Below are 576716 nucleotides of genomic sequence, written 5' to 3'. Positions count from 1 at the left end.
GATCTCCCAGGAGGATGTGACCTGCTTGTGACAAATGGTAATTATAAATATGAAGTACCGGAAATAATCAAAGTGTGTTTGGGTAAAGTCAAGAGGCCTCCATACATAATTGTGGCAAAATCGGTCCTGTGCAAATGTCCAGTTTTCAACTTTTGAAAACTCAATTTTGGATGCAATGGCCTGTAGAGAGAGAGGGAGGAGGGAGATGAAGCTGAAGATTTATTGATATTACCAGATTTATAATAGTGGTGTTACCTGATAATAATAAGATCACAGTGCCCCCTGCTCCCAGTGTACGAAAAACAAAAAGAAATGTCAGTCCAGGGTGAGGTCTCAGTGTGGAAATTGCAATTTTTCAGGAGTTATTATAGCAATAGGGACGTAGAAATTGCTGAATGATGACGGGGTCTAATTAGAGCAGAATGAACAAGGGAAAGGCGTAATTATGCGCCATAATTGGAGTGCAGATCTCCACCTCTCCAGTTTCAGCCTACGCGACATATTGCTTTTATGAAGCTTAGTGTCCTCTCTTATGGATAAGTACAGATCTCCCTGTGAAGGAAAGGACTCTAATGTGACTTTCTAGTCACGGGGAGAGGCGAATACTGCAAAGCTCTCAGCTCTAATTTACTCGAAACATTGATCTATCCCTCCATGAATCAGTATATTGATATCCCCCCCCGCTTCTTCTCTACTCTATACGGCACGAGGCAGAGCAGGTGCCTGGCCGCCCTGACCACTACCGGAGCAGAATAGTCCGTGGTACATTTTCTTCTTTTCACATTGATTTCTTTAAATTCGACTGTCAGATTCGATTCGGTTAGTCCGAATATAAAGAGCCCCGATGGCAATGATAAGACGTTTATTTTGGTATTAGGTCTCTCCAGAATCCAAAAACATAACATATGGAGGGAAGGGGGTCAAGGGCGTGCATCGACACCTATGTGATCACTTGGGCTTCATAACCGGACAAAAATGAAGACCTGCATCAAAGACGAGGGAGCTGCAGCAGAGGCGGCAGAAGGAATCAGATTAGGGCCCGGGACAGGTGAATATAAGGTCTTTTCTTATTTTATCCCTTTCCAGCCCCCAATATCCAGCAAAATGGCAGTCAGTAGCCCTGTACACAGCTAGTCCTGCTCCCAGATGAAACAATTTTACCCAGTGTCCAAAAATTTTGAGACTGACACAAATTTTGGTTTTCACATTTTGCTGCTTTTGTGTTTTTCGCTCTTTTAGTCAGACGTTTCTCTGGATACTGAGGGACAATTATAAAATTTCGAAAGTTTTACACTTTTATTGACAAATCCGTGAAGATTCTGTGACGCCTCGGTATTCCCAGCGCTGCCCCTTATTTTCCAGACTTCTGCCATTTGCCCCTGCAGCTGGATATCGGCTTCTGGGCAGATCCTGACTGATGGCCGCCGGTTCTTGTCTCATCAGATCTTGGAGTTTATCACCACTCCTGGGTTTTGTTAGTTGCTTTTTGAGGATTGATTGCAGGTTCTCAGTGGGACTGTGATCTGGGGAGTTTCCAGGTCATGGACACAAAATAAAGTCAATGTTTTGCTCACTGAGCCGCTTAAATCTAATTTTTGCCTTGTGTCATGGTCTCCATCATGCTGGCAAAACCATCAGCACCACATTGTCCAGGATCATGAGAGAAGTTGCTCTTGGAGGAGGTTTAGATCCTGTTCTTGTTAGGGTCGGCGGAACGCACCAGATATAAATAATAGGAGGTGCGTTCGCCGCCCGGGGTCCACCGTGCGGTAGGTGACAAGACCGCTGCTGAGTAATGGCGGATGCACCGAAAGGTGAGGTACTGCGCTCGGGTTAACGTCACCTGAACGCTAAGTACGGCTCTGTTCACACACAGAGTCGCTAAAACAACAGAGTTGTATGAGGACGCTGGCCCTGTTTACTTCACAGGATACCCAGCGAATGACGCTGCAACCGCAGACGCCAAGAACGCTGCAACCGCAGCGCGGCAATAACTATCGCTGCTGAGCGACGGCGACGGAACGACCGAGCACCGTCGGACGCTAGTGTGTCGTGCAGGAGGCACAGTGGCGTGTAGCTGGCCACAACCTGGAGCTGACTACCCAACAATCTGTCACCATTCGTAATAACCGAGGGAAGGGGTTTCAAATGAGTCAGTCACCAGTCCATGCATCCATCATCATACACACACAGCATAATATGCTACACTAGCGCATGGCCGAGCCGCCATGCGGGCTTTTTATAGCCATGCGCTTCCGGGACCTTCCAGTACTATAGGAAGGACCAATCAGATCCGACATAGGACCTGCACATGTGACCCCTGCTCTCCACTGAGAGGACAAGTTGTGGGCATGCCTAGTAGCACGGCATGAGGACTTAGCCTCGGGAGCAGTTCCCTGCAAAGCAGGTTGCGTCACCATTGCTACACCAGAGGTGGCAGCAACATCCAGGCTCACAGAACGAGTCAGAGGGAATTGCCTGGCCAGCCGAGATTGCTGAGCAGGAGTCCGAGCGGTCGGAGAGGAATGGGAGACCGCAGGATGTCTGGCTCTGGATTCCGCTGTGCAGTGCCAGGAATCCGACGCCTAACAGTTCTTTATTCATGGGAGAGTTCTTAGGGAAATTATTATTGACCCCCTCCATTGATGAGAAGCCCCCACACATGAATGGTCTCAGGAGGTTTTACTGTTGGCAGCCACAGAACTCATGGCAGCGTCACCTTCTCTTCTCCATACAATCATTGTTACAAATGTCATAAAAAGCCTGAAGGGCCTTCATCAGAGAAAATTAGTCTACTCTACTCTTCTGAAGTTGGGTTCCTGCACTTCCTACATCTACAGTGATTGTCCGGAGAAGAAGAGGTGATACTGCCATGAGTCCTGTGTAATCCATCACTAAGGCTTCCTGAAACCATTCACGTGTAGAGTCTTCTCATCAATGGAGAAGGTCACTCACAATATGCAGGGGCTTCTCCTCCATGGAGGGGCTCACTCACAATTTACCTAAGATCACGGCCATGAATAAAGAACGGGATCTAGACCTCCTCCAAGAACAACTTCTCCCATCATCCAGGACAATGTGGTGATGGCACCTTTTCCAATTTATGACCATTTTACAAGGCAAAAGTGAAAACTAAGTGGCTTTGTGAACAAAACATTGACATTTTGGGTCCACGGCCAGGAACTTCTCCAGATCTCATCCCATTGAGAACCTGGAATCAATCCTCAAAAAGCGAGAAACTCAAGAAATTGTGATAATTCCAAGCGGCCATCAGTCAGAAGCTGCCGACATCCAGCTGCCGGGGTGAAGGGCAGAAGTCTGGAGAATAAGGGGCAGCGATGGGAATATTGAGGAGTGACCGAAACTTCATGGATTTGTCAATAAAAGTGTAAAAACGTATGAAATGTTATAATTATCCGTCAGTAACCAGAGAAACATCCGACTAAGATCTAAAAAAACAAAAGCAGCAAAATGTGAAAACCAAATCTTGTGTCAGTCTCAGAACTATTCTCCACGACTGCCGACAACGAGTTAAACATCCTGTCATGATCTCAGTGCGGGTTTGACTCGCACACGTGGGGTTAATGTATAGAACCAGTACTGATGACTGGCATTTCTGGGGTTAAAGGTTGTGATCCCGGTGCAGGCTTACCTGCACACCTGGGGCTATGATTGTGGCCTCTCCCTGGTTCTGGGGGAGGCTTCTTATAGCCTCAGGACGCTCCCATCCCTGTCAGTTATACTTTCGCCCTTGGCATTGTGTGGAAAACATAAGTTGTTTTGTGCTGGACAATCTACCTGCAGGGTTGGTGTTGGGCATGCCCTGGTTACAACGCCATAACCCAGTTATTAACTGGAAAACGGGGGAGATTGTTCAATGGGGGTTTAATGATTTTGAGTTATGTGATAAATCCGCACTGCTGGTTGAACCTGTTAAATCTGTGTCTGTATCATCTGTCGAGCTGGAGGTATTCCGTAATGCCTGAAGGACTTCGAAGATGTATTCTCCGAAAGCGAGGCCGAGACGTTACCGCCACATAGACCCTTTGACTGCGCTATTGAGCTGGTCCCGGGGGCTAAATTACCCAAAGCCCGTCTGTCTCACCTGTGGCGGCAGGTTTCTTTTTTGTAAAGAAAAAAGATGGCGGGTTACGTCCCTGTCTCGACTTCCGGGAGCTTAATCAAATTACTGTACGGAATACGTACCCCCTTCCGTTGATTCCGATTTATGTAACCAACTATCAGGGGCAAAGTGGTTTTCTAAACTGGACCTTCGGGGGGCATATAATTTGATAAGGGTCCGAGAGGGGGATGAATGGAAAACCGCGTTCCTCACGACCGAGGGACTATTTGAAAATTTAGTCATGCCGTTTGGTCTTACCAACGCCCCTGCCATATTTCAGAATTTCATCAACGTGGTATTCTCAGATCTCATTGGTCGTTTTGTCGTTATATACTTAGATGATATTTTGATATATTCCCCCGACAAGTATTCTCATTTGGAACATGTACGAACTGTGCTCCAAAGGCTTAGAGAAAATCATTTGTATGCCAAATTGGAGAAATGTGTATTCTGTGTACAAGAGTTGTCCTTTTTGGGGTTAATTGTATCCGGTGAGGGTTTTCGCATGGACCCCAAGAAGGTGCAGGCCATTGCGGATTGGGTGCAACCCCGAGATCTTAAGGGTCTTCAGTGCTTCTTGGGGTTCGCCAATTATTACCGCAAATTTATCCGGGGGTTTTCGCAAGTGGTCAAACCTCTCACGGATCTAACATGCAAAGGTGCGAATGTGAGAAATTGGTCCTCGCTCGCAAAAAAGGCCTTTGCAACGCTGAAAAAATGTTTTATGTCTGCTCCTGTGTTAGTGCAGCCAGATCCGTCCAAACCATTCGTCGTGGAAGTGGACGCCTCTGAGGTGGGGGTGGGGGCGGTGTTGTCCCAAGGGCCTGCCACTCTAACCAACCTCAGGCCATGTGCTTTCTTTTCCAAGAAGTTCTCTGCTGCGGAAAGAAATTACGACGTAGGCAATAGAGAGCTTCTTGCGGTCAAATTGGCGTTTGAAGAATGGAGGCACTTTTTGGAGGGGGCCAGTCACCCGGTTACGGTGATCACAGATCACAAAAATTTGTCGTACATTGAGTCTGCTAAAAGACTAACACCCAGACAGGTCCGTTGGTCACTTTTTTTTTCCCATTTTCAGTTTACGATTACGTTTCGTCCAGGGTCTAAGAATGTCAAGGCTGACGCCTTATCACGCAGTTTTCAGCCGGTGTCGCCCCCTGAGCCACCGTCCTCCATTCTTCACCCTGGGGTTGTGATAGCAGAGGTCTCATCTGAATTGGAATGGGAGATTCAGGGAGCCCAGTCACTGGCCCCGGCGGCCAAGCCGGAGGGGAAGTTGTTTGTCCCAGAGCAACTTCGCCTGAAACTCTTGCAGGAGTTCCATGAATCCAAGCTGAGTGCTCACCCTGGTATTTCGGCCACACGTCTGGCGGTGGCTAGGATCTTTTGGTGGCCTACCCTTGGTTCGGACATAAAAAAATTCATTGCTGGTTGTGGGGTCTGCGCTCGTTCTAAAAGCTCTCATAGCGGCCGGCAGGGGAGCTGATTCCCTTGGCAGTGCCCGAAAGGCCATGGACTCACTTATCCATGGATTTTATTACCAATCTCCCTCCTTCTAAGGGTAATACAGTGGTATGGGTAGTGGTGGACAGGTTTTCTAAGCAGGCTCATTTCGTACCCCTGTCCGCACTACCATCAGCTGAGACGTTGTCCAGGTTGTTTGTGCAGCATGTGATCCGGTTGCATGGGGTACCCCTGAATGTGGTGTCTGATCGTGGTGTGCAGTTTGTGGCTAAGTTTTGGCGTGCTTTCTGCAAAAAATTAGTTATGTCTCTGTCCTTTTCGTCTGCATACCATCCTGAGAGCAATGGGCAGACGGAGCGCACTAACCAGTCCCTGGAACAGATCCTCAGGTGTCTAACCTCTGCTAGACAGAATGACTGTTGCGATGCACTGCCGTTGGCTGAATTTGCCTTCAATAGTCGGGTGAGTCAATCCACGGGTATGACTCCTTTTTTGATCAATTATGGGTTCAGTCCTCATTTCGGTGAGTTTTCTCGTCTGGATTCGGGGTGTCCCGGGGCTGAGGACTCTGTTCAGCGGTTAAAAGATACATGGGCAGAAGTCCAGCGGCGTATATCTAGGTCTCAAGGCAGGTATAAGTTTTTCGCGGACAGGAAACGAACACCTGGTCCCATGTTTCGGGTGGGAGAGAAAGTTTGGCTCTCCACGCGAAACATTAAGTTAAAGATTCCGTCAGCCAAGTTGGGACCCAAATTCATTGGCCCGTACAAGATTGTGGAAAAAATCAATCCAGTGGCGTATAGGCTGTGCCTTCCACCCTCTTTCAAGATCCCTAACGTCTTCCACAAATCTCTACTGAAACCTTTTGAAGCAGTCCGGGGAGACTCCGAGCCTGCTGCTCCTCCTGTTTTGGTCGAGGGGCAGGTGGAGTACGAGGTTGGTCATATCGTAGATTCCAGGTTGGTACGGCAGTCGGTACAGTACCTGGTTCATTGGAAGGGGTATGGACCGGAGGACAGGTCCTGGGTACCGGCCCGGTTGATGCATGCTGATCGCCTGGTGCGGGCTTTCCATGCTAATTACCCGGGCAAGCCTGGGGGTCCAGAGGCCCCCCATTGAGAGGGGGGTACTGTCATGATCTCAGTGCGGGTTTGACTCGCACACGTGGGGTTAATGTATGGAACCAGTACTGATGACTGGCATTTCTGGGGTTAAAGGTTGTGATCCCGGTGCAGGCTTACCTGCACACCTGGGGCTATGATTGTGGCCTCTCCCTGGTTCTGGGAGAGGCTTCTTATAGCCTCAGGACGCTCCCATCCCTGTCAGTTATACTTTCGCCCTTGCCATTGTGTGGTGACCCCTGAGTGTGTTAGTGCTGTGTTCTGGTTACTTGACCTTTGGCTTTGTCTGACCTCCCGTCTGTTTATCCCTCCTGTTCCTCGTTTAGCACTGCTTCTGTACTCGACACGCTCACTGACTCTATGAGCAAGTGTAGTGCGGTGTCTCTGACACATCCATTGCTGTCTGATAGCATGTGAGTTTTGTCTTTTTGCTGCCTGCGAATCATGAGATTTCCGCGGCTTCGTCAGCCGCTCTGATATTTATAGTCCCATTTTTCTGTGTAAATGGGGAATATTCTCTTTTTATTGATTTCCTTGATTTGTTTTTAGACATCGTGTTTTATAAAAATTGTAGTCTACTCGAGAACATGAGGGACTATTCATGTATGTGCCGTTTTCTCGTGTCCCCCCGGGACTCGTTCTCGGAGCGATTCATCTTCACTTCATCTTTCTTCTATCTTTCTAGCATTTCTATTAAGGAGGTGAAGTTCAGCAACGCTCGCTGCTTACCAAACATGTCGCCACATCGGACCGAAGAATGGTGTAAACTGATACACTGGGGGGGGGGTGATCAAGGCTGGCATTTATTACATTTGGCGCATCTTTGGGTTTTCCATTTTTAAACAGATTGTCCCCAAATAATTGCAGCCATGTAAAGTGACAAGCACACATAGGGCGTGGTACTCGCTCTCTCGTCTCTTATTTTTGCTGCAGTGGTGAGGTCACGTCGACAGCACACCCCACCGCTGGCTGCAGCCAATCGCTGAGCTCAGTCCATGTAGATGGCATGTGTCAGTAATTGACTGCAGTGGTATTCTGCGCCACTCCTGAAGCAGAAACACAAAAACTGGCGTAACAATGGAGTAACAACAAAGAGCCGGCACTGAACCCGGGGAGGGTGATTAGTTACTATATGAATTATTTTATTTTTATTTTACATGATTTGCATTTATTCGGGGATCATTTTTTTTTACAATGGAAAACCCCTTTAAATTTCTATTTTTAAATTTATTTTCTGGTGTACATTATAGCGTATTTATTACGCCCTTTTTAATAGGCTCTGCCAAGATTTAGAGAAAGTGTCAGGAGTAGAGATGAGCGGATCTGGCAAATTTCGAATAAGTTTGTTTGTGCGTTTTTTTCCCAGGAATCTCGATTCTTAGAGAAGTTATTTATTGTCTCTCCAAAACCCTAAAGCATAATAAATGTTATATGAAAAAAAAATCCCTTTGTTCACCCTAGTACTCATCTCTCTGGCCTCTTTGCTCCTCACCGTCACCCGTCCGATCGTCGGTCCATCTTATCATCTCCGCCGCTCTTCGCTGGAATCCCCTGAGACTTCCGGCTTTCTTGAGCCCCGAGAAGGTTCTGCGCAAGTGCACGGAAGATCACGGCATCATGTTGTCACCTCGTGCGTCGTGACCTTCTGCCGGAAGTCTCAACTCATTGTGAGATGCCCGGGAATTCCAGCGCACATAAAGGGAGATCAGGAGATGCGGCGAGGACCGGACCGGTGTGTTAGAATCTGTTTAGTTTGTGACTCTCCGCCATTTTCTTGTAGTGTTCAGGCTGCTGGTCTTTTCCCTCTGGTGCTGGGTTTGTCTTGGGTCAGGTGATTGTATCACCCTTTATTAACCTGCACCTGTCTCCCATTCCTTGCTGGACAACAGTGTTAATCTGCTTGAAGTCTGGCTTGGAGCTTGCTTTGCCTTCTGTGTGTTTAATTAGAGCAGTGCTGGGACCTCTGGTTCTGCTAGTCTTAGTTTCTGTTTTCATTTGGTTTCTGCAGCCTTCTCTGTGTTTTCTATTAGGAGGTGACCCGTTTTTGTACCCAGTCCTTAGATCTTTCAGGGACCCCCTTCCCCCAGCTATAGGTCTTCGCTTGAGATTAGCCTAGGATCGTCGGTGGGTCTATTCACAGAGAATGGGTCGCCCACTCCATCATAGGGCATCAGCCTAGTCGCAGTGCAGGGTCAGTTTTCCCCCTCTTACCCTAGTCCTGTGCTGCAGAACCATAACACGGTGAAGGTGGGTAGCGAAAGAGAAAGTAGGTGAACAGTAGGGTGATAAGTATTTTTTCATTTTTCAGCCTTTTTAATGGCCCTTTATGGTCCAGAAAAATGTCACCCACCAGCCGTTATTTTACCAATTCTGCACAGAAGCGGATCAGAAAAATTCTGAATTTTGGCGAATGTGGATTTTTCTAATATTCAAGAAGAATTCAATTCCATTCTCTGACAGTTCCAATTAACATTACCTTATCTTATTGCACATCCCTCATGCGATCTCTGGCACTTAGATTTGGAGCGAAACACCAGCGTTAGGAATCATTCAGACGTCCATTTTATCTTCATGGAAAAAAAAAGAACTGTTTCTCATCAGTGCGCTGGATCCAATTTTCATCCATTTTTTTGTCCGTGTTTCCTTTTTCTTACCAGCAGTGTGGCATCGTAAGCAAAACAAAAAAAAAATCCAAATTACTACTCATTAAAAAGTAACGAGGAAAACAACCCTGACATGACACCTGGATGAAATCCGTACCGTCTGATTGATTTTTTTCATGGATCTTTTGATTTGAATGGACGAGTTTCACCCATGAGTTGGATCAAAAGTGGACACTGGAACAGCAAAAAAAAAAAAAAAAATGGACGAGTGGACAATTCCATAGACTTAGTAGGTACATGTTTTATCCGTAATCCTAGCTACGGGAATTCCCATTTTGTCCTGTAATACATGATGCACATTGACTATTTGGCTGCATTTATTAAACAATTAATTATCCTACCTGTTGACCATGGTGGGTGATTCTTTTCCCCTCTCCTTAGTACACTTTGCTCAAATTCAAAACAATATCACAGCATGGTAAAAAAAAAAAAAAACTCAGCAGGTTGCAATACACATCTCCACCACTGGGTGGCCACATTTAGCACATATAGCATAATCATCTCCCGACATAGTATCAAAAAAAAATCTCATTTTTGTCCCAAAGCTCCTAAGCACATCTCGGGATATGTGAAACCAAGAGCAAAACCTACTCCAGTCACACAAGTATAATAATATATCACCATAGTACAATAAGTACCCTGTTAATTATGCATAACATGGGGAGAGGAGCACTTAGTTCACGCTTGAGCCTTTATGATTAGCGTTAATATGCTTATAGCACCGTGCATAATGTACTAATCACTTTTTTGTAACAGGATTATCTATTACGTTGCACAAAGAAAAAACAGTAGAAAGATCAACACGAAAGACTAAAACAACAAACCCTTTAGGACAAACCGGCCCCACTGGATGCATGCAGGGAAATCTGAAAAAAACTGTCGTAAGTGCAGGTTGTTGTTAAAAAAAAATATTTCTCTTTTATAAAGATATAACTGTATTAGTGAAACCACGGTACCATGTTCCGTGGAGAGCCGGGAGGGGCGTGACTAAGGGAACACCTGACTCTTCTCTAGAGCCCCTGATGGTGAGGTTAGGCTTGGCTCCCAATGGACACCAGGACAGACCTCGGAAGCAAGGAAGCTGACCCCCAAGGGACAGATAGCTGGAATGGCCCAGAAGGGGAGTACAACTGGTACAAGCAGGCACAGCGGGAACACAAGCATCACAGAAGCTGGCGGATATAGCTGGTATACTGATAGGCACTGGCAGGTGTAGGCTGGTACGGCTGGTATACAGTTAGGCACTAGAAGGTTCAGGCTGGTAGAACTTTTACAGCTAGTATACCATTAGGCAGTGGCAGGTGCAGGCTGGTATGACTGATATACAGATAGACACTGGCAGGTGCAGGCTGGTATAGTTAGGCACTGACAGGTGCAGGCTGGTACAGATGGTATATAGTTAGGCACTGGCAGGTGCAGGCTGGTATGGCTGGTATACAGATAAGCACTGGCAGGTGCTGGCGGGCACGGCTGATATACAGGCAGGATGATGCAGGCAGGCTTGGCTAAAATACAGGCACAAAAGCAAGTATGGGCAAACTGGTACAGAACAGGTAAACTGATTGGCAGATACTGGTGAATCTGACAACTGGCAAGCGAGCTTGGAACTAACTAACCATGTTGCTCAGGCACCTCCCATCAGGTAGAGGTGCCTTAAATAATAAGGTACTCCCAGGCATTGGTTGAGGACACCTTAGGATGGCACACGCTGTCTCTTTAAGAGGTTGGCACCACGCATTTGTGTCTTGAGCCCAGTGCACAGGGATCTACAAGCTGTGCGCAGACCCCAAGAAGCAGCAGAAGGAGGAGGAGAGGGAGTGAGAGGCCGCAGCGGTGAATGAGTCAGCGTCCCTGCTGGGGGAGAAGCAGCATGCAAGTATGCCGGCGCTACAGTACCCCTCCATTTACGTCTCCTCAACTCTAACTTGATTTATTCTCAGGTAACATATTACCGATATTTATTAATGCATTCTAGGCCTAAGTTAATATCAGCGATGTGACTCTTACTAATGTGAGTGACTATATCTCTACATATTGAGTGATTGGGATGCAGGATACATGTTCTGTGGGATGCATGCACTAGCACTTTACCCCATTGATAGCCTGCTTTCTATCCATTAGCTCTGTATTAGAAGTCTTTTCAGCCTGGAGAGGGTTTCTGAATAATAGTTACATCTTTTCTGTATATAGCACTTTATTTACTGAGAATTATATTGTGGTACTAGGGTATATATTTCTTTGTGAGGCTTTTTTTGCCTTGTCTTTTATGTAATTATTTTTAGATTAATTATTAATAAAATATAAGTTTTATTTTTACCTAATTCTTGAGTTAGAATCTCTCCACATCTAACACTTTACTGCTGTAATGGATTATGTTGTTTAATTAGCTTTGAAGTGTCTAACAGTATATTGTTGTTGCTGGGGAAGTAACGTGGCCAGGCTTATCAAAAACATTATGGAAGGCTTCAAAAAATGACTGGAGGTTCGAAACAAGAGAATCCCCGCTCTCCCACAGGGGATTGAGCTTCACCAGAGCTTCGCCAGTGAGATGGGACATGATGAAAGCCACTTTGACCCGATCTGAATTGATGAGCCAAGAGTTCGAAGTGCAGCGTGCACTGATTGATGAACCCCCAACATAGGGTAGGGTTACTGGAGGAGCTGACAAACGAGGTCCAGAATCAAGAACATAGCTGGCAGGGTGATGGGTCATGGCCGAGATTGCCGCAGCTTGGGGAGTTACGGATGCGGCCACAGTTGTCAGCATATCTAGGCGGGTGGTGAGTGTCCTCAGGTAGGAGAGAATATTATCCTGCTGGTCTTTCTTGCGGAAGACCTCCTGATAATTTTTAAAAGACATACTGATAGGGAATGTAGATTGTGAGCCCCATCGGGGACACCGATGATAATGTGTGCAGACTGTAAAGTGCTGTAAAAATAAAAATTATTATTATTAATAAATAAAAGTAATAGATTCTCAATGACAAAGTTTCAACGATGGCACTAGGTCGGTCAGAACCCTCATGGCATTGTTATGCCACATGAGGCCCTGCAGACAATCAGCTCCCATTATTGGGCTACTGCACTTTTACTTCCCTCAGATGAATGGAAAAAGTAAGAGCCCAGTAGCCCAATAGTGTCCATTGATTAGTTGTAGGGTGAATCCAGGCAGACATGGTGGATTAGCACCAGTGCAGAAGGTGAGTACCTGTATCTCAACTAGAGTTAAGCAAATCGATCCTAAACTAAATAAGTTCACTACGAATTGAACCCCCCCTAAAAAAAATGTGGATTAGATTGGCATGAATCCGGCAAAATGAAGGCCGGCTGATATCGGGTTAAAAAAACACAATAAAGTCTTATGCTCACCTCTTTTGACCCTCGTCATACCTGTCCTGGGACGCATGGTCCTCTGACTGCTCTTCAGCATTCCGTAGACTAGATGAGAACTGGAACGTAGGTAATGGGAGGGCTTCTTTTTTTTTACCCTAACACATTCAATTAACACCCCGACATTTTTTAGATGAGGATTGAATTCCCAAGCCAATTGCAATCGAATTTGCCTTATTCGAAATTAGGCAAGTTCACTTATCTCTAGAAGCAATAATATGTCCCAATATGGTCTAGTAGTAAGAGCGACCAATGTGCTAATCATTCCCATGGTGGTTGTCTAATCACTGTCACCCGAGAAGGCAGCACATAATCCCGCGGCCTCACTCTGTCATCACACCCAGTGCCACACCCGCTTCCCCATGCGATGCATGACGCCGATACGGCACGTAAGCTGTAACTCAATCCAAAGCCCCCGAGTCTAAAAATAATTAGAATTACAAAGCAATATTGTAGGAGCGAAAAGAAGATGTGAGAGGTTTTGTTTCACTGCAGAATCTGGAGTTTGTGAATACATCTTGCAAAAATAAGCATAGGGCAACGTGCGCGTTGAGCGTAACAGATCTTGTTTACTTTCAGAGCCTCCAAACCCATCATGCCTATTTGACTCTAAGGGAATATACCTAAAATCGTTTGTTATATATTTTATATTTTTGAATTGTATATAAAGTAGAGCAAATCGTTTCATAACTAATCAATTTTTTTACAAATGAACCCAAATTTTTGGATTATGGTGAATAAGTGTTTTTCTCAATTTGATTTGCACACAACCAGCAAAATGGAGGATAACTGCACATAATTTTGCTGGATTCTTTTGAAGGTGGGAGTGCATAGAAATAGGACGTAAAGTCCATTTTGAGCAGTGCTGCATTCTGGGGTGTCTCTAAAGTGAGAGGAGACCAAAAGAAACAGATAGCGAGATCTGGAGCAAAAGTGACTTAGGCACAGAGTGAATAACCGGAGAAGAGTCCTGGGAGGGGACTTCTAGCAGAAAGGTCCAGAGTAAGGTAACGTGCCTAGACAGGACTGAGTAGATTATCTCAGGAGGGAGCTCCAGAGCATCAGCACTAGAGAAGATAAGTAACGGCCATATTGGCACCCTAAAGGGGAAAGAAGTTGAGCTGGGTTGAGGTGAAGTAGTGAGAAACAGCAGAGAGAGAGCAAAAGTGGAGAAAGTACAGGGGAAAAGTAAAGAAAGGAGAACAATAGTAAAATGAAGGAAGGAAATTGTGTGTGGAAGAAGCTTTGAGTTGTAAAAAAAAACCTTCATAAGACTGTGCGACCGCTATCTTTTCTATATACAGTGGGGGAAAAAATATTCAGTCAGCCATCAATTGTGCAAGTTCCTCCACTTCTAAAGATGAGAGAGGCCTGTAATTGACATCATAGGTAGACCACAAATATGAGAGTCAAAATGAGAAAACAAATCCAGAAAATCACCTTGTCTTGCAAATTATGGTGGAAAATAAGTATTTGGTCATTAACAAAAGTTCATCTCAATATTTTGTGATATATCCTTTGTTGGCATTGACAGAGGTCAAACGTTTTCTGTAAGTCCTCACATTGTTGGCACACACTGTTGGTGTTAATTTAGCCCATTCCTCCATGCAGATCTCCTCTAGAGCAGTGATGTTTTGGGCCTGTTGCTGGGCAATACGGACTTTCAAATCCCTCCAAATATCTTCTCTGGGGTTGAGATCAGGAGACTGGCTAGTCCACTCCAGGACCTTCATATGATTCTTATGAAGCCACTCTTTCATTGCATTGGAGGTGTGCTTGGGATCATTATCATGCTGAAAGACCCATCCACGTTTCATCTTCAATGCCCTTGCATATGGAAGGAGGTTTGCACTCAGAATCTCACGATACATGGCCCCATTCATTCTTTCATGTACACAGATCAGTTGTCCTGGTCCCTTTGCAGAGAAACAGCCCCAAAGCAAGATGTTGCCACCGCCATGCTTCACAGTAGGCATGGTGTTCTTTGGATGCAACTCAGCATTCTGTCTCCTCCAAACACGACGGTGTTGGTTTCTACCAAACACTTCTACTTTGGTTTCATCAGACCATATGACATTCTTCCAATACTCTTCTGAATAATCAAAATGCTCTCTAGCAAACTTCAGACGGGCCCGGACATGTACTGGCTTAAGCAGGGGGACACATCTGGCACTGCAGGATCTGCATCCCTGGCGACGTGGTGTGTTACTGATGGTAGCCTTTGTTACGGTGGTCCCAGCTCTATGCAGGTCATTCACTAGGTCCCCTCATGTGGTTTTGGGATTTTGACCCTACGGGTTGAGATCTTGCGTGGAGCCCCAGATCAAGGGAGATTATCAGTGGTCTTGTATGTCTTCCATTTTCTTATTATTGCTCCCACAGTTGATTTAATCACATCAAGCTGCTTGCCTACTGCAGATTCGGTCTTCCCAGCCTTGTGCAGGGCTACAATTTTGTTTCTGGTGTCCTTTGACAGCTCTTTGGTCTTCCACATAGTGGAGTTTGGAGTGTGACTGTTTGAGGTTGTGGACAGGTGTCTTTTATACTGATAACAAGTTCAAACAGGCGTCATTACTACAGGTAATGAGTGGAGGACAGAGGAGCCTCTAAAAGAAGAAGTTATGGGTCCGTGAGAGCCAGAAATCTTGAATGTTTTTAGATGACCAAATACTTATTTTCCACCATAATTTGCAAAATAAAACTTACCAAATCAGACAAGGTGATTTTCTGGATTTGTTTTCTCATTTTGACTCTCATAGTTGTGGTCTACCTATGACGTCAATTACAGGCCTCGCTCATCTTTTTAAGTTGGAGAACTTACAAAATTGGTGGCTGATTAAATACTTCTTTTCCCCACTCCATTCTCTACCAAGTTCCCATTCAGTAAAAAGTTTATTTTCAAATGGTGGTCTCTCTCATTGAACTGTCCAACTGTGGATTGTTTCCGACATCTGGTGAGAATTTCATATGAATGGGGCGACATGTATACCATGGGGGGGACATTACTACATAATGAGGGTGCCAATGCTTATGTCCTTATAGGATTTAGAGCACTACAACAGCTCATACATCTGACCAACATGAGGGTTTGGTGGGGGGCGGGGAACAGGTCCAAATTTTGCATCAGGACCCATCAGACTCCAGTTACGCCAATCCGGGACCCATCAGACTCCAGTTACGCCAATCCGGGACCCATCAGACTCCAGTTACGCCAATTAGGACTCATCAGACTCCAGTTACGCCACTGACCTTTAGGAATATATTTACTTAGAAAATCGGTGACATGTTCAACACTTATTTCACCAGCTGTATATACATAAGGAATTTTCTCAAGTTCTATAAATAAATTAAAAAGAGAAAGCAGAATTCTCACATTCAGGATACAAATTTATGTAATAACTGCGGTTTTGCATATTTCTCCCTCAGACTAATTGATTTCCATTCCTTTCCAGAAGAGCTGAAGGAAGAGCGTTGTCTACAGTGTGCAATGGAATAATGTCCATGCTGACAGTGAAATGTTACGGAGGCCAAATACGAAGCATAAAAGATCCGCGGACCATTTATAAGGATGCCAATGATAATGTGCGGGTGATTATAATCGCCCCCTTATAAGGAGACTCTTTATAGATGGGAATCCCTGACATTCTTATATGAGCGTGAGATCTACAAATATGTGACCGTGAATAAGTATTTATCTGGGATTATCCCGTTTATTCCACATAACAAGAGGTTATAAGCCGCTTATTATTAGTTATTTATAAAGTGTTGACGGCATCATCACACCCATTGTCCACAGTACGGTGGATTAAATGGAATTTCTCGGCTTGCTGCCATTGCATAGGAAGCTTTACTTGTGACCTGTCCTGGTCTGATGGACTCGCATATACACAAATTGTTCTTATAATGGAGGTTCTTCCCAGATTTTGGTCTTTTTGACGGTAAAAATATTTTCACTGCTTGATGCGATCTTCATAGCACAGCTCTGATTGTAGCAGCTTAGCCCCTTAGATGCCACGGTGAGGAGCAATTATGGCACCTAATTGGTTAGACATGGCTCCGTCAACAATCCCTCTTTTTTCGCAACCTACAACTCAATAATTGGAACCCAATGGGTTGTTTCATTCACAGCAGGTGGCTTATTGTGAAGGTGGGTACAAAATACAGATCTTCACTATGGTGCACCCAGATTTCTACCAGGTTACAGAAGAAATCTATGATACATATATAATGTCTGGTAGTCCTATAACGAGAGGCACTGGTGGAGGACCCCTGTACAGGAACAGTATATGGGCCCTTTGCAGCCCAAGAGCTCCTAAAAATGCAAAATTGCACCTGCTTTGGAGGTAGAAATGGGCCCCCCTGACCTAATGTCATGGGGCAGTAGGGAGAAAACAGGAGACGTGAAACCAGGGCCCCTGATCTGCTCCTCAGGCTAAGGGGGTGCCCTGACTCTCCTTAACTTGGGGGTACACTTGATGGTAGTGAGGCCCAAGTCCCCGACCTGTCCCTATCTCCTGTTTAGAAATGATCTAAGCCCCCCACCCCTTCCCCAGGAGGTGAGACAGAGAATAAAGTAAACTGCACCAAAAACCAAGAAAAGATAATACAGACACCTCAGGATTAAATAAACTAAACAACGAGACTTAGATTGCTCTGCTGCAATGCCCCAGGACAGCAGAGTTAGCCACTTGAAAACAGCATACAACTGAAGCACCACAGAACTCTGTCAGCTCCTGAAATCCAGCTTGGTTGGTAATCCAAAGAGGAACAATATTACCAACAGTTAGCTGGTGCACCCGGTGAGCTTATATAGGAAGGTGGGAGTGGTTTCCACCTGCATAGATAATTACAATGCAGTAACACCAGCGGCCACTGGGGGGAAAAACCCACCAGCAGACTAACTAAAGTTGTAGTAACACCAGCGACCACTGGGGGCAAAAACTGACATTAACCCCCCAGATGGCCTGAAAGGAAAAAAGGTTATATATGAGGATCCAGATCTGACATCGATCCAAAAATGGATCGTGACACCTCTTGGGTCCCTGTGCTGCTGCACAGGTTGCACCATCGATATCTCCTCCCCTGACAAGAGGCGTAATTTAAGCTTCCAGGGCCCCAATTGCAGAATGTTACTCACCTGTCTCAGCTCCAGTTCAGGCTTCCCCACCCGCCTCCTGCTCCAGCCGGCTCCTTCTGTTCTTCTGTGCATCAGGTTACAAAGGCAACCTGGTTCACATCTCTGAGATCATACACATTGGCTTCATAGACTGGCTTAGGTGACATGCAGCTAAGTATTCAGGCAGTTGTCATCCTCGCCAATACTTTGCACTGTTCCTCTTTGTTTTTGTATCTTGTAACTATCTCCTCTTCTGCCCTGAGTCTATTCCACTATACTGGCCACCTGACCTACTCAGTTCTGCTTCATTGCTGGCCTATGCTACATCACTACAATGAATCTGCTGACCTAAGGAACTCTGTAATATCGCTGGGCTTTGCTGCATCATTACAGTGAGTTTCGTGACATACTCAACTCTGCTACATCACTGTACTCTGCTATATCTCTCTGTTGAGTCCTCTGACCCACTGAACTCTGCTACATAACTGGGTTCTGCTGCATAATTACATTGAGTTTCTTTGCCTACTCAACTCTTCTACATCACTATAGTGAGTCTCCTGACCAACTCAATTCTGCTACACCAGTGGACATCGTCACAGTGAAACTCTTGAAACACTAAATTCTGCTACATTGCTGGGATCTGCTACATTCCTATCTTGAATTTCCTGACCTTCCCAACCTTGCTAAATTTCTACAGTAAGTTTTCTGACCTACTCAAGTCTGCTACTTCACTGACCTCTGCTACAACACCACTGTGAGCCTCCTGACATATTAAATTCTGTTACGTTCCTGGACTCTGCAACATCAGTTAATGCTCCTCTGTGCCCCAATACAATATCTAGAATTTTGCCCACCATGTTTTTATACAGGTATTTTCTAGAGATGAGCCAATCGATCTATGATGAATTCAACTTGTTATAATTTTCACAAAAAGTGTCAGATTTGGAAAACTGGAAATTATTGGGATTCGATTCCCTTGAATCCAGCTGGACACCATTGAGGAGAATTCTTTTGAGGACTCCACAACTTTTCTACTACCTCACCTGTCTTCTTACAACGTCTCCGCCATTGTTCACTGGTCTTCCAGACCGATCTTCAATTTTTCCTGCACTGAGTCTAGTATTTGGCCTCACAAAGTCACGTGGGGACCAGACACGTTATTGACTTCAATGACTTGTTTCACCCTCACTCCCTCATGACCACGTGAGACCAATCACTGGATTCAATGCCTGAAAACCAAAAGACTCATCCAAACAGAGGAGCTGCGTTGGCCAAGGGTCTAAAACTGGTGAGTATGATGTTTAGTTTTTTTGTTTTCCTCCTTGCCATAAATTATGCCTTGGGGTCTAGAGAGACGTTAGAGTATACTAAACTTTTTTCCACACATTTGGGACACTTTTGATATTCAGACCAATTTTATTGGGCCCTAATTGAATCTGCTGACCAAACTATACAACTCTCTAGCAATTTCGTGAGATTCGCTTATCCGGCAGCGTGGCCTTAGGACTCCATCAGCTGTGTTTTTTTGTATTGTATTAATCAAGTGAATTGTATTTTTGTTAATTACTGTACCTGGGTTAATTCACGTGACTGATATAGAGTTTCAGTATCGGGCACAGCCACTTCAAAATGTATGGAGCTGCAATTGGTACATAATGAAGGGGGCGCTGCACTCCAGTCATCAGTTATCTGATTTTTTTAGAACCCAGTAGTCAGATCTCCACTAATCAGACGTTGATATCCAGGTTCTCTACCTGCAGTCTATGCACCACAGATGAAACATGTCTCTATTCACACTGCCTTCGTCCTGAGCTTTGGAGTGCAATAGAGGTGTATGACTACAAACTTAGAGCGCGCCTTGAAGTCATTTTCTTGATTGTAGGAAACTTGGTTTTGGAAACACCATTTTAAAGTAAACTCAACAAGTATCTTCTCTGGCCCTTATCCTATAACCAAGGTGTTGTCTTCCTCCATAGTAAACAGTCTCCCCTCTTCTAGGATTCAATGGTGATTGGTAATTATAGCACAAAAACATGGGGCTATGCAATAAGTAAATGGAACCAAACCACCTTCACCATGACGACCACCATGAAGACCACAATGACCACCATGACGACAATGACCATGACCACCACCATGGCCAAAACTATGACCTCCACTAAGACAATCAGCATGACCATGTTCACCATCAAAACCACCACCTCTCCAACCACCATTACCATGACCACCACCACGACCATAACCATGACCACCACCATCACCATCTCTAGAACCAGTTCTTATTTTGACCATAAAATATTATGATTTTAGTCTCCTCTTTCTTCACCCGAACATGTAGCTGTAATGCAGGATATGTGCCGTGTGTGCTGGATGTCAAACAGGTGGCCACAAGCCACTATGCCTTGGCCAAAGTATATAACTGCAGGTACAGAACTAAGCCGAAAAGCTAAATCTTTGCCCCAGGTAGAGAAATGCGCCATCGTCTACTAGTTGTGCATGATAATCACACGTTGTAAACATACAAGACTGTTCTTGAATTACAAGATTTTGCTATAGAGTTTGGTTTGATGCATTTAAAGTTTTTTTTAAGCATTTGATTAGACACACAAACACATTTCGCCTCTATGCCGGTCATGAGATAGAGGACACAGGGGCTATTCAATTACTTTTTCATAAAACAGAAGTTCTTAGCATCTCACAAACTTAGAAAACTCCATGAAATGATCACATTCAGCACGTATGTATGAGTGGACCCATTGTACCCGCCAGAGCCGTAAACACGCAATCACGTAGACCACGTTTAGGGATAGAAGATGTCATTTCTTCAGAATCTCAACTAAAGCTAAATGTTGTAAAGAGTCAAGAGTTATATTCTCTTTATAAAGAGGTGTCCCAGCAGCCATAGGGTCTCCTAACATCTGCAGGACCTTAGAACATCCACAGAAAATCTTTAAGAGATGAGGGGCTTCATCCATTCAAGCAATGACTGGGCCACTTTTTGGGTTCCTAAGTTAATCATCCCATAGCTCCAACGGAAGTTCTAGTAAAAGACCAAATTGATCAAGTAAGATTAATGTATATCTGGTTACAATATATTAGGCAGCAAGTGAACAATCATTCCCTGAAGGTGAAATGTAGGAAGCCGGAAAAATGGAAAAGTCTAAGGATCTAAGTGATTGAAGTTGAAATGTGGTGCCCAGACAAGTGGGTCAGAGCATCTCCAAAATGGCAGGTCTTATGGGCTGATCCCAGTTTATGGCAGGTCTTGTGGGGTGTTCCCAGTATATGGCAGGTCTTGTGCACTGTTGCCAGTATATGGTGGGTCTTGTGGAGTGTTCCCAGTATATGGCAGGTCTTGTGGGTTGTTCCCAATATATGGCATGTCTTGTGGGCTGTTCCCAGTATATGGCAGGTCTTGTGGGGTGTTCCCAGTATCTGGCAGGTCTCGTGGGCTGTTCCCAGTATCTGGCAGGTCTCGTGGGCTGTTCCCAGTATATGGCAGGTCTTGTGGACTGTTCCCAGTATCTGGCAGGTCTCGTGGGGTGTTCCCAGTATCTGGCAGGTCTCGTGGGCTGTTCCCAGTATCTGGCAGGTCTCGTGGGCTGTTCCCAGTATGTGGCAGGTCTTGTGGGCTGTTCCCAGTATATGGCAGGTCTTGTGGGGTGTTCCCAGTATATGGTGGGTCTTGTGGGCTGTTCCCAGTATATGGCAGGTCTTGTGGGCTGTTGCCAGTATATGGTGGGCCTTGTTGGGTGTTCTCAGAATATGTCAGGTGTTGTGGGGTGTTCCCAGTATACATCAGCTTGGGCTGGTGAAGTGACATGGCATGTTCCCGGTATATAACAAGTCTTATGGAGTGTTCCTCATTTATGGAGGGTATAGTGGGGTCTTCCAAGTACACGGCATGTCTAATGGGGAGTCCCTGGCACACTGTATGGCTTTCTCCTGGTATATGATAGGTCTTATTGAGGGTACCTCATATATTGTGGGTATTGTGGGGTGTTACCAATATAAGGCAGGTCTGGTGAAGCATTCCAGGTATATAGAGGTATACAGCTGGTCTTGTGGGGTGTACACAGAGAGCTGCCTATCAGTGGTTTGGGTGGGGTTATAAATAGGAAGCTGCCAATCAGTGGTGTGGTGTAAGCAGGGTTATACAGGGCTCAGCATTCCAAGCTCTACTAGATCTGCAGAAAAGAAAGCTGTGATTGTATCACAACTGCTGCACCCAGTAAGTGACACATCACTGGAGTCAAGCTCTCTACTCCTACATCATGCTGATCTCAGATGGGGTTTGAAAAGCATGGTGACATATTCCCTTTAACATAATTATCATATAGTTACTAAATAACACCAGTATACCAGTGACAAAATATTACCAGATGATGATCAACAACCAGTGTACCTATACCAGTGTCACCAGTAACGCGACCAGACCATGACCACTAATATAACCACCATACTGATAAGGAAAAATAGGTAAAATGCCCAGTAATAATTGCAATGTTACCGTCATACAATGATCGTATGTTTGCAATTAGAATGAATAAAATCCAATGCAAATCAAGTTCATTAGCAACATTTTTATTGTAGCTGTACAGGGCAGACTGTGCAGCTCCGCAGACGGTGTGAATAATCCAGTGATTCACATGTAAGCTTCTCTCTAATTTCAGTCATTCATTTTTGCTTCTCCGTCCGGTCCAGTCCGCTATAACAACTTCTTCGAGTCACTTCTCATCGTTGCAGAACGTAACAATCAGACATCTTTGGCTTATTGTTAGTTTTCCAACAATCTGCCCACTTTCACAAACCATCCATAGTGCCCTAGACAATAACAATCCCCACATTGCTATACACAGTAATATCTGTCGTGCCCCCTAACAGTGCACTCTTTCTTTGTGCCACCACAAAGTAATAGTGCCCCCTCGGTGCTTCCACACAACAATAATGTTTTTTTGTGCCGTCACTTTGTCCCCACGCAGTAATACAGCTTTGTGGTCCCTACAAAATAATTCCCAATTTCCACTTCCACGCTGTAATAACTTTAGTGCCGCTACATAGTGCTTTGTGCTTATATAGTGACTCCATGCCATAGCTTTGTGCCAGCAATAGATCTGAACTGTCTCCATGTTTGTAGTACCTGCCTGATCCAGATGGTCCCCTTTACCCTCCGGACCCGAAGTTTGTAACTGTGAAAGAAAGGTGTCAAAACACAAAGAGCATCACAGCTATGATGTAAATTATCCAAAAATGCAGAGCATTGCACCTTGATGTGTTTGGGGCTGCATAGAAGAGATTGCAGGTATCACATACACATGGTATAACGCAGCTTACCAGGAAAGGCAATCGGAGCTTGTATAGAAGCCGGTGCAGGGAATGCAGCAGTCATTTTAGGGTGAATTGGGATAGTGAGAGGACCTCACAGCTTAGTCAAAGTGATAGTAAGAGAAAGCCAGGGAATACAATCCGTCCATTTATAATGACCACGGACAAGATAAAGATCCCCAATTCTCATCAGGACTACAAGATCCCAGGTACTTTCAGCTGCATCACATCTAACTTGGTGTACTTAATTATTTGTACTAAATATCCAACTGGGGGGTCTGTATGTGGGGGAGACCGGGCAAAAGCTTAGAACAAGGATGAATTCTCATTGTCACACAATAAGAGAAAAAAAGAATGGATCTACCTGTGGCAAAACATTTTTGCATCCCTAGTCATAGCATCATGGACATTAAATGACTTGTTTTAAAAGGTAATTTCAAATCTCAGAAAGACAGACGGGTCTAGGAGTATAAACTCATGATGACCTTTGACACACTCGGTGCAGGAATGAATATGTTGCATGGATTTATGTCTTTTTACATCAATTAAGGAATTTTCCCCTCAGACCTTATGGGGGCATCACAACACAGAATCAGACTATAAAACATTCACACTCCTTATCTATGAACTGTTCCTATATTTATGGCCACAACTGTTTATCACTCTCTCAAAATGATAAATTTCTGCTTCATGTCACTTGTCTTATCTATTGCAATCTTACTTTCTGTGCTGTGTTTGCATATATATGTGATTCTTCAGATTTTGCTTTATTCTAAGCCTGATGAAGAGACCTGAGTAGTCTATAAAGATTGCACTTTGTTACCATCTTTTCAGTTAGTCATTAAAAGGTATCAACCATTGAGGATTCTCAGTTCTAAATATTTTTCTATCTACTGGCTAACACGGTACAAAAAGATATATATCCTTCCTGTATCAACTATTTATTACCACTCTTTGGGTTCAATCACTAAGCCAGTTTTGAATCCACCTAACCGTAGCTTTGTCCATTCCACAGTTGGTCATTTACTTTCTCAAATGCTTTCCTAAAGTGAAGGTATACTATATGTACTGCATTTCCCTGATCCACCCAGTCAGTGATTCTGTCATAGAAGGAAATTAAGTTAGTCTGACATGACTTATTAGTTACAAATCCATGGTGACTCTGTTTAATCACTTCATTCTCATAAAGGTACTTACACACATGTTGATTAATAATTTGTTGAAAGATCTTTCCTGGTATAGAAGTAAGGCTTGCTGGCCTGTAATTTCCTGGTTCCACCTTCTTTCCTTTGTGAAGATAGGGATGTAAGGAGGTGGAATGACACTATTACCTTGCTCTTCCTCCTTTAATATTCTTAATGTTTTTATTATTACTTGGTGGTACTGCTACATGTCATCATGTATTGCCACTCATAATTAATGGTATTACCACACTGTGATATGCGTTACCATGTGTTGTAAATGTTGTAAATATATTCTGTTTCATTGTCATATGCTATGTTTTAGATAGGGAAAGTGTAGTGCACCCTTTGGACATTAGAGGGGGGCACTTTAGTATATAGAGCTCTTAGTAGGATAGGGTTAAGTGTAGGAGGGGCTACCAGGAGTTAAGGCTAGGTTAGAAGGAAGTTAGAACAGATGGTGCCAGGTTGCCCGAAGTGTCCACATGGGCTATAGGCCCAGGATGGCTTGGCAGCCGCGCAACGTTAAGCAGCGACAGTTAAAGTTATCCACGGCTATTGGACATCAGTATAGTGGGCCAAAGCAGAAGAGAAGATGTGGTGACTCGTAGCCTGGGTGTACGTTCTTAGGGCAGGAGTCGGATGGAGTGAGGAACAGAAGGATGCTGTAACTTCACAGGGAGCAGTACAGATGGGTCGGATGCTTTTCCAGAGGCAACTAAACCAGGTGACGGATGATTTCAAGTCTGGGGCGAAACAGGTAGAAGGAATTGTCATCATGGCAAGGTTAGGCCAGGAAGAAGCTGGGAAGCAGTCTAAGACTGTCCGGTCTGGGTACGTGCTGTTTAAAAGTGTAAGCAAAGTAGGGAAAGCTGAGGAAGCAAGTAAAGACGAATGTGTTATCTATGATGTGCCAACTGTGGATATATTGGGTGAAGTTATAAGTAAAAATAAATTCAAGTTACTATGGACTGTGTCTCAATTATTGGTAGTCGCCTCGGAGAGGGGCCATAGCCGCTTGGGAAGTGCGTGGGGGGACCCGAACCTGGAGACGCAGGTACGCCATACACTGAATTGTATTTTTCTGTGAGGAAAGGCCTGGACACTGATGCTTTAGTGTCTCTGGACACGACTATAGTCCTGGTCGACTCTTACAGGGACAAAATTTGCTCTTCTCCAAGCTTCTGGGACTTCTCCTGCTCTCCAAGAATTTTCAAAGATTATGGAGAGGTACAATAATTTCCTCTATCTCGTTCAGTACACTAGGATGTAATTCATTCATTTTTGACCACTTCACCATTTTCATCCTGTAAATATCCTATAGCATCTTTGACTTTTCTTTTACTTTTGACATACCTTCAAAATCCTTTTTTACTGCTTTTGATGTTTCTTGTGTTAGAATCTGTTCAGTTTGTGACTATCTGCCATTTTCTTGTAGTGTTCTGGCTGCTGGTCTTTTTCCCCTGTTGCTGGGCTTGGCTTGAGTCAGGTGATTGTATCACCCTTTATTAACCTGCACCTTTCTCCCATTCCTTGCTGGACAGCAGTGTTAATCCGCTTGAAGTCTGGCTTGGAGCTTCCTTTGCCTTCTGTGTGTTTAATTAGTGCAGTGCTGGGACCTCTGGTTCTGCTAGTCTTTGTTTCTGTTTTCAGTTTTTTTCTGCCGCCTTCTCTGTGTCTTCTATTAGGAGGTGACCCGTTTTTGTACCTAGTCCTTAGACCTTTCAGGGACCCCCTTCCCCCTATCTATAGGTCTTCGCTTGAGATTAGCCTAGGATCTTCGGTGGGTCTATTCACAAGGAATGGGTCGCCCACTCCATCGTAGGGCATCAGCTTAGTCGCAGTGCAGGGTCAGTTTTCCCCCTCTTACCCTAGTCCTGTGCTGCAGAACCGTAACATCTTGCAAGCCTCACTTCATTGTCAGCTTTAGATAATCTGATTTGTGACCTGCAGGTTCTGCAGACACCATTATATTCTTCTTTAGATATGCCTCCCTCTTTCCATTTAACATACATTATTTCTTCCTGTTTAGCATGTGTTTAAGTTCTGTGTTCATCCATCCTGGTTTCCTTAAATGCTTCCTATTCTTCCCTCTTTTAAGGATTGTTAATGATTGTGTGATTACAGATAGTGCGTGACAGCACTGTGGTGAAGAAGATTAGCTTCTGAGGAAAATAGAATAATGTCATACATATGTTTTTCAGGGAAATTTGCAGATTGATTTGCTGTGGATCGAATTTGAGTTTCAAAAAATTTGCTTATCTCTAGTGTGAAGAGTAAAATTACCCAAATATCAAGTAAAAGTTTACAGTTTCCATCTGTGCACTACCTGCTTTCTCCCAGATCCATATTTCTTATAGACCTATTGATTTAAAAGGACTAGGCATCTAAAGGTTAGTCTTCTATAAGAGCTTAGGTCAGGATCATCTGCTGGTTGACATGCCGGGGATGTGGAGGATCATGCAAGAAGGTTGCTGCTAAACCATTATTACTCCTCTCTGCTAGGCTTAGAGAGATTTCCACTGGGCAATTTGCTTTTATGGCTCTCACCATTGTTTAAGGTCAGTAACAATAAAGACGTAAAGGTCATAATAACAGAACCCGGAAGCCCCCCCAACCACAGCAATATTATGAAAGGTCAATACTTTGGCTCATCCTAAAAGGAATTGATCTGGACAAAGCTATCTCAGACCGAAAAGAAATGTCTTATCCTATAGAGTCTGCAGGTTTTACAGGTTTGCGGAGTTCTGATACATCGACCACATACAAATTGTGTCCAAATCGACTGAATATGCAAAAAATAGAAATAATTCATATAATAATGATAGGAGAGGATTAAAAAGCATTTAAGAATCAGAGCAAAAAGAAAAGGATCAATGTTGGTCAAATGTTGGGATTGTCCTTCTCTTTGGGAGGTAAGGGCAGGGGTTTAACCCAAATAAGCATGGGCATAGCCTAAATAAGTAGGGTTGTAACCCAAATTAGCAGGAGCATAACACAAATAAGCAGGGTAGCCCAAATAAGCAATGCAAAACCCAAAATAAGCAGGGGTGTAACCCAAATGAGCAAGAGCATAACCAAAATAAGTAAGGAATAATATAAATAAGCAGGAGTGTAACCCAAATAGGTAGGGATGTTATGATTGAGTCACCGTAGGAGGCAAAAATAGAAATGCTAGCTAAGTCCAGAAAACCAGAGAAGTTGGCAGCTATCGGATTGCAGACCCCTGTACCTATCAACACAACTAGCAGTAGCCGTGGGGGGCTCCTACGATGCCCTAGGCCCCTCGATCACAGCCGGAGGACTACATAGCCTAAAGACAGAAAGGGAAATCTAAACTGCCCCAGAGCAGACCCCAAAGCAAAAGGCAGCCCCCCACATATAATGACGGTGAAGCAAGAAGAAAGAACAAAACACAGACAGAAAGATAGACTGAGCAAAGATGGGGCCCAAGCTAGCTTAGATAGGAAAGGACAGGAAGGCTGCTGTCTGCAATCCGTGAAAAACCCTATGAAAATAAGAGCCAACAAACTGACAGTAAAAAAGGCCCTGAAGACGCTAGGCTTCAAAAAAAGGCTATGTCAGTACTCAGGAATATTCTGAAGACAGAGCAACAGGCAAAAGGAGATTCAGCTCACCCCAGCAGGGAATGGCAGAATCCAGAAAAGCAAGGAAAACAAAACACTAATGCAAAAAGGCAAAGCAGAAATCTTAGCTTTAGATGAGCAGGAATCAGACTGGTTTCCTAGAAGTCCACAGAGAAATCACCCGCAGGCCAGAAGGGCGTCGGCAGCCTTATATCCAGTCAGTAACTCCACTCAGCCAGTCATCATCATCAGCCCCAGGTGTTTGACAATCAGGCTCAGTACCTTTCTTCACCAGAAGAGGGAGTTCCTCGGGCCTCAGTAGTGAAGGGGAAAATGAACTCACAACATAGGGATGTAACCCAAATAAACAGGAGTGTAGCACAAATAAGCAGAGTCATAACCTAAATAAGCAGGGTAACCCAAATAAGCAATGCATAACCCAAATGAGCAGAGGTATATCCCAAATAAGCAGGAGCATAACCCAAATAAGCAAGGAATAACCAAAATAAGCAGAAATGTAACCCAAATAAGCAGTGGTGTAACCCAAACAAGAAGGGACACAACCGAAATAAGCAGGGATATAACCAAAATAGGCAGGGGTGTAACCCAAATAAGCATGAGCGTAAGCAAAATAAACAGAGGTGTTATCCAAATAAGCAGCGGCATAACCTATGTAAGCATGGGTGTATCCCAAATAAGTAGGGGTGTAATCCAAATGAGCAGGGGCATAGCCCAAAAAAAGCAGGGTATAAACCAAATAAGTAGTGGTGTTGCACAAACAAATAGGGGTGTAACCCAAATTTGCAGTGCATAACCCAAATAAGCAGTGCTGTAACCCAAATAAGTAGGGGTGTAACCAAAATAAGCAGGGAGTAACCCAAAAAAGCAGGGATATAACACAAATAGGCAGGGGTGTATCCCAAATAAGCCGGGGTGCAAAACATAAATGCCTTGTTATTAGTCAAATAAGCAGGGTGTAACCCAAATAAGTAGTGGTGTAAACCAAATAAGTTGGGGCGTAACTCATATAATCAGGGCTGTATCTCAAATAAGCAGGGATGTAATTAGAGATGAACGAACCTTTCAAGCTTCGGTTCGGTTTGGGTTGGCGAAAGTCCCGATTTGCGGCGAACAGTTTGTCAAACATATCTGAACCCCACTGAATTCAATGGGAGGCAAAACCAAATGCATAGAGGACATCATCAGGAGGGGGCAAAAAGCTGTCAAAATAGCTAAAACTAGGGGCAGTCACCAGGAAAAGTGTCATCAATTGACCCACAGTAGGACATTTTACAATGACACAGCAGCAGTCAGCCATGGGCCATGCATGAGGCATCAGGGTCTGGGCAGCATTTACAGATTGAAATTGAAGTTTCAATTAAGACGAGGTGGGTGAGGGATCGGTGTAGGCCTCCTGTACTGGGAGCCCTGATACCTCATGCAACAGCTCAACCTGCTTTTCTGCTCAGCCTCACTCAGGTAGCACAAACATCAGTAGATGTTAGAAACAATTAAGGATAGTAATATAGGTAGACTGATCAATTCACCCATAGTAGAAATTTTAGAATGGCACAGCAGCAGCAGCTAGCCATGGGCCAAAAGCTCAAACTCTTTTCTGCTCAGCCACATTCAGGTGGCAGAAATTGTTAGAAACATTTAAGGATAGTAACACAGGTAGCTGACTGAAAGTAAGTATAGGCATGCCGGTCTGGAGTCCTACTGCTACAGGCAACACACATGAAGGAGACCCAACTCAAAGTCCAAACATTTCCAAAAATTAGGGGCAGACACCACTAAAGTGGCATGAATTTCCCCAGAGTAGAAATAGTATAATGGGGCTCTGACACCCTTTCCACCACAGGCAAACCACCAGATGGAGAGCCAAGTTTGAGTTTCCACATTTCAAAAAATTATTGCCACATACCACTAAGGTGGCATCAATTTCCCAGAGTAGAAATAGTTTAATTGCGTAGCATTTTACCAACTTCAGTTACTGTACAGTCTACTCAATTCCCTTTCTTTGGCAGCTGCACAGAGCCATTATTATTACTATTATTTAATCATAGAATCATAGAATCGTAGAGTTGGAAGGGACCTCCTGGGACATCTGGTCCAACCCCCTGCTCAAAGCAGGATTCGCTAAATCATCCCAGACAGATATCTGTCCAGCCTCTGTTTGAAGACTTCTATTGAAGGAGAACTCACCACTTCTCGTGGCAGCCTGTTCCATTCATTGATCACTCTAACTGTCAAAAAGTTTTTTCTAATATCTAATCTGTGACTCCTCCCATTCAGTTTCATCCCATTGCTTCTAGTCTTTCCTTGTGCAAATGAGAATAAAGATGATCCTTCTTCAATGAGACAGCCCTTGAGATATTTGTAGACAGCTATCAAGTCTCCTCTCAGTCTTCTCTTCTGCAAGCTAAACATTCCCAAATCCTGCAACCTTTCCTCATAAGCCAGGGTTTGCAGACCGGTCACCATTCTGGTCGCTGTTTTCTGAACTCGCTCCAGTTTGTTGATGTCTTTTTTAAAATGTGGCGCCCAAAACTGGACACAGTATTCCAGATGAGGTCTGACCAAAGAGGAGTAGAGGGAAATAATGACTTCACGTGATCTAGACTGTATGCTTCTGTTAATACATCCTAGAATTGCATTTGCCTTTTTTGCTGCTACATCATACTGTTGACTCATATTCAGTCTGTGATCTATTAGTATACCCAAGTCTTTTTCACATGTGCTGTTGCTTAGCCCTATTCCTCCCATTCTGTATATGCTTTTTTCATTTTTATTGCCCTGATGTAGTACTTTGCAGTTTTCCCTGTTAAAAACCATTCTGTTAGTTTCTGCCCACTGCTCCAGTTTATTTATATCTTTTAAATCCTCTCCCTCTCTTCTCTAGTATTAGCTATCCCTCCTAGCTTTGTGTCATCAGCAAATTTAATCAGTTTACCCTCAATTCCTTCATCTAAATTATTGATAAAGATGTTGAACAATACAGGGCCCAGGACAGAGCCCTGTGGTACCCCACTTGAGACATTCTTCCAACTGGATGTGCAGCCATTTACGACCACTCTTTGGGTCCGATCACTTAGCCAGTTATGAATCCACCTAACAGTTGCCTTGTCCACTCCATACTTAGCCATTTTTTCAATAAGGATTGTATGAGATACTTTGTCAAATGCTTTGCTGAAGTCAAGATATACTATATCTACAGCATTTCCCTGATCCACCCAATCAATGATTATGTCGTAGAAGGAAATTAAGTTAGTCTGACATGACTTATTAGTTACAAACCCATGCTGACTCTGTTTAATCACTTCATTCTTATCTAGGTCCTTACATACATGCTGTTTAATAATTTGTTCAAAGATCTTTCCTGGTATAGAAGTCAGACTCACAGACCTATAGTTGCCTGGGTCCACCTTCTTCCCCTTTTTGAAGATAGGAACAACATTTGCTCTTCCCCAGTCTTCTGGGACTTCTCCTGTTCTCCAAGAATTTTCAAAGATTATGGAGAGGGGTTCAAAAATTTCTTCTGCTATCTCCTTCAATACTCTTGGGTGTAATTCATCTGGACCTGGAGACTTGAATTCATTTAGGTTAGCTAAGTGTTTCCTCACTATATTTCTGATTATAGATATCCTGGATTCTTCTATTCCTTTAATAGGACAGTGAAGAACAGTTGATGTTACATTTCCTTTCTGAGAGAAAACAGATGCAAAATAGTAATTTAAAAGTTCGGCCTTCTATTATTATAGCACCATTTATTCCATGGAGCTTTACATGTGAGGAGGGGTGTACATAATAAAAACAAGTACAGTAATCTTACACAATACAAGTCACGACTGGAAGAGGAGGAGAGAGGATCCTGCCAGTGAGGGCTCACAATCTACAAGGGATGGGTGAGGATACAGTAGGCGAGGGTAGAGCTGGTCATGCAGCGGTTTGGTCGATCGGTGGTTACTGCAGGTTGTAGGCTTGTTGGAAGAGGTAGGTCTTCAGGTTCCTTTTGAAGGCTTCTATGGTAGACGAGTCTGATATGTTGGGGTAGAAAGTTTCAGAGTAGGGGGATGGGTGGGAGAAAGATAGTATGCAGTTGATGGAGGAGGAGATAAGAGGGGAGTAGAGAAGGAGATCTTGTGAGGATCAGAGGTTGTGTGCAGGTAAGTACCGGGAGACGAGGTCACAGATGTATGGAGGACACAGGTTGTGGATGGCTTTGTATGTCATGGTTAGGGTTTTGAACTGGAGTCTTTGGGTAATGGGGAGCCAGTGAAGGGATTGACAGAGGGGAGAGGATGGGGAATAGTGGGGTGACAGGTAGATTAGCCAGGCAGCAGAGTTTAGGATAGATTGGAGGGGTGCGAGACTCTTAGAAGGGAGGATGCAGTAGTTGAGGCAGGAGACGATGAGTGCATGTGCTACAGTTTTGGCAGATTCTTGATTAAGAAATGTACAGATCCAGAAAACATTTTTGAGTTGTAGTCATCAAGAAGTAGAAAAGGCATGGATATGTGTTTTGAAGGAAAGATCAGAGACCAGGATATCTCGAGGCAGCGAAGTTGTGGGACTCCTTCATCTACACCTTGTACATAAGGGCCAGAAAGAGCATGTGCTCCAATGGATGGCAAGCGCTGCATCAAGTAGCCTTTCCTCATCTTCCTCCATCTTAACATCACATACAGTACAGTCCTTAGAGGTGGCACCCCAATCACCCTTGTTTCCCCCATGTCACAATTCTCTAACCGCCCTACTGACTGTGGGGAACCACTGATGGATTCCATGAAGATCAGAGGTCTTCGTCAAAGATTCACAGACTCAAGAGCAGAAAAGCATCTGCATCGATGCCCTAAATTTTTTTCAGTTTGATCCTGGGCCAGACGAAGTAGGGTTCAAGTAGAATTCAGATCCTCATCACCTGGAGGGTTAGGATAATTGTATTGTTACCTCTGAGAACTGTTAAGGCAGAGGAAGAGAAGGAGAGACCACTTGATGCAGCACATGTCATCCACTGGAGCTTATGCTCTTTCTTGCCCTCATTTACAAGGCGTACCGCTGTGCGGTTGCCAAGGAAAGGGAGTCAAGTAACCCGTCCAGAAACAGATGTTATGAGTGGTCTTTGGCTAGGACGAGATAGTGTTTGTTCAGTGGAGCTTTCAGTAACATTACCACCTACTCCACTTATACCTCGAACACCAAGCCTATTCCCCCTTCCTGGCTGGACCACACTATTAGCAGAAAGGATTTAGATTCTGAAATGAGGCCTGGATGTAGAGGATAAGGCTCAACGAGGTGTCATCTTTCCCACAGGTACCGGACACAATTTCAGCCCTGGTTCTCGGTAATGTGGAGTTCTGACTCCACCACACTATTAGCTGAAGTAGCTGACAATAAACCACCTAGCCAACTGACTTCTTGCAGCAGCAGGGGAAGCCTCTCTGTGCTGTTACACTGACAAAATGGCGCAAAAACAACATGTCCGCTTTTTTGTATGGAGAAGGAAGTGAGACTTCAGCAGCCAATGACAAAAGCCCTTGTGGATGTTGTGGATGGTTTCTGCGCCTGATTTCCACACATTTATTAAAAACAAGCATACAGTCTGCCGTTTCTCTGACATGTCCCCACCTACTCCCATCATCAAACACTTTGGACAAATTTTGCCAATTTTGAGGAAAAATGCTCGGGAATCCAGGAATGTAATGTTTGTGCCAAATTTGAGATTGGCGAATGTTTTCAGAACAAGTTCGCTGGTCTCTAGATATAACCCAAATAAGCAGGGGTGTAACCCAAAGGCTCTGAAATAGGAGCTACATACTATAAATGACGCATTGTGGGTGAAAGACATTGTTGAAACTTTTGCAATTGAACCCAGAGTATAAAATTATCAAATACTGTTTATTCACATTTTTTGGATGTTACTACAGAAGAGCGAAACAAATTTGTGTTGAATTTTTAGGAATTTGCTAAACCCAGAGAGTTTGAACAATACATAGTTTTTGTGCTTTACACGTTGCAGAAGATTGAGTCAGCCAGAGATGGCCCACAAGAGCTTGGACACGAGTCAGGGAGACATTATGGCCTGAATCTGGATAGTGAGAGCATGTCACAGCTCACAGTTAGCTCCAAAGACTGGTAGCGAAAGCCATAAAACCCTGAATAAACATTTCAGCTAGTGTGTGACAGTGTAACAAGGTAATAAAAGGCAATACAAATGAAAAAAGCATATACAGAATGGGAGGAATAGGGCTAAGCAACACCACATGTGAAAAAGACTTGGGTATACTAATAGATCACAGACTGAATATGAGTCAACAGTGTGATGCAGCAGCAAAAAAGGCAAATGCAATTCTAGGATGTATTAACAGATGCATACAGTCTAGATCACCTGAAGTCATTATTGCCCTCTACTCCTCTTTGGTCAGACCTCATCTGGAATACTGTGTCCAGTTTTTGGCACCACATTTTAAAAAAGACATCAACAAACTGGAGCAAGTTCAGAAAAGAGCGACCAGAATGGTGACCGATCTGCAAACCCTGTCTTATGAAGAAAGGTTGCATGATTTGGGAATGTTTAGCTTGCAAAAGAGAAGACTGAGAGGAGCTTAACAGCTGTCTACAAATATCTCAAGGGCTGTCACATTGTAGAAGGATCATCTTCTCATTTGCACAAGGAAAGACTAGAAGCAATGGGATGAAAATGAATGGGAGGAGACACAGACTAGATATTAGAAAAAACTTTTTGACAGTTAGAGTGATCAATGAGTGGAACAGGCTGCCACGAGAGGTGGTGAGTTCTACTTCAATGGAAGTTTTCATAGAGAGGCTGGACAGACATCTGTCTGGGATGATTTAGCGAATCCTGCTTTGAGCAGGGGGTTGGACCAGATGGCCCAGAAGGTCCCTTCCAACTCTACGATTCTATGATTCTAAGGTGGAACAGAGTGGTAGTCATTAGAGTTGAACGACTTTTGGTTTTTTAGGGTCGCGTTTCGTTTCGTGAAACCCGACTTTTCCAAAAGTCGGGTCGAGCAAGATCGTCCGATTATAGGGAAAAGTCGGGGTCGTCCCGAAACACGAAACCCAATGTAAGTCAATGGGGAATAAAAGTTGGCAGTGAGAGGAGGACAGGAAACACACCTACAGTGCCCATTTGAATGCCAAAAGCATCAATTCTTCTTACTTAAGCTTGTCAACTTTAATTAACTTCATAATACAAGTTACGCACTGAAAAATGGGGGTTATTTGGCTAAATTTGTGGGGGGGGAGGGCTGGCTGCAGGTTTTCATGTGCCCTGGGCGAAAGAGCGCCCCTTTAACACATACCACAACTCATCATGCTCCGATACGGCAGAGAAATAGCGGTATAGTACAATGAAAAATACCTCACTTTTTACATCTCATGACGAGGCCCATCTATTTCTCCATACAAAATCATTGGTCCCATATAATGTTTGAAACAGTATATGATGAGCTCCACATAATGCTACAGTATATGTTGGTCCCCATGGATGAAGCTCCACTGTCTTATGGGCCAAAATAATGCTCCAAACATAATGGGCCCCATTTCTAATGCTCTAGTGTATAATGGGCCCTGTAAATGCTGCTCCAGTGTCTGATGTCCACCTTTGGAATGTTCCAGTGTATGGTGGGCCCCATCTATCATTCTCCAGAGTATAGTGCTCCCCAAAAATTGCTGTCCCAACATAGAAAACAATCAAATAAGTCTCCTCGCTAGGGAATCCCTGTACTTGTCTGGACAGGTGCTGTAGCTTGCTTAACAGCTCGCCAGCCGTTCTCACGCCAATTATGGATTGCACGTGATTGCACAAAGGTTAGAAAGGGTACCGTATCCCTGGATAACATGTATGGATAGCGTACACATTCAAAATATATGTCTATACAGCATGAGGCAGGCTCAGACGGTGTTAGGCCCAGTATGGATTGCACGTCATTGCACAAAGTTTAGAAAGGGTACCGTATCCCCGGATAACATGTATGGATAGCGTACACATTCAAAATATATGTCTATACAGCATGAGGCAGGCTCAGACGGTGTTAGGCCCAGTATGGATTGCACGTCATTGCACAAAGGTTAGAAGGGGTACCGTATCCCCGGATAACATGTATGGATAGCGTACACATTCAAAATATATGTCTATACAGCATGAGGCAGGCTCAGACGGTGTTAGGCCCAGTATGGATTGCACGTCATTGCACAAAGGTTAGAAAGGGTACCGTATCCCCGGATAACATGTATGGATAGCGTACACATTCAAAATATATGTCTATACAGCATGAGGCAGGCTCAGACGGTGTTAGGCCCAGTATGGATTGCACGTCATTGCACAAAGGTTAGAAGGGGTACCGTATCCCCGGATAACATGTATGGATAGCGTACACATTCAAAATATATGTCTATACAGCATGAGGCAGGCTCAGACGGTGTTAGGCCCAGTATGGATTGCACGTCATTGCACAAAGGTTAGAAGGGGTACCGTATCCCCGGATAACATGTATGGATAGCGTACACATTCAAAATATATGTCTATACAGCATGAGGCAGGCTCAGACGGTGTTAGGCCCAGTATGGATTGCACGTCATTGCACAAAGGTTAGAAAGGGTACCGTATCCCCGGATAACATGTATGGATAGCGTACACATTCAAAATATATGTCTATACAGCATGAGGCAGGCTCAGACGGTGTTAGGCCCAGTATGGATTGCACGTCATTGCACAAAGGTTAGAAGGGGTACCATATCCCCGGATAACATGTATGGATAGCGTACACATTCAAAATATATGTCTATACAGCATGAGGCAGGCTCAGACGGTGTTAGGCCCAGTATGGATTGCACATCATTGCACAAAGGTTAGAAGGGGTACCGTATCCCCGGATAACATGTATGGATAGCGTACACATTCAAAATATATGTCTATACAGCATGAGGCAGGCTCAGACGGTGTTAGGCCCAGTATGGATTGCACGTCATTGCACAAAGGTTAGAAGGGGTACCGTATCCCCGGATAACATGTATGGATAGCGTACACATTCAAAATATATGTCTATACAGCATGAGGCAGGCTCAGACGGTGTTAGGCCCAGTATGGATTGCACGTCATTGCACAAAGGTTAGAAGGGGTACCGTATCCCCAGATAACATGTATGGATAGCGTACACATTCAAAATATATGTCTATACAGCATGAGGCAGGCTCAGACGGTGTTAGGCACAGTATGGATTGCACGTCATTGCACAAAGGTTAGAAGGGGTACCGTATCCCCGGATAACATGTATGGATAGCGTACACATTCAAAATATATGTCTATACAGCATGAGGCAGGCTCAGACGGTGTTAGGCCCAGTATGGATTGCACGTCATTGCACAAAGGTTAGAAAGGGTACCGTATCCCCGGATAACATGTATGGATAGAGTACACATTCAAAATATATGTCTATACAGCATGAGGCAGGCTCAGACGGTGTTAGGCCCAGTATGGATTGCACGTCATTGCACAAAGGTTAGAAGGGGTACCGTATCCCCGGATAACATGTATGGATAGCGTACACATTCAAAATATATGTCTATACAGCATGAGGCAGGCTCAGACGGTGTTAGGCACAGTATGGATTGCACGTCATTGCACAAAGGTTAGAAGGGGTACCGTATCCCCGGATAACATGTATGGATAGCGTACACATACAAAATATATGTCTATACAGCATGAGGCAGGCTCAGACGGTGTTAGGCCCAGTATGGATTGCACGTCATTGCACAAAGGTTAGAAAGGGTACCGTATCCCCGGAAAACATGTATGGATAGCGTACACATTCAAAATATATGTCTATACAGCATGAGGCAGGCTCAGACGGTGTTAGGCCCAGTATGGATTGCACGTCATTGCACAAAGGATAGAAGGGGTACCGTATCCCCGGATAACATGTATGGATAGCGTACACATTCAAAATATATGTCTATACAGCATGAGGCAGGCTCAGACGGTGTTAGGCCCAGTATGGATTGCACGTCATTGCACAAAGGTTAGAAAGGGTACCGTATCCCCGGATAACATGTATGGATAGCGTACACATTCAAAATATATGTCTATACAGCATGAGGCAGGCTCAGACGGTGTTAGGCCCAGTATGGATTGCACGTCATTGCACAAAGGTTAGAAAGGGTACCGTATCCCCGGATAACATGTATGGATAGCGTACACATTCAAAATATATGTCTATACAGCATGAGGCAGGCTCAGACGGTGTTAGGCCCAGTATGGATTGCACGTCATTGCACAAAGGCTAGAAAGGGTACCGTATCCCCGGATAACATGTATGGATAGCGTACACATTCAAAATATATGTCTATACAGCATGAGGCAGGCTCAGACGGTGTTAGGACCAGTATGGATTGCACGTCATTACACAAAGGTTAGAAAGGGTACCGTATCCCTGGATAACATGTATGGATAGCGTACACATTCAAAATATATGTCTCAGGAGGCAGGCTCAGACGGTGTCAGGCACAGTATGGATTTGACGGCCCAGATTACACAGCGGAGGAGCAGGGAGAGGTAAAGATTGCAAATGCTGGGGCCCTGGCCAAGCAAGGGGGGCCCACTCGTGGGCGTTGGTATTGGCACTGGGCCCCTCATAGTACAGCGGTGTGTCTGACGGCGGGTGTGCACCACCACCGTCAGAGACACTTGATTGCACTATGAGGGACCCTGTGCCAGTGCCCGCGCCCAAGAGTCGGCCTACCCACCTGTCCAGGGCAACGGCACTCGCACAGTGTCGTGCGCTAGGTGGTGACCCCGGCCATGGGGGGTGAGGCAGCACAGTTAGGGAGTTTTAGAAAGTGGCATATGTTGATGTTGGACATTCAGCTGATGCAAAAGGCGAAATAGGTGAAGTACCAGGAAGAGGAGGACCAAAGCAAGCCATTTTTCTGTCACCCTATGTGTCATCAGGGGAAGGTGGGACAAAATCCTTGGAAACCCATGCGTGGTTCATTTTAATGAAGGTTAGATCATCCACATTTTGGGTTGACAGACGGGTCCTTTTTTCTGTCAGGATTGATCCAGCTGCACTGAAGACTCTTTCCGATAGCACACTTGCAGCTGGGCAAGCGAGCTCCTGTAAGGCATATTGGGCCAATTCAGGCCAGGTGTCCAGTTTAGCGGCCCAATAGTCAAAGGGGAATGACCTGTGTGGGAGAACATCGATATGGGAGGAAAAGTAGTTTGTAACCATAGTTGACAACTGCTGTCTCCTGTCACTTTCCATCGATGCAGTATTACCAGTTGTGTGAGCGGTATTTGAAAAATCAGTCCACAACATTGTCATGAAACCCCTGTCTCCAACGCCACTTCTGCTGTGTGCACCACGAACACCTCTGCCAAGCTGCCCCCGGCCCGTACGGCTCGTGTGAGAACCATCACCGCTGCTGTGTGCTGGGAATGCCTCAAGCAACCGATTTACCAGAGTTGCTTGTTTATTAGCCAATATTAGGTCAAGGTTCTCCTGTGGCATGATGTTTTGTAATTTGCCTTTATAGCGTGGATCCAGGATGCTGGCCAACCAGTAGTCGTCATCGTTCATCATTTTGGCAATGCGGGGGTCCCTTTTTAGGATCCGCAAGGCATAATCTGACATGTGGGCCAATGTTCCCGGTGTCAATGATGCACTGCGAGTGCTGGGTGGAGGAGCACTTTCTGGCAAATCCACATCCCTCCAGTCACGCAAAAACCCTGTACCAGACCTTGCCACGCCAACATTTTCACTTGCCCCACGAGATGCATCCTCCTCCCCTAAGTAATCATCCCCATCATCCTCCTCCTCCTCCTCCTCTTCTTCCTCCACCTCGTCCAGGAGAGGTCCCTGAGCAGACAATGGCTGAATGTCATCAAGGATTCCCTCCTCCTCTTCCTCCTCATCAACATTGGCTGCAGACGCCTGCTCCTTAAGGTGCGTCAAAGTTTGCATGAGCAGACGCATAAGTGGGATGCTCATGCTTAGGATGGCGTCGTCTGCGCTTACCAGCCGTGTGCATTCCTCAAAACACTGAAGGACTTTACAAAGGTCTTTCAGCTTCGACCACTGCACGCCTGTCAACTCCATGTCTACTCTCAAAATGCCTGGCCGTGTATCCTCCCACAAATGCATTATGGCCTGCCTCTGCTTGCACAGCCGCTCCACCATGTGCAGGGTGGAGTTCCACCTTGTTGCAATGTCGATAATGAGGCGGTGGTTGGGAAGGTGGAGCAATCGCTGCAGCTTCTGCATACGAACGGAGTGTACAGGCGACCGGCGGATGTGCGCGCACAGTCTTCGCACCTTCTGGAGCAGGGCTGTTAACTCCGGATAATTTTTGAGGAAGCACTGCACCACCAGGTTCAAGGTGTGAGCCAAGCAAGGTATGTGGCTGAGTTTTGAAAGGGCTATGGCTGCCACAAAATTACGGCCGTTATCACTAACTACCTTGCCTGCCTCAAGATGTACACTGCCCAGCCATGACTCAGTTTGTCGCTTCAAGTACTCGGCCAGCACCTCGGCGGTGTGTCTGTCGCCCAAACACATCATCTGCAACACAGCCTGCTGACGCTTTCCACTAGCTGCACGATAGGGGGACACATCGTGTGCAACAGTGGCAGCTGCAGATGGAGTGCTCGTACGACTGCGCTCTGTGGACGAGCTTTCGCTTCTGGAGGAGGAGGAGGCGGAGGAGGGTCGAACGCCTACAGCCAACTGTTTCCTATACCGTGGGCTAGGCAGCACTGTCCCACCACCGCTGTCCCCTGTGGACCCTGCATCCACCACATTAACCCAGTGCGCAGTGATGGACACGTAACGGCCCTGGCCATGCCGACTGGACCATGCATCAGTTGTGAGGTGCACCTTTCCGCTCACTGACTGCTTGAGTGCATGGACAATGCGGTCTTTCACATGATGGTGGAGGGCTGGGATGGCATTGCGAGAGAAGAAGTGGCGACTGGGTAGGTCATAGCGTGGTACTGCATAGGCCATGAGTTCGCGGAAAGCTGTGCTTTCCACCAACCGAAAGGGCATCATCTCAAACGAGATTAGTTTGGCAATGTGGGCGTTCAAACCCAGTGTACGCGGATGAGAGACTGAGTACTTTCTTGACCTACTCATAGTGTCTGGGAGGGTGAGCTGGACTTGAGAGCTGCATATGGTGGAAGTAGCGGTGGACAGGGCGGACTGAGAGAGGGTTGATGATGGTGATGGAGTTGGTGTTCTTTCTGATGGCCTAGAATCAGTCTTTCGTTGATATAACAGTGGGATTCCCTGACTGCTGTGGCCTTGCAACGACACCTCAACATTTGCTGCTGTGCTAACCGGTGGGCTTACAGTGGGGGAAACAATGTAGCGTTGATGACTACCTTCGTTGTGATCAGTTGCACATGTGGCACTTGAGGTTTGGTGTTGTGTCCACGCTTGCAAGTGCATGCTGGTTAAATGTCTAAGCATGCAACTGGTATTCAAATTTTTCAGATTTTTCCCTCGGCTAAAGGTCTTTGCGCACTTCTTACAGATAACCTTGGCCTGATCATGAGGATTTTGTTCAAAAAACTGCCACACTGCACTCTTCCTACTTTGGCAGACATTTTGCGGCCTAGCACGCTGTGATCTTTTGACCCTCTGGACAAGCTGTCCAGCAACTCTTTTGATGTTTGGAACCTGTCTTTGGAGTGCTCCGGGCCTGCCAGATAACAGCTGTTGCGATGTCGATGTCTGCTGTGGATGCTCCTCATCTGAGCTATTGGAAGCAGCACCCTCTTCCCCCAATGGATGCCAATCTGGGTCAACAACTGGGTCATCCATCACCTCCTCTTCTATGACATGTGCACCTTTCTCTGTGTCACCGTGTATGGTGGTATAGTGTGCGGGAAGGGGCACCTGAGTCTCATCAGGGTCAAAATCTGGCTCTGTACACTGCGAGGACAATGTAGTGCTCTGAGTGAATGTACCAGCAGAATCATCCATCAGCGGCTATGCATCAGTGCACTCCATGTCAGATTCATCTTGGCCTGGGTAATTCACCATTTCACTTGATAATCCAGGCATGGTATGTGAAAACAGCTCCATGGAGTAATCAGTAGTATGGCCTGCGTCATCCTTCAATCTTGGTTGGGGTGAAGGACACAAGGAAAGGTGTGGTTCATGAACATGAGCCTCCAATGACGACTCAGTGCTTTTACTTTTTACAACTGAAGAAGAGGAGGCGATAGAGCTGGAGGCTGAGTCAGCAATGTAAGACAAAACTTTTTCCTGATGCTCTGCCTTTAAAAGCGGTTTGCCAACTCCTAGAAAACTAAGCGTTCGAGGCCTTATGTAGCCAGACGATGACGCAGGGTCAGCACCTCCTGCATTCGGTCCTATTTTGCTCTTGCCACTACCATCAGATCCACCACCAACACCATCATTACCAGCTGCCAACCCCCGCCCAATTCCACGGCCTCTTCCACCAGCCTTCCTCATTTTTGGTAGAAATGTAGACAAAATCCAACAAACTATATAGTAATGTAAAACAAGGTACAAGGTGTCTATAGGACAGGGGAGTTTTAGAATTTCTGCACACACTTGTGGACAGTGGACACTTGTGGATTGTGTGCGGCCCACTGATATCTGAGCTCTATGTGACACGCTCGATGGCACAGCTGCCTGTGACCAAAGTGACGAGAGGATAATGGAGATTTTGAATCTCTGCGTACACTTGTGGACAGTGGACACTTGTGGATTGTGTGCGGCCCACTGATATCTGAGCGCTATGTGACACGCTCGATGGCACAGCTGCCTGTGACCAAAGTGACGAGAGGATAATGGAGATTTTGAATCTCTGCGTACACTTGTGGACAGTGGACACTTGTGGATTGTGTGCGGCCCACTGATATCTGAGCGCTATGTGACACGCTCGATGGCACAGCTGCCTGTGACCAAAGTGACGAGAGGATAATGGAGATTTTGAATCTCTGCGTACACTTGTGGACAGTGGACACTTGTGGATTGTGTGCGGCCCACTGATATCTGAGCGCTATGTGACACGCTCGATGGCACAGCTGCCTGTGACCAAAGTGACGAGAGGATAATGGAGATTTTGAATCTCTGCGTACACTTTTGGACAGTGGACACTTGTGGATTGTGTGCGGCCCACTGATATCTGAGCGCTATGTGACACGCTCGATGGCACAGCTGCCTGTGACCAAAGTGACGAGAGGATAATGGAGATTTTGAATCTCTGCGTACACTTTTGGACAGTGGACACTTGTGGATTGTGTGCGGCCCACTGATATCTGAGCGCTATGTGACACGCTCGATGGCACAGCTGCCTGTGACCAAAGTGACGAGAGGATAATGGAGATTTTGAATCTCTGCGTACACTTTTGGACAGTGGACACTTGTGGATTGTGTGCGGCCCACTGATATCTGAGCGCTATGTGACACGCTCGATGGCACAGCTGCCTGTGACCAAAGTGACGAGAGGATAATGGAGATTTTGAATCTCTGCGTACACTTTTGGACACTGGACACTTGTGGATTGTGTGCGGCCCACTGATATCTGAGCGCTATGTGACACGCTCGATGGCACAGCTGCCTGTGACCAAAGTGACGAGAGGATAATGGAGATTTTGAATCTCTGCGTACACTTGTGGACAGTGGACACTTGTGGATTGTGTGCGGCCCACTGATATCTGAGCGCTATGTGACACGCTCGATGGCACAGCTGCCTGTGACCAAAGTGACGAGAGGATAATGGAGATTTTGAATCTCTGCGTACACTTTTGGACAGTGGACACTTGTGGATTGTGTGCGGCCCACTGATATCTGAGCGCTATGTGACACGCTCGATGGCACAGCTGCCTGTGACCAAAGTGACGAGAGGATAATGGAGATTTTGAATCTCTGCGTACACTTTTGGACAGTGGACACTTGTGGATTGTGTGCGGCCCACTGATATCTGAGCGCTATGTGACACGCTCGATGGCACAGCTGCCTGTGACCAAAGTGACGAGAGGATAATGGAGATTTTGAATCTCTGCGTACACTTTTGGACAGTGGACACTTGTGGATTGTGTGCGGCCCACTGATATCTGAGCGCTATGTGACACGCTCGATGGCACAGCTGCCTGTGACCAAAGTGACGAGAGGATAATGGAGATTTTGAATCTCTGCGTACACTTGTGGACAGTGGACACTTGTGGATTGTGTGCGGCCCACTGATATCTGAGCGCTATGTGACACGCTCGATGGCACAGCTGCCTGTGACCAAAGTGACGAGAGGATAATGGAGATTTTGAATCTCTGCGTACACTTGTGGACAGTGGACACTTGTGGATTGTGTGAGGCCCACTGATATCTGAGCGCTATGTGACACGCTCGATGGCACAGCTGCCTGTGACCAAAGTGACGAGTGGATAAGGGAGATTGGATTGTTTTTAAAAAAGCAGTTTGCGGAGCAGTGGGTAAACAGCAATGCCAGCGTGTCAGGAAGCCTTAAAAGGCAGCCCAACAACCAACACCACTGATACACCACAATATAGCCTCCCCTTGCACTGCACACACAGTGACTTGTGTGTTGTGCAGGCCAAATCGCTAGCAGCAGAAGCAGTTTTTTTGTCTTCTTCCCTGCCTAACGCTCTCCCTACAGAATCAGCAGCAACCTCTCCCTATACTAAGATCGGCAGAAGTAAGATGGCGGTCGGCGTGCACGCCCTTTTATACCCCCTGTGACGCCCACCAAAGCAAGCCAATCACTTGCATGCCCTTCTGAAAGATGATGGTGACCCGTGCCTATGTCATCACGTTGCCCACAGTCTCCGTGGATCCCGATTGGCTGAAAAAGAGCGCAAAACAAACTTTTGAAACGCGACTTTGGCGCGTAAGTCGCCGACCTCGTGGCCGACCTCATCCTAGGGTCGGGTTTCGTTTCATGAAACCCGACTTTGCCAAAAGTCGGCGACTTTTGAATTTTTTCGACCCGTTTCGCTCAACTCTAGTAGTCATGACCGAGTGTCTTAAAGCAACAGTCCCGAAGTACCCCGGCCCCTTGTACAAGAAAAAGTCAGGTGTGGTCCCAGTTCTACAGCACAGTCAGTTACCTTCTTTCCACACTCACTGCTGCCACTGAGGGCGAGGATCCCGGAAAAAACACGGCAGGCACAGTTCTGATCCAACAGGGAAAACTTTACTATACATGAAATAGTGATTCCTGCTCTGTTCCTGCAGCTACTTGAGGCCAGTCAGTATCAGTCTTTCTAATGGCGGTCCCGGGGTCCATCTACACTGCTTGGCAGACGGTGGCAGCAGTCTGCGGCAGCCTTTATTTGCCAGCCGGAAGTCCTTTCTGTCCCAGACGGGGACACACATCCTGCCTTGGGCAATCCTGCCCGGCTCTGACTAGAAACAGGAACTTCCTGCTCCTCACCCACTGGCTGGACCGGCCCCTTTTATTAACTCTATCTATCCCTACCCTAACAATACAACACAGGTTATACATTAAGAGCACATATTATGACAATACAAACACAGCACATGAATTCAATGCAGAGACATATCACTTTACACATTATACATTAGCATATAGATGACATAAAACATTACAGGCAAACCACCCGGGTACCACACAATGTAAAGGAGAGATAAAGGAGAGAGGGGAGGCAAATGAGGGTCCCCACCACCTCCTTACACCCCTCCCTCCCAAACATGGTCGCCCCCGACCATGATGGCACATGTAGAGCTAAAACCACAGGCATAAAACAATAATAGTATAGCAGTCTCTAGTTAATACTGCTGACAAGTCAGGTGTGACTCTGGCTAAGTGTAAACATTAATAATAAAAGAGTCTCTGTCTCTCTTAATGCGGGTCTGTTTGACCCTGGCCTCATTGCTCCTGGGACCCGTAAAACAATCACCCTGGCCCGATGGCCCAGCCCCTTTTATTAAGTCTTTCTATCCCTAACAATACAACACAAGTTATACATTAAGAGCACATATTATGGCAATACAAACACAGCACATGAATTCGAGGCAGAGACATATCACTTTACACATTACACATTAGTATATAGATGACATAAAACATTACAGGCAAACCACCCGGGTACCACACGAGGTAAAGTAGAGAGGGGAGACAAATGGGGGCCCCCGCCACCTCCTTACAACAGCACAACAGCAAAGAACAGCTACCAATTGTCCCATAGCCAGATCTGTTGAGGTCACTTTGACATTATTAAGGCTGTGTTTGCATTAAAGATTCCTAGCTAAATATGTTGAATAAAGACATAAGTCCATCAAGTTAACCTTTACTTTACCAGTCTCTCATCCTCTATAGCAGAATTATTTACAATGCACAATGCCATTGGATATTAGCAATGTCTCCAGTCCCCTTATAAATCTTGATATAGTATCTGCCATTACTACCTCAGTCTAACTGCTCTAACTGTAAAGAACCCTTTCCTATTTAGCTGCCAGAATCGCCTTTCCTTCATATATAACGAATGCCTCCTGGTTTTTTGCTAGGCCTTTGGATGAAATTAGTCATGTGGCAGCTGTTTATTTCTCTTTTTATACAACCTAAAATGTTCTTTGCTTTTGCAGCTGCTGCCTGACATTGAGTACTCTGCAACTGGAGACACGATGAGAACATAGACACTTCATTTTTCTTCTTCTGACAAAGTCTTCTTAAGAGGTTCGTATTTGTCATCTTGGCAGAAGTTTTTTTTATAGAGTTATGCGAGATATTATGTGCGTCATTGCAAAGTTTTCCCAAATTAAGTTTATCCACTGGAGCATGTGCATTTCATGTAGGAAGCTTAAGAGGTTAGGTTACGATGTGATCACACACCATAACTTCACATTCATTGCATGTGATATTGTAACTCAATTTAGTCCTTTAATTGAAAGATTGAGAAGCAAGACAGTAAAAGTTAATAAGAAGTCTAAGTCAAGTTCAGGAAATAGATTAGACAACTTAGAAAAACCAAAAATCACCTAACATCATATAGGTGTAGAAAAAGGAGAACGCCGCCGCTGTGATGGGACCCGGTGGCACAATACTGGCATTGTGGCTTTTGAAATGAAATGACTCTCTGGTTTAGACCATTTCCAAGTAAGCTATGAAGGAATTAATGAATAGAAGCGGGATAACTCGGGTCCCTCATTTATTTATTGTTGAGGAGCAGCTTCAAACATGGTCGTACTCTGGAGGACCACCGTATCCACCAGCTGCACAGACAGCCCAATGATTTCAATGTGAACTGTGCAATACTTCATTTCCCCTGTGATGGCACTGCAGGAAATTTAAACAGATACAGCCAGGTCACAGCTGATCATTTAGGGTCTTATCAGTGAAAGACTTCAGTAAATAAAAGTTGTCTAATGCGGATGAATCTTTCAAGGAAATGTGTCATAAAATTATAACTTCATAATTTATAATTCTATAGATAATTATACATTGTTCAATAGACAACAGCTCACCTCCTCCTTTTCTTGTAGAATGACTGATAACACCTCTATATACAGTAGATAACACAGGATCTACAATTCACAATAGGTGATGTCACAGCTTACCTCCTCCTCCTCCTGTACAATGACTGATATCACATCTACTGTATATAATCTTTATGTGTAGAATGTTCTTACATTCCTTGTGTGTGACCGCAACAGCCCCCGGAAGGAGTCCATGCGAAACGCGCATCGGGGCGCAGCGTGCGGTTCTCTTCATAGCTATGGGTAAGAAATAATTATGGGGTTATGACATAATGACTGATTAGCAAGGGATTATTGTGATGTCTACACCTCACTAGGGGATTACTATGCCTCTGCTAATCTGTGTCTCTGGGACCTCTGGAATATAGTTGCACTGGCAATATATACATTAGGATTTCCTACTTTCACTAGCTCTGCAATTGTGTTGCACCTAGGTCTCTTTTTGACACTCTGCCATATCATTGTTGTATTATCTCGTCTATTTATATATTTGTGATGTATCTATTAATAAAATAATGATGCGATTTTATTTGAGGATATAGACTCCTTTTTTTGCATGTTTCCCTATGGCTAATGCCATTTGGTGGTTTGGGCATTCTCTTTGACCGCTATTTGATATTATGATTCCTGCCATTGGGATTTTGAATTATTTGACACATCAGTGTTTGTCTGACCATTAATGCCGAGTGATGGACTCTTGTCTGCAGACTTACACCTGGGCAGAAGCAGCATTACACAATTCTCAGAAGCAGATCTCCCACACTGGACCCCAATTTCAGCAGATTCACCCACCAGCATTATTTCATTACCCGTCTGGTGGATGGAACTCCAGTTGTTGCCAATGATATGGAGCTCGGTCATGTTAATTGCTGTTTGTTACCTCCTTCTTTCTGAAGTTAGTGATCCTTCTTGTATGGATCTAACTTGTATCCTGAAGCACCCTGGGAAAAGAATATGCAAAATATCTCTCCACAAGTTTCAGGAACATTATAAAAGTGGCCATCTTGCAAGTCAATGCTCAGCGCTACACTTTTCAGTGTTCTTGTAGAGTTCCAGTTGACTGTACAAGATGCCACGTGTAGCGTTCCTCCTCACTTGTGGCTGGCCAGGTTTGCAGATTCTCATCTCACAATATTTAGAGCATGACCCCAGAAGAAGCATGAAACAAAGAGAGGGTTATATAGAGATTAGAGATGGGCGAACCCGAACAGTAAAGTTCGGCGTCCGTACCGAACACCTACTGTTCAGGCACGGAGACCGAACTCGGACTTCATCAGGAAGTCCGTGTTACTGTTCGGGTTCCGCTGCCCAAACACCGGGTGTTTTTTTCACGCTGTTATTTGCATGCCAGCGTGGCAAACACCGCTTCTGATTGGCGGTGAAATCATCCCCACCGGTCAGAGAGCAGGGGTTCCCAAGCTGTCAAAAGATAGCAAGAGCGCTCAGCTGTGATCGGAGGTATAAAGCTTGCCTTCGGTCACTGGTGGCAGTGGATGGGACTACTGATCCCATCATCTGACACCTGCTACCGCTACCTTTGTATTGTCAGATGACATCAAGTCCCGAGGTTAGTAATGGAGAGGCGTCAATAAGACACCCCCATTACTAAAACCATAGTCACATTGTAAGAAAACACAGACACCCAGGAAAAAGTCCTTAAATTGAAAGAAAGACACAGACTCCTTTAATAATTTTAATTAAACCATTCTTACAACCTCACCTAATTCCACCGAAGCCCTCAATCTCCTGTAATAAAGCTAAAATAAAAAATACAACAATATACCATACCTATCCGTCGTTCTGTCCCATGCCGTAATCCATGTCTGGGGGATAAACAGTTTTCAACCTAGACGGTGTCAAGATGCGATCGCCCCGGATGAAAACCACTGGTGACTGAGATACTGGAAGTGCAGCCTCAGTGACCGGTGGTGACGTCATTGAGGTTACATCCAGTCAGAAAAACTCACGGTGATATCGGGGTTCTCACCGAGGTCACCGCAGTTCAGCCTGGTTGGGAACGGAGCCTAACTGACCGAAGGTAAACTCAATGATGTCACCACTGGTCACTCAGGCTGTGCTTGCAGCAGTTTTTTTTAATTTTTAATTTACAGCGCATGCACTGGCTGATGAATACTCCCATCTATAGCTCCTCTCACTGTTATTAGCAGCAACAGGTGTCGGATAATGGGAGCAGTAGTCCCATCAGCTTACACCAGTGACCGGAGGTAAACTTTATACCTCCGATCACAGCTGAGTGCTCCCGCTGTCTTTTGACAGCATGGGAACCGCGGCTCTCTGACCAGCAGGGAGATTTCACTGCCGATCAGAAGCAGTGGTTGTCGCGCTGTCATGCACATGACAGCGTGGCAAACACTGGAAGTTCGGACCCCCCATTCAAGTAACAGAACAGTACCCGGACCTGAACTTTTTGCAACTGTTTGGCCGAACCCCCCTGGCCCGAACATCCAGGTGTCTGCCCAGCTCTAATAGAGATCAGTCTTAGGCCGGGATCACACTACCGTGTGTGATGCGAGAAACTCGCACGAGTCTCTTGCATCAATACCCGGCGCTGCTGCCGTCACTCAGGACCGGAGCTGCGGCTGCATGTATTTAGAATCATAGAATCATAGAATCGTAGAGTTGGAAGGGACCTCCTGGGTCATCTGGTCCAACCCTCTGCTCAATGCAGGATTCGCTAAATCATCCCAGTCAGATGTCTGTTCAGCCTCTGTTTGCAGACTTCTATTGAAGGAGAACTCACCACCTCCCGTGTGTTAGGAATCTGGGTTCTATGATCCCTATGCGGGAATCCAGATTCTCACATTTGTCTCCAGAGGCTAAGTCCTTTTTTCCAGCTTCTGAGCATGCCCACGGGACGAGCTCCCATTGGAGTTCAGGAGTCAGGTGCTCAGGTCCTGCTCCTTATTCCATTGGTTTAGCTCAGGGCTCTGGAGATTTCCGGCAGGTACCGTACGCTATAAAAAGTGTGCATGGCTGTTATGCCATGCGCTAGTATTTTCATACTGCTGCTGTGTGTATGGTGACGGATGCTTGGATTGGTGACTGACTCCTTAAGAAACCCCTTTCCTCTGATAATACGTCTGTGTGTGTGTGAGCGGTTTTCAGTCAGTACCTGCGCTAGCGCCAGCGCGCACAAGCTCCATCTTTCCAGCAGCTTAGCGTCCTGCATCGCGCTTGCGATATTTGCGGTTGTAGCTTGTCCAGGCGTGCGCAGTTGCGACGCCAAGCACACATGTACACGGTAAGTCCACTCGGTTGTAGTGATCTTACTTAACTACTCCGGTTTCCGGCTACCGCACGTGTGCCGCTGAGATCCTGTGCTGTTAACAGGCTCAGCGATACTATTTTGGTATTATTTTCCCTGCAGCTCTGTGTCCCTTAACAGAGCTTGCCTTATTGCTTCTGGGTGTGCTAGAACCCTGTGCATATTTGTGCTCTGCCTCTCTCAGCAGCGGTTTTACCATCCACCGCACAGTGGACCCCGAGTGGCGAAGGTACTTTAATTATTTTTTTTTTTACTGCCTTCCACCACTCCTAACACCATGGCAGCCTGTTCCAATCATTGATCACTCTAACTGTCAAAAAGTTTTTTCTAATATCTAAGGCTAGTTTCACACTAGCGTTTTTGAGCGCAGCGACGGCCTGCGCACGGCCGCCGCTAAGCCCCGCCCCCTGTCGCGCCTCCGCCGGTAGCTCCGCCTACCGGCGCATGACGCTGCATGCGCCCTGCGTCCCCTATCTTTATCACTGGGGGCGCAGGCCGTGCGCAGTATGCATTTGGCGGCGCATGCGTCCTTTTGACGGTGCACCGACCTGCGCCAAATGCAACCTGCTGCAGTTTGGTTGTGCCGGCGCACCGTCAAAAAGGTGCATGCGCCGCCAAACGCATACTGCGCACGGCCTGTGCCCCCAGTGATAAAGATAGGGGACGCAGGGCGCATGCAGCGTCATGCGCCGGTAGGCGGAGCTACCGGCGGAGGCGTGGCAGGGGGCGGGGCTTAGCGGCGGCCGTGCACAGGCCGTCGCTGCGCTCAAAAACGCTAGTGTGAAACTAGCCTAATCTGTGTCTCCTCCCATTCAGTTTCATCCCATTGCTTCTAGTCTTTCCTTGTGCAAATGAGAATAAAGTTGATCCTTCTTCAATGTGACAGCCCTTGAGATATTTGTAGACAGCTATTAAGTCTCCTCTCAGTCTTCTCTTCTGCAAGCTAAACATTCCCAAATCCTGCAACCTTTCCTCATAAGACAGGGTTTGCAGACCGGTCACCATTCTGGTCGCTCTTTTCTGAACTTGCTCCAGTTTGTTGATGTCTTTTTTAAAATGTGGTGCCCAAAACTGGACACAGTATTCCAGATGAGGTCTGACCAAAGAGGAGTAGAGGGCAATAATGACTTCACGTGATCTAGACTGTATGCTTCTGTTAATACATCCTAGAATTGCATTTGCTTTTTTTGCTGCTGCATCACACTGTTGACTCATATTCAGTCTGTGATCTATTTCTATGTAGTGTGATTCCAAATCTACATAATAGGCAATAAAGCAATAAGAGTGACTTTGATTGAGACCTAGCTATCAGGCACCACAGTTTACAAGACCAAATGGGCCCAAATGCACCCTGAAAAATAAAGTGCAAAATTCACATAAAAAATGTGAGGTATTAGTTGATATCCTGGCCAAAACACGTACGCTCACAATCCTCATCACGGATCCCCACGCCCATGAGTCCTATCACTAAACAGCAATAGCACAAAAAGAAGACTAGAAAATCCCCCAAAAATTCAAAAATACAGCAAAAGGCAGAGATGCTTACAGGCTACCAAACAAATGCACTAATCAAGATGCAGTGGACCCATATAGTTAAGATGGCGGCAACACAGGTGCAAGAATACCAACGAGACAACCGCTCACATCCTACCAATCCATGGAGGGGCGGTTGATTGGTATATTAATGCATAATGAAGACTTGTATGCGGCGCTGTTCACACAATGGAATTCACAGCATCCAAGTTAACAGCCTAGTAGTTACGCCTTTCTATTAGATCAGGTGGGCTACCCAGCGCTATCAAAATGCATCCCATGTGAACAGACACCACAGTTTACAAGACCAAATGGGCCCAACTGCACCCTGAAAAATAACGTGCAAAAAACACATAAAAAATGTGAGGTATTAGTTGATATCCTGGTCAAAATACGTAAGCTCGCAATCCTAATCACGGATCTTCACGCCCACGAGTCCCAACGCTAAACAGCAATAGCACAAAAAGAGGATGCATACCACCCGAGTACAAAAGGAGTCGTGGGAGGATGTGAAAAAGCTTCCTAGTAGAAAGGTTGAGCAGAGGATGTAAAGAAGAGGATGTGAAATAGTGGGAGAATATAGTCTGGTAATGAGACCAAAATTGAACTCTTTGGATTTCATAATACACACCATGTTTGGAGGCCAAAAAGCACTGCATATCACCTTAAAAACACCATACCAACAGTGAAGTGTGGAGGTGGGAACATCATGGTGTGGGGCTGTTTTTCAGCATATACCTCTGGCATACTTCATGTAATTGAAGGAAGGATGAATGGACAAATGTACTGAGACATTCTTGACAGAAATCTGCTACCATCTCCAAGGATGATGAAGATGACACAAGAATGGACATTTCAGCAAGACAATGATCCCAAACACACAGCCAAGAAAACTCTCAATTGGTTTCAGAGAAAATAAAGTTACTAGAATGGCCGAGCCGAACACCGGACCTGAATCCAAGAGAAAATGTATGGAAGGAGCAAAAGCTCAGAGATCATAGAAGGAACCACAGGACCTTCAGGATGTGAAGAGTGATTGTGTGGAAGAATGGACCAAAATCGCACCTGAGCAAAGCCTGCGACTAGTTTCTCCATACAGGGGGCATCTTGAAGCTTTATCACCAGCTTTTGTACGGAGTATTAAATAAATTTCAGCAAGCGTATTCAATACTTTTTCTCTGTGCCATTTCTCATTATTACACATAATTTATTGATATCTATGGATGATTTCTTTGCCTGTGTGGAGTGGATGGGTTGTTACCGACATCTGGTGAGAATTTCATGTCAATATCACCTTTAGAAATAGATTTACTTACAAAACTGGTGACGTGTTCAATACTTATTTCACTAGCTGTAAATGTCTGATTAGTGAGGGTTGGCTTCTGCTGGATCTTAGGTGGATCATGTTTAGATGGAGGACACCTCTAGAAGACCGTTTTTCACCTCTAGTTGGTCGAATGTAACTTTTAAGTTAAATCATATTTCCAAATAATCGAATGACTGAGTCATGCAAGATATAAGAATGTAATGTCTTGTCTCACATATACCGTGCTTGTTTTTAAAGCACCAGGCGGATCGGAAACTCAGTATATCCAGGTTACTAATTGCTTTAATTTGGCTTCCGAAAGAATCAGGGACTCGTCTCTACGTGTGATTCTCTGCACCTTACATAAATGCATAATGTAAGTATGCAGTCATAGACAACCGCCACCCATATGTCCACATGAGCTTGTGTCTTATGCAGACGAGCGGCGATATCTGACCTAATATAGACAAGAAATGAACAAGTCTGTCGAGATTCGATGGATTTGATGAAAATTGAATTTTCTGCAAAATGGAAATTCTCCATTATGGTCTGGGGTCATAACGGTGACATATATCGTGATGTCATGATGTATGATATGACGTCACTGGTTGAAACCCCATCACTGAGTGAAGAAGATGTACTGTACGGAAAAAAGGATGAGAGAAGAAGTTGGGTTGAGTTGAGGATCAGTGAGCTGTGGCGGTGGTCAGACAGGCAAGCAGTGAAGTGAGTATTAATTTTTTTTTACCCCTTCATCAGAGTCAGTAGAATGCAAATTTTTGTAAAGCTTGAGACACGTTCATTTAGCTCTGAGCAAATTTGCTCTCTATGGTCCTGTAAAAAAATAAAATTTTCCATTACTAGAACCATTAGACCCTTGGAAAAAGTAAGGAAAAAATGGCACCTACAGGAGGAGGAGAAGAGAAGATAGACTGCAGATCATGAGGAGAGATGGATCTAGTTACTACCAACCTTATTCTCTTACGACCAACCCAAAGATCCACTGATTTCCAAAGGTGTGGTTTCTAAAATTGGCCAATTGAAGTGTTACAAGCTGGCCGGCAAAATTAATGGTCCACAACGTGATAAATGGATGAGTTGTACTGACCGGAGAGAGGCATTTTATTAGTGCTTGATGGTGTCACATCTATGATGTTCCTTTGCCCTTTCATGGGTGAACCCATCTACAGGGTGGGCCATTTATAAAATAAAATGGGAATGGTTGGTGATATCAACTTCCTGTTTGTGGCACATTAGTATATGGGAGGGGGAAACTTTTCAAGATGAGTGGTGACCATGACGGCCATTTTGAAGTCGGCCATTTTGGGTGCAACATTATTTTTTCCAATGGAAAGAGAGTCATGTGACACATCAAACTTATTGAGAATTTCACAAGAAAAACAATTGTGTGCTTGGTTTTAAAGTAACTTTATTCTTTCATGAGTTATTTACAAGTTTATGACCACTTATAAAATGTGCTCAAAGTGCTGCCCATTGTGTTAGTTTGTCAATGCAACCCTCTTCTCCCACTCTTGACACACTGATAGCAACACCACAGAAGACATGCTAGTCTAAGGGGGTCAGATTCCTTGTAGGAATGCTCGGACCTGACACCCATAATGCAGTGGTGCACCATCTTGCTGGAAAAACTCAGGGAACGTGCCACCTTCAGTGCATAAAGAGAGCAGCACATCATCATGTACCAATGTCAGTTATCCAGTGGCACTGAGGTTTCCATTGATGAAGAATGGTCCCACTGTCTTTGTACCTCATATACCGCACCATACCATCAATTATTGGTGTCAGGTTCGAGCATTCCTACGTGAACAGTTTCCTTGAAAGTGGATTGATCATCGTGGGCCAGTTGAATGGCCACCAAGGTCTCCCGATCTGACCCGCTGAGACTTTTATCTTTGGGGTCATCTAAAGGCAATTGTCTATGCTTTGAAGATACGAGATGTGCAGCATCTGAAAACAATGGATACTGGAAGCCTGTGCTAGCATTTCTTCTGCGGTGTTGCTATGAGTGTGTCAAGAGTGGGAGAAGAGGGTTGCATTGACAATCCAACACAATGGACAGCACTTTGAACACATTTTATAAGTGGTCATAAACTTGTAAATAACTCATGAAAGAATAAAGTTACGTTAAAACCAAGCACACCATTGTTTTTCTTGTGAAATTCTCAATAAGTGCTACGATCCATTTTTGGATCTGTGTCAGTTTGGGCTTCTCAGATATAAACTTTTTTCCTTTCTGGCCATTGGGGGTTAATGTCAGTTTTTCCCCCGGCGGCCGCTGGTGTTGCTACATGTTTAGTTAGTCTGCTGGTGGTGACCACTCCCACCTTCCTATATAAGGTCACCTGGTGCATCAGCTGACTGTTGGTTATGACAGGTCCTTTTTGAATACCAACCATGGTGAAGACTGGAGCTACCTGGTGCGGTAGTGGTTCAGCTTGTCGGGAGCAGTGGTGATTCTGCTGAAAGTAGAGTTCAGGAGCCTTACTCTGCTGCATGGTACATTGGCAGCAGAGAAAGCGAAGTGTTGTTTTGTTTAACCCTGTCTGTCGTATCTCCCCTTGGTGTTTTAGTAGTGCAGGGGTGGGACCAGTGTCCACACTTACCAATTTCCTAGTGAGGGATAGGTACAGGATTAGTGAGGGACAAGGTATCCTGCTCAGCGGCAGATTGAGAGAACCTGTATAGGGTTCGTCAGGTTAGTCCAGGACTCAGCCGCAGCAGAGTGCAGGAAGAGTCCCTTTCCCCATTCCCTATAGCAGGGCCCACCATTGTAATTGTGTCCCCGATGTCCCCTTGTTTGTCCAGTTGTTTGGTGACCGACCGATCGTCGGGTCACGCAACGCAGGGCCTGTCACATATCGTGACATTAAGTTTGATGTGTCAGATCCAAAATGGCCGACTTCAAAATGGCCACCATGGTCACCACCCACCTTCAAATGTTTCTCCTCTCCCATATACTAATGTGCCACAAACAGGAAGTTGATATCACCAACCATTCCCATTTTATTTTGGTATCCATATAAATGGCCCATCCTGTAGTTTCCAATTTTTTTTCCTCATCCACTTTATGAGTTTATTTTACAGAAAAATTGTATAGATACATCAATTGATACCAGAACTTCAACTCTGAGACAATACAAATTCCAGGTTTAAGGACCCTGGTGGCATCTCCTGTCCAAAAATGTCACCCGTATAAGTTGAGAGGCCATTTTTGGTATATTTCTGTGTGATTTTTTTTACAAAATTCCAGACCTCAAATCTTAATCAGACCCCACATCAACCCCCTAAATTTATTTAGACTCTAAATTAATTCAGACTCCAGACCAAGCCCCTAAACCTTCACCTCCCTACCAGATTGGGGTCTCTCCGACTGTTGACTAGCAATGCACCGAGATGAAGAAGATGCACACAGGAAGAAAGGACCCATTAATGAGTGAAGGCTTTAGTGTGGTTCTACCTAGTGGAAACTATTCAGACCTGAGTTTCTACACTACCTCTGCAAAAAAAATTGATGTGAATGTGAGTTTAATTTCCTGGTAAAATTTGAGCAAATTTTGGCAAATTCCCTCATCACTAGTCAGTAGTTGCTTTAAGGTCACCAAACTAGGGAAATTTCCAGGTAAGGTAGTAGAAGATAATTTCAAACATACCCTCTTGGCAGCAAATATCAGAAAAAAAATCAGTTTTGATTCTTTATGTAGATGAGGCTGCAAGTGCACTGAGGGCGGGATGAATTCCTGCTAGTGCACAGATTCTGCAAGAATCTGCAAAAACCCTAGTCCATGCCCTCATCATCTCCCGCCTTGACTACTGCAACCTCCTGCTCTGTGGCCTCCCCTCTAACACTCTCGTACCCCTCCAATCTATTCTAAACTCTGCTGCCCGACTAATCCACCTGTCCCCCCCGCTATTCCCCGGCCTCTCCCCTGTGTCATTCCCTGCACTGGCTCCCCATTACCCAAAGACTCCAGTTCAAAACCCTAACCATGACATACAAAGCCATCCACAACCTGAGTCCTCCGTACATCTGTGACCTCGTCTCCTGGTACTTACCTGCACGAAACCTCCGATCCTCACAAGATCTCCTTCTGTACTCCCATCTTTTCTCCTCTTCCCACAATCGCGTACAAGACTTCTTCCGTGCTTCCCCCTACTCTGAAACTCTCTACCACAACATATCAGACTCTCGCCTACCATGGAAATCTTCAAAAAGAACCTGAAGACCTACCTCTTTCGACAAGCCTACAACCTGCAGTAACCACCGATCCACCAAACTGCTGAACGACCAGCTCTACCCTCACCTACTGTATCCTCACCCATCCCTCGTAGACTGTGAGCCCTCGCGGGCAGGGTCCTCTCTCCTGCTGTACCAGTCGTGACTTGTATCGTTTAAGATTACCATACTTGTATGTATTATGTATACCCCTCCTCACATGTAAAGCGCCATGGAATAAATGGCGCTATAATAATAAATAATAATAATTCTTCACATTATTCCCTTCCTTGAAGCAACCCATATGAGCTTGGCTGACCAGTCCTGTCACATCAGATGTCATTTAGCTAATGGGGGGTGATACTAAGCTGAGTATATGATTCAGAGGATTGATTTACTAACCCCGCCCTCGGTGCACTTGCAGACTCATTTACATAAGGATTCAAAGTTGATTTTTTCGGCTATGGATTATCCGTTTGTGACCTGAAGGTAACTGTGAATTTGTCTTTAACTATCATATCCGGCATAGTATTAGTTTGGTGACCTAAAAACTCCAGACAGAACCCCTTTAACCTTCACACCATCGTAGGTCACCCCCCCTCCAGCTCTGTAGCGCTCCGGATCTGCAGGATATTTTAATAACGCTGCAGGTTAAATATTTCTAATGGTAAAAATAGAAATACAATTGTTATATAAGGCTTGTGTGTGCACAGTGGGAATGTTAGTGCTCTCTGATCTGCAAGTCATCAGATCAGATTTTGTGTGAAAAATCAGCTGTTAAAAATTTACCAAATTTTCTTAAAGTTCCTAAAAGGAGATTTGACATCATCGGCTTTATTATAACATTTTCCATAAACTCTCAGCAATGCTGAACTCAGAAAGCAAATGGTTGTTGCAAACGGTTCCAGATGTTCTATTGACTTATTGTTTACTGTTTGCACTTTTTCCCCAAATCACAAGTTATCCCCTATACATAAGCTGCTGATTACTGGGGTCCAACCATTAGGACCCCCAATAATCCAAGAACTGGGCTCCTGTATCTTGAAAACGGGGCTCTGTAGATCGCTGTTGTGAATGTAGAGGAGATGTCCTGCAATTTTGGGGAAAACTTATTCCATTGTGGTTGACACCTGTGAGTGGTGATACTAAATAATTGTGACCTACACTGAAATTAAAAAAAAAATGTAACAGCCGGAGTTTGTAATATGGCTTTATGGGAGATGAGGGTGTAACCTGTCACCTCAGTACATAAATGTCTACTCTAAGAGTATAGCGAAAGGAAAAACTGGAAGAGCAGTCCTGGTAGAACTGAGCTAACTTTGGCCTTGGTGGCCACAAGATTATTTTTATTATTATTGTTACATCTCCAGTTGTGCTCAAAAGTTTACATACCTCGGCAGAATTTTTGCTTTCTTGGCCTTTTTTTCAGAGAATATGAATGATAACACCAAAACTTTTTCTCCACTCATGGATAGTGGTTGGGTGAAGCCATTTATTGTCAAACTACTGTGTTTTCTCTTTTTAAATCATAATGACAACCCAAAACATCCAAATGACCCTGATCAAGAGTTCACATACCCCAATTCTTACTATCGTGTATTGCCCCCTCTAACATCAATGACAGCTTGAAGTCTTTTGTGGTAGTTGTGGATGAGGTTCTTTATTTTCTCAGATGGTAAAGCTGCCCACTCTTCTTGGCAGAAAACCTTCAGTTGCTGTAAATTCCTGGGCTGTCTAGCATAAACTGCGAGCTTGAGATCTCCCCAGAGTGGCTCAATGATATTGAGGTCAGGAGACTGAGATGGCCACTCCAGAACCTTCACTTTATTTTGCTGTAGCCAATGACAGGTCGACTTGGCCTGGTGTTTTGGATCGCTGTCATGTTGGAACGTCCAAGTACGTCCCATGTGCAGCTTCCGGGCTGATGATTGCAAATTTGATTCCAGTATTTGCTGGTAACGTGCTGCATTCATCTTTCCTTTAACTTTGACCAAGTTTCCTGTGCCTTTGTAGCTCACACATCTAGTGATGGGCGAGTCCTAAATTACTCGGAATCGCTTGACTCTAGCGAGTCCGAGCCCGGGACTCGCTACTCGTTGCGAGTCCAATGTTAATGAATGGGGAAGCGAGTCTTAGCGAGTAATGTGCGATTTACAAATTACAAAGGAACATAACAGATTCTATATTTGCGAGTCCCGAATCCAGTACACAGGACTCGGGATTCGTAGACTCGCTCAGACTCGCTCACAATCGCTGTGTGTTGACATAGGCTGTCTTGGAAACTTGTAGGAACATAACAGATTCTGTATAAGCGAGTCCCGAATCCAGTATACAGGACTCGGGATTCGTAGACTCGCTCAGACTCGCTCACAATCGCTGTGTGTTGACATAGGCTGTCTTGGAAACTTGTAGGAACATAACAGATTCTGTAAAAGCGAGTCCCGAATCCAGTATACAGGACTCGGAATCGTAGACTCGCTCAGACTCGCTGTTGACAGCGATGTGATATAGCGAGTCTAGCGAGTGAGAAAAAAAAACTCTGACAAAACTAGGATTGCCATTGACTTGCATTGGACTCGTTACTGTGCGAGTAATCACTGGGAGACTCGCCGAGTAACGAGTCCAGCGATTCCCTTACTATTCGCCGAGTAACGAGTCCTAGCGAGTAGACTCGCCCATCCCTACACACATCCCCAAAATATCAGCAATCCACCTCCATGCTTTACAGTAGGAATGGTGTTCCTTTCATCATAGGCCTTGTTAACCTGTCTACAAATGTAACGTTTATGGTTGTAGCCAAAAAGTTCAATTTTGGTCTCATCATTCCAAATTACCTTGTTCCAGATGATGTGAGGCTTGTCTTTGTGCTCTTTTGTGTATTGTAGGTGAGAAACTTTGTGGCAATTGCGCCGTAATGGCTTTCTTCTGGCGACTCGACCATACAGCCCATTTTTCTTCAAGTGCCTCCTTATTGTGCATCTTGAAACACCCACACCGCTATTTTTCAGAGAGTCCAGTATTTCACCTCATGTTATTTGTGGGTTTTTCTTTGCATCCCGAACAATTTTCTTGGCATTTGTCACAGGTCACAGGGGAGGATGTTACCTTTAGTAGCCATTCACACCCATTTATGTCAACTTCTGTTCATGTTATCAGGCTGAAATCACCAGGGTATGTAAACTTTTGATCAAGGTCATTTGGATGTTTTGGGTTGTCATTATGATTTTAAAAGAGAAAACACAGTAGTTTGACAATAAATAATATTAATAAATATAATAATTATTATTATAAATAATAAATAAAAAAAACTACAAATCCTCTTGCAAAAAAACTACAATAATATTAATAATAACTATAAATAATAATAATAACAATAATAAAAAAATAAAAAAACAACCCTTTTTGCAAAAAAGGCTGCATTATTATTATTATTATTATTAATAATAATAATTATTATAATATTATTATTGTAGCTTTTTTGCAAGAGGAGTTGTAATTTTTTTATCGTTTTGAAGTATATAAAAGTTAATGTTTTATTTGTTAGATCTTTACAGTATAGAAATGCATAAAAAAATGAAACTTTTTAATTACTAATTGTTGTAAAATCTACCATAATTGACATAGAATTTTATTTTATAGAAGATGATGAGAATATATCGAATTTACTTTGAAATAATTATTATTTGATGAGAGAGGGTCTGTGTTTAGAGTTGTGCACATTCATCAGTGCAAATTAGGGCATTTCTTGGCACGGAGGCGGTTTTAGAAGCCAGAAAAAGGATATGCAAATTATCTCAGCACTGATGAGGAGCAGGAACCCTGAAACAGCTGCCTGCAGATGGGAATCTTTTGCCTTTGGACGAGACTCTGGTTCGGCTTATGCACTTAATAATTAGACATTGACTTATAGAGCAGCTTCCTCCAATAGGTGACATTAGTGAGGAAATGTTCTTCCTCTTGAAGTATAGTTAATTTTCATAGCTTTTTTTTCCAGGCAGCATTACTCTGAGTGCTGAGCTGCGTATAACCCTGCCCACATCACTGACTGGCTGCTTTCTGTGTGCATTATCAGCAAGCTGACAGTGGTAGGGCAGGGTTGGACTAGATGGCATAAGACAACTAGTCCTGTAGTGATAATCTCCTGCTGATAAAATGCTGATTGTTTTGATACAGCAACACACATCCCAGTCAGTGACACATTGCTAGAATCAGGCTCTCTGCCCCTATGTCATTTAGTTCTCAGATTATGTAGCAAACATCTGCTGACAGATTCACTTTAATAAAAAATATAACTATATGGAAACATTCATTTCAACACTTAATCCCTACAGTTAGTCAACCTGTTAGAGAATAACCAAGAACTAATTGCTCCCTTTGCTAATTTAGTACTTTTAGAACTTTTTTTAATGCAGCGTCTGGACTCCACATGTGACTATTTCTGGCTCATGGAAGCAGATGTATTAAGCATCTGCTGTTACAGGACCATAAGAAGCAATATTAATATTGAATGCAGACTGCATATTGGTAGGAAAAGTGCTCATTTTATTTACTGATTTTTTTATGGGGCCATTTAAAGTGTCCAGGTGATTGTTCAGAACAATATGTCCTGTGTGTGTGCATGTGATATAACACTATTTATGGCCATTGCATGACTTGTATTTATAATCAGTTCTTCCCTATGCAGGCTCTAGCTCTAATTTTCAGTTGTCTCTGAGCTGTTGGGAGCGACTATGACATTTGTTATACAGAGCATACAAATAAATGAGTGATTTCTGCTCTCTTTTCTTTATATAGCACATGTTCAGAAGCAGCAGCATGGGGATCATTATCTAGCAGTGCTGAGCAGTGTTGCTGTGAATCCAACTCTGGGATTAGATAAATACCTGCTAGAAAGCAGATAGGCTCTGTGTATAGGTAAAAGAGTGGAAGACCATTGCCATCCCCTGAAAATTGTGCTGCGGTTACTTGTTATTATATTAAGTGCTGTGAGACAGTGACTGGCTTTGTTGTAAATGGCCGATATGTGTTGCAGAGGGGGAGGTCCTCTGCGCTGCCAGCCAGAAATGTTGCTCTGGGATCTGTAGTTCTACGAGCTATTGTTTTTGTTTATAAGGGGTGCTTACAGGGTTAGCTGGGGAGCTGGGTGGGATTGACTAACCACACACACCTCCCACCTATGAGGGTGGTTACAGTTATATAATGGGACAGTGGTTTGGGTCACATGATCTGGTGTAGTAAGTTCCTGTCAGTGGTCAGGCCTGTGTGTTGGAAGGTCCTATGAGTGGACGGACTTCCTGAAGAGCACATGGTGAGGCCGTGGACCTGGAAGATCTCTGTTTTGGAAGGTCCTGTGAGTGGACCAGTTTCTTGAATAGCACATGGAGAGACCATTGACCTGGATGGTCACTGTGTTGGAAGGTCCTGAGGGTGGACTAGATTCCTGAGTAGCACAGTGTGAGACCATGTACTTGCAGAGTCTGTGACAGCACTGAGTTGGGGAAGCTACAGACTTTCTGAGGGTCTGGACTGTTGGGAGTGTCCTTGTCCTAAGGCATCGGATGAGACGGTGATCCCAGTAAGGCAGCTTCCCCAGAAGCTAGGACTCACGAGGAGTCAGCGTGTGGAGCAGGAGCTCCTGTAAAGTAACTCCAGACAAGGGGGTTATAGTAAGGGCAGACAAGTATCTGCCATTGAAACAGACTGTTGGTGCTTGTTGTGTTCCGTGGTGGCTAATAAACTGTTCGGCATGCGGTCGCCCACGGTAACTGGATAAAGAGAAGTCGGCGTGTTTAGGGACCATGATTCAAAGCTGAGTCTAAGAGCGTATACCACTTGAAACGCGTACAGAATCTCCTGGTTACTCTCTGTGCGGCTATCCCATGTCAGGGTAAAAACCGCAATGATGACTATAGCAGCCATGCTTGTAATTTAATGAAATAAATAAAGAAAATTCTGGATTTTACTCCTTGAGCTGGACTTTCCTTTTTCCATGAAGTATTCCAAGACTTCCAAGTGGAGACGTGTCCTTGCTGCAGCATCAATGAGGGGTGAGTTGAACTAAATCCTTTTTTCTCCAAATTCAAAGCTGTATACTACAAAGTGCTATGGACCAAGTGAGGTCTGTGATGTGTAACATGGCCTACAGAGGTAATAACCGTGCCTCTGTGATTTCATCCCGTTGCCAAGCGAGGGTCCCCCAACACATGCAGTAAGCGCTGTCTTTCAGTGCCAATCTTTAATGCTGATGCTTTTATTGTGATTCTCCTGCTGAAAGTAATTTACGAGGCACTGCATTCCATTAGATATGATAGCGTACTGAAAACACTGAGCTAGTGAAGGAATAACAGCAAACCTGGCCGTGAAGCGAGAGCGGTGGCAAAGCAAAAAAGGTTTCTCTAGAAAATGCTAGTGAGTGTGTCGGGTAGAGAGAAGAAGTGAGGAGCTGAGAGACCAGACTGAAAGGGGATGTGAGGGAACGATGGAGAACGCAAGCCTATGATAAAATATCATATGTGACAGTGTATCTGGAACATGGCTGGAAAGTCCTGAGACTCAGATCAGTAAGAAAGGAGACAAGAGAAGGCAGCCAACTCCAGTGGTACAGAGCCAGAGGTCCAGAAGGTTGATGTGGGTTAGTGGGGACCCTGAGACGGTAGACAATGGAGACAGAGGCTATGTGTAAGATGGACCTGGATTGTAGAGAAGGAAATGTTGGTTGCTAGTCACAGGTAGTGGGGGGGAAATCTCAGAGATGGAAGTCAAAGCCAGATAATCCATGTAATCATCAAGTTCTATAGGAAAAGTGTGTCACTATATGTAACCGTCAAGTGTGTGCATCTGTACAACAGGGAAGATTTGTCAGCTAAGTTTTGTACTTGCTAGCCTTTGTATAAATGTTCTGTCAAGTTCCACAGTAAAATCCAGTTTACTTTTATAAAGTGGATTGACTCCTTCCTTATCCATATTATAAATTCTGGGTTCCTGTGTCATCAACAAAAGTATGGCCGAAGCAGGAAGTGTTTGGAGAGGCCATCGTCACATACACTGTGAGGAACCTGTTTCACTGGTGTTTAGGGTTGCAATTAAACACGTCAGCTTCATACACGAGGACTAATACTATTTTTGGACGCTATTTGACTCTGTAGCCTACAGCCATTAACTCCTCTTCAGGCCAGGGTTTAGTTTTCATCTTTTGCTTTCACCGAGTTTATCTTCAGGGTAGGCAGAAGCTAGCTGCTATGACTAATCTCAAAGACAAGACTTTTAGACTCAGGAAGGGAAGTGAAGATACTCAAGAGAGGTCTACAACTCAAGGCTCAAGACATTTCTCTAGAAATTAGCAGATCCCTGATCAAAATCCAAGCTCATGTTCCATGTCTTCCCAGAGGGACCTATCTCTTCATATAAATTTTGTAGAATTGAAAGAGCAAGGGATGGTCAGGACACTCAAGTTTTCCAGTCTCAGATGTTTTCAGCTCATATATGAGAGCGAGATTATACCTAAACTACAGCACTTCTAAAGAAAGACTTAGGTCCTTGGTGGAAATCCTAATTTGAACTCCATTCCACTAGGAGAAACTATTGGTAGGTGAATTTTTAAGGATGAAAGAGACAGTAAATTGAGGTCTTCAGCTTTTGAGTTAATAAATTAGGGTTTTAAATTGCCCCTGTAATAGGCTTCGATGTCTGGTGAAAATCCATGTCCATGTCTTCTTAGGAATTGACCATGACTACATATGTGTTTCCTAATAATTTATTTGTCGTTCCTAGCACTCAAGATTAGCGATATGAAGTATTAGTGCATGAAAAAATATTCTTGTTGCAGAATTTTTTTGGCACATTGATTGGCTGTCCCGGCTATCAGACCCCTCACGAATACTAAGGTCATCTTGTCCTGTGGTGGCCACGCATATCCTGTCAATCTCCATTAGGGTCAAGAAGACGTTGTAGAAAAAGCCGAGGACACCCAACCTAGCAGTTTTTGAATCTCACCATTTACTTTGTAGGAATTGCCACTTCTCCATTGAGGACTCATCTTTTCTATCGTCCCATTGTTCTTCTATTTGAGGAGTTATTCTACAATTGTCTTGTTCTCAGATAGTTAAAACAATGTGCAAAAAAAGTTATTAAAAAATGTTCCCTCGGAGTGCAGAAATGTTCTTTCCATGGGCAATCTGTCCAAGGGGAATTATTTACATCTGTTTTAAGATTCATTTTATTCATAAGGCTCAATTTGGATTTTACTACGAAAAATAACATTTCCTAAACTAGTAAGATGGTGTTTGTGGACTGTGTAAAGAACTGCACTGGGCTCCTCATTCTAACGTTACATTGTTTTAATCATTTGATAAACAACATTTCTGATTTAGTTTACAAGTACTGTAGAGATTCGCTCTGGTAGGTAATGGCAGGGCTGCAGTAACGAGACAACACACAGGCTTAAAGTCCAATTTCAGTGGTTTAATGTCATGTTGCAAACAGCAGGTTAGCAGAAAGTAAGGAAAAATCTAAATATACTCTAGCTTGGAGATCCACTGGTCCCAGACTCACCCCTTGCACGGGACGGGCTTAACTAAGCAGCTGCCAGGTCCGCGGCATCCGCCAGGTGCCATTCCCAGGGTTGTTGAGAGTCTTGCTGCTATAGTCCTGCAGCACGGGGATCCTGTATACAAGTTCAGGCTAAGTCCAGCCAAGTTCCTGTAACTTCCAGACACACACTTCCCATGTGCCAAACACCAACCTCCATTACATAGCCCATAACCCCTCCCACCGGTGAGGTAGACCTCACATGGGCTGATCACGAGACCATGACATCATCGCAGGTCCTGTCTATAGGAAAAAACCCGGCCAAACATTAATCTGCTGGGAGAAACATGTTAACGTGTTCTTCAGCATCTTATTGAATCTTTCTACCAGACCGTCTGTTTGGGGATGATAGACCGATGTGCGCAACTGTTTAACATTTAGCAAACGGCAGCGTTCCTTCATAATTTTTGACATAAAGGGGGTTCCCTGGTCTGTTAAAATCTCTTGAGGAATTCCCACCCGCGAAACATACCCATGAGTTCCTTAGCTATAAGCTTAGCTGATGTGTGGCACAGAGGAATGGCCTCAGGATATCGAGTAGCATAATCTAGAACTACCAGGATGTGTTGGTGTCCCCTTGCTGACTTAGTCAGAGGCCCCACCAGATCCATTGCCACTCTCTCGAAGGGTACCTCTATAATTGGCAAAGGCACCAAAGGACTCCGAAAGTGAGGCTGGGGACTGGTTACCTGGCACACTGGACAGGAACTACAGTACCATTTAATTTCTTCATGGACCACTAGCCAGTAGAACCGCTGCAGAATTCGGTCTAGGGTTTTTTTTTTGGCCCAAATGCCCACCAAGTACATGCGCATGCGCTAAGTCCATTACGAGCCTACCATATGCCTGAAATACCAGTAACTGTTCTACCATTTCCCCACGGATTTTCTCCACTCGGTACAACAAATCTTGGTTCAGCTCAAAGTGTGGCAACACTGTAGCTGCCCCAGGTTGCTGCGGTTCCCCATTAACAAACAGTACATTTTCTCTTGCCCAGGCCTATGTAGAGTCTCGGAGTTGCGCTGTACCAAAATTGTCACCTGTTACATTCAAGTCTGACAACTCGGGTCCCGGCGGCAGGTCTTCCACCTCTCCAGCCAATACTTCTATGGGAGAATTCTTCCCCTCCTCCACCGAAGGGAAGGTTACCCCTACCGCCAGCACTTCTTCCTCTGGGCCACCAGGTTCATGCCCTACTTCTGGAGAATGTAACATGGTTGCCTCTGGTGCCAGCAGTTGCTCCGTGGGTGGGACAACAGATGGCCACAGCACAGAAAATAAAGGAAAGTCTCTTCCAATTATCACTTCATAATGCAGATTAGTCACAACCCCCACCTCGTGGCACTGCCTTCCCACTGGCGTGTTTATCACCACTAATGCAGTGGGATAGTCTTTTAAGTCCCCATGTATATGTAGGGAAGGTAACTGAAGGACAGACCTGTCTGTAGTGGGAAGACGGAGGTGTAGCGTAGCGTAAGAGTGGGACTGAACAACTGCTATTGGTCAGAGAAACTGACAGGTCATATGGTGGGCGGAGTTACCATAACTGGAAGTATAAAAGGTTGAGAGAAGGTTCTGGAAGGTTCAGTCAGCGAGAGGAGCACAGTAGAGAGGAAGTTCTGCTGAGGAGAAAGAGACAGTAGAAAGTCTCCGGAGGGGACTGACTGAGGCGGTCATGGAGGGTGGCCCAGAGGACAGTAGCCGCAGACAAAGACAGCCTGGGGGTACCAAATGGACGGCGTACTCAGACTGGTGAAGCACTGTGGTGGATGGGCCTAGGGCAGCCACAGTGAAAAGAGCCACGAAGGACGCCACGACTATAGTAAAAAAAGAAATGAAGGTACCCGGGCCTGTGTACGGAGAAGTGTGAAGCTGCTGTGGTGAATTGCTGTGGTCGTCAGGAGGATGGCCAATAAAAAACGGACCTGTGGAATACAAATTCTGTCTCAGTCTCGTGTTTATCTGCGGCTAAAAGCGGGTCACCCCCCTGTCGGTCACCCTACCTACATTTGGCGTAGTCGGCAGGATTATTGCCGCAAATACAACACCTTCAGCGGCAAGCCTGCCTCAAAGTACCAAAGGACCCTAAGCAGTACGGGGTGAAGATTTTATTTTTCCCTGTGGATTACAAATTGGGACTGTGCTTAGGATTGCTGGTGGATCCGGAGTGGAAAAGTGTTTTGTCAAAATGGATGTGGCATTTCAGCACCAAAAAGATACACAGAAGTTTGCAGCCATGTTGGACAACCTGTGAATATGTCGCACCCACCCCTGGGGGGAGCGGCCTACATCAGGAGACAGCCGCCCTCCAATGCTGGACCCTGGAAGGTGGGTGGAGAGGCCGATCAACGGCCCACCCAAGAACGGGAGTGGGCCAGGTGGAGATAGTGGGTGCAGCTGCTTGGCGCCATTGAGCTTCGGGAACTCGGACGAGATGCAACGCTGCAGCTGCCATGGTCTCGGACGCCTGGAATGGAAATGGCGTCAGGAGATCAAATCCTGTCGGGAAACCTGCCCCTGGGAGCCATTCTTGGCACCCCGGACCTTGTTGGAACAGCCGCTGGAAGAATCTTCACGAGTTCTCCCCGCAGAGCCATCGGGCCTGGAGGCTGGCCCTGTTGGATGGCGGGGTGAAGACCAACGGCTATCGAAGGAGCTGCGGGAAAGCCTGCTGGGAGCCGCGAAGGTGAGCGTTCCCCCGGCCCAGCCGGCGGCATCGCAGGTAGATTCCGCCCCCACGCTGAGTGCACAATACAGGCCCCCGGACCCTGACACTGGCCCTCGACCTCCCCGGCCGGCCTCCCGCTCTCCAGCGACTACGGCCCCGGATGACTTTACGGCTCCTGACATCTGCCCCGAGCCGCTCCGCCCGGCGGTGCCAGCGCAGAACCAACCTGCGACCGCCCCTGCCGCGCTCCGTCTTCCATCGGGGCCTGCCGTCACTTCGGGCCCGCCGCAGATCACCGTGGCCTACTTACCGGCATCCGCGGCCGCTGCTGTCCCATCCGCAGCTTCGGCTGCAGCCTACTCACTGGAGATCACGGCCGCCTTGATCCCTGCTGCGGCCAACTCCACAGCCTACCCGATGATGCCTGTCGCCGCCTCTGTCCCATCTGCTACTCCGGTTGTGACCTGCTCCCCAATGTCTGCGGCTGCCTCTACTCCACTCTCGATCACGTCCCGCCCACCGGACTCTGCGGCCTATACCGGACCCTCCGCTTGGGTTGCGGAGATTATCAAGCAGAAGAAGGCCAAAGGGCGGGAGGTGTGGGTGCTGCTTCATGAGAAGGGGGAGGCAGCCATGTCTACCCCTCGGTCGTACGGGCGGCTGGTCTATATGGATACCTCCAAGGGCTATGGCTTTATTCGGGACCTCGCCACCGGCTACAAAATATATTTAAATGTAACATCTGTCAAGCACAGCCAGGATCTGCGGGAGGGAGACCTAGTCTCCTGTTATAAAGAGTATTGCCCCCGTGGCTACTATGCGGTGGCCGTCATCACCTACCCTGAGGGGTACGAGCCCCCATAAAGAGACAAGGACGCCTGGGTCGCGAGCATCAGGGACACTCGAGGCCCAGAGATACTGCAAGCATCCCAGAGACTCCACGGCTGTGGAGTCCCCTGTTGTGGCGAGACATCGGCCGCCAGGAGGTGGCCCGGAGTACCCATTAAAATGGACTGTTGTGCGCCATTGCACAACGAGGGGACTGTTCTGCGTCCCTTCGGGGTAGAATACCCTACTCCTGGTGCAGCAGGGATGCATGGAGGGAGTGTTCTTCTTAAAGGAGGGGAGAGCACCCCTGTCCTCATATGTTTAACATTTTAGAGAGTACAGTATAATGTTTTGCTAAAAAAAAAGTCAAAGTAAAAAAAAAAAAATGTTCTGATAAATACGTATTGCAGTATATATTGTAGAATGTGTAGTAAATTTGAAATGTTGAAGTGTTATTTAAAAAAAAAATGTGTTCAACAGGTCCCGGGTACTTGGAGTATGCCGACCATGACTTATTTAATTTGACAGGACGAAGAGACAAGCAGAATGGAAACAGACAGTAGTCCTTAAGCCAGGCCCCCAGTACCACCTACCCCCCAGAAGAATAGAAGGATGCTGACGATGACCGGGTAGGTTAGGGCCTCGGTCATGGTGGTCCGAATGGAAAAGGGCAACAGAAAAGGAGAAAGGTGGGAGGTACACTCCAGTAGAATAGTACAAGATTGTCGAGGATGACAATGCATAAAGGAAGGGAGAGTGTAGGGAAGGTGACTGACTGACAGACCTGTCTGTAGTGGAGAGGCGGAGGTGTAGCGTAGTGTAGGTGGGTGTAACGGGGTCTTCTGTGCTGTGATACCTCTTACATTACAACCCCGTTTCTCAGGAGGTTCACTCCGCTTTTCCTCACTTCTGAATGAAGGACGCTGGTTCGAAAGGCTTTGTAACATGGGAACATATAAAAGATCACTGCTACTCCATGTATTTCCAGTGTGACAACATTTTACTCATCGGTCTCAGAATATATGTACATACAGAGGGCAGGACAATCAATGTGTGTCGTGCCAGTAGATAACAGGCTCCAATTAAGACGCCAGACGTACATTACAATAGCCGTGGGATTTACAAAGGTGGGGGGAGGTCAGAAGTGGGATATCTCATTACCTCTGCCCAGGGGGTCGCAGCCGGTCGGTTGCTGCATTAAGGGCATACATCTCCTATTCCTGGGTGCTGGGTGGTTCTGCAACAGTGGGAAACTGCTGAGATAAGGAGAAAGGGTGTAGTATTGTAGTTTGACCATTAGAGGGCAGTGGAGAGTGTAAGAGTGGGACTGAGCAACTGCCATTGGTCAGAGAAACTGTCAGGTCATGGTGGGCGGAGTTACCAGAACTGGAAGTATAAAAGGTTGAGAGAAGATTCTGGAAGGTTCAGTCAGCGAGAGGAGCACAGTAGAGAGGAAGTTCTGCTGAGGAGAAAGAGACAGTAGAAAGGCTCCAGAGGGGACTGACAGTTGAGGCGGTCATGGGGGGTGGCCCAGAGAACAGTAGCCACAGACAAAGACAGCCTGGGGGTACCAAATGGACAGCGTACTCAGACTGGTGAAGCGCTGTGGTGGATGGGCCTAGGGCAGCCACAGAGAAAAGAGCCACGAAGGACGTCACAACTATAGTAAAAAAAGAAGTGAAGGTACCTGGGCCTGTGTACGGAGAAGTGTGAAGCTGCTGTGGTGAATTGCTGTGGTCCTCAGGAGGACGGCCAATAAAAAAACGGACCTGTTGAATACAAATTCTGTCTCAGTCTCGTGTTTATCTGCGGCTAAAAGCGGGTCACCCCCCCTGTCGGTCACCCTACCTACATATGCACAACACCCCAATTTTCCGACCCGTATACTCGCTGGTAGAGTTGAGCGAAACGGGTCGAAAAATTTCAAAAGTCGCCGACTTTTGGCAAAGTCAGGTTTCATGAAACGAAACCCGACCCTAGGATGAGGTCGGCCATGAGGTCGGCGACTTACGCGCCAAAGTCGCGTTTCAAAAGTTTGTTTTGCGCTCTTTTTCAGCCAATCAGGATCCACGGACACTGTGGGCAACGTGATGACATAGGCACGGGTCACCACCATCTTTCAGAAGGGCATGCAAGTGATTGGCTTGCTTTGGTGGGCGTCACAGGGGGTATAAAAGGGCGTGCACACCGACCGCCATCTTACTTCTGCCGATCTCAGTATAGGGAGAGGTTGCTGCTGATTCTGTAGGGAGAGCGTTAGGCAGGGAAGAAGACAAAAAAACTGCTTCTGCTGCTAGCGATTTGGCCTGCACAACACACCAGTCACTGTGTGTGCAGTGCAAGGGGAGGCTATATAGTGGTGTATCAGTGGTGTTGGTTGTTGGGCTGCCTTTTAAGGCTTCCTGACAGGCTGGCATTGCTGTTTACCCACTGCTCTGCAAACTGCTTTTTTAAAAGCAATCCAATCTCCCTTATCCTCTAGTCCCTTTTGTCACAGCTGTGCCATCGAGCCTGTCACATAGCGCTCAGATATCAGTGGGCCTCACACAATCCAAAAGTGTCCAGTGTCCAAAAGTGTGTGCAGAGATTCAAAATCTCCCTTATCCTCTAGTCACTTTGGTCACAGCTGTGCCATTGAGCCTGTCACATAGCGCTCAGATATCAGTGGGCCTCACACAATCCAAAAGTGTCCAGTGTCCAAAAGTGTGTGCAGAGATTCAAAATCTCCCTTATCCTCTAGTCACTTTGGTAACAGCTGTGCCATCGAGCCTGTCACATAGCGCTCAGATATCAGTGGGCCTCACACAATCCAAAAGTGTCCAGTGTCCAAAAGTGTGTGCAGAGATTCAAAATCTCCCTTATCCTCTAGTCACTTTGGTCACAGCTGTGCCATCGAGCCTGTCACATAGAGCTCAGATATTCATTGGGCCTCACACAATCCAAAAGTGTCCAGTGTCCAAAAGTGTGTGCAGAGATTCAAAATCTCCCTTATCCTCTAGTCACTTTGGTCAAAGCTGTGCCATCGAGCCTGTCACATAGCGCTCAGATATCAGTGGGCCTCACACAATCCAAAAGTGTCCAGTGTCCAAAAGTGTGTGCAGAGATTCAAAATCTCCCTTATCCTCTAGTCACTTTGGTCACAGCTGTGCCATCGAGCCTGTCACATAGCGCTCAGATATTCATTGGGCCTCACACAATCCAAAAGTGTCCAGTGTCCAAAAGTGTGTGCAGAGATTCAAAATCTCCCTTATCCTCTAGTCACTTTGGTCACAGCTGTGCCATCGAGCCTGTCACATAGCGCTCAGATATCAGTGGGTCTCACACAATCCAAAAGTGTCCAGTGTCCAAAAGTGTGTGCAGAGACTCAAAATCTCCCTTATCCTCTAGTCACTTTGGTCACAGCTGTGCCATCGAGCCTGTCACATAGCGCTCAGATATCAGTGGGCCTCACACAATTCAAAAGTGTCCAGTGTCCAAAAGTGTGTGCAGAGATTCAAAATCTCCATTATCCTTTAGTCACTTTGGTCACAGCTGTGCCATCGAGCCTGTCACATAGCGCTCAGATATCAGTGGGCCTCACACAATCCAAAAGTGTCCAGTGTCCAAAAGTGTGTGCAGAGATTCAAAATCTCCCTTATCCTCTAGTCACTTTGGTCACAGCTGTGCCATCGAGCCTGTCACATAGCGCTCAGATATCAGTGGGCCTCACACAATCCAAAAGTGTCCAGTGTCCAAAAGTGTGTGCAGAGATTCAAAATCTCCCTTATCCTCTAGTCACTTTGGTCACAGCTGTGCCATCGAGCCTGTCACATAGCGCTCAGATATCAGTGGGCCTCACACAATCCAAAAGTGTCCAGTGTCCAAAAGTGTGTGCAGAGATTCAAAATCTCCCTTATCCTCTAGTCACTTTGGTCACAGCTGTGCCATCGAGCCTGTCACATAGCGCTCAGATATTCATTGGGCCTCACACAATCCAAAAGTGTCCAGTGTCCAAAAGTGTGTGCAGAGATTCAAAATCTCCCTTATCCTCTAGTCACTTTGGTCACAGCTGTGCCATCGAGCCTGTCACATAGCGCTCAGATATTCATTGGGCCTCACACAATCCAAAAGTGTCCAGTGTCCAAAAGTGTGTGCAGATATTCAAAATATCCCTTATCCTCTAGTCACTTTGGTCACAGCTGTGCCATCGAGCCTGTCACATAGCGCTCAGATATCAGTGGGCCTCACACAATCCAAAAGTGTCCAGTGTCCAAAAGTGTGTGCAGAGATTCAAAATCTCCCTTATCCTCTAGTCACTTTGGTCACAGCTGTGCCATCGAGCCTGTCACATAGCGCTCAGATATCAGTGGGCCTCACACAATCCAAAAGTGTCCAGTGTCCAAAAGTGTGTGCAGAGATTCAAAATCTCCCTTATCCTCTAGTCACTTTGGTCACAGCTGTGCCATTGAGCTTGTCACATAGCGCTCAGATATCAGTGGGCCTCACACAATCCAAAAGTGTCCAGTGTCCAAAAGTGTGTGCAGAGATTCAAAATCTCCCTTATCCTCTAGTCACTTTGGTCACAGCTGTGCCATCGAGCCTGTCACATAGCGCTCAGATATCAGTGGGCCTCACACAATCCAAAAGTGTCCAGTGTCCAAAAGTGTGTGCAGAGATTCAAAATCTCCCTTATCCTCTAGTCACTTTGGTCACAGCTGTGCCATCGAGCCTGTCACATAGCGCTCAGATATCAGTGGGCCTCACACAATCCAAAAGTGTCCAGTGTCCAAAAGTGTGTGCAGAGATTCAAAATCTCCCTTATCCTCTAGTCACTTTGGTCACAGCTGTGCCATCGAGCCTGTCACATAGCGCTCAGATATCAGTGGGCCTCACACAATCCAAAAGTGTCCAGTGTCCAAAAGTGTGTGCAGAGATTCAAAATCTCCCTTATCCTCTAGTCACTTTGGTCACAGCTGTGCCATTGAGCTTGTCACATAGCGCTCAGATATCAGTGGGCCTCACACAATCCAAAAGTGTCCAGTGTCCAAAAGTGTGTGCAGAGATTCAAAATCTCCCTTATCCTCTAGTCACTTTGGTCACAGCTGTGCCATCAAGCCTGTCACATAGCGCTCAGATATTCATTGGGCCTCACACAATCCAAAAGTGTCCAGTGTCCAAAAGTGTGTGCAGAGATTCAAAATCTCCCTTATCCTCTAGTCACTTTGGTCACAGCTGTGCCATCGAGCCTGTCACATAGCGCTCAGATATCAGTGGGCCTCACACAATCCAAAAGTGTCCAGTGTCCAAAAGTGTGTGCAGAGATTCAAAATCTCCCTTATCCTCTAGTCACTTTGGTCACAGCTGTGCCATCGAGCCTGTCACATAGCGCTCAGATATTCATTGGGCCTCACACAATCCAAAAGTGTCCAGTGTCCAAAAGTGTGTGCAGAGATTCAAAATCTCCCTTATCCTCTAGTCACTTTGGTCACAGCTGTGCCATCGAGCCTGTCACATAGCGCTCAGATATGAGTGGGCCTCACACAATCCAAAAGTGTCCAGTGTCCACAAGTGTCTGCAGAAATTCAAAATCTCCCCTGTCCTATAGACACCTTGTACCTTGTTTTACATTACTATATAGTTTGTTGGATTTTGTCTACATTTCTACCAAAAATGAGGAAGGCTGGTGGAAGAGGCCGTGGAATTGGGCAGGGGTTGGCAGCTGGTAATGATGGTGTTGGTGGTGGATCTGATGGTAGTGGCAAGAGCAAAATAGGACCGAATGCAGGAGGTGCTGACCCTGCGCCATCGTCTGGCTACATAAGGCCTCGAACGCTTAGTTTTCTAGGAGTTGGCAAACCGCTTTTAAAGCCAGAGCATCAGGAAAAAGTTTTGTCTTACATTGCTGACTCAGCCTCCAGCTCTATCGCCTCCTCTTCTTCAGTTGTAAAAAGTAAAAGCACTGAGTCGTCATTGGAGGCTCATGTTCATGAACCACACCTTTCCTTGTGTCCTTCACCCCAACCAAGATTGAAGGATGACGCAGGCCATACTACTGATTACTCCATGGAGCTGTTTTCACATACCATGCCTGGATTATCAAGTCAAATGGTGAATTACCCAGGCCAAGATGAATCTGACATGGAGTGCACTGATGCACAGCCGCTGATGGATGATTCTGCTGGTACATTCACTCAGAGCACTACATTGTCCTCGCAGTGTACAGAGCCAGATTCTGACCCTGATGAGACTCAGGTGCCCCTTCCCGCACACTATACCACCATACACGGTGACACAGAGGAAGGTGCACATGACATAGAAGAGGAGGTGATGGATGACCCAGTTGTTGACCCAGATTGGCATCCATTGGGGGAAGAGGGTGCTGCTTCCAATAGCTCAGATGAGGAGCATCCACAGCAGACATCGACATCGCAACAGCTGTTATCTGGCAGGCCCGGAGCACTCCAAAGACAGGTTCCAAACATGAAAAGAGTTGCTGGACAGCTTGTCCAGAGGGTCAAAAGATCACAGCGTGCTAGGCTGCAAAATGTCTGCCAAAGTAGGAAGAGTGCAGTGTGGCATTTTTTTGACCAAAATCCTCATGATCAGGCCAAGGTTATCTGTAAGAAGTGCGCAAAGACCTTTAGCCGAGGGAAAAATCTGAAAAATTTGAATACCAGTTGCATGCTTAGACATTTAACCAGCATGCACTTGCAAGCGTGGACACAACACCAAACCTCAAGTGCCACATGTGCAACTGATCACAACGAAGGTAGTCAGCAACGCTACATTGTTTCCCCCACTGTAAGCCCACCGGTTAGCACAGCAGCAAATGTTGAGGTGTCGTTGCAAGGCCACAGCAGTCAGGGAATCCCACTGTTATATCAACGAAAGACTGATTCTAGGCCATCAGAAAGAACACCAACTCCATCACCATCATCAACCCTCTCTCAGTCCGCCCTGTCCGCCGCTACTTCCACCATATGCAGCTCTCAAGTCCAGCTCACCCTCCCAGACACTATGAGTAGGTCAAGAAAGTACTCAGTCTCTCATCCGCGTACACTGGGTTTGAACGCCCACATTGCCAAACTAATCTCGTTTGAGATGATGCCCTTTCGGTTGGTGGAAAGCACAGCTTTCCGCGAACTCATGGCCTATGCAGTACCACGCTATGACCTACCCAGTCGCCACTTCTTCTCTCGCAAAGCCATCCCAGCCCTCCACCATCATGTGAAAGACCGCATTGTCCATGCACTCAAGCAGTCAGTGAGCGGAAAGGTGCACCTCACAACTGATGCATGGCCAGGGCCGTTACGTGTCCATCACTGCGCACTGGGTTAATGTGGTGGATGCAGGGTCCACAGGGGACAGCGGTGGTGGGACAGTGCTGCCTAGCCCACGGTATAGGAAACAGTTGGCTGTAGGCGTTCGACCCTCCTCCTCCTCCTCCTCCTCCAGAAGCGACAGCTCGTCCACAGAGCGCAGTCGTACGAGCACTCCATCTGCAGCTGCCACTGTTGCACACGATGTGTCCCCCTATCGAGCAGCTAGTGGAAAGCGTCAGCAGGCTGTGTTGCAGATGATGTGTTTGGGCGACAGACACACCGCCGAGGTGCTGGCCGAGTACTTGAAGCGACAAACTGAATCATGGCTGGGCAGTGTACATCTTGAGGCAGGCAAGGTAGTTAGTGATAACGGCCGTAATTTTGTGGCATCCATAGCCCTTTCAAAACTCAGCCACATACCTTGCTTGGCTCACACCTTGAACCTGGTGGTGCAGTGCTTCCTCAAAAATTATCCGGAATTAACAGCCCTGCTCCAGAAGGTGCGAAGACTGTGCGCGCACATCCGCCGGTCGCCTGTACACTCCGTTCGTATGCAGAAGCTGCAGCGATTGCTCCACCTTCCCAACCACCGCCTCATTATCGACATTGCAACAAGGTGGAACTCCACCCTGCACATGGTGGATCGGCTGTGCGAGCAGAGGCAGGCCATAATGCATTTGTGGGAGGATACACGGCCAGGCACTTTGAGAGCAGACATGGAGTTGACAGGTGTGCAGTGGTCGAAGCTGAAAGACCTCTGTAAAGTCCTTCAGTGTTTTGAGGAATGCACACGGCTGGTAAGCGCAGACGACGCCATCCTAAGCATGAGCATCCCACTTATGCGTCTGCTCATGCAAACTTTGACGCACCTTAAGGAGCAGGCGTCTGCAGCCAATGTTGATGAGGAGGAAGAGGAGGAGGGAATCCTTGATGACATTCAGCCATTGTCTGCTCAGGGACCTCTCCTGGACGAGGTGGAAGAAGAAGAGGAGGAGGAGGATGATGATGGGGATGATTACTTAGGGGAGGAGGATGCATCTCGTGGGGCAAGTGAAAATGTTGGCGTGGCAAGGTCTGGTACAGGGTTTGTGCGTTACTGGAGGGATGTGGATTTGCCAGAAAGTGCTCCTCCACCCAGCACTCGCAGTGACACCGGGAACATTGGCCCACATGTCAGATTATGCCTTGCAGATCCTAAAAAGGGACCCCCGCATTGCCAAAATGATGAACGATGACGACTACTGGTTGGCCAGCATCCTGGATCCACGCTATAAAGGCAAATTACAAAACATCATGCCACAGGAGAACCTTGACCTAATATTGGCTAATAAACAAGCAACTCTGGTAAATCGGTTGCTTGAGGCATTCCCAGCACACAGCAGCGGTGATGGTTCTCACACGAGCCGTACGGGCCGGGGGCAGCTTGGCAGAGGTGTTCGTGGTGCACACAGCAGAAGTGGCGTTGGAGACAGGGGTTTCATGACAATGTTGTGGACTGATTTTTCAAATACCGCTCACACAACTGGTAATACTGCATCGATGGAAAGTGACAGGAGACAGCAGTTGTCAACTATGGTTACAAACTACTTTTCCTCCCATATCGATGTTCTCCCACACAGGTCATTCCCCTTTGACTATTGGGCCGCTAAACTGGACACCTGGCCTGAATTGGCCCAATATGCCTTACAGGAGCTCGCTTGCCCAGCTGCAAGTGTGCTATCGGAAAGAGTCTTCAGTGCAGCTGGATCAATCCTGACAGAAAAAAGGACCCGTCTGTCAACCCAAAATGTGGATGATCTAACCTTCATTAAAATGAACCATGCATGGGTTTCCAAGGATTTTGTCTCACCTTCCCCTGATGACACATAGGGTGACAGAAAAATGGCTTGCTTTGGTCCACCTCTTCCTGGGACTTCACCTATTTCGCCTTTTGCATCAGCTGAATGTCCAACATCAACATATGCCACTTTCTAAAACTCCCTAACTGTGCTGCCTCACCCCCCATGGCCGGGGTCACCACCTAGCGCACGACACCGTGCGAGTGCCGTTGCCCTGGACAGGTGGGTAGGCCGACTCTTGGGCGCGGGCACTGGCACAGGGTCCCTCATAGTGCAATCAAGTGTCTCTGACGGTGGTGGTGCACACCCGCCGTCAGACACACTGCTGTACTATGAGGGGCCCAGTGCCAGTACCGACGCCCACGAGTGGGCCCCCCTTGCTTGGGCAGGGCCCCAGCATTTGCAATCTTTACCTCTCCCTGCTCCTCCGCTGTGTAATCTGGGCCGTCAAATCCATACTGTGCCTGACACCGTCTGAGCCTGCCTCCTGATGTATAGACATATATTTTGAATGTGTACGCTATCCATACATGTTATCTGGGGATACGGTACCCTTTCTAACCTTTGTGCAATCACGTGCAATCCATACTGGGCCTAACACCGTCTGAGCCTGCCTCCTGAGACATATATTTTGAATGTGTACGCTATCCATACATGTTATCCGGGGATACGGTACCCTTTCTAACCTTTGTGCAATCACGTGCAATCCATACTGGGCCTAACACCGTCTGAGCCTGCCTCCTGATGTATAGACATATATTTTGAATGTGTACGCTATCCATACATGTTATCTGGGGATACGGTACCCTTTCTAACCTTTGTGCAATCACGTGCAATCCATACTGGGCCTAACACCGTCTGAGCCTGCCTCCTGAGACATATATTTTGAATGTGTACGCTATCCATACATGTTATCCGGGGATACGGTACCCTTTCTAACCTTTGTGCAATCACGTGCAATCCATACTGGGCCTAACACCGTCTGAGCCTGCCTCCTGAGACATATATTTTGAATGTGTACGCTATCCATACATGTTATCCGGGGATACGGTACCCTTTCTCACCTTTGTGCAATCACGTGTAATCCAAACTGGGCGTGAGAACGGCTGGCGAGCTGTTAAGCAAGCTACAGCACCTGTGGTTTGCACACGTAAGTTTTTCATTTTTTCAGGAATGATGGTTAGGCCTAATTCCGGAACTGCGGTTGACCTGCACTTACTGGGAAATCATTGTTCGCGGGTAATAATTGTAATCAGTGATCCCCATCACTAACGTTGTTCAGCGGGTTATCTGCACCTGTAAGTGACAAACGCTGGCCTTTTCAGTGTAGCGCACATGCAGCCACGGACATGTAAGGGCATGACACACCAGTTATTGGCCAATCTCATGTGCCAGAGCCTCACGTGTCCCTCTAGTAAGCCGGACTCGGACCGCGGGGCATGACGGAGTCTCGTTCGTTAACGGAATTAAGCTTGCAATGTGTGCATCTGTTCTGTAGCTGGCATGGTTGAGGTTTCCCAGGTGGAGTCGAATTTAACCGTAGGCTCCACTCCTGGTGGTGCCCTTCTGGACATTCCTTTAAGGTTCAGCTTTGCAACCATACTGCCCACGTAAAGCAAACACTTTGCCTTCATGAACGCTGTTTGGAGGGTCATGACTCGTGGGAATAACGCCGCCCAATCAGTTAACCTGCTAGAGAGATCCTTCGTTGCTCCCAAGCATGACATCACACTCCCTAGGAAGAAGGTAATGCCACTGTGGCGACCGTACTCCTGGGGGCGACACAAGTGCACTGATGCCCAGCCACTGCTCGATGAATCTGCTGGTACATTGACCCAGACCACTACATTCCCCTCGCACGCTACACGGCCTGAATCTGACCCTGATGAAACTCAGGTTACCCTTCCCATATACAGTTCCATCTTACACGGTGACAAAGAGGAAGCTGCAGATGAAAGTGCAGGTTCGGCCCACCCGCCATCAGACACACCACCGTACTATCAGGGGCCCTGTGCCAGTGCCGTCGCCAACGAGTGGGCCCCCCCTGCTTGCCCAGGATCACAGCACTTGCAAAGTTGAAATACTGTGCAGTGAGATGGAAGATGGGGACGACGAGGAGTCCAGACTAGTACAGGGATTCCCTAGCGAGGAGACTTATTTGATTGTTTTCAATGTTGGGACAGCAATTTTTGGGGAGCACTATACTCTGGAGAATGATAGATGGGGCCCACCATACACTGGAACATTCCAAAGGTGGACATCAGACACTGGAGCAGCATTTACAGGGCCCATTATACACTAGAGCATTAGAAATGGGGCCCATTATGTTTGGAGCATTATTTGGGCCCATAAGACAGTGGAGCTTCATCCATGGGGACCAACATATACTGTAGCATTATGTGGAGCTCATCATATACTGTTTCAAACATTATATGGGACCAATGATTCTGTATGGAGAAATAGATGGGCCTCGTCATGAGATGTAAAAAGTGAGGTATTTTTCATTGTACTATACCGCTATTTCTCTGCCGTATCGGAGCATGATGAGTTGTGGTCAGCGTCGGACTGGCCCACCGGAGAACCGGTGGATTCTCCGGTGGGCCCTGGCATCTGGTGGGCCCTGGCACCTGCAGGCATACAGGGCCAGCAGTTGCCTAGGGCCCCCGCTGCTCCAGGGGCCCCCAGCCAGTGGTGTGTCGCACACCATGCAGCTGCTATGAGGGCCCCTGCCAGCGGAGCAGCAGCGGGTGTCAGGAGGCAGGAGCCCCTGTCCCCGCTGCTAAGGAGAAATGAATATTCACTGCGAAGCAGTGAATATCATTTCAGGTCTCCACCCCCAGAGGCCCCGCCCCCAGAGGCCCCGCCCCCAGCCCAGTAAGCCGCTCTGCATCAGGGCCGGCGCCGCCCTCAGTCCTCTCTGCTCCTGGCTCACAGCCAGTGCGCGATGATGTCATTACATCACACACCCGCTGTGTGTCTGGCAGAGAGGGCAGCTCCTGACACTGAAGCCGGGATCAGCGTGGGAGCGAGGAGGAGAGGTGAGTATCGTGTTTTTTTTTTTTTTATATCTCTCTCACTCTCTCTATCTATCGCTCTATCTCTATATCCATCTATCTATCTATCTCTATATCTTTCTATATATATCTCTATATCTATCTATTATGTCTATCTATCTCTATATCTATCTATCTTACTCTATCTATCTCTATATCTATTATTTCTATATTTATTATCTATCTAGCTACCATCTATATCTATCTATCTTTATCTATATATATATCTCTATCTAATATCTATATCTATCTATCTCTATACCTATCTATCTATCGATCTATCTATCTATCCGTTATCTATTTCTATATCTTTTCTCTGTATCTATCTATCTCTATATCTATATCTCTCGCTATCTATCGCTCTATCTCTATATCTATATCTATCTCTATATCTATCTTTATATCTATATCTATATATCTATCTCTATCTATCTCTATATCTATATATATATTTCTCTCTATATCTATCTCTATCTCTCTCTATAGCTATCTATCTATATATCTCTATCTATCTCTATATCTATCTCTCTGTATATCTATCTATCGCTCTATCTCTATATCTATCTATCTATCTATCTCTATCTATTTATCTCTATATCTTTTCTCTGTATCTATCTCTCTCTATATCTATCTCTATATATATCTATTATCTCTATATCTATATCTATTTCTCTATATCTCTCTCTATATCTATCTATCTATTTATCTCTATCTCTATATCTATCTCTCTGTATATCTATCTATCTTTCTTTCTATCTCTATATCTATCTATCTTTCTCTATCTATCTATCTATTTATCTCTATCTATTATCTATATCTATCTCTATCTATCTATCGCTCTATCTCTATATCTATCTTTCTATCTCTACATCTATCTCTATATCTATCTTTCTATCTATCTATTATGTCTATCTATCTAGCTATCTCTATTATCTATATCTACCTATCTCTATATCTTTCTATCTTACTCTCTCAATAGCTATCTGTTATCTCTATATTTATTATCTATCTCTATTATCTATATCTATATCTATCTCTCTATCTATTTATCGATCTCTGTATCTATCTCTCTCTCTATCTATCTCTCTCTCTATCTACCGCTCTCTCTATCTCTATCTATATCTATCTCTATATCTATCTATTATCTCTATATCTATCTACCTATCTATCTCTATATCTATCTCTATATCTATATCTGTTTCTCTATATATCTATCTCTATATCTCTCTCTCTATAGCTATCTCTATATCTATCTATCTATATATTATCTCTATATCTATCTATCTCTATATCTATCTCTATATCTATCTGTTATCTCTATATCCATATCTATCTCTATATCTATCTATCTCTATATCTATCTTTCTATCTAACACTATATCTCTATATCTATCTATCTATCTATCTATCTATCTTTATCTATCTATTGATCTATCCATCTATCTCTATATCTATCTATTATATCTATCTATTATAGCTATCTATTATCTCTATTATTTATATCTATCTAGCTATCTCTATCTATCTCTATCTATATCTATCTATCTTTCTAACTTTATATCTATCTATCTCTATACATATCTCTATATCTAGATATTATCTCTATATCTATCTCTATATCTATCTTTCTATAGCTATCTGTCTCTATATCTATTATCTCTATATCTATTATCTCTATATCTATTATCTCTATATATATCTCTATATCTATTTTTATTTATAGCCATCTATCTATATATATTTATCTCTATATCTATCTATATATGTCTATATTATTATTATTATTATTATTATTATTATTATTATTATTATATCTGTATATCTCTATCTATTATCTATCTCTATCTATATATCTATCTATCTCTATATCTTTCTATCTATAGATATCTATATCTATCTATCTATCCATTATCTATTTTCTATCTATCTCTATATCTATCTACCTATCGATCTATCTATCTATCTATCTATATTTCTTTCTATATCTATCTTTATATCTATCTCTATCTATCTCTATCTCTATGAATCTTTCTATCTATATCTATCCATTATCTACTTTCTATCCATTATCTACTATCTATCTCTATATCTATCTATTTCTACATCTATCTTTCTATCTATATCTATCTAACTCTATATCTATATATCTATATAGCATTATACCCTATGAGGGGGGCAGTATTATACCCTATGAGGGGGCAGTATTATACCCTATGAGGGGGCAGCATTATACCCTATGAGGGGGCAGCATTATACCCTATGAGGGGGCAGCATTATACCCTATGAGGGGGCAGCATTATACCCTATGAGGGGGCAGCATTATACCCTATGAGGAGGCAGCATTATACCCTATGAGGAGGGCAGCATTATACCCTATGAGGGGGCAGCATTATACCCTATGAGGGGGCAGCATTATACCCTATGAGGAGGCAGCATTATACCCTATGAGGGGGCAGCATTATACCCTATGAGGGGGCAGCATTATACCCTATGAGGGGGCAGCATTATACCCTATGAGGAGGCAGCATTATACCCTATGAGGGGGCAGCATTATACCCTATGAGGGGGGCAGTATTATACCCTATGAGGGGGCAGCATTATACCCTATGAGGGGGCAGCATTATACCCTATGAGGAGGCAGCATTATACCCTATGAGGAGGCAGCATTATACCCTATGAGGAGGGCAGCATTATACCCTATGAGGAGGCAGCATTATACCCTATGAGGAGGGCAGCATTATACCCTATGAGGAGGCAGCATTATACCCTATGAGGAGGGCAGTATTATACCCTATGAGGGGGCAGCATTATACCCTATGAGGAGGGCAGCATTATACCCTATGAGGAGGCAGCATTATACCCTATGAGGAGGCAGCATTATACCCTATGAGGAGGCAGCATTATACCCTATGAGGAGGGCAGCATTATACCCTATGAGGAGGCAGCATTATACCCTATGAGGAGGGCAGCATTATACCCTATGAGGAGGCAGCATTATACCCTATGAGGAGGCAGCATTATACCCTATGAGGAGGCAGCATTATACCCTATGAGGAGGCAGCATTATACCCTATGAGGAGGGCAGCATTATACCCTATGAGGAGGCAGCATTATACCCTATGAGGAGGGCAGCATTATTCCCTATGAGGAGGCAGCATTATACCCTATGAGGAGGGCAGCATTATTCCCTATGAGGAGGCAGCATTATACCCTATGAGGAGGCAGCATTATACCCTATGAGGAGGCAGCATTATACCCTATGAGGAGGCAGCATTATACCCTATGAGGGGGGTAGCATTATTCCCTATGAGGAGGCAGCATTATTCCCTATGAGGAGGCAGCATTATACCCTATGAGGAGGCAGCATTATACCCTATGAGGGGGGTAGCATTATTCCCTATGAGGGGGGCAGTATTATACCCTATGAGGAGGCAGTATTATACCCTATGAGGAGGCAGCATTATACCCTATGAGGAGGCAGCATTATACCCTATGAGGAGGGCAGCATTATTCCCTATGAGGAGGCAGCATTATACCCTATGAGGAGGCAGCATTATACCCTATGAGGAGGGCAGCATTATACCCTATGAGGAGGGCAGCATTATTCCCTATGAGGGGGTGCATTATTCCCTATGAGGGGGGCAGTATTATACCCTATGAGGGGGGCAGTATTATACCCTATGAGGGGGGCAGTATTATACCCTATGAGGGGGTGCATTATTCCCTATGAGGGGGTGCATTATACCCTATGAGGGGGGCAGTATTATACCCTATGAGGGGGGCAGTATTATACCCTATGAGGGGGGCAGTATTATATTCTATGAGATGGCTGCATTATATTCTATCAGATGGCTTCATTATACTATGTGAGGGGGCTGCTTTATATTATATGAGGGGGCTACCCCAACTCCTGCTACATAATTAAGACATGTACAACCTTATATTATACCCGGATATTAGCGTGTTTTACCGCATAATTGGTGGTCTGGTATTTAACTCTATGCAGCTACGTAGTGGGCCCCAAGAATGATTTTCTCTGGTGGGCCCAAGGTGTTCCAGTCCGACGCTGGTTGTGGTATGTGTTAAAGGGGCGCTCTTTCGCACAGGGCACATGAAAACCTGCAGCCAGCCCTCCCCCCCCACAACTTTAGCCAAATAACCCCCATTTTTCAGTGCGTAACTTGTATTATGAAGTTAATTAAGGTTGACAAGCTTAAGTAAGAAGAATTGATGCTTTTGGCATTCAAATGAGCACTGTAGGTGTGTTTCCTGTCCTCCTCTCACTGCCGACTTTTATTCCCCATTGACTTACATTGGGTTTCGTGTTTCGGGACGACCCCAACTTTTCCCTATAATCGGACGATCTTGCTCGACCCGACTTTTGGAAAAGTCGGGTTTCACGAAACGAAACGCGACCCTAAAAAACCAAAAGTCGCTCAACTCTAGTGTTTTGTCAAAATGGCTGTGGCATTTCAGCACCAAAAAGATACACAGAAGTTTGCAGCCATGTTGGACAACCTGTGACTATGTCGCACCCACCCCTGGGGGGAACAGCCTACATCAGGAGACAGCCGCCCTCCCATGCTGGACCCTGGAAGGTGGGTGGAGAGGCCGATCATCGACCCACCCAAGAACGGTAGTGTCCCAGGTGGAGAGAGTGGGTTCAGCTGCTTGGCGCCATTGAGCTTCGGGAACTCGGACGAGATGCGACACTGCAGCTGAGGTGGTCTCGGACGCCTGGAATGGAAATGGCGTCAGTAGATCAAATCCCGTCGGGAAACCTGCCCCTGGGAGCCATTCTCGGTATCCCGGACCTTGTTGGAACAGCCGCTGGAAGAATCTGCACGAGTTCTCCCCGCAGAGCCATTGGGCCTGGAGGCTGGCCCTGCCGGATGGCGGGGTGAAGACCAACGGCTATTGAAGGAGCTGCGGGAAAGCCTGCTGGGAGCCGCGAAGGTGACCGTTCCCCCGGCCCAGCCGGCGGCATCGCAGGTAGATTCCGCCCCCATGCCCAGTGCACAAGACAGGCCCCCGGGCCCTGACACCGGCCCTCCCCAGCCGACCTCCCGCTCTCCAGCGACTATGGCCCCGGATGACTTTACGGCTCCTGACATCCATTCCGAGCCGCTCCACCCGGCGGCGCCAGCGTGGAACCAACCTGCGACCGCAACTGCTGCGCTCCGTCTTCCGGCTGCGGCCTATCCATCGGGGCCTGCCGTCACTTCGGGCCCGCCGCAGATCACCGCTGCCTACTTACCGGCATCTGCGGCCGCCGCTGTCCCATCCGCGGCTTCGGCTGCGGCCCACTCACTGGAGCCCACGGCCGCCTTTATCCCAGCTGTGGCCGACTCCACAGCCTACCCAACAATGCCTGTGGCCGCCTCTGTCCCGTCTGCTACTCCGGTTGCGGCCTGCTCCCCAATGTCTGCGGCCGCCTCTGCTCCACTCTCGATCACGTCCCGCCCACCGGACTCTGCGGCCTATACCAGACCCTCAGCTTGGGTTGCGGAGATTGTCGAGCAGAAGAAGGCCAAAGGGCGGGAGGTGTGGGTGCTGCTTCATGAGAAGGGGGAGGCCGCCATGTCTACCCCTCGGTCGTACGGGCGGCTGATGTATATGGATACCGCCAAGGGCTACGGCTTTATTCGGGACCTCGCCACCGGCTACAAAATATATTTAAATGTAAGATCTGTCAAGCACGGCTGGGATCTGCGGGAGGGAGACCTAGTCTCCTATTATAAAGAGTATTGCCCCCACGGCTACTATGCGGTAGCCGTCATCACCTACCCTGAGGGGTACGAGCCCCCATAAAGAGACGAGGACTCCTGGGTCTCGAGCATCAGGGACACTCGAGGTCCAGAGATACTGCAAGCATCCCAGAGACTCCACGGCTGTGGAGTCCCCTGTTGTGGCGAGACATTGACCGCCAGGAGGTGGCCCGTAGTACCCATTAAAATGGACTGCCAGGACTGTTGTGCGCCGTTGCACAACGAGGGGACTGTTCTGCATCCCAGCAGGGATGCATGGAGAGAGTGTTCTTCTTAAAGGAGGGGAGAGCACCCCTGTCCTCATATGTTTAACATTTTAGAGAGTATAATGTTTTGCTAAAAAAAAAAGTAAAAGTTAAAAAAATGTTCTGATAAATACGTATTGCAGTAAATATTGTAGAATGTGTAGTAAATTTGAAATGTTGAAGTGTTATTTAAAAAAAAATGAGTTCAACAGATCCCAGGTACTTGGAGTATGCCGACCATGACTTATTTAATTTGACAAGACGAAGAGACAAGCAGAATGGAAACAGACAGTGGTCCTTAAGCCAGGCCCCCAGTACCGCGTACCCCCCAGAAGAATAGAAGGACGCTGACGATGACCGGGTAGGTTAGGGCCTCGGTCATGGTGGTCCAAATGGAAAAGGGCCACAGAAAAGGAGAAAGGTGGGAGGTACACTCCAGTAGAATAGTACAAGATTGTTGAGGAGGACAATGGATAAAGGAAGGGGGAGTGTAGGGAAGGTGACTGACGGACAGACCTGTCTGTAGTGGGAAGGCAGAGGTGTAGCGTAGTGTAGGTGGGTGTAACGGGGTCTTCTGTGCTGTGATACCTCTTACATTACCACCCCATTTCTCAGGAGGTTCACTCCGCTTTTCCTCACTTCTGAATGAAGGACACTGGTTCGAAAGGCTTTGTAACATGGGAACATATAAAAGATCACTGCTACTCCATGTATTTCCAGTGTGACAACATTTTACTCATCGGTCTCAGAATATATATACATACAGAGGGCAGGACAATCAATGTGTGTCATGCCAGTAGATAACAGGCTCCAATTAAGACGCCAGACACACATTACAATAGCCGTTGGATTTACAAAGGTGGGGGGAGGTCAGAAGTGGGATATCTCATTAACCTCTGCCCAGAGGTTAATGAGACGGTCAGTTGCTGCATTAAGGGCATACATCTCCTATTCGGGGTGCTGGGTGGTTCTGTAACATGGCTCCCCCTTTTCAGCGATGCGATCGGCATACACAGTCTGATCCTTAACCGATCGGCTTGGGGATGACCGAAGTCTATGGGGTTGGTAAAAGTTCCGTTTGTCGACTTAGTCCATCGGCGTTACCATTTTGTTTGCCGGGTCTGTAGTGGATGGTGAAGTCTAGAGGTTGTAGGGCTAAATTCCACCGAAATAATCTGGCGTTGTCTCCAGAGACCCGATTAAGCCACACTAGGGGATTATGGTCCGTTAGGAGGGAAAACTGTCATCCATACAAATATGGTTGTAACTTCTTGAGTGCCCATACTACTGTCAGGCACTCCTTCTCGATGGCCGCATAGCTTACTTTGCGGGGAAATAGTTTCCGACTCAGGTAAGCTACCGGGTGGTCTTGACCATCCGGACTGACTTGGCTCAGCACTGCCCCCAATCCAAACATAAAAGCGTCTGTGTGAACCAGGAAACGTTTAGTTGGATCGGGTGCGCACAATACCGGGGTATTTGTGAGGGCATCCTTTAGCTGGCGGAAGGCTTCCTCACACTCGGGGGTCCAGGTTACCTGGTGGGGGAGGTTCTTACAGGTCAGATCAGTGAGGGGCTTGGCTACGCTGCTGTAATTGGGGACAAATTTCCTATAATACCCTGCTGTTCCTAGAAACGCCATGACCTGGGTTTTAGTGCGTGGGGTGGGCCATTTGGCTATGGCCTCAATCTTGGCTGGTTCTGGTCGCTGTTTCCCACTTCCCACCCAATGTCCTAAATACTGAACCTCTGCTTTGCCTACGTGACACTTGTTGGGGTTCAAGGTGATTTCGGCCTTGTGGATCCTGTCCAATACTGTCTCTAGGTGATTTAGATGCTCATCCCATGTCGCGCTGTAGATGGCAATGTCATCCAGGTAGGCACAAGCATAGTCCTAGAGACTATCCAGAAGCCGGTCAGCCAGTCTCTGGAAGGTCGCAGGGGCATTCTTCATCCAGAATGGCATAACTCGAAACTGGAATAAGCCGAACGGGGTGACAAATGCCGACTTGGGAATAGCGTCAGGACTTAGGGGGATCTGCCAATAGCCTTTGCATAGATCGATGGTGGTCAAATACTTTGTCCCCGCCAGCTGGTCTAAACAACTTATCCACATGCGGCATGGGATACGCATCCGTCACCGTTTTCTCATTTAGCTTGCGATAGTCTACACAAAACCGGGTAGTCTCATCCTTCGCTTGCGATAGTCTACACAAAACCGGGTAGTCCCATCCTTCTTAGGCACTAACACTACGGGGGATGCCCAGGGACTATCTGACTCTTCAATGACCCCTAAACGCAACATCTCTTGTATCTCTTGTCGCATCCCTTCTTGTACAGACTAAGGGACGTGGAAGGTGGGTTGTCTCAGGGGGGTCTGATCCTCGGTCTTAACCTTGTGTTGTGCCAGGCGAGTGTACCCCGGTCTCTCTGAAAACATCCTCTGTCGCTGCCGCAACAACGCCTCCGCCTGCTGTCTCTCCCGAGGCCCTAGGTTTTCTCCAAAGTGTACCTGGTCCCATGTTTTAGACTGAATCCTCTCCCCTAAGACATCATGCAAGGGGAGTCCTGCTAAATCCTCTGCTTCGGGTGCACAGATGGCCACTACCTCTTCAGGGCGCTCCCGGTAGGGCTTCAGCATATTCACGTGGAACATGCGGATAACCCTGGGGTCATCACAATCGGCGACATTGTAGGAGGTGTTGGCTATTTTCCCCACTACCTGGTAGGGCCCCTGCCATGCAGCTTTGAATTTGTTCTGCCTAGTTGTCTCTAACACCAGGACCTTCTTTCCTATCTCAAAGGTGCGTTCTCTGGCCCTCCAATCGTACCATACGTGCTGGTGCCGTTGGGCTGCCTGCATGTTCCCACATACAGCCTGAGTCAGCTCCTGTAGGCGCTCCCAGAATTTCAGCACATAGGGCACAATAGGTATCCCTTCTATGGTTCCCTCCCCTTACCAGTGTTTTCGCACTAAGTCTAGGGGTCCCCTTACCCGCCTCCCGTATAACAGTTCGAACGGGGAGAACTCCGTGGATTCTTGGGGCAAACAGGAGGTGTGGCAAGAATTTCTCCCAGTCCCTGTAGGTCCTGGTAAAAGTCCCAATGAGTTGTTTTAATGTTCCATTAAAACGTTCACACAACCCATTGGTTTGCGGGTGGTACGGGGCACTTCTAATGGACTTTACGCCACACAGCTTCCACAGTTGGTTGGTCACCTCTGCTGTAAACTGGGTACCCTGGTCTGAGATAACCTTCCGGGGAAATCCAACCCATAGAAAACCTGGAACAGGGCAGCCGCCACCGTCTCTGCCAGTACGTTAGGTAATGCAACCGCCTCTGGATACTGTGTGGCATAATCTACCACTGTCAATATATACTTTTTCCCTGATGGACTGGGTTTGGCTAATGGCCCTATCAGATCGACCGCTACTCGGCTAAATAGCTCCTCCACAATGGGGAGGGGGTGTAGTTTGGCCTTGCAGTGATCTCCCCTCTTGCCAATGCGCTGGCAACTGTCACAGGTCTGGCAGTACTGACGAACATCATAGGTTAACCCCGGCCAAAAGAAGTTTTGTGTCAGACGATGCCTGGTGCGACTGACGCCAAGGTGCCCAGCAAAGGGTATGTCATGAGAGATTCGCAGTAGCTCCTGCCTATACTTCTTGGGCACTACCAGCTGTCGTTTTATAGTGGGGCTCGTCCCTGTGTGGCGCTGCTCTGTAACCCAGTAGTGGAGTCCCTGATGCCATACAAACTGTTCCCCTTCCAGTACTCCTCTCCCCTCCTGTGCCTTCCCACAATACCCCTGTAATGAGGGATCCTCAAGTACCTCCCTTTTAAACTCAGCTGGGGTGGCCCAAGAAATGTGTCTGGCTATGGGGATACGTGTAGAGCTGGGGTGTCTTACCTGGGCCTCCTCTGAGTGTGATTCCGCCTCCGCAGCTCGAGCTTGTCTCCGGGTGGTCACAGGATAGGTCTCAGCCAGAAGGGTGACCGAGAATGCAGACAACATGGGCCCCAAGTCATTTCCCAGCAAGACGTCTGCAGGCAAATCCTCCATCAGGCCGACCTCAACAAGGCCATCCCCGACTACCCAGTTCAGGTGAATCCTGGCAGTGTGCATTTGATGTATGGCTCCCCCTGCTACATGGACGGCCACAGTCCGGTCCATCTTCTCTTGGTCCCGGACGAGATGAGGCTTCACAAGGGACAAAGTTGCTCTGGAATCTCTTAGTCCCTGCATACATTTCCCATTAACCCACACTGCCTGTCAATGCTGTTGTCGATTATCTGCCCGGGCTGCCTGCATGGGGTCTACTTCATGCAGCACTTCCTCCATCTCTTTCATCCCCGGATTAGTCATAGCCCCCAATGCCGGGTCAGCTTCGCCTTGGTAATAGTGTACAGCGGCCCGGTTGACGGTAGCCGTTCCCGCCTTTGGCCACTGGGTACGCTGAGTCTGGTTGGGAAATTGTCTTTGCAGGTGGCCCAGCTCATCGCAGGTGTGGCATCGCACCCCAGGGGGACTCTAGTAAGCCGGGGTTTTAGCTGGTCCCCATCAATCTTCTGTGGTTTAGGGGCCTCCAGACCCATGGGAGGGCCCCTAGGGACAGTCTTTGATCCTGACAGCTGAGACTTCCTGGCATCATGATGTTCATCGGCCAGACGAGCGGCCTCCTCAAGAGTCATTGGCCGTCTGTCCCGAAGCCATTCTTGTGTCTCGGGGTTTAGTCCAGTAAAGAATCGATCTAACAAGAAGAGCTGGAGGACGTCCTCCTTAGTGGTTGCTTGGCACCCTTGTACCCACTGTAGCAATGACCGCCGTAGTTTACAGGCCCATTCAGCATGGGTATCTGTTACCTGTTTTATAAGTCCGCGGAACTTTTGGTGGTATGCCTCTGGTGTCAGCGCATACCGGGCCAAGATCACTTCTTTGGCCCGCTCACAGTCCATACCGTTCTCATCAGGTATCGTGCGATAGGCGTCCGCTGCCCGGCCTGTCAGCTTGCTGACAAGAACCTGAACCCAATCCTCCGGCTTCACTTGATGAAGGGCACACTGCCGCTCAAAGTCCTGCAGAAAGCCATCAATGTCTTCCTCTGCCTCCCCCAACTGTCGGAAGGCATTATACTGGATTTTTTTGTGGCTTACTGCTGACGGTACCTGGGCGGAGGCCAGAGCTCCCCCTGCTCGCTGACTCTCCTCTCTCCGCTCTGGGATCTCCATCTTGGCTAGCTCTATTTTGGTCCGCTGTGCCAACTCCATCTTGGCTAGCTCTATCCTGGTCCGCTCAGCCATCTTTTCCTCCAGATCAGTACGCACATCAGCCATCACCTCTCGTACGATCTCTACTGCAGGGTTTGGGCCATAAAACGCCAGTCTGCTCTTTACCTCCCTCTGGAATACAGTCTCTTCCACGTTCACATTGGGGGGCGCTGCACTGTCGTGTTCCATGATGGCTGCTATCAAATCCGCTTTTGTTTTGTTGCTGGCGATTAATCCTCGAGCTTCCACCAGGTCTTTTAATGTATTCCACTTTAACTTCTGGTAGTTGTTTTCCATTCAGTCCTTTACTCCTATAAACGGGGTATCATATCCCGCTGTCTGCCACCAGTGTAACGGGGTCTTCTGTGCTGTAATACCTCTTACATTACCACTCTGTTTCTCAGGAGGTTCACTCTGCTTTTCCTCACTTCTGAATGAAGGATGCTTGTTCGAAAGGCTTTGTAACATGGGAACATATAAAAGATCACTGCTACTCCATGTATTTCCAGTGTGACAACATTTTACTCATCGGTCTCAGAATATATATATACATACAGAGGGCAGGACAATCAATGTGTGTCGTGCTAGTAGATAACAGGCTCCAATTAAGACGCCAGACGTACATTACAATAGCCGTGGGATTTACAAAGGTGGGGGGAGGTCAGAAGTGGGATATCTCATTTACCTCGGCCCAGGGGGTCGCAGCCGGTCGGTTGCTGCATTAAGGGGATACATCTCCTATTACTGGGTGCTGGGTGGTTCTGTAACAGTGGGAAACCGCTGAGATAAGGAGAAAGGGTGTAGCATTGCAGTTTGACCATTAGAGGGCAGTGGAGAGTGTAAGAGTGGGACTGAGCAACTGCCATTGGTCAGAGAAACTGTCAGGTCATGGTGGGCGGAGTTACCAGAACTGGAAGTATAAAAGGTTGAGAGAAGGTTCTGGAAGGTTCAGTCAGCGAGAGGAGCACAGTAGAGAGGAAGTTCTGCTGAGGAGAAAGAGACAGTAGAAAGGCTCCGGAGGGAACTGACAGTTGAGGCGGTCACGGGGCGTGGCCCAGAGGACAGTAGCCGCAGACAAAGACAGCCTGGGGGTACCAAACGGACGGCATACTCAGACTGGTGAAGTGCTGTAGTGGATGGGCCAAGGGCAGCCACAGTGAAAAGAGCCACAAAGGACGCCACGACTATAGTAAAAAAAGAAGTCAAGGTACCCGGGCCTGTGTACGGAGAAATGTGAAGCTGTTGTGGTGAATTGCTGTGGTTGTCAGGAGGACGGCCAATAAAAAACGGACTTGTTGAATACAAATTCTGTCTCAGTCTCGTGTTTGTCTGCGGCTAAAAGCGGGTTACCCCCCCTGTCGGTCACCCTACCTACATATACACAACACCCCAATTTTCTGACCCGTATACTCGCTGGTTAGTACCCGGCTGGCTCGTACCAGGGTTACAAGACTCCCTGAGTCCAGTAGGGCCACAGCCGGTGGTGCCTTCCACTTCAACTCGACACAAATGTTCCATATTGGAACCTTTCGGGGGTGCCCATTGCATACATCGGTTCGGCATAGTGAGACTGGCGGTACCCAAAGTTTGTGTCCATGGGCTCAGCCAGGTGGGGGCAATCAGCTCTCATATGACCTGGTTCCTGGCACCGCCAGCAGATAATGGGGCCCCTTACTTCAACCAGATAAGTACTGAGCGGCCTTCCTGGGCTCCGCTTGCCGAACCAGGGGTGGAGAACCTTCCTGTTACCTTTTGGGGATTCCCTCCCTGTAGCTCTTTGGTAGCCCCATACCTTTCTATGAGGTCTATCATCTGCATGGCATTAGTAGGGGATGCCTGTCCGACCCATGTCTGGAGGGGGGCAAAGCCCTCCAAAACTTATCAGTCACTATGCGGTCCAGCATGGCCGTGGGGGACAACACCTCAGGCTGCAACCACTTTCGTAACAGGTGCATCAGGTCGTAATACTGGGACCGAGCCAGCTTGGAGGGGGTAAACTCCCACTGGTGTACCCGCTGGGCCCGAACTAACACATTTACCCCAAGATGTGCCAGTATCTCAACCCTTGACGACCGTGTTGTCCGCCCTTTGCTGTGTGGGTAGGTCCTGATACGCTTTCAAAGGTCCTGGGGCCAGAAACGGAGTGATGATTTCTGCCCACTGGTCCCGGGGTAACTTCTCTCTCTCAGCGACTCCTTCGAACATCTCCAGGTACGCCCCCACATCGTCTGACTTCTCCATTTTGGGAACCACTGTACGAACCGCTTTCCGGACATCATGGATTCCCCGGTTAGTTTCTTTTGTCTGCGCTGTCATGATATGCTGTATCAACAGCTGATTGGTTTCCTGCTGCTGCATAGCCTGCTGTCGCATGGCCTCCTGCTGCTGCTGCATGGCCTCCTGCTGCTGCTGCATAGCCTGCTGCTGCTTTGTAGCCTGCAGCTGCATAGCCTGCTGCTGCTGTCGCATGGCCTCTATGAGCGTTTTTACCGTGGCCTCCATTTCTGGAAAGTTTCCCGCCTTGGTCTGTGCCACTCGTTTTACCCAGGACATAGGCTGGGGTACAAATCAAAAATACCAAAAACAGCCTGGCCTCACTGCGTGTGCCCACATTCAGTCCACCAATTATAGGGATTCACTCTGGTAGGTAATGGCAGGGCTGCAGTAACGAGGCAACACACAGGCTTAAAGTCCAAATTCAGTGGTTTAATGTCACGTTGCAAACAGCAGATTAACAGAAAGTAAGGAAAAACATGAGTATACTCCAGCTTGGAGATCCACTTTTCCCAGACTCACCCCTTGCACGGGATGGGACAAACTAAGCGTCTGCCAGGTCTGTGGCATCTGCCAGGTGCCTGCAGCATGGGGATCCTGTATACAAGTTCAGGCTAAGTCCAGCCAAGTTCCTGTAACTTCCAGACACACACTCACCATGTACCAAACACCAACCTCCATTACATAGCCCATAACCCCTCCCACAAGTGAGGTAGACATCACATGGGCTGATCACGAGACAATGACATCATCGCAGGTCCTGTCTTTAGGGAAAAACCCGGCCAAACATTAATCTGCTGGGAGAAATGTATCTCCCATCCAGTAAAACACCCTTTACTGTACCACAGTACGGAAATCCAATTCTAATTCCACCCAGGACAGATCTAAGGATCAACTATGAAATGTCTAAGATTTTCTCAAGTTCATCTACAGAGTTTTCTGATAGAGTCTGAGGCATCTGGCGATAAGTAAGACTAATCAATAGAGTTGAGCGAAACGGGTCGAAAAAATTCAAAAGTCGCCGACTTTTGGCAAAGTCGCGTTTCATGAAACGAAACCCGACCCTAGGATGAGGTCGGCCACGAGGTCGGCGACTTACGCGCCAAAGTCGCGTTTCAAAAGTTTGTTTTGCGCTCTTTTTCAGCCAATCAGGATCCACGGACACTGTGGGCAACGTGATGACATAGGCACGGGTCACCACCATCTTTCAGAAGGGCATGCAAGTGATTGGCTTGCTTTGGTGGGCGTCACAGGGGGTATAAAAGGGCGTGCACGCCGACCGCCATCTTACTTCTGCCGATCTTAGTATAGGGAGAGGTTGCTGCTGATTCTGTAGGGAGAGCGTTAGGCAGGGAAGAAGACAAAAAAACTGCTTCTGCTGCTAGCGATTTGGCCTGCACAACACACCAGTCACTGTGTGTGCAGTGCAAGGGGAGGCTATATAGTGGTGTATCAGTGGTGTTGGTTGTTGGGCTGCCTTTTAAGGCTTCCTGACAGGCTGGCATTGCTGTTTACCCACTGCTCCGCAAACTGCTTTTTTAAAAGCAATCCCAATTTTTTTTTTTGTCCTGTTGAGAAGAAAAAAAAACTGCTTCTGCTGCTAGCAATTTGGCCTGCACAACACACCAGTCACTGTGTGTGCAGTGCAAGGGGAGGCTATATAGTGGTGTATCAGTGGTGTTGGTTGTTGGGCTGCCTTCTAAGGCTTCCTGACAGGCTGGCATTGCTGTTTACCCACTGCTCCGCAAACTGCTTTTTTAAAAGCAATCCAATCTCCCTTATCCTCTAGTCACTTTTGTCACAGCTGTGCCATCGAGCCTGTCACATAGCGCTCAGATATTCATTGGGCCTCACACAATCCAAAAGTGTCCAGTGTCCAAAAGTGTGTGCAGAGATTCAAAATCTCCCTTATCCTCTAGTCACTTTTGTCACAGCTGTGCCATCGAGCCTGTCACATAGCGCTCAGATATCAGTGGGCCTCACACAATCCAAAAGTGTCCACTGTCCACAAGTGTGTGCAGAAATTCAAAATCTCCCTTATCCTCTAGTCACTTTTGTCACAGCTATGCCATCGAGCCTGTCACATAGCGCTCAGATATCAGTGGGCCTCACACAATCCAAAAGTGTCCACTGTCCACAAGTGTGTGCAGAAATTCAAAATCTCCCTTATCCTCTAGTCACTTTTGTCACAGCAGTGCCATCGAGCCTGTCACATAGCGCTCAGATATCAGTGGGCCTCACACAATCCAAAAGTGTCCACTGTCCACAAGTGTGTGCAGAAATTCAAAATCTCCTTTATCCTCTAGTCACTTTTGTCACAGCAGTGCCATCGAGCCTGTCACATAGCGCTGAGATATCAGTGGGCCTCACACAATCCAAAAGTGTCCAGTGTCCAAAAGTGTGTGCAGATATTCAAAATCTCCCTTATCCTCTAGTCACTTTTGTCACAGCAGTGCCATCGAGCCTGTCACATAGCGCTCAGATATCAGTGGGCCTCACACAATCGAAAAGTGTCCACTGTCCAAAAGTGTGTGCAGATATTCAAAATCTCCCTTATCCCCTCGTCACTTTGGTCACAGCTGTGCCATCGAGCCTGTCACATAGCGCTCAGATATCAGTGGGCCTCACACAATCCAAAAGTGTCCAGTGTCCAAAAGTGTGTGCAGAAATTCAAAATCTCCCCTGTCCTATAGACACCTTGTACCTTGTTTTACATTACTATATAGTTTGTTGGATTTTGTCTACATTTCTACCAAAAATGAGGAAGGCTGGTGGAAGAGGCCGTGGAATTGGGCGGGGGTTGGCAGCTGGTAATGATGGTGTTGGTGGTGGGTCTGATGGTAGTGGCAAGAGCAAAATAGGACTGAATGCAGGAGGTGCTGACCCTGCGTCATCGTCTGGCTACATAAGGCCTCGAACGCTTAGTTTTCTAGGAGTTGGCAAACCGCTTTTAAAGCCAGAGCATCAGGAAAAAGTTTTGTCTTACATTGCTGACTCAGCCTCCAGCTCTATCGCCTCCTCTTCTTCAGTTGTAAAAAGTAAAAGCACTGAGTCGTCATTGGAGGCTCATGTTCATGAACCACACCTTTCCTTGTGTCCTTCACCCCAACCAAGATTGAAGGATGACGCAGGCCATACTACTGATTACTCCATGGAGCTGTTTTCACATACCATGACTGGATTATCAAGTGAAATGGTGAATTACCCAGGCCAAGATGAATCTGACATGGAGTGCACTGATGCACAGCCACTGATGGATGATTCTGCTGGTACATTCACTCAGAGCACTACATTGTCCTCGCAGTGTACAGAGCCAGATTCTGACCCTGATGAGACTCAGGTGCCCCTTCCCGCACACTATACCACCATACACGGTGACACAGAGGAAGGTGCACATGACATAGAAGAGGAGGTGATGGATGACCCAGTTGTTGACCCAGATTGGCATCCATTGGGGGAAGAGGGTGCTGCTTCCAATAGCTCAGATGAGGAGCATCCACAGCAGACATCGACATCGCAACAGCTGTTATCTGGCAGGCCCGGAGCACTCCAAAGACAGGTTCCAAACATCAAAAGAGTTGCTGGACAGCTTGTCCAGAGGGTCAAAAGATCACAGCGTGCTAGGCCGCAAAATGTCTGCCAAAGTAGGAAGAGTGCAGTGTGGCACTTTTTTGAACAAAATCCTCATGATCAGGCCAAGGTTATCTGTAAGAAGTGCGCAAAGACCTTTAGCCGAGGGAAAAATCTGAAAAATTTGAATACCAGTTGCATGCTTAGACATTTAACCAGCATGCACTTGCAAGCGTGGACACAACACCAAACCTCAAGTGCCACATGTGCAACTGATCACAACGAAGGTAGTCAGCAACGCTACATTGTTTCCCCCACTGTAAGCCCACCGGTTAGCACAGCAGCAAATGTTGAGGTGTCGTTGCAAGACCACAGCAGTCAGGGAATCCCACTGTTATATCAACGAAAGACTGATTCTAGGCCATCAGAAAGAACACCAACTCCATCACCATCATCAACCCTCTCTCAGTCCACCCTGTCCACCGCTACTTCCACCATATGCAGCTCTCAAGTCCAGCTCACCCTCCCAGACACTATGAGTAGGTCAAGAAAGTACTCAGTCTCTCATCCGCGTACACTGGGTTTGAACGCCCACATTGCCAAACTAATCTCGTTTGAGATGATGCCCTTTCGGTTGGTGGAAAGCACAGCTTTCCGCGAACTCATGGCCTATGCAGTACCACGCTATGACCTACCCAGTCGCCACTTCTTCTCTCGCAAAGCCATCCCAGCCCTCCACCATCATGTGAAAGACCGCATTGTCCATGCACTCAATTAGTCAGTGAGCGGAAAGGTGCACCTCACAACTGATGCATGGTCCAGTCGGCATGGCCAGGGCCGTTACGTGTCCATCACTGCGCACTGGGTTAATGTGGTGGATGCAGGGTCCACAGGGGACAGCGGTGGTGGGACAGTGCTGCCTAGCCCACGGTATAGGAAACAGTTGGCTGTAGGCGTTCGACCCTCCTCCTCCTCCTCCTCCTCCTCCAGAAGCGACAGCTCGTCCACAGAGCGCAGTCGTACGAGCACTCCATCTGCAGCTGCCACTGTTGCACACGATGTGTCCCCCTATCGAGCAGCTAGTGGAAAGCGTCAGCAGGCTGTGTTGCAGATGATGTGTTTGGGCGACAGACACACCGCCGAGGTGCTGGCCGAGTACTTGAAGCGACAAACTGAGTCATGGCTGGGCAGTGTACATCTTGAGGCAGGCAAGGTAGTTAGTGATAACGGCCGTAATTTTGTGGCAGCCATAGCCCTTTCAAAACTCAGCCACATACCTTGCTTGGCTCACACCTTGAACCTGGTGGTGCAGTGCTTCCTCAAAAATTATCCGGAGTTAACAGCCCTGCTCCAGAAGGTACGAAGACTGTGCGCGCACATCCGCCGGTCGCCTGTACACTCCGTTCGTATGCAGAAGCTGCAGCGATTGCTCCACCTTCCCAACCACTGCCTCATTATCAACATTGCAACTAGGTGGAACTCCACCCTGCACATGGTGGAGCGGCTGTGCGAGCAGAGGCAGGCCATAATGCATTTGTGGGAGGATACATGGCCAGGCACTTTGAGAGCAGACATGGAGTTGACAGGTGTGCAGTGGTCGAAGCTGAAAGACCTTTGTAAAGTCCTTCAGTGTTTTGAGGAATGCACACGGCTGGTAAGCGCAGACGACGCCATCCTAAGCATGAGCATCCCACTTATGCGTCTGCTCATGCAAACTTTGACGCACCTTAAGGAGCAGGCGTCTGCAGCCAATGTTGATGAGGAGGAAGAGGAGGAGGGAATCCTTGATGACATTCAGCCATTGTCTGCTCAGGGACCTCTCCTGGACGAGGTGGAAGAAGAAGAGGAGGAGGATGAGGAGGATGATGGGGATGATTACTTAGGGGAGGAGGATGCATCTCGTGGGGCAAGTGAAAATGTTGGCGTGGCAAGGTCTGGTACAGGGTTTGTGCGTGACTGGAGGGATGTGGATTTGCCAGAAAGTGCTCCTCCACCCAGCACTCGCAGTGCATCATTGACACCGGGAACATTGGCCCACATGTCAGATTATGCCTTGCGGATCCTAAAAAGGGACCCCCGCATTGCCAAAATGATGAACGATGATGACTACTGGTTGGCCAGCATCCTGGATCCACGCTATAAAGGCAAATTACAAAACATCATGCCACAGGAGAACCTTGACCTAATATTGGCTAATAAACAAGCAACTCTGGTAAATCGGTTCCTTGAGGCATTCCCAGCACACAGCAGCGGTGATGGTTCTCACACGAGCCGTACGGGCCGGGGGCAGCTTGGCAGAGGTGTTCGTGGTGCACACAGCAGAAGTGGCGTTGGAGACAGGGGTTTCATGACAATGTTGTGGACTGATTTTTCAAATACCGCTCACACAACTGGTAATACTGCATCGATGGAAAGTGACAGGAGACAGCAGTTGTCAACTATGGTTACAAACTACTTTTCCTCCCATATCGATGTTCTCCCACACAGGTCATTCCCCTTTGACTATTGGGCCGCTAAACTGGACACCTGGCCTGAATTGGCCCAATATGCCTTACAGGAGCTCGCTTGCCCAGCTGCAAGTGTGCTATCGGAAAGAGTCTTCAGTGCAGCTGGATCAATCCTGACAGAAAAAAGGACCCGTCTGTCAACCCAAAATGTGGATGATCTAACCTTCATTAAAATGAACCACGCATGGGTTTCCAAGGATTTTGTCCCACCTTCCCCTGATGACACATAGGGTGACAGAAAAATGGCTTGCTTTGGTCCACCTCTTCCTGGTACTTCACCTATTTCGCCTTTTGCATCAGCTGAATGTCCAACATCAACATATGCCACTTTCTAAAACTCCCTAACTGTGCTGCCTCCCCCCCCATGGCCGGGGTCACCACCTACCGCACGACACCGTGCGAGTGCCGTTGCCCTGGACAGGTGGGTAGGCCGACTCTTGGGCGCGGGCACTGGCACAGGGTCCCTCATAGTGCAATCAAGTGTCTCTGACGGTGGTGGTGCACACCCGCCGTCAGACACACCGCTGTACTATGAGGGGCCCAGTGCCAGTACCGACACCCACGAGTGGGCCCCCCTTGATTGGGCAGGGCCCCAGCATTTGCAATCTTTACCTCTCCCTGCTCCTCCGCTGTGTAATCTGGGCCGTCAAATCCATACTGTGCCTGACACCGTCTGAGCCTGCCTCCTGAGACATATATTTTGAATGTGTACGCTATCCATACATGTTATCCAGGGATACGGTACCCTTTCTAACCTTTGTGCAATCACGTGCAATCCATACTGGTCCTAACACCGTCTGAGCCTGCCTCATGCTGTATAGACATATATTTTGAATGTGTACGCTATCCATACATGTTATCCGGTGATACGGTACCCTTTCTAACCTTTGTGCAATCACGTGCAATCCATACTGGGCCTAACACCGTCTGAGCCTGCCTCATGCTGTATAGACATATATTTTGAATGTGTACGCTATCCATACATGTTATCCAGGGATACGGTACCCTTTCTAACCTTTGTGCAATCACGTGCAATCCATACTGGGCCTAACACCGTCTGAGCCTGCCTCATGCTGTATAGACATATATTTTGAATGTGTACGCTATCCATACATGTTATCCGGGGATACGGTACCCTTTCTAACCTTTGTGCAATCACGTGCAATCCATACTGGGCCTAACACCATCTGAGCCTGCCTCCTGATGTATAGACATATATTTTGAATGTGTACGCTATCCATACATGTTATCCGGTGATACGGTACCCTTTCTAACCTTTGTGCAATCACGTGCAATCCATACTGGGCCTAACACCGTCTGAGCCTGCCTCATGCTGTATAGACATATATTTTGAATGTGTACGCTATCCGTACATGTTATCCAGGGATACGGTACCCTTTCTAACCTTTGTGCAATCACGTGCAATCCATACTAGGCCTAACACCGTCTGAGCCTGCCTCATGCTGTATAGACATATATTTTGAATGTGTACGCTATCCATACATGTTATCCGGGGATACGGTACCCTTTCTAACCTTTGTGTAATCACGTGCAATCCATACTGGGCCTAACACCGTCTGAGCCTGCCTCCTGAGACATATATTTTGAATGTGTACGCTATCCATACATGTTATCTGGGGATACGGTACCCTTTCTCACCTTTGTGCAATCACGTGTAATCCATACTGGGCGTGAGAACGGCTGGCGAGCTGTTAAGCAAGCTACAGCACCTGTCCAGACAAGTACAGGGATTCCCTAGCGAGGAGACTTATTTGATTGTTTTCAATGTTGGGACAGCAATTTTTGGGGAGCACTATACTCTGGAGAATGATAGATGGGGCCCACCATACACTGGAACATTCCAAAGGTGGACATCAGACACTGGAGCAGCATTTACAGGGCCCATTATACACTAGAGCATTAGAAATGGGGCCCATTATGTTTGGAGCATTATTTGGGCCCATAAGACAGTGGAGCTTCATCCATGGGGACCAACATATACTGTAGCATTATGTGGAGCTCATCATATACTGTTTCAAACATTATATGGGACCAATGATTCTGTATGGAGAAATAAATGGGCCTCGTCATGAGATGTAAAAAGTGAGGTATTTTTCATTGTACTATACCGCTATTTCTCTGCCGTATCGGAGCATGATGAGTTGTGGTATGTGTTAAAGGGGCGCTCTTTCGCCCAGGGCACATGAAAACCTGGAGCCAGCCCTCCCCCCCCACAGTTTGTAGCCAAATAACCCCCATTTTTCAGTGCGTAACTTGTATTATGAAGTTAATTAAGGTTGACAAGCTTAAGAAAGAAGAATTGATGCTTTTGGCATTCAAATGGGCACTGTAGGTGTGTTTCCTGTCCTCCTCTCACTGCCGACTTTTATTCCCCATTGACTTACATTGGGTTTCGTGTTTCGGGACGACCCCGACTTTTCCCTATAATCGGACGATCTTGCTCGACCCGACTTTTGGAAAAGTCGGGTTTCACGAAACGAAACGCGACCCTAAAAAACCAAAAGTCGCTCAACTCTACTAATCAACAATGAAACGCCTTTTTCCGCAAAAGTTTCTTAAGTGCATTGGTTTTATCTTCAATGACACTAAAACAATCTTTGAAGGTTTGCCGTTTGCTGTTTGTTTTACTCACTCTGGGATTCTCTTTCTATTTCAGCACACTCTCCCTTCTGTAGGTAATTTGCACTCTGCTCTGCCCTCCGGTTCTTTAGGAGGAACGTGAAGTGCTCGACGGCCTTTCAGGCAGCATAAGACTGAGCTACCATCATCTTGTCTGTGGTTAGGACTATCTTAAATCACACAGGAACCACTAGGGACTGCGGGGTCAGGATCTCCAATCTGTACAGGAACCGGAAGGGTGAGTTGAAGTTTTTAGTGTATTTCTATTGTCCCTAGTGAGTAGCTACACTATCATAACACTAGGACATAATTGTAATAGTGCGTCTTTCTAGTCAAATTATAAAAACAAGTGTAAGCTGGACTACCTTCTCTTAAAGCCTTGCACCTTTGCATGGTGCGAGGCTTTCACTATGCGGCTCATAGTATAAATGAGCCGCATAGTGAAATCAGAGATGACAATTTACTGTACCAGGATAGGATACGTAGAAATAAAATTGGATTATGTTAGTCTTGATGTTGAAATAAAGCAGAATAATCCTGGAACCTATTGTAATAGGGAAACAATCCAATCCGGTCTTTGATTTTTTGCTCCATAGTACTATTTGTTGTGGGCACCCTGCCTGACAGACACAGTGTGAACAATGGATCTACTCAGCCAGGGTAAGAGTGGAACATCAGCTACTCGGAAATCATCACAAAGGGAAGGGAATGTTCCAACAAAGTTAATTTGGGCAACTCTTGCCTTGTCTAATACGCTTGTGCTTTGTATACTATTATATAACTACCGGGATGGAATAACCGGGACGACAGCCAATATTTACTAACCGCATAGTACACAAGCACGCTCCCAAAGGTGGAAAAAGACAACATCAAACAAGAGAAACCGCACGGAGAAAAAACATCATTTGTCTTCTGCGAGCAGCTTCTAAGGACATAAAAGGTAAGTAGTTTAGGAGAGAACGGCGGGGGTCCTCCATGCTGGACCTTCAGAGTGGATAAATATAGCGGCTCTCAATCTGGAGAACCTAGAAAGTCCAAACATCACCAGGACGTGACCAAAGAATCACAAGAGGATTGGAAATGTAGCACCAAACCGCACAGCCACACACCCAATAACGACAAAATGATGCACTCCATATAAGATGTACTGAATGTATAGATGTCCTAACATACATATATATATATTTTAAAAAAAAGTGTTAGTCTAATTTATGAACTTACTGCATTACTGATCCTGAACTAATCCTGAGTTTTCTCCTGTATCATACTCCAGAGCTGCACTCACTATTCTGCTGGTGCAGTCACTGTGTACATACATTGCATTACTGATGGTGGGTTACATCCTGTATTATACTCCAGAGCTGCAATCACTATTCTGCTGGTGGAGTCACTGTGTACTTACATTACATTACTGATCCTGAGTTACATCCTGTATTATACCCCAGAGCTGCACTCACTATTCTGCTGGTGGAGTCACTGTGTACATACATTACATTACTGATCCTGAGTTACATCCTGTATTATACTCCAGAACTGCACTCACTATTCTGCTGGTGCTGTCACTGTGTACATACATTACATTACTGATCCTGAGTTACCTCCTGTATTATACCCCAGAGCTGCACTCACTATTCTGCTGGTGCAGTCACTGTGTACATACATTACATTACTGATCCTGAGTTACATCCTGTATTATACTCCAGAGCTGCACTCACTATTCTGCTGGTGCAGTCACTGTGTACATACATTACATTACTGATCCTGTACTGATCCTGAGTTACATCCTGAATTATACCCTAGAGCTGCACTCACTATTCTGCCGATGCAGTCACTGTGTACATACATTACATTACTGATCCTGAGTTACATCCTGTATTATACTCCAGAGCTGCACTCACTATTCTGCTGGTGCAGTCACTCTGTACATACATTACATTACTGATCCTGAGTTATATCCTGTATTATACCCCAGAGCTGCACTCACTATTCTGCTGGTGCAGTCACTGTGTACATACATTACATTACTGATCCTGAGTTACATCCTATATTATACTCCAGAGCTGCACTCACTATTCTGCTGGTGCAGTCACTGTGTACATACATTACATTACTGATCCTGAGTTACATCCTGTATTATACTCCAGAGCTGCACTCACTATTCTGCTGGTGCAGTCACTCTGTACATACATTACATTACTGATCCTGAGTTATATCCTGTATTATACCCCAGAGCTGCACTCACTATTCTGCTGGTGCAGTCACTGTGTACATACATTACATTACTGATCCTGAGTTACATCCTATATTATACTCCAGAGCTGCACTCACTATTCTGCTGGTGCAGTCACTCTGTACATACATTACATTACTGATCCTGAGTTACATCCTGTATTATACCCCAGAGCTGCACTCAATAATCTGCTGGTGCAGTCACTGTGTACATACATTACATTACTGATCCTGAGTTACCTCCTGTATTATACTCCACAGCTGCACTCACTATTCTGCTGGTGCAGTCACTGCGTACATACATTACATTACTGATCCTGAGTTACATCCTGTATTATACTCCAGAGCTGCACTCACTATTCTGCTGGAGCAGTCACTGTGTACATACGTTACATTACTGATCCTGAGTTACATCCTGTATTATACTCCAGAGCTGCACTCACTGTTCTGCTGGTGCAGTCACTGTGTACATACATTGCATTACTGATCCTGAGTTACATCCTGTATTATATTCCAGAGCTGCACTCACTATTCTGCTGGTGCAGTCACTGTGTACATACATTACTGATCCTGAGTTACATCCTGTATTATACTCCAGAGCTGCACTCACTGTTCTGCTGGTGCAGTCACTGTGTACATACATTACTGATCCTGAGTTACATCCTGTATTATACCCCAGAGCTGCACTCACTATTCTGCTGGTGCAGTCACTGTGTACATACATTACATTACTGATCCTGTACTGATCCTGAGTTACATCCTGTATTATACCCTAGAGCTGCACTCACTATTCTGCTGGTGCAGTCACTGTGTACATACATTACATTACTCATCCTGAGTTACATCCTGTATTATACCCCAGAGCTGCACTCACTATTCTGCTGGTGCAGTCACTGTGTACATACATTACATAACTGATCCTGAGTTACATCCTGTATTATACTCCAGAGCTGCACTCACTATTCTGCTGGTGCAGTCACTGTGTACATACATTACATAACTGATCCTGAGTTACATCCTGTATTATACCCCAGAGCTGCACTCACTATTCTGCTGGTGCAGTCACTGTGTACATACATTACATAACTGATCCTGAGTTACATCCTGTATTATACTCCAGAGCTGCACTCACTATTCTGCTGGTGCAGTCACTGTGTACATACATTACATTACTCATCCTGAGTTACATCCAGTATTATACTCCAGAGCTGCACTCACTATTCTGCTGGTGCAGTCACTGTGTACATACATTACATTACTGATCCTGAGTTACATCCTGTATTATACTCCAGAGCTGCACTCACTATTCTGCTGGTGCAGTCACTGTGTACATACATTACATTACTGATCCTGAGTTACATCCTGTATTATACCCCAGAGCTGCACTCACTATTCTGCTGGTGCAGTCACTGTGTACATACATTACATTACTGATCCTGAGTTACATCCTGTATTATACTCCAGAGCTGCACTCACTATTCTGCTGGTGCAGTCCCTGTGTACATACATTACATTACTGATCCTGAGTTACATCCTGTATTATACCCCAGAGCTGCACTCACTATTCTGCTGGTGCAGTCACTGTGTACATACATTACATTACTGATCCTGAGTTACATCCTGTATTATACTCCAGAGCTGCACTCACTATTCTGCTGGTGCAGTCCCTGTGTACATACATTTCTGTATCCCTGATCACAGCAGCATGGATATGAAATTACTGGTATTGAAAGGTAACTTCACATCTCAGAGAGAGAGACGAGTTTGGGAGTACAAATTTATGACGAACTTTGACACTCTCAGTGCTGGAATGAATGTGTCGCATGGATTTATGTCTTTTTACATCAATTAAGGAATTTCCTTTTAAAACCTTGCGGGGCAACACAGAACTAGACCCCAATCAGAGGACCATAAAACATCCAGACTCCTTATCTATGAACTGGTCCAATGTTTATATTTATGTTTCTCCCTCTCCCATATTGATAGTTCTGCTTCACGTCACTTGTCTTATCTATTGCATTTTTTCTAGGCTGTATTGTGCATAAATATGTGACTTCAGATTTTGTATTAGTCTAGCCTGATGAAGAGACCTGAGTAGTCTCGAAAGCTTGCAATGTATTACCATCTTTTCAGTTAGCCATTAAAAGGTATCAACTACTGAGGACTCTCAATCCTGAATATTTTTCTATCTACTGGCTAACACGGTACAAAGATATACATCTTTCCTGTGTACATACAGTGTTCTTTGAAAACGTGCCTAGATTGTTGTGTGTCCTTCAGTGTTTCCTCCTCACTTGTCTCCGTCTTCCATGTTTACAGAATGAACATCCATAATTCTCGCTAAAATACAATTATACCTTCAGCTCAGATAATGACCTCCGGCTATAATGATCCTTCTCGGACGTAAGATACATTTTCTGCCATCTTGTTTTTTCCTCTAAACAAGAGACATCTTTTCACAAAAGTGACGTAGTATCGAGAGGCCGCCGAGCGGCGCGGAGAACGGCATAGAAAGCCATAATTAAAGATAATTTTTTTTTACCCCTCTCCTTCTGAGAAATCGCCATTGTTCCCTCAGACGCCCTGCCGTACGAGCCGTAGCAATTTCGATAACTCATTTGCTTTCCAAATTAACACTTTTCATTAACAAAACTGCAGGACGGAAAATTACATGAAAAAATGAAGCTACTGAAAGGAAATCAAGCTGGAACATTGTGAGGAGACTATATGGCACGATAAAAGCTTTATATGACGCGGTCTCATCTGATCATACAGTTTTTATACGCCATTGTCTCTGTACCTCATATCACATAGAGCTAAGCATGATTGGTAAGCAAAGTAACATTTATTAGCAGGTATGTGCCATAGGGGCCGACAATGCAGTCAAGATGGGACCCCTGCAGAAATTTTATTAAGATCCCCTTTGCCACTAATTATCAAAACCGATACCTCTTGTCCTCGCCCCCGAGGAGCAACTTTACTGGAATTTGATAATTGTCCCAAAGGTAATAAAAAGGGCAAGGGTGAAGTTAACTCCTGACCCTTCTGTGTTTTGTGGCATAACATAAGACGTTGGTTATGAGGCCCCTTCATACAATGACAAGTAAAAGTTTGTGCACCACTGGTCACACTTACTGTTATTGGGAGCAGCTAAGAAAGTTGATGATAAAATGATCTATATAAGGGCTAAAGTTACAGTATTTTCGGCAGAAAATTATCATGTTTTTACATTTTAAAAATTACAAAAAGGAAAATGGGCTGATGCAAAAGTTTGGGCACCCGTGAAGATTTGTGTGATCGGATAACTTTTACCAATGTTTCAGACCTTAATTAACTTGTTAGTGTTATGGCTTGTTCACTATCATCAATAGGAAAGGCCAGGTGATGCAAATTTCCCAGCTTTATAAAATCCCATCCTTCTCTAATCTTGTGCCAAAAAACAACAGTCATGGGTTCTTCTTAGCAGCTGCCAAGCATTCTGAAAATGAAGGAGGCCCACAAAGCAGGAAGAGGCTATAAGAAGATATCAAGTTGCCCTTTCCTCAGTTCAGAATGCGATTAAGACATGGCATTTACCAGAAACAGTGGAGGTCAAGATAAGGTCTTGAAGATCAAGCAAAATTTCAGTGAGAGCTCCTCGAAGCTGGAGAGACAAATCAGAGCACCCACTTGACTGCAAAATACCTTCAGAAAGATTTAGTAGACTTTGCAGTTGTGCTACATTGTTCTACTGTTCAGAGATACCTGTACAAACATGGCTTTCATGAAAGAGTCATCAGAAGAAAACCTCTCCTGCATCCTCACCATAAAACTCAGCATCAGAAGGTGCAGTCATATTTCCTGAAAAAAAGTGCCTTTCACTTTGAAAGGCGTTGAATAAACACCACATGTTAATACATTTCTTTGAACTCACGTGTTCAATAATTGGCAGAGTAGGAGGTATCCACATATTCGCCAGATCCTGATAGACCTCAAATTTACCAGTGCATGCAAGACGACTCAGGAATCTCGCAGAAAAGGGAAGTTTTTTCCATGAAAGAATGGAATGAAAATTCCTTAAACAAGAATTGAAAGGCTCTTGTCTGGCTACAAAAAACGATTACAAGCGGTGATACTTTCAAAAGGGGGTGTAACTAGGTACTAACCTAATAAAGGTTCCCCAACTTTTGCCATTGGCCATTTTCTTTTTTTTGTAAATATTAAAAAGTAAATGATGAAAATATATTTCCCAACTTGCTTATCTGTTCACAATAGCAGTAATTTTGACCAGGGAATGTCCAAACTTCTACATACCACTTTAGTTATGTGTTTAGAACTTGGCTCTTCTAAGCGTTTGGTCTCCTGTTTTCCTGAAGTTTCCAGCATCTCCGCTGATTGCCCATGGTCTCCTGGAGGTCTCCTGCCTGCCTGCAGTTTCCAGCATCGGTGGTTTCCAGGACGTCTCCCTCCTGTCTACCGTGTACCTCCAGTTCCCCAGCTTTCTGCGTCCTGCATTCCTCACCCGACTGCTGCACCGACACCAGTGGCTGTTTGCCCACCTGAACCTAGGGCTTTGAGGATTCCCCTCACCCGGATCCACAGAGATATTGGGCTCAACTCCACTGGGAGCATTGTAAGTTCTGGAGTCTAAAGCTATTGTTGTCCAATGACCAACAAAACCATAAACATGTTTCTTGGTTCATATCTGAAAACAATCAACAGAGACCTTCATTGATCCTTGGTGCCGCTCCATGGTTTAATAAAATATCTCCTGACCAATAAATATTCCAATATTTCAAATCCATAATAATCACATTTATTGCACAATGCAACGCGTTTTGGCTTTTCGTTCTAGGAAGCTGTTTTCTATTCTCAGCGGGAGGAGAAGCTCAGTCATGGATAGCGTCTCTTCGTATCGGAACGTTGACAGTTCTTGGAAATTCAGAGGAAGATCTGTCACAATCATTATACGGTCTAAAAAGTAGTAAAAAGAATTCTGATATTCCAGGTTCTTGGCGATTCGAATGAGTCTTGTACAATTATTACCAAACTTGTGTACTTGTGTTTTCTCCATTATGAAAAATGCTACGTTCATTTCTTTAAAATTTGCTTTGTCATAATTCAATACAGAAAAGTTAATATTAATGAAATTTTGAATAGAGCTATAGATAAAGAAAATTAATTCTCCCAAATAATCATTCCAAGGACATATGCTAGTGTCGAACATATGTAGATGTCAAAGAGGAGTGTAATCTTTTCAGGACCCTTATTTTCTAGAATGAGAAACTTCCAAAAAAAAAGTCACAATTTACATTAAATTTAATGTTTATGTTTTAATTTTTGGGTTTTGTTTTTTTTTTTGTTTTTCACGCCTGCCTTCCAAGAGCCATAACTTTTTTTTTTCTTTTGAAATGTTTTTGGGGCTTTATGTTTTTTCGTGGGACGGAATAATAGCACCATTTAATTTAATGAATCGAAATCTTAAAAGAGGTTCCTTATGGGGTTAGAATGGAAGTTAATAAACATTCTGTAGTTTTTATTTTTGGGGTTTTTATCTTTAGGATAAAATTAGATATAAATTTTACTTATTGGATGAGTAGGATAATATTGATATTTATATAGCTTTTATGAGCATTTTTGGGGAAAAAATTGGTGTAGTCATTTTCAGTCTTATTTGTGGAACAAGCAATAGATTTTTTTTTGTTGGGGATGGAGAAAAAGTGCAGAAAAAAACATAATGTTTTATTTTCTAATACAATAATGTTATTTTTTAATCATATCAGGGAGATGATATCTCGTATTCTTACTTTAACTTTTTTACTTATTGAATAAGTTTTTAACTTTGAACTTTTTACGTTTGACAAATTCCTTACAATTTTTTACGTTTTTTTTTTTCTCTCTGTCTCATTAGTGAACTTGAAAATGTGATCACTTTTCGCTTGTATAATAAAAATGTACAACTCATGAAGGTTACAAATACCTAAAAAAACTTTTGCAACATATAGTAAATGTACTGTTGGGAGTCAAAAATAGGAAAAACAAGTTCTTGAGGTCTAAATTTACTTAATCCAAAATTAGAAGAGAAAAAGCAAATCCTTTGTAAAATCTAAAGAATCTTCTGGTTTATTCTTCATCTAATTTTGATGTATTGGCCTTTTATCTTTCATGGTTAGACCATAAGATGTCCATATTGTGTACTGCACCCATAGATAGTCCAGCAAAGCTCTGCATGACCTGATCGAAAAACGTAAGGAACAAGTTAATTTCCCCAAAAAACCTCTTCAGAGCCTAATTTTGTCTAAAAAAAACCCTTACTTTACAAAGTACACTGGAAAGATTTCAGTTCTATCTAAAAGAAAGCACAAGAATTATATTAGGGACCTCCAAGACTTTCGTGAGAACAGGACCTACCTGTACCCTAATAATAAACTTAATTCTAGAAATGATGAAATGAGTACTGTATATTCTCTACCTATACTGAGGTTTCGTATACCAAGACCGGTACAAAATCCCCAAGACAAAGAGATAACATGGGGGTTGGTCGGGCTAATTTCAATAGTAGACAATTTTCCCGAGGTTGAAGGAGTGATTTTGTAACAATCTTACCCACTTCGAAATTTGCTCAATCCAGTCGACAGGAAACAAAGAGACTGTGAATCTATAATCCAAGTCCTAAAAAAAGGCCTTTCATTTTTCCTGACCTCAGATTTTAATTTATTTGAATGCTTGAAAGATATCCACCTTTTTGCGAGGAGACTCAGATGGCACAAGCACTTTTCAAGATTATTATTACTTAATCTCTTTTTTGGAAATTAACCCAAATGATCAGGAAATAGGACCACTTAGGGCCATTTACCAGCGTGAAGATTAAGATAAGTAGACATACTGCGGTCTATAAAGACACACCACATGTCTGGTTACGCAGGTCTGCCGCCTGCGTCTTTGTACGCATAGTGGAGATGGGGTATGCAGCATCCAATTCATAGCAAATCCTGACCATGGAAACAAATTCTTATTGAGAGAACATGAGGGGAAACCCTGAGAACATAGACATACAGGAAGCCAACTTCTACCAACTTATTATTGAGATGGTAGAGCAGTCATCCCGTCTCTCTAAAAAGAGGTATTCCCAAGGGACAAAAGTCCAGGATCCGGACAAACTGTTTTGATAATACCACCTTCAAAAGACAGGCCCGAGATCTGAGGCACTGTTTCCTTGAAAGGAGGTACCCTAAAAGAATTATCAATGAAGCATTCAATTTGACCCACCAAAAAGACATTAAGACCAACCATTATGAGTCATGACTAGAGTTGAGCGATACCGTCCGATACTTCAAAGTATCGGATCGGAATGGATCGGCCGATCTTAAAAAAAAGTATCGGTATCGCCGATTCCGATACCGGAAGTCCCATTCAAGTCTATGGGACTTCCGGTATCGGAATAAGAAAAATCCTGTTTTTCCCTTGTACAGCCTCTCTGGGGTCTGTACGGGCCTTTCGGGGGGCTGTGCCGGCCTGCCAGGGGGTCTGTGCAGGCTCCGGTGGTCTGTGCCGGCCTGCCGGGGGGCTGTGCCGGCCTGCCAGGGGGGCTGTGCAGGCTCCGGTGGGCTGTGCCGGCCTGCCGGGGGGCTGTGCCGGCCTGCCGGGGGGCTGTGCAGGCTCCGGGGGGCTGTGCAGGCATCGTCCGATGGGACTACAAGTCCCATCGGGCGATGCCTGCTACCATGACAGTGATTGACACATTAGCCAATGATGGGACAGTAGTAGTCCCATCATCCGGCTAATGTGTTGAATGTAAAAAAAAAAAAAAAAAAAAAAATTACATGCTACATACATACAACATGCATACTACATACATGCTACATTCATACTACATACTACATACATGCTACATTCATACTACATATATACTACATGCAACATACATACTACATACATACTACATGCAACATACATACTACATATATACTACATGCATGCAACATGCATACTACATATATACTACATGCTACATACATACTACATATATGCTACATACATACTACATATATACTACATGCATGCTACATACATACTACATACATACTACATATATGCTACATACATATTACATGCTACATGCATACTACATATATACTACATGCATGCTACATACATACTACATGCTACATACATACTACATATATACTACATACATACCACATACATACTACATGCATGCTACATACATACTACATGCTACATACATACTACATATATACTACATGCATGCTACATACATACTACATGCTACATACATACTACATATATACTACATACATACTACATACATACTACATGCATGCTACATACATACTACATGCTACATACATACTACATATATAATACATGCATGCTACATACATACATGCTACATACATACTACATATATACTACATACATACTACATACATACTACATGCATGCTACATACATACTACATGCTACATACATACTACATATATACTACATGCATGCTACATACATACTACATGCTACATACATACTACATATATACTACATACATACTACATACATACTACATGCATGCTACATACATACTACATGCTACATACATACTACATATACTACATGCATGCTACATACATACTACATGCTACATACATACTACATATATACTACATACATACTACATACATACTACATGCATGCTACATACATACTACATGCTACATACATACTACATATATACTACATGCATGCTACATACATACTGCATGCTACATGTATGCTACATACATACTACATACATACTACATGCTACATACATACCACATATATACTACATACATACTACATACAATACATTCATACAATACATACATAGACATACAGTACATATAACATAGAGTAACATACTTACCAATACTTGTCACATTGTTCCCCGAAGCCATTGTCTTTTACGGAATAAATATTAACATAACAAACCACAAAAATACTCACCCACGATCCGAAGCAGTCCACGAGTGTGTCCCACGACGATCTTGGGTAGAGAACTGCAGCATCAGCTGTTGCTGCCGTTCTCTACGGGCTGCAGGAATCCAATGACGGAAGGTAGGTATCCTTCCGCACTGTATTCCTCCGCCACTTAAAAAAAAAAAAGTCCCTAGTCTCACTTTATGCCATTGCTGTGTGGGAACACGCAGCAATGGCATAAAGTGAGACTAGGGACTTTTTTTTTTTTTAAGTGGCGGAGGAATACAGTGCGGAAGGATACCTACCTTCCGTCATTGGATTCCTGCAGCCCGTAGAGAACGGCAGCAACAGCTGATGCTGCAGTTCTCTACCCAAGATCGTCGTGGGACACACTCGTGGACTGCTTCGGATCGTGGGTGAGTATTTTTGTGGTTTGTTATGTTAATATTTATTCCGTAAAAGACAATGGCTTCGGGGAACAATGTGACAAGTATTGGTAAGTATGTTACTCTATGTTATATGTACTGTATGTCTATGTATGTATTGTATGAATGTATTGTAAGTAGTATGTATGTAGTATATATGTGGTATGTATGTAGCATGTAGTATGTATGTAGTATGTATGTAGCATGCATGTAGCATGCAGTATGTATGTAGCATGCATGTAGTATATATGTAGTATGTATGTAGCATGTAGTATGTATGTAGCATGCATGTAGTATATATGTAGTATGTATGTAGCATGTAGTATGTATGTAGCATGCATGTAGTATGTATGTAGTATGTATGTAGTATATATGTAGTATGTATGTAGCATGTAGTATGTATGTAGCATGCATGTAGTATATATGTAGTATGTATGTAGCATGTAGTATGTATGTAGCATGCATGTAGTATGTATGTAGTATGTATGTAGTATATATGTAGTATGTATGTAGCATGTAGTATGTATGTAGCATGCATGTAGTATATATGTAGTATGTATGTAGCATGTAGTATGTATGTAGCATGCATGTAGTATGTATGTAGTATGTATGTAGTATATATGTAGTATGTATGTAGCATGTAGTATGTATGTAGCATGCATGTAGTATATATGTAGTATGTATGTAGCATGTAGTATGTATGTAGCATGCATGTAGTATGTATGTAGTATGTATGTAGTATACTGTATATGTAGTATGTATGTAGCATGTAGTATGTATGTAGCATGCATGTAGTTTATATGTAGTATGTATGTAGCATGTAGTATGTATGTAGCATGCATGTAGTATGTATGTAGTATGTATGTAGTATATATGTAGTATGTATGTAGCATGTAGTATGTATGTAGCATGCATGTAGTATATATGTAGTATGTATGTAGCATGTAGTATGTATGTAGCATGCATGTAGTATGTATGTAGTATGTATGTAGCATGTAGTATGTATGTAGCATGCATGTAGTATATATGTAGTATGTATGTAGTATGTATGTAGTATGTATGTAGTATATATGTGTTATGTATGTAGTATGTATGTAGTATGTATGTAGTATGTATGTAGCATGTAGTATGTATGTAGCATGCATGTAGTATGTATGTAGTATTTTTTTTTTTTTTTTTTTAACATTTAACACATTAGCCGGATGATGGGACTACTACTGTCCCATCATTGGCTAATGTGTCAATCACTGTCATGGTAGCAGGCATCGCCTGATGGGACTTGTAGTCCCATCGGACGATGCTTGCACAGACCCCCGGACATCAGCACAGCCCCCCGGCAGGCCGGCACAGCCCCCCGACAGGCCGGTACAGACCCCAACAGGGTGCACAGACCACCGGCAGGCCGGCACAGCCCCCCGGCAGGCCGGTACAGACCCCCACAGGGTGCACAGACCACCGGCAGGCCGGCACAGCCCCCCGGCAGGCCGGTACAGACCCCGGGCAGTCCACACAGCCCCCCGGCAGGCCGGCACAGCCCCCCGGCAGGCCGGCAGAGACCCACGGAAGGCCCGAAATGACGGCGCATCATGATGCGCACACACCGCGCATCATGATGACGTCAGGCTGTCAATCAACTTTGAACTTCTGATTCCGATGCCGACTTCCGATATTGAAAAAATATCGGAAGTCGGTATCGGAATTCCGATACAGCAAGTATCGGCCGATACCCGATACTTGCGGTATCGGAATGCTCAACACTAGTCATGACCAATCAAAGGGACATTAAGGTCGATCCTTAAAATGGAAAGGGAAATAGGTGATTCTATTGCCTTCTACTTTCAGATCGCCAGATCACCTCCAGAAAGGGAAGATTTTTCCTTGAGATACCCCGAAAGAAACGTCAATGAAGCATTCAATATGGCCAACCAAAGGGACATTAAAGCCGACCATTATGGCCAACCAAAGGGACATTAAGGACAATCCTTAAAATGGAAAGGGAAATTGGTGATCCTATCACCTCCTACCTTCTGATCACCAGATCACCTCCAGAAAGGGTGGATTGCTAAGTGATAGACTCATACACTGCCACCATGTATCTCCTTCAGGACCAACCACTTGGTTTTCCTTCGATTTAAATGGCTGCTACATATGTGGGGGCTGCATGGCCTGCCTCTTTCTTACAGTGACTAAGACATCAGGATTCTCATTCACTTTGCTGGCATCAGGATTCCCTACAGGTTTTTGTGACAAATCTGTCAGGGGTGCTTCAGCAGCACCGCCACCTCAAGTAACAAGGACACAGATAGAGTGCACGTGGAGGACTCTTACCCGCAGCCATGGGAGTCCTGGCGTCTAATGTGGGTAGGAGCAGAGTAGCTTGAGGACCTGCGGGAGGTGGAGCAACAAAGAGCTAGGTGCGCACAGGACCTACGATCATGTGACCACAGGGGGCGCGGCTTAGCATCCTACTACTGCAGATGATGTAGTATACTCGCTACAGGAATACTGAAGTAGAGGAGAGGGGAACTCAGGTCAGGCAAGCCAGGAGGTCATACACAGAGCAGGCAGCGAGGTACAGGAGGGATAATCACAGAAAGGTCAATACGTAGCCAGGGGTCATACACAGAGCGGGCATAGAAGTACAGAGTCAGAATACAAGAGACGTTAACCGTGACAGAACCGAATCAAACACCAAGCAAGCATACGAAGACAGGCATGAAGCACAGACAGAACAGGGTCAGGCACACTCAGCTAGGCGTATAAATGACAGGGGACGGCTCCTCCATGAGGCTATAAGAACCCTCCCCAGATCCATGGAGAGGCTTCCCAGATTAACCTCTGCACCGCTTAACCTGGAGCCTCAGTAAACCATGACAGTACCCCCCGTTCAACGGGGGCCTCTGGACCCCCAGGTCTCTCAGGATATCGAGCATGGTATGCCCTAACCAGGCGGTCAGCGTGCACCAATCTGTCTGATACCCACGACCGGTCCTCCGGACCGTACCCCTTCCAGTGTGTAGGGTCGGAGGCCAAGCTGGGGGGTGGCCCCTCTTCTTACCGCACAGAGACGAAACAGAGACACGATGGAGACAGATTCTGGGTGCAACAGGTCCAAGCTTTATTCAATCGCTGTCCGCCTGACAGCCTCACAGCACTCCGCAATTTTTCCTCAAGGCTCTCTGGTTACAATACACCACAGAACACTGCACTTTCGTCAGGGACGTATATATAGTCCCTTTACTCTTGTTGACGCTTTTGACAGGTCCGTCACTGTGGCCGCCTTAGGCCCGTAAACCAACAGTAATTTCACTGGTCACAACGTCTTTCTTAACACGGTATCCGTAACCTCTGTGCCTCGTCGATATAACCTCTGTGTCTCGTCTGTTTTGCGGTATTCCTGTTAGGACCACCCCCCTGACGTTCTCTCTCCTCAGTCCCCCTGGTTTGGATTCTCTTCACAGCGCACAGACTGTCACAGTCCTCCTGTCACTGGAGCTCCCCCTGGGGACTGGAAATTTCTGGAACCCTCCCTCAGTATTTATAGCACTCCCGGTCCCCTGTCACTGTAACCACGCCCCCATGACCAACGGTTTCTAAAGCCCTAAGCTGATGTCAAGTCCTTTACTCACACTCCTCCCTGCCATCTAATGGTCAACCCAAGGTACTGCACGTCCACTACACTTTCCTAGCTGTTTCCCCACTGTAGTAACTGACACCTGTCTAAACTGCAAACCTATCTTTCTCTATACTGACACGTCGGTCCGTCAGGTCACCTTCCCTACAAGTGCACCAAGTATTGTAAAGACCTGCGAACCCATCGGAAATGTACAATGTGTTGCACTTCAAATTCCATATGTCCATCCACCAGTACCGGGGTTGGAAGGGAACCTGGATCCTCCACCACTGCATCTAAAGGTTTAAGCAGGGACCTATGGAAGACATCATGGAGTTTTAATGATGAAGGAAGACGTAAACAATACGCTACCGGGTATACCACTTCGGTTATCTCATACGGGCCAATTTTGGCCCTAGTTTGGCGGAGGGTTACCTTAGGCTTATGTGTCGTGTGGAAAGCCACACCTTATCTCTGCACTGTAATGTCTGACCAAAGTCTTATTATTTATATTTCCCTTGCGCTCTGGAAATATTTAAATGAACCTTAGACCACAGATCGCTAATCCGATTGATACAATCATCGGCCCCTGGACAGTTGGAATCCAGACGCGAAAATTCCCTGAAATGGGGGTTTAATCCGTAATTAATAAAAAATGATGACCTACCAGTAGATTGATTAATTCGATTGTTGAAGGCGAACTCCGCCAACGGTAAGGCATCGCACCAGTCATCCCATAAAGTGGAAGTCAAACACCGGAGAATCTGCTCAAGCGACTGGTTGGTGCGCTCTGTCTGTCCATTGCTCTCTGGGTGATAAGCTGAGGAAAAAGACAGAGATATTCCCAGCTTTTTGCAAAAGGCCTGCCAAGACTTAGCTACGAATTGCTCTCCCCTGTTGGACACAATGTTCATGGGCACTCCATGAAAACGAACAATCTGGGACAGGAAGTGTCTAGACAGGATTTCTGCTGATGGTAGCTTAGCCATAGGTACAAAGTGTGCAGTTTGGAGAACCTGTCTACAATTACCCAAACTACAGTCTTACCCTGGGATGGAGGGAGGTTAGTAATGAAATCCATGGACAAATGAGTCCATGACCTTCTCGGAATTGGTAAAGGTACCTATTCCCCGGCCGGCCGGCAATGAGAGCTCTTGGAACGGGCACAAACCCCACATGCTGCGACATATTTCTTGATCTCTGCAGACATTAATGCCACCAAAAAACTCTCTTTACTGCTTCGCATGTGGCTGTAATACCTGGGTGAGCACCCAATTTCGAGTCATGGAACTCCCACAGGAGTTTGGTGCGCAGAAGCTGTGGAACAAACAATTTATGTACAGGTTTGGAGTTTGGAGCTAAAGATTGAGCCCCCACAATCTCCCGCTCCAACTCCGATGACAGTTCCGCAATCACCACCCCAGGATGAAGAAAGGAGGAGGGTGGGTCAGGGGTGGACAGCGGCTCAAAACTACGTGATAACGCATCTGCTTTCACGTTTTTAGACCCTGGACGGAAAGTAATAAAAAATTGGAATCTGGAGAAAAAAGTGACCAGCGGGCCTGCCTGGGCGTTAGTCTTTTAGCAGTTTTAATATACTCCAAATTTTTGTGGTCAATGATGACCGTGATAGGATGAGCTGCCCCTTCCAAAAAATGCCTCCACTCTTCAAACACCAATTTGATCGCCAGGAGCTTTCTATTCCCCACATCGTAATTTCTCTCTGCTGGAGAAAATTTTTTTGAGAAATAGGCACAGGGCCTGAGGTTAGTCAGAGTGGAAGGCCCCTGAGACAACACAGCCCTCACCCCCACCTCTGAAGCATCAACCTCCACAATAAATGGCATAGATGGGTCTGGTGAATCAATACTGGAGCAGACATGAAATGGTTTTTTAGAACAAGAAAAGATTGTTTAGCTGCAGAAGACCAATTCCTAATATCAGCCCCTTTGCACGTGAGATCAGTAAGGGGCTTAACTATCTGCGAGAAGTCTTTGATGACCCTACGATAATAATTTGCGAATCCCAAGAAGCGCTGGAGTCCTTTAAGGTCCTGAGGTTGGATCCACTCCATGATGGCCTGCACCTTCTTGGGATCCATTCGAAACCCCTGTGGTGAGATTATGAGCCCTAAAAATGTTAGTTCCTGGACAAAAAAATGTACATTTTTCAATCTTGACGAACAGCTGGTTTTCTCTGAGCCTTTGCAAAACAGTTCTGACATGCAATAAGTGAGAGTCCTTGTCGGCAGAATGTATCAGAATATCATCTAAATAGACAACAACAAAGCAGCCAATGAGATCCGCAAACACCACATTAATGAAGTTCTGGAAGACAGCTGGTGCATTAGTAAGCCCAAATGGCATTACTACATTTTCAAACAATCCCTCTGTCGTAAGAAAAGCTGTCTTCCATTCGTCTCCTTCCCTTATTCTTATCAGGTTATAAGCTCCTCTGAGGTCTAATTTGGAAAACCACTTAGCCCCTGAGAGCTGGTTACACAAATCTGGAATCAGGGGTAATGGGTAAGTGTTCCTGACGGTAATTTTGTTGAGTTCTCGAAATTCGAGGCAGGGACGCAGGCCACCATCCTTCTTTTTAACAAAGAACCCCGCTGCAACTGCCCTTTACGGAGACTTTCAGCGATGTATTCTTTCATAGCCAGGCACTCAGGGCCTGACATATTAAACAAACGGGCTTTGGGCAATTTGGCCCCAGGAATCAAATCAATAGTGCAATCAAATGGCCTATGCGGTGGCAATGCCTCGGCCTCGCTTTCAGAAAACACGTCCTCAAAGTCCTTGAGGTACTCCGGAATACCCTCCAGACTGACAGAAGACTTATAGACAGATTTTGCAGGTGTCACACAAAAAACAGATTTATAACAACAGTCAGTACATTTAAAGCCCCACTTGACAATTTCCCTTTTTTCCCAATCAATCACTGGGTTGTGCCGTTGAAGCCACGGCATGCCCAACACCAGCCCTGCAGGCAATTTGTCCATCACAAAACATTTAATTTCCTCAAAGTGAGAGGAACCAATTTGCAGAAAAAAACTGTCAGAAGCATAAAGAATCCCTGAACGGGTGAGGGGGGAAGAGTCGATAGCCACAATTTTCAGTGGAGTCTCAAGCCTGACTGTCCCTATCTTGAGTTGGGAGATGATATCGGAGCTGAACAGATTGAGGGAAGAACCGGAGTCTACCAATGCTGTAGAAACAAAATGATAATTGTCTACAACCAGTTCAACTTCAAGCAAAATTTTAGGGCATGAGGAAAAAAGTACCTGAAGGTCTGGGCAGCCTCCTCGACCACTACCCAGACCTAGTAGTTTCCCGCCGGCTTGGAGGATGACGGACACGATGGGCAATCCTTCCTCCAATGTCCCGATTCTCCACAATAAAAGCAGAGCTGCTTCTCAACGGCGTTTCGTCTCTTTCTCTTTGACTGAGGTGGCGCCAATTTCCATGGGTACCGGACTGGCATCGACCTCTTTGCTACCCGAAAACAAGGAGGTTTCGGAGTGCATAACTCCTCTGGCTCTTAGCCGGCGATCCATCCGCACTGCTTGGGTCATGGCCTCCTGCAGAGTGTCAGGAGGGGGATGCAGGGCTAAGGCATCCTGAAGGCGCTCAGACAGGCCTCTCCGGAACAGCCCCCGAAGAGCGGCATCATCCCAGGAGACCTCTGTCGCCCACTGGCGGAACTCTGAGCAGAACCACTCTGCTGAGTGCCGACCCTGACGTGCATTCATCACCATATCACCAGCCATTCCAACCCTGTCTGGTTTGTCATAAATACGACCCAGGGCTTCAAAGAAAGCATCCACAGTCATTCATTCTGGGGCCGTGGAGGCAAGAGAGAATGCCCAGGCTTGTGGGGCACCCCGATGTAAGGACATAGTGACTCCCACCCTCTGAAATTTATCCCCGGAGGACCGGGGTCTCAGGGAAAAAAACAATTTACATCCTTCCCTGAAAGCCCTGAATTCTTTTTTATCCCCAGAGAAGGGGTCAGGGAGTTTGACAGGAGATTCAGGGGACATAAGGGACACATCTTTAATTTCAGGACCGCGGGCCCCTGCAGCGACAACCCCCTGCACAGTGTCTACAAGCTGTTGCTGGGTATGGGCCATAGAGCGCTGTTCCACATTCATTTTTTGGAACATTTGAGTCAAATGTTTCACTTGATCTGATAGTAACATAGTAACATAGTAACATAGTTATTAAGGTTGAAGGAAGACTTTAAGTCCATCTAGTTCAACCCATATCCTATCCTAACTTGCCCTAACATGTTGATCCAGAGGAAGGCAAAAAAAACCCATGTGGCAAACAGTAAGCTTCACATTGGGGAAAAAAATTCCTTCCCGATTCCACATACGGCAATCAGACTAGCTCCCTGGTTCAACGCAGTAATAAGGAAACTAGTGTATATACCCTGTAATATTATACTTTTCAAGAAAGGCATCCAGTCCCTTCTTAAATTTTATTAGTGAATCACTCATTACAACATCATATGGCAGAGAGTTCCATAGTCTCACTGCTAGTGCTTGCATGGGATCCATAACACTCATCAGAAAATACCCCAGACAATCTCCTTCCCTTGCAGCACAACACAGAAGAAATAAAAACTGTACAGGTCGTTTATAATGTCAGGGGTGCTTCAGCAGCTCCGCCACCTCAAGTAACAAGGACACCGATAGAGTGCATGTGGAGGACTCTTACCCGCAGCCACGGGAGTCCTGGCGTCTAACGTGGGTAGGAGCAGAGTAGCTTGAGGACCTGCGGGAGGTGGAGCAACAATGCAGAGCTAGGTGTGCACAGGACCTACGATCATGTGACCGCAGGGGGCGGGGCTTAGCGTCCTACTACTGCAGATGATGTAGTATACTCGCTACAGGAATACTGAAGTAGAGGAGAAGGGAACTCAGGTCAGGCAAGCCAGGAGGTCATACACAGGGCGGGCAGCGAGGTACAGGAGGGATAATCACAGAAAGGTCAATACGTAGCCAGGGGTCATACACAGAGCTGGCAGTGAGGTACAGGAGGGATAATCACAGAAAAGTCAATACATAGCCAAGGGTCATACACAGGACAGGCATAGAGGTACAGAGTCAGAACACAAGAGACGTTAACCATGACAGGACCGAATCAAACACAAAGCAAGCATACGAAGACAGGCATGAAGCACAGACAGAACAGGGTCAGGCACACTCAGGAGTATAAACGACAGGGGACAGCTCCTCCATGAGGCTATAAGAACCCTCCCCAGATCCATAGAGAGGCTTCCCAGATTAACCTCTGCACCGCTTAACCTGGAGCCTCAGTAAACCAAGACAAAATCCACATGGAAAGGGCAAATGTCTTGTTCTTCAAAACCAGAAAGAAGATGGAACCAGGAAATTACAGGCCAGTAAGGCTTACTTCTATAACAGGAAACATGTTTGAACAAATTATTAAACAGTATGTATGTAAGTACTTGGATAAGAATACAGTAATGAACCATAGCCATCATGGGTTTGTAGCAAACAAGTCATGCCAGACTAATCTAATTTCCTGCCATAATGGAATCACTGACTGAGTGGATCAGGGAAATGCGGGAAATATAGTATATCTCGACTTAAGCAAAGCATTTGAAAAGTATCTCATACTATCCTTACTGAAAAAAGGACCAAGTATGGGTTGCCATATGCTTGTATCAATGATGTTTTAAAGGTTCACTACTTTCATTTAAAGATTTACATGGTACCACAAACGTACCTTTGTTTACACAGGGAGCACTGATTGTGATTTATATTGGTATCATTGTTGTTCTAACATGCTTACTTTTTGATCACAAGGATGTTTTATTGTCAGTCCTTAAAGTGGAGGAAAAGTGTGACCCCATTGTCATCACCAGCGATCTGGGAGTCAGAGATGCTTCCAGGGGTCTTCCCCCATGCTGCTCTCCTTAAATTCAGTACTTTTTCCATCCATTTTAACATTTTCACTGCTCCCCAGACCTACTTGTAGGGTCTGCCGGAAAAATGCTCGGATTTCCCATTGACTCCCATTATACTCATTACTCGAAACGAGCATCTGAGCATTAGGAAATGCACAAAGTTCACAGAAGAAGATTGGTGGAAGCATCTTATCAAAAGAAAGATACGCTCGTTCAGGAATATTAAGTAGTTAATTTTAGGCTTTTTTATGGATTTTGGTGTTGAAAAGGCAATTTAAGATTCCACTTGATGTTATTATAGAGAAGGAATAACAATAAAGAATGAAAATGGTGTGGTAGCACCCGAGTCGTGGAGCCATAGAGTCACTTTTCACTATGTGCATAAACCCGTACATTAAATTATTCATGGTAGGTTGGTCACAAATCTTAGATTGAGGCCCAGAAGCTTCTCTTTATACCTTTACTCATAGATCTTTGCATCTTTCCTTACTTGTTTCCAGATATGAGTAGATAAAATAGGTCACCTTTATGGGATATGACCCAAGACCTTCACCCACAGATGTTTTGTGTCAATAAACTTTTGAAGATTTCTCTTTGTGACGTGGAGCCGGCGAGGTATTATGAAAACCAGATCTGAAGGAGTCACACACTATTTCTTGCCGCTTATTTCGCTCCCTCCTGCCAACACATGGGATTTGATATATAGCATTAAACTTTTTACTGGGCTTTTCCTATGTCTTCAGACTTACTGTACACAATTGCACAATACAGACCAATCTTTTAGGCACTTCATGTCTGGGTAATGTCCTTTGCCGTAGTCTCCCATATTTGCGCCATGCTTTCTGTTTACACCGGCTGTCTCACACTGTGGTGGCACTTTCCTCAGCTAGCGCTTGTGACTAGGCGCTCCTGGGTGTGGTCACTGTCACACTCCCTCCTGATTGCAGCCGAGCGTAATCTCTTGAGTCCTCTAATTGGCGACATTCTTTCACATTCTCTCTCTGACTCAATCTTCAACAAATCTGTACGGAAAACTTTGTGGCAAGTCCTTCTCTATCCCAAACTCAAACTTGCTACTGCGGCAGCATCTCTTCCTCCACTCATTACAGATTGGCACTGCTCCCACTGCCCGGGACAGCTCGAAGATTGAAGTCCCTGTTTCCTCAGGGAAGAGCAGCAATGGTATGACTGCCCGTCCCCCACTTTATGCACCATTAGTAGCACAATGCTCCAACCCACTCTCCTGCTCTCTGTAACTGACCATGAGCACTGCTTGAGGCATGTACCAGGAATGTTCCTGTCCTACTCACTCATGCAGGAATTCTGTCTACTCTTCAGAAAAATAACTTGAACTTAAAGTGTCACATCTCGGACTTGCAAAGGTGTGAGCTACCTGGGCTACTCTCTCGTGCTCCCCATAATTGCACACCTGCATGACATCCCCTGGTCAAGCAGACTCTACATGCAACATATTAATAGTCACCTGAGCAGTTAACCCAAAAAAAATAAGAACTTAGTGAAAGTGCCTGAACTATAAGTAAAGGTGGAAGGGGCTACGTGACAATGTAAAGTGCTAATCTCTCTTTGTTAGAGGGTGATATGCAATAGGCACTTGAAAACCTTCTGTGGAGACACGGGGGGTTAGCGGGTGCCCTAGACCGCTGCTGAAACCGAATGGACCAGGGCACATACCACTGAACGCCCACTCTCTTTTCCCGTGGGTAGAACACTACTCAGACAACACAGGGTGAGCATAAAATAGTATGGCAATAATTTATTGGCTCAAACAACAAACAATAGCATATACTGTAGAACAGTCCCAGCAAATACCCAAGATTGTGCAAATGACAGTCTCATCCATCTGCTGACTCGCCAGGATTAGAGCTGCTTCCAGGGCTGACTGCACCCCACCAGTGGCAAAACTCACAGAGAGGAGATAACGACATGCTAGCCGAGAGCAGTGAGGTATGCAGTCAGGTGACCTGATTGTACCAACCTGGATTCTTCAAGACGTCTCTTGACGGTTCAGCGATGGTCAATCAAGCAGATCTGTGTTCTTCCAGCTGGTCCACTAAGCTGACATCCTGTAGAGTCTCTTGGAACAGAGGAAAAAGTCTCCTTACTTTAAGCCGGCATCAAGAGAGCAAGAAAAGATGTGAACGAGGTTATCTTGCATTGTTTGTTTATTTACAGTTTATCCTTCAATGTTTGCAAGTCAACAAACTACATGGCCCAGTACAATATGTAATCAGCATATCAGCAAACATCATTATTCAATGACCCTACGAGCTGATATAGGAAGTAAATAACTATTCTGGTCTATTTGAAAATGTCAATTCAACCTACAAGTAGAGTCAAAATTTTAGACAACAGTTTATGAGTCTGGGTCTACTGAATTTATGTCTGGCATAATTAAGAAGAAATGCTATGTCGTCATACCTTCTCTTAGGCTGGTTTCACATTTGCGTTTTTTTTCCGCGGTAATTTAGCGCTAAATAGCGCATGCGTTTTTTTTCCTATACTTTGCATGGGATGCGCTTATGTGCGCATACACATGCGTTTGTACGCGTTTTACCGCGCATGCGTTTTTTTGCGGTATGCGCTCGGGCGCACAAAATGCAACTTGTTGCATTTTTTGTGCGTCCGATTTGCCTCAAAAAAACGCATGCGCGCGCAATGCGTTTTTTTACAGCAAGACACCCATTATAAGTCTATGGTGAGCATATGTGCGCATTGGCATGCTTATGTATGCGTTTTTTTGCACATGTGTTTTTTTTTTTACCATTAGTTTAGACAATGGAATTTAGGGGTTTGGGTAAAGTTAGGGTTAGTTAAGGGGGTTTAGGGTTAGGGTTAGGGTCAGGGTTAGGGTTAGGGTTAGGGTCAGGGTTAGGGTTAAGTATGGTTTGGTTAAAGGTTAGGGTCAGGGTTAGGGTTAGGGTTAGGGTCAGGGTTAGGGTTAAGTATGGTTTGGTTAAGGGTCAGGGTTAGGGTTAGGGTTAGGGTCAGGGTTAGGGTCAGGGTTAGGGTTAAGTATGGTTTGGTTAAGGGTTAGGGTCAGGGTTAGGGTTAGGGTTAGGGTTAGGGTCAGGGTTAGGGTTAGGGTTAAGGGTTAGGGTCAGGGTTAGGGTTTGGTTAAGGGTTAGGGTCAGGGTTAGGGTTAAGTATGGTTTGGTTAAGGGTTAGGGTTAGGGTTAGGGTCAGGGTTAGGGTTAGGGTTAGGGTCAGGGTTAGGGTTAGGGTTAGGGTTAGGGTCAGGGTTAGGGTCAGGGTTAGGGTTAAGTATGGTTTGGTTAAGGGTTAGGGTCAGGGTTAGGGTCAGGGTTAGGGTTAAGTATGGTTTGGATAAGGGTTAGGGTCAGGGTTAGGGTTAGGGTTAGGGTTAGGGTCAGGGTTAGGGTTAAGGTTAGTTAGGGTTTGGGTTAGGGTTAAGTATGGTTTGGTTAAGGGTTAGGGTCAGGGTTAGGGTTAAGTATGGTTTGGTTAAGGGTTAGGGTTAGGGTTAGGGTCAGGGTTAGGGTTAGGGTTAGGGTCAGGGTTAGGGTTAGTAAAGTCATGGTTTGGGTTAGTGTGAGGGGCCACCTAATGTTGGAAAAAAAACGCAAACGCGGTAAAAACGCACTAAAAACGCATACAAACGCATAAAAACGCTGCGTTTTTTTCATGCATGCTCATAAAAATGCTTGAAAAAAACGCAGCAGTTGTATGCTTTTGTATGCGTTTTTCAATGCGTTTTTTTGCGGGAAAAACGCGCTGCAAAAAAAAGCAAGTGTGAAACAGGCCTTACAAGGATTTATGCTAATATGCCACAAAGTGGGTGTTTCTCATAGACATTCCTAACGAGAACAGAAAATTGCTCAAGGGGATTGTCTGGGCTCAACAAAAAAAACTTTGCAGCCATGGATGCATTTTCATTCCTATTCACCTGCTATCACCTGCTATAAGTCTATGGTGCAATTGTGGCTCTCAGCAAAGTTACAATGTGAAAGTATGGTGCAGACCTAAAAAAGGTTTTGCATCACTTGTTAGACTAATGGTTTCCAACCTTCCAACCTTTCCAAACAAAAATGCTCAGTATGCCTGAACAGCCAATGGAGGATATCTTTAGAAGAGAACCGCCGTTTACCAAAATGACAGCTTTGGTTATTGTCTTCTCATTGGTCAGAGCTCTGATAATCAGCTACAGAACTCCAAATCCCCTACACAGTCACAGAGATAAAGGGAATCAATTGTAAAAAGTCATATTTAGGTGTATGTGTGAAATGCAGCTATATACAACTTAGTAATATACTTAAACTAAAAAACACTGCCCTGATCTCCAGGTATCAACACTGATCCATTTCCATTTTGGGTTCAATGCAGGAGAAAACCTGTCGGTGCATCATCAGTATTTTGTGTGAAGGAGGCTGGCTGACTGTTTATTTTACTATCTAGGCTAGACCCCTTCTCTGTCTATCCATTAGCTGAGTCTGAGAAGGGATCTTGTAAGAGGGTAAATACAGAATATTCAAGAACCCTCTTACAAGAGACGCTTTGATATCATTGTTGGGCCATTCTGCTCCCACTGATAATTAAAAGATTGGATTCAGGTTTCCACCATGTTGGCATTCCTTAGATTGGGTGTACCTTCCATTATGGGTTGAAGCTCTGATACTTTTAAGCCTGTGACAAGTAAATGTGGAATAGGCATACTCATAAGAACGGTGTGCCACCAAAGGTTGTGTACAGAAGGGAGGGTTACTCTATGGCTGTTCCGGATGAGGAAGATGCGCCACCAATATCAGAAGTGGGCAGGTGCTTCCATCCATGAGAGACGCTAGAAGAGTTTGTGTGTCTGTGGAGGAAGAAGCAGTATTCCTTGACAGAAGTAAGAGCTTGTAGGGATGGTTGCGGAGTCGCCATTCGGTGATGTAGACCACGAGTGAACCATCTATGCGAGATGGCACTGAAAACAGAAGTGCCACATCAGTGAGATCTAGTAAAGTGAGTTTGGCCTCTGAGGATTGAAGGTGTGAGAGTGACCCTGAAAACCCACCAGAAGCAGGTCCGAGGGGATGAAGGATCTGTGGGTGAAACACAGCCTCAGTGAGAGGCAAGGAAAGACCCAATGATTGATGGTGACAATCAGAGTCCATCAGAAGTGTTTATGAGACCGGGAAGTTGAAGAAGTATTATGTGTAAACGGCGCACCTGAGAAATTTGAAAGACTTTTGGAGATCCTTGCCAAATTCTTGTACATGTTTGCAATGTTCACATTTGCACATGTGGCTGAAAGTCCAGATAAAATCTTGTTGAACTGTTCCTTGTGTGCAGCATTGTTTGTCTTACTGTCTGGGTTCCTGTCATCATGTCCCAGTCTTGAGTTGTTCCTTGGGGCATCTCAACATCTGTTGTACTTCTTACAAGCTGGCTTAACTATTCAAATTAGCCATATAGCAAGCCCTACGTTCTGTCATGGCTAATGTACAGTGTGATGGTGTGATATGTTATGTGGATGTCATTTTTTGTATATTCCTATTTTTCTATTTCAGTTATTTTCATAGTGTTTTTCTTATTACATTGTAAGTCTACAGCCTCACTGTATCTGTCTCTTGATGACCCCCTGTAGTGCATTAATCCCTAAGGCCCTTTGTTCTCCTCTGGGAGGTCTGGAAACCGCCTCAACTGGTTTGACTTTCCCTGGACAAGGAAGGGGGTCGGGGGGAGAACAGGAGCTGGGCAAGTCAGTTCCGGAGTGGACAGGATCGTGTAAAGACTGCATTTCAGAGAGAAGGACCCATTTTATCCTCTGGTGCTAGAGTTCTGGAATCTCGCTTCCCTGGACATTTTATCCTGTTACTGGACTGCATTCTTATTCTGGACTATCTTATCCTTTGTGTGGTGGACTTAATATGGACCTTTTCGTATTTTTGCCTGAATAAAGGTCTTGGAATTGTTCACTCTTCGCTTGCTCTGTTGATTGTGTGATACCAGAGAAAGACCCCGTGACATACAGACAGAAAAAAAAGATCGCTTAGCTACTGTGTTATGCACCTATCTCAGCTTCAAGGCCAAGCTCTGGGCTCTTCCCCTATGGCCGCTGCCCTTTCCTGTGCTCCACATGAGGCATTGCAATGTTCCCAGTATCCCTGAATTACTGCTGATAATACTACAACTACTAATACTACAACTAATACTACAACTTGCATTAACTGCTAATCAGGCCTCTTGGTTAGCCCATCATTTGCCGTAAGCATTACGAACTGTTATTGGAATCTGTTTTCATAATCTGCAATCTGCTGTGCATTCTACAATTTCTTTACTGCTTCTGAGACCTGTAGGTTAACCCAACATTTGCTGTAAGCATTAGGAACTGTTATTGGAGTCTGCTGTGGATCCTACAACTTGAATCTACTGCTTCTGAAAGTTGGTGATTGACCCATTATTTGTCGTAAACATTATAAACTGTTACTAAATACTATTTAGATTACTTTGCAATCTGTTGTGAATTCTTCCACTTGCATCTACTGCTTGTCATATTTCTTGATGTACTCGTCTTTTGCTGTAGCGTTACGATTGAACCGCTACTTGCAGTCTGTTCACATCTCACTGCATCCATCACTGCTGATTACTGTTTTGCTTTAGATCTGCCTCTTTCTGATTTCTTGTTTTCATATGCCCTCCTTGTTCTGTAGCTTACAATATGTCCTGACTTGCTTATCGAGTGTAGCCTGTTGTCCAGTCCCTCACTGTTTCAAGAGCCTTCCAGCATGCTGGGTAAATAATTCGGGTTCGTGTGTTCGAATTTGCGAATCCACCTCACCAGGTGAGCACTAATGTACTAAAATGAGCATCATCCAGCCCCCTTTATACACTCCACAGGTCATATGCCTACATAAGAAGCTCTTTCCTGAATCTTAAAGGAAGCAGCACAGCATCTCTCATTGATGTTATCTGAGGGAAAATCTGGTGGTTAGTGTTCAATTTCCCTGCAGCTCTTTAGATATTACCCAGTGTACACTGATATCAATGGGCTATCTTCGTCATACATGGAAACCTTCAAAAGGAACCTTAAGACCTACCTTTTCCGACAAGCCTACAACCTGCAGTAACCACCGATCCACCAAACCGCTGCACGACCAGCTCTACCCTCGCCTACTGTATCCTCACCCATCCCTTGTAGATTGTGAGCCCTCGCGGGCAGGGTCCTCTCTCCTCCTGTTCTAGTTGTGACTTGTATTGTTTAAAATTATTATACTTGTTTTTTATTATGTACACTCCTCCTCACATGTAAAGCGCCATGGAATAAATGGCACTATAATAATAAAATAATAATAATAATAATACAGGACAAGTATGAGAGAGAGAGACATTCTTTAGAACAGCTTTCCACTCTAACTGAGAGATGAGGACACTAACAAATACACTAACAAACTCTCCAATGACTACTACCAACTCCAACTACACAGCTCAACACTTTCCAGGAAGAAGATTCTTTCACCAGCAAGGAAAAAATGCTCAGAGCTAGTATATATAGGGAGATGAAATGATGTCAGCAGCTGAGACAAACCACCTGTATGTTCCCAGCCAGCGTGTAAAGAGTCCTTAGCCATTTCAGCACTGCCGGAAAGGAAATCGACTTAAAATAGGACACAAATCACACCTTCTCCTGCGATTCATTATCCGTTATAACCTTCTGACTCCAGGTCTCTCTCGTGACACATCAGATGTAAGAAATTCTACATTCTAATGGCCGCTCACATTTTCCAGATGATATCAGGTTATGGAGCGAAGTTGATCTAAATTTGCATATTAGTCGCTTGCAATATGTTTTATGCAATTAGGATGTAATTGACTCATGAATTATGTAGACGGTAATTATGGTCCCATTATACTGCAGCTATTGATAGTATCCTGAGAACTCGATTTTATGTAATAGAGAAGTGACCTCAGTACTTCTAGGCATACAGCGCAGCATTGACTTCTTAACCCCTTCTCGACATAACAATACGTCCTAAGTCCTGCTCTATGTTGTGGGCAGGTGTACGGAGCAGACTCAAGAACTGTGTTATATAGCCGGCATCTGCTAACGAATGACAGTGACATATAAAGTGTCACCATGTCAGTTTTTGCTTTCATATTATTCCCAGTGTTCTGCTGATTATTCAGTTTTTTTGTTATTTTAAAATCCGCCATAGATTTCCTGAGATATGAACCTTTTTGTTTGGTGCTAATTTTTTTCTTTTTTTTTAGGTAAGTGGCATGACTCACAGGATCCTCTGGGGCGGGTCTAAGGCTGCTCTACATTATTACCCTTTGAGTCACGCCCCCTAAGTAACAGAAATAAAAATTAGCCCAAAAAGTCCCATATCTCAGGTGCCGTATGGCGGATTTTAATAATACAAAAAAAAAGAATAATCAGGGAAGCAGCACGAAGAAAATATAGGCAAAAACTTTGACCTGATGACAGTTCTTTTTTAAGGTTTGAGCACCTGGGTATGGACTATTTTGTGTTCCCCTTTACCCCGTTATTGCATGATTGTGAAGGGCTGATGGGCTGAGAGTTTTATAGGAATCTTCGTATATACAGTACTATTGCAATAGGCAGCATAAGTAGTCAAACGATCACAGGCCCACATGCCTTATAGTTGACTAAGGCCTGTTTCACACTCCAGTTTTATGACGTCAATAAACGGATCCGCCATTTTTGGGGGCGGATCCGTTTTTTTTCCCATTGACTTGCATTGCGGTGGATTTTGACGGATGGCCATCCGTTGCATCCGTTTTTTGACGGATCCGTCATAATTTTGGCATCCGCTGTCTTGAGTGGATGGACAATGAAACGTTTTTTGTCTGCGTTAAAACAGCGGATAGCAACGGATCCGCCGCTATCCACCATTCGTTATAATGGTCGCCTATGGGTGGCGGATCCGTTGCCAACCGTTAATTGACGGAATCCGCCAACGGATCCGCCTTTTCATACTGAACATGCTGGGAAGAATTTCTTTACATGATATTTAACCCCTAATCCCATTCTGGCAGCAAAAAAAATCTCTCTCTCTCTACCTCTCTGTCTCTCTCTCTCCCTCTCGCTCTCTCTCTCTCTACCTCTATCTCTCTCTCTCTCTCCTTTTCCAGGGTCGTGTTACTTTAAATTTCATGCACTAGCATCTAAAGCGGATCCGTACAAAAAATGGATCCGATTGCATCGATTGTCACAAACGGAAACGGATCCGTTTTTTCACACTCTGGCGGATTTTGACTGATGCCAGAAAACTGAAGTGTGAAAAAGGCATTAATAACAAAGTAACAAAAAGTAAAAAAAAAAAGTTTTTAAAAATACTAAAAAAAAAATAAAAAAATAAATTAACCCCCTCCTCCTTTCCCTGAAAGAAAAGAACACTGGTAATTGGTGTTACGGAATCTGTAAAATTCAGCTCTATCAAGACATAAAGTTATTTAACTCGTATGATAATTATCAAAAAGCAAAAAAAAAAACTAGAAAATAAAAATGCCAGAATTGCCATTTTTGCTTTAGTCGTTTTGCATCTGTCCCTTCATAAATCTATTCAAAATCTATGAACATGCTGTTTGTACACCCCAGAATGATGCAATATAAAGTGTCAGCTCTTCACGCAAAAAACAAAGCTGATAACATGGCGACACAAGCCAAATTTTTAATTACAAATTTCTATTTTTTTCCCTGTTTAAATAAAAAAAAAAATTTTTGACTAAAAATATATGATTACCCCAATCATATTAACCATGAGCATGAAAGACGAATGCCGTAAAAATAAAAATAAGAAAAAACTGTGGCAAAAAAAATTGCCTGTTTTTTCACTATTTCATCTCACTTGGAATTTTCCCCCCATTTTTCAGTACATTATATGGTAAGACTAATGAAGTCATTCAAAACTACAGCTCATCTTACAAAAAGTTAAAGCCCAAGTACGGCTATGTGGAAGGAAATTTTTTTTAAAAAAAAGAGCTACTCTTGGAATTAGAAAAAGATTAAAATGTGAAAACCGAAAACCGCCAGGTCATGTAGGGGTTAAAGTGACCTTCCAGTTCTCCATAAAAATGTAACAGAACATGGGAAAGTATTGCTACAACATAACCGTTGTTAATTTTTTTTGTTCATAAGTCGATAGTACATGTGAAAATATGAAACTTTGTATTAAATGTTATAAGAGAAACTCGCTTCTTTCTTCTTTTGAACGGATCAATCATTATCAAAATTCCGAATTCACAAGAAAAAAATTATCTTCAGTGAATACAGATTTTTCCCTTACTGAGATAGGAGATGACAGCTGGTGCTCATAAAGTTTCATTTAGAAATGTAATGGTCAGGCTGGAGTCACACTGCCGTATTTCGCGTGCGATAATTGCATCGCTATGCACGGACTGGCCGCACCTCTCCTGACCTGAGCATGACAGCGCGATGGATTACTACTAGAGCTGAGCGAAACAGGTCAGGCAGATTCATAAGTCGCCAACTTATGCCAAAGTCGGGTTTCGCCGACTGAAACCCGACCACAGCGTGAAGTCGGCCATGCGGTCGGCAAAACGAGCGCCAAAGTAGGATTTCCCAGAATGCTTGCACGTGACTTTTTTTCAGCCAGTGAGTAAGGACGTACACTGTGGGCAAGGAGATGACAAGCGTCCGGGGAGAGAGAGATTTCGCCACCTCTAGGGTTAAAGTCTACCGACTTTGCTTCCCCATTGACTTGCATTGGGTTTTGTGTTTCAGTCGGACCACCGACTTTTCCTGATAGTCGGACGATTTCGTTCGACTCGACTTTTGAGAAAGTCGGGTTTCATGAAACCCGACTCGACCCAAAAAAAGGCAAAGTCGCTCATCTCTAATCACTACTGTATGAAGCTGTCAAGCTCAGGTCAGGAGAGCCAACAGCCAGTGCGAGTTTTACAATGCGATTCTCGCACGAGAAATACGCCAGTGTGTCTCTGCCCTCAGGAGAACATGCAGCAGAATGTCTGTGTCGGCCTCTAGCTCCTCTCTAGAATGTCTGCCTCTAGCTCCTCCGTAGAATGTCTGTGTGTTCCTCTACCCCCTCCCTAGAATGTCTGTGTCTGCCTCTACTCCGCCCCAGAATGTCTCTGTGTTCCTCTAGCTCCTCCCTAGAATGTCTGTGTCTGCCTCTAGCTCCTCCCTAGAATTTCTGTGTCTGTGTAAGGAGATGGACAGGACCGTGGGTACCTGCATGCCTGGTCTGGAACTGAAAGGGCTGCATCCTCTGTTTCTGGGGGGAAGCCTGAGGGAGGCGGACCTTCCCCTGCTGCAGGAAGGAGCATGGAGACTGAGTTTCCTGCTGACAGGAGGAGGTGGGGAGAGTCTAGGGAGAGAGCGCTGACACAGGGGTATTGAGAAGAAAAAGCACGCGCTGCAGCAGGAGTTGGTGCCAAGTAAGTGCAGCACCTAGAGAAGAGCACGCTCTGTTTCCCTCTCCAGAGAGTGCTGGCCCTGTGACAGGCCTTGCTGCTGCTGTCCAGAATAAAAGCTGTGGTGCTGGGGAATTAGCCGTGTCAGCAGAGCGAAGTGTGCAGAGCCATGCCAGCAGAGCGGAGCGTGCGGAGCTAAACCAGGTGCCATACACTAGGAGACAGTGAGTACCGCACCTGCTCTGCCCAAGAGTGACCACATACTCAAAAGAGCCCTCCTGCTGAGGACTGAAACAGACTGACAGTACGCTTTGAGCACCCTCTGAGTAAACATGGACCCGCCAGCCTTCATGACCAGAGGAGATTCCCTTGAGAAGCCTGAGACAGCCGCTAGTGCATGCAGGCCCGGCGTGCGCAGTGACAGATCTGAGCCCATGAGAGTAGTAGCTGGTCTGACCGATGAGTGTGGCACTGTCCCCTCGGTGACATGTTCTGGGTGTGGACTTGTGACTAAGAGTGGTGAGAGCAGGACTCCTGCTCACCGCCCAGCATCCTGTTGTTTTCCCCAGAGGCTATTTCTTTATCATGGACAGAGACTTGAGAGACTGCAGGTGCTGCTGTTGTCGGTGCCACCATTGGATTCCCGCCTGTCAGAGACTGCGAGGAGACAACCCGTGCCGCTGTTGCCGGTGCCACCGTTGGAACCCTGTACTCCCTCACAACAGAAGACTACAGTCCGATATGTTTAACCTATTTATTACTGAACTCTCGTTCGTCCCTCACCTACCCTGCCTATTGTGAATTCGCCTTCCGGCCTACCTCTGGTTACTTCTGAAGGTAGTGGAGCTGGTCAAATTGACAGAGGGGTTGCGAGTTCTCTTTCTGGGCTCCCTCTGGTGGTTGCTTGAGGTAATGGAGCTGATCTGATTAACAGAGGCTTCCCACCTGATAATGAGGACGACGATTGGAGATCTGGGGTTTCAGACTGGGATTTAAGACAGCCGACTCCCTCTATCCCTGCTGGTGATTTTCTTCCTGCCTCCTGAGGTCTTAGCTGAACATGTAAGGACTGAGATGGAAACTAAGTGTTCATTTGCTTTTCTGTTTACATTTGATCTGGTTTTGTCTATTTCAGTTTTTGTGTGGGTCAGCCAGCTCTGGCTGGGGCTGTGCTGAATCACGATCCATATGTTACTGCTTGTGCCAGTTTGTTTTTGTCCCTTATTAGATTGGCCTCTTTTTGCTCTGCTTTCAGAATATACCAGAGTGCTGATATACTGGGCGAAGTCGTGGACTTCAGTATTTTTTGCATAAGACGTGTTGGACTTTTTTGCAGGGTTTTTTGCGTGATTGCAGACAGTGTCTTTTCTTTACTGTCCTGTCTAGTCAGTGTGGACCCATCGTTTGCTCAGTCTATTTTCCTACCTGCATTTGTGTTTTCATCTTGTCTCACCGACATTATATGTTTGGGGGCTGCTCTGGGGCAGTTTAGATTTCCCCTTTCTTCCTTTAGGCTTAGTTAACTCTCCGGCTGTGCCGAGGCGTCTAGGATCATCGTAGGCATGCTCCACGGCTACTGCTAGTTGTGTGGATAGGATCAGGGGTCTGCAATCCGCTTAGTTACCAACCTCTCTGGTTTTCTGTGGCTTAGTTTGGGCTTGCTCTCCTTTGTGACCCAATCATAACACCTGCCAACCTTCCATTTCTACCCCATTCCTCGTCGTCACCCTACAATCACTCCCTACGTGGAGCACATCCCCCTGTAAATAAACCTGTTTAACCCTTGCTCTGACTGCAAGTGAGTGACTGCCACCCGTGTTTCCTGCAGGTTATTAAATCTGCCTCTAGCTCCTCCCTAGAATGTCTGTGTGTTCCTCTAGGTCCCCCTAGAATGTCTGTGTCTGTCTGCCTCTAGCTCCTCCCTAGAATGTCTGTTTCTGCCTCTAGCTCCTCCCTAGAATGTCTGTGTCAGTCTCTAACTCCTTTCTAGAATATCTGTGTCTGCCTCTAGCTCCTCCCTACAATGTCTGTCTCTGCCTCTATCTCCTCCCTAGAATGTCTGTATCTGCCTCTAGCTCCTCCCTAGAATGTCTGTGTCTGCCTCTAGCTCCTCCCTAGAATGTCTGTGTCAGTCTCTAATGCCTCTCTAGAATATCTGTCTGCCTCTTGCTCCTCCCTACAGTGTCTGTGTCTGCCTCTAGCTCCTCCCTAGAATGTCTGTGTCAGTCTCTAATTCCTCTCTAGAATATCTGTGTCTGCCTCTAGCTCGTGCCTACAATGTCTGTGTCTGCCTCTAGCTCCTCACTTGAATGTGTGTGTATTCCTCTAGCTCTTCCCTAGAATGTCTGCCTCTAGATCCTCTCTAGAATGTCTGTGTCAGTCTCTAACGCCTCTCTAGAATATCTATCTGCCTCTTGCTCCTCCCTACAGTGTCTGTGTCTGCCTCTAGCTCCTCTCTAGAATATCTGTGTCTGCCTCTAGCTCGTGCCTACAATGTCTGTGTCTGCCTCTTGCTCCTCACTAGAATGTGTGTGTATTCCTCTAGCTCTTCCCTAGAATGTCTGCCTCTAGATCCTCCCTACAATGTCTGTGTGCTTCTCTAGCTCCTCCCTAGAATGTCTGTTTCTGCCTCTAGTCCCTCCCTAGAATGTCTGTGTGTTCCTCTAGCTCCTCTCTAGAATGTTTGTGTGTTCCTCTAGGTTGTGACAAGGTCAGCTTACGCTGAGTCAATTTCTTTAGAGTGGACCCTCTGGGTCGTGGCACCCACCCACTTAGGGCGAGCTGACCTTATGAGGAACCGCCCCCTATACAGGGAGTGTCAAGGGCAAGACCAAGGGGGTGAGCCACCACGACTGCTGGCACCATACGGCCAGCTCAGGTAGACACTAGGTACGAGTGTCTGACGACAAAGGACGTGCAGACAAGTCAAGACAAGATGTAAGTTCAAGGTATCTTCATTAAGGCAAATTCAGGTTAACATTCAGTGCAAAAACCTGATAACAAGCAAACACGGCAAGGTGCGTGCGTGGCACGCCAAGGTCCATGGAATAGTACGTGCTAGAAGGCAAGCCCGGTTACCGGCAAGGACACGATGGCATCGGACTCCGAACGGCTGGCAAGGATCAAGGCATCAGGCAGTAGTCTTCATGCTTACGATCTCTGGCAGTGATGGCAGGTTCCGGGAATCCAGCAGGCAAACCAGGGTACAGGCAAGGAGGCACGACAGATCTCCAGGCATGGTGTGTGTTAGGGAACACGACGAGGTCCAAGGCAAGTTTCCAGGCAGGGTGCATGCTAGGGGTACACCAGGGTCCAGGGCAAGGTGCAAGGCAAGGTGCGTGTGTAGGGTCATGCCAGGGTTCAAAGTTCAACATACATGACAGGGTGCGTGTGTAGAGACACGCCAGGGTACAAGGTACAAGGCAAAGTCCTGCGCGTGCCAAAGGGCAAGCCGGGGTCAGGTTCGAGGCAGAGTACTGCGCATGCAGAGGGACACGCCAGGGTCTTAGTTCAAGGCGGAGTCCTGCGCGTGCAGAGGGGCACATCAGGGTCAGGGTTCAAGGCAGAGACCTGCGCATGCAGAGGGAACGCCAGGGTCAGAGTACAGGTTAGGACCTGTGTGTGCGAGAGGGCACGACAGGATACATGGCAAGACCTGCGCGTACTTTTACAGAAGCACAGGGAGGTATGCCACGGGGCAGGGAAGGGCCTGCGCGTGCTAAGAGAGGAGCACGCAAACACAGTGCAGAGACAGCGTGAGTGCAAGGAAGCACAGAGAGCATGGCTGGGGCACTGGCTAGCTGGACGGGCTGCAGTACAAACAGGTGGGTAAGGCACCATTGAACCCTGCAGGGGCATAGCAGGCAACACAGCTGTCACTGACTGACGAGCACGGCTGAGCAGGCGGGCACGGCTAGGGCAGGCACGGCTGAGGCACAAGCAGGAGGCTAGGAAGGCCAGGTGCATGCAAAGGGCACACGAAGAAACAAGGCAAGGCAAAGCAAGAAACAAGGCAAAGCTAGACAGAGTACGGAACAAGGAGCGGAACGTAGGAGGAAACACAGAGTCATGTCAGAGCGAGAACAGAGCTAGCAGTGGAGCGTAGGTGGAAGCCCAGAGCTGGGTCTAGGGAGGACCTTGAGACTAGCGTGGAAATGTGCAAGAGAACACCAAAGGTAAGAGAGGAGGAATGATGCGTGTGCCAGGAGGCACCACAGAGCACCATAAGTAAAAGAGGAGGAATGGTGCGTGTGCCAGGGGGCACAACAGAGCACCATAGGTCAAAGCAAGGCAGAACAAGCAAAGACAGAGAACATAGGAAGGACCAGAAGGCAAGGTATAGCAAAGGCAAGACATGGCGAAGCAGGCAAGGAAGAGAACACCAGAAGGACTACAAGTCCAAGCATGACACGTAAAAAACATGGCACAATGGACAAACACAAGACAAGGCACGAGACAAGAGGCAGGGTACAAACACAGAGCGTGTGCAGAGACGCACTACAGAGCAGAGTGCAGGGGCACAGAATACAGGGAGTGACCGAGCAGACCAAGCAGCCATGCAGGGAAGCAACACGATACTCAGGCCCCGACCATAGGAAGGGGCGGTCTGATATAGCACCATAGCACCTGCACTTCCAGGTCAGGACCAGGGAAGGACTTCCGTTCAAAGCCTCCAGGGTCATAGAGAGCGCTGCTAGATCAGACTGGGCTGAACCATAGAGAAGGTCACATGATCAGGGGCTCCAGGAAAACAGAGAGTATTGCAGACTCAGACAGTGCTAGAACATAGGAAAGGTCACATGATCAGGGGCTCCAGGAATACAGAGAGGATTGCAGACTCATACACTGCTGGAACATATCAAAGGTCACATGATCAGGGGCTCCAGGAATACAGAGAGGATTGCAGAATCAAAGCAGAAACAGATGGTTACTTAGCAACGGCGTACAGCCATGAGGTAAGGCGCGCGTGCACACTGCTCCAGACATCTTGCAGCACAACAGTCACGAGGTGCGTGTGCACACTGCTTCCAGGGATCTTGCAGCATGAGTCATAACAGGCATGAGAATTCAGTGCATGTGCACACTGCTCCAGGAGTCATGCGGCATACCAGACATGGCGGGCATGATAGTTCGGTGCACGTGCACAGTGCTCCAGGGATCATGCGGCATAACAGACATAGCGGGCATGACAGTCATAACGGACATGACGGGCATGACATAGGTCTTCACAAGAATGTCTGTCGGCCTCTAGCTCCTCCCTAGAATGATTGTGTCGGCCCCTAGCTCCTCCCCCTCCATAGAACTTTACAAGCACCAACTGTCATCCTCTATCTCAGTAATGGGAAAATCTTTCTTCACTGGATGTAAAATTTACCCATGGATTGAGAGTGAAAGATCAGTCCAGGAGGAGAAAGAAGCAGATTTCTCTGAATAGATACATATATTACAGAATTGCTTATTTTCTTGTGCACTATTATTGATTTATGAAATACAAATTAAAATGATGGTTACCCTTTAAATTACCTAATTTCCTGCTGACCCCAATCTGAAATCGAGCCGGCAAAATCTATTGCCTGTGAGAAAGAATGAACAGATTCTGTGGTCTATGGCCACCAGTGAAAGTGGAGACGGCGGAGTCTAAAAATAGAGAAAATGATAAATTATTTATAATGGCTCATGAGACGAGATGGATATAATTATCAGTCTGCCGTTTACCTGCCAATGTCTGCAGAGCAGGGGGCTCGCGTCTGATCTCTACACAGACTAATTATCGCTTTGGGATTTTACTGGTATTTTCCTTTTTTTCCCCGAACGACTCAACTTCTGCTCTCTAATGGAATTATCTATATTGTCCCTCCGGGAATAGTTAATGGGAAACTGTCATCAGGTTTCCCCCGGACTAAACTGCTGCCATCTCTTTGTTCTAAATGTGCCCTTATATCACCGCCATATACTGTAAGAAAAATGGCTATACACATTTCCCACATCTGTAAATCATTGGCAAAGCGGTCCGATGGGCAGACCTGGACCGTCCGCGGCTTCTCCTGATGGCCGCTTTCCCTGTGGACGACATCCTCGAAATCATCCACATCCAGCTACCAAACCTGCGCCATTGCCATTCACCTATACTCTGGGGCAAGTGCATTTCATGTTGTCCTTTTCAGGGCACTGGAATTACCTTGGCGCCAACCTTAACATACCGTGAGACATGTGTAGGGTCAATATTCTATGCAAGTAATTAAAAATCTATTTAGGGGCTATTAAAGCGTTGGCTGCAGATTAATACTGGGAAACCTAATGATGTTTACACTTAAAGGGATTTTCTGCAGATGTCACAGTGTCCTTCTGATGTTATCACCAACGATCAGCTGCAATCTGTAGAGAAATCTGTCAGTAAGTGTTTAATTTCCCTGCAGTGACACCAGAGGAGAAAAGGAGTATTACACTGACCCTATTCAAATTAATGGGTCGTCTATGTAATGACGATAGAACAGGTGCTCCAGGTAGAAAGTATTAGAAGAAAAAAACGAAATTGTGTGATAAATAGATCAACTGATTGTGTTATCCAATGCAACCAGGGTTGCCAACTTTATTTTTTATTTTTTTCTGAACAGTTTCTCAAAAAATTATGGACAATTTTCACTTTCGGACACATTAGCTGACCATTGAGATTGTAAGTGATACATGTCTACAGACCATAAATCCTATATGAAGAACATTAGTAATAAAAATCTGTACAAGTCTCTCCAGCTTCAAAAAAATCACAGACACATCAATTATTTTTACGGACAGGGGAAAAAAAAGATGTATTTTTACAGGCTGTCCTGGAATTTCTGAGCGATTGGCAACCATGAATGGACCAATTAGAGCTCAGCTTTCATTTATAAGCTCCACCCCTGACCTGCCCATGAGGAACCACAAAACCTCCCAGGAAGATCCTTAATTGATTGATCATATTGATGGAATTAGATGGGCTTTTTTTCTATTATTTACACCTTAAGATGTGTAAATAATGGTTGTAATCCATGTACAAAATGCAGGCGGATACTGTACACAGAAGAGTTGGCAATTAAATTGAAGGTTGTGGAAAAGAGAAGCTGTGGGGCCGCAATGGTCTAGGATGCAGTGCTTCTGATTTCTGCTGCGCTATGGGCAATTCTTTTTAATTAGGATGGTCTACCGCTGCGGAGACTCAAAAAGATTAACCTGGCAAAGTGTATCCAATCTGCCTGCTGCTCCCCCGCAGGGGAAATGAAGTATTGCAGGAGAGGAGGCATAGTAGAAATCATGGACCTGAGAGCGTAAGAAGACAAAAGCTGGTCAGGAGCTCATCAGTGGTTGCATTTCTGGTGGAGATTTGGAGATTTTGCATTTTGAGCTTCACATTTGGCCATAGGTACTGTTCTTATAATTTTTTTTATTGTTGTAACAGAGTTTCGTAAGCTTTCACGACTTTTTAAAAAGTTGATCAATCAGGCGAAAATATTTGGAATCACCAAACTCCACTTTTAAAGTGAAAAAAAAAACCTGTTGAGCACATATAAGTTAGACTTAAAAAAAAAAAAAAGACGCAAATAGAAAAATGAATTGGGTGAAAAAAAGGTGCAAAACACACAAAACTAAACAAAATCAGGCGCAAAGGCAATGATGAATCATAGCCATACTGTTTTTTTTTTTAAAATGACATATATATGGACTTTCTGCGTGTGAAAAATGGAAATCTATATGACCAATTTTTTTAAGAAATTAAAGCAAAGCTTTCACCTGTCAGCTGCCATTGATGACTCCCCTCCTGCTACATTGCCCACTTTTTTGTTAGAGAAAAGAGCATTGGAAAAAACTAAAACGGGCATACATGAAAAAATTCTTCTTATTTCCTTATTTCTGCTAGATAAATGCAGAGTACGCAGTCATAAAATGTGAAGATGAATAACCAGGCACAAGTCTCAATAATTTTTTTTGACAGTTACGTAATGAAGTAATTCTTTTAATGAGAGCCAGTGTGGAAGTGGAGCGGCGAAACATTTCTTGTTCCGACATTCCGCAGTAGAATTTCTAATTTCTAATTTCTAATGTAATTCGTCCTGACTGTGTGCATTTACGACTGAAGCTTAATTTATTTTATTGCTTTCTATTCCCAGTGTTAATCTGCAAAGGCAAAACAAGTCATCACTCAATAAGACAATGTATTAAAGCTGAGCTCAAATTGAACGCAGCCCAGGTCAGCTCCAGCAGGGGGAAACTTCAATAGATTGATTATGTTCTTGTAAGGAGCAGAGCTATTTCTGTGTTTGCAGCTTCTTGGATGATGGATCATTTTGTAGCAAAAGAAGATAATAAAAAAAAAGTTGTTTGTATAGGAAAATCAGTGAAAAATAAAATGGTTTAAAGGGATTTTCCCACTTTAAGGGCTCGCTCACACTTGCTAATCGGTTCCATTCTCACCCAGGAGAGTGGTCGAATTTTTCCTCACTCCGTGTACTGTCCATGTATCTGGGGTTTTTTTTACACAGCAGCTACTAATCCTTTACAGGACCCTTTACAGTTTCCTATGCTACAGAATTGTAATGTATCCGTAAAAAATTGGATGTTACACCGAAGGTCCATATAGCATACAATTTTTTTCTCGCACTGTCCGATTTCGGAGTGAAATTGCCGCTTGCTGTGATTTTTTTTTTTAAGTCGAATACAGATCTTCACGGCCTCATTGAATAACATTGGTTATTATAACATTTTTTATTGAATTGCATTCGACCGGTTTATGCACAAGTGTGAGCGAACCCTAAATGCTTAAGATTCACTTGCGGCATCTCCACAAAACACCCCCGTGTTCTTCCAACTTACAGCGTTCTTCTGTAATGGCTTCTTTTTTCATGGGAGGGGCATCTCTGCAATGTTCTCCTCATGGGTGGGGCCCCACTGCCTTGTTCTTCTCATGGGTGGGGCCTCTCTGTCATGTTCTTTTTGGTGCACACTCTCTGACTTGTTCTTTTAATCTGTAGAGCATCTGTGTTTTGTTCTCTTACTAGGTAAATAACCCTGTCAATTAGATTAGGTGGGTGGTGATTCAGTAACAGGAAGGTGGGACACTGAGGAAATGTCAATCAGGTTAGGTGGGTGGTGATTCAGTAACAGAGAGGTGGGACACTGAGGAAATGTCAATCAGGTTAGATGGGTGGAGATTCAGTAACAGGGAGGTGGGACACTGAGGAAATGTCAATCGGGTTTCATGGGTGTGGATTCAGTAACAGGGAGGTGGGACACCGAGGAAATGTCAATCGGGTTAGGTGGGTGGGGATTCAGTAACAGGGAGGTGGGACACTGAGGAAATGTCAATCAGGTTTGGTGGGTGGGGATTCAGTAGCAGAGAGGAGGGACACCAAGGAAATGTCAATCAGGTTAGGTGGGTGGGGATTCAGTAACAGGAAGGTCGGACACTGAGGAAATGTCAATCAGGTTAGGTGGGTGGGGTTCAGTAACAGGGAGGTGGGACACTGAGGAAATGTCAATCAGGTTAGGTGGGTGGTGATTCAGTAACAGAGAGGTGGGACACTGAGGAAATGTCAATCAGGTTAGATGGGTGGAGATTCAGTAACAGGGAGGTGGGACACTGAGGAAATGTCAATCGGGTTTCATGGGTGTGGATTCAGTAACAGGGAGGTGGGACACCGAGGAAATGTCAATCGGGTTAGGTGGGTGGGGATTCAGTAACAGGGAGGTGGGACACTGAGGAAATGTCAATCAGGTTTGGTGGGTGGGGATTCAGTAGCAGAGAGGAGGGATACCAAGGAAATGTCAATCAGGTTAGGTGGGTGGGGATTCAGTAACAGGAAGGTGGGACACTGAGGAAATGTCAATCTAGTTAGGTGGGTGGTGATTCAGTAACAGGGAGGTGGGACACTGAGGAAATGTCAATCAGGTTTCATGGGTGTGGATTCAGTAACAGGGAGGTGGGACACAGAGAAAATGTCAGTCGGGTTAGGTGGGTGGGGATTCAGTAACAGGGAGGTGGGACACTGAGGAAATGTCAATCAGGTTTGGTGGGTCGGGATTCAGTAGCAGAGAGGAGGGGCACCAAGAAAATGTCAATCAGGTTAGATGGGTGGGGATTCAGTAACAGGGAGGTGGGACACTGGGGAAATGTCAATAAGGTTTGGTGGGTGGGGATTCAGTAACAGGGAGGTGGGACACCGAGGAAATGTCAATCAGGTTAGGTGGGTGGGGATTCAGTAACAGGGAGGTGGGACACCGAGGAAATGTCAATCGGGTTTCATGGGTGTGGATTCAGTAACAGGGAGGTGGGACACCGAGGAAATGTCAATCGGGTTAGTTGGGTGGGGATTCAGTAACAGGGAGGTGGGACACTGAGGAAATGTCAATCAGGTTTGGTGGGTGGGGATTCAGTAGCAGAGAGGAGGGACACTGAGGAAATGTCAATCGGGTTAGGTGGGTGGGGATTCAGTAACAGGGAGGTGGGACACTGAGGAAATGTCAATCAGGTTTGGTGGGTGGGGATTCAGTAGCAGAGAGGAGGGATACCAAGGAAATGTCAATCAGGTTAGGTGGGTGGGGATTCAGTAACAGGAAGGTGGGACACTGAGGAAATGTCAATCTAGTTAGGTGGGTGGTGATTCAGTAACAGGGAGGTGGGACACTGAGGAAATGTCAATCAGGTTTCATGGGTGTGGATTCAGTAACAGGGAGGTGGGACACAGAGAAAATGTCAGTCGGGTTAGGTGGGTGGGGATTCAGTAACAGGGAGGTGGGACACTGAGGAAATGTCAATCAGGTTTGGTGGGTCGGGATTCAGTAGCAGAGAGGAGGGGCACCAAGGAAATGTCAATCAGGTTAGATGGGTGGGGATTCAGTAACAGGGAGGTGGGACACTGGGGAAATGTCAATCAGGTTTGGTGGGTGGGGATTCAGTAACAGGGAGGTGGGACACCGAGGAAATGTCAATCAGGTTAGGTGGGTGGGGATTCAGTAACAGGGAGGTGGGACACCGCGGAAATGTCAATCGGGTTTCATGGGTGTGGATTCAGTAACAGGGAGGTGGGACACCGAGGAAATGTCAATCGGGTTAGTTGGGTGGGGATTCAGTAACAGGGAGGTGGGACACTGAGGAAATGTCAATCAGGTTTGGTGGGTGGGGATTCAGTAGCAGAGAGGAGGGATACCAAGGAAATGTCAATCAGGTTAGGTGGGTGGGGATTCAGTAACAGGAAGGTGGGACACTGAGGAAATGTCAATCAGGTTAGGTGGGTGGGGATTCAGTAACAGGGAGGTGGGACACTGAGGAAATGTCAATCTAGTTAGGTGGGTGGTGATTCACTAACAGGGAGGTGGGACACTGAGGAAATGTCAATCAGGTTTCATGGGTGTGGATTCAGTAACAGGGAGGTGGGACACAGAGAAAATGTCAATCGGGTTAGGTGGGTGGAGATTCAGTAACAGGGAGGTGGGACACTGAGGAAATGTCAATCAGGTTTGGTGGGTCGGGATTCAGTAGCAGAGAGGAGGGGCACCAAGGAAATGTCAATCAGGTTAGATGGGTGGGGATTCAGTATCAGGGAGGTGGGACACAGAGGAAATGTCAATTGGGTTAGGTGGGTGGGGATTCAGTAACAGGGAGGTGGGACACTGAGGAAATGCCAATCAGATTAGGTGGGTGGGGATTCAGTAGCAGAGAGGAGGGACACCAAGGAAATGTCAATCAGGTTAAATAGGTGGGGATTCAGTAACAGAGAGGTGGGACACTGAGGAAATGTCAATCGGGTTTGGTGGGTGGGGATTCAGTAACAGGGAGGAAGGACACCGAGGAAATGTCAATTGGGTTAGGTGGGTGGGGATTCAGTAACAGGGAGGTGGGTCACTAAGGAATTGTCAATCAGGTTAGCTGGGTGGGGATTCAGTTACAGGGTAGTGGGACACTGAAGAAATGTCAATCAGGTTAGGTGGGTGGGGATTCAGTAACAGGGAGGTGGGACACTGAGGAAATGTCAATCAGGTTTGGTGGGTGGGTATTCAGTAATGAAGGTGGGTCACTAAGGAAATTTCAATCAGGTTAGATGGGTAGGGATTCAGTAACAGGGAGGTGGGACACTGAGGAAGTGTCAATCAGGTTCAGTGGGTGGGGATTCAGTAACAGGGAGGGTGGACACTGAGGAATTGTCAATCAGGTAAGGTGGGTGGGGATTCAGTAACAGGGAGGTGGGACACTGAGGAAATATCAATCAGGTTAGGTGGGTGGGGATTCAGTAACAGGGAGGGTGGACACTGAGGAAATGTCAATCAGGTTTGGTGAGTGGGGATTCAGTAACAGGGATGACCTGTCTGCCAGGTGAGATGGGTAGCGTTACAGTTGCAGAGGCAGGGAGGAGGGACACTGAGAAACTGTCAATCTTGCTGGGTGGAGATTGAGGGAAGAGAGGCACTGAGTGACTAACAATCAAGCTAAACAGGCAGCAGCAGGAAAGAAGGGTATTGAGGACATGCCAATTAAACTAAGCTAGTAGACATAGAGTGTAATTTTCATAAACTATTACACAGCCATTCTGACATGGATTTTTCACAGTATGTACACCAGTCTCATCAGGTCTAAGAGATCTATATAATAATTTGTGCAGTTTGTACTGTAAAATCTCATGAGAGACCCGCTTTAAAGTGATCAATGTCTCTTATTGATCAACCTGTCAGGGAGAGCAGGGAAGGAGGCAGAAGGGTTGTTGCAATTAAACCCAAGGTCTCCAGCCCATTATAAATACACCATGAAGGAAGGCTGTTCGTATATTGATGGAGTAGATGGGTGACCTTACTCATATCATACACTGATTACCCTGTACACAGTCCGGCATTGTGCCGCCTTCACGCTCCATTACTCATTTCTATGTAACAACCAACGCTGTTTCCTTTAAATATTGTTGCCTTAGATGACAAAGTGAGAAAGATAATAATTTCTTGTGTTTTCAATTTCTATCTTTTATTTCATAAATTGCATTTTTTTTCCAGATATTTGTGTTTTTGTGTCCTTTATGAGATGATAATAGCCACTTACACAGTCAGCCCCACCAGCATTCGGTGACCCCGGGGGTCCGCTAACAACTGAGGCAGAGAGAGTCTATGGGGATGAATCATCGTTGCTTTGTATTCCCTTATTGTAACATTACATGGAAAAGCGTGCCCCCATCCATTACATTCCCGGGGAATTGGAATTATCCTTCTGAAGACAACGTGAAAAATTCATAAAAAATAACATTTCAGTTCTATAGAAGCACGGACTCGCTGACTTTATATGAAGCGCTGTGGGTGCGACGCTTCGACTTTTTAGCCTCGTTTTGCATATTTTGCCTCTGAACTTTACTTAAAGGGGTATTCCAGTCCGCATGAACCATTGCCAGTCCAATGAGCAGGTGACAATTGTATTCTCGCTCCACTCCACCTGCGGAAACGTGGCCAGGAGTAGTGGAACAGAGCGGTTGGTTTCAGCGAAGAAATGAAAGAAGTGTAAGTATTGTAGAAAAAAAATAAAATGTAGCATGCCCCGTTGGGCTACCACAGAACAGACGGGCTGTAATCTCAGAGCGGTTCCCCAAATAAAAAGTTCTACAGCTTTTTACTCTTTATGTTTTGATTACTTACAATTTTCAATATATCTGCTGTATATACATATACACTCACTGGCCACTTTATTAGGTACACCTGTCCAACTGTGTGTTAAGACTTAATTTCTAATCAGCCAATCACATGGCGGCAACTCAGTGCATTTAGGCATGTAGACATGGTCAAGACAATCTCCTGCAGTTCAAACCGAGCATCAGTATGGGGAAGAAAGGTGATTTGAGTGCCTTTGAACGTGGCATGATTGTTGGTGCCAGAAGGGCTGGTCTGAGAATTTCAGAAACTGCTGATCTACTGGGATTTTCACGCACAACCATCTCTAGGGTTTACAGAGAATGGTCCGAAAAAGAAAAAAAATCCAGTGAGCGGCAGTTCTGTGGCCGGAAATGCCTTGTTGATGCCAGAGGTCAGAGGAGAATGGGCAGACTGGTTCGAGCTGATAGAAAGGCAACAGTGACTCAAATTGCCACCCGTTACAACCAAGGTAGGCAGAAGAGCATCTCTGAACGCACAGTGCGTCGAACTTTGAGGCAGATGGGCTACAGCAGCAGAAGACCACACTGGGTACCACTCCTCTCAGCTAAGAACAGGCATCTGATGGCTACTTTCAGCAGGATAATGCGCCATGTCATAAAGCTCGATTCATCTCAGATTGGTTTCTTGAACATGACAATGAGTTCACTGTACTCAAATGGCCTCCTCAGTCACCAGATCTCAATCCAATAGAGCATCTTTGGGATGTGGTGGAACGGGAGATTCGCATCAGGGATGTGCAGCCGACAAATCTGCGCCAACTGTGTGATGCCATCATGTCAATATGGTCCAAAATCTCTGAGGAATGCTTCCAGCACCTTGTTGAATCTCTGCCACGAAGAATTGAGGCAGTTCTGAAGGCAAAAGGGGGTCCAACCCGTTACTAGCATGGTGTACCTAATAAAGTGGCCAGTGAGTGTATATATATACACATTATATGGAGAATACTATGTGTCCCCTCCACATTAATCGTCCAGGACCTTTTCTAACCTCCTCCTCTACATCCATAGACAACAATATGGAGTCGGCCCCTTGCGCCTTTGTATCAACTCCTGCTCTTCTGGGAAGGATTTCTAAAAGAATCACCCTTCTGGTTTATCCCAACGTTTCACTCCAAAGCTATTAATGCCTTTGTGCTAATTCTCACAAAAAAATAAAGGGGTGCAATGCTTTGGCGCCGGGGCACTGACGTCTTGTAACACAAAGGCTTACAGCAGCCAGTGGCCTACAGTGGGTGGACTGGACCACCGGAGCATCTGAGAATTCTCTGGTGGGCCGTGCAGTCCCCTTTCAGGCTGCTTTCGGATCCAGGAATCCAGGAGAACCAGTGAGAATCAAATCCTCTGGTGGATCCGATGTTCCCCAGACCAACACTGGCGTGGAAAGTAGTGGGTCCTATCGGTGTTATGCAGTTCAAATTGTCTCTTGCCCACAGATCATTGGCCCTCGGCTAGTATTTCTCTGGACCTTTGATGCTAGTAATGCCATTGGTATATTGTTAGCTTCTTTTGAAATATTGCACCCCTAAGAATTAGGCTCTTCTGTACTCCCACCTCCACTCCCCCAGGCTACGCTACTGCTCACAGCACTTAGTAAAAGTAATACAGATCTTTTTTTTTTTTTTTTCAAAACTGGTCACCCTGCATTACTCATTTTGGGATTTTTTTTAAGCAAAGTGGAGCTGTAAAATGAACACACCTGGAATATTTCAAAGAGAATGTGCAAAAAATTCCATTCTGCCATTGTATTTTTTGGGGGGCATATTATTTTTTTTATAGTTCTCAGAAAACCATTAATTATGTTTTTTTATGTATTTTAGCAACTGAGCGGTTATCTTATGGGTTGGTATGTTATGTTTTACTGTAATTAAACTATTTTTCATTCAAATATTGTGCTTATTCTCTGTACCTTTTATGGATTTTATTTTGCTTTCTTTTTAATAAATTATTTTCGGTGGTATTTTTTTTCTAATGCATCGAATGCACCTACATCTGTTAGGTTTCACCTCCATAGGATTCACACATGACAACCCAGGGGGCCTTTGTTAGGCCCATTGCTGTCCCTCAAAACCTTCAGTCCCAGTGATTTCTATTTTTGAGTCCCTGCTTATTCCTTGTGATGTTGCAAATGTTATTGATTATTACATCACAAAGTTTAACTTTTTTTGTCCAGCATGAAAAGTTATGAAACTTTGCAAGTCACTTTATTAAGAGATTTGTCATTATTCTTGAAAAAAAAAATTCATGCAAGGGGCTTCAGAAGCACCAACTTTTCCCCATTCTATTTGTCTGCCCTTAGATGCCTAGATATGAGAATGTACTCATTGGAGTACAGATGATGACAGTGATGGGTCAGCATCGATGTTTCACTTACTCTGGACAAAGGACACAGAAAGAAACAGGAAAAGAGATATCATGCCATAGGCATCACTGAAACTTGATGGGATGATACACATGATTGAAATACAAACCTTGAAGGCTACAACTTAGAAGAAATAAGAAATAAGGTTAACAAGAGGAGAAGAGGTGTTGCATTGTATGTTAGGAAAGCTTATATATACGCAAAGATCCAAGCTATAGAGAATGGTAGCTCTGTAGAAACTGTTACAAGGAGAGAAAAACAGAAGGGACACTATTGTAGACATTTACTATAGGTCACCAGGACAGACTGAAGATATGGATGAACTCTTTTTAACATCAGATGTCTTTGTTATAAAAAAAAGTATGACATAGTGATCATGGGAGATTTTAACTATCCAGATATTTGTTGGGAATCTCTCTCACACAAAAGTAATGGGTCTAGAAAATTCTTATTTTTTCTTGCTGACAACTTTATCTTTCAAAAGGTAGAAGAGAGAACAAGAGGTTCTGCAATCTTGGACCTAATTCTTATGAACAGGGAGGAAATGGTTGAGGAAGTAATGGTGGCTGGGAGTTTACGAGGCAGCAATCATGGTATCTTCAAATTTTGCATTACAAGAGGAGAAAAACAAGCAAGGACTCAGACTTTAATGTTGGACTTCAGAAAGGATGATTTTAAAGGTCTCAGAAAGAGTGTAGGAAAGTTCTGAATGTTCTAAAGGACAGAAATGTCCAAGAAGGATGGGAGATTTTGCTAAATGAAATTCTCACTGCATTATCAGTAACAATCCCGAAAGGAGGAAGAATTGGAAGTATTTAAAGAGACCAAGATAGATGAACAAAGAACTTAATAAATTGTTAAAAGGAAAAAGTAAATGTATATTAAATGGAAAGAGGGTTCATATCTAAAGAAGAATATAATGCTGTCTGAGGGGAATTCAGGGCAAAAGTTAGAAGAGCTAAAGCCAGTAATGAAGTAAGGCTTGCAAGGGAGAACAAAAGCAGTATAAAAGGATTTGGGAGGGGGATGTCAAAAGAAAAAAGTCAAAGATGCTATAGGATTTATACAGGAAGAAAAGGGTAAAGTGGTAAAAAATTATGTTGAGAGGCTAAACTTTTAAATTCCTATTTTGTATCTGACATTTCTAAGAAAGAAAATGTAACATCAACTGACCTTCGCGGTGGCATTGGAAGAATAAAAGAATCCACTCCATCCATAAACAGAAAGATGGTGGTGGAACACTTAGCTAATTTACATTAATATAAATCTCCTGATCCAGATGAATTACATCCTAGGGTACTGAAAGAATTTGCAGAGGAAATTGCAGAACCACTAGCCAGAATCTTTGAAAAATTCTGGGAACAGGAAAAATCCCAGAAGATTGGAGAAGAGCAAATGTCCCTATCTTCAAAAAGGAAAGAAGACGGAGCCAGGAAATTACAGGCCAGTGAGCCTAACTTCTACACCAGGAAAGATGTTTGAACAAACTATTAAACAGCATGTATGTAAGTACCTGGATAAGAATACAGTAATTAACAAGAGCCAGCATGGGTTTGTAGCAAACAAGTCATTCCAGACTAATCTAATTTCCTTCTATAATGCAATCACTGACTGAGTGGATCAGGGAAATGCGTTAAATATAGTAGATCTCAACTTCATAAAAGCATTTAATAAAGTATCTAAAGGGCCTGTCACACTAAGCGATATCGCTAGCAATATCACTATAACTTGTGACGTTATAGCGATATTGCTAGCGATATCGCTGTGTCTAATACTTACCTACGACCGGCTCCCCCGCTGGTTATCGTTGATCGCGCGAGAACCTCCAGGACGCGTGGAGCCGGGCGGGAGGACGCAGGATCGCCTGGTGTGACAGGTAAGTAGCGACCCCCGTCCCCAGCGATGTCGCTGGTGAGATCTGCCTGTGTGGCAGCTCACTAGCGACCACTTAGCGATGTACCAGCGATCCTGACCGCGTCATATCGCTGGTCGGGATCGCTGGTACATCGCTAAGTGTGACAGGGCCTTTATACTATCCTTATTGAAAAAATGACCAAGTATCGCATTGACAAGGCTACAGTTAGGTGAATTCATAATCCGCTCTGTGATCGTACTCAAAGACTAATAATAAATGGTTGCACTTCCAATTGGAAAAATGTTTTAAGTGGGGTACCACAAGTCTCTGTACTGGCCCCAGTGTTGTTCAACATTTTTATAAATGATCTAGATAAGGGAACTGAAGGTCAACTAATCAAATTTGCAGACGATGTAAAGCTAGGTGGGATAGCTAACACTAGAGAAGACAGAGAAAGGATTCAGAAGGATCTAGAGAAGCTTGAACAATGTGCAGCGGCTAATAGAATGGTATTTAGCAAGGATAAATGCAATATTTTACATCAGGGCAAGAAAAGCAAAAATTACAACTACAGAATGGGAGGAAAAGAACTAAGCAACAGTATGTGTGAAAACAGACTTAGGTATACTAATAGACTGCAGACTGCACATGAGTCAACAGTGTGATGCAACTGCAAAAAATGCAAACAGTCTTGGGATGTATTAAGAGAAGCATAGAGTCTAGATCACATGAAGTAATTATCCCCCTCTACTCCTACTTGTTTAGACATTATCTATAATACTGTTTCCAGTTCTGGGCACCACATTTTAAAAAAGATCTAAAAACTGATGCAAATTCAGAGAAGAGCTACCAGGATGGTGAGCGGACTGAAAAGTATGTCCTGCAAGGAATGGTTAAAGGATCTGGGAATGTTTAGCTTGAAAAAAAAGAAGACTAAAAGGATACTTAATAGCTGTCTACAAATATCTGAAGGGCTGTCACAGTGTGGAGGGATCATCATTATTCTCATTTGCACATGGAAACATCTTTGAATGCAAGACAGACGACCTAGAATTCCATCAAAAGACTGAAAAACATCGATATACAGCCCTTGTCCCCACTGGATAGAGATAGAAGAGGGGAGACCGCCACATCTGGGTAAGAACAAGCTTCTCCATCCTCAGCTCTTGGCCGACATCTACTTTGTGCGACATGCGTAGCTCCTCAGAGTCTCTATACGTCAACCCGGCCAGCTTTGAGACCCTACAGTGTGAATTTGCCCACTTCCAGACCCTGAGCAATTTTCTCATCTGCGGAGACCTCAATGCAAGAACAAAAAGAGAAAGAGACTACTTGACTACTGATGGAAAGATCTCTATGTTTGGAGCCAACACTGACTGTGAAAACCCAGTGCACATCGAGAGGAAAAGCTATGACAGCACAGTCAATAACAGTGGCAGAATACTGTTGAACCTATGCCGAAGTGTTGGACTTTGTATCCTCAATGACTGCAACAAGGGAGACTCATTGGAGAGCCACACCCTAAACTCCCACCTGGGCAGCAGCGTGATAGACTATGCCATCACAGATATGGACCCTACAAATATTGTCGCCTTTATAGTCATTCCATAAACACATCTGTCAAACCACAACAAACTTCTCCTATACATCAAATCCATAAACAAACCACCCTCACCCTCTTTGCAGCAGATCGGCTTCTTTGGTTTGCCGCCATCCTTTAAGTGGTGCAAGATGTCGGCCCCAAAATATACAGATGCCATCAACAGACCAGAGATCAAGAAAAAGCTCCAATGCTTCCATAATAACGTGTATGAACATAACCCAGAAGTACACCTAGCGGTAAGTGACCTTATAGACAAACTCTATGCCATGGCAGAAATGTCCTACCTTAAAAGATGCAGCAACAATAGGCCAAGTAAACAAAATCCTAACAACTGGTTTGACAAGGAATGTAAAACCATAAGGAAGGCCCTAAGAATGACCTCAATTAAAAATTATAGATACCCAAACAATTCCACCGTGAGAGAAGTCTATTACACCATACAACAAAATTAAAAATTCAGAAAGAAAAAGCAACACCACACATTTCTACCAAAGTCCTCCAACTCCAAGATGCCCTTGAAGACAACAGTTTTGGGAACTATGCAACCATCTAGAATCCAATGATAAAAGCAACAACCTCCACATCCAGAGCGGCAACATCTAGCTCCAGTACTTGAAGGACCTTTACAAAGACATTCCAAGGGAAGACCTGAACCCCACACAAAACAAACTAGCGAACAAACTGAAGGATGTGGACGAAAAATTCAAAGATTTCCCAAACCCTCTGGACACACCAATTACACTTGCAGAAACAACAGAATGGATTACACTGACAAAAGGTAAAAAAGTCAATGGCCCAGAAGGGATCTTTCCAAAAATACTAAACTATTCAATATTGTACTGCAGGCTGGCTACTTCCCAAAACACTGAAACCAAGGTCTCATAACCCCGATACACAAAAATGGGGACCAGTACGACCCAGTAAACTACCAGTGGATATGTGTCAGCAGCAACCTGGGGAAACTCTTCAACTGCATCATGAACAAGAGGATCGTCACCTTCCTCACCCAACACAGTACCCTCAGCAAAAGCTAAGCAGGCTTCAGGCCACACCACAGCACCACAGACCACATCCATAATACAAAGCATGGGAAGATCTAGGCCTGCTTTGTAGACTTCAAGAAAGCCTTTGACTCAGTATGGCACCCAGGGGTATTCCTAAAACTCATGGGGAGTGGAATTGGAGGCAAAACATATAAGGTCATATATCCTACATTGAGAACAGCGACGTGAGGGTAAAGAAAACTGAGCTGAGGATTGAGACGTCTGCAGCCTCAGTCGAACTCTCTTCAACATTTACATCAACGAGTCCTCTTCAGCACCAAGACTCACCCTCCATGACACGGAGGTGAAATTTCTGCTGTATGCTGATGACCGTGTGCTGTTATCACCAACTGAGAAAGGCCTCCAAGAAAATCTGAAAAGACTAGAGACCTTCTTCACCACATGAGCACTGCCAATCAAATGGTGGAAAACTAATATCATGGTGTTCCAGAAAATAAATTAGAAACCAGCTGGCCATCGCACCGTGATAATAGACAACTGTCCACTTACAGAAACCAACAAGCATACATACCTGGGCCAAGAACTCAGCCAATCAGGGAACTTTAAGCAAGTTATGAAGTTGCTGAAAGACAGGGCATGCAAAGCCTTTTATGCCATCAGAAGATGTCTGTACCATCTCAAGGCACCTGTAACTGTCTGGCTAAAAATATTTGATACCATCATGGCCCCATCTTTCTGTATGGCAGCGAAGTCTGGGAACCAGTTTCATACCAAAACTGGTCAAAGTGGAACGCTGTGCCAAAAGAAATAATCCACCTAGAATTCGGCAAACATCTCCTCCAAGTCCATTGGAGAATATCAAACAGCGCCTGTCGAGCAGAGCTGGGCAGATTAGTCATGGCCAAAAGTTTTGAGAATGACACAAATATTAATTTTTACAAAGTCTACTGCTTCATTTTTTCTAATGGCAATTTGCATATACTCCAGAATGTTATAAAGAGTGATCAGCTTAACAGCAATTACTTGCAAAGTCAATATTTGCCTAGAAAATGAACTTTATCCCCCAAAACAAATTTCAACATCATTGCAGCCCTGCCTTAAAAGGACCAGCTAACATCGTTTCAGTGATTGCTCCATTAACACAGGTGTGGGTGTTGATGAGGACAGGGCTGGAGATCAATCTGTCATGATTAAGTAAGAATGACACCACTGGACACTTTAAAAGGAGGCTGGTGCTTGGCATCATTGTTTCTCTTCTGTTAACCATGGTTATCTCTAAAGAAACACGTGCAGTCATCATTGCACTGCACAAAAATGGCCTAACAGGGAAGAGTATCGCAGCTAGAAAGATTGCACCTCAGTCAACAATCTATCGCATCATCAAGAACTTCAAGGAGAGAGGTTCCCTTGTTGCCAAAAAGGCTCCAGGGTGGCCAAGAAAGACCAGCAAGCGCCAGGACCATCTCTTAAAAGTGTTTCAGCTGCGGGATCAGGCTACCAGCAGTGCAGAGCTGGCTCAGGAATGGCAGCAGGCAGGTGTGAGTGCATCTACACGCACTGTGAGGCGGAGACTCTTGGAGCAAGGCCTGGTTTCAAGGAGGGCAGCAAAGAAGCCTCTTCTCTCCAGGAAAAACATCATGGACAGACTGATATTCTGCAAGAGGTACAGGGAGTGGACTGCTGAGGACTGGGGTAAAGTCATTTTCTCTGATGAATCCTTTTCGATTGTTGGGGACATTTGGAAAACGGCTTATTCGGAGAAGACCAGGTGAGCGCTACAACCAGTCTTGTCTCATGCCAACTGTCAAGCATCCTGAAACCATTCATGTGTGGGGTTGCTTCTCAGCCAAGGGAATGGGCTCTCTCTCAGTCTTGCCTAAAAACACAGCCATGAATAAAGAATGGTACCAGAATGTCCTCCAAGAGCAACTTCTCCTAACCGTCCAAGAGCAGTTTGGCGATCAACAATGCCTTTTTCAACATGATGGAGCACCTTGCCATAAAGCAAAGGTGATAACTAAATGGCTCAGGGAACAAAACATAGAGATTTTGGGACCATGGCCTGGAAACTCCCCAGATCTTAATCCCATTGAGAACTTGTGGTCAATCATCAAGAGACGGGTGGACAAACAAAAACCTTCAAATTCAGACAAAATAAAAGCATTGATTTTGCAAGAATGGACTGCTATCAGTCAGGATTTGATCCAGAAGTTGATTGAGAGCATGCCAGGAAGAATTTCTGAGGTCCAGAAGAAGAAGGGTCAACACTGCAAATATTGACTTGCTGCATTAACTCATTCTAACTGTCAATATAACCTTTTGCTACTCATAATATGATTGAAATTATATTTCTGTATGTGATAAAAACATCTGACAAACACACATAAAAACCAGAGGCCAGCAGATCATGTGAAAATATAATATTTGTGTCATTCTCAAAACTTTTGGCCATGACTGTACACCTTGTGATCTAGAAGAGGACGCTATCATTCAAGGCTCATCTACCAGGAAGCCCTAGGAAAAGGAAGCCCCAAACACAAATCATCCAAAACCAACCTGACCAAGCCATCAACCTGATGGCCTGACAAAAGGCAAAAGTCAAAAGATGGTACACAAAGAGAAAAATCTCAGCGTCTAGAGGAACGACAAGAACAAATCACAGAAACTGATGATATACCAGAACCTACAGAGGGAGTACAAACTGGCCCCATATCTAGAGGAACTAGCAGACCCCAAATAGTGACAGGTCCTGAGCAGGTACAGACTGAGAGCCCATAGCCTACTCATCGAATCCAGGCGGCACCGACAGAACTACAAGTCCCGAGAGAGCAGACTCTGTCAGCAGTGACCCCAGGAGGCCTTGGAGGATGAGGCCCACTTCACTTCAGGAGACTGTCTGATGTCCTCCCAGACTTCACCTCCATGAAGGAGGAAGAGAAACTGCCGATAATACTGGGGGAAGAGGAAAGTGCAGCGGCCATAGCAGCGCAATATGTCAGTGCCTGCCACAGACTAAGAAGAGCCTGATGTGTCATGGTCATGGATGCCGATACTCCACCCTGGTTGTGTCCCTATTGCTATCTCCCCCATTATTTCACCACTTGCTTTGGCGATGCTAACATGTAATGAGTCCTGACAATTAAGCCCATTTGAATTGAATTGAGTTGAGAGCGAGGGGGAGAAATAATTTCTAACTCCAAAGTTTGGGTTCCCATTGAGTTCAATGGAGTTTGGGTTCAGGTTCAAGTTTGGGTACAGTTCTGGACTAAAGTTAGGTCGGGTACCAGAACTCGAACTTCCAACTTCCTATTCATAAGTTGTGTCCTGACTTCGATGCGGCTTCCAACACCGAGCCCCCCATTTTTCTTCCACAAGATTACTGATTTAATCAGCCATCATGTGCCTTCAACAGCAGCGGGTGGATCGGAGCTCTGCCTGCAGCTGATAACCAGTTACGTCCCGCTGTAAATCTCTGGCCAGTAGCGCGTCATTCTCACGGCTGTTCGACAGTCGCAACACATCCAGGGATTGCCTAACAAACAGGCTGTCGAACAGTCACGAGACATGCAGCTGTGGGGAATCGAACATTTTATTCGAGCACACTGAAGTCACTCGGTTATCACCCAAGCATGCTCATGTAACACCTTATCTGAGCTCGTTCCCTCATCCCTAGTAGGGACACTTACCATTCCGTAATTTACCCACTATCCCATAGATAATAATGTGCACTTCTGGGAATACCCCTGTAACGGCATTTGGCAGCAAGGGGTTAACGAGGAAGGAAGCGTATAATAAGTAATAAGTCGCCGCTATCTTAATTCCCAAGATATCACATTTTCTTTTTCTTTTTTTTATCTTCACACAAACACCGAGGAGCAGTCATACTGGGATGAGGACACAATGTTCCGAGCGCTCAATTGTTTGGGAAATATTTCTGAAACTTCTCTTTTTTAATCTTCCTCTGTGAATATTTCGGGGCGGCTCCTGTCGGGCCGCTATGGAGGCATTTTGTACTTTCCTATTTTACGGTTATTTTTTATGGCGGGTTTTATGGCGGCTCAGACGTTCATTACAAGCATCGGCAAGAGACAGAGCGACATGTGATTGCGGAGACATAAAAAACACTTTTATCAGTGGCTATAAAACCGGAGAACGTGACATCAGAAGAGAAGAGTGCCCCCCGCTGGCTCTTATGTTGTTCTTTCTTTTATCACTTGATAAAGTTTAATAAAAACATAAGGGAAGGTTTTCAGTATGAAATATTAACAATTCTGCTTGATACATAATAGTGATGTCCCTCTCGTCCCCTCCAGGTCATATGAGGGGTGCAGCTATTGGGAGAGCAGAGAGTGTCCAATATCCCAGTGCCACAAATAAAGGAAATAAATGTGTGCCCATGTCTTCACTCCAGCAGAGATTTTCGCAGTCTTGTCCCCAAGATGTGTGGGAATCCCAGTGATCAGTAAGTTATCACCTTCCTTGCAGACCACCCCTTTAAATAATATGGAAAACTTTGGGGGGGGGGGTTTCTCACCTGAATGCACTTTAGGCTAAAAAATTAATTTTTTTATTTGGGTTTCAGTGCCGGGTATTGAGACGCGAGACTCGTGCGAGTTTGTCGCAAGTGTGACCCTGACCTAACCCACAAAGTTGCATCACCTTACATCTCCTCTTCATCTCTATACTGCCTAGCTCTCCTCTCCACAGTGCTGCACCGCCCTACACATCCTCCCATATCTCTGTCTACCACCATATCGGTCCTCTCCACAGTGCTGCACCGCCCTACACATCCTCCCATATCTCTGTCTACCACCATATCGGTCCTCTCCACAGTGCTGCATGGCCCTACATCCCCTCCTCAACTCTGTGCACCACCTAGCTGTCCTCTTCATAGTGCTGAGCCACCATACATCTCCTCCCTCATTTCTGTGTACCACCCTACCTGTTCTTTCCACTGTGCTGCACCACCCTACATCTCCTCCCTCATTTCTGTGTACCACCCTACCCGTCCTCTCCACAGTGCTGCACCGCCCTACATCTCCTCCCTCATCTCTGTCTACCATCCTTACCTTTCCTCTTCACAAGGCTACACCGTCCTACATCTCCTCCCTCTTCTCTGTCTACCACCCTATCCGTCCTCTCCACAGTGCTGCACCGCCCTACATCTCCTCCCTCATCTCTGTCTTCCATCCTTATTTGTCCACTTCACAATGCTGCAGTGCTCTACATCTCCTTCTACCACCCTATTCGTCCTCTTCACATTGCTGCATCCCCCTACATATGATTATCTCATCTACTACCCTACTTGTCCTCTCAGCAGTGCTGCACTACCTAACATCTCCTCTTCTCTATCAACCAGCCTACCTGTCCTTTCCACAATGCTGCATCGCCCTGCATGCTAAAAAAATAATACTCACCTCAACTTTCACCTCTCTGGCCGCCCTATTGCTCACTGTCCACCATCCAATCCTAATGCCTCTTTTTTCTGCCATCGCATGCCACATCTAAGGTTTCTTCAAACTAGAACGGGACTTCCAGCCACAACCAAGCCTCAGAGGACACTTTGAGTTTTAAGGTTGCAACTCATGTCACTATGTTACATTACGAAGAGCAGGAACGTGTCGGGATCCCTCAGATACTTCTTTCATCCAAAGGACCGATGTTCTTGGGTGTAGGACACCATATGTCTCTAATTGATTGCCCCGTCGAGAAGAATTACACAGACACAAGCTGTATGATACAACTCGGGATGCCTGCTGAGCGTCTCTCTCTCCTCAGTCAAGCTTTCCCCTTTTATGATAAAGAATTTAGATGTTTACAGACATGCGCAATAAAGAAAAAAAAAATAGTTACACAACTTGTTCTCCCACCACAAAAGTCACGCAGGCAGGAGGTATTTGACCTTGGTTAAAAAAGGGAAAATGGCTGAGTCATATCCCTGAAGAAAAATAATGTCCAGCAGAATTTATTTAACTCATTCAGTTCTTATCAAACGTCTCAGACCTGATCACCGCCAGAAGTTCCATTCTAGAGTGAAGACACTGAAGATGTGGTACACCACAGTGGAAACAAGAGGCCCTGAGAACTGAACAGTGGGCAGGGAGGAGCTGGGCAGGTATTAGTTTTTTCTTTTTTCAATACATCTTTCATTTATTATGTACAGACATCTGTGAGGTCATACCACTGGTATGTTGTGACATACTTTACAGTGATGCCATCCCTGGTGGCCTTCTACAATGGGGCACCCCCGGCTTTGGATTAAAGTCGGCCTCACGCTGCAAGCACTTTCTATCTAAGATCATGGAAGAGGTTAGACATAGGAACTGTACATACAAAACAGTTGCATATTTTAAATTTTTATTACTTTCGATGCTTTGGGGCAGAAGAAATAAAAAGTTTATTTCTATTGGGGATCATACCCTAGAAGTAGAATTCCATAGATGCCTGATTGTACAGTATAAAGAAATCTTGGGGCTCCACAGCAGAAGTCCTAGTTGCCACCCCACCCCACCTCACCCCAAAAAATAAATGTTAGGCAGAGTCACTGAAGAGCATATCTCACAACTCTACAGCCTTCACAAAGTAAATTTGCTCCCATTGAAGCATCTTAGTGTTCCCACACACTAAGGCTACTTTCACACTTCAGGTTTTCGGCGTCAGGCGCGATCCGGCGTCTTGCCGGAACGCCGGATCCGGCAAATGTTTAGTAAAACCGGATGTGACGGATCCGGTTTTCTGCCGGATCCGTCTTTTTCTTGACAGACAAAACCGGATCCGTCTCATCCGGTTCATCCGTTTTTCTATCCGTTTTTCGACGGATTACGCCGGATCCGGTTTTTAAAATTGACCCTTGTGGCCTTCCGAACGGGATTGGCTACTGGAAAACTATATATAGCATGTTCCTACAGCCCTTCTTTGACAGGTTGTAGAGGAGAAAGTGCAGGTTGGAGAGAAGAGCAAGTTATTGGCGAAGATGGATGTTGTCATTGGAAATATTTTGAAGAATTTGGCGGATTTTATAGCGGAGGCGAATCGTTTGAGGGTGATTGTTCTGGAGAAGGAGAGAGCGAGACAGCAGCGCATCAGGCATCGTAGACGACGTTTGTGGATCCACCCCATCACAGCCAAGAGAATGACGCGTGGGGTCTATTCTACACTCTGCATGGACCTTCGACGAAACCCGGATACATTTTTTGGATATGTTAGGATGAAAATGGAGAATTTTGATTACTTGGTGGAGCGCATTGCACACCTCATAAGAAAAGCGGACACCTATTGCCGCTTCTCTGTTTCACCCACAGAGCGTCTGATGGTGACTTTAAGGTAAGCCACATTTATTGGATGTGATCGCATCAGAGCACACTTTCACTGCAATCTTGTTGGTGGTAGTTTGTATCTCCAAGTGTTATAGCTCAGTTTTGGTATGTAATGCTGTGATTTAAAACTAATTTATTGTTTTTTAATTCCCCACAGATTTCTTGCAACTGGAGAATCCCTTTCGTCACTGCATTTCCAGTACAGACTCGGGATTTCCACCATATCTGGAATAGTGAAGTACACATGCCGTGCACTGTGGGACTCCTTAGCTGAAGAGTTTTTACCAGAGCCCACAACAGAGAGGTGGATTGAAATTGCTGACAAGTTTCAACAGATATGTCAGTTTCCCAACTGCTTGGGCGCTGTGGATGGGAAACATATCCGCATTGTAAAGCCAGCTGGATCGGGATCGGAATATTTCAATTACAAGAAATATTTTTCAATTGTCCTCATGGCCATCGCTGACGCGGAATACAAATTTATTGCGGTTGATATTGGGGCCTATGGCCGCTCCAATGACTCTCAAGTTTTCAAACTGTCTGCCATGGGGCGTAAACTGTATGGAAACACCTTCCAGTTCCCACCACCTAGACCGCTGCCGCAAACATCTGGTCCACCTATGCCATTTGTCTGTGTAGGGGATGAAGCCTTCCAGCTGTCAGAACACCTTTTGAAACCGTACTCTAGCAGAGGATTGACAAGACCAAAACGCATTTTTAATTACCGCCTCACAAGAGCAAGAAGAATGGTTGAATGTACCTTTGGTATTCTGACAGCCAAATGGCGGGTCCTATTGACCGCGATCAACCTCAAGACAGAAACTGTGGACGAGGTGATCAAAGCTTGCGTGGTACTCCACAATTTTGTTATCTGCAAGGAACCCATTTCCATTGAGGACACCTCTGAAGAAACCACCTTGCAAGATTACCATGACATTACCACTAGAAGTTCTGTGACGGTTTCAGTAATGAGGGACAATTTTGCACTATACTTTATGTCACCTCAAGGCAGAGTACACTGGCAGGATGACAGAGTGTGAAAGATTTGTGCCCAACCAAACTTGTGTACCTTCTGTACCAACAGTATATACCTTTGCCAACCAAAGTTGGCTATCTTGTCATGGTCTCTATTTTTAGCTTTAGGCCACAGGTGTGTACCTGGTTGTGTTTTATGCAAAGTATTTCACCTTTTAACAAAAGTTGTGTACATTGTTAGGAAATCACCAACAATAAACACAACTTTTTAGGTGAAATACTTTGCTTCAAACAAAACCAGGAACACAACTGTGGCAAAAAGCTAAAATTTACCCACAGTTATATACCTAGTTTTGAATACCATTTCACCTTTTAAATACCCTGTATTTAACCTTTTTCGCCGCAGAAAGAAATGACAGACAACCAGTGTAAAATAATTTAACTTTTATTGAAAAATGTTTTTTTTAGTAAACTTTTTTAAAATTTTAATAAACTTGTTTAATAAAGCTTTGAAACTATAAAACTGAAACCATAAAACTGGTCATTTTTATTTAAATACACACATTATAAATCTGTGTAGTGTGTGGTGGAAATACTGCTGTAGGGGTTGCGGGACACTTCGACACTGGGAGTGTGGAGAGAGGACTGGGATCGTGGTGGGGAAGGAACAGTTAGAGGTGAAGGTGTGGAAAAAACTACAGAATGGGTGGACATGTGGGAAGCAGAAGAGGTGGTGGGTGGTGGAGTGGAGGGTTGGGCAGGGACTGTAGGAGCAGATGATGTTGATGGCAAGTTGTATGGGGAAGGAGTTTGGTATGGGGCAGGTTGCTGGAAGTGGGGAGATGTCTGGTACGGGGCAGGTTGCTGGAAGTGGGGAGATGTCTGGTACGGGGCAGGTTGCTGGAAGTGGGGAGATGTCTGGTACGGGGCAGGTTGCTGGAAGTGGGGAGATGTCTGGTACTGGGGAGGTTGCTGGTACTGGGGAGTTTGCAGGTACTGGGGAGGTTGCTGGTACTGGGGAGGTTGCTGGTACTGGGGAGGTTGCTGGTACTGGGGAGGTTGCTGGTGCTGGGGCGGTGGATGGTGCTGGGGAGGTGGATGGTGCTGGGGAGGTGGATGGTGCTGGGGAGGTGGATGGTATGTAATAGGAGGGGGAGGATGGAAAGTGGCTGGAGGGGGTGTAGATGTAATAGGAGGGGGAGGATGGAAAGTGGCTGGAGGGGGTGTAGATGTAATAGGAGGGGGAGGATGGAAAGTGGCTGGAGGGGGTGCAGGTGGAGGAACTACTGTGGTGGGAGGAGGAGGTTGGGAGGTAACTTGCTGGAGAGCAGCGTGGCATGAATGCATTACATGCATCTGCTGGGCAGGAGAGAGCGTTTCCATGCGCTCCACAACAGACCTGAAAAACGTGTGGTTTGGCGAAGATCTTGCTTCTGAATGCATGGTTTGCAGAAGTGTCTTCACCTCCAGAATGCTGGAGTTGATCTGCTGATAGCCTGCGGAGATTTGCTCTGACAAGACTTTTAGACAGTTCTGGAAAGATGCATTCAGATGCAAGAACTCTGGCGCATAAGTCTTTTCCTGACCCCTCTGCCGCTGCCGCCCAGTACCCGCAGGTGTACTAGAGGTGGCAGGGGCAGAAGGGTGGGGTAAAGGGAAAGCGATCTCCTCACCAGCAGCTTCATGTAATGTAGGCGGCCACGATGCTCCTGTGCTGGTGGATGGGACTGATGGGTCGAATGTGTGGGAAGGCTGGGAAGGTGCAGATGTACCGGGGCGGTCGAAGTCTCCCTCGGTGCCGGTCTCCTCAGGGATCGCCTCAGAAGGGTCCAATCGTGCAGGCTCCCGAGTGCTGCTCACCGTGCTGTGGAATAAAGAGAAAAAAAAAACAATTAAAATAGTGACATGGTATGGCCCTGGCTGAAAAAAAAAAGTTACATCTAAACATTTTTTTGTCACATGTGGTGTGTAATATTTACCTTCTGGTGAGCATTGTCTCCCGGAGGAACGACAGGGCTCGTGCGTACTTGTACTTGCTCCTGCGTCCTCCAGATCCACTCGGGGCCCACATCTCTTTATTGAACTCCTTCTTGAAACGATCCCTCACAGACCGCCACCGCTTCACAATTCTCTCCCCTGAAACGAGAAAGGAGTGGTTAGTATACAACATCAGTGTTTCCCAAACTCCAGTCCTCATGGTCCCCAGGGGTCATGTTTTCAGGATTTCCAAAGTAAATAGAAATCCTGAACACATGATCCGTGGGGACCACGAGGACTGGAGTTCGGGAAACACAGGTTTAAATCAAGCAACCGGTACTGTATATACTTACGCTCTTTAATCTGGGCCCGAGCTTCGAGGTCTTCCCAGCGGCCCACAAGGAGCGAACAGATTTCCTCCCAGAGTCGTCGGGTAACGATAAGGTCAGCGTGGCGGCGGTCAGCCATATTCCAGAGCGGCTCCCTTTCTCTGACGAGATCGATGAGGCGCTCCACATCAATCCCTCCATCCTCACCGTCAGAGTCGGGAGCACGCTGTGAAGGCTGTTAAAGAAAAAGACAAAAATAACATAATTAGCCTCCACAAAAGAAATGAAATAAAAAGTGCAAAAAAAAAAAAGCAAAAATATTTATACTTACACGCTGGTGACCGCCGCGTTGCTGTCGCCGACGACCCTGGGAGGCACTGCGAGGACCTCTTGGCCGAGCACCAGATTGGGAAGACTAGAGAAGAAAACAAAAAATGTTATGTCTTTGGATGTAGGCATTTGTTTGCTGTGTGTGGTCTGCAGAACATTGTTTTCTATGTGTTGTGTGTAGTGTGATGTTGTGTTTCTGCGTTTGATGCAAAAAACTTACCAATTGTGAGCCCACTCCAAGTGTCTGTCCACCCCTTCCTTCTTCTTCTGGTAGCTCCTCTTCATCTTGTGATTCCTGTTTTGAAATAAAAGGCAATGAATAGACATATATTACAGAGATGATGGATTTTGGAAATAAAAACTTACCGTCAAACGCTGACGATGCGAGGGAGGGCTCCCAGAAGATGATGTGCTGTCTTCCTGGTGGCCACACTCCTAAGGCCTCTTTCACACATCAGGTTTTCTGCTTCAGGCGCGATCCAGCGCTTTTGACTAAAACCGGATCCGTCGAAATGCAATGCCGGATCCGGTTTCCCCCGCATTGACTTGCATTAGAGCCGGATCGAGCCGGATGGCCATGCGTTTCATCCGATTTTCGCCGGATCCGGCAATGTGACGCGATCCGGCGTCTGGAAAAAACGGTGACTGTAACGTTTTTTGTATCCGTCGAAAAAGCCGGACACGCCGGATCCGGCGTGTCCGGCTTTTTCATACAATGAAAGCCTATGAGCGCCGCAATGCGCCGGATCCGGCGACAGCATGCTCAGTAGCTCTGCCCACAGGACATATATAAAAGCAAGACAATGGGACCCTCAGCCACACCCAACATGCCACCCAAGCCAAGAACCAGGAGCAGGAGAAGGCAGCAGACATCTGCAGCAGCACCACCCCAAATGGAGCAGCATGCTGAACAACGGGAGGGGAGTCCAGCAGCAGATGAGAGACGGTAATTATCAAATCCCCCATTCCTCCAAACTAGGGCTATGGAATATCAAGATATTCATTGGCGCTTTGTTTCTCTTTATTCAACAGCCGCCCAATAGATGCAGCAGCAGCAGCAATGGCAGCAGCAGAAACACCACCCACAGGCATGGAGTGTGGCCACCAGGAAGACAGCACATCATCTTCTGGGAGCCCTCCCTCGCATCGTCAGCGTTTGACGGTAAGTTTTTATTTCCAAAATCCATCATCTCTGTAATATATGTCTATTCATTGCCTTTTATTTCAAAACAGGAATCACAAGATGAAGAGGAGCTCCCAGAAGAAGAAGGAAGGGGTGGACAGACACTTGGAGTGGGCTCACAATTGGTAAGTTTTTTGCATCAAACGCAGAAACACAACATCACACTACACACAACACATAGAAAACAATGTTCTGCAGACCACACACAGCAAACAAATGCCTACATCCAAAGACATAACATTTTTTGTTTTCTTCTCTAGTCTTCCCAATCTGGTGCTCGGCCAAGAGGTCCTCGCAGTGCCTCCCAGGGTCGTCGGCGACAGCAACGCGGCGGTCACCAGCGTGTAAGTATAAATATTTTTGCTTTGTTTTTTTGCACTTTTTATTTCATTTCTTTTGTGGAGGCTAATTATGTTATTTTTGTCTTTTTCTTTAACAGCCTTCACAGCGTGCTCCCGACTCTGACGGTGAGGATGGAGGGATTGATGTGGAGCGCCTCATCGATCTCGTCAGAGAAAGGGAGCCGCTCTGGAATATGGCTGACCGCCACCACGCTGACCTTATCGTTACCCGACGACTCTGGGAGGAAATCTGTTCGCTCCTTGTGGACCGCTGGGAGGACCTCGAGGTTCGGGCCCAGATTAAAGAGCGTAAGTATATACAGTACCGGTTGCTTGATTTAAACCTGTGTTTCCCGAACTCCAGTCCTCGTGGTCCCCACGGATCATGTGTTCAGGATTTCTATTTACTTTGGAAATCCTGAAAACATGACCCCTGGGGACCATGAGGACTGGAGTTTGGGAAACACTGATGTTGTATACTAACCACTTTGTCCTTTCTCATTTCAGGGGAGAGAATTGTGAAGCGGTGGCGGTCTGTGAGGGATCGTTTCAAGAAGGAGTTCAATAAAGAGATGCGGGCCCCGAGTGGATCTGGAGGACGCAGGAGCAAGTACAAGTACGCACGAGCCCTGTCGTTCCTCCGGGAGACAATGCTCACCAGAAGGTAAATATTACACACCACATGTGACAAAAAAATGTTTAGATGTAACTTTTTTTTTTCAGCCAGGGCCATACCATGTCACTATTTTAATTGTTTTTTTTTTCTCTTTATTCCACAGCACGGTGAGCAGCACTCGGGAGCCTGCACGATTGGACCCTTCTGAGGCGATCCCTGAGGAGACCGGCACCGAGGGAGACTTCGACCGCCCCGGTACATCTGCACCTTCCCAGCCTTCCCACACATTCGACCCATCAGTCCCATCCACCAGCACAGGAGCATCGTGGCCGCCTACATTACATGAAGCTGCTGGTGAGGAGATCGCTTTCCCTTTACCCCACCCTTCTGCCCCTGCCACCTCTAGTACACCTGCGGGTACTGGGCGGCAGCGGCAGAGGGGTCAGGAAAAGACTTATGCGCCAGAGTTCTTGCATCTGAATGCATCTTTCCAGAACTGTCTAAAAGTCTTGTCAGAGCAAATCTCCGCAGGCAATCAGCAGATCAACTCCAGCATTCTGGAGGTGAAGACACTTCTGCAAACCATGCATTCAGAAGCAAGATCTTCGCCAAACCACACGTTTTTCAGGTCTGTTGTGGAGCGCATGGAAACGCTCTCTCCTGCCCAGCAGATGCATGTAATGCATTCATGCCACGCTGCTCTCCAGCAAGTTACCTCCCAACCTCCTCCTCCCACCACAGTAGTTCCTCCACCTGCACCCCCTCCAGCCACTTTCCATCCTCCCCCTCCTATTACATCTACACCCCCTCCAGCCACTTTCTATCCTCCCCCTCCTATTACATCTACACCCCCTCCAGCCACTTTCCATCCTCCCCCTCCTATTACATACCATCCACCTCCCCAGCACCATCCACCTCCCCAGCACCATCCACCTCCCCAGCACCATCAACCTCCACAGCACCAGCAACCTCCCCAGTACCAGCAACCTCCCCAGTACCAGCAACCTCCCCAGTACCAGCAACCTCCCCAGTACCTGCAAACTCCCCAGTACCAGCAACCTCCCCAGTACCAGACATCTCCCCACTTCCAGCAACCTGCCCCGTACCAGACATCTCCCCACTTCCAGCAACCTGCCCCGTACCAGACATCTCCCCACTTCCAGCAACCTGCCCCGTACCAGACATCTCCCCACTTCCAGCAACCTGCCCCGTACCAAACTCCTTCCCCATACAACTTGCCATCAACATCATCTGCTCCTACAGTCCCTGCCCAACCCTCCACTCCACCACCCACCACCTCTTCTGCTTCCCACATGTCCACCCATTCTGTAGTTTTTTTCCACACCTTCACCTCTAACTGTTCCTTCCCCACCACGATCCCAGTCCTCTCTCCACACTCCCAGTGTCGAAGTGTCCCGCAGCCCCTCCAGCAGTATTTCCACCACACACTACACAGATTTATAATGTGTGTATTTAAATAAAAATGACCAGTTTTATAGTTTCAAAGCTTTATTAAACAAGTTTATTAAAATTTTAAAAAAGTTTACTAAAAAAAACATTTTTCAATAAAAGTTAAATTATTTTACACTGGTTGTCTGTCATTTCTTTCTGCGGCGAAAAAGGTTAAATACAGGGTATTTAAAAGGTGAAATGGTATTCAAAACTAGGTATATAACTGTGGGTAAATTTTAGCTTTTTGCCACCGTTGTGTTCCTGGTTGTGTTTGAAGCAAAGTATTTCACCTAAAAAGTTGTGTTTATTGTTGGTGATTTCCTAACAATGTACACAACTTTTGTTAAAAGGTGAAATACTTTGCATAAAACACAACCAGGTACACACCTGTGGCCTAAAGCTAAAAATAGAGACCATGACAAGATAGCCAACTTTGGTTGGCAAAGGTATATACTGTTGGTACAGAAGGTACACAAGTTTGGTTGGGCACAAATCTTTCACACTCTGTCATCCTGCCAGTGTACTCTGCCTTGAGGTGACATAAAGTATAGTGCAAAATTGTCCCTCATTACTGAAACCGTCACAGAACTTCTAGTGGTAATGTCATGGTAATCTTGCAAGGTGGTTTCTTCAGAGGTGTCCTCAATGGAAATGGGTTCCTTGCAGATAACAAAATTGTGGAGTACCACGCACGCTTTGATCACCTCGTCCACAGTTTCTGTCTTGAGGTTGATCGCAGTCAATAGGACCCGCCATTTGGCTGTCAGAATACCAAAGGTACATTCAACCATTCTTCTTGCTCTTGTGAGGCGGTAATTAAAAATGCGTTTTGGTCTTGTCAATCCTCTGCTAGAGTACGGTTTCAAAAGGTGTTCTGACAGCTGGAAGGCTTCATCCCCTACACAGACAAATGGCATAGGTGGACCAGATGTTTGCGGCAGCGGTCTAGGTGGTGGGAACTGGAAGGTGTTTCCATACAGTTTACGCCCCATGGCAGACAGTTTGAAAACTTGAGAGTCATTGGAGCGGCCATAGGCCCCAATATCAACCGCAATAAATTTGTATTCCGCGTCAGCGATGGCCATGAGGACAATTGAAAAATATTTCTTGTAATTGAAATATTCCGATCCCGATCCGGCTGGCTTTACAATGCGGATATGTTTCCCGTCCACAGCGCCCAAGCAGTTGGGAAACTGACATATCTGTTGAAACTTGTCAGCAATTTCAATCCACCTCTCTGTTGTGGGCTCTGGTAAAAACTCTTCAGCTAAGGAGTCCCACAGTGCACGGCATGTGTACTTCACTATTCCAGATATGGTGGAAATCCCGAGTCTGTACTGGAAATGCAGTGACGAAAGGGATTCTCCAGTTGCAAGAAATCTGTGGGGAATTAAAAAACAATAAATTAGTTTTAAACCACAGCATTACATACCAAAACTGAGCTATAACACTTGGAGATACAAACTACCACCAACAAGATTGCAGTGAAAGTGTGCTCTGATGCGATCACATCCAATAAATGTGGCTTACCTTAAAGTCACCATCAGACGCTCTGTGGGTGAAACAGAGAAGCGGCAATAGGTGTCCGCTTTTCTTATGAGGTGTGCAATGCGCTCCACCAAGTAATCAAAATTCTCCATTTTCATCCTAACATATCCAAAAAATGTATCCGGGTTTCGTCGAAGGTCCATGCAGAGTGTAGAATAGACCCCACGCGTCATTCTCTTGGCTGTGATGGGGTGGATCCACAAACATCGTCTACGATGCCTGATGCGCTGCTGTCTCGCTCTCTCCTTCTCCAGAACAATCACCCTCAAACGATTCGCCTCCGCTATAAAATCCGCCAAATTCTTCAAAATATTTCCAATGACAACATCCATCTTCGCCAATAACTTGCTCTTCTCTCCAACCTGCACTTTCTCCTCTACAACCTGTCAAAGAAGAGCTGTAGGAACATGATATATATAGTTTTCCAGTAGCCAATCCCGTTCGGAAGGCCACAAGGGTCAATTTTAAAAACCGGATCCGGCGTAATCCGTCGAAAAACGGATAGAAAAACGGATGAACCGGATCCGTCACATCCGGTTTTACTAAACATTTGCCGGATCCGGCGTTCCGGCAAGACGCCGGATCGCGCCTGACGCCGAAAACCTGAAGTGTGAAAGTAGCCTTAGATATCCCTGTCATGGACCCAATAAATAAAGTATGGTGACAACAAAATCCACCCCCCAAACTCAGTATGATATCCCGATAGTGAATTCTTCCACAATACCCTTCATCACACAATATGATGACCATTCAGTACCGCTCCCCCATAAAGTAAGATGCCCTCACCCACAGTTAATCCAACATAGTATGATGGCCCCAACACAGCCCTCCACACAATATAATGTGGGGGGGGTACCACAGGGCTCTGTCCTGGGCCCTGTATTGTTCAACATCTTTATCAACGATTTAGATGAAGGAATTGAGGGTAAACTGATTAAATTTGCTGATGACACAAACCTAGGAGAGATAGCTAATACTAGAGAAGAGAGAGAGAGGATTCAAAAAGATATAAATAAACTGGAGCAGTGGGCAGCAACTAACAGAATGGTTTTTAACAGGGAGAAATGCAAAGTACTATATCTGGGCAATAAAAATGAAAAAAGCATACAGTATACAGAATGGGAGGAATAGGGCTAAGTGACTGCACATGTGAAAAAGACTTGGGTATACTAATAGATCACAGACTGAATATGAGTCAACAGTGTGATGCAGCAGCAAAAAAGGCAAATGCAATTCTAGGATGTATTAACAGAAGCATACAGTCTAGATCACGTGAAGTCATTATTTCCCTCTACTCCTCTTTGGTCAGACCTCATCTGGAATATTGTGTCCAGTTTTGGGCACCACATTTTAAAAAAGACATCAACAAACTGGAGCAAGTTCAGAAAAGAGCGACAAGAATGGTGACCTTGTCTGCAAACCCTGTCTTATGAGGAAAGGTTGCAGGATTTGGGAATGTTTAGATGGCAAAAGAGAAGACTGAGAGGAGACTTAATAGCTGTCTACAAATATCTCAAGGGCTGTCACATTGTAGAAGGATCAACTTTATTCTCATTTGCACAAGGAAAGACTAGAAGCAATGGGATGAAACTGAATGGGAGGAGACACAGATTAGATATTAGAAAAAACTTTTTGACAGTTAGAGTGATCAATGAGTGGAACAGGCTGCCACGAGAAGTGGTGAGTTCTCCTTCAATGGAAGTCTTCAAACAGAGGCTGGACAGACATCTGACTGGGATGATGTAGCGAATCCTGCTTTGAGCAGGGGGTTGGACCAGATGGCCCAGGAGGTCCCTTCCCACTCTACGATTCTATGATTCTATGATAATGGCTTCCACAAAGTCCTAAAAACAGTATAATGGCCCTCACACCACTCCACACAATATAATGGCACCCACAAAACCCTCCACACAATATGAAAGAACCCCCCACAACCTGCCACACTGTATAATGGGTCACACAATCGCATACATTAGCCCACCAAACAGTATAATGGTCCCCACACAACCCTCCACACTATATGAAAGACTCCCCACAACCATCCACACTATATAATGGGCCACATAATAGCCCTCCAAACAGTATAATGGCCTCTCCACATAGACCCTCCAAACAGTATAACGTGACCACACAACACTCCATACAGTATGATGGACCCCACACAACCCTTACACTGTAAATTAGCGTGCATACAACATAATGGCCCCCACATAGCCTCTCCAAACAGTTTAATTAGACCCAACACAAACCCTCCAAACAGTATAATGACTCACACATAGCACTCCATATAGTATAATGCCCTCCACATAGCCCTTCAAATATTATACTATCCCCCACATAGCCCTTTAGATGGTATAATGGCCTCTACATAGCCCTCCTAGTTGTATATTGGCCTCCACATACCTCTCCAAACAGTATGATGACTCCATATAGCCCTCCAAATATTATACTGTCCCCATATAGCCCTTTAGATAGTATAATGGCTCCCACATAGCCCTCCAAATTGTAAAATGGCCTCCACATAGCTCTCCAAACAGTATAACAACTTGCACCTAGCCCTCCATATAGTATAATGACCCCATATAGCCCTTTAGATAGTATAATGGCCCCCACATAGCTCTCCTAATTGTACAATGACCTCCACATACCTCTCCAAACAGTATGATGACTCCATATAACCCTCCAAATATTATACTGTCCCCTACATAGCCCTTTAGATAGTATAATGGCCCCCACATAGCCCTCCTAATTGTATATTGACCTCCACATACCTCTCCAAACAGTATGATGACTCCTTATAGCCCTCCAAATATTTTACTGTCCCCCATATAGCCCTTTAGATAGTATAATGGCTCCCACATAGCCCTCCAAATTGTAAAATGGCCTCCACATAGCTCTCCAAACAGTATAATAATGTGCACCTAGTCCTCCATATAGTATAATGACCCCCACATAGCCCTTTAGATAGTATAATGGCCCCCATATAGCCCTCCTAACTGTCCAATGGCCTCCACATACCTCTCCAAACAGTATGATGACTCCATATAACCCTCCAAATATTATACTGTCCCCTACACATCCCTTTAGATAGTATAATGGCCCCCACATAGCTCTCCAAACCGTATAATGACTCCATATAGCCCTCCAAATAATATAAGTGCCCCACAAAGTACCCATTTATTTTTTTTAAAAACTCACCTCTCACCAATGCCCAGCTGGTCCAGTCTCTACACGGCACGCCCATCACTACATCGCGCACACTGCGCTGAGGTGTCAGAGCTCAGATGCACAAGGAGTCTGATGGAGGAAGGAGCTGACAACTGCCTTTTCCATCATTGCATTCCACTGTATCTGCATCCAGATGCGATGGCGGGTGGTCTGCGACTATTAGCGGTGCACGACTGCATGGATGCACTGTTTTTGCTGCACTTTCTACTACGGAGGGCGCTCTTTTCTGCTGCGCTTTCTTACGGTCTGCCTTTTGTCTACCTCATTAAGTCACTATGACCCATAGCATTCCTTTAATACTTACTGGTAAGTTTAGACTCCGATTTTTTCCCCTCGGCAACTCTTGTTTTAATTTTTTTCAGGAACATTTAGATCTCAGCTTTGCCCGCTGTTCGCCCAAACTAAACTCTTTCAAGGTCTTGAAGCGCTGACCTGGAAAAAAAAAGGGAGTTAAAAATAAATGAAGAAATCATAAAAACTGAACGCAGGTCGTGCTCCATGGACTGAAAATAAATCCCGAAGGCGAGAACGCCGCAAGTACAGACGAAACCTTACGGCAGAATTTCGGAAAAGTGATAGAACATCCTGTACCTGGAGTCTCAGCACCGTCCCTCTGATCCGGGTTTATGTTTAGCCCGTGGAACACCATGAATATTTCACTCCATTACTAAAACTGGTCTTTAAAGGTCGTTCCGGTGATCCTTGACGATCGGTGATCGCATGGTGGGCGCAGTCCGCGCTATTCTGCAGAATTACAATATATACAATTCTGCCATTGTTTTTTTAGGTTTTTGTATTTATGGCTTTCGTTGTTCGATGGGCTCCATGATTCTCCAGATTAGTACGATCTAAGCGATCCCAAAAATGTATGGAGGTTTCTTTTTATTTTTCTTTAATTGACTTTTTTTTAAACCTCTGTCAACAAAATTGTGATTTTACACTGCCTGGAAATTACCGCAAGTAATTAAAGATTAAGTCCAAATAATTCTTCTGGTGATATCACAACTGTAAGAAGAGAAACAGACTGCACCCTCAAAACCCCAAACTGGGTAAGTACAGGACTAGAAATCACCCCCAACTCTCTAGTCATGACACACAGTACGAGGGACTGATGAAAGTTGCAGTTTTGCATGGCCCAGAATGTCCTGAATCGGCACAGTATCTATACGGGGCGCGTCATCTCATGAGCTGGATGAAAATGAACCAGTGAACAAGAAATAATGATGATACGTCCACTATAAAGGAAGATTAGATGTATTGTCCATGTCAGACCATGGCTGGCACCAGGTCGGGTGAGGTGACGACCCGAAGCATCAGAGGAAAAACTGAGCAGATGATGATTTAGGCTCAATATCTTCTTGAAAAGTTGGGAAATGATGACCCGTATAATTCCCTCCACTGGAGTGCAGAGGTTTCGCCCAACTGTCCTAGACTCCTTATATCCAAAAATGTCCAATAATCACTTAATGGCACTTCCAAACACATTCATAGTACATAGCATGGTCATATATACCAAAACTAATAGAAGAGAACCATTTATAAAATACCTATTTTTTATTTATTTCTTTTAAAAAATTGACAATAAAAAAATGCCACATTAATATGCTCAATACAATTATACCCCAAAATAAGGGGACACAAACCACAGATATATAGTATTAAAAATTATTCATGTATGCAAGCACAATTCTATTATATAGATAGCATATAATGAAATATAATTTTATGAGGATAGAGGGTATTTCATATCAATAAAATAGTACCAGAGGCATCTCATAAATTATCATGAATCTTCCCTATATCATCTCATATCATAGTTATTTCAATGCACAAAAGCCCAATTATAATGTTTATGCGCCTATAAGATTCCCAACAAAATAATCCATGTATTTTACTAATTGTATTACTTACAAGTCAATCTCTGACAAGATGTAAAAGGTGGCAGTGCTCCCCTGCGCCCCGACGCGCGTTTCGCCCGCTAGCTTCTTCCGGGGAGCACTGCCACCTTTTACATCTTGTCGGAGATTGACTAGTAAGTAATACAATTAGTAAAATACATGGATTATTTTGTGGGGACTCTTATAGGCGCATAAACATTATAATTGGGCTTTTGTGCACTGAAATAACTATGATATGAGATGATATAGGGAAGATTCATTATAATTTATGAGATGCCTTTGGCACTATTTTAGTGATATGAAATACCCTCTATCCTCATAAAATTATATTTAATTATATGCTATCTATATAATAGAATTGTGCTTGCATATATGAATAATTTTTGATACTATATATCTGTGGTTTGTGTCCCCTTATTTTGGGGTATAATTGTATTGAGCATATTTTTATTGTCAATTTTTTAAAAGAAATAAATAAAAAATAGTTATTTTATAAATGGTTCTCTTCTATTAGTTTTGATATATATGACCATGCTATGTCCTAGACTCCTGTACGATACCTGTGACTTGACTAGAGATGATGGACTATCATAGCCTGTATAAAAGCTGAGGCAGAGAATGCAGCACCTATGTTTGGGGTGAATCTGGATAGTGAGAGGAAGGTCCAACTCAACCCACAGCCTTATATGTTGTTGGAGATCTCAGTGTTACGCGTGTGATTTTAGGGAAATTAGAGGTTTTAACATACTGATGATACCCTGCAAATCCATTCGCTGTGAATCAAAACATTTTTTATAACATTTGACAAAACTGGCAAATTAGAATGTTAAAAGATTCTTACATTTCTTGCAGTAACAAATCCTGTGCTCTCATTTTTTTTTTTGCATTTCTATTTTGGACTCACAGTAATGTGGAAAAGTTTGGCGTGGGAGCTGCATTGGTAATCATTCTGAACATAACCCAGCTTAAAAAAAAAACTAAAAAGAAAGATATAACCATTAGTTATTTTCTGAATAAGTTGAAAGGAAGAGAAAACACAAGGATTTTTTTAGTACACGTTTTTCTCATGTTATTATAAGCGGAAAGGGCTGTTAACTGCTCTTCTATATAAAAAAAAATATTTTGTCTTCCCAAAGAATAAACTTATCATAAAGAGTCCAAGGAATAAACATTGATCATTATAAGAGCCTGTCCTACAGCACCCCCAAAGGAGAAATGAAGCGTTACACTGTGCCCATTGCAATCAATTGGCATGGACATGACACATCTATCCATTTATTATCTATCTATCTATCATCTATATAATCTATCTATTACCTATTTATCTATTTTCTATTATCTATCTATGTATAATCTACATTATTTATTATCTATTATCTATTTATCATCTATCTATCTAGTATCTATCATCTATCTGCTCTCTCTCCCGCACTCACATACTACGCTGCTCTCTCCTCCACACTCACATACTGCACTGCTCTTTCCCCCACACTCACATACAGCACTGCTCTCTCCTCCACACTCACATACAGCACTGCTCTCTCCTCCACACTCACATACAGTACTGCTCTCTCCTCCACACTCACATACTGCGCTGCTCTCTCCTCCACACTCACATACTGCGCCGCTCTCTCCTCCACACTCACATACAGCACTGCTCTCTTCCCCACACTCATATACTGCGCTGCTCTCTCCCCCACATTCACATACTGTGCTGCTCTCTCCCCCACACTCACATACAGCGCTGCTCTCTCCTCCTACACTCACATACTGCGCTGCTCTCTCCTCCACACTGACATACAGTACTGCTCTCTCCTCCACACTCACATACTGCGCTGCTCTCTCCTCCACACTCACATACTGCGCTGCTCTCTCCTCCACACTCACATGCTGCGCTGCTCTCTCCCCACACTCACATACAGCACTACCCTCTCCTCCACACACACATACAGCACTGCTCTCTCCCCACATTCACATACAGCACTGCTCTCTCCTCCACACTCACATACAGTACTGCTCTCTCCTCCACACTCACATACTGCGCTGCTCTCTCCTCCACACTCACATACTGCGCTGCTCTCTCCTCCACACTCACATACTGCGCTGCTCTCTCCTCCACACTCACATACTGCGCTGTTCTCTCCTCCACACTCACACACAGCTCTGCTCTCTTCCCCACACTCATATACTGCGCTGCTCTCTCCCCCACATTCACATACTGTGCTGCTCTCTCCCCCACACTCACATACTGCACTGCTCTCTCCCTTGTGCTCACATACAGCACTGCTCTCTCCTCCACACTCACATACAGCACTGCTCTCTCCTCCACACTCACATACTGCGCTGCTCTCTCCTCCACACTAACATACTGCGCTGCTCTCTCTCCCACACTCACATACTGCGCTGCTCTCTCCTCCACACTCACATACAGCACTGCTCTCTCCTCTACACTCACATACAGTACTGCCCTTTCCTCCACACTCACATACTGCGCTGCTCTCTCCTCCACACTCACATACAGCACTGCTCTCTCCTCCACACTCACACACTGCGCTGCTCTCTCCCCCACATTCATACAGCGCTGCTCTCTCCCCCACACTCACATACAACGCTGCTCTCTCCTCCACACTCACATACTGCGCTGCTCTCTCCTCCACACTCACATACTGCGCTGCTCTCTCCTCCACACTCACATACAGCACTGCTATCTCCTCCACACTCACATACTGCGCTGCTCTCTTCCCCACACTCATATACTGCGCTGCTCTCTCCCCCACATTCACATACTGTGCTGCTCTCTCCCCCACACTCACATACAACGCTGCTCTCTCCTCCTACACTCACATACTGCGCTGCTCTCTCCTCCACACTCACATACAGTACTGCTCTCTCTTCCACACTCACATACTGCGCTGCTCTCTCCTCCACACTCACATACTGCGCTGCTCTCTCCTCCACACTCACATGCTGCGCTGCTCTCTCCCCACACTCACATACAGCACTACCCTCTCCTCCACACACACATACAGCACTGCTCTCTCCTCCACACTCGCATACTGCGTTGCTCTTTCCTCCACACTCACACACTGCGCTTCTCTCTCCCTTGTGCTCACATACTGTGCTGTGCTGCTCTCTCCCCCGCTCTCACATACTGCACTGCTCTCTCCCTTGTGCTCACATACAGCACTGCTCTCTCCTCCACACTAACATACTGCGCTGCTCTCTCCTCCACACTAACATACTGCGCTGCTCTCTCTCCCACACTCACATACTGCGCTGCTCTCTCCTCCACACTCACATACAGCACTGCTCTCTCCTCTACACTCACATACAGTACTGCCCTTTCCTCCACACTCACATACTGCGCTGCTCTCTCCTCGACACTCACATACAGCACTGCTCTCTACTCCACACTCACATACTGCGCTGCTCTCTCCTCCACACTCACATGCTGCGCTGCTCTCTCCCCACACTCACATACAGAACTACCCTCTCCTCCACACTCACATATAGCACTGCTCTCTCCTCCACACTCACATACTGTGCTGCTCTCTCCTCCACACTTGCATACTGCGCTGCTCTTTCCTCCACACTCACATACTGCGCTGCTCTCTCCCTTGTGCTCACATACTGTGCTGTGCTGCTCTCTCCCCCGCTCTCACATACTGCGCTGCTCTCTCCCTTGTGCTCACATACAGCACTGCTCTCTCCTCCACACTCACATACAGCACTGCTCTCTCCTCCACACTCACATACTGCACTGCTCTCTCCTCCACACTCACATGCTGCGCTGCTCTCTCCTCCACACTCACATACTGCGCTGCTCTCTCCTCCACACTCACATGCTGAGCTGCTCTCTCCTCCACACTCACATACTGCGCTGTTGTGAGTTCATTTTCCCCTTCACCATTGAGGTCTGATGAACTCCCTCTTCTGGTGAAGGAAGGTAGTGAGGCTGATTACCAAGCACCTGAGCTGGATGATGATGACTGGGTGATGGGAATTGCTGACTGGATATAAGGCAGCCGACGCCCTTCTGCCTTGCTGGTGATTTCCCTGAGGGATTCTAGGAGACCAGTCTGATTACTGCTCCTCAAAAGCTAAGTTTTCTGCTCTGCTTTTTGCATTTGTGTTTTGGTTTTGTTTTGCCTTGTTTTTCTGGATTTCTGCCATTCCCTGCTGGAGTGAGCTGAATTCCTTTTTGCTCTGTCTTCAGAAAATACCTGAGTACTGATATAGTCTTTTTGAAGCCTAGCGTCTTCAGGGCTTTTTTCCCTATCAGTCTGTTGGCTCTTGTTTTGATAGGGTTTTGGCGGATTGCAGACAGCAGCTTTTCTATCCTGTCCTATTTAGTTAGCTTGGGCCCCATCATTTGCTCAGCCTATCTTTCTATCTGTGTGAGTGTTTTTTCTTCTTGCTTCACCGTCATTATATGTTGGGGGCTGCCTATTGCTTTGGGGTCTGCTCTGGGGCAGTTTAGATTTCCCTTTCTGTCTTTAGGCTATTTTGTTCTCCGGCTGTGATCGAGGGGTCTAGGGCACCGTAGGAACCCCCCACGGCTACTGCTAGTTGTTGTTGATAGGTTCAGGGGTCTGCAATCCGATAGCTGCCAACTTCTCTGGTTTTCTGGACTTAGCTAGTATTTCTGCTTTTGCCTCCTACGGTGACACATTCATAACAGAATCACCAGCCATACCGCAGATCCTAGGGTACTCAATAGCAGGAAAGAATTGTAAAAAAAAAAAAAAAGGTGTGTATATTTTTTCCTATATATCTCTGAGGCCGTAGGGGGAATTTTTTTTCTCTCAATGGAGATAAAGCAATTGTCTGATCATGTGGAGCAGCTCACTGTGGAAGTGCGGGGAATTTCGCCTACCTTGCTCATTCAAATGCTGCTGAACCAAAGATCCCTACTCCTGATGTGTTTTTTGGGGATCAGTCTAAATTTTTGAATTTCAAAAATAATTGTAAATTATTTTTTGCCTTGAAGCCTAACTCGTCAGGGAGCTCCGCACAGAAGGTTAAAATTGTCATATCTTTGCTGCGTGGCGATCCCCTGCATTGGGCGTTTTCTTTGAAACCAGATGATCCTATTCTGACTAATGTGAATGCATTTTTTCAAGACTTGGGGTTGTTGTATGACAAACCTAGTGCTATTGATCAGGCTGAAAAGACTTTTTGGCATTGAGTCAGGGTCGAGATTCTGCAGAATCGTACTGTCAAAAATTCCGAAAGTGGGCGGTCCTTACTACCTGGAATGATAATGCCTTGGCATGTCTCTTTCGGAAGGGTTTGTCAGAAGCCATAAAAGATACTATGGTGGGATTTCCTGTTCCCTCTGGTCTTGACGATTCTATGTAATTAGCCATTCAGGTTGATCGCCGTTTACGTGAACGCAGGACTACACGAGAGGTGTTGCCACCTGTTGAACAAGTGTCTGAACCTATGCAATGTGATAGAGTTTTGTCCAGGGAGCAACATCAGGAGTTCAGAAGGCGTAATAAGCTGTATTTTTTTGGTGGAGATGCCTCACATATTATTTCTGTCTGTCCTAAACGAGAGAAACGTTTTGCACACACGTTTTCTGTGGGTGGTGTTCAACCTAAGTTTCTTCTGGCAATTACTCTGATCTGCTCCCTGTCCACATTTTCCGCCAAGGCTTTTGTGGATTCGGGAGCAGTCCTGAACCTAATGGACTTGGATTTTGCTAAACGTTGTGGATTTCCAATGACACCTCTGCGGACGCCTATCCCTTTGAGGGGGATTGATGCTACTCCTTTGGCGAAAAATAAACCTCAGTTTTGGACCCAGGTGGTAATGCGGGTCGCCCCAGACCATCAAGAAAATTGCAGATTTTTGGTGTTGCATTATTTGCATGATACCATTGTTCTGGGGTTTCCCTGGTTGCAAATTCATAATCCAGTTTTGGATTGGAAATCTGTGTTTGTGGTGAGTTGGGGTTGTCGGTGTGCCCTTAGTGAGACTCCGTTTTTTTCCACCTCTCCTCAGTCGCATGATGTTCCTGACTATTTGGCGGACTTTTATGATGTATTTAGTGAGAATGAGTCTGCGTCTTTGCCTCCTCATAGGAGTTATGACTGTGCAATTGAACTGAGCCCGAGGTGTAAATTTCCCAAGGGTCGGCTCTTCAATTTATCTGTACCCGAGCACGAGGCTATGCGATCCTACATTAAGGAGGTGTTGGAGAAGGGTCATATTAGACCATCCTCTTCACCCTTAGGTGCTGGGTTTTTTTTGTGGCCAAAAAGGATGGTTCATTAAGGCCTTGTATTGATTATCGTGCCCTCAACAAAATTACTATTAAATATCAGTATCCGTTACCCCTGATTTCGGATCTATCCTCCAGAGTTAAAGGTGCTTGATGGTTTACCAAGCTTGACCTCAGGGAGGCATATAATCTTATCCGCATTAAGCATGGGGATGAATGGAAGACGGCGTTTAATCCGGAGGGACATTTTGAGTACCTGGTGATGCCTTTTGGGCTCACTAATGCCCCTTCTGTCTTCCAGTGCTTCATGAACGACATTTTCCGAGACTTTGTGGATAAATTTTTGATTATCTATCTGGATGATATTTTGATCTTCTCCAAGGATTGGGATTCTCATGTGGAACATGTTCGGACTGTGTTCCGGATCTTGAGGAAGAATTCCCTGTATGTCAAAGGATCAAAATGCCTTTTTGGGGTACAGAGGATTTCATTTTTGGGATTTATTTTGTCTCCGTCAACTATTGAAATGGACCCGGCCAAGGTACAGGCCATTTATGATTGGGTTCAGCCCACTTCTTTGAAAGCCCTCCAGAAGTTTTTAGGTTTTGCTAATTTTTATTGGAAATTTATAGCAAAATTTTCTAGTATTGCCAAGCCATTGACTGATCTGACTAAGAAGGGTGCTGATGTGTTGAATTGGTCTCCGGAGGCTGTTTCTTCCTTTCAGGAGCTGAAGCGAAGATTCACTTCTGCCCCGGTTTTGCGGCAACCTGATGTCTCACTCCCATTCCAGGTAGAGGTGGACGCTTCTGAGATTGGTGCAGGAGCTGTTTTGTCCCAAAAGGATCCTGTAACATCTGAAATGAATCCCTGTGCTTTTTTTTCCCGAAAGTTCTCGCCATCTGAACGTAACTATGATGTGGGGAATCGGGAATTGTTAGCCATGAAATGGGCATTTGAGGAGTGGAGATATTGGTTGGAGGGAGCTAAACATCAAGTCGTGGTCCTCACTGACCACAAGAATTTGATTTACCTGGAGTCGGCCAAACGCTTGAACCCTAGACAGGCTAGGTGGGCCTTGTTTTTTACACGTTTTGATTTTGTGGTCTCTTTTCTTCCTGGCACTAAGAATGTCAAGGCTGACGCTCTCTCTAGGAGCTTCTTTGCTGATTCTCCTGTGGTGACCAAGCCTGCTACCATCTTAGGCAAAGGGGTAGTTCTTTCTGCCATCTCGCCCGATTTGAGACGTGCTCTGGAAGAGTTCCAGGAGGACAAACCTGAACGTTGTCCCAGTGGAAAGTTGCATGTTCCTGACCAGTGGAAGAAGAGAGTGATGTCTGAAGTTCATTGCTCTGCATTGGCTGGTCATCCAGGTATTTTTGGTACTAGAGATCTGGTGAGTCGGTCTTTTTGGTGGCCCGCCTTGTCTCGTGATGTCAGGAATTTTGTGCAGTCCTGTGAGACTTGCTCCCGGTCTAAACCTTGTTCTCGCTCTAGTGGGTTGTTGATGCCTTTGCCAGTCCCTAGGAGGCCATGGACCCATATTTCAATGGATTTCATCTCTGATATGCCTGTCTCTCAGAGAATGACTGTTATTTGGGTGATTTGTGATAGGTTCTCTAAGATGGTTCATCTTGTACCACTCCCTAAGTTGCCATCTTCCTCTGAGTTGGTGCCCCTGTTTTTGCAACAGGTGGTTCGCTTGCACGGGATTCCTGAGAACATTGTATCTGACAGAGGAGTTCAGTTTGTGTCTAGATTTTGGAGGACTTTCTGTTCCAAGCTGGGAATTCAGTTGTCCTTCTCCTCTGCTTTTCACCCTCAGACCAATGGGCAGACGGAGAGAACAAACCAGACCTTGGAGTCGTATTTGAGATGTTTTATTTCCGCTGATCAGGATGATTGGGTTTCATTTTTGCCCTTGGCCGAATTTGCTTTAAATAATAGAGCTAGTTCTGCCACTTTGATGTCACCTTTTTTTTGTAACTTTGGGTTTCATCCTCGATTTTCTTCAGGGCAGGTGGAGCCTTCTGCCTGCCCAGGTGTTGACACTGTGGTGGAGAGAATGCACCAGATCTGGGATCAAGTGGTGGATAAGTTATCTCTCTCCCAGGAAAAGGCCCAGCGGTTTTCCAACCGACATAGGACCATTGGTCCCCAGTTTAAGGTTGGTGATATGGTTTGGTTATCATCAAAAAATATCGCTATGAAGGTGGCTTCTCCTAAGTTTAAGCCTAGATTTATTGGACCTTACAAGATTTTGGAGATTATTAATCCGGTCTCTTTTCGTTTGGCTCTTCCTGTCACATTTAAAATCCATAATGTGTTTCATAAGTCCTTGTTGAAGAGGTTTGTTGAACCAGTAGTTCCTGGGGTGGCACCTCCGGACCCTGTATTGGTTGAAGGTAACATGGAATATGAGGTAGAGAAGATACTGGATTCCTGTCTGGCTAGACGGAGACTCCAGTATTTGGTTAAGTGGAAGGGTTATGGTCAGGAGGATAATTCCTGGGTCTCTGCCTCTGATATTCATGCCAAAAGATTGGTGCCTGCCTTTCATCGGTCTCACCCTGATCGCCCTGGTGGTGTGGATGAGGGTTCGGTGACCCCTCCTCAAGGGGGAGGTACTGTTGTGAGTTCATTTTCCCCTTCACCATTGAGGTCTGATGAACTCCCTCTTCTGGTGAAGGAAGGTAGTGAGGCTGATTACCAAGCACCTGAGCTGGATGATGATGACTGGGTGACGGGAATTGCTGACTGGATATAAGGCAGCCGACGCCCTTCTGCCTTGCTGGTGATTTCCCTGAGGGATTCTAGGAGACCAGTCTGATTCCTGCTCCTCAAAAGCTAAGTTTTCTGCTCTGCTTTTTGCATTTGTGTTTTGGTTTTGTTTTGCCTTGTTTTTCTGGATTTCTGCCATTCCCTGCTGGAGTGAGCTGAATTCCTTTTTGCTCTGTCTTCAGAAAATACCTGAGTAATGTTATAGTCTTTTTGAAGCCTAGCGTCTTCAGGGCTTTTTTCCCCTATCAGTCTGTTGGCTCTTGTTTTGATAGGGTTTTGGCGGATTGCAGACAGCAGCTTTTCTATCCTGTCCTACTTAGTTAGCTTGGGCCCCATCATTTGCTCAGCCTATCTTTCTATTTGTGTGAGTGTTTTTTCTTCTTGCTTCACCATCATTATATGTTGGGGGCTGCCTATTGCTTTGGGGTCTGCTCTGGGGCAGTTTAGATTTCCCTTTCTGTCTTTAGGCTATTTAGTTCTCCGGCTGTGATCGAGGGGTCTAGGGCACCGTAGGAACCCCTCACGGCTACTGCTAGTTGTTGTTGATAGGTTCAGAGGTCTGCAATCCGATAGCTGCCAACTTCTCTGGTTTTCTGGACTTAGCTAGTATTTCTGTTTTTGCCTCCTACGGTGACTCATTCATAACACTGCGCTGCTCTCTCCCCCACACTCACATACAGCACTACCCTCTCCTCCACACCCACATACAGCACTGCTCTCTCCTCCACACTCACATACTGTGCTGCTCTCTCCTCCACACTCGCATACTGCACTGCTCTTTCCTCCACACTAACATACAGCGCTGCTCTCTCCCTTGTGCTCACATACTTTGCTGTGCTGCTCTCTCCCCCCTCTCACATACTGCACTGCTCTCTCCCTTGTGCTCACATACAGCACTGCTCTTTCCGCCACACTCACATACAGCACTGCTCTCTCCTCCACACTCACATACTGCACTGCTCTCTCCTCCACACTCACATACTGCGCTGCTCTCTCCTCCACACTCACATACTGCGCTGCTCTCTCCTCCACTCACATACAGTGCTGCACTCTCCTCCACACTCACGTACTGCGCTGCTCCTCCACACTCACATACAGTGCTGCTCTCTCCCCCACACTCACATACTGTGCTGCTCTCTCCTCCACACTCACATACTGGACTGCTCTCTCCTCTGTGCTCACATATTGCACTGCTATCTCTCTCTCACTCACATACTGTGCTGTCTCTTCCCTGCACTTACAATCTGCACTGCTCTCTCACCGCGCTCACATACTGCACTGCTGTCTCCCCCCCCCCCCCCCCCCCCCCCGCGCTCATATTCTGTTCTTCTCCCTCCCCCATGCTCTCTTCTTCCCCCAGTAGGATTTATGTGTTCTCTTCTTCCTTCATGGAGCTGAAATCCAGAAAGAGATAAGAAAGTCTCATGAAGTGAGTGCCCCTCACTGCTGAGTATTTGGTGCAGTGTAGAAAGAGAGGATCTCATCCTCCAGGGCCTCCTGGTCACAGTGTGGGCCCAGTCTGTCCTCCCTGGGCTTGTAGCTCTGTCTGTGCTGGCTGACCTCGAAGGCCAGATTGTGGGCACTGAGTCTATACAGGGTCAGGATCTGGCGGACTCTGGGGTCCAGCAGTGTCTCCCAATGTGGGGTCAGTCTGTAGTCTCTCTGTAGACTCCGGTACATGGTCAGTTTCTGTGAGGTGATGATATTGTTCCTCCAGTCACTGACATACCTCTCCTGCCCCTCATCTACCATCTTCCTGATTCTGGCTTTCGTCAGACTGCTGTGATTGGTATTTTGGTTCGGTTGGATTTGGGTGAGCTGTTACAGGGATCCTGGTTTGGGTGGACCATCTATATGTAGCATGGCTTTATGGTGTTGGGAGCTTGGGTCGCTACTTTATAGGTAAGCCTGGAATGACAGCGCCCTCTTCAGGACAGCTAGGTGCAGTGGGAATCTGCCCAGCTCAGCCCAGCAGGCACTGTTGGTGGTTCTCCGATGGACCTGGAGAAGGTGTTTACAGAATTCCAGGTGGAATATTTCTGTTAGGCTGGAATCCCACCTTCACCAGTCTGGGTATGTGTGAGGGCCCCAGACTTCACTGCCATATAGGAGGATTGGGAGATGATCAAATATTTTTAGCCAGACCTGGCGGCTTCAGATTGTAGAGTTTCCTTTAGAAGGCATAGAATGTTCTGCAGGCCTTGTCCTCCAGTGTCTCTATGGCTTGTTTGAAGCTCCCTAACTGGTGAATTTCCAGGCTCAGATAGGTGTATTTGTTCGTTCCTGTAAGAACGCAGTTGTTTAGCACAAATGTATGATGCTGCCTGGTTCAATCTTGTCTTTTTCCTCTGGAACACCATGATGTTGGTTTTCTTTGGGTTGATCAGTAGTGCCCATGTGAAGCTGAATTTCTTCAAGATTTTCAGGTTGTCTTCGGTTGGTGATAGCAGCAGAAGGTCATCTGCATACAGCAAGAATTTCACCTGGGCGTCATGGAGTGTGAGACCTGGTGCGGCAGAGGACTCCAGAGTGGTGCCAGCTCATTGGCTCTGCTGGGAACCAGAAGTTCTTCTACCGTTCAACTCACACTGCAGTAGTTCTTGGTGTAGGAGCTTTTGATGCCATTATAGTTCTATTATGCTCTCCAGCAGTTTAAGGAACAGGCCTGGGTGCCACACAGCATTAAACGCCTTTTTAAAGTTCACAAAGCAGGCATATATCTTCCTGTGCTTTGTGTTGTGGACGTGGCACTGAATGAGGCTGTGCAGGGTGTAGATGTGGTTAGTAGTGCGGAGGTTCGGCATGGTTGAGGATGTTGTGCTCGGTGAGGAAAAGGAGGATCCTCTTGTTCAGATTGCTGCTGCTGACACATATGCCTCTGTAGGTGGCATACCTGTCCCCATTCTTGTAGATGGGTGTGATGAGGCCTTGGTTCCAGGTATGAGGTAATTAGCCGGCACTCAGCACAATATTAAACAGTTTAACCAATGCGTCCTGTATTTCTGATGGACTTTATTTCAGCATTTCTGGTGGAACTCCATCCAGGTCACTGGCTTTTCTACACCATATGGAAGAGATTCTCTCTGTAACTTCCTGTATTATTATTGGTGTATCCAGAGAGTTCTGGAGACCCATCTATCTGCTCCCAACTGTTTCAGATTCTGTGGCACTGTCCTGTCACGTCAGGCTTCTGATACTCATCTCTCTCTATGACGTCTTACTTGCTCTGCAGTTCCTCCTCCTCTGGTAGCGGGGCCATTTCTCTCTGCATAAATTAAATGATATATTCACTGCTTCTCCTTCCTGTGTTCAATCTCATTGGGGCTCAAACTTACATCTCAATGTTCGCAAGCTGCAGCTCTACCACTGAGCCACAGCAAATAACGATGTCAGTAGGAGAATTTGGTGATCTTATCCTCTATTGCAGGCAATGAACCCAGAAGCAGATGATACATGTCCATGGAGATACATTGTATATATAACAATGTATTTCTATGGTCCCTGTATACTGAGGTGAAGAAAAAGATTTTGCTTGTTCCTATAAAAGTAGTAAAAATAATAAGCAGCAATTACAAAAATGTCATTTTTTTGTAATTTTGACCCTGTGCTCCAGTCCCACCCTCTATCTATCCTACATTCTTGGTTCCAACAGGACTTTCCAAAACCATGTCCAATAGTGGGCATTTTAGGGGCATTCTTGGCGATTTTAGTGGTGGGGCTAAAATATTCTGCACCTTGGTAGATATAATCCTCCTTTACATCAATTTCATATTGAATAAGAAGGGAACGATCGGGAACAAAAATATAAAACAATCCTAAAATGCTCAGGGTTAGTCAGAGGGCTTAGCTTTTCCTCGCACCACCCCTGGCACTACCATAAGAGGAGATGCTGTACACACGGCTCGCCTCTATGTTCTTCACCTCTCAGGGTCCCAGGTGACAATTCAGTAAAGGACAGGTGGAGATGTGGTCACACAGGTGTCTCTTCTATCAGATAATGTCTGTAAAGCTCTGCGGAATATGATGGCACTATTCACATGGAATTAATGGTGCTTTACAAATAAATATTTATGTGCAGGACTGGTAATAAATGAGATTTAGCTAACTTTCCGTAGGTTTACAGGGCAATGTTACATGAGAAAGAGGGCGACGCTCATGCACATGTGGAGCGCCCAGGCGCGCGCAGCGGCGTGAGGGCGTAAGAGAGCGCGCGCGAGGTGCAGGGTTGTGGGGTACTCGGTACCGGGCCGTCGACTTCAACGGGGGATGGTGTCACGGCGGAGGCAACCCGGTCCGTGGCCCTGGGGCGTCCATTAAGTAAAATAATGAAAGGGGAAGGGGAAAAGTTGTTGGTGATGTTGTTAGATGTGGTAAAAATGAAGATAAAGTTTATAGATGATTAAATAAGTGACGCCACCTGTGGTATTCTGGTCAGAGGTGACCAGCGCTGAGACTGTTGATGTGGCGCAGCTGAGGTGAAAATGGCTCTCCACAAGTAGAGCAATAGTCCCAGGGCAAAGATGTTAGATTGATAGTCAAAATGGCTGTGAACGTTGGGGTGCAGAGAAATGAGAGGACACAGAGAGGTGCAGTTTCTTTACCTTTTACTGGCAATTGGCTGCAGTCTGGAGTACCACATACAGGTGATGGAATGAGTCCGGCTCACCTGAAGGCATTCAGGGGATCCACCTTGCCAGGTGGGGGTTTTGGACCTTCCTTCTGCGCTTTGCGTGTGGGTCTCTGCTGTGTTATGAATGAGTCACCGAGGAGGAAAAACAAAAACAAGCTAAGTCACCGAAAACCGGAGAGGTTGGTAACTAGCGGATTGCAGACCCCTGATCCTATCCACACAACTAGCAGTAGCCATGGAGCGTACCTACGATGATCCTAGATGCCTCGTCACAGCTGGAGAACTAAATAAGCCTAAAGCAAGAAAAGGGGAAATCTAAACTGCCCCAGAGCAGACCCCAAAGCAATAGACAGCCCCCAAACATGTTTTGTCGGTGAGACAGGATGAAAACACAAACACAGATAGAAAAATAGGCTGAGCAAACGGGGCCCACACTAACTAGAAAGGACAGGAAAGGAAAGATGCTGTCTGCAATCACGCACAAAACCCTGCCAAAAAATGTCCAACACTTTCTGATAACAAAAACCCTGAAGTCGCTAGACTTCAATTCCCTATATCAGTACTCTGGTATATTCTGAAGACAGAGCAAAAAGAGACCAATTTGATCAGGGACAAAAAGCAAACTGGCATAAACAGAGACATAAGAATGGAAATTCAGCACAGCCCCAGCAGGGGCTGGCTGACCACAAAAACTGAGTAAACCAGACCAAATCTCATGTGAAAAAATAGCAGAGCACACTTAGCTTGAGAAGGCAGGAACAGAACTGGAAACCAGAACCTCAGGGCAGGAAAAAATCACCAGCACAAAATTAGGGAGTCAGCTGTCTTAAATCCAGTCAGAGACTCTTGATGTCCACTCACAGTCCTCCTCCTCAGGTGGCAGGTCTCTGCCATTTAGATCAGCTTCATTACCTACTGTCACCACTAGAGGGAGGCCGGATGAAGAACTCACGACTCCTCTGTCAACACAGCCAGCTCCACCACCCTCACCAGAAGCCAGAGGTAAACCAGAAAATGAGTTCACAACACTGCTGTTTATAACTATGCTGCAACCCTCAATTACGTGATGATTTCACTAACCTGTATGGCTGTCAGCATGAGCCTATTCCACGGGTACCGTCCTTTTCACCATCAGCCTCGGGCTCCTTAGCTGCTGCCGTGCCCTCAGGTGTTCAATGTCGCACAGGAATTTACAATCCCCTGAACTTTCAGATTCAGCAATCAGGACATACAGCTCCTGACCGCCCAGGACTCTGACATCCCTTTTCTCTCTATTAGCACTTTGCACTGGGGGCTGCTATACGCAGTTTTTTTAGCTTCCCCAGAGCCTCTCCATCTCTTTGCGTGTCCGTTCCTTCTTCACAGATCAGCTCTCTCCTTGAACTGACTGGATCTTCCAGAAAGATCTTTTTACCTCACGTTTAACTGTCTTGTCATTTCCCTCAGAGCTCACAGCTGCTCCCATTTCCATGACAACTCCCTCAGCTGATTTCTAGCTGACTCACCAACCCCCTCTGCTGGCCAGAATTTATAAGGCAGCCTATACCTACCATATAGGGTTAGGTGGGACTTTATGGCGGTCTCCAGAATCTGGACCTGTAGGAGTCCTTTTACCAAAGTAAATGTCCTCTTATTTTTAGATGTAATAATTAATGGAGCCTATTATAGTCAGGGAGTGTTTCCCCAGGGTCTCAGCCATGTTTAGTCTAATGATTGTGCTTTTAATAACACAGAACCAGTTGGACGACTTCTGACACGGAGCGTGACCGCGTTCCTCATAGAAGAGTTATCTCAGCCCATTACATGGAGTTATCTCAGGTCAATGGCTGCTCATGCTGCATAATGGGCCCCCTCCACCTCCCTGTTATACACACAGCAAGGGCGCACTTATGTGCCCACATCATCCTACAAGTTGAAATAAGCTCTGTCAAAATCAAGCCTTTAAAAGAAAAAAAGTTTACAAAAGCAACATTTTGATAAAGCCACCATAGATGCAATGAGGATCCATAGGATTTTCATGATGTAATGGGCATATAAAAAATGTAGCTCAAAGTTTTCTCAGCATAGGACATGCTGGTGCAGGAGTAGGAGCGGGCTCAGGACCTGAACCTGCTCCATAACCTACTGGTGCCTTCTATCAGGGCCGTAACTACCACGGTCACAGTGGTCGCCACTGCGACTGGCCCCGGGGGAGTCAGGGGCCTGGCAGGTCAGACGTGATATCTCCCAACCATGCCGATTCTTGCGGGATAGTCCCGTTTTTTACCCCCCCGCATCCCGCACTGAGCTGCCACCCCCCCATGCACCCTATCCTCACCCTCCCATATAGACCCACTGCAGCCCCCCACAGTCTGCAATGAAGTCCTTTTCTATTCGCACAGGACCTGTGATGAGGTCACAGGAGGTGAGGAGTCAGGGGTCACATGATCAGGAGCCTCGTTGTCTGCAGGACTCTGCTGTGCTGGTTGTCATGATGCTGGATGAGGTAAAGTTTCTGTGTGGGGTCAGGAGGGGTTTACAGGGTAGATGTAGCAGAGCTGTGTGTGTACGGAGCAGAGCCATGTGTGTACGAGGTGTACGGAGCAGAGCCGTGTGTGTACGAGGTGTACGGAGCAGAGCCGTGTGTGTACGAGGTGTACGGAGCAGAGCCGTGTGTGTACGAGGTGTACGGAGCAGAGCCGTGTGTGTACGAGGTGTACGGAGTAGAGCCGTGTGTGTCCGAGGTGTACGGAGCCGAGCCGCGTGTTTACGAGGTGTACGGAGCAGAGCCGCGTGTGTACGAGGTGTATGGAGCAGAGCCGCGTGTGTATGAGGTGTAGAGAGCAGAGCTGTGTGTGTATGAGATGTACGGAGCAGAGCCACGTGTGTACGAGGTGTACGGATCGGAGATGTGTGTGTTCGAGGTGTACGGAGCGGAGCCGCGTGTGTACGAGGTGTACGGATCGGAGATGTGTGTGTATTTTGGCATGCGGGGGCCCATTTGAAAGTTTGCACCGGGGCCCATAACTTTGTATTTACGCTACTGCCTTCTATGTAAGGTTATGTACACAAAATTCTATTTTTCAGGAATCTTTTAGCACAAATTTTCCAAAATGCTTCTCAAAAACTGCTTGAAAAACTGGAAAAACTTTTCATTTAATTTCTATAGGAAATCTACTTTGTTGTCCCGAAGAAAAGTTTCATGAGCTTATTTTTTTTCCTACAAAGGTTTGGAAAAACAAATGGTGGAAAAAAAGAAAGTGCTTGTCACTGTTTTGAAACAGGTCATGAAAAAAACCTCTCCAAACTAGATGTTGTCCAAACGGAAGACTGCAAAAAAAAAAATGAGTCGGGAGCAAAACTAAACTTTTCAAAAACTCTTCCAAGCTGCTCCAGAAAATGAAAAAACTTTCAAAACTCTCCAAAAAAAGAGACTTTTCAAAAGTGATTTCTGCTGGAAAAATTTGTGATTTGTGAAAGCCTCAAAAATTTCCATGAGTGCAAATTCTTAGGGAAATGTTCACACTGAATGCTCTGAAAGGGGTTTTTGAAGCAAAAATATATATGAGGAATTCAAAATCCAGGAGTTTTCAATGGAGAATTGTCCGCGCCAAAATTTTCTGAAATTTTTTTTCATTATGAACACACCCTAAGTTTTAGGCCGGGATCACACATGCGAGAAATACGGCCGATTCTCGCATGTTAACACCCGGCACTCGGGAGCGGAGCGTGCGGCTCCATGTATGGCTAGGCGGCTGCACGCTCCAATCCGAGTGCCGGCGGTAGTGCCAGGTATTAACATGCGAGACTCTGCCGTATTTCTCGCATGTGTGATCTCAGCCTTAGGCCGGGGTCACACTAGAGAGGAATACGGACGAGTGTGAGGCGTTAAAAGCACGCATTACACACGGACAAATGATTCTCTATGGGGCAGCTCCCAACAGCCGTATAATTCTCGCCCGTATTGTACGGACCGTGCCAATCGCAGCATGCTGCGATTGTCAGTGTACTACGCCCGTAGTACGCCAATGCAAGTCTATGGGTGCGCAAAAAATACGGATTACACACGGACCACACGTGTGACTTGCGAGAAATACGCAGGTCTTTTGGCTGGTGACAGGAAATGGGCCAATCCATCATCAGGAAGCCTAGACATGCAAATGAGCTCAAAAAGCGCTCCAGACATCCAGGAAGTACGCCTCCACGGAGTACAGCAGCATCATGGCGCCATATTTTCTGAATGTGGAGATGTTGATTGTGTTAGTGCAGGAGCGGCCAGAACTCTGGGACCAACGGGATGCCCATTATGCCAACCGGACAAGAAAGGAGGCGTCATGGAGACGCAGTGGCGTAGCCACTGTTTGTGGCGCCCGGGGCGGTCGAAAAATTTGCCGTCCCTTTGGTCGTTGATAATCCAGAAGCATCCGAAGAGCCCACAAGACCTAATGGCTTTTTGAATAATAATTTTTAATGATGTCACAGACCTTACATATTGGATTATATAGAGCCCTGTTTTTTATTACATACCGTCCTGTCTTGTTAGCTGTATAATGCAATGATGGCTGATGGAGCATGGGAAAGCTTCCTTTCTAATGGAGGAGCTGATGGACAGGTAGTTTGGTCACCGGCTCCTCGATCAGCAGTCATTTTATATCTAAAAAGAGAGGGGACTATGTAATAAAAGAGGGCACTGTAAATAACAAAATTAACAAGAATACACTATGTAAGAGACAGCACTATACATAACAGCAGAGGAAACTATATAATAAGGGACGGCACCATATATAACTAGAGAGGATGGTACGTAATAAGGGATGGTGTTATACAGAATTAGTGAGTACACTATATACTAAGGGACTGTGTTAGACATAGTGAGTACACTATATACTAAGGGACTGTGTCAGACATAATAAACGATAATGTCTTCCTCCACCTCCCCCTGTTCCTAAGGCCATTATAAGTCCCCCTTCCTCCCATCCCAATCCCCCACACCCCTCATTGTCCTCCTCCCCTCGCATGCCATTATCGTCCTCTCCCCCACCCCATCATTGCCCTCTTCACCACCTCCATCATTTTCTTCTCCCCCACCACTATCTTTGCTTTCACCCCCACCACTCCCATCATTGCCCATTCCACCACCTCCATCATTTCCTCCTCCTCCACCACCCCCATTTATTGCCCTTTCCACCACCACCGTCATTGCATTCTCCCCCACCACCCCATCATTGCCCTCTCCATCATCCCCATCATTGCCTTCTCCCATCACCCCCACCCTTGCCTTCTCCCCATCATTGCCTTCTCCTTCACCCTATCACTGACTTCTCCCCATCACTCCCATCATTGCCTGCTCCATCACCTCATCATTGTCTTCTCCCCATCACTCCCATCATTGCCTGCTCCATCACCCCATCATTGTCTTCTCCCCATCACTCCCATCACTGCGTTCTCCATCACCCCATCACTCCCATCATTGCCTGCTCCATCACCCCATCACTCCCATCATTGTCTGCTCCATCACCCCCATCATTGCCTGCTCCTTCACCCCATCACTGCCTTCTCCCCATCACTCCCATCATTGCCTGCTCCATCACTCCCATCATTGACTTCTCTGCATCACCCCCATCATGGCCTTCTCCCATCACCCCAGGCCCAAGCATTATGGCCTTCTCTCCCCATCACAGTCTTCTCATGTTCCCATCTCCTCCAGGGCCAGGCTAACCTACACAGACACACACAAAGACACACACAGACAGACATACACACAGACACCACCTCTCTCCTCTCACCTGTCCACAGCATCGCCCGCGCTTCCTCACTCACACAGCAGCGGCCGCTGAATGATGACGTCATTCAGCGATGCTTCTCTGTGTCAAACAGGAAGCAGGATGGACCCTTGCAGCTCCGCTCCTGCTATTCCCGCTTGCAGGCAGCGGAGCTGCTGTGATTGCTCCCTGCCCGCCGCTGCACTGCACTGTGCCTCACCGCCGCTTCTCCCACAGAGAGGAATTGCTGCTGCTGCCGTGCCGCCCCCACACATGTGCCACCTGGGGCGTACCGCCCCCCCGCCCCACCCCACGCTACGCCACTGTGGAGGCGCATATGTCGCCAGATGTTCCATGATTTTGGTGATCGGCCACGTGAGGAACAGCAGAAACTGAGTAAGTACAAGCCCAAAACTGATTAAAATTACCTCACATCAAAAAATGCATATAGAATCGGCCCCCCTTCCTGTGCTTGTACTTTTTTCCTCATGAGGCAGGTAGATTTGGATGTGACCCATGGTTTGACACTGCCATAATTTGGCCCAGGCCACAAGCTCCTCATCCTCCTAGCCTACCAAGTTATTAAGTGTAGTTACTTGATACATGAACTATTCTGACCCTGTGTATCTGGCCTGGATGCCCCAATTAGATATGCCGCCCTGGGTAGAAAGCACACCCCAGAAGGCCACATGCCTAGACTACTGGTAGTAAATTTGACCTATCAAATATGTTAAATTGAGAATATTTCCTGTCACAGTGGAAGATGTGATGAGACGCTGGCGCAGCATCCGCGATAAATACAGGCGGGAACGTCAGCAGCGGTCCAGGAGTGGTGATGCAGGCCACACAAAGCGCAAATATATTTATTATGACCGCCTCTCCTTCCTTGCCCCTATTCTGGATCTGAGACCGTAAGTAGATACCTCACACCACATTACACAGATACTTTACAGGGCCAAAAATATTGATGTAATTTTGGCTCTGTTCTATTTCATAACAGAACTCAGTCCAACCTTACGGAGAGAGGAACTGGCTCAGAAACAGAGCCCATCATTGATCCTGGGTCTGTGGGGGAAGAGGTGGCTGGCCCATCTTCTCCCCCTACAAGAAGTATGGGTGAAGAATCCTGTCAGGAAAACCCAGTGCCTGCGCCACAAACCCCACCACCAAGACAGTCTGCTGCTGCTCCATCAGCCATACTGAAGGAGCAGGGCAACATGAGCAGCAGCCCAACTGGCCAGATCCGGGGCTCCCCACAGCCTGCTGGACCATCCCGGCGAGGAAGAAGAAGGCGGCATATCCCTGCCCAAGATACACGCACAAATGTGGACACTGGGGTCCTCAACTATTTGGCTAGAGTCAATAATGATGATGGCGAGGAGGCATACTCACGCAGCCTGGCCCTTTATCTTCGTGTCCTTTCCCATGAGGTGAGGCTCCGTATTCGAGGATGTTTTCAGATCCTGCTTGATGCTTGCACACACCCCAATACCCCATATGAAATATTTGAATATCTGGAGAGGTGGCAGCTTTCACCCAGAAATCTAATTGTGCCTTAGAAAACCCACACACATGCTTGCTCAAGCAGGCTCTGAGGATCCTCAAATACGTGGACCTACACCTCACCCCCTTCCTCCCCCTACCCAACCTTCCCAACTGCAGCCACATATGTCTGCCTCTAGCCAACCTCACCAATATGGCCACTTGTTCCCACCCAGTGTTGGAGACTGGTTCCAACCTGGTTGGGGACGACATGGATATATTGGTGGGTATGAGACACGGGCCTACCAGACCCAACAAGATGCCCCTCTTCATTATCACTCTGGCCAGTACCCACAACAATCCCAGGAGGCAGTACAATACCCACATCATGGGCAACAGTATGCCCCCACACAAGGCGATGTTGGGCAAAGTAGCCAGCAGCAACCACAGGCTGGTCTTCCGCCTTCTCCTTCCCCAACTTACCAAAATTCATAATGTAGCCATTTTGTTATTGCATAATGTTGTTTTGTTTTTTTTCTATGAGTGAAAATTTTATTTGGAAAAAAATGTTCACATCGGCAAAAAGGCCAATTTGGCCAATTGCCACAGTTCTCATATGGCAATAATATGTTTGGCTTTAAAAAAACACACAAAAAAAAGGCAAAAGTAAACATCTGTCTACTACATTTTACATCTCTGTCTCAATTCTAAAAAACCGTGTCAGCATACTAACATACGCTTACCAATGCAATTCAACAGTCATAGAATCAGAAGGGGTAGAAATATATATATTTAGACACACATAAACCAAAAAATTATAACATAGACACAGCATGCTCTTACCAAGACGTTTCCCCCTCAGGTGACATAAAGTAATTTGTGAAAATATCACGCACTTTGAGGCCAGAGAGCGGTCTACGTTGAGGGTTGATAGGTGGTCTCGCCCTACGCACATTGTCCAACCCACGCACAACACCATCAGAGGAGGAACAATCATGTATCCTGGTGAAGTTATGAAGAACCACACAGGCTTTAACTACTTCATTAACATTTTGTTCACTCAGCTGAATGGCAGACTGGAGTACCCGCCATTTGGCACAAAGAATGCCAAAGGAACACTCCACCAGTCGCCGAGCACGTGATAGGCGCAAGTTAAAAATTCTGCGCCGGTGGTCAAGGTTGCGCCGGGGATATGGCCTCATGACATTGCGTGTTAACTGAAATGCCTCATCTGCCACAAGGACATAAGGGACTGATTGTTCAGTGGAGCCTGGTAGCTGGCGTGGTGGTGGGAGTTCCAACTGGTTGGTGCGTAGCCGCCGAGCCATAATGGAAGTATTGAAGACTCTAGAGTCTCCCGTCCTTCCATAGGCCCCAATGTCAACAATTATAAACTTGTATTGAGGGTCTACCAGAGCCAACAATACAACAGAACAGTATTGTTTATAATTGAAGAATTGGGAGCCAGAGTTCGGCGGCTTACGCACACTGATATGTTTGCCATCAAGGGCCCCAATACAATTAGGAAACTGGCATTCCTCCTCAAAGTCCCTTGAAATCCTTAATCAGTCTTCCATCCTGGGCTCAGGCATGACCACTTGATGTCGTCTTGACCATATCTCACTACATGTCGACCTGACTATGCCAGAAATGGTTGCTCTTCCAATCAGAAACTCATGGTGGAGGGCGGCATACGACAGGCCAGTGGCCAGGAAGCTGAAGAACAACAGAAAAGGAACATTTTAGAATGGGCAAATTAACCATAAAACAGGTACATACATACCAAACTAGTTAGGATTTCAGATCTACTAACACACACATATTTGGTCGCACAATGTCTAAGTGATATTCAGGACATATTACACATAACATTCTGATCTGTAAGTTTCAACATATCTGGAATAAGATGAGGGCATAAAACTTAGTCCATGAAGCAATAAATACATACTTTTGGCAACACATCATGAACGTAGAGAATGTGGTTGTGTAGTACATACCATAATGTGAGTAGAAGTCGCTCCTCTGCAGATCTAGCTTGGCGCATCCTCGTGTCCTGTCAAGAGTCGATCAAATGTTGCAAGGCTCATGCAACAGTATTGGTAGAATTTATCCGGATGCTCCCGCAGAGAAGAATAGAGGCGGTGAAAATGCCCTCTTGTGAGCCGTTGCCTCAAAAGTGGATGGACCCACATGCGTCTCCTCCTCCGCGGATCCACTGTCACTGGGTATGGTTGACCAAAGTGACGTGACAAAAGCCAGTTGAAGAGAACCTGCTCAGTTGTGTTGAAACTCAGACTGTCTGCCATGTTGCACATACAACAGCAACACACTTAGTGAAGGCAAGGTGACAAATGGCCAGAATGGAGGCAGCCACCTGTTCCTGAGGCAATAAATAGGGTGCAGGCTAATGATTTAATTAGATTGCAGGCCTCAAAGCCGTTAAATGTCCATTTTGCAAGGCTGCGAGAAAATCTCGCCATACGGATGCCATACGGATTACATACGGATGCAGACATGCGCAAAATACGCGACCACACCTTGCTTACGGATGACATACGGAGCACTGTTTAGGGGTCATTCATCCGTATTACGCATGTAAAATACGGACCGTATTTTGCGTCAGTTAGTGTGACCCCGGCCTTAGAAGCAGAAACTGACAATGGGAACCTGACAAATTTTTCAAGCAGGAGAAGCTTCAGGAAAAAGTGGATTTTTTTTTCTAAAGTGTCTTTTGTATTGTTTCTTTCAGTCGCTTCCTGAGTTTTTTTTTTTTTTTTTTTTTTTTTACAGTTTTGGTCAAGAAAAATTTTCTCATGGATTTTGTGACTTTTTTATTGTTATTTTTTTCTCTCCATTGAATAATGGAGAAACCGCTAATTTTTTTTAACGCAAAAAAATGGTAAAAGGCTACAAAAACACACCCGGGCGACGTTTTAGATTCCCAATGACTTATATTGTAAAGTACAGAGCATCTTCCAAACGGGAAAAGTAGTGGCTGGAGCCGAGCCTCCCCTCCCCTCAGGAAAGGCGTTAGGCGGAGGCCAGCATGACGGGGGGTTTGGAGGGGTGAGGGTGGGGGGAGTGGGTTAGTTGAGGAGGTGTTGCCACTATATATGGGCATGTAGTGGGGCCTCCCTCCTCACAGTTCCCGCTCTGCTACAACAAGCAGTTGTCCCGCCCTCCCTCCCTCTTTTTTCTAGGTTGGCGTTTGGCAAGGTCAGGATTACTCGGGTCATGGTGGTTCGAAGGGGGGGGGGAGTCCTTGGAGTCGTTTTGAAATTGGTTTTGGAGACTCATGGTATTGGGTCTCCTATGTTCATTGATTTGGTGGTGGTGATCTGGTGAAAATTGGATGGGGAGTTTCCGTAAAGTGGGCGGATCCCCTAGTTGATTAGTGGACAATATACCTCGGTGTGGTGGTGCTCCCGAGCCTGTGGGGTAACGGCTGGGAGTAATATGTTGGTTTCGTCCACAACAGTTTAATTCACCTAGATCTTTGTGGCTTCAAGGACTCCTCCTCGGTGTTCAAGTATTGCTATATTACATTATTTATTGTTGTTTGTTAATTTAATAAAAGGCTGCTGTGGCCATACATATTCCAAAAGAAACTCTTGGTCTCTGGTGTTATTAAGCGGCGTATGGGGTTAAGTCATGGGGAGTGGTATTGGTCTTCAGGATGGTCTTGTCTCCCACAAACGAGAACAACTTGACAATCCCAACGTCATGCCATAAAAACAGACCGGTCACTTTTTTTTAACCACTTTGGCTTTTTAGAAGCCTGAAGTGGCAAAAAAAACTGTGAACAGCAAAATTTCTTCATTTTAGTTGTGTTTTCCATGTCGAAATCAGCCTGAAAAAGACATTGCATGCACAGAGCCACTGAGCGGAAACTTGGATAAAAAGTTTTTGCCAAGTTTTAAGTTTGCAAGGAAGATTTCTGATCCAAAAACTTCTCAAAGAATTCAGTGTGAACATAGTCCTTTTTTTTTAACCAGCAGCAACCAGCGCCGACTCCGATCACTTCTGTTTAACCATTTAAATGCTGACGTCAGTCTTTGACAGAGGCGTATAAATGTGTTGATTGCTCGGTGCAATCATACTTATTTCTCCTGTATGAGATCGCAGGGAGCAGATGGTTTAAAGAGGCTGAAGCTCTAAGGGTATGTGCACACGTTGCGGATTTGGCCCTGCGGATCCGCAGCAGTTTTCCATGCGGTGTACAGTACCGTGTTATCCTATGGAAAACCAAATCAGCTGGGCACATGCTGCGGAAAATTCTGCACAGATTTGCTGCGGGTTTTTTTCCGCAGCATGTCAATTCTTTGTGTGGAATCCGCAGCGTTTTTACACCTCTTCCATTATAGGAAGCCACAAGTGTAAAAACACAGGCAAAATCCGCACAAAATCTGCAGAAAATCCGCAGGTAAAATGCAGCTCATATTACCTGCGGATTCAGCCAAATCTGCGCAGAAAAATCCGCAGCCAAAGCTCTTATGAAACCAAACCTGTGATTTGGCTTCATAGGTAAATCAGTAAAATTCCTATATACTGCAGTGTTGAAGTACACCAATCAGATGATCACAGATTTTGCGCCCCTAAGGGAAACTGAAAATAACGTTTTCAAATGTACCCCCCAAAAAAATATAAAAAAAAAAAAATCATTTAAAAAATAAACTTTGATTTTGTCGTTTCCATAAAAGTCAGATTTACGACTTATGACAATTATAGATTCTTCTGTAAATGTGGAAAAAAAATATCAAAACACCAGAATTGCTTTTTTTTTTTTTTGCTCACTGCGCATCCCTTCCAAAAATGAGTTCGCAGTTCGCCACAAAGAAAAAAAAGAAAAGCTCTCACATGGCTCCATGGACAGAAGAATAACAAAAAAAGGGACGAGTTTCCAAAAAAACAGAAAAAAAGTTCTGAATTTTTTTTACAAAGTTCAAAGTTCTGAATTTTTTTAACCACTAAAGCATAAAAATAAATCCTTACACGTTTGGTATCGCCGTAATCGTACTGACATAAAGAATCATATCGCCGGGTCATTTTTACAGCACAGTGAACAATTTAATAATAAAACAAAAAAAAAAAAAGGTAAAATCGTGGGGAGAAAGGGGGTTTCATAATTTTACCACTTTTATTTTTTTTATTTATTTTTTTTTATTCTTAGATTCCAGCACATTGTATGGCAAAGTGTATGATGTCATTCCAAAAAATACACAAAAAAAAAAAAACAAAAAGCCCTCGAATGGCTATAAGAAATAAGAGAAAAGTCTTGGAAGAAGAGAAAGAAAAATACTAAAAAAAAATTAAAAAAAAAAAAAATTACACCTAAAGTTCTGGAGGAGAGAGGCAAGAACACAAAAAGTGATTTTTTAATAGGTGTGCTATTTCCCTCTCTAGGGGGCTACCTGCTTAGTTTATACTGTCCATTTCCCTTGGCGGACTCCCAGCTCAGGAGGTGATGGCATATTGCTGGTATATGTCAATAGCGCCCAGTGTGAACATGACCGTATACATGACGCCACGCGGATAAATCTCTAGTATGCCCAATATGGGAGGTATAATGATTTCCGGATATCGCGGTCTTCTACAAATGAGCTGAAGGCCGAGGACAATTTCACACTTTTGACAAGGCAGGACTTTATTATTCGCCTTAGGTCAGAGCGACCGGGACTTTGATTTCCTTGACGATATCACTGATGTGACCCGGACTCTGTTAATTAGTAGCTCGTATAACGCTGCACAAAGAACATCGGATCAGATATTTATCATGAACCATTAATTTAAAAAAAAAAAAAAGTATTTTTGGCTTGTCCACTATATGGAAGCACAGCGCCGGCATGGTGTATCTGATGAGTGAAGAAATGAGCAAATAAAGTTGATTCAAATCAAATCATGTTAGATTTTTCAAAATTTGCTGCACCCGGCAAATTTGAACAATGGCCACTGGCAATTTTATACATTGTAGACAATTGCATCATCCAGAAAAGGCTCACAAACTTGGGTGCAGCCGTGTGAGCTTAGCCATAATGCTTTGCACTCATCACATCATATAGTATAGCACAGCCGGACTACTGTAGCCTGTATAAAAGCCGAGGCAGGGAATGTAGCGCCTTTTTTAATATGGAAAGTGAGAGGACATAATAGCTTAGCAATAGAGATAAGAGGAGAAAGCCACACAATACTGAATAAACCTTACATATAGTGTGCGACAGCGCAGCAGTGAAGATTGGTTACCCTCTGTTTTACCCATAGCCATATTCTATATATTGTGGTAATTTTGACATTATTAAAGGGGTTAACCATTCCTCGGACAACCCGTTCTCAAACCATATGTTTGTCTCCACTAAAATAACAACACTTATAGTCACTGTCGCAGAGAAAAATGTAAATCCGTAAAAACATCTCCAGAGAGTGAACATGTCACCTCACATTGAACATATGTGATTAATTATAACTAAGGAAATGAGAAACTAATCATTACAGGGGAAGTGGAAGTAGGACCTCCAGCAGTGACCAGGTACTTATAACAGGAGATCTGCACTGAGAACCAGAAAACGAGGCTAGGATTAGTACATTCACAGAAGGGGAAGTACACTTCTGAAGCAAGAGCTTCTTCTGTACAAAGCACTGGTCTCAGACTTTTTGGAGCCAATGTACAATGATGAATTTTGGGATTTGCATTGATCTGATAATTTTGGAAGATATATTTTAGGGATTGTAGAGAAGGGGCAAACATAACACATTCACTTAGATCACCGTCAGGCCATCCTAAAGCCTCCAACGTAATATTCGTTAGATGGATGATGCTATCCATGCCATGTTTGCTGTCTATGAAAAGGTAAAATCATGGTAGGAAACATGACAATGTTATCTCCCACCTGGGACCTCCAGGGGTCGAAGATATCATAAAAGTTGGGGATCTTATAATCTTCGAAAGGCCTAGCAAATGCAACAAACAGCCTCCATATGAGCTCACCAAAGGGAGATATGAGAGCATAACCTTGATATAATAAAAATCACAGTTTGTCATTGCTCATTTTCCGGAAGACATATTTCGCTGTGAGAGTATTCCATTTTCCTAATCGGAGTGCTTCCCAACATAAAGATAAGAGTCAATTCTGCAATATCAGGTTAAGTACTTCTCTTTTGTTATCCCTTTTTATTTTTTGAATTTGTATGTATTGTATTGCTTTGTATATCATTTTTGTGGAAAAAAATGATTTTTTTATTTTCACGCCCGGACGTTATGAACTTCTGTGAAGCACTTGGGGGTTCAAAGTGCTCACCACACATCTAGATAAGTTCCGTGGGGGGTCTAGTTTCCAAAATGGGGTCACTTGTGGCGAGTTTCAATAGTTTAGGTACATCAGGGGCTCTCCAAACACACATGACACCCGCAGACCATTCCATCAAAGTCTGCATTCCAAAACGTCACTACTTCCCTTCCGAGCCCCGACGTGTGCCCATACAGTAGTTTTCTCCCACATATGAGGTATCAGCGTACTCAGGACAAATTGGACAACAACTTTTGGGGTCCAATTTCTCCTGTTACCCTTGGGGAAAGTAAAAAAATTGGGGACTAAATGATCATGTTTGTGGAAAAAATACGATTTTTTTATTTTCATGCCCGGGCATTATAAACTTCTGTGAAGCCCTTGGGGATTTAAAGTGCTCACCACACATCTAGATAAGTTCCTTAGGTGGTCTAGTTTCCAAAATGGTGTCATTTGTGGGGGGTTTCCACTGTTTAGGTACATTAGGGGCTCTCCAAAGGCAACATGACACCCGCAGAGCATTCCATCAAAGTCTGCATTCCAAAACGTCCCTACTTCCCTTCCGAGCCCTGACGTGTGCCCATACAGTAGTTTTCTCCCACATATGGGGTATTAGCGTACTCAGGACAAATTGGACAACAACTTTTGGGGTCCAATTTCTCCTGTTACCCTTGGGAAAATAAAAAAATTAGTGACTAAAAGATCATGTTTGTGGAAAAAATATGATTTTTTTATTTTCACACCCGGGCGTTATAAACTTCTGTGAAGCACTGGGGGGTTCAAAGTGCTCACCACACATCTAGATAAGTTCCTTGGGGGGGTCTAGTTTCCAAAATGGTGTCATTTGGGGGGGTTTCACTGTTTTGGTACATCAGGGGCTTTCCAAACGCGACATGATGTCCGATCTCAATTCCAGCCAAAAATGTCAAATGGCGCTGCTTCCCTTCCGAGCTCTGCCATGCGCCCAAATAGTGGTTTACCCCCACATGAGGGGTATCGGCGTACTCAGAACAAATTTCACAATATCTTTTAGGGTCCTGTTGCCCTTGGAAAAATAAGAATTGAGGGTGAAAAGATCATTTTTGTGAAAAAAATATGATTTTTTAATTGTATGGCTGTACGTTATAAACTTCTGTGAAGCCCTTGGGGGTTCAAAGTTCTCACCACACATCTAGATAAGTTCCTTGGGAGGTCTAGTTTCCAAAATGGTGTCATTTGTGGGGGGTTTCCACTGTTTTGGTACATCAGGGGTTTTCCAATCGCGACATGGTGTCCGATCTCAATTCCAGCCAAAAACGTCAAATGGCACTGCTTCCCTTCCGAGCTCTGCCATGCGCCCAAATAGTCGTTTCCACCCACATATGGGGTATCAGCGTACTCAGGACAAATTGCACAATAACTTTTAAGGTCCTGTTACCCTTGGGAAAATAAAAATTGGGGGTGAAAAGATCATTTTTGTGGAAAAAATATGATTTTTTAATTGTACTGCTGTACATTATAAACTTCTGTGAAGCCCTTGTGGGTTCAAAGTTCTCACCAAACATCTAGATAAGTTCCTTGCGGAGTCTAGTTTCCAAAATGGGGTCACTTGTGGGGGGTTTCCACTGTTTAGGTACATCAGGGGCTCTCCAAACGTGACATGGCGTCCGATCTGAATTCCAGCCAATTTTGCATTGAAAAAGTCAAATGGCCCTCCTTACCTTCTGAGCTCTGCCATGCGCCGAAACAGTGGTTCCCCCCCACATATCAGGTATCAGCGTACTCAGGACAAATTGCACAATAACTTTTCCAGTCCAATTTCTCCTTTTACACTTGGTAAAATAAAAAAATTGAACCTGAAGTATTTTTTTTGTGAAAAAAAGTTAAATGTTAATTTTTTTTAAATATTCAAAAAATTCCTGTGAAGCACCTGAAGGGTTAATAAACTTCTTGAATGTGGTTTTGAGCACCTTGAGGGGTGTAGTTTTTAGAATGGTGTCACTTTTGGGTATTTTCTATCATATAGACCCCTCAAAGTGACTTCAAATGTGATGTGGTCCGTAAAAATAAAATGGTGTTGCAAAAATGAGAAATCGCTGGTCAACTTTTAACCCTTATAACTTCCTAACAAAAAAAAATTTTGGTTCCAAAATTGTGCTGATGTAAAGTAAACATGTGGGAAATGTTACTTATTAAGTTTTTTGTGTGCCGTATCTCTGTGATTTAAGGGCATAAAAATTCAAAATTGGAAAATTGCAAAATTTTCAAAATTTTCGCCAAATTTCCGTTTTTTTCACAAATAAACACAAGATATATGAATGAAATTTTACCACTAACATGAAGTACAATATGTCACGAGAAAACAATGTCAGAATCACCGGGATCCATGGAAGCTCCAGAGTTATTACCTCATAAATGGACAGTGGTCAGAATTGTAAAAATTGGCCCGGTCATGAACGTGCAAACCACCCTTGTGGGATCAGACCCACAAAACGATTCAGTCTGTTTCAGACAAAGTCCTGACTGGGCTGATTTTAGGACTCCAAAGCTGGCGATGCCTGAGAGTGAAGAAGACCTGGGGGACAGAAGTGGGAAGTGATGAAATCCAGTAGATGACGTCTAGTCTTGGCCCCTGGAGTCCTATATGGCTGCTGTGATGTTACTTAGGCCTGTTTCACACATCAGTTTTTCACCATCAATCAAAATCCGCGGTTTTGTAAAAAAAAAACGGATCGGCCATTTTTCTTGGCGGATCCGTTTTTTCCCCATTGACTTACATTATTGGCGGATTTTGATGGTTGTCCGTCCCATCCGTATTTCTGCGTATCCGCCAAAATGTTGGCGTCCGCTGACATCACAGGATGGACAATGCAACTTTTTTTGGCGGCCGGATCCGCATTTTTGCCTTTCGCCACAGATTTAACCCTAAATACAATGTGGCTGCTGGACAAAATTCTCCCTCACCGCCTGACTGCATCTTCATCACGACCATTTGCCGCGGACATTCCCGCGATAGCCCGGCCTCTTCCAGCGATAGCACGCCCTCTTCCTGCGATAGCACGCCCACTTCTTCGCGGACATTCCCGCGATAGCCCGGCCTCTTCCTGCAACATCGGCGGTATTTTTATTTCAGCGTGGTTCCTTTAACTTTCCCTCATCGGCGGATCCCGGCGCACCAACGGTGGCTCCCGTTGGTGTTTCAACTGCTACGGATCCGTTCTCCGCCTTTTTGGCGGATGACTACTGACACAAAAAACGTAAGTGTGAAACAGGCCTTACACAGAGAGGGGCACTGTTAGGCTGGAGTCACAAGGTAGAAAAATACTGACTGTATTTTACATCCGTATTACGCCAGCGGGGAGTCCCCTGGCTGGTCCGTGAATGAACTAATGACCATGGGAAAAAAGTCAGAAACTTTCCCACAGTAATTAGCTCATCTACAGGCAGCCATTGAGGCTGCGCAGAGCTGAATCAATTCATTTTGTAGTAGACTAAAGTGAGGCTAGTCGCATTAGCACCGGTCCTCATTGTAAACTATTTAACCCCTTCTGATGGATTGCAGCGTGGGATATGACTGAACGGCGGAGAGGTAAGGATATTGGTGATTTTTTATGTTATTTTTTTGCAGGTCAAGGTTTTATTTTGGATTACCAGACTAATAAAAATTTGTCAAAAACTTGGTGTATTTATTTCATTAAAAGACTTTTTAATTAATGTCTGTGTGTGGTTTTTAACCCTTTCTTAGCATAGGGTTAATAATGGATCGGTGTCTTATTGACACCTCTCCATTATTAATCGGCTTAATGTCACCTTACAATCAAATGGTGACATTAACCCTTTGTTATATTAACCCATTCGCCATCGCTACAGGGCAATGGGAATAGAGAGGATAAGTGCTAGAATTGGCACATCCTATAGATGCGCCATTTCTGGGGTGTCTGGGGGCAGATTTTTGTAGCCGGGGGGGGGGGGCAAGAACAATGGTCTCTCTCATGGCTATTAAAATCTTCCCTCACTCACCTGCTTTACCTCTCTGGTTGACAAATTACAGCGGGAGTCCACACATTTTTTTACAACGAATTAACCCCTTAGATTAACACCTACACCTCCCAAATTTGGCACACAAACCCTCATCTAATTATTAGTCAGGGATAGTGTTGAGCATTCCGATACCGCAAGTATCGGGTATCGGCCGATATTAGCGGTATCGGAATTCCGATACTGACTTCCGATACTTTTGTCATATCGGATACCGGAATCCGAAGTTCCTTTCATGCTATGAGCCTGCTTGCTTTGATTAAGCCAATGGGAATCCTCCGAAGTGTGGGCACATCCTGTTAGGCATGTAGGCATGTTAACTATTGGCATGGCTGTGATTGGCTGCCGAAATGATGTCATGATGCACTATAAAAGCCACCGCAGCCGCCATTTCTGGTTCACTCTGCTGTGAATTCAGTTAGGGACAGGCTGCTGTAGAAGACTGTGAGGGACAGTTAGAAATAGCGATTCCACCAAACATCTAGTGCTTTACCCAGGCTACATAAACCACCACTGTAGCCTTCTTTGCTCTAGCAGCAGTGTTCACAGCTGTCTGCAAGGGCTGTGTGAGTGCAGCTCACGCTGTGGAGTGGGTCCTGCAGCCACGTCAGGTTGTAGGCTGCCCAGCGTGCCTCACTGCTGCCTCATACATCTTTTAATTTTTGAGCTGCATTTTTTACATAATTTCAATCTAGTGTGCTTCCATCCGTATCCATATACGTTGGTTGCAAACACTAGTAGTAGACAGCGGAGCCTTTCTGCAGCCTTTCAGTGCTAGTGTCCACTTTGCTGCACTGTTCACGGCTGTCTGAGAGGTCTCTGACTGTGTGTGAGTGCAGTTCACGCTGAGTAGTGTGTCCTGCAGCTACGTCTGGTTGTAGGACGCTCAGCGTGCGTCAGTGCCTCACACATATTTTTATTTGAGTGCAGCTCATTTTTTCTTCTATTAGTGTGCATCCATCCGTCTCCATCTACGGTGGTTGCAAACACTATATAGGAGTACACAGCGGAGCCTTTCTGCAGCCTGTCAGTGCCAGTGCCCACTTAGCTGCACTGTTCACGGCTGTCTGAGAGGTCTCTGACTGTGTGTGAGTGCAGCTCACGCTGAGTAGAGTGTCCTGCAGCTACGTCTGGTTGTAGGACGCTCAACGTGCGTCACTGCCTCACACATATTTGTCTTTGAGTGCAGCTCATTTTTTCTTCTCCTATTAGTGTGCATCCATCCGTATCCATCAACATTGGTTGGTTGCAAACACTATATAGGAGTAGATAGAGGAGCCTTTTTTTCTGGCTTGTGCCCTGCCGGCGCAGCCAGATTAGTATTACCCAATTTTTTTGGAGCCTCATCTTTTGCATTGTAGGTTACCTGCCTGCATTGTAATAGCTCCAAAAAGTTGGTGATACTATCAGTTTCAATTCTTTGTTCACATACTTTGAGTTTGTTTCCAACAAAGAAACCACAAAAAAAGTTCACCAAACACTACATTTGGAACTTGTGTAGGCCACATCAGCTCCTATTAAAGTGTAGTCCACACACACACACTTCATAAAATTAGTGTTTCTTGTACCTGTAACCAGCTGTTCAGGAATAAGCACACTAAGGCCCCCCTTTGTACTTTTCTGCCTATCTTAAGCAGTCTGGCAAGATGAAGAAGGCAGGGAGTAAGGCGCGTGGGCGTGGGCGTGGAGTTTCAGCAGGGAGAGGACGTGGGGATTCTGCAGGGAGAGGACGTGGGGATTCTGCAGGTAGAGGACGTGGGGATTCTGGGCCTGCTGCGGGCACCAGTGGATCAGCATCCCCCAGTTTTAGCAGGCAACAGTCCTTTATGCGCAGCTTTGTAGGACCTCAACGTACCCCACTGCTGCGGGAGGAACAAATTGAAGCCGTTGTCGGATGGATGGCAGCTAACGCATCGACTTCAATTACTTCCACAGCCTCTCAGGACCAGAGCAGCGAAGAGCAACCATCTGTCTCTTCACCACCTGCCAAAGTGCCCAGGCAGTCAGAGAGACATGGACAGGAGCCATCACAGTCTCTACTTCTGTTCTCGGAATCTGTTGGCTTGGAAAGAGGGGGCCAGCCAAGCAGCATTCCTGAATGTGAAGAAGAGGGAGTATGCAGTGATGCGCAACTTCTTTGTCCCTCTGAATCTGAAGAGGCGAGTGGGCCAGTGCCTATGGTCAGCACACCTCAGTACGAATCAGATGATGACGAGACTCAGTTGCCACTTTCTGGTGCGTATGGTGCTGGCGAGACAACCCCGGAGAAGCAGCTGTTTGAAGAGGGGAGGGAAGATGATGAGGTCCTTGACCCATCATGGCGTGAGGAACAGGAAGGTGGTGGGAGCAGCTCGGAGGAAGAGATTCCCCTACCGGCCAAAACAGGAGGCAGAGGGAGGGGGAAGACTTGGTTGCCTGTACCCTCCACTTCGGCACCCGTTAGGAGCATTCCTCATTCCAAAGGCAAAACGGGCGCTCCAAAGACTTGCAGTGCGTGGTCCTTTTTTGACACAGTTGCAGATGACATTTGCTTTGTCAAATGCAAGCTGTGTCATCAGAAAGTCAAAAGAGGGAGAAATGTCAGCAACCTCAATACCACAAATATGTGGAAACATGTGCGCACCAAGCACGAGTTGGAGTTGCAGAGACACCCTGAAGACGTAGGCCAACGTACAGCACCACCTACCACCTCTTCAGTTCGTGTTGGGGCCTCTTCCTCCAGCTCACACACTGCTGGTTCGGCTTCCTCACAGGATCGCCAAGGAAGAACCTCTGCCACTGTTGTCCGGAGACCCTGTCAGATTCCACCCATAGCAGCACGTTCCCATCCATCACAGCCATCGGTAGCACAGGCATGGGATAAAAGGCGCCCTTACTCGGCAAACCATCCCCGAGCACAGTCTCTGAATGCTGGCATTGCCAAACTTCTGGCAGTTGAAATGCTGTCATTCAGGCTGGTGGACACTGACACCTTCCGGGACTTAATGGCATTGGCAGTCCCCAATACAACGTGCCCAGCCGCTTTTATTTCAGCAGGCGAGCCGTCCCTGCCCTGCAGAAACATGTTGAGGGCAAAATAAAACATGCGCTACTAAACGCCGTTAGTAGCAAGGTCCACCTGACCACCGATGCGTGGACCAGTAACCATGGACAGGGACGATACCTTTCCCTCACTGCCCACTGGGTCAATGTTGTGGAGCCGGGTACAGATCTGGAGAGTGGCGCTGTACGTGTTCTTCCAACGCCACGGATTGCAGGACTCCAGTCTGTACACATAGACTCCTCCTCCTACTCAAGTTCCTCAGAAACAGCAGAGCAGGAGCCTGTTACGACCGATATGAGCACAGCCGTGGCCAAACGTCAGCAGGCTGTACTCAAATTAATTTCTTTGGGGAATCGAAGCCACACAGCGCAGGAGCTCTGGAATGCTATCAAGCAGGAGAGCGATGTGTGGTTTGGGCCAGCGAATCTCCAGCCGGGCTTGGTAGTGTGTGACAATGGCCGAAATCTGGTGGCAGCTCTTGGCCTAGGCAACCTCACACACATCGCATGTCTGGCACATGTGCTTAACTTGGTCGTGCAGAGCTTTCTGAGGGACTATCCGGATCTTGATGCACTGTTGCACAAGGTCCGCATGGAGTGCGCTCACTTGCGGCGTTCCAGCACGGCAAGATCGCGCCTCGCTGCTCTGCAGCGACGATTTGCCCTTCCGGAACATCGCATCATATGTGACCTACCCACCCGGTGGAATTCAACGTTACATATGTTGGAGCGGTTGTGTGAGCAGCAGGCAGCAGTCATGGAGTACCAGCTGCATCAGGCGCAAACAAGTCGCACTGTGCGCCGTTCACACTTCAGCACCATTGAGTGGGCCTCTATGAAGGACATCTGCCTCGTTTTGCGTGCCTTCGATGAATCCACGCGGATGGCGAGTGCAGATGATGCACTAGTCAGCATGACTGTCCCCCTTATCTGCCTGCTTCAACAAACACTGCAAGCACTAAGGAATGAGGTTTCGGAAGAGGTGGAGGATGAGGAGTCCCAAATGCCATCTGCTTCTGGACAGTCTGCGCTACGTGTTTCCTCACAAAGGCCTAGGCAGGGGACACTTTGTGAGGAGGATGAGGAGGAGTCGATGGAGGAGGAAGACATCTCTCCAGAGGAGGGAGGTACACAAACCTCTACTCAGTATGTACAGTGAGGGTGGGGTGATGCAGAGCAGGCTGAGGTCACGCCTCAAACAGGGGACAGCGGTTCTTTGGCAGTTGGGAGTCTGCAGCACATGGTTGATTTCATGCTGCAGTGCCTGAGAAACGACCGCCGCATCGCCCACATTCTCGTCTCGGCTGATTATTGGGTGTACACCCTCCTAGATCCTCGCTACCGGGACAGCGTACAAAGGCTCATACCAACGTTGAACCGGGAGCGTAAACTGCGGGAGTACGAAGAGTCACTGGTGCAGTCCATAATGTTTTCCATTCCACCCGACAGCATTGTTGCTAGTGCTTTACAAAGCAGCTCTGTGCGTCGAGGCAGTGGAGGAAACTCTGCACAAAGAGGGAGCAGAGGCAGCGCCGCAGCACAAGGCAAGACCACTATGGCCCAAATGTGGCAAAGTTTTGTGTGTCCACCACAATTGTCTACACCATCAGCGGCGCCTCGAGTCAGCAGGAGGCAACGTTTCCGTCAGATGGTGTCAGACTACATGTCTTGCCCTGTCACTGTACTCCCAGATGGCTCTTCCCCCTTCAAGTTTTGGGTCTCTAAGCTGGATACATGGCCAGAGCTTAGCCAGTATGCATTGGAGGTGCTGGCTTGCCCTGCTGCCAGTGTATTATTGGAACGCGTCTTTAGTGCCGCAGGTGGTGTACTAACAGACCGTCGCACGCGACTATCTTCCGATAATGTTGACCGGCTGACTTTTCTGAAAATGAACAAGGCCTGGATCTCCAAAGACTTTGCCATTCCTCTTACAGACTAAATTAGTGGTTGGCAACTGTATCCAGGTCTGCTGGTGTGTTCATTTTTCTACCACCTGAACTATAATCCCTGTGCTTCAACACAGCCAGTTGTCGCTCAGATGTGTTGTCTGCACAGAGAAACACACTAGCTCCTGTGTTAGTGGGGTTCAGTAACGCCAGCTGCTCCCCTGCTGTGTGGACGGCAAAGTCACCAGCTCCATCAACATTCAAACCACTACTGATTTTTAACCGTGCCCAACTTAGGTCTCTGGCTCCACTGTCTACTATTTCCCCTGGCCTCCAACCCCGCCATCTACATCTCTGAGGTGGCGTCAGCACAATCTACACTTGTTCCTGTGTTCCTGTGGCTCAGTCCCATCAGTTTATCCCCTGATGTGTGTCCGGCAAGGTCTCCTGCTCTGTCCACATTCCCATAACCAGTAGTGGGAATGAGGACAGAGCTGGCGAACTTGCCAGACAAACATCAGGGGATCAACTGACGGGACTGAGCACCAGTAACACAGGAACAAGTGTAGATTGTGCTGACGCCACTTCAGAGATGTAGCTGGCGGGGTTGGAGGCCAGGGTAAATAGTAGAGACAGTGGAGCCAGAGGCCTAAGTGGAGCATGGTTAGAATCAGTAGTAGTCAACAACCTCCATAAAAACCGCTGCCCATTGGCCTCTGCATGCGGCATGCGTAATCCTGGGCTCCAAAAGCGTCAGTTGGTGTTCAGAAGTGTCGTCTCCACAGAGCCAAACACATTCGTTCAAGTGTTAGTGGGGTTCAGCACTGCCAGCTGTTCCCCTGCTGTGGAGATGGCAAGTCTCCTGCTGCCTACACCTGCCAAAATCCAGTAGGCCCCAGCCTGCTCCACGCCTGATCCTGGGCTCCAACAGCGTCAGTTGGTGTTCAGAAGTGTCGTCTCCACAGAGCCAAACACATTCGTTCAAGTGTTAGTGGGGTTCAGCACTGCCAGCTGTTCCCCTGCTGTGGAGATGGCAAGTCTCCTGCTGCCTTCACCTGCCAAAAGCAACAGGCCCCAGCCTGCTCCTCGCCTAATCCTGGGCTCCAACAGCGTCAGTTGGTGTTCAGAAGTGTCGTCTCCACAGAGCCAAACACATTCGTTCAAGTGTTAGTGGGGTTTAGCACTGCCAGCTGTTCCCCTGCTGTGGAGATGGCAGTCTCTCCTGCTGTCTCCGCATTCCAAAGACAGTAGGCCTCTGCCTACACCCTCCTATTTCCTGGGCTTCAACACAGCCAGTTGTAGCTCGGAAGTGCCGTCCACACGGAAAGAGACACTTGCTGCCGTGTCTCAGTGGGGTTCAGTAACGTCAGCTGTTCCCCTGCTGTGCGGATGGCAGTCTCTCCTGCTGTCTCTGCATTCCAAAGACAGTAGGCCTCAGCCTACACCCAGATTTTGCCTGGGCTTCAACACAGCCAGTTGTAGCTCGGAAGTGCCGTCCACACGGAAAGAGACACTTGCTGCCGTGTCTCAGTGGGGTTCAGTAACGCCAGCTGTTCCCCTGCTGTGTGGATGGCAGTCTCTCCTGCTGTCTCCGCATTCCAAAGACAGTAGGCCTCTGCCTACACCCTCCTATTTCCTGGGCTTCAACACAGCCAGTTGTAGCTCGGAAGTGCCGTCCACACGGAAAGAGACACTTGCTCCCGTGTCTCAGTGGGGTTCTGTAACGTCAGCTGTTCCCCTGCTGTGTGGATGGCAGTCTCTCCTGCTGTCTCCGCATTCCAAAGACAGTAGGCCTCTGCCTACACCCTCCTATTTCCTGGGCTTCAACACAGCCAGTTGTAGCTCGGAAGTGCCGTCCACACGGAAAGAGACACTTGCTCCCGTGTCTCAGTGGGGTTCAGTAGCGCCAGCTGTTCCCCTGCTGTGTGGATGGCAGTCTCTCCTGCTGTCTCCGCATTCCAAAGACAGTAGGCCTCTGCCTACACCCTCCTATTTCCTGGGCTTCAACACAGCCAGTTGTAGCTCGGAAGTGCCGTCCACACGGAAAGAGACACTTGCTCCCGTGTCTCAGTGGGGTTCAGTAACGCCAGCTGTTCCCCTGCTGTGTGTATGGCAGTCTCTCCTGCTTTCTCCGCATTCCAAAGACAGTAGGCCTCTGCCTACACCCTCCTATTTCCTGGGCTTCAACACAGCCAGTTGTAGCTCGGAAGTGCCGTCCACACGGAAAGAGACACTTGCTCCCGTGTCTCAGTGGGGTTCAGTAACGTCAGCTGTTCCCCTGCTGTGTGGATGGCAGTCTCTCCTGCTGTCTCCACATTCCAAAGACAGTAGGCCTCTGCCTACATCCTCCTATTTCCTGGGCTTCAACACAGCCAGTTGTAGCTCGGAAGTGCCATCCACACGGAAAGAGACACTTGCTCCCGTGTCTCAGTGGGGTTCAGTAAGTCAGCTGTTCCCCTGCTGTGTGGATGGCAGTCTCTCCTGCTGTCTCCGCATTCCAAAGACAGTAGGCCTCTGCCTACACCCTCCTATTTCCTGGGCTTCAACACAGCCAGTTGTAGCTCGGAAGTGCCGTCCACACGGAAAGAGACACTTGCTCCCGTGTCTCAGTGGGGTTCAGTAATGCCAGCTGTTCCCCTGCTGTGTGGATGGCAGTCTCTCCTGCTGTCTCCGCATTCCAAAGACAGTAGGCCTCTGCCTACACCCTCCTATTTCCTGGGCTTCAACACAGCCAGTTGTAGCTCGGAAGTGCCGTCCACACGGAAAGAGACACTTGCTCCCGTGTCTCAGTGGGGTTCAGTAACGTAAGCTGTTCCCCTGCTGTGTGTATGGCAGTCTCTCCTGCTGTCTCCGCATTCCAAAGACAGTAGGCCTCTGCCTACACCCTCCTATTTCCTGGGCTTCAACACAGCCAGTTGTAGCTCGGAAGTGCCGTCCACACGGAAAGAGACACTTGCTGCCGTGTCTCAGTGGGGTTCAGTAACGTCAGCTGTTCCCCTGCTGTGTGGATGGCAGTCTCTCCTGCTGTCTCTGCATTCCAAAGACAGTAGGCCTCAGCCTACACCCAGATTTTGCCTGGGCTTCAACACAGCCAGTTTTAGCTCGGAAGTGCCGTCCACACGGAAAGAGACACTTGCTGCCGTGTCTCAGTGGGGTTCAGTAACGTCAGCTGTTCCCCTGCTGTGTGGATGGCAGTCTCTCCTGCTGTCTCCGCATTCCAAAGACAGTAGGCCTCTGCCTACACCCTCCTATTTCCTGGGCTTCAACACAGCCAGTTGTAGCTCGGAAGTGCCGTCCACACGGAAAGAGACACTTGCTCCCGTGTCTCAGTGGGGTTCAGTAACGCTAGCTGATCCCCTGCTGTGTGGATGGCAAAGTCTCCTGCTGCCTACACAGTCCTACTACTACTGATTTTTAACCGTGCTCCAATTAGGCCTGTGGCTCCACTGTCTCTCGTATTTCCCCTGTCCTCCAACCCTGCAAGTTACAGCTCCGAAGTGGCGTCTGCACAATCCACACTTGTTCCTGTGTTACAGGTGTTCAGTCCGGTCAGTTAATCCCCTGATGTGTGTCCGGCAATGTCGCCTGCTCTGTCCAAGTTATGGGAATGTGGACAGAGCAGGCGACATTGCCGGACACACATCAGGGGATTAACTGACCGGACTGAACACCTGTAACACAGGAACAAGTGTGGATTGTGCAGACGCCACTTCGGAGCTGTAACTGGCGGGGTTGGAGGACAGGGGAATTACGAAAATCAGTGAAGCCACAGGCCTAAGTGGAGCTTGGTTAAAATTAGTAGAAGTCTACAACCTATCTTAAAATTTCTTCAATGCAGCCTCAGCCTCCTCCGTGCTTGTCCCTGGGCTTCAACACAGCCAGTTGTTGCTCGGAAGTGCCGTCTTCACAGAGTAAAACACTAGCTCCTGTGTTTGTGGGGTTCAGTAACGTCAGCTGTTCCCCTGCTGTTTTGATGGCAATCTGTCCTGCTGCCTCCCAATTGACAGCACATCAGGCCTCAGCCTGCTAAGTGCTTGTCCCTGGGCGCCAACATCGCCAATTGCTGCTCATAACTGACTTTGGCACGGGTACTCCCTCCTGCCCAGCTTGGTTCCAGCCCTGCCTGCTGTTTCTGGGAAGTGTCAATGTCAGTTTGCCACCCCAAGTTGCCATGTCGTGTTGCGGTTGGGTTAGCCGAGGCTAGGGTGCCAGTAGTTTAGGTGCTTCCTATGTGGACTGCGGGTTCTGGTAAGAAAGGCTTGTTCTGTAGTGCCAGTAGGACAAGCACCCCCTGTAGGACTGTGTGATTCGGTAACTGCGGCCAGCTTGCGGCATGCCAACTTTGCTTTTCAGGGGTAACTTCAGCTGCCCCTCCGGGTTCCAGCACCGTCAGCTGGTTCTCGGCAGAGCCTTTGGCCTAGGTGCCTCCATCTCGGTATCCGAGTTCCGACAACGTCTGCTGGTCCTTGGTAGTGCTTTGTAGCACAGGTACCTCCTGCTTAGTAACCGGGTTCCAGCACCGTCAGCTGGTCCTCGGTTGTGCCATTGGCTCTTATTCCTTCTGCTGCCCCTCCGGGTGCCAGCACTGTCAGCTGGTCCTCGCTATTTCCATTTGCTCTTGCAGCTTATGCTACCCCTCTGGGTTCCAGCACCGTCAGCTGGTTCTCAGCAGAGCCTTTGGCCTAGGTGCCTCCATCTCGGTATCCGAGTTCCGGCAACGTCTGCTGGTCCTTGGTAGTGCTTTGTAGCACAGGTACCTCCTGCTTAGTAACCGTGTTCCAGCACCATCAGCTGGTCCTCGGTTGTGCCATTGGCTCTTATTCCTTCTGCTGCCCCTCCGGGTGCCAGCACTGTCAGCTGGTCCTCGCTATTTCCATTTGCTCTTGCAGCTTATGCTACCCATCCGGGTTCCAGCACCGTCAGCTGGTTCTCGGCAGAGCCTTTGGCCTAGGTGCCTCCATCTCGGTATCCGAGTTCCGGCAACGTCTGCTGGTCCTTGGTAGTGCTTTGTAGCACAGGTACCTCCTGCTTAGTAACCATGTTCCAGCACCGTCAGCTGGTCCTCGGTTGTTCCATTGGCTCTTATTCCTTCTGCTGCCCCTCCGGGTGCCAGCACTGTCAGCTGGTCCTTGCTATTTCCATTTGCTCTTGCAGCTTATGCTACCCATCCGGGTTCCAGCACCGTCAGCTGGTTCTCGGCAGAGCCTTTGGCCTAGGTGCCTCCATCTCGGTATCCGAGTTCCGGCAACGTCTGCTGGTCCTTGGTAGTGCTTTGTAGCACAGGTACCTCCTGCTTAGTAACCGTGTTCCAGCACCGTCAGCTGGTCCTCAGTTGTGCCATTGGCTCTTATTCCTTCTGCTGCCCCTCCGGGTGCCAGCACTGTCAGCTGGTCCTCGCTATTTCCATTTGCTCTTGCAGCTTATGCTACCCATCCGGGTTCCAGCACCGTCAGCTGGTTCTCAGCAGAGCCTTTGGCCTAGGTGCCTCCATCTCGGTATCCGAGTTCCGGCAATGTCTGCTGGTCCTCGGTAGGGCCATTGGCTCTTGTTCCTTCTGCTGCCCCTCCGGGTGCCAGTACCGTCAGCTGGTTCAAGAGGACAAAGAACAGGAAGACAACCACCAAGATGCAGAACAACAAGAGAGAGAAGACAAAGAAGCATAAAAAAACAAAGCAGAAGAACATTAAGCATAAGACTAATACTCTGAGCAAATGATATTATCTTATTTATAAGCAGAAGAAGACTAAGCAGTGTATGGGGGTGAGTCCGTTCCTCCTCGTGGTGCCCCTGGAAAAGGCCTGCTGCTGCAGGCCAAACTGAACGCGGACAAATCCTGTTGTAAATCTTTTGTGACAGGCAGAACGGAAGGTGTAAACTTCTAACTTTTCTAGATAACAACTACAGGAATGCCTGACACAAACAAGAATATGATGAAGAAGAATAGGAAGAAGATGAAGAAGCTGAATATGTAGAATAATAATTGTTGAATAAGAAGAATATGAAGAATGTAAGAAAAGGAAGAAGAAGAAGAATGTAAAAAAAGGAAGTAGAAGAATTTAAAAAAAGGAAGAAGAAGAAGAATGTAAAAAAAGGAAGTAGAAGAATGTAAAAAAAGGAAGAAGAAGAAGAAGAAGAAGAATGGAAAAAAAGGAACAAGAAGAAGAAGAAGAAGGTAAAAAAAGGAAGAAGAATAAGAAAGAAGAAGAAAGAAGAAGAAGACATACATGTCTGGCAAAATATAAATGAGGCTAACATAGTCAATATCTTTGTAACTCCTAACGTCTTTAAAAAAAAAGTTTAATTCCTGCTATTCCATTTGATTGCGCTAAACCTCTATGGCTTTAATGTTTCCTCCACCTCCCACAATACATTCTACATTATTCTTAGTTGTTTTTCTTCATGTAGAATTAACCTACAAGGAAAGAAAGGTTTTTTTTTAATTCCGATATTTTGGCCCCATTGACTTGCATTGGTTCCCGGTATCGGAATCGGCGATACCGATACTTTTTTTTAAGATCGGCCGATCCATTCCCATCCGATATTTTCAAGTATCGGCTGGTATCGTTCAACTCTAGTCAGGGACATATAAAAAAAACCATGAAATGAGATGGTTTACTGTATGTAACCATGTGTAATTTCATGTCGGGTTGGGGAATGATTTGACAGAAGCCGGCAATTGAATTAGCGGCTATTCTGCTATGAAGAACTCTGTGAAATATAAATATATAAATATATATGTGTCTCAATGACATGCATATGTATGTATATATGTATATATATATATATGTGTATTCTATGTGTCTAGATCTATTCTTTCGTTATTCTTTCTATATTAAACCTGTCAGTGTGAGTTTACTGTATAGCGCACTGAATTGCCGGCTTTTCTAAAAGACACCGGGTGCGTATTTCTCGCAAGTCACACGTGTGGTCCTTGTGTAATGGGTATTTTTTGCGCACCCATAGACTTGCATTGGCGTACTATGGCCGTAGTACGCTGACAATCACAGCATGCTGCGATTGGCACGGACCGTAAAATATACGCCAGAAAAATACGGCTGATAGGAGCTGCCCCATAGAGAATCATTGGTCCGTGTGCAATGCGTTTTTTTAACGCCTCTCACTTGTCCGTATTCCTCTCTAGTGTGACGCCGGCCTTACAGATTTTATATTAGGACCAGGGAGCTTCATGTCCTGGAGGAGATTAGTACTATCTAGATCCAGAGCTGCAGATGGACACCTGTTTTCACTTCTTCGTGTTCTTTGCGAATGATGGTAAGTGAAAGACGTTTTAATATTTTATCAGCGTCTTCATGGCTTGTCTTGACAGCTCGAGGACGACATCATTAATGATTACTGCCTTTGTAAGTTTGACTAGGGTATTGATATCCAAAACCGCACAAGTACTGGTTTCTTCTGGCCTTACAGATGTAGCTGACCTTATTTTATGACTTTTAGAGACTCGCCATAATAGCTTGCAAAAATATAGCCCTTAGTAAAACTTTTGAAAAATGTACCACCTATAGTGGCCACTAGAGGGATCTCATTGTATACTGTGTTATTATTCAGTTCAATGTATAAACAGTATGCAGTGAGCTCCCTCTAGTGGTGGCTGCAGGCAACCAGGATTTTATGATTTACCCACAACGAATATCTACTAGCTTATTTAACATAGCTATAAGAACTCTATGTTCCTCTATACAACAATAACTATGAGCTAATTCCTTTCTTCATCTCAGCTATTTTAATTTGATAAAGAAGGCAGAGGCGAATGTAGGCTTACCTGCACCCGAGGCAAAAATTCAGTTTGGCGGCTCCACCTATACATAACTTACCTTAAGTGGTTTCATCAGTCATCATGTAACCACTCATTTGCCATTTGCACACTTACAGTCATGCGCCACTAGCTGCTCTTCCTGATTCCTGAAAAACAAATATTTTTTTTACCAAAATACATGCGTTTCAGCAATAAAAATCCTTAATGTGTCCAAATCTTTTACTTAGCTGCAATATTTTGAGCTGATTAAATTTTTTTAATACATTATTAAATCATTCAGAGCTCTTGTTTTCTTATACATACTGTAGCTCCAAAACACAAAGATAAAATTCTGTCTACCTTCAGCCACCACTAGAGGGAGCTGAGTGTAGTGTATACTGTTTATACACTGAATTCAAGAGTAGCACAGCCTGCAGTAAGCTCCTGAGTGCCCTCTAGTGGTGACTGCAGGAAATTTAATTATATCATGTAGCTCAGCATAGGAAAAATGGAGTTCTGATAAGTTGTAAAAACTATGGGCAGACATACCGCCTGTGCAGCCTGTGCGGCTGCACCGGGGCCCATAGGCTTCAGGGGGCCCCTGCAGGGTGGGTAATAATGAGGGCAATTTGGCCTGTTTCTCTGGGCCCGAGGCTCCGGGGGGCCCCTGGCCAGATTGCCCTCATGTGCAGCGGGCAGGGAGTGATCCCAGCAGCTCCGCTGCCTACAAGAGAAAATAGCAGCAGAGCGGAGCTGCAGGGATCCGTCCTGCTTCCCATCTCTGACATAGACAGCAGTGCCGCTAGATGACATCATTCAGCGGTCAGCTGTGCCAGAGAGAGGAAGCAACCAGAGGCGGTGATGCTGCAGCTGAACGTGCGGACAGGTGAAAGGTGCTGTGTGTGTGTGGTTTTCTTTTGTATGTACGTGTGTTGTGTGTGTAAAGATAAGTGGTGGTGTGTGTGTGTGTGCATGCATAGTTCTGCGAGGGAATGTGCAGAGAGGTGAATGGTGCTGTGTGTCTGTGTGTAGGTGGAGGAGAAGGCAATGATGGGGGTGATGGGGAGAATGCAATGATGGGGGTGATGGGGAGAAGGCAATGATGGGGGTGAGGGGAACAAGGCAATGATGGGGGTGATGGGGAAAAGGCAATGATGGGGGTGATGGGGCAAGCAAAGATGGGGGTGATGGGGAGAAGGCAATGATGGGGGTGATGGGGAGAAAGCAATGATGGGGGTGATGGAGACAAGGCAATGATGGGGGTGATGGGGACAAGGCAATGATGGGATTGATGGGGACAAGGCAAAGATGGGGGTGGTGGGGAGAAGGCAATGATGGGGTGATGGGGAGAAGGCAATAATGGGGAAACGGCAATGATGGGGGTGATGGGGACAAGGCAAAGATGAGGGTGATGGGGAGAAGGCAATGATGGGGGTGATGGGGAGAAGACAATAATAGGGTTGATAGGGAGAAGGCAATGATGGGGGTGATCGGGAGAAGGCAATGATGGGGGTGATGGGGAGAAGGCAATAATGGGGAGAAGGCAATGATGGGGGTGATGGGGAAAAGGCGATGATGGGGAGAAGGCAATGATGGGGGTGATGGGGACAAGGCAATGATGGTGGTGATGAGGACAAAGCAATGATGGGGGTGATGGACACAAAGCAATGATGGGGTGATGGGGAGAAGGCAATGATGGGGTGATGGGGAGAAGGCAATAATGGGGGTGATGGGGAGAAGGCAATAATGGGGGTGATGGAGAAGGCAATGATGGGGTGATGGGGAGAAGGCACTGATGGGGTGATGGGGAGAAGGCAATGATGGGATGATGGGGAGAAGGCAATGATGAGGGTGATGGGGAGAAGGCAATGATGAGGGTGATGGAGAAGGCAATGAAGGGGTGATGGAGATGGAAATGTTGGGGGAGATGGAGAGAAGGCAATGATGGGGTGATGGGGAGAAGGCAATGATGGGGGTAATGGGGAGAAGGCAATGATGGGGAGAAGGCAATGATTAGGTGATGGGGAGCAGGCAATGATGGGGAGAAGGCAATGATGGGGGTGATGGGGACAAGGCAATGATGGGGGTGATGGGGAGAAGGCAATGATGGGGAGAAGGCAATGATTGGGGTGAAGGGGAGAAGGCAACGATGGGGTGATGGGGAGAAGGCAATAATGAGGGTGATGGAGAAGGCAATGAAGGGGTGATGGAGAAGGTAATGATGGGGGTGATGGGGAGAAGGCCATGATAGGGAGAAGGCAATGATGGGGTGATGGGGAGAAGGCAATGATGGGGGTGATGGGGAGAAGGTAATAATGGGGGTGATGGGGAGAAGGCAATGATGGGGGTGATGAGGAGAAGGCAGTAATGGGGGTGATGGAGAAGGCAATGATGGGGTGATGGGGAGAAGGCAATGATGGGGATAGTGGAGGAAATAGTGAAAGTGGTGGAATGGGCAAGGATGAGCATGTGGGGGTGGAGGAAATGAAGGAGGTGGTGGAAAGGGCAATGATGGAGATGGGGAGAAGGGAATGATGGTGGTAGTGGAAAAGACAATGATGGGAGTGGTGAGGAAGGAGGCAATGATGGAGGTGGTGGAAAGGGCAAAAACTGGGGTGAGGGAGAGGGCAATGATGGAGTGGTAGGGAAGAAGTCAATGATGGAGGTGGTGGAAAGGGCAATGATGGGGTGGTGGGGGAAAAAGCAATGATGATGGGGGTGGTTGGGTGAATGCAATGATGGTAGTGGTGGAAAGGGCCATAATGGGGGTGGGGGAGGAGGAAATGATGGAGGTGGTGGAAAGGGCAATGATGGGAGTGGTAGGGGAAGAGACAATGATGTAGGTGGTGGTGGAGGAGGAAATGATGTAGGAGGTAGAATGGGCAATGATGGGGTGGCAGAGGAGAAAGCAATGATAGTAGTGGGGGAGAAGGCAATGATGGAGGTGGTGAAGAGGGCAATGATGGGGTGGGGGAGAGGACAATAATGGGATGTGGGGGAGGAGGACAATGAGGGGTGTGGGGGATTGGGATGGGAGGAAGGGGGACTTATAATGGACAGGGGGAGGTGAAGGAAGATTATTATCGCTTATTATGTCTAAGACAGTCCCTTAGTATATAGTGTACGTACTTATGTATAACACTGTCCCTTGGTATACAGTGTGTGTACTTATTATGTATAGCACAGTCCCTTAGTATATAGTGTACTCACTAATTCTGTATAACACCATCCTTGGTTACATAGTTTCCTCTTTTATTATGTATAGCACCGTTCCTTATTATGTACCATCCTCTCCAGTTATATATGGTGCCGTCCCTTATTATATAGCTTCCTCTGCTGTTATGTATAGTGCTGTCTCTTACATAGTGTATTCTTGTTAATTTAGTTATTCACAGTGCCCTCTTTTATTACATAGTCCCCTCTCTTTTTAGATATAAAAGACTGCTCATGGAGCAGCCGGTGACCAGACTACCAGTCCATCAGCTCCTCCATTAGAAAGGAAGCTTTCCCATGCTCCATCAGCCATCATTGCATTATACAGCTAACAAGACTGGACGGTACGTAATAAAAAACAGGGCTCTATTAATCCAATGTGTAAGGGATGGTACTGTACATAACAAGAGAAGGCACTGTGTATAAGGGATGGCAATATACATAATAAAGGAGACTATGTAATATATATACATGTATGTGTGTGTGGCTATATACTGTGTGTATATATATATATATATGTAGCTTTGTCGCCATGAACCACCACATCTGGAGGCACGTTTGCCCCTCTCCTATATACTGACAAGCTCATTATCTTAGAGAGATCATTCTCCTCATAACTGAAGAAGGTCACATTGACCGAAACGTCTTTTTTCGTGTACTACAATAAACCGCCTTGCAAATTCCTTTAAGTTGAGTGCTAGGCTTATATTTGTCGCCCCAGGTAAAGAGACATTCAGAAATCAGTCAACATATAGACAGAAAGCCGCATGTTAGAAGGTAGACGTTCGCTTTATTTATTCAGAGGAAGGATACAGGAGGCAGCTTGGCAGAGATAACGCAAGGACTGGCATCTCCGGAGGAAATTATTGGCAATGGTTATAAGTAACATGATCAGAACTGTAATACTAATGAGTCATTTACTTATAAACTGATTTGTTCTATGGTTATTGAGATGCTTGTAGAGTTTTTTTCATCCTGCTCGTAAAGTCTACAGGGAAACACAGAGATGATTAAGACATAAAGGAAGAAGCTGATGGCCGTGCTGCATCTTGTAAAGTGCTGGGGAATGTGTTGCTGCTAATAGGGTGTCTAATAATAAAATGACTATTATTAGTAGACACCCCATTACTACGGCATTCCGCCTTAGAAGCGTTATTTCTAGGGCAGTGTATCTGTCTACTATGGTGTCATATGTGCAGTGGCAAAGAATGGGATGCCAGTGTCCAGGGAAAGACTAAAACTTGCTTTAACTTGTGCAAATTGCCTCTTCCAAGAGGACGAGGGCTTGATTTCCACCTATTGGAAGTAGCAACGCTAAAAATCAATATCGACCCTTTAACTAGCCTTGCCGTATGACTTTTGGGATAAAAGCCAGGCTCTTTAAAGGGTTATTATTAAACTTTTAGGATCGCTACTGGCACTAGAGTTCAAGTCCTCTCGGAAGAGCCAATTTTCATATTTAATTTCCAAGAGGAGTATTGCATGGCCTATAAGTCTCCTCACTCTGACAATGCCAGGCCTGGCTTGTCACTCTACACAAGGAGAAGAAACGTTACCTTTTAGATCCGTTTAACTTGTGACTTCTCCGAGTCTTTTCTACTCGTCCATTTATGGCCCGAGCACATGTGTAATATAGTAAGAAAGTACTGATAAACGTATAGTTTGCCTTTTCAAACTCTTGTTTTTTTCAGCTTTTTTTTTTTTTGCTGAAATCTAACCTTACTTTTTAAAAATCAAAAGCTATACATTATATATTTTTTGATTAATTTTTATATTCGTTTTTCTAATGTATCCATTTTACTACCCTATCCCTAGCACTATCACTTACCAGAGCTCTATCCCTTAATGCTAGTCCTAACCTTGCCCTAGCTTTATTGCTAATCCTAACTCTAGCATTTGTCCTAGCCTTAATTCTAGTACTAACCCTACCCCTAGTTCTAACCCTAAACCCAACCTTAGCACTATGCCTAACCCTAGACTTTGGACTTATGCTAATCCTAGTCCTAACCCTAATACTAGGCCTAATCATAGCATTAGTCCTAGACTTAATTCTAGTACTAACTCTACCCTTAGTTCTAATTATAGCAGAGCATCTTCAAAAAGTAATTCCGACTGATGCCATGTTGCGCTCTGCATAGGCAGCAGCAGCCTTGCTCTGTGACTTGTGCTTTGATCTCACTGCGCCTCTGAGCCAGTGGTCTAACTAGAGTCCGATGGGCCTCAATGCAAAATTTGGACCGTGTCCCCACTTGCATGTTCAACAGATATATGGGCCATTGTAGAGTTCCAGATCCTGTGAAGACATATGTGTTCACCCCCCCATGTAATAATGTCTCCCATTATGGTATAATGTGCCATCCTGGCACCTTCCAGTAATATAGGACCCCCATTATGGTATAATTTTCACCATTCCTGGGCTTCTTCCAGTAATAATGTTCCTGATTAGCAACTCTTCTCTAGGAAATATGTAAAAAAATAGACAATTCTACTCACCTGCGCTCCGCTCCCATTGCGTATGGCACCCTTTTCCATAGTCAGTGCAGAAGATGGCAGATGACTTCAGCGTGCAAGTGATGGGCAGCGCTTAACCTCACTGCCATGCAGCGTCAGTGAATTGCACACAGTTGTCAGCTGCCAGCCTGTAAATGACCAGCGGCGTAAATTGCATTGCAGGGAACTGATGGCAGAGGCGTACAGGGGGGGCCTCGGGCGCAGCCGGCTGAGTGGCGCAATTGAGTCGCCTAATGTGGCGGTCTCTCCCCTGGCGGCTGCGTTCTGCCATCCCCTAGACTGTGAGTTGGTCGTTCTCTATGTCGGCTTTCAAGCTGACAGCCAGCGCAGAGAAGCTGCAGAGTGCCAGCTCTCAGGGATCAAATGTACTCACCTCTGTAAGACACAAGTACAATTGAAGCTCTGCCTACCGGGTGAGAGCGATGCCAGCAGCGTGATCAGATCGTGTGATCACGCTGCTGACGTCATTCTCTGCACTGCAGAGATGGTAAGTGCTCCAGTGGAGCTAAAGACACCGAAGATTAAGTGCATGGGGGATGATTTAGCTTTAATGTGGGGACTTTAATGTGTATGGGGGCTGTTTGGAGTGGGGATTGGGGGATTTAATGCATGTGGGAAGATTTGGAGTGGGGATAGGGGGATTTAATGTGTGGGGGATTTGGAGTGGGGATGGGGGATTTAATGTGTTTGGGGGAGATTTGGAGTGGGGATGGGGGGATTTACTGTGTGTGGGGATTTGGAGTGGGGATGGGGGATTTAATGTGTGTGGGGGAATTTGGAGTAGGGATGGGGGGATTTAATGTGTGTGGGGGGATTTGGTGTGGGGATGGGGGATTTAATGTGTGGGGAGATTTGGAGTAGGGATGGGGGATTTAATGTGTATTAGGGGATTTGGAGTAGGGATGGGGGAATTTAATGTATGGGGGATTTGGAGTGGGGATGGGGGATTTAATGTGTGTGTGGGGATTTGAAGTGGGGATGGGGATTTAATGTGTGTGTGGGGGATTTGGAGTGGGGATGGGTGATTTAATGTGTGTGAGGGATTTGGAGTGGGGATGGGGGATTTAATGTGTATGGGGGATTTGGAGTAGGGATGGGGGATTTAATGTGTGTGGGGAGATTTGGAGTGGGGATGGGGGATTCAATATGTGGGGGAGATTTGGAGTGGGGATGGGGGATTTAATGTGTGGGAGGAGATTTGAAGTGGGTATGGGGGATTTAATGTGTGGGGGGAGATTTGGAGTGGGGATGGGGGACTTAATATGTGTGGGGAGATTTGGAGTGGGGATGGGGGATTTAATGTGTGTGGGGAGATTTGGAGTGGGGATGGGGGATTTAATGTGTGGGGGGAGATTTGGAGTGGGGATGGGGGATTTAATGTGTGGGGGGAGATTTGGAGTGGGGATTGGGGGATTTAATGTGTGGGGGGGATTTGGAGTATGGATGGGGGGATTTAATGTGTGGGGGTTTGCCTGACGGGTCTCTGCACCACAATACATTTCAGTGAAATGTGTTTCCTCTTTGACCGCAATCGTTACAACCCTGCTGTGAACTACTAAAAGAAATTGCGCTTCACAGCCTCTTAGGGAGGATTGCCTATGGATCAGGCTGGTCCTTTGCTCATTTTGACAGTGATAGACCCTATAGAATTTTGCACTTGAGCAATTCCCCCTTTCATTCCCCCTTACTCTACACAACATCATAAAGGGATATCATACAACACCACCTTGAGAATCCAACAGGAAGATTAATAAAGGGGTGCAGAGGCAACAGATGCACCTGGGCTCTCGGCCCAAAGACCCCTCTGTCACATTAGAAGACACCAATATCAAAAATGACCCATGGCAGGTCGGGGATTGTTACAGACTATACATTTGGGCCAAGGAACTTCCACTTACGCTCATGGTGACTACGGATCTGCCGTTTCCTGAGGTCTCATATAAATAAAGTCTACATTTCAGCTATTCTCTTATAGCACAACAGATGCTAGAAAATGAGGTCAGATCCTACATAGTAAAGTGTCCTCGAGGTCTAGCGGGCCCGGTAGCACTTTGATCAACTTGAGAGGCTCTTGTCTTGTTTGAACTCTTAGGTCACTTCACCATAAACTAGAAAATCATATATAAAAATTGCTAAAATAAACTAAAAGAACTTTCCATTGTATATTGATCTTTGAGCAGCCACATGTCGCGGAGCTGTGTTTGAAGTATCAATTATCTAGCATACTTGCCAACTATCCTGGATAGACTGAAATGGAGACCTCCTAGACTTTCGAATGACTCGGCAAATTTCCCAGACCTTAGTAAAAAAATAAATAAATAAAAGTCAAAGAAAAGCAGTGATTCTGGAAGCTTTTTGTTGATTCCAATCACACATTCAAGGAGGTGAAGAACGAGGCATGAATAAGAACGGAGAATGAGAATGCAAGAACTCAGCACTTTGTGCTGTCATTATTTAGTTAAGCCTTCTGGTGCTGCCTTTTCCCTTCCTAATGAAAGTGCCGCTCTCCATTTTAGCATAAAAGTGGTTCCTCTGGTTCCTCCCATTACAGCAATGCCAAAGTCTTTCCTTTTCTCAACTAAGATACAATGAAGAAGAGTCAGCATCATGGATAGAATGGATAAACTCATTGCAGGCTACTGAAGGCCAAGGCGGGGGAAACCACCTCTCTTTTTTAAACACCTTAGATGCTGAGGTCGTTTTTGACTGCAGCATTTAAGGAGTTTAACATAGGAAGGAGGAGTGTTCTTTATGCCTTTGGCACTCTACAATGTGAAAAGATAACAGCTCTTGATGAAAATAGGAGTGATGTTGTTTGGTCTGAAGACTTAAAATAGAATGATCCTCAAAGGAGTTGTCTGGTCTTGGGATATGAGTCTGCAATCGCTCTGTGTGACTGCAGGCTAGTGAATTCTTAGAGCTCAGCTTGGACACGTGGAATCCTCAGCTTGCATATGTGGAATCTTCAGCTTCTACATGCAGAATCCTTAGCTTTAACATGCAGAATCCTCAGTTTGTACATGTTAAATACTCAGCTTGGACATGCAGCTTCTACATGTGGAATCCTCCTATTAAACATGCAGAATACTTAGCTCAGACACTTGGAATCCTCAGTTTGTAAATACAGAATCCTCAGCTTGAACATGCTGAATCTTCAGCTTCGACACGCAGTATCCTCAGCTTGTACGTGTGGAATCCTCAGTTGGAACATACTCAATCTTCAGCTTGGACATGTGGAATCCACAGCTTGAACATGCTGAATCTTCAGCTTGGACATGCGGAATCCTCAGCTTGAATATGCTGAATCTTCAGCTTGGACATGCAGAATCCACAGCTTGAACATGCTGAATCTTCAGTTTGGACATGCAGAATCCTAAGCTTGGACATGCAGAATCCTCAGCTTGAACATGCTGATTCTTTAGCTCGGACATGCAGAATCCTCAGCTTGTACATACATGGTGAATGTACTCAGCTTGGACACGCTGTATCCTCAGCTTGTACATGCAGAGTCCTCCTCTTGGACACCACTTCGTGGCTAAGGTAGATTCCTTTCTAGGCTTCAGTTTGATCTAGGCCTACTTTTGACGTCTACCTCTATTTTTCTGCTTCTAGTAGTTCTATTCCTGAATTTTGATCTTGACTGACTTCTGACGACATTTTTCATTCATTGTTTGCTTACAACTATATTATTTTATAAACTGCAACCTGGAGGATCTGTAGCAAAGTCTACACATCCTTATCGAAGTCTAATGCACCTGGGATAGCAATAATGTGACCAAAGACGGCTCTTCCTCCAAAATATTCTACGGAGGTTGAAATATCCAGTTAAATGAAAGCAAATAGCTGCTAATCTTATCCTATAGCTACATACTGTAGATGAAGAGTAGAAGATGTAGATTTTAATATTTATAGACTGTAGAGGAAATGGTAGTAGAAAATCAAATCCTTGTGGTGCATGGCTTTGCATCTCCATATCACAGACATAACATTTAGTGGAAAATTAAGGTAACATTATAGGAGGATCTCTCATCAATTGCCTTTGTTGGTACCATACAGTTGATCCAAAACTATCATGGAAGGATTTACGAATGTGGTGAGGTAAAAGTTCAATAAAACTGTCACAAATGTCAAAGAACTCTTGAACTTTATGTTCCTTTTGAAGAGACGCCTCCACCCAGTCTATCATCGAAAAAGCTAATTTTTACAAAAACAATTTATATGAAGGAGTTTATGGGTTAAGCCATGTGTGAAGTATTGTTTTGGATCCCGCTGCTGTCACAATGTAAAAATTTTTTACAGGGCTAGGATGTGAAAAGTTTATCCTTAATTGTGGGTTCCAGTCTGCGTCGGTAAGGTGGGGCACGATAGTCGATGTCTGTGTCTTAGCTTGTAGATAATAAACAATACGAAAGAGATTTCAGGCTATTTAAAATTAGGTTCTGAAATAGAAAGTATATGTCAATGTGAATGATTAGAGCTTTCTTAATTTTAATGCTTTTCTCCAGGTTCGGACTGTCGTGTACTCTAGGCGATTCCTTGAGTAATGCCCAGAAGGCTTTCCTTTTTGGCCGCCAAATTAAGTAAACATTTATATAAGTTTCCATTAATCAACTTAATCCAGTTGCATCAAGAGACTGGATTATCTCCAAGTTAAAGATTCCCAGTTAGGATTCCCAGAAGAGGAGGAAGTTGGATGGATGTATTCAACATTTATAACACAAGGAGGGAAGATTTGGAAGGATCGTAAAACCTAAAATCTAATTTACCCACAGATTCATCCTTAGTTACCTTTCTTCTTGGCTTGACATTTCCTGAGATGAGTGATGCGAGGTGCGCAGTGGTGAAACCCACCTCTAGGTACTCTGTCAGGAAATGTTGTTACACATGTCTGTATGTGACCATCCAGTGGTCGGAATGTGCCTTGCAGCCCGTTAAAGTTAGCACGTCTCGATAAAATACTGCTCTTGTGAAGTTTTGAGCTCTTTCAAGATCTGATGTCACCTCATGTCCTTTCAAGAATCATGACTTTTTACATTTTTCATTACCATACAAATTAAACATATGAGGGCTTGTGTTTTACAAGACTGTAAATGTAGGTAGGGTGACCGTCTGGGGGAGTGACCCACTTCTTGCCCCAGACAGACAGGTCTGTTTTTATTGGCCGCCCTTCTGGCGACCACAGCAATTCACCACAGCAGCTTCACATTTCTCCATACACAGACCCGGTGTTGTGAACTCATCTTCTGGTCTGCCTCTGGTTTCTGGTGAGGGAGGTGGTTGTGCTGACAGAGGAGCTGTGAGTTCTCTTTCCGGGCTCCTTCTGGTGGTGGCAGGAGGTAGTGAAGCTGATCTAATTAACAGAGACTTGCCACCTGATAATGAGGAAGAGGATTGGACATCTGTAGTCTCAGACTGGATTTAAGACAGCCGACTCTCTATTCCCATGCTGGTGATTTTTTCCTGCCTCCTGAGGTTTTAGTTTCCAGCTCAGTTCCTGCCTTCTCAAGCTAAATTGTCTTTGCTAATGTTCACATTTGATTTGGTTTGGTCTATTCAATTTTCGTGTGGTCAGCCAGCCCCGGCTGGGGCTGTGCTGAATTTTCCACTCTAATGTCACTGCATGTGCCAGGTTGCTTTTTGTCCCTTATTAGATTGGCCTCTTTTTGCTCTGTTCTCAGATTATGCCAGCATGCTGATATAGTGGGAGAAGTCTAGTGACTTCATGGTATTTTTTGCTATCAGAAGTGTTGGACATTTTTGCAGGGTTTTTTGGTGTGATTGCAGACAGTATCTTTCCTTTCCTGTCCTTTTTAATTAGTGTCGGCCCCATCGTTTGCTCAGCCTATTTTCCTACCTGTGTTCGTGTTTTCATCTTGTCTCACCGTCAATACATGTGTGGGGGCTGTCTATTCCTTTGGGGTCTGCTCTGGGGCAGTTTTAGATTTCCCCTTTTCTTACTTTAGGCTTATTTAGTCCTCCGGCTGTGACGAGGTGTCTAGAATCATCGTAGGTACGCTCCGCTCCTGCTGTTAGTTGTGTGGTTAGGATCAGGGGTCTGCAATCCGTGTAGTTACCAACCTCTCTGGTTTTCTGTGACTTGGCTTGGTCTTGTTTTCCTCCTTGGTGACCCATTCACAACAGAATCACCAGCCATACCGCAGATTCTAAGGTACTCAAAAGCAGGACAAAATTGTTAAAAAAAAAAAGTGTCAGTTTTTTCCTCTTTTTCTCTGGGGCCGTAGGAGGATTTTTTCTCTAATGGAGATTAGCAATTGTCTGACCGTGTGGAGCAGCTTGCTGCTGAAGTGCGGGGAATTTCCGCCTATCTTGCTCAGTCACATGCTGTTGAACCAAAGATCCCTACTCCTGATGTGTTTTCTGGGGATCGGTCTAAATTTTTGAATTTTAAGAGTAATTGCAAATTATTTTTTGCCTTGAAGCCTAACTCATCGGGGAGCTCTGTGCAGCAGGTTAAAATTGTCATCTCCTTGCTGCGCGACGATCCTCAGGATTGGGCTTTTTCTCTGACACGTGAAAATCCTATTCTGACTAATGTGGATGCATTTTTTCAAGCCTTGGGGTTGTTGTATGATGAACCTAATGCTGTTGATCAAGCTGAGAAAACCCTATTGGCATTGAACCAGGGTCAGGATTCTGCAGAGTTATACTGTTAAAAATTCTGAAACTGTGCGGTCCTTACTACATGGAATGATAGTGCATTGGCAGTTCTCTTTTGGAAGGGTTTATCAGAGACCGTAAAAGATATGATGGTGGGATTTCCTGTTCCCTCTGGTCTTGATGATTCTATGTCATTAGCCATTCAAGTTGATCAGCGTTTACGTGAATGTAAAACTACACAAGAGGCGTTGCCACCTTTTGAACAAACGTCTGAACCCATGTAATGTGATAGGGTTTTGTCTAGGGCGCAACGTCAGGAGTTTAGAAGGCGTAATAAGCTGTATTTTTTCTGTGGAGACGCCTCTCATACTATATCTGTCTGCCCTAAACGAGAGAAACAATTTGCACACACATTTGCTGTGGGCAGTGTACAACCTAAGTTTCTTTTGGCAATTACTCTGATCTGCTCCTTATCCACATTTTCCGCTAAGGCTTTTGTAGATTCAGGAGCAGCTTTGAATCTGATGGATTTGGACTTTGCTAAACGTTGTGGTTTTCCTATGATACCTCTGCGGATGCCTATTCCTTTGAGGGGTATTGATGCTACTCCTTTGGCAGAGAATAAACCTCAGTTTTGGACCCAGGTGATAATGCGAGTTGCCCCAGACCACCAAGAAAATTGTACATTTTTGGTGCTGCACAATTTGCATGATACTATTGTTCTGGGTTTTCCCTGGTTGCAAACTCATAATCCAGTTTTGGATTGGAAATCTGTGTCTGTGGTGAGTTGGGGTTGTCAGTGTGTTCTTAGGGACACTCCTGTTTTCTCCACCTCTCCTCAGTCTCATGATATTCCTGATTATTTGGCTGATTTTTCTGATGTATATAGTGAGAGTAAGTCTGCGTCTTTGCCTCCTCATAGGAGTTATGACTGTGCAATTGAGTTGATGGCTGGGTGTAAATTTCCCAAGGGTCGGCTTTTCAACTTATCAGTACCCGAACATGATGCTATGCGATCCTATATTAAGGAGTCATTGGAGAAGGGTCATATTAGACCATCCTCTTCACCCTTAGGTGCTGGGGGTTTTTTTTGTGGCCAAGAAAGATGGTTCATTAAGACCTTGTATTGACTATCGTTCCCTTAACAAGATGACGGTTAAATATTAGTACCCGTTACCCCTGATGTCTGATTTATTCTCCAGAGTTAAAAGTGCCTGCTGGTTTACTAAGCTTGACCTCAGGCGGGTGTATAATCTTATTCGCATCAAGCACGGGGATGAATGGAAGATGGCATTTAATACTCCAGAGGGACATTTTGAGTACCTGGTGATGCCTTTTGGGCTCACTAATGCCCCTTCTGTCTTCCAATCCTTTATGAATGATATTTTCTGGGACTTTGTGGATAAGTTTTTGATCATCTATGTAGATGATATGTTGATCTTTTCCAGTGATTGGGATTCTCATGTGGAACATGTCCGGATTTTGAGGGAGAATTCCCTGTTTGTTAAGGGATCGAAATGCCTCTTTGGTGTACAGAGGAATTCATTTTTGTGATTTATTTTGTCTCCGTCGACTATTGAAATGGATTCGGCCAAGGTACAGGTCATTTATGATTGGGTTCAGCCCACTTCTTTGAAGGCTCTCCAGAAGTTTTTGGGTTTTGTTAATTTCTATCGTAAATTTATAGGTAATTTTTCTGGTATTGTCAAACCACTGACCGATCTGACCAAGAAGGGCGCTGATGTGCTGAATTGGTCTCCAGAGGCTGTCTCGGCATTTCAGGAGCTTAAGCGGAGATTCACTTCTGCTCCGGTTTTAAGGCAACCTGATGTCTCACTTCCATTTCAAGTGGAGGTAGACGCTTCTGAGATTGGTGCAGGAGCTGTTTTGTGCCAAAAAGACCCTGTGACTTCTAAGATGAATCCCTGTGCCTTCTTTTCTCGAAAGTTCTCCCCATCTGAACGCAACTATGACGTAGGGAATCGGGAACTGTTGGCCATGAAATGGGCATTTGAGGAGTGGAGACATTGGTTGGAGGGAGCTAGACATCAAGTTGTGGTCCTCACTGACCACAAGAATTTGATTTATCTGGAGTCGGCCAAATGCTTGAATCCTAGACAGGCTAGGTGGGCCTTGTTTTTCACGCGTTTTAATTTTGTGGTCTCTTTTCTTCCAGGCACTAAGAATGTTAAGGCAGATGCCCTTTCTAGAAGTTTCTTTGCTGATTCTCTTATTGTGACCGAGCCTACTACCATCCTAGGTGAGGGGGTAGTTCTTTCTGCCATTTTGCCCGATTTGAGACAGACCCTGGAGGAATTTCAGGAGGATAAACCTGAGTGTTGTCCTATGGGAAAATTGTATGTTCCTGACCAGTGGAGGAAGAGAGTGATGTCTGAAGTTCATTGCTCCGCATTGGCTGGTCATCCAGGTATTTTTGGTACCAGAGATTTGGTGAGTTGGTCTTTTTGGTCGCCTGCCTTATCTTGTGATGTCAGGAATTTTGTGCAGTCCTGTGGGACTTGTTCTCAGTCTAAACCCTGTTCTCATTCTAGTGGGTTGTTGATGCCCCTGCCGGTGCGTAAGAGGCCATGGACCCATATCTCAATGGATTTTATTTCTGATCTTCCTGTCTCTCAGAGAATGACTGTTATCTGGGTGATTTGTGATAGATTTTCTAAGATGGTCCAACTTGTACCACTCCCAAAGTTGCCATCTTCCTCAGAGTTGGTGCCCTTGTTTTTACAACAGGTGGTTCGGTTGCATGGGATTCCTGAGAACATTGTGTCAGACAGAGGAGTCCAGTTTGTTTCCAGATTCTGGAAAGCCTTTTGATCCAATCTGGGAATTCAGTTATCTTTCTCCTCTGCATTTCATCCTCAGACCAATGGGCAGACTAAGAGAACAAACCAGACTTTGGAGTCCTATTTGAGATGTTTTATATCTGCTGATCAGGCTGACTGGGTCTCATTTTTGCCCTTGGCCGAATTTTCGATAAAACAATACAGCTAGTTCTGCCACTTTGATGTCGCCCTTTTTCTGTAACTTTGGGTTTCATCCTCGATTTTCTTCAGGGCAAGTGGAATCTTCAGCCTGCCCAGGTGTGGACACTGTGGTAGAGAGAATGCAGCAGATTTGGGACCAAGTGGTGGATAAGTTGTCACTCTCTCAGGAAAGGCCCAGCGGTTTGCCAACCGCCATAGGACCATTGGTCCCCGGTTTAAAGTGGGTGATATGGTTTGGTTGTCGTCAAAGAATATCTCTATGAAGGTTGCGTATCCAAAGTTCAAGCCAAGATTTATTGGACCTTATAAGATCTTGGAGATTCTTAATCCTGTTTCTTTTCGATTGGCTCTTCCAGTTACGTTTAAGATCCATAATTAGAATTGAGCGACTTTTGGTTTTTTAGGGTCGCGTTTCGTTTCGTGAAACCCGACTTTTCCAAAAGTCGGGTCGAGCAAGATCGTCCGATTATAGGGAAAAGTCGGGGTCGTCCCGAAACACGAAACCCAATGTAAGTCAATGGGGAATAAAAGTCGGCAGTGAGAGGAGGACAGGAAACACACCTACAGTGCCCATTTGAATGCCAAAAGCATCAATTCTTCTTACTTAAGCTTGTCAACCTTAATTAACTTCATAATACAAGTTACGCACTGAAAAATGGGGGTTATTTGGCTACAGACTGTGGGGGGGGAGGGCTGGCTCCAGGTTTTCATGTGCCCTGGGCGAAAGAGCGCCCCTTTAACACATACCACAACTCATCATGCTCCGATACGGCAGAGAAATAGCGGTATAGTACAATGAAAAATACCTCACTTTTTACATCTCATGACGAGGCCCATCTATTTCTCCATACAGAATCATTGGTCCCATATAATGTTTGAAACAGTATATGATGAGCTCCACATAATGCTACAGTATATGTTGGTCCCCATGGATGAAGCTCCACTGTCTTATGGGCCCAAATAATGCTCCAAACATAATGGGCCCCATTTCTAATGCTCTAGTGTATAATGGGCCCTGTAAATGCTGCTCCAGTGTCTGATGTCCACCTTTGGAATGTTCCAGTGTATGGTGGGCCCCATCTATCATTCTCCAGAGTATAGTGCTCCCCAAAAATTGTTGTCCCAACATTGAAAACAATCAAATAAGTCTCCTCGCTAGGGAATCCCTGTACTTGATTGGACTCCTCGTCGTCCCCATCTTCCATCTCACTGCACAGTATTTCAACTTTGCAAGTGCTGTGATCCTGGGCAAGCAGGGGGGGCCCACTCGTTGGCGACGGCACTGGCACAGGGCCCCTGATAGTACGGTGGTGTGTCTGATGGCGGGTGGGCCGAACCTGCACTTTCATCTGCAGCTTCCTCTTTGTCACCGTGTAAGATGGAACTGTATATGGGAAGGGTAACCTGAGTTTCATCAGGGTCAGATTCAGGCCGGGTAGCGTGCGAGGGGAATGTAGTGGTCTGGGTCAATGTACCAGCAGATTCATCGAGCAGTGGCTGGGCATCAGTGCACTTGTGTCGCCCCCAGGAGTACGGTCGCCACAGTGGCATTACCTTCTTCCTAGGGAGTGTGATGTCATGCTTGGGAGCAACGAAGGATCTCTCTAGCAGGTTAACTGATTGGGCGGCGTTATTCCCACGAGTCATGACCCTCCAAACAGCGTTCATGAAGGCAAAGTGTTTGTTTTACGTGGGCAGTATGGTTGCAAAGCTGAACCTTAAAGGAATGTCCAGAAGGGCACCACCAGGAGTGGAGCCTACGGTTAAATTCGACTCCACCTGGGAAACCTCAACCATGCCAGCTACAGAACAGATGCACACATTGCAAGCTTAATTCCATTAACGAACGAGACTCCGTCATGCCCCGCGGTCCGAGTCCGGCTTACTAGAGGGACACGTGAGGCTCTGGCACATGAGATTGGCCAATAACTGGTGTGTCATGCCCTTACATGTCCGTGGCTGCATGTGCGCTACACTGAAAAGGCCAGCGTTTGTCGCTTACAGGTGCAGATAACCCGCTGAACAACGTTAGTGATGGGGATCACTGATTACAATTATTACCCGCGAACAATGATTTCCCAGTAAGTGCAGGTCAACCGCAGTTCCGGAATTAGGCCTAACCATCATTCCTGAAAAAATGAAAAACTTACGTGTGCAAACCACAGGTGCTGTAGCTTGCTTAACAGCTCGCCAGCCGTTCTCACGCCCAGTATGGATTACACGTGATTGCACAAAGGTGAGAAAGGGTACCGTATCCCCGGATAACATGTATGGATAGCGTACACATTCAAAATATATGTCTCAGGAGGCAGGCTCAGACGGTGTTAGGCCCAGTATGGATTGCACGTGATTGCACAAAGGTTAGAAAGGGTACCGTATCCCCGGATAACATGTATGGATAGCGTACACATTCAAAATATATGTCTATACATCAGGAGGCAGGCTCAGACGGTGTTAGGCCCAGTATGGATTGCACGTGATTGCACAAAGGTTAGAAAGGGTACTGTATCCCCAGATAACATGTATGGATAGCGTACACATTCAAAATATATGTCTCAGGAGGCAGGCTCAGACGGTGTTAGGCCCAGTATGGATTGCACGTGATTGCACAAAGGTTAGAAAGGGTACCGTTTCCCCGGATAACATGTATGGATAGCGTACACATTCAAAATATATGTCTCAGGAGGCAGGCTCAGACGGTGTTAGGCCCAGTATGGATTGCACGTGATTGCACAAAGGTTAGAAAGGGTACCGTATCCCCGGATAACATGTATGGATAGCGTACACATTCAAAATATATGTCTCAGGAGGCAGGCTCAGACGGTGTTAGGCCCAGTATGGATTGCACGTGATTGCACAAAGGTTAGAAAGGGTACCGTATCCCCGGATAACATGTATGGATAGCGTACACATTCAAAATATATGTCTCAGGAGGCAGCTCAGACGGTGTTAGGCCCAGTATGGATTGCACGTGATTGCACAAAGGTTAGAAAGGGTACCGTATCCCCAGATAACATGTATGGATAGCGTACACTTTCAAAATATATGTCTATACATCAGGAGGCAGGCTCAGACGGTGTTAGGCCCAGTATGGATTGCACGTGATTGCACAAAGGTTAGAAAGGGTGCCGTATCCCCAGATACCATGTATGGATAGCGTACACATTCAAAATATATGTCTATACATCAGCAGGCAGGCTCAGACGGTGTTAGGCCCAGTATGGATTGCACGTGATTGCACAAAGGTTAGAAAGGGTACCGTATCCCCGGATAACATGTATGGATAGCGTACACATTCAAAATATATGTCTCAGGAGGCAGGCTCAGACGGTGTTAGGCCCAGTATGGATTGCACGTGATTGCACAAAGGTTAGAAAGGGTACCGTATCCCTGGATAACATGTATGGATAGCGTACACATTCAAAATATATGTCTCAGGAGGCAGGCTCAGACAGTGTCAGGCACAGTATGGATTGCACGTGATTGCACAAAGGTTAGAAAGGGTACCGTATCCCCGGATAACATGTGGATAGCGTACACATTCAAAATATATGTCTCAGGAGGCAGGCTCAGACGGTGTCAGGCACAGTATGGATTTGACGGCCCAGATTACACAGCGGAGGAGCAGGGAGAGGTAAAGATTGCAAATGCTGGGGCCCTGCCCAAGCAAGGGGGGCCCACTCGTGGGCGTCGGTACTGGCACTGGCCCCTCATAGTACAGCGGTGTGTCTGACGGCGGGTGTGCACCACCACCGTCAGAGACACTTGATTGCACTATGAGGGACCCTGTGCCAGTGCCCGCGCCCAAGAGTCGGCCTACCCACCTGTCCAGGGCAACGGCACTCGCACGGTGTCGTGCGGTAGGTGGTGACCCCGGCCATGGGGGGGGAGGCAGCACAGTTAGGGAGTTTTAGAAAGTGGCATATGTTGATGTTGGACATTCAGCTGATGCAAAAGGCGAAATAGGTGAAGTACCAGGAAGAGGTGGACCAAAGCAAGCCATTTTTCTGTCACCCTATGTGTCATCAGGGGAAGGTGGGACAAAATCCTTGGAAACCCATGCGTGGTTCATTTTAATGAAGGTTAGATCATCCACATTTTGGGTTGACAGACGGGTCCTTTTTTCTGTCAGGATTGATCCAGCTGCAATGAAGACTCTTTCCGATAGCACACTTGCAGCTGGGCAAGCGAGCTCCTGTAAGGCATATTGGGCCAATTCAGGCCAGGTGTCCAGTTTAGCGGCCCAATAGTCAAAGGGGAATGACCTGTGTGGGAGAACATCGATATGGGAGGAAAAGTAGTTTGTAACCATAGTTGACAACTGCTGTCTCCTGTCACTTTCCATCGATGCAGTATTACCAGTTGTGTGAGCGGTATTTGAAAAATCAGTCCACAACATTGTCATGAAACCCCTGTCTCCAACGCCACTTCTGCTGTGTGCACCACGAACACCTCTGCCAAGCTGCCCCCGGCCCGTACGGCTCGTGTGAGAACCATCACCGCTGCTGTGTGCTGGGAATGCCTCAAGCAACCGATTTACCAGAGTTGCTTGTTTATTAGCCAATATTAGGTCAAGGTTCTCCTGTGGCATGATGTTTTGTAATTTGCCTTTATAGCGTGGATCCAGGATGCTGGCCAACCAGTAGTCGTCATCGTTCATCATTTTGGCAATGCGGGGGTCCCTTTTTAGGATCCGCAAGGCATAATCTGACATGTGGGCCAATGTTCCCGGTGTCAATGATGCACTGCGAGTGCTGGGTGGAGGAGCACTTTCTGGCAAATCCACATCCCTCCAGTCACGCACAAACCCTGTACCAGACCTTGCCACGCCAACATTTTCACTTGCCCCACGAGATGCATCCTCCTCCCCTAAGTAATCATCCCCATCATCATCCTCCTCCTCCTCTTCTTCCTCCACCTCGTCCAGGAGAGGTCCCTGAGCAGACAATGGCTGAATGTCATCAAGGATTCCCTCCTCCTCTTCCTCCTCATCAACATTGGCTGCAGACGCCTGCTCCTTAAGGTGCGTCAAAGTTTGCATGAGCAGACGCATAAGTGGGATGCTTATGCTTAGGATGGCGTCGTCTGCGCTTACCAGCCGTGTGCATTCCTCAAAACACTGAAGGACTTTACAGAGGTCTTTCAGCTCCGACCACTGCACACCTGTCAACTCCATGTCTGCTCTCAAAGTGCCTGGCCGTGTATCCTCCCACAAATGCATTATGGCCTGCCTCTGCTCGCACAGCCGCTCCACCATGTGCAGGGTGGAGTTCCACCTTGTTGCAATGTCGATAATGAGGCGGTGGTTGGGAAGGTGGAGCAATCGCTGCAGCTTCTGCATACGAACGGAGTGTACAGGCGACCGGCGGATGTGCGCGCACAGTCTTCGCACCTTCTGGAGCAGGGCTGTTAACTCCGGATAATTTTTGAGGAAGCACTGCACCACCAGGTTCAAGGTGTGAGCCAAGCAAGGTATGTGGCTGAGTTTTGAAAGGGCTATGGCTGCCACAAAATTACGGCCGTTATCACTAACTACCTTGCCTGCCTCAAGATGTACACTGCCCAGCCATGACTCAGTTTGTCGCTTCAAGTACTCGGCCAGCACCTCGGCGGTGTGTCTGTTGCCCAAACACATCATCTGCAACACAGCCTGCTGACGCTTTCCACTAGCTGCTCGATAGGGGGACACATCGTGTGCAACAGTGGCAGCTGCAGATGGAGTGATCGTACGACTGCGCTCTGTGGACGAACTTTCGCTTCTGGAGGAGGAGGAGGAGGGTGGAACGCCTACAGCCAACTGTTTCCTATACCATGGGCTAGGCAGCACTGTCCCACCACCGCTGTCCCCTGTGGACCCTGCATCCACCACATTAACCCAGTGCGCAGTGATGGACACGTAACGGCCCTGGCCATGCCGACTGGACCATGCATCAGTTGTGAGGTGCACCTTTCCGCTCACTGACTGCTTGAGTGCATGGACAATGCGGTCTTTCACATGATGGTGGAGGGCTGGGATGGCTTTGCGAGAGAAGAAGTGGCGACTGGGTAGGTCATAGCGTGGTACTGCATAGGCCATGAGTTCGCGGAAAGCTGTGCTTTCCACCAACCGAAAGGGCATCATCTCAAACGAGATTAGTTTGGCAATGTGGGCGTTCAAACCCAGTGTACGCGGATGAGAGACTGAGTACTTTCTTGACCTACTCATAGTGTCTGGGAGGGTGAGCTGGACTTGAGAGCTGCATATGGTGGAAGTAGCGGTGGACAGGGCGGACTGAGAGAGGGTTGATGATGGTGATGGAGTTGGTGTTCTTTCTGATGGCCTAGAATCAGTCTTTCGTTGATATAACAGTGGGATTCCCTGACTGCTGTGGCCTTGCAACGACACCTCAACATTTGCTGCTGTGCTAACCGGTGGGCTTACAGTGGGGGAAACAATGTAGAGTTGCTGACTACCTTCGTTGTGATCAGTTGCACATGTGGCACTTGAGGTTTGGTGTTGTGTCCACGCTTGCAAGTGCATGCTGGTTAAATGTCTAAGCATGCAACTGGTATTCAAATTTTTCAGATTTTTCCCTCGGCTAAAGGTCTTTGCGCACTTCTTACAGATAACCTTGGCCTGATCATGAGGATTTTGTTCAAAAAAGTGCCACACTGCACTCTTCCTACTTTGGCAGACATTTTGCTGCCTAGCACGCTGTGATCTTTTGACCCTCTGGACAAGCTGTCCAGCAACTCTTTTGATGTTTGGAACCTGTCTTTGGAGTGCTACGGGCCTGCCAGATAACAGCTGTTGCGATGTCGATGTCTGCTGTGGATGCTCCTCATCTGAGCTATTGGAAGCAGCACCCTCTTCCCCCAATGGATGCCAATCTGGGTCAACAACTGGGTCATCCATCACCTCCTCTTCTATGTCATGTGCACCTTCCTCTGTGTCACCGTGTATGGTGGTACAGTGTGCGGGAAGGGGCACCTGAGTCTCATCAGGGTCAGAATCTGGCTCTGTACACTGCGAGGACAATGTAGTGCTCTGAGTGAATGTACCAGCAGAATCATCCATCAGCGGCTGTGCATCAGTGCACTCCATGTCAGATTCATCTTGGCCTGGGTAATTCACCATTTGACTTGATAATCCAGGCATGGTATGTGAAAACAGCTCCATGGAGTAATCAGTAGTATGGCCTGCGTCATCCTTCAATCTTGGTTGGGGTGAAGGACACAAGGAAAGGTGTGGTTCATGAACATGAGCCTCCAATGACGACTCAGTGCTTTTACTTTTTACAACTGAAGAAGAGGAGGCGATAGAGCTGGAGGCTGCGTCAGCAATGTAAGACAAAACTTTTTCCTGATGCTCTGGCTTTAAAAGCGGTTTGCCAACTCCTAGAAAACTAAGCGTTCGAGGCCTTATGTAGCCAGACGATGACGCAGGCTCAACACCTCCTGCATTCGGTCCTATTTTGCTCTTGCCACTACCATCAGATCCACCACCAACACCATCATTACCAGCTGCCAACCCCCGCCCAATTCCACGGCCTCTTCCACCAGCCTTCCTCATTTTTGGTAGAAATGTAGACAAAATCCAACAAACTATATAGTAATGTAAAACAAGGTACAAGGTGTCTATAGGACAGGGGAGATTTTGAATTTCTGCAGACACTTGTGGACACTGGACACTTTTGGATTGTGTGAGGACCACTGATATCTGAGCGCTATGTGACAGGCTCGATGGCACAGCTGTGACCAAAGTGACTAGAGGATAAGGGAGATTTTGAATCTCTGCACACACCTTTGGACACTGGACACTTTTGGATTGTGTGAGGCCCACTGATATCTGAGCGCTATGTCACAGGCTCGATGGCACAGCTGTGACCAAAGTGACTAGAGGATAAGGGAGATTTTGAATCTCTGCACACACTTTTGGACACTGGACACTTTTGGATTGTGTGAGGCCCACTGATATCTGAGCGCTATGTCACAGGCTCGATGGCACAGCTGTGACCAAAGTGACTAGAGGATAAGGGAGATTTTGAATCTCTGCACACACTTTTGGACACTGGACACTTTTGGATTGTGTGAGGCCTAATGAATATCTGAGTGCTATGTGACAGGCTCGATGGCACAGCTGTGACCAAAGTGACTAGAGGATAAGGGAGATTTTGAATCTCTGCACACACTTTTGGACACTGGACACTTTTGGATTGTGTGAGGCCCACTGATATCTGAGCGCTATGTGACAGGCTCGATGGCACAGCTGTGACCAAAGTGACTAGAGGATAAGGGAGATTTTGAATCTCTGCACACACTTTTAGACACTGGACACTTTGGATTGTGTGAGGCCCAATGAATATCTGAGCGCTATGTGACAGGCTCGATGGCACAGCTGTGACCAAAGTGACTAGAGGATAAGGGAGATTTTGAATCTCTGCAAACACTTTTGGACACTGGACACTTTTGGATTGTGTGAGGCCCAATGAATATCTGAGCGCTATGTGACAGGCTCGATGGCACAGCTGTGACCAAAGTGACTAGAGGATAAGGGAGATTTTGAATCTCTGCACACACTTTTGGACACTGGACACTTTGGGATTGTGTGAGGCCCACTGATATCTGAGCGCTATGTGACAGGCTCGATGGCACAGCAGTGACCAAAGTGACTAGAGGATAAGGGAGATTTTGAATCTCTGCACACACTTTTGGACACTGGACACTTTTGGATTGTGTGAGGCCCACTGATATCTGAGCGCTATGTCACAGGCTCGATGGCACAGCTGTGACCAAAGTGACTAGAGGATAAGGGAGATTTTGAATCTCTGCACACACTTTTGGACACTGGACACTTTTGGATTGTGTGAGGCCCAATGAATATCTGAGCGCTATGTGACAGGCTCGATGGCACAGCTGTGACCAAAGTGACTAGAGGATAAGGGAGATTTTGAATCTCTGCACACACTTTTGGACACTGGACACTTTTGGATTGTGTGAGGCCCAATGAATATCTGAGCGCTATGTGACAGGCTCGATGGCACAGCTGTGACCAAAGTGACTAGAGGATAAGGGAGATTTTGAATCTCTGCACACACTTTTGGACACTGGACACTTTTGGATTGTGTGAGGCCCAATGAATATCTGAGCGCTATGTGACAGGCTCGATGGCACAGCTGTGACCAAAGTGACTAGAGGATAAGGGAGATTTTGAATCTCTGCACACACTTTTGGACACTGGACACTTTGGGATTGTGTGAGGCCCACTGATATCTGAGCGCTATGTCACAGGCTCGATGGCACAGCTGTGACCAAAGTGACTAGAGGATAAGGGAGATTTTGAATCTCTGCACACACTTTTGGACACTGGACACTTTTGGATTGTGTGAGGCCCAATGAATATCTGAGCGCTATGTGACAGGCTCGATGGCACAGCTGTGACCAAAGTGACTAGAGGATAAGGGAGATTTTGAATCTCTGCACACACTTTTGGACACTGGACACTTTTGGATTGTGTGAGGCCCACTGATATCTGAGCGCTATGTCACAGGCTCGATGGCACAGCTGTGACCAAAGTGACTAGAGGATAAGGGAGATTTTGAATCTCTGCACACACTTTTGGACACTGGACACTTTTGGATTGTGTGAGGCCCAATGAATATCTGAGCGCTATGTGACAGGCTCGATGGCACAGCTGTGACCAAAGTGACTAGAGGATAAGGGAGATTTTGAATCTCTGCACACACTTTTGGACACTGGACACTTTTGGATTGTGTGAGGCCCAATGAATATCTGAGCGCTATGTGACAGGCTCGATGGCACAGCTGTGACCAAAGTGACTAGAGGATAAGGGAGATTTTGAATCTCTGCACACACTTTTGGACACTGGACACTTTTGGATTGTGTGAGGCCCACTGATATCTGAGCGCTATGTCACAGGCTCGATGGCACAGCTGTGACCAAAGTGACTAGAGGATAAGGGAGATTTTGAATCTCTGCACACACTTTTGGACACTGGACACTTTTGGATTGTGTGAGGCCCAATGAATATCTGAGCGCTATTTGACAGGCTCGATGGCACAGCTGTGACCAAAGTGACTAGAGGATAAGGGAGATTTTGAATCTCTGCACACACTTTTGGACACTGGACACTTTTGGATTGTGTGAGGCCCAATGAATATCTGAGCGTTATGTGACAGGCTCGATGGCACAGCTGTGACCAAAGTGACTAGAGGATAAGGGAGATTTTGAATCTCTGCACACACTTTTGGACACTGGACACTTTTGGATTGTGTGAGGCCCAATGAATATCTGAGCGCTATGTGACAGGCTCGATGGCACAGCTGTGACCAAAGTGACTAGAGGATAAGGGAGATTTTGAATCTCTGCACACACTTTTGGACACTGGACACTTGTGGATTGTGTGAGGCCCACTGATATCTGAGCGCTATGTCACAGGCTCGATGGCACAGCTGTGACAAAAGTGACTAGAGGATAAGGGAGATTGGATTGCTTTTAAAAAAGCAGTTTGCGGAGCAGTGTGTAAACAGCAATGCTAGCCTGTCAGGAAGCCTTAAAAGGCAGCCCAACAACCAACACCACTGATACACCACAATATAGCCTCCCCTTGCACTGCACACACAGTGACTGGTGTGTTGTGCAGGCCAAATTGCTAGCAGCAGAAGCAGTTTTTTTTTCTTCTCAGCAGGACAAAAAAAAAAAATTGGGATTGCTTTTAAAAAAGCAGTTTGCGGAGCAGTGGGTAAACAGCAATGCAGGAATGTCAGGAAGCCTTAGAAGGCAGCCCAACAACCAACACCACTGATACACCACTATATAGCCTCCCCTTGCACTGCACACACAGTGACTGGTGTGTTGTGCAGGCCAAATCGCTAGCAGCAGAAGCAGTTTTTTGTCTTCTTCCCTGCCTAACGCTCTCCCTACAGAATCAGCAGCAACCTCTCCCTATACTGAGATCGGCAGAAGTAAGATGGCGGTCGGCGTGCACGCCCTTTTATACCCCCTGTGACGCCCACCAAAGCAAGCCAATCACTTGCATGCCCTTCTGAAAGATGGTGGTGACCCCTGCCTATGTCATCACGTTGCCCACTGTGTCCGTGGATCCTGATTGGCTGAAAAAGAGCGCAAAACAAACTTTTGAAACACGACTTTGGCGCGTAAGTCGCCGACCTCGTGGCCGACCTCATCCTAGGGTCGGGTTTCGTTTCATGAAACCCGACTTTGCCAAAAGTCGGCGACTTTTGAAATTTTTCGACCCGTTTCGCTCAACTCTATCCATAATGTATTTCACAAATCTCTGTTGAAGAGGTTTGTTGAGCCAGTAGTTCCTGTGGCAGCACCTCCTGACCCTGTATTGGTTGAAGGCAATGTGGAATATGAGGTAGAGAAAATATTGGACTCTCGTTTGGCTAGACGGAGACTCCAGTATTTGGCCAAATGGAAGGGTTATGGCCAGGAGGATAATTCTTGGGTCTCTGCCTCTGACATTCATGCCAATAGATTGGTTCGTGCTTTTCACAGGGCCCATCCCTGATCAGCCTGGTGGCGTGGATGAGGGTTCGGTGACCCCTCCTCATGGGGGGGTACTGTTGTGAACTAATTTTCTGGTCTGCCTCTGGTTTCTGGTGAGGGAGGTGGTTGTGCTGACAGAGGAGTTGTGAGTTCTCTTTCCGGACTCCTTCTGGTGGTGGCAGGAGGTAGTGAAGCTGATCTAATTAACAGAGACCTGCCACCTGATAATGAGGAAGAGGATTGGACATCTGTAGTCACAGACTGGATTTAAGACAGCCGACTCCCTATTCCCATGCTGGTGATTTTTTCCTGCCTCCTGAGGTTTTAGTTTTCAGCTCAGTTCCTGCCTTCTCAAGCTAAGTTGTCTTTGCTAATGTTCAAATTTGATTTGGTTTGGTCTATTCAGTTTCTTGTGTGGTCAGCCAGCCCCGGCTGGGGCTGTGCTGAATATTCCACCCTTATGTCACTGTATGTGCCAGTTTGCTTTTTGTCCCTTATTAGATTGGCCTTTTTGCTCTGTTCTCAGAATATACCAGAGTGCTGATATAATGGGAGAAGTCTAGTGACTTCATGGTATTTTTTGCTATCAGAAGTGTTGGACATTTTTGCAGGGTTTTTTGGCGTGATTGCAGACAGTATCTTTCCTTTCCTGTCCTTTTTAGTTAGTGTGGGCCCCATCGTTTGCTCAGCCTATTTTCCTACCTGTGTTCGTGTTTTCATCTTGTCTCACCGTCAATACATGTGTGGGGGCTGTCTATTCCTTTGAGGTCTGCTCTGGGGCAGTTTTAGATTTCCCCTTTTCTTGCTTTAGGCTTATTTAGTCCTCCAGTCATCGTAGGTACGCTCCACGGCTACTGTTAGTTGTGTGGTTAGGATCAGGGGTCTGCAATCCGCGTAGTTACCAACCTCTCTGGTTTTCTGTGACTTGGCTTGGTCTTGTTTTCCTCCTCGGTGACCCATTCACAACACCCTTGTACCTGCACTTCTTTTTCACTGTAGTCGTGGCGTCTTTCGTGGATCTTTTCACTGTGGCTGTCCTAGGCCCATCCACCACAGTGCTTCACCAGTCTGAGTACGCCGTCCGTTTGGTACCCCCAGGCTGTCTTCGTCTGCGGCTACTGTCCTCTGGGCCACCCCCGTGACTGCCTCAACTGTCAGTCCCCTCCGGAGCCTTTCTACTGTCTCTTTCTCCTCAGCAGAACTTCCTCTCTACTGTGCTCCTATCGCTGACTGACTTTTCCAGAACCTTCCCTCAGCCTTTTATACTTCCAGTTCTGGTAACTCTGCCCACCATCACCTGACAGTTTCCCTGACCAATGGCAGTTATTCAGTCCCACTCTTACACTCTCCACTGCCCTGTAATGGTCAAACTACAATACTGCACCCTTTCTCTTTATCTCAGCGGTTTCACACCTACACTGTGCTAAACCTCCGCCTACCCACTACAGACAGGTCTGTCCATCAGTTCACCTTCCCTACATAGACATAATACAAACATACAGTGGGTACGGAAAGTATTCAGACCCCTTTAAATTTTTCACTCTTTGTTTCATTGCAGACATTTAGGTAAATTCAAAATTCATTTTTTTCTCACTAATGTACACTCTGCACCCCATCTTGACTGAAAAAGCAGAAATGTAGAAATTTTTGCAAATTTATTAAAAACAAAAACTGAAATACCACATGGTGATAAGTATTCAGACCCTTTGCTGAGTATTGAGGAGAAGCACCTTTTGTTCCAGTAAAGCCATGAGACTTCTTGTGAATGATGCAACAAGTTTTTCACACCTAGATTAGGGGATCCTCTTCCATTCTTCCTTGCAGATCCTCTCCAGTTCCGTCAGGTTGGATGGTAAACGTTGGTGGACAGCCATTTTCAGGTCTCTCCAGAGATGCTCCATTGGGTATATTTAGGTCAGGGCTCTGACTGCAACTGAAACAAAGAGTCAAAAATTTAAAGGGGTCTGTATACTTTCCGTATCTACTGTAACTAAGGCCCTTATATATATGAAATAAAGCACAAAAAGTTCAAGATGGGTGGAAGTCGGTCACAGCTTTACTCTCTTTTTCCTTTTACAAAAACCAACAACAAACTTAACGCATGGATCCAAGGGATGGCGAAACTCCAATCTGGTATGCAGATCCACAAGGTCACCAATTTTTGAATTATATACGCCAAGGAGGAGCCTAGACTTTAGACTGGATTCCGACCTCCACCCATCAGAAAAATAGCATGCTCCAGGCCATCCTGGAGACCAGTCAAAAATATGTCCAACCCGATATCCATAAGCTGGATCCAATCCTGTAACATAAGACGCCGATTATCACCCTCCAGTTGTTGGTGTCTGACTACCACACCCATACGGTATTGAATGAAATGCGCCATTCTGGTATTGATTGTTCTACGGGTCCTCTCAATGGATTCCGCATCCTTGGAGCCCTGCCCCACAACCCTTAGGATAATTTCAGACCACACAATTATTATTTACGTAAAAAACAAAGGAAAACGATCCAAATTGGATCTTATCATGGTAAGCAGTTCGGCCAGCCTTAGATTTCAAAGATCATTACCACACGCTTGAATTATCAAAATCATAAGGAATGGAGACTGCCCACTTATATTGAGCTCTTCTGGCAAAACCTGTCAGCATCTCAAACCCTGAATACCCCTCCAGGAGATGTTGATATTTTCAAAGCCCAAATTTCTGACTCCTGGTCAATCATTTGCCCTCTGGGCAGCCCAGAACTCATATGAGTGACTGATGATCCAAACTTTTGGCTGCACGTGACCCAGATGGAAATAAACTTGTAGCTTAACATTGCGACAAATCAGGACTAACATATCTGGCCAAACAGGCAGACTTCCAGCGAATATCAGCATCAGAAAGACCCGCTCTATCAGCTTCAGTAGCAGCCCCGATCCGAAATGAATTGGTACCAACATTTTTTGCATCATAACTAATTGCCAGGAGAGAACCTCATAGTACAGAGCAGAGTGAAATTGAAATTTATTAAGTGTTGATAGGTCCTTCTGTAACAAAAACAAAAGACCTGATGGAATGACATATAATTAAGTGCATACCTAATGGGACAAGCAAAACATGAAGTGGAAAGTAGAAAAGATCCATGTCCCTACACCAGACTGATCCGTTTATGACCTACGCAAACAAATACGCAACGACGATTCTGATATACAGATGTCGTTGAGTTGTAAACCACCAGGTTTCATTTTAAACGAATGAAGGGCACCAAAAAAAGGAAAGAATAAAAGAAAGAAGTAGACAACAGAGTTGCTTCCCAGGGAAACGAACAAACAGTACTACAAGCTGCTACTAATTTCAGTAGTAATGAGATGGGCCTCCTGCTGTCTGTCACAAACCTTTCCTTGAGCCAGCCATTAAGGGCTTGACGGATCATAAAGTGCTTTATAACATCATCCCAACCTAACATTTTGAAATGGTAGAAAATGCCTGCCAAGCACAGCTGGGCTACAGAGGCAGATAAGCCCATGCTACAAATATGTAAATAAGTACTAAAGTACAACCTCCTCCTGCTACCTATGAAATCTTTCCAATGGTGCCACACCTTATCGTAAAGCTGCCACGTTCGAGGAGACATGAAACTCCTGATCAATTCCATTAACTAATCTACACTAGGTCCCACATAAGTGGCAGGCATGATGGACGACCCATTGGTTTGGCACTCGGATGCATTGACTAGAAATCCTGCCAAAGAGAACAAGACGATACATCAGCAATTATATTTTTGAAACCAGAAACATTCCGAGCCCTAAGCCAAATGTTGTGTTGAAGGCATCGTAGAACCAAATGTTGCAACAGTCTCAATACTGGGAGGGAAGAAGATGACAAAGGGTTGATACAAAGTACAACACTTACGGTAAGTCATTAGTCCAAAAACAAATTTTCGGTTACCAAATTAATCTGACGAAAGTTCAACTGCTGCCACAAATGGAAAAAATTCCAAGAGCGTTAGGTTTTTACCAAGGCCAGACTCTCTCCACGACAACAGCCAGGCACCCTGACACCACTCATCACCAAAAATTGCACCATATCCGATGGATCTAAAGGAATCAGTGAATAATGAAATCTCCTGACTAGAAGCCTCCGATCCTAACAGATAATATATGTCCGACCATGGAAAGACGAAAGGAATGGTTGAATGGTTTCCATACCAGGAGGTCCGCACGAAGGGAAAGAGCTATGCAAATTGTATGATAAGGATGCCAGGCCCCCCTTGTAAACAGGGACAAGTGCCTAGAGAACCAGGAAACCCAAAAGCAAGTACATTTGACAAAGGGTAACCTTCTTACCTGAACAAAGACTATCAATGAGGGCTTTTAGCTTAGAAATGTTTTCAGGAGGTAACCAGAACACCATAGACGGAGTATCAATTTCAATACCTTACAAGGATAACACAAGATAAGTAAGGCTCTCCATTTTTTTCAATCAAAGAAGAACCCAACATTTTTCCATCAGGAATTGAAAAGTACCTAATAACTGTTGGCATTCACCCGATGCATTTGGACCGACGAAAAGGAAATTGTCCAAGTAATGAGTAACAAATCTGGAACCAGTTTCATACCACACCATCCATTCAAGAAAAGGATTAAACAATTCAGAATAATGGCATGATATGGAACAACCCATGGGGAGGCAAGTATCAAGATACTTGCCATTGACTGATCAACCTAGAAGATGATAACAGTCCGGCTGCACCGGGAGGAGACAAAAAGCAGATTCAATATCAGATTTTGCTAACAATGCTCCAACCCAGCATCTCTGATCAGCCAAACGGCTCTATCAAAAGAGACATAAGACACTAAGGCATCTTCAGGGAGGTATACCATCATTTACTGACTGACCATTAGTATGATGCAGATGATGTATTAGATGGAATTTTCCAGGCTCCTTTTTGGGGACCACCCCAATAGAGGAAACTGGTAAATTTGTATATGGGACAGAACTGTAAGGACCAATTATTTTATCCAATGAAACCTCTTAAACAACTTGTCCCTTAAAACGTCTGGGTATTTTACTGTCGATTTGCAATTAGAATATTGGGGAACTGTTATATTGAAAGGGGATGAAAAAAAAGTACGTAAATCTAAATCTTATTTGACCTGCCGCAGATTTATTGGGGTAAAGATCTAGCCAAGGGCTAATCTCAGCCACACTCACTAGTGTCTTTGGGATCTTTATGTTGGCTTTCAAGGCAATTTAGATGGAGGGCGAGGGCAATGGAAAGCAGAGTGACCTCCCCCACATGAAGAGCACTCATGCTTATACTTGCATAATAGATAGAATTGGCAGTGCCCTTTATTGGAGAGCCCACTTGCTCCTGGACGCCAGATGGTCACTGAACCAGGACCTTGCATAGATCCTGATTCATTGGCTGGGGCAAGAAAGGGATTCTGTTTTGAATGAACACCCCAATTGATATTAGGCTGTTAGGAAAGACGTCTACGAAATCCTCCTCCTACCTCCACCAGGCAGATTTACCATGGAATTTATAAGAGTTGAAAATAAGGTCAAGGTAGATGAAGAGCTCTGAACAACACTCAGGTTGCTACTGACCCATGACACAACCCAGAACAGAAAAGGCTTGTAACCAATTCTTGCAACTTTTGGTTTCCTATCATAAACTTGTTCCGACAGTATCTGGCATTCTTTATCCACGGTCTGCTGATCGACAGATATTAATGACCATGTATTTAAATAAGCATTATCCTATGTTCTTGGTTTAGTTGTTTCATCTAAGTGAGAACTCAGCTTTGTAACCCCGCAGAAAAAAGGCATCTTTATAAATGCTGGTATGATAAGTAGGAACCTGAAAAGTTGGTAAATTACCTTGCAGTGCCAGCCAGGTGGTCCACCAGTGCCTTAAGGGACAGAACTAGTGGTAAGCTAGTTACTGCCCCCCAAGCCCCATTAAGTTGAGCCTCACCAGTAGAAGTTGGTGCTTTCACGGTTGTATGGATGACCTTGCTTGTAAGTTTGTCAGGCTTTGCACGGTCCAGAACTTTAATGAGTGTAGGATTACCACTACATGATAATTTGAACAGAATGTGCATGGTATGGGGCCCTTCTGTTATGAATAAGTCACCGAAGGAGGAAAAAACAAAAATACAAGCTAAGTCCAGAAAACCGGAGAGGTTGGTAGCTATCGGATTGCAGACCCCTGATCCTATCCACAACAACTAACAGTAGCCATGGGGGGTTCCTACGATGCCCTAGACCCCTCGATCACAGCCGGAGAACTAAATAGGCCTAAAGAAAGAAAGGGGAAATCTAAACTGCCCCAGAGCAGACCCCAAAGCAATAGGCAGCCCCCAACATATAATGACGGTGAAGCAAGATGAAAACACTAACACAGATAGAAAGATAGGTTGAGAAAACGATGGGGCCCAAGCTAACTAAAAAGGACAGGATAGAAAAGCTGCTGTCTGCAATCCGTAAAAAACCCTACCAAAAAATGTCCCAACCGTCTGATAGGAAAAACAGGCCCTGAAGTCACTAGGACTTCAAAAAGACTATATCAGCACTCAGGTAAATTCTGAAGACAGAGCAAAGAGACAAACTGATCAAAGACAAAAATGGAACTCAGCACACCCCCGACCGGGGATGGTTGAACTCCAAAAAACAAGGTAAACAAAACAAAACTAATAAGTTCACTAGCAGAGCAAAAACTTATCTTTGGGAAGCAGGAATCAGACTGGTCTCCAAGAATCCAGCAGAGAAATCACCAGCGACTCAGAAGGGTGTCGGCTGCCTTATATCCAGTCAGAATTTCCTGTTACCCAGTCATCATCTACCAGATCAGGTGTTTGGTAATCAGCCTCACTACCTTCCTTCACCAGAAGAGGGAGTTCATCAGACATCGACGGTGAAGGGGAAAATGAACTCACAACACCCTTCTTTATGTCTAATACAGGGTGTACTGTATCTGAGTCCCTCTTACATCACATTTTTTGGCAGTTCTTGTTTCCTTCATAAATTACACTGAAATTTAAAAATTTTTACTAAAAATTTCAATTTTGGTATTCTTAAATTATTAGTTAAAAAATCCTTTTTAAATTTTGCCTTATATACAAGTCATTATACAGAAAAGAATATTTCTTAACATGTTTTTTCTGTAAACTCCAATTTTTTGTCGATTTTCAATGTTTTATTGTCATTCCTTAAAGGAAATCTGTCACCGGAAGTTGGAGGCCTATGTAAATGGCCTGTGTCCGGTCCGATGGGCGGTGTTTCTTCTTCTTTCTCCACCCTATCCGTGGCCCCCGTCCGCGAACTTTGCCGGTATTAGAGAAGTTCAGCTCCATAGTTCACGCGTGCGCAAAGCAATCTTGCTTCGCACACGTGCAGTATGCTTTGCCCAACTGCGGGCAAAGCCGAAAATCATTGCTGCCCATGCGCCGGTACACTATGTGCAGTGATGGTATAGCCCTCCACAGGCACGGCTGGTGTCCCAGGGCAGTGTAGATGTGGAGACACTTAGAGGGTGCAGTGTCCGGCGCAGGGGATGTAGCAGTGTTAGGCGGACGGACGCAGGAAGGAATGGAGGACACAGGGCATGTAGTTCCAAAGCTTTACTCACAGTCTGTAGTGCCCGCTTCTGTGCCGTGTTCTCCGGGTCAGAGACTCAGTCAACCTCCAGGCAAGATGGAAAGCTCCCTTCCACACTCCGCCAACTTATGTGCCTTTTCTGAACGTCTCCTCTATAGCGCCTTTAAGTGTGAAGATCTCCTAGTACTGTGTTACACTGGAGTTTCTTCTGACAGATGTTCCCAAGAACTCTACTTGCACGGCAGACAGCTGTAGCCTGCTTTGGGGACTCTCTACTCCTGAATCCCGGCTCTCTATCCGTGTTGCTGTTGTGCCCTCAAGTCTTAGATGGGAGTAGTGCATTTACAGCACACTACTCCACCGGTGTCTGCTGCAGAACCATTAGAGTTCATACAACCTCGGGGACCGGGCCCCGGCCTTGCGCTTAGAACTTCTAGGCAGGGTTCTTCCTCTAACCCACGTCCTCTGTGTTCCCTTTTACTCCTACGTTCCGTACTTGCCTTTTCCCTTCTATGGAAGCTCAGGCTTCAGTTCAATGTTCGGTTCAATGTCCTTCTCCTTCTTTCCTTTCCTTTCCCGTGCCAGCTGGCTCAGGTCACTGAGGCAGCTGCAGCACTCCTTCCTCCATCCCTTCTTCCAGGGATCCCCACTCCTCCCGAGTGGTCTCTGAACCTCCTGTCAGACTGAACCCCGACTGAACTCTAATCCTGGAACTGTCCCATTCTTTTATATCTAGTCCAAACTCCACCCACCTCCCAGCACGTCTAGTGTTCCAAGCAGGGAACCACCAAAGGTGCTCTGCCTCTCTCTAAGCAAGGAGCCGCAATGTGGTTATGCTGAACTACCCTATTGTGTGGGGTGCGAGTGTTGGAGTGTGGTCAGGAGCTCCCAACTTACCTGGATGGTGGGGCACCACACCTTAGGAGAAGGTGCAGTACCTCTGTGGCGACTGAGCCTCAGGGGTGCCACACATACTGCGCGTGTGCGAAGCAAGATTGCTTTACGCATGAGCGAACTATGGAATTGAACTTCCTAATCCCAGCAAAGATCGCGGACGGGGGCCACGGATGGGGTGGAGAAAGAAGAAACTCCGCCCATCAGACCGGACACAGGCCTCCAACTTCCAGTGACAGGTTCCCTTTAAAGTGGAGTAAGTGGAGTAAAAGCGTGACACCATTGTTTTCAGCAGTGATCTGGGAGTCAGAGATGCTTCCAGGGGTCTTCCCCGTGCTGTTCTCCTTCTTTTCATCACTTTTTCCATTTATTTCAACATTTTCACTGCCCCAGAACTCTTTGCAGGGTGTGCCGGAAAAATGCTTGGATATCCCATTGACTCCCATTATACTCGTTACTCGAAACGAGCATTCGAGCACTAGGAATTGCTCAGTTTAAGTAATGAACATCCGAGTGTTTTAGTGCTCCCTTATCTATCATAATAATGCAAATTAGGCTTGCAGTGGTAATAAATTGAGGTGCTTGGGGCAAACGGCATCTGAGAGATAATTACTATTGCAAATTACCATATATACTCATGTATAAGTTTTTTGTGCTGAAAATGTCCCCTTTAGCTTATACACGAGTTATTGTCCCAGAAGCCAGTGGGGGAAGGGGGAGCGGTGGAGCATCGGGTCACATGAGGCAGAAGCCTGCTGCTAAAGAGAAATGAATATTCACTGCACTGGCAATGAATATTAACTTCTCTTATAGCACGCTCACAGTTACAGCCACAGCTGCCAGCTTCCAGCAGCTGTAAAAAAAAAAGACTCCTACTTACCTTCCCTGTGCGCCCTCGCAGCATCTTATTCCGGTGCTAGCAGCTCCTGCGACCAAGTGATAATGTGTGCTGGCTGAGTGGAGAGAGGTGAATATTTATTACCTTAATGAGCGGGGTTATGTGATCGCTCGGCCGTAGGAGCTGCCGGAAGCTGGAACAACAAGATGCTGCAAGGGCGCGCAGGGAAGGTAAGTAGGAGGTTTTTTTATGCTTTTCTCATGGGGGGTCATGCATACAAGAATAGGGATGATGCACTATGCATACAAGGATAAGGATGAGGAGCCATGCAGACAAGGATGGGGATGAGGAGCCATGCATAGAAGTACAGGGATGAAGAGCCATGCATACCAGGACAGGGATGAGGAGCCGTGCAGACAAGGATGGGGATAAGGAGCCATGCATACAAGGATAGGGATTAGGGGACCAGGCATACAAGGACGGGACGGGGAGTCATGCATACAAGGATGGGGATAAGGAGCCATGCATACCAGGACAGCAATGAGGAGCTATGCATAGAAGGATAGGGATGAGATAACATGCATACCAGAATAGGGATTAGGGGACAATGCATACACGGCTCATACTCGAGTCAATAAGTTTTCCCAGTTTTTCGTGGCAAAATTAGGTGCCTCGGCTTATACTCAGGTCGGCTCACACTCGACTATATACGGTATAAGCATTAATGTAAAATATATTCTTACCAGCTGAAGATTATCAACATCATATCATTTTTATTTGTTTAAATAAAATAATTTAATTAACATTGAGCAGAATCAACTTAAACCTATTAGTTTGGCCTCCACAACTCTCTCAGTTTCTCATTTGTCTCCTTGAAATATTCAATGCCCCTAGCGGTTGACATTTAACATCAAGAGAAACTGGTCATTTCCAACATTAGTCCAGTCAAAATACAAAAAAGTCCTTTACCCTGAACAAATTCCAAGAAAGCGTTTTATTGTTTTTTTTTGGTAGTATTACATGTAGGGAAAAAAAAAAAGACTGTCTGTATCATCGTTCATGTGACATTAACTTACGGACAAATTACGGAATTCCTATGTGTCATGGTGGTGGATCTACTACACAGAAACCGCGGAAGGTAGGGAGGCTGATGAACATGGACCAACAGCAAGCGTTCGTGAAAATGTGTGCATTTCTTGAGGACAACGATGAAGAGCAATTGACTGTCACAGATCTTGCAAAGAAAATGATGGAGTATCTTGTAGAAGGAGGCAGTGCTGCCTATAGTAATAAATGGCTGAGGTATAGGCTGGAGGAGAGGTATGGTGATTCGCTATTCATAGCAGAGTGTGAAGGGTTGCCTAACATTGTAACGTTCCGTGAAAAGACCAGAATAATCCTGACGGACTATTTCCGTAGTCAGGAAACGGATGAAGAAGCCCAGAAGAGAGCCATCATAGAGACTGCGGCCAAACTAATCAAGAGCGATATCAAGTCTAAGATCCCATATTCAACCGATGAATATCCGAAGACTTATTCACTTGAATGTCAGTCTGCCTTAGATTATCTCCCCCTGAGTTTGCTTTGCTTGCTTGAAACCCTCTTTGTGGGAAAGGACATTCACAGGAAGGTCGCAAGCATTGGACAATCAGTTGTTCAGGCTGTACGTCCCAGGGCTGTAGTAGCTCCATTGCAGCTTGGGTTAGCAGTCCAGCTCCATTATCATTTCAGGTCTCGATTTCTTGTAGACAGTCTCTCAGCCATGGGATATTGTTCATCATATTCGGAAGTTTAGCGATTCGAGGAAAACGCTGCCGCTTCTGTTGGCCAGGATGTACTCGGTGGTACCATAGACAGACTGGATACGGCACTGCTGTTCGCTGCGGACAACGTCGATCATAATATCATCACGTTAGATGGGAAGGGGACTTTCCACGGCATGGGGATGGTAGCTACTGTGACTCCAGGAAGGAAGGTCAGTCGCACTGTTCTCAGACGGAAGACTGCGGACTTGGAGATAGTTGAACAAAGCAGAGTTGATGTAAGGGAATACCGTTTCGCAAAACACACTCGCCGAAACATAAAATTCAAGCCCTTGCCATTTCTCGACGCCATTGACCATCGTGTTGATGTATTGTGGGAGATGTCTTTACGCTTCAAACAGCCTGCACCGAGCTGGAATGGAATGATGCACATGCTACATAAAGACTGTGATCATCCGGGATCGTCTTCGGTAATCTTCCTGCCCATCATTGACATGTATTCCGGAGACAAGTCATGCATCTTCTCTACTCTTGAGTATCTGTGCAACCTTGCTGATAAACACCGATCCGCTGCAGTTGTTACATTCGATCAGCCACTCTACTGGAAAGCGTCAGAAATCAAACACGAGCTGCCTGAAGACAGCCCGGTTCGAGATGTTGTCCTGATGCTCGGGAGCTTCCACACATTTGAATCTTATGGGTGCCATTGGAACGTTGATGGATGGGAGTGGGATCAAAGAAATCTTGGGAACAATTTACGGTGACAATGCTGTGCAACACATCATGACTGGAAAGGCAGTTCAGCGTGCAGTTCGTGGCCATCTCCTCCTTGATCAGTGTCTTACTCAGCAAGTTGCAAAGTACTTTGCGCCCATCCCGGTTTTGCAGACCTGTTGCAAGAACTTGAGCAGTTGTATGCTCGGACACTGACAGGGGAGAGTGACTTGAATTTGGTCATCACTTCTACCTGCCTTAGTGAAATTGTCCACCTCTTGTCCACCAAAAGAAACGGATTATCCGCTCACTCTCGCACCAGAAAACTATGGCTGAATTACCAACAGATGGTTGGAATTGCAAGGGAGCTTATCGAGGCCGATCGTACAGGATCCTGGCTGATGCAACTTCATGCTGTAGCCGAATGTTTGCCCATTATTGCAGCTGCTGGGCATGGGAACTATGTGAACTTTCGGACAAATTACGGAATTCCTATGTGTCATGGTGGTGGATCTACTACACAGAAACCACGGAAGGTAGGGAGGCTGATGAACATGGACCAACAGCAAGCGTTCGTGAAAATGTGTGCATTTCTCGAGGACAACGATGAAGAGCAATTGACTGTCACAGATCTTGCAAAGAAAATGATGGAGTATCTTGTAGAAGGAGGCAGTGCTGCCTATAGTAATAAATGGCTGAGGTATAGGCTGGAGGAGAGGTATGGTGATTCGCTATTCATAGCAGAGTGTGAAGGGTTGCCTAACATTGTAACGTTCCGTGAAAAGACCAGAATAATCCTGACGGACTATTTCCGTAGTCAGGAAACGGATGAAGAAGCCCAGAAGAGAGCCATCATAGAGACTGCGGCCAAACTAATCAAGAGCGATATCAAGTCTAAGATCCCATATTCAACCGATGAATATCCGAAGACTTATTCACTTGAATGTCAGTCTGCCTTAGATTATCTCCCCCTGAGTTTGCTTTGCTTGCTTGAAACCCTCTTTGTTGGAAAGGACATTCACAGGAAGGTCGCAAGCATTGGACAATCAGTTGTTCAGGCTGTACGTCCCAGGGCTGTAGTAGCTCCATTGCAGCTTGGGTTAGCAGTCCAGCTCCATCATCATTTCAGGTCTCGATTTCTTGTAGACAGTCTCTCAGCCATGGGATATTGTTCATCATATTCGGAAGTTTAGCGATTTGAGGAAAACGCTGCCGCTTCTGTTGGCCAGGATGTACTCGGTGGTACCATAGACAGACTGGATACGGCACTGCTGTTCGCTGCGGACAACGTCGATCATAATATCATCACGTTAGATGGGAATGGGACTTTCCACGGCATGGGGATGGTAGCTACTGTGACTCCAGGAAGGAAGGTCAGTCGCACTGTTCTCAGACGGAAGACTGCGGACTTGGAGATAGTTGAACAAAGCAGAGTTGATGTAAGGGAATACCGTTTCGCAAAACACACTCGCCGAAACATAAAATTCAAGCCCTTGCCATTTCTCGACGCCATTGACCATCGTGTTGATGTATTGTGGGAGATGTCTTTACGCTTCAAACAGCCTGCACCGAGCTGGAATGGAATGATGCACATGCTACATAAAGACTGTGATCATCCGGGATCGTCTTCGGTAATCTTCCTGCCCATCATTGACATGTATTCCGGAGACAAGTCATGCATCTTCTCTACTCTTGAGTATCTGTGCAACCTTGCTGATAAACACCGATCCGCTGCAGTTGTTACATTCGATCAGCCACTCTACTGGAAAGCGTCAGAAATCAAACACGAGCTGCCTGAAGACAGCCCGGTTCGAGATGTTGTCCTGATGCTCGGGAGCTTCCACACATTTGAATCTTATGGGTGCCATTGGAACGTTGATGGATGGGAGTGGGATCAAAGAAATCTTGGGAACAATTTACGGTGACAATGCTGTGCAACACATCATGACTGGAAAGGCAGTTCAGCGTGCAGTTCGTGGCCATCTCCTCCTTGATCAGTGTCTTACTCAGCAAGTTGCAAAGTACTTTGCGCCCATCCCGGTTTTGCAGACCTGTTGCAAGAACTTGAGCAGTTGTATGCTCGGACACTGACAGGAATTTGGTCATCACTTCTACCTGCCTTAGTGAAATTGTCCACCTCTTGTCCACCAAAAGAAACGGATATCCGCTCACTCTCGCACCAGTAAACTATGGCTGAATTACCAACAGATGGTTGGAATTGCAAGGGAGCTTATCGAGGCCGATCGTACAGGATCCTGGCTGATGCAACTTCATGCTGTAGCCGAATGTTTGCCCATTCTTGCAGCTGCTGGGCATGGGAACTATGTGAAGGCCGCCTACCTTTACCTCCAGTCTATGACCACTCTGGAAGATGATATGCCATCAGTCTTTCATAGATTTATGAATGGCTTGCATGTTGTAAGGCGGACTGATCAGTACTGGGCAGGCCTGGGTTGCGACCTAGTCATCGAGCAAGCTCTGATGCGCTCCCTAAAAACTGCAGGAGGACTCACCAGAGGAAGTGGAATGTCCGAACATTAGAGGGCCTTGTGGACTCTGTCTGTGCCAGTGTCCTCTTCCTACAGTGATGCAATGCAGGGTTTCACTCGCCAGAGCTTTGTCACCAGTGAACAACACAAGGAGGCAAGAACGTCAAGGACAAGAAGAAGAAATCGCGAAGACCCGGAGAAAATTGCAGATAAACTCAAGACCTTTTCACCTTTCTCTGATGAAGTGTCTCTTCGCAACATTATCACCAGTGTCAATGCAAATAAGGATGTGAATGTCCATAACTAGAGTTGAGCGAAACGGGTCGAAAAAATTCAAAAGTCGCCGACTTTTGGCAAAGTCGGGTTTCATGAAACGAAACCCGACCCTAGGATGAGGTCGGCCACGAGGTCGGCGACTTACGTGCCAAAGTCGCGTTTCAAAAGTTTGTTTTGCGCTCTTTTTCAGCCAATCAGGATCCACGGACACTGTGGGCAACGTGATGACCTAGGCACGGGTCACCACCATCTTTCAGAAGGGCATGCAAGTGATTGGCTTGCTTTGGTGGGCGTCACAGGGGGTATAAAAGGGCGTGCACGCCGACCGCCATCTTACTTCTGCCGATCTTAGTATAGGGAGAGGTTGCTGCTGATTCTGTAGGGAGAGCGTTAGGCAGGGAAGAAGACAAAAAAACTGCTTCTGCTGCTAGCGATTTGGCCTGCACAACACACAAGTCACTGTGTGTGCAGTGCAAGGGGAGGCTATATTGTGGTGTATCAGTGGTGTTGGTTGTTGGGCTGCCTTTTAAGGCTTCCTGACACGCTGGCATTGCTGTTTACCCACTGCTCCGCAAACTGCTTTTTTAAAAGCAATCCAATCTCCCTTATCCTCTAGTCACTTTTGTCACAGCTGTGCCATCGAGCCTGTCACATAGCGCTCAGATATCAGTGGGCCTCACACAATCCACAAGTGTCCAGTGTCCAAAAGTGTGTGCAGAGATTCAAAATCTCCATTATCCTCTCGTCACTTTGGTCACAGGCAGCTGTGCCATCGAGCGTGTCACATAGCGCTCAGATATCAGTGGGCCTCACACAATCCACAAGTGTCCAGTGTCCAAAAGTGTGCGCAGAGATTCAAAATCTCCATTATCCTCTCGTCACTTTGGTCACAGGCAGCTGTGCCATCGAGCGTGTCACATAGCGCTCAGATATCAGTGGGCCTCACACAATCCACAAGTGTCCAGTGTCCAAAAGTGTGCGCAGAGATTCAAAATCTCCATTATCCTCTCGTCACTTTGGTCACAGCTGTGCCATCGAGCCTGTCACATAGCGCTCAGATATCAGTGGGCCTCACACAATCCACAAGTGTCCAGTGTCCAAAAGTGTGCGCAGAGATTCAAAATCTCCATTATCCTCTCGTCACTTTGGTCACAGGCAGCTGTGCCATCGAGCGTGTCACATAGCGCTCAGATATCAGTGGGCCTCACACAATCCACAAGTGTCCAGTGTCCAAAAGTGTGCGCAGAGATTCAAAATCTCCATTATCCTCTCGTCACTTTGGTCACAGCTGTGCCATCGAGCCTGTCACATAGCGCTCAGATATCAGTGGGCCTCACACAATCCACAAGTGTCCAGTGTCCAAAAGTGTGCGCAGAGATTCAAAATCTCCATTATCCTCTCGTCACTTTTGTCACAGGCAGCTGTGCCATCGAGCCTGTCACATAGCGCTCAGATATCAGTGGGCCTCACACAATCCACAAGTGTCCAGTGTCCAAAAGTGTGCGCAGAGATTCAAAATCTCCATTATCCTCTCGTCACCTTGGTCACAGCTGTGCCATCGAGCCTGTCACATAGCGCTCAGATATCAGTGGGCCTCACACAATCCACAAGTGTCCAGTGTCCAAAAGTGTGCGCTGAGATTCAAAATCTCCATTATCCTCTCGTCACTTTGGTCACAGGCAGCTGTGCCATCGAGCGTGTCACATAGCGCTCAGATATCAGTGGGCCTCACACAATCCACAAGTGTCCAGTGTCCAAAAGTGTGCGCAGAGATTCAAAATCTCCATTATCCTCTCGTCACTTTGGTCACAGGCAGCTGTGCCATCGAGCGTGTCACATAGCGCTCAGATATCAGTGGGCCTCACACAATCCACAAGTGTCCAGTGTCCAAAAGTGTGCGCAGAGATTCAAAATCTCCATTATCCTCTCGTCACTTTGGTCACAGGCAGCTGTGCCATCGAGCGTGTCACATAGCGCTCAGATATCAGTGGGCCTCACACAATCCACAAGTGTCCAGTGTCCAAAAGTGTGCGCAGAGATTCAAAATCTCCATTATCCTCTCGTCACTTTGGTCACAGGCAGCTGTGCCATCGAGCGTGTCACATAGCGCTCAGATATCAGTGGGCCTCACACAATCCACAAGTGTCCAGTGTCCAAAAGTGTGCGCAGAGATTCAAAATCTCCATTATCCTCTCGTCACTTTGGTCACAGGCAGCTGTGCCATCGAGCGTGTCACATAGCGCTCAGATATCAGTGGGCCTCACACAATCCACAAGTGTCCAGTGTCCAAAAGTGTGCGCAGAGATTCAAAATCTCCATTATCCTCTCGTCACTTTGGTCACAGGCAGCTGTGCCATCGAGCCTGTCACATAGCGCTCAGATATCAGTGGGCCTCACACAATCCACAAGTGTCCAGTGTCCAAAAGTGTGCGCAGAGATTCAAAATCTCCATTATCCTCTCGTCACTTTGGTCACAGGCAGCTGTGCCATCGAGCCTGTCACATAGCGCTCAGATATCAGTGGGCCTCACACAATCCAAAAGTGTCCACTGTCCACAAGTGTGTGCAGAAATTCTAAATCTCCCCTGTCCTATAGACACCTTGTACCTTGTTTTACATTACTATATAGTTTGTTGGATTTTGTCTACATTTCTACCAAAAATGAGGAAGGCTGGTGGAAGAGGCCGTGGAATTGGGCGGGGGTTGGCAGCTGGTAATGATGGTGTTGGTGGTGGATCTGATGGTAGTGGCAAGAGCAAAATAGGACCGAATGCAGGAGGTGCTGACCCTGCATCATCATCTGGCTACATAAGGCCTCGAACGCTTAGTTTTCTAGGAGTTGGCAAACCGCTTTTAAAAGCAGAGCATCAGGAAAAAGTTTTGTCTTACATTGCTGACTCAGCCTCCAGCTCTATCGCCTCCTCTTCTTCAGTTGTAAAAAGTAAAAGCACTGAGTCGTCATTGGAGGCTCATGTTCATGAACCACACCTTTCCTTGTGTCCTTCACCCCAACCAAGATTGAAGGATGATGCAGGCCATACTACTGATTACTCCATGGAGCTGTTTTCACATACCATGCCTGGATTATCAAGTGAAATGGTGAATTACCCAGGCCAAGATGAATCTGACATGGAGTGCACTGATGCACAGCCGCTGATGGATGATTCTGCTGGTACATTCACTCAGAGCACTACATTGTCCTCGCAGTGTACAGAGCCAGATTTTGACCCTGATGAGACTCAGGTGCCCCTTCCCGCACACTATACCTCCATACACGGTGACACAGAGAAAGGTGCACATGACATAGAAGAGGAGGTGATGGATGACCCAGTTGTTGACCCAGATTGGCATCCATTGGGGGAAGAGGGTGCTGCTTCCAATAGCTCAGATGAGGAGCATCCACAGCAGACATCGACATCGCAACAGCTGTTATCTGGCAGGCCCGGAGCACTCCAAAGACAGGTTCCAAACATCAAAAGAGTTGCTGGACAGCTTGTCCAGAGGGTCAAAAGATCACAGCGTGCTAGGCCGCAAAATGTCTGCCAAAGTAGGAAGAGTGCAGTGTGGCACTTTTTTGAACAAAATCCTCATGATCAGGCCAAGGTTATCTGTAAGAAGTGCGCAAAGACCTTTAGCCGAGGGAAAAATCTGAAAAATTTGAATACCAGTTGCATGCTTAGACATTTAACCAGCATGCACTTGCAAGCGTGGACACAACACCAAACCTCAAGTGCCACATGTGCAACTGATCACAACGAAGGTAGTCAGCAACGCTACATTGTTTCCCCCACTGTAAGCCCACCGGTTAGCACAGCAGCAAATGTTGAGGTGTCGTTGCAAGACCACAGCAGTCAGGGAATCCCACTGTCATATCAATGAAAGACTGATTCTAGGCCATCAGAAAGAACACCAACTCCATCACCATCATCAACCCTCTCTCAGTCCGCCCTGTCCACCGCTACTTCCACCATATGCAGCTCTCAAGTCCAGCTCACCCTCCCAGACACTATGAGTAGGTCAAGAAAGTACTCAGTCTCTCATCCGCGTACACTGGGTTTGAACGCCCACATTGCCAAACTAATCTCGTTTGAGATGATGCACTTTCGGTTGGTGGAAAGCACAGCTTTCCGCGAACTCATGGCCTATGCAGTACCACGCTATGACCTACCCAGTCGCCACTTCTTCTCTCGCAAAGCCATCCCAGCCCTCCACCATCATGTGAAAGACCGCATTGTCCATGCACTCAAGCAGTCAGTGAGCGGAAAGGTGCACCTCACAACTGATGCATGGTCCAGTCGGCATGGCCAGGGCCGTTACGTGTCCATCACTGCGCACTGGGTTAATGTGGTGGATGCAGGGTCCACAGGGGACAGCGGTGGTGGGACAGTGCTGCCTAGCCCACGGTATAGGAAACAGTTGGCTGTAGGCGTTCGACCCTCCTCCTCCTCCTCCTCCAGAAGCGAAAGCTCGTCCACAGAGCGCAGTCGTATGAGCACTCCATCTGCAGCTGCCACTGTTGCACACGATGTGTCCCCCTATCGAGCAGCTAGTGGAAAGCGTCAGCAGGCTGTGTTGCAGATGATGTGTTTGGGCGACAGACACACCGCCGAGGTGCTGGCCGAGTACTTGAAGCGACAAACTGAGTCATGGCTGGGCAGTGTACATCTTGAGGCAGGCAAGGTAGTTAGTGATAACGGCCGTAATTTTGTGGCAGTCATAGCCCTTTCAAAACTCAGCCACATACCTTGCTTGGCTCACACCTTGAACCTGGTGGTGCAGTGCTTCCTCAAAAATTATCCGGAGTTAACAGCCCTGCTCCAGAAGGTGCGAAGACTGTGCGCGCACATACGCCGGTCGCCTGTACACTCCGTTCGTATGCAGAAGCTGCAGCGATTGCTCCACCTTCCCAACCACCGCCTCATTATCGACATTGCAACAGGGTGGAACTCCACCCTGCACATGGTGGAGCGGCTGTGCGAGCAGAGGCAGGCCATAATGCATTTGTGGGAGGATACACGGCCAGGCACTTTGAGAGCAGACATGGAGTTGACAGGCGTGCAGTGGTCGAAGCTGAAAGACCTTTGTAAAGTCCTTCAGTTTTTTGAGGAATGCACACGGCTGGTAAGCGCAGACGACGCCATCCTAAGCATGAGCATCCCACTTATGCGTCTGCTCATGCAAACTTTGACGCACCTTAAGGAGCAGGCGTCTGCAGCCAATGTTGATGAGGAGGAAGAGGAGGAGGGAATCCTTGATGACATTCAGCCATTGTCTGCTCAGGGACCTCTCCTGGACGAGGTGGAGGAAGAAGAGGAGGAGGAGGAGGATGATGGGGATGATTACTTAGGGGAGGAGGATGCATCTCGTGGGGCAAGTGAAAATGTTGGCGTGGCAAGGTCTGGTACAGGGTTTGTGCGTGACTGGAGGGATGTGGATTTGCCAGAAAGTGCTCCTCCACCCAGCACTCGCAGTGCATCATTGACACCGGGAACATTGGCCCACATGTCAGATTATGCCTTGCGGATCCTAAAAAGGGACCCCCGCATTGCCAAAATGATGAACGATGACGACTACTGGTTGGCCAGCATCCTGGATCCACGCTATAAAGGCAAATTACAAAACATCATGCCACAGGAGAACCTTGACCTAATATTGGCTAATAAACAAGCAACTCTGGTAAATCGGTTGCTTGAGGCATTCCCAGCACACAGCAGCGGTGATGGTTCTCACACGAGCCGTACGGGCCGGGGGCAGCTTGGCAGAGGTGTTCGTGGTGCACACAGCAGAAGTGGCGTTGGAGACAGGGGTTTCATGACAATGTTGTGGACTGATTTTTCCAATACCGCTCACACAACTGGTAATACTGCATCGATGGAAAGTGACAGGAGACAGCAGTTGTCAACTATGGTTACAAACTACTTTTCCTCCCATATCGATGTTCTCCCACACAGGTCATTCCCCTTTGACTATTGGGCCGCTAAACTGGACACCTGGCCTGAATTTGCCCAATATGCCTTACAGGAGCTCGCTTGCCCAGCTGCAAGTGTGCTATCGGAAAGAGTCTTCAGTGCAGCTGGATCAATCCTGACAGAAAAAAGGACCCGTCTGTCAACCCAAAATGTGGATGATCTAACCTTCATTAAAATGAACCACGCATGGGTTTCCAAGGATTTTGTCCCACCTTCCCCTGATGACAGATAGGGTGACAGAAAAATGGCTTGCTTTGGTCCACCTCTTCCTGGTACTTCACCTTTTTCGCCTTTTGCATCAGCTGAATGTCCAACATCAACATATGCCACTTTCTAAAACTCCCTAACTGTGCTGCCTCCCCCCCCATGGCCGGGGTCACCACCTACCGCACGACACCGTGCGAGTGCCGTTGCCCTGGACAGGTGGGTAGGCCGACTCTTGGGCGCGGGCACTGGCACAGGGTCCCTCATAGTGCAATCAAGTGTCTCTGACGGTGGTGGTGCACACCCGCCGTCAGACACACCGCTGTACTATGAGGGGCCCAGTGCCAGTACCGACGCCCACGAGTGGGCCCCCCTTGCTTGGGCAGGGCCCCAGCATTTGCAATCTTTACCTCTCCCTGCTCCTCCGCTGTGTAATCTGGGCCGTCAAATCCATACTGTGCCTGACACCGTCTGAGCCTGCCTCCTGAGACATATATTTTGAATGTGTACGCTATCCATACATGTTATCCGGGGATACGGTACCCTTTCTAACCTTTGTGCAATCACGTGCAATCCATACTGGGCCTGAGACCATCTGAGCCTGCCTCCTGAGACATATATTTTGAATGTGTACGCTATCCATACATGTTATCCAGGGATACGGTACCCTTTCTAACCTTTGTGCAATCACGTGCAATCCATACTGGGCCTGACACCGTCTGAGCCTGCCTCCTGAGACATATATTTTGAATGTGTACGCTATCCATACATGTTATCCAGGGATACGGTACCCTTTCTAACCTTTGTGCAATCACGTGCAATCCATACTGGGCCTAACACCGTCTGAGCCTGCCTCCTGAGACATATATTTTGAATGTGTACGCTATCCTTACATGTTATCCGGGGATACGGTACCCTTTCTAACCTTTGTGCAATCACGTGCAATCCATACTGTGCCTGACACCGTCTGAGCCTGCCTCCTGAGACGTATATTTTGAATGTATACGCTATCCATACATGTTATCCAGGGATACGGTACCCTTTCTAACCTTTGTGCAATCACGTGCAATCCATACTGGGCTTGACACCGTCTGAGCCTGCCTCCTGAGACATATATTTTGAATGTGTACGCTATCCATACATGTTATCCAGGGATACGGTACCCTTTCTAACCTTTGTGCAATCACGTGCAATCCATACTGGGCCTAACACCGTCTGAGCCTGCCTCCTGAGACATATATTTTGAATGTGTACGCTATCCATACATGTTATCCGGGGATACGGTACCCTTTCTAACCTTTGTGCAATCACGTGCAATCCATACTGGGCCTAACACCGTCTGAGCCTGCCTCCTGATACATATATTTTGAATGTGTACGCTATCCATACATGTTATCCGGGGATACGGTACCCTTTCTAACCTTTGTGCAATCACGTGCAATCCATACTGGGCCTAACACCGTCTGAGCCTGCCTCCTGATACATATATTTTGAATGTGTACGCTATCCATACATGTTATCCAGGGATACGGTACCCTTTCTAACCTTTGTGCAATCACGTGCAATCCATACTGGGCGTGAGAACGGCTGGCGAGCTGTTAAGCAAGCTACAGCACCTGTCCAGACAAGTACAGGGATTCCCTAGCGAGGAGACTTATTTGATTGTTTTCAATGTTGGGACAGCAATTTTTGGGGAGCACTATACTCTGGAGAATGATAGATGGGGCCCACCATACACTGGAACATTCCAAAGGTGGACATCAGACACTGGAGCAGCATTTACAGGGCCCATTATACACTAGAGCATTAGAAATGGGGCCCCTTATGTTTGGAGCATTATTTGGGCCCATAAGACAGTGGAGCTTCATCCATGGGGACCAACATATACTGTAGCATTATGTGGAGCTCATCATATACTGTTTCAAACATTATATGGGACCAATGATTCTGTATGGAGAAATAGATGGGCCTCGTCATGAGATGTAAAAAGTGAGGTATTTTTCATTGTACTATACCGCTATTTATCTGCCGTATCGGAGCATGATGAGTTGTGGTATGTGTTAAAGGGGCGCTCTTTCGCCCAGGGCACATGAAAACCTGCAGCCAGCCATCCCCCCCCACAACTTTAGCCAAATAACTCCCATTTTTCAGTGCGTAACTTGTATTATGAAGTTAATTAAGGTTGACAAGCTTAAGTAAGAAGAATTGATGCTTTTGGCATTCAAATGGGCACTGTAGGTGTGTTTCCTGTCCTCCTCTCACTGCCGACTTTTATTCCCCATTGACTTACATTGGGTTTCGTGTTTCGGGACGACCCCGACTTTTCCCTATAATCGGACGATCTTGCTCGACCCGACTTTTGGAAAAGTCGGGTTTCACGAAACGAAACGCGACCCTAAAAAACCAAAAGTCGCTCAACTCTATCCATAACCTGTTCATCATTGGCAGAGAAATAGTGGCAACAATGGAGGGTCAATCACTGTTTTCATTTAAGTACAAGCGGTCAATGAAAGCCAAGACCCTGGCATCCAGTTAGGCTATTGACGTTGCTAAGGACAAAACAATAGACCCTGCTCTTTTGTCTCAAAGGTTCCTTGTGGTGTCTCAAACTGCTGATCTTTCCCTTGATGAGGTGATGGCCTATGAACGTTCACCATACTCACCATCCCTCTTTGAGGCAAAACATCTCTTACGCGAACCAAACAAAGCACAACTGATGGCTGCTATAAAAGAACAGAGTTCAGATGATGCAGTACTCAAGGATGTACCAGAAGTGGAACATTATGTTCTTGACGGAGGTTCTCTTCTCCATCGTCTGAAGTGGTCAGAAGGAAAGACATTGTTGAATTGCTGAAGACTGTGCATCTTCCACACTAAAGCACTATGGTAAGGCTACGATAGTATTTGATGGTTACATTGGAGGACCAAACACTAAGGACATTACCCATCAGCGACGGGGCAAAAAACGAACAAGTAACAAAGAGAACATTGCTGAAGGAACGAAATTTGTCGGGAAAAAGGAGGACTTCCTTTCGAATGTGGAGAACAGTCTCTTATCAATCTCGTTTCACAGCTCATGAATGACAGAGGTTGCCACATAATACAATCAGAGGGAGATGCAGATGTGGAGATTGTTAAGGCAGCAGAGTCAATGTCATCCAACAAAAGTATTAGTCTCATTGGCGAAGATACAGATCTTTTGGTGTTGTTACTTCATCACGCGTCAACCAGCGATGGCAACAAGCTTTATTTCTACTCGGATAAAGGGAGTCCTGCAACAGTATACGACATTAAAGTTATGAAGAAGTTCCTGGGAAACCATGTCTGCAGCAGTCTTTTGTTCCTTCATGCATTAACGGGTTGCGATAGCACTTCCGTGGTTTTTGGAATCGGAAAAAAACTCGGTCTACACAAGGTTTTGAAGGGAGACTCGGTCTTAAATAGCTGTGCTAAAATCTTTTCCACACCTAACAAAAACAGAGCCGAGATTGAAGACGCTGGGTGTAAAGCGATGGTGGCATTGTTCGGGGGCAAACCTGGAGACAATCTGTCTGCAATGAGGTATTCTACTCTATGCAAAAAAGTTGGTTCAGTCAAAATCTTTGTTACACCTGAACGACTGCCACCGACCTCCTCTGCAACGAAGTATCATGCCCTTCGGAGTTACCTCCAAGTGATGCTTTGGATGGACAATGGTGAGGCCATGGACACTACTGAATGGGGATGGGAATTGCAGAACAACAGTCTAGTTCCGGTGATGATGGATACCTTACCCGTGCCAGAAACACTTCTGAAAATAATTCACTGCAATTGTTCTCGTGGTTGTAGTACACTTCGATGCACTTGCAAAAGACACGGACTTACCTGTTCACGGGTATGCGGACCATGTCAAGAAGAGCATTGTGACAATATGAGTGAGGAAGCAGTGTCTGATGATGAAAATAGTGACTATTGACCTGACATGCTTATTCAGTGATGAAGTAGGTCTTAAAATGCACTGTGTATTAATTCTATAATTTCTAGAAATGTACATATATGTCATGACCTCGCCTGTCCATGTAGTTAGTATAAAACTTTGTATAAAAATTGTTATATGAAAATATATAGTATACAAAATGCAAACTCTTCTGTAACCTAAAGCTACAGCTCTGAAATAGGGAAATATTCGTTATTTTTAATGTGATGGCTGTCATCATCTTATGACGTCATAGTTAGGACCTTTGTGGTGATCAATTTTTGGAAAACTTTTAATATGTTGTTCCCCACATATAATAGTAATAAAAAAAAAGTCATAAAACGCTTTCTTGGAATTTGTTCCGGGTCAAACCGTATTTTGACTGGACTACATGGGGATCCAGAAATATTTTTGATTTTCGTTACTTGTTACTATTACCCATAAAAATGATCACCATGCACAACAGCAAGTTTTTGTTTCTAAAAGGTGGACGGATCAAGCAATATTACAGAAACAGCACTAGCCTTGGATGTAGGCTTCTCCTGATATTACAGCTTAGTTCTATTCACTTAAATGGACCTTCTGCCATACCAGTCAGCCTGTGAACAAGAAGGAAGCTGGTTCAGGACAAAACAAAACTTTCTTCTAACCTCAGACCACTCTTTTAAAGGGTTTGTCTCATTGTGACTGTTCCTTTTAAATTGATACTTATCTCACGATCATCTAAGAAATTCTAGGCTATCCTTGGCTAACAAAAGTTCTTGTATCAGAGTTCTTCTTTTATGACATCACATTACCCTAATGAAATAATCAAGAAACAACCAATTTAATATCAAATCAGGGTAGTGTCCCCATAAGAGTAGTTGCCACACTTTGTATAGCATAAAGATCTATAAGTAATATATAAGGCATTAAGACTCTGACATCTGACAAATAGCAGCAAAGGCATTATAATCATTGGGGCCAAGATAGGTGAACAAATATATATAAGTATGTAAACAATTTCAAACAGTGTAGGTCCCCATGTATACAACTACACTGTGTTCCAAATTATTATGCAAATGATATTTTTCTATGATTTTCCTAAATAGTCAGTACAAATGACAGTCAGTCTAATAAAAGTCATCACCTGTTAGATTATACATCGAATTTTATTGAAGAAACCTCCCAATGATAACAGTATAATCTCCAAAATGAATAAAAACTCAAACTGCACTGTTCCAAATTATTAGGCTCAGTAGAATTTCTAAATATTTGATATGTTTTAAAGAATTGAAAATGTTCATTTGTGGAATTTGCAGCATTAGGAGGTCACATTCACTGAACAAAAAAGCTATTTAACTCCAAAACATCCTAACAGGCCAAGTTACATGTTAACATAGGAACCCTTCTGTGACATCACCTTCACAATTCTTGCATCCATTGAACTTGTGAGTTTTTGGAGAGTTTCTGCTTGTATTTCTTTACATGGAGTCAGAATAACCCCCCAGAGCTGCTGTTTTGATGTGAGCTGCCTCCCACCCTCATAGATCTTTTGCTTGATGATACTCCAAAGGTTCTCTATAGGGTTGAGGTCAGGGAAAGATGGTGGCCACGCGATGAGTTTATCTCCTTTTATGCCTATAGCAGCCAATGACTCAGAGGTATTCTTTGCAGCATGAGATGGTGCATTGTCATGCATGACGTGGATTTTGCTCCTGAAGGCACGTTTCTGCTTCTTATACCATGGAAGACAGCTGTCAGTCAGAAACTCGATATACTTTGCAGAGGTCATTTTCACACCTTCAGGAACCTTAAAGAGCCCTACCAACTGTTTCCCCTTGATTCCGGCCCAAAACATGACTCCTCCACCTCCTTGCTGAAGTCGCAGCCTTGTTGGGACATAGTGGCCATCCACCAACCATCCATCTGGACCATCCAGGGTTGCTCGACACTCATCAGTAAACAAGACTGTATGAAAAATAGTCTTCATGTATGTCTGGGCCCACTGCAACCATTTCTGCTTGTGAACACTGTTTATGGGTGGCCGAATAGTAGGTTTATGCACCACAGCAAGCCTTTGAAGGATCCTACACCTTGAGGTTCGAGGGACTCCAGAGGCACCAGCAGCTTTAAATATCTGTTTGCTGGTTTGTAATGGCTTTTTAGCAGCTGCTCTCTTAATCCGATGACCTTGCCTGGCAGAAACCTTCCTCATTCTGCCTTTATCAGCACAAACATGTCTGTGCTCAGAATCAACCACAAATCTCTTAACAGTACGATGATCACGTTTAAATTTTTGGGAAATATCTAATGTTTTCATCTCTTGACCAAGGCATTGCACTATTTGATGCTTTTCAGCAGCAGAGAGATCCTTTTTATTTCCTAAATTCCTTGAAACCTGTGCCCTGCTTAATAATGTGGAACATCATTTTTAAGTAGTTTTCCTTTAATTGGGGTCACGTGGTAAACTAATTATCACAGGCGTTTGAGATTGATTTCAGTGATCCAAAGAGCCCTGATGCACAATACCATCTATGAGTTTGTTTGAAAAACAAAAAATTACATCTTTATGACACTTAAATCCAATTTGCATAATAATTTGGAACACAGTGTAGTATGACCTATCTAAGAATGACATATAACAGAGAAAGTCATATAGGTAGAGGCTTTAGATCTCAGAAAAACCCTACCACAGCTAAGTATAAGCACCCAAAATATTAGTATATAAAAGGCAACATAAACATTTGTAATGTGCAGACAGGGGCAATCCTCTATAGTAATTGTTGACATGGATTAGTAGATAAACAAGGCATAATGCCTATAATAGGCCATAATAAACTACATAGCAGCCAACAATAGAGACAATAATATAAGAATAGGTGAGGGAAATATGACCTTAAGTAAGCAGTGCTGGTCCCTGACGCGCGTTTCACGTGTAGCTTCTTCTTTGGATGAAACGTGCGTTGTGGACGCTTATGCTTAGCTGTGGTAGGGTTTTTCTGAGATCTAAAGCCTCTACCTATATGACTTTCTTTCTGTCGCAACTACTCTTATGGGGACTTTCCCCTGATTTGATATTATCGATAACTTGTTACCACTTTTTCTTTCTATTATGCTTTTTCTGACCATAGCAGAGCTTTTTGTAGTTAGAGTCCTTATTTATGTGATACATTTGACATATATCTATATAAGATAGGTCACACTAGTTGATTATATATGGGTCTATGTGCCTGGTAGGCAGTTTATTACTGGATATGTACAGTATCTTGGTTTTTAATCTTGTTTTATTATATGTGTGCAAATAAAGGTATTTCTATTTTATGGCTTTTGCTTCCTTGCTCTCATTGGAATTTCATGTTTTTGGGAAGTACCAATGATATAGGCCATTTTTTGCAGGTTTTGTCCAAATTTAAAGTGGATCTGCTACCAGACTTCAAAATACAGATGATTTACATTAATGTATAAATCTCCCAGACCTGATAAGGCTGGTATACTTACTGTGATAATCTGTGTCAAAATGACAGAATCATAAGTCTCTGTGTGTCTGTCTATTCTGCGCTCTGTTCACTCTATATGATTCAGTAGACAGCTGTAATCTGATCCCTCAGTGACGGGGCAGTCCTTTTTGTTTTGTTTTTTAGAAAAAAAAAAGTGATGAGCTCAGGAGGAGAAGTGACTCCTAAGCGGAGAAAGAAGCAGAGTTTCCTGCTAAGCTATATTACAAAGCCTCATATTCACTTGAAATCATTTTTTAAAAGTTTTTTGACCTTTCCAGTTAGTACTAATGATGACCAAAGAAAAGTCCAAGGTGCAAACATTTTAATCTCTCTACAAAGAAGCTCTTTGTTGCGTCGTCCCTCTCTCTGATGGGACAATGTCTCGGTCTACAAGTAAAGAAGAATTTTCCAGCATCTGAAAAAAGTAAAATTAAATCTAAATCTTATCTCTTCTGCCATCAATATAGTGGAAATTGTTAGAAGAAATGTTAGAAAAAAACTTGATCATTCCTTTCTTGGCCCTGCAGAACTTGGTTACAAAAGATATTGTTTGTCGGGAAAAACTTCAGCTTGGAGATTGAAAATTGAGAGGAAAATTGCCAAACCTCAAGATTCCAGAAGGCCGTTTACAATACGATCTCCTGGTAATAGTTGCTTTGGTGTCAAGGAAAATCTATTCTTCCTGCAAGAAGGATTTGATAAAGCATCAAAATTTGAGATCTAAAGTTGAGTTTACAACCATTTCTAGGGATGAGCGAGTATACTCGTTAGGATTCGGTACTCGGCGAGTAATGCGGTACTCACGGTACTCAAATCCTAAAGAGTATTTCACTACTCGCCTCGCAATATTCGGCACAGTCCCCGCACAGCCCAGCACAGTCCTGCACAGACTGGCACAGTCCCCGCACAGCCCAGCACAGTCCCCGCACAGACCAGCACAGTCCCCGCACAGCCCAGCACAGTCCCCGCACAGCCTGGCACAGTCCCCGCACAGCCCAGCACAGTCCTGCACAGCCTGGCACAGTCCCCGCACAGCCCAGCACAGTCCCCGCACAGCCCAGCACAGTCCCCACACAGCCCAGCACAGTCCCGCACAGCCTGGCACAGTCTACGCACAGTCCCCGCACAGCCCAGCACAGTCCCCGCACTGTCTCGCACAGCCTGGCACAGTCCCTGCACAGTCCCCGCACAGCCCAGCACAGTCCCCGCACAGTCCAGCACAGCCTGGCACAGTCCCCGCGCAGCCCAGCACAGTCCCGCACAGCCCAGCTCGGTCCCCACACAGTCCACGCACAGCCCAGTTCGGTCCCCACACAGTCCAAGCACAGCCCAGCACAATCCCGCACAGCCCACCACAGTCCCGCACAGTCACCGCACAGCCCAGCACAGTCCCCGCACAGCCCAGCACAGTCCCGCACAGCCCAGCTCAGTCCCGCACAGCCCAGCACAGTCCCGCACAGCCTGGCACAGTTCCCGCACAGCCCAGCACACTCTCGCACAGCGCAGCACAGTCCTGCACAGCCTGGCACAGTCCCCACACAGTCCAAGCACAGCCCAGCACAGTCCCGCACAGTCCCCGCACAGCCCAGCACAGTCCCGCACAGTCCCGCACAGCCCAGCACAGTCCCGCACAGCCCAGCACAGTCCCCGCACAGCCCGGCACAGTCCCACCCAGCTCAGCACAGCCCCCGCACAGCCCAGCAGAGCCCAGCACAGTCCCCGCACAGCCCAGCATAGTCCCGCACAGCCCATCACAGTCCCGCACAGCCCACCACAGTCCTGCACAGTCCCCGCACAGCCCAGCACAGTCCCGCACAGTCCCGAACAGGTCAGCACAGTCCCGCACAGCCCAGCACAGTCCCCACACAGCCCAGCATAGTCTCGCACAGCCCAGCACAGTCCCCACACAGCCCAGCATAGTCTCGCACAGCCCAGCACAGTCCCGTACAGCCCAGCACAGTCCCGCACAGTCCAGCACAATCCTGCACAGCCCAGCACAGTCCCGCACAGCCCAGCTCGGTCCCTGCACAGTCCACGCACAGCCTGGCACAGTCCCCGCACAATCCCGCACAGCCCAGTTCGGTCCCCACACAGTCCAAGCACAGCCCAGCACAATCGCGCACAGCCCACCACAGTCCCGCACAGTCACCGCACAGCCCAGCACAGTTCCCGCACAGCCCAGCACAGTTCCCGCACAGCCCAGCACAGTCCCGCACAGCCCAGCTCAGTCCCGCACAGCCCAGCACAGTCCCGCACAGCCCAGCACAGTCCCCGCACAGCCCAGCACAGTCCCGCACAGCCTGGCACAGTCTACGCACAGTCCCCGCACAGCCCAGCACAGTCCCCGCACTGTCCCGCACAGCCTGGCACAGTCCCGCACAGTCCCCGCACAGCCCAGCACAGTCCCCGCACAGTCCAGCACAGCCTGGCACAGTCCCCGCGCAGCCCAGCACAGTCCCGCACAGCCCAGCTCGGCCCCCACACAGTCCACGCACAGCCCAGTTCGGTCCCCACACAGTCCAAGCACAGCCCAGCACACTCCCGCACAGCCCACCACAGTCCCGCACAGTCACCGCACAGCCCAGCACAGTCCCCGCACAGCCCAGCACAGTCCCGCACAGCCCAGCTCAGTCCCGCACAGCCCAGCACAGTCCCACACAGCCTGGCACAGTTCCCGCACAGCCCAGCACACTCTCGCACAGCGCAGCACAGTCTTGCACAGCCTGTCACAGTCCCCACACATTCCAAGCACAGCCCAGCACTGTCCCGCACAGTCCCCGCACAGCCCAGCACAGTCCCGCACAGTCCCGCACAGCCCAGCACAGTCCCGCACAGCCTGGCACAGTCCCCGCACAGCCCGGCACAGTCCCACCCAGCTCAGCACAGTCCCCACACAGCCCAGCAGAGCCCAGCACAGTCCCCGCACAGCCCAGCATAGTCCCACACAGCCCATCACAGTCCCGCACAGCCCACCACAGTCCTGCATAGTCCCCGCACAGCCCAGCACAGTCCCGCACAGTATCGCACAGGCCAGCACAGTCCCCGCACAGCTCGGCACAGTCCCGCACAGCCCAGCACAGTCCCCACACAGCCCAGCATAGTCTCGCACAGCCCAGCACAGTCCCGTACAGCCCAGCACAGCCCAGCACAGTCCCCGCAAAGCCTGGCACAGTCCCCGCACAGCCCAGCACAGTCCGGCACAGCCTGGCACAGTTACCGCACAGCCCAGCACAGTCCCCGCACAGCCCAGCACAGTCCTGAACAGCCTGGCACAGTCCCCGCACAGCCCAGCACAGTCCCCGCACAGCCCAGCACAGTCCCCGCACAGCCCAGCACAGTCCCGCACAGCCTGGCACAGTCTACGCACAGTCCCCGCACAGCCCAGCACAGTCCCCGCACTGTCCCGCACAGCCTGGCACAGTCCCTGCACAGTCCCCGCACAGCCCAGCACAGTCCCTGCACAGTCCAGCACAGCCTGGCACAGTCCCCGCGCAGCCCAGCACAGTCCCGCACAGCCCAGCTCAGTCCCCACACAGTCCACGCACAGCCCAGTTCGGTCCCCACACAGTCCAAGCACAGCCCAGCACAATCCCGCACAGCCCACCACAGTCCCGCACAGTCACCGCACAGCCCAGCACAGTCCCCGCACAGCCCAGCACAGTCCCGCACAGCCCAGCTCAGTCCCGCACAGCCCAGCTCAGTCCCGCACAGCCCAGCACAGTCCCGCACAGCCTGGCACAGTTCCCGCACAGCCCAGCACACTCTCGCACAGCGCAGCACAGTCCTGCACAGCCTGGCACAGTCCCCACACAGTCCAAGCACAGCCCAGCACAGTCCCGCACAGTCCCCGCACAGCCCAGCACAGTCCCACACAGTCCCGCACAGCCCAGCACAGTCCCGCACAGCCTGGCACAGTCCCCGCACAGCCCGGCACAGTCCCACCCAGCTCAGCACAGCCCCCGCACAGCCCAGCAGAGCCCAGCACAGTCCCCGCACAGCCCAGCATAGTCCCGCACAGCCCATCACAGTCCCGCACAGCCCACCACAGTCCTGCACAGTCCCCGCACAGCCCAGCACAGTCCCGCACAGTCCCGAACAGGCCAGCACAGTCCCGCACAGCCCAGCACAGTCCCCACACAGCCCAGCATAGTCTCGCACAGCCCAGCACAGTCCCCACACAGCCCAGCATAGTCTCGCACAGCCCAGCACAGTCCCGTACAGCCCAGCACAGTCCCGCACAGTCCCCGCACAGTCCCGCACAGCCCAGCACAATCCTGCACAGCCCAGCACAGTCCCGCACAGCCCAGCTCGGTCCCTGCACAGTCCACGCACAGCCTGGCACAGTCCCCGCACAATCCCGCACAGCCCAGTTCGGTCCCCACACAGTCCAAGCACAGCCCAGCACAATCCCGCACAGCCCACCACAGTCCCGCACAGTCACCGCACAGCCCAGCACAGTTCCCGCACAGCCCAGCACAGTCCCGCACAGCCCAGCTCAGTCCCGCACAGCCCAGCACAGTCCCGCACAGCCCAGCACAGTCCCCGCACAGCCCAGCACAGTCCCGCACAGTCTGGCACAGTCTACGCACAGTCCCCGCACAGCCCAGCACAGTCCCCGCACTGTCCCGCACAGCCTGGCACAGTCCCCGCACAGTCCCCGCACAGCCCAGCACAGTCCCCGCACAGTCTGGCACAGTCCCCGCGCAGACCAGCACAGTCCCGCACAGCCCAGCTCGGTCCTCACACAGTCCACGCACAGCCCAGTTCGGTCCCCACACAGTCCAAGCACAGCCCAGCACACTCCCGCACAGCCCACCACAGTCCCGCACAGTCACCGCACAGCCCAGCACAGTCCCCGCACAGCCCAGCACAGTCCCGCACAGCCCAGCTCAGTCCTGCACAGCCCAGCACAGTCCCGCACAGCCTGGCACAGTTCCCGCACAGCCCAGCACACTCTCGCACAGCGCAGCACAGTCCTGCACAGCCTGGCACAGTCCCCACACAGTCCAAGCACAGCCCAGCACAGTCCCGCACAGTCCCCGCACAGCCCAACACAGTCCCGCACAGTCCCGCACAGCCCAGCACAGTCCCGCACAGCCTGGCACAGTCCCCGCACAGCCCGGCACAGTCCCACCCAGCTCAGCACAGTCCCCGCACAGCCCAGCAGAGCCCAGCACAGTCCCCGCACAGCCCAGCATAGTCCCGCACAGCCCATCACAGTCCCGCACAGCCCACCACAGTCCTGCATAGTCCCCGCACAGCCCAGCACAGTCCCGCACAGTCCCGCACAGGCCAGCACAGTCCCCGCACAGCTCGGCACAGTCCCGCACAGCCCAGCACAGTCCCCACACAGCCCAGCATAGTCTCGCACAGCCCAGCACAGTCCCCACACAGCCCAGCATAGTCTCGCACAGTCCAGCACAGTCCCGTACAGCCCAGCACAGTCCCGCACAGTCCCCGCACAGTCCCGCACAGCCCAGCACAATCCTGCACAGCCCAGCACAGTCCCGCACAGCCCAGCTCGGTCCCTGCACAGTCCATGCACAGCCTGGCACAGTCCCCGCACAATCCCGCACAGCCCAGTTCGGTCCCCACACAGTCCAAGCACAGCCCAGCACAATCCCGCACAGCCCACCACAGTCCCGCACAGTCACCGCACAGCCCAGCACAGTTCCCGCACAGCCCAGCACAGTCCCGCACAGCCCAGCTCAGTCCCGTACAACCCAGCACAGTCCCGCACAGCCTGGCACAGTTCCCGCACAGCCCAGCACACTCTCGCACAGCGCAGCACAGTCCTGCACAGCCTGGCACAGTCCCCACACAGTCCAAGCACAGCCCAGCACAGTCCCGCACAGTCCCCGCACAGCCCAGCACAATCCCGCACAGTCCCGCACAGCCCAGCACAGTTCCGCACAGCCTGGCACAGTCCCCGCACAGCCAGGCACAGTCCCACACAGCTCAGCACAGTCCCCGCACAGCCCAGCAGAGCCCAGCACAGTCCCCGCACAGCCCATCACAGTCCCGCACAGCCCACCACAGTCCTGCACAGTCCCCGCACAGCCCAGCACAGTCCCGCACAGTCCCGCACAGGCCAGCACAGTCCCCACACAGCCCAGCATAGTCTCGCACAGCCCAGCACAGTCCCGTACAGCCCAGCACAATCCTGCACAGCCCAGCACAGTCCCGCACAGCCTGGCACAGTCCCTGCACAGTCCTGCACCGCCCAGCACAGGCAAGCACAGCCCGGCACAGTCCTGCACAGCCCATTACTCGCATTTCCTATAGACTTACATTGGAATCGCTACTCGTTACGAGTACCCGAGTATTAGGAGGTACTCGTAACGAGTACAGCGAGTCCGAGTATTTCACTACTCGCTCATCCCTACCCATTTTCAAAGCAAGTTTTCTGTTCAGCCATTTATTACTAGACTTTTTGGAACATTTAGTAATCTTAGACCTTCAATCAACTCTGCCCGTCCTTGGTGGTATTTGGTCTTGGTACAGAATTCTTATTGAAATTCTTCTCTGAAAAGATCTTTTTTGCTATTTCTCGATCAGTCAGAAGGAAACCTTTTCTTTACGTGTGACCAGATTGCCACATACTAAGGACTGTTCCATCGTTCCTGCCAAAAGTTTTCGCAGTTGCCAACCTTAATTAAGAAATGTTCCAGCGAGCCAGCTCTGTTTTCTTCTTGAAACAAACAACAAAGATCTTTACACTTCGTTCTAGTAAAAAAAATAAACGGCTGTTCTAACACATTGAAAAAAATCAAGTTCTGACATAGCAGGGTTTTTTTTTTCATGACCATGGGCCTGTTGCTCCACTTCCAAAGTTGCTTGGGTCCCCGGCTGATGTTGCTGCCAATCACCAGCAAAAGCAGCGCCTAAAATCTTTCCATATGGCAGAGTTTTAACTCATTAAGGATGCAGACAATTTTCGTTTTTGCATTTTCATTTTTTCATTCCATTTTTTTAATTTTCAGTCAATATTACCTTATGGGGTCCAAATGAAAGAGAAGGTTCAGCACTGCTTCTTAACCCCAAAGCAGTTCTGTGACTGCCACCCAAATCACAAATCACACACCTGGACCGAACACCATGATACCATCAGAACGGGTGCTCAATCCAATGAAGAATATGAAATCAAATTGTGTGAAAAAGATAAGAAAGGATGGCACTCACCGTTCTATCGTGGAAATTCTTTATTGATTAAAGGGCATTGGCTCGGGAGGAAAGTACAAAGGGTGGACGACGGCCGTTTCATGCACTTGCGCTTCAACGGGTCCTTGAACAAGACCCGTTGAAGCGCAAGTGCGTGAAACGGCCGTCGTCCACCCTTTGTACATTGCTCCCGAGCCAATGCCTTTTAATCAATAAAGAATTTCCATGATAGAACGGTGAGTGCCATCCTTTCTTATCTTTTTCACACAATTACCTTATGGGGGCTTACGATTTGATGGGCGAGTTCTAGCTTTCAATGGCACCATTCATTTTACCATATGTACTGAAAAGTGGGGAAAAAAGCTCCAAATGGGGTAAAAATTGTTAACCCCCCCCCCCCCCATAATTCTGTCATTGTCTTTTTGGGGAATTGACCTGTTAACATCTCCAGCTCTATATGATTGTGGCTATACCATACCTGTCTAAGGTTTTTTTAGTTTAGCGCCTTAAAAAATGTTAAATTTGTAAAGAAAAATAAAATTGATTGGTCTCGCCATTTTCTGAGGCATATAACTTTTTTTATTTTTCCATCTATGATTCTGTTGAGGGCTTGTCTTCTGTGTGCCGAGCTGTAGTATTTACTGATACCATTTTTAGGTATATACTATGTTTTGATTGCATTATATTGCATTTTATGTGGGAGGTGCAGCAACCAAAAAAATAGTAATTACGCGGTTCAATTTTTTACTACTTAACGATATTTCACAGAACAATTGTATATCATGATAGATTAGACTTAAGGAACCGGCGATACCAGATATGTCTATTTTTTTTAATTTATTTTTAACTGTGAAAATTTGAGGTGAATTAATTTTATTTTTTTTTAACTTTAGTCCCTATAGAGAACATGGATTTGCCGTTATTTGATCGCTTCTTCTTTTTACTACAGCATTGCAGTATATAGTGAAAATCACTGTGTCCTATGAAGCCAAGCCTATGGCTAGGCTTCACAGGAGTACCAAGATGGCAGCGACATCGGTCTTCAACATGCACCTTGAGATCATGTCACGGATGGAGAAGGTATTGGGTGGTATCACACAGCTTAAATACAGCTTTCAGAGACTAAAGGCCCTTTTACATTTAGCGATGCACCAGCGATCCAACCAGCGATCCGACCCGGTCAGGATCGCTGGTGCATCGCTAAATGATCGCTAGTGAGCTTTCATACAGAAAGATCTCACAGCGATGCAGCAGCGACGCAGCGCACGATACTTACCATTCACACACAGCGATCCTGCGTCCTCCCGCCCGCCTCCACACGTCGCTGGACGTCACAGCAGGAAGCCCAGCAGGAAGCGCCCGACGAGAAATGGAGCCGGACATTCTCGCGCGATCAGCGATGAGCAGCGGGGGAGCCGGTCGCTGGTAAGTATCACACATAGCGATATCGCTAGCAATATCGCTATAACGTCACAAAACCAGTGACGTTTTAGCGATATTGCTAGCGATATCGCTATGTGTAAAACCCCCTTAAGTCGTTAACAGCAGCGATCAGGTATAATGCCGATCACTGCTACCAGAGGTAGATGTCGAGTGTGTAACACAGCCGGTATCTGCCTTCTAGGGAGTGGGATCAGCCCCTGAGCCTGCTCCACAGACCCTGAATAGCTCTATGATGGATATATCCATCATGGAGCGTGAAGGGGTTAAGGAAAGTTCAGTTTCGCAGCAGCTGGTTAGCCACGTGTTGGAGAAATAGTTAAAATGTGCTAAACCAGCCGTCTCCACAAATCACTAACCATGAGTTCTATTCCAAAAGTCAAAACAAGACCTGGCAGTCTGATCACAGTCGGGTGCCCTAAATGTTATTGCTTCCAACAGCAAAGTGGATTCTTCACATGGCCCAGTGCAAGAATCTCAAAAGTAAAAATATTCACGTGCATTTACTAGCTGCTGGATAGCACACCCTGACTGACCAGAATCAAAAAATCCCTTTAAAGCCTGCCTGGTAGGGTTTTTGTAGACTTCACATGTAGAAGAATTTTTGTTTCTTGAGAAAATAGTGAGAGCAAAGAACTCCAAAGTTAAAGTTATTTAGCTGTTATATCATTAGCTTTCATTTAAATAAATACTCTTCCTTGTCCTCCTCCTCCTCCTATCAAAGTTTTTATCCTCTTAATATATTGCAGTCATCATATTATACAGCACTGTGTACTGACAATTGCTCATTTTCCTTTCTACCCTGTTAATTCTTCTCTTTTCTCTTCTGTATGTAGCAACAGGAAATTTCTTTTCCCCTACCTGAATCATTCCCCTGTTCATATCCTGACCCATCTGCTCCCTGAAACGCTGCAGCACTGCAGGTAAATGCAGAGTAACGCAAACTCCACTAGATGGGAGCAGAGTGGAGAGAGGGCTGAAAACCTGCTCAGAGCAGACCAGCAGAACTGCAGCGAGGCTACCACCAGGTGGCAGCAGAATAGTCAGACAAGCCGGGTCCATACCAGAAAGTAGCGTAGTACCAAGGGGAATCCCAAACATAGAGTCAGAGGCATGCCAAAAGGTCAGTACCAGTCTGTAGCAGAAGTACCAAAAGGAAGAGACAGAATCAGGTTCAGAGCCTAAGCAGAGTCGAGTACCGAGGAATCAAAACACACAGGGACACATAGAGTCAGGATGGGTAGGAAAGGAGTGAACAGACATGGGCAAAGTCAGCTAACCCAAACACAAACAGAGAGCACAGAATGACAATTGTGCAGAAATATCCTGCAGTAAAACATAACAGTAGTCAGCAAGTGCTGATGAAAAGATGATAACAAATACAGGGTATTTAGTCGATACGTTTTTTGCAAAAAAAGTATATCAAGCTCCATCACCGTGTCAAGGTAACCCAATTGAAGCAATCCCTATCTAATGTATTTAAAACCTGAACGTGCGAACAGTGTCTAAATGAACATGATGAAGATAGGCCGCTTCCTAGTTTGGGCACGTGGTGTAAGCCAGCTCTTTATGTGCATGTCACACAAGAGAGGGGTGGGGTCTCTTAAATCATGCATAGGCACGGAAAAAACTGGATTAAGAACACATGTGACATGCACACATATGAACAAGTCAGTAGGACACTGTTCATACCACCCACTGACTCAAACACAAACAGAGAGCACAGAATAACAATTGTGCCGAAATATCCTGCAGTAAAACATAACAGTAGTCAGCAAGTGCTAATGAAAAGATGATAACAAATACCGGGTATTTAGTCGATACGTTTTTTTGCAAAAAAAGTATATCAAGTTGCTTCACCGGGTCAAGGTAACCTGTTATGAATGGGTCACCAAGGAGAAAAACAACACACGCTAAGTCTCAGAAAACCAGAGAGGTTGGTAACTATGCAGATTGCAGATCCCCTGATCTTAACACACAACTAGCAGCAGTCGTGGAGCGTGCCTACAATGGTCCTGGACGCCTCATCACAACTGGAGAACTAAATAAGCTTAAAGTAAGAAAAGGGAAAACTAACTGCCCCAGAGCAGACCCCAAAGGAAAGACAGCCCGCCACATGTATTGACGGTGAAGCAAGATGAAAACACAAACAAAGGCAGAAAAATAGGCTGAGCAAACGATGGGGCCAAACTAACTTGAAAGGACAGGAAAGGAAAGATACTGTCTGCAATCTGCCAAAAACCCTACCCCAAAAAATGTCCAACACTTCTGATAAGAAAATTAACCCTGAAGTCACTAGACTTCTCCCACTATATCAGCACTCTGAAATATTCTGAGACAGAGCAAAAAAGAGGCCAATCTAATAAAAGCCAAATTGGCAAATACAGATAAATAAGAGTGGAGATTCAGCACAGCCCAGCTGGGCTGGCTGACCACACAAAAACTGAGCTGACTAACAAGAGCAAGTGTGAACATTAGCAAAAAACAAACTTAACTTGAGAAGAATGGAGCAGAGCTGAAGTCCAAGACCTGAGAAGCAGACTGAATCACCAGCAACAGGATAGGGCGTCGGCTGTCTTATATCCAGTCTGATACTCCAGAGATCCAATCATTATCCTCCTCATCAGGTGGCAGACCATTACCAATTAAACTAACCTCACCACCTCCTGTCACCACCAGAGGGAGAACGGAAGGAGAACTCCCAGCTGGTGGAGCAGAAAATGAGCTCATAACAGTAACCCTATTGAAGCAGTCCCTATCTAATGTATTTAAAACCTGAACATGTGAACAGTGTCTAAATGACAGGATATTTCTGCACAATTGTCATTCTGTGCTCTCTGTTTGTGCTTGAGTTAGTGGGTGGTATGAACAGTGTCCTACCGACTTGTTCATATGTGTGCATGTCACATGTGTTTTAATCCAGTTTTTTCCGTGCCTATGCATGATTTGAGAGACCCCAGCCCTCTCTTGTGTGACATGCACATAAAGAGCTGGCTTACACCACGTGCCCATACTAGGAAGCGGCCTATCTTCATCCTGTTCATTTAGACACTGTTCACATGTTAAGGTTTTAAATACATTAGATAGGGACTGCTTCAATAGGGTTACCTTGACGCGGTGAAGCAGCTTGATACACATTTTTTTGCAAAAAAACATATCGACTATATACCCTGTACTTGTTATCATCTTTTCATCAGCACTTGCTCACTACTGTTATGTTTTACTGCAGGATATTTCTGCACAATTGTCATTCTGTGCTCTCTGTTTGTGTTTGAGTCATTGGGTGGTATGAACAGTGTCCTACTGACTTGTTCATATGTGTGCATGTCACATGTGTTTTTAATCCATTTTTTTCCGTGCTTATGCATGATTTGAGAGACCCCACCCCTCTCTTGTGTGACATGCACATAAAGAGCTGGCTTATACCACGTGCCCATACTAGGAAGCGGCCTATCTTCATCCTGTTCATTTAGACACTGTCCACATGTTCAGGTTTTAAATACATTAGATAGGGACTTCTTCAATAGGGTTACCTTGACGCGGTGAAGCAGCTTGATATACATTTTTTTGCAAAAAAAGTATCGACTAAATACCCTGTATTTGTTATCATCTTTTCATCAGCACTTGCTGACTACTGTCATGTTTTACTGGAGGATATTTCTGCACAATTGTCATTCTGTGCTCTCGGTTTGTGTTTGAGTCAGTTGGTGGTATGAACAGTGTCCTACCGACTTGTTCATATGTGTGCATGTCACATGTGTTTTTAATAAAGTCAGCTAACCGCAGCAGGACAAATCAGAGCCAGCTACACATGTCGTAGGCAAGAAATATAACTGGCACTGCCTGCAGGATGAAGAGTAGAGAAATAGCAGACCCGACCCAGGAACGAGGCAGAAAAAGTTAACCTCTGACATGACCAGACCGGGAAGGGAGAGATAAGACCCAAAACCCGGTCTTGATCATGACACTACCTCCTCCCACTAGCCAGGGATTTTTGCAGTGATGACTCATGCACGGAAAAGAGACCTCCTGATTCCACATAGAGCAGAGAACAGAGAAGAATTAGCCGGGTAGAAAGGCAAAATGACCAATTGTGAGTGCAAAGTTTTGTAAAATATGATGACACAATATATTAAGATGATAAAACTTTTATGGGAGGAAGAGGAGAAGGAGGAGTAAGATGAGACGGAGTGCTTCTTTAACCCCTTTTTGACATCGGGCATAATAGTATGCCAATTTCGGACTCCCCTGTTTTCCACCCGCGACTGTTGCAGGCACATATCAGCTGTACAGATCAACTGTCATGTGCCCGGAAAGGTGTGGGCTCAGCTCCGGAGTCGTCTTTTTTCTAGACTAAATAATCCTAATTTTGCTAATCTCTCTGGGTATTGTAGTTCCCCCATCCCCTTTATTAATTTTGTTGCCCTCCTTTGGACTCGCTCTAGTTCCATTATATCCTTCCTAAGCACCGGTGCCCAAAACTGTACACAGTACTCCATGTGCGGTCTAACCAGAGATTTGGACAGAGGCAGTATAATGCTCTCATCATGTGTATCCAGACCTTTTTTAATGCACCCTATGATCCTGTTTGCCTTGGCAGTCGCTTCATGGCACTGACTGCTCCAGGTAAGTTTATCATCAACTAGGATCCCCAAGTCATTCTCCATGTCAGATTTACCCAGTGGTTTTCCGTTCAGTGTGTAATGGTGATATTGATTCCTTCTTCCCATGTGTATAACCTTACATTTATCATTGTTAAACCGCATCTGCCACCTTTCGGCCCAAGTTTCCAACTTATCCAGATCCATCTGTATCAGAATACTATCCTCTCTTGTATTGACTGATTTACATAGTTTTGAATCATCTGCAAATATCGATATTTTACTGTGTAAACTTTCTACCAGATCGTTAATAAATATGTTGAAGAGAATAGGTCCCAACACCAACCCCGACATCATCTATTGTGAATAGTGAATCCTGTTGTCTACTGTATATAGAGGTGTAATCAGTAATTTAACAGGAGGAGGAGGTGAGCTGTGACATCACCAATTGTGAATAATGGACACTGTTATCTACTATATGGAGGTTGTAATCAGTCATTTTACAGGAGAAGGAGGTGAGCTGTGACATCACCTATTGTGAATGGTGGATCCTGTGTTATCTACTGTATATAGAGGTGTTATCAGTCATTGTACAGGAGGAGGAGGTGAGCTGTGACATCACCTATTGTTATTGGTGGATCCTGTGTTATCTACTGTATATAGAGGTGTTATCAGTCATTGTACAGGAGGAGGAGGTGAGCTGTGACATCACCTATTGTTATTGGTGGATCCTGTGTTATATACTGTACATAGAGGTGTTATCAGTCATTGTACAGGAGGAGGAGGTGAGCTGTGACATCACCTATTATGAATGGTGGATCCTGTGTTATCTACAGTTTATCTTTCATTGTGGTCCTTTCAGAGGCAATAATAATGCTAAAAGTAATCTGTTTAGAAGTATGAGTAGATTTGAACAATCAATAATTTTTGGATAACACATTAAGCTCTTATTTTCTACCAGACCATCGGTAGCAGAATAGAACCAACCTTTCTTCTTACTCTAGATATTTGCTCATTTCAATCTCCATCTGGAACAAGATTCCTTTTGCCTTAATGGCCCAAAAGTGTAGAAACTGTGACCTTCTTTGCAAATATAATATGCTCAGCCTCCATCCCACATCCTTAATCAGGGGCCCCCGGAGTCTCGTGAACCTAATGTGCCATAGTAATATCACCAGGCTTCAACAGTGTGTAAGATGTCAGTCCCGAGAGGATTTCTCCAAGATTAGCTGCAAAAAGAGAAAACACATGAAGCCCAACGATTATAAAAGGTGAATGACAATCCACTTCTGGAATGCACAAGCAGATGGTCCAAGAAGGCATGTACTCGTGGCTTTTAAAGGGGCGAATTTACCGTAAATAGGCTGCAAGACGATGCTCCCGTAGACTTCAAAGACATATTTAAAGCCTTCCTTCTTTTTGATGTTTTTAAAGAAATGAGTTTCAGAAGCAGGAAAGTTTTGTGGCTGAGTTTATCAGCTGGGCACCACGCATATTTCCCGTCACACTTGAAATCTCCGCACTACGGCTGTATCAAAAGAGCTGCTAATCAGAACAGTCTTCCATCTGGTCAGCAGGACCATGTCGTATAGGCTTGTCTGTGTGGGCGTTTGAAGATTTGATGGATATTTTTAAGATGTTTTGTTTGAAAGGAGAAGGTACGAAAAAGAAAAATTTACAAAAAAGGTTCTCCTCTTTTTAAGGGGAAAATGCTCTTAAATGACTTTCTTGACTTAAAAAAGTTTTCCCAAGAGTTATCCCAAGGGTTATCTCAAGGGTTATCCCAAGAGTTATCCCAAGAGTTATCCTTAGAGTTATCCCAAGGGTTATTCCAAGGGTTATCCCAAGAGTTATTCCAAAGGTTATCACAAGCGTTATCCCAAGAGTTATCCCAAGGGTTATTCCAAGGGTTATCCCTAGAGTTATCCAAAGAGTTATCCCAAAGATTAACCCAAGAGTTATCCCAAGGATTATCCAGAGTTATCCAAATAGTTATCCCAACAGTTATACTAAGAGTTATCCCAAGAGTTATACCAAGTGTTAATCAAAGAGTTATGACAAGCGTTATCCCAAGAGTTAACCAAAGGTTTATCCCAAGGATTATCTCAACAGTTATCCCAAGGGTTATCCCGAGAGTTATCCTAAGGGTTATCCCAAGAGTTATACCAAGGGTTAACCCAAGAGTTATCCCAAGAGTTATCCCATGGGTTATCGCAAGAGTTATCCCAAGAGTTATCCCAAGGGTTATCCCAAGGGTTATCGCAAGAGTTATCCCAAGAGTTATCGCAAGTGTTATCTCAAGAGTTATCCCAAGGGTTATCGCAAGATCCTAGTGGTAACGAGGACTACTAGGACCCTTCCTGCTTATTCATTGTCTATATGGCTACCAGAAATATCCAAGAACAATACCATAGAGAATTAGTGGAATGGCGGTGAGCATATCCGGCCATCTCCCCATTCAGACAGGGTTCTGCTGACTGGGACCAGTGGGGGAACCATCCGACCATCCTATGGTTAATGATAACTTTTCAAGTATTGGGTTTTGTTGTCCAAGTCAGGTGTCTGTCTATCCTTTCACCTTTTTGTTTGCCATCATGTTTCTTCCTCAGAAGGATTGAGTGTAGGTTGTCCCCAATTATAATAAGGGGAACCTTCATGGATGAGGCCCTTTTTTTGAAAACAGCCCCAGAACATTTGCATCATCTGCCTCTATGGCAAGTATGCATGTATCACCTTCCACTTTCCTTAGCCCACTTTTCTATTTCTCCATTACTTGTGAAGAAACACAACTTCAAACAGACAATAACACAATAACAAACAGATATGAGCTCATACCAAGTAATGACCTGACCATAGGGTATGGGATAGTTTAAGGACATGTTGAAAATTTTCCGCATGATGATTGCGTAAGTTTGCAAGTTTTAACTATTGTGATTTTTTTTTAGTGGACATTATAAAAAGTACAAAAAATAAGGACTTGGTTATGTAGGGTCCTACTATTTTTTTCAACTTCTTTAAAACTTGTAGTAACTGCCAGGTTCTCGAGTTCTCGAAAAATAAATCTATGGGCCATGGCTGCAGGGAGGTGTTTTGTTTTGTTTCTGCTGTACAAGGTCATGTATATGAGAAGTGAATGGAGTGGGTTTGGTGAGTGAAAAAGTTGATGATGCTGTGACCAGCATTATCTTTGTCTATAAAGAGTTCATACATCTGGTACGTTGGCTGGGACCTCACCAGAGTTTTTAGTTTTAATGGTGGCACAGCTGCATTCCACAGAACAACATGGAACATTCTTGTGGACTGACTGCAGCTGTCAATTAAGAGTTAAATATTAGCTAAACTTCCATTTATTTAATAATTATGTTCAGCATGGAGAGTCAAGAAAATTTCTAGTTCACTTCATTATCTGATTTGACGTCTTTCTTTGGTCAAAGTAGCCCTTAAGTAAGGGGCCTCCAAACCCTCTGTTTCTTTAATAATCATTTTTGGTTTGATTCGAGAACCGTACTACACTTCTTAGTACTTTGAATACGGCTTGTGCCTGTCAAGGGGTTGGCACCTCCGGAGATTATGTGCTCTTGATGGAGGAAGTGCAGTCATGTTGTCTCCTCTGAGGGCTCGGATATTTCGAGCTGTGGCTCCTGCATGGAAGAACTGAAGCATGATATGTGCAAATTGCAATGCAGGAGACAGAGGGAAAACCAGCAGAGGATACAGAGGGAAACCAACAGAGTTTTCAGTGGAGACCACATGACAGCACAACCTCCCCAAAGGAGAAGCAAGCTCCGAAGAAACTGACCCCTCTAAAGACAAAATCCTTACTCCAAGACAATATACACATAGTATGATTCTGTCACACGGAGGGACCTTCTCCTGTGATGTCTGCTTCTTACACCAGGCACCGCTACGTTCATTCATGAAGCTCTATCCAGACACTGAGACTTGAGTGGATGGGACCTGTAGTTTGGTCCAATCCGTGTGTTGTGCAGCTGAAATTATCATTTCCTTTTGGCCAATGGGACATCACCACACCCTATTAAATCTCTGATTACTGCGGGAGTTGCCAGCTATAGTTTTTAAAGCCTTGGTACATGTCTCTAGTACAGCTCCTATTTATCCTAGGTTATTGAGTTCAGACCTCTGTCCATTTTCTGACTGTCTTCCTATCTTTCCATTTTGTTCCTTGTCTGCCATCCTGGATTTGAACTGACATCATGACCATTCCTGCCAGCCTGCTCCATCGGCCAGCAACAACTCCGACGACTTAACCCAGGGATATAGTGTATAACTGCCCATCCCAGTACAGTGATTAAAGAGTGAAGGTCAGAAACCCCCTATAACAACATGGTCATAATAACAAGTGCAGAGCCTTGTCCTTAGAAGCCCTATTAACCCCTTCATGACCTTTGACGTATATTTATTTTAAAGGTTGTGTCTCTGCCCTTGATGTGGGCTCACACGCCACATCTTTCATTTAATCAGCCATCAAGTGCCTTTAAGAACTGTGGGTAGATCAGAGCTCTGCTAGTTACCTATTAACGCTGACAGCAGGATTTAACACTTTCCGGCCGGAAGCACATCATTAATCCCATCCATTGGCGTCCCTTCCACTTGATCGGGTGCGCCGATGAGTTGTTATGACAGTCGAGGTCTGCTGATGCCCCCCGTACCTGTCATTGCGAATCTCCCAAGAACGCCGGCTCCAGGCCGACGTTCACAGGAGATCCTGATTTCTGCTTTGCAAAGCAGTGATGAAGCCCTGCTATGTATAGCACAAGTGGTCAGATGATCACAGCTTCAAGTCTTCTACTAAGAGAACTATTGAAGTCAGTAAAAAGTGTGAAAAAAAAGTTTTTAAAAATATGAAAAAAAACATTGCCCCATTGAAAATAAAAATTAAAAAAATACACATATTTGGTATCGCTGTGTTCAGTGACGTCCGATCTATCAAAATATAAAACCAATTAATGCGATCAGTAAACGGCATAGCAAGAAAAATAATCAAAACAACGGAAATATGTTTCTTTGCCCCCGCGACATTGCAATAAAATGTATTAAGAGGTGATCAAAACATCGTATCTACCCCAAAATGGTTTTGATAAAAAAAAAACAGCTCAGGACGCTCTCACCCCACCCCATGTCCTGAAAAATGAGGACGCTACAGGTTTCGGAAAATGGCAACATAAGCAACAATTCTTTTTTCTTACAAATTCCTGATTTTTTTCCACCACTTAAATAATAAAGAACCCATACATGTTTGGTATCTGCGCAATAATACTGACCCGGGAAATCATATTACCAGGTCAGTTTTACCATATAGTGCGCATGGTAAATAACAAAGACCCAAAAAACAATTGTGGAATTGCACTTTATTTGCTGTTTCATCGCTCTTGAAATTTTTTTTCTCGTTTTCCAGTACACTATGTGTTAGAATCAATTGTGTCATTTAAAAAAAAAACAACTCGTTCCACAAAAGAAAAAAAAAGCACGCTTGATGGAAAAATAAAAAAAGTGGAAGGGGAGGAAAAAACGAAAGCGGAAAAACAAAAAATCGCAAGGTCATGAAGGGGTTAAAAATTGGCCGATGACAAAAGACAAAGCCAAATTATAAGTTTTGGAATCAAAACAAAAAAGTGCGCTATTAAACTAAGAAAAACAACAGTTCGGACTAATTTTGACCAGGAAAGAAGCCAAATTGTTTAATCCAGTGATTTAAAAACTTTGCTAAGTTTCAATGCTGGACAAAATTATTACAAATATAAATGAAAGTTAAGTTACTCGTTAAAGACTTGAAAGTTAATTTCAATGGAGTCTCATCTTTTAGGAAGTTGGGGCTGGCAATGTGTCCATATCCGTTATGACAGACACTAGTACAGACATTGTTAGACACATCCCCAACTCCCGCTTTGCTCCCAAGGATGACTTCTGCAAGACACATGTCTTTATTTACACCAAAATTCATGTTGACAAAGTGCTAGCAACAAAAATAAACTGTAAGGTGGCCCCCGGAAGGCTCCTTGAGGGGAGATATGTGTCATCGCGGTTATTAGCTGCGGTGATGTAAGCTCGGAAGCATGCTCCAGCACATATAGTGCTGAGAGAGTTATTAGTCCATTCCAGGGCTGGGTTTTATGAGCAGTCGTAAGAGATGGGTGGGAATGACTGCTCACAGATCCCAACCCCAGGGGCGTGGTTTGGCAGATAAAATGGAGACCGAGTGTCTCATTCAGTGTCTGAAGCTGGAGATGTGTGGCTCTCCAGTGTGATGGTCTGTGCTCAGGACACTATTCTGAGTGGGCAGACCCGCTGTATTATATGGACTTTTTACTTTGTATTTTCACTTTGTGCCGGAAGGCTGTTCTTTTGTTTTGCTATCTTGAGCAGTTTATGAAGTTTAAATAAACCTGCCTGGACATTTCAGCCATACCGCTTCCTGTGCAAACTTCAACCGCAGCTGAGTACAAACCTCTACAATTGGTGCTAGAAGCACTAGCACGAATCCCAAGGGGCAGTGTGACTGCCGCACACATACCACATGTCCAGGGTGAAAGCAACAGCAGGAGCAAAAGCCGACAACATGGAGGAGTTGATAAAGCAACAGGTGCAGGTTAATCTCCAGCTGTAACAGATACGGCAGCAACAGCATCAACAGCAGCACCCGCAGTGGCAACAGCAGATGCAGCAGCAGCACAGGCAGCAGATGGAACTCCTAGCCGAGGCGATCTGTGTCAGGGAAAACCGCCCCAACCCCAAATCCAGGTGGTGACTCTCACATGAGAAAGACGGTAAGAAGAGTGTTGCAAAAGATGACCCCAGGTGATGGCGTTGAGGCGTCCCTGATGGTGGTCAAGAGGGTGGTGGAACGGGTGGCGATATGGGTGAAATTGCCTCCGAAGCAGTGGGCGGAGGTTCTGGCGTCATATTTAACAGGGGAACCACAGAAGGCCTATTATGACCTAGCCTTTCAGGATGCAAGAGAGTACGCCAAGTTAAAAACTGAGATCTTGGCGTGCTTAGGAATGAATGTGACTGTCAAGGCGCAACGGGTGAACCACTGGGCCTGATGCAGTGATAAACCTCCCCGGTCCCAAATGTTTGACCTCCTATACCTGGTCCAAAAATGGTTGCAACTGAATCTTCCTCCTCAACACAGATGGTGGAGAGAGTCCTCATGGACAGGTTAATACACTCCCTGCTGAGGCCGGTGCAAACCTGGGTGGCCCAGGGAGATTCCTGTAATGCCAATGACCTAGTGAGCCTGGCGGAAAGGTACCAGGCAGTCAAGAGTTCCTTCGGGAAACAAAGGGTTGTAGCATCTCTATACTGGAGTTCCCAAAGTGAGGCTAACACCCAAAAGAGGGGAGCTAGAGCCACACCTGCGGGGCATCCAAAAGCCCAGGAGTTATTGTCCAAGGCCCCATCCAATATTGTAATTTGTTGGAGATGTCATACCCCAGGCCACATAGCCGCCCATTGTCCCATGATCACCAAGCCAATGGATTGCAGCACAGGATGGCGCTGCTCGTATTTTGCATATCCGGCCTGCAGTGCTGTCCCACAGAAGGGAGAGGGGCCACAGGCATGCCCCATGTCAGTAAACGGATTGCAAATGACTGGCCAGCTGGACTTAGGTAATTTGGTAACCCTAGTAAGGGCCACCATTCCTCTTTGGCTGATTACTAGGAAAAAGTTGAGCATCCGCTGTGTCCATGGCGATGCTAAAGACTACCCTGTGGCCCGAGTGGTCATAAAAGCAAACTGTGGCACTGAGTTCCATGAGGTCGGCATAATCAAAGACCTATGCACCATAGTATAATAGGCGGGACTTTGCATTATTTTGGGACTTGTGGGGGAAAGGAGGACATCTGGTTGCCCAGACAACAGCCAGGTCACTCCTAAAGAAACCGCAGCTGACAGGTTTCCGTTTTGTGCGCTTGTTGGCGATAAGAATGAGGCAGCATCCACTGAGGCCAACATCCCTGACCTGGAAGTGTCCGGGGGAAACTTTGAAACCGCCCAACTCAAGGATTTAACTGTAAAAGGGGCGTTTAATAATGTGATGATACTTAATGGTGTTGCTCAAGAGCCGGGGGCTGAAACCCGATACCAATATTTTGCTGTGAATTGGGAGTTAATATATTGGGTCACCAAGCTGAGAGGGGAGGTAATAGAGCAGCTACTAGTATCAGGGCCATACAGACGCAAGGTATTAGATATGGCCCATACCTATGTGTTAGGTGGTCATCTAGGGGTAGAGAAATCTTCGGAATGGATCCTACAGAGGCTCTACTGGGCCGGTTGTCACCGTGATATTATGATTATACATAGGTCCTGTCCCACCTGCCTGCTGACCTCCCCGGTGGCTATCTTCCGTATCCCTTTAGTGCCATTGCCAATCGTTGAGGTTCCATTTAATCGCAAAGCCATGGATTTACTGGGACCCTGGTTAACTCCAAGTGCATCTCCCGAGAGTTGGTCCATATCTTTTCTGGAACAATGTTGCCTAAAGAGATCCTGACGGACCAAGTGACCCTGTTTATGTCAAAGGTGATGAAGGTGTTGTGCAAAACCCTGCAAATCACAGAACTCTGGACCTCAGTCTATCATCCATAGACGGATGGCTTGGTAGAAAGGTTCAATAAAACTTTTAAAGTAATGTTAAAGAAGGTCATAGAGAAGGACGGCCAGGACTGGGACTGTCTACTACCGTACCTTCCATTCTCCACCAGAGAAGTCCCACAGGCTTCTACTGGGTTCTTTCCTTTTAAACTTTTGCATGGCCGACATCTCAGTGGGCTCTTCGACGTAGCAATGTAGCCATGGGAGGCGGAGTCTACACCCTACTGGAGTGTAATCGAGCATGTGGCCCAGATTCAAGAGAGGATTGCCAAGGTGATGCCCATGGTAAGAGAACACCTCTTCAATGCACAAGAGGAACTGTCGAGGGTGTACAATACGTCGGCGAGGGTGAGACACTTCGACCCTGGGGATCGAGTACTGGTGCTGGTGCCTTCCTGGCCAAGTGGCAGGGCACCTACGAAATAGTTGAAAAGGTTAGAGATGTCAACTATAAGGTCCACCAACCATGGAGAAGAAAGTCCTACCAGGTATACCACGTCAACCTGATTAAGCCATGGCGAGATAGGGAGCCCGTGGAAGCGCCCTGTTTGGTGGCCAAGCCAGAAGCTGACATGGAGGAAGTTAAGATGGCAGAGATGCTGTCATGTGCCCAAAAGCAACAGTGCCGAGAGTTGCTACAGCGGACCAGAGACCTGTTCTCATAACTGTCAGGTTGTAAAAAGGTCATAGAGCATGAGATTCTGATGAAGCCTAATGTTCGGGTCATCTTGAAGCCATATCGGATTCCCGAAGCACGCCGAGAGGTGATCTCAAAAGAGGTGAAGTGGATGCTGAGTCTGAGAGTCACTGAGGAATCCAAGAGTGGCTGGTCCAGTCCAATAGTCTTAATGCCAAAACCAGAAGAGAATGGTGGTTTTGCAATGACTATAGGAAGCTGAACAAGGTTTCTAAGTTTGATACATACCCAATGCCCCGTGTCAATGAACTAATTGAGAGGCAAGGTACATTACTACCCTTGACCACACAAAAGGGTATTGACAAATCCCCATGTCCCAAGGTGCCAAGGAGAAGACTGCCTTTTCAACGCCAGATGGATGCTTCCAATACACAAGGATGCTGTTTGGGTTACAAGGAGCTCCAGCCACATTCAAGAGAGCCATGGACCGGATCCTAGCTCCCCACAAGAGGTAAGCAGCGGCCTACTTGGATGACATTGTGATCTTCAGCAAGGATTGGGGAAGCTATCTGAGAAAAGTCCAGGCGATACTTGATGCTCTACGGAAGGTGGGGTACTCAATAAACCAGAAGAAATGTGCCTTTCTGAATGGAGGAAGCTAAATACGTGGGCTATGTCATAGGCAGGGGTGAAATAAAGCCGCAGATAAATGACGTTGAGGCGTTCCAGAGTTGTCAACAACCCCTCTCAAAGAAACAGGTCAGAGCATTCCTGGGCATTGTGGGATATTACCGCCGGATTATCCCGAGCTTCGCCATGGTAGCCACTTCTCTGACAGACCTCCTTGAAGGGACGAAGTCAGCTAAGTGGTCTCCAGACGCTGGGACAGCCTTCCAGGAACTGAAGCTAGACCTATGTAAACAACCGTTGCTGGTGGCACTGGATTTATCCAAGGAGTTCTTGGTTCAGACGGACGCATCAAATGTCAAGCTGGGCACTGTTTCAGGGATGTTTTTTTGGGGGGACGGGGGGTGTGATCGCCCGGGGCGCCTCCCTAGCCAGGGGGCGCCAGCCCAGGGCCGCCATCAGGGCATGACAGCCCTTTCTGCTGTATGGGGCCCGATGAACAGCAGTGCAGAAGGGGGCCCCGCAGATCAGGGGCCCCGCTCCTGTGCTTACAGTCATCGGGCCCCAAGTGCTGCATGTCATGGGGCGCCAGGCGGGCCCCAAGTGTGTGCTGCAGCAGGGCCTACAGCGCACATATCAGCAGAGCCGCCACAGCGGCAAACATCCAAAGCTACAGAAGAGCTGAAGGACCTGTGGTGACGTCATCATTACCACAGTCCTTCAGCATTGATCAGCCCGCCCCCTGATCACATGATGATGACATCACCACAGGTCCTTTCAGCTCACACAGCTGCAGCTCCAACTTTAACGCAGGAGTAAGGCCAGGTAAGAAAAAAGTTTTAATTTTATTTTATTATTGAAAGGGGCAATATGTTTCCCTGGCAGAATGGAGACTCGGGGGCAGGACTGGAGACACACAGGGGCAAATATGGAGAAATGGGGGCAGAATGCAAGACATGAGGGGCAGAATGCAGATATGATGGGGGCAGAATGTAAGACATGGGGAAAGAATGCAAGACATTGGGGCAGAATGCAGACATAATGGGGGCAGAATGCAGACATGATGTGGGCAGAATGCAGACATGATGGGGGCAGAATGCAAGACATGGGGCAGATTGCAAGACATGATGGGGGCAGAATGCAAGACATGATGGGGGCAGAATGCAGATATGATGGGGGCAGAATGCAAGACATGGGGCAGATTGCAAGACATGATGGGGGCAGAATGCAAGACATGAAGGGGGCAGAATGCAAGACATGATGGGGCAGAATGCAAGACATGATGGGGGCAGAATGCAGACATGATGGGGGCAGAATGCAAGACATGATGGGGCAGATTGCAAGACATGATGTGGGCAGAATGCAGACATGATGGGGGCAGAATGCAGACATGATGGGGGCAGATTGCAAGACATGATGGGGGCAGATTGCAAGACATGATGGGGCAGATTGCAAGACATGAAGGGGGCAGAATGCAAGACATGATGGGAGCAGAATGCAGACATGATGGGGGCAGAATGCAAGACATGATGAGGCAGATTGCTGTACATGATGGGGCAGAATGCAAGACATGATGGGGCAGAATGCAAGACATGATGGGGCAGATTGCAAGACATGATGGGGGCAGAATGCAGACATGATGGGGGCAGAATGCATGCATGATGGGGGCAGAATGCAAGACATGATGGGGGCAGAATGCAGACATGATGGGGCAGAATGCAAGACATGATGGGGCAGAATGCAGACATGATGGGGGCAGAATGCAAGACATGATGGGGGCAGAATGAAAGACATGATGGGACAGATTGCAAGACATGATGGGGGCAGAATGCAAGACATGATGGGGGCAGAATGCAAGACATGATGGGGGCAGAATGCAAGACATGATGGGGGCAGAATGCAGACATGATGGGGGCAGAATGCAAGACATGATGGGGGCAGAATGCAAGACATGATGGGACAGATTGCAAGACATGATGGGGGCAGAATGCAAGACATGATGGGGGCAGAATGCAAGACATGATGGGGGCAGAATGCAAGACATGATGGGGGCAGAATGCAGACATGATGGGGGCAGAATGCAAGACATGATGGGGGCAGAATGCAAGACATGATGGGGCAGAATGCAGACATGATGGGGGCAGAATGCAAGACATGATGGGGGCAGAATGCAGACATGATGGGGCAGAATGCAGATATGATGGGGGCAGAATGCAGATATGATGGGGGCAGAATGCAGACATGGGGGCAGAATGTGCCAGTAAGACAGGAAGGGGCAGAATGTGACAGTGAGACACAGGAGGGGGCAGAAAGTGAGACATGGGGACAGAATGCAAGACATGGGGGCAGAATGTGACAGTAAGACACAGCAGGGGGCAGAATGCGAGACATGGGGCAGAATGTGACAGTGAGACACATGAGGGGGCAGAATGCAAGACATGGGGCAGAATGTGACAGTGAAACACAGGAGGGGGCAGAATGTGAGACATGGGGGCAGAATGTGACAGTGAGACACAGGAGGGGGCAGAATGTGAGACATGGGGCAGAATGTGACAGTAAGACACAGGAGGGGGCAGATGTGACAGTGAGACACAGGAGGGGGTAGAATGTGACAGTAATGACACAGGAGGGGGCAAAATGTGAGACATGGGGGCAGAATGAACATGGGGCAGAATGTGACAGTAAGACACAGGACGGGGCAAAATGTGACAGTGAGACACAGGAGGGGGCAGAATACGACAGTGAGACACAGGAGGGGGCAGAATGTGATAGTAATGACACAGGAGGGGGCAGAATGTGGTCAGTGAGATGCAGGAGGGGGCAGAATGTGAGGCACAGGGGCAGAATGTGACAGTGAAACGCAGGAGGGGCAGAATGTGACAGTAAGACACAGGAGGGGGCAGAATGTGAAAGTGAGACACAGGACAGGGCAGAATGTGACAGTGAGACACAGGAGGGGCAGAATGTGACAGTGAAATGCAGGAGGGGGCAGAATGTGAGGCACGGGGGCAGAATGTGACAGTAAGACACAGGAAGGGGCAGAATGTGACAGTGAGACACAGGAGGGGCAGAATGTGACAGTAAGACACAGGAGGGGGCAGAATGTGAAAGTGAGACACAGGACGGGGCAGAATGTGAGACACAGGGGGCAGGATGGGAGACACATGGTGCAGGATCATGGGGCAGGATGGATACGATGTACACGGGGCAGGATCGGGAGATCATATGGGGGCAGAATGGATAATCGTGAGGGCAGGATGAGGGAAAATATGGCTGAAGTCAGGAATGAGACACACAGGGGTCAGGATGGGGGATATTATTATCATAGGGGCTAATTAAGGGATATTATTACTGCAGTGATGTATTTATTTTATTTTTTTGAGGATACTGTGGTGCTTAGCCTGCTGTCTTTGTGTGTAATATCGGGGGGTGATGCCTTCGAGGATTTGATTGATGCAAAGGTAAGACACGTTTATCTAAGTTTATCTAAAGTATTCAGCATGTTAATGTTCGGGGGGGGGGCACTTTTGATATTCGCCCAGTTGGCAAAATTCCCTAGAAACTGCCCTGCACTGTTTTATCACAAAAGGTGAATGGGGAAGAGCACCCCATAATGTATCTGAGTCGAAAGTTGTCATCCTGCAAGAAAAATTACTCCATAGTGGAGAAGGAACGTTTGGCCATCAAGTGGGAGTTGGACACTACTACCTCTTAGGCAGGAAGTTCATACTAGTGTCAGACCTTGACCCATTGAAGTGGATGACGTAGAAGAAGGGGAACAATGCCCGAGTGACCAGGTGGTTCCTAGCACTTCAGGGAAACTGCATGGCAATGCTGACGCTCTGTTACACTGTTTAATGTCAGAAGGTGCCAAGCCCCCCCCCGGCTTTGAGCAGAGGGAGGGGTATGTAAGATTGCCGCCGGACGGATCCTTGAGGGGAGATATGTGTCATCACAATTATTGGCTGCGGTGATGTGAGATCCCAAGCATACTCCAACACATATAGTGCTGAGAGAGTTATTAGTCCATTCCAGTGCCGGGTTTTACAAGCAGTCATAAGAGATTGGTAGGAATGACCGCTCACATATCCCAACCCCAGGGGCGTGGTTTGGCAAATAAAATGGAGACCGAGTGACTCATTCAGTGTATGGATCTGGAGACGTGTGGATCTCATGTGTGTTGGTCTGTGCTAAGGCCTAGAGAACCGGACACTATCCACAGAGGGAGAACCCACTGTATGTTGTATGGACTCTTTACTTTGTGTTTTCACTTTTCAGGCTGTTCTTTTGTTTGCTTTCCAGAGCGGTTTCTTGCCTGGACCTTTCAGCAATACCGCTACCTGTGCCTACCTCAACTGCAGCTGAGTGAGTAAAAATCTCTACAAAACTCTAAAATCTTCCAAAAAGAAAAGAATAAATAATTTAAAAGCTTTTGGTGAAAATGTAAAATCTTGCAATACCACCTTGGGTTATATGACTCATTCCTTCCAAATAACACGCTGCTTGCAATTTTTTGCTTTCTTTATAAGCTTTTTACATTTGAAAAAAAAAAGAAAAAGGTTGTCAGGTCACCTTGGGTGAGATTAGCACATATCATTGTTATTCTAAACAGTGAAACTTTGTAACAAGGCCAAAAGAAACAATACCAAATCAGTAATAACCCAAAAATACAAAAATAATAATTACGTCCACAGGGCAGAGATCACGGAGGGAACAATCCAATCTGTAACTGTTCTTCTACAGGGCCAATAAAAATAACAATAGCTCGAGGTTCTGACTAAAGTTAATGTTCTCCTGGATGACAAGCTTTCTTAGCTAGGTAATAAAGGAAGGACGTGCCACTGCTCAGCAAACCGGAAAGCCTGGCACCGAACCATGCCTATCGCAATCAAAGATTACCAATTCTACAAAATTCCATCAGGTCACGTTATACTTTGGTGCCAAGATCTGAGACTCAAAAGAGAAAAACTGATGCTGCAGAGTTTATACATCTGACCATAAGCTCATGTGCACAGGTTTATGCACACATACGTAGATATACATGAACCAGAAAAGAGTGAAATAACAGCGACTAGAGACAAGGTGACATCAAAAATAATTCTCAGTGACAGCCATATACCCAAAATACAACACATCAATGGAAGTTAGATTTTCCTCCAAGATTAGGAAGTCCTCTATACAGAACCACACAGGAGAATGGAGAGACCCTCCTTATAGAACCACACAGGATAGCTAACAGATCCTCTATATAGAACCACACAGGAGAGCTGGCAGACCCTCCTTATAGAACCACACAGGAGAGCTAATAGATACAATATATGGAACCACACAGGAGAGCTGACAGACCCTCCTTATAGAACCACACAGGAGAGCTAACAGAACCTCTATATAGAACCACACAGGAGAGCAGACAGAGACTCTATATAGAACCAACCACACAGGAAAGCTGACAGATCCTCTATATACTACACCACACAGGAGAGCTGACAGATCCTCCTTATAGAACCACACAGGAGAGCTGACAGATCCTCTATATAGAACCACACAGAAGAGCTAACAGATCCTCTATATAGAACCGCACAGGAGAGCTGACAGATCCTCCTTACAGAACCACATAGGAGAGCTAACAGATCCTCTATATAGAACCATACAGGAGAGCTGACAGATCCTCTATATACTACACCACACAGGAGAGCTGACAGACCCTCCTTATAGAACCACACAGGAGAGCTGACAGATCCTCTATATAGCACCACACAGGAGAGCTGACAGACCCTCCTTATAGAACCACACAGGAGAGATGACAGATCCTCTATATACTACACCACACAGGAGAGCTGATGTATACTCTATATAGAACCACACAGGAGAACTGATAGATCCTCTATATACTACACCACACAGGAAAGCTGACAGATCCTCTATATACTACACCACACAGGACAGCTGACAGACTCTCCTTATAGAACCACACAGGAGAGGTAACAGATCCTCTATATAGAACCAACCACACAGGAAAGCTGACAGATCCTCTATGTATTACACAACACAGGAGAGCTGACAGATCCTTTATATAGAACCACACAGGAGAGCCGATAGAAACTCTGTATAGAACCACAAAGAAGAGCTGTCAGATCCTCTATATAGAACCACACAGGAGAGCTGACAGATCCTTTATATAGAACCACACAGGAAAGCTAACAGATCCTCTATATAGTACCATACAGGAGAGCTGACAGATACTCCTTATAGAACCACACAGGAGAGCTAACAGATCCTCTATATAGAACCACACAGGAGAGCTGACAGATCCTCTATATACTACACCACACAGGAGAGCTGACAGATCCTCTATATAGAACCACACAGGAGAGCTGACAGATCCTCTATATAGAACCACACAGGAGAGCTGACAGACCCACCTCATAGCAGCACACAGGAGAGCTGACAGACCCTCCTTATAGAACCACACAGGAGAGATGACAGATCCTCGATATACTACACCCAACAGGAAAGCTGACATATACTCTATATAGAACCACACAGGAGAGCCGATAGATCCTCTATATACTACACCACACAGGAGAGCTGACAGATCCTCTATATACTACACCACACAGGAGAGCTTACAGATCCTCTATGTAGAACCACACAGGAGAGAGGACAGATCCTCCTTTTTGAACCACACAGGAGAGCTGACAGATCCTCTATACACTACACCACACAGGAGAGCTGACAGAGCCTCTATATAGAGCCACACAGTAGAACTGATAGATCTTCTATATACTACACCACACAGGCAGGGCTTGGACAAGGTATTTTGGTGCACTAGGCAGATGAAGCCAATGGCCCCCTCCTAACCCTTGAAGAACCTTCAGCCCCCAAGTAAAGTAATGGGTCAGAGACTAATATACCTCCACTCTGCCTCCGATGGGTTTCGTAACAAGCTATGACAACCACTTTCACTACAATTGTTACGTTTTCACTCATATAGTGCTGGACAACCCGCCTGATCTAATAGTATTGGCATAATTAATAGACTGTATACCAGACACTGTGCATCACACATACCTGTGTGACCGGCATCCTACGTAAGCCTCATTTTTGTGCATTTTTTACTAAGCAGCCATCCCTCCAAGAATTGATAGGTTTGGGAGTGTCTGTTTTCAACAGTATTTTGCACCTGTTCTGCCCCCGCCTTTATCATGGGGTCGGTTGCTTCTTGCTAGAGCATTTGAAATCTGACTTGGTGTTGGTAAGATTGTATCTTTCTGGTATTTTTTTTATTTTTATCCTTTAGTGAGCTGACAAATGTAGTTTCCAACAAACTGATGGTAGATTTGGTGCCATATTCTTGCACTGATGGTGATTCTGGTGACTTATTCCTGTACTGATGGGGGTTCTGGTGATGTATTAGTACATGTGATAGTTGTCCTTATGCTATATTCATGTACTACTTATTGTTATGGTGATGAATTCTTGTTATGATGATGGTTCTGATGCTACGTTCATCACCAGAACCATCACCAATACATGTATAAGAAAACAAAATCATCCTCAGTACATAAATAGAACACTAGAGTCATCAACAGTACACAAATACATCACCTCAATCATGATCAATAAATAAATAGGTCACTAGAATCAAGATCAGTACATGAATACATCACCAGAATCACCATCAGTATCATCAGTATATTAATGAGTCATCAGAACCTCAATCAGTACATGAATATATCACAAAAACCCCTGTAAGAAAATAAATGCACAAGTACCATCATCTGTACTTCACCGGAACCACCAACAGTACATGAATACATCACCAAGCTTAGTACAACTGTAATGTCAAGTCAGGCCCATAAACATTTGTTTTTCATGAACCTACACCTCCCAGTGTATCCTTAACAATGGCAATGAGATGCTGGGAGTTGTTATCAGTCTTTATAAGACTGTGGACCATACAGGAATCACAGTATTGATGAGACGTAGTCAGTATCAACAAGTAAACATGTACAACCAGGTACCTTATAGATGACATCTTCTCTGATTAAGTCATTTATTTTTGTATTTAGCCTCCATAATGTCTTGCTTAATGATTTATAACCATCCCATTGTCTGCTATTATCACCTATAGCCATCACACTGTCAGCCCATATGAACCACGGCCTATAACATGGCTGTCCCCTTTCCACTGTTTTCCCTTACACTCTCTATATCTTCACACTGACTTCGCACTATAATAACCTCTCTTCATATTGTGCCCCCATTTCACACTGCCCCCCCTCCATATCCAATCTGTGCCACCTTTTTACACTATGCCCTCATGCTGCCCTCCACCTTATCCTCTCCAAACTGTACTTCTTCCTAACAATAACCCCCTACATGGTATAATAGTCTCCACAGCCACACATACAGCTTGATATCCACAACAGCCACCCAATATACACCATGAGGTCCACTACAGCCCTATAGACAGTATAATATCACACACATACCCCTATACAGTATGATGCTTCCCCACATATCCTATAGAGTACAATGTCTCCACAACCCAGATATAATGTCCCCACATCTCCTTCTTATATAATATGATGTACCCCATAGCCCCTCTTGTTATGTCCCCACAGCCAGCCCCTCATTTGTCCCCACAACCAACCCCATGTATGTCCTCACAGCCAGCCTGACATATGTATCCACATTCAGCCCTACATATGACCCCACTACCAGCCCCTCATTTGTCCCCACAGCCAGGCCCATATATGTCCTCACAGCCAGCCCCACATATGTCTCCAAATTCAGCCCGACATACTGTATGTCTCCACAGTCAACCCCACATGACCCCACAGCCAGCCCCACATATGTCGCCATGGCCAGCCCGACATATGTCTCCACATCCAGCCCGACATACTATATGTCTCCACAGTCAACCCCACATGACCCCACAGCCAGACCCACATATGTCCCCAAAGCAAGTCTCACATATTTCCATGCAGCAAGCCCCACATATATATCCCCACGCCAAGATCAAAGTATATCCTCACAGTAAGCTCCACGTATTTACCAACAGCCAGACCCATGTAGGTCCTCTATATACAGAATCTCTCTACGGTGACATCTAAAAGTTTGTGCACCCCTGGTCAAAATAACTGTTATTGTGAACAGTTAAGCAAGTTAAAGATGAGATGATCTCTAAAAGGTCCAATGTTTAAGAAAAGCATTTTATAGCCAGACAAGAGTCTTTCAATTCTTGTTTGCGGGATTTTCATCCGTTGTTCCTTGGAAAATTCTACTTCATTGTGGCCAAAGACTTTGATTTTAAGCTCAGCAGTCCACAGGACATGTTTCCAAAGTGCATCAAGCTTGTTTACATTTCTTTTGAATACTTCTGATGCTAAATTGTATGGTGAGGACACAAGAGAGGTTTTCTTCTAATGACTACTCCATGAAGGCCATATTTATGCAGGTGTCTCTGAACAGTAGAACAATGTACCCACAACACCAGAGTCTGCTAAATCTTTATGAACATCTTTTGCAGTCAAATGATGGGGGGGGGTTCTGATTTGCCTCCATAGCTATCCTACTAGCAGCTCTCACTGAAATTTTGCTTGGTCTTCCAGACCTTATCATGACCTTCACTGTTCCTGGTAACTGCCATTTCTTAATTACATTTCGAACTGAGGAAAGGGCAACTTGAAAACTGTTTCTTATCTTCTTACATCCTTCTCCTGCTTTGTGGGCCTCCCCCAATTTCATTTTCAGAGTTCTATGCAGCTACTTAGAATAACCCATGGCTGCTGTTTTTTGGCACAAGGTTAGAGGAGGCTGGGTTTTTATAAAGCTGGAAAATTTGCATCACCTGGCCTTTCCTAACGATGATAGTGAGAAAGCCATAACCGTAACAGGATAATTAAGATCTGAAATCTTGATCAAAACTATTCTTCCTGCCATGTGCACAAACCTCATCATCAACTGCAAAAAATGTCTGACTTTTGTGCTTGCCAACAAGGGTTTTACCACCAAGTATTAAGTCTTGTTTGCCAGAGGGATCAAATACTTATTTCTCACTGCAAAATGCAAATAAATTTATATACGGTAATTTATACAATGTGATTTTCTGGATTTTATTTTTGATATTCTATCTCTCAATGTAAAAATTAACCTCCCCTTAAAATTATAGACCGTTCATGTCTTTGTCAGTGGGCAAACCCTCAAAATCTGCAAGGGATCAAATACTTATTTCCTTCACTGCATATACTACACCACATGAGATCTGACAGATTAGACTTGTCCTACTTGTGATGGGCACTAATTACTTTGCAAATTGTTCCATTATCTGTAATGTATAGGATGCTACAAAATCTAACAATCTCATCTTAATTAAAGATTTCTGTTGGTGCCAGACAAATATAATCAGTTGTAATAAAACCTGGAGATATTAGCCTAAAATGTCAGACGTTGTCGGCCATCCATCCATCTAAATGATCAGTTGTGAACACAGTGTCTGCAGAAGATACCTAATGAAATCCTGTGGCACCTTCCAGTCTGCTGGGTCGCATTAGTAATTATAGCCCAATAACAATATTCACAGTTGGAAATCTGCAAGAGAAGATAATGGGATAAAATGCAATCTAAATATTTTATAATCCTTACGGGGTTTGTGCAGGAATGGTAGAATAAAAAACATCTTTGAAAATAAATGAAAAATCTCCAGTTATTTTGTATTTACAGCTGAGGATCAGATCTATGTATCTAGAAGTAGGAGGCAAACAGACATAGTCTGATAAAACTAAAAGTGAATGTGGTAGGCTGCATTTCCCTGCACAGCTAGTCACCTCTCCTGATTCCAGTGCCAGTCCATGCATCTTCTCTCTGTCACAGATGATTCATTCTTCTTTTATGTGCATCGGCTTACTATAGTAATTCACCTTGTACCTCTGACATTGTTTCACAAGGACACTTAAAGCCCACACAGGCAGCTGTCTGACACTTGAGTATTCAGGTAGCTAGTGCTTTCTATTGCCACATAACCACACCCAGTTTCACCACACCACAAAGCCAGCGTTGTTATCGGCTGGGCACCCCTCCATCAAAGTGGGAATACCGCTTTCAGGTCTATCTACTTTCGTGATATAATATCACCCACTCAGCAATGAGTTTGCCCACTTTGGTAGACTATACATGTAAGGGACCTTTTAGATGTGTGGCACACCTTTTGGATATTGGAAAGTCGACCCTTGCACCGGACATTTCCCTTTCAGGGTAACTCCAGATAAAGCACCAGATAGCTCCATGACAAACACTTATCTTTACTTGTATTAGTTTTTACTTTTCTTTAAAGTTTCAACAATACCGACTTGTTCCCAGGCACGCACAGGAAAAAAGGCTGGTCACAGGACCTAGCACAATTAGTCCACAGCTTTCTCCTTCATTCTTATTCACAGAATCTTTCTCTGTCACTCACACCTTGGGCCCTTGACCCTTCAGCAGCCCTGTCTCACTTGCAGTACCACCATCTCCAGGACACTAGGTTACTTGTCTGGCTTTCAACATCTTCTCATACTATTTTGGAGGCATCTGTCACTTGCACCTTTTTGAGATCAACCTATACCATTGGTGTGATCAGGCTCTTGCCCCACCCTCGAGGGTCTGTTCTCAGTCATGGAGACATCAGAGTGGACCTCTATTTTCTCAGATTCTTGTCTGAGTACAGGGAGTGACTCGTAGAGCAGCTACTCTTTTTCTCCTGCTTACCTTCTCGGCTCAGGACAATCATAGAAACAATATGACCTCTCTGACATAGCGTGAGGCGGCATACTACATTGACGTGTCCGTTCCTTAACATCAAGTTGCAGGCTGTATTTCACATAGTGCTTCAGTTGCTGCTCATGACCTCTGCTACTGACTCTGTTGGCATGAAACTGGTCCTCAAGTAGCCTGACCACATCAACCGTGCATCGGTCCATCTGCTGCCCATGCCTTCTGCGGCCAACTCCAAGTGCCAGGAAGCTGGTCTGTAACTAACCTGGCCACGTCAAAAGTACATAGCCGTGGTACTTCTCAAACACCTCTCAGCCCATTCACTTGCCACGTAAACAGCTTACCCCCCCAAACTAGAGTATGTCACCCCCAGATTAATCTTAAGTCCATGAATCTGCAACATAAGAAGCCCACAGGATTAAATGTGGCGCCCCCAGGAGTATGATCGCCACAGTGGCATTGCCTTCCTCCAGGGAGGGTGATGTCAGGCTTGGAAGCAATGAAGGGTCTCTCTAACAGTTAACCATAACATGCAACACAGTTCCCACTCCAGGCCAGCAGAGGGAGCTCTGAACCAGAATTGGAGGAGGAGTGCTCTCTGAGGGCCAGGAAGGGAAATTAGTCAGTTCTGTGAGGAGGGCGAAGTGTGTAGACATGGAGAGAGAAGTTGGGGGACTGAGCAGAGTTGAGAGCTCGTACCCAGCTGGAGCGCATGATCTGGAGCCTGGTCTCCAAGGTTGTATGGATACTGAAGGTCCTGCAACAGAAACCAGAGGAATAGGAAGCTGCAAATGCTCTGTTCCCATCTAAGACTCGGAGGCACAACAGCGACATGTGAGCCAAAGATAGAAGGCTACAGCTGTCTGCCATACGAGGTAGATCCAAAAGGGAAGAAGAAGGAGGAACTTCAGTGTAACACAGTACTGCATGTACCTCAAGTAAGCGCTAGGAAGGAGACTACACAACCTATCTGCATAGAGAGATTCCTGAGTCGCTTCCAGGCTAATCAGCTCCTGTGCCATCTGTAATCTGGACCCTGGAGTGCACTTACAAAGTAAAGGTAAAGAAACTACATTCCGCTGTGTCCTTGCCTTCTTCCTGCAACTTCTCCAGCACTGCTACATCTCTGTGCCAGACACTGCACCCTCTTCCCCAACACCGATCTACACTGCCCTGGGACTACAGCCCTGCCTGTGGAGGGCTACACAATCATAGCTGCACCACACCATCTGTCCCAGAGGATCTGTCTGCGGCGTCGGCTTAACATCTTCATGCCGGTGGCGTCACGAATCACTCATAAACTTTATTCCACCGCTCTACCCCTTTTACATGGGCGCCCAGGGCCACGGACCGGGTCACCGCTGCTGTGACACCTCCCTCTGAGAGAAACCGGCCTGGTACCGAGTACCCCACAGCCCTTGGAGCGCGACCCATATACATGGCACATGGCAGGTGGCTCCTGGTACAGATTTTGCAGTGAGACTTTGGTGGCCTATTTTGTTTTTAGCCATTTTGATTTTTAAAATGTATAGTCTGAGATGGTCTGGATAGTATTAATTGGTAGAATTGTAATTTTTCATTTTATGTTAATTTTTATTTGCATTTTGTTTTGTTTTTTGTTTGTTTTTTTTTTACAATTTTTGATAGGTCCTTTTCATTCTGCTATTTGTCGTATGTGCCAGGAAAACTCCCTGGTCTCTTCATAGCGTGCCAAAGTCATTTTAACCTCAGTAAGACTTGCACATATTGATCTAGTTTTCTTTTTTTATGGAGTCTAAGGTCTTTCCACTTTGTAGACGCAGACAGAAAAGGGCGAAAGAACAGTAAGTTCAATTGCATTTGTTTCGGAGGTGGAAATCGGCTCCCTTACCCCTTGGGCCCCAGGTTGCAACAGGAATATGTCCGCCTCTGGGTCTATCCCTATAAAAAAAGAAACCCTGATCCTTGACAATCTCTATCTGGGCTGATGATTGAGGAGCCAAGCCTCTTTTTAAGCATTCGTTGATAACTACTGATTACGACACCACAGGGGGTAAACGCGCAGGATCCCATAAACCGTCTGCCCACTTTTCCACAGTAATTTGCAAGGAAAAATAATTTTTTAGACCCCTCTTATCTCTGAGGGTAATGCTTTAGTGCAGGGCCAGTGATATATACAGTAGTAACATGTACGGTAGCTTGTAGAGAACGGGTTAAGCTTCTCCAGTGAAAATCCTTTCCATATCCTTGAGAAGCAGATGACGCTCTAATGGATTCTTGGTCTGTCACGAAGCTTTATGCAAGAAGAATGCTCTCGCGGTAGCATCAGCACTTTATCCACAAGGGAATTGTAGTAAAAAAGATGTGTAAATTCTCCGAGCATCTAGAAATGGTTTATTTATGACTGTACGTCTGTAAAAAGCAGAGACAAAAATGATGTTCCATTTACAACGCAACGTCAAGAACCCCAGCTCCTTCATTGTAGAGACCTGAGCTAATTAGAATATGTTTTTCCCAGGGAGCTTTACTCTAAAGACTCGTCTCTACCGCTAATCTCCGCAAGAGATTCTCTCACAATATCCCGATTTTTCCACTGCTTATCCCCATATTGCTCCGAATTGTAGGAATTAAATTATATTTAGGCGACTTCTAGATGGTGGTAAATTGCGCTTAATGCGGATCTACCAAACAAAAACTGGGCCGGCTCCAGGTTTGTGTGGGCCATTGGTTATCAAAGTTCTGGTGGGTCCTACTTTGCTTAAGATTTTCTTTTTTGCATTATAAGAGCCAAATCTTTGGCAAATCAGAAGGCCAGATTTCTGCTTCAAGTGGCCTCTCCTCCTCTTCCTCCATCTTAACATCACACACAGTACAATTCTCAGAGGTGGAACCCCAATCACCCTTGTTTCCCCCCCACATCAATAATTTCCAAACGCCATGTGCACAATCTATCAGTGTAATCTGCCTGTGGAGTCAGAGCCTGCAATACAGATCAAGTATACAAAATTCTCCCCATCACATTACCAGAGCCTGTGGCTCAACTGCTTTAGCTGCTGCCTACAGTATAATGTTGAGAGTTGTGGGTTTGAAAACAGGGGAAAATATTTTTTTAAATTGCTTTTTGTTGCTTTTAGCAGTTTTATAGGAACACAAAAAAAATCAGACTTTATCTTCACCTCAGTATACAGGGAACATAAAAATACATTGATATATACATTGCATCTCTATGTACATGTATAATCTGCTTCTGGGTTCACTGCATATAGCACTGGTCAAGATTATCAAATATTCCCATGTTTATCATCATGAGTTGTGGCTCATAGATAAAGCTGCTGCCCATGAATATTGTGATGGACATCGCCCACGAGGATGAGGAGCCACAGAGCGATGAAGAGGTGACTATTTAGAAGCCAGGACAAAGCTCTGACGTGGCAGGACTGAATCCTCAATGCAGGACAGTCCCGCTGAATCCAAGACAGTTGGGAGCTATGCCGATATTATAACGCGGCCTATTTTAGTGAATGCCACATCATTTTAAAAAGAAATAACCATGATTTTTCTATAATCTCCGACAAGGCTATTTCAGTGGGACGATCATGTAGCGCAACCACTCAGTTTCCCATTGCCGTTCCACCCATCTGGCAATGCAATTGCGGGGTCCCATGTGGCTGACAAGCCTAATGAAGGCATCCCATCACCAAAATCAAGGGTTTAAGTCCTCTTGTGGGGGAAGTAAAAAATTAATGGAAAATTAAGAAAAAAAATCTAAAAAAAAAATAAAAATGAGAATTTTACTAATTTCAAAAAATAAAGACATAAACATATCAGTATCGCAACGTCCATAAATATCTGATCGAAACTGTTAAATCATTGAATTCATATAAATAATGCTTTATAGAGCAAATAATCAAAACGCCAGAATTGCCATTTTTCAGTCTACGCATCTACCGCAAAAAAACAATGCAATCAAGTGATCAAAATGTCATGTTTATACCAGAATATGATACAAAAAAAATCTACATCTGATCACCCAAAAAACAAGTTGCTGCACAGCTTCTTAGATGAAAAAATAAGTTCTGAATATATTTTTTCACCAACAAAATAAAAAAAACACAAATTTACCATTTCCGTAATCGTACTGACCTGGAGAGATTTGCTTCCGGTCATTTTTACTGCACACTGAATGCCATAAAAACATAATCCTAAAATAATGGCGGAATTGCACTTTTTTCTCCATTTTTTTCCCCCACTAAGAATCTTTTTCATTGTTTTATTACTTTATAAGATAAGATGATAATTGTCATTCAAAAAGAAGGAAAAGTAAACAGCCCTCATACGGCTATGTCAATGGAAAAATTAAAAAGTCATGGCTCTGGAAGAAAAAAACAAACAAAAATGCAAAAATGAAAAATTACAAAGTCATGAGGAATCAAAACACAGCTGATTTAAAGAAGATCAACCCTACTAACGTCAGTAGAGCAGAGCTGCAGTACCTCACACAACCTGTGACTAAGAGTGGTGCTGTTTTCAGAAAAAGGCAGCCATATTTTTTTCTACTTCTATCCCTTCTTTATTTTCTACTGCTATGCAAAAACTTCCATGGAGAAGAATAAGCCCCGTCATAAGAGAATGAATCTGCCAAGCAGAAAAGAGAACGCTACTACTTTTACTACTGCTAATATTGCAAAACATGTAACCTCAGAACATCCCAGACACGTTTCTTCTTCACTTCTAACGAGGAGCCATGACATCCCCATCAACCCTAAATATTATGACTGAAGGAATTCATCAGATCTTAAACCATCACATTCCTGCTTCTTGGAGGAATTCAGTTGTGGAAATGGTTGTAGAAATCTTATTATTATTATTATTTATTGTTATAGCGCCATTTATTCCATGGCTCTTTACATGTCAGGAGGGGTGTACATAGTATAGACAAGAACAATAATGTTAAACAATACAAGTCATGACTGGTACAGGATGAGAGAGGACCCTGCCCACGAGGGCTCACAATCTACAAGGGATGGGTGATAATACAGTAGGCGAGGGTAGAGCTGGTCGTGCAGCGGTTTGGTCGATCGGTGGTTACTGCAGGTTATAGGCTTGTCGGAAGAGGTGGGTCTTCAGGCTCTTTTTGAAGGTTTCGATGGTAGGTGAGAGTCTGATATGTTGTGGTAGAGAGTTCCAGAGTAGGGGGGATGCGCGAGAGAAATCTTGTATGCGATTGTGGGAAGAGGAGATAAGAGGGGAGTAGAGAAGGAGATCTTGTGAGGATCGGAGGTTGCGTGCAGGAAAGAACCGGGAGATGAGGTCACAGATGTATGGAGGAGACAGGTTGTAGATGGCTTTGTATCTCATAGTTAGGGTTTTGTACTGGAGTCTCTGGGTAATGGTGAGCCAGTGAAGGGCTTGACAGAGGGGAGAAGCTGGGGAATAGCGGGGGGACAGGTGGATTAGTCGGGCAGCAGAGTTTAGAATAGATTGGAGGGGTGCGAGAGTGTTCGAGGGGAGGCCACAGAGCAGGAGGTTGCAATAGTCAAGGCGAGAGATGATGAGGGCATGGACTAGGGTTTTTGCAGATTTTTGGTTGAGGAATGAACGGATTCGTGAAATATTTTTGAGTTGAAGTCGGCAGGAAGTGGAAAGGGCTTGGATATGTGGTTTGAAGGAGAGATCAGCGTCAAGGATTACCCCGAGGCAGCGAGCTTGTGGGACTGGGGAGAGTGGGCAGCCATTTACTGTAATGGATATCTGAGTTTGCCTTAAATATCACTTTAGAAAAACGGCCCTTAAGAAATACCTATCGACCATATATGAGTAATTTTTCACATGGCCTAGTGGGCTGATAATTGGCTTATGGGGCTTTTAGGGCTCTCCAGAAAAGGCTCTCCAGAAACGGGGCACACCAGGGTTGGACTGTCTTTGATTTCTCCAACAATCATCCTTCAGATCACCATTTCTTTGACTTTCTCTAGGTAACTTAACACATACCACCTCCAGATTTAGCTTTTAGCCCCACAAGCTTTAGGTTTCTCCTGGTATCTCATCCCTCTCTTGTTCAGGATAAAGTCCACCATTGACTCTAATGATACAGCATTCACGGATAATGTGAGGGTACTGTCATACAGTTTTGTTTTTTTTTTTACTTGTATTTTGGAGAGGATTTTGCTCCACATTAAAAAACCGCTTGAAATAATTTTGGAATAATCTTCCAATTGATGCAGGAAAACTTTCCTACAGTGCGCATGGTGCTGTTTTATTCCATATGGAGAAAAAAAAGCAATATGTCAATTCTTAAGAAATTTCTCTCCTTGAAAAAATGATCTAAGTTTGACCATTGAATCCTTAGAAACCGGAAAAAAAAAAACACCCCATGCAAAAAAAAGAAAAAGAACCTTTCCGCAAAACGGAAGAGGTTTTTCAGCCCCAAAAAATCAATGTCCAAAATCTCCTACAAGAGCTGTAGACACACACATCCCAAATCCACAACTTTTCTGTCTCACGTGGATTTCCTCTACTACACATTTACAGTCTTGCCCAAAAGTGTTGGCACCCTTGAAATTGTTCCAGAAAATTGAGTATTTCTTCAAGAAAATTATTGCAATTATACATGTTTTGTTATACCCATGTTTATTTTCTTTTGTGTGAATTGGAACAACACAGAAAAAAAAACCAGAGAGAAAAATAAGCAAATTGGCCATATTTCACACAAGGCTTCAAAACTGGGCAGGACAAAATGGTTGGCACCTTTCCAAAATTGTGGGTAAACAACTTTGGTTCAAGCATTTGATGCTCATTCAATCTCACCTGTGGCAAGAAACAGGTGTGGTCAATATAAAAATCACATCTGATTTTTACAACAGTTGAAAAGGGGAGAAATTGACTCAATCTTTGCATTGTGTGTACCACACTAAGCATGGAGAACATAAAGAGGAGAGGAGAACTGTCTGAGGACTTGAAAACCAAAATTGTTGAAAAATATCAATAATCTCAAGGTTACAAGTCCATCTCTAGAGATTTTGATGTTCACAACATAATCAATAAGTTTACAACCCATGGCACTGTATCTAATCTCCCTAGATGTGGGCAGTATAGAAAAATTGATGAAAGGTTGCAAGGAAGGATAGTCCAGATGGCGGATAAGCAGCCTCAATCACGTTCCAAAGAAATTCACGCTGTTCTTCAGTGTGCATCAGTGTCTACGTGAACTATCATTGCGATGTTCATGCTGAGTAACTTTTGAAACTTTAGGTATTTCTTTTGATGTACTGTGTGTGTTATATGTTTGTGTTTTGGTATCACTTTTGAAAGTATTTTAATCGTATCAAGGAAGGTCAAGGAAATTCTTATCCTCTCTTGCTGACAACTTTATCTTCCAAAAGGTAGGAGAGAAAACAAGGGGAACTGCTACCTTGGATCTAATCCTTATAAACAGGGAGGAAATGGTTGAGAAGTTAAGAGTGGCTGGGACCCTAGGAGGTAGCGACCATGCTATTTTAGAATTTTGGATAACTAGAGGAGGAAGACCTGTGAAGACTCAGATGTCAAGGTTAGATTTCAGAAAGTCAGATTTTAAGGGATTCAGAAAGAGAATTGGAGGGATCCAATGACTGGATATCCTTAAGGACAAAAATGTCCAGGAAGGATGGGAAATCTTGAAAAATGAAATTCTCAAAGCACAATTGTTAACAATTCCGAAAAGAGGGAAGAATAGGAAGCATTTAAGGAAACCAGGATGGATGAACACAGAACTTAAGCACATGCTAAAAAGGAAAAAAGAAATGTTTATGAAATGGAAAGAGGGAGGCATATCTAAAAAAGAATATAATGCTGTCTGCAAAACCTGCAGGGCACAAATCAGATTACTAAAGCTGACAATGAACTGAGGCTTGAAAGGATTTTGGGGATATGTCAAAAGTAAAAGAAAAGTCAAAAATGCTATAGGATTTTTACAGGATGAAAATTATGAAATGGTAAGACAGGATGTTGAGAAGGCCGAACTTTTAAATTCCTATTTTGCATCTGTTTTCTCTCAGAAAAGAAATGTAACATCAACTATTCTTCACTGTCCTATTAAGGGAACAGAAGAATCCAGGATAACTATAAACAGAAATATAGTGAGGAAACACTTAGCTAACCTAAATGAATTCAAGTCTCCAGGTCCAGATGAATTACATCCCAGAGTATTGAAGGAGATAGCAGAAGAAATTTTTGAATCACTCTCCAAAATCTTTGAAAATTCGTGGAGAACAGGAGAAGTCCCAGAAGACTGGAGAAGAGCAAATGTTGTTCCTATCTTCAAAAAGGGGAAGAAGGTGGACCCAGGCAACTATAAGTCGGTGAGTCTAACTTCTATACCAGGAAAGATCTTTGAACAAATTATTAAACAACATGTATGTCAGCATGGGTTTGTAACTAATAAGTCATGTCAGACTAACTTAATTTCCTTCTATGACAGAATCACTGATTGGGTGGATCAGGGAAATGCTGTAGATATAGTATATCTTGACTTCAGCAAAGCATTTGACAAAGTATCTCACACAATCCTTATTGAAAAAATGACTAAGTATGGAATGGACAAGGCAACTGTTAGGTGGATTCATAACTGGCTTAGTGATCGGACCCAAAGAGTGGTCGTAAATGAAAGCACATTGAGTTGGAAGAATGTCTCAAGTGGGGTACCACAGGGCTCTGTCCTGGGCCCTGTATTGTTCAAAATCTTTATCAACGATTTAGATGAAGGAATTGAGGGTAAACTGATTAAATTTGCTGATGACACAAAGCTAGGAGGGATAGCTAATACTAGAGAAGAGAGAGGATTCAAAAAGATATAAATAAACTGGAGCAGTGGTCAGCAACTATTATAATGGTTTTTAACAGGGAAAAATGCAAAGTACTACATCTGGGCAATAAAAATGCAAAAAGCATATATAGAATGGGAGGAATAGGGCTAAGTGACAGCACATGTGAAAAAGACTTGGGTATACTAATAGATCACAGACTGAATATGAGTCAACAGTGTGATGTAGCAGCAAAAAGGCAAATACAATTCTAGGATGTATTAACAGAAGCATACGGTCTAGATCACGTGAAGTCATTATTGCCCTCTACTCCTCTTTGGTCAGACCTCATCTGGAATACTGTGTCCAGTTTTGGGCGCCACATTTTAAAAAAGATATCAACAAACTGGAGCAAGTTCAGAGAAGAACGACCAGAATGGTGACCGGTCTGCAAACCCTGTCTTATGAGGAAAGGTTGCAGGATTTGGGAATGTTTAGCTTGCTAAAGAGAAGGCTGAAAGGAGACTTAAAAACTGTCTACAAATATCTCAAGGGCTGTCACATTGCAGAAGGATCATCTTTATTCTCATTTGCACAAGGAAAGACTAGAAGCAATGGGATGAAACTGAATGGGAGGAGACACAGATTAGATTAGATTAAATGAAGCATAATTCATGTAGCTTATACAGGCAGCTAAACCGCTATTCTGGGGTCCAATAATAAGCTTTATATAGCGCTAACATATTCTGCAGTGCGTTACAGTTTGCACACATTTTTCATCACTGTCCCCGATGGGGCTCACAATCTAAATTCCCTATCAGTATGTCTTTGGAGTGTGGGAGGAAACCGGAGTACCCGGAGGAAACCCACGCAAACACGGGGAGAACATACAAACTCCTTGCAGATGTTGTCCTTGGTGGGATTCGAACCCAGGACCCCAGCGCTGCAAGGCTGCAGCGCTAACCACTGAGCCACCGTGCTGCCCTGTAGGTTGAATCTGTGCTTTATTGAACGTGATGGTATATTGGCGCGGTGAAACTACAGTACAAACATATATGCATACAATCAATACTGGGTTCATCAGGGATTCATATATACATACTACAATGTAAATCAACATCCGCACAAATAGCTGACCAGGGGAGAACTAGCTAAGCAGGCTAGTACGAGACAGGAATTGGATGCAGGAAACATAAATACATACCAGCGATGCTATCACAAGAGAAGAGAAATGAGATGCTTCCAGGATGCAGGCTGAGGGAAAATGGAGCTGCCATTTTACTTGGGTCCGCTTGCACCCTGTATTAGTGCAGATGCATTTAGGCCTGTCTGGTTTGTATCTGAATTTTTTGGAGGATTTTTTCCTCTTTTTGAGGTTTTCATGTTAGAGTAGGACTGGCAAGTGTAAGGAACTTTGACGCAGTTTGCCAGCTTCCATATTAAGGCCTTAATACCAACTAATACCTTACATATATTGATATGTTTTTTGTGCACTTTTTATATTTCTTTCACGGTGCAGTTGGGCCCAAATGGTTCTGCAAACTTGTGGCCTCTGTTCACACGGGATGCATTCTAGTTGGCACTGGGCAGCCCCCCTATATGGTGTTACTAAGAGGTTGTGAACCAGAAGCCCTGCATTCCCTGTGTGAACACTGCCACATGCGGATTATTTCTTCTGCACTGGTGTACCACACGGCTGTTTCATTTGGTATTTATGCACCTGTGCAGCTGCCATTTTACTTGGGTCCGCTGCACCCTGTATTAGTGCAGATGCATTTAGGCCTGTCTGGTTTGTATCTGATTTTTTTGGAGGATTTTTTACTCTTTTTGAGGTTTTCATGTTAGAGTAGGACTGGCAAGTGTAAGGAAAATGGAGGACTGGAGGGAAAATGGGGGCTGAACTAACCATAATCCTTTGCAAAAGGCTACCAGGGAGCATTGCAACCTTACCAGAATGCATTGCAAACGGAGGGAAATAGAAAATGAAAGTAAAACACACAATAACACTGCGATTATGACTCTGGTCACTAGATGGAGCCAGAGAACACTGCAAGCAGATAATCTGGAATTAATGAATTAAATGTTGGAGACAGAACACCAGTATTGAAGTGAATCTGAGTATTGTGATTCGATTTCATGTGGTCAGACGGTGGGGGCAACACTTATCATGATGTGTGTCACCCTTCCCATGTGACCATCTGTGCTCAATAACAGGACTCAGATTTAAAGCAGCACCAGACTGGAGCAAATCAAGTGACAGAAGAACCGTAGCCTGGGGGGTTGCCGCGGAGGAGGCAGTGAGGCAACTTAATGACAGGTAAGGAAAGGATAGGGAAGATGAGTATAAGGGGTTTTCTTTTTAATTTTAAATTCGAACTTAATTTATTCAGATTGACTGGAATCTGCCTGTTGAATTTGGGTGATTCTGCCAAAACTGAATTTCAAGTGATTTGCCCATCAGTAGAAATCACACTTTTCTGCAGGACTTTTCTCATTCTTTGTTATACACTTGTCTGGGCTCCAAGGACATTTGCTCTTTTTTTGTTCTCCACACGGGTTCCCATAACATCATCCGAGGCCTTTTTAAGCTGACTCGGACACTCGTGCTTGTCTGAGTATTCAGTAAGCTTTGTGCTTAGTTACCATGTGTTTTGGAGTTTGTCTCCCCAGTTTTCTCAGCTGACAATAATATCCGTTTTTTTTTAATCTGATTTTATTGCCTTACTCAGATCTGCAACTATCCCTTTGTCTGCTTCAACTCTTCTCTGGATTTTTTCACACTACAAACCCTGTTGCAACAGTGTGTATCATTTATACTGTACAAACAATTTTGCCTGTTGATTTCTGCTACCTGTGGCTATTCATTTTTTTCTGTTGATCATTAACTCTTCATTTCTGGAGTCGTTCAAACTACTCCTGCAAGTCCTGAACTGACTGTACATCTTCAGTTTCTGTGTGTCCATCTTTGCTCGATCTTCTGGTGTTCCATGCTCCGCTTGTCTGCCTGCTGTCCTGGTCCTCTCACCTGGCAAGTCCTCCTAATTGTGCCATCGCCTTCAGCCCGTGTTGTCTACCCTGACCTGTGGCTAAGTGAATCCACCTCACCAGCTGAACTATTACCATTCTATTACACTCACTACTCTGGACCAGGCTTGCTCCTAGCATTCCTAATTTTAGGCGTGCTATCAAAACTCAAGGAGGTTTATTATGACCCATAACTATATTTTTCCTGCAGCTATCATCAATGATTAATACACAGCTTAAACTCTGAATTATGTCCTCTGCACATGACAACATTTGCTAATCCCGTACTTGAGTCGGTCAACATCCTCAGAAATGTAAAGAATCCACCTAGGCAAATAGAAATGTAAGGCAATGTTGAGGACTCTGTGTATGAGAAGTTATTCTCTGTGTGACGGTAATGCCAGAAATATATTCAGGGGACATATCCATAATTATGTGACAGCAGAGGTGTAAGCTGAAACTCCTGGGCCCCAAAGCAAAATATGCACCAGGACCTACATCTACCTTGTGCCATTCATAATAATTAACAAAAGGGAATTTTGGCCCCCTGAACACCAACCCAAGTGTAACTGTCACTTCTGCACCCCCCTTAGCTATGCCCATATCATTCGTCACTGAAGACATACTGTTTTTCTACAGTCTAAAATGTGTTTTTGTAGCTAAATTCCTTCTCCATCTACTTTTCATCAGCTCCTGACAACCATTTTCAACCCAGCAAGCGACAGGGCTTAGCTATCAATTGGGTTTATGACTCTGGAGAATCCATCATGAAAAGCCTTGTGATTTTCAAAGAAGGGGTGTAATGCTTTATTTCACCTGTGGTGGCGCTGCAGAAAAAAGAAACACTTGTTGACAGACTTTGCATCTGATTATCGGATGCAAAAGTTAAACACCCTCTCCAGCCAAACTTTAAAGGGAATCTGTCACACCATTTTAGCCCTATCAGCTGCCGGCACCGCCATCAGGGGTTTATCTACAGCATTCTGTAATGCTGTAGATAAGCCCCTAATGTAACCTTAGATTATACTCACCGGGGGGCGGGGGCAGGTGCAATGGGTATCGCGGTTCGGTCCGGCACCTCCCATCTTCTAGAGATGACGTCCTCTTCTTACTTCTGCCACGGCTCCGGCACAGGCGTACTGTCTCTGCCCTGTGGAGAGCAGAGTAAAGTACTGCAGTGCGTAGGCGCCGGGAAAGGTCAGAGAGGTCCGGCGCCTGCGCACTGCAGTACTTTACTCTGCCCTCAACAGGGCAGAAAAAGTACGCCTGCGCCGGAGCCACGGCAGAAGTAAGAAGGAGGACGTAATCGTATGAAGATGGGAGGCGCCGGGCCGGACCGCGACACCCATCGGACCGGGCCAGACGCACCAGTGAGTATAATCTTTCTTGTTTTTCTTATCTTTCAGGTTACATCGGGGGCTTATCACTCGCCCCCACAGGCCGTCGGGTACTCGGTGCTGGGCCCATTGACTTCAATGGGAGATGTCACAGTGGCAGTGACCCGGTCCGTGGCCTTAGGCAGTCAATGTAAACGGAGTAGATTGATGAGGATAAAGTTGTTGAGATGATTCGTGACACCACCTGTGGTTTCTGGCCAGTTTGACCAGCGCTGCAGGGTTGCTTCTCTGGGACAGATGGTGTGGTGTGTCATGATCCAGGGTGGATCTGACAGATTAAGTGCACAAGTAACCTTTTTTTTCCTGTGACCTGTTTTGCTCAGGGTTGGTTTTGTCCCCAGGTGGCCAGTATGTTCATTGCACTTGTGCTTAGAGATAGTTTTTCCCCGGTGGCCAGTATGGTCATTGCACTGTTTTTTTAGAGATCGTTTGCCCCCGGTGGTGGTCAGAGTAATTGCATGGGAATCACTAACAGGTGTGTTTGCTCTATAGAGGTGTGTCAGTAGTGCTCACTCACGTTGGTGATATTATTATTGTTGGGCTTTCCAACCATCCTGGGTGAAGGAAGGAGCTGGATGGGGAGCTGGAGGAGAGTCCAGGGCGGCTCAATCAGAGTCCTGGAGTGGCAGCCATGGTGTCAGCGAGGAGTTCGTGTAAAGCATGGTGGAGTGGCAGCTATGGTGTCAGTGAAGAATTCCTGCAAAGCTTGGTGGAGTGGCAGCTATGGTGTAGAGCTGCACTCAGTTTGCTGGACTCTGTTACTGAGAGCTGCACTGAGTTTGCTGGACTCGGTTGCTGGACAACTGCACTCTGGTACTGGACTCTGTTGCTCCAAGGCGGCACTCAGTGCTGGTCGCTGTTGCTGTAAAGCTGCACCCAGGTGTTGGACATGGTGGAGGAAGATGCTCTCAGGTGTTGGTCTCTGTTGCCAGGAGCAAGTGCATCAGAGCAAAGCTAAGTGTTTCCCTGTTTGTCACTTTTCCTCATGTTGGTGTTAGTGCAGTGGTGGGGCCAGTGCCTGCGCCACCCAGCTCCCTAGCAAGGGATAGGTGCAGGGTGTGCCAGGGCTACAGTCCTGAGCGGCGCCCAGTGCGGAACCGGCATAGGGAACGTTAGGAGCGTTAGGGACACTGACTCAGGGGAGTGCAGGAGGTCTCCACGTTCCCCGTTCCCTATTGCAGGGCCTTCCGTTGTAAATGTTTCCCTATCCCCATTTGTCTTGTTGTATTAGTTACCGGCCTGCAGGCTGCGTCACACTGGACAATTACACGTGCCATGTCCTGTTGTATTAGTTACCTGCCTGCTGGCCGTGTCACACAGGACGGGGCACGTGACATTGTGCAGCAATGATTTTGAAGCTCCTCACAGGTGGAGCTGAATTCCCAGGGCAGTGTAGATGAGGTTGGCAAGTGGGGAGATGGTGTAAAGAAGTAGATGTAGCAGAGCCGGGTGTAAGGCGCAAGAAAAAGTGGAGGACACAAGGGCATGTAGTTCCAAGGCTTTACTCACAGTCTGGTGCACACAGATGCCCGCTCCGGTGCCGTGTCCTCCAGGTCAGGGGCTCAGCCAACTCCCAGGCAAAGTAAAGTACAGCTTTCCAGCACTCCTCCAACATGTGCCTTCTCTTAACGTCTCCACACTAGCGCCTAATCTGAAGTACTTGTAGTTGCGTATTAAACTCAAGTTCCTCCTTCTTGATGTTACTTAGAACTCTACTTGTATGGCAGACAGCTGTAGCCTGCTTCGGGGACTCCTTGCTATCATGTCCCGACTCACCCATGTTGCTGTTGTGCCCCCAAGTCTTAGATGGGAATAAAGTGGTGACGACTTCTATTCCTCCGGTTTCTGCTGCAGGAACATCAGAATCCATACAACCTCGGGGACTGGACCCAGTCCATGCGCTTCAAACTTGAGGAAGGGCTCTGCTCTGACCCTAGTCCTTAGTTCTCTTCTTCTCCTTACATTCTGTACTAAACTATATTCCTTCTGAAGAATCAGGCTTTCTATAGGTCTTTCCTGTGCCAGCAGCTCCAGGTCACAGGAGTCTGCTGCAGAACTTCCTTCACTCCATCCCTCTCAGGGGATCTTCTCTCACAGACTGACCTTTTCCTAATATTCTCCCGCTCTCTTGTGCAGTCTAAGCTCCACCCACCTCCCAGCACTCTTCGTGTTCCAAGCAGGGAGCCACCAAGGTTGCTCTGCTACACTACTGGTGTGCGTGTGGGATGCGAGTGTTGGAGTGTGGTCAGGTGTCTCCACCTTACCTGGATAGTGGGGTACCACACCTCAGGAGGAGGTGCAGTACCTCTGTGGTGACTGAACCCTCAGGGGCACCACATACCCCCCGTTAAACACAGCACGTCCGCGGGCTGCAAGTGAAACAAAGGATGTTACATAAGGAACATACAAAATTTTTAAAATGCATTTTAACGGGTGAACAATTTTTAAACTAAACATCCCAATATGGGAGGCACTGATTCTTAAATGTTGCAGAACAAGTTAACAGACTACCTATAATTTAACATTTTACCTAATTTAAAGTGTTATTGGCAGTAACCATTGCTAAGAAGTTCACTACCAGTTCAGGGCCTACTATCCCCGCTGCAACATATTTTCCTTTATCATTCACATTTTCACATTCACATTAAAAGACATCAACAAACTGGAGCAAGTTCAGAAAAGAGCGACCAGAATGGTGACCGGTCTGCAAACCCTGTCTTATGAGGAAAGGTTGCAGGATTTGGGAATGTTTAGTTTGCAAAAGAGAAGACTGAGAGGAGACTTAATAGCTGTCTACAAGTATCTAAAGGGCTGTCACATTGTAGAAGGATCAACTTTATTCTCATTTGCACAAGGAAAGACTAGAAGCAATGGGATGAAACTGAATGGGAGGAGACACAGATTAGATATTAGAAAAAACTTTTTGACAGTTAGAGTGATCAATGAGTGGAACAGGCTGCCACGAGAAGTGGTGAGTTCTCCTTCAATGGAAGTCTTCAAACAGAGGCTGGACAGACATCTGACTGGGATGATTTAGTGAATCCTGCTTTGAGCAGGGGTTGGACCAGATGGCCCAGGAGGTCCCTTCCAACTCTACGATTCTATGATTCTATGATTCTGCTGTTTCTTCTAGACCCATAGGTGACAACTGCTGACTCCTGGCTCCGGTGCAGGTACTGGATGGCAGCCGGTGGTTGCTGGAGCTGCCTGGTCAGCGGGTGGCGACTGGAGTGGAGCAGGTGCTGGTTCAGGGTCTGCTGAGGCCTCCGTTGGGACCTGCGAGGCCGCGCCAGGTCCAGGCAAGCTCACAGTCTCTGCCTCACATTCAGCTCCCGGGTCCTCGGATAACTCCTCCTGGCAGGCAGCATCCAGCGGTGGCAGCAGCGGGGAGGTGGTGACAGGCGCTGCCGATGGCATAGCAGCGGCCGCGGGTTTCACAGGTGCTGCCTGGGGGAGAACTGGTGCAGCGGCGGCGGGTGCCGGTGGTGGAAGTATCATTTCTGTAGGCCCCTCCTGGGAGGTCCGCAGCGCTTCCTGCTTCAGCCGCAGACTGCGGTTCATCATGGCGATTTCTTCCTCTACCTGCTGACGGTCCATCACAGAAGCAGGGCAGGAGCCTTTGACTGGTGTGCCGGGGAAGGCAGGCTCCTCTTCCTTGCGCTCTTCAGGCCTCCGTCCTTCTTTCATCTTGGCATCCTGAAGTTCTGGCTTCTCTCTGGGCTCCCTTCCCGCCACAGGGCTTTGCTCCTCCTTCCTGGGGCGGCGTCTTCTTCCTCTGCCTCCATACCATGCCAGCATACGAACCCCTTTAGGGGTGGGCCATGTTGCTGTTGCATGTTCAGGCAGGGGAAGCCCAGGACAGTTCGCATTCTTTTCTTGGGGCCACCCATGTTGTCACAACCCTTCTTCACCATGCCGTCGGCCATTTTGAGAGTCCATTTTACAGTCTATCATTTTGGTTGTTTTGCACATTTTCAGCAACTTTAAGTCCAATAAATCTTCAGCACACAGGACCCGGTGGTACCGGGCTTCGTCATCCTGTTCGTGACGCCAAAATTGACTTGCCCCCAGAGGCCATGGGGTACTCGGTGCCGGGCCTGTTGACTTCAATGGGAGATGTCACAGTGGCAGTGATCCGGTCTGTGGCCTCAGGCAGTCAATGTAAAAGGGGTAGAGTGATGGGGATAAAGTTGTTGAGATGATTCGTGACGCCACCTGTGGTTTCTGGCCAGTTTGACCAACGCTGCAGGGTTGCTTCTCTGGGACAGATGGTGTGGTGCAGCAATGATGTTGAAGCTCCCCACAGGTGGAGCTGTAGTCCCATGGCAGTGTAGATGAGGTTGGCAAGTGGGGAGATGGTGTAAAAAGTAGATGTAGCAGAGCCGGGTGTAAGGCGCAAGAAAAAGTGGAGGACACAAGGGCATGTAGTTCCAAGGCTTTACTCACAGTCTGGTGCACACAGATGCCCGCTTCAGTGCCGTGTCCTCCAGGTCAGGGGCTCAGCCAACTCCCAGGCAAGGTAAAGTACAGCTTTCCAGCACTCCTCCAACATGTGCAACATGTGCCTTCTCTGAACGTCTCCACACTAGCCCCTAATCTGAAGTACTTGTAGTTGCGTATTAAACTCAAGTTCCTCCTTCTTGATGTTACTTAGAACTCTACTTGTACGGCAGACAGCTGTAGCCTGCTTCGGGGACTCCTTGCTTTCATGTTCCGGCTCACCCACGTTGCTGTTGTGCCCCCAAGTCTTAGATGGGAATACAGTGGTGACGACTTCTATTCCTCCGGTTTCTGCTGCAGGAACATCAGTATCCATACAACCTCGGGGACCGGACCCCGGCCTTGCGCTTCAAACTTGAGGAAGGGCTCTGCTCTGACCCTAGTCCTTAGTTCTCTTCTTCTCCTTATGTTCCGTACTAAACTATCTTCCTTCTAAAGAATCAGGCTTTCTATGGCTCTTTCCTGTGCCAGCAGCTCCAGGTCACAGGAGTCTGCTGCAGCACTTCCTTCACGCCATCCCTCTCAGGGGATCTTCTCTCACAGACTGATCTTTTCCTAATATTCTCCCGCTCTCTTGTGCAGTCTAAGCTCCACCCACCTCCCAGCACTCTTCGTGTTCCAAGCAGGGAGCCACCAAGGTTGCTCTGCTACACTACTGGTGTGCGTGTGGGATGCGAGTGTTGGAGTGTGGTCAGGAGTCTCCATCTTACCTGGATAGTGGGGTACCACACCTCAGGAGGAGGTGCAGTACCTCTGTGGCGACTGAACACTCAGGGGCGCCACACTTATCTACAGCAATACAAAATGCTGTAAATAAGCCCCTGATGGCGGTGCCAGCAGCTGACAGGGCTATAATGGGGTGACAGATTCCCTTTAATTATGGGTCCTCATGGATTGTCATAAGAAGACCTACCTCTTACAGGAACATTAAATGTAAACTTAATTTCCTCCAGTTTTATCTTTTTTTTTTCAAATTAAAATTAAAAATAAAAAGTACCGTGCATCTCTAAATCTCAGGAACTCAGCCATGTTGCTCTCCTCCTCTATGTATGCAGAATGAATTACAATACTCAAAGATCCTAAGGGAGGCTAAAAATAAAGTTAAAAAATTAAATTAAATTAATAAAGTAGGAAAGTTTTAATTATGTTCTCCCCTTTTCCCAATTAAAAAAAAAAATAATGAACATATTTAGTATTGTTGATTCCATAAAAGTCAGATCTATCAAAATATTAATTTTATTACCCACATGGTAAACATCGTAAAGAGAAAAACAAATCAAAATGCCAGAACTGTTGTTTTCTGATCTGCTCAAAAAATGCAATAAAAAGCAATCAAAATGTCATATCAACAGCAAAATTACGGTATATCAATAAATAGACCCTCACCGAGAAAAGTTGCTGTGGTCAGAAAATGATGGAACAAGCAAAAAAAAAAATATTTACTGAATTCAGATTTTTTTAACTACTAAATTATAAAAAAAACACAAGGTTAAAATATACCACAAAGAGTATTTGGTGCGTTTTTACAGGTGCGTATTTTCATGTGAAAAAAAACCTCTGCAATGTATTATAGTTTAGGCAAAGTGTACAGGATTTATATACATCTCAGGCCCACTGGGCTTTTATTTTACATTGCAGAAATTGACCCGAGGTGCGATTTTTAAATCTGCACCGTCAATTTCTCTTCCAGTAAATATGAATTTAGATTTAAATGAGAGGAGGAAAATCTGCAAATAAAAAACATGCATGTAATCCGCACATGACTTTAGCAATAAAGTTTTATGACTGGTTATTAAAGTTTCCAAAGCTAAGCAGTTATATTTAAAAAATGAGCAAAAAGAGACAAAAACCACATATGAAAAGAACATGATAGCACATGTGCAAAGAACATTGGAGATATAATTTCACGTCAATCATTTGTATCCTATTTGTGCAGCTGCAGCAGGATACCTGGCTTAGCAGGGGGCCCAGCCTTCTCAGCTTCAAAGAAGAAATTCTAGTTCCTACAGAAGACCTTGTGTGGATATCATGCAGTCTAACTACTTTGTTCAGTCAGCTATAATTTCATAAGGAGAATATGGACTTATCTTATGTCCTAGCCACATACAAATTACATTTTCGAGATCTCTGGAACGGGCCGAACACCTTCCAGGGTCTTGATCCGTTCTAGCACACCAGGATGGGGAGATATGTAGACTGGTTAATAGGAGCAAAGCCGTGTTTTGTCTGCAGCCGAATCCATTGGTACCTGAACCGCTGCACTATGACCTTCTGTTGGGAAGTTATGATCTTTCATAGGTTTTGGGAGATGTAGCTACAAACCTCCAGGAGAGGGGGATAAAGACCCTCCCAGGGGCAGAAAAGGGTGTGATCAACCAAGGGGATAAAGGCTTGTCTAAGGCGATGTGTTCTCTTTCTGTCTCTCTGTTCTCTCTGGAAGTGCGGACCATGTTGAGTAACGTGCTGTGAAGGAACTTAGAACCAGCTGGCAGTCCATGCCTCTGCGGTCCAGAGTACACATGCTCGAACATCAAACCAGTCATTGACATAAATATTCTGCTTATATCTTTTGTACTTCACCTGTATTTGCATATCTAACTATTGTATATGTATAACCATTGTGTATATATTGTGCTCTTAAGGGTATTAAATATATAATTTAACCTTGGTCTGTTCTTTTATCTTGATCCACGAATCCAAACATCCATATTCACAGCGTAACTTTCCATGCTTCCGAGGCTGGTTTCTGATCCGATGTAATCTCGTTAATGGACTGGGCTTATATCTAATGAGAAACTAGTGGCAGCCCTACCAGGATGGCATCGTTCTGTTTCACTGGTGCTAGTGAAAGGAGCCTCTCAGCCTGTCAGGGTTGTGGGTGAGTGTGGTGCCATGTCAGTGACTTTGTGGGCCACATTCTCTCACTCCCCGTGCCTCCCTGGGCCCGTATGGACAGGGGATGTCTGTGTAAAACTGTACCAAACTGTCCTTATATGTGTCTCCAGGGAGTGCAGAACGTCATGTTGGTGCAAGTGGGGAGACCGCACTACATGATCCTTCTGACGGTGGCAGATGTGGGTTCATCACAACATGTGAAAAATACACTGAAGAATGCAATGAAAAAACACATGTAACTTATTTGTTCGGAAATGCTACAGCATCAAAAACTCACCAAATACTCATTGTGGGACGGTAGCATCAGTTTGGTATTGCTATAATTGTACTGTCCTGGAGAATCATGTTCCAGGTCATTTATATTCCAAAATGAACATTGTAAAAACAAACCGCAAAAAAAAACAATGGAGGAATTCAGTTCTTGTTACCCTTTCACCTCACTTGGAATTTTTCTCCAGTTTTTCAATGCATTGCATGGCAGAATGAATAGTACAACCCATACTACAAAAAAGAGACAAGCCCTCATATGGCTGTGTTAAAAAAAAAGTTATAGCTCTTTAGCTGTTGGAAATAGGGGAAGGAAAACAAAAACGAAATTCCAAAAATGAAAAATGGCTTTGGAGGGATAGGGTTTCTTTGTATGAGTACCTAAGACATTATGCTGATTTAGAAGAATTATTGCTACTGTATATTAACCCAATTGACGATTGATGATTTCAGGTGTGAACTATCCCATCGGTCCTCAGCTTTGCTCCCCGTTGAATGCGCTCTCATGTACTCTTAAAATTAACCGTTTAGTTATTGAAAATTGACGTCAGCTACCTGCAAACTTTGGCACATTATAATTTTTTTTGCAAAAATTTACAACTTTTTGCGATTTTTATGCTCCTCTCTCCACTTTCACCAATGGAAGAGGTTAACTATTCAAATCAAGGCTTGGATCAGAGATGAGTGAATCAAATTTGTGCTGAGATTTAAGAAATTCACAAGACCCAGCAAATTCACATAATTTCCCACCACCATTTTACATCAAACAGAAGACTGCAAGAGCTGCAAAAGGCTCACATGATATCAAGTGTGGCCACTTGGGCTTGCCTATAAAGTCTTGCAGCTATCACATGGTATAGCACGGCCAATCAGGTGAGACTATCGTAGCCTGTAGAAAAACTGAGGAAGGGAATGTAGCTGTCTCTTTGTAGTGACTCTAGATAGAAAGAGGACATCATAGCTCAGCCCCAGAGATAAGGAAATTCGTTATTAAAATGCATACAGTGTGTCAGGGATAACAGCAGGGGGAATTGCACAGATCCCATCGCTGCCACCAGTTTGTCATAAGTGACAAAGACAATAACGTAATTGACTAAAGAGGCCATGGCTGTTTCCACAACTAGGCCAGTTTTTGGAGTAGTCAAAGTGAGCGTATGGTATATACACCTCCAATTCCAGCACATAGACTATATATATTTACCCCGATACGATTAATGCCAACTCAACAATAACAAAAGGAACTGCTTGCTGCCACCACCAATTATTTACAATTATTTACACAGCCAGATTGGACTCCTGTCACGCACAGTATGGGAAGACTAAGTGCAACACGAGGGGAAGAGGGGGGATCCCAATCACTAGGGAAGTGTGGAGTGGAGTCTCCTAGGCAGCTTTAACATCACCCTGTCTGCCCTAAATGTCCCTATATAGGTTCTGCACCTATCGCCAAGCAGGAAACTAATCCCTGCCTTACCCTTAGCAATAGGCCCTGTTTAGGGAGAGGACAGAGTGAGTCAGTCCCCACTACAACTAAAGACAGAGAGGGTAGACGAACAAGGGGAACACTTATTTTGAGAAGACTCAGAGAGGTAACACCAGACATCCTCCAACAGCTCCAGAGAGGAAGTTAGCTGACTTCTATAGCTCCAAGCCTTCACAAAGGAGAAATGTGAATATCACCGGCTACTCTCTGCAGCAGACTGGGGATTTATAAACACCCAGGCCCAGGTGTGTCAACTAAAGCCGGGGTTGGTTGCTGCTGGATACAAGAGTCAGAAGGATTAATGTTATGAATGAGTCACCGTAGGAGGCAAAAACAGAAATACTAGCTAAGTCCAGAAAACCAGAGAAGTTGGCAGCTATCGGATTGCAGACCCCTGAACCTAACAACAACAACTAGCAGTAGCCGTGGGGGGTTCCTACGGTGCCCTAGACCCCTCGATCACAGCCGGAGAACTACATAGCCTAAAGACAGAAAGGGAAATCTAAACTGCCCCAGAGCAGACCCCAATGCAATAGGCAGCCCCCAACATATAATGATGGCGAAGCAAGATGTAAAAATACTCACACAGATAGAAAGATAGGCTGAGCAAATGATGAGGCCCAATCTAACTAAATAGGACAGAATAGAAAAGCTGCTGTCTGCAATCCGCCAAAACCCTCTCAAAAATAAGAGCCAACAGACTGATAGGGAAAAAAGCCCTGAAGACGCTAGGCTTCAAAAAGACTATATCAGTACTCAGGTATTATCTGAAGACAGAGCAAAAAGGAATTCAGCTCACCCAGCAGGGAAAGGCAGAAATCCAGAAAAACAAGGCAAAACAAAACCAAAACACAAATGCAAAAAGTAAAGCAGAAAACTTAGCTTTTGAGGAGCAGGAATCAGACTGGTCTCCAAGAATCTCTCAGAGTAATCACCCACAAGGCAGAAGGGCATCGGCTGCCTTATATCCAGTCAGCAATCCCAGTCATCCAGTCATCATCATTCTGCTCAGGTGCTTTGTAATCAGCCTCACTACCTTCCTTCACCAGAAGAGGGAGTTCATCAGACCTCAATGGTGAAGGGGAAAATGAACTCACAACAGATTAAGGAGGCATCTGTAAAGCCAAACACAGAGATCTTCTGCAGCCAGATACAGAGCGACTGCCGCATCTGACACACCCATGACAACAACCGTTACAGGTAGTGTATGGCTTCAGGGGTGCGGTGTGCAGAGCGAGAGGAACAGAGGTTTTACATTTTATATGGTTAATCCAAAAAGATAGGCAGTGTTTATAAAAAAAACATAAAAATATGTTACAACATGGGAACAAAAAAATACGATGGTTGTGGGATGTGCTAGGTCTTTTAGAAGATTATGAGATCCCTAACTTTCAGGATATCTTTGCTCCTGGAAATCTCAGTTAGGAGATATCATTGTCATGTTTCCTATCACCATTTTAACGTTCTATAGAGAGGAAACATGGCATGGACAGCATCATCCATCTGACCGATATGAAGTTGGATGTATTTTGCCGGCCTTACGGTGATGTGAGTGAGCGCTATTTTGGTCCCTTCGCTATGACGCCGAAAATATATCTCCCATAAATAACTGATCAATTCAAACCCTAATAGTTGTCACTGACTCCAGAGTGACTGAAATAAGTCCTTTTAACAGAGGAAGTTCTTGCATTCTGCTCAGGTCTTAGTTGTAGACAAACAGCAAATTGCAAAAGCGCCAAGTGTCGCAAACACTATCCAACGTCAGTCTATGAGAATCGAAACAGCCCTTTAAGGATCGCTATACCATGCTTCTGCCAATGACTGGATGAATCCTAGTCTTGGTGTCTGGTTCTCAGCAGATCTCTGCTCTTTTTTACCTGTTCACGACAGGATGTCCTACTTCAATGGAGGTTGAGGTGACAGCTTTTCTCACTTCCCCAGTTATGTATAATTAATTCTATATGCTCAATGTGAGGGTGATATGTGCCCTCTTTGGAGATGTCTTTATGGATTTTACAATTTTCTCTGTGACACAGTGTGTTACAAAAAATGAATGATAAACAGCTATATAGTAATATATGGTGAGGTCAATTGGACATTAATAGGGCTGCGTTTGAATAAAAGTGCTTGGATGGTGTTTAATGCAGTCCTAGGGGATCTCAGAGTGTTACACACGTTTTCAGGGTATCTGCAAATCAAAGTTTTAAAAAATGATGCAGCTAGTGAATTTGAAAAGTTTAGACAGATTTATGATTTGTGAAGTCACAGAAAGTCACATAATACATTTTTGGACAGAAGTGTAATGTCTTATGTAATGCGATACTTCAATAAATTGGGTGTAAATAACGGCAATGTGGCCTCAAAGAAAAGTTTAATTTAAAAATGCTCCTGATGATGCATGAAGGCAAACGAATCTTCTCTTCTCCGTCATTGTCCAAAATGTTGCCTGAAATGAATTCTGTATCCAGAATACAACAACTGCCGCCAAAACAAACAGAGTTAAGCTCAAACTAAAACATCCTGAGGCAAAGCTAAAGTTTATTCACGTGTAATCCGTTTATCGACAGGTGGGTGACCTCTGTAAGGTAACTGATGAAGAAGTTGGGGGCAAACAGAGCGTGAGTTAAGGCATCCGGGATAAGGCAAGCATTTAAGCATTTTGCGACCCCTTAACCCATGGACCATTAGAGCCCTCATCCACCAGCCCTTATCCCCCAAGCCCATGTATGGTATTTAAAGAAAATACTGATGTCATTATAGTTTGCTCTATGGCGCGCTACTTTTTTTTTTCTTGCTGAAATCTGACATTAAATTTGAAATATACAAAGTTTAACGTTTTATAATCTTCATTTTTAATAAATTATTTTTGTCTTTTTATGTACATTTTTTTTATTAACTCTAACCCTAGCCCTAACTTTTTCCAATGCCTATTCCTATCCCTAACCCTAGCAGTTGCTGAGCCTTCAGTATCTCAGTTGTTACCTATGCAGAGCACAGCAGCCAGTGACAAATTCATTTGAAGTGCTGCGCTCTGCTTTCAAACTGACATTTTCATACCTGATAGAGTTTTGTGCCCCGTTCTTCCCCCCTCCCAGGCAACCCCTCTGTGGTGAAGGGGGGCTCATCGGTGTCTCTAGATCAGGGGTCTCAAACTCGCGGCTCGCTGGCTAACTGCGGCCCTCGGGACAATAGTTTGCGGCCGTCACCTCATGGGCCCTCGGGACAATAGTTTGCGGCCCTCACCTCGGCCGGGATCACACATGCGAGAAACACGGCCGAGTCTCGCATGTGAAATCCCAGTCACACATAGTACCGCTCATTAAGGTCATGAATATGGACGCCACTCCACTCTCATAGGCGTGGCGCCCATATTCATGAGCTTAATGAGCGGTACCACGTGACGTGTGACCGCGCGCTCATACAGGAAGAAGATGTTGGCGCTGGACCATCGGAGCTGCAGCAGGAAGAGGTGAGCATGATGATGGCTAGACAGTCACAGCAGCCTGCTGTCAGCAGGCAAGGCGTATGAGTCACACTCACAACGCATGCAGCTGAGCAGGGACCGGACTGGACCACACCACAGACTAAGGTGGGCCGGGTTCAGAATAAACGGTGGGGCGGTGCGGTATATTGCTCTCGGAGGCTGGACATCAAGCCGGCCTTATTGCGAACTTGCGCCATTACCCCGGGCTCAGAAGCGGAGGCGGACGCGGAAATTGCTGCTCAGCGGGACAGAAAAAAAAGTGGAAAAGACGCACGGGCTAACACTGAAACAGTGACACCAAGTGGAATTATCTATTACACAGCCCCAAACATGTCTTTGAAGAGAAAAGTTGGTGATGATCACAGACAATTTCAGGAAAAGTGGGAAGTGCAATATTTCTTTGTTGAGCACAGGGGCATCCCGACGTGTCTTATTTGCACAGAGAAAGTTGCAGTGCACAAAGAATACAATTTGAAACGTCATTACATAACTAGACATGCTGAGGAGTCTGCAAAATACCAGGGAGATGAAAGAACTTTTCTTGTGGAAAACCTGATGCGGCCCAGTCTCACCCAGATTCTACCTCCAGCGGCCCCCGGGTAAATTGAGTTTGAGACCCCTGCTCTAGATTGAGGACCCTGTAACACAGCAGTCCATTCAGGTTTCATACTCACATATGGTAATTAGATTTGTGCTACATTGTTTCTCACAGCTACTCACTGTAACGGCTGCGGCCGTGGCCGCCGCCGTCCCACGGGCACCGGGTTCCCCTGTAGCAGTCACTCACCCGGCGCCTCGCGCGCTCCCTTCTCCCTCCGGCTCACGCTCTCCCTCTCCTCCTGCTACTCCCCGCCCGCACATGCGCACTAGGGCGCGCGCCCATCATGATGTTTAACCCTGCGGTGGGTGGCGGCCAATTAGCGGTCAGCCAATCGCCTGTCAGCAGGGGATTTATCAGGCGTCTTCCATAAGGGGAAGACGCCTGGTTCTTGTGTGAAATTCTTAACACTATTTGGCCGCCTATAGGTTCCCTATAGGTTTCCCCTCTTTTCAGTGCTTGTCCCTAGTCTCTGTCTTGCAGTCTCTGCCTCTGTTTGTCTCCCTGTCTGCCCTCAGTTCTGTCTCGTCCATGTTCCTTAGCCTTCGCTTCTGTCCCACTCCCTAGTGTGTGGCCATTTTCAAGTCCTGTCCTTTTGCCTGCTGTCCGTCAGTCTTCCTCTTTGCCTCTGGCATTACTGCTCTGCATCTCTCCTCGGCCGCTCCACAGGGAGCTCTGTACTTTGGTTCCGGTGCAGCCTTCACTCCTGCCTGTGGTCCCTCCGGTCCTTCGAGCCGCCCCTCTTGGTTCCAGCAGTCGCGGTGTCTGATCCCCCGTGGGCCTGCCCCTAACGGTCCCTGTATAGGGGTCGGTTCTACCTTGTGCGCTTGCCCCGGGGGCCTCAGTTCCGCGACACAGAGGGTCCACTCTCGGACGCTGCCAAAACCCTAGAAGCGTCACACATAGAGTCTGTGCACTTCTCCTTCTGGCGTTATCATCCACATGTCACCTGATGGCTGTCGTGTATATATATATATATATATATATATATATAATCACATGTGGTCAAAATTGTTGGTGCCCCTCGTTTAATGACAGAAAAACCCACAATGGTCACAGAAATAACTTGAATCTGACAAAAGTAACAATAAATCAAAAATCTATGATAATGAACAAATGGAAGTCAGACGTTGCTTTTCATCCATGCTTCCACCAAATTTTAAAAAAATAAAACTCATGAAATCGGCCTAGAGAGAAATGATGGTTCTCTTAACTTAATATTTTCTTGCACAACCTTTTGAGGCAATCGCTGCAAGCAAACGATTCCAGTAACTGTCAATGAGATTTCTGCACCTCTCCACAGGTATTTTGGCGCACTCCTCAAGAGCAAACTGCTCCAGTTGTCTCGTGTTTGAAGGTTGCCTTTTCCAGACCGCATGTTTCAGCTCTTTCCAAAGATGCTCAATAGGATTTAGGTCAGGTCTCATAGAAGGCCACTTCAGAATAGTCCAATGTTTTCCTCTTAGCCATTCATGGGTGTTTTTAGCTGTGTGTTTTGGGTCATTATCCTGTTGCAAGACCCATGACCTGCAACTGAGACCAAGCTTTCTGACACTGGGCAGCACATCCCATGTTAGAATACCATGTTAGTTTCTTTATTTCATTGTACCCTGCACAGATTATAGACACCCTGTACAAGATGCAGCAAAGCAGCCCCAGAATATAGCAGAGCCTCCTCCATGTCTCACAGTACGGACAGTGTTCTTTTCTTGATATGCTTCATTGTTCCGTCTGTGAACATAGAGTTGATGTGCCTTGCCAAAAAGTTCCATTTTTGTCTCATCTGTCCATAGGAAATTCTCCCAGAAGCTTTGTGGCTTGTCAACATGTAGTTTGACAAATTCCAGTCTGGCTTTTTTATGATTTTTTTTCAACAATGGTGTCCTCCTTGGTCGTCTCCCATGAATTCCACTTTGGCTCATACAATGATGGATGATGCGATCTGACACTGATGTTCCTTGAGCTTGAAGTTCACCTTTAATCTGTTTAGAAGTTTTTCTGGGCTCTTTTGTTACCATTCGTATTATCCGTCTCTTTGATTTGTCATCAGTTTTCCTCCTGCGGCCACATCCAGGGAGGTTGGCTACAGTCCCATGGAGCTTACATTTCTGAATAATATGTGCAGCTGTAGTCACAGGAACATCAAGCTGCTTGGAGATGGTCTTATAACTTTTACCTGTAACATGTTTGTCAATAATTTTCTTTCTAATCTCCTGAGACAACTCTTTCCTTAGCTTCCTCAGGTCCATGTTGTGTGTGATACACACCATGTCACCAAACAGCACAGTGAGTATCTGTAGCCTCTATACAGGCCGCTCACTGACTCCAACATTGTAGACACCTGTGATGCTAATTAGTGGACACACTGCAATTTAACAAGTTCCTTTTGTCACATTATTTTCAGGGGTACCATCATTCCTGTCCAGGCCTATTTCATGAGTTTTTGGGGTTTTTTTATTCTGTGGAATCATGGGTGAAAAGCAATGTTTGACTTTCATTTGTTCATTTTCATAGATTTTTTTTTATTTATTATTACTTTTGTCAGATTCAAGTTATTTCTGTGACCATTGTGGGTTTTTCTGTCATTAAACGAGGGGTACCAACAATTTTGACCACATGTGTATGTATTTTATGCAACTTTCTTCCTCCCAGCACATTAAGATATGCAGCAGAATTTTCTCCTGCAAATAAAGAACATGTGCACAGAGCCTTAGTCCCTGTTCTGTGTCCCCATCATTTATTATAAGTCCTTGATAGCCTCATAATGAATTTGAGGGTGAGAGCATCCTCCGCCACCTCCCAATTCATTACAAGTCCCTGACAGCGTCTTCTCTCACCTTTCAGTTCATTATAAAGTGCCTTATGCATCTTACACCCTCCTCTCCCAATCCCCAATAAATTTTAAGTCCCCGATAGCATCACAAGTGTGAGATGAAGGCGAACACTATCAGGGGCTTTAGCACCCTCTCCACCACCCAATTCATTTTTCATCCATATCTAACATCCTCCCCCCCATGTTCATAAGTCCATTATAAATCTCCCATCCTCCCATCCCAATTCCCCACATCCCTCATTGTCCCCTCCACATCCCATCATTGTTCTCTCCCCCACCTCCATCATTGCCCTCTCGACCACCCTCATTATTGCCCTCTCTGCCACCTCCATCATTGTCTTCTCTACCACTCTCATCATTGCTCTCTCCACTACCCCATCATTGCCCTCTCCACCACTCTCATCATTGCCCTCGCCACCACCCTCATCATTGCCCTCTCCACCATCCCCATCATTGCCCAATTCACCACCCCTGTCACTGCCCTCTCCACCACTCTCATCATTACCCTCTCCACCACCCCAATCATTGCCCTCCCCATCACCTCCATCATTGCCCTCTCCACCACCCCAACCATTGCCCTCCCATATCACTTTCATCATTGCACTCTCCACCACCTCAATCATTGTTCTCCCCACCACCCAAGGGGCCGGATGTTATACACTAGGGGCTGGATGTTATACGCTATACACTGGGGGGGAGAGAGGATGGATGTTATACATCAGGGGCGATGGGGCTGGATGTTATATACCAGGGGCGAGGGGCCAGATGTTATACACCAGGGTGAGGGGCTGGATGCTATACACCGGGAGGCGAGGGGCTGGATGTTATACACCAGGGGCAATGGGGCCGAATGTTATTCACTGGGAGGGAGAGGGGCTGGATGTTATACACCTGGGGCAAAGGGGCTGTATGTTAGACACCAGGGGTGAGGGTTCTGATGTTATATACTGGGGGGAGAGGGGATGGATGTTATACACCAGGGGCAAGGGGCCAGATGTTATACACTGGGGGGAGAGGGGCTGAATGTTATCCACCAGGGGCAAGGGACCGGATGTTGTACACCAGGTGTAATGGTGGAAAATGTTATACATTGTGGGCAATGAATCTGGAATTTATACACAGGGGGACAAAAGGGTCAGATGTTATACATTGGGAACAGTAGGACTGAAGGAATAAACAGAATTTAATAATTAATAGTTTTCTCCATATAGTGCATGTATCTCTATAGACCACAAAGTACAAACAATCCTATGTAGTCTGATCCTGTTATCACACTCTATTCCCATCTGTACCAATGTATATTTGCAAGAACTAGATTTTAAATGACCACACGACAGACTTTTCTAATGTATTGACTGTAACTATGGAGACACATAGGTCTGTATTGGACCTGTTGCCACAAAACGGGAAGACATTTTTAATTAATCCTATGTACAAAATTGCTTCACTGTTTATTTTAACTGTATTGGAGTTATAATAGAATAAACTTTTTGACCACAATTGTGGACATTCCCTTTAAGTGGCTTTCATCTTCTGCTAGTTCTCATGCATGTGGCTGGACTATATGCCGGTGACTATGTGTACATTTCAGTGCACTTATTTATACCAGGGGAAGAGTCCTGAGGAGATCATTTGCATATTCCCAGTGCCTTGTGGGATAGGTGAAGAGTCTCCGCGAGTTCAACAATCACTGGATTTTGGCTGCATTTCTTGCATTTGATGCTACATGTTCACAGTAGAAAAACGAAACTTCACATGCAACAAATGCAGCTTGTGTCCCTGTTGGAGGAAAAGTTGCAAAATCTCGAAGAGAGGTTAGCTACGTTGAAGATCATTAAGGAAGGTGAAGAGTTCTTAGAGCAGAATTATCTCTTCATGTTACAGAAAGAGAAGAAATTCGAAGTGCACCTGAAGAAACAGAGGAATGGAGACATGTGACCCAGAGAAGCAGGAGGATCAGGAGGCAGTCAGCACCCATACTGCTCAGGAACCAGTACCAGGCTCTCACGCAGGAGAGCGATGAAGAAATACATCAGGATAAGACTCTGCCCACAAACAGCAACCTTGTGTGGGGAGGTTGAGCTGACGGACAGGTCTGTCTGTAGTAAGGCCTCTTTCACACTTCCGTTTTTGACCATCAGTCAAAATCCGCCAGTTTTTGAAAAAAACGGATCTGCCATTTTTTTTGGTGGATCCGTTTTTTCCCCCATTGAGTTGCATTACCGGCGGATCTTGACGGATGGCCATCCGTTGGATCCGTTTTTTTGCGGATCTGCCAAAATGTTTGCGTCCGCCGGCAAGCCTGGACGGACCCTGCAACGTTTTTTTGGCTGTAGTATCCGCATTTTACAGTGCGCATGCCCAGAGAAAGGAAGTCAGCCGGGGATTTAACCCTGAAATCCTTTCTGGCGATGGAAAAAAAAAATTCTCTCTCTCTCTCTCCCCTTCCTGGACAGCGGTTCCTTTAAAATTCTGCATTAGACGGATCCGTCAAGAAAACGGTCCGGTGGCATCCATTTGCATCAGTTACAAATGGATCCGCTTGCCGCCATTTTGGCGGATTTTAACTGACAACAAAAAACGGAAGTGTGAAAGAGGCCTAAGAGACAAAGAGATAGTGCAGTGTATGCTGAGATAAAGAGAAAAGGGTGTCATGTGGTAGTTTGACCATTAGAGGGCAGTGGTGAGTATAGGAGAGTGACTGTGTAACTGCCATGGGTCAAGGTAACTGCCATGGGTCAAGGTAACTGCCATTGGTCAAAGGTTACTGTCAGGTGATAGTGGGCGGAGCTACTGGGATTGGAAGTATAAGAGGTCAGAGAAGGTTCTGGAAGTTCCAGTCAGCCAAGGGAGCTCACTAGAGAGGAGAGTTTGCTGTAGGTTGAAAGATGGAAAAGGCCTACAGAGAGCTACTGACAGTGGAGCCGGTCATGGGGGGTGACCCAAAAGAACAGTGGCTGCGGACAGAGACAGACTGAGTATCAGGTGGACGGCGTACTCTAAAGGGTGAAACGCTGTGGTGAAAGTGCTTAGGGCAGCCACAGCGAGGAAGAGCCATAGAGGATGCCACGATCGGTAATACAAGAAAGAGAAGGTACCCGGGTCTGTGTAAAAAGTGAATTGTGGACAAATCCTGTGATGAATTACGGTGGTCGTCCGAAAAGCGGCCAATAAAATCTGAACTGTTGGACACAACCCTTGTCTCAGTCTCATGTCTGCCGGCGCCACGAAGTGGGTCACCCCTCAGTCCTGTTGGATCAGCACCACCTAATAGCCTCCCTCAGCCCGACCCTACACTTGTACGCCCTCAGAGTCCTACTGGATGGAGAAAGAAAAATGTTGTGAAGAAACGGACAGTGGTGGTCATGGGGGATTCCCTGTTGAGAGGAACAGAGGCCGCTATCTGCAGACCGGATATAACTTCAAGAGAAATGTGCTGTCTTCCAGGTGCAAAAATTAGAGATGTGTCTGACAGGATATCAGGACTCTTCAGACCTACAGATGACTACCCATTCCTGCTACTACATGTGGGGACAAATGACATCGCAAGAAACGACCTGGAAACCATCTGCAGAGACTTTGAAAACTTAGGTAAGAAAGTGAAAGAACTGGGAGCGCAGGTGGTCTTCTCTTCCATCCTCCCAGTGGATGGCCATGGAACAAGGAGGTGGAATAAGATTCTGCAGGTGAACAACTGGCTACGTCGATGGTGCCGTCAGCAAGGATTTGGATTTCTGGATCATGGAGTGAATTACCTATACGATGGACTACTTGCTAGAGATGGGGTGCACCTTACGAAGACTGGAAAACATGTATTTGGAAGTCGACTTGCTACACTCATCAGGAGAGCTTTAAACTAGAACAATGTGGGAAGGGAAGCAAAAGGCCAGAAAAAGCCATACACCTGGCAAATGCTATTGAGGATTCTGCTATTAGAAGTGGGAGGAAAGAACAAAGACAAAAAAATCTAAATAATAAAAATATTGGAGAAAGAGAAACCAATCACAAACTAAATTGTTTCCCTACGAATGCACAAAGCATGGGCAACAAACAAGGAGAATTGGAACTACTAACACAGGAAAATATGATGTCATTGGAATCACTGAAACTTGGTGGGACGATACATATGATTGGAATACAAGGCTAGAAGGATACAACTTATTTGCAAGAAACAGACTTGATAAACGAGGAGGAGGTGTCGCATTGTATGCTAGAAACGCGTATATCTGCACAGAGATCCAAGCTTCAGAGACTGGGAGTTCTGTGGAAACTGTTTGGGTAAGAATACAAGGATGGAACAATGGAAAGGACACCATTGTAGGCATTTACTACAGGCCGCCTGTGCAAGCTGAAGATATGGATGAACTCTTTATGCATCAAATGGCCAAGTTCCCAAAAAAATATGACATAGTTGTCATGGGAGATTTCAACTATCCAGACATTTGTTGGGAATCTCTCTCAGGCAAAACTAACAGGTCAAGGAAATTCTTATCCTCTTTGCTGACAACTATATCTTCCAAAAGGTAGGGGAGAAAACAAGGGGAACTGCTACCTTGGATCTAATCCTTATAAACAAGGAGGAAATGGTTGAGGAGGTAAAAGTGGCTGGGACCCTAGGAGGTAGCGACCATGCTATTTTAGAATTTTGGATAACTAGAGGAGGAAGACCTGTGAAGACTCAGACGTCAAGGTTAGATTTCAGAATGGCAGATTTTCAGGGATTCAGAAAGAGAATTGGAGGGATCCAATGGCTGGATATCCTTAAGGACAAAAATGTCCAGGAAGGATGAGAAATCTTAAAAAATGAAATTCTCAAAGCACAATTGTTAACAATTCCGAAAACAGGGAAGAATAGGAAGCATTTATGGAATGAACACAGAACTTAAGCACATGCTAAAAAGGAAGAAAGAAATGTTTATAAAATGGATAGAGGGAGGCATATCTAAAGAAGAATATAATGCTGTCTGCAGAACCTGCAGGGCACTAAAGCTGACAATGAATTGAGGCTTGCAAGAGACGTCAAAAGCAATAATAAAGGATTTTGGCGATATGTCAAAAGTAAAAGAAAATTCAAAGATACTATAGGATTTTTACAGGATGAAAATGATGAAATGGTAAGACAGGATGTTGAGAAGACCGAACTTTTAAATTCCTATTTTGCATCTGTTTTCTATCAGAAAGGAAATGTAACATCAACTGTTCTTCACTGTCCTATTAAGGGAATAGAAGCATCCAGGATATCTATAAACAGAAAGATAGTGAGGAAATACTTAGCTAACCTAAATGAATTCAAGTCTCCAGTCTCCATATTTTTAAGTCCAACTCGTTGTTGTTGACCCGTAGATCACACCGGAAGATAAGTCCAAGTCTATTAAACCCATCTTCGGATTGGGGAAGCCGCAAACATGCCAACTCTTCCACCAACCCAGCAATCCAATGGCAATGTTCAAAGTTCAATCCAATGGAAAATGTCAATGTTCAATAAAACTGGGGGATGAGGAGGTATGCTCCCCGCCGTGAGCAACGTCCAGGAGCAATGTTCAGTTCATGTGACGTCCTCCTTTGGCAGTAGCAGCACGAGATCGGTGACCGGACGGAGGAAGGTTCGGGAAGAGCCCCCTTTTGTCGCCTTAACTTCTGTCTTACGCCTCTTTCCATCCTCGCTGGGCATGACCTTGGTGATAAGACCAATTGGCCAGTCGTTACGATGAGCCTCTTTGTCTTTTAAGAGAACAAGGTCTCCGTAGAAGGTAAAGGAATCAATTGCAATGTCCATTTCGTCTCTTACAACTTCAGCAATTTCTACTGCCAGTACTGCAGCGCAAAGTTCGAGTCTGGGTACAGAGTGTGCAGGCTTTGGAGTTAATTTGGCCTTACCCAGGATGAAACCACAATGCACCTTATTAGCTTCTAAGGTCTTCAGATAAGCTACTGCGGCTATGGCTTCTGTAGATGCATCACAGAAAATATGAACTTCTCTTCTGATTGCAGCCAAAGATGATCTTGGAGAATAACAACGTGGGACTTGGAGTTGCTCTAAGAACTTCAATGACTTCTTCCATGTCTCCCACCTTTGCTGTTTCTGAGTCGTCAGCGGGGTGTCCCAATCGGTGTTCTCGGCAGTGAGCTGTCTTAACAGTATCTTGCCTTGAATAGTGATGGGTGCTACAAACCCGAGAGGATCGTAGATGCTGTTTATGACAGATAGGACTCCTCGTTTGGTAAAGGGTTTGTCACAGGGCGACACTTGGAAGGTGAAGGTGTCCTGTTTGATATCCCACAGTAGACCAAGGCTGCGCTGTGTGGGAGGAACATCAGAACCTAGGTTGAGGTCCTTTAGGTTCGTGGCATGGTCCTCAGATGGAAACGCGCTCATTACCTCTTGACTGTTAGAGATGATCTTGTGGAGTCTGAGGTTTGATGTGGATAGCATTTCCTGTGTCCTGGAGAGTAGGTCAATTGCCTCTTCACTTGTGGGCAAGGACTTGAGCCCGTCGTCTACGTAGAAGTTCTTCTCTACGAATTGACGAGCATCGGATCCGTACTCTCTCTCACCTTCCTGGGCTGTCCGTTTCAGTCCGTAGATCGCCACAGCAGGTGAAGGACTGTTGCCGAAGACATGGATCTTCATCCGGTAGTCTATGACTTGATTGTTGACATTTTTGTCTTTGTGCCATAGGAACCTAAGATAGTTTCTGCTGTCTTCCTTCATGATGAAGCAATGAAACATCTGCTGAATGTCGGCCATTATAGCAACAGGTTCTTGTCTGAAGCGGATCAATACTCCAAGGAGGCTGTTGTTCAGGTTGGGTCCAGTTAGTAGCAGGTTGTTGAGAGAGAGGCCTTCATACTGAGCACTGGAGTCAAACACCACTCTGATCTGGTTAGGCTTGTGAGGGTGATAGACACCAAAGGATGGAAGGTACCAACATTCTTCTCCTTCCTTCAGTGGTGGCGCAGGTTCAGCATGATCTCTGTCAAAGATGTTCTGCATAAAGTCAATGAAATGCCTCTCCATCTCTGGTTTCCTCTTTAGGGTACGCTTTAAGGATGAGAACCTTGCAGTTGCTTGCTGCAGGTTGTTCGGCAACCTCGCTCTTGGGAAACGAAAGGGTAAAGGAGCTACCCAACTGTTGGAGTCATCTTGAACAAATTCTTTGTCCATAACCTTTATGAATTCTTTATCTTCCCTTGTGGGCACTAACTTGTTGTCTTCATTTGTGGAATCGAACACTGTTGACCCGAGGTTTTCGTCCCAGGGCTGGAGCATGTTCATGTTGTTGAAGGATTCCTGTTGCCTCTTGGTGTTGCTCACTTTCTCTTTCACCCAGTAATGATGTGGGCATGGCTGAAAATGAGTGCTGCGACCATTTGGCAAGATGTGTGTTTTGTAAGAGGAGATGTTATTAGGTCTCTTCATCTTGTGTATGCAAACATCACCTATAATTACCCAGCCTAGATCAAAGCGTTGGGCAAATGGTGCGTTGTGTGGTCCGTTAATTTGCTGACGTACCTTGTGCAGCCGGAGAATGTCTCTGCCAAGCAGAATCAGGATATCTGCGCTGTTGTTGAGGGCTGGTATCTTGTTTGCTATCCCCTTGAGATGTGGGTGATGAAGAGCAGCCTCTGGCGTTGGGATCTCTTCTCGATTGGATGGAATCTGGTTGCACTCGACAAGTGTGGGTAAGGGTATCTCCACGGTGTTGTCGAGGGATGTCGCTATAAGACCACTGGCCCTTCTCCCAGAGACCTCTGTAACACCGCTGCAGGTACCTAAGGTGTAAGGGTAAGCATTTCCCTTTAAGTTAAACATCAAAGAGTTCTGACCTTGCAAGTGATCGGTTGCTCTGATCATCCAAGAGGACGTACACCTTCACGGCTTTCTCTGGGTGACCGTTGGGATATACGTTCACCAGGCAAATCTTCGCACAGCACTTGTCCCAGAGACCTTCTCGGCAGACTTCTGTGCATGAAGAAGATATTGTGGTATGACTTGCAGTTTGAGCTGCGTCCTCCCCGTCATGGCTCGTGGTGGGAGAAGGAGTACGTGTAGAGTCAGGACGGTATGGGTGGAGTGCTTGTACGTGATCCTCACTGTCACACTCCATACACTTAATTGTAGTTTTACAGTCTTTAGTAAGGTGTTCAGTAGAAGCACAACATCTGTAGCATACCCCGAACTTCTTTAGAAGTTCCTTGCGTTCTTGGAGCGGTTTCTTCCTGAAGCCGATGCACTTTTTTAAGGGATGTGGCTTCTTGTGGATGGGACACTCACGATTTGGGTTCTCTATCTTTTCACCCTTGTTGCTCTTGCCTGGGGCTGATGTTGGTAAGGGAAGAATATCCGTCTTCTTCACTGAAACTGGACTCCTACGGTTTCTGTCATTCGAGCGTGTGCTCACGTATTTAGAGGGAGGTGAAGCTGGGCCACTGGATTCTCCGTAGGAAAAGCTTGGGTCGTTCTTACGCTCTGCAATGTCTTTTATAAACTCACAGAAGTAAGAGAACGGAGGAAATGACACTTGATGGTCTTTCTTGTATTTTGACCCTATTGCAGTCCACTTCTCTTGTACATTGTATGGTAGCTTGGAGATAATGGGGTTTACTCCACGAGCAGTGTCCAGGTAGCTCAGGCCAGGTAGGTGGGTGTCTGCCTTGGCCAGCTGGAGCTCTATCAGCAGGTCACTGAGCTCTAGGAACTTTGAACTGTCCTTGCTTGATATCTTTGGAAAACTCTGTAGTCGCTTGAACAGTGCATCCTCTATGGCTTCTGGTCTGCCAAAGTTTCTCTCTAGTCTTTCCCATGCAGCCATGAGACCAGCCGTTGGATTACTGATATGTACAGACCTGAGTCTCTTGACACGCTCTGTGGATTGTGGTCCTAACCATCTGATCAGCAGGTCCAGCTCTTCCGCAGCAGTGATGCCGAGGTCACTAGTTACGGTTCTAAAGGCACTTTTCCAACCTCTGTAATTTTCAGGTTGGTCGTCGAACCTTGTGAGACCGGTTTTAGTAAGCTCACGGCGAATCATGTACCTTGCGAAGTCGGACATGTCTGTTCTTTCTGACTTAGGATGCACAATTGTAGGCTGAGCGGTGTTGTACATAGGCGTGGAGACGTCTTGGCCTTGAAACATGGGGAAGTATGGAGTGGCATATGCATTTAGTCCAGCAACTGGTTTGGTGGGTATAGTTTCTGCTACCTGCGGAGGTGGCACTGTGTGGTTGTCGAGGGTATAATGACCTGCCGGCATATTGGGTTGCATGTAGGTATTAGCCTGTGGAGTTTGGTGAGATGCAAGGTTTTGGCGCATACTGGAATATGAAGGAAGTTCAAGTTTGGGAGCATTGTACTGACCTTGAATGCAGGATTCTGTAAGTGGATCGGCATCCTGGTACTCTGGAGAAGCGTCAACACCATCAGGTGTGTTAGTGATGATCTGCGGTTCACCATCTTGGCTTAGCACGTAGTCTCTTGTGCGTTCAATAGGGTCTTCTGCCCCCATTTCACACAAACTGACGCTGTTTCTTTGACTCCCACTGATAGCCTGCTCGAGTACCTTTAATTCTGCCATGGCTGTTGCATGCTCACATTCCTTCTCTAGAGCTTCCATGCGTGCCGCTTCAGCGTCCATTTCTGCTCTATTTTGTGCAGCAGCTGCATCCATTTCTGCTCTCTTTTGTGCAGCAGCTGCATCCATTTCTGCTCTCTTTTGTGCAGCAGCTGCATCCATTTCTGCTCTCTTTTGTGCAAAGGCAGCTTGTACCTTAGTAGTTTCAGCCTTAGCACGTGCTCTTATAAGCTGCTCAGTAAGAGTAGAATATTTTGATGAACTTGACCTAGATGAACGTTTTGAGTGCTTACACGATTTGGATGAGCGAGTTGATGCATCTGGTGTCTGTGCGATTCTAGCCTCTATCTTGGCTTTAATGTCACGTACAGTGCAGTCTCTTTCAGAATTAAGCTGCTGGAAACCTTGCAATTCATTTAAAGTCTCTGGGAGATTCAGTTTCTTCAGGAGAATAATATATTGGTTACTCTTCTGCATGTACATTTGGTATGCTGTGCATAATTGTTCTAGAACTCCCTCTGGTGGTAACTCATGAGAAGCAGGCCTTGATACAGTGTCTATATGACTCAGCACTTTCTTCCATACTGAAGACACATCACTATATAATTCACATTTTGCAGTCTCTAAATTCTCCATGACTTTCCATGTGGGTTTGACTGTACGTTTTCCCCTTTCGCTAGATGGTGGATGGGGGTCTGGGTCTCTTTCCTGTGCTTGTAAGTCTGGTAGGGACATTGTATTCCTTGCTTCAGACATGATTAGATTGCAGGCAGGAAGAGTGGATGATGAGGGTTATACTTCTCACTGTTCAGCAACAGGAAATACACAGACTCTGCACAGAGTTGATACTTTGTATCTAATGCTGGAGCAGCAGCAGGGTCCAGTGTAATGATGGGAGTTATATTCCTCTCTGTTCAGCTGCAGTGTGGCTTCTATGCACGCTGGGGTCTGGCTGGAACTGGGTTACAGTCTATCTGGAAAATGTCCTTTTCCACTGAGATTCAGCACAGACCTTGAGTTACTGTCTCTGAAGGCAGGTTATTCCTTTTTACTGTTCTGACTCATGGATATGTAGAACGTATGGTGCCTGGATAGACCTCTCTTTCTGGGCCCCTTCCGTATCGACCTGTACTCAGGTTCATACCGATTAATCAGACAGCTTAACTCAGCCACGATCTCATGTAAGAAGACTCCAGGAAAAGAGGGATGCTTTCACTGAAATTCTTGTATTATGATGAAAGCAGCAGGTAAAAAGGAATATTCTTCAGAGGACATGTAAGAAGATGCATACAGATGGAGGGACGATCACAAAATGGAGAATAAGGGAGGGAACAAACATACATCACAGGACTACAGGGAGAGAGTTGGGACAAAATACAGGGAAAGGCAAACTTCTGCCTAGCAACAAGGATACAACACAAGCAATGCAAATATTAAATGATTTCCCAAGTCGTGGGACATGACATTGTTCCTATCTTCAAAAAGGGGAAGAAGGTGGACCCAGGCAACTATAGGCCGGTGAGTCTGACTTCTATACCAGGAAAGATCTTTGAACAAATGATTAAACAACATGTATGTCAGTACCTGGATAAGAATGAAGTGATTAAACAGAGTCAGCATGGGTTTGTAACTAATAAGTCATGTCAGACTAACTTAATTTCCTTCTATGACGGAATCACTGATTGGGTGGATCAGGGAAATGCTGTAGATATAGTATATCTTGACTTCAGCAAAGCATTTGACAAAGTATCTCACAATCCTTATTGAAAAAATGACTAAGTATGGAATGAACAAGGCAACTGTTAGGTGGATTCATAACTGGCTTAGTGATCGGACCCAAAGAGTGGTCGTAAATGGCTGCACATCCAGCTGGAAGAATGTGTCAAGTGGGGTACCACAGGGCTCTGTCCTGGGCCCTGTATTGTTCAACATCTTTATCAATGATTTAGATGAAGGAATTGAGGGTAAACTGATTAAATTTGCTGATGACACAAAGCTAGGAGGGATAGCTAATAATAGAGAAGCGAAAAAATAAGAAATATGCAGCACTCACCGATATGGCTGAAAAAATGTGCGTCTTTATTTCACATAAATTCCATCAATAGCTGTGTGGACATGCAGGACGTTAGAGGAATGCTAGGGGAGGGAGGTGCCGGATTTATGTGAAATTTTGTTTCATGAAACCCGATCCGACCAAAGTCGCTCAACTCTAGTGACCGGTCTGCAAACCCTGTCTTATGAGGAAAGGTTGCAGGATTTGGGAATGTTTAGCTTGCAAAAGAGAAGACTGAGAGGAGACTTAATAGCTGGGAGCAGCGGTGGTCATGGATGAACCTAGGACAGGTGAGTATAATCTTTATTGTTTTTTTTTCTAACTTCATTCGAACACTTAAAATAATCCAGAATAATATCAGCGATAAAACAGAGTACTGGTCTATTTAAAAAGAAATAAGAAAGTTTTATAAAAAAAACATAAAGACAGGAATATAAACATGTACATTATATATATGAGGACAAGATCATATGAAGGGCTCAGTGAGAATAGAGAGACCAGCTCATCCATACAAGTATGGTGGATATGGGAAATGAACCATGAACAGAATACTACTGTATTAGTGCAGAAAATGTTAATCATAAAGTGCTAGTGTAAGATTCAGTTAGAATAAATTCAGTTGTTAAAAAAGACATATTTTAAGGGGGAAAAAAAATCCCCATCAGCAAACCCATGCATATATTGAGTATGGAGTTTGGCAGTTAATCCAGGTCCTTACCCATAATGTCACATCAGGATGAGTCAGTCAGTTGCCTCAACGCGCGTTTTGTGCGGGCTGCCTTGGGGGTCTCTCAGTTCTCACTGAGCCCACTGTTACGGTTGCTGTTACAGGGGCGATAAAGAACAACCCGGGAGTGGACCCTCTGAGTCACGGTTCCAGAGCCCTCGAGGGTGAGCGGCCCAGGTGATGACCACCCCCTATACAGGGAGTGTTAGGGGAAGGCCCACGGAGGGTAGAACCGTGATGGCCAGAACCAAAGGGGCGACTGGGGTAAGCCTGGAGAGGATACAAAGATAAGCAATGGACCTGGAACAGTGGAGGAGGGACTGCGAGCAGACTCAGAGGATGGCACAGACGGTAGACTGTAATAGAGAGGGAAAATGGATAAGGCAAAGACAGGGAGACACAGCAGGAGGCAAGCGGACAGAGGGGGACACAGGAGAACAACCAGGCAAGGGAAGGCAGGAGCGATAGCGGCCAACACAAGAAACAATAGTGACAAAGCAGATAGGCGAGACAGCGGCAGACACAGAAAGAGCGCTGGAGGCGCAGACAAGAGGTACGGCCTGGGACAGAGTGAACGCTGCAGGAGACAGCGTCACCGAAGTCGACAGTCAGGCACCTTACCTGACTAAGCCCCAATCCTAAATAGCCGGTGGACGCCGCGATGTTGGGGGTGGCGCCACCGCGTCATAATTCCCAGGAGGCAGAGCGCCGGTATCTCCACAGTGTGCGGTTGCCCGACGCCGGGGAACCCGGAAGCCGGGTGCGGGGACGCGCCGTGACCCAGGGACGTGCCGGGAGGAGAGCACAGCAGCCGGGACCATAACACCCTTCATATGACCTTGTCCTCATATACTGTATATAATGTATATGTTTATATACCTCTCTTTATATGTGTTTTTTGAATAAAACTGGTCTTTTGGCACTGGCTTGGTCTTATGCGTGCACTTGGCGCCTAGTCATATCCAGAAAACCCAAAGACCAACGCCAAAAGATCCAAAACGAAGACTGGAGGATCACGCGGGGAGCAGCATTGGTCATGAATGAACCTAGATCATGTGAGTCTAATCTTTTTAGTTTTTTTTAAGACTTTTCCAGCACCCAGTATAATCCAGCGTATTATCAGGTGTGCAAAACAAACTAAATCCCAATTTTATTTTATTTTTTTTCGAAATTTGTGACAAATTCAGTTAGTTACAAACCGACCTCTAGTGTTTAGCTCCCAGAGCATCGTCCACACGGATACAATTGTATGGACTTCTCAGCTATGTCCAGGGCTCCTGCCTCTGTATGGAAACAGGTGTGTTCTCATTCACTGACAGCAAGCAGTGATCTTGGAAATATTTAAGACGTTAAATAAAGGATAAAACATTTCCACTGTATTTAAAAAATAATGAAACAATCCTTTAATTTTAAAGAATTACCCGTAATATTTTTACAACTTCATCAATGAGGTAGAAAGAAAACAGGAGGAGCGACCACCTATAGAGAGCAGTTCGGATTTACTCCTACCGCTGTGACTCAGTCCTCTTATGCAATCTGCATGTTAGGTCTCGCTGAGCACATAATAAACACCAAAAAAACGCCACCTCGTCTGGTCAGGCCAGCTCCTGTGAACCCCATAAAATGTTTCCCATTCCTTTCTGTGTCCTTAAATCATAAAGCTGCTGGGAAAAACAACTTTAAAAAAAAAGAAATAAAAAAATAGCCTAAAACAATGTTCTAGAACGCAACGAGCAAGAAATACGTTTCATGGTAGTCAGCACTTCCATAGATCAGTATAAATATAGTAATGTGTCACCTATAAGAACAAAGACATAAATTAGTTTTTTTATTCCCTCTAGTATTCCGGGTTCAGCAAATATTTATTGAAAAGTTACACAATTTTTAAAATATGTGAACACAGAAAAAAAAATATATATATATATATCCCAGAATCTCTGCTCCTTTCTTTGATCCTATTTTGTCTCCTATTACAATTAAAACTGAGAAAATGAATAAAGAAATCTTCCCTGTGTGTTTATCTGGAGCTCAGCCATGGCCCTTTTCTTCTACCTCCTCACTGTACTGTGTGTGGCAGAAACACAACCGACTGCAGCAGGAGCCTCCCCCCACAGCTCCGCCTACAGTGGAACGCAAAGACCATTAAGCCACGCCCTCTCAGGATTCCTACCAATCAGGAACATGCAGAAAATCCTACAGGCTGACAAACAGTACAGGCAAGAATATTTGCTGTTTATTCATCATTCATCTCTAGGTTTAGCGTTCATAAACGCTGTGGCCAATTTTTCACCTTTACGGTTTTTTTCCTCCCCTTCTTCCGAGATGCATCATTTTTTATTTTTAAATCCACATAGCCAAATGAGGGCTTGGATTTTTTTTTTTTGCGAGACCAGTCGTATTGCAAAATTAATTTTAACATATAATGTACTGGAAAAAAGGGAAAAAAAATCTATATGGGATGAAATGGTAAAATAAATAATTTCACCATTGCTTTATTTATTTATTTTTTCGTTTTTTTTCTTTCTTTCCAAAAATCATTGTGCGGTAAAAATGACCTGACAAACTGATTCTTCAGGCCAGTACAATTTTGTAGTGAAACCAAACTTATTAATGTTATTATTTTATGGTTAAAAAAAATTATGAACATTGTAAAAAAAAAAAGGTTTGTGACGCCAGTTTCAAAGGTTTTGTGCATACATTAAGTATTTACAGCAGATTTTTCTGCATTAAAAGCCAAGAGTGTTGGCAGGAAAAGCACAACGTAAAATACACATTTTTTATGCATTTTTACATCTGTTTCTATGCTTTTTTTTACCATTCACTTAAGTGGGTAAAAAACGCTTAGGCTAGGCTCACATTAGCGTTCGGGGGCTTTGCGGAGGGTTGCGTACTTCCCCCTTTAAGTCCCGCCTACTTCTGCATGCAACCTATTTTTAACATTGGGTACGCAGGACATGCGGATTTATGCAGATGAAGTGATTTTGACACGCCCGCTGACCGCACGGGAACGCAACAAGTTGCATTTTGCGCAGACAGCGGGCATATCAAAACAACGCATCCTCCTCCATCCTGGACTGGTCAGGGTTAATTCTAGTTCGCCTCACTTTGGTTCTGGGGCAGCTATTTTATGTTAGCTGTTCCTGGGTTTGGTGTTGGTGATACTTCCGTATACTCGGTCTCTTTGGTTCTGGGGCGGCTATTTTATGTTAGCTGTTCCTGGGTTTGGTGTCGGTGATACTTCCGTATACTCGGTTTCTTTGGTTCTGGGGCGGCTATTTTATGTTAGCTGTTCCTGGGTTTGGTGTCGGTGATACTTCCGTATACTCGGTCTCTTTGGTTCTGGGGCGGCTATTTTATGTTAGCTGTTCCTGGGTTTGGTGTCGGTGATACTTCCGTATACTCGGTTTCTTTGGTTCTGGGGCGGCTATTTTATGTTAGCTGTTCCTGGGTTTGGTGTCGGTGATACTTCCGTATACTCGGTCTCTTTGGTTCTGGGGCGGCTATTTTATGTTAGCTGTTCCTGGGTTTGGTGTCGGTGATACTTCCGTATACTCGGTTTGTGGTTGTTGACCCAGGTTACTCGTCCATAATCGTGCCTCTGTGCGTGTGAGCTTTGCTGTGTATGACCCTGTTTGTCCCTTGACTTCTGCCTATGTATCCTGCATTGTACTGCCCTGTCCTTCCTGGTTCTCTGATCCCTTGGCTCTTATCCGTTTACTCTTAGTCTTATCCCTAGGTACCACGCTCTCGTCTGGCTTTTGACCCTCAGCTCTCCTTTGAATACATTTACATTCTGTGCCCTGTACTCCGCACTCTCAGCTGTCTTCCCTGTCCTCACGTGCGGTGACTCCGCTCCCCCTGTTATCACTGCTTAGTTCCAAGTCCTGTTCTCACTGCCCACATTTTTCCAGTTTTATTTAAAAATAACAAACACAGTTATACTCACCTAATGCCTAATTCCACCAAAGCCTTTGTTCTCCTGGAATAAACCAAAAATTAAAAAACAACAATATCTCTCACCTATCCGTCGTTCTGTCCCACACCGTAATCCATGTCTGGGAATAAATAGTTCTCATCCTGGATGGTGCCAAGATGCGACTGTCCAGGCTGAGAACCACTGGTAACTGAGCCTCTGCGAGCGCAGCATCTGTGACCAGCGGTGACATCACCGAGGTTACAGCCAGTCACTGAGGCTGCGTTCCCAGCCAGGCAAATGAACTGCGGTGACTTCAGCACCATGAGAAAAAGTCACTGAGTTCACCACTGATCTTTGATGAAAAAACAATTGTGGAATTACACATTTTTTTGCAAATTCAAGTGTTTACTTGGAGCTTTTTTCCTGTTTTCCAGTACACTATATGGTAAAATCAATGGTATCATTCAAAAGTACAACTCGTCCCACAAAAAACAAGCACTCAAACAGCCTTATTGACAGAAAAAATAAAAAAAGTTATGGCTCTTGGAAGAAGGGAAGGAAAATACAAAAATTTAAAAAAATGGAAGGCACCAAACTTCAAAAATGGTACAGTGACTGTGATTTAATACAGCAATCAGATAATGCCGAATTATGTAATATAATGATAATAATAATAATGTGAAATAGTAGAAAGGTAATAGTGATAGAAAATTATAAGATATGTTGTTGTCCCAGATGCCAGGTCATATAAAATGTTCTTATCCAGACGGGTATCTGAGTACTACCACACACAATGCGGTGCCAGGGCCTCAGAGGATATGGGCAATTTCATTATACACCCCAATAAAATATTTCCGTATATAGAACAAGTGATTACAGATTCGAAATAAAAAGTGTTGAAAAAAAAGTAAAAAAAAACAAAAATTTGATTTTACCATTTACCCAATAAAAAATAAATTAAAAAAAATCTTTGATATCATCACATCTCTAAAAGTTTGACTAATGAAAATAGTTGAACCCTTTTGGTAAACGCCATTCGTCGTAGTTGTGTCTTTTTCCTACAATTATGTATACAACTTTAGTATCACTGTCATTTTTACCACACAATGAACACCGAAAAAAAAAAAAAAAAATTGCAGAATTGCATTTTTTTTTTCACCCCACTTTTTCCTCCATTTTTACAGTACATTACAGTCATATGTTAAAGTTTGGGCACCCCTTTCTCCAAGTCATGTATGCATTCTTGTTTTTTTGCTGGACGAGCTTTTTTTATGACACCTTTCATTTTATAATATACAGTCATATGTTAAAGTTTGGGCACCTTTTTTCTTTATAACAATTTTGGTTTTTGCAACAGCTATTTCAGTTTCATATATCTAATAACTGATGGACTCAGTTATATTTCTGGATTCAAATGAGGTTTATTGTACTAACAGAAAATGTGCAATCTGCATTTTAACAAAATTTGACCGGTGCAAAAGTATGGGCACCTCAACATAAAAGTGACATTAATATTTCATAGAGCCTCCTTTTGCAAAAATAACAGCCTCTAGTCGCTTCCTGTAGCTATTAATCAGTTCCTGGATCCTGGATGAAGGTATTTGTGACCATTCCTGTTTACAAAACAATTCCAGTTCAGTTAAGTTTGATGGTCGCCGAGCATGGACAGCCCGCTTCAAATCATCCCACAGATGTTCAATGATATTCAGGTCTGGGGACTGGGATGGCCGTTCCAAAACATTGTAATTGTTCCTCTGCATGAATGCCTGAGTAGATTTGGAGCGGTGTTTTTGATCATTGTCTTGCTGAAATATCCATACCCTGCATAACTTCAACTTCGTCACTGATTCTTGTACATTATTGTCAAGAATCTGCTGATACTGAGTTGAATCCATGCGACCCTCAACTTTAACAAGATTCCCGGTGCCGGCATTGGCCACACAGCCCCAAAGCATGATGGAACCTCCACCAAATTTTACTGTGGGTAGCAAGTGTTTTTCTTGGAATGCTGTGTTTTTTAGCCTCCATGCATAACGCCTTTTTGTAGGACCAAACAACTCAATCTTTGTTTCATCAGTCCACAGGACCTTCTTCCAAAATGTAACTGGCTTGTCCAAATGTGCTTTTGCATACCTCAGGCGACTCTGTTTGTGGCGTGCTTGCAGAAACGGCTTCTTTCGCATCACTCTCCCATACAGCTTCTCCTTGTGCAAAGTGCGCTGTATTGTTGACCGATGCACAGTGACACCATCTGCAGCAAGATGATGCTGCAGGTCTTTGGAGGTGGTCTGTGGATTGTCCTTGACTGTTCTCACCATTCTTCTTCTCTGCCTTTCTGATATTTTTCTTGGCCTGCCACTTCTGGGCTTAACAAGAACTGTACCTGTGTTCTTCCATTTCCTTACTATGTTCCTCACAGTGGAAACTGACAGGTTAAATCTCTGAGACAACTTTTTGTATCCTTCCCCTGAAAAGCTATGTTGAATAATCTTTGTTTTCAGATCATTTGAGAGTTGTTTTGAGGAGCCCATGATGCCACTCTTCATAGGAGAATCAAATAGGAGAACTACTTCCAAGTGGCCACCTTAACCCCTTCCCGACCTGTGACACAGCGTATGCATCATGAAAGTCGGTGCCAATCCGACCTATGACGCATACCCTGTGTCATGAATTCAAAGCCCCCCTGCGGGTCGGGTGACCGGGGTCAATGAAAGGTCACATGACCCGCAGATACAGGGGGCTTTGTAATTCACCACAGGGGGCGTGGCTTCGCCCACACGTGGCTACGATCGCTCTGATTGGCTGTTAAAAGTGAAACAGCCAATCAGAGCGATAGTAATATTTCATCAATGAAAATTGATGAAATATTACAATCCAGCCATGGCCGATGCTGCAGTAGCATCAGACATGGCTGGTGACACCGATTCGACCCCCCCCACCAGCGATCGCCCCCCCTGCCACTGAATGACAGCGGCGATCTGCCGCCGCTGTCATCATCTGCCCCTCCTCCCATTCCCTCCACTCCCCGCCAGCTTCCGATAACCCCCTCACCCCCCGGCACCTTCTAAGTCCCCCTGTCGCTCCCGGTGTCCGGCGGGTCCGGTTCATGGGCGCCGCCATCTTGGAAAATGGCGGGCGCATGCGCAGTGCGCCCACCCGAATCTGCCGGCTGCAGATTCCATTATTTCATTTTGATCACTCTCACAGTGATCAAAATGAAATGAAAAGTAAATGAACCCCCCGATTATCACCCCCATAGGTAGGCATAACTAATAAAATAAAGAAAATATTTTTATTTTTCCATTAGGGTTAGGGTTGGAAAGAGGGTTAGGGTTGGAAAGAAGGTTAGGGTTACGGTTGGAAAGAGGGTTAGGGTTAGGGTTGGAAAGAGGGTTAGGGTTGGAAAGAGGGTTAGGGTTGGAATTAGGGTTAGGGTTGGAATTAGGGTTAGAATTAGGGTTAGGGTTGGAATTAGGGTTAGGGTTAGAATTAGGGTTAGGCTTGTGGTTAGGGTTATGGTTAGGATTAGGGTTAGGGGTGTGTTGGGGTTAGGGTTATGGTTAGGGTTGGGATTAGGGATGTGTTGGGGTTAGGGCTGTGGTTAGGGGTGTGTTGGGGTTAGGGTTGGAGTTAGAATTGATGGGTTTCCACTGTTTAGGCACATCAGGGGGTCTCCAAACGCGATATGGTGCAACCATTGATTCCAGCCAATTTTGTGTTCAAAAAGTCAAACGGTGCTCCCTCCCTTCCAAGCCCCGACGTGTGCCCAAACAGTGGTTTACCCCCACATATGGGGTATCAGCGTACTCAGGAAAAATTGTACAACAACTTTTGGGGACTAATTTCTCCTGTTACCCTTGGGAAAATAAAAAATTGGGGGCTAAAAAATTATTTTTGTGGAAAGAAAATGATTTTTTCATTTTCACGTCTCTGCATTATAAACTTCTGTGAAGCACTTGGGGGTTGAAAGTGCTCACAACACATCTACATAAGTTCCTTGGGGGGTCTAGTTTCCAAAATGGGGTCACTTGTGGGGGGTTTCCACTGTTTAGGCACATCAGGGGCTTTGCAAATGCAATGACGACCGCAGACTATTCCATCAAAGTCTGCATTTCAAAACGTCACTACTTCCATTCCGAGCCCTGACGTGTGCCCAAACAATGGTTCCCCCCCACATATGGGGTGACAGCGTACTCAGGACAAACTGGACAACAACTTTAGGGGTCCAATTTATCCTGTTACCCTTGTGAAAAAAAAATTGCAGGCTAAAAATCATTTTTTTTTTAGGAAAAAAATGATTTTTTATTTTCACGGCTCTGCGTTATAAAGTTCTGTGAAGCACTTGGGGGTTCAAGGTGCTCACCACACATCTAGGTAAGTTCCTTGGGGGGGTCTAGTTTCCAAAATGGGGTCACTTGTGGGGGGTTTCTACTGTTTAGGCACACAGGGGCTCAGCAAATATAACATGACGCCCGCAGACCATTCCATCAAAGTCAGCATTTCAAAATGTCACTTCCGTGCTGAGCCCCAACGTGTGCCCAAACAGTGGTTCCCCCCACATATGGGGTACCAGCGTACTCAGGACAAACTGGACAACAACTTTTGGGGTCCAATTTATCCTTGTACCCTTGTGAAAATAAAAAATTGGCGACTAAAAAATTTTTTTTTTAGGAAAAAAAAAGATTTTTTATTTTGACTGCTCTGCATTATAAACTTCTGTGAATCACCTGGGGGTTCAAAGTGCTCACTATGCATCTAGATAAGTTCCTTAGGGAGTCTAGTTTCCAAAATGGGGTCATTTGTGGGGAGCTCCAAAGTTTAGGCACACAGGGGCTCTCCAAACACGACATGGTGTCCGCTAACGATTGGAGCTAATTTTCATTTCAAAAAGTCAAATGGCGCTCATTCCCTTCAACGCCCTGCCGAGCGCCCAAACAGGGTTCCCCCCCCCCCACATATGGGGTATCAGCGTACTCAGAACACATTGCACAACAACTTTTTTGGTCCAATTTCTCCTGTTACCCTTGTGAAAATAAAAAATAGCGTGCTAAAAAATCATTTTTGAGAAAAAAATGATTTTTTATTTTCACTGCTCTACGTTATAAACTTTTGTGAAGCACTTGGGGGTTCAAAGTGCTCCCTACACATCTAGATAAGTTCCTTAGGGGGTCTAGTTTCCAAAATGGTGTCACTTGTGGGGGAGCTCCAATGTTTAGGCACACAGGAGCTCTCCAAACGCGAAATGGTGTCCGATAACGATTGAAGCTAATTTTCCATTCAAAAAGTCAAATGGCGCTCCTTCCCTTCCGGGCCCTGCCGTGCACCCAAACAGTGGTTTATGATCACATATGAGGTATTGGTGTGCTCAGGAGAAATTGCCCAACAAATTTTAGGATCCATTTTATCCTGTTGCCCAAGTGAAAATGAAAAAAATGAGGCTAAAAGATAATATTTGTGAAAAAAAAGTACTTTTTTTTCTTACGGATCAATTTGAGAAGCACCTGGGGGTTCAAAGTGATCAGTATGCATCTAAATAAGTTCCTTGAAGGGTCTAGTTTCCAAAATGGGGTCACTTGTGGGGGAGCTCCAATGTTTATGCACACAGCTACTCTCCAAACGCGACATGGCAAGCGCTAAATATTCCAGCATATTTTCCATTCAAAAAGTCAAATGGCGCTCCTTCCCTTCTGAGCCCTGCCGTACGCCCAAACAGTGGTTTATGACCACATATGAGGTATCGGTGTACTCAGGAGAAATTGCCCAACAAATTTTAGGATCCATTTTATCCTGTTGCCCATGTGAAAATGAAAAAATTGATGCTGAAAGAAAATTTGTGTTGGAAAAATTAAAATGTCCATTTTTTTCTTCCACATTGCCTTAGCTGCTGTGAAACACCTGAAGGGTTAATAATCTTCTTGAATGTGGTTTTGAGTAGCTTGAGGGGTTCAGTTTTTAGAATGGTGTCACTTTTGGGTATTTTCTGCCATATAGACCCCTCAAAGTGACTTCAAATGTGAGGTGCTCCCTAAAAAAAATGGTTTTGTTGCAAAAATGAGAAATCGCTGGTCAACTTTTAACCCTTATAACTTCCTAACAAAAAAATATTTTGCTTCCAAAATTGTACTGATGTAAAGTAGACATGTGGGAAATGTTATTTAGTAACTATTTTGTGTCACATACCTCTCTGGTTTAACAGAATAAAATTCAAAATTTGAAAATTGCAAAATTTTCAAAATTTTTGCCAAATTTCTGATTTTTTCACAAATAAACGCAAAAATTATCGACCTAAATTTACCACTATCATGAAGCCCAATATGTCACGAAAAAACCCGTTGAAGCGTTCCAGAGTTATTACCTCATAAAGGGACACTGGTCAGAATTGCAAAAAATGGCCTGGTCATTAAGGTCAAAATAGGCTGGGTCATGAAGGGGTTAAATACCTTTTCTCATGATTTGATACACCTGGCTATGAAGTTCAAAGCTCAATGAGGTTACAAAACCAATTTAGTGCTTCAGGAAGTCAGTAAAAAGTAGTTAGGAGTGTTCAAATCAAGAAAATGATAAGGGTGCCCATACTTTTGCATCGGTCAAATTTTGTTAAAATGCAGATTGCACATTTTCTGTTAGTACAATAAACCTCATTTGAATCCAGAAATATAACTGAGTCCATCAGTTATTAGATATATGAAACTGAAATAGCTGTTGCAAAAAAACAAAATTGTTATAAAGAAAAATGGTTAACATTCATAGGGGTGCCCAAACTTTAACATATGACTGTATATTATAAAATGAAAGGTGTCATAAAAAAAGCTCGTCCAGCAAAAAAACAAGAACGCATACATGACTTGGAGAAAGGGGAGGAAGAAAACAAAAACCACAAAAATGAAAATTGTCACAAACAAAAAAAGGTTTTAAAGGGATCACGTCCCTTTAAAAAAAAAGTTAAATTGCACCATATACACTATTTCGCAACTGAGGTGTTTGTATTGTCTTTACTTCTATATACCGTCCCCTTCCTTGTCTCACGTATGGATATGTACATAGTGTATAGTAGTACTGTTGGCATTTGCGTAACCCGCCCTTTCAGGGCATTTTTTGTGTGTTGAAATGTGACCGGTTTCTCATCTCACGTTTCCTTTTATCTAATGGTTTTCCGTGAATACATTCTTCCACTGAATCTGAAATACTCTGTGCCGCACAAAACATTTTGAAACTCCCAATTACAAGATGTATATCTTCTATTACTTCATTCCAAAGAAATAGACTGACGGTACAGTCATGGGAACAAGATATTCTGGCCAGTTTGGTTGTTGATGCAAGTTTTATAAGTTTTATAGGTACAAATGCATCCAAGTCTAAGTCTCCGATCGGTGCTGGTAACCCATTGAATGGTGCAGTCAATCACAAACAATGGTGTTTAAGGCACCCAGTCCCGGGAGAGAGGCCCATGGCCAATGTCAGGCACCTATGGCCTCTCCCAAGCACCCCTACTCCCAAGACACAATCACACGGAGAAAAATGAGCTGCCATTGCAGCCAGGGGCCTACTGAAAGCCGTCATGTATTCCATTGTGGTACTGCTGTGAACCCTTGCTATTGGGTGAGCTTCATAGGAGACCGTGATTTTATCAAAATACTGAAATACAGTGGTATTGCACTATATACCGTGGCATGTAAAAGTTTGGGCACCCCTAGTCAAAATTACTGTTAGTGTGAACAGTTAAGCAAGTGGAAGATGAAATGATCTCTAAAAGGGCTAAAGTTACAGATGACACATTTCCTTTGCATTTTAGGCAAAAAAAATTTTCATTTTTTACATTTTAAAAAGGAAAATGGGCCACTGTAAAAGTTTAGGCACCTTTGGAGATTTGTGTGCTTAGATAACTTTGATCAAGGTTTCAGACCTTAATTAGCCAGTTAGGGTTATGGCTTGTTCAATATCATCATCAGGAAAGGCCAGGTGATGTAAATTTCCCAGCTTTATAAAAACCTATCCTCCTCCATCCTTGTGCCAAAAAACAGCAGCCATGGGTTCTTCTAAGCAGCTGATTAGCACTCTGAAAATGAAAATGGTGGAGGCGTTTTCAAGTTGTCCTTTCCTCACTTCAAAATATAATTTAGAAATTGCAGTTAACAAGGACAGTGTAGGTCAAGATAAAGTCTGGAAGACCAAGCAAAATTTCAGTGAGAGCTTCTCATAGGATTGCTAGAGAGGCAAATTAGAACTCCTGCTTGACTGCAAAAGACCTTCAGAAAGATATACAGTAGCAGACTCTGGAGTTGTGGTACATTGTTCTATTGTTCAGAGACACCTGCACAAATATGGCCTTCATGGAAGAGTCATCAGAAGAAAACCTCTTCTGCATCCTCACCATAAAACTCAGCGTCAGAAGTATGCAAAAGATCATCTAAACAAGACTGATGCATTTTGGAAACAAGTCCTGTGAACTGATGAGGTTAAAATATAACTTTTTGGCCACAATGATCAAAGGTATGTGTTGAGAAAAAAGGACACAGAATTTTAGGAAACAAACATCTCTCAAAGCATTAAGCATGGGGTGCATCAATCATGCTGTGGGGTTGTGTTTCAGCCAATGACACAGGGAACATTTCATGGTTAGAGAGAAGAATGGATTCAATGAAATTCTTAATGAAAGTTAGTTTTATTCTCTTGCAGGTCGTATCGGGGGCTTCTGACAGCATTATAGAATGCTGTAGACAAGCCCTGAAAGGCGGTGGCCGTAAGTCATATCGGCCAAACCTGGTGACAGGTTCCCTTTAAGGGTCGGGATATTCTCCACCCACTCCTGAAGGCGAGTGAGGCTTTACAGAGACCTTCTCAGACTGCTGTTGCAGGGTAGCTGGCACCTGGTGACTCAGAAGACGTGGAGTCAGGTGCAAGAGTGAAACCAAAGCTTTCAAAATCCTCAAATTTAAACCAAAGGGAAACCCTGGGGCAGTAGCTAATAAAGAAGAACCAATAATATTCATTAGCAACTAGTGAGAAACAACCAGAGCTATCAGGAAGCACTCACCATACCACTACGTAAGGGAACTGAATAAACAGCACTGAACTTGATTAGAAACAAACCTTATAAAGTCAACTGTAATACAAGGGTAATAATCAGGTGATGCATTCTTCCCAGTAATGTCCAGGGAGGCACTCCGTGTGCACCTGAACAGCAGGGTGTGCAAATTCCCACCATTAGTTAATACCAGACAAAGCAGTGTCCTGCGTTGCCTGTCAACTGGAAGAAACAGCGTCCCAGGCCTTCCGGGCGACAAAACCAGTGGGAAGCACAGCATCCCGTGTTACCACATATCCCACCACTTCCACAATCGAGACACCACCGTGTGTAGTTTTGGCGCATCTGAGGGTTCAGTCACCACAGAGGTACTGCATCTCCTTCTGAGGTGAAGTATCCCACTATCTGGGTAAGAAGGAGACACCTCACCACACTCAAACACCTGCACCCAGCACACACCTTAGAACAGCAGGGCACCCTATATGAACCCAGCTTGCTTCATGAAGGTTGCTGGGAGGTGGGTGGAGCTTACTTTGAGAGCGGGAGAACTGTAGGAAGTCAGGACAGTTCCCCTGAGGGGGATGAAGGGACAGGACGTGTGGAGAAGAGCTGGGGACTAGGGCTATAGCAGAGCCCATCCCCAAGCTTAAGCGCCAGAAACCGGGCACCGGAATCCAAGGCTGTGTGGATGCTAATGATCCCACAGCAGAAACCAGAGGAATAGAGGCTGTAAATGCTCTGTTCCCAACTGAGACTCGACAACACAGTAGCAACGTGTATGAGCCAGAGAAGAAGGCTACAGCTGCCTGTCATGTAAGTGGAATTCTAAGTAACAGACAGAAAGAGGAACTTGAGTGGAATTAATAACTGCAAGTACTTCAGAATAGCGCTAGAAAAGGAGACGGCCAGGAAAGGCACATATTGAAGGGAGTGCTGGAAAGGTGTACTTCATTTGCCTGAGAGTTGATTGAGCCCCTCACCTGGAGAACACGGCACTGAAGCAGGCATCTGTGTGCACCAGAAAACTGTGAGTAAAGCTTTGGAACTGCATTCAGCTGTGTCTCTGCCTTCTTCCTGCATCACTATTTCAGTACTGCTACATCTCTTTGCCTAAACACTACACCATCTACCTCAACATCTACTACAACTGCCCTGGGATGACAGCGCTGCCTGTGGAAAGCTATTACACCTCTGCTTCATCATATCATCTGTCCCAGAGGATCTGCACTGCAGCGCTGTCGCCTCTGACCAGATACCACAGGTGGCGTCACGAACACTTTACTACAAAATCTTTATTTTTCACCCCTTGTAAATACACCCTTTTTATTGGATGCCCAGGGCCATGGATCGGGTCTCTGCCGCTGTGACACTGCCCCTTTAAGAACCGGCCCGGTACTGAGTAAACCCCACTTGCCCTGGCGGGCACACAGACTGGAGAGGTGTGATGATGCAATTGGAGATGATGAGGTCCTAGACCAAACTTGGAGACAAGGCAATCATAGAATGATAGAATCGTAGAGTTGGAAGGGACCTCCTGGGCCATCTGGTCCAACCCCCTGCTCAAAGCAGGATTCGCTAAATCATCCCAGTCAGATGTCTGTCCAGCCTCTGTTTGAAGACTTCCATTGAAGGAGAACTCACCACTTCTCGTGGCAGCTTGTTCCACTCATTGATCACTCTAACTGTCAAAAAGTTTTTTCTAATATCTAATCTGTGTCTCCTCCCATTCAGTTTCATCCCATTGCTTCTAGTCTTTCCTTGCGCAAATGAGAATAAAGTTGATCCTTCTACAATGTGACAGCTCTTTAGATATTTGTAGACAGCTATTAAGTCTCCTCTCAGTCTTCTCTTTTGCAAACTAAACAATCCCAAATCCTGCAACCTTTCCTCATAAGACAGGGTTTGCAGACCAGTCACCATTCTGGTTGCTCTTTTCTGAACTTGCTCCAGTTTGTTGATGTCTTTTTTAAAATATGGTGCCCAAAACTGGACACAATATTCCAGATGAGGTCTGACCAAAGAGGAGTAGAGGGAAATAATGACTTCACGTGATCTAGACTGTATGCTTCTGTTAATACATCCTTGAATTGCATTTGCCTTTTTTGCTGCTGCATCACACTGTTGACTCATATTCAGTCTGTGATCTATTAGTATACCCAAGTCTTTTTCACATGTGCTGTTGCTTAGGCCTATTCCTCCCATTCTGTATATGCTTTTTCATTTTTATTGCCCAGATGTAGTACTTTGCATTTTTCCCTGTTAAAAACCATTCTGTTAGTTGCTGCCCACTGCTCCAGTTTTATTTATATCTTTTTGAATCCTCTCTCTCTCTTCTCTAGTATTAGCTATCCCTCCTAGCTTTGTGCTTTGTGTCATCAGCAAATTTAATGCGAGTGACGTGAGCAGTTCGGAGGAAGAGGTGGTGGTCACACTGCACAGTAATTGATGGAGCAGGGTGCAAAAACAGAGTGCATCCCTTAGCTATTAAGTTGTCTGCTACTGCGCACCATGGCCGACCCCTAGCCTTTTCTCTGTCCAAGTGGGCCTCCATGCAGGATGTGTGTGCCGTGTCACGCTGCTATGAATACTCCACGAACATGGCCAGCACTGATGATGCTATCATCAGCATTACTATCCCACTTCTATGTTTCCACGAAAAAAACACTTCAGGTGATGATGGACCAGGTGGTGGCACAGGAGGAGGAGGATTAGTTCTGAGATATACGGCAGAGACAGATTATGGATGGGTTTATAGGTCAGTGTTAGTAGCGTGAAGTGGATACATTGTGGAATAGGAGACAATAAAGAGATTTCCAGAAGGGAGAAGTGCCAACAAACTGAGAGCACCAAAGTCAGCTCAAAGGAGCTCCCTGACAAGACATGGGTGGTTTGCACGCTGTATTGTCAGAGACTGAAGTGAGGCATAAATGTTCTTAAACTCAGAACCACCTGCTTGGAGTACTCACCTGAAAAAGCGGGAAACATCTGAGCCTCCTCCTACTCCCTCCTTTCCTGCAGTCTTGGCTTCTTCCTTTCCCTACTGGGCAACAGGGCCACCTAGCAAGGAGTGGATGTGACAGCACCACCACCGGCACTGTCATCGAGCATCTCTACACCATCCCGTTGAAGCATTCGGCTATACATCACCAAAACATTGGATCCCATATTCTACATCTGGCCTCACAAGTGATTTCTAACTGGCTAACAGTATGTTGGGGTCACGGGAACCACAGTATATGGTTCCCAGCCACCACTATTTTGTGTACAAAATCAGGTGTGCACTGCACAACGCCATCAGTGTAAAGGTCCACATAACCACCAATACATGGACCAGTAAGCACGGGTAGGGACATTATCTCTCTCTAACTGCCCACTGGCTAAATGTGGTGACTGGGCCCGAGACAGATAACGTTTTGGTACATGTACTACCACAGCAGAGGATTGCTGTATGTTTTTGGGATGTTTCTCTGTCCATGTTGCCTGCTCCTCCTACTCCGCTTCTTCCAACACCTCCTCATCCAGTCAGCGTAACACCTGCACCACCAACTTGAGCACAGCCAGGAGGAAACTATAGCAGGCTGCTCTGAAACTCATCTGTTGATGGGAAAAATCTCACACTGAGCAGGAGCTGTGGATGGGGACTAAAGAACAAACAGTTGTGTGTTTCATGACACTAAATCTCAAGCCCTGGAAGGAACAACCACGGGAAGGGCAGTCTCCAATGAAGGAAACCACCCATGCCAAAACATGGTATCCATCCACATACAGCTGTTTCGGGGTATTGCCCCTCATCAGTGTGGAGTAGGAAACTGGCTGGTAGGAGCAATGCCTAGTAAAAAGACTATGAAGAGGAGGATGAATGAACTCATGGAGATCAACATCCGACACTGCGGAGACACCATCACGTGTTTTACTAGGCATTGCTCCTACCAGCCAGTTTCCTACTCCACACTGATGAGGGGCAATACCCCGAAACAGCTGTATGTGGATGGATACCATGTTTTGGCATAGGTGGTTTCCTTCATTGAAGACTGCCCTTCCCGTGGTTGTTCCTTCCCGGGCAAAGACCTGGCTGGTCATTGCTTGCGTTGAGAAACATGTGATGGTGTCTCCGCGGCTTCTGTTTTGCATGTTTTACATATTTCCCATAAGGGATGGGGGCAGTGCTCTAGAATCACTGCGTTGAGAAACACGTGATGGTGTCTCCGCAGTGTCGGATGTTGATCTCCATGAGTTCATTCATCCTCCTCTTCATAAATCTCAAGCCCGACCTGGTGGTGTGCGATAATGGGAGAAATCTCGTCGTAACTCTGGGCCTAACCAGTTTGACAACGCACATCCCTTGCCTGGTGCATGTGGTGAATTTGGTGTTGTAGAGCGTCCCTAAAAATCACACAGATATGTCTAAGAGCTACTGCTGAAACTGCAGGCCATCTGTGCATGCTTTTGGCGTTCGTACGCTGGTGTTGCCAGCCTGTCTGTGCTACAGCTTCACTTCTGCCTTTCCACTCAGTACCTCATATATGATATATAGCTGTGGTGCCCCCATGAGTATGGTCGCCACAGTGGCATTACCTTCCTCCAGGGAGGGTGATGTCATGCTTGGAAGCAATGAAGGGTCTCTCTGACAGTTAATCATTTACATGCAACACAGTTCCCATTCCAGGCCAGCAGAGTGAGCTCTAAACCAGGATTGGGGGAGGAGCACGCTCTGAGGGCCAGGAGGGGAAATAGTGTGAGGAGGGCCACGTGTGTAGACGTGAGGAGAGAAGCTGGAGGTTGAGCTGAGGAAAGAGAGCTCCCTCCCAGTGAGAGCGCATGATCTGGAGCTGGTCTCCATGGTTGTATGGATACTGAAGGTCCTGCAACAGAAACCAGAGGAATAGGAAGCTGTAAATGCTCTATTCCCAACTAAGACTCGGAGGCACAACAGCGACGGGTGAGCCAAGAGAGATAGAGGGCTACAGCTGTCTGCCATATGAGGTAGTTCTAAGAGACAATAAGAAGGAGGAACTTCAGTGTAACACTGTACTGCATGTACCTCAAGCCAGCGCTAGGTAGGAGACTACACAACCCATCTGATAGAGAGATCCCTGAGTTGCTTCCAGGCTAGCCTGCTCCTGTGCCATCTGTAATCAGGACCCTGGACTGTGTTTCCCAAGAAAACGTAAAGAAACTGCACCCTGTTGTGTCCTTGCCTCCTTCCTGCAACATCCTCAGCACTGCTGCATCTCTGTGCCGAATACTGCACCCTCTTCCTAAACATTCCGCTACACTGCCCTGGGACCAACAGCCCTACCTGTGGAGGGCTACAACATCACTGCTGCACCCCACCATCTGTCCCAGAGGATCTGTCTGCAGCGTCGGCTTAACACCTCCCTTGCCGAACACCACAGGTGGCGTCACGAATCACTTATAAACTTTATTCCCAACTCAACCCCTTTTACATGGGTGCCCAGGGCCATGGACCGGGTCACTGTTGCTGTGACAATCCCCTCTGAGAGACCGGCCCGGTACCGAGTACCCCACAGCCCTGGGAGGGCGACCCATTTTGGCGTCACGTACAGGATTACGGAGCCCGGTATCCCCGGGTCCTGTGTGCCAGAGACTGTGTGCCTATAGACTGTGTGCAAAATTGGCGCAATTGCTGCCATTATCCCGCTGATAGGCGCGCGCGGGAAGAAAAGGGGCAGGCCTTCGTGGGCGGAGCCTGCCGCAGAGCGCGAAGAAGTGAAGTGCCGCACGGGAAGAGAGGACAGTGCGTGAGAAGGGGAGGAGCTGAGGCCTACAGCCAGTAAGCCACTCAACCCCGGGGCCTGGCAACCGTTAACTAGGGGGGAAGGAGAATGTTTCAAGCAAGCGCTGATGCAGCGGCGAACGCCCCCGCCAGCCCCTCAGCACCACAAGCTGCAGTGCCCAACGTGGCTGCGGCTCCGGTAGCACCCACCGCAGCAGTCCCCATAATGCCGCTGTCTATGCCCTACATAACGGGAGCGGCCTGGCTACCGCAGTACTCGGGTGAGTCCCATACCCTGAGTGATTTTAAAGAGAGACTGTGCAGTTTGTTTGAGGTGTATCCTCTATCTGAAAGCCAAAAGGTGAACATCCTGATTGGGCACCTAACAGGTGCAGCACAGAGAGAAGTAAAAGCCTGGCAGGACACTGACAAAGAGACTGTTAAAAAGATTTTGGCCAAGCTAAAGAGCACCTTTGACACCCGCACTGCCGCCGAAATCAAGATGAGGTTCTTTGGATGTAATCAGAAAGTACAGGACAGTAGACGGGACTATGCTCTTAACCTGCAGGAGGCGCTGCGAGCTGTCAAGCAAATTGATCCTGACAGTGTGAAAGAGGAAGACAAACTGTTAAAAGAGCAGTTCATTGAAGGACTCCTATCCAGCACCAACAGAGCGCAGCTGCGCATCATAACCCTACAAAACCCTGACCTGGACTTTGCTGATTTCAAGGACAGGGCTATCTGGGTGCTGCAGGAATTAACTGTCAGCCGTCCAGCGCCCCCTAGGCACCCAGCGATTACATACCACCATGAAGCAACATCTTTCCCTTCCATCCCTGTGGAGGCTGATGCACAGACTCTGGATAAAGATCCAACAGAAGAGCTGTGTCTTCAAGTCCAGGAGTTGACTAAAGGTATGACTGCACTTACTAAAACTGTGCAGTCCCTGCAGGTGTCCTCCAAGGAGAAGATCCAGCTTGCTTCCAGTCCAGAGGATGTCCCGTGGCTCCGGAGGAGGAGAGCCCCGCCACTCCGAGGAAGGAACAACGACCGCTATGACCAGGACAGACGTCCCATCTGTCGTCGCTGCTACAAGGCAGGTCATCTTGCAAGATTTTGTCCTTTAAACGAGCAACCCCTGGGGCAGAGGGCCAACCCCCAGGAGTAGGACCACCAGGCCCAAGGAACTGGCTTGCCAAGTATGTGGGAGGGAGACCGATTCTTCCTGTGGTGATTGACGGCATCTCCATGAACGCTCTGCTGGACACTGGCTCCCAGGTGACCACTATGCCCTATATACTCTACAAGCGGTATTGGGCTGACTCTGAACTCACCCGTGACCCAACTGATGAACTGACAGTAGTTGCCAGTAATGGTCAGTCTTTACCACAAGTGGGATGTAAAGAGATTACTGTTAAAGTGGGGAGGGTGGAGTTAAAATCTCAAGGTCTGATAGTTGTGGATATTGATCGACGAGAATGTAACCCAATGATGACTCTTGGTACAAATGTAATTGAAAATTGTCTTTCCGAGGTTATTGTCTTGTTGCAACAGGTGGCTGAGACTGCTGGTTCCAGTGAACAACGAGTCCTGCAGAAGGAGATCAAGGCCCTGATGTAAAGACAGCAGGTAGAACTCTGGCAGAGAATTTGGCAGCGTCAGAGTGAGTGATGCTTTTCCCATTGCAATACCCCCCAGATGTGAAATGTTAATTTGGTGTCGGGCAGCCATAGGTCTTAGAGGGAAGGATTACCAGGCATTGGTAGAACCAGTATACTCTGATAGCAGGTCCACTGTCCTCACAGCCAGAGGGGTAGTTGATGTACGAAAGGGGAGAGTACTTGTATGCCTTTTGAATTGTAGGGAGGAGGAGGTCACAATACCTCGGTATGCCACAGTTGCTAAGCTGCTCACTGTCAGTAACAATGCAATGCAGGCAGCAGAGCCTTTGGTCTCATCCGACCAGGTGGAGGACAATGGCTCTGTCAAGCAGCTGGAGGAGTGGTGTCAGCAGCTGCAGGTGGGGACTGACTCTACACCTTCATACCAGAAAAATGGGGTTTACAGAGTGACCCAGGAGTATGAGCGGGTATTCAGCAAACACCCCCTAGACCCCCTAGATTTTGGGAAGGCAAAAGGGGTTCAACATCATATCCCCACTGGAGATCATCCACCCATTAAAGAAAGGTACCGGCCTATACCCCCAACACAATACCAATATGCTAAAGGTATGTTGAGAGAGATGAAGGAAGCTGGGGTTATCAGAGACAGTTGTAGCCCCTGGGCAGCTCCAATAGTTTTTGTAAAAAAAAAGAATCGTACCATGAGAATGTGTGTTGATTACAGAAAAATTAACAGCATTACACATAAAGATGCCTACCCATTACCCAGAATTGAAGAGTCATTAGCGGCACTTAAAACTGCTAATTACTTTTCCACCTTGGATCTCACTAGTGGGTATTGGCAGGTTCCCGTGGCAGAGGCAGACAAGGAGAAAACAGCATTTACCACTCCAATGGGTCTCTGTGAGTTCAACTAAATGCCATTCGGGCTCTGCACCGCCCCAGGAACATTTCAATGGCTGATGGAGTGCTGCCTGGGACACATGAACTTTGAGACAGTCCTGGTGTACCTTGATGATTTCATTGTTTTCTCCAAGGCTTATGAAGACCATCTGGAGCACCTGGCTAAGGTGTTTGATGCCTTGTCCAACTTTGGCCTAAAGGTGAAGCCTTCCAAACGCCACCTCCTGAAGCCCAAGGTACAGTACCTCGGTCATGTAGTGAGTGCAGAAGGTGTGGCACCAGATCCGGACAAAGTCACAGTCATCCGGGACTGGCCAAAGCCCAGCAACCTCCATGAAGTACACCAATTCCTCAGGTTGGTAGGCTACTACCGAAGGTTCATCAAAGGCTTCACTGAAATAGCCACTCCTATGCAAAATCTTCTTGTGGGGCAGTCCAAGAATGCCAAACAGAAGAATTCCACATTTGAATGGACTGAGGAGTTGGAGAGGTCCTTCACCCGACTGAAGATGGCTCTCACAGGAGATGAAGGTCAGGCCTACCCAGATTATGACAAACCCATTGTGTTGTATACTGATGCCAGCAACGTGGGACTTGGAGCAGTACTGTCGCAGGTACAGAATGGCAAAGAAAGGGTGATCTCCTACGCCAGCAGGAAGCTTCGTCCCACTGAAAGGAACCCAGACAACTACAGTTCCTTCAAGCTGGAGTTCCTCGCCATAGTCTGGGCTGTGACTGAGAGATTCAAGCATTACCTAGCTTCAGCCAGGTTTACCATCTTCACGGACAACAACCCGTTGACTCACTTGGACACTGGAAAACTACGTGCACTGGAGCAGCGATGGATGGCTCGGCTCTCTAACTATGAGTTTACCATCAAGTACCAAGCAGGGCACAAGAATGCCGATGCTGATGCGATGTCCAGAATGCCCAATCTGCCTGATGCAGGAGAAGACCCTGAGGCTCTTGAAGAAATAGAGTTACCTCCCTTCCACCGGCCAACTGCTGCCCAACGTGCCCAAGGAGTGAGAAACAGACAGTCTGGCTTGAAAGAGGTCACCCTAAATCCATTGCCCCATCATGACTGGGCAGAAACTCAGGATAATGACCCCGCAGTCCGCCTGGTGAAGGAGCTACTGTCACAAGCTGACTCACGCCCAGAGTCGGATGCTCCTGAAGAAACCCAGCAGTTGTGGAAGAAAGAGGTCAGCTGTTCATCTATGCAGGAAAGTTGTGTCGGAGGAGTATCAATGCCCGCACTCATGAGCTGGTTTGGCAGGTGATAGTCCCAAAGAGAGAGGCATCAATGGTCCTGGAAGCACACCACAATGGAGCTGGCCACTTCGGATGGAAGAAGTTGGAAGCATTGCTCCGGGAGAGATTCTACTAGGCTGGTATGAGAAAAGCCATTGAAAAGTGGTGCCGGGAGTGTGGACAATGTAACCTGCGCAGAAAGGATTGAGACAGCCAGAGGGCTCCTCTGCAGCCAATAGTGACCAAGCAGCCACTCGAGTTGGTTGCCCTGGACCATGTGAAGTTGGTCCCAAGCCGGTCGGGCTACATCTATGCTCTTACCATCGTGGACCACAACTCAAGATTCCTGGTAGTTGTGCCTGTCAAATATCAAACAGCCAGGACAGCAGCCAGAGCCTTTCAACAGCACTTCTGCAGACCACATGGATATCCTGAGCAAGTGCTTACAGATCAAGGTCCCGCCTTTGAGGCAGAAGTGTACCAGGAATTCTGTAACTTGTAAGGTTGTAAGAAGATCAGGACAACACCGTACCACCCACAGACCAATGGCATGTGTGAGAAGCTGAACCAGGTGGCGATGGACCTGCTGAAGACCTTGCCTTTGGAAAAGAGTGGTCTCTGGCCAGAAAAGTTGCCAGATCTGGTAGACCTCTACAACCACATTCCTGTGAATTCCACCAACTGTACTGCAGCCTACCTACTGAGAGCGAGGCCTGGTAAACTGCCTATTGATTTGGACATGGGAGTCCTGACACCTGAAGTGACATCACCAGATGCTGACTGGGATACAGAGAGGCAGCAACAGTACAGAAGAGTACAAGAATGTGTGGAATAGAGTCTAGCTCAGGCTAGACAAAAGCAAGAGAGGATCTACAATCAGCATGCACCTGCAGTCCCCTTGTCACCAGGAGAACAAGTCCTCAAGAGAAAAAGAAGACTGCATAAATTGGATGATCAATGGGAAGCTGAACCCTATACCATTCTACCATCAAACTTTGACAATACCAAGGTGCGCCTTATTAGTAAAGATGGAGGAGAAACCTCAGCAGCAGTATCAAGGGATCATTTGAAATCATGCCCTAACCAGCTAAAAGAAAGAATGGAAAAGCAAAATGACATCCTGTGGAGGAAGAAACGGTCAGCACCACACTTGGAGAATTCCCTGCAAATTGGACTAAGGTAAATGATGCGATAGTGGTGCCAGTGTTGACCTTTCCCCAGCTGATAGCACAGGAAGAAGTGACTCAAGAAAATCATGAAGATCAGGAAAATCAGGCAACAGATGCCACACCAGCAGTAGAGTCGGAGAGTCCTCGCCCTGCCAGTGGTGAATCTGTTATACCCATGGTGAGTCTAAAAGTTCGCAGACAATCTAGTATCCCTGTGCTACGCAGAACCACCAGTAGTGTATCCAGTACATCACACACTACACCAGTAGTTAGCCCCAGACAATCAGTAAGATCTCCAATCACACCAGTGTTACGCAGGTCTACCCATACTACACAAGGTATACTGCCCATCAGATATCGCATATAAATAAGTTAAAGTAATGTTAACCTGTACATGTATATATGTAACTGTTCTCAAGTTTGTGCCTACAGGTAATCTGTAAGAGTTTCCTTTGAATTTTCCAGTTTTGTTCTATGGACATTCTGGCCACAGGACTGTGTGTGGTCACTAACTTTGTAAATAGTTCACCATTTGCCCAGGAATGGACCATGGACATTGATGCTTGGACTTATCATCATAGGACTATTTTTGGAGCATGTGGTTTTTGTACATTTTTCATTTTTCAAAATCTTGTACAATTATATTTGTTATATGTTTATATGTTTTTCATATGTTTTTCATCAGCCCAGGAGTGCTGACTTGCACTAGGGGGAATGTGGCGCCCCCAGGAGTATGGTCGCCACAGTGGCATTACCTTCCTCCAGGGAGGGTGATGTCATGCTTGGAAGCAATGAAGGGTGTCTCTGACAGTTAATCTTTTACATGCAACACAGTTCCCATTCCAGGCCAGCAGATGATGCTCTGAACCAGGATTGGGGGAGGAGCGCGCTCTGAGGGCCAGGAGGGGAAATAGTCAGTTAGTGTGAGGAGGGCCACGTGTGTAGACATGTGGAGAGAAGCTGGAGGTTGAGCTGAGGAAAGAGAGCTCCCTCCCAGTGAGAGCGCATGATCTGGAGCCTGGTCTCCACGGTTGTGTGGATACTGAAGGTCCTGCAACAAAAACCAGAGGAATAGGAAGCTGTAAATGCTCTATTCCGAACTAAGACTCGGAGGCACAACAGTGACGGGTGAGCCAAGAGAGATAGAGGGCTCCAGCTGTCTGCCATATGAGGTAGTTCTAAGAGACAATAAGAAGGAGGAACTTCAGTGTAACACTGTACTGCATGTACCTCAAGCCAGCGCTAGGAAGGAGACTACACAACACAACCCATCTGATAGAGAGATCCCTGAGTTGCTTCCAGGCTAGCCTGCTCCTGTGCCATCTGTAATCAGGACCCTGGACTGCGTTTGCCAAGTAAAGGTAAAGAAACTGCACCCTGTTGTGTCCTTGCCTCCTTCCTGCAACATCCTCAGCACTACTACATCTCTGTGCCAAACACTGCACCCTCTTCCTAAACATTCCGCCACACTGCCCTGGGACCAATAGCCCTACCTGTGGAGGGCTACAACATCATTGCTGCACCACACCATCTGTCCCAGAGGATCTGTCTGCAGCGTCAGCTTAACACCTCCCTTGCCGAACACCACAGGTGGTGTCACGAATCACTTATAAACTTTATTCCCAACTCAACCCCTTTTACATGGGCGCCCAGGGCCGCGGACCAGGTCACCGCTGCTGTGACAATCCCCTCTGAGAGACCGGCCTGGTACTAAGTACCCCACAGCCCTGGGAGGGCGACCCATAGCCACACGGTGGAACTCCACCTTGCACATGCTGGAGAGACTGTATGAGCAGCAGCAGGCAATACTGGAGTTAGAGCTGCAGCACGCATGGGTAAGTCGCTCTGCAGAACAACACCATTTTATGACCAACGAGTGGGCCTCCATGCTGGACGTGTGTGCTGTCTTGTGCTGTTTGAGTACTCCAAAAATATGGCTAGCACTGAAGGTAGGGTTAGTGATGTGCCCGAGGGGCCGTGGGATACTCTGTACCAAGCCCGTTAACTTCAATTTGAGATGTCACAGTGGCGGTGACCCAATCCGTGGCCTGTTGTGAGTTCATTTTTCCCTTCACCATTGAGGTCTGATGAACTCCCTCCTCTGGTGAAGGAAGGTAGTGAGGCTGATTACCAAACACCTGGGCAGCTAGATGATGACTGGGTGGCTGGAATTGAGGACTGGATATAAGGCAGCCGACACCTTTCTGCCTTGCTGGTGATCCTGCTGGATTCTTGGAGACCAGTCTGATTCCTGCGTCTCAAAGCTAAGTTTTTCTGCTCTGCTTTGTACTCTTCAGTTTTGTTTTTGTTTGCTTTGTTTTTTGGGAGTTCTGCCATCCCCGGCCGGGGGTGAGCTGAATTCCATTTTTGTCTCTGATCTGTTGATCTTTTGCTCTGTCTTCAGAATATACCTGAGTGCTGATATAGTCTTTTGAAGCCTAGCGACTTCAGGGCCTGTTTTTCCTATCAGTCGGTTGGCTCATTTTGGATAGGGTTTTTGCGGATGGCAGACAGCAGCTTTCCTATCCTGTCCTATTTAGTTAGCTTGGGCCCCATCCTTTGCTCAACCTATCTTTCTATCTGTGTTAGTATTTTCATCTTGCTTCACCGTCATTATATGTTGGGGGCTGCCTATTGCTTTGGGGTCTGCTCTGGGGCAGTTTAGTTTTTCCCCTTTCTGTCTTTAGGCTATGTAGTTCTCCGGCTGTGATCGAGGGGTCTAGGGCACCGTAGGAACTCCCCACGGCTACTGCTAGTTGTTGTGGATAGGTCCAGGGGTCTGCAATCCGATAGCTGCCAACCTCTCTAGTTTTTCTGGACTTAGCTGGTATTTTGTTTTTTCCTCCTTCGGTGACTCATCATAACAGAATCACCAGCGATACCGCAGATCCAAGGGTACTCAATAGCAGGAGAGAATTGTTAAGGAAAAAAAAAAAGTGTGTCAGAATTTTTTTTTTTTTTTTGTGCATATTTTTTCCTCTATTTCTCTGAGGCCGTAGGGGGAATTTTTCTCTCAATGGAGATGAAGCAATTGTCTGATCGTGTGGAGCAGCTCGCTGCTGAAGTGCGGGGAATTTCCGCCTATCTTGCTCATTCACATGCTGCTGAACCAAAGATTCCTACTCCTGATGTGTTTTTTGGGGATCGGTCTAAATTCTTGAATTTCAAGAATAATTGTAAATTATTTTTTGCCTTGAAGCCTAACTCGTCGGGGAACTCTGCGCAGCAGGTTAAGATTGTCATCTCTTTGCTGCGCGGCGATCCCCAGGATTGGCCGTTTTCTTTGAAACCTGATGATCCTATTCTGAATAATGTGAACGCATTTTTTCAAGCCTTGGGGTTGTATGATGAACCTAATGCTATTGATCAGGCTGAAAACACCCTGTTGGCATTAAGCCAGGGTCGGGATTCGGCTGAGTTGTACTGTCAAAAATTCCAAAAGTGGGCGGTCCTTACTACCTGGAATGATGGTGCCTTGGCAGCCCTCTTTCGGAAGGTTTTGTCAGAAACTGTAAAAGATACTATGGTGGGATTTCCTGTTCCCTCTGGTCTTGACGATTCTATGAACGCAAAACTACACAAGAGATGTTGCCACCTGTTGAACAAATGTCTGAACCTTTGCAATGTGATAGAGTTTTGTCTAGGGCGCAACGTCAGGAGTTCAGAAGGCGTAATAAGCTGTGTTTTTTTTGTGGAGATGCCTCGCATATTATTTCTGTCTGCCCTAAACGAGAGAAACGTTGTGCACACACGTTTTCTGTGGGTGGTGTTCAACCTAAGTTTCTTCTGGCAATTACTATGATCTGCTCCCTGTCCACATTTTCCGCCAAGGCTTTTGTGGATTCGGGAGCAGCTCTGAACCTGATGGACTTGGATTTTGCTAAACGTTGTGGATTTCCTATGACACCTCTGCGGACGCCTATCCCTTTGAGGTGTATTGATGCTACTCCTTTGGCGAAGAATAAACCTCAGTTTTGGACCCAGGTGGTAATGCGGGTCACCCCAGACCATCAAGAAAATTGCAGATTTTTGGTGTTGCATAATTTGCATGATACCATTGTTCTGGGGTTTCCCTGGTTGCAAATCCATAATCCAGTTCTGGATTGGAAATCTTTGTCTGTGGTGAGTTGGGGTTGTCGGTGTGCCCTTAGTGATGCTCCTGTTTTCTTCACCTCTCCCTAGTCGCATGATGTTCCTGACTATTTGGCTGACTTTTATGATGTATTTAGTGAGAATGAGTCTGCGTCTTTGCCTGCTCATAGGAGTTATGACTGTGCAATTGAGCTGAACCCGGGGTGTAAAATCCCCAAGGGTCGGCTTTTCAATTTATCTGTACCCGAGCACGAGGCTATGCGATCTTATATTAAGGAGTCATTGGAGAAGGGTCATATTAGACCATCCTCTTCACCCTTAGGTGCTGGGTTTTTTTTCGTGGCAAAAAGGATGGTTCATTAAGGCCTTGTATTGACTATCGTGCCCTCAACAAAATTACTGTTAAATATCAGTATCTGTTACCCGTGATTTCTGATCTATTCTCCAGAGTTAAAGGTGCTTGCTGGTTTACCAAGCTTGACCTCAGGGGGGCGTATAATCTTATTCGCATTAAGCATGGGGATGAATGGAAGACGGCGTTTAATACTCCAGAGGGACATTTTGAGTACCTGGTGATGCCTTTTGGGCTCACTAATGCCCCTTCTGTCTTCCAGTGCTTCATGAACGATATATTCCGAGACTTTGTGGCTAAATTTTTGATTACCTAACTGGACGATATTTTGATTTTCTCCAAGAATTGGGACTCTCATGTGGAACATGTTCGGACTGTGTTCCGGATTTTGAGGGAGAATTCCCTGTATGTCAAGGGATCGAAATGCCTTTTTGGGGTACAGAGGATTTCATTTTTGGGATTTATTTTGTCTCCGTCAACTATTGAAATGGACCCGGCCAAGGTACAGGCCATTTATGATTGGGTTCAGCCCACTTCTTTGTAGGCCCTCCAGAAGTTTTTGGGTTTTGCTAATTTTTATCGGAAATTTATAGCTAATTTTTCTGGTATTGCCAAGCCATTGACGGATTTGACTAGGAAGGGTGCTGATGTGCTGAATTGGTCTCCGGAGGCTGTTTCTTCCTTTCAGGAGCTGAAGCGAAGATTCACTTCTGCTCCGGTTTTGCGGCAACCTGATGTCTCACTCCCGTTTCAGGTGGAGGTGGACGCTTCTGAGATTGGTGCAGGAGTGGTGTTGTCCCAAAAAGATCCTGTGACATCTGAAATGAATCCTTGTGCTTTCTTTTCCCGAAAGTTCTCCCCATCCGAACGTAACTATGATGTGGGGAATCGGGAACTGTTGGCCATGAAATGGGCATTTGAGGAGTGGAGACATTGGTTGGAGAGAGCCAAACACCAAGTCGTGGTCCTTACTGACCACAAGAATTTGATCTACCTGGAGTCGGCCAAGCGCTTGAATCCTAGACAGGCTAGGTGGGCCTTGTTTTTCACATGTTTTGATTTTGTGGTCTCTTTTCTTCCGGGCACTAAGAATGTCAAGGCAGACGCCCTCTCTAGGAGTTTCCTTGCCGAGTCTCCTGTTGTGACTAAGCCTGCTACCATCTAAGGCGAGGGGGTAGTTCTTTCTGCCATCTCGCCCGATTTGAGACGTGCTCTGGAAGAGTTTCAGGAGGACAAACCTGAGCGTTGTCCCAGTGGAAAGTTGTATGTTCCTGACCAGTGGAGGAAGAGAGTGATGTCTGAAGTTCATTGCTCTGCATTGGCTGGTCATCCAGGTATTTTTGGTACTAGAGATCTGGTGAGTCGGTCTTTTTGGTGGCCCGCCTTGTCTCGTGATGTCAGGAATTTTGTGCAGTCCTGTGGGACTTGCTCCAGGTCTAAACCTTGTTCTCGCTCTAGTGGCTTGTTGATGCCTTTGCCGGTGCCCAGGAGGCCATGGACCCATATTTCAATGGATTTTATCTCTGATATGCCTGTCTCTCAGAGAATGACTGTTATTTGGGTGATTTGTGATAGATTCTCTAAGATGGTCCATCTTGTACCAATCCCTAAGTTGCCATCTTCCTCTGAGTTGGTGCCCTTGTTTTTGCAACAGATGGTTCGCTTGCACAGGATTCCTGAGAACATTGTATCTGACAGAGGAGTTCAGTTTGTGTCTAGATTTTGGAGGACTTTCTGTTCCATGCTGGGAATTCAGTTGTCCTTCTCCTCTGCGTTTCACCCTCAGACCAATGGGCAGACGGAGAGAACAAACCAGACTTTGGAGTCGTATTTGAGATGTTTTATTTCTGCCGATCAGGATGATTGGGTTTCATTTTTGCTCTTGGCCGAATTTGCTTTAAATAATAGAGCTAGTTCTTTGATGTCACCTTTTTTTTTGTAACTTTCGGTTTCACCCTCGATTTTCTTCAGGGCAGGTGGAGCCTTCTGCCTGCCCAGGTGTTGACACTGTGGTGGAGAGAATACACCAGATCTGGGACCAAGTAGTGGATAAGTTGTCTCTCTCCCAGGAAAAGGCCCAGCGGTTTTCCAACCGGCGTAGGACCGTTGGTCCCCAGTTTAAGGTGGGTGATATGGTTTGGTTGTCATCAAAAAATATCGCGATGAAGGTTGCTTCTCCTAAGTTTAAGCCTAGATTTATTGGACCTTACAAGATTTTGGAGATTATTAATCCGGTCTCTTTTCGGTTGGCTCTTCCTGTCACATTTAAAATTCATAATGTGTTTCATAAGTCCTTGTTGAAGAGGTTTGTTGAACCAGTAGTTCCTGTGGTGGCACCTCCTGACCCTATATTGGTTGAAGGTAACATGGAATATGAGGTAGAGAAGATACTGGATTCCCGTCTGGCTGGACGGAGACTCCAGTATTTGGTTAAGAGGAAGGGTTATGGTCAGGAGGATAATTCCTGGGTCTCTGCCTCTGATATTCATGCCGAAAGATTGGTTCGTGCCTTTCATCGGGCTCACCTGGATCGCCCTGGTGGCATGGATGAGGGTTCGGTGACCCCTCCTCAAGGGGGAGGTACTGTTGTGAGTTCATTTTTCCCTTCACCATTGAGGTCTGATGAACTCCCTCCTCTGGTGAAGGAAGGTAGTGAGGCTGATTACCAAACACCTGGGCAGCTAGATGATGACTGGGAGGCTGGAATTGAGGACTGGATATAAGGCAGCCGACGCCCTTCTGCCTTGCTGGTGATCCTGCTGGATTCTTGGAGACCAGTCTGATTCCTGCGTCTCAAACCTAAGTTTTTCTGCTCTGCTTTGTACTCTTCAGTTTTGTTTTTGTTTTGCCTTGTTTTTTGGGAGTTCTGCCATCCCCAGCCGGGGGTGAGCTGAATTCCATTTTTGTCTCTGATCTGTTGATCTTTTGCTCTGTCTTCAGAATATACCTGAGTGCTGATATAGTCTTTTGAAGCCTAGCGACTTCAGGGCCTGTTTTTCCTATCAGTCGGTTGGCTCATTTTGGATAGGGTTTTTGCGGATGGCAGACAGCAGCTTTCCTATCCTGTCCTATTTAGTTAGCTTGGGCCCCATCATTTGCTCAACCTATCTTTCTATCTGTGTTAGTGTTTTCATCTTGCTTCACCGTCATTATATGTTGGGGGCTGCCTATTGCTTTGGGGTCTGCTCTGGGGCAGTTTAGTTTTTCCCCTTTCTGTCTTTAGGCTATGTAGTTCTCCGGCTGTGATCGAGGGGTCTAGGGCACCGTAGGAACTCCCCACGGCTACTGCTAGTTGTTGTGGATAGGTTCAGGGGTCTGCAATCCGATAGCTGCCAACCTCTCTGGTTTTTCTGGACTTAGCTAGTATATTGTTTTTTCCTCCTTCGGTGACTCATCATAACAGTGGCCCCAGGCGGTCATGTAAAAGGGGTAGAATTGGATGGGGATAAAGTTTATGTAGTGGTTCGTGATGCCAGTTGGAGTGTTTGACTGTACTATAGCTGGCACTGCAGATGATCCCTGGGGGAGTAGATGGTGATGGCAGTGCAGATGGTAAACCCTCTCCAACCAGGGCTAACCCCCAGAGATTGTGATGCAAGTAGAAGGCACGGAGTAATAAGGCAGGAGACAAGGAAAGTCACTTTATCATTTACTGTAGTTCAGGAGATATTACAACTCTCACCAGGCTACAGTCTGCTCTGGAGAATGGGAGTTATCCTCTCTGCAGTGACTCAGTGTAAACTTCATGCTATTCTAGTTCAGTCTGGGACCAAGGCTTATCAGAGTTTAGAACTTCCCAGTGTTGCCTCTACTCACTGTGTATTTCTCCTTCAGCAACTTGCAGCTTGAATCCTTTGTGAACAGCTCAAGTTCCCACTTGCACTATCCTTCACTGATCCTAGGTTATTGCAGTATTTCTGAGGGAAAACACTTTTCTGCTGGTTGTGTAATCCCACGCAGTCTCTCAGCTTACCACCCTGCACTGAAAGCATGGATGGTCTAGGGGCTGGTCCCTGATGCTACTTTAGCTGTACTCCTGGATCGAGCACATGTCTTAACATGGCTTCCACGAGCGTCCTTCCTTATTGTTCACGGAAACAACAACTTGGCCCCTCCCCCTCCCAGTTAGGGTATGTCTGCAAAGCTCTAAGCTTCAGACAAGTGAGGGAGTGAGGCAAATTGTGTGTGTTGTGGTCTCTAGCAGAGAAAGCATAACTCCCATTGCTCACAAAACACATACAAAACAGTACATATTTAACCCTTTTGTGGCGATAAAGACGCAGGGCGCCACATTAGCATGGCAGAAATGTGTAAAACTTTACTCAGCACATCACAACATTCAGCACTACCATCTGATACAGTCTGTATTAGAAGGAGGCAGCATTTATGTTATGCCTGTGTGTAAGTGTGGGAGAGCGGGCCCCCATCAATTGTCCGGGTCGTAACCAAGGGGACCGTCACCTGGGCTCCGGGTGAAACTGTTTCCAGGGGACAGAGTTCAGGGACAGACCGTGGAGACTGACAGGTGGACTGGGGGAGGAGCCAATATAAAAGGGGTGGGGAACGTGAGTCACAGTGAGTCAGCAGAACGAGACAGAAGGAGCAGGAGATCGTGGGAACGACTGAGAGCCAGAGCGACTCACCCGAGCCAGGAAGGAGGCCAGAGACAGGAGAGATATTTCCCCTGGACATCAGTGGGACGGCGCCGAGACGACCGTTCGAGGACCGCTGCCCCGCGACGATGAGCGGCCTCCGCCTTCCTCCTGCCCGCGGCTGCAGCATGCCCGCGGTCCGGGGCCTGTGGTGCTCCAGTGTCATCAGAGCTTTCCCTTTATGCCTTGGAAGTGCTGATCTGCCCTGCAGAAAGTGCACTGTCGGAACATGTGCTTGGCATGACAGGAGGTGTGATCTCAGACAGCCAAAATGGTCAAGGTCACATTCTTTAAAATGAACCAGGCATGGATCCCACAGGACTTGTCTGTACCTCTCTGACTGAATATAGACGTATACCATCCACACTTAGTCATTGTTAGATGGCACCACAGTTTGTTCTATTTTGCATTTACATTGTTTTCTGGGCCTACCCATATTACTAAAAAAAAGAGGGTATTTTACATGGTACACCCACACAGGATGTTTTGCAGAGTACCCTCACACAGGCTTTTTTCAGAGTACTCCCACAGAGATATGTGCAGAGTACACACCCAGTATTTTTCTGGCACAGTATTCCCACAGACACAGTTGCAGAGTAGAAAATTTTATTTTTATGCACAGTACATCCACAGACAAGAGTGAAGAATATAACAATTTTCTAGGCCCCCTACTCGCACAGACACAGCTGCAGAGTACAAAGAGAGACTTTTTGGCACAGTACTCCGGAAGGCTTTTTGGCACAGTACACACAGTAACTTTTTGGCACAGTACTACCAGAGACATGGTTGTAGAGGCTTAAAGGCACAGTTATTTTTTGAAACACAGTGACAATTCGTACAGATGCAGCGGTAGAGTAAAAAATTTTTAACCCGTTAACAACCGCCGATACGCTTGTTTCAGCAGCAATTAAGGGTACCCAGCAACAATAGGAAATTTTTTACATTGGTTCACTTTTATCACTGTGATAGACACTATCACAGTGATTAAAATAGAGAAGAATAGTAAATCAAACCCCCTTTGTCACCCCCTGAGGCTGGTTTCACATTAGCGCATTTTCAGCGCGCGCACGGCCGGGGGTAGCTCCGCCCCCGAGCCGGCTCTCTGCCCGGCGTGCCCGCCCCTTCCTTGTAGCGCCGCCTCCTAGCGGACAGCGGCGCCTGCGATCGGCGCACCCTATCTTTAGCATAGGGTGCGCCGATCGTGCGCAGGCCGTGCGCTAGTTGCGCTTTGACCTGCGCTGCGCACTTTTGACGGTGCGCCGTGCGCGCCAAAATCCGAAAAGTTTGATTTTGGCGCGCACGGCGCACCGTCAAAAGTGCGCAGCGCAGGTCAAAGCGCAACTAGCGCACGGCCTGCGCACGATCGGCGCACCCTATGCTAAAGATAGGGTGCGCCGATCGCAGGCGCCGCTGTCCGCTAGGAGGCGGCGCTACAAGGAAGGGGCGGGCACGCCTGGCAGAGAGCCGGATCGGGGGCGGAGCTACCCCCGGCCGTGCGCGCGCATAAAATGCGCTAATGTGAAACCGGCCTTAGTTAGGTTAAAATAATAAAATAAAAAAATGTATTTTTTAATTCTTTGCAGTTAGGTTTATGGTTGGGGCTAGGGTTAGGGTTGGGGTTAGAGCTACGGTTATGGTTGGGTTAGGGTTAGGGTTGGAGCTATGGTTAAGGTTGCAGTTATAGCTAGGGTTAGGGTTGGGGATAGGGTTGGGGATAGGGTTAGACTTGTGTTGGGGTTACAGTTGTGTTGGGGTTAGGGTTAGGGTTGGGTTGGGGTTATGGTTGTGGTTACGGTTGTGGTGTTGGGGTTAGGGTTGTGTTGGGGTTATGGTTGTGCTGTTGGGGTTAGGGTGGTGTTGGGGTTAGGCTTGTGGTTAGGGCTATGGTTAGGGTTGGGATTAGGGTTAAGGTTGGGAATAAATTTAGGGGTGTTTTGAGGATAGGGTTGGGGTTAGGGCTGTGTTAGGGTTGGAGTTAGAATTAGGGGATTTCCACTGTTTGAGCACATCAGGGGGTCTCCAAATGCGACATGGTGCCCGTCATTGATTCCAGCCAATTTTGCTTTCTCCCCTACCTTTTGGAAGATAAAGTTGTCAGCAAGAGAGGATAAAAATTTCCTTGACCTGTTAGTTTTGCCTGAGAGAGATTCCCAACAAATGTCTGGATAGTTGAAATCTCCCATGACAACTATGTCATACATTACATCCATGTATGTCAGTACCTGGATAAGAATGAAGTGATTAAACAGAGTCAGCATGGGTTTGTAACTAATAAGTCATGTCAGACTAACTTAATTTCCTTCTATGACGGAATCACTGATTGGGTGGATCAAGGAAATGCTGTAGATATAGCATATCTTGACTTCAGCAAAGCATTTGACAAAGTATCTCATACAATCCTTATTGAAAAAATGACTAAGTATGGAATGGACAAGGCAACTGTTAGGTGGATTCATAACTGGCTTATTGATCGGACCCAAAGAGTGGTCGTAAATGGCTGCACATCCAGCTGGAAGAATGTCTCAAGTGGGGTACCACAGGGCTCTGTCCTGGGCCCTGTATTGTTCAACATCTTTATCAATGATTTAGATGAAGGAATTGAGGGTAAACTGATTAAATTTGCTGACGACACAAAGCTAGGAGGGATAGCTAATACAAGAGAAGAGAGAGAGAGGATTCAAAAATATATAAATAAACTGGAGAAGTGGGCAGCAACTAACAGAATGGTTTTTTAACAGGGAAAAATGCAAAGTACTACATCTGGGCAATAAAAATGAAAAAAGCATATACTGAATGGGAGGAATAGGGCTAAGCAACAGCACATGTGAAAAAGACTTGGGTATACTAATAGATCACAGACTGAATATGAGTCAACAGAGTGATGCAGCAGCAAAAAAGGCAAATGCAATTCTAGGATGTATTAACAGAAGTACAGTCTAGATCACGTGAAGTCATTATTTCCCTCTAATCCTCTTTGATCAGACCTCATCTTGAATATTGTGTCCAGTTTTGGGCACCACATTTTAAAAAAGACATCAACAAACTGGAGCAAGTTCAGAAAAGAGCGACCAGAATGGTGACCGGTCTGCAAACCCTGTCTTATGAGGAAAGGTTGCAGGATTTGGGAATGTTTAGTTTGCAAAAGAGAAGACTGAGAGGAGACTTAATAGCTGTCTACAAATATCTAAAGAGCTGTCACATTGTAGAAGGATCAACTTTATTCTCATTTGCACAAGGAAAGACTAGAAGCAATGGGATGAAACTGAATGGGAGGAGACACAGATTAGATATTAGAAAAAACTTTTTGACAGTTAGAGTGATCAATGAGTGGAACATGCCACGAGAGGTGGTGAGTTCTCCTTCAATGGATCTCTTCAAGCAGAGGCTGGACAGACATCTGACTGGGATGATTTAGCGAATCCTGCTTTGAGCAGGGGGTTGGACCAGATAGCCCAGGAGGTCCCTTCCAACTCTGCGATTCTATGATTCTATGATTCTAAGAAGTCAAACAGTACTCCCTCCCTTCTGAGCCCTGCCATGCACCCAAACAGTGGCTTTCCCCCACATATGGGGTATCAATGTACTCAGGAGAAGTTGCATAACAAATGTTGTGGTCCATTTTCTCCTGATAGCCTTGTGAAAATAAAAAAGTTTGGGTCAAAATTAATTTTTTGTGGAAAAAGTAAAAAGTTCATTTTTTCCTTCCACATTGCTTTAGTTCTCGTAAAGCACCTGAAGGGTTAATAAACTTCTTTATATACATATTCCCCATTTTATGGCACAACCAGGGCCACGGAGTCGGGTCACGGCCCCGTGACTTCCCCAAAGAACTGTCTGACCCGGTTCTGAGTACCCCACAGCCATGGTGAGCATGTGACATACAACTCTGCCCTTCACCTCTCCAAACAAAACTTTTTCAACACCCTCATCACCTCACTATCCAAGAATCCTAAATGTCTCTTTGGTACTTTTCATTCCCTCCTCAATCCAAAGGTGCAGGCCCCAATCACCGACCTCAGCACTGATGATCTTGCCAATTATTTCAAATAAAAAATTGACCATATCCAACAGGAAATTTCTCAGAATCCGCTAATACTGTGCACTGTCCTCCCTCCCCCACTGCATCTAGCTCACTCTCTGTCTTTGAACCAGTCACAGAAGAAGAGTTGATCAGGCTTCTTGCATCTTTTCACCCTATTACTTGCACCAGAGGCCCTATTCCCTCACATCTCCTCCAGTCCATTTACACAGCTGTCACCACTCTCCTAACTAAATTTTTTAACCTGTCTCTCATCCGGTATCTTTCCCTTCTCATTTAAACACGTCAGCATACTTCCATTACTTAAAAAAATCCTTCTAGCAGAACTGTGCTGCTAACTACAGACCCATCTCTAATCTTCTCTTCATCTCTAAACTCATGGAACGCTTGGTCCATTCCTGTCTTATCCACTATATCTCAGATAACATTCTTCTTGACCTTCTACAGTCCGGTTTCTGCTCTTTATACTCTTCTGGAACTGCTCTCACTAAAGTCTCTAATGATCTACTAACAGCTAAATCTAATGGTCACTCCTCCCTCCCGATTCTCCTGAATCTCTGCAGCATTCGACACTGTGGATCACCAGCTCCTCCTCACTATGCTCCGCTCCATCGGCCTCAAGGACACCGTTCTCTCCTGGTTCTCCTCCTATCTCTCTGACCGCTCCTTTACTGTATCTTTTGCCGGTTCCTCCTCCTCTCACCTTCCCCTTACTGTTGGGGTTCCTCAAGGATCGGTTCTAGGCCCCCTCCTCTTCTCCTTGTTTTCTGCCCCTATTGGTCAAACAATCAGTAGATTTAGTTTTCAAGACAATCGCTATGCTGATGACACCTAATTACACACATTGGCTCCTGACATCATGCCTGCATTACTACAAAACACCAGTGGTTGTCTTTCCTCTCTCTCTAACATTATGTCCTTCCTTTATCTGAAACTAAACCTGTTAAAAACTGAACTCCTTGTGTTTTCTCCCTCGCTATCCTACATATGCCCGACATTGCCATCTCCGTATGTGGTTCTACCATTACTCCCCAACACCATGCACACTGTTTTGGAGTCATACTTGATTCAGACATTTCATTCACCTCCCACATCTGATCACTCACTTTCTCATGCTATCTCACCTCAAAAACATTTCTAGAATTCAACCTTTTCTTACCTTATACTCAACAAAAACTTAACTGTAGTTCTTATTTATTCTTGTCTGGACTTTTGCAACTCTACTAATTGGTCTCCGTTTTAATAAACTCTCCCCTCTCCAGCAGCCAGGATCATATTCCTCGCCAGCTGCTACACCGAAGCCTTTACCCTGTGCGAGTCATTGCACTGGTTGCCCATCCCCTAGAGCATTCAATATAAACTCACCACTCTCACCCACAAAGCTCTCCATGCTTCAGCAAATCCTCCCTCGTCTAATTCTGTCACCCTACCCGTTCCATCCATTCTATTAATTACTAGAGATGAGCCAACCTTTTAAGCCAAATAGAACTTTTCCGAACCTCATTGAATTCAATGGGAGTCAAAACCAAACTAATACACAACACCTTCAGGGTGGGCCCAAAAGCTGCCAAAACAGCTCAAACTTGGGCAGACACCAGGAGAAGTATGGACCATGCAAGAGCCATTTAATTTTTTCACAGCCATGTCCTTGAAAACCCAACATTTCATCTGCTGAGTACAGTAAAATCACAGCATGACCTGACAGAATAGGATAGAATACATATATAAACATAGAATAGATATATAAAGATGTCAGCGACATATATAATTAGTACAGTGCTTGTGTAGTTTACTGTACATTAATTTTATTACTAAATTTTCTTAAAAATATCACTTGGGATCCCCAGAAATTTTATTAACCAGCAAAGAGAAAGCGGACAACTAGGGGCAGATGTTTATAGCGTGGGAAGGAGTAATAACCATGGAGCTTCCCAGACTATAAATATCAGCTCACAACCATATACTTAAACTTTCCTGGTTAATCAAATGGGGGACCCCCAAAAGATGACGTAGGGTTCCCCTATAATTGATAACCAGCAAAGGCTAGGCAGACATCTGTGGGCTGATATTGATAGCCTAGGAAGGGGTCATGGATATTGGCCCTGTCCCAGACTAAAAACATCAGCTCTTAGCTGCCTCAGAAAAGGCGCATCTATAAGATGTGCCAAATCTGGCACTTAGCCTCGCTCTCCCCACTTGCCCTGTAGCGGTGGCAAGTGGGGTGATATTTGGGGGGTTGATATTACCTTTGTATTATCAGGTGTCTATAATACACCCCCTTTACTAACCACATAGTGATATTGTATTAAAAAAACACACACCCGGAATAAAGTCCTTTATTTAAACAAATGACTCGGACTCGTTTATTGATTCTAAATTAAACCATACTCACGTCATCGCCCAGTCCACTGAAGTCAATGTTCCCTGTAAATGAATTAAAATAATAAAACAACCATATTCCTCACCTGTCCAAAGCGAAGAGATAATCCATAGTGTCCCCCGACGATCTTGATGACTTTGAGAGCAGTCACTGATGTAACTGCTCTCAAGAACAGCCGGCTACACACTGACACAGGAGGTAATCGCTCCTGCAGTGAATAGTGCTGAGCGGTGGTGAGAGAGTTCACCGGAGTTCATCAGCTGATGAGCCCCGGTGATCTCTCTGATGGCGCTGCTGTGTGAGAATAATTTTGTTAAAACATCTTCACATGCATCTGTGGTCTGTACAATGGAATATCAAAACATCAACACATTTCTAGTGCGCTCTGTGCCTTTAAGCATGATGTATTGAATGAAGATAAAAGTGCACTGAAATAGTTTGAAGTTTTGATGAACACACAAGATTATTAATTCTCCAACGTTAAAGAATAAGTGAGAATGTGATTAGCATTCTATTAGTTTTTATTGATACCATTTTTGGGCATCTACAACATTTTGATTGCTTTTTAGTGGATATTTTGGAAAAATGCAATAAACAAAAAATGGTCATTATGGTCTTTCAGTTTTAAAACCTTTTTTGATAGATCAGACTTTTATGTATACCAAATATGTTTATTTTTTAATTTCGTAATTTTGTAACTAGGAAACGTGGGTAGCGGTGATTAAAACTTTTCTATTTTTTTATTTTCTCCTGAAAGGGAATCTGTCAGCAGATTTTTACTATGTATTCCAACAGCAGTATGATGTAGGGGCAGATACCCTGATTCCAGCGATGTATCACTTAATTTACAGGCTGCAGCAGTTGTGATAGAATCACAGTTTTCTCTGCTGCAGACCTAGCAGAGCTCAGAAATGCTGAGCCATGTATAACCCCGCCCACATCACTGATTGGCAGCTTCCTGTGTATAATCCCACCCACATCTCTGATTGGTGCTTTATGTGTACATTGTCTATTGACATAAAACTACTAATCAGTGGTGTGGGGGTGGTTAGACTTGGAGGCATCAGACGCCTAGTCCTGTAGTGATTATCTCCTGCTGATAAAACACTAATTGTATTGAAACTACAGCACACAGACCAGTAAGTGACACATCAGTGTAATCAGGTTCTCAGCCCCTACATCATGCTGTTGTCAGATTACATAGTCTGTTGACAGATTCCCTTGAGGCTGTGTGCCCACATTGCATTTTTTTAAGCGTTTCCGCAGCGTTTGTGCCAGCTCAGATGCTGCAGAAACGCTTAAAAGAAGCTTCAAATTAATTTGCATGCGTTTTTGGCTTTTTGTGCCAATGCATGCGTTTTTAAACGCTCAGGAATCGCTTAGCGGCTAAAAACGCAGCATGCTCATTAATTTCCGCATTGCTGAGTGATTTTAGCCTTCCCCAATGTTCCCAGAAAATGTGCGTCAAAAAACACGTCAAAAACGCACGTCTTTTGTGCAAAAGACGCGCGTTTTCTAGGAACGGGATCAGTTTAAAAACGCAAACGTGGGCACATAGCCTTAATATTTTTTAAACCACTTTTTTTTTAGTCTCCTTACCGGATTTCATCCTGAGATCGTAAGGTCGCTTATAGAACATACTGTCAATTAGTCCAATTTAATCCCATAGTCAGTGTTTGAGAGTGGCATGTAAATAGCTAAATGACACCGATTGGCGCTAGCTTCGTTCATTGCTTTAACTTTCATCTGCCCTATCATCAGCCCATGGGAACATGCCACTAATAAATCAGCGAACCAGTAAAATACTTATTCGTTAAGTGACTGGATCATATATGCCCCCATGAAAGTCATCTTTTTTGGCAGCATTATCAGCCCCCTTGTACACAAGATATGCTGCCATGTGAGCTGGCCTCTAAACAAGCGCCGATCAACTAATATATAGTTCATTGCCATTTGTTCATGTGTAGAATCACCTTAAATGTCAACTGATATGGTCTAAATAATGTGCTTGTGGGCTTACCCACAGCATGGCCGAGCATGAAGGTGTATGGGGCAGCTGGCGATAGATGTCACGGCCTAGTGAGTATTGGCGGGCACTCAGCTATAAGTCTATGAGCAGCCTTCGGCCTGTGGGAGTGGTGGAGCTGATGGTCTGCTCCCTGACACTTTAAGGGGTTGAATGATCACCAAACAAATTTAAATATTAGGCAAAGATAACACAAGTAATCACAAACTGTAGTTTATAAATGAAGGTCTTTATTATTAATAGAAAAAGAAATCCAAACCTACAGGGCCCTGTGTGAAAAAGTGATTGCCCCTCACCCACCCCCCTAAAAACATAAATTAACTGTGATTTATCACATCTTTGGGAAACTGAGTTCAAATTGCCTAGCCACATGCAGGCCTGATTACTGCCACACCTGTTCTTAATCAAGAAATCACTTAATTAGGACCTGTCTGACAAAGTGATGTAGACCAAAAGTCTCTCAAAAGCTAGACATCATGCTGCTATCCAAAGAAATTTTGGAACAAATGAGAAACAAAGTAATTGAGATCTATTAGTCTAGACAAGGTTCGAAAGTCATTTCTAAAATTTTGGGATTCAAGCGAACTATAGTGAAAGCCATTATTCACAAATGGCAAAAACATGCAACAGTGGTGAACCTACCCTGAATTGGATGGCCGACCAAACAAAATTACATCAAGAGCGCAGCGACAACTCCTCCAAGAGGACACAAAAGACCCCACAACAACATCCAAAGAACTGTAGGCCTCATTTACCTCAGTTAAGGTCGGCGTTCATGACTCCACCAAAAGGAAGAGACTGGGCAAAAATGGACTGCATCCAATGGACTGTTCCAAGACGAAAATCACTGCTGAGCAATAAGAACATAAAGGCTCATCTCAGTATTGCCAGAAACATATATAAAACATATTGATTAGCTCCAAGACTTTTAGGAGAATACTCTATGGACTGATGAGACAAAAGTTTAACTTTTTGGAAGGTGTACAGTATGTCACATTACATCTGGGGTAGAAGTACAGCAGCATTTCAGTAAAGTTACCTCATACCAATAGTAAAATATGGTGGTGGTAGTGTGATGGTCTGGGGCTGTTTTACTGCTTCAGGACCTGGAAGACTTGCTGTTGTAAATGGAACCATGAATTCTGCTGTCTACCAGGAAATCCTGAAGGAGAATGTCCTCAAGCTGAAGCGTACTTGGGTTATGCAGCAGAACAATGATCCAAAACACACCAGCAAGTCCACCTCTGAACGCCTGAAGAAAAACAAAATTAAGACTTTGGAGTGACCTAGTCAAAGTCCTGACCTTAATCTGATTGAGAAGCTGCGGCATGACCTTAAAAAGGCGGTTCATGCTCGGAAACCATCCAATGTGGCTGAATTACAACAATTCTGAAAAGATGAGTGGGACAAAATTCCTCCAGAGTGTTGTAAAAGACTCATTGCCAGTTATCGCAAACACTTGATTGCAGTTGTTTCTGCTAAGGGCGGCCCAACCAGTTATTAGGTTGAGTGAGACATCATTTTTTTCACATAAGGCCCTGTAGGTTTGGATTTCTTTTTCCCTTAAAGTGGTTGTCCACTACTAGAACAACCCCTTCTTTGTCAGCTGCAACCTGTTCTTCCTCTTCATGTTCTATTTTTCTGAAGGCAAAGACAGTGACCCCAGCGCTGATTGGACACCAGAGTCACGTGTCACAACATCGCGCTAGAGCCCCGGGTAGAGTGACTGCCAACAGCGCGGGAACGGCACCGTCACAGGAGGTAAGTATAGGCTTTATTATTTTATGGGTGCCAAACAATTTGAAGGAGTTGTCCTTAGTAGTGGAAAACCCCTTTAATAATAAAGCCCTTCACTTAAAATTTGCATTTTGTGATTACTTGTGTTATCTTTAGATAATATTGGTGATCTCAAACATTTAAGTCTGACAAACATGCAAATGAATAGGAAATCAGGAAGGGGGAAAACACTTTTTCACACAACTAAATGTAACCAGAATGAACATTCATTTCCAGCAGATGACACCGATATGACACAGCAAAAAACACAACAAGCTGTCAAAAAGAAAAAACTTGACAGCCACGTCCATGCCCCTTACTCCCACACACACGCTTGTAGATTACAAAAATTAGTTTTTACGCACAGTGCTGTGAATTATAGGTGCATAAGAGTAGAAAAATTTGTTTGACTCAATGACTCCCACCGACACGGCTGAAGATTAGAAAAACCTTGGGGGATATGTCCAGTACTAGCTCAGACATGGGTGCAGAGTACACATAGACTTTTTGTAAAACTGTGCACACGCAAAACCCTAATACTGCCCCTCACTACAGCTGCGTCCTGTCCCTACACTAAACAGAAATAAAAAATAAGAATCTTGAAACAGGAGGAACAGGTCCAAGTGGAAGAGGAGGCGGACGTGGTGGTGTAGGTGGAAGAGGAGGCGGACGTGGTGGTGTAGGTGGAAGAGACAAGAGTGGGGTCCTGGGTTCAAATCCCACCAAGGACATCATCTGCAAGGACTTTGTATGTTCTCCCTGTGTTTGCGTGGGTTTCCTCCTCATTCTCTGGTTTACTCCCGCATTCCAAAGACATACTAATAGGGAAGTTAGGTTGTGAGATAAAATGGGGACAGTGATAATAATAACTAAGGGTGGAGTAATCCAATGCTTTTTGTTGCTTGCTATTGGAATTTTTTTAAAATTTTTTTATTTTTTTAATGGAACTGACTTAAAACAACCTAGAATTTACCAAACTAAAACTAGCAATCTAGAACTAGGAGGTGGATGTCTAAAAGGAAGAAGAGGTGGATGTGGTGGTGTAGGTGGCGGTATAGGTGGAAGAGGCAAGGGAGGAGTAATCCAACGCTGGGTTTTTTTGGGGGGGGTTGTATTTGTTGTATTTTTAGTTATTTTTTCAGTGTTTTTTATTAATTTTTGTTACTGTTTTTTGTTTTTATGGTTCTGACTTAGAACAACCTAGAATTTATTAAACTGAGACTATCAATACAGAAACAGGACGCATAGGTTTAAGTAAAGGAAGAGGTGGAAGTGTCAGTGTAGATGGAAGAGGCAATGGAGGACTAATCCAACAATATGTTTTTTGGTATTTTCTTTTTTTTGGGGGGGTGAACTGACTTAAAACAACATAAAACAACATAAAATAAATCCAAAATAAAAGTAACAAGCTACAACCAGGGGATGGAGGTCCAACTGGAAGAGGAGGTGGATGTGGCTGTGTAGGTGGAAGAGGCGGAAGAGGCAGAGAAGGAGATAGCCAACTCAGCTTTTTGTCTTTTTTTTTATTTGGGGAGGAGGAAGCCAAATGAAACGAATAGAAAGTTGAAGACTAGCTGTGGCTGTTATAGCTGTCTGGTCATCCAAAGGTATTGACAAGTCCTGTCAGCCATCCGACGTAACACCGCCTCAATATGTTCTGGCCTTACCATTTGTGTAGCAGTATTCGGCCATACAAAAGGACGGAGATGTCCTGTCGCATGCTTGCACCATAGGAAGGTGTTGTATTTGGGCATGTAGAAGGCTCAGAATAGCCATGTCCTCTCCCTGCAGCAGCTACACCACCAGCAGCAGCTACACCAGCACGACCACAGCCATGGCCACATCCCCCCGATGCTCTCCTCATTTTTGGAAGTAGTATTTCGGCAAACTACTAGTGCCCGGTGACTAAAGCAGAGAAAGATGGTGAAGGTAGCAGCTTGCTCTGAGGTGTCGAGTCATTGCTGAAAGCTAATCCGGTGATGAGCTCTGATGCCCGGTGACTGCAGCAGAGAAAGATTTGTTGTTTTCCCCCGTTTAGTGTATTTTCCTACATGTGTATTAGTGCAGTGGTGGGACCAGTGTCCGCCCTAACCAGTTCCCTAGTAAGGGATAGGTGCAGGGCTAGTGAGGGATTCAGGTATCCTGGTCGACGACAGGTGAAGAGCCTGTATAGGGAACGTTAAGAGTGTTTAGGGACACTGCCTCTGGGGAGTGCAGGAGGTCTCCACGTCCCCGTTCCCTATTGCAGGGCCCACCGTTGTAACTGTTTCCCGGTGTTCCCCTTTTGTCTTGTTTCAGTTACCAACCTGCGAGTTGTGTCACACTGGACAGGTATACATGACAGTCTTGTTGTTTCAGTTACCGACCTGCAGGTCATGTCACACAGAACAGGTACACGTGACAAGGTGGGGGGGCAGAATACACACAGCGGATTTTTGACAGTATTCCCACAGCTATGGGTGCAGAGTACACACAGTGGTCTATCGGCACAGTACTCCCACTGAGTCATGGACAGAGTACACACAGGGGGTACATGGTGCATCAGCGAGTCACAGCCATGCCAATAGATGGCATGACTGTGATGGCTTCGTAAGTGCCCACAGCCTAAAAGCTTGTTTATCGGCTGTACTGCAGTCTTTCAACAAACTTTATGAGGCATCTGAACCCCGAACAGCAAACCGGACTTTGCATTTCGAGTTCGCTCATCCCTACTCATGACCCAAATAAAAGGCATATATGAGGCTGTTGATTTAGGGTCCGGAGGCCGGCGGTCAGGTAGAAAACTGCAGTTGGAGAAACCATCTATATGCTTGACTTACTAATAGGCACATCAGAAGAAAAAAGACTAGCCTAATAATGGTATGCACATCCACAAAATAGTAAAAATAGGAAAAACCTTTATTGCACCTCAAACAACAGAAAATTAAAAACATTTAAAACACATACAAAAAATGACCAATGACCAAACACCCCCAATTGTAAGGCCATATAGGCCGTAAGTGAAGGTGCACCATAAGTCAAAGCATGAACTGGCTGAAAATAACAGTATATGCTAAGATAAGGACATTAAGGAAAGAGAGCGCACATAGGACGATAAAAGTGATATTTTGGGTGACAATGCATGGTTGGTACACTCACCTGTACAGGTTGTGAACAGTCACAACCCCTTGCAGAATGTAAAAGGAATCAGTGGTCGCTGCAGACTCCCGTAGATACCAATGTCACAAAGGAGGAGAAAAAAGACCGGGTTTTTCAATGTATCCGCGCTGACCACACAAGGACAGAAATATTCTTGGAAGCGTTATTGTGCCGACGCGTTTCATGGCAAATCTGCCACTTCCTTCTTTGTCCCTGAGGAAGTGGCAGATTTGCCACGAAACGTGTCGACACAATAAAGCTTTCAAGAATATTTCTGTCCTTGTGTGGTCAGCACGGATACATTGAAAAACCCGGTCTTTTTCTCCTCCTTTGTGACAAAGATAAGGACATGGCTGATCTAGGACCAGTATGGATAATGACCACCATAGGAAATCTATGCGTATTGATGCCAACCTGTAATGCACATAAATCATAACATATCCACAGCAATAATATATTATATACTGAAAGCATAAGTACATGAAATTAGTATGCTCCAGACATCAGGCATGTATCGTCTAATATATAAAGGTCAAAGTGTGTATGTCTGTGTGTATGTGTGTATGTGTATGTGTGTGTGTATGTGTGTATGTCCGGGATTGGCATCCGCACCGTCGCAGCTACAGCCACAAAATTTGGCACAGTCATACGTCTGAACCCCGAGAGCGTCCAAAGCTATGTTGTGAGGCAAAATTTTAACCCGTGCGTTCCAATTCACCAAACAATTTTGCCCCTATCTACATACTGGGGAAAAAGTGTGTGCGCGTCAAGCCCCGCCCCTCATTATGATGTCACAATGGTTGCCATGGCGACGCTGATGTCATCATAGGTTGCAAGCCCCGCCGCTCATTATGATGTCATAATGGTTGACTATGGGATGGAGGATGTGTGATGGGTATATGGGCACTGGACTGTGGGATGGAGGATATGTATGACGGGTATATGGGCACGGGACTATGGGATGGCGGACATGTACATGGGCACGGGACTATGGGATGAAGGATGTGTGATGGGTATATGGGCACTTGACTATGGGATGGAGGATATGTATGATGGGTATATGGGCATGGGACTGTGGGATGGAGGATGTGTGATGGGTATATGGGCACTGGACTATGGAATGGAGGATGTGTGATGGGTATATGGGCACTGGACTGTGGGATGGAGGATATGTATGACGGGTATATGGGCACGGGACTATGGGATGGCGGACATGTACATGGGCACGGGACTATGGGATGAAGGATGTGTGATGGGTATATGGGCACTTGACTATGGGATGGAGGATATGTATGATGGGTATATGGGCACTGGACTATGGGATGGAGGATGTATGATGGGTATATGGGCACGGGACTATGGGATGGCAGATATGTATGATGGGTATATGGGCATGGGACTATGGGATGGAGGATATGTATGACGGGTATATGGGCACGGGACTATGGGATGGAGGATGTGTGATGGGTAAATGGGCACTCGACTATGGGATGGCGAATATGTATGATGGGTATATGGGCATGGGACTATGGGATGGAGAATATGTATGACGGGTATATGGGCACTGGACTATGGGATGGAGGATGTGTGATGGGTATATGGGCACTGGACTATGGGATGGAGGATATGTATGATGGGTATATGGGCACGGGACTATGGGATGGAGGATATGTATGATGGGTATATGGGCACGGGCCTATGGGATGGAGGATATGTATGATGGGTATATGGGCATGGGACTATGAGATGAAGGATGTGTGATGGCTATATGGGCACTCGACTATGGGATGGCGAATATGTATGATGGGTATACGGGCATGGGACTATGGGATGGAGGATGTGTGATGGGTATATGGGCACTGGACTATGGGATGGAGGATATGCATGATGGGTATATGGGCAAGGGCCTATGGGATCGTGGATATGTATGATGGGTACATGGGCATGGGACTATGGGATGGAGGATATGTATGATGGGTATATGGGCACTGGACTATGGGGTGGAGGATAATTATAATTTTCTATAACTAACCACAGTTAGTTACTATGCCCGGGCAGCGCCGGGCTCTTCAGCTAGTTATATTATATACAGTCATTAGGAAAACATACAATTAACCATAGGCTATGTGCCCAAATCTTTCATCAAATATATGAGTGGAAGCTAATAAATTCCCATATGGAATACACCTAGTGGGATGTGCCAATTCTGTATACTGACTAGGTTTCGCACCCCATTTTGACATGTTTAGCTATTATTGATAGTAGTACGCCTTCTGTTACTCCCAATAGGGGCATTGGAACAAGAAATGCCCAGGGCACTGGAAACATACTCTTTGCATTTGTGCAGAACTTACTTATTAAGTGTATGTAAAACAAAGCGTCACAACTTAATATTTTCCCCCCTGAGGTCTGTGAAGCTCCTCGTTACCAGACACAGAATCCTCTGTAATCAGAACGGCATGAAAGAAAAACCTGCTTGACTCGTTTTCTCGTAGCTCCGAATGTCAACCACCTTGAAAGCAGGTCAAAGGCATTTACCTTATTTACAACAGACATGTTCCGAGGCCGGGGCCCTGCTATAGGGGCCGCATATCTTGATGCCCCCAATACCACATAAGTCTATGACATCAGAATAATAAGCAGCACGTTGCGGATGGGGGGCCCCATTACATGTTTTTGCCTTGGAGCCCTGGAGAAAAGGCTCAGCCATGGGCCTACACAAGGCTGATTGTGAGAAGACCGGGCCTTGGTGTGATTATAAATCATATTTATTTATTAGAAATTCTGGAATTGGAGATGGAAAACATCCAGCAATTTAAATAATTGGAGAACAGGAGAGAAGGTACAACTCCATGTGAGGTGCTGAGTGATATAGGAGGTATCCGATAGGTTTTCACGGGAAACGGTGAAGTTTTTCCAAGCTACCCAACGCTAAAAAAAATATGATAAATTACTGAAAGAGAAAAAGTAGAAAAATAAATTTTATATATAGAGTTGTGCTGTGCAAAAGTGCTAAGCAGCTGTGGAAAATATGCTGGAAAGTAAGAAGCTTCCAAGATGGTTTATTTTTATCAATTAAAAAATTGCAAAGTGAATAAACCAAAGATGGATAGTGATGATCACTGGCAATCAACCACTGGGACCACCATTCATCTGATGAAAGGGGGTCTTGTGTGCTCTGTTTCAATAGATCACTTTAACCAGGCCAGACGCCCATCTGTAGACCTGTGAAGAAAGGGGCACTGTTTGGGGTGAATGAGACTCCTTACAGAATAACTACAGGTGGCAGCGAGAAATAATTTTCTTCCTTCCAGAGCTACTTTACACTTTGGTTATTTATTTATTTAACGACCTTCATCTTGATCTCGAAATAGTCAACTTGATGAAGCAATTTATAGGAAGGTCGATCTTGTGCAAGTCTACATAGGTCCACCAGGGTCTCCGCCATTAGCTTGATAGTATCAATCCATCGGGTTGCCGGTCTTCCTCTCCTTGCTCCTTCTGTTCTTCTGACCATGATTCTCTCTTCGTATGATGCGTCCAGCATAGACAAGCCATAGCTTGGTGATCCTTGCTGTGAGTGACATGTTTGGCTTGATTTATTCCAACATTGAATTGTTTATTCTTCTAGCCGTCCATGGTAATGATAACATCTTTCCATAGCACCACATTTCGAAGGCGTCAAGTCTTCTGCCTTGCTTCTTTTTCATCCAGGTTTGACATCCATATGTTATAAAAGAAAAGACCAAACTATGTATGAGCCGTGTCTTCGTTGCCAGTGAAATGTTCCTCGATTTGAAGACCGTGGCCAGTGACTTCATTGGTGGTTTCCCATAGCTATTCTCCTATTGACTTCCGGTGTCATCGCTGCATCTTCAGTGATCATCGATCCAAGTAGGTTGATGTCCTACAAGTTCCAGTTCGTCACCGTCCATCGTCGCTTTGTCATCTTTGTGTTGAGTAGCAGTCCCACGTTTGCGCTCTCTATCAGGACCCTCCGTAGTAAGTCCTTCATTCCTTCTACGCTTGTTGATATCAATGTTGTGTCATCTGCATATTTCAGATTGTTGATGATTCATCCAGCAATGTTGATTCCTTCTTCTTGTTCGGCAAGTCCAGCCTTCCATTCCGAAGGTGCATTGCTCCAAAAGAAACCGTACACCCCCTAGATCTCTTCAATAAGAAACCGTACATCCAAGAAGTTCAACATTCTTAGAGTCCCTCAAAGCCAAAATTATCCAAAAAGATGAGCTACATCCCCAAACACATTATTTTCCCCATGGGCAACCTGTCCCTCCATGGCACATTCCATATAAACATCTCTATAATACTATCCGCAGGATGTTTTACGTCACTTTACTAAAACCAAAAGGTTAACAAAAAAAACCAACCTTATTTCACATTTTAATATTTATAGCAATTCCGCACTGCAGGATAATTTGTCACACGAAAGTCTAGGGGACATTAGGTCATATTCCAACTTTCCAAAATGTGAGGGAAATTGCTCTTATTACCGACATTGTGAAATGTCAATGGTAATGACTGTGTCTTAATAGGAACGCTAAAATCTGTGGAGGATGCCGAAAATAATGAGTCACTCTATGCAGAATCTAAACCTTCTATTCTCCTGTCAGAATTCAACAGTGTATATCAGAGCATATGGAAACCCAGGAAATGGGGAAACGGGTGTAGCTATAGGTCGTGGGGAGGAGTAGATGGAGCCCTCCTGTTTATGCAGCAACCTTCTTATCTCCCGTGTAATTTGATGTGTTCTTATGCAGAGTAGAAAGCCCCGGTTATTACATTCCATCGTCATGCTTCATATACCGGTATCCATCTCATTTATGGCTGGTATCGTGACTTTAAATTCCTGCAGCCGATTTATTTGTATGAGCTGGTGGTCCGAAAAAGTGGCAATAAAAGTGGTCACGATCACCAGATTTCTCCATGAGAAGCTGAGGACAACCAGATACTTTCCCTACAGTGGCCACTGCTGGTAGAACGTAGTAATACATGCCGCGCATTCAACAGAAAGTAATACAAGGGCAACCTGGGTCTATCAGAACAGGATCTGCTCTTTCAGTTAATAAAGGGGGTCCCAAGAAAAAAAGCCCCTTCTATGATGTCCATATGTCTTTAAAAAAAATAAATTATGGAAAAAAGATTGGTGACGATATTTTAAGTTATAAGATAAGGAATAACTTACTGATCACTAGGGGGTCTGACCACGTATAACCCCACTAATCTGGAGATAGTGTTGGCGCCGGACCTCTCTGACCTCTCCCGGCGCCTGCGCACTGCAGAACTCTGCTCTGCCCTCAACAGGGCAGAGCAGTGCGCCTGCGCCGGAGCCACAACGGGAAGCAAAGAAGAGGACGTCACCGTTAGAAGATGGGAGGCGCCGGACGGGACCGCGACACCGAAGAGACCAAAACCGGACCTGGACTCGTTTTTCTTCTCTTTCAGGTTACATCAGGGGCTTATCTACAGCATTACAGAATGCTGTAGATAAGCCCCTGATGGCGGTGGCCGCAGCTTATAGGCAAAAAAAATGGGGTGACGGATTCCCTTTAATGCAGGCTTAAAAAACTGCAAACAAGCAAGGAAACGGTCACCAGACATGAGGGAGATCTGCTTTTTATATCCGACTAACACTTTTAGCAGGAGAGTATAGAAATGATGGATGATTCCCGGGACTATATTAATATTCCTGTTACCTTTAGATTGCATTCAGCAGCTGTTTCCTGACAAGTACAGAACATCTCCAGACGTCGCTCTCTGTTATATGACTGGATCTCACTATCTTTCTGCAAATATTTCCTAACTATAGTCACACAGCATGAGGCCAAAGTATTTGCACCGTATCAGATAAATAATACTTCTATATAGTTTCTATAATGGCGCTATACAGTGCTGGTATGGCTATAAACTCTACAGCGCAATAGTAGAAGTGTCATACAATTTCCACATAAATACTGCCATACAGTGCTGAAATAATACCAACATTCATTAACCAAATCCGACTTTCAATCAATTTATTAAAAGAGAAAGTGAGTGAGTGTGCAACGTTACTCGTCACAACCAAACCAGAGATCCATCTGTAGACAGGACTGACTGTTTCAGGACTTTCGCCCCTCATCAGTGCAAAGCAGATCACCGATTGGCTGAAAATGATGCCAAGTGTTGCCACATGCATAAAAGTCAAGTCATTATTGGGGTGTGCCATTGGGCTGCCATGGAATGGGCTTTATAGGGGACAGTCATTTTAGCTATATACTGTAATATTGCAGTGGATTGAACAAGGGATCAAGTTCCCTAAGTAAGCGGAAAAAAAGTCAAAACAAAAAAAAACATTTTTAAAAAATATTAAAACCTGCAAATTCGGATCACCCTTTTTTTTTCAACATTAAAAATAAAGGAATTTAAAAAAAAAAAAAAAAAATCAACCTATTTTGTATTTCCCAGTTTGTAAAAGTCTGATTTTATCAAATTCTAGAATTATTTAAAGGGAATCTCTCAGCAGGTTTTTGCTGTGTTTTCAGAGAGCGGCATAATGTGGTGACAGAGACCCTGATTTCAGTGATATGTCACTTGTTGTGCTGCTTGGAATAGTTTTGTTAGAATTCCTCTTTTCTTTAATGTGTATGTACAGTAGCAGGACTGGACTGCACGTGACACCTAGTCTGGCAGTGATAATCTGCTGCTGATAAAACACTGATTGTATTGAAACTACAGCAACCTGTTGAGTATGTGATACATCCCTGGAATCAGGATCTCGGCCCCTACATCATGCTGCTGTCAGATTAAATAGGAAAAACCTGCTGACAGGTACCCTTTAAACGGTGTTGTTGACACTGAAAAGTGAAATAAAAAAATGAAATGGCCAGAAGTGACTTTTTTTATCAAAATATTCTAGGACCCTCAAAATGGCATCAATAAAAAAGTCAGAAAAAAACCCTCACTCAGCTCTATTCGATGGAAAAATGAAAGGGTGACAGGTCCCAGAAAATGGCGACACCAAATATACAAGTGTGGAGCTGCCATAATCGTAATGATCTGGAGAATCCTGTGGCCAGGTCAATTTTACCACACTATGAACACAAAAAACAAAACCCAAAAATCAAAGGCGGAATTAAATTTTTGCACCATTTTACCTAACATGTATACCGTTATTTGGATATTTGTCCCATATTTCAATACATTATATGGTAAAACGAATTCTATCATTCACATCTACAACTCGTCAAGCCCTCATACGACTGACAATGGAAAAAGCAAAAAATTATGGGAGTTGGAAAAAGAAGAGGAAAAAATTTTTTGGAAAGATGCCAACTAGTGATGAGCGTGCATACTCGTTAGTTTTCTGAGCATGCTCGGATGTCCTCCGAGTATTTTGAGCGTGTTCCGACATTATGTTTCAGTTCCCGCAGCTGCATGATTTGTGGCTGCTAGACAGCCTGAATTGCCTGTTTGCTAGGAAATCCCCACATGTATTCAGGCTGTCTAGCAGCCGCAAATCATGCAGCTGCGGGAACTGAAGCATAATCTCCGAGCACGCCCAAAATACTCGAAGGACACCCGAGCATGCTCGGAAAACTCGAGTAACGAGCATACTCGCTCATCACTAATGCCAACAATTTTATCCGATGCTTCTTTGGGGGTTTTATGTAAAGTTATGTCCGATTTGCATTTTTGCTCTTTTATGTGTTGTTCCAATACATACAAAGGAAATAAACAAGTGTATAACAATAATTTCCTGGGAGAAATACTTTGTTTTCTGGAACAGTTTCAAGGGTGCCAACATTTCGTCCGTCAAAGAAAAAGGGCAGCACTCTGTAGCGCTACAGCATGCAGACACGAAATATGAAAATTGTGTTGCATTACTGCACTAGAAAAATGAAAAATTTAGAATGCTTAGCGCATAACTTGGCCATTTCCTGTGTACCTAGCAGCCACGATAAGGCGATTCTCGTGGCCAGGACCTAATGCCAATCCTACAGTCTACATCTCTCTGGGAACCTAATGTGAATCCTCTCTAAGGGTACTGTCACACTTGGCGACGCACCAGCAATCCCGACAACGATGTGACCTGGTAGGAATCGCTGGTGCGTCACCATGTGGTCACTAGTGAGATGTCAAACAGTCAGATCTCACCAGTGACACAGCAACGATACGGAACGATACGATGGTCGTTGGGACCCTGTCTCTCAGACCTGTAGTATTGAGGTCGTTCGTCGTTGTACCTGTCAAACACAGCGATGCATGCTGGCCAGAGGGACACCAGCGATCAAAAAATGGCCCAGGACATTCGAGCACGATCAGCGACATCGCAGCAGAGGCCCGATCACCTATGAATGGACGGAGAGCACCACTAATTTGATAAGAAACACTAAAGGGTTCACCAAAGATATACTCAAAAAACACATGAAAAAAGAAGGAAAAGCAGTATATCTAAATATGGGAACTCCACAATAATTGAAAAAAGGTTAATTTTATTAATTCATGAAAATCTGACGCATACACAATACAGCAAAAGAGACTTTAAAAACATTTAAAAATGCAAAAAGATGCAAACATGTCAAAATCATAGAATGATGATATAATGACTCTCCCACAACAAAGGAACCCCATATAGCAGCAGTAATATATAGATAGATATCAAGCAGACCGCCTCAAATACATTGATTATCACGGACAATATGCATAAGGCAAAATAGTCATGAATAAATGAGGAGGTCTTGATATGAAAAATAGCAAAAAACGCTATTCACAGCACCATGTGAACCAAAGAAGGGGGAGGCAAAAAAAAAATATATATAAGCCTCTAAATCACAGATCCCCAAATAAAGTGTCCAAGATATCAAATACCTGACCGTAGAAATACAAGGCTAATAACCCCTAAACTGGCAGGTGCACAAGGAACAAAAGGTGTTCGACATGCAGATAAATAGAGGGCAGAATGCGTGCTGGGAATAGCCTGTGGGGTAAAGAACTGGGGGGAGCAGAGCCCCACGCGTATCGCCACTCTCTGTGTGGCTTCTTAGAATCATAGAATCATAGAATCATAGAGTTGGAAGGGACCTCCTGGGCCATCTGGTCCAACCCCCTGCTCAAAGCAGGATTCGCTAAATCATCCCAGTCAGATGTCTGTCCAGCCTCTGTTTGAAGACTTCCATTGAAGGAGAACTCACCACTTCTCGTGGCAGCCTGTTCCACTCATTGATCACTCTAACTGTCAAAAAGTTTTTTCTAACATCTAATCTGTGTCTCCTCCCATTCAGTTTCATCCCATTGCTTCTAGTCTTTCCTTGTGCAAATGAGAATAAAGATGATCCTTCTACAATGTGACAGCCCTTTAGATATTTGTAGACAGCTATTAAGTCTCCTCTCAGTCTTCGGTTTTGCAAACTAAACATTCCCAAATCCTGCAACCTTTCCTCATAAGACAGGGCTTGCAGACCGGTCACCATTCTGGTCGCTCTTTTCTGAACTTGCTCCAGTTTGTTGATGTCTTTTTTAAAATGTGGTGCCCAAAACTGGACACAATATTCCAGATGAGGTCTGACCAAAGAGGAGTAGAGGGAAATAATGACTTCACGTGATCTAGACTGTATGCTTCTGTTAATACATCCTAGAATTGCATTTGCCTTTTTTGCTGCTGCATCACACTGTTGACTCATATTCAGTCTGTGATCTATTAGTATACCCAAATCTTTTTCACATGTGCTGTTGCTTAGGCCTATTCCTCCCATTCTGTATATGCTTTTTTCAAGGGCGGATAAAGCTCTGCAGAGATACATGTGTCACATATCTATATATCACGGTCACACATGGTGTATAATTAATGAGTATTGACCCACGAGGTAGAGAGCGCTGCATGGCCACGCCCATCTTGTCGGCGTTGTTAATAAACAAATAAAGTTGTTCAAGAATCAATGACATCACCGGGCAAAACAGCGCCTGCGCAGTAGAAACAAGGAGACGATGCAAACATAGCGCATGCGTCCAGGACATGCCAGTCATGATATGATCCTGGTGCAATTGAAAACACCTGAGGCTAGGTTGCGGAGTGCTCAGTCAGAAGGCTAATACAAATATCAAAATACTGACTGTCACATCCAAACAAAAATCAGGTCTGAACAGGTGCATTTTTAATTGCAACAGGATCCTACCCCTCCATAGACATATAGACTTTAGTCTAAGAGTGGATTCACATTAGGTTCCCAGAGAGATGTAAACTGTCTAAAAGAGGATTGGCATTAGGTCCTGGCAATGAGAATCGCCTTATCGTGGCTGCCAGGTACACATGATTGGCCATTTTATGTGCTAAGCATTCTCAATTTTTCATATTTCTAGTGCAGTAATGCAATTCAATTTTCATATTTCGTGTTTGCATGCTATAGCGCTACAGAGTGCTGCCTTATTTGTTTGATTGTATTTGAGTTGACCACTCTAGGTAAGCACCTGTTCAGGTCTGATTTGTGTTTCAATGTAATGGTCAGTTTTTTTTAATGTTTTTTAACATTTCAGCCATGACTGTATAATATAGGATGCAGCTGTATATATAGTGCTGAGTGGAGTGATGCGATGCAGGATGGGGCTGTATATATGGTGCTGAGTGATGTGATGCAGGATGGGGCTGTATATATGGTGCTGAGTGGAGTGATGTGATGCAGGATGGGGCTGTATATATGTTGATGAGTGGAGTGATGCGATGCAGGATGGGGCTGTATATATGGTGCTGAGTGGAGTGATGTGATGCAGGATGGGGCTGCATATATAGTGCTGAGTGGAGTGATGCGATGCAGGATGGGGCTGTATATATGGTGCTGAGTGGAGTGATGTGATGCAGGATGGGGCTGTATATATAGTGCTGAGTGGAGTGATGCGATGCAGGATGGGGCTGTATATATGGTGCTGAGTGATGTGATGCAGGATGGGGCTGTATATATGGTGCTGAGTGGAGTGATGTGATGCAGGATGGGGCTGTATATATGGTGCTGAGTGGAGTGATGTGATGCAGGATGGGGCTGTATATATGGTGCTGAGTGGAGTGATGTGATGCAGGATCGGGCTGTATATATAATGCTGAGTGGAGTGATGTGATGCAGGATAGGGCTGTATATAGGGTGCTGAGTGGAGTGATGCGATGCAGGATGGGGCTGTATATATGGTGCTGAGTGGAGTGATGTGATGCAGGATGGGGCTGTATATATGGTGCTGAGTGGAGTGATGCGATGCAGGATGGGGCTGTATATATGGTGCTGAGTGGAGTGATGCGATGCAGGATGGGGCTGTATATATAGTGCTGAGTGGAGTGATGCGATGCAGGATGGGGCTGTATATATGGTGCTGAGTGGAGTGATGCAATGCAGGATGGGGCTGTATATATGGTACTGAGTGGAGTGATGCGATGCAGGATGGGGCTGCATATATGGTGCTGAGTGGAGTGATACGATGCAGGATGGGTCTGTATATATGGTGCTGAGTGGAGTGATGTGATGCAGGATGGGTCTGTATATATGGTGCTGAGTGGAGTGATGTGATGCAGGATGGGGCTGTATATATGGTGCTGAGTGGAGTGATGTGATGCAGGATGGGGCTGTATATATGGTGCTGAGTGGAGTGATGCGATGCAGGATGGGGCTGTATATATGGTGCTGAGTGTAGTGATGTGATGCAGGATGGGGCTGTATATATGGTGCTGAGTGGAGTGATGTGATGCAGGATGGGTCTGTATATATGGTGCTGAGTGGAGTGATGTGATGCAGGATGGGGCTGTATATATGGTGCTGAGTGGAGTGATGCAATGCAGGATGGGGCTGTATATATGGTGCTGAGTGATGTGATGCAGGATGGGGCTGTATATATGGTGCTGAGTGGAGTGATGCGATGCAGGATGGGGCTGTATATATGGTGCTGAGTGGAGTGATGCAGGATGGGGCTGTATATATGGTGCTGAGTAGAGTGATGTGATGCAGGATGGGGCTGTATATATGGTGCTGAGTGGAGTGATGTGATGCAGGATGGGGCTGTATATATGGTGCTGAGTGGAGTGATGTGATGCAGGATGGGGCTGTATATATAGTGCTGAGTGGAGTGATGCGATGCAGGATGGGGCTGTATATATGGTGCTGAGTGATGTGATGCAGGATGGGGCTGTATATATGGTGCTGAGTGGAGTGATGTGATGCAGGATGGGGCTGTATATATGGTGCTGAATGGAGTGATGCGATGCAGGATGGGGCTGTATATATGGTGCTGAGTGGAGTGATGTGATGCAGGATCGGGCTGTATATATAATGCTGAGTGGAGTGATGTGATGCAGGATAGGGCTGTATATAGGGTGCTGAGTGGAGTGATGCGATGCAGGATGGGGCTGTATATATGGTGCTGAGTGGAGTGATGTGATGCAGGATGGGGCTGTATATATGGTGCTGAATGGAGTGATGCGATGCAGGATGGGGCTGTATATATGGTGCTGAGTGGAGTGATGCGATGCAGGATGGGGCTGTATATATAGTGCTGAGTGGAGTGATGCGATGCAGGATGGGGCTGTATATATGGTGCTGAGTGGAGTGATGCAATGCAGGATGGGGCTGTATATATGGTACTGAGTGTAGTGATGCGATGCAGGATGGGGCTGTATATATGGTGCTGAGTGGAGTGATGCGATGCAGGATGGGGCTGTATATATGGTGCTGAGTGGAGTGATGTGATGCAGGATGGGTCTGTATATATGGTGCTGAGTGGAGTGATGTGATGCAGGATGGGGTTGTATATATGGTGCTTAGTGGAGTGATGCGATGCAGGATGGGGCTGTATATATGGTGCTGAGTGGAGTGATGCAGGATGGGGCTGTATATATGGTGCTGAGTGGAGTGATGTGATGCAGGATGGGGCTGTATATATAGTGCTGAGTGGAGTGATGCGATGCAGGATGGGGCTGTATATATGGTGCTGAGTGATGTGATGCAGGATGGGGCTGTATATATGGTGCTGAGTGGAGTGATGTGATGCAGGATGGGGCTGTATATATGGTGCTGAGTGGAGTGATGCGATGCAGGATGGGGCTGTATATAGGGTGCTGAGTGGAGTGATGCGATGCAGGATGGGGCTGTATATATAGTGCTGAGTGGAGTGATGCGATGCAGGATGGGGCTGTATATATGGTGCTGAGTGATGTGATGCAGGATGGGGCTGTATATATGGTGCTGAGTGGAGTGATGCGATGCAGGATGGGGCTGTATATATGGTGCTGAATGGAGTGATGCGATGCAGGATGGGGCTGTATATATGGTGCTGAGTGGAGTGATGCGATGCAGGATGGGGCTGTATATATGGTGCTGAGTGTAGTGATGCGATGCAGGATGGGGCTGTATATATGGTGCTGAGTGGATTGATGCGATGCAGGATTGGGCTGTATATATGGTGCTGAGTGGAGTGATGCAATGCAGGATGGGGATGTATATATGGTGCTGAGTGGAGTGATGCGATGCAGGATGGGGCTGTATATATGGTGCTGAGTGGAGTGATGCAATGCAGGATGGGGCTGTATATATGGTACTGAGTGGAGTGATGCAATGCAGGATGGGGCTGTATATATGGTGCTGAGTGGAGTGATGCGATGCAGGATGGGGCTGTATATATGGTGCTGAGTGGAGTGATGCGATGCAGGATGGGGCTGTATATATGGTGCTGAGTGGAGTGATGTGATGCAGGATGGGGCTGTATATATGGTGCTGAGTGGAGTGATGTGATGCAGGAAGGGGCTGTATATATGGTGCTGAGTGGAGTGATGCGATGCAGGATGGGGCTGTATATATGGTGCTGAGTGTAGTGATGTGATACAGGATGGGGCTGTATATATGGTGCTGAATGGAGTGATGCGATGCAGGATGCAGCTGTATATATGGTGCTGAGTGGAGTGATGCGATGCAGGATGGGGCTGTATATATGGTGCTGAGTGGATTGATGTGATGCAGGATTGGGCTGTATATATGGTGCTGAGTGGAGTGATGCGATGCAGGATGGGGATGTATATATGGTGCTGAGTGGAGTGATGCGATGCAGGATGGGGCTGTATATATGGTGCTGAGTGGAGTGATGCAATGCAGGATGGGGCTGTATATATGGTACTGAGTGGAGTGATGCGATGCAGGATGGGGCTGTATATATGGTGCTGAGTGGAGTGATGCGATGCAGGATGGGGCTGTATATATGGTGCTGAGTGGAGTGATGCGATGCAGGATGGGGCTGTATATATGGTGCTGAGTGGAGTGATGTGATGCAGGATGGGGCTGTATATATGGTGCTGAGTGGAGTGATGTGATGCAGGATGGGGCTGTATATATGGTGCTGAGTGGAGTGATGCGATGCAGGATGGGGCTGTATATATGGTGCTGAGTGTAGTGATGTGATACAGGATGGGGCTGTATATATGGTGCTGAATGGAGTGATGCGATGCAGGATGCAGCTGTATATATGGTGCTGAGTGGAGTGATGCGATGCAGGATGGGGCTGTATATATGGTGCTGAGTGGATTGATGCGATGCAGGATTGGGCTGTATATATGGTGCTGAGTGGAGTGATGCGATGCAGGATGGGGATGTATATATGGTGCTGAGTGGAGTGATGCGATGCAGGATGGGGCTGTATATATGGTGCTGAGTGGATTGATGCGATGCAGGATTGGGCTGTATATATGGTGCTGAGTGGATTGATGCGATGCAGGATTGGGCTGTATATATGGTGCTGAGTGGAGTGATGCGATGCAGGATGGGGCTGTATATATGGTGCTGAGTGGAGTGATGCGATGCAGGATGGGGCTGTATATATGGTGCTGAGTGGATTGATGCGATGCAGGATTGGGCTGTATATATGGTGCTGAGTGGATTGATGCGATGCAGGATTGGGCTGTATATATGGTGCTGAGTGGAGTGATGCGATGCAGGATGGGGCTGTATATATGGTGCTGAGTGGAGTGATGTGATGCAGGATGGGTCTGTATATATGGTGCTGAGTGGAGTGATGTGATGCAGGATGGGGCTGTATATATGGTGCTGAGTGGAGTGATGCGATGCAGGATGGGGCTGTATATATGGTGCTGAGTGAAGTGATGTGATGCAGGATGGGGCTGTATATATGGTGCTGAGTGGAGTGATGTGATGCAGGATGGGTCTGTATATATGGTGCTGAGTGGAGTGATGTGATGCAGGATGGGGCTGTATATATGGTGCTGAGTGGAGTGATGCGATGCAGGATGGGGCTGTGTATATGGTGCTGAGTGGAGTGATGCGATGCAGGATGGGGTGCATATAAAAGTCTGGTAGTATTCAGCTCTAGATGATACAAAGCTATAAAGAAAATAGTTCTAAAATGTTTCTGGATATCGAGATTCAAGGGTAATCAGCGAATCCGGAGTCACCACAGGTAACCCGTTACCTCTGTGCATTACCTCACACACCCAGCCTTGTTCCCTGCCGATTTCTACCTTTTATGCTAAAATAACTTTCACAAAATGAAAGGAGCACATCAGTTGCCATGGCTGCTCAACAGAAGAGCACAAAAAAAGAAAGAAATGGTGGGGTCTGCAGAAAGAGGCCACAACACCAATTATCCCTCTTCTTACTAAATGCAAGTGCAAAATTCTTCTTACACCTAACAAGGACATATATTTTTCAGTACATTGTGTCCCAGGTGAGAAAGAAGGCTAAAGAAAGGAAGGAAAGGAGGAGAAAGAAAGAAAGAAAGAAAGAAAGAAAGAAAGAAAGAAAGAAAGAAAGAAAGAAAGAAAGAAGGGGAGGAAGGAAGGGAGGGAGAAAATGAAGAAAGAATGAAAAATAGAATGAGAAAGAAAGAAGAAAAGAAGAAAAACACAGTGACTGCACCAGCAGAATAGTGAGTGCAGCTCTGGGGTATATTACAGGATGTAACTCAGGATCAGTAATGTAATGTATGTATACAGTGACTGCACCAACAGAATAGTGAGTGCAGCTCTGGAGTATAATACAGAATGTAACTCAGGATCAGTAATGTATATACACAGTGACTGCACCAGCAGAATAGTGAGTGCAGCTCTGGGGTATATTACAGGATGTAACTCAGGATCAGTAATGTAATGTATGTATACAGTGACTGCACCAGCAGAATAGTGAGTGCAGCTCTGGAGTATAATACAGAATGTAACTCAGGATCAGTAATGTATGTACACAGTGTCTGCACCAGCAGAATAGTGAGTGCAGCTCTGGGGTATAATACAGGATGTAACTCAGGATCAGTAATGTAATGTATGTACACAGTGACTGCACCAGCAGAATAGTGAGTGAAGCTCTGGGGTATAATGCAGGATGTAACTCAGGATCAGTAATGTCATGTATGTACACAATGACTGCACCAGCAGAATAGTGAGTGCAGCTCTGGGGTATAATACAGAATGTAACTCAGGATCAGTAATGTCATGTATGTACACAGTGACTGCACCAGCAGAATAGTGAGTGCAGCTCTGGAGTATAATACAGGATGTAACTCAGGATCAGTAATGTAATGTATGTACACAGTGACTGCACCAGAAGAATAGTGAGCGCAGCTCTGGAGTATAATACAGGATGTAACTCAGGATCAGTAATGTATGTACACAGTGACTGCACCAGCAGAATAGTGAGTGCAGTTCTGGAGTATAATACAGGATGTAACTCGGGATCAGTAATGTAATGTATGTACACAGTGACTGCACCAGCAGAATAGTGAGTGCAGCTCTGGGGTATAATTCAGGATGTAACTCAGGATCAGTAATGTAATGTATGTACACAGTGACTGCACCAGCAGAATAGTGAGTGCAGCTCTGGGGTATAATACAGGATGTAACTCAGGATCAGTAATGTAATGTATGTACACAGTGACTGCACCAGCAGAATAGTGAGTGCAGCTCTGGGGTATAATTCAGGATGTAACTCAGGATCAGTAATGTAATGTATGTACACAGTGACTGCACCAGCAGAATAGTGAGTGCAGCTCTGGGGTATAATACAGGAGGTAACTCAAGATCAGTACAGGATAAGAAATGAACATTTTACTTGGTGTTTTGGTTAGTGGCTGGATTTGTTGCAGGAAGTTATGAAATACAGGTGTGTCTCAGTCTTTATAAACGGTACATGTTATTCTGAGTTGTTACGAAACAGCCATAGGAGTCTATAAGTCTACATGGCCAACATGCAGTGGCTTAGAGGCTCTCATATACAGGTGCTTCTCACAAAATAAGAATATCATCAAAAAGTTAATTTATTTCAGTTCTTCAATACAAAAAGTGAATCTCCTATATTATATAGAGTCATTACACACAGAGTGATCTATTTAATATAGTAACATACGGTAGTTATTAATGTTGAAGGAAGATTTTAAGTCCATCTAGTTCAACCCATATCCTATTTCACGTGTTTATTTCTGGTAATGTTGATGATTATGGCTTACAGCCAATGAAAACCCAAAAGTCATTATCTCAGTAAATTAGAATACTTTATAACACCAGCTTGAAAAAATGAATTTACTATTTGTCCTACTGAAATGTATGATCAGTAAATGCACTCAATACTTGGCTGAGGCTCCTTTGGCATCAATTACTGCATCAATGCAGTGTGGCATGGAGGCGATCAGCCTGTGGCGCTGCTGAGGGGTTATGGAAGCCCAGGTTCCTTTGATAGCAGCCTTCAGCTCGTCGGCATTGTTGGGTCTGGTGTCTCATCTTCCTCTTAACAATACTCCATAGATTCTCTATGGGGTTAAGGTCAGGCGAGTTTGCTGCCAATCAAGCACAGTGATACTGCTGTTTGTAAACCAGGTATTGGTGCTTTTGGCAGTGTGGACAGGGGCCAAGTCCTGCTGGAGAATGACATTTCCATCTCCAAAAAGCTTGTCGGCAGAGGGAAGCATGAAGTGCTTTACAATGTCCTGGTAGACGGCTGCGTTGGCTTTGGTCTTGATAAAACACAGTGGACCTACACCAGTAGATGACATGGCTCACCACACCATCACTGATTGTGGAGACTTCACACTAGACCTTCAGCAGCTTGGATTGTGGCCTCTCCACTCTTCCTCCAGACTCTGGGACCTTGATTTCCAAATGAAATGCAAAATTTACTTTCATCTGAAAACAACACCTTGGACCACTGACAACAGTCCAGTTCTTCTTCTCCTTGGCCCAGGTAAGACGCTTCTGGCGTTGTCTATTGGTCATGAGTGGGTGACACAAGGAATGAGACACTGGTAGCCCATGTCCTGAATACGTCTGTGTGTGGTGGCTCTTGAAGCAATGACTCCAGTAGCAGTCCACTCCTTGTGAATCTCCTCCTTTTCTTAACAATCCTTTCCAGGCTTCTGTTATCCCGGTTGCTTGTGTACCTTTTTCCACCACATTTTTCCCTTCCACTCCACTTTCCATTAATATTCTTGGATACAGCCCTCTGTGAACAGCCAGCCTCTTTAGAGATGACCTTGTGTGGCTTACTCTCCTTGTGGAGTGTGTCAGTGACTGCCTTCTGGACATCTGTCAGGTCAGCAGTCTTCCCCATGATTGTGAAGCCACTGAAACAGACTAAGGGACCTTTATAAACACTTAGGAGCCTTTACAGGTGTTTTCTGTTAATTATTCTAATTTACTGAGATAATGACTTTTGGGTTTTCATTGGCTGTAAGCCATAATCATCAACATTACCAGAAATAAACACGTGACATTGATCACTCTGTGTGTAATGACTCTATGGAATATATGAGATTCACTTTTCGTATAGAAGAACTAAACTTTTTGATGATATTCTCACTTTGTGAGAAGCACCTGTGCATGTAAATGGCTGCAGTGACAGCAGAGATCTGGGTGAGTAAATATGTAATAGAGATATTGATAGCTCATGCCAGTCATTATTCTGGCAGATTTTCGGAGCCATCATACATCATTCCCCAAAAATTGAGCCTGGATTCCTCCCATGAATGAGTTAATATGAATTCCCCCTACTCACATTGGGTGTCACTCATACCCATCCTACCTTACATCTGCTGCACTCATTCTGCTCCTCATATATAATTAGTTTAGCACGTCAACTTTTAGAGGGTTTTTTTCCCATTTATTTTTCTTTCTTCTTTCACCTGGAGAAATTTACAAAAATTGCATTTTATTCCCTCTCGTCATTCTCTTCTCTGCCTGAAAGTGTGGGGTAAGTAATTGACAAGTAACATAAACCCCCGTCCTGCCCATCAGATAAGAGGTGACCGGAACACGTGTGGTTAATTTTACCGATTTTATCATTCGTCAGCCGGGACTCAATGATTCTCCTTAAATCTAATTAGTTCATTATTTTTGTAAGATGTTACAAAGACGACAAAGCGAAATCCGTCAGCAGGATGCGAAATTCTCCGCTGCCCCCACTGGAACTACAGCGGAGATCCTGAAATCTGATGATCCAGAAAGTTTGATCATTTGATATTTAAGAATAGTGACAATTCCGGATAAAAGTGTGAAATGTTAATAAACCTTAGTATTTAATCTAGACAATCCTCTACGAGCTAAACTCTCCCTGAAAACAGACTCGTAAAGGAATTGGCAAATCTTCCAAGAATTCTCATGGAAAGCTTTGCTCCCTAAGGCTTTGTTCACATGTTACTTTTATGCTGCTTTTCTATCTGCAGTCAAAAACCTGATCTCTTGGCAGTGAAAAAGCTGCAAACAAAAAGTAGGTTTTGCTGAATTTTTTGCTGCGTTTTTGTTGTATTTTTCAGGATCCTAAAGTTCAGCTTTGCTTCCACCACAGAAGCCTGAGCAAAGCAAGGTGTTATGGCACCAATGCAAGACATATGTGACACCATAAAACCTTTTTGGAAAAAAAAATGGCAATTTGACCATATTATTTAGAGGAAAAAGATTTTTATGTCTGAAAAAAATAGTAACTAAACTGAACAAAAAAGTTTAAGAGTTCATGAAAAAATACAGAATTGCAAATGTAACTGGGAGGGAGGTGAATTGGTCAGGAATAGAGATGTGCGAACCCGAACAGTAAAGTTTGGCGTCCTTACCGAACACCTACTGTTCAGGCACGGACTTCACCAGGAAGTCCGTGTTACTGCTTGGGTTCGGCTGCCCGAACACCGGGTGTTTGTCACGCTGTCATGGGCATGACAGCGCAGCAAACACTGCTTCTGATCGGCGGTGAAATCATCCCCGCCGGTCAGAGAGCCACGGTTCCCACGCTGTCAAAAGACAGCGGGAGTGCTCAGCTGTGATCGGAGGTATAAAGTTTACCTGGTGTCAGCTGATGGGACTACTGATTCCATCATCCGACACCTGCTGCCGCTAATAACAGTGAGAGCAGGAGCCGTGGATGGGAGTATTCATCGTTCCTGTGCTGTAAATAAATAATTTAAAAAAAGGCGTGGGTTCCCTTGTATTTTTACTAACCAGTCAGGCAAAACTCACAGCTGGGGGCTGCAACCCTCAACTGTCTTCTTTAGCAAGGCTGGTTATCAAGAATAGCGGTGTCCCCACGCTGTTTTTTAAATTATTTAAATAAATCATTTTAAAAAATGGCGAGGGGCCCCTCCATTTTTGACAACCAGCCTTGCTAAAGCAGATAGCTGGAGGCTGGTATTGTCAGGCTGGTAAGGGTCCATGGATATTGGACCCCCCCAGCCTAAAAATAGCAGCCCGTAGCTGCCCAGAAAAGGCATATCTATTAATTGTGCCAAGTCTGGCACTTTTGCCACCGTCTTTTCCCACTTGCCCTGTAGCCGTGGCAAGTGCAGTGATAGTTGTGGAGTTGATATCATCTTTGTATTGTCAGGTAACATCAAGCCTGAGGTTAGTAATGGAGAGGTGTCAATAAGACACCCCCATTACTAACACCATGGTCACATTGTAAGAAAACACAGACACCCAGAAAAAAGCCCTTTAATTGAAAGAATGACAGACTCCTTTAATTATCTTAATTAAACCATTCTTACAACCTCACCTAATTCCACCGAAGCCCTCGATCTCCTGTAATAAAACTAAAATAAAACAATATACCATACCTGTCCGTTGTTCTGTCCCACTCCATAATCCATGTCTGGGGAAGAATTAGTTTTCAACCTGGATGGTGCCAAGATGCCCCCATCCAGGCTGAGAACCACTGGTGACTAAGTGGTTGCGAGCACAGCCTCAGTGACCGGTGGTGACGACGGATAGATATGGTATATTGTTGTTTTATTATTTTAGTTTTATAACAGGAGAACGAGGGCTTTAGTGGTATTAGGTGAGGTTGTAAGTATGGTTTAATTAAGATTATTAAAGGAGTCTGTGTCATTATTTCAATTAAATGACTTTTTTTCTGGGTGTCTGTGTTTTCTTAACAATGCGACTATGGGGTTAATAATGTGGGCATCTTTTTGATGGCTTTCCATTACTAACCTCAGGGTTTGATGTCACCTGACAATACAAAAGTGACATCAACCCCCCCAACTATCACCCGACTTGTCACCTCTACAGGGCAAATGGGAAGAGCCGGGAAAGGCGCCAGAATTGGTGCATCAAATAGATGTGCCTTTTCTGGGCAGCTGCGGGCTGCTATTTTTAGGATAGGGGGCCAATATCCATGGCACCTTACCAGCCTGAGAATACGAGCCCACTGCTGTCTGCTTTAGCTAGGCTGGTTGTCAAAAGTGGGGGGGGGGTTTAAAATTATTTATTTAAATAAACAGCGTGGGGACCCCTCTATTCTTGGTAACCAGCCTTGCTGAAGATGACAGCTGAGGGGTGCAACCCCCAGCTGTGAGTTTTTGCATCAGTTTATTTTTCATTATTTATTTACAGTGCAGGAGCGGCTGATGAATACTCCCATCTGCTGCTCCAGTTCTCACTGTAATTAACGGCTGCAAGTGTCAGATGATGGGATCAGTAGTCCCATCAGCTGACACCAGTAACCAGAGGTAAACTTTACACCTCCGATCACATCTGAGCGCTCTTGCTGTCTTTTGACAGCCTGGGAACCGCGGCTCTCTGACAGGCAGGGATGATTCCACCACCAATCAAAGTGGTGTTTGCAGCGCTGTAATGCACATGACAGAGTGGAAAACACTGGATGTTCGTACTCCCCATTCAAGTGAATGGGGTTCGGGTCCGAGTGAGGTTCTAGCATCCGAACCCAAACTTTTTGTAACTGTTTGGCCGAACCCGAACATCCAAGTGTCCACCCATCTCTAGTCAGGAATAGTTTACTGAAGACATTGGCAAAGCATTGAGTTTGTAAGACACTGTTTACTTTCATACATTGGTCTGCCCTTGAGTTGGTCAGGCATTGTTTAGTTTTTCACTTTGGTTTACCTTACATGTATTACTAATTTATTACTAATTTTGTACTAATCCTAACTTCCATTCTCAGGTGAAGAAACCAAGACATTATGGTTTAAACTTGGGAAAAACACAAAAATAAATGGGCTTCACATCATTCTGTATCTGCATTTTTAACTAAAAATGCAGAAAAAAATGACGACAACAGGGTTTTGGTTTTTTTTGCTGTATTTTTGCTGCTTTTTTGTCCTTTTTCAATAGCTTTCTATGGATGGAAAATGCTGCAAAAATGCTGAAAGAAGTGACATGCTGCAGTTTTTTTTTTAAAAAAAAAGCAGCAGTTTTCCTATTCAGTCAGGAAAAAAAAAACAATGTGTGCGTGAGATTTCTGAAATCTCATAGCTTTTGCTGGCACTGTAAAAAGCAGCTTTTAATTTGCATAAAAAATGCTGCAAAAAAAACCGCAATGTGTGAGCATAGCCTAAGTGTTTCCTGTGGGTGATGCTAGGATCCTACATCCTCAAGACCAGTCCTGGGCAGAATGAGGCGAGCTTTCAACATGCTGCCCTTCGGCGTCTCAGCCCACATAGCAGGAAAAAGTGCAGGATACCGTGGCGTCCCGCACCCCTCCTGAAGTCTCACTTTCAACCGGTGTCTACATCCTCAGGAAATAATGATGGAACAGGGAGCTGCCAGCTTCTTCTTCTATGATGTCACTACATTGTGCCAGCTGTCCCTCAGTATACTGCACAGGCTGGAGCGGCGAGGGGTTATGTGAGGAGCTTTATTTTCTAAAAAAAAAAAACTATTGACAGTACATGGTGGGAAACTGTAAGTGCATGATACTGTGCAAGGAGGCTCTGAGGGGGATATACAGTAATACTGTGCCCTAACAGCTATGTGGTGGGATATAATACTGTGCGAGGTGGCTGTAGGGGATCATCATACTATGTGGTGGGTTCTGTGGTGATATACTGCAGGAGGGAACATCACACTGTTGGTAGGGCTGTGTACAGACATCAGTTTCTTTATGCACATCCATATTCTTCACAGCATTAACAACATGTTCCACATTGCACATTTCTTCCTCTTTCCCTGCACTTCTCTCTCTGTCACACAGCACGTACCCAGGTCGGACCATCTCATATGGTTTCTCAGAGTCCTCCCTGTTCAGCTCTTTTACAGTTAGACATTCCGTAGTCTGTTTCGCCCAAGACATGCGAGTATCAGCCTCCGAAGTCAGGTGCCACATGGTGAGTGACCTGCCCTTCTGTACTGTCTCCTGCAGTGATAAAGCATCCTCCCGGTCCAAACTCACTGCATCTGGGAGTTCCCTCAGCCGTTTCGCCCCGGTTCTGAGGGCATCAGCCCATGTGATAAGTTGCTACATTATGGAGCCACCTGTGTCCCCGTACTGCCACTGTTTCTGCCTCAAGCTTCTGTTCCAAATCTGCTGTGGCCCACTGCTGTTCTGGCCAGCTGCTTCCCTGGCCTGGTGCTTTGGATAGCTGGGCTTCTTCCTTAATGAACATTGCATGGTCACTGCTTTCATTCCAGGCAGTTAAGCCTTTGCAGGTGGTTTGGGTACCGTGGCCCGTCTTACTCTTTTCAGAAAGTTCTCCCTCTCTTAGCTGCAGCTGACCCCTCCTACATTAACTATTTACTGTGGGGAACTCCTATGCTGAAATCCTCCCATACTATATACAGTGCTTTACCTAGAACTATAATGTACCCCATCTTGTGGCTAAATATGGGTACTGCACTTTCCCTATATCAACACTGTAACATATAGCAGAACAAAAGAGACATCATACTGTGTGTGTGACTACTGTGGGAGCATCATATTGTCTTGGTAGCTGTTGATCAAGGTACAATGGCTGAATAAGAGTGACTTGCTTAACATGCCAGTATAAGGAGACTTATAGGCCATGCAATACTCCTCTGCAAAATTAAATATGCAAATTGCCTCTTCAGAGAGGACGAGGACTTTCCAACTATTGAAAGTAGCGATCCTTAAAGTCAGTATTGACCCTTTAACGAGCCTTGTCACATGACTTAGGATAAAAGCCAAATCAGAATCTCTATTTGCAGACACGTGTTACGGAATGTTTCCCCTCCTCAGTGCAAAGAATGAGATCTGATTTGGCTGTATGACAGACCTCCTGCTAGGGCATAATCAACAAAAAGTGGAAGTGATGCATGGAAAGGGTATGTATTCTCATAGAACAGAACTGGCAAATATATCATACTCCAAAATGAATTCAGACCCCAAATCAAGCACCAAATTGAATCCAAGCCCCAGCCCATGTTTCAAAATTAACTTAGCCCTCCTATATAAACCCAATACCAGATCCTTAGATTATTTAACATTTCATAATAAATACAGTGTCATGACCCAGTGCTCCCAGAGCTGTGGAGGACCACAGAATAGTGCTAGGTAAAAAGCAGAAATTTGGACTGGGGCCCTTCTAGTATCTCCTACAATTATAATAGAACTACAAGAATTATTACACCTGTCTCGTTTTCCTGTTAAAAGATTTATGATCATTCCTTGACAACAAGCAGATACCATGAAAATAGCAAGAAAGTGAAATTAAAAAGTTTTAGAACAATTTTTTTTTATAAAGCTGCAAACTTTAATAAAACTTTAAAAAGTTATTTTTTTGAGTCTCTTGATATTTTGTTTGTAGTCCATGGCTATAAAAGTGACAAAGTTAATTTAAACGTCAAAAAAAAAAATCATTTAATATCATATGTTTCTGTCCAAAACAATGGTGCTCGTCTTCCTGGGGCAATCCAGGTCTCAAGGACTCGTACATCGCCAGCCGAAATAGCAAAAAGCTTTACAGGACCATAAATGTCTCGTCACATAGTGGTGTACAAAGTGTCTCCGTTTTTGTGTCCCTCATCATCAATTATGTGTCCTATCTGGAGCAGACGTCAGGAAATTATCCAAAAAATGTGCTCACAGCAAATGGCAATATCAGTCTGAAAACAAGCGTGGGGCGATAATTGGTCGTAACGACAGCTGACATCAGGACGCCATCAATATTCAGCAACCAATATTGCGTTTTATTTTTACCAAAACTCATTTCCGAACGTTGGAAATTGTTTTCCGACGCAACAAAGAAATGTTGAAATTTTTAATGAGTTACAAACAGGACAAAAATGTTGAGAGTAAACCCGTGATTAGTTTTTCCATTTCTGCGGTGAAATTGCTGAGTTTACATAAGGGAAGAATCAAGGCTGGAACACGGCGGCTAATGAAATGGGAACTTGAGATTAGTGGAGCTTCGATTCCTGAGAGACACCATAGAATGTGTAAAGTAGCACAACTAGGTCACAATAATGCTATGGTGATGCATAAATTACTTTCTAAAAAAACTGGGCAAGGGGGTGTCCAGAGAAGGACCACCACCGTCTGCTTACAGTGAAAGTGTAAGCAAAAAAGTTGAAAGGTATGACTTTAGGTTGTAGGGCTTTGTTTTTTTACTAGCAGTCGCTGTATACTTAGCCATTGTTTCCACTGTTTTCTGTAACGTCCAAGTTCCGTGTCTCTGTATTGTAGTGCAACTGTCACGCTCACGCCTTGGCTGAGTGGCGTGAGCCAGGGGGTTGTGGCCCCACTGTGCCACAAACCAGACTAACCTGGAAGGGGCGTGACTACGGCAGCTACCTCGGTCTTCACTGGAGCCTCTGATAGTGAGGTCAGGCTTGTGCGGCAGGTAGCTGCCGGGTGCCACTCCAGGGTGGTGTCTGGCTATGGCTGCTGATCCCACTCGGGAACAGGACACCTGGACAGGTGCGAGTGACAAGCAGGCTGAGACACAGGGCAAGCCTGCACGGCTTGGAGACACAGGACAGGCGGGCACGGCTTGGAGACACAGGACAGGCGGGCACGGCTTGGAGACATAGGATAGGCGGGCACGGCTTGGAGACACAGGATAGGCGGACACGGCTTGGAGACACAGGACAGGCGGGCACGGCTTGGAGACACAGGATAGGTGGGCACGGCTTGGAGACACAGGACAGGTGGGCACGGCTTGGAGAAACAGGACAGGCGGGCACGGCATGAGAAGGGGCAGGTAGGGACCTGTTTACACAGCAGGTGCAGGCAGGAGGGAGTGATGTATGTTGGAACAGGATTTGGACCTGTTCACACAGGAGGTGCAGGTATGGATATAGGCAGGAGTGTGGAGTAGGCAGAGCTGCAGGAGTGCGGAGTAGGCTGGGCGGCAAGGGAGTCGGGCAGGCAGAGCGGCTAGAGAGCCGTGCAGGCAGAGCGGCTAGAGAGCCGTGCAGGCAGAGCGGCTAGGGAGCCGTGCAGGCAGAGCGGCTAGGGAGCCGTGCAGGCAGAGCGGCAAGGGTGCAGATGCACAGATAGAGCTGCAAGGGTGCAGGTTCACAGACAGAGCTGCAAGGGTGCTGATGCACAGACAGGGAGGACACAAGGAAAGACACAGCAGGGAAGGAAGCCACAGACATGGAGAAAGGGAGGCTAAGGTAGGACAAAGTACTGGAACCAAGACTCAAGGGCCAGGATATTCAGCCTCCTGGCAGGCAGACAAGGTACAAGGCAAGACAAGAAGTATTCCTCCAGAGAAGGAGGAAATACACAGAACAGGGCCTGGCTTCCTCAGCAGCAAGATACTAACTGAGATTAGACATTGCACAGGCAATGTTTCAGTGGGTGTGGCGGAACTAAATAGTCAAGGGCTCTAGGTGATTGGTCAGGGACAGATTAGACAGGTGCACCCTGACTGCATAAGAACCAGAGAGTTCTGGCGCCGCCCCCCTATACACACATAGCCAGGAAACATACGGGAGAGCAGAGGCACAGAGCACAGGACTGGCAACAGACAGAATTCACAGCATGACCCGGAGCAGTGAGTAAGTTGATGTGCGGGGGATGGGAGGCCATGCAGTGATGCCAGCAGAGTTGTTACAGCAACCTCCAAGCTAAAAAACTATTCTCAGTGCTGCGTAACTTCCAAACTCTCACTCTCCATTCTGAAGTATAACCACCAAACTCTGTATATCTAATCTACTCAGAAGTGTAACCACTAATTTCTTCACCAACATTCTGATTTGTAACCAGCAAACGTGTTACTTACAATTTGAAGTCTAACCACCAAGCCGTGTGCCTACACTTTGAATTGTAACTTCCAAGTTCTGTACCTCCATTCTGAAGTGTAACCCCTAAGATATGTACCTACACGCTAAATAAAACTATCAAGCTCTGTGCTTACTCTCTAAAATGTAATTATAAAGCTCCGTACCTTCACTCTATAGTGTAATTTTCAAATTCTATAGCTTCATTCTGAGGTTTAACCACTGATATCTGCACCTACACTCTAAACTATAACTGTCAAGCTTTGTGCCTCCACTCTTAAGTGTAATTACTAAGCTCTGTGCTTCCACTCTTAAGTATAACCTCTAAGATCTACACCAACACTCTGGAATGTAACCAGTAAACTTTCTTCCTCTATTCTACTCTGATTTAGAACTGACAAACTCTGCATCTCTATTCTGAAGTGTAACCGCTAAGATATCTATCTACACTCTAAATAAAACTTTCAAGCTCTGTGCCTATACTCTAAAGTGTAGTTATAAAGCTCCGTACCTTCACTCTATAGTGTAATTTTCAAGCTCTTTAGCTTCATTCTGAAGTGTAACCACTGACATCTGCACCTACACTCTAAACCACAACTGTCAAGCTCTGTACCTCCACTCTCAGGTATAACCTCTAAGATCTACACCGACACTCTGGAATGTAACTACTGAGTTTTGTGCCAAACTCTGTACCTCCATTCTGAAGTGTAACAGCTAAGATCTGCACGTATACCCTTAAATGTAATTACTAAGCTCTGTTCCTCCACTCCGAAGTTTAAATGCTTTCCTCTGTATCTCCATTGTAATCTAAAGTTTAACCGAAAAAACCTGCACCTGCATACTGAAATTTAACCTCCAAGCACTGTGCCTCCATTCTGAAGTGTAACTACCAAGCTCGGTGCCTACCATGTTGTGTAACTGTTAAACTTGCACCCTAACTTACAGGCTAGGGTCATTAGCTCTTCCCTGCCTCACTGTGAGCCAGTTTGAGTTCAGCTTTGCCGTGTTTCCCATTGCATCATCCTTTAGCCATATCATGTGTGCATCAAAGGGTCTCATAAAAAAAGTAACAATTAATTTAGGTATAATAGAAATAAGGCAGAACTCAGTGTTTTTTTTTGTGTGTGAATGAATAGTTGCGAGACAATCTGTTATCTAAATATAGTATATAGCTGTCACGAGGGTGTAAAGTCCCCCTGGAAGATCTGGAGTTAGACAGTCAGGTAATGAATCGCAGGTCTTCATTAGAAATGGTATGATTTTTCTACCTTATTAAATGGATTTAGTTTCTTCTGGTGCTGAAGATGTTAACGACCCTTTCTGTTATGAGTGGCGGAACACACTAAATAAAAAATATAAATAAAGTGTGTTTGCCGCCCGGGGTCCACCGTGCGGTAGTTGTTAAACCGCTGCTAGGTGGTGGCAGAGCAATCAGGCGGTAGTGTGCACAGGGTTAGATGTCACCCAAGTGCACTAAGCAAACTCTGTTGTACTCACAGAGCTAATATAACAAAAGATAAATGTAACAACGCTGAGCCTGTTAGGACCACAGGGACTCAGCGACACACTAACGGGAAAGGTCACCGGAGTAGTTACAAGGGACAGCACTACATCCGCCTAGACCTACCGTAAACACAGGTGTGGACAGCGTTGCAACTGCGAACGCGTACTAAAGCTGCGACAGCCGCAGATAACACCGCAATAAAGCAGACGCGATGTTTGGGGTTTCAAATGAGTCATTCACCAGATCATGCATCCATCAACAAACACACAGCAGCAAGTATGACTATACTAGCGCATGGCGGAACAGCCATGCACACTTTTTATAGCAAACGGGACCTTCCGGAAGTCTCCAGAACCCTGAGCTGGACCAATGGAATCAGGAGCAGGACCTGAGCACCTGACTCCTGAACTCCAATGGGAGATCATCCCACGAGCATGCTCAGAGGATGGGATGAAGGACAGCCTCCGGAGAGAGTTGCTGCAAAGCAATCTCCTCTGCAATCTCTTCTGCAGAGGACTGAAAGCAGGAGACTGCAGAATGTGAGGGTCTAGATTCCTGCATGGTCAGGGCATAAATCTGACTCCTAACATTACCCCCCCTCCTAGGACCCCCCCTCCCTGAACCCTCCGATCAACCAGCCTATGCCCGACAGTGGCACAGGCCTCAGACTCGTCCAAAGGCGAGCCTGATGTCCTGGTAGGTGAAACAGAGAACCGGGACACACGGATGGTATCAGCGGAGGCCATGTCGCCAGGTTTCAGGAGGGACACCCGGGAGATAATGGGAGAGGGAGTTACAGGGAAATGCCGCTGTGTATCGACAGCCATCGCCACACTCCGTCTGGGATGGCTATCCCGAGCACATGAAGTGCATGCCCGAATAAATTTCTTTACGTCCCAAGCCCTCTTCGGCCAACAAAACGATCCAGCCAGGGACTTCATGGTCTACATATAGCCACGATGACCGTCCGCATTGGACGCGTGTGCCCACGCGAGAATTTGAGGCCGCAAGCAAGGAGGAACAAAAGTCTCGCCGACCGACTCACAATCAGACCATTGCAGGGCGCTGTCCTCCTGAGAGGCAGTGTGTAGATGGTAACAACCGCACATGGACTTTTGAGCCGGGCGTGTCTCAAAAATGGCGTGAGACACCTCCATGGGCTCTGGGGCTGGAACCTCTGGCTCGGGCAGCTCTAGAGGCTCGAAAAAATTGGGAGCCGGAGTACCTCTCCATTTGGAGTGAGCACGCTCCATACCGTGCTCCGAAAAACGGAGGTTGATACGGATGGAGATGGAGATTAATTCCTCCAGACTGGTGGGAATTTCTCTAGTAGAGAGAGCATCCTTGACGTGCTCCGCTAAACCTCTCCAAAAAACAGGAATGAGGGCCTTATCGGACCACTCCAGCTCGGACGCCAGTGTCCGGAAACGGACGGGGTACTGGCTAACCGAGAGGGATCCCTGAGACAAGGCAAGCAGCTGCAGAGAGGTGTCGTGTGTGACCTGTGGACCGAGGAAGACTTGCTTGATGGATGCTAGCAAGTGAGTAGCGGTCCGAATCTCGGGGTCACCACGCTCCCATAAAGGTGTAGCCCATTCCAAGGCCTTGCCCGACAGTAGGGAAACAATAAATGCCACCTTGGCCCGTTCCGTAGGGAACTGCTCAGCCAGCAGCTCCAGCTGGATTGAGCACTGGCTGATGAAACCCCTACAGGAGGCGCCATCACCGGAAAATTTATCGGGTAACGGGAGGCGGGTAACTGTCGGTGCGAGGGAGGACATGGACAAACGACCAACCGCATCTGTAAGTGCCTTGACAGCAGCATCAGTGGACTGCGCAGCAGAGAGAGCCCGCTCAAGGGTGGTCAAGCGGCCCTCTAGCTGGTGAATGCACTGTAGGAGTTGCTGCTGTTCTGCTATCACTAGCCAGACCCTGGCGCTAGTATAATGTTATGAGTGGCGGAACACACTAAATAAAAAATATAAATAAAGTGTGTTCGCCGCTCGGGGTCCACTGTGCAGTAGTTGTTAAAACCGCTGCTAGGTGGTGGCAGAGCAATCAGGCGGTAGTGTGCACAGGGTTAGATGTCACCCAAGTGCACAAAGCAAAATCTGTTGTACTCACAGAGCTAATATAACAAAAGATAAATGTAACAACGCTGAGCCTGTTAGGAACACAGGGACTCAGCGACACACTAACAGGAAAGGTCACCGGAGTAGTTACAAGGGACAGCACTACATCCGCCTAGACCTACCGTAAACACAGGTGTGGACAGCGTTGCAACTGCGAACGCGTACTAAAGCTGCGACAGCAGCGCGGCGAGGGACTTGCCGCAGATAGCACCGCAATAAAGCAGGCGCGATGTTTGACGCTAGCAGGTGAGCTTGTGGAGCAAAGGCACGCTCGCGCTGGTGCTAATACTGGAGCTAACTCATTCCCTCACACATTCGTAATATCATAGGAATGGGGTTTCAAATGAGTCATTCACCAGATCATGCATCCATCAACATACACACAGCAGCAAGTATGACTATAGTAGCGCATGGCGGAACAGCCATGCGCACTTTTTATAGCAAACGGGACCTTCCGGAAGTCTCCAGAACCCTGAGCTGGACCAATGGAATCATGAGCAGGACCTGAGCACCTGACTCCTGAACTCCAATGGGAGATCGTCCCACGAGCATGCTCAGAGGATGGAATGAAGGACTTAGCCTCCGGAGAGAGTTGCTGCAAAGCAATCTCCTCTGCAATCTCTTCTGCAGTGGACTAAAAGCAGGAGACTGCAGAATGTGAGGGTGTAACACCTTTCTATGCTGGTCAGCAACATGCAGCTCCACTTCAGCTACTTCTGATTTGGTCATTACCTCTTCCTATATAAACTGGTCAGATTGTCTTGTCCCTGCTGGTGAAAGATTTGTCTTCCTTTGCTGTGCGCTAAAACTAAGCGGTTGGAGTAGAGTTGTTGTAGTAGTGTTCTGTGGTTTGCTGTTTTATGTGTGTTTATCTCCTGGTCCCTGTTCTCATTTAGTTTATTCCTCCCTGTCCCTATATTCCTCCCTGTCCCTATATTCCTCCCTATTGTTGGTTGGTGCTTTCGTATGATAGAGGTTTTCTTTTATCCCTGCTTTGTCTTTGTGTATGGTTTACTTTATATTTCTGTCCCATGCCTCATGGGGAGGGGACAGATCAGGGTTTAACAGGAGCATAGTAAGGTCGGACTCTTGGGCCTTTCTACTTTCAAGAGTACCCCTGGTACAGGGATAGTTAGGGTCCCAGTTCCAGGGACAGTTTGAGGCCTTCCTTCCTTAGCGAAGACCGTTAAAGCGTGACAATAGCCTCATCAGTATGGGATTCTATATGGGTTGTTAAAAGAATACAGAAGAGTTAAAGAAGGTTTAAGAGCTGCAATAAAGTTACCCGTAAGATACCAGTTATCTTATATAATGAAAGGCTAGAAAAATTTGACTTGTTCACATGTATTAACCCCTTAGTGACAGAGTCAATTTGGTACTTAATGACCAAGCCAATTTTTACAATTCTGACCACTGTCATTTTATGAGGTTGTAGCTCTGGAACGCTTCAACGGATCCCGCTGATTCTGAGACTGTTTTCTTGTTGTGACATATTGTACTTCATGTTAGTGGTAAAATTTCTTCGATATAACTTGTGTTTATTTATGAAATTTTAGCACTTTTCAAACTTTTATTTTTTGTGCCCTTAAATCAGAGAGTCATAATAATAAATAACATTTCCCACATGTCTACTTTACATTAGCACAATTTTGGAAACAATTTTTTTTTTGTTAGGACGTTATAAGGGTTAAAAGTTGACCAGCGATTTCTCATTTTTACAACAAAATTTTCAAAACCTTTTTTTTTAGGGACCACCTCACATTTAAAGTTAGTTTGGGGGGTCTATATGACAGAAAATACCCAAAAGTGACACCATGCTAAGAATTGCACCCGTCAACGTGCTCAAAACCACATTCAAGAAGTTTATTAACCCTTCAGGTACTTCATGAGAACAATGTGGAAGGAAAAAATGAACATTTTACTTTTTTCACAAAAAATTCACTTCGGAACCAAACTTTTTTTATTTTCACAATTGGTCTCTGAATTGTGCATGGTCTCTGAAGCTTTCTGTAGCCTGGTGACCCGGAGATCATCATGATGACCCCGGGTCACCATCGCAACGATCGTGCCCCCGTGATAACGTCGTGGGGGCCCCGATATGAAAGCTCCCATCCCTCTGTCTGCCTCCGGAATGTTGCGATAGCGCCTATATTGGGTTAACAACTAGGGGCGATGCTGACAACGCTCCTGGATGTCTAGTGCAGGCACCCAGTCACTGGCAGCACTAAGCTCCTGCTCTGATCAGGCAGGAAGTATTAATCTGGGTGAGGGGACTGACGGCCTGGGTACCAACGGCATGGGTCCCTGCACCTCTTCCTGTGCCACTCAGCTGTGACTGACAGCTGTGGGCACGGAACTGTCACTGGGTGTTTACACACAGTGACAGTTCAAAGGCTGACATAACACATCATGGAGCGGGAACTGACACCCGGCCATGACAGGCTATGTCTGATTTGTGTGAAATATCGTTAGTTTGAAATAAAAAAATAAAATTTGCCTGCTATAGGTGTACAATTTCATAATATTTTAATGGGGCCATCCAGTTGTTGCCTTTAAGGGTGTATGAATGACCATACTTGTGATTATTGGCAGGCTTTGCACTGTGTGCAGAGCTTTTATGAGTGTAGGAGTACCACAGCTATAGTTTGCTCACAATATTTGAAGGAGGCACTACAGTTGATGCCTTCAAGGGTGTATGGATGACCCTGCTCTTAAATTTTGGCAGGATTTGCATAGCCTTTATGAATCTTGAAGCACCACTACATGATAATTTGAACAGAATGTGTATGAGGCCCTCATTTTTTACAGTTCTTGCTTCCATCATAAATTACACTAAAATTTAAAATTATTTACTAAAAATTTAAATTTTGGTTTACTTAAATTATTTTATTTTTTTTTTAATCCTTTTTAAATTTTGCTTTATATACAAGTCATTATACAGGAAAGAATTTTTCTTAACATTTTTTTTCCTGTAAACTCCAATTTATCTTCAGTTTGGAATGTTTTATTGTTAGTCCTTAAAGTGGAGTAAAAGTGTGACCCCCATTGTTCTTGGCAGCGATCTGGGAGTCAGAGATGATTCCAGGGGTCTTCCCCATCCTGTTCTCCTTCCATTCAGCACTTTTCCCATCGATTTGAACATTTTCACTGCCCCCCAGATCTTTTTGTAGGATCTGCGGAAAAAAATCTTGGCTTCCCCATTGTCTCCCCTTATACTCGGAACGAGAGTCTGAGCATTAGGAATTGCTCTGTTCGAGTAATGAGCACCTGAACATTTTAGTGCTCGCTCATCTCTAGTTTTAACCCTTGACATACATTTTTACTCTTAATTGTTGGGAAATACCCTATATACTCGAGTATAAGCCGAGGCACCTAACTTTACCACAAAAAACTGGGAAAACGTATTGACTCGAGTATTAGCCTGGTACACATTGTCCCCTCATCCCCATCCTGGTATGCATGGCTCCTCTTCCCTGTCCTTGTATGCATGGCACCCTCATCCCTATCCTGGTATGCATGGCTCCTCGTTCCTATCCTGGTATGCATGGCTCCTCATCCCTATCCTGGTATGCATGGCTCCTCGTTCCTATCCTGGTATGCATGTCTCCTCAGTCCTCATCCCTATCCTGGTATGTATGGCTTCCCATCCCTATCCTGGTATGCATGGCCTCCTCATCCCTATCCTGGTATCTATGGCTTCTCATTTCTATCCTGGTATGTATGGCTTCTCATCCCTATCCTGGTAAGCATGGCTCCTTATCCTTATCCTGGTATGTATGGCTTCCCATCCCTATCCTGGTATGCATGGCCTCCTCATCCCTATCCTGGTATCTATGGCTTCTCATTTCTATCCTGGTATGCATGGCTTCTCATCCCTATCCTGGTATGCATGGCTCCTCATCCCTATCCTGGTATGTATGGCTTCTCATCCCTATCCTGGTATGCATGGTTATTCATCCCTATCCTGGTATGCATGGCTCCTCATCCCTATCCTGGTATCTATGGCTTCTCATTTCTATCCTGGTATATATGGCTTCTCATCCCTATCCTGGTAAGCATGGCTCCTCATTCCTATCCTGATATGTATGGCTTCTCATCCCTATCCTGGTATGCATGGTTATTCATCCCTATCCTGGTATGCATGGCTCCTCATCCCTATCCTGGCATGCATGGTCTCCTCATCCCTATCCTGGTTTGCATGGCTCCTCATCCCTATCCTGGTTTGCATGGTTCCTCATCCCTATCCTGGTATGTATGGCTCCTCATCCCTATCCTGGTATGCATGGCTTCTCTTCCCTATCCTGGTAAGCATGGTTCCTCATCCCCATCCTGGTATGCATCGCTCCTCATCCCTATCCTGGTATGCATGGTTCCTCATCCCCATCCTGGTATGCATGGCTTCTCATTCCTATCCTGGTATGTATGGCTCCTCATCCGTATCCTGGTATGCATGGCTTCTCATCCCTATCCTAGTATGCATGGCTTCTCATCCCTATCATGGTATGCATGGCTCCTCATCCCTATCCTGGTATGCATGGCTTCTCATCCCTATCCTGGTATTCTTGGCTCCTCATCCCTATCCTGGTATGCATGGCTACTCATCCTATCCTTGTATACATGGCTCCTCATCCCTATCCTGGTATGCATGGCTTCTCATCCCTATCCTGGTATTCTTGGCTCCTCATCCCTATCCTGGTATGCATGGCTACTCATCCCTATCCTGATATGTATGGCTTCTCATCCCTATCCTGGTATGCATGGCTCCTCATCCCTATCCTGGTATGCATGGTTATTCATCCCTATCCTGGTATGCATGGCTCCTCATCCCTATCCTGGTATGCATGGTCTCCTCATCCCTATCCTGGTTTGCATGGCTCCTCATCCCTATCCTGGTTTGCATGGTTCCTCATCCCTATCCTGGTATGTATGGCTCCTCATCCCTATCCTGGTATGCATGGCTTCTCTTCCCTATCCTGGTAAGCATGGTTCCTCATCCCCATCCTGGTATGCATCGCTCCTCATCCCTGTCCTGGTATGCATGGTTCCTCATCCCCATCCTGGTATGCATGGCTTCTCATTCCTATCCTGGTATGTATGGTTCCTCATCCCTATCCTGGTTTGCATGGCTTCTCATCCCTATCCTAGTATGCATGGCTTCTCATCCCTATCATGGTATGCATGGCTCCTCATCCCTATCCTGGTATGCATGGCTTCTCATCCCTATCCTGGTATTCTTGGCTCCTCATCCCTATCCTGGTATGCATGGCTACTCATCCTATCCTTGTATACATGGCTCCTCATCCCTATCCTGGTATGCATGGCTTCTCATCCCTATCCTGGTATTCTTGGCTCCTCATCCCTATCCTTGTATGCATGGCTCCTCATCCCTATCCTGGCATGCATGGCTCCTCATCCCTATCCTGGTATGCATGGCTCCTCATTCCTCTCCTGGTATGCATGGCTCCTCATCCCTATCCTGTTATGCATGGCTATTCATCCCTATCCTGGTATGCATGGTTCCTCATCCCTATCCTGGTATGTATGGCTCCTCATCCCTATCCTGGTATGCATGGCTTCTCTTCCCTATCCTGGTAAGCATGGTTCCTCATCCCCATCCTGGTATGCATCGCTCCTCATCCCTATCCTGGTATGCATGGTTCCTCATCCCCATCCTGGTATGCATGGCTTCTCATTCCTATCCTGGTATGTATGGCTCCTCATCCGTATCCTGGTATGCATGGCTTCTCACCCCTATCCATGTCTGCAAGGCTCCTCATCCCTATACTTCCAGCGCAGTGAATATTCATTTCTCTTTAGCAGTGGGCCACAGGCGCCAGGAGACGGCTGCTGCGGCTAAAGCCCGTGCCCGCTGCTCCTCCGTTTTATTGTTAGTCCTTAAAGTGGAGTAAAAGTGTGACCCCCATTGTTCTTGGCAGCGATCTGGGAGTCAGAGATGATTCCAGGGGTCTTCCCCATCCTGTTCTCCTTCCATTCAGCACTTTTCCCATCCATTTGAACATTTTCACTGCCCCCCAGACCTTTTTGTAGGATCTGCAGAAAAAAATCTTGGCTTCCCCATTGTCTCCCCGTATACTTGTTACTCGGAACGAGAGTCTGAGCATTAGGAATTGCTCAGTTCGAGTAATGAGCACCTGGACATTTTAGTGCTCGCTCATCTCTAGTATTTAACCCTTGACATACATTTTTACTCTTAATTGTTGGGAAATACCCTATATACTCGAGTATAAGCCGAGACACCTAACTTTACCACAAAAAACTGGGAAAACGTATTGACTCGAGTATTAGCCTGGTACACATTGTCCCCTCATCCCCTTCCTGGTATGCATGGCTCCTCTTCCCTGTCCTTGTGTGCATGGCTGGTCATCTCTATTCTGGTATGCATGGCTCCTCATCTCTATCCTGGTATGCATGGCTCCTCATCCCTATCCTGGTATGCATGGCTCCTCATTCCTATCCTGCTATGTATGGCTTCTCATCTCTATCCTGGTATGTATGGCTCCTCATTCCTATCCTGGTATGCATGGCTTCTCGTCCCTATCCTGGTATGCTTGGCTCCTCATCCCCATCCTGATATGCATGGCTTCTCATCCCTATCCTGGCATGCATGGCTATTCACCCCTATCCTGGTATGCATGGCTCCTCATCCCTATCCTGGTATGCATGGCTCCTCATCCCTATCCTGGCATGCATGGCTCCTCATCCCTATCCTGGCATGCATGGCTCCTCATCCCTATCCTGGTATGCATGGCTTCTCATTCCTATCCTGGTATGCTTGGCTCCTCATCCCTATCCTGGTATGCATGGCTCCTCATTCCTATCCTGGTATGCATGGCTCCTCATCCCTATCCTGGTATGCATGGCTTCTCATCCCTATCCTGGTATGCTTGGCTCTTCATCCCTATCCTGGTATGCATGGCTCCTCATCCCTATCCTGGTATGCATGGCTTCTCATCCCTATCCTGGTATGCATGGCTCCTCATCCCTATCCTGGTATGTATGGCTTCTCATCCCTATCCTGGTATGCATGGCTCCTCATCCCTATCCTGGTATGCATGGCTATTCATCCCTATCCTGGTATGCATGGCTTCTCATTCCTCTACTGGTATGCATAGCTCCTCATCCCTTTCCTGTTATTCATAGCTATTCATCCCTATCCTGGTATGCATGGCTCCTCATCCCTATCCTGGAATGCATGGTTCCTCATCCCTATCCTGGTATGAATGGTTCCTCATCCCCATCCTGATCTGCATGGCTCCTCATCCCTATCCTGGTATGCATGGCTTCTCATCCCTATTCTGGTATGCATGGCTCCTCATCCCCATTCTGATCTGCATGGCTCCTCATCCCTATCCTGGTATGCATGGCTTCTCATCCCTATTCTGGTATGCATGGCTCCTCATCCCTATCCTGGTATGCATGGCTCCTCATCCCCATCCTGATATGCATGGCTCCTCATCCCTTTCCAGGTATGCATGGCTTCTCATCCCTATTCTGGTATGCATGGCTCCTCATCCCCATCCTGATATGCATGGCTCCTCATCCCTTTCCAGGTATGCATGGCTCCTCATCCCTATTCTGGCCTGCATGACTTCTCATCCCTATCCTGGCATGCATGGCTCCTCATCCCTATCCTGGCTTGCATGGCTTCTCATCTCTATTCTGGTATGCATGGCTCCTCATTCCTATCCTGGCCTGCATGGCTTCTCATCCCTATCCTGGCATGCATGGCTCCTCATCCCTATCCTGGCTTGCATGGCTCCTCATCCCCATCCTGATATGCATGGCTTCTCATCCCTATCCTGGTATGAATGGCTCCTCATCCCTATCCTGGTATGCATGGGTCCTCATCCCTATCCTCGTATGCATGGCTCCTCATCCCTATCTTGGCTTGCATGGCTTCTCATCCCTATTCTGGTATGCATGTCTCCTCATCCCTATCCTGGCCTGCATGGCTCCTCATCCCTAGCTTGGTATGCATGGCTCCTCATCCCTAGCTTGGTATGCATGGCTCCTCATCCCTATCCTGGCCTGCATGGCTTCTCATCCCTATCCTGGTATGCATGGCTCCTCATCACTATCTTGGTAGGCATGGCCCCCTCATCCCCATCCTGATATATATGGCTCCTCATCCCTATCCTGGTATGCATGGCTCCTCATCCCTATCCTGGTCTACATGGCTCCTCATCCCAATGCTGATATGCATGGCTCCTCATCCCTGTCCTGGCCTGCATGGCTCCTCATCCCTATCCTGGCCTGTATGGCTCCTCATCCCTATCCTGGTATGCATGGCTCCTCATCCCTATCCTTGCCTGCATGGCTACTCCTCATCCCTATCCTGGCCTGCATGGCTCCTCCTCATCCCTATCCTAGTATGCATGGCTTCTCATCCCTATCCTGGCCTGCATGGCTCCTCATCCCTATCCTGGCCTGTATGGCTCCTCATCCCTATCCTGGTATGCATGGCTCCTCATCCCTATCCTGGCATACATGACTCCTCATCCCTATCCTGGCCTGCATGGCTACTGGGTCGCCCACACACCCAGGGCTGTGGGGTACTCGGTACCGGGCCCGATGAGCTCCAATGGGAGATGTCACGGCAGCTGTAACCCGGCCCGTGGCCCTGGGCGTCCATTGTAATAAGGGTTGTTTCAGTGTGCTTGTGGTGATGAAAGTTTATAAGTGATTCGTGACGCCACCTGTGGTGTTCGGCAAAGAAGATGTAGGCCGACGCTGCAGACAGATCCTCTGGGACCGATGGTGTGGTGCAGCAGTGATGTTATAGCCCTCCACACACAGGCAGGGCTGTAGTCCCAGGGCAGAGTAGGTGAAGTGACACGTAGATGATGTAGTGTCAGGCGCAAGGGATGTAACAGTGCTGGGCAGGTTGGCGCAGGAATAAGCGGAGGACACCAGGGCATGTAGTTCCAAAGCTTTACTCACAGTCTGTTGTACAAACAGGTGCCTGCCTCCGTGCCGTGTCCTCCGGGTCTGGGACTCAGCCAACCTCCAGGCCAGATGGAATTCTCCTTTCCAACACTCCGCCAACATATGTGCCTTTCTGAACGTCTCCTCTTATAGCACCTTTAAATGAAGTACTCCTAGTACTGAGTTACACTGGAGTTCCTCCTGTCTGATGTTCCTATGAACTCTATTTGTACGGCAGACAGCTGTAGCCTGCTTCAGGGACTTCTTGCTACTAAGTCCCGGCTCACTATCCAGTTGCTGTTGTGCCCCCAAGTCTTGTGTGGGAATAAAGTGGTGACAACTTGTATTCCTCCGGTGTCTGCTACAGGACCATTAGTATCCGTACAACCTCGGGGACCGGGCCCCGGCCTTGCGCTTAGAACTTCTAGGAAGGGTTCTCTTCTCACCCACGTCCTCTGTTCTCTTTTACTCCTCACGTACCGTACTAGTCTTTCTTTCTATGGAGAATCAGGCTATCAGTCTATGTTGCTCTCTCTCTTCCTTTCTCGTGCCAGCAAACCCAGGTCACCGGGATCTGCTGCAGCACTTCCATCCATCTATCCCTCTCTCTAGGGATCTTCTTCTCTCCAACTCTCTAACCAACTGACCTCTAATCCTAAACTCTTCCAGCTCTTTGTAATGTAATCTGACTCCACTCACATCCCAGCACGTTTCGTGTTCCAAGCAGGGAGCCACCTATGGATGCTTTGCTATACTCCAAGCAGGGAGCCGCCGAAGGTGCTTTGCTACACTACTTTGTGGTGTGAGGTGCAGGTGCTGGAGTGTTATCAGGAGTCTCCACCTTACCTGGATGGTGGGATACCACACCTCAGGAGGAGGTGCAGTACCTCTGTGGCGACTGAGCCTCAGGGGCGCCACACTACTCCTCATCCCTATCCTGGCCTGCATGGTTCCTCATCATCCCTATCCTGGCATGCATGGCTCCTCATCCCTATCCTGGTCTGTATGGCTCCTCATCCCTATCCTGGTATGCATGGCTCCTCATCCCAATCCTGGCATGCATGGCTCCTCATCCCTATCCTGGTCTGTATGGCTCCTCATCCCTATCCTGGTATGCATGGCTTCTCATCCCCATCCTGGTCTGCATGGCTCCTCATCCCTATCCTGGTAAGCATGGCCCCCCATCCCCATCCTGGCATGCATGGCTCCTCCTCCCTATCCTGGTATGCATGGCTCCTCATCCCTATCCTGGTCTGTATGGCTCCTCATCCCTATCCTGGTAAGCATGGCTTCTCATCCCCATCCTGGTCTGCATGGCTCCTCGTCCCTATCCTGGTAAGCATGGCCCCCCATCCCCATCCTGGCATGCATGGCTCCTCCTCCCTATCCTTCCAGCGCAGTGAATATTCATTTCTCTTTAGCCGCGGGTCACAGGAGGCAGGAGTCGGCTACTGCGGCTAAAGCCCGTGCCCGCTCCCCCTCCGTCTTCTGGGACCCTCACTCTAGTATGAGCCAAGGGGGGCTTTTTCAGAACAAAATGTGCTGAAACTCTCAGCTTATACTGGAGTATATACGATACTTTTGGTTTCCTGGAATTTATTTATGCTGTGAATTAAATTGTTTCTGTGTGCTACTTCTTTAGCTGTGAGGAAGTAATGAGCACTCAGCTATCTGTGCAGATATTTCTACATAAACTTATTGGTTTCTCAGACGTGTTTTGACTGCATTACCGCCTATACATCGTACACGTTTGTCTGCAGTTGTTTCCCAGAGTCGCTCACGCACCACATTTTAGTCTTTTATGTCTGGCGTCATTGTTCTGACAAGTATTATATTTTTTTTTAAGAACTTGTAACTTTTCTCTTGACACTTGAGCATTACTCCGTTCCTGGCACACTTTTCTTTGTTTCAGTGCATTGTATGGTAACGTGAACACTGTCCGCCATATACATGTGGCATGAATCGGAAAGGTGCGCTGGTCTTCAGTTGTTCCTTAGAAGAATTGAAGGTTAACTCTTCTCCAAAAAAGGGTCAAAAATGATGGGACCACCACCTAACATGAGACTTGGGAGCTTTTCTTGCTCTGCGTGGGTCACTGTATGGGCCTGGAAGCAGTAAATACCGCCAGATGGGGCCTCCAGTAGTTATCATGTTATTGAGGAAGAATACCTTCCTGTTACGAAAAAAAAAACATGTCTATTGAAGGTTCCATGCGGATTCCGTTAGCGCCCGGGAAATATTATTCTTCATGGTGCATCCATACGATTATATGGGAATCCTAATGTTATACAGTATGTTATGGAGTGTGTAAAGAAAATCGTAAATCCAACTGTGTCAATACAAAAAAATAAAGCAGGACCCTGAACATGTTGCATTTTGTAAGGCACTATGGTGCCTGAAGAAGAACATAGTAGTAAAACAGCATGGACTGGAATGTGATGCCTCCTTGTAAAAATGATCATAAATCCAGCTTGGGGTCTAAGCACCGCACAGTAGGGTCCTGTAAATACTTCAGGACACCATGTGGTGCATCCAACAGGAACCACGTTACCGAGGGAGAACAAGTCGGAGTCCGGAGAAAGATGATAAATCTGCCCACAGAGGCATTAACACCGCACGATAATCAGACATGTTCTGACAGCAACGATTCGCGATAATTGTCTCGTGAAACGATGTTTCCAAAACGACTTTTTGAAAATCGTGCGACGTAAAACGGAGATCGTTCGCTCGTTCAATGATCTGATCGACAGAAAGGAAGAGCGGAATCTCAAGTCCTAAATAGGGTGGACCGCATCCCAAGACAATTATGAGTTCGACAGCATTTGGAGCGAGTACAGATTCGCAGATGGGACGAGTAAATGTTCAGAGATTTCGCTACGTAAATTTAATTCATTATTCTTTTTACAGGATCGACGGAAATTTTTGCGCAAAGTGAATTCATAGACTTCACAGGAGTCAACAGTGTGATGCAGCAGCAAGAAAGGCACACACAATTCTAGGATGTATTAAGAGAAGCATACAGTCTAGATCACGTGAAGTCATTATTGCCCTCTACTCCTCTTTGGTCAGACCTCATCTGGAATACTGTGCACCACATTTTAAAAAAAGACATAAAAAACTGGAGCCAGTTCAGAGAAGAGCGACCAGGATGGTGAGCGGACTGCAAAGTATGTCCAACGATGATCAATTAAAGGATCTGGGAATGTTTAGCTGCAAAAAAATAGAAGACTGAGAGGAGACTTAATAGCTGTCTACAAATATCTCAAGATCTGTCACATTGTAGAAGGATCATCTTTATTCTCATTGGCACAAGGAAAGACTAGAAGCAATGGGATGAAACTGAATGGGAGGAGACACAGATTAGATATTAGAAAAAACATTTCTGACAGTGAGGGAGAACAATGAGTGGAACAGGCAGCCATTAGAGGTGGTGTGTTCTCCTTCAATTGAAGTCTTCACACAGACATCTATACTACAGATTACGGTATCTATTCGGGTGGACCCAGCGATGTTCGATGTTACAATGTCACCATTCCACCATTTCATTCACGATTCTCGTCCAGTATAAACACTTGTCTGACATCGTTTGCTCGTCGCGAGTTACGTTCGCATCGTTAATTGTTTAATCGATTATCTGCTCATGTAGACGAACTCTTGGAGTCCACGCACAAGGCGTTTTAGGACACTGTAAATAATTCATACCGCCATATGGTGCATTATGTGGGACAGCTTATTACTGAGGGAGAATACTTCAGTATTACAAGGAGTGTATTACAGTATTTCCCTAAGGCAAAAAGATCCTACATCCAGCTTAGGGTCTATGCACAGGGCATATGCACTTTGTGCTGCCATATAGTGCATCCATTGGGCAACGTATTATTGAGCAGAACAGCTAAGTAATAAGTATGTAAAGTAGTGTGCGACCTCCGTGTGAAAAAAAATTCATATGCCCAATATGGCATCTATGCACAGGACACAGTAGGGGACTGTAAGTACAATATGCCGCCATATAGTGCATCCGCAAAGCATCAAATTACTGAGGGAGCATAATCCTCTGTAGCAAAAAGGTGATTGATCTATGTTAGTGTCCATGCAGAGGACACGGTAAGGCTTTCTTTATACTTCTTGCTGCCATATGGAGCATCCGCAAGGCAGCACAATACTATGGGAATGTTCGCAATACGTCACCATCACGCATGGAGATGTGCTACCAATGAGATCATAATTCCTACTTAGGGTCATTGTACCGGACATCACAGGGTCCTGCAAATACTTCATGCCGTCATATGGTGCATCCTGCGGTGTATTTTTTTTTTACCTGGTGTAAATGCCGCTGATCTGAATCCACCGATGATTTTCTTCTAAGGCCGGGGTCACACTTGCGAGTGTGATGTGAGAAACTCGCCTGAGTCTCTTGCATCAATGCCCGGCACTCGGGACCGGAGTGTGCGACTACATGTATTTCTATGCAGCTGAACGCTCCGTTCCCGAGTACCGCCGGGTATTGATGTGAGTTTCTCGCATCACACTCGCAAGTGTGACCCCGGCCTAATTCTGCGCCTCTCCTTTCCTGAGATATGGCTCTCTATTCCCTGTATATAAATCTTGCCTCCTGTTTTATCCAACTGGGCGGGGCCACAGGGAGGAGTTAAGGACTGCGCCCACTTGGCTAACAAGACTAGATTTACAACCAGAGAAGACGGGTCCATATCTCAGGAATGGAGAGGCGCAGGAAGAAAAGAAAAACATCGCCGGACTCAGGAGAACAGCGGCGTTTACACCGGGTTAAAAAAATACATATTTATGGCAAGTGGAAGGTCCTGTTTAATACTGCCATAGTATGTGACGGAGTGTGCTGCCTCCATCTGATGGAATAGGAGTCCATGGAAACATGTCAGAAATTATTACTGAATGCACAATGAATGCAAATCATCGTAACCCCGCGACATCCAGGCGCCGCCTTCTGTGCGATGCCTCGATGCCTCGGCGCATTACTGGTGGTGATCGCCCCGATGCCTCACAAACATCTGCAATCAAGGGCATGGGAGCGTATCATTTACACAACCGACTGCAACAATGTTTCTCCCATGTGTGGAATCGCTGACAGTGAGACGTGGAGTCTTCCGTCCCCGTGAAGATAGTAATTTAGTAAAACTGGAAGGGTGACCTAGATGCATTAATATGCTGACGTCCCCACGGAGGCCGCTCCGTATATGCTCCGCCAGATATGGGACAAAGGGGGGAATTGTGCGGCCGGGGTGGGGGGGGTAGTATCAAGGACGATGTCTGACATAACAGGAAGAGTTTAATGTATCAATGTTACTATCCACAGGAGCCCCGTATACTGCCAAGATCAGACAAGGGCCGTCCTGTCTACCCTTAGTATATACAGCGGGGGGGGAGTGCTTAACCAATTAGCTGCCAGGTCCCAGGCATCGAAAAATCAAGCTATATGGATGCAGCAGATGGCGAGAACGTATCAAGGGCAAAGCTAATGGAAAGCGCAGAGCAATGTCCGCCCAGGATGTCTCTTTCATGTTACATAACGAGATTTATTTAAGCGTGTAAATAATTGTCTATCACCAGCGTGTGCCCGTTGGGGGCTATAATCCTATTCCAGGAAACTTTCGTTGATTGTATTTACAGATACAGGGGTTTATTTTTTTTCTGATCATCCCATTCTATATGCCCATATAGACAAGTAGAGAGGGGTCCCATATTGGAGACCCCTGCTCGGACATCTCATTGCTGCAACCTATGCGGCCCACCAGGGGCTCCAGAGGTAAGGGGGTCACATCTACCCCCAAATCAGGAGGAATTGTGCTTTATGATGTGCTCTCGGGCCCCTATACTGTTCTTGCACAGTGTTTCTCCGTACTCAGCACATACAGTCATGAGAGACTCCTGCTGCAGTGCATGAGCAGAAGCAGCAGCATCAGCAGCATAATGGTCATTATACTGAAATACTGAGCAGTGTAACTGTAAATCCAGCATTTATTAAAATGCACTAGCACAGGTCTGTGTATGTCATTGTCTGCACCTCCCTCCTCCCCTTTCCATAGACTTTTATAAGCAACTGTAATCTGATCCCTCAGTGAGCTGGAAGTTTATCAGAGTGAACCAGGAGGAAGGGAGGAGGAGAATTGGTTCATAAGTGGAGAAAGAAGCAGATTTCTCTGATGTAATACATTACAAAGCCTCTTTCAGCCACTCGTACTTTTGATTTATGTTTTGGAATGATTTTGATTCAGAGAAATCCATCGTGTTTATCATCCGGAGGAATAAAAGAATTTTAGCAGCGCGAGTCTGCAGTATCCATGGTAATAAAAACTTTTTATGGCTATTTTTTGGACGCAGATGTGGCCCCGACCGGTTTGATTGGGTTTGGTGACCTTTTTTCTAGGAGCTTTCTCCGTCTATTGTGCCAATTGTTTGATCATTAACGAGCTTGATGTGTTTTTGTGTTGGTGACGGGTGGAATAATTGCCCCACGTGATGCTGGAAATCAGAGAGAAAAAATATCATAAAAGCAACACAAACATAATATCATTCCACGTGTGTCTCCTGCAGCAGAAATAGAGATGTTACCCACCTGTGTCTGAACTGTCCTCCTAGACGTCAGGATTCCACAGCTCACTTCACTGCTGGTTTTTGGAGTGATCGGTGGGAGTCTCAGGACCCGGACCCCCACCGTTCAGCACCATATGTAAAAGGGAAAAATATATTTTATGCTGAACTTCTGCTCCACCAACTCTGTGCCAAATTCTGATACATCGTGGTTCATTCTACTATATCGGGGTTTTGACTCTGCTACATCGTTGTATTCAGAATCCACTAGGCCAGCTCTGCTACATCAGCAATCACTGGGCCAACTCTAGTAAATCATCCATCACTGGGAAAGTTCTGGTACAACTATAGAAATCGCAGGAACGTGGGATGCTGTGATGGACGGGAGGCAGAGCAAGGGTTAACAGGTTTATTTACAGGGGAATACTCCATGCAGGGAGGTAAAGGGTCAAACAGTATAAATGGCAAAATGAAGTACAGTGGTGGTAGCAAGAGTATCAGGAAGTCCTAACACCGCAGCTCCTGCTGCGAACTCAATAGCGCCAGCAACGGCGGGTGCAGCTCCTTTTTCAGGATGGTACTGTAGTTGTTGGTCCACCTTCCGGTGGCAGTGGTCGGTCTCCGGTACCTTCCACTTCCCCTAGTCCATATACTGATGTGGCTATCAAAGGCACGGGCCACAGTCCTGTACGAGCCCAACGTGGCTCCTTAACTATCTTAACTGGTGAAGACAGGTCACAAGGGTCAGGGCAAGTAACAGCTGGCAATGTCAGGGTGCAAGTGTCAGTCTCATATATGGTCCCTCTTGGGCAGTGCCTGTGCGGTACTCACAGTCACGTAGTGTACAGCACCCGCTTCTCTGGTCGTCACTGGACACACACTGCACGTCCCGCTCTCCCTGGTCCCTGCTGTGGGTGACGACGGACGTTGGTCTGCGTGCCGCTGGTACTCCCGGAACGGAGCACTCCTCTCTTTGACTGCTACAGCACCCGGCTCGGTTCTGTTGGCACAGCTCTGCTCTGCATGGCTCTGCTCTGCTGGTACGGCTCTGCTCTGCTGGCACGGCTCTGCTCCACTGGCACAGCTCTGCTCTGCTGGCACGGCTCTGCTCTGCACGGCTCTTCTCTGCTGCCATGGCTGTGCTCCACTGGCATGGCTCTGCTCTTGTGGCACGGCTCTGCACTGCACGACTCTGCTCTGCTGGCATGGCTCTGCTTCACTGGCACAGCTCTGCTCTGGACGGCTCTCTCTGCAGGCAACCTGGGCTCCTTCTATAGGGCCCATTGCTACACCGGTACCCTCTGGTGGGGGATGCAGGGTGCGCCGCTCACCGTTCTGCGCGCTGCCCTGCAGGAACCAGACTCCCCTGCTTTCTCCTCTTATGCTTTCGACGCTGCACGTCCTTTTCCAGTTCTCCCCGCCCTCCTGGGTTCAGAGGTTGGTCCGGCTCACTCAGGCCCCTGGGAACAGAGGATGCAGCCCTTTTAGTTCCGGATCCGGCACACAGGTACCCGCAAGCTCGTCGACCTCCTTACACAACAAAAATAACTGTTCCAGCTCTGCTATACCAGTTTTCGCTGTCCCATCTCTGCTTTATTAATCATCTCTGTTCCAGCTCTGCTATATCGACTATCGCTATTGCAGCTCTGCTATATCAACCATTGCTGTTTCAGCTCTGCTATACAGTTTTCACTGTCTCAGCTCTACTATATTAGTCATCGGTGTTCCAACTCTCATATATCAACTATCACAGTTCTAGTTCTGAAATATCTACTATCTCTATTAGAGCTCTTCTGTATCAGTCTTCATTGTTCCTTCTCTGCTATAGCAACTACCGCTATTACAGCTCTGCTATATCAACTATCGCTATTCCAGCTCTGCTATACCAACTATCGCTGTTCCAGCTTTACTATACCAACTATCACTATTCCAGTTCTGCTATATCAACTATCGCTATTCCAGCTCTGCTATATCAACTATCACTGTTAGAGCTCTGCTATATCAACTATTGCTGTTTCAGCTCTGCTATACCAACTATCGCTGTTACAGCTATGCTATACCAACTATCGCTGTTACAGCTCTGCTATATCAACTATCGCTGTTCCAGCTCTGCTATATCAACTACCACTATTACAGCTCAGCTATACCAACTATCACTGTTCCAGCTCTGCTACATCAACTATCGCTGTTACAGCTCTGCTATATCAACTATCGCTGTTCCAGCTTTACTATACAAACTATCGCTGTTCCAGCTCTGCTATACCAACTATCGCTGTTCCAGCTCTGCTATACCAACTATCGCTGTTCCAGCTCTGCTATATCAACTATCGCTGTTCCAGCTCTGCTATACCAACTATCACTATTCCAACTCTGTTATATCAATTATCACTGTTCCAGCTCTGCTAAACCAACTATCGCTATTTCAGCTCTGCTATATCAACTATCGCTGTTCCAGCTTTTCTGCATCGGCCATTTCTGTTCCATTTCTGCTACAGCTTCCATATTGTGCCTCCGTGTAGCACCATAGGATGGAGATATAATCCCCTATGAATATTGATTCAGTGGAATAATTGCCTCATGATAAGGCAGTGTCCCTTCTGACCAGTGAGGAGCGCGGCCGGCTCTGCGCAGTGATTTTTGGGTGATGACTCCCTCTATTATGGGGTTTCATGATCCCCCTGTATAATTCCCAGTCTGGCATCAGCTCCAGCTGCCAGAAATGGGTCCGGAGGAGAGATCGGACTGCTCTCAGATGTCATCCGAGTGCAGTCCGATCTCTCCTCCGGACCCATTGACTTGCCGAGTGCAATTGAAATATCAGCTCCAACTCGGGCTTGCTTCAAAAAAAAATCAGGCATGTACATGGGACCATAGACATTGGGCCAAGTGCATTCCGATGTTTTGTCAGATCGCACCCGGACTGAAAATACGGTGGTCTGCACGAGCCCCTAGAGTCATGTTCAATGCAACATCCCAATATTGCAGCAGTTGAGACTGCTTGGCCGCTTACTTACTTACAGTTCTTTGTTGCTCCTTTTTGGGTGTGAGCTAAGAAAAAAAACTATAAGGAGAACTAAAAATTAAGAAAAACGACTGTGAGGAATGGTGCGGGTCGCACACAGGGCTGATTTGTGCACCTGTCTTGTAGGCATAATGTGCCATTTATCTAGATATGTTATGGTCGCTTTGACATTTCTCGGACAGAGTTTACGTTTAAGAAGCTTGAAATGTGTTGGACGTGGTGTTCGGAGACATCAGTGAATCGATTTGCTGAAATCGAGCAAATTTGTAAAATTTGTGACATTTTCTCATCCTTATAACCAGGTCTATGTTCTAGGTATTCAGGGCTGCATGTACACCAAGTGAGTCGACCATGAATTATAAACACCAAGTGAGTCGACCATGAATTATAAACACCAAGTGAGTCGACCATGAATTATATACACCAAGTGAGTCGACCATGAATTATATACACCAAGTGAGTCGACCATGAATTATATACACCAAGTGAGTCGACCATGAATTATATACACCAAGTGAGTCGACCATACATTCAGACTTGGACCATCAAAAATGGTGAGTTCACCTCCTATGGAATTTTTTCCCTCACAATTTTCAGTATAGCATAATGTAAATTTTATCTTTCTCATCCTGCAAAAACCAAGTTCACGTACGACTGTGTCAATGGAGAAGTAAGAAAGTTATGGTAATAATTCAAATTGCCTGTGTCAGGAAGGGGTTGATGCATTGATGCTATTTGCCTTGCCGGTAGCAGCCTGACACTAGTTGCCATAGAAGCTCTCAAACCTCAAACAGGTGCAGGTCTTAATGCAGGTATGAAAACTACTGAGAAGTGTATCTGTAAATCCAGCACTTGAGTGAGATAAAGTATCTTCTAGAACTCAACAGCAATACCGTGTAGGATATGATTCAGTGGTACTGAGAAGTGTAGCTGTGAATCCTGCTCTGGGGGTGAGATAAAAAAAGATTTTCTATAAAGCAGCATGATGGAAGACAATACACAATAAATACTGAGAAGTGTATCTTTAAAAGCAGCACTTGAGTGAGATAAAACATCTTTTAGAAAGCAGCAGCAATACAATGGGGAACATTATTCAGCTGTATTGAGAAGGGTAGCTGTGAATCCTGCTCTGGGGTGAGATAAAATGACTTTTTAGAAAGCAGCATCATGGAGGACAATATACAAAAAATACTGAGACATGTATCTGTAAATTCAGCACTTGAGTGAGATAAAACATCTTCCGGAAAGCAGCAGCAATACAGTGGAGGACATTATTCAGCTATACTGAGAAGTGTAACTGTGATTCGTGCTCATGGGTGAGATAAAAGACTTTCCAGAAAGTAGCATCATGGAGTTCAATATACAATAAATACTGAGAAGTGTATCAGTAAATTCAGCATTTGAGTGAGATAAAACATCCTATTGAAACCAGCAGCAATACCATGGAAAACATTATTCAGCTGTACTGAGAAGAGTAGCTGAGATTCCTGCTCAACAATCATTGACTTCATCCAAATAGTGGACTTTACACCAGTGTCCGTGCGGTTGGCTGCATGAAGGAGACTTCTGTTTGCCTTATATTCCCTTTGTGTTGCACTATTGCTGACTGCAGAATGAGTAAACTGAGGATCCATGAGTGAGCTCTCTGAGTTGATTTATGACCACATTCAAGGTCAAGGCGCTGGAAAAACCAAAAGCATGTAAAAGCAAAACAGCACAACATCAATTAAATCAATTAGCTCGAATTAAGCTGAACAACCTCTAGTAGGTGCTTTGGAAGAGTGTTACTGGATTATGGGATGGAAATAATTACAAAATAAGGTTGATTTTTAAAAAAAAAAAAAAATAGACTTTAGTTCTCAGTGGGCAGCGAAAAAAAAAATTGTGGGAAAGAAAACAACCCTGTGTTCTCCTATATGGAAGCATTTATCCTGTGCTGACACATACCGAAGCTGATCATCGCTTTTGTCAAGTAAGATTACGGTTCTCCACATAAACGATGGTTCCAATTATAATTGTGGAAGGTCGTGAGCTCCAACACTATCAGACTGCAGATGTTACATGTGTGCCGGAGGGTAGGGATTGTCGCTGCTGTCAGGTAAGACAGCGAGCGCACAGGGGTCCTATAATGACTTCAGAATGTAGAAGATGCGTAATACCCAAAGTTACCAGTTACCGGAGTGATAAATCGCTCAGGAAAACACTGTCACAGTTTCTAGTAAATCTGAAAATAAAATCTATTACATGCCTGTACCTGACATTACGGGCGATTTTTCAGAATAAGCTGTCATATGTGAGCACGTGAGGAGAAACACTATTTATGGCCACTCTATGACCTGTATCCTGTACTTTTCACCAGTTTTTCCCCTATACTGTACTGAGAAGTTTACAAACATCTAGAAAGGAACAGCAATACCATGGAGGACATTATTCAGCTGTACTGAGAAGTATAGCTGTGACTCCTACTCTGGCGTGAGATAAGACTTTCTAGAAAGCCGCATCAAGGAGGAAAATATACAATAAATACTGAGAAGTGCATCTTAAATCCAGCAGTTTAGTACCATAAAACATCTTCTAGAAAGGAACAGCAATACCATGGAGGACATTATTCAGCTGTACTGAGAAGTGTAGCTATGAATCCTACTCTGGGGTGAGCTAAGACTTTCTAGAAATCAGGATCACGGAGGACAATATACAATAAATACTGAGAAGTGCATTTTAACTTCAGCAGTTTAGTACCATAAAACATCTTCTAGAAAGGAACAGCAATACCTTGTAAGGCATTATTCAGCTGTACTGAGAAGTGTAGCTGTGAATCCTGCCCTGGGGTGAGATAAGACTTTCTAGAAAACAGGATCCTGGAGGACAATATACTATAAATACTGAGAATTGTAAATGTGAATGTAGCTCTGGGGTGAGATAAAACACTTACTAGGAAGCAATATGTTTGTGTCTCTCCATGCCTATCCCTCTGTTCACTTAGACCCTCATCAATCCCAAACAGCTTTTCCAAAGTCCCCTGTATGAAAGCAGATTTGGTGTGCATGCTTGACCATTTTTTCATTCACTAAACCTCTCTCTGATCCCAAGAACAGTGATAAAAAAAAAGGTCCTCTGCGTGAAGGAGAGTGGTGCCATGCGTGACCATTGGTGAATGGAGCACTGGTCCGGTGGCCATGTATGTAGGGATCCAGCTCTAGAGATCGAGGTTGAACTCTCAGTATCTCTGTCATTCCCATAGAAGTGAATGGATCAGTGGTTAGAGGTCACGCATACGCACTAGCACTTTATTTACCTAGTAGACTTTAGGGTGCCTGTTATTGGGACTGAGCAATCCATCCCCAAGCAATCATACATTTCTCCACCATCTTGTGAAGACATGATAAAGGTATTTAGTAGGAAAGTCCCTTTAACCCCTTAATGACCAGAGCTATTTTTGATTTTGCATTTTCATTTTTTTTACTCCCCTTTTTCCCAGCCATAACTTTTTAATTTTTGGTCAAAATCGCCATGTGAGGGCTTGTTTTTGGTGGGACGATTTGTACTTTTGAAGGACACCATTGATTTTACTATGTCTTGTACTCAAAAATGGGAAAAAAATTGCAAGTACAGTGAAATTGCAAAAAAAAAAAGGTGCAATCACACAGTTGTATTTTGGAGGGGGTTTTTTTAACTGTATTCATTAAATGCAAAAGCCGACCTGCCATTATGATTCTCCAGGTCATTACGAGTTCATAGACACCAAACATGTCTAGGTTCTTTTTTTATTTAAGTGGTGAAAAAAAAATTCAAAAATTTGTTTAAAAAAAAAATTGCGCCAATTTCGCGGCAACCAAAAAAATATAATTCTGATGTTTTGACTTTTTTTTCTTGTTGCACCATTTTGCATCAGTTTAATCCTTTGCTTTATATTGATAGATCGGGCGATTCTGAACGCGGCGATACCAAATATGGATATGTTTGGTTTCTTATTGTTTTATTTTGAATGGGGCGAAAGGGGGGTGATTTGAACTTTTATATTTTTTTATTTTTTTTATATTTTGAAAAAGAAAACTTTTTTTTTCACATTTGGCATGCTTCAATAATCTCCATGGGAGACTAGAAGCTGCCATAACCCGATCGGCTCTGCTACATACAGGCCATGATCAGATCACCTGTATGTAGCAGAATTAATTGCTCACTTGCTATGAGCGCCGACCACCGGGCGACACTCATAGCAATCTGGCAGTGACAACCATAGAGGTCTGCTGGAGACCTATGGTTGTTATGCCAACCCAATGGTGACCCGCGATCACGTGACGGGGGTCACCGATGGGTAGGATTTCCGGCTGGCTGGCCAGAAACGCAAGTTAAATGCCGCTGTCTGAGTTTGACAGCGACATTTAACGGGTTAACAGCTGCGGGTGGATCGCGATTCCACCCGCGGCTGTTAGAGACAGCTGACATGTGCCGGAAAAGATGGCTGAAGCCCACATCAAAGGGAGGGAGTCCAACATCGGTGTAATTTTATACCCAATGTCAGAAAGGGGTTAAGGATGGTTTTTGGGCCCCATTGCTAAATTTGCAATGTCCTTACATGCTCCTTACTTTACTTTTTCGATTTTTAGCGTCTTTATGTTTTTCTTTCTGTCATGAACTTTCCATTGCTCTCAGATCTTTCATTGTAAAAAAAAAAAAAGAGAAACCTTTCTGCCTGACTTAGAATGCATTGAATTTGTACTTTTCATCTTCGGTACAAGATGATTGCTGATCGCCCAGGGTCACGGCGAATTTGTTCCTCACAAGGCCGGATAGTTTATGCACAATTCTTAGAAGTGAGCAGCACAGACGGGAGGTTATCTTATTTCTTTCGTCTATGTTTGGTTTCTGTGATTTTCTCCCTTACATAAATACTGGCTGTATCGCAGCGGGATGTCCAAGTTATCAGGGAGACACCATGCATAAGAAATGATGAAGAAGAAGAGTCGGCTTTGGGGGCTGGTGAGGGCCCTGTGCCGGTGCGGTTATCAGCACTGACATCTCTACGTGGCGGTTACTGAAGGTCACTTACAGATACTTTTCCAAGGAAATCACTTGTACTAATAGGAGTAAATTCCAGAGGAAACCTAAATAGGTTCAGCATTTCAGAAACGTCTCGGAAACTTCAGAAGTGGTCCTATCTTCAGGCGAGGGAGAAGATATAGGGATGCTGGGATTATAACCAGCGATGGTCCGATAGAAGACATCAGTCTTAAATTCGCGCTATAGCCTAAGAGCCTATGACAATTTTAGGTTAGGGCAACAGGCGAGGGCCTACACCCTTTGTAAGCCTTTCCCTCCAGACCACCACCTCTGAATGATGTGGATGACGTCCCCTACATGTTCAGCGTGGAGCGCAAAACACTGCATACCCCCTGGAAGCCCAGCGCATGTGCCTGGGGCAATTTGCAATGCGTAAGCACCAGGATTCCAGCCGGTGGACCATCCGCTCGTCCATCAGAGGCAGAAGGGTTGGTCTGAAGGATTTACGGGAGGTGTCAAACCTGGTCTTGTACCAACCATCAGATTGGAAAAGTTGATGACAGTTTCCCCCTTAAGTGTTTAAAGAGAAGCTTTTCTGGGGGTGGAGGTGGTAAATACATGAAGGCAAATCATTTAAAGACAGAGGAATACACAAGGGATCTATGGCAAATGAAAGTGGCCACCAATATGTCAGAGGTTTTGCCACCAAAGGAGGACAGAATTGAAGGGTTTTATCCTTCCCCGTTCCTGTACCAGTTCCTCTTAAGAGGAGAGTTTTGCCCAGGTGCTTGCCACCTCGTAGTAAATGGGAGGGAACAACTAGGCTTGGACCACCTCTGAGGACCCCATACCAGCTCTATGGTACAGGCATCCTTCCTTAGAGAGCAACGTTGGTCGAGACATCTAAAAATACTCATGGCTATTGGCAGTCATGCAAGAGGGGGGCTGCATTGTAAATTTTTTTGTATGTCCTCATAATAGTTCTAGTTTAGGTTAATAGATCCCAATTTCCGGTCTAGCTGACAAATGTTTGATTACTAGGAATATGAATGGGTGTGTGCTTTATGGCAGATGCAAGGAGTGAGGCATAATGGACAATATATACTAATGCAGCCTCCGGGACGTGTTGGCCGACAGTCCCTCATCCAGTGACCGGCAAGTGATATGGGATCAGCTTAGCGCCTTATATGCAGTGTTAGTATCTTGCCTTCCCTCTGCCTCAGGCAGTACAACAGAGCTGTCATTATCTCCATGCCCTAGCTAATGATAACGAGATGACTCTGCTCATTCTGTCCCAGTCGATACAGCAAAACTGAAAAGCAAGTTGCGAAACCAGGAAGTGCCAGCTACTGTGTGCGCTAGCGCCATTATTTCAAGATCTCCTTTATGGGGATATTTGGAATCTTTTTCTGCTGAGATATTCTCTTTAAGTAGATTTTACATCCAGCTGGTTGGGTTTTTCTCCATCTTTTATGCATCACCCTCAGTGAGTCAGACGAGTACAGACTTAATTACGGTAAACCTATACAGTTTCTCCTTTTTTCAGTATCATTTTTCCATGTAAAATATTTTTTTTTTTCCTTTTTTTTCTGGGATTTGTGGGTCTTTTGTTTTTATGCCTGTTTTCTATTACCTTTATTTTTTTGGTTTGCTTGTTTATTTTGCGTTATTGGTGGAAAATGTAAAAAATTTGGTAAATTAAGAAAATAAGTTTCTGATTTTCACAATTTTTCAGCTTCCTTTCTGCTCAGTTCCACTAAAATACACTGGATCCAAGTCATAAAGTAGTTTTTGCTAGGGATGAGCGGATACGTGGATGTTCGGGTTAGTCAGTTTCATCCAAACTTTATTCCAAAGTTCGGTCCGGGTACAGTTCTGAACCCTATAGAAATCAATGGGGACCCGAACTTTGTAGCTGGAAAAAAAAATCTCCCTCTCTCTTTATCTCTCCGGACAGATTTTTCTGAAATTTTCACCCCCCAAAAAAGTTGCATAAAATTAGAACAAAAATTTACTCAAATCCATGGCTGGAGTTCATTTCTTGTGGTGGTATATGCCAGATGGAAGATGCACCAAATGTTAGGATTCCTCTGCTCAGTGAGTGATTGTTATGCTGTCCTATGGAAACTGGGTCATGCTGAGTGATCAGTGTTTTGATTGACAGCTTGGCTGTCCAATCTTGTGATGTGAGTGCTGAGCCATCGGTGCTTTGATTAACAGCTCAGCTGTCCAATCTGTGGCTGGGAGGTGCGGGACTTTCTCCTGGTGTTCTCTGTTCTGGAGATGACCCAAGTTATTTAGCGGAGCTGTTTGCCTCTGATCCCTGCCAGACATAGTTTGTCCTTCCCAGTGAACGTTTGCCTGATTTTGTTAGATCTGATCTTCCACAGCCTGACCCGTATTCTGACTATCCCTTTGTCTTGTCCTTTTGCTTTGTTCCGCTATCTCCTGGTATTTTGACCTTGGACCGTGACCTGACTTACGCAATTGTCTTTTCTTTTGGTTATCTATGTGCTTTCTTGGTACTTTCTTGGTACCCGGAACATCTGACTTTTCTGCCTCACGGTCTGTCCGTGATTAGTGACTAGCGTCACACCAAATTCACTAAGAGGTGCACTTTCTTAGTGAATCTGATATGTCTTATTCCAGCGCATTCTCCTTAGAGATTGGGGCGCAATATGTTGAATTTTTAGGACAGGTGTTATGAATGAGTCACCGGAGGAGGAAAAAACAAAAATGCAAGCTAAGTCCAGAAAACCGGAGAGGTTGGTAGCTAGCGGATTGCAGACCCCTGATCCTATTCACAACAACTAACAGTAGCCGTGGAGCGTTCCTACGGTGGTCCTAGACGCCTCTTCACAGCCGGAGAACTAAATAAGCCTAAAGAAAGAAAGGGGAAATCTAAACTGCCCCAGAGCAGACCCCAAAGCAATAGACAGCCCCCAACATGTATTGTCAGTGAAAACAGATGAAAACACAAACACAGACAGAAAGACAGGCAGAGCAAATGATGGGGCCCAACTAACTAGATAGGAAAGGACAGAAAAGATGCTGGCTGCAATCCACAAAAACCCTACCAAAAATGTCCTAACACGTCTGATAGGAAAAATGGCCCTGAAGTCACTAGACTTCAAAATCCCTATATCAGCACTCCGATATATTCTGAAGACAGAGCAAAAGAGATTTAGCCGATCAGGGACAAAAATGGAAATTCAGCAAAGCCCCTAGCTGAACACAAAACTAAGCAAATCAGACAATCAGACAATATCTCATGGAACAGTAACAGAGCAAAACTTAGCTTTAGAAGACAGGAACTGAACTGGAGGCCAGAGCTCAGAGCAGAGAAATCACCAGCAACCCTACAGGGCGTCGGCTGCCTTATATCCACTCAGAGAATCCGGATGTCCAATCACAATCCACCTGTTCAGGTGACAGGTCTCTCCCATCCAAATCAGTTTCACCACCTCCTTTCACCAGCAGAGGGAGTTCATCGAACATCAAAGGTGAACGAGAAAATGAGCTCACAACAGACAGGGTTATACCTCTTGTTTAGAGCTCTGATCTGGCTCTGCAAAGACCAAGCAGCTCCTGCAACTCTGTGGGAAATGACGATCTCTGGAGCATTAAGCAGCATTTAATCTCACTAAGGGCACAGTCAGACGGCCGAAACGCAGTGCACAGACTGGCCAGCGACTCTCCCAAATCGAGTGTGACAGTTGCATAGAAATACATGAAGCTGTCATGTTCTGGTGGGTAGAGCCGACGGCCAGTCCAATCTATACTGTCATCTGACTGCCCCCTAAGCTATACACATGGCGCCCACAACTTTCTAATATACTTTGGTGCAGATTTATTGGGGCCCGGTCACCAGAATCCTAATATAAAATATGCCAAATTTATTCTTTATTTTAGTCCCTTTTTGAGGATTTTTATAAACTTTAGAGAATTTTTTAGAAAAAGGGATGTTCAGTAGTAAAATGTGCCGGATTTATTAATGACGGGCACCAATTTTTTGGTAATGATGTGAAATAAACTGGTTCTGAGCTGGAAAAAAACAAGAGAAAAGTTCCTAACTTCTAACAATTTTGATGTTTTTTATCTGATTTTGATCCTACATTGTTTTCACCAGATTTGACTTTTTCAACTGATTGTGTCCATCCCAAAATAAAGTAGATAGTGCTCCATGCTAGTCGTGTGCCCTCCTTTTTTTTTTTTTTACTATTTAATGGGTAGAAGCTTGAAAATTAATTTTTTTTGCCTACAATATAGAATAAAAAAGCAAAAAACTAATGAAAAACAGACAGCGCTCGAGTTGGTACAACATGGATGGTATTCGAGTGCTGCATATTTCACCGACACATTGATTTGAAGGGGCTTTTTTGATTTGGAATTGAAGTCAAAATTTCACATTTGTCCGTTTTTATTTATTTGTTTTCAGTCACTTTACAATGGGCGACGTGAAAAAAAAATGGAGAGAACATTTACGAGAACATCGGCTCAAGTTTACAATGTCTTTATTTAGGACAGGATTATTAAATCTGACCCTTTGGTTTTTAATTTCCCATAATTTTTAAGATCTCTGCTTGCTGTCAGAGAATCAGAACAGTCGTTTCCGTTAAGAAACAGTAAACCAATATTCTCCCGAAGTGTTTTTACAGCGTTTTTTTTTCTGCAGCCAAAATTTGCTGTCTTGGCAGTAAAAATGCTCTTATCAGAACGCTGTTTTTGCTGCTCTTTTTAGCTGTGTTTGTGGATGCGAATTTCACGTGGGATTTGTCAACAGTACACGGTTAATAAAGTTGGTTTTATTCACCGAAAACGTATCACAAAAAGTCGGCAAAAACATGTTCTTGTGTTTTTTGTACTTTCTCACTGCTTTGCATGGGTGAAAACAAACAATGCAGAAACACTGGGTGCACCCCTTTTGAAAAAGCATTCAACGCGAAACGTGCGTCAGGGGGTCACAGGAGGGCACACTGGTGTACTGGTGATTATGGGTAAGTGATATTTGTTTTGATGCAGATGGGCACACTGATTTGTTAGTTGTTCCAGACAATGTTGTTTATATTTGCTCATGTTATTGTATGGATACTTTGCTTGGGATTTATCCTGTTGTACTGTATTACCGATATGCATATTGTATAACTCTTGGTCGCAGTATCACCATGTGTACCCCTGTATTGGCCGTAGTATTCCTCCTTTCCTTTTTATTGTAAAAGCCTTAATATTGGTATGTACATCTTTTAAATTTTCAAAATTATTTGAATTAATAAAATATAATTCTTTTATTGGATGGTGTTTCTCTGCTCCGTTTTCTCTATGTATATCATCCCTGCACACAGGTAGTCTGGAATTCAGTTGATGCAATTGTATCCAGTGTAGACAATGCACTGTGAGCTAATCATAATTGTATCCAGTGTAAACAATGCTCTGTGAGCTAATCACAATTGTATCCAGTGTAAATAATGCTCTGTGAGCTAATAGCTATTATTATTATTTATTTATATAGCACCATTAATTCCATGGTGCTGTACATGAGAAGGGGTTACATACAAAGTTATAGATATTGTTAACAGTAAACAAATTTACAATGACGGACTGGTACAGAGGGGAGAGGACCCTGTCCTTGCGGACTTACATTCTACGGGATAGTGGGGAAGAGACAGAAGGTCGGGGGTACAGCAGCTCTGGTGGTGATGAGGCGGTAGATCGGGCGGTGGTGAGGCGGCAGCATGGTTATTGCAGGCTGTAAGCTTTCCTGAAAAGATGGTTTTTCAGGTTCCACTTGAAGGATCGGAGGGTGGTGGATAATCGGACGTGTTGAGGCATGGAATTCCAGAGGATGGGGGCTATTCGGGAGAAATCTTGGAGGCGGTTGTATGAGGAGCGAATAAGTGTGGAGGAGAGAAGGAGGTCTTGGGAGGATCGGAGATTACGTGAGGGAAGATATTGGGAGATTAGTTCAGAGATATAGGGAGGGGACAGGTTGTGGATGGCTTTGTAGGTCAGTGTTAGTAGTTTGAACTGGATTCGTTGGGGAATTGGGAGCCAGTGGAGGGATTTGCAGAGGGGAGAGACAGGGGAGTAGCGAGGAGAGAGGTGGATTAGTCGGGCAGCAGAGTTGAGGACAGACTGGAGTTGTGCAAGAGAGTTAGCAGGGAGGCCACAGAGGAGAGTGTTGCAGTATTCCAGGCGGGAGATGATGAGGGCATGTACAAGAGTTTTAGTAGATTGAGGGCTGATGAATCGATGGATTCTTGAAATATTTTTGAGTTGGAGGCGACAGGAGGTGGCAAGAGTTTGGACGTGTGGTTTGAAGGACAGGGCAGAGTCAAGAGTTACTCCGAGGTAGTGGATTTCAGTTGCTGGAGAGCGCGTGATGCCGTTTACCATAATAGATCAGGTAGGGAAGATACGTGAGATGGAGGAAAGATGATGAGTTCAGTTTTGTCTATGTTGAGTTTTAGGAAGCAAGAGGTGAAAAAGGAGGATATGGCTGATAGACACTCTGGGATTCTGGACAGCAGAGAGGTGACATCTGGGCCAGAGAGGTAGATCTGAGTGTCATCTGCATTCAGGTGGTACTGGAAGCCATGGGACTTTATGAGTTATCCTAGGCCAAGAGTATAGATGGAAAAATGTAGGGGCCCCAGGACAGAGCCTTGGGGGACTCCAACAGAGAGGGGGCGGGATGAGGAGGTAGTGTGGGAGTGGGAAACGCTGAATGTGCGGTCAGAAAGGTATGAGGCAATTCAAGACAGGGCGAGGTCTTTGATGCCAAGGGAAGAAAGAATCTGTAGCAGTAGGCAGTGGTCGACTGTGTCGAAGGCAGAGGACAGGTCGAAAAGGAGGAGGATGGAGAACTGTCTGCTAGCTTTGGCTGTGAGTAAGTCATTAGTTATTTTGGTCAGGGCAGTTTCAGTGGAGTGGTGGGGGCGGAAGCCAGATTGCAGGATGTCAAGGAGGGAGTTAGATGAGAGGTGGGAGGAAAGTTGAGCATGGACATTCTATTCAAGGAGTTTGGAAGCAAATGGGAGCATTGATATGGGGCAATAGCTGGGCAGAGCAGTTGGGTCAAGGTTTGATTTTTTGAGGATGGGTGTGATGGTGGCATGTTTGAAGGCAGAGGGGAAGGTACCAGAAGATAGGGATAGGTTGAAGAGATGGGTTAGGGCTTGAATGATCATGTTAGTGAGGTTGGGGAGCAAGTGGGAAGGAATGGGGTCAAGTGCACAGGTGGTGAGGTGTGATTTGGAAAGGAAATGAGTAAGCTCTCCTTCAGTGATGTTGGAGAGGGAGGTTTTTAGGGAAGGGCAGAGCTCTGGTATGTGCAGCGGTTGGGGTGGTGGAACTGTAAAGGTTTGCCTTGTTTGGTCAATCTTGTTTTTGAAGTAGGTGGCAAAGTCCTCATAATCATAATAATCATAGTCCTCAATGATAATTGTATGCAGTGTAGACAATGCTCTGTGAGCTAATGATAATAATATCCAGTGTAGACAATGCTCTGTGAGCTAATCATAATTGTATCCAGTGTAGACAATGCTCTGTGAGCTAATCATAATTGTATCCAGTGTAAACAATGCTCTGTGAGCTAATCATAATTGTATCCAGTGCAGACAATTCTCTGTGAGCTAATCATAATTGTATCCAGTGCAGACAATGCTCTGTGAGCTAATCATAATTGTATCCAGTGCAGACAATGCTCTGTGAGCCAAACAGATCTGCAGCAGCTGCACAGATCTCTGCTGGATTGCTACAATGTCTGGAGTCTGGGATGTTTAGCTCATAGAGCATTGTCTACATTGGATACAATTATTATTATTAGCTCACAGAGCATTGTCTACACTGGATACAATTATTATTATTAGCTCACAGAGCATTGTCTGCATTGGATACAATCAATCATTTTTGACCGTTAGCTAAACAAACTTTTTTGCTTTCTTCCTATGAGGTGTCCCAATTCTGGCTTTTGCTTTGAGTCCCCGAAATTTGACAGATATGTTGGAACGCTATGGACGGGGCACTTTTACATGAGCCAATTTTAGCTGCAAACATAACAGCGGTAGATGATTCTGCTTTTTTTTATCGTGTCACAAAATGTCCTAACAGTAATTATCGGCAGTCTGGGATGTGCATTACGCACAACATGTAATGATCTTTTCACAAGCGACACTTCTGATCGCCTCTTCAAGGGCTTGGCATGCGGTTTAATTAGACTTAATTATATCTCTAGTGGCACCAAATTATTTCAGGATGGAACTTGCTAAATAGAAATTATTTCATTGATCCTGATTGAATATTGAATAACAAAGACGCGCGTCGCCTCCGATGTGATGACATGCACCTCTGTGCCGGAAGAGCTGAGGACCGGGGAGCTGGGGTGAAGGACGGGGGAGTATAATATGTATTTTTATTATAACCCTTTTCTCAACCACAAAAGAATCCAGTAAATCCATTTTGCTGGACTTGTGTGATTCGAGTACCAAAAGATCTTTATTCTCCAGAATCCGAAACTTTTAGGAAATTCATAAGAAACAAATAAAATAATATTTCTACAATTAAACCGCAGCTGCCGTTAGCACAAAACACCAAAAATCGCTTCCTACCGTCAAAACTGGCAATGAATCGCTGCATAGTGCTGAGTCCAACACTTACAGCGAGGTGTGAAAGAAGCTCTGGCCACGAGACCCTGACGCGCGTCCTGATGTTTGCAGAAATCGATGCACTTGTCATGTCTTTCTCATAAAATTAATGATTTTTTTTCTTAAAAAAAACTGCATTGTGGCTGTCACTAATATGGGAATTATGCCTATCACTATTATGGGGACATTGTGTCTATTACTATTATGGGGACATTGTGGTTGTCACTGTTATGAGGACATTGTGGCTGTCACTAATATGGGGACTTTGTGGTTGTCACTGTTATGAGGACATTGTGGCTGTCACTAATATGGGGACATTGGGGTTGTCACTGTTATGGGGACATTGTGGCTATCACTATTATGATGACATTGTGGCTGTCACTAATATGGGGACATTGTGGTTATCACTGTTATGGGGACATTGTGGCTGTCACTAATATGGGGACATTGTGGCTGTCACTACTATGGGAACATTGTGGTTGTCACTGTTATGGGGACATTGTGGCTGTCACTAATATGGGGACATTGTGGTTGTCACTGTTATGAGGACATTGTGGCTGTCACTATTATGGGGACATTGTGGTTGTCACTGTTATGGGGACATTGTGGCTGTCACTAATATGGGGACATTGGGGTTGTCACTGTTATGGGGACATTATGGCTATCACTGTTATGGGGACATTGTGGATGTCACTATTACGGGGACATTGTGGCTGTCACTACTATGGGAACATTGTGGTTGTCACTGTTATGGGGACATTGTGGATGTCACTATTATGGGGACATTGTGGCTGTCACTATTATGGGGACATTGTGACTGTCATTACTATGGGAACATTGTGGATGTCACTATTATGGGGACATTGTGGTTGTCACTGTTATGGGGACATTGTGGATGTCACTATTATGGGGACATTGTGGCTGTCACTATTATGGGGACATTGTGGCTGTCATTACTATGGGAACATTGTGGATGTCACTATTATGGGGACATTGTGGTTGTCACTGTTATGGGGACATTGTGGGCATCCCTTTAATGGGTGCCAAAAGAGCTGATGCTACATATCTTTCTCACTTCATAGAGATCTGTCACTTGCCAGAAATAAGTAAGTTTTTTATCCGGTGTAAATGCTGCTGTTCTTCTGAATCTGGCGATGTTTTTTTGCTTATGTTCCTGCCCCTCTCCGTTCCTGAGATATGACCCCCTTTCTCTCTGTATATAAATATCATGTTCTTACCAAGTGGGTGTGGTCTTCAAGAACACACCCAGAGAGCACAGTTGATGACCACTCCCACTTCATAAAAAAAGACTTGATTTACATACAATGAAGAGGAAGCCATATCTCAGGAACGGAGAGTCGCAGGAACATAAGAAAAACAACACTGGATTCAGGAGAACAGTGGCAGTTGCAACAGGTAAAAAATATATATATTTATGGCATGTGACAAGTCCCCTTTAAGTCTGCCCGATGCGTTTGGCAGACATACGGCATTTACAGAACATGGACATTAATTGCCTCCCTTGCCTTGAACTTTGCCCAGCTCTATAAGAAGCCATAATTAGCATTTACCCCAGAGTTCTCTCTCACTAGATGTGTTAGATATCTGGCATTGGGGCTGAAGTGATTAATTTGTCAGTAAGTAAAAGTGAAATGTGCCCGTCATCTGTAAAAGATACAGAAAGCCAATAGCAGAGAGCAATAATTGATCTGGGAATCGGAGCCGTCATCACAGCCGGGAGCTCAGAGCCGATATTCATTATCCTGATGCAGTCTACACAATAAAAGTAAATGTCTTGTCAGTATATATGGATATATCACTCAATTATCAGGATGAGATTTAATTATAAACCCCAGAGATTTCCTTTTCATTACTTTTCCATTAAGTAGACAGAAATAATTATCAGTAATATTGTACGGAAATAATAAGAGGATGTGACTGGTGACCTTACCTGGGTCAACGCCAACGGTCACACATGTAACGGGCACAAAGCAGTGTGAAAAATGCATATTACACGATACCGCTATAAGCTTTGCATATAGTACATAAACAAGACCTGTCAAGAGTAAAATGGTAAATACAGGACAGGGAGGAGGGGGATGCAGCTGCAGCATTTTCTCAGGCACTGTGTCTACGTTATTACAATCCATTAACACAATCTTTAAATTGGGTATGGCAAAATCCTCCACATACTATGGCAACACACAACCCCACATTATAGTTTGAGGATAGGTGGCTCAGTTGCAAATTTAATTTAAAATTAATTTTTTATTAATATAGTATTAGAACAACAGTAAAAATTCAAGCTGTAGAACTAAAGTTAGAGCGATAATACTAGGAATGCATTTAGAAACAACAGTGCTATCTGAACACAGTATCTATGCTTTTACAGCTCAAGGTAATTAACATACAGGTAAGCATATCAGGTGTATATAGTATAATGGGATGTACTGTTGGGTCTCATAGAGATCGGGTTATCAACATGATGTTTTAAAGATGATTAAACATTGATGGCAAATGCAACTCTATGAATTCAAGAAAGTGCATGTGCATAAATGAAAATCAGAAATCTCTGATGTTTAGTATGTACTGCAGTTCCACATTCAGTGTTGATGGACGGAGCAGCTTCATATATTCAGAAAGTGCAAGTGCATGAACGAATATCAAAAATCTCCGATGTTTGGTATATAGTTCCATATTCAGAAACTGCAAGTGCACGGATGAAAACTAGAAACCTCTGATGTTTGGTATATAGTTCCACATTCAGAAAATGCAAGTGCATGAATGAAAATCAGAAATCTTTGATGTTTGGTATATAGTTCCACATTCAGAAAGTGCAAACACATGAATGAAAACTAGAAACTTCTGTTGTTTGGTATGTAGTCCCATATTCAGAAATTGCAAGTGGATAAATGAAGGTAACGACCTATGATACAAAATATATGTTTCAAGGCGATAACACAGACTCTGGATCCAAAGATTGTTCCCATATGCAAGTATGCTAAGGCGTGTTTAAGAAAGATGTCTGCAAATAAACAGTGTTTAGCTGAGGAGGGAATGTTTTCCCCAAACCCCTGAAGAAAGTACTTACAAAGTGACTAGTGCATTCTTCCAAGCGTGCTGCACACTCCTACCCCAACTCCACCGTTTCGCTGAAGCTTCTTCGAAAAGGGGAGTTAACTAAGTGATCGTTTGGTGCCCATTAAATATGCCTGCAAGTTAAGCCATTAGAATCATAGAATCATAGAATCGTAGAGTTGGAAGGGACCTCCTGGGCCATCTGGTCCAACCCCCTGCTCAAAGCAGGATTCGCTAAATCATCCCAGTCAGATGTCTGTCCAGCCTCTGTTTGAAGACTTCCATTGAAGGAGAACTCACCACTTCTCGTGGCAGCCTGTTCCACTCATTGATCACTCCAGCTGTCAAAAAGTTTTTTCTAATATCTAATCTGTCTCCTCCCATTCAGTTTCATCCCATTGCTTCTAGTCTTTCCTTGTGCAAATGAGAATAAAGTTGATCCTTCTACAATGTGACAGCCCTTTAGATATTTGTAGACAGCTATTAAGTCTCTTCTCAGTCTTCTCTTTTGCAAACTAAACATTACCAAATCCTGCAACCTTTCCTCATAAGACAGGGTTTGCAGACCGGTCACCATTCTGGTCGCTCTTTTCTGAACTTGCTCCAGTTTGTTGATGTCTTTTTTAAAATGTGGCGCCCAAAACTGGATACAATATTCCAGATGAGGTCTGACCAAAGAGGAGTAGAGGGCAATAATGACTTCACGTGATCTAGACAGTATGCTTCTGTTAATACATCCTAGAATTGCATTTGCCCTTTTTGCTGCTGCATCACACTGTTGACTCATATTCAGTCTGTGATCTAGTAGTATACCCAAGTCTTTTTTACATGTGCTGTTGCTTAGCCCTATTCCTCCCATTCTATATATGCTTTTTTCATTTTTATTGCCCAGATGTAGTACTTTGCATTTTTCCCTGTTAAAAACCATTCTGTTAGTTGCTGCCCACTTCTCCAGTTTATTTATATCTTTTTTAATCCTCTCTCTCTCTTCTCTAGTATTAGCTATCCCTCCTAGCTTTGTGTCATCAGCAAATTTAATCAGTTTACCCTCAATTCCTTCATCTAAATCATTGATAAAGATGTTGAACAATACAGGGCCCAGGACAGAGCCCTGTGGTACCCCACTTGAGACATTCTTCCAACTGGATGTGCAGCCATTTACGACCACTCTTTGGGTCCGATCACTAAGCCAGTTATGAATCCACCTAACAGTTGCCTTCTCCATTCCATACTTAGTCATTTTTTCAATAAGGATTGTATGAGATACTTTGTCAAATGCTTTGCATTGGTTGATGTATCAGAGAATTGCAGCGCATGTCCGCTCTGTTCAAATTCAGAGAATTGCGGCGCATGTCCGCTCTGTTCAAATTCTAAGTGAGAAATACTGTAGCATGTTAGTGTGAAATTGTCACGATTAATTAAAGGGGGAGGAAGGTAAGGGTGATAGAAATTGTGTGTGAAAATGGTGAACGTGGTTGTGGATGTGCAAATGTAAACACAATAAATGAAATATAATAATTAATATAGCAAAATTATAATTTACACATAATAAATTGACGTGTTTAACTCTCATGTAAAGTCCATTGTCTCAAAGGTCACACAGAAAATGTTTCAGAGGACCAAATCCCCAGAAACAAAAGAAACATATATAAATAAAGACCTGGTTACTGCGACAAGAGTAGGGCTGATTGATGTCAGAAATAGGATGAGATCCCGAATAGTAAGTCTTTTTGTTTATCTGTTGCCAATTTCTTGAAGGTAGTTTCCTCTTTCCTTCCTGTCACCGCACGAAATGAAATTTGCAATGGAGCCGCCTCTTCTCAAACTATCACTTGGGGTTGTGTGTTGTTATTACAATCCAGCTGTATTTCACATCAGACATTCAGGATTTTGAGAAAACCTGACATTTAGACCGATGAACACTTTAGATGCCACAGTTAATGCCGATCGTGGTATCTAAGCGGTTAGAAAAAAAGGCAGTATGTTTATTCTGTCAGCCAATGAGCGCTCACACTACGCAATTTTGGTAGTAATTTGTTGCCATTAGAGAAGAATTGTCCATAAAATTTGGTAAAATTTCTGATTCTCCAGAATTTGATTCAATTCAAATTAACTTGGGAAGGAGTTAAAAAAAAGAGAGAATATAGTCATCCGATCTGTTACCACAATCCCATCCCGGTCCTCCTCTTAGTTAGGATCAGTCTTCAGTCTGGATCTTTTTCCACTGACGAGACCTCAGTCACGTGGGACGCGATGCACGTCATCGACAATTATTGCCACCCATGTCACTGTCGAGGTGTCGTCAGTAAAAGAAGATCCAGACCGAAGAGTTATCCAAACACTGATCCGAAACGAGTGGAGGAACAAGAGGTGCGTTGCAGCTGGGGAATCCCCTCCAAACTCTCAGGTCTTATGTTTGGAACTTACAGTATTATAAGGATATTAGTTGAGGTGTAGACACCCTTGGTCAGTCTGGGCGGATTCTTGGTCCTGCGCTTTAATCTCACCCAATTTGTAGAGATCTTGCAGTCTAGCAGAACCATGTCTGTTCATTGGCTAATAATTAGATGCTCAAGTCTCCTACAACTAATAATACCAGAAAAACATTCCATAATGATTGTAGAATTCTTAATCAGAATGTTACACCCTTGTGCCATCAGGGTACTAATTGCTAATATAAGATCTGTCAACAGCAGCTTATCTGATTGTTGACAGATTGCACATAGCTATAGGAGATATATATATTTATATATAGACTGAAAAATAAAAAATGGATATAAGAAAGGTGAAGAAGTCATGATGATGTATTACAGGCCATAATCGGTATAGTGTCTTCTGATACGCTGAAGCTGTGTTCACACAATGCAGTCACATTGGATTTTTTCCCTCTGTACCCCAACCAAACCGGTAAAGTTTTGTGCAAAAGCAATGCAGTTTTTTATTAATGAGATCGTACGTTAAAGAAAAATTACAGCTAAAGAGCATTTTCTGCCGTCTGATGAGTGAGCGATGAGTTGGGACAGATAATCCTCATATTATTAGTAAATACCCAAAATAACGCAATGACTAATTGTGACTTCACCAAGTGTTTATCTCTAAACATGGAGGCCGAGAACGCCATTAACCCTCTCAGCACTAGGCAAGGGATGCAATCACCCACAGACACAGTCTTATACATAAGACCTATCCAGAAATGGGGTCCATATTACTAGGGGGGTATGGAGCGCTTCCATTTTGCTAAGCGGTGCAGCCCTTTAAGACCTCTGCTTATCATCTAACTGTGGATATGATCTCAGTTGGACATAATGAACACACGGCAGATGGAACAGGACGGACATGTTGCTATAACAAACATAGAAATTTGTCGCTATCTTCACATCTATTACATGTGTGAAGACACAACAGGAGTGAAGTCCGGAGGCAACGTATGGGAAACCCTGACTAAAAGTTTTATCTCCATGCAATCAATTTACAATGCCAACCATGTACTCCTAATCTCCGTGGATGGCATGGAACTGTCATCTACACCACATCATCTCTGTGATATGTCTCACTTTTTGTAGGTGTTTTTCTCTTATTTTTTTACTTTCACTTTGCAATCTGCTATAAAATTCCTGTTGTTGCCTTAAATTTGTCGAATAGGTCAATAAATTATAATTATGTATTTCTAATTAGTACCCTTATAACAAGAGGGTGTAATATTCTGAACAGAGGTTACATTAGGGTTGTGTTACTGCTTTTGCTTTATGTGCCAAAATTGAGATAATAATTAATTATTTTGGAAAACCTTGGAAGACCATCTATTATGGTGACCTAAAATACCTCTACCAACTATCCTGTCACCCAGGAGTGAAATCATAACAGGATGGAAAGAACTTCCCATTAATGATGAGCGAACGTACTAGGATAACATCTTCTCCGAGCATGCTCTGGTGTTACCTGAGAATCTTGGGCATGCTCGTATATTGTGTAATTATTATAATAATATTATTATATTACACCAACAAAATAAATGTAACATCAACTGATCTTCACGGTGCCATCAAAGGAATAAAAGAATCCACTCTATCCATAAACAGAGAGATGGTGAGGGAGCACTTGGCTAATTTACATGAATTTAAATCTGTTGGTCCAGATGAATTACATCCTAGGGTATTGAAAGAGTTAGCAGAGGAAATTGCAGAACCACTAGCCAGAATCTTTGAAAAATCCTGGAAAACAGGAGACATCCCAGAAGATTGGAGAAGGGCCAATGTTGTCCCTATCTTCAAAAAAGGAAAGAAGATGAAGCCAGGAAACTACAGGCCAGTGTTCCTTATTTCTATAACAGGAAAGATATTTGAACAAATTTTTAAACAGGATGTATGTAAGTACTTGGATAAGAATACAGTAATTAACCAGAGCCAGCATGGGTTTATAGCAAACAAGTCATGCCAGACTAATGCAATTTCTTTCTATGATGGAATCACTGACTGGGCGGATCAGGGAAATGCGGTAGATATAGTATACATCAGGAAAGCATTTGATAAAGTATCTCATACTATTCTTATTGAAAAATGATCAAGTATTGTATTGACAAGGCTATGGTTAGGTGGATTAATTAGTGGCTCAGTGATCATACTCAAAGAGTGGTGATAAGTGGTTGCACATCCAATTGGAAGAGTATTTCAAGGCTCTGTCCTGACCCCAGTGTTATTCCACATTTTTATAAATGATCTAGATAAGGGAACTGAAGATAAACAAATCAAATTTGCAGACAATGCAAAGCTAGGAGGGATAGCTAACACTAGAGAAGACAGAGAAAGGACTCACAAGGATCTAGATAAACTTGAACAATGGGCAGCAACTAATAGAATGGTATTTAACAAGGAGAAATGCAAGATTCTACATCTGGGCAAGAAAAATTTAAATTACATCTATAGAGGGAGGAATATAACTAAGCAACATCATGTGTAAAAAAGACTTGGGTATACTAATAGATCACAGACTGCACATTAGTTAACAGTGTGATGCAGTAGCAAAAAAGGCAAATACAATTCTAGGATGTATTAAGAGAAGCATAGAGTCTAGATCACATGAAGTCATTATCCCCCTCTACTTCTCTTTGGTCAGACCTCATCTGGAATACTGTGTCCAGTTCTGAGCACCACATTTTAAAAAAGACATTGAAAAACTGGAGCAAGTTCAGAGAAGAGCGACCAGAATGGTGAGTGGACTACAAAGTATGTCCTATGAAGAAGGGTTAAATGATCTGGGAATGTTTAGCTGCAAAAAAGGAGGCTAATAGGAGACTTAATAGCTGTCTACAAATATCTGAAGGGTTGTCACAGTGTAGAGGGATCATCATTATTCTCATTTGCACAAAATAGAAAGAAATAATACAATTTGTACTGCAGAAAAAAAAATAGTCTCATACACCCACGTCAATAAAAAAAAAAAGTTATAGCTGTTGAAAAGTGGAGATTGATCAGTCGTGCTTCAGAGCAGCGCTCACAAGCTTTATGGTAAAGAGCTTGTACAGTTGTGGCCAAAAGTATTGACACGCCTGCAATTCTGTTAGATAATACTCAGTTTCTTCCTGAAAATGATTGCAAACACAAATTCTTTGGTATTATTATCTTCATTTAATTTGTCTTAAATGAAAAAACACAAAAGAGAATGAAGCAAAAAGCAAAACATTGATCATTTCACACAAAACTCCAAAAATGGGCCAGACAAAAGTATTGGCACCCTCAGCCTAATACTTGGTCGCACAACCTTTAGCCAAAATAACTGCGACCAACTGCTTCCGGTAACCATCAATGAGTTTCTTACAATGCTCTGCTGGAATTTTAGACCATTCTTCTTTGGCAAACTGTTCCAGGTCCCTGATATTTGAAGGGTGCCTTCTCCAAACCTCCATTTTTAGATCTCTCCACAGGTGTTCTATGGGATTCAGGTTTGGACTCATTGCTGGCCACCTTAGAAGTCTCCAGGGCTTTCTCTCAAACCATTTTCTAGTGCTTTTTGAAGTGTGCTTTGGGTCATTGTCCTGCTGGAAGACCCATGACCTCTGAGGGAAACCCAGCTTTCTCACACTGGGCCCTACATTATGCTGCAAAATTTGTTGGTAGTCTTCAGACTTCATAATGCCATGCACACGGTCAAGCAGTCCAGTGCCAGAGGCAGCAAAGCAACCCCAAAACATCAGGGAACCTCCGCCATGTTTGACTGTAGGGACCGTGTTCTTTTCTTTGAATGCCTCTTTTTTTCTCCTGTAAACTCTATGTTGAAGCCTTTGCCCAAAAAGCTCTACTTTTGTCTCATCTGACCAGAGAACATTCTTCCAAAACGTTTTAGGCTTTTTCAGGTAAGTTTTGGCAAACTCCAGCCTGGCTTTTTTATGTCTCGGGGTAAGAAGTGGAGTCTTCCTGGGTCTCCTACCATACAGTCCCTTTTCATTCAGACGCTGACGGAGAGTACGGGTTGACACTGTTGTACCCTCGGACTGCAGGGCAGCTTGAACTTGTTTGGATGTTAGTCGAGGTTCTTTATCCAACATCCGCACAATCTTGCGCTGAAATCTCTTGTCAATTTTTCTTTTCCGTCCACATCTAGGGAGGTTAGTCACAGTGCCATGGGCTTTAAACTTCTTGATGACACTGCGCACGGTAGACACAGGAACATTCAGGTCTTTGGAGATGGACTTGTAGCCTTGAGATTGCTCATGCTTCCTCACAATTTGGTTTCTCAAGTCCTCAGACAGTTCTTTGGTCTTCTTTCTTTTCTCCATGCTCAATGTGGTACACACAAGGACACAGGACAGAGGTTGAGTCAACTTTAATCCATGTCAACTGGCTGCAAGTGTGATTTAGTTATTGCCAACACCTGTTAGGTGCCACAGGTAAGTTACAGGTGCTGCTAATTACACAAATTAGAGAAGCATCACATGATTTTTCGAACAGTGCCAATACTTTTGTCCACCCTCTTTTTTATGTTTGGTGTGGAATTATATCCAATTTGGCTTTAGGACAATTCTTTTTGTGTTTTTTCATTTAAGACAAATTAAATGAAGATAATAACAAAGAATTTGTGTTTGCAATCATTTTCAGGAAGAAACTGAGTATTATCTGACAGAATTGCAGGGGTGTCAATACTTTTGGCCTCAACTGTAAGTGTTGTGCTTGGAAACTACGGAATGAGCAGTAAACTAAAACATGAAAAATCCCTCTACTCAAGAACGGAGAAGATTTTTATTATTTATAATTTAGATATGATCACTTTTCTTTTGTTTACATCTTGTTGCCTTGGAGACCGACCACCGCTGCTAGACAAGCAGGTAGGACACATGTAATGCTGGCAGGCTCTTTTCTACTGAGCTTGAAAGAAGGGCTTTGAAGCCGGCCAGGATCACAGTAGGCCTTTGTTACCTCTTAATCTTGGCCAGTTTCAGAGAAGCGCTTACAAGCCAAACATCAGCGATGGTCGGTGTCCTAGGCAACAGATTGTAAACAAAAGAAAAATGTTAATATCTCAAGAACGGCTGAGAATTCTAACAAGCAGTAAATTGCAAAAGTGCTCGTATTTACAAGCTCTAGCCATTTATGAAGACTGGAGCTCAGGGGGAACAGTGCCCGGAGTCCATCACTACCCCTCCAAAGGCTTAAAAGGACCGCTAGTGACCATGCAATACCACCTTCTTCCTGCCATAGAAGAAATGCGCAGCTGACGGACTTTTCTGGCTCTGATAACAGCTGATCGTTGGGGGTTTCAGCGGCAGAACTCATGTCCATCAGGTATGTAAAAAGTTGTCAATAACGACCATAAAATGTACCAACAAAAATAAGAAAAATTAAAGAAAAACACTGAATCCATTACTTTTTGGATATAAAATGGACATTTCCTTCCACTTGGGGGAGAATGGCATAACCAGTGAGGGGTAAAAGACAGGGGTCAGAGTCAGGGCCCAATATTGGAGGCATTATTCTGTATATTACAGGCGCAGGCTTTGTACGCGCCCCCGGAGATGTGAGCACCGTCTGCCGCTCTTTATAAGGTAATGCAAACCAAAGAAGTGACGTCAGAGGCGGCTCGTGCGGATCGCATCCATTAAAGAGTGAAATGATCAGTAGCAAATCGGCGAAGGGGACAAAACCCAAAACAGATGTGCCGTCCAATGGAAAACAGGACTTCAGAACATTACAGATGGAGCAGAGCCGGTTGGGTCAGATGTTGCTGGTCCCTCACTACTTTCCCTTTTATCACATGTTCCCATAAAATGTCACATCTCCACCACGCTTTGCCGCAGCAGCTACGGTTACAGGAGAGTCGTCTATGCTGCCACTATTCTGCAATGCCAGAAAATACAACACTACATCTTTAATCTGCTACACAAGTGGTAAATCCAGCTCTGCTACATCTGTAATCTGCTAATAAATGGCAAATCCAGCTCTGCTACATCTGTAATCTGCTAAGAAATGGTAAACCCAGCTCTGCTACATATGTAATCTGCTAATAAATGGCAAATCCAGCTCTACTACATCTGTAATCTGCTAATAAATGGTAAACCCAGCTCTGCTACATCTGTAATCTGCTACACAAATGGTAAACCCAGCTCTGCTACATCTATATTCTCCTATACAAATGGTAAACCCAGCTCTGCTACATCTGTAATCTTCTACAAAAATGGTAAACCCAGCTCTGCTACATCTGTAACCTGCTAATAAATGGTAAACCCAGCTCTGCTACATCTGTAACCTGCTAATAAATGGTAAACTCGGCTCTGCTATATCTGTAATCTGCTACAAAAATGACAAACCCAGCTCTGCTACATCTGTAATCTCCTACGAAAATGACAAACCCAGCTCTGCTACATCTTTAATCTGCTACATATATGGTAAACCCAGCTCTGCTACATCTGTAACCTGCTAATAAATGGTAAACCCAGCTCTGCTACATCTGTAACCTGCTAATAAATGGTAAACCCAGCTCTGCTACATCTGTAACCTGCTAATAAATGGTAAACCCAGCTCTGCTACATCTGTAACCTGCTAATAAATGGTAAACCCAGCTCTGCTACATCTGTAACCTGCTAATAAATGGTAAACCCAGCTCTGCTACATCTGTAATCTGCTATATATATGGTAAACCCAGCTCTGCTTCATCTGTTACCTGCTACTAAATGGTCAGCCCAGCTCTGCTACACCTGTAATCTCCTACAAAAATGACAAATCCAGCTGAGCTCTCCTACATCTGTAATCTCCTACGCAAGTGGCAAACCCAGCTCTGCTACATCTATATTCTCCTACACACGTGGCAAATCCATCTCTGCTACATCTGTAGTCAGCTGCACAAGGTTATTGACAGCTCCAAAGCCAGACTGCACAAAGGTCCTCTTGGCCCCGGGTTGTAGTAGTCTCCTCATATGGGACAGAGGGACCTTTCCGTCCCAAGGGTCCGAAGTTGTCTGCATCCTTTCACCCCCTGTAGCGATGTCTTCTGGGTAAAGTGCTACATGATTTATATGTATTATTGATAAAGCAGAACGGTATTCTGGGGGCAGAATAGAAGCCGCACAGTCGGCTCTGCATTATTCATGATCTGATCCCACACCCGGTAAACACTGGAGGAGATTGGGACGCCGGCGCGTTCATGTTGTCTCACTGCGAAACCCTCACCAGGGCTGTGTGAAAAACCGGGGTCTCCTCAGTGACAGTGCCCGGAAACACCTACTTTTTGGGCAAGTTGCCCCTTTTTAGGTTTGAGCCTATTGATTTTACGGGGATTGTATCTAAATATTAGGACAATCCTGTCAAATTTGGGACAGGTGCTGGATGCACAATGTGGTAAAATTGGAATGGTTAGGTGAGGCGCAAAGTAGAATGACCCCAGGAATGGCCAAAACCAGGAGGGAATGGTCACTTTTGGATGGGAGTTACGTGAATCCTGCATAGGACATAAATGCCCATATTTTGCAAAATTGTTTCTGAAAATTTCGGGATAATCCCGGCAAATTCTTGTCTGTTGTCAACATCCGTGACTAAGGTAGCGAGCACACTTACCATCACTCAGGGAGCAAAGACCTGGTCCTGTCTAAGAAAACCCCGAAACTCAGGAGGCAATAAGACCCCACTATGGGGATTACGTTTGCGAAGTCCCTACCCTTAAACGGCAAAATTGACAAAACCAGATCTTTCGAAAGTTCTATGGCAATACTCATACTGCTGGTTTCTCACTGAAGACACTTTGTTCTGTCCTATCCCCAATGTAGATTCTCCTCTGAATATTTGAGGTAGATGCCTTTATCTGAAATTAATTATTATTAATCATTTCTATTTGTTGTAGATCTTCCCAGGATTCAAACTCAGAATCTCTAGCGTGGCAGGCAGAAACTTTACCAGTGAGGTTCAGTCTGAATTGCTGTGTAGGAGGAGGAGTTCTCTGTATCCGGGCTGGAACAAAGGGGGCCATCACCAAGGTTCCTAGGGAGACTGTTTCTGGGAGACACAATTAGGGGACGGACCACAGAGACTTCTGGGAAGGTTTGGGGATGAGCTACTATAAAAGGGGTGGAGGACGCGAGTCAGAGTGAGTCAGCAAATCGGGAGTTGACGCAGCAGGAGAGGAGAAGCGAGGAAGCTAGAGGGCACCAGAGAGCCAGAGTGAGAGCCAGAACCAGAGCAAGGTGAGCAGAGACCAGGGATTGAAGCTTGAGGAAGATAATTTGCATATTCCAGTTGCCTTCTGGGAAAAGCGAAGAGTCTGCTTGGAAAGCATCTCCGAACCAGGGATTGAAGCTTGAGGAAGATAATTTGCATATTCCAGGTGCCTTCTGGGAAAAGCGAAGAGTCTGCTTGGAAAGCATCTCCGAACCAGGGATTGAAGCTTGAGGAAGATAATTTGCATATTCCAGGTGCCTTCTGGGAAAACTGGATTATCTCAATGAGAATACCTGTTTAACGCCATATCAGCATGGGTTTATGAGGAATCGCTCCAATCTAATCAGTTTTTATGAAGTGGTAAGCTATAGACTGGATAAAGGTGAGTCATTGGATGTGGCATATCTTGATTTTTCCAAAGCGTTTGATACCGTGCCACACAAGAGGTTGGTACACAAAATGAGAATGCTGGGTCTGGCGGAAAATGTGTGTAAATAGGTAAGTAACTGGCTTAGTGATAGAAAGCAGAGGGTGGTTATAAATGGTATATTCTCTAACTGGGTCGCTGTGACCAGTGGGGACCGCAGGGGTCGGTGTTGGGACCTCTTCTCTTCAACAAATTGTAGGGATGTGACTCGCTTAGGTGCAGCGGGAGACCAATATGAGACAGATTCTTCCAAAGTTCATGTGGTTTATTCACGTCATAAACGCACAAGGCAGCGTAGCAACAAAAGGAACCTTTAGCTCAGGCAAAAGAACACAAATGTCCGTGGTTGTAGACTCAGACCAGGAGTCTCAGCACACATGGGAGGCTTAGCCCTCCCCACACACAACTCCCTGGTTCAGGAGCAGGCCACATTATAAGGCTGTAGCCACACCCACGAACCCAGCAGCTGACTGTGACCTCACCACAGATCCTTCAAACAACAACAATAATAATAATATCTGGTATGCTTTACTTATGCCTTACATTATAGAGACAAGCCATTTATGAGGCACATATCTCCCATCGATTACACGACCCTTAGCCCTGCCACATACCTCCCTCCTCTGCCTAAAGCCATGGGGCTTGGCACTTTCACCTACCAGGCAAGGGATTCTGGAGAGGGCATCGGCATTCCCATGTAGCTTCCCGGCCCTATGCTCTACATGGAAGCTGAAGTCTTGTAGGACTAAGAACCAGCGGGTGACCCTAGCATTCTTGCCCTTTGTTTCCCTCATCCACCTGAGTGGGGCATGGTCGGATATTAACCTAAACTTCCGTCCCACCAGGTAGTACCGTAATGTGTCCACTGCCCATTTTATGGTCAAACACTCCTTCTCTACAACTGAGTAATTTCTCTCACAAGAAGTCAACTTCCTACTCAAGTAGAGAACAGGATGCTCCTCCCCACGTATCTCTTGGGAGAGGACTACTCCTACCCCGACATCTGAGGCATCTGTCTGGAGGACAAATTCACGTTTAAAGTCTGGGGCCACCAAAACGGGTTGCTTACAAAGAGCTCCCTTCATTTCTTGGAAGGCTGACTCTGCTTCTTCGGACCAGCTGACCATCACTGACTTTGTCCCCTTAAGCAGATCAGTTAGAGGTGCAGCCATTGTGGCAAAGTTTGGGATGAACCTCCTGTAATATCCCACAATCCCCAGGAAGGCTTTAACTTGCTTTTTTGACAGAGGTCTCGGCCATGTTTGAATTGCCTCCACTTTATTGATTTGGGGTTTGATCTCGCCTCGCCCCACTACATATCCAAGGTACTTGGCTTCTTCTCTCCCCAAGGCACACTTCTTCGGGTTTATTGTAAACCCCACCTCTCTTACAGCGTCAAACACTGCTTGGACCTTTTCCAGGTGAGTCTCCCAGTCCGGGGTAAAGATGATGATATCATCTAGATATGCGGCATCATATAGCTTATGAGGCGCAAGGATTCTATCCATCGCCCTCTGGAAGGTTGCCGGAGCTCCCAGTAGGCCAAACGGCATCCGGACATACTGGAAGCACCCGTCTGGTGTGGAGAAGGCCGTCTTCTCCTTGGCTTCCTGTGCCATGGGAATCTGCCAATATCCCTTTGTCAGATCCAAAGTGGTTATGTACCTGGCCGGTCCAAGTCTCTCGATGAGCTCATCAACGCGTGGCATGGGATAAGCATCGAACTTGGAGACCTCATTCAGCTTCCGGTAATCGTTGCAGAACCTCCATTCACCATCAGGTTTTGGGACCAGGACAATCGGGCTTGACCAGCCGCTCTTGGATTCCTCAATGACCCCGAGCTGCATCATACGCTGCACCTCCTTGGAGATTACCTCTCGCGGGGCCTCAGGAATACGATACGGTTTCATGTTCACCCGCACATGTGGCTCGGTCAGAACTTCGTGCTCCACCACCTTCGTGCACCCCGGCACCTCTGAGAACAGGTCCCTGTTTTTCTGGAGTAACTCCCGGCACTGCTGTTTCTGGGCCTTCGACAACGTCTCCGCTATGGTAACCGCTCCAACCTCCCCTTCTAGGTTGCCCAGCAAGCACGGAGTTACCGCTGGCTCTCTATCTTGCCACGGCTTGATGAGGTTGACATGGTAAACCTGGTATGGCTTTCGTCTTCCGGGTTGGTGGATCTTGTAGTTTATGTCTCCCAGCTTCTCCACCACCTCATATGGCCCTTGCCACTTGGCCAAGAACTTACTTTCCACCGTCGGGATTAGCACGAGAACTCGGTCTCCCGGATTGAACTGCCTCACTCTGGCTGACCGGTTGTAGACCCTGAGTTCTGATTAGTATGTAAAGTAGCCATGGAGTAAATTTAAAGCAAAGTAACACATTTACCTTTTAAAAATCTATAACAGATTAACATTAGTCAGGTATCTCAATGCCTTAAAATATATTATACCAAAAATTGCATCATCGCACACTATTAGATGTCCATTCTACTGTGCATTTAAATTGACATATAATGTCTTTAAATTACTCAGACTCATGACTAACCGCTGTATCTCCCTTGTGAACTAGCACATAGACGCTCCCATAAACATGGGGGAATTAATGATCACGGACACATTACCTGGATCCTGGTGGCTAGATAACTGTGAACGAAAGCCCAGTCCCTCTGCCCCGACGCGCACGTTTCGCCCAGCTTCATCGGGGGGCGATGAAGCTGGGCGAAACGTGCGCGTCGGGGCAGAGGGACTGGGCTTTCGTTCACAGTTATCTAGCCACCAGGATCCAGGTAATGTGTCCGTGATCATTAATTCCCCCATGTTTATGGGAGCGTCTATGTGCTAGTTCACAAGGGAGATACAGCGGTTAGTCATGAGTCTGAGTAATTTAAAGACATTATATGTCAATTTAAATGCACAGTAGAATGGACATCTAATAGTGTGCGATGATGCAATTTTTGGTATAATATATTTTAAGGCATTGAGATACCTGACTAATGTTAATCTGTTATAGATTTTTAAATGGTAAATGTGTTACTTTGCTTTAAATTTACTCCATGGCTACTTTACATACTAATCAGAACTCATGGAACCATTTTTGAACATGGCACCTACCAGGTGGCATAAATTATCTTAGACCCATTGTCCCTCTTTTTTCTGTTCCTAAACCTTTCTTATTTTAACATGTAAATGGATGGATTAATAAAGATTTAGATTTATATTTTTATATCAAATATGTCTCACTCCCTTTTCTTCAAAAAAAACAAATGGGTAGTTTTTTGAAGCATGTGATTTTGTTATATAAATTGTTCAGAGTGGACTAACTTATCTGGGGTTGCTTAAGGACCTTTTTGTGTAATAATAACGGTTGTAGACCCTGGCCTGAGCCTCTTGTGCCTGGCGGAGATGTTCTTTAACAATGGGCATCACCTTCGCAACCCTCTGCTGCATCAGTGCCACATGCTCAATGACGCTTCTGTGGGGCGTGACTTCGGCTTCCCAGGTTTCCTTGGCTATATCTAGGAGACCTCGCGGATGCCGGCCGTACAGAAGCTCGAAGGGCGAGAACCCCGTGGAGGCCTGGGGAACTTCACGGATAGAAAACAGTAAATACGGTAAGAGACAATCCCAGTCTCTACCATCTTCCTCTATGACTTTTCTCAGCATGCTCTTCAGTGTCTTGTTAAACCTCTCAACAAGTCCATCTGACTGCGGATGGTACACTGAAGTCCTTAACTGGGAAATTTGCAAGACTCTGCACAATTCTCTCATCACCTTGCTCATAAAAGGTGTCCCCTGGTCGGTCAGGATCTCCTTTGGCAAACCCGTCTGGGAAAACACATGGACCAGCTCGCGGGCTATACTCTTCGCGGAGGAGTTTCTCAGGGGAATGGCCTCAGGATAGCGTGTGGCATAGTCCAGGATGACTAATATATACTGATGGCCCCGAGCTGATTTAACTAAGGGACCGACCAAGTCCATAGCAATTCTCTCAAATGGCACCTCAATAATGGGCAGTGGCACAAGAGGGTTCCGAAAATGAGATGTGGGGGCAGTTAACTGACATGTCGGGCAGGATCTGCAATAGTTTGCTATTTCCCGGTGACACCCAGGCCAATAGAACCTCTGTACAATCTGTTCCTGTGTTTTTCCACCCCCAGGTGTCCCCCCCAAGATGTGTGAATGGGCCATGTCCAACACTTTCCGTCTATAGGGGCCTGGTACTATTAACTGCTCTACCCCTTCCTCCCTTATTTACGTGACCCGGTACAACAATACCCCACTCAACATAAAATAGGGGAACCTTGTGTCTGCTCCTGACTCTTGTGCAACCCCATTAATGACGGTGACATTGTTAAAGGCTTCCCTCAGCGTGGGGTCCCTATGTTGGGCAGTCCCAAAATTCTCCCCAGCCACCCCTAACTCCAGGATGTCAGGTACAGGGGACCCTTCCTCTTCATCCCCAACAAGGACACATAAAGGAAACCCGTCTGCCTCAGGTGGTGGCGATACCTCCGTGGAGTGGATTGGTTCCCTGCTCTTGCTAGCGCACTCAGAACCCATCCCCCACAGATCCCAAAACAGACAAAAATCCCGACCAATAATTATAGGATGCAACAAGTCTCGAACAACGCCAACTTCATGCGACTCGATGCCATGCGCCGTTTCAATATTCACCCTAGCCATAGGGTAGTCCTTTGCATTGCCATGTATGCACCGAACATCAATCTTTTTACCCGGGAGTATGTTGAGAGGAAAACTGGCCCTCACAAGGGTCACCAAGCTCCCAGAGTCCAGAAGCACCATTACTGCTCGACCGTTCACCTTCACGGGACACGCTTGGGGCCCCTGGCTAGGTAGCGAGTTCACACTGCAAGCTGGATATGTGTAGTATGAACTACGGCATCCCATGCTGCAGTCCATCTGCTCGGTGGTCTGGGGACAACGGGCCGCTATATGTACTGGCCTGTGACACTTCCAGCAAATTATATCACCCGAGGGGACCTTGGGCACCGCCTCCCCCGCCCCTTTTGACCTTGGATGCTCCACCCCATTTTGGGACTCCACCCCCTGCTGGGACCCCCAATACGGAATGGGCTGCTTCCCCAAGGAACCTTCCATCCCCTGGTATCTCTCGACCAGTCCAACCAGTTCATCAGCATTTTGGGGATCACCCTGGGCAACCCAAGTCTGTGGAGGTCTCGGCAGAGAATGCACAAACCGATCCATCACAACTCGCTCTACCATCTATGCAGGGGAAGCCGACTCTGGCTGCAGCCATTTCTGGACCAGGTGCAACAGGTCAAACATTTGGGAACGCGGGGGTTTGTCCCGGTGATAGGCCCAGTGATGAACTCGCTGAGCCCTGGTAGTCATTGTTACCCCCAAGCGTGCGAGAATTTCCGCTTTTAATTTGGGATACTCTCTGGCATCTTGTACCGTCAGGTCAAAGTATGCCTTCTGGGGCTCCCCCGTTAGGTATGGGGCCAGTACCTCCGCCCACCGCTCTGGCTGAAGTTTTTCCCTCTCAGCCACCCTCTCAAACACCGTCAGGAAGGACTTAACATCATCCTCAGGGGTCATTTTTTGTAATGCGCGTCTTACCGCCTTCTCGACGTCGGTGGCATCAGCCCGACCTGGGGTTGGGGCGCCCGTCCTGCCCTCCTGGATGGCGGTCGCCAAAAGCTGCATCTGCTGCCGTTGTTCCTGCTGGCTCTGCTGGAACTGCTGTCGCTGCTCCTGCTGGCTTTGCTGGATCTGCTGTAACAAGAGCTTGTTGGTTTCCTGCTGCTGTGCCTGGGACTGGACCAGGTGTTTCATGAGGTCCTCCATTCTTCCAGGCAGTGCTTGTTGCCCCGCTGCAAACTTCACCCAGGACATGCAGCAACTGTCTCAAGTCTCTGCTGGGACCGCTGCCACCACGTGTACCACCAATTGTAGGGATGTGACTCGCTTAGGTGCAGCGGGAGACAATCAGGAGACAGGTTCTTCCAAAGATCATGTGGTTTATTCACGTCATAAACGCACAAGGCAGCGTAACACCAAAAAGGAACCTTTAGCTCAGGCAAAAGAACACAAATGTCCGTGGTTGTAGACTCAGACCAGGAGTCTCAGCACACATGGGAGGCTTAGTCCTCCCCACACACAGCTCCCTGGTTCAGGAGCAGGCCACATTATAAGGCTGTAGCCACAACCACGAACCCAGCAGCTGACTGTGACCTCACCACAGGTCCTTCAAACAACAACAATAATAATAATATCTGGTACGCTTTACTTATGCCTTACATTATAGAGACAAGCCATTTATGAGACATATCTCCCATTGATTACACGACCCTTAGCCCTGCCACAATATTTACTAATGATCTGGCAGAAGGTTTGCACAGTAAAATATCGATATTTGCAGATGATACAAAACTATGTAAAGCAGTCAATACAAGAGAAGATAGTATTCTGCTACAGATGGATCTGGATAAGTTGGGCACTTGGGCCAAAAGGTGGCAGATGCGGTTTAACAATGATAAATGTAAGGTTATACACATGGGAAGACGGAATATCACCATTACACACTGAACGGGAAACCACTGGGTAAATCTGACAAGGAGAAGGACTTGGGGATCCTAGTTATGATAAACTTACCTGGAGCAGCCAGTGCCAGGCAGCGGCTGCCAAGGCAAACAGGATCATGGGGTGCATTAAAAGAGGTCTGGATACACATGATGAGAGCATTATACTGCGTCTGTACAAATCTCTGGTTAGACCGCACATGGAGTACTGTGTACAGTTTTGGGCACCGGTGCTCAGGAAGGATATAATGGAACTAGAGCGGGTACAAAGGAGGGCAACAAAATTAATAAAGGGGATGAGGGAACTACAATACCCAGAGAGATTAGCAAAATTAGGATTATTTAGTCTAGAAAAAAGACGACTGAGGGGCGATCTAATAATCATGTATAAGTATATAAGGGGACAATACAAATATTTCTCCGAGGATCTGTTTATACCAAGGAAGGTGACGGTCACAAGGGGGCATTCTCTGCGTCTGAAGGAGAAAAGGTTTTTCCACCAACATAGAAGAGGATTCTTTACTGTTAGGGCAGTGAGAATCTGGAATTCCCTGCCTGAGGAGGTGGTGATGGCGAACTCAGTCGAAGGGTTCAAGAGAGGCCTGGATGTCTTCCTGGAGCATAACAATATTGTATCTTACAGTTATTGTTAGGTTCTTTAGAAGGACGTAGATCTGAGGATTTATTCTGACAGAATTTTTTAGGCTGAACTGGATGGACTAATGTCTTTTTTCGGCCTTACTAACTATGTATGTTACTATGTTAGAGCATCGACGGGAGAGACTGAAGGGAGACTCACCGCTAACAGAAGGGAGATGACACCGAGCCATCCAACGGAGAGACATCGCCCGGCTCCGCCCCGGGGGTGTGGCCTTTCCGCGGCCGCCACCACCCGACTCCACCCCGCGGGTGCGGCCCGACCGCTCCCGCTCATGGCAGCTGACGCCCGACTCCACCCCGTGGGTGCGGTCCGTCCGCTCCCGCCCGCGGCAGCCGACGCCTGACTCCACACCGCGGGTGCGACCCGACCGCTGCCAGCCGCTTCACTCCAGCCCGCAGTTGCGGCCTGCCTACTACCGCCTGCAGCCCCCACAGCTGCGGCCTACGCCGTCCGGACCCCGTGCAATGCCGTCCCACCTCCGCCGGCATGCCCGAAGTCTCCGCCAAATCCTCGTCGGCTGGGCCCAGCGGCTGATACGCCGAAGCATCATCGACCATCGCTCTGCCAGACGTCAGAGAAGATAAGTGACACGTAGTAAACATTCTGGACCCGTAGTCAGCCATACCGCGGCCCTATAGTGACCGGTCTTTGCTGAGTTGGTCGTGTTTGTGTTACCAGTATATTATTGTGTTGATCCCTGCAAGGATAACTGCTGTTAACTTGTTTGGTTGCTCGAGATATCCCCTATAGGCATCTACATATATATATATATATATATATATATATAAAAGTTACATCTTAAAGTTCCTCCCGTCTCCGCCTCGTCACTGCATCCCGCGTACCTGCCTTTACCACATTTGGCGTAGTCGGCAGGATGCAGTCTCCGAGCGGAGATGGTGTGGGCCAGGGGGGCAACGGTGGGCCCCGGCCCAGCCTATCCTTGGGGGCTATGCTGAGCAATCTACCCAGGTTCTCTGGCAGCAATACTATGCTGTGGTACTGGACAGAGCAAATGCGAGGGCTATTTAGGATGCATCCGCTGACCCCCGACCTAGAGGCAGAAGTGGCTCTAATGGCGTTGGACGGGGAGGCCCGGGATTCCGTAATGTTGAGGCCCCCCCGGGCAGCGAAACACCTTCGTCAGGGTGTTACAGATCTTGGAGGAGACCCATGGGGACCCGACTGACGTGGGAGAACTGAGAACCCGGATGTTTAGTCGCATGCAGAAAGAGGGGGAAACAGTGACGCAATATATGAATATTTTGCAGGAATTATTTGTTGCCATTGAAAGGAAGGATGGGGTCGGCGTGGGGACCGTGGACGTAACCATTATGTGACCTTTTAGTGACCGGGTTACGAGACACCCTGACGAAACAGGCTCTGCGAGAGCGGGTGCGAGTGGACCCGCATCTGACCTTTTTGGACATAGGAAAGGAGGCACGTGTTCGGGAACAGGAGCAAGGGGTGACAGCAGGGTCGGACTGGCCCACCGGAGAACCGGTGGATTCTCCGGTGGGCCCTGGCATCTGGTGGGCCCTGGCACCTGCTGGCATACAGGGCCAGCATTTGCCTAGGGCCCCCGCTGCTCCAGGGGCCCCCAGCCAGTGGTGTGTCGCACACCAAGCAGCTGCTATGGGGGCCCCTGCCAGCGGAGCAGCAGCGGGTGTTAGGAGGCAGGAGCCCCTGTCCCCGCTGCTAAAGAGAAATGAATATTCACCGCGAAGCAGTGAATATCATTTCAGGTCTCCACCCCCCAGAGGCCCCGCCCCCAGAGGCCCCGCCCCCAGCCCAGTAAGCCGCTCTGCAGACTACAGCTGTAAATCAGGGCCGGCGCCGCCCTCAGTCCTCTCTGCTCCTGACTCACAGCCAGTGCGCGATGACGTCACTACATCGCGCACCCGCTGTGTGTCTGGCAGAGGGGGCAGCTCCTGACACTGAAGTCGGGATCAGCGTGGGAGCGAGGAGGAGAGGTGAGTATTGTGTTTTGGTTTTTTTTTTATATCTCTCTCGCTCTCTATCTATCTCTATATATCTCTCTCTCTATCTCTCTTATATATATCTATCTTTCTATCTCTATCTATTATCTATATGTATCTATCTCTATCTATCTCTATCTATCTCTATCTATTATCTATATCTATTTCTATATCTATCTCTATCTATCGCTCTATCTCTATATCTATCTATCTATCTCTATATCTTTCTATATATATCTCTATATCTATCTATCTTACTCTATCTATCTCTATATCTATTATCTCTATATTTATTATCTATCTAGCTACCATCTATATCTATCTATCTTTATCTATATATATATCTCTATCTAATATCTATATCTATCTATCTCTATACCTATCTATCTATCTATCTATTTATCTATCCGTTATCTATCTCTATATCTTTTCTCTGTATCTATCTATCTCTATATCTATATCTCTCGCTATCTATCGCTCTATCTCTATATCTCTCTATAGCTATCTATATATCTATCTATCTCTATATCTATCTCTATATCTATCTCTATATCTATATCTATTTCTCTCTATATCTATCTCTATATCTCTCTCTATAGCTATCTATCTATATATCTCTATGTATCTCTATATCTATCTCTCTGTATATCTATCTATCGCTCTATCTCTATATCTATCTTTCTATCTCTATATCTATATATCTATCTATCTTTCTCTATCTATTTATCGCTATATCTTTTCTCTGTATCTATCTCTATATCTATATCTATCTATCTCTATATATCTATTATCTCTATATCTATATCTATATCTATCTATCTATTTATCTCTATCTCTATATCTATCTCTCTGTATATCTATCTATCTTTCTATCTCTATATCTATATATCTATCTATCTTTCTCTATCTATTTATCTCTATATCTTTTCTCTGTATCTATCTCTATATCTATATCTATCTATCTCTATATATCTATTTCTCTCTATATCTCTCTCTATATCTATCTATCTATTTATCTCTATCTCTATATCTATCTCTCTGTATATCTATCTATCTTTCTATCTCTATATCTATCTCTATATCTATCTATCTTTCTCTATCTATCTATCTATCTATCTATTTATCTCTATATATTATCTATATCTATATCTATCGCTCTATCTCTATATCTATCTTTCTATCTCTATATCTATCTCTATATCTATCTATCTTTCTCTATCTATCTATCTATCTCTATCTATTATCTATATCTATCTCTATCTATCTATCGCTCTATCTCTATATCTATCTTTCTATCTCTACATCTATCTCTATATCTATCTTTCTATCTATCTCTATATCTATCTATATCTATATCTATCTATTATGTATATCTATCTAGCTATCTCTATTATCTATATCTACCTAACTCTATATCTTTCTATCTTACTCTATCTCTATATCTATCTGTTATCTCTATATTTATTATCTATCTTTATCTATCTATCTCTATCTATTATCTATATCTATATCTATCTCTCTATCTATTTATCGATCTCTGTATCTATCTCTCTCTATATCTATCTCTCTCTCTATCTACCGCTCTCTCTATCTCTATCTTTATATCTATATCTATCTATCTCTATATCTATCTATTATCTCTATATCTATCTACCTATCTATCTCTATATCTATCTCTATATCTATATCTGTTTCTCTCTATATCTATCTCTATATTTCTCTCTCTATAGCTATCTATATATTATCTCTATATCTATCTATCTATATATTATCTCTATATCTATCTATCTATCTATCTATCTCTATATCTATCTATCTATCTCTATATCTATCTATCTATCTATCGCTATATCTATCTGTTATCTCTATATCCATATCTATCTCTATATCTATCTTTCTATCTAACACTATATCTCTATATCTATCTCTATATCTCATTATCTATCTATCTCTATCTCTATCTCTCTCTCTCTCTCTTTATCTATCTATCTATTGATCTATCCATCTATCTCTATATCTATCTCTATATCTATCTATTATATCTATCTATTATCTCTATTATCTATATCTATCTATCCATCTATCTATCTAGCTATCTCTATCTATCTCTATATCTCTCTCTATATCTATCTATCTTTCTAACTCTATATCTATCTATCTCTATACATATCTCTATATCTAGCTATTATCTCTATATATATCTCTATATCTATCTTTCTATATCTATGTCTCTATATCTATCTCTATATCTATTATCTCTATATCTATCTATCTCTATATATATCTCTATATCTATCTATCTATCCATTATCTATTTTCTATCTATCTCTATATCTATCTACCTATCGATCTATCTATCTATCTATATTTCTTTCTATATCTATCTTTATATCTATCTCTATGAATCTTTCTATCTATATCTATCCATTATCTACTTTCTATCCATTATCTACTATCTATCTCTATATCTATCTATTTCTACATCTATCTTTCTATCTATCTATATCTATCTAACTCTATATCTATATATCTATATAGCATTATTCCCTATGAGGAGGCAGTATTATACCCTATGAGGAGGCAGCATTATACCCTATGAGGAGGCAGCATTATTCCCTATGAGGAGGCAGCATTATTCCCTATGAGGGGGGCAGTATTATACCCTATGAGGGGGCAGCATTATACCCTATGAGGGGGGCAGTATTATACCCTATGAGGGGGGCAGTATTATACCCTATGAGGGGGGCAGCATTATACCCTATGAGGAGGCAGCATTATACCCTATGAGGAGGCAGCATTATTCCCTATGAGGAGGCAGTATTATTCCCTATGAGGGGGGCAGCATTATACCCTATGAGGAGGCAGCATTATACCCTATGAGGAGGCAGTATTATTCCCTATGAGGGGGGCAGTATTATACCCTATGAGGAGGCAGCATTATACCCTATGAGGGGGGCAGCATTATTCCCTATGAGGGGGGCAGCATTATTCCCTATGAGGGGGTGCATTATTCCCTATAAGGGGGGCAGTATTATACCCTATGAGGGGGCAGCATTATTCCCTATGAGGAGGCAGCATTATACCCTATGAGGGGGTGCATTATACCCTATGAGGAGGCAGCATTATACCCTATGAGGAGGCAGCATTATACCCTATGAGGAGGCAGCATTATTCCCTATGAGGAGGCAGCATTATTCCCTATGAGGGGGGCAGCATTATTCCCTATGAGGGGGGCAGTATTATACCCTATGAGGGGGCAGCATTATTCCCTATGAGGAGGCAGCATTATACCCTATGAGGAGGCAGCATTATACCCTATGAGGAGGCAGCATTATACCCTATGAGGAGGGCAGCATTATTCCCTATGAGGGGGGCAGTATTATACCCTATGAGGGGGGCAGTATTATACCCTATGAGGGGGGCAGTATTATACCCTATGAGGGGGGCAGTATTATACCCTATGAGGGGGCAGCATTATACCCTATGAGGGGGTGTATTATTCCCTATGAGGGGGGCAGTATTATACCCTATGAGGGGGGCAGTATTATACCCTATGAGGGGGGCAGTATTATACCCTATGAGGGGGTGCATTATACCCTATGAGGGGGTGCATTATTCCCTATGAGGGGGGCAGTATTATACCCTATGAGGGGGGCAGTATTATACCCTATGAGGGGGTGTATTATTCCCTATGAGGGGGTGCATTATTCCCTATGAGGGGGGCAGTATTATACCCTATGAGGGGGGCAGTATTATACCCTATGAGGGGGCAGTATTATACCCTATGAGGGGGTGCATTATACCCTATGAGGGGGCAGTATTATACCCTATGAGGGGGGCAGTATTATACCCTATGAGGGGCTGCATTATACCCTATGAGGGGGTGCATTATTCCCTATGAGGGGGGCAGTATTATACCCTATGAGGGGGGCAGTATTATACCCTATGAGGGGGTGCATTATACCCTATGAGGGGGTGCATTATACCCTATGAGGGGGTGCATTATACCCTATGAGGGGGGCAGAATTATATTCTATGAGATGGCTGCATTATATTCTATGAGATGGCTGCATTATATTCTATGAGGGGTCTACATTATATTCTATGAGGGGGCTGCTTTATATTCTATGAGGGGGCTACCCCAACTCCTGCTACATAATTAAGACATGTACAACCTTATATTATACCCGGATATTAGCGTGTTTTACCGCACAATTGGTGGTCTGGTATTTAACTCTATGCAGCTACATAGTGGGCCCCAAGAATGATTTTCTCTGGTGGGCCCAAGGTGTTCCAGTCCGACGCTGGGTGACGGTCCCTGTGGGGATGGCTCGGAGTATCGAAGCAACCGTAAGCACCCTGGAAGAACCCCACTGGGTACAAGAGATGAGGCAAGAGCTACAAAGTATTAAAGATGAATTGGCCGAAGCGAAGAAAGAGGTCACAAGAAGTCATCTGGGGCCGGGCAGAGAAGGCACGAACCTTGGCGGCCCTCACCGGAGTTGGTGCCCACGACCACTCGCCTGTTACAATTGTGGAGGATTGGGACACTCCGCCCGAGAGTGCCCACGTTGCAGGAGGAACCTGCCCCACTGGCCATTAAAATCAGAGGACCCTGAGATGGGGGGACGCCGCTCGAGGCCAGAGTCCACCACACGGGGTGGTGAAATTCACGAAGACCTGGTCGCGCAGTGTCCAGTGGTATGGGCGGAGGTTGAAGGTCGCAAGTAACGACCATGCCAGAGACTTATTTTCGGCATCATTTTCCCGAAGCAGTTAGACCTCAGTGGGGGTCCGTGATAAAGTTGGTAGCCGCCAACCAGCTACCGTTTCCTGTCGTTGGGGTAGTCTGGATGCAGATTTCGCTAAGCGGCAAATCACTCAGCCGCCGGGGAGTGGTTCTGACCCAGGGAGACGCAAACAACAAACATCCGGTTACCCTGGGTATGAACATACTGCGAGAGTTAGGCAACCTCCTCCTCAATGAAAAGAACAACTACTGATATAGGGAGAACCGGAATAATGTGAATGTGTATATAAACACAAAATAGAGGCAAAATATATAAAATAAGCCTTTATTAAAATTATGGCCAAACAACAACAACAGCGATGTATGAAAAAACATATATAAAAAAAGGCAAGAAAACCGCACAATAAATGGTATAAATATTTGATATAATAATGATATCACCACTTGAGGAATAGAGAAAGTAGAATAGGTCATATGTAATAGTCCCTATATATAGCAATCAGAGCACATAATGGGTACAATAAAATGAAAGATATGAAAATAAATAGTAAAAGATGATATAACTATACCCAAAATAGATGAAAAGAAATGAATAAATAAAATATGTGTGTGTGCATATATAAAAGTGATATAATGTGCACCAAAAAAATTATATATATGTATAAACAAATAATAGTGCAAAAAAAAAAAAAAAAAAGGAGAGTAATAATAAGTATGCGCCCATTAGTAGCTATACAAAAATTTTTCTGAAGAGCGCTATTAGCAAAGAATAATAAATAAGCCAGGACCAAAAAACCAAGCCGCAAAGCGCTGAGTAATGAAAGGAGGGCCACAAAAAACCATAAAAAACGCTATATGGTAGAAATGGGCCAAAACCATAAGTCAGACAACATATGCGCTAAATAATGCCGCATAAATGAAGTGTTCCACAATACATAAAACCTAATGCACCTGGTAACGGCTAATACGGCGCTTACACAGAGGTGGTGTGCCAAAACTATGCAGCACCACACAGCACAATGCACTGCTTGGAGGACAATTGCAGAGACAAAATAATGAGCTGCAAGGATACACCACAGTGGGACGTTCATTCAGCAAAAAATGTCCTGAAAATGTAACGCAATGTCGCGCAAATGGTACCTGGAGGGAGAATGACCAGGGAGTGGTGAAGGCGGTGTGCCAAAAAGAACGCGCCCCCTTCTTTTCATCTATTTTGGGTATAGTTATATCATCTTTTACTATTTATTTTCATATCTTTCATTTTATTGTACCCATTATGTGCTCTGATTGCTATATATAGGGACTATTACATATGACCTATTCTACTTTCTCTATTCCTCAAGTGGTGATATCATTATTATATCAAATATTTATACCATTTATTGTGCGGTTTTCTTGCCTTTTTTTATATATGTTTTTTCATACATCGCTGTTGTTGTTGTTTGGCCATAATTTTAATAAAGGCTTATTTTATATATTTTGCCTCTATTTTGTGTTTATATACACATTCACATTATTCCGGTTCTCCCTATATCAGTAGTTGTTCTTTTCATATATACCGGATGGTCTGCCATCCACTCTTTGGAAGAAACACATTGGTCAATTATTAATTCATTAATTTTTAATTTTTATTTGGTTGTATAATTATTTATACTCTACATTTGTGTTGTTTCTTTCTGTGTTCTTCTCCTCCTCAATGAGCCCACACAAGAAACTCTGAGCCAGTGGGGCTCCTGCATGCCCGAAGGGCGGGTCTTCCAGCAGTTGGTGCGGGGAGCGTGAGTCCTCCAGGACTGCCAGGAGGGCGAGGTACTGGGGAAGGTGATCGCACCGGTGGCTCCTCCACTCATCCTGTCGCCTGGGCAGACAGTAGTGGCCTTGCCTATCCGGACCCCTATGCCCCTGGAGGGAGTAGAGATGCAGGTAGAGCCGTGCTTCTCGGAGCGCCTACCCTCTTGAATCGTGGTGGCCCGCACCCTAGCCACTGTACGGAAAGGGACCGTCCTGGTGCGCTGCGTCAACCTAGAAGACTAAGACATCATCCTGAAGCCACGAGCCGAAATGGTGAAGCTGGTGAGACCTTTGGAAGAGGTGCTTCCGACCCCTGCGTTCCAACGAAAAGTGCAAGCAGGGGATCCTTGGACGGTGTCTATCCGGTCTCTTCAGACCACCAGAACCTCGACGGAAGAAAAGGGCCGAGCCATCCTGGAGAGAATGCAAGAACTCTCTGGCCTTACCCCGGCACAAATCCTCCAGGTAGAAACGCTTTTGGGCCAGTACCAGGAGGTATTCGCCAACCATGAGGACGATTTTGGATGTACCACAGCCATTAGGCACAGCATTCCCACGGCAGGAACGGCTCCCATCAGAGAGTGGTATCGGCAGATTCCTCCACAATTGTATCAGGAGGTGAACACTTTACTGGGCCAAATGCTGCGGAAAGGAGTTATCAGAGAAAGCCGGAGTCCCTGGGAGGCTCCCATCTTTTTGGTTCGCAAAAAGGATGGCACCCTGTGGTTCTGTGTGGACAATTGGAAACTGAACGCCTGTACCATCAAAGACTCGTACCCGCTGCCCCGCATAGAAGAGTCCCTGTCCGCCTTGGGAAAAGCAACGTACTTCTCAACTTTGGACTTGGCCAGTGGATACTGGCAAGTGCCAATATCAGAGGAAGACAGGGCCAAGATGGCATTCATTCTCCCCATGGGACAGTTCGAGTTCAATCAGATGCTGTTCGGGCTGGCCAACGCCCCGGGGACCTTCCAACGGCTGATGGAGCGGTGTCTTGGAGATCTCAACTTTGAGACCACGCTGATATACCTGGACGACATCATCATCTATGCCGCCACGTTTGAGGACCACCTGCGGCGGTTAGGGCAGGTGCTCGGCCGGCTGCAGAAGTACGGATTGAAGGTAAAGCCCCAGAAATGCCACCTGTTTCACACCCAGATCGAATATCTGGGGCATACCGTCTCGGCCGAAGGTGTTAGACCGTCCCTGGAAAAGGTCGCCGCAATCCAGGGGTGGCCTACCCCCGAGACGGTAAAATATGTGCAGGCCTTCCTGGGGTTGGCCGGATACTACCGTCGATTCGTAAAGAATTTTGCACGTCGAGCCCGAGCCCTGCAAGACCTGCTAAAGGGGGCTCCTGCTGGGGCGAATGGGCGGAAGATTCAGTGGCAAGAACCGCAAGAAGAGGCCTTCCAAGACCTTAAGGCCGCACTCTCGAGTGCCCCGGTGTTAGCTTATGCGGATTTCTCGCAGCCGTTCATACTGCACACCAACGGGAGCCTCCACGAGCTAGGGGCTGTATTGTCACAAGCTCAAGATGGCCGGGAGAGAGTGATCGCTTATGGCAGCCGATCACTTCATGACTCTGAACGAAATCCTGACAATTACAGCTCATTTAAGCTCGAGCTCCTCGTGGTAGTGTGGGCCATGATGGAGCGGTTCACAGAGTACCTGGCGGGCTCCAAGGTGGTGATACGGACCGACAACAACCCGCTGGCCCACCTTGAAAATGCCAAACTAAGGGCTCTGGAGCAGCGATGGATGGCCAAGTTCAACTACAAGATCATTTATAAAAGAGGTGCAGAGAATGTGCATGCTGACACCCTCTTCTGAATACGGCATGCAACTCCAGGGGAGGGTCGAGACGACGAATTAGAAGGGGAAGAAATGCCGTTCGCTCTGGCCCCTGCCGTGCTCACAGTTACCACCCAATAACAATCCCCTCTAGGACCTCCCAGGGGTATGTTGGAACAATCTTGTGACAAATGGATCCAGCAGCAGCAAGAAGACAGAGAGACTGGGTACCTATGCCAATGGGTAGCCTCTGGCAAAGTACCTACCGACTCCCAGAGGCAGACCTTGACTCAGGACTTGTTGCTAATGCTCCGCCAATGGGAGAAATTAGTCATCAAGAAGGGACTACTATATCGCAAGGCAGTATCACGGACGACTTCAACAACATCATGGCAGGTAGTCGTGCCCGGAGCCCAACTCGGTGAACTGGCTCGGGAAGCCCATGAAAAGGGGGCCCATTTTGGAGCTCAAAAGACCTTCCAGTGGTTGCAGCAAATGGTCTACCACCCTCGCCTATAAGCGGCAGTGGAAGAAGCCTGCCGGGTGTACCGCCTGTGTGAGCTGGCCAAACCACCAGCACAACGGGCCCTGGTACAGACAATAGTAACATCAGCTCCCCTCGAACTCTTGATGGTGGACTATTTAACCATTGGCCCCACACACCAGGGGTATGAACATTGTCTCGTCATGGTGGATCATTTCACCAAATTCGCCATGGTAACCCCCACCCGAGATCAAACTGCGGAGACCGCTGCCTATGCGATTTGCAAAAGCTTCATCCAAGTGTACTGCTGCCCCCAACGGATATATTCAGATCAGGGAGCGTGTTTCCTAGGGAAAGTCATGGAGGAATTACACCGTCTCTATGGCATCAGTAAATCCCAAACCACACCGTACCACCCGCAGGGAAAGGGGGCCTGCGAACGATTTGATCGGACGCTCATCCAAATGTTGGGCACACTGGAGAGCGACTGGAAGGCCCGCTGGCCTGAATACGTTCCTGAACTAGTGTGGGTATATAACAACCTGGTACACTTAGTCACCGGCTACACCCCTTACTCGCTGCTATTCGGCCGGGAAGGCAAAGGGTTCACAGAGGTGGAACTGAATCCGGAAGGACAACAGCCATGAACAGGGGTTTCGTCGTGGGTCCGGAACCACCGGCATCGACTACAAACCCTACACCGAATCGTCCACACAAAACTCCAGGACCTGGAGCATCCAGGGGGAACTCTACCTCGGCCCATTGATTTCCAGACCGGGAATCGGGTGCTCGTACGAGATCAGCGCCCTCAGAACAAGCTGAAACCCCTCTGGGAAGAGAGTCCATATCGAGTGTTGCGCCGAGTAAGCCCTAACGGGCCAGTGTACGAAATACAACCTGAAAACGACCGGGATCTCCCTACCCGTACTGTGCACCGTAGTATGTTACGGCCCTGTACTTACACTGACCCCACACGACCCCAGACCATGCCTCAGGTCTCAGAACCTCTACCAGCAGTATGGGATGAAGATGACGAGGAAGACCTCCCAGCAGTACAAACGGACACTACAAGGAATAATAACCCAGCGAGCCCAGTCGACCCACTAGGCCCGACTGACCCGCCACCTTCCACCACCCCAGAAGACTCCACCACAGTTGAACCAAGACGCTCCGAACGGTCAACAGCTGGCAAACCCCCTGAACGCTACGAACAAGATCAGTTCATATGGCATAGGAAGCATTTGTCTCGAGAAGCCAGCCCAAGCCTTCCCAAGCTCTCGCCAGAGGACTGGCGAACATACAGGATAGGGGAGTGTAGGAAGAGTCCCCGCTCTGTATCCGGGCTGGAACCAAGGGGGCCGTCACCAAGGTTCCTAGGGAGACTGTTTCTGGGGGACACAATTAAGGGACGGACCACAGAGACTTCTGGGAAGGTTGAGGGAGGAGCTACTATAAAAGGGGAGGAGGATGCGAGTCAGAGTTAGTCAGCAGATCGGGAGTCGATGCAGCAGGAGAGGAGAAGCGAGGAAGCTAGAGGGCGCCAGAGAGCCAGAACCAGAGCAAGGAGAGCAGAGCAGCAATGGGAGAGACTGAAGGGAGACTCACCGATAACAGAAGGGAGACAGCACCGAGCCGTCCAACGGAGAGACACCGCCCGACTCCAACCCGCGGGTGCGGCCTGACTGCTCCCGCCCATGGCAGCCGACGCCCGACTCCACCCCGCAGGTGCGGCCCGTCCGCTCCTGCCCGAGGCAGCCGACGCCCGACTCCACCCCGCAGGTGCAGCCCATCCACTCCCGCCCGCCGCCCGACTCCACCCCGCGGGTGCGGTCCGTCAGCACCCACCCGCGGCCGCCGCCCGACTCCACCCCGCAAATGCGGCCCATCCGCTGCCGCCTGCGGCAGCCACTGCTTTGCTCCAGCCCGGAGTTGAGGCCTGCCTGCTGAAGCCTGCGGCCCCTGCAGCTCGGCTCCGGCCCGCGGCTGCGGCCTACGCCTTCCAGACCCCGGGCAACGCCGTCCCACCTCCACCGGGAGGTGCAGCCCAGAGGAACTCTTCAGGGGCCTGCTGTGCCCCCACTTCGCCAGGGCGTAGGAACGCCCGAAGTCTCCACCAAATCCACGTCGGCTGGGCCCAGTGGCTGATACGCCGAAACATCATCGACCATCGCTCTGCCGGACGTCAAAGAGGATAAGTGACACGTTGTAGTTAACATTCTGGACCCGTAGTTGGCTATACCGCGGCCCTATAGTGACCGGTCTTTGCCGGGTTAGTCGTGTTTGTGTTTCCAGTGCATTCTTGTGTTGATCCCTGCGAGGATAACTGCTGTTAACTTGCTTGGTTGCTCGAGATAGCCCCTATAGGCATCTATATATATATATATAAAAGTTACATCTTAACGTTCCTCCCATCTCCCGCCTCGTCACTGCATCCCGCGTACCTGCCTTTACCACAGCTGTAGGAGAATTTTCTCTGCCAAAATATCTAACTAGTATTCTTCTTTACAGGCATATTGTACTGGTTCATAGAGATACATCTATATATAAGCTCATCTCTATGTACCTGAATATTAGCAGTAAAATAAAAGTCAGAGATTTTTTCCCCCATAAAATTACTGAAACTGCAATCAGGTAGCAGAGGTCATGGAAGACTGGGAAAAGGTAGAAAAGGTACTAGAAGTAACAGAGGTACTGAAAGCCGCAGGCATACAGCAGATGTCCTGGTGACCAAAGACAGGAAGGAGAGGTACTGGAAACTGGAAACAGGTAGAAGAGATACTGGAATCCACAGGCAGTCTGGAGATGTCCATAAGACCGCAGAGAGGAAGCAGAGGTACTGGAAGCTGCAGCCAGACAGGAGATGTCTTGGAGGTAGCATAGGTCCTGGAATACCAGGAACAGTTAGCAGAGGTTCTGGAAGCTGAAGGCAGATAGGAGACATTTGGAAAAATGCAGACAGGTAGCAGAGGTCCTGGAAGTCTGGGGATAGGTAGGATAGGTCCTGGAACATCGGGGTCAGGTAGCAGAGACACTGAAAACCGCAAACAGCTTGTGGTGCACCAACAAACTAAGAGACTTAATACCAAGAGACACAGGCGTGTGTTATGGTAGGCCTCTTATAGGCCTGGGTAGATAATCACAAGCGAGCACGCTGGGCTATTTGCAAAACCCTGGTGAAAAATCTGTCATTCAGTTTTTTTGCATACAAGGAAAAGGCTGAAGAGAGAACTTGGTCTAAGGTTGCATTCACACGCAGACACATAGGCATATTAGTTTGAGTAAGGAGACATATGGTCAGTCCAATCATTGTAGTCCATACACGGAGCATGAAACACAGACGTGTGAAAGTAGCGTAACACTGAGCAGCATACATTACATATAGAGGAGTGAAATAATTGTATGTTCAAGCTCCGTTACACATAATAAAGGAAGAGCATTCAATAAGATCCTAACATTCTAATTCGGAATGTTATACCCTTGTGCAATCAGGGTACTAAATGTAAACTGTCTACACAAAGTTTTAAGCATACAGTTATCTAAAATGTCTCTGAATGATATAGATTTAAAAGATGTTGAGTTTCAGAGAAAACTTTCTTTATGAAGCCGGGTGGGGATTATGGGTCTGACTCATCAAGATCGGTGTCGCTCATTCCCCCAGCGTTGTTATACACCAGAGGCGAGAGGCTGCATATTATTCATGGGAGGCAATGGGCCAGATGTTATTCACGGGGGGTGGGGAGCAGTGGACCAGATGTTTTTCATATTCATGGGAGGTTAATGTAGCTGAATGTTATACAATGAGAGCAATTAGGTCAAAGTTATACATCGGGGGCTATGGAGCTGGAAGTTAAGTACCAGGGGCGAGTGGCTGGATGTTATACCCCAAGGGGCAATGGAACTGGATGTTATATATCAGGAGGGCAATGGGGCTGGATGTTATTTCCTGGGGACAATGAAGCCAGATGTTGTGCACCTGGGGCAATGGGGCCAGATATTATACACTAGGGGCAATGGGGCCAGATGTTATACACCGGGGGCAATGGGGCCAGATGTTATACACTAGGGGCAATGGGGCCAGATGTTATACACTGGGGCCAGATGTTACACACCGGGGGCAATGTGGCCAGATGTTATACATTGGGGGCAATGGGGCCAGATGTTATACACCAGAGAGCAATGTGACCAGATGTTATACACCGGGAGGCAATGGAGCCAGATGTTATACATCGCAAGCAACGGAGGCCAGATGTTATAAACCGGGGCACAATGGGGCCAGATGTTATACACCGGGGAGCAATGAGGCCAGATGTTATACACATGGGGCTAGATATTATACACCGGGAGCAGTGGGGCCAGATATTATACACTGGGGGCAATGGGCCAGATGTTATTCAAAGGGGTCAATGGGCCAGATGTTATTCACAGGGGTACAATGGGCCAGATGTTATTCACAATCGCTCAATGGGAAAGATGCCATTCACAGGGGGCAATGGGGCCATATGTTATTCATATTCGTGGGGGATTAATGAGGCTGAATGTTATACAATGAGGGAAAAGTTATACATCGGGGGCAATGGAGCTGGAAGTTAAGCACCAGGGGCCAGTGGCTGGATGTTATACCCCAAGGGGCAATGGGACTGGATGTTATATATCAGGAGGGCAATGGGGCTGCATGTTATTCCCTGGGGACAATGAAGCCAGATGTTATGCACCGGGGGCAATGGGGTCAGATATTATACACTAGGGGCAATGGGCCAGATGTTATACACCGGAGTAATGGGCCAGATGTTATACACCGGGGGCAATAGCGCCAGATGTTACACACTGGGCTCAAATGGGACTCAATGAGATTATGTCATGATCCATGCTGGACCATGACAGATAAAAAGCACTAGTAACCTTTTTTTTCCTTCAGCTGTGTGCTTAAAGTTAGTTTTTGCCCCCGGTGGCCATTAGGGTTATTGCACTGTGTGGTATCAGTTCTAGTTTTGCCCCCGGTGGCCGTTAGGGTCATTGCACTCTGGTTACTTTAGTTTAGTGCACGTGATTATGAAGCAGTGTGATTGCTGGCTCTTACCTATAAAAGAGTGTCAGGTGGTTGCAATCACTGTTGGTGATATTGCTCATTTCCAACCAAGACTGGTGAAGGAAGGAACTACAGAGAGCAGCTCAGGGGAGCTCTGGTGTAAAATCTGGTGAAGGACGGAATTACAGAGAGTTTTCCTTGCAGCTCTGACAAAGCTTGGAGAAGTAGCAGCTATTCTGGAGGAAAGCTGCATTCTGGTGGTGGACTCTGTTGCTGGGAGCAAAAGCAACAGAGCAAAGCTAAGTGGTGTTTCCCTGTTTGTATTTTTCCCTGGTGTGTATTAGTACAGCGGTGGGGCCAGTGCCTGCACCACCCAGCTCACTAGCAAGGGATAGGTGTAGGGTGTGCTAGGGTGACAGGTTCCGGCTTGGCGACAGGTGAGGAGCCTGTATAGGGAACGTTAGGAGTGTGAGGGACACTGACTCAGGGGAGTGCAGCAGGTCTCCACGTCCCCGTTCCCTATCGCAGGGCCCATCATTGTAACTGTTTCCCCTTACCCCGTGTCTTGTTGTTTTAGTTACCGGCCTGCAGGTCGTGTCACACAGGACAGTTACACATGCCGTGTCTTGTTGTTTTAGTTACCGGCCTGCGGGTCATGTCACACAGGACGAGTCCACGTGACATTATCACCAACCATAACATTTTTTTCTGCTGAGCCATGGACCCAATGCAGACCTTTGCCCAAATGCTGCAGATCTTTACTGATGAAATTAGGGGGCTGCGCGGTGAGTTGGTGCAGCAGCTGCAGCTGTTGGTGGGCTTTGAAGGTTTGGTTCAGGCTCAGGCTCAGCCAGAACCAAAGATATCCCTCCCTGACAGGTTTTCTGGAGGGAGAGATCAATTCTTGGTATTTCAGCAAGCCTGCAAATAATATTTCAGGCTGTGCCCTCGTTCATCAGGGAGTGAAGAGCAAAGGGTGGGAATCATTATGTCCCTTCTTAAGGGGGATCCCCAATCCTGGGCCTTCTCCCTGCCGGACAATTCACCATCATTAGAGTCTGTGGACGAGTTTTTTGTGGCTTTGGCGCTAGTGTATGGGGATCCTGATGGCGTCGCCCTGGCGGAATCCCGACTCCATAGGTGTAAACAGGGAGCCCGGGTTGCTGAGGAGTACTGCTCAGAGTTTAGGAGGTGGGCCACTGACACTCAGTGGAATGACCCTGCACTTAGGAGTCAATTTGTGCAGAGTCTGTCTCCAAAGTTGCAGGATACTCTGGTGCAGTACGCCGCCCCCAGGTCGCTAGAGGCCGCCATGTCCCTTGCCATCCGGGTGGATAGACGCCTTAGGGAGAGACATACACAAAATGTGCCCCCTGTTGTCCTCGCTAGGGAGGAGGACCCATCAGTGCGGACGGAGGTACCCAGACAGCCGGTATTGTTGGTACAAAAAAGGGGGTGTCTGCGGCTCATCGTGGTGGGGGGTATGCTTTTCCTGTGGGAAGCTGGGTCATTTCATGGGAGCCTGCCCAGTACGTGCCAAGTCTCCAGACGACCCCATGTGAGTAGGAGGAGCTAGTTTGTATTCGGAGCTGCCTATGGTTCGGGGAGTGGTGTCGGCATGTTTGTACTGTGGGCAGGCTGGTCATGTCCTGAAGGCTTGCCCAATGCACGCCAAATTATCTATGCCATCTCAGAAGCCGCATTCCCCTGGTCGCTTGGAGGGCTGCGACCAAGGAGTGTATATTTCCTCCATTTTGCCCTCCCACGGTACTATGTCAGCAGCGGTGTTGGCTGGCGGGGTACTGAATGTGATACCGGTGCTTGTGGACAGCGGAGCAGGAGTCAGTCTGGTGGATGCTCGCTTTGTCCAGACTCATGGCCTGAGGTGTAGGACACTAGCCCAAGCTATAAGCATGCAGCCCTTAAACTCTGTTCCACTGAGCCAGGGGAGCTTGACCCAACTCGTAGAAAATATCCATCTACGTATAGGACATCATGAGGAGGAGGGAATGCCAGTACGTATCGTTTTAGGCCTCCCTGGGCTGAAAAAACACAACCCGGAAATAGATTGGCGGGCGAGGGAAGTGGTCAGCTGGGGGCAGTTGTGTAAGGGCTGCTGCCTAGGGACTACTGTCTCTGCCGTCTCTTCAACCGACCCCTTTCTCTCCAGTGAGAGCAGCGGAGGTGCTGCAGGAAAGTAGGGGCAAGTCTCAACCCTCGCCATTAGCCAACCCTGGGAGGCGCAGACCTCGTGGTGGAAGGGGTTGGAGGGTGGTGTACCCCGTGGTGAATTGCGGGGGTGTGAGTGTGGTGACACAGGGGGACGCCTCTGTTGTCAGTTCCAGAAAGAGTTCACCGTATTGTGACAAACGAATGTGTGGTAATAAACGTTCAGGTCCGGACCTGTGTGTGAACGAGCATGTATGGGTGGCCACCAAAAAACATCCAGTGGAAGTGTGTTGCGGAGTCTTACCAGCTCGAGTTACCCCCAAACATACACATACACAACTCGTTCCCCAGGTCGGCGCTTTGGAGATGTGTGGTGCCTCCAGAACATACATTGCCAATACCAGCGGTGCTCGTTTGTCATCAACCTGATGTGCAGGTAGTTGCAGGGGTGAACTCTGGATCTGGGCGTCCCCTCTGTAGGTGGTTCCCTGATGAGGAGCGGTCTTGAGGGTCCAGAGGCCCCTCATTAAGGGAGGGTACTGTCATGATCCATGCTGGATCATGACAGATAAAAAGCACTAGTAACCTTTTTTTTCCTTAAGCTGTGTGCTTGAAGTTAGTTTTTGCCACCGGTGGCCATTAGGGTCATTGCACTGTGTGGTTTCAGTTCTAGTTTTGCCCCCGGGGGCCATTAGGGTCATTGCACCCTGGTTACTTTAGTTTAGTGCACGTGATTATGAAGCAGGTGTGATTGCTGGCTCTTACCTAAAAAAGAGTGTTAGGCGGTTGCAATCACTGTTGGTGATATTGGTCTTTTCCCACCATCCTTGGTGAAGGAAGGAACTTGAGAAGAGTCCCGGGCAGCTCAGTCAGAATCCTGGAGGGGCAGCTATCGTGTCAGCGAGGAGGTCTTGCAAAGCTTGGAGGAGTGGCAGCTATGGTGTGAGTGTGGAGTTCTTGCAAAGCTTGGTGGAGTGGCAGCAATGGTGTCAGCGAGGAGTTCTTGCAAAGCTTGGTGGAGTGGCAGCTATGGTGTCAGCGAGGAGTTCTTGCAAAGCTTGGTGGAATGGTAGCTATGGTGAAAGCTGCACTCAGATGCTGGACTCTGTTGCTGGAAAGCTGCACTCGGATGCTGGACTCTGTTGCTGTAAAGCTGCACTCACATGCGGGACTCTGTTGCTGGAAAGCTGCACTCAGGTGTTGGATCCGGTTGGAGGAAATGATGCACTCAGGTGTCGGACTCTGTTGCTGGGAGCATTAGCAACAGAGCAAAGCTAAGTGGTGATTCCCTGTTTGTCACTTTCCTCAATGTGTGTTTTAGTGCAGTGGTGGGATTAGTTTCTGCACCGTCCACTTCACTAGTAAGGGATTGGTTCAGGGCGAGCTAGGGATTTCAGGTATCGTTAGGAGTGTAGAGACACTGACTCAGGGGAGTGCAGGAGGTCTCCACGTTCCCGTTCCCTATCGCAGGGCCACCATTGTAACTGTTTCCCCTTCCCCCGTGTCTTGTTGTTTTAGTTACCGGCCTGTGGGTCGTGTCACGCAGGACAGTTGCACGTGCCGTGTCTTGTTGTTTTAGTTACCGGCCTGGGGGTCGTGTCACACAAGATGGGTCCACGTGACAGATTATCAAAGATTATCAATACTTTTCTCCATAAAATGAAAGAAGCTAGAGAGAGTGTAGCGGTAGCAGATGTGTCAGGGTCTTCATGGCTGAGGGGGCTCAAAGTCACTCCACTGATCTTATGATGAAGAATAGTACTATATCCCCCCAGGGATCAGGATCACCGCTATGGAGGAGGAGGTGATATTGCCCTACCCCAGGGATGTGCCCTCTTCATTCTCATGGGGATCCAGGAGATCGGATCATGCCATCACTTTATAAGATGGTAATGATCCTTTAAACAGTACACATATAAGAGACATTAAGACTGGCGTTGTGCACAGCAATAATAAAGGATCTCGCTGGACTACAATGCAATGAATATATAAGGAGGCGCACTGTATTTTGTCAGTGGCATAAGCCTCCCCAGAAATATTACTTGAGTCAACGACTGGAGTAAAATTTCCGGCGTTCAAAGCATCGGCACTTGCTGAATTTGACAGGCAGGTGTAACCGTTCCCCACCCCAGCTCTTCCCCAGCTCTTCCCATTATGGTGCAAGTACTTCAAACTGGCATGAAAACACAAAATATTTGCACAAAAATTTTGTCAAATTTTCAAAGTATTTTACGACAGTTTTGTGGTGAAAACACTTTTATGAATCAGCCTCATTGTATTCAAATAGATTGTGTTCTCCAGGCACCCAACAAACCCAGACTTGTCCGGGCTGAAAAACCTGACCTCCATAATTAGGAGGGGGATGGTGTATACAAAGGATGCCGCACTAAGGGTAAAACTATGGTGGGTGCAGATATTGCTGCTGCACTCAGACCCTGGAGCTCAGGAAGTCCAAAATGGCTTTTTCTTTCCTTCTGAAGACCAATATTATTAAAACTCTTGAAAGTTGGATATTTTGTTTTGGGCCCCATAGGCTTCATGCTGGGAGCCATGACTCACTTATTATTTCATGAACTTGCCATGGAGAAACTTTATAAAAATGTGATTGATTTACCTTTAGAGTAACCACTGTTTTATTTTTTTTTATTTCATAAATCAATCCTTTTCATTTTACTTAAAAATTAAGGAGTTTTAGTAAAGAAAACCTGTTTCAGTTTCAAAAACTTGTGCCTTTCCGTTATTCTTTTGTCTTCTGCTTTTTAACAAATGATTTTAGTAAACTTTATTAAGATTTTATTTTACTTTTCAATTTAAAAGTAAACTGAATTGTAGACTTAAGTTTACAACATAACTTTTACCTAACCCTTTGACGTCATGGAAAATTTTCATGTTTATGACAAACCATTTATTTTATTTTTTTTTTCCTTTTTTTATCGTTACTTTCCAGGAGCAATAAATTTATTTTATTTGTTTGTTTTTTTGCCTTATAGTCATATTAGGGGTTGTTATTTTTTATGAGATGAGTTTTGTTTGTCATCTTTTTGGGGGTATATTTAATTTTATTTTTTTATGTATTTTTATTCCCTTTTACATATAACTTATTAATAAACTTTTAATACTATCATTACCAACATAAACAAAACAACAAAACAACAATTCCGCCATTGCTTTTTTTTTTTTTACATTTTAAATAAAGTGATTACCAACACAAAAGAGCATCAAAAAAGGGTTACCTATTTTTCTGGTTATGGCAATACCAAATTTCTAAGTTTTTTTTTCTTATTTCATTAATCCTTGAGTACAATGAATACACTCGGATAATTTGTCTTTGTGTCGCCATATTCTGAGAGGCGTAGGTTTCACAATTTCGTCTCATTTTTTGCTGTAGTTTTCATTGGTCCCATTTTCTTTCAAGTACAACTTTTTGATCACTGATCTTTATTCAGCTAAAGTGTATTCCGGTGCAGAAACCAGCCGGCTCCCTGCAATACACACTGCCGGCCAATCAGAGCCTAGCATCAGACGTCGGCTTGCCGTGATGAGCGTCGCTTGGCAGAGCCGGCTACGGAGGATGTCGTCGCACATCGTGGGAGTGGGCGAAGGTAAGAAGGATTTGTTTCTTTTTAAAATGTGCTGGAGAAGAATGAAAGGGGACCAGGATGGTGGGGAATTTTACCAGGAAGGGGTCCAGAATTGATGGCATTGCACCAGAATGGGGACATTATACCTGGAAGGGACCAGGATGGGGGGAATTATACCAAGAAGGGGCCAAGAATTGATGGCATTGTACCAGGATGGGGGACATTATACCTGGAAGGGACCAGGATGGGGGGAATTATACCAGGAAGGGGCCAAGAATTGATGGCATTGTACCAGGATGGGGGACATTATACCTGGAAGGGACCAGGATGGGGGGAATTATACCAGGAAGGGGCCAAGAATTGATGACATTGTACCAGGATGGGGGACATTATACCTGGAAGGGACCAGGATGGGGGGGAATTATACCAGGAAGGGGCCAAGAATTGATGGCATTGTACCAGGATGGGGGACATTATACCTGGAAGGGACCAGGATGGGGGGAATTATACCAGGAAGGGGCCAAGAATTGATGGCATTGTACCAGGATGGGGGACATTATACCTGGAAGGGACCAGGATGGGGGGAATTATACCAGGAAGGGGCCAAGAATTGATGGCATTGTACCAGGATGGGAGACATTATACCTGGAAGGTACCAGGATGGGGGGAATTACACCAGGAAGGGGCCAAGAATTGATGGCATTGTACCAGGATGGGGGACATTATACCTGGAAGGGACCAGGATGGGGGGAATTATACCAGGAAGGGGTCGAGAATGGAGGGCATTGTACCAGGATGGGGGACATTATTCCTGGAAGGGACCAGGATGGGGCGAATTATACCAGGAAGGGGCCCAGAATGGAGGGCACTGTACCAGGATGGGGGACATTATTCCTGGAAGGAACCAGAAAGGGGGGAATTATACCAGGAAGGGGCCCAGAATTGATGGCATTGTAACAGGATGAGGGACATTATACCTGGAAGGGACCAGGATGGGGGAAATTACACCAGGAAGGGGACCAGAAGTGATGGTATTGTACCAGGATGAGGGACATTATTCCTGGAAGGGACCAGAATGGGGGGAATTATACCAGGAAGGGGCCCAGAATTGATGGCATTGTACAAGGATGAGGGACATTATACCTGGAAGGGACCAGGATGGGAGGCATTATAACAGGAAGGGGTCCAGAATGAAGGGCATTGGACTAGGATAGGGGACATTATACTGAGAAAGGGACCAGGATGGGGGGAATTATACCAGGAAGGGACTCAGAAGGGGAGTCATTATTACTGGAGGGGGCCCAGGATGGGGGAAAATATTACTGGGGGACATTATACCTGGATGGGGAATATTACACCAAGAAAGCATCTAGAATGGGGGTTAATATACCAGGAAGGGTTCCAGGATAGGGGACATTGGTATAACAAGGGACCAAGGTAGGGGGACATTATTACTGGAAGGGGCCAGGATGAGGGAAATTATTACAGGAAGGGTCCAGGGTGAGGGACATTATTATATGAGGAACAAACACACATTTCTTTATAGGATCTAGAATACTACAAGGGTCCGTATATACAGAAGATAATAAATGTTCTCACTATTGGTACGTGTTAATATGTCAGGTCAGTGGTCAGGAGTTACAGAGGAACATTGACTTTAGTAGTGAGCAAACAATGCGGCGTAGACACAGTGTCAGAGGTTACACAACAATGTGGACATCAAGCAGAAAGGTACGGGTTTTACCACTTCTGTCAACATACAGTAGCAACACGTTCTGGTCCAAATGGCCAATTAGTCCAGGGAGGAGCGTGAACATACCCTATGGACCAAGCCTTAGTTACACCTTCCTAATGGCGGGCCCCCGAATCTGGCACAGTGTCCTATTAGAAAGTCCCTACCATGCCCCTATAAGTATTATATGGCATATTTCTGTCTAAAGATGAAGGAGGGATGTGGACTCATCCGGGAATATTGAGCTTAAGGCTCCGTTCACACGTTGCATTTTTGTCTACGTTTTTATTGCTGAGTTTTTGTCGTCTTTTGTGAATGTTGATAAAGTTTTGTGGACCCCCCCCCAAAAAAAGCGTGATTTAACTTCCTTACGTTTTTGCTGCATTTTTGCTGCATTTTTCACTCTTATCCATTGTTTCAGTGAAAAAACACTGCAAACACGCAGAAAAAACGCTGAAAGAAGTAGTGGCATGTTGCAATTTTCAAAAATGCAGCCATTTTCCAAATCAGTCACAAATAAAAACTGTGTGTGCATGAGATTTCTGAAATCTCATAGACTTTGCTGGTGCTGTAAAACCCAGCTTAAAATTTGCATAAAGAAAAAACGCTACAAAAGCGCATCTTGTGAACACAGCCTAAGGGTCCTGTAAAAAGAAGTCAGGAAAGTGCTACAATCCTGCCTGCCATGTCCGTACATGTAACTGCACATAGTCATCATAAGAGTCTACTGCAGGTGGTCCATTGCCAGTAGGATACGTCTCACTTTTCATTTTTAGTTTTTGTTTTATTTATTGCAGTATGGAAGGACAGATAATAGATAGACAGATACAAGATCACGCCGTGATCCAAAGAAATTCTGGAACAGATGAGAAACAAAGTAATTGAGATCTATCAGTCTGGAAAAGGTTATAAAGCCATTTCTAAAGCTTTGGAACTCCAGCGAACCAAAGCGAGAGCCATTATCCACAAATGCCGAAAACATGGAACAGTTGAGAACCTTCCCAGGAGTGGCCGGCAGACCAAAATTGTCCCAAGAGCGAGGCAATGACTTCTCCAAGATTTCATACAAGACCCCACATCTGGAGTAGAAGTAGCACAGCATTTCAGAAAAGGAACATCAAACCAACAGTAAAATATGGTGGAGGTAGTATGATGGTCTGGGACTGTTTTGCTGCTTTGGGACCTGGAAAACTTGCTTTGGTAAATGGAACCATGAATTCTGCTGTGTGCTAAGAAATCCTGAAGGAGAATGTCAGCCATCTGTTCATGACCTCAAACTGAAGCGCACTTGAGTTATGCAGCAGGACAATGATCCAAAACACACCAGCAAGTCCACCACTGAATGACTTAAAAAAACAAAATTAAGACTTTGGAGTGGCCTAGTCAAAGTCTTGACTTTAATCCAATTGAGATGCTGTGGCATGACCTTAAAGAGGCGTGTAGGTTTGGATTTCTTTTTCCATTAATAGTAAAGACCTTCATTTACAAACTGCATTTTGTGATTACTTGTGTTATCTTTGTCTAATATTTACATTTGTTTGTTGAACTGAAACAGTTAAGTGTGACAAACATGCAAAAGAATAGGAAATCAGGAAGGGGGTGTATACTTTTTTATAGATAGATAGACAGATAATAGATAGATAGATGGATGATAGATAGATAGATAGATAGATAGATACAGTCCTTCAGATGAAAGCAGCACACCAAAAAAGTTCCAGTCAAAGTGCTATTTATTAGCCCATCTGGCTAGTTGCCCATACAGCAACGTTTCGGTCCTGGCAATTGTGGACCTTTTTCAAGCAGAAAATCCGGGCACAAGGGGTTACGCATAGCAGTGTTTTGCAGCATTTAAGGCTATCAGTAACCTGGGAAATGAATTTCTGCCCACTAGCAAATCACAGACATACCTTGTGTGGAGTCTAAAAAACGGTAAAATCACAAGGGAAAAATTATCCCAATATCGTTGGCCTGTGAGTTTCCAGGCCAAAGATATGAAGAAAAGGAGTTATTGATAACTTTCCAAGACATGTGTATCTCCCAGAAAATATCCAATATGTGAGGTCAGCAAAGTGGGAGTTCCTAGTTTTATGGCAGAAGCATAAAATAAGAACATCCACATTTGGCATGCATTTAGAGCCCGAAGAGATGGCTAGACACCATGCTGTGGTACTGAATCAGTTCTTTGGGAACTCTCCTCCCCTTTATCGACACGTCATACCTGTGACTGAGATTTAGTAAGTGTAACGGGGTCTTCCTATCTCGGGTACCTCTTTCAGTACCACCCCGTGTTTCTGGAGGTCCACTCTGCTTTGGCTGGAGTCTGAATGAAGGACGCTGGCTGGAATTCCTTGGTTACATGGGCGCATATAAAAGATCCCTGCTTCTCCATGTATTTCCAGTCTGACAACACTTTACTCACAGGACACAGAATATATCACTCAGATACAGAGGGCCGGCCAATAGTAAAGCGGCAGGCCAGACATACATTACAATGGCCGCAGGTGGCCGGAGCCTTCCGATATTTACTGTGGGAATTACAAAGGTGGGGGGAGGGGGCGGCTGGGCGCAGCCTGTGGGCTGATGCATTAGGGACATGCATCTCCCATGGAACCTATTATACATACATATAACTGCACAACATATTCTGGGTGCTGAGTGGTTCCGTAACACGTAACACGGCTCCCCTTTTCAGCAACGAGATCGGCATACACAGTCTGATTCTTAACGGATCGGTTTGGGGATGATCGAAGTTTATGGGGTTGGTACAAGTTCCGTTTGTCGACTTAGTCCATCGGCATTACCGTTTTGTTTGCCGGGTCTGTGGTGGATGGTGAAGTCCAGAGGTTGTAGGGCTAAACTCCACCGCAACAATCTGGCGTTGTCTCCGGAGACCCGATTAAGCCAGACTAGGTGTTATGATGAGTCACCGAAGGAGGAAAAAACAAAATACCAGCTAAGTCCAGAAAAACTAGAGAGGTTGGCAGCTATCGGATTGCAGACCCCTGGACCTATCCACAACAACTAGCAATAGCCGTGGGGGGTTCCTACGGTGCCCTAGACCCCTCAATCACAGCCGGAGAACTAGATAGCCTAAAGACAGAAAGGGGAAAAACTAAACTGCCCCAGAGCAGACCCCAAAGCAATAGGCAGCCCCCAACATATAATGACGGTGAAGCAAGATGAAAACACTAACACAGAAAGATAGGTTGAGCAAATGATGGGGCCCAAGCTAACTACATAGGACAGGATAGGAAAGCTGCTGTCTGCCATCCGCAAAAAACCCTATCAAAATGAGCCAACCGACTGATAGGAAAAACAGGCCCTGAAGTCGCTAGGCTTCAAAAGACTATATCAGCACTCAGGTATATTCTGAAGACAGAGCAAAAGATCAACAGATCAGAGACAAAAATGGAATTCAGCTCACCCCCGGCCGGGGATGGCAGAACTCCCAAAAAACAAGGCAAAACAAAAACAAAACTGAAGAGTACAAAGCAGAGCAGAAAAACTTAGCTTTGAAAAGCAGGAATCAGACTGGTCTCCAAGAATCCAGCAGGAAAATCACCAGCCAGGAAGAAGGGCGTCGGCAGCCTTATATCCAGTCCTCAATTCCAGCCACCCAGTCATCATCTAGCTGCCCAGGAGTTTGATAATCAGCCTCACTACCTTCCTTCACCAGAGGAGGGAGTTCATCAGACCTCAATAATGAAGGGAAAAATGAACTCACAACAGTACCTCCCCCTTGAGGAGGGGTCACCGAACCCTCATCCATGCCACCAGGGCGATCCGGGTGAGCCCGATGAAAGGCATGCACCAATCTTTCGGCATGTATATCAGAGGCAGAGACCCAGGAATTATCCTCCTGACCCTAGCCAGACGGGAATCCAGTATCTTCTCTACCTCATATTCCATGTTACCTTCAACCAATATAGGGTCAGGAGGTGCCACCACAGGAACTACTGGTTCAACAAACCTCTTCAACAAGGACTTATGAAACACATTATGAATTTTAAATGTGACAGGAAGAGCCAACCGAAAAGAGACCGGATTAATAATCTCCAAAATCTTGTAAGGTCCAATAAATCTAGGCTTAAACTTAGGAGAAGCCACCTTCATAGCGATATTTTTTGATGACAACCAAACCATATCGCCCACCTTAAACTAGGGACCAACGGTGCTATGCTGGTTGGAAAACCGCTGGGCCTTTTCCTGGGAGAGAGACAACTTATCCACTACTTGGTCCCAGATCTGGGGCATTCTCTCCACCACAGTGTCAACACCTGGGCAGACAGAAGGCTCCACCTGCCCTGAAGAAAATCGAGGGTGAAAACCAAAGATACAAAAAAAAGGTGACATCAAAGTGGCAGAACTAGCTCTATTATTTAAAGCAAATTCGGCCAAGGGCAAAAATGAAACCCAATCATCCTGATCGGCAGAAATAAAACATCTCAAATACGACTCCAAAGTCTGGTTTGTTCTCTCCGTCTGCCCATTGGTCTGAGGGTGAAACGCAGAGGAGAAGGACAACTGAATTCCCAGCTGGGAACAGAAAGTCCTCCAAAATCCAGACACAAACTGAACTCCTCTGTCAGATACAATGTTCTCAGGAATCCCGTGCAAGCGAACCACCTGTTGCAAAAACAAGGGCACCAACTCAGAGGAAGATGGCAACTTAGGGAGTGGTACAAGATGGACCATCTTAGAGAATCTATCACAAATCACCCAAATAGCAGTCATTCTCTGAGAGACAGGCATATCAGAGATAAAATCCATTGAAATATGGGTCCATGGCCTCCTGGACACCGGCAAAGGTATCAACAAGCCACTAGAGCGAGAACAAGGTTTAGACCGGGAGCAAGTCCCACAGGACTTCACAAAATTCCTGACATCATGAGACAAGGCGGGCCACCAAAAAGACCGACTCAACAGATCTCTAGTACCAAAAATACCTGGATGACCAGCCAATGCAGAGCAATGAACTTCAGACATCACTATCTTCCTCCACTGGTTAGGAACATACAACTTTCCACTGGGACAACGCTCAGGTTTGTCCTCCTGAAACTCTTCCAGAGCACGTCTCAAATCGGGCGAGATGGCAGAAAGAACTACCCCTCGCCTAAGATGGTAGCAGGCTTAGTCACAACAGGAGAATCAGCAAGGAAACTCCTAGAGAGGGCGTCTGCCTTGACATTCTTAGTGCACGGAAGAAAAGAGACCACAAAATCAAAACGTGTGAAAAACAAGGCCCACCTAGCCTGTCTAGGATTCAAGCGCTTGGCCGACTCCAGGTAAATCAAATTCTTGTGGTCAGTAAGGACCACGACTTGGTGTCTGGCTCCCTCCAACCAATGTCTCCACTCCTCAAATGTCCATTTCATGGCCAACAGTTCCCGATTCCCCACATCATAGTTACGTTCGGTTGGGGAGAACTTTCGGGAAAAGAAAGCACAAGGATTCATTTTAGATGTCACAGGATCTTTTTGGGACAACACCGCTCCTGCACCAATCTCAGAAGCGTCCACCTCCACCTGAAACGGGAGTGAGACATCAGGTTGCCGCAAAACCGGAGCAGAAGTGAATCTTCGCTTCAGCTCCTGAAAGGAAGAAACAGCCTCCGGAGACCAATTCAGCACATCAGCACCCTTCCTAGTCAAATCCGTCAATGGCTTGGCAATACCAGAAAAATTAGCTATAAATTTCCGATAAAAATTAGCAAAACCCAAAAACTTCTGGAGGGCCTTCAAAGAAGTGGGCTGAACCCAATCATAAATGGCCTGTACCTTGGCGGGTCCATTTCAATAGTTGACGGAGACAAAATAAATCCCAAAAATGAAATCCTCTGTACCCCAAAAAGGCATTTCGATCCCATGACATACAGGGAATTCTCCCTCAAAATCCGGAACACAGTCCGAACATGTTCCACATGAGAGTCCCAATTCTTGGAGAAGATCAAAATATCATCCAGAAAGATAATCAAAAATTTATCCACAAAGTCTCGGAATATATCATTCATGAAGCACTGGAAGACAGAAGGGGCATTAGTGAGCCCGAAAGGCATCACCAGGTACTCAAAATGTCCCTCCGGAGTATAAAACGCCGTCTTCCATTCATCCCCATGCTTAATGCGAACAAGATTATATGCCCCCCCCTGAGGTCAAGCTTGGTAAACCAGCAAGCACCTTTAACTCTGGAGAATAGATTAGAAATCAGGGGTAACGGATACTGATATTTAACAGTAATTTTGTTGAGGGCACGATAGTCAATACAAGGCCTTAATGAACCATCCTTTTTAGCCACGAAAAAAAAAACCAGCACCTAAGGGTGAAGAGGATGGTCTAATATGACCCTTCTCCAATGCCTCCTTAATATAGGATCGCATAGCCTCTTGCTTGGGTACAGATAAATTGAAAAGCCGACCCTTGGGGAATTTACACCCCGGGTTCAGCTCAATTGCACAGTCATAACTCCTATGAGGAGGCAAAGACGCAGACTCATTCTCACTAAATACATCATAAAAGTCAGCCAAATAGTCAGGAACATCATGCGACTGGGGAGAGGTGGAGAAAACAGGAGCATCACTAAGGGCACACCGACAACCCCAACTCACCACAGACAAAGATTTCCAATCCAGAACTGGATTATGGATTTGCAACCAGGGAAACCCCAGAACAATGGTATCATGCAAATTATGCAACACCAAAAATCTGCAATTTTCTTGATGGTCTGGGGCGACCCGCATTACCACCTGGGTCCAAAACTGAGGTTTATTCTTCGCCAAAGGAGTAGCATCAATACCCCTCAAAGGGATAGGCGTCCGCAGGGGTGTCATAGGAAATCCACAACGTTTAGCAAAATCCAAGTCCATTAGGTTCAGGGCTGCTCCCGAATCCACAAAAGCCTTGGCGGAAAATGTGGACAGGGAGCAGATCAGAGTAATTGCCAGAAGAAACTTAGGTTGAACACCACCCACAGAAAACGTGTGTGCACAACGTTTCTCTCGTTTAGGGCAGACAGAAATAATATGCAAGGCATCTCCACAAAAAAAACACAGCTTATTACGCCTTCTGAACTCCTGACGTTGCGCCCTAGACAAAACTCTATCACATTGCATAGGTTCAGACATTTGTTCAACAGGTGGCAACATCTCTCGTGTAGTTTTGCGTTCACGTAAACGCCGATCCACCTGAATGGCTAATGACATAGAATCGTCAAGACCAGAGGGAACAGGAAATCCCACCATAGTATCTTTTACAGTTTCTGACAAACCCTTCCAAAAGAGGGCTGCCAAGGCACCATCATTCCAGGTAGTAAGGACCGCCCACTTTCGGAATTTTTGACAGTACAACTCTGCCGAATCCCGACCCTGGCTTAATGCCAACAGGGTCTTTTCAGCCTGATCAATAGCATTAGGTTCATCATACAACAACCCCAAGGCTTGAAAAAATGCATTCACATTATTCAGAATAGGATCATCAGGTTTCAAAGAAAACTCCCAATCCTGGGGATCACTGCGCAGCAAAGAGACAACAATTTTAACCTGCTGCACGGAGTTCCCCGACGAGTTAGGCTTCAAGGCAAAAAATAATTTACAATTATTCTTTAAATTCAAGAATTTAGACCGATCCCCAAAAAACACATCAGGAGTGGGAATCTTTGGTTCAGCCGCATGCGAATGAGCAAGATAGGCGGAAAATGCCCCTCACTTCAGCAGCGAGCTGCTCCACACGATCAGACAATTGCTTGATCTCCATTGAGAGAAAAATTCCCCCTACGGCCTCAGAGATATAGAGGAAAAAATATGCACACAAAAAAAAAAAAAAATTCTGACACTTTTTTTTTTTTTTTTTTTACAATTCTCTCCTGCTATTGAGTACCCTAGGATCTGCGGTATGGCTGGTGATTCTGTTATGATGAGTCACCGAAGGAGGAAAAAACAAAATACCAGCTAAGTCCAGAAAAACTAGAGAGGTTGGCAGCTATCGGATTGCAGACCCCTGGACCTATCCACAACAACTAGCAGTAGCCGTGGGGGGTTCCTACGGTGCCCTAGACCCCTCGATCACAGCCGGAGAACTAGATAGCCTAAAGACAGAAAGGGGAAAAACTAAACTGCCCCAGAGCAGACCCCAAAGCAATAGGCAGCCCCCAACATATAATGACGGTGAAGCAAGATGAAAACACTAACACAGATAGAAAGATAGGTTGAGCAAATAATGGGGCCCAAGCTAACTACATAGGACAGGATAGGAAAGCTGCTGTCTGCCATCCGCAAAAAACCCTATCAAAATGAGCCAACCGACTGATAGGAAAAACAGGCCCTGAAGTCGCTAGGCTTCAAAAGACTATATCAGCACTCAGGTATATTCTGAAGACAGAGCAAAAGATCAACAGATCAGAGACAAAAATGGAATTCAGCTCACCCCCGGCCGGGGATGGCAGAACTCCCAGAAAACAAGGCAAAACAAAAACAAAACTGAAGAGTACAAAGCAGAGCAGAAAAACTTAGCTTTGAGAAGTAGGAATCAGACTGGTCTCCAAGAATCCAGCAGGAAAATCACCAGCCAGGAAGAAGGGCGTCGGCAGCCTTATATCCAGTCCTCAATTCCAGCCACCCAGTCATCATCTAGCTGCCCAGGTGTTTGATAATCAGCCTCACTACCTTCCTTCACCAGAGGAGGGAGTTCATCAGACCTCAATGGTGAAGGGAAAAATGAACTCACAACACTAGGGGATTATGGTCCGTTAGGAGGGAAAACTGTCATCCATACAAATACGGTTGCAACTTTTTGAGTGCCCATACTACCGCCAGGCACTCATTCTCGATGGCCACATAGCTTACTTCACGGGGCAGTAGTTTCCGACTCAGGTAAGCTACCAGGTGTTCTTAGCCGTCCGGCCCGACTTGGCTCAGCACTGCCCTCAATCCAAACATAGAAGCGTCTGTGTGAACCAGGAAACGTTTAGTTGGATCGGGTGCAGCCAATACAGGGGTATTGGTGAGGGCGTCCTTTAGTCGGCGGAAGGCTTCCTCACACTCTGGGGTCCAGGTTACCTGGCGGGGTTGGTTCTTACGGGTCAGATCAGTGAGGGGCTTGACTACGCTGCTGTAATTGGGAACAAATTTCCTGTAATACCCCGCTGTCCCTAGAAACGCCATGACCTGGGTTTTAGTGCGTGGGGTGGGCCATTTGGCTATGGCTTCAATCTTGGCTGGTTCTGGTTGCTGTTTTCCAATTCCCACCCAATGCCCTAAATACTGAACCTCTGCTTTGCCCACGTGACACTTGTTTGGGTTCAGGGTGATTCCGGCCTGGTGGATCCTGTCCAATACTGTCTCTAGGTGATTTAGGTGCTCTTCCCATGTCGCACTGTAGATGGCGATGTTGTCCAGGTAGGCACAAGCATAGTCCTGGAGACCATCCAGAAGCCGGTCAGCCAGCCTTTGGAAGGTCGCCGGGGCATTCTTCATCCCGAATGGCATAACTCGAAACTGGAATAAGCCGAACAGGGGTGACAAATACCGACTTGGGAATAGCGTCAGGACTAAGGGGAATCTGCCAGTAGCCTTTGCATAGATCGATGGTGGTCAAATACTTTGCCCCCGCCAGCCGGTCTAACATCTCATCCACACGCAGCATGGGATATGCATCCGTCACTGTTTTCTCATTGAGCTTACAATAGTCTACACAAAACCGTGTAGTCCCATCCTTCTTGGGCACTAACACTACGGGGGATGCCCAGGGACTATCTGACTCTTCAATGACCCCTAAACGCAACATCTCTTGTATCACTTGTCGCATCCCCTCTCGTACAGACTCAGGGATGCTGAAGGGATTTTGTCGCAGGGGGGTCTGATCCTGGGTCTCAACCTTGTGTTGTGCCAGGCGAGTGTACCCTGGTCTCCCCGAAAACATCCTCTGTCGCTGCCTCAACAACTCCTACGCCTGCTGTCTCTCCCGGGGGCCTAGGTCTTCACCCAAGTGTACCTGGTCCCACGTTTTAGACTGAGTCCTTTCCCCTAAGACATCGGGCAAGGGAAGTCCGGCTAAATCCTCTGCTTCAGGTGCACAGATGGACACTACCTCTTCAGGGCGCTCCCGGTAGGGCTTCAGCATATTCACATGGAACATGCAGATAACCCTGGGATCGTCACAATCGGCGACATTATAGGTTGTGTCGGCTATTTTCCCCACTACCTGGTAGGGCCCCTGCCATGCAGCTTGGAACTTGTTCTGCTTAGTGGGCTCTAACACCAGGACCTTCTGTCCTATTTCCAAGGTGCGCTCTCTGGCCCTCCGATTGTACCATACGCGCTGGCGCCGCTGGGTCACCTGCTTGTTCTCACGTACAGCCTGAGTCAGCTCCTGTAGGCGGTCCCGGAATTCCAGCACATAGGGTACAATAGGTACCCCTTCTATGAGGCCCTCCCCTTCCCAGTATTCTAGCACTAAGTCTAGGGGTCCCCTTACCCGTCTCCCGTATACCAGCTCGAACGGGGAGAACCCCGTGGATTCTTGGGGCACCTCCCGATAGGCAAACAGGAGGTGTGGCAAGAATTTCTCCCAGTCCCTGTAGGTCCTGGTAAAAGTCCCAATGAGCTGTTTTAATGTCCCGTTAAAGCGTTCATACAACCCATTGGTTTGCGGATGGTACGGGGCGCTTCTAATGGACTTTACGCCGCACAGCTTCCACAGTTGGTTGGTCACCTCTGCTGTAAACTAGGTACCCTGGTCCAAGATAATCTCCCGGGGAAATCCAACCCGTGAGAAAACCTGGAGCAGGGTGGCCGCCACCGTCTCTGCCAGTATGTTAGGTAACGCAACCGCCTCTGGATACCGTGTGGCATAATCCACCACTGTCAATATATACTTTTCCCCGGATGGACTGGTTTTGGCTAACGGCCCTATCAGATCGAGCGCTACTCGGCTAAATGGTTCCTCCACAATGGGGAGGGGGTGTAATTTGGCCTTGCATCGATCCCCCCTCTTGCCAATGTGCTGGCAACTGTCACAGGTCTGGCAGTACTGACGAACATCATAGGTTACCCCCGACCAAAAGAAGTTTTGTGTCACACGATCCCTGGTGCGACTGACGCCGAAGTGCCCGGCCTAGGGTATGTCATGAGAGATTCGCAGTAACAACAGCCTATACTTCTTGGGAACTACCAGCTGTCGTTTTATAGTGGAGCTCGTCCCTGTGTGGTGCTGCTCTGTGATCCGGTAGAGGAGTCCCTGCTTCCATACAAACTGTTCCCCTTCCAGTACCCCTCTCCCATCCTGTGCCTTCCCACGATATCCCTCCAATGAAGGATCCTCAAGTAACTCCCTCTTAAATTCATCTGGGGTGGCCCAAGAAATGTGTCTGGCTATGGGAATACATGTAGGGCTGGGATGTCTTACCTGGCCCTCCTCTGAGTGTGATTCCGCCTCCGCAGCTCGAGCTTGTCTCTGGGTGGTCACAGGATATGTCTCAGCCAGAGGGGCAACCGAGAATGCAGACAACATGGGCCCCAAGTCGTTTCCCAGCAAGACGTCTGCAGGCATCTCCTCCATCAAGCCGACCTCAACAAGGCCATCCTCGACTCCCCAGTTCAGGTGAATCCTGGCAGTGGGCATTCGATGTATAGCTCCCCCTGCTACACGGACTGCCACTGTCCGGTCCGTCTTCTCTTGGTCCTGGACGAGATGAGGCTTCACAAGGGTCAAAGTTGCCCCGGAATCTCGTAGTCCCTGCATACGTTCCCATTAACCCACACGACCTGTCGATGCTGTTGTGGATAATCTGCCCGAGCTGCCTGCACGGGGTCTACTTCATGCAGCACTTCCTCCATCTCTTCCACCCCTTGGTTAGTCATAGCCCCCCAATGCCGGGTCAGCTTCGCCTTGGTAGCAGTGTACACCAGCCCGGCTGAAGGTAGCTGTTCCCGCCTTTGGCCACTGGGTATGCTGAGTCCGGTTGGGACATTATATTTGCAGGTGGCCCAGCTGACGGCAGGTGTGGCATCACGCCCCAGGGGGACTGTGGTAGGCCGGGTTTCTAGCTGGTCCCCCTACAATCTTCGGTGGTTTGGGGTCCTCCAGATCCATGGGCGGGCCCCTAGTAACCATCTTTGATCCGGACAACTGAGGCCTCCTGGCATCATGATGTTCATCGGCCAGACGAGCGGCTTCCTCCAGAGTCATTGGCCGCCTGTCCCGAAGCCATTCCTGTGTCTCGGGGGATAGTCCATTAAAGAATCGTTCTAACAAGAATAGCTGGAGGGCGTCCTCCTTAGTGGTTGCTTGGCTCCCTTGTACCCACTGTAGCAGTGACCGCCGTAATTTACAGGCCCATTCAGCGTGGGTATTGGTTATGCGTTTTATAAGTCCGCGGAACTTTTGGTGTTATGCCTCTGGTGTCAGCGCATACCGGGCCAAGATCATTTCTTTGATCCGCTCATAGTCCATACAGTCCTCATCAGGTACCGTGCGATAGGCATCCGCTGCCCGGCCTGTCAGCTTGCTGGCCAGAATCTGAACCCGTTCCTCCGGCTTTACTTGATGAAGGGCACACTGCCGCTCAAAGTCCTGCAGAAAGCCATCAATGTCTTCCTCTGCCTCCCCCAACTGTCAGAAGGCATTATACTGGATCTTTTTGTGGCTTACTGTTGAAGGTACCTGGTCGAAGGCCAGAGCTCCCCCTGCTCGCTGACTCTCCTCTCTCCGCTCTGCCATCTCCATCTTGGCCAGCTCCACTTTGGTCCGCTCTGCCATCTCCATCTTGGCTAGCTCTATCCTGGTCCGCTCGGCCATCTTTTCCTTCAGATCAGTACGCACATCAGCCATCACCTCTCGTATGATCTCTACTGCAGGGTTCGGGCCATAGAACGCCAGTCTGTTCTTTACCTCCCTCTGGAATTCAGTGTCCTCCAGGTTCACATCGGGGGGCGTTAAACTGTCGTGTTCCGTGATGGCTGCTATCAAATCCGCTTTTGTTTTGTTGCTGGCGATCAACCCTCGGGCTTCCACCAGATCTTTTAATGTTGTCCTCTTTAACTTCTGGTAGTTGTTTTCCATTCATTCCTTTCCTCCTGTAGAAGGGGTATCATATCCCGCTGACTGCCACCAGTGTAACGGGGTCTTGCTATCTCGGGTACCTCTTTCAGTACCACCCCGTGTTTCTGGAGGTCCACTCTGCTTTGGCTGGAGTCTGAATGAAGGACGCTGGCTGGAATTCCTTGGTTACATGGGCGCATATAAAAGATCACTGCTTCTCCACGTATTTCCAGTCTGACAACACTTTACTCACAGGACACAAAATATATCACACAGATACAGAGGGCCGGCCAATAGAAAAGCGGCAGGCCAGACATATATTACAATGGCCGCAGGTGGCCGGAGCCTGCCCATATTTACTGTGGGAATTACAAAGGTGGGGGGAGGGGGCGGCTGGGCGCAGCCTGTGGGCTGATGCATTAGGGACATGCATCTCCCATGGAACCTATTATACATACATATAACTGCACAACATATTCTGGGTGCTGAGTGGTTCTGTAACACGTAACAGTAAGTTTCACATTTTTATCTCTTTTATTTCATAACTGTTTATATATATTTGTATTTTGTCTCTTTTGTATTTATCATTATTTTTATCTTTTGTAAACATTGCCGATTTTTATAAATTTGCTAGTTTTGTTCTTGTTCTATGAGCGATCCATCATGTACTCCGCACAAATTCATGTTACCAAACGGGTGTCCGATCCACCTATGAGAGGTCAGTGGTGGCAGCATAGTTTTCGTATTTATGTGGTGTTGGGGACTTGATGGTGACTGGATCGAGGTATATATATGTTGCTATCCGGAACCGGCGGTATATATACAGTACATCCCATCACATCACGGGCCACCATATTCGACATAAATTAGAGCAGCTGCGCTCATTGTCTTATCCTCTGGCAATACCCTTATTCACGAGCAGAGTAAGGGGGCACCAGAGAGCTGAAAGTTCCTGACTAAAAAGACAAAGTGTTTCCGTGACAAATTAGTGTGAAAACTGTTTACGCCCTTACTGATTTCCTATTCTTCCCAATGTTTGCTCATTGATTCCAGAATTTCTTTGGATCGCGACTTTGGATTATCTTTTGGGGATCTTTTGGTCTACTTCACAAAGGTCCTATTTAAGTGATTTCTTTATTGAGAATCGGTTGCCCCTCTCACACATACCAAAGCTCGCAAAATCAACAGACAGCCCTGGCACACCAGCCTGACCAAAGAACTGACACATACTACCAGGGTTGCTGAGCGGAGATGGAAAAGATCCCACTTCAACGAGCACTTCATTGCATTCAAACAGTCCCTCACTACTTTCAAGGCCAAACTCGCTGCAGCAAAACAGACTTACTTCTCATCTCTCATATCCTCCATGTCTCACAACCCTAATCAGCTATTCAACACTTTCAAGTCTCTCCTCCGTCCCCCAGCACCTCCTCCCTCTCCACTCTTCATAACTGAACACTGCCTCATTTTTCAAACAGAAGAGTAATAACATCAGAGACAGTTTTAATCGACAACCCCCAGAGCCCTTCCTCCTAACTGCTCAGCCCTCCTCCTCCAAAACCAACTTCTCCACCATTACAGAAGATCGACTCTCCGCCCTACTCTCAAGATCACATCTCACTACCTGTGCACTTGACAAGATCCCATCCCACTTCATCCCAAACCTCACCACAGTCTTCATCCCAACCCTAACTCATCTCTTCAACCTATCTCTAACAACTGGTGTTTTCCCCTCAAACTTTAAACATGCCTCAATCACACCTATCCACAAAAAGCCCTCTCTTGACCCATCCTCTGTATCTAGCTATCGTCCCACATCACTTCTCCCCATGCCTCAAAACTACAGCAACAACACGTCCATCTTGAACTGTCCTCCCACCTCTCTTCTTGCTCCCTCTTTTACCGCTTACATTATGGCTTCCGGCCGCATCACTCCACTGAGACTACCCTAACTAAGGTCACCAATGACCTACTAGCCACCAAGGCCAAGCGACACTACTTTGTCCTCCTCCTCCTGGACCTGTCCTCTGCCTTTGACACAGTGGACCATTCCCTATTACTACAGACCCTCTCATCTCTTGGTATCACTGACTTGGCCCTATCTTTGATTTCATCATACCTATCAGACTGGACATTCAGCATCTCCCACTCGTATACCAACTCCTCACCTCACCCCCTATCTATAGAATCATAGAATAGTAGAGTTGGAAGGGATCTCCTGGGTCATCTGGTCCATCCCCCTGCTCAAAGCAGGATTCACATCTGTCGGAGTCCTGCAAAGTTCAGTCCTAGGGCCCCTGCTCTTCTCCATTTACACCTTCGGCCTCGGGCAGCTCATAGAATCTCATGGCTTCCAGTATCACCTGTATGCTGATGACACACAGATCTACCTCTCTGGACCAGATATCACCTCCCTACTAACCAGAATCCCACTATGTCTGTCCGCTATTTCATCCTTCTCTGCTAGATTTCTAAAACATAATTTCGACAAAACAGAATTCATCATCTTTCCCCCATCTCACTCGACCCCACTAATGGACCAATCCATTAAAGTAAATGGCTGCCCACTCTCCCCGGTCCCACAAGCTCACTGCCTCGGGGTAATCCTTGACACTAATCTCTCCTTCAAACCACATATCCAAGCCCTCTCCACTTCCTGCTGATTTCAACTCAAAAATATTTCCCGAATCCATACATTCCTCAGCCTAGAATCTGCAAAAATCCTAGTCCATGCCCTCATCATTTCCTGCCTTAACTACTGCAACCTCCTGCTCTGTGGCCTCCCCTCTAACATTCTCACACCCCTCCAATCTATTCTAAACTCTGCTGTCCGACTAATCCACCTGTTCCCCCGCTATTCCCCACCCTCTCCCCTCTGTCAATCCCTGCACTGGCTCCCCATTACCCAGAGACTCCAGTTCAAAACCCTAACCATGACATACAAAGCCATCCACAACCTGAGTCCTCCATACATCTGTGACATGGTCTCTAGGTACCTACCCGCACGCAACCTCCGATCCTCACAAGATCTCCTTCTCTACTCCCCTCTTATCTCCTCTTCCCACAATCGCATACAAGATTTCTCCCGCACATCCCCCCTCCTCTGTAACTCTCTATCCCAACATATCAGACTCTCACCTACCATGAAAGCCTTCAAAGTGAACCTGAAGACCTACCTCTTCCGGCAAGCCTACAACCTGCAGTAACCACCGATCCACCAAACCGCTGCATGACCAGCTCTACCCTCACCTACTGTATCCTCACCCATCCCTTGTAGATTGTGAGCCCTCGCGGTCAGGGTCCTCTCTCCTCCTGGGCCAGTTGTGACTTATATTGTTTAAGATTATTGTAAACTTGTTTTTTATTATGTAAACCCCTCCTCATATGTAAAGCGCCATGGAATAAATGGTGCTATAATAAATAATAATAATAATAATAATAATAATAATAAAAATAGATAGATAGGAGAGGGGGAGAGAGCTGATATAACATTATACTCCGTGGTTCCTGTCTCTCCCCTCTGTACATACATGATCCCGCACCCAGTCCAGACCTGGATCCTTCATTATGATCCTTTGCATTTATGTTGCTGTCAGTGGGTTGTAAACTGTTTCATTATTTATGGGATTATGTCATCTTCAAACCCCAGGATAATCGTAACTATCAGAGGCTTTATAGCAGCGATGTCGCATTTTTTGCTGTTTACTGAGTTTTCTGTCTCGCAAACCTGGAATTAGTATTCAGATTTAATTATTCTCATATTTGTGAAAAACTAGAAGATCCTCCCACAGAGACAGACATGGAGATTCTGGGCCACTTTTCCATGAGAAACTGAAGACTCTGATGGATGTTCTGTCTGTTAGATGGTTACAATGTATCAGTCCGGAGTGCAGGAAGCTCCGCTCGTTGTCTGCACTGGTTACAATTGTATCCACAGGACCAGGACAGGGTCACTGCCTCTGAAACAAAAAAAAACCCATAGAGTTCTCCTTCACTTGTAACAAGGTGGCACGGGGTGGTAGTCATGAGCGAGTCCACTAAGGCACAGTCAGTGAGCACCCCAACCCCTTGCATATGAGCACTAAGGCACAGTCAATGAGCACCCCAGCCCCAGGTCACAGTGGGTTACCTGAGAATCACGGCTGCTCTCCATGTTGAAAAGGCGTACTCCAGATGCACAACAGTGGCAACTGGTATTTAGTAAAGGTGATGGAGAACAGAAGGTACAATTCCGAGACTGTCCCTGTCTCCAGCAACGGCTGCAGCACACCAGGCAATAAATCCCAGTAGGCTCTCCAGAGCTAAAAGACTTTGGTGGGGCACACACTCAGTCCTTGTGCCCAATAGTCCCCTGGCAGCTCTGTCCTTTCCAGGGGTATGGCAAACTCCCAACAGGGAAGCACATCCTGCCACAGGCACGCCTGCCCGGGCTCTGAACTGCAGATAGGGACTTACTGTCTGCTTGGAGACTGCTGGCTCAGCCCACTAACTTAACCCTATACTAACCCTAAGCGACAGACATAACATTAGGACAAGTCAAACACAGCACTGTCACGCCACTGCAATGCAGGTCGGTGCAGGCTCCACTAGATGGCAGTAGAGTGGAAGCAGGACTGCACCTAAGCAGAGCTGGCCTGCAGTTCAGTAGTGAGGCTACCATAGGTGGCAGCAGAATAGTCAAACAAGCCAGGTCAAATCCTTGACTATAGCACAGTACCAAAGGAATAAGCAAACTCCTGGTCAGACACAAGCAAGGGAATCAGTAACAGTTAGGAGCAGATAAGCCAAAAGACAAAGGACAGAAGCAGGTCAGTATACAAGCCAAGTCAAAACCAGGGAGTCAGCACACTAAAGGGAAACAATGAGTCAAGATGGAAATAGGGGAAAACAGAGACATGGGTTCAGACAGCAAATGCAGAAGGACAAATCAGAGCAATCAAAGTTGGTTACAGCAGCACTAGAAAAAAACTATAACTGACATCGCCTGCAGGAAGCAGCAGCGATAAATAGCCAACCTGAACCCATCTTGGATCATGACAGTACATACAGTAATACATATGGTGAACATTGCAAGATAATACACACAAATGACCACATACAGGGAAGGAGAGAGGGGAAGCAGATGAGAGTCTCCGCCACCTCCTTACACCCCTCCTCCCTAAAACATGTTCGCCCCCGACCATGATGACACCTGCAGGGTTAAAAGCCACAAATATATTTAAAACAGTAAGAAGAGTACAAGGAGTCTCAGTCTCTCTTGTAGCGGGTCCACCTGACCCTGGTCCCCTTGCTCCTGGGACCGGCAAAACAGTCATACTGGCCGATGGCCAACTTATCCTACAGTCTTGACTTGGCTCGATCCTCGGGTCCTCCTGACCAAGCTCTCCCCCTCCCCCTTTGACCAGAGCACGGGCTTAGCAGCAAATTGGTGCGCTGTACTCAACATAGGGCTAGTCCAGGGTAAACAGAGGACAAAGTTCTGGGCTAAGAGAGTTCAGTCCTTGCAAAAGCCGCAAGTGTAAGGGAGGTCAAGGACAGTAGTCATAGCCGAGGACACCGGGGCTCTGGTGTCCTGACTTCTCCTCACAGAAAAATCATGCTCGCTCGTCGTCAGCATACCTGTGTGTCCGGATTCAGGTTCTTCAGGGTCCTCCCTATGCAGTGGGAGACCGTTTCCAGGAAAATTCACATCAACTGAGACACAGTCGATCATAACTTCAACAAAGACATCTTTACTTGGTTCAGTACACAGCTTTTCCAAAGACTTCACAGCATTTATAACAGGCTTTGCATAACAAGGTTCCTTCTCTATCCCTGCACTGTTTTCACAATTATTCTGCACAGGCCCGGATCGGACCGTCGCTGACGTTTTCCCAGTTTCCTCTATTCAGTTCTGCCACAGCCAAGCATCCCTCGGCCTGTTTCGCCCCAGACACCAGATCATAAGTCGCCAAAGTCAGTAGCCACTGAGGAAGAGCTCTGAACTGATGCACTGCTTTCTGTACTGGCCCTGCTTCTTCTCCTTTGTATTTACTGCTTCTGTGGGTTCCCCAGACAACTTCGCCCCAGTTTAAAGGTGTGTTACCAAGCAATAAGTTGCCACATTTTGCTGTACTAGTCAGTTTCTGTGCTGTGCTGGTGCGTAGGAAAGCTGGGCTTCTCGCTTGAAACGTTGCGAGGCTGCTGCTGAGTCCTGGGCTTATTGCCCGTCTGGACCCTTCAGGCACCTCTGGCCCTCTGAACTATTCTAGAAACTATTCCTGACATACCAAGCAGCAGCCCTTCCTACGAAATTAACCCTATGCTTACTTTGTCCACTAACTGTCAATTGTGTGCACTAGGATGCCCCCCATCTAGTGGCCAACACGGGATAGTACACTGTCCCTATATAATAAACATAAATGCATTAACCAGCAGTAGAACAGAGGATATAAATGCAGAACAAGGAAACAAATTATCAAATGTACATGTCATATATTTTACAGTAAATGGTAAAACATATGAGATGTAGCAGTACCAATATTACAAACAATGGTAATACACCTTAGTGGTGTAGCAGTACCAATAAGTGGACATCCATTACAAACCCATTTTACTCATCCACTTACACATGCACAGTCCCTGTCAGTCAACCTTCATATGGTTTTCAGGCCCGTGATCCAGCAAGGGGAAAAACAAAGGAACACAGTCCTTACTTTGTGACCATGATGGCCACTCCTGACGCCTCAGACCTAATGCCATGCGGGGTTTACTGCCCTCACAGGTATGCGGAACAGTCCCTTTCATTTATCAGGTGCAACTGGCACAACTCACATTTTTTCTTAAAGGGACCGTGTCCTTCAATACATGGCCTTGGGATACTGTAATGGGCCGCATGCGGACCCGGCACAACAATATAGATGTAAGACGAGGATCCGCTGGAGGAGGAGTCTCCACTGTTCCTTCTGCTCCCTACAGTGGCGGTATCACAGCTCCTAGAGCTTCTGGCTCTGCTTCTGCTGCTACATCTGTGACCGCCTCACTGCGTCTAGGTACCACTTCCTCCTGCTTAGCTGCAAAACCTTCGGCCATGACAGTCGGCCATTCTCCATGCTGACCCTCCTGCAGTGGGTCGTCCTCTGGATTGGAGGCCTTCCTCACGGCCATCGCATATGGCCCTCAGTGTGGGAGGAACGTCTCCCGTCGAGTGTCCGGGCCGGAACCAAGGGAGCCGTCATCTGGGTTCCGGGGGAAACTGTCCCCGGGGGACAGAGTTAGGGGACGGACCATTGTGACAGACAGATGGGCTGGGGGAGGGACCAGTATAAAAGAGGCGGGGAATTCCCGGGACGATGAGTCAGCAGACTGGGACAGAGGCAGCAGGAGACCGTGGGAGCGACTGCAAGCTAGAGCGACTTACCAGTGCCAGGGAAGACGCTCACTGAGGACTCCAGAGGGACGGCGCCAAGGCGATCAACCGAGACTTGCTGCCCCGCTCCAGCCCGCGGCCACTGCGGACCCAGTTCGACCAGCGGCCGCTGCCGCCTCACCTCTGCCCGCGGCTGCGGCCTACCCGTGGTCGCCCGCGGCTGCTGCCATCTCGCTCCAGCCGCGGCTGCGGCCTGTTCCCCACCACCCGCAGCCGCCCTGCTCTCACCAGTGGCTGCGGCAAGTACAGTGCCATCGGCGGCTTCCACTGTCCCGCTCCGGTCCGCAGCAGGGGCCGAGCCTCTGCTGGCCACGGACTCCCCTTCGTATCCGTTAGCTGCGCAGGTGGCCTGTGATTCGCCACCCTACATCACTGCTGCTTGCCCCAGTCCGGGGACTCCGGCCCATCCGTCCAAGGACTCCATCGGGGCCTGTGGGACTCCAGTGTCATCAGCACGCCGGAGCGCGCAAAGACTTCATCAACGCCGCAGCAACTGGGCCCAGCGACTTCTACGCCGAAGGACCAACATCCCGAATGGCGAGGGACGTCTGGACGGCTAAGTTAACTATATAATTAAGGACCCGTAGACGGCCATACCGCGGCCCTATAGTGACCGGCTATTGCCGGAAGTAGTCGTGGTCTACCCATTTGTGTTTGCTTGTATAGAGCCCCTGCGAGGGCAACCCGTGTTACCCCCTTTTGTTGATCAGGCCGTGACTGAGGAAAATTCCCTCTAGTCTTATAAACGTTAATATAGAAAGCACCAAATTGTCTCGCGACTCGTCAGTGCATCCTGCGTACCTACAAACACCACATTGGGGCCTCTGCTCCTGGATGAATGTGACATGGTCCCGTAGCTGCAGAGGACCGCTAGAGACCATGGACACGTAGATCTTTTCTCTGGTCTGGGCCTCCTGAATAAATCCATATCCTCTGGCCAGGTCGAGGTGCCGAACTACTCCACTGGCCATCAGGCCAGCTGCAGTTCCCCCGCAAGGGCACAGTTACTCTCTGACAATGAGGCAATGAGGCACTCTCGCCGCTTCTTTTCCCAGATCACACTCCAAATTCACTGAACCTCGCCTGCAACAGGCATCCGGGGCAACTCCACATGCGTGCTGTGGGCGCTGGACAGGACAGGGGCGGACTGGGAGGACACAGGTGTCAGTAACACCGGACATGACAGTGAAGTTGGGAGACATGGTGCAGCTGGAGACGACGACGGGGCCACAGGAGGTGCAGGGGCAGCAGTCAGGGTGGCAAGTCATTCGGACGGAAACTTCCTACTCTTCGCTGCTGCGTCTGGTGACAGTCCTCCTGTGCGGCTGTGGGGACCGGTGATTGCAGCCACAACGTTCCCTCTCAGTGCAGCCCCTAATATCTTCCAGTCTCCTTCCCGTTCCGGCTGCTCTTGTCCGGCCGCCGGAAAGGATGCCATTCTGACCACCAGGCCTCGAAGCGCAGGCCCGTCTCTGCCCAGGCCACGGATCACCTCCAGTCCATGCCGCCGTGGAAAGATGTGCTGCGCCTCTCCATCACGCCCAGCAATGGCGCCTCGTCCATTAACAGGTAGTCACTCTTTGCCAGGCTCCTCCCGTTTGTGGGTGGGGTCACTTCTTGCGTCTCCACCCGTTTCTCCAGATTCTGTTGCGGGGACGGGAGCTCTCTCTTCGCCCTCACCCATTTCTCCCCCACCAAATTTCCTTCATGACGCCCATGAAAGGCGGCACCCTCCTTCATTTTCGCGCCACTGACAGTTTCCTTACCAGTGTTTGGCGCCATCTTAAAGTCACTGTCAGCCGCCATCTTTAACTCTTTCATGGTAGTCAACATCTCAAAATCACTGTCAGCTGCCATCTTCAATTCCTTCATAGCGATCAACAATTCACAAGGCTCGGGAGTCTTCCCCATCAGCATTTCAAAATCACTGTCAGTCCCTCATCCGGTTCCAATTGGGAAAGGTGCCGTGAATGCAATCTCAGCTGCTCCCGCCCCGGTCTCTGGCAGTCTTAGGGTTTCAGAGCTGCTGGGTTCGATCCTGCCAACTATGCCAAATGAAACAAGGTGGCACGGGGTGGTAGTCATGGGCGAGTCTACTAATGCACAGTCACTGAGAACCCCGGCCCCTTGCACATGAAAGGGCAGTTCTATGGAAGGAGAGAGGGGAGGCAGATGAGGGTCTCCACCACCTCCTTACACACTGACAGCAAGCAAAGATCTGGTGAAGTACAGAAACATAAAGTCTATTTAAAAGTTGTAGAACATTTCAGTATACAATTATTGTATTACTGAAATCCATACGGATCAACACCCTCTAAATGTTATTTAGTGCATATTTTTAGGATTAAGCACTAAGTATTGGTCTGCATGTCTTAATCACTAAATTCAAGTGTCTCATTCAGACCCATCTTCCTCCATCACTAGTGAGTGGAGAACCCAGAACAAAACAGAGTGGGGGGCCGAGTAGCGGAGCAGCAGAGGGCAGGAAAGTCACCATCGCTGTGCTGACCTCATATGTGCAGAATCCAGACCTCCTACACAAACACTACGCCCCCGCCAGGAGCTTCATGACCGAGCAAATGCATGCAGTCGTACATCACCAAGCACAATGATGAGTGTCAGATGGAGTGGTGTAAAGCCGCCACCACTGGAATCTGGAGGAGACGTGTTCTGTGCAGTGACGGAGCGCACTTCTCTATCTGCGTATGATGGAGGAGTCTGAGATTGGTGATTCCAGGAGGACGTTACCCCCTGACTACATTTGTAGGAGGGGAGGCCTCCGCCGAGTACGGGGGCCGGAACCGAGGGGACCGTCTTCTAGGTTCCTGGGGTATCTGTTTCCAGAGCTAGGGGATGGACCGCTGAGACCGACAGGGCAGTTGGGGGAGGAGACCAGAGAAGAGGGGCGGAAAGGGCCAGACTGTGTGAGTCAGCAGAACGAGAGAGAAGGAGGTGGAGACATGGTGAGGGCCAGAGAGCGAGAGCCACGAGCAGCTACCAGAGAGGAGGACAGCGACAGGAGGGAGACTCTCGGTGGACCGCAGGGAGACGGCGCCGAGCTTACCGACAAAAGAAGACTGCTGCCTCACTCCAGCTCTCGGCTGCGGCCTCTTCGCTGCTGCCCGCAGCCACCGCCGCTTCACTCCCTTCACTCGCTTCAGTGGCTGGGCCCAGTGGCTGCGACGCAGACACACCGTGGAACAGAACGCCAAGGGACGTCAGGACGGATAAGTGACACATAGTAACTAAGGACCCGTAGTCGGCCATTCCGCGGCCCTATAGTGACCGGTCTTTGCCGGATTAGTCGTGTACTCCCAATCCTTGTTTATGTGTATCAGCTCCCTGCGAGGACCACTACTGTTATTCTGTTGGTTGCGTAACAATAGCCCTAACGGCCTTTATCTATAAAAGTTAACGTTTAAAGTCATTTCTGTCTCGCGTCTCGTCACTGCATCCTGCGTACCTGCTATTACCACACACTGTGCCCACTGTACAGATGGTGGAGGAGGATAATGCTATGGGCTGTTATCAGGGGGCTGTCTCGGCCAGTGAAGCAAAATCTTAGGTTTCAGCACAAGACATTGCAGACACATTGTAGATTCAGCTTTGTGGGAACAGTTTGGGGAAGACTCTTTTCTGTTCCTCATGTCTGTGCCCAGTGCACAAGGCCCATACAGACATGGAGGGAAGAACATAGAGAGTCCTGACCTCAGACCCATCCAACACCTTTGGGATGAACTAGAATGGAGATAATGAGACTAACCTCACCCCAACATCATAGTCTGACCTCAGAAATTATCTCCTGGATGAAGGGGGCAAACATTCTCACAGGCCCCTCCAAAATCTTGTAGCACTCCTTCCCAGAAGAGCGGGGGGGCTGTTGTATCTGCGAAGGGATTGACTCCATATTAATGTCTATGGATGAGGTCAGAAAAGCACCTGGAGGTGGAGGGGGACACATTCTTTTCTTCATTTTATGTACTTTTGCAAAAATCTGATAATTAGAGCATTATGAGATAAAGAAAATGAGGTTGGAATATCTCTAGTAACTTGTGTTAGTCTGTTCCTCGCCTTCGCCCTTAGCTGAAAGACTTTGTGCAGAGCTACAGTGAGACAGAAGAGCTGTTGGGCTTCTTCGCTGCAGTCAGTCTCAATCTTTGTTGCTCAGATCAATGCTTTAATGGCACTGTGCCTTATCATATCCGTCTCTACCTCTGTTATTTCTGCTTTGGACAATCCTTTTTGTTAGATCACATTGGCAATAGGCAGCTCACAAAGTCTCCATCTTTTCAATTTTCCTGCAGCGCCACCTCAGAGGAAATGAAGTATTACAGGACAGGACAGGTCCTCCAGAGAGAGAGACTGTCTTTATAACCGCTCTCCATTCTGATGAGGATCCTGACCAGAGGACCCCCCAAGTCAGAATTTACTAATAAGGCTTATGAAAACTGCAAAACCACAATAATTAATATTTTTTTGACATATAAATTGGAGATTAATACATGAGCAGCCGTCAATCTATAGTGAATGAAACTTTTTCATTGGTGTTCCAGATGGTATTTCAGACCGTTGTGACTCGGTGGCAGATTCCTACCGACTGCTCATGATTAGGTCTCTACATGAAAATCAGAATATCACTAGTTTCAGCCTGTATTATAATTAACACCGTGACTCATCAATAGACGTGCCCTGCCCTGATCCCTGCAGATAAATCAGATTCATATATAAAATTGTTTCTGAAGTTCTAAGACTGATTGGATCTGGGTTGTTTTTGTTTATATTTTGACCCGACATTCATCACCCAAGAGCACGATAATGGGGTCTATCACAAGCCCTTCCTGTAAGTAAAAATGCTCCAAACAAACCTTTCCAAAACCTTCAACCCAAAAGGCCATAGACAGGGTACAGGCAGGGCCGGCGTTATGGGCAGGCAGACCAGGCAGCTGCCTAGGGCCCCCGCCCCTCCAGGGGCCCCCAGCCAGCAGCACATCACACAGCCGCTATGGGGCCCCTGTGAGGCAGGGGGCCCCCGACTGCCCCCAGCGCCGACTCCCGCCACTGCACTGAAGGAGGCAATGATGGAGGAGAGAGCGTCAGCTGACGCTCCCTCTCCCATCATTCCCCGCTCTGCCTCTGACACAGCGGGGGCGCGATGACGTCATTTCGCTCTCACTGTGTGTCAGACAGAGCAGGAGGAGACAGGAGCAGCCAGCAGCGCGGGCACCAGGAGAAGTTGAGGAGTGGGTTTTTTTTTTTGTTTTTTTTTTTTAAACCAGTGTGAGTACTGGACTGTGGGGCCACTCTGGGGGGACTATATACAATGCTCGGCTGTATCATACCATGCTGGGGGGGCTATATACCATGCTGGGGGGGCTATATACCATGCTGGGCTGTAGTACACCATTCTGGGGGGCTATATACCATGCTGGGCTGTATCATACCATGCTGGGGGGCTATATACCATGCTGGGCCGTATTATACCATTCTGGGGGGCTATATACCATGCTGGGCTGTATTATACCACTCTGGGGGGCTATATACCATGCTGGGCTGTAATATACCATTCTGGGGGGGCTATATACCATGCTGGGCTGTATTATACCATTTGGGGGGGCTATATACCATGCTGGGCTGTATTACACCATTTTGGGGGGGCTATATACCATGCTGGGCTGTATTATACCATTTGGGGGGCTCTATACCATGCTGGCCTGTATTACACCATTCTGGGGGGCTATATACCATGCCGGGCTGTAATATACCATTCTGGGGGGGCTATATACCATGCTGGGCTGTATTATACCATGCTGGGCTGTATTATTCCATTCTGGGGGGCTATATACCATACTGGGCTGTATTATACCATGCTGGGCTGTATTATACTATTCTGTGGGGGCTATATACCATGCTGGGCTGTATTATACCATTCTGGGGGGCTATATATCATGCTGGGCTGTATTAGACCATGCAGGGCTGTATTATACTATTCTGGGGGGGCTATATACCATGCTGGGCTGTATTATACCATGGTGGGCTGTATACCATGCTGGGCTGTATTATACAGCCCAGCATGGTATACAGCCTGTATACCATGGTGGGCTGTATTATACCATGGTGGGCTGTATTATACCATGGTGGGCTATATACCATGCTGTGCTGTATACCATGGTGGGCTGGGCTGTATACCATGGTGGGCTGGGCTGTATACCATGTGGTGCTGGGCTATATACCATGTGGTGCTGGGCTATATACTATGCGGCTATGTTATATGCCATGAGGGTACATTTTACATTACATTCTATAGGGGGAGGCTGTGTTATATAATATAGGGGGCTACATTATATTCTATGGTGAGGTGGGCTGTATTAAATACTATTTGGGGCTACATTATATTCTATGGGGGGCTGTATTATATTTATTATATTCGATGGGGGCTGCATTATACTATATGAGGAGGGCTACATTGTATTCTATGGAGGGGCTACATTATACTATATAAGAGGCTGCATTATATCCTATGAGGGGATTGCCATATATTCTATGGAGGGGCTGAATTTTATTCTATGGGGGGTTACATTATATTCTGTGGAGTGTCTGCATTATACTCTGGGGTAGCTGCATTATTCTCTAAGGTGTGGCTGCATTATACTATAAGAGGGGGCTGCATTATATTCTATGGGGGTTACATTATATTGTATGGCGGGGCTGCATTATACTCTGTTGGGTGGCTGAATTATGCTCTATTGGGTGGCTGCATTATACTATATGTGGGCTGCATTATACTGTATAGAGGACTATGGGGAATACATTATATGAAGAACTAAAGAACTATGGGGGTGCATTATGCGATGGGAAGTTAATTGTACTACATGGGTAACTATGGTGGTGCATTATACTATGAGGAGTGTATTATACTACATGGAGGACTGAGCAGTGTATTCTAATATATGGAGGGCTATGAGGAGTGTATTATACTATATGGAGGACTGAGGAGTGTATTATACTATATGGAGGACTATGGGGAGTGTATTACACTATATGGAGGACTGACCAGTGTATTTTAATATATGGAGGGCTATGAGGAGTGTATTATACTATACGGAGGACTGAGGAGTGTATTATACTATATGGAGGACTATGGGGAGTGTATTATACTACATGGAGGACTGAGCAGTGTATTCTAATATATGGAGGGCTATGAGGAGTGTATTATACTATATGGAGGACTGAGGAGTGTATTATACTATATGGAGGACTATGGGGAGTGTAAACCGCATAGAAACTGCTGCGGATCCACAGGGCCATATCCGCTGTGGATCCGCAGCAAAAACCGCAACGTGTGCACACACCCTTAGTGATCCATTAGTGATCGTTCTGTCCCCATCATTCTTTCTCAGACGGTGGAAAGAGGCTGGGAAACAAGTATTGAACAACTTCTTCAATTTTGTCGTTCATTTAGCGGCCTGATCTCAGCGCATGTAAATACAATCGAAATGCTTCTGTGTGATGTGCACTATGTCAGCATTTGGGGCCCCATTTTAAACTTTGCCTAGGACCCCACTTTGCCTAAAACCGGCCCTGGGTTCAGGGTATGGTGGCTTCCTTTCACCAAAGCTCATGGGGAGACCTTAATTCTGCCAAGAACTGAGCCACCCTAACCGCCTTGGTCTGGTTCTCCTTTAACTTGGGAACGATCGTTGTAGTTGGTTGGGACCTGGAGGGATCTGGACCTCAGGAAGCATGTCCCATTAGGGCACCGCATATTGAAAAGATCCTTGTGACATATGTGGAACATAAACATAGTTCCAAATTAAAAATGGATGAGCACCATAATTATAGCCCTGAAATCCAGCCGCAATTATAAAAGTTCACCATATTAGTCTAGATATAAGGCCCGGGTAAACAGAGGTGTGTGCCCATTACTGTGCCCCAATTAGTTTCGATACCCAGTGACTTTTTGCATTCAAGGGTCACCACTCCCGAGACACTTCTGCACCTTGGACCTTCATATAACCTGGTCTAAATGTTTGATCAGGAACATTAGAGTCATCTACAGATGGTGATGTGGGTCAAACTACATATGTCCCAGAATCTCCCACTCTTTGAGCATCACTGTACCTATGTGGGCATACCCAGGAAGCAACCTTTACAAGCAATATATACCAAAAAAGAGGTATCTATAAATATATATCATCAAAGTTGGTTTTAAAACCGAATACATGGCAATAAGTAAGATACTAGCGCCAAAGAACAAAAGGTATATATCACTCAATAAAATACATATACACATAATGAGGTATAGTTTCCTAGAGGTCACTCTCGGGGAACCCACCACACCCGACGCGCGTTTCGCTCTGAAATGCTTCGTCCAAATTCGGTTTTCATCTGTTTCCTGCAACTAAGGGCACATTTTCTATGTATTGTTATATTACCTTAGTTACTTGTATACTTATAAATAACTTTATGACTTATTATGTGCCCCATGGTGCATGTAGCAGATGAATTTTTGTACATATCCTCTTCATATATAGTGCCTTAATTTAATTTGATGTGCACATTTGCATAAAACCAACTTTGATGATATATATTTATACAGTACATACCTCTTTTTTGGCATATATTGCTTGTAAAGGTTGCTTCCTGGGTATGCCTACCTCTTTTTCCTGTATTTGCGGTGCCTGCCTTGTTTTTATTGTCTAATGGTTTTTCAATAAAGATTATACTGTTCAGTATTTTACGGCCTTGTGTGTGAAGTTTTGTTGACGGTTTTCTCATCACTGTACTTACCCAAACCAGCAACATAGCTCAAGGCCCCTAAAGAAATCAGATAACACCCTGGTCTTAAGTGAAATGACAGTGAAATTAAGAATGGTTGGATCTGGGTGTACGGCAGATGACAAAGCATGAACATTCCTCAAGTAAATACATGTCATATAATCTGCAGCCTTGGAAAGGGACTAATTCTCTTTATGGAGACTTTAGGGCAATACTCTGAGCCTTCTGCTAAGGTAAACATCAAGGAACCTTCAGAATGCCTCTTTCGGTGTCCCTTCATAGAGGTCTCATTCCCCTGAAATCCAACGTCTCCATCTGGGGGGAGACAAGGACAGACTGAAAGCTACAGGAACTGGGGTGGGTCTCAATATCTCTGCAAGAACTGGAGGCGGATTCTTACCTTTCTACAGTAAGTGGGGGTGAGGCTTTATCTGTCTGCAAGAAGTGTGGACAGGTCTTTATATCTCACCAGGAAGTGGGGGTGGGTCTCTATCTCTCTAAAAAAAAGTGGGGGTGGGCCTCTATCTCTCTACAGGAAGTGGGGGTGGGTCTGTATCTCTCTACAGGAAGTGTGGGTGGGTCTGTATCTCTCTACAGGAAATGGGGGTGGGTCTCTATCTCTCTACAGGAAGTGGGGGTGGGTCTCTATCTCTCTACAGGAAGTGGGGGTGGGTCTCTATCTCTCTACAGGAAATGGGGGTGGGTCTCTATCTCTACAGGAAGTGGGGGTGGGTCTCTATCTCTCTACAGGAAGTGGGGGTGGGTCTGTATCTCTCTACAGGAAGTGGGGGTGGGTCTGTATCTCTCTACAGGAAATGGGGGTGGGTCTCTATCTCTCTACAGGAAGTGGGGGTGGGACTCTATCTCTCTACAGGAAGTGGGGGTGGGTCTCTATCTCTCTACAGGAAGTGGGGGTGGGTCTCTATCTCTCTACAGGAAGTGGGGGTGGGTCTGTATCTCTCTACAGGAAATGGGGGTGGGTCTCTATCTCTCTACAGGAAGTGGGGGTGGGTCTGTATCTCTCTACAGGAAATGGGGGTGGGTCTCTATCTCTCTACAGGAAATGGGGGTGGGTCTGTATCTCTCTACAGGAAATGGGGTGGGTCTCTATCTCTCTACAGGAAGTGGGGGTGGGTCTGTATCTCTCTACAGGAAATGGGGGTGGGTCTCTATCTCTCTACAGGAAATGGGGGTGGGTCTCTATCTCTCTACAGGAAGTGGGGGTGGGTCTGTATCTCTCTACAGGAAGTGGGGGTGGGTCTGTATCTCTCTACAGGAAATGGGGGTGGGTCTGTATCTCTCTACAGGAAGTGGGGGTGGGTCTCTATTTCTCTACAGGAAGTGGGGATGGGTCTATATCTCTCTACAGGAAGTGGGGGTGGGTCTCTATCTCTCTACAGGAAGTGGGGGTGGGTCTCTATCTCTCTACAGGAAGTGGGGGTGGGTCTCTATCTCTCTACAGGAAGTGGGGGTGGGTCTGTATCTCTGTACAGGAAGTGGGGGTGGGTCTGTATCTCTCTACAGGAAGTGGGGGTGGGTCTCTATTTCTCTACAGGAAGTGGGGATGGGTCTGTATCTCTCTACAGGAAATGGGGGTGGGTCTCTATCTCTCTACAAGAAGTGGGGGGGTCTCTATCTCTCTAAAAAAGTGGGGGTGGGTCTCTATCTCTCTACAGGAAGTGGGGGTGGGTCTGTATCTCTCTACAGGAAATGGGGGTGGGTCTCTATCTCTCTACAGGAAGTGGGGGTGGGTCTGTATCTCTCTACAGGATGTGGGGGTGGGTCTGTATCTATCTACAGGAAGTGGGGGTGGGTCTCTATCTCTCTACAGGAAGTGGGGGTGGGTCTGTATCTCTCTACAGGAAGTGGGGGTGGGTCTCTATCTCTCTACAGGAAGTGGGGGTGGGTCTCTATCTCACTACAGGAAGTGGGGGTGGGTCTCTATTTCTCTACAGGAAGTGGGGATGGGTCTATATCTCTCTACAGGAAATGGGGGTGGGTCTCTATCTCTCTACAAGAAGTGGGGGTGTGTCTCTATCTCTCTAAAAAAGTGGGGGTGGGTCTCTATCTCTCTACAGGAAGTGGGGGTGGGTCTGTATCTCTCTACAGGAAGTGGGGGTGGGTCTCTATCTCTCTACAGGAAGTGGGGGTGGGTCTGTATCTCTCTACAGGAAGTGGGGGTGGGTCTCTATCTCTCTACAGGAAGTGGGGGTGGGTCTGTATCTCGCTACAGGACGTGGGGGTGGGTCTGTATCTATCTACAGGAAGTGGGGGTGGGTTTGTATCTCTCTACAGGAAGTGGGGGTGGGTCTCTATCTCTCTACTGGAAGTGGGGGTGGGTCTCTATCTCTCTACAGGAAGTGGGGGTGGGTCTCTATCTCTCTACAGGAAGTAGGGGTGGGTCTCTATCTCACTACAGGAAGTGGGGGTGGGTCTCTATTTCTCTACAGGAAGTGGGGATGGGTCTATATCTCTCTACAGGAAATGGGGGTGGGTCTCTATCTCTACAAGAAGTGGGGGTGGGTCTCTATCTCTCTAAAAAAGTGGGGGTGGGTCTCTATCTCTCTACAGGAAATGGGGGTGGGTCTCTATCTCTCTACAAGAAGTGGGGGTGGGTCTCTATCTCTTTAAAAAAGTGGGGGAGGGTCTCTATCTCTCTACAGGAAATGGGGGTGGGTCTCTATCTCTCTACAGGAAGTGGGGTGGGTCTCTATCTCTACAGGAAGTGTAGGTGGGTCTCTATCTCTCTACAGGAAGTGGGGGTGGTTCTATATTTCTCTACTGGAAGTGGGGATGGGTCTCTATCTCTCTACAGGAAGTAAGAGCTGTTTTTTCACTCTCTGTAGGAAGTATAGATGTTTTTTATATCTCTACAGGAAGTGGGGGAAAGTAATTTCTTGCAACAGTGGGGGTGAGGCTTTACCTCTGTACAGGAAGTGGTGGCCGAACTTTATCCCACTGCAGGAAGTGAGTGGGTCTTAATATCTCTACTATAATTATAGAAGGATAGGGAAAATGAAGGGAGGTCAGCTCACCAGTCTCGGTTGCGATCCATAATCCTCCTGCGCACGGAGTCACCTTGATCAGGGGTGTTGACTGAAGCAAAATAAAGAATGGAATCTCCAGCGCTGGACTTCAGTTAAAAATACATCATTTATTATAAATTCTTAAAATAGAACAGAAAAAAGTATGGATAAGGACATACAGGCAGATGGGGTCTCTGGTGGTCTCCAACCAACGCGTTTCCACCTAGAGGGTCTTACTCATGGTTCACACTAGACCCAAGTGTGAAGTCTACTGTGAACCATGAGTAAGACCCTCTAGGTGGAAACGCGTTGGTTGGAGACCACCAGAGACCCCATCTGCCTGTATGTCCTTATCCATACTTTTTTCTGTTCTATTTTAAGAATTTATAATAAATGATGTATTTTTAACTGAAGTCCAGCGCTGGAGATTCCATTCTTTAATATCTCTACTGGAATCTTCTTGCAACAGCAAGTGGGGGTGAGGCTTTAATTCAGTACAGTAACTAATGGTAGGTCTTTATATCTCTACAAGAAGTGGGAGTTGGTATTTATCTCTCTAAAATAGATGGAGGCAGTGCTTTATCTCTCTATAGGAAGAGCGGGTCGATCTTTTCTTTACAGTAAATGAGCGCAAGACTTTATATCTCTATAGGAAGTGGGATGAAGTTTTTATTACTCTACAGTTAGTGGGGGTGAGTATTTATTGCTGTACAATAAATGGGGAAGTCTATATCTCTTTATAGGAAGTAGGGACAGGTCTTTGTCTCTAAATAGAAAGTGGAGGAAAATATCTCTGCAGGAAGTGGGGTCGTTTTTTGTCTATAAAGAAAGCTGAGGCAGACATTCATCTCTCCAGGAAGTGGAGACAGTCTTTGTTTCTATAGGTAGTGGAGTCAAATATTAATCTCTATAGAAAGTGTGGGGGGATGGCGGGATTTTGTCTCTATAGGAAGTGGAGTTGAGTATTTGTCTGATTGCAAGAAGGGGGATCAGGTCTTTGTCTTTCTATTGGAAGTTTGGTGCAGTGTTTTCCTCTATACAGGAAGTGGGGAGGGTCTTTGCCACTATACAGGAAGTAGGGAAGGACTTTGTCTATATACAGGAAGTGGGGAGTGTCTTTGCCTCTGTACAGGAAGTATGGAAGGACTTTGTCTATATACAGGAGGTGGGGATGGTCTTTGCCTCTATACGGGAAGTAAGGAGCGACTTTGCCGCTATACAGGAACTGGGGAGGGTTTTTGTCTCTATACATAAAGTGTGGAGGGTCTTTGCCTTTATACAAGAAGTGGAGGGTCTTTGCCTCTATACAGGAAGTGGGGAGGGTTGTTGCCTCTATACAGGAAGTGGGGAGGGTCTTTGCCTCTATGCAGGAAGTAAGGAGGGTCTTTGCCTCTTTACAGGAAGTGGGGAGGGTCTTTGCCTCTATACAGGAAGTAGGGAGGGACTTTGTCTCTGTACAGGAAGTGGGGAGGGTCTTTGCCTCTATACAGGAAGTAGGGAGGGACTTTGTTGCTATACAGGAACTGGGGAGGGACTTTGCTGCTATACAGGAACTGGGGAGGGTTTTTGTCTCTATACAGGAAGTAGGGAGGGACTTTGCCTCTATATAGGAAGTGGAGAAGGTCTTTGCCTTTATACAGAAAGTAGGGAGGGATTTTGCCACTTTACAAAAAGTTTGAAGGGTCTTTGTCTCTATACATAAAGTGAGGAGGGTCTTTGTCTTTATACAAGAAGTGGGGGGTCTTTGCCTCTATACAGGAAGTGGGGATGGTCTTTCTTTTCTCTACAGGAAGTGGGGAGGGTCTTTGCCTTTATACAAGAAGTGGGGGGTCTTTGCCTCAATACAGGAAGTGGGGAGGGTTGTTGCCTCTATACATAAAGTGAGGAGGGTCTTTGCCTCTACGCAGGAAGTAAGGAGGGTCTTTGCCTCTTTAGAGGAAGTGGGGAGGGTCTTTGCCTTTATACAGAAAGTAGTGAGGGATTTTGCCACTTTACAAAAAGTTTGAAGGGTCTTTGTCTCTATACATAAAGTGAGGAGGGTCTTTGTCTTTATACAAGAAGTGGGGGGTCTTTGCCTCTATACAGGAAGTGGGGATGGTCTTTCTTTTCTCTACAGGAAGTGGGGAGGGTCTTTGCCTTTATACAAGAAGTGGGGGGTCTTTGCCTCAATACAGGAAGTGGGGAGGGTTGTTGCCTCTATACATAAAGTTAGGAGGGTGTTTGCCTCTATGCAGGAAGTAAGGAGGGTCTTTGCCTCTTTAGAGGAAGTGGGGAGGGTCTTTGCCTCTATACAGGAAGTGGGGAGGGTCTTTGTCTCTATACAGGAAGTAGGGAGGGTCTTTGACTCTATACAGGAAGTAGCGAGGGACTTTGTCTCTGTACAGGAAGTGGGGAGGGTCTTTGCCTCTATACAGGAAGTGGGGAGGGTATTTGCCTCTATACAGGAAGTAGGGAGGGACTTTGTCTCTGTACAGGAAGTGGGGAGGGTCTTTGCCTCTATACAGGAAGTAGGGAGGGACTTTGTTGCTATACAGGAACTGGGGAGGGACTTTGCTGCTCTACAGGAACTGGGGAGGGTTTTTGTCTCTATACAGGATGTAGGGAGGAACTTTGCCTCTATATAGGAAGTGGAGAAGGTCTTTGCCTTTATACAGAAAGTAGGGAGGGATTTTGCCTCTTTACAGGAAGTCTGAAGGGTCTTTGTCTCTATACATAAAGTGAGGAAGGTCTTTGCCTTTATACAAGAAGTGGGGGGGTCTTTGCCTCTATACAGGAAGTGGGGATGGTCTTTCTCTTCTCTACAGGAAGTGAGGGAGGATCTCTAACTATTTGCTCATCCTCTCTTGTCTGTCAAACTGCATGGATGGATAACAGAGAAGCAAGACATTCATTCAGCACTGGCAAGCAAATGGACAACGGAAGGGGCAATTTCTACTGGGTTGTCAGAGTAAGTTCCAGCACAGATAATGCTGGCAGAATGCTGATAAAGTGGAATCCCCCACTGAAAAAGTGTTGATAGCAAATTACAGAGCATGAGAACTGAGTCAGTTCCTGGACATATTAGACTGGTATGTGCTGTAAATGCAGTTTTATTTTGCTCTGGGGGACAATGGTGGCAAGACCATGCTTTTCTACAGATTCTGTGCAAAAGAACAGCTACGTCTCCTGTCTCTGCTTGCCTAAACGTGTGTTCTGTATCACAGCAAGTAACGCTTTCTCAATTGTCCAATTCCACAATGTGGACTACACGACTACACCACTGCCATACACCCAACTAAGAGGAAACTCAATAATGTATATTGAAACTTTGCACAAAACTTAGATGCAGAGAACATTTCTCTCTTAAAGGAACAGTAACAACATGTTTCACTGATGTTTCTCAGTCATGGTTTAGATACTTGTAGTTTATAATCAATGGACCATAATGTGTTTATGATGTAAAATAAAACTTTTCAAAAGTCTCACAGGATTTTTCAACACAATCATTGAATTGTGACTATGAAAAGTGGAGAATTAATAATTGTATCAATTTATGTTTGCTCATTGCAGGTTACAAAAAACACTATTTGACTTCTCTTGGTATACTCTGTTTTAATAAATCTAGACCATTGCGGCCTTGATTTGGGGAAATCGTACTATCACGCACTAATTGAGGTCTGTGTTCACACACAGCGGCCACTTAGAATAAGCAGTGATGCAGTGTAAAGTATGTGGGAGGGACAGAGTAACAATGTAAGACTCTAATGAGAAAAAAGTTAAACTTCAGACTACCTCATCCCCCAATAAACAATGCAGCTCCACAGCACAGCCTGACATTAAACACTTTTAGGGCCACAGTTAGAATTCCACATTGTTTACGTTATTGCTGCAAATTGTAGCCGAACTTTCCTTCGCCCGGAGCAAATATTTAATTTGCTGCCTTATCCCTGTATGCAAATAATTTGGCAAAAGCAGAGTAGTTTGTTGGTGCAGCCCTGGCACCCACCACCTGGGCACATGCTCTGCCAGCTCCACCTAGCTACACCCTTATCTAAGGAAAGTAAAACAAGTTAATAAGCAAATTATTCTTTTGGCAGAAGTGTCTGGAAAGAACTGGCTGCGTTAATTGTCTGTGTGAATTTTGCTCCAACAATAAGATTAGAGGAAATAAGAAAATAAACCAAAGAGGAGGCTTGGAAAATGTTTCATAAGTCCTGTATAATGATAGAGTATGGATGTATTATGGCTCACCTGATGAGGATACAAAGCGCTGGTTAAAGAAGGAGCGGAGCTGATGAAGTGATGGAGAAAAGGTGGAGCAGAGATGAGCATTAAACAATTGAAAATGAAGACAAGAAGTAGTGGAAAGCTTGAACAGCAATGTATTTAGCAGAGCTGGAACAGCAATGAATGATGTAGCAAAGCTGGACCTGAAATGACTAATTTAGCAGAGCTGGAACAGCAATGAATGATGTAGCAGAACTAGAACAGCAATAAGAGGAGTAACAGAGCTGGAACTGCAATGAATGATGTAGCAGAGGAGGAACTGCAATGAATGAGTTAGCAGAGCTGGAACAGCAATGAATGATGTAGCAAAGCTGGATCTGAAATGACTAATTTAGCAGAGCTGGAACAGCAACGAATGATGTCGCAGAACTGGAACAGCAGTGAATGATGTAGCAGAACAGTATAATGGTAGAATGCAGATGTATTATGTCTCACCTGGTGAGGTGGAAATCAAGACCTCTGGTCCACATGATCAGGTATAAGAGAATTAAGGATAGACAGTGCTGGTGTGGGGAGGACTCCCAGACAGTGACCGGGCTGGTACCCAGGGGACCGCCATCAGGGTTCCTAAGGGAACAATACTGGGAGAACAGTAAGGGGAGAGACATGACCGGAGTTGTCAGGGAAACAGGGGGTGGGGCGAGGATAAAAGGAGCAGGGGGCGCGCTCAGTTGGCAGTTGGGAGAGAGTGTGACAGGCGGCAGGAAGCCGGGTGACTGGAGGGGGCACCGACAGGAGCTTGTGAGGAGACTGCGCACTCACCGACAAGTGAGACGTGAGAGACTTTTACCGGAGGCCACTTCCCGCCCACTTTCTCAGAGATTCACGCCCACCTTCCCCCGCCTGTGTGGGAGAGATCCTTTACCTCAGGTCGCGGCTGTGACTACAGATAAAACGGTCACAGATGCCTGGACACTGCCCCCCGGCCTTCTCCCACCGAGGCGACCCGTCATCACCGGCCTCAGGGGACGCCACTTCGCCATAGGCGACGTTAGAGGCGCATGTCCCGGTTACGGAGGGACCCTTAGCGGAGGACGGCCACCGGCCATTTGGGGGGAACTGCGTCATTACCATGCCCCACCAGCATCGTTTCTTCAGGGCCTGTTGCGCCCCACCGGCATCATTTCTTCAGGGCCTGTTGCGCCCCACCGGCATCGTTTCTATAGGGCCTGTTGCACCCCACCGGCATCGTTTCTTCAGGGCCTGTTACGCCCCACCAGCATCACTTCTTCAGGTCCTGTTGCGTCCCACCGGCATTGTTTCTTCAGGGCCTGTTGCGCTCCACCAGCACCGTTTCTTCAGGGCCTGTTGCGCCCCACCGGCATCGTTTCTTCAGGGCCTGTTGCGTCCCACCGGCATCGTTTCTACAGGGCCTGTTGCGTCCCACCGGCATCGTTTCTACAGGGCCTGTTACGCCCCACCAGCATCACTTCTTCAGGGCCTGTTGCGTCCCACCGGCATTGTTTCTTCAGGGCCTGTTGCGCTCCACCGGCACCGTTTCTTCAGGGCCTGTTGCGCCCCACCGGCATCGTTTCTTCAGGGCCTGTTGTGCCCCACTGGCATTGTTTCTTCAGGGCCTGTTGCGTCCCACCGGCATTGTTTCTTCAGGGCCTGTTGCGCTCCACCGGCACAGTTTCTTCAGGGCCTGTTGCGCATCACCGGCATCGTTTCTTCAGGGCCTGTTGTGCCTCACCGGCATCGTTTCTTCAGGGCCTGTTGCACCCAACCGGCACCACTTCTTCAGGGCCTGTCGAGCCCAAATCTTCCCGGAATATCGTGGCGTCAAGGCCGCCGCATCAATGAACTCTAGGCCCCCGCATCTGCGATCCCGAGTGACGCATGGAGGGATAAGTGGACTATAGCAATAGGTACCATAGTTTGGCCATATTCCGGCCTTCGGCACCTGGACTAGCCGGGTTAATTCCAGTTACTGAGAAAAGTATTGTTTATTTTATTGAGTCCCTGCGAGGACAGATTTGTGTTACCCCTGTTCGCCTGTTCAGCATAGCCCTAGTGGCTCCAATTTATATAAGTTTATTATACAAGTCATACCCCGTCTCGTGTCTCGTCACTGCATCCTGAGGACCTGCTCGACCCCTACACTAGTACAGTGGAAGAGAGGAGTGGATTAGTTGTTGAGTAGAGGGGTTGAAGAAGGAGCCAAGCTGATGTAGTGATGCAGAAGAAGTGTAGCAGAGCTGAGAATTAAAACAGTAACAATAAAGACAATATGTACAGTTGTGGCCAAAAGTATTGACACCCCTGCAATTCTGTCAGATAATACTCAGTTTCTTCCTGAAAATGATTGCAAACCCAAATTCTTTGGTATTATTATCTTCATTTAATTAGTCTTAAATGAAAAAACACAAAAGAGAATGAAGCAAAAAGCAAAACATTGATCATTTCACACAAAACTCCAAAAATGGGCCAGACAAAAGTATTGGCACCCTCAGCCTAATACTTGGTTGCACAACCTTTAGCCAAAATAACTGCGACCAACTGCTTCCGGTAACCATCAATGAGTTTCTTACAATGCTCTGCTGGAATTTTAGACCATTCTTCTTTGGCAAACTACTCCAGGTTCCTGATATTTGAAGGGTGCCTTCTCCAAACTGCCATTTTTAGATCTCTCCACAGGTGTTCTATGGGATTCAGGTCTGGACTCATTGCTGGCCACCTTAGAAGTCTCCAGTGCTTTCTCTCAAACCATTTTCTAGTGCTTTTTGAAGTGTGTTTTGGGTCATTGTCCTGCTGGAAGACCCATGACCTCTGAGGGAGACCCAGCTTTCACACACTGGGCCCTACATTATGCTGCAAAATTTGTTGGTAGTCTTCAGACTTCATAATGCCATGCACACGGTCAAGCAGTCCAGTGCCAGAGGCAGCAAAGCAACCCCAAAACATCAGGGAACCTCCGCCATGTTTGACTGTAGGGACTGTGTTCTTTTCTTTGAATGCCTCTTTTTTTCTCCTGCAAACTCTATGTTGATGCCTTTGCCCAAAAAGCTCTACTTTTGTCTCATCTGACCAAAGAACATTCTTCCAAAACGTTTTAGGCTTTTTCAGGTAAGTTTTGGAAAACTCCAGCCTGGCTTTTTTATGTCTCGGGGTAAGAAGTGGGGTCTTCCTGGGTCTCCTACCATACAGTCCCTTTTCATTCAGACGCCGACAGATAGTACGGGTTGACACTGTTGTACCCTCGGACTGCAGGGCAGCTTGAACTTGTTTGGATGTTAGTCGAGGTTTTTTATCCAACATCCGCACAATCTTGCGTTGAAATCTCTTGTCAATTTTTCTTTTCCGTCCACATCTAGGGAGGTTAGCCACAGTGCCATGGGCTTTACACTTCTTGATGACACTGCGCACGGTAGACACAGGAACATTCAGGTCTTTGGAGATGGACTTGTAGCCTTGAGATTGCTCATGCTTCCTCACAATTTGGTTTCTCAAGTCCTCAGACAGTTCTTTGGTCTTCTTTCTTTTCTCCATGCTCAATGTGGTGCACACAAGGACACAGGACAGAGGTTGAATCAACTTTAATCCATGTCACCTGGCTGCAAGTGTGATTTAGTTATTGCCAACACCTGTTAGGTGCCACAGGTAAGTTACAGGTGCTGTTAATTACACAAATAAGAGAAGCATCACATGATTTTTCGAACAGTGCCAATACTTTTGTCCACCCTCTTTTTTATGTTTGGTGTGGAATTATATCCAATTTGGCTTTAGGACAATTCTTTTTGTGTTTTTTCATTTAAGACAAATTAAATGAAGATAATAATACCAAAGAATTTGTGTTTGCAATCATTTTCAGGAAGAAACTGAGTATTATCTGCCAGAATTGCAGGGGTGTCAATACTTTTGGCCACAACTGTAGTTTTATGCAGTAGTTTTTGCAGCAGAAAACAATCTAGCAGAGCTGGAACAGCAATGAATGATGTAGCAGAACTGGAACAACAATGGATGATGTAGCAGATCTTTTACAGAGATGACTGATGTAGCAAAGTTAGAACAGTGAAGGTTTATGTTACAGAGGTGGAACAGGAATGACTGTTGTAGTGGACCTGGAACTGTGATGACTGATGTAGCAGTGCTGGAACAATGAAGGCTAACATAGCAGAGAAGTCCTAGCAGCAGGACACCAATTACCTAAATACTCAAGATGACTTATTTACTCAAAAGTTGCCATGTGAACCATCCTGTAGTAGTCTGTAGTATTTTCCGTGGCTCTGGTCAATTCTGCGCAGTGCAGTCTCTCTCAGCTGGCTTACTAATAGCACAGCTGTGCTTTTTATAGCCTGAAAGATGGGAAAAGTGGCAAAGAGCTGATATAATGTGTAAAGAAAGGACAGCCAGCTTACCGCTGCAGCAAAACACATCCAGTATGCCCAGAACCACGTTCTAAATAGATGTGAGGTAATGAAAAGAAAAAAAGAAAAAAGTTCCAGCTTCAGGATGAAAGATAAAAGATGTCATTATTAGAAAATCCTTAAAAACACATTAAGTGGACAATAAGGTTGGAAAACAGAAAGAAACGCGTTTCAGCCGCTATCCGTCCTTCTTTGTTCTTTGCGGAGCTTTGACAAACAACACAAGATAGCGCAGCTTTCTGTTTTCCCACCTCGTCCTTCAGTTGATGTGTTTTTATGGACTTTCTCATGAAGAAATGTTTTATTTTTCAGCCTTGAGCTGATACCAGGAAACACTGATGTGCCAGTGTGCTGGTAACTAATAGGAGAGATGTACTGTGCTGCAAGGTGGGCTGTATATAGGAGGCTGAGAGGAGAGGTATAATACGGGATGGTGCTGTGCATAGAGGGGCTGAAAAGAAAAATAAATTGGAGGAAGAGGCTCAGAGGAGAGATTCTGCAAGATGCAGTTTTTTATCGAGATGCTGAGATTAGCTTAGCTGTGTTTGTTGCTTAGTGCTGAGATACCTTTGATGTGAAACCCCAAATGCTGCTCCTGTGATGCATATGACAGAGGATTATTATTATTATTTATTATTATAGCGCCATTTATTCCATGGCGCTTTACATGTGAGGAGGGGTATACATAATACATACAAGTACAGTAATCTTAATACAAGTCACGACTGGTACAGGATGAGAGAGGACCCTGCCCGCGAGGGCTCACAATCTACAAGGGATGGGTGAGGATATAGTAGGTGAGGGCAGAGCTGGTCATGCATCGGTTTGGTGGATCGGTGGTTACTGCAGGTTGTAGGCTTGTCGGAAGAGGTAGGTCTTCGGGTTCCTTTTAAAGGTTTCCATGGTAGGCGAGAGTCTGATATGTTGTGGTAGAGAGTTCCAGAGTAGAGGGGATGCGCGGGAGAAATCTTGTATGCGTTTGTGGGAAGAGGAGATAAGAGGGGAGTACAGAAGGAGATCTTGTGAGGATTATCTTCTGACTTATGCAGTGATAGAGCAGCATTGTCAGTTTGACAAAACTGATCTGTCAGCAGCAGGCAGCAAGTACAGCTCTATACTGCCCTTGTGGAGGATGGCAGGAGAGTTGAGGCTCTGCTAGAAACAAGCTAGCAATGACTGAAAAAACCCACACAGTCAGCTTATAGGGATGCAGGTGGCAGAAGATAAAATTGGCCAGATAGTGCTCTCTATATGGGCAGTGAGTGCACAGACGCATAAGGTGAATGCCAAACTTAAAGGGGTTGTCCACTTCTAGGATAACCCCCTTCTTGACATAAACATTTGTCCAAATAAAATAGAAGACTTATAACCACGTCCCGTGCTGGCTTTGTTCCAGCGGTATCAGCACTCACAGTTGTGACACATGCTGCCCGGCGCCCAATCAGCACTGGCATCACTGTCTTACGAATTGAATATGAAGAGGAAGTCATTGTACAGGAGGAGGAGGTGAGCTTTGACATCATCTATTGTGGATGGTGGATCCTGTGTTATCTACTGTATATAGAGGTGTTATCAGTCATTGTACAGGAGGAGGAGGAGGTGAGCTGTGACAACACCTATTGTGAATGGTGGATCCTGTGTTATCTATTGTATATAGAGGTGTTATCAGTCATTGTACAGAAGGAGGAGGAGAGCTGTGACATCACCTATTGTGAATGGTGGATCCTGTGTTATCTACTGTATATAGAGGTGTTATCAGTCATTGTACAGGAGGAGGAGGTGAGCTGTGACATCACCTATTGGGAATGGGATGGATACTGTGCTATCTACTGTACATAGAGGTGTTATCAGTCATTGTACAGGAGGAGGAGGTGAGCTGTGACAGCACCTATTGTGAATGGTGGATCCTGTGTTATCTACTGTATATAGAGGTGTTATCAGTCATTGTACAGGAGGAGGAGGTGAGCTGTGACATCACCTATTGGGAATGGGATGGATACTGTGTTATCTACTGTATATAGAGGTGTTATCAGTCATTGTACAGGAGGAGGAGGTGAGCTGTGACATCACCTATTGGGAATGGGATGGATACTGTGTTATCTACTGTATATAGAGGTGTTATCAGTCATTGTACAGGAGGAGAGGAGGAGGTGAGCTGTGACATCACTATTGTGAATGGTGGATCCTGTGTTATCTACTGTATATAGAGGTGTTATCAGTCATTGTACAGGAGGAGGAGGTGAGCTGTGACATCACCTATTGGCAATGATGGATCCTGTGTTATCTACTGTATATAGAGGTGTTATCAGTCATTGTACAGGAGGAGAGGAGGAGGTGAGCTGTGACATCACTATTGTGAATGATGGATCCTGTGTTATCTACTGTACATAGAGGTGTTATCAGTCATTGTACAGGAGGAGGAGGTGAGCTGTGACATCACCTATTGGCAATGATGGATCCTGTGTTATCTACTGTATATAGAGGTTTCATCTGTTATCATAATCCTGCCTATGACGATAAAGAGCCTGCTGAAAACTCTTTCTGAGAAGACTGGAAATCTGAAAACAATACTTGGAAAACAAGAACATGATTTAAACACTAAGTCATTTTCTTATGATAGCTTGCCTTTAAATAAGTAGGATTGATGAATGCTGACAGCTGAGGCTTATGGTTTCATGGCCCCTAGGCGGGATATACAACTACGAGGTACCACCCTGTTTTAAAGCCATAAATGGTATAGAACAAATAAATAGGTAAAAATAAAAAAAAGTGGGGACACATACAGATGCTGTGTATGACTGATAGGCCGGTGGTACATTCAGAAGAATATATGTAACTTATATAATACAGATCTACGTAGAACAGATGTCTTCCCCGGGCCAGACATGCATGTTAGCAATGCAAGAGGATATAAATAAGCAACAAATGGTGGGAAAGGGGATTAATGACATTATGGGGTCAGGGGTCCATGCACATAAACAAAAGAGACAAAAGTACAAATGTATAATAATGTCTACCATGTGTTAGCATTCTGCATTACGTACTTTTACTAAGGTCCCATTTGTTTATTTGTAATGACCCTTGACCTCATGATGTCATTGTGACACTGGCGCGGGCATGGGCTATCCCCACCCAGTCTTTTGCATTCCCAAGCCCCTGAACTGTTATCTCCCACAGAGTCCTTTCCACTTGTCCAAAATTGTAATTTGAACTGTGATTATAAAATCACCGTTTGTACTTAGTTTTTAGTTTGTGTTTTGACCTACAATTTTTTTTTCTGCTCATTTTTAAAATTATAAGAAAAATTTAAATTTTGTTTTTTTTTTGTTATAATATTGCAACATTTTTTTTTTTTTTTTTTTAAAGCCTAATGGATGGTAGATGCGTGAGTGGTCGTTCCTCAGTATTTTTCACCTGCGCTCCCTCTGCTTTTATCATGGGGCTGCTGCATCCTGCAGTGCATTAGTAATATGACCCAGAGTTGGTAAATATGGCTTTTTTTTCTGTTTTTTATTCTATTAATGTCCTTTTGCTGGGATTTTCATTTAATTTTTGTGCAGGGACTCACAACACAAAGAGGATGTCGTGGGGTGCAAGCTTGCGCATTTTGGCTAAAATATTAACAAAGTCCTCATGCATTTTTTCATCTCTGCAGGATGGAGCTGGGCCTGTGGTTTTGACATGGTTAGTTTGGGCGTCAGTCCTTGTGGGGTGCACTTATATACTGCTGGGCCGCTAGGCTCTAAGCCAGACAGTGTGCATCACACGTATTTGTGTGACTGGCGCCCTATACAAGCCTTATCCATGAGAATTTATAATTCTAGGCAAAAACATGTCCCCCATGGCTGTTTACTGTTTGAGTGGTCGTTTCATTAGTATTTTGTATCTGCGCTGCCTCGGCCTTTGTCATGGGGGCCGCTACATCCTGGAGTGCATTAGTAATGTGACCATATGTTGGTTGATAAATATGGCTGTTTTTTCTGTGATTTTTGGGGGGGTCTGTGTCCTTTTTACTAAGATTTGATTATACTATGATTTGATTCTAACCCTCAAACTTACTTTAGAACTAAACCTAATGAATCATTAACCATAACTCTAACCAAGCCCCAACCCTAACTCTAACCTATCTTTAACCCTAACTCTATCCAATCCCTAGCCTGAAACTTAACTCTAACCAATTCCTAGCCCCAACCCTATCTCTAACCAATCGTTAATCCTAACCCTAACTCTAACCAATCCCTAGCCCCAACCCTAACTCTAACCAATAACTAGACCTACCCATAACTCTAACCAATCCCTAGCCTCATCCTTAATTCTATTCAATCCCTAGACCCAACTCTAACTCCAACCAATCTCTAGTCCCAACCCTAATTCTAACCAAACGTTAGCCCTAACCCTAACTCTAACCATTCTCTAGCCCCAATACTATCACTAACAAATCGTTAACCCTAATCCTAACTCTAACCAATCGTTAGCCATAACTGTATCCAATCTCTAGCCCGAACCCTAGCTCCAACCAATCGTTAACCCTAACCCTAACGCTAACCAATCCCTAGCCCTAACTCTAACCAATCGTTAACCCTGACCCTAACGCTAACCAATCCCTAGCCCTAACACTAACTCCAACTAATCCTTAGCCCAACCTTAACTCTAACCAATCCCTAGCCCTAACCCTATCTCTAACCATGTTAACCCTAATCCTAACTCTAACCAACCGTTAGCTCTAACCCTAACCAATTCCTAGCTCCAATCCTAACTCTAACCAATCTTTAACTCTAATCCTAACTCTAGCCGATCATTAGCCCTAGCCCTAACCAATCACTAGCCACCAACCCTAACCATTCGTTAACCCTAACCCTAACCAATCCCTAGCCCCAATCCTAAGTCTAGCCAACTAACTCAGACCATGATTAAGACCTCACAGTTGAAACGCGTTGGTCGCTAGTCCCTCCTGATTCCTCAGTGGGCTTTTGATATACCCTTTTAATGCGTTATAATGCGTTATAAATAAATGTGAATTTGTACTTTTATCTTGCCGGAGAAATCTTTTTCTATATTGCCTTCGTATATGCCCAGGGACGGGGTGGCTCTGTGCGAGGATTCTGCTTTCCTGAAGAGACTTCAATGGAGAGCTGACTCTCCCATATTTCCCTTTCCTTTTATACATGTAACTCTAACCAATCATTAGCCCTAACCTTAACGCTAACCAATCCCTTGCCCCAACCCTAACTCTAACCAAATACTAGCCCTAACCCTAACTCTCACCAGGCAATCCTTGCATGTATTGCAGCTGTTTAACAGTAGTGAGACATTCAGCTGCGGCGACTTGAACATAGTGTTTGAGCGCAATGAAGACACCCTGTTAGCCCACAAGTATTCTCGAATAACACCTTATTCAATTTTGGTCTCGTCTGATCAGACTCTATTTCCCCAGTATATCACAGGCTTGTCTAAATGTTGTTGAGAAAACTTTAAACATGCTTGAACTTGTGTAGCACCTTGGTAATGAGACACCTTTTCATAAACCATCAGCTTAACCAGCTGACATTATCTGTCACTAAGTGACAGGATTGCTTTCTAATTGCTCGTAGATTATAGCTGATGTCATGGATTTTCATGGCTTCTTGCAGCTCTCTTGCTTCATGTGTTCAATATTTCAATATTTTTTCCTGTATATATAGCAGAGATGCTATCAATATCATCCACACTAAAAAACATTATATAGTGATATATTAATGTCTCGTCATGACTATGTGTCAATAAATGGCCCAAAAAATTGTAATAATGGACACTCCGCCAAAGTATGTATCCTATAAGAGACCTGGAGTCAAAAATCCAAAATGTAATTTTAAAAAGAACAATATTTTATTACAAAAGATGACAGTAGCTGGCACAGATACTACATATAAAAACAGTTCATGTTGATGGCACATTGTATCAATAAACTGCAAATACGCAATGTTATAGCAGGTATAGGGAGCAAGATAGGCCGAGAAATACACATGGAGCCAACAATATGGTGTTTGCCTGAAAAAAGTCAGATGATAGTTTCAAAAGTCAAAATGGACTATGAAGTCACACAAGTCCTACGATGCCATATACAGTACACCATATATTTGTAGGCTCCCCAGTGTTCATATGTGTATGAATACCATAGTGTTGTAATTAGTACAAATAACAATGACTATAAAATGTGAACATTGAAAAGCAACTGCAACATATAAGGGTTTTAAAAAGAAAACTCAAGGTTGACATATCAAAACGTTCTCACCCATAGTAGCCTGTGTGACAATTTGCAGCAAACAGCAGCCTCAACGCGCGTTTCGCGTGGGTGTCCTCGGGGGGGCTGTGATCCTCTGTGTGTAGGATCCTCTTTATATAGGAGCTGATTCATATGTTAACACTCACCCAATATAGAGGAGAACGCCGGGAACAGCTGTGTCTGGAGCGGGATGTGTGGCGGAGCATGCGCAGTGAGAGCCCAAGTCATCCATGATGTTGCCTAAGGTGCTCATAGCGGCGCAGTGGGTCTGGGGGGAATCCCCTGTGTCGTCAATGGCCCACATCATTGCCGAGTGCCGTCGGAAACATCAGTGTCCACTATGAACTCCATTTTTGTGAAGGAATCATAGAATCATAGAATCGTAGAGTTGGAAGGGACCTCCTGGGCCATCTGGTCCAACCCCCTGCTCAAAGCAGGATTCGCTAAATCATCCCAGTCAGATGTCTGTCCAGCCTCTGTTTGAAGACTTCCACTGAAGGAGAACTCACCACTTCTCATGGCAGCCTGTTCCACTCATTGATCACTCTAACTGTCAAAAAGTTTTTTCTAATATCTAATCTGTGTCTCCTCCCATTCAGTTTCATCCCATTGCTTCTAGTCTTTCCTTTTGCAAATGAGAATAAAGTTGATCCTTCTACAATGTGACAGCCCTTTAGATATTTGTAGACAGCTATTAAGTCTCCTCTCAGTCTTCTCTTTTGCAAACTAAACAATCCCACATCCTGCAACCTTTCCTCATAAGACAGGGTTTGCAGACCGGTCACCATTCTGGTCGCTCTTTTCTGAACTTGCTCCAGTTTGTTGATGTCTTTTTTAAAATGTGGTGCCCAAAACTGGACACAATATTCCAGATGAGGTCTGACCAAAGAGGAGTAGAGGGCAATAATGACTTCACGTGATCTAGACTGTATGCTTCTGTTAATACATCCTAGAATTGCATTTGCCTTTTTTGCTGCTGCATCACACTGTTGACTCATATTCAGTCTGTGATCTATTAGTATACCCAAAGGCATAGAAAGTGAGTGAAGGTATATGGAATAAAACGGACTTTATAAGGTGGTGCGGTATTTCAAAAACTGGGTCATATTTAGAGACCTGGAAACAAAGACGGAAGGAAATATTGGAAAGATATTTATATAAATCCGTTAAAGTAACAAGTGCATAATAAATCAAGATTCAAAAGCATAAGGTGCAGCTAATGAGGACTAGCAGGGCAAAACACACAAGTCAGAGCTAGGAGGATGGAGTCTGCCAGCAACTTTTCAACACATAGCAGTGGCGTTAAAGTTATTCATTGCCTCCAAATTTATATCCAAGCTGTGCTACCGTAATATCTGGCACCAAGCTTATTCATCCCTGTCAGTTCAAGCTGTGATATGGACAGAGAAACATATGTAATATGAATAGAGATGCCCTATAGTTACAGCCTTGCAGCTGGAGGATCCTAGGCTGACAAGTGATTTCCTTTTCTATGGCTAAGACACCTTAAAATTGTTAATTAATTGCACCTTCTATTAATCACCTGATACAATTGTTTAACCTTGAATTATTTATTTATCTATTTATTATTTTTCGTATTTATGTCTGGATAAAATTATATAATACCACCTTTTTGGCATTATGCACTTTATATCAATTGTTGGTTGAATTTTTCCTAAGCATCAGCACTTTTCTTCTGTGTATTATTTGCTCTAAATTGATTGATTTGTTTAAAGAAAAACCTTGGAAATCGTTCTATAAGTCATTGTTATTTATTTATGCCATTTATTTATTCATGTATTGCGGACTTCGATTATGCCTCCATTTTTTCCAGTACTTTATTCCAGGAATTTTAAAATGTTTTTTTTTTTATCTATAAATCAATAACACTTTATCTTTTAATACTTAGTTATTAGTCACTTCAATTTTTTGTTCCTTAGGAGAACAAATCCTGTGTGTATAAGAAATGTCACAGACCCAGTGCTATATAGTCTATATAGCCAAATATAACCCAATGTTGCATCACATAGTGATACCTAACGCCGATGTTATGTAGGGTGTCCACGGCATAAGAAGAATAATATAGTCCACATAGAACAATGCTTCCATCCGTTTTCTCCGATTCTTAGGAGGAAAGGTTTCCATAACATGTATTCTCCTGATCCAATAAGGGTATGAAACAAAAAAGGCTCCGCAGTAGGTATCTTGAAATGAGGGAGACTAAACATAAGAACAATAGGTACAAGAAAAAACAACAACACACAGATTAAAATCGAAGTCAAGGGATACGGAACTCCCAATTGTCCAATACAGAGGATTTCTTTACAAGAATGAGGCAAAACTAATTTGCTAGTTCAGCCCTGATGGTGTTCGATAGGTGCTTGGCGAGTGTAGGTTTGGTTGTCAGGACCGGCCAATGTCTGCTTAAGATTTTTGGCCTAGTCTCCCACTGATGGTTATTGGTGGAGGTAAAGCGTATGGCTGGGTCCTCACTTTTCGTAAACCTAACGTGAGTTAGCATCTCATTACATTTACTATTTCTAGTTCATTGATATCCTGTAACCCCTGTCCAAGAATCTCTCCCCAAGATCCCTGGCCTGCATCTCGAACGTGTGGTCTGAAGAGCATACCATCCTGGCCCAGAGAGATTGTCCTATAGGTACTGCACGAATGGTGGATGCCGAATCGACTGAAGAGGCACGCAGAAGAGCTTTTACGCACGTCTCCTTGCATCTCCAGCTGTTCCCGGTGTTCTCCTCCATATTGGGTGAGTGTTAACCTATGAATAGGCTCCTATATAAAGAGGATCCTACACACAGAGGATCACAGCCCCCCTGAGGACACCCACGCGAAACGCGCGTTGGGGCTGCTGTTTGCTGCAAATTTTTACATAGGGTACAAGGGGTGAGATAGCCTTTTGATTTGTCTACCTTGGGTTTTCTTTTTAAAACCTTAATATGTTGCAGTTGCTTTCCGATGTTCACATTTTATAATGATTGTTATTTGCATTAATTACGGTAAAGTAACACGGGCGCTACCTATCCAAAAAACTCAGATGCAGCTGGTGAAGAGACAGGACTGTGTCGGCTCCTGTTATAAAGTCTGAGCGAAACGTATATTTGTGTGATTCACCGCGCTATGCTGAGCAGATGTATACATAAAAAAAAAGAAATAGTACTTAACAGCAGTTATACGTACTTACTTAAAAATGAAGTTGATGTAGAATATTCTGTGTAAGTTGAGATGTCTACGTGGTAAGTAGTTTGCAGGTTATCTGATGGTAGAGATCTCGTTTTTATAGCTGCTGGTGCTATTGGAACAATGATATATTAAGGTACCAATAAAACATACAAAAGGTCACACCACTCCTTGCATGTCCACCATACTCACTGGTTGTATCTTAACGTTTATATTCTCTTTGGGGTGTTCCCTTTATGGTGGATCAATTGATACAATACTAAATATGAAGAGAATTTCAATTACTAACAGTGACCACAACCTTGATATTCAGTCCCAGTTCCTGGGGTACATATGCACTTACTTGTGCTAGATTTGTTATGCTACCAGGTGTAAATCCTGCTAGACTCTCTATAATGGTCTTTATTGGCTTTATTTAGAGCCGGTGCAGGCACGATATCCAGTGTTGAAAAAAATGACAAAGTGCTGGGTAAGGAGGGATCCACTAAACCCACAAATAGTGCTAGCGCTCCAGTAGCCAGTTAGTCCTGGTAGGACTTCTATGCACTTACTTCTGGTAATTGCTCTGTCACAGTCTGGCTGAGGCAGCGGCTGCTGATAGAGTGATAAGCAATGCAGTGTAAGGAGGGATCCACTAGACACCCTAATTATGCTAGCGTTCGAATAACCACTGATTATTGGAACGCTAGCATAATTAGGGTGTCTAGTGGATCCCTCCTTACACTGCATCGCTTATCACTCTATCAGCAGCCGCTGCCTCAGCCAGACTGTGACAGAGCAATTACCAGAAGTAAGTGCATAGAAGTCCTACCAGGACTAACTGGCTACTGGAGCGCTAGCACTATTTGTGGGTTTAGTGGATCCCTCCTTACCCAGCACTTTGTCATTTTTTTCAACACTGGATATCGTCCCTGCACCGGCTCTAAATAAAGCCAATAAAGACCATTATAGAGAGTCTAGCAGGATTTACACCTGGTAGCATAACAAATCTAGCACAAGTAAGTGCATATGTACCCCAGGAACTGGGACTGAATATCAAGGTTGTGGTCACTGTTAGTAATTGAAATTCTCTTCATATTTAGTATTGTATCAATTGATCCACCATAAAGGGAACACCCCGAAGAGAATATAAACGTTAAGATACAACCAGTGAGTATGGTGGACATGCAAGGAGTGGTGTGACCTTTTGTATGTTTTATTGGTACCTTAAAATATCATTGTTCCAATAGCATCAGCAGCTATAAAAACGAGATCTCTACCATCAGATAACCTGCAAACTACTTACCACGTAGACATCTCAACTTACACAGAATATTCTACATCAACTTCATTTTTAAGTAAGTACGTATAACTGCTGTTAAGTACTATTTCTTTTTTTTTTTTTGTATACATCTGCTCAGCATAGCGCGGTGAATCACACAAATATATATTTGCATTAATTGCAACACTATGGTATTCATACATATATGAGCACTGGGGAGCCTTCACTACAAATATATGGTGTACTGTATATAGTGTCTTAGGACTTGTGTGCCTTCATAGTCTATTTTGACTTTTGAAACTATCATCTGGCTTTTTTCAGGCAACACCATATTGTTGGCTCCATATGTATTTATCAGCCTTTCTTGCTTCCTATACCTGCTATAACATTGCGTATTTGCAGTTTCTTGATTCTGTGTGCCATCACCATTAATTGTTTTTATATGTATTACCTGTGTCAACTAATGTCACCTTTCATAATATTTTTTTTTAAGCTACATTTTGGATCTTTAACTTAAAGCTTGGAGAAAGTCATGGGCCAGCCTTGATTTATTTAAAAAAAAAGTCTACAATTGAGGAAGTTTTTCCTTATCATTCCTTACAGAATAATGGCCCCAAATAGTCCTCCATATAGAATAATGTGCTCCATATAGTTCTCCATACAGAATAATGGGTCCCACATAGTCCTCCATACAGTATAATGACCCCACATAGTCTCCATACAGAATAATAGGCTCCACATAGGCCTTCATATAGAATTATAGACCCCACATAGTCCTCCATACAGTATAATGGGCTCCACATAGTCCTCCATGCAGTATAATGGCCCTACATAGTCCTCCATACAGATTAATGGACCTCACATAATGCTCCATACAAAATAATGTCTCCCACATACTGTAGTTCTCAATACAGTATAATGGTACCACATAGTCTTCGCTACAGTATAATGAGTCCCAAATTAAAAAAAAAACATAAAATACCTCTATGCTGGTCTCCCACTGCTTCCAGGATGTTTTTACAGTTGAAGGTACAATGTCGAGGGGTGGACAAAATTGTTGGCACCCTCAACTTAATATTTGGTTGCACACTTTGTAATAAATAACAGCAATCGATGGCTTCCTGTAACCATCCACAAGCTTCTTACACCTCTCAACAGGAATTTTGGGCCACTCTTCATTTGTAAACTGCTCCAGGTTTCATATTTCAAGGCATCTTCTCCCAACAATAATTTTAAGATCTCTCCACAGGTGATCAGTGGGCTTTAGAGCCAGACTCATTTCTGGCTACTCAGAGCTCTCCAGCGCTTTGTTTCCATCCATTTCTGGGGGCTTCTTGAAGTATAGTTTGGGCCATTGTCCATGATCTAGGACGCAAACCCAGCTTTCTGACACTGGACGCTACATTGTGACCCAAAATCCTGTGGAAATCTTCAGATTTCATAATACCTTGCACACAGTTAAGTCACCCAGTGCCAGAGGCAGCAAATCAACCCCAAAACATCTTTAAACCTCCACCATATTTGACCAAAAAGCTCTATCTTGGCCTCATCTGTCCACAAGACGCTTTCCCAGAAGGATTTTGGCTTACTCATGCACATTTTGGCAAACTGCAGTCTAGGTTTTTTATGCCTCTGTGTCAGCAGTGGGGTCCTCCGGGGTCTCCTGCCATAACGTTTCATATCATTCAAATGTGGATGGATAGTTCTCACTGACACTGATGCACCCTGAGCCTGCAGGACAGCTTGAATTTCTTTGGAATTTGACTGAGGCTGCTTATCCATCATCCGGACTATCCTTCCTTGCAACCTTTCATCAATTTTTCTCTGCCGTCCACGTCCAGGGATATTAGCTACAGTGCCATGGGATCTAGAGTTCTTGATTATGTTGTGCACCGTGGACAAAGGATCTTCAAGAACTCTTGAGATGGACTTGTAACCTTGAAATTGTTGATATTTTTCAACAATTTTGGTTCTCAGATCCTCAGACAGTTCTCTTCTCTTTCTGTTCTCTATACTTAGTCTGGCACAGACAGAAACACATTGCAAAGACTGAGTACTGAGTCAACTTCTCCCCTTTTTATCTGGTTTCAGGTGTGATTTTCATATTGCCCGCACCTGTTACTTGCCACAGGTAAGTTTGAACGAGCATCACAAGCTTGAAACAAAGTTGTTTTAGCACAATTTTGGAAAGGTACCACCAATCATGTTTGGCACATTTTGGGGGTTTGGTGTGACATTATGTCTAATTTGCCTTTCTTTCTCTTTTTTTTGTGTTGTTCCAATACATACAAAGGAAATAAACATGTGTACAGTGTTTTAAAGGGAATCTGTCACCAGAAGTTGGAGGCCTATGTAAATGACCTGTGTCTGGTCAGATGGGCGGTGTTTCTTCTTCCTACTCCACCCCATCCGTGGCCCCCATCCACGATCTTTGCCGGTATTAGAGAAGTTCAACTCCATAGTTCACACATGCGCAAAGCAATTTTGCTTCGCACACGCGCAGTATGCTTTGCTCAACTGCGGGCAAAGCCGAAAATCATTACTGCGCATGCGCCGGTACACTATGTCCCGGAAGTATTTCGCTGTGCTCCGGGACATAGTGTACCGGCGCATGCGCACTTGCGCAGTAATGATTTTCAGCTTTGCCCGCAGTTGGACAAAGCATACTGCGCGTGTGCGAAGCAAGATTGCTTTGCGCACGCGCAAACTATGGAGTTGAACTTCTCTAATACCGGCAAAGATCGCGGACGGGGCCATGGATGGGGTGGAGAAAGAAGAAGAAACACCGCCCATCGGATGGGACACAGGCCATTTACATAGGCCTCCAACTTCCGGTGACAGATTCCCTTTAAGAAAAAAAAAAAATAAGAGCAAAAACTGGTCACTTTTGACCTGGAAAAGTTTGGAGGCAAGGGTAATATGCGCCTCATTCTGGCATTTGTTTAGAGCCGCATGGAGGTATTTTGTGCTGCTCTACTCATTGGTGCATTTTTGCATTATTGTGCAAATATTTTGTGGTATTTGATCACAGCCTCCAGGGCGGTATTTCGTTTTGCACATTTATTAATTTGGCGCTGTTGTTGAATAGTTTGCTCTAACTTTCAGTAAATGTAGATGCGGCTCACAGTAACATAAAGGGATGCCGACATTTTGCAGAAACAATCCGTTGCTGATAAAACGTAGATTTTCTTATGGATTTCCTGCAGATTTTGCCCAATTTATTGCCCGAGTAATATAAATGTAACCGAGACGGGGCACTTTATTACTATGAGGCTGTGACCCTGAGGAGCTTGTGGTCTTTGCCTTAGGGTCAGCCATGGACGTGGACCTCATGTGGCTAACAGAAAGAGATGGAGTTTTCCATTTCCAAAAACCAAGAAGTTTTACCTGCAGTCCCTTGCAAAAATGCTGTTTTCTGCACCACTGTTCTCCATTTATATATGGTAAGTCCCTATAATATACGGTAATAGGATGCATGCCGGAAAGTCTGCAATAAAGGGTTAAAAATCCTAACGCGAAGATTTCGCCTTTAAGCAAAAACTAAACGGTGAAGCCGGAGTCCTCAGCTGTGTGTCAGGGCTGCAGCATTCATGTCGTGCCAGCGATGACATTGCTATAGTTACCCCGTCCGCCCTGTAGACCCTTTTTTTGACAATACAGGCAGCAATCCTTGGCGGAGAGTTACTAGGAGCAGCTGGCGCTCTGTCTCTGCTCTACCTGCCAGTTATTGTACCAGCTGCTAATAGTCTTCCTGGCAGCGGCTCCTTGGCATCATGCCATCCATAAATGTCACCAGCATAACCTCACATTTGCAAGAAACGGTCTTTCGCCAGCGCGGTGACTGGTAAATCCCCGAAAGACACCGGAGCTGCATCCGGTTACATAATGAATGAAATTATGGAAGAGTTCAGTCTGATCACTGAGTGAGTAGCATTGTTTGCCTTGTGTCCCTCGTCTACTGCGTCCTGAGAGCCACATACCGACTCTACGTGCAAGCGGAGGCATCAGCAATCTGGTAGAGCCGGAAAACAAAATGCCCCCTGGGGAACAACATCATTGACAATTACCTTCATGGTTTCAAAGCATCAGCCACCACCTTTATCAGAGAGGTGATACCTTCATGCCAACCTCACCACATTTATAAGAGAGGTGTTCCCTTCATGCCAACCCCACCACATTTATAAGAGAGGTGTTACCTTCATGCCAACCCCACCACCTTTATCAGAAAGGTGTTACCTACATGCCAACCCCACAACCTTCATCAGAAAGGTGTTACCTTCATGCCAACCCCACCACCTTTATCAGAGAGGTGTTACCTTCATGCCAACAACACCACCTTTATCCGAGAGGTGTTACCTTCATGCCAACCCCACCACCTTTATCAGAGAGGTGTTACCTTCATGCCAACAACACCACCTTTATCCGAGAGGTGTTACCTTCATGCCAACCCCACCACATTTGTACAAGAGGTGTTACCTTCATGACAACCCCGCAACTTTCATGAGAGAGGTGTTATCTTCATGCCAACCCCACCACATTTATAAGAGAGCTGTTACCTTCATGCCAACCCCACCACCTTTATCAGAGAGGTGTTACCTTCATGACAACCCCACTACCTTTATCAGAAAGGTGTTACCTACATGCCAACCCTACAACCTTCATCAGAGAGGTGTTATCTTCATGTCAACCCCACCACCTTTAGCAGAGAGATGTTACCTTCATGCCAACCCCACCACCTTTATCAGAGAGGTGTTAGATACGTGCCAACCCCACCACCTTTATCAGAGATGAGTTACCTTCATGCCAACTCCACCACCTTTATCAGAGAGGTGTTACCTTCATTCCAACCGCACCACCTTTATCAGAGACGTGTTACCTTCATGCCAACCCCTCCACCTCTATCAGAGAGGTGTTACCTTCATGCCAACCTCACCACATTTATAAGAGAGGTGTTCCCTTCATGCCAACCCCACCACATTTATAAGAGAGGTGTTACCTTCATGCCAACCCCACCACCTTTATCAGAAAGGTGTTACCTACATGCCAACCCCACAACCTTCATCAGAAAGGTGTTACCTTCATGCCAACCCCACCACCTTTATCAGAGAGGTGTTACCTTCATGCCAACAACACCACCTTTATCCGAGAGGTGTTACCTTCATGCCAACCCCACCACATTTGTACAAGAGGTGTTACCTTCATGACAACCCCGCAACTTTCATGAGAGAGGTGTTATCTTCATGCCAACCCCACCACATTTATAAGAGAGCTGTTACCTTCATGCCAACCCCACCACCTTTATCAGAGAGGTGTTACCTTCATGACAACCCCACTACCTTTATCAGAAAGGTGTTACCTACATGCCAACCCTACAACCTTCATCAGAGAGGTGTTATCTTCATGTCAACCCCACCACCTTTAGCAGAGAGATGTTACCTTCATGCCAACCCCACCACCTTTATCAGAGAGGTGTTAGATACGTGCCAACCCCACCACCTTTATCAGAGATGAGTTACCTTCATGCCAACTCCACCACCTTTATCAGAGAGGTGTTACCTTCATTCCAACCGCACCACCTTTATCAGAGACGTGTTACCTTCATGCCAACCCCTCCACCTCTATCAGAGAGGTGTTACCTTCATGCCAACCCCACCATCTTTATCAGAGAGGTGTCACCTATGTGCCAACCCCACCACCTTTATCAGAGATGAGTTACCTTCATACCAACCCCACCACCTTTATCAGAGAGGTGTTACCTTCATTCCAACTGCACCACCTTTATCAGAGATGAGTTACCTTCATACCAACCCCACCACCTTTATCAGAGAGGTGCTACCTTCATGCCAACCCCACCACCTTTATCAGAGATGAGTTACCTTCATGCCAACCCCACCACCTTTATCAGAGAGGTGTTACCTTCATGCCAACCCCACCACCTTTATCAGAGATGAGTTACCTTAATGCCAACCCCACCACCTTTATCAGAGATGAGTTACCTTCATGTCAACCCCACCACCTTTATCAGTGACGTGTAACCTTCATGCGAACCCCACCACCTTTATCAGAGACATGTTACCATCATGCCAACCCCTCCACCTTTATCAGAGATGAGTTACCTTCATGTCAACCCCACCACCTTTATCAGTGACGTGTTACCTTCATGCCAACCCCACCACCTTTATCAGAGATGAGTTACCTTCATGCCAACCCCACCACCTTCATCAGAGACATGTTACCATCATGCCAACCTCTCCACCTTTATCAGAGATATGTTACCTTCATGTCAACCCCACCACCTATATCAGTGACGTGTTACCTTCATGTCAACCCCACCACCTATATCAGTGACGTGTTACCTTCATGCCAACCCCACCACCTTTATCAGAGACATGTTACCATCATGCCAACCCCTCCACCTTTATCAGAGATGAGTTACCTTCATGTCAACCCCACCACCTTTATCAGTGACGTGTTACCTTCATGCCAACCCCACCACCTTTATCAGAGATGAGTTACCTTAATGCCAACCCCACCACCTATATCAGTGACGTGTTACCTTCATGCCAACCCCACCACTTTTATCAGTGACGTGTTACTTTCATGTCAACCCCACCAATTTTATCAGTGACGTGTTACCTTCATGCCAACCCCACCACCTTTATCAGAGACATGTTACCATCATGCCAACCCCACCACCTTTATCAGAGATATGTTACCTTCATGCCAACCCCACCACCTTCCAAATTCCACATCCAGAGGCATCGCCCGGGGTTCAGTTTAGGGGGACAAAATACATCTTACCTAGATCACCATTATTGCAACTGTGGTGGTGCACCCTGATCATACATAATAGGTGGCGGGGAACCTCAGCTAGTACTAAAAAAAAATCATTGTGTGAAGACCGTGGTTGATTATACCACTCGCTATATGGTGTGGTGACCATATAGTGGTAGATTCCAGCCCTCTAGAACCTATAGGAGATTACAGACCAGTTATATTAGGTGACTTACAGCAGTTCATTTTCCCATCTTTTCCATCTGTCCCAGACCGACAAGACAACTTCTTCCATGCAGGACTCGTCTGTAGACATTAGATTAAAGACACATCTGACATCTAGCATTTCCAGCACCGTCTCCATCTATTCCCAAACTCTTCATCCGACTGATACCCCAATGGTGAGCCGCTGCTTCTATATTTGCCCTAAAGGATGGACCTGCTGTGTGGTACAAAAACAGTGCCCCATATACTAATTTCTGACCACCACTGTGCCCCTTACATATTTAAGAGTTATATGCCCCATTTGTACTGTTAGATGGGAATACTGCCCTCTAGAAAATTTTAAAGCCCTCTCTGAGTGCACCAGAAAGTTATACTGCCCACATTTTGAAACCGAAAAAGCAATAATGCCCCCTAAATGCCCCTTTGATGAATAGGATCTTCATGTCATGTTATCTTCATGTCAACCCCACCACCTTTATCAGAGAGGTGTTACCTTCATGCCAACCCCACCACCTTTATCAGAGAGGTGTTACCTACGTGCCAACCCCACCACCTTTATCAGATGAGTTACATTCATGCCAACCCCACCACCTTTATCAGAGATGTGTTACCTTCATTCCAACCGCACCACCTTTATCAGAGAGGTGTTATCTACGTGCCAACCCCACCACCTTTATCAGAGATGAGTTACCTTCATACCAACCCCACCACCTTTATCAGAGAGGTGTTACCTACGTGCCAACCCCACCACCTTTATCAGAGATGAGTTACCTTCATACCAACCCCACCACCTTTATCAGAGATGAGTTACCTTCATACCAACCCCACCACCTTTATCAGAGAGGTGTTACCTACGTGCCAACCCCACCACCTTTATCAGAGATGAGTTACCTTCATACCAACCCCACCACCTTTATCAGAGAGGTGTTACCTACGTGCCAACCCCACCACCTTTATCAGAGAGGTGTTACCTTCATGCCAACCCCACCACCTTTATCAGAGAGGTGTTACCTTCATGCCAACCCCACCACCTTTATCAGAGAGGTGTTACCTACGTGCCAACCCCACCACCTTTATCAGATGAGTTACATTCATGCCAACCCCACCACCTTTATCAGAGATGTGTTACCTTCATTCCAACCGCACCACCTTTATCAGAGAGGTGTTATCTACGTGCCAACCCCACCACCTTTATCAGAGATGAGTTACCTTCATACCAACCCCACCACCTTTATCAGAGAGGTGTTACCTACGTGCCAACCCCACCACCTTTATCAGAGATGAGTTACCTTCATACCAACCCCACCACCTTTATCAGAGAAGTGTTACCTACGTGCCAACCCCACCACCTTTATCAGAGAGGTGTTACCTTCATGCCAACCCCACCACCTTTATCAGAGAGGTGTTACCTTCATGCCAACCCCACCACCTTTATCAGAGAGGTGTTACCTACGTGCCAACCCCACCACCTTTATCAGATGAGTTACATTCATGCCAACCCCACCACCTTTATCAGAGATGTGTTACCTTCATTCCAACCGCACCACCTTTATCAGAGAGGTGTTATCTACGTGCCAACCCCACCACCTTTATCAGAGATGAGTTACCTTCATACCAACCCCACCACCTTTATCAGAGAGGTGTTACCTTCATTCCAACCGCACCACCTTTATCAGAGATGAGTTACCTTCATACCAACCCCACCACCTTTATCAGAGAGGTGTTACCTTCATGCCAACCCCACCACCTTTATCAGAGAGGTGATACCTTCATGCCAACCCCACCACCTTTACCAGAGAGGTGGTACCTTCATGCCAACCCCACCACCTTTATCAGAGATGAGTTACCTTCATGTCAACCCCACCACCTTTATCAGAGAGGTGTTATCTACGTGCCAACCCCACCACCTTTATCAGAGAGGTGTTACCTTCATGCCAACCCCATCACCTTTATCAGAGAGGTGTTACCTTCATGCCAACCCCACCACCTTTATCAGAGATGAGTTACCTTCATGTCAACCCCACCACCTTTATCAGTGATGTGTAACCTTCATGCCAACCCCACCACCTTTATCAGAGACATGTTACCATCATGTCAACCCCACCACCTTTATCAGAGATGAGTTACCATCATGCCAACCCCACCACCTTTATCAGAGATGAGTTACCATGATACCAACCCCACCACTTTTATCAGTGACGTGTTACCTTCATGCCAACCCCACCACCTTTATCAGAGACATGTTACCATCATGCCAACCCCACCACCTTTATCAGAGATATGTTACCTTCATGCCAACCACACCACCTTCCAAATTCCACAGCCAGAGGCATCGCATGGGGTTCAGTTTAGGGGGACAAAATACATCTTGCCTAGATCACCATTATTGCAACTGTGGTGGTGCACCCTGATCATACATAATAGGTGACGGGGAAACTCAGCTAGTACTAAAAAAAAATCACTGTGTGAAGACCGTGGTTGATTATACCACTCGCTATATGGTGTGGTGACCATATAGTGGTAGATTCCAGCCCTCTAGAACCTATAGGAGATTACAGACTGTTATATTAGGTGACTTACAGCAGTTCATTTTCCCATCTTTTCCATCTGTCCCAGACCGATAAGACAACTTCTTCCATCCAGGACTCGTCTGTAGACATTAGATTAAAGACACATCTGACATCTAACATTTCCAGCACCGTCTCCATCTATTCCCAAACTCTTCATCCGACTGATACCCCAATGGTGAGCCGCTGCTTCTATATTTGCCCTAAAGGATGGACCTGCTGTGTGGTTCAAAAACAGTGCCCCACATACTAATTTCTGACCACCACTGTGCCCCTTACATATTTAATAGTTATATGCCCCATTTGTACTGTTAGATGGGAATATTGCCCTCTAGAAAATTTTAAAGCCCTCTCTGAGTGCACCAGAAAGTTATACTGCCCACATTTTGAAACCTAAAAAGCAATAATGCCCCCTAAATGCCCCTTTGATGAATAGGATACCCCAAGTAACCCTAAAATATAATAATGTCTCGTAACTACCCCCTAACACTGAATATTGTCCCGAGTGCCCTTAACAGTATTAATGTCTCCTAAATGTCCCATTAGCAAATGACAATGTCCTTAGTGTTTCAACAAAATAATGGCTCTGAGTCCCCCCATTTATAGTAATAAAGTCCAATTAGTCCCCCACATAATGTACTGGTAATAACATTCTGAATTCTTGCACATATAGTTATAGCTGGTGAATAATTATTGAACACGTCACCACATTTCTAAATAAATCTGTTTCTAAAGGTACTATTGACATGAAATTCTCAACAGATGTCGGTAACAACTCATACAACTCACACAGTCAAATAAGTCATCCATAGATGATCATAATATTGTCCATAAATGTCAATAATAATAATCTTTTTATTTACAAAGCGCCAACATATTCCGCAGTGCTTTACAATTTTGCCCACATTATCAATGAGAAATGACACAGGAAAAAAGTATTGAACACGTAACAGAAAGCTTTGTTGGTGATGAACATTCAAGATGCCTCTTGTATGTAACATACAGTGATATTTTTCAATGAGTTTCCCCCACATACAGTAAAAATGCCCCAAAAGTTCACCTCCACATACAGTAACAATGTCCCTTGATTCCTCCATTGAGTTCATCCTTCTTCAAGATCTGTCCTCCTTCTACATTATTCTGTACTCCTCTCAGTCATGTCCTCTTCCTTCTACATTACTCTATGCTCCTCCTCTCAGTCCTGTCCTTTTCCTTCTACATTATTCTATGATCCTCCTCTCAGTACTGTCTTCTTCCGTCTACATTACTCCTTGTTCCTCCTCACAGGTCATGTCCTCCTTCTACATTACTCTGTACTCCTCCTCTCAGTCATGTCCTCTTCCTTCTGCATTACTCTGTGCTCCTCCTCTCAGTCCTGTCCTCTGCCTTCTACATTACTCTGTGCTCCTCCTCTCAGTCCTGCTGTCTTCCTTCTACATTACTCTGTGCTCCCCCTCTTAGTCTTGTCCTTTTCTTTCTACATTAGTCTGTGCTCCTCCTCAGAGCTGTCCTCTTCTTTCTATATTACTATGTGGTCCTCCTTTCCGTCATGTGCCCTTCTTTTTATATTACTCTGAGCTCCTCCTTTCAGTTCTGTCCTCTTCCTTCTGCATTACTCTGTGCTACTCCTTTCATTTCTGTCCTCTTCCTTCTACACTACTCTGTGCTCCTCCTCGCAGTCTTGTTCTTTTCCTTCTACATTACTCTATGCTCCTCCTCTCAGTCCTGTCCTCTTCCTTCTACATTACTCTATGCTCCTCCTCTCAGTCCTGTCCTTTTCCTTCTACATTACTCTATGCTCCTTCTCTCAGTCCTGTCTTTTTGCCTCAATATTACTCCATGCTCCTTCTCTCAGGTCCCATCCTTCTTCTACATTACTCTGTACTCCTCCTTTCAGTCATGTCTTCTTCCTTCTACAATACTCTGTGCTCCTGCTCTCAGCCTGTCCTCTTCCTTCTACATTACTCTGTGCTCCTCTTCTTAGTCTTGTCCTCTGCCTTCTACATTTCTCTGTGCTCCTCCTCTCAGTCGTGTCCTCCTCTTCTACATTACTCTATGCTCCTCCTCTCAGTCCTGTTTTCTTCCTGCTACATTATTCTGTGCTCCTCCTCTCAGGTCCTGTCCTTCTTCTACATTACTCTGTACTCCTCCTCTCAGTCCTGTCCTCTTCCTTCTACATTACTCAGTGCTCCTCCTTCTTTGGCCATGTCCTTTTCCTTCTACATTTATCTGTGCTCCTCTTCCTTCTACATTACTCTATGCTCCTCCTCTCAGTACTGTCCTCTTTCTTCTGCATTCCTCTGTGCTCCTCTCATTCCTGTCCTCTTCCTTCTACATTGTTCTGTCTTTCTCCTCTCAGTCCTGTCCTCTTCCTTCTGCTTTCCTCCTCTCAGTCCTGTCCTCTGCCTTCTACATGACTCCATTCTCCTCCTCTCAGTCCTGTCCTCTTCCTTCTACATTATTCTGTGCTCCTCCTCTCAGTCCTGTCCTCTGCCTTCTACATGACTCCATGCTCCTCCTCTCAGTCCTGTCCTCTTCCTTCTACATTATTCTGTGCTCCTCCTCTCAGTCCTGTCCTCTGCCTTCTACATGACTCCATGCTCCTCCTCTCAGTCCTGTCCTCTTCCTTCTACATTATTCTGTGCTCCTCCTCTCAGTCCTGTCCTCTGCCTTCTATATTACTCTGTGTTCCTCCTCCCAGTTCTGCCTTCTTCCTTCTCCATCCCTCTATGCTCTTCATCCTAGACCTCCTTTCTGCAACCAAACATGGACAGATCACACTCTCTTCCACCTGGGAAGCTTTCAACCTGCAACCTGCAAACCATCTCTTTTGTAAGGCATGCAGTTACATCCTGCATTAAAACTGTTGCCACCACTTCTTCCTTCACCCACTGTCTCCTTCCCTTTTAGACTGTCTATCTTCGTGGACAGAGTCCTCTCTCCTATGGCTCCAGACTTAGTTGTTTTTTCTTTGCTGTGCCTTTTTAAGTGATTGTTAGATATTGTACGCTTTGTTATAGAATGTACAGAGTCCTGGGAATATAAATAATAATAATGTAATAATGATAATGAGATAATTGTTATCTCCTAATGAGAAAAGCAAACTGCAGTGTGACATACTTATTATTTTAGCTACTGTTTGTTGGCGATACGTCCCCCTTACGTACAGTGCCGGGACACTGTCGGGCTAGGTTGGCTTAGATGCAGATGATAGTTTCGGATGTTCTGATTTAGGTCTTGAGCATTTTTTATGATGGTAATTGGGGAGTCTTGGAAGAACAAGAGTCAAGATGAGACCTGTCAGCTGTGCGCTGCGCTCCTTGGAGCTAAAGCAGAGCAAAAAGCATACTGCAGCAGAACTGTGGCTGTATACACATTGGGTGTCATCCACAAGAGGCATGTCTTCTTGGAGTGGCACACGGCCACAGCGAGCACCCGACCCTCAGCCGTCGAGCTGGATAAGTGACGAAAATGACATATATGGCCGCTTCCGCCAGTTCTTACGCAGAGCGCAGCAGCCGAGTTGACTTTGCCTTCAGCTGCTGCGCTCTGCATAGGCAGGGACCTGTAGGACAAAGCAGTCAGTATAATGAAAATAGTTTTGTAATCTCATTTGCTGCCTATCCAGAGTGCAGCAGCCGATGAGAAAGTCAACGTTGACAGCTCTGCATAGGCAGCAACAGAAATGAGAGAGGCTGAGCAGCCGCAAGGGTTATGGCTAGTTTTAGGGCTAGAGTAATAAAATAATTACATTTAAAGAAATGAAAAAAGGTATAAAAATAAAAAATGATTAGTAATTACAAAGTACAACTTTTTTTAAGATTTAACGCCGAATTTCAGCAAAAAGCAGAAAAACTATAGGGCAAAAGGGCGAACTAAAATTATGTGTGTGTTATTCGTTAACGATTTTAGGCCAAATTCTTCCAAATGGAGCCCCGGCTTCATGAATTGTGCACAAAGCAAAAAATGTTGTTTATTTTTGTATTTAACCTTTTTTGGGAACTTTTTAGCACAAAAACTTGCATCTATTAGCAAAACGACTCAAAAATTGTGCAAAAAAAAATAAAATCTCATATAATCACTGCAGGGGGAAGACTGGAGTATATAGGTGGCAAACAAAATGTGCAATTTAAAAAAAAAAGTCCCAAATGATGAAACAGCCAAAAACATCTGGAAACCCCTAACCTTGACCTCAGTGGTGAACATAAAAATAACAGAAAAAAAAAACCTTACAAGCAAAGAAATATAAAATAAACATTTAAAAAAAAAGATGCAAATTAAAAGAATAAAGTGCAAATGATGAAAAATAGGTGAAAAAAAAAAAAACGCAGAAACAGCCAAAAATGAAATAATCGGCCCCTTTGACTTTGTTTGATTAGTGTGTCTCCCTGTTGGGGGTGCAGGTGGTTGTGTCAGGGTTTTGGTAATTGAGCTGGCTCATTGGTTAGCACTGTATGGTGGCTCAGTGGTTACTACGGCAGCCTGGGATCCTGGGTTCAAATCCCACCAAGGACAACATCTGCAAGGAGTTAGTATGTTCTCCCCGTGTTTGCGTGGGTTTCCTCCCACATTCCAAAGACATAGTGATAGGGAAAATAGATGGAGAGCCCCATTGGGGACAGTGATGATGGTCTCTGAATTGGAATATAATTTGGATAATATAATTACATATTTGGGTATGGGGTTGGATGTGGAATGTTATCTTGGGACTATTATGGAGGTAATTTTGCTATTGGGCAGTATAGCGCAATATTACATTGTCTCTATTTGGTGGTATAGTATTGCTGGAGGAGACCGGTGAGTCCTTGGCTGAACCATCATATATAGAGGAAAATATATAAGGTACACATTACAGTCACATGCACATAAATAATACATTTCATAAATATACACACCGCTGATCTCCCGATAGTAGTCGTGGCGTGCGTCCTTCGAATTTCAGACTGCGCCTGTCGCTGATTGGTTGAGGCCTGGAGGCTGCGAACAGTCAGCGACGCTGGATTTCGGTTACAGACAGACAGACGATTATATATATAGATTATTCATTCACTAATATACGGTACACATTATATAGACATGTACAGATTACACACATATACACATTGCATACATAGATACATATTTCAGAAATATATACGTTCACACACATTTCACAAATATGCACATTACACACATATATAAATGTACATACTGTATATGTGTACGTTATCCATACACTAATATACAAAGTGCATAGACATGTACACATTGCACACATATACACACATTGCACACATATACACCTTTAATAAATAAATATATGCACACATTTCACAACTATACAAAACACACATGCACATCACATACATATACCCATCACACACATTTAAATGTACATAATATACACAGATGCACATTACATACATATTACACCTTACACATATACACATTAAACAGATATGCTCATAGCACACACACATTACACACACACATTACATGCACATTACACACACACATTACATGCACATTACACACGTACACACATTACACACACACATTACACACACACATTACATGCACATTACACACACACATTACATGCACATTACACACGTACACACATTACACACACACACATTACATGCACATTACACACGTACACACATTACACACACACATTACACACACACATTACATGCACATTACACACACACACATTACATGCACATTACACACACACACATTACATGCACATTACACACACACACATTACATGCACATTACACACACACATTACATGCACATTACACACGTACACACATTACACACACACATTACACACACACATTACATGCACATTACACACACACACATTACATGCACATTACACACACACACATTACATGCACATTACACACACACACATTACACACACACATTACACACACACATTACATGCACATTACACACACACACACATTACATGCACATTACACACACACATTACATGCACATTACACACACACATTACATGCACATTACACATATACACATTACATACATATATACATTACACATACACATTACACACATCTACACATTTCACACACACATTACTAAAATATCCCAGACATCCACTTGGCGCAGTCAGGCGGCGCCCCCCCCAGTGTCCTGTGTAGGAGAATCTCCCTGGTTTAGGCCTCTTTCACGCATCAGTTTTTTGACGTCAGTCACAATCCGTCGGCTCGATGGATCGGCAGATCCAATGCAGATTGTGAAAAACTGATGCGACGGATCCGACTGTCCTACCTGGCAGGTTTATATACATTTGGGGTAATAATAATTGGAGCATGCTCAGTTTAAAAAAACGGAATCCGGCGCTGTCCGACTTTTCGACGGAGACAAAAAACATTGTTTTGTCAGTCGTCTCCGGCCATCGGGTAATTTCCGCCGGATGTAACGTGCGGCCATCAGTCGGAATCTGTCGCTAATACAAGTCTATGACAAAAAAAACGGATCCGGCAGCATCAGTCGCCGGATCCATTTTTTTCAAAATTTGACAGATTGTGACTGATGGCAAAAAACTGAAGTGTGAAAGAGGCCTAAGTAGAATCCAGCAGTATCCGGTGTCAGCCAAGGCTGTGAGTGCAGATTGTGTCTCTGGGATACAGGACTAGTATAGTATACAGGAGTGTAGC

Source organism: Dendrobates tinctorius, unplaced genomic scaffold (genome assembly GCF_039654945.1).
Source record: "Dendrobates tinctorius isolate UK_male_01 unplaced genomic scaffold, ASM3965494v1 ptg000135l, whole genome shotgun sequence".
Taxonomy (NCBI): domain Eukaryota; kingdom Metazoa; phylum Chordata; class Amphibia; order Anura; family Dendrobatidae; genus Dendrobates; species Dendrobates tinctorius.
Note: the sequence above shows the minus strand (reverse complement) of the source record.